The sequence below is a fragment of the Chamaea fasciata genome, unplaced genomic scaffold, assembly GCF_029207755.1.
Source record: "Chamaea fasciata isolate MVZ Bird 193981 ecotype frontalis unplaced genomic scaffold, bChaFas1.0.hap1 SCAF_33, whole genome shotgun sequence".
In the NCBI taxonomy this organism is placed as follows: domain Eukaryota; kingdom Metazoa; phylum Chordata; class Aves; order Passeriformes; family Sylviidae; genus Chamaea; species Chamaea fasciata.
In genome coordinates this window covers 358,441-929,147 of record NW_027094118.1, presented here as the reverse complement: position 1 = coordinate 929,147, position 570,707 = coordinate 358,441, and the positions used below count along the sequence as shown (strand labels likewise).

Here is a 570,707-nt window from a genome sequence, read left to right as displayed (position 1 = left end):
GTGCAAGTGGCTTCCTTAGCCTTGAGAATAGAATAGTCCTCCTAAGAATGTAGCTGGAATGCATTCAAGGCAAAAAGAGTGGTTGCAGGAGGCTCTTGAGCATCAGAGGAGAATTGCAGGAATGGGATGTTCCCCAAATGACCACCAGAGACTCTCAAGAGAGCCCTACTCTCCTGTCAGTAACTTCTGAGAAGTGATTTAAATTTGTCAACTAATTTGAGGGAATGCTTAACCTGTGAGTTTCAGCACAGTAATGAGTAGGTCTTGTTTCCATGGTTACAAATGAGTAGGTGAGATTTCTGGCTGAGCACGTGTTAGGAAATTGATTCCCCACGCACCCAGCACTGAAATAAAGTCATGCCTCCTTTCTCACACCGAGCTGGCACCAGGGATCGAGCCCTTCTTGGTAACTTTGATTTTAGTCGCTTCTATTGAAAGGTGAAAATGAAACCGTTTCCAGCTGTTCCCCTCGGGTTTACCTTTCTGGGGGCCAAAGCTCTGTGCTGCAGGTGGCCCGCGTGTGTGCAGAGCAATGCAGCCTCCACAAAGCCCTTGGTTTCCCCACAAGTCATCATGATTTGTTGCCAGGTGTGCCCAGCTGTGGCAGGAGAAGGAGCCCGCAGTGCAGTGGGCGCCGTGCCCTGCCCAGCCAGGGCTCTCTGGCACAGAGGAGCAGCAGCAGCACCTTTCAACCCACTCCTGCCCTGGCCTCACCTGGGACACAGAAGCCTCTGGAAATCAGCACCACCTGGCCCCTTCCCAGCCTGGAGCAGCTCCTGCTGGTGGGCACATCCTGCACTTCTACTGCTTCCGAACAGGAATCAAGGCACAGGGGGAGACGGACATACAGAGAAGCCCTGGGCTAGTGCAATAAATGGGCAAATGCATGGGGGAATGTGTTAGGAATCATTTCAGCTGTCATGCCAATCCTGCCTTCTCTCCTTTTCTCCCTTCACGTTTCCTGTTCTTTTCCCTCTCACATTTCCACCCCTTGCCCTCTCGAGTCTCACAGTTTTCCTGTCATGTTTGCCTCCCAAGTTTTACTCATTTTCCCCACCCTTTACAGCTCCCTTTCCTCACACTTTACCTCTCACATTTCCCCACCTTCCCACTCTTACCTCCTTTTATGTTCTCTCATGATTCTCACAATTTTTCCCTCACTTACCCTGCCCTTTTCTCCCTTCATGCTTTTCTCCTTTCCTCAGTCATTTTTCTCCAAGTTGTCTCCTCATGTTTCTCACTTTTGCCCTCGTGTTTCCCAGCGATTCCCTCTCCCATTTCTCCCACTTTTCCCCTCACATTTATCGTTCTTTCGCCCTCATGTTCCTAATACTTTTCTTGCGCATTTTGTGCCCTTTTTTCACTCTTGTTTCCTGCCACTTTTCCCATCAAACATCCCACCCATGAAAAAATGACTGTTGGAAGTATTTTTCCACAGTGCTCAGTTGTTCTGAGACAGAAATTGTCGAGCCTACTAGGAAGGGACACCTAGAAAGTGAAAAGATTCTCTGCCTAGTTTTCTTGGGCGCTTCCTGTGATGCTTTAATCCAAGGCAGCAATAGAGCTCTGCCTTGTCCCAAGGCCACATTCTGGAGCCTGACTCACGTGTTTGGATTCTTGCAGCCGCACCGGGCCCTTCAGCCCCTCATGCTCCAGCTGGCAGGGCTGGCAGTGCAGCATCAAGGGCCTCCAGCTCAGCGCAGAATGCACCTGCGGAAGAGGAATCACCGCCGCTGGATCTTGGCCTTGAAGTTGCAAAAATGATCCGGGACATCAGGAACTCCCTGCCTGAAAGGTCTCCCTCTGCTCAGGTAACCCCATTGGATGGCAATGAAAGAGGCTGCACTGAGAGCTTTTGAATGTTGTTCCATGGCTGAGAAGCAAAGGGTTCTTCAATTTCATTCTTTTCCTTCTTAGTTAATTAGCTAACTGTTCTTGGTCAAGCAAGAGTTCCAAAAGAAGAAGGGATGAAAAAGTCTTCCCTGACAGTGAGGATGAGAGGTGTGAGGCTGTGTTGGCCACATTTGCTTGTTCCTTTTCCTTGGGAAGAATGCCTCATGCAGGGCTGTTTGTGGTGATGCTCTGTAGGTTCTAACAGGCTTTGTTTGGTGGGAAAGAAGAGAAGAGTATTGGGAGAATTGCCACTGAAGGCCAAGAGTCCCGTGCAGGGAGGGGCACGTGAGAGGTGTCTCTGTTCCAGCAGCAGATGTGGGTTCTGCCTCTTTGAGGACTTTGTCCCCATTTAATTTCATCTAAGAGTTGGCTCCTTTCTAACACCCCTCTCCCAGCAGCTCAGGGCTGCATTGCACAGTGCTTGCTGTGTGCCAGAGAGCTCAAAGCAGGCTGGCCTGGCGCCCCGGAATATTTCTGCAGAACACTCTGCATTTCACCCCTTTGCTCTGGCTCAGTGCACAACTCCAGCAGTGCAGGCGCTTCCTCCCAGAGCCGCGTGAGGCCCCGGCTCCTGCAGATGTGACCTGACAAGCTGTCCCTGCCTGCCGCTGGCCTCGCTTCCCCCGGCAGAAGCGCCGTGCCTGAAGGAGGCTGCCCTGTGCCGGAGCCTGCGGAGCAGCCCGGCTCCCTCCCCTGTGCCCAGAGCACTGCACACACTGCTCGCCTTGGCCAGGAGTTAGAGGGCAGCCGGCACAAGGGTGGCAATCCTCAGCCAGGAAATATGCAAGAGTCTGGTTTAATAGGCCAGAGCATTAACTAGAAGCGTGACTTGTAAGATTTGATCTCTTCCCCTTTCCCTCCTCCTACATTTGACAGTCTGGAACTGGGAGAGTGGCAGGGTTGCCCTCTTTAAAGTTTCACTGAAATGAAGTCTACAAAACAAGCTCCCATTTTTATGAAATCACATTTCCCCACTCCAGATAAATCCTGTTTCGCCAGAAAACCTCTGCTCAGCTCCTTTTGTACATCTATTCTATGGGATATCTGCTTTCTGCTCCAGAAGCACTCTGGACTGAAGAGGTAAAACAGGTGAGAGAAGAGATAACGAAGACTTAGTAAAGGAAGACCTTGCCAACCCATTTGAAGAGTTAGACATAACTAACAGCATCTCCCACGTGAGCATCAATTAAAAAGTGACAAAGGGACAACACCTGAAAAAAAGCCTCCAGCAGACTTTGCCTGTCAGCCCCATCAGCCTCACTAACATCATTTTCATAAGGAGGACAATTTGTGTTCAAGGTTGCTTCCTGAACTCACTTCTCCAAACTGTCTGACCTGCAAAGGTGATGGTTTTGTTGTCACTGACCGCACCAACTGTCCTGATGGATCACTAAGCTCTCCAGCAGCTTCTCACTATGTTTTAATAGGCACAGAAATGGGAAAGCAAATTAACTACAATAAAAAATTTAAAACAAACAAACAAAAAAAACCACAAACAAACCATGGAGAGTCTTTGACCTTCAAAAAAAAGAAGGCAAATTGTTGTTAAAAAACCATAGCAAGCACCCAGTGCCAACCAAACTAATGCCTAGGAAAGCTTACAGAGTCTAAAACACAGTATTATTCTGGCTTCCTAATTGAATGATACAGAGTCAAAGTTTCTATTTGACATATCCCACATAACTGCACTCAGTTGTAGCACTGCCATTCAACAGAAGCCAAGGATCCAGAAATGGAAAGAATTGCCCAATGTGGTATATTCAAGAATCTCTCCTTAATATTGAACCAGATCCATGGCCTATGTTCTCATCACTTATACCATGTGGTATACAATGCACTTAGGCTTAGAAAGTATTATCAGGACAGCTCTAAAAGTAGTATTTCTGAAAAGAAAGGGAAGAAGATTAAGACAAAAAAAACGTCTCTTCCAGGTGTTCCCAAACAGGGCCCAACTCTTCCGACAGACACTTCAGTTGGCTGCCTTTACCTTGGTTTGGTTTTTAAGCAGAGATACTCATTCCAAGCTCTTCACTTCCCTCTAGCTGCAAATAATTTTTTCATTAGTGAACGGGACATCATTTTTATGCAAATCAAAGGCCCAAAGGAGTTTAGTTTATCACCAATACTTCTATCTGTACAACAGGTATAAAGAGAGCAATACATCCACCCTAAACCTATCGTCAAGGTGTCCTGCTGTGCTGCTGATCAATGATGGTCTCTCCAGTTCTGCCTCTCAAACAACACAGGGAAGAGTATTCCCAACCAGTTGAACTTCTTCAGGAGTAAAGTTGTCCTATTCCTTCCAATAATGAACTCTGGATCCCTGATGAGTAACTCACATTTAACCGGCAGCATTCTGGGCTGCTCCTATTAACTGCAGCAGCCTGGACAGCTTGAACCTCAACAAAATGTGCAGTCAGCCACTGAGCTAATTTAACCTCATTAATCCTCAAACCAATAGAATAATTTGATGTCCACACAGCAGCCTGTGCACCGCCTCCAACAGAAACATGGCCCTGCAGGAAATCCACACCAACAATGTGCTGCAGCCCTGCTGCCAGAGCTACCGGGGCTGGGAGAATCACTGCACAGTCTCCGAGCCCCCTCGCCAGCTGCACGGCATGGGTCACACACTTTGTTTGTTCCTGTTAACAGTCAAGGGCTTGTTTCCAACCTGGATGTATCCTGACATCTCCCCAGTGCTGCAGTTTTATGGAGGATGCTCCATTTTATCTGTAAACTGTTTACCTCCACTTTCGACGTGAACACAAAAAGCATTGCTAGGAGAGGCAAACACAGAAAACCAAGCAGCACTGGCACTTCTCAGGCAGGTACTTAGCTGAATTTAAGCTCCCTATTAATCATTAATTACAGCAGCATTTCAAAAATTTAGTTTTTGAAATAATTTCAGCACCGCTTAATCACAAAGGGTGTAAGGTCTCCCTCAATATTTATGAGCATCTACTTTCAGGGAGGCATTTTAAGGAATGTTCTTTATATATACTAATTGTTATTTAAATCACTGCTGAAAGCCAGGTGCTTCATTTTGTTCAATACAACACATTTAAAACAATAACATGAGATTTTGATAACAAAATCACCTAGCCCACAAAACACTCTTCTACGTTGACTAGGGTGGCAAAACAAGGGTAGTTTCTAAACACAGAAAAATAAATTTTAAAAAAGGATTTTTTCTAAGCATGTAAATGCAGGTCTTGGTACCACATACAAGAACTTCACTTGCAAAGGAACTTGGTCTTGCTAGAGTTTTAAGTACGGTGGTTTTTTAGCAGACCTGGCCTCGCTCATGCTTTGTGCCACTTGTAAAATGGAACAGGGCATTTTAGGAAAGAAGTAACTCCCTTCAACCTCTAAATGCTGTGACTGAAGCCTGTTAAGTTTCAGTGGCCTATCAGATATACCAGGGCATCCTCAGCTTCACCTTGTTCACAGGACAAGGTCCAGAAACCCACTGGCAGTTAGAGGAGCCACATAATCAGCCTTCAGGATTTCTACCAACCAAATTATCCCTGGTAAACAGATATGACCTAGCATGAGAATTCACTTTTCCTTCAGCATATTAAAAGTTCTTTATTTGAAAGATAAATATATCTTTCTTTCACAACTACATTGCAACACGGACACGAGTCCAGCAACGAAACAGCATAACAAAAATACATCCCCCTAATATAGCATAGCCACTGTTTTTTCTTCATCAGCCATACAAGATTGATGGAAACAGGAGAGATTTCTCTTTCCTTCTAACACAGCAGGTTAAGCGTCTTGAGAGAAGTCAGATGTCACTATTATCTGCAAGCACACAAGAAAACAAACCCATGCCAAAAAAAGGGATAATAAAATTGAAGTCTAAATGGAAGTTGAGAGAAAAAAATGTCCTGCTCCAACAGGTTAATCTCTAGCTAATTCTTCTTGTGACAAGTAGCTTGAAATAATCATTTCACTCAAATTCTCCTACAACAAGTTTTCCTTGGAAATGAAACAATTTCCAGAACAAGCATAACGATCTTTGACCACACAAAACAGCATTACATTTTGAACTACTCTAGCAAAAAGTCAACTTTTTAAAAAAGATTTACTAAGAAGACAATTTGAAAAGTAACTTTACTCAGAAGTGATAGAATCAGCTGTAAATACTGGATGGGAAATTCCTGAAGAGACAAGTTTTCCCTTGGAGAGAAATGAAATAATACAGCAATTTACATGTCCCAACAACAATACTGCCTTTCTTTCCAGTTCATCCAGAAAACTCGGAGTATAAACCAATGGCACAGATTTGGCTCTTACACACACCCAACTCCCAGGACATTTTGTCACGCTCATCGTGCTGCATTCACTGGCTCTCCCAAATATTAATTGCCTTCTATCTTCGATATCAACTCGTGACTTGGGGGATTTTGCTTCAGGTTTTAATGCTTGGGATTTTTTTACACAGGACTATACACCTCAATAATTGTATCCAGGAAAGACTGGGTTTGATGCCATTTTTACAGTAGAACCCAAATTTTCAGTACTTTCTACCTACTTGTCCATTAACTGCTGATATAACAGAAGGACAATAAAAGCCATAAACCTCTTACTTTAGTAGCCTTCTGGAGGAGTAATTCAATAACTTCTTGCAAAATAAACAGCAGCGTATAAAAATTAAAAAAAAAAAGTCTTCACCACAGTAATCATTACAGCAGGGCAACAACTATGCATTTGTTTAGTCCATCTAGACGTGGCAAAGGATTAAAACATGTAGACAGTAGCACAAGTCACCAGCACTTATTATCTAAGCCATAAACCTAAGCATACTTCTGTGGGAAAATTAATTACAGACATGGGGGAAATCAGATCAGTCACTATCAGGCAAAGTGAGCAGAAAATACAGCTATGTTGTCCACTCCTGATTGAGTCGCAGGATCAAACAGCACCAAGTGCAAGTGAACTGAGGGGGAATTATTATTATGCCTTTTCATCACTGGAATCGTGCTGCCCCAGACAACCCCGACTCCTGTGTCTGGGCTAATTACAGCCTGTTAAACGTCACGAGGAGACTGCAGCACAGCAACACCTCAGAGCAGGGAGAAAGACAGTTTAAGGAGGGAACAAGCCAACGAGAAAATCCTGTCCTACAGCTGAAGGAGAAGGAAACAGCCAAGCTAACAGGACACCTGCAAAACAAACAAGGGTCCACACCAGGCTGTGTGCACACACCCGCATGCACAGCCACACCAGCACTGCCTACTGGAAACACCTTCCCCTGTGATAAAATATCAATGCCAAAGGTCAAAGGCTTTGAGAAAAAAAAATATAAATTCAGTGATAAGGCAACTTTTCTAAATCCATTTCACAAATACTTGTTATTTCAAGCCTAAAGTTACAAGTGGTAGGACAATACAGCAGACTCGGAGATGTAGATTTATGCAATTTGCAGTTACTTAAGAAAAGGGCTTATCTGTACCTGTGTGTTTTTACCAAACCCAAGAACTGCGGGTGTCATTAAGCTACACTAAAAACTGCTCCCTCTTCAGTGAAATCACAGCCATGTCCTACAACTCATGCAGTCTGTTCTACCTCTAGGTCCACTAAGGATCGATTTCCAAATTGTGTCACAACTTCAGGGTGGCACAGCATCCAAGTATTACCAATAAATAACTAACAAAAGCTCTTTTTTTGAAGATGAGACACTAATTTACCAGCACATAATTGTAAATCAGCTGTTACATACTCCAGCTGAAACACTCCTGGTTTGGTGTTGGTAGAAGACGTTCACTGCACATGAAGCTTTACGCATCACATTGAACTAATTTAATTGTAGGTGAGCAATTCTCTCAAGCTCCTGACTGAACTTCCCTATTAATCAGTTATTTGTCCTTAAAAAATATACACCTGAATTTTACTCTCCCTCCCAACTCCCATAAAGAGGAGCGGACTAAAACTGGTTATAAAATGTCAGTAAGTTTGCCAGCCAGCAAGTATCCGAGTGGCTTAATCATTAAAGCTGCCGTTCATTTCCACTAACCATGTGGATGCTTTCAAATGTCTCAGTCCCAACCAGAAACGGTAAGATTTTTACAGACCATAGGAAAGCAAGATGGAAAATTACCTGCTGTACACTATGTTTGTGCACGTGAACATGGATGACATGGGGCATAACAACGGCAATTCTGTACTTGGATGTCCTTTCTGCTTGTTCAGTGTACTCTATACAGCTGCCTTACAAACATGTCAATGTAGGGTAGCAGTTAGGTTTAAAATCAGTTGCAACATGGCTTAAGGAACGAGTTATTTTTGTAATCCAAACTCACTGGGATCCACGTTTGTAAGAATTTCACAGAAAACCAGACAAGTGTATCTGCACATCGGCAGCTCCACAGCACAAACTGTGAGGAACAAAGGGCAGTGGCTTCTCAGGGACCCTTCCCATGAGGCAGCTGATGCACAGGAGCTGCTCTGTGTAGAGTGTGATGATTTACCCAGCCAGTGTTTAAAACGCTCATATTACCTGATATCTGCAGCCATTTTAAGAAGGGGAAGTACTGGGAGCAAAGTCCCTCATGGATTCCATGCAGAATTGCAAATTCCTCTGTTTGGGTGCAGAAAACTGTCTTTCCTAAGGTGACTAACTTAAATTTTTCCATATTTAATTTCACTGTTCTTCCTACATCCAGTATACTGTCAGAACGAGAGAAAACTGCATTCCACCCTAAGTGCAATTGCTACATTAGACAATTCTTTCAAATGCTGGTTTTGTTGAGCATCCTAGTAATTGTCCTATCTCAAAGACTGGCGTAATCCTTTCTGAAAACAGCTTCTCTTTTATGCTTTTAGAATTACTAAATGTTTTAAGTAATTAACATTTTCCCTCTGACTAGTTCTGTTGGCGGACATCAGCAATTTGAGGCTGTCCCCACAATTCACTTGCTTTGTTCTCTGCATTATCCGAGACTGACGTTTAGGTTTAGTTTGCATGAGGTTTAAATCCATCACTCACCACGAAACCCAAATCAGTGATTTCAATAATGCCTGAAGCACCAAGGAATTTGGGAAAGGACAGGAAGGCACTCCCACACTTTAAGGGATCGGAGAGAAAGCTTTAAGCAGTTTCTCAAGCGTTCCCCCCTTTCTGACCACTGACCTTTGGTCTTGCTTGCTCTATGCTGGGTGTTTCTCCTTGGCATTTCTGTAGGAATGGGCACTGCTCCAGTGAGAATAAATGCACAGTTGAGTGTCATTGATTCACTGATTTGTAAACATCTAAAGCAGGTATTGATCCACTGTCTGACTGGGAAAAACAGCCTGTGGATCAGAAATAGCAATTAATTACCCAGACTTTTTTTTGCTGAATTGTGCATACAAAAAAAACCCTGAAAGATTCATTTTACTGTAAGCCTTTCAAAGATGAACGAAAAGCCTCTTGGTCCATTTGAAAACACACGGATAACTGTGCTTTCTTTTAGAGTATCACAAATTTACAAAAGTTGCCAGAGGAAGTAAGAAAACAGTAACAAAACCCACCACAGATAAAACTTCACAAATCTCAATTCCAAGACACTGAAAGAAATGGTTTACATCTAGCTCTACTACTGAAGGCTCATTTGCAAAAATTGTGACCACAAAATGCATGACAAATTGGTTTTCTACCTCATGACTGCTGATTACTAGGTAATAGAATATTAATGGTGCTTCTTCAACATCTACTTTTTCTCAAGGTGCATAAATCTCTGTAAAATTGCTTTATCTTACTTTCCAAACATTTGAAAGGCTGCTCTTCAGATGTTTGAACAGCAATCTTTCCATTACAGGGCAGCACACTTCCTTTTCATACAAGTAACACACTCATCACATTATTTCCACCTCCTGATACAAAATCAGATGCACTCTCCAAAGAGGGAAGTGATTCTCCAGCTTCTACGCCTGAAGTATATTTACAAATTATTTATGAGCGTGACCAGATTGTACCATGTCCCTTCCTAAGAGCTTCTAAAACACACAGTGAATCCAAAGGAAGCAAAACAAGATTTCTAAAGCAGCTGAGTCAACTTTCATAGAAGCTCTTTCTTTATGCAGAAATACAAATGCTTTTTAGAAACCAGCAAGGGTATTGATGTTACCAACACAGAGCACACGGTTTGGTGTGACTTTTATCAATTTACAGCCTAAACTACTACTACCACTTGGGCATCTGGCTGAAATACTTCTCTCCACTAAACATTACTGTCTGCAAAGAGGTAAAAGTTAAACAGACTGTTTCCTTGAGGTTCTCAAGAAACCTTACTTCAAAAGGATAAGCAACTGAAGTTATTTTGTCAGCAGCAGCTCCCTCAGAAGTGCCCATTTTCCTGAGCAGGGGATATTTGTCAAGAAAGCAAACTGCACAGCCAGAGCAGGGAGCAGTTCAGTCACACCATCAATAGCGTAAGGATGAGAGACCCAGTGCTTTGGTACCAAAGCCCATCAGCCCAGTGAGAATCTGCATGAAGCACAACTGTCAGTGCTGACTGGGACATGAACTGAACAGGGCTGCCTTTCACTGCTCTTTCCTTACCATAGTTATTACACCCGCAAGTGAAAGGTTTTACACGTTGTACAACCTACCCAAAAGAGGATCTCCTTGCAATGACGCCAAACATGAAAGACTGTTCTCACTACAGTACTACAAGGGAGGAGAAACACATCCCTAAAAGCTCTCCCCGACCTCCTAAGAGGTGGTGTGGCAGACAGGTTTTTGCACCCTTATATTGGGATGGGGCAGAGACAAAAGCTAACCAAATGCCATGAAGGATCTTTTCAGACAAAAGGGCAAACTTTGTCAATACCAGATAGAGAAGTTCAGACAGACCTTTTGAGCAAGAAGTAGGAATTTAACGGTAAATACCACCACTACATCTACTTTCAGATGAGGGTATTCATTGAGAATTTAACAGAAAAATAGATTTCAAAGACAATAAACCATAATCCTTAGCCCTAGACAAACTCCCTACAGTACCAAGACATGGCTCAATTCAAGTGACTTTGAGCGAAAAGCTCCTTTGAATGAGGCGCATGAAAGGCTTGACCTCAATTTTGCATTTCACAAGGCAAGTTATTTTTCAGAACAGCAAATAACCAACCAAAATACGGGTCAGTTGTTTGACCAGACTATGTTTCGTGAATGAAATCCAACAGCTCAATTACAACTTAGCAAACTCAAGCCATTTAATTCCAAAATCCTAAATCATGCTGGACATCTATGAATTGCAAAACTGCACAAGGTCAGGACCTCTCTTCTGATCCTTGGCCACTCGGAAGAAGGGAATTGCCGAGAACACCTACTAAACAGTACAAAATTGGAGCGCTGTTTTCTTCTGCAAGCATACCACTCTCTCTCTTGTCTCATTGATGGCAACGAGCTTATTTCAATCAACATGTTTTCTGAAACACTTAAAAGATGAAGAAAAAAACTTATTGCTCATGCTCTGAAGATACTATCATTCATTACTGCCACAAGACAGCCTGAACTCCAATACAGTCATTAACAAAGTGGCCAACTTGCATGGAGAGTCAATTTTACAAGAGTGGAAGGACTGAAACCAGAGAAATGACTTGAAGTGCTGCCTAATCTGCCCCTAGAGCTAGAGAAAAGCAGACAGTATTTGAGCCTGAGTGCTCTCACTGTGTCATTCGTGGCTTCAGGCAGTCCACACAAAGTTGAGATTTGAATTTGGGAGTCAGCAAACAGGATTCAAGGCTTTGTAGCTACAGGTGGTCTCAGAGCTCTGAGATTTGACTTTCTTTAAAAGATATTCAAGAACTAAAAAGACGCAACAAAACTCAACTTACGACAACTTTCAAAGTTTTCCTTTACCCTACATTTGCCTGGTCATTAAACCTGTAAGAGGATTTAGATTTATTTCCGCTCTCTTAGAACTATAAATGCTTACACCAGCCAGGTTATTGTCCAATTTCTATTCATAGCATTCTGAATGATAGTGATGACTTTCTTTTTACATTTTTTATAATACTTCAATGGACAGAAGTAGTGGTGATGCATAATTTTGGCTTTGTTAATTCAGCCGAGAGTGTCTTACGGATTTCATTAAAATTCTACTACAAAAGCTCTAAGCTTTTGACGTATTGGCAATGCAGAAATATCACCTTTTATTCATTTAATTGTGTAACCACCTCAACCCAAAAGTATCTTTACCCACAATCTGCTTGGTCATTCCATCACAACTATTAAGGACAACGGAGGAACCTGTTCCCATAAAGCACAAAGATTAACAAATGTTCGGTTGGGTTTTTTTTTTTTGCCCGACACACAAAAAAAGTGCACATTTTCAACACATCTTTTGGGCAGAATGTGGTTGGGCATGGAGAATAACAGGAGGCCTATCCCTGATCAAACATGATAGCAAGAATTGTATTCAGACTAAAAACATTATTCTGCCATTGGAAAGAGGATTATTGGAAACAATACTGAGAGTCACTGCAATGAAAGACAAACAGGGATTGAAGGGAAAAAGTGTAGGTTACCATAACTGAGCAACTCTTCCTCATCACTAGTTTTTACGTTGAGTTGCTTATTTTACAGCACAAAGACGAATAAAGAAACTTAAAAATATCCTAAATTGATGACTGATACGTAACGGTGATCCCATAATCCATTCAGCCAAGATTTCAAAGACAGAAAAATAGTACGTAACTGTCAAGTGGAACAACCTTTTAACAGAACTGACAGGAACTACTTTGCCCTCCTAACTTGTATCATTTCAGAGTTAGAGAAACCAGAAAAAGCAATAAGAAAAGCAAAACACAAGTTGTCAGAGTAGCTGCCCATCAAATTCGAATCAATTGAGTGATTATAAATTATGAAACAATAGGTCTGTAATTGCTCATAGGGGTCTTTTGCTCTTGACTGTGGCTCAATCAAGATCAGCCAAACACTTACTAATGCTCTGCTTCTTCAGCTCTAACTCTACAACCACCTCTGCTCATTTATCCTTAAACCAGATACACTGCCAAAGAAGTCTGACTGATCACAAGTTTAAGTCATTAGTACCAGCTGTATAAATAGCTTGTGTATATGCTTGTAATGATCAGAAGAAAATATTGCTCAGCTTCAAAGATATAGCACACAATGATCTGCATTTCTGGATTCTGTCTACAAACAAATTATTTGTTTGGTGCTCTAAGCAATTAGTTCTTGTTCCTGGAAATGCTATTCTACATGGGGGAATTCTTCATCCTAATATTTTCACCCCCTTGATGGGAGGCTTCTATTCATAGGTTTTTGGGGTTTTTTTTGTAAACATACATGGAGTTTGCTTGTTTGGATAGGTTTTGTTATCTTTGTGTACTTAAGAGCAATTTTAAAATATTCCCATCCAAAGAAGTGTCATACAACAAAATAGGATTTGAAAGGTTACAAGATCCTCTGTTCTGACTATTACTTTCTGAAACTATTCCAGCAGTGCTTTCACTGGAATATTTCCTTAGTACTGATCGTGTTCTTGTGGCTATTGAAACAAAGCACCCAGGATACAATGCCTTCCCATCATTCATGATGTTCAGTCATGCTCTAAACATTCCTGCCCATTCACAAGGCTCTCACGAGCCACAGGGACATTTCCCACTGCTCCTTACTTACCCCTGATGCCTTCATGTCTTCTAAACGCTCCCAACATTTAATGCTTTTTACAGCACTTCTGTCAACATCCAAGTTCCATATTTGTATTTAAAGTCATTTTCACCTTCCTTAATATGGAGTTTTCCAACTGACATGTCTGTAAGTGCGCACTCTCCTGTTTAACTACTGGTCACCACAAATACTTAAAGGAATTCAGGCACGCTTTCTTCAGCAATCCCTTGAAAAGAAGAAACCTGGATTATCAGACAAAGGCTACAAAATGGCACTGATGATCTGGCTCAGCACTGTGCCCTGAAGGCTGTTGCAGGCAGAGTAGTTCAGCAGCAAGATCATCGCCCCTTTCTACATTATCCGGAAATATTTCTTTGGCTCAACAGGGAGACAAGCTACACCAAAAATCCACACCTTATTGCCTATTTTCATTGTTTGTCTAACAGTTCTTTTGGTGGCTCTTCCCCAGCATAACACCTAAATTCCACAAACACGGGAATTCTATTTCAAACTGCACCCACTTCTCCTCATACCACATTGCTCCATATTCAGTAAAGCAAATGAAGTTCTGATGTATTTGAAACAAGACCACTGCCTGCAGGAGCTGTACTAGGGTACTACTGGTGCCTAAGAGAATCCAAAACTCCCTCAGAATGATGTCACTGCCCAAAAATACCTGGATTCCACTCAAATCTTCCCTAACACGTTACCAAGCCCTACAAGATCAGATGCTACTTAGATGTGAACGTTCCAGGGTGTTGCTCACTGCTCAGATTGTGACTGAACTTCAATCACAATTGAATCGGAGTGTTTTCAAGCCTCAATTTCCTCACTCGTATTTCCATAGAGAAATTTCATTTCTGCTGGAATCTACTACACTTTTTCCAAAGGCAGATAGAATACTGGTTCCAACCAACTTGGAGCTGCAGTAAAGAAAAACACTGGAAATACTTTAAGCAACTGCAGATGGCCTTCAGGACTTGTGGACAAATACTCCTGGATCATTCAAGGAAGTACATTAATTCAAGACCTCTGGAAAAAGGTACCAGTTAAAATGTCTGCCATCTCTCCTTGCACTCACCAGGTGTATGTTTGGTGGCTGCTTGCTTGACTTCAGCACAAGGAAGAGTTGGCATTTTTAATTTACAAGCTGCAGGTAAACTTTGAAGATGTCACTTGCTGTTGGCAATATTGGCTGTTCAATTTGCTCTCTTCATACCTGCTTCTTTCTTCTCCACCTTGCCCCACACAGGGGAAAAAAACCAAAAAAACCTACCTAGGTGCTCTTCAGAGAGGAGAGACTAAATCACAAACACTTCAGGGCAGGAAGCTTGAACAGCTGAAGCTCTTATTTGCAAGTTCTGTAAATGCCATTTCATACAACTCGATATATTCGCCACCCCACCTTTTCCACAGGCAAACACTGCATCCATCCCTCCACCCATGAAGCCCACCAGGGGCACTCTGGTATCTCTGCCACCATCTTGAGGAGACACAGACTCTGAAACATTATTTTTAAGGAAACTGACAATTATACACACAGCATACGCTGTTTGCCTCTGCAAGTCACAGCCAACACTTCTATTCTTTCCTCCAACAATAAATTTAAAGTGTGTACTACGTTTATATAAGAAGAATATATAACCCAAGAGTGCCAGCTGCAGCCCCACAAAGCCACCAAAAGTTTATTTGGTCTCTCAAAAGAAGGCAAGCACCTTTCAGAGGCATCACCATTTCCTTCTCTCCTGGATACAGAGCCCTTCAGGCAGATTTGGCACACACGCTTGCATTAAGAGGACAAGATGGAGCAATTCTGTCAGTGCAGCAGATTAAAAAAACCTGCCACCAAGAGGCTTTATTCCAAAGGCAATTCTCCTCTGATTCACAAAAGGTCTGCCTACCATACAGCCAAGCAGAGGCTCCCAGATGGTGCTGGCAAAGCAATCTCCACTTTCTCCCAACAGCACAGCAGCATGTTGATGTCTAGTAAAAAATATTTCCCGCCCTGATCCCTTTGCTGTCAGTTCTGTAACATGCACTGCCCTGATTAAATAAATAAAAGCCTATCAACCACCAGCAGTTTCAAGACTTACATGAAGCCCTCCTACTCTTAGGGGAAAAACCCCATGAAGTCAGCATTTAAAACCAAGACAAAGTGCTTGGAATTATATCTCTTTCTTAATGACAGTCCCACTATTCCCTAAAGTTTGGGGAAGTTCTTTAAAGCAGCAACATTTTTGGCCGAGTGATCAATAGCTTGCTCCAGTAGGAGACAGGACTAACACTGGACAGGTACCTCTAAAGTCACCAGAAACCAGCAGATTGCAGTTGGCTTCTCTCACAGACACACCTCTAAGCGATCTTGGCTCCCAGTTCCAGTCTCCTCCACCCTGGCATCCACACATGAACAAATGGACTGAGCAGCATTGCTCAAATCCTGCTGCACTTGCTTAACCTCCATAAGATTTCCCAGGAGAACTTTACTTTGTGTCACTTCTGCTCTCCTTCAATCCTGCAGGTCTTCTGCAAGTTTCTGCTCAAGACTTAGCACAGACTACTCAAGAAATCAGCACACAGGAACTCAGAAATATTTCAACAATTAAGCTTTCTTCTGGAGTAGAACCAACCATATAAACCATACAATTAGAATATTTCCCTGATTTTTATTTTAAGCTTTAAAAAAAATCCACACTAATAAAAGGACCTTAATACATTGATAAAGTATTCACCAGGTCAATGAATAGAAAGGTTGAAGTTTCTCTCAAAGGAAAAAAAAAACAAACCAAAACAACCAAACAACCAAACAAGTCTAGGTGGGAGATAACAGGCACAGCACCCTGTGTCACATTTTCTGTCTTGAAGAAAAAATAATGGGGATGTTTGGACAAGTATTTATCAGAACAAAGCCTACAGTGGCCCCTGAGGGTAAAGTCAAAATTTTTCAATGCCAGCTAGTCAGTAACTCATTGTGACTGTTAAAAAACTGAACTCAAGGACACTGGCAAAAGCAAGATTGGAGAACTGTAGATATACTATCAAATTTCTACCATGTGAAACCTATTTTGATGGCCACAACAAGCAAGACACATTCCCTCATGAACACATTTGTCACACTCAGATTTGTTACACCAGGTGATTTAAAGTGACCCTGCAGAAAAACTGGTTTGCAGAGACAGCAGACAAGAAAAACTTAGAGGCCACAAAGAGTAGAAGAGGAAAAACTGAACCACCACTTGCTGATGATAGTTCAGTTCATGCACTTGTGTATGCAGACCCAGCCAAGCCACCAGAAGGTGAATGAAAAATCTGAAAGCACAATTGAGCGAACCTTCAAAAAATATCTATCACTTAAGAGGCCAATTTGTTATGCACATCATGCTGAAAATTTAGAAGAATCAAAATAATTGAATACTGAAGCAGGAGGATAAGAGTCCATACCATTGACACAAGATCATTTTTTCCTCTTAAAACAATGGGAGAAATGTCTTGGATTAAAACACGTGCTTTCTTTAGGACTTCTAAATCGCACTAAATATTAACCTTCCTAAAACTGCACAATGGCAAACCCAAATTAAAAAAAAAAAAAAAAAACAAACTTGGGACAAGAAGAAACAGTGATATATATGAACACAGTTCAACAGATCTCCATAGACACTCCTACGTTTCAGAATTGAGTTCATCTTGACTATCCACACACATTAATCTGAAATCCCAGCTTTAGTCTTTCATACAAGTTCTACTTCTCAGTATTTTTAATGAGGAACTAAGATCTTAATAAAGCCATTCATTTCATTGTATCCGAAAGTCCTTTGCCTGCTGTACATTTTCTCGGCAGCTGTAGGCATGCATGAGGATGCCTAGCATGTGCATCTGCATATTTCTATTTACACTAGGAGTGCTTAAATATTCATCTGCAGTTATGTATTTATGTACACAGCTAAAACTACACAGCTATGTTAGATCTGATGTATTTTAATGGGGGTCAAACCTTCAATCCATGCTGGGATTTTCTGCTATTTAAGAGAAACAGGCTGTGGAGCATTTGACCTTTTTCTCCAAGAGCAAGAGAAAATGTCCCAGATGTGCCAAATTCTGGAATGCATTGTTTGTATCTCTTGTAAGAACAAGTCTCCAGGCACCTGAGCAAAGGTAACCCACCTTACATGGATACCTCACAGACTGGCAGCAAAGTGCTGTCATCTTACCAACCAATATTAAAAGCAGGCTAATGCATGAGGCTGCCAGAGAGGCTTAGGCAGTGCTGTTACAGCTCACATTTCCCACTCGGTTTGCTACAAGAAGCAGCAAAAAACAGTTTCTTTGGCTCACCAATATCAACAGGAAAAGACCAAGTGCTTTCCGTAAAGAAGGATTCTCACCTGACACCAGGAGCCCCCTGGAATCTTGGATACAATCAAGCTCTATGAAATACACTGCTGATACACCTTGCAGATAAGACAGAATTTTACACCAATCTCAGTTTCCCATCTTAATATTTTCTCTTTGCTGTGACAGGTAATTATGCAGAGCAGGACAGCCCTCTGAATTCCTGTCTTGTGAAACAAAGATCGCCTTAATTAACATAACCAGTACAACAAAACTCTTTCTAAACTTGCACTCAAGAGAAAAGATTCCCTTCACTAAGACAGCAGCTTGAGGGCATTGAGAGGATTTTTTGGACTTGGGGGACAGGGACAGAGCAACATTACTTGTTTGTTTTCAGTTTTGTGCAGCTCCTCATCTGGTTCACCGGCTATTGAGAACTGACAGAAATGCCACCTATCTTATCTAAACAGTTCTTATCTGACCTTTTCTGCCTTCTCTTGAGACAGACAGCAGGACTCTGGTACTGCTAAAGGAGAAAGTACTGCCTGGTATCTCTAAAAACACAGATTCTCAGAAAGAAAAGAACAGTCGAATGCATCAAACAAGAACACTTTCTTCCCTCAATAATGCTTACATATTTTCACTATTTCAAAGTCTCCAAATAAAGCTTAGAAATTAAACACGTCAATGCTACATTCAAATATTTCTCTCTTCTAACCTAAGCCAGAAAAAAAAGAAAACCAAATCAGGAAAAGAAATCCTTATTTTTACTACAAGAAGTCTCGGTTTTCCACATGAGAAGCCACATTCTCAACAAACCGATGCCAGAAGAGTCAACATTATTGAAGAGGGTTAAAGTGAGCTGTCAAATTACCTTCCATCCTCTGAGGATGTGCACTACACTGCCAGCATGTTTCCAGCTCTCACATTCAGAGTAGGAGAGCCAGGACTAAAACATCTGCTGAGCCTAACAAGGTCCCTGTCACATCTCTGTGATAACACGTTGCTCATGTCTATCATGTAACACAGGCAGAACATATTCTCCTGGTTTTAGCCCCTTAGATTCCTCGGTCTAAGCAAGAAATTGGCAGCCTGCCAGGCTTCCTATGGACCATTCTGGGGTGGGACCACCAGGTAAATCTCCCCGAGACAGGGCATGATATCCTAAGAGAGACACTGCCCTCCTTCCCCACGGATAAATGGGATGATGAGCAGTACAGCAGGAGCAGGAAGCTCTGCCAAGTTTCCACCACTGCCATGCATTTTCTCTTCACTAAACATCGATTTACTTGCAGGAAGAAAGGCTCCCCTAATAGAACCTGTTCTTTTGATGGCAACCAAGAGGGAAATGGGCAAAAAATAGCTTGAAACTATACCACTTTCAAGCTATTATTAACTGGCAGGCATACACTGACAGTAGGAGAGATGAGCTGGCAAGAGGGCTTTCAATAGCCAAAGAGCCCTTTCATCATCTGACCAGCTTCATCTATTGTATTCAAATAACTGTTAAAATACAGAGAAATCACACATATCTAGTGCCTTTACAACGAGTATCCAGGTGCAGATTTCTTTCTGCACGTGACTAAATTTAATGCATCCTTGCCGTGTACAAAAAAAAAAGCCTTGTGAAATGAGAGGTGCTAACATTTTCTAACAGATGGGATGACATTACAGAACAGGATCCTTTTTGTTACTCATGAAAACAACATGCTCTTGGTGCAACTGATTTCACACATAAACGGCAACAGTTTCAAAGCCCAACATCGCTATTTTGGGCCAGTTAGTAGAAACCCATTTCTAAAGCTGAGAGCAGCTCTGACAATTAATTACAAGCTCAAGATCAAGCATGTCAAATCCTTGGGAAATCCCTAGACATCAATCAGAATGACTCCTGAGGGCCTCCATAGAGTTCAGAGCAAGTATTCTCTCTTTTGGCAGATCATCTTTCAGTGCCTCTGAGCTGCACAGATTATCAGCATGAAGATTTTATGGAATAAGATCAAGGTAAATAGGGCCAGGAGGTGTACAATTTCCTGAGTTTAGGTACAACAGACTTGCCACAGGTAAATAACTGCTCACTTGGGCACTTATACATGTTACAGCCTGGTGAGGGGTGGGGAAACACTCACAAAGGAGACTAAAACACACTGCAGGGCAAACTGCAATTCCACCAGTCCACACCTGCAAAACTCATTTACCACAACCCTGCTCAGCACTCCACAAAGACTCCTAATGAATTTATGCAGCAGCAGTACAAGTTGACAAATACATGAAAAACATTTTAAAAAAATAACTATAATGTCATGATGTTCCTCATGCTGATCTGAGTCAGGGTAAGAGCTGAAGGGCATTTCCTTGTGAGCTGACAGGCCCACAGAAATAACCCAGCCATGACTGTCCCCAAGGACAACAAATGGGGCAGACCCCACTCTTCCAACAGGCTGAGCTAATCAACAGATCTGCACATCTACTGCAGAATCTGCATAAGAAATCGATTGAAACCATTTGTTGGTATGGATTCATTCTGCCAAAAAATTAACTGTGACGGGCTGGCACGGTAATGACTTGAACTTTCCCACAATACCATGAAGTACTGATGCTTCTGGAAAAACAAAGTAGATTCTGATGTACCATTTAGCCTTCCTAGAAAGAAACCACGCCAACAAGATGAGGTAATCTTGAAATTGCCATCTCCAAGCTTCCTAAAACTGGAGAGAAGGTTCGTAATCTATTCGGACTCTGATTAAACTCAGCAAGCAACACGGTAAAAAATATATTAAATAGAGCTTTCAAATAGACAAACTGCAACAGTATTTACTTATTTTCTTCTATTTCTCCTCCCGGGAATCCAGTACTCAGGCAGACTTCTCACTTCTACAACAGCATATTGACTTTTTGACACTATGATCATTAAAGTCAACGTGGAAAATACATGCCCAAATACAAAATCTAGATGCTGAAAGGAATATCAACAAAGTCAAATCCAACTTCTAAAAATAAAATCCTCAAGAAGTGAGTCACCCACCCCCAAAACTGTACCACTTATAGCTACTTTAGAACACAAATACAGGAAATATCAAAGGCCTTTTTCCACTTTGGAGGTTTATGCACAAAGCAGAAGTCCAGCACATGTTTGTTTGTTAATGGTTGAGACCACAAGCAGAAAAAAACCCACAAATAATCCCCAGCCAACAGTATAAATCAACATAAAGAAAGCTCATCATTTCCTGAGTATCATGACCATAAAGCTGCCCAACAATGAGAGCGCAAGACAAACTTCATACTTGTATAGGAATCTAAACTGAAAAGCATCAAAATATACCACGTGGAATCACTAGTGCAACAACCAAGCCAAAAACAATCTCTGCTATCAATCTTCAGCAGCCAGCTCCCACTTTTTTACCCTGTTTTAGAAACCATTTCTTCTTACAGAGTCACTGCCAGGCCCTTACTTTGAGTCTACTGTGTTTGACAGATCAGCTACAACATTTTTCTTCTGTAAAACAACAGAACTTAGACCAGATTTTACTCACCCACAGACTCTGCAAGCTCAGGTGTCGTTGCTTTACACTCACTGTGTCAGGTTCTCCTACCACCAAGCCTGAAGGTGCCACAGTGAAGGAGCTCTGGAACTTGCTGCTCTGATGAAGGCACTTGGTCCAACTGCAGAGTTTCCACTCTGTCTAACTGAAACCTTGACTGATGCCAGCTGCGCCTCATTTGTTCCATCACCAGGTTTTCCTGAAGAGCAGCACTCACCCTCCAAATTTTAGCCCTGTAGGGGACAAAATTAAATTATATAAAAATATACAATGAACATCTATATTATTTATAAACTGAAGCATTTATGATTTATTTAATGAAACTGTAAAGTTTAGCCCTCTAGGGGCTAAAATTAAGGGGACAACAAGTAGAAAGACAAGAGAAGCACGGTCTGTCCAAGAAGTAAAAATCACTCAAGGCCCATCAGGAGTTTGAAAGTTTCCCTCAAATAGTAAAGATCACACAAGCAAAACAGAAGTCTCCAAAGTATCTAACAGAATCATTTTGTAGAGATTACATCAGTACATCCACCATTTAATTAATTCATTAACAGGTGCTAAAACCCCTCCTTTATCTGTCCAAAGACCAATCATGCACAGAAAAGAGGAACATATGGAAATGAAATAGAGTCTTGCAACATGCAGGCATGTGGGAGACAGACCTTTTGGGGATCCCGAAGGTGGCAGCACAATTACTAAATTACCTAAGCAAGAGTCAGCCGCCAAAAACTCCTGGGGAAGCACCACGGCCCAGAGCTGCCCCTGCCAGTGTCACATGGGACAGCTGCAGCTTGTTTGGAGGAATACCTAAAGGTGATCCACCCAGAAGGAAAGGGATCCTGCTTTAAGAGAAGTCTCTAGTTCTTAAAGGATTGCTGAAAGTAAGAGTACGTTTATTTGTATGTTTTACGCTTAACACTTGCTTGAATACCCCTCCAAAAATGTTGTTAATCTGATAACTAAGAACGTGCCATTTAAAAAAATGGCATGTTTTTGTCTCTTTCTTTCAAAAGTCAAATATTCCTTGTTGTTTCATGGAAAAGCAGGCTCCTCTCCAAACACATCCTGTGAGGCCTTTTCCAGTGAAGCAGTGTGCATAATGATAAATGAAAAAGGGAAAGGTTCTTGCAAGTATTTTTATCTGTAGTATGCAGGGGTTGATCTGTTACACCCAAAAATTATTTTCAACTTAAACAATTCACCTTTGCCAAATCCCTAACTCACTCTAAAACTCTAATAGGTACACACAACATTTCTTGTGAATAAGTTTGCAACAAATCCTACAAGTTCACCCTCAGGAAAGGTGGCAAACACCCCAAGGGAGTATACAACACACAATATACACTCCTTGGAAGTGGAGGGAGTGAGATTTGTCCTTCCTCCTCCTACTTTTTTTGCCAAGAGTGAGGGAGTCCCAAGGAACCATTTCAACACTTCAAGGAATGTCTCACATGCCAGGAAAGGCTCTGACACACTGACTGAAAACACTGGGAGGAGGGAGGACACACAACACATCAGCCAATGCAGATTTTCGGCTGCCTTGGACATTATTCCTTCACAACAGCCACAATCTTTTTCCATAGACATTCTCCCCAGGTAAAAATCCAGGCGTGATGGTGAAGGGGCTAATTCTTTACCCTGTTTAGAATCAGTCAGAGAACTTCACTGTGTTTGTGACTCGAGCTCTCTTCACTTGAAACAGCTCCCACAAGACCATGAGGGACAACTTGCTTCAACTGCCAGGAGGTCAAACTTGATAAAATCTTCAATATTGTCCTTTCCGGTGTATTTCCTTATCCTCCTACCCTTATGAGATCTGCCTGTACTGCAGGACCAGCTATCTGCTCTAACAACATGGTTCTTGTATGAAAAATACAAGCCAAAATAGAAAATCTAGATGCTGAAAGGAATATCAACCAAGTCAAATCCAACTTTTAAAAACAGAATCCTCAAGAAATGATTCACCCACCCCAAAACAAATGCAGCAGGAGAGGCAACTTATTCATCTCACAGAGATCATTCTCCTATCTCTCCATGCTCTGCTCCAAAGTGTGTTCAAATCAAAGGTTCTCATATTTTCCTCTTCCCCTCAATTGTATTTAATTAGGTTGGTTTTTTTTTTTTCTTTTGAAGTCAAGGGAAAGAGGCCTATTTATTTCAAGGAATATTTAGCCTGGCCTTTTCCTTCCAGTGTTCTACCTCACTGCATCTTCAACCCCATTGTTCCATAGGGACAGGGAGGCACCCAAATAAAGATTAATAAAAAGGCAATTCCTGTGGTGTTATCAATTGAAGAAACAGGATCACTTTTCCCAGTGTCAATGAACTTCAATACACTAATAAAATTAACAAATATCAAAGTGGTTTGGGTCTGAAATAGAAACATTTCCACTAAATCTGAGTAGCTTTTCCAAATACTGGGCAAATAGTTTGATACACTTTGAAATACTAAAATGTCTCCAGTGCTCCAAGATGAAGCTGAGCAAATTTCACAGAGTGAAATGAGACTAGACATTGTTTGCACCTTCTAAGCATGCATTATATGTTCATCTTGGTGTTTAAAACAAGGCCACTGCAAGGAGAATTTCCACTGTCCCAGCTGTCAGTAACTGGTTTTGTGACTTACCTGCTGGGGAATTACTCACTTCCCATTGCAAATCTGAAATCACTGTTCATTTGGACAGATTGCTCCTGACTGCACCCTGATGATGTGTCCTCAGTCCAGCTCGTGGCACTGGCAAGATAAATGTGTAGAATGAGATTAGGGGCAAAACACTAACAAAATTTGCTTAGATCAAAGAGACGCACTCACACCCTGTCAGTACTACCTGACATCTTCCTGACAATATTATGAGGCAATTAGTGTCAGTATGTCTTGGCTGATGGAGGTGAATAATGGTAAGTTCTAGGAGGCAACTGTCTAAAGCAGGGGAAGCTGATTAATTACCCAGCAATAATTCATTATTGAGACATTTCGGTCGACTTGTGCACCACAAAGTCAGAGGGAGCAGGAAACAATCAAACCGATGAATACTGTTCAGACTAAACTGTTGGCAGCTACAGCCACAGAGGCACATTTACAGAGAAAATGACACCATCTCAGAGAAATCAGGTGCCTGGAAGCAAATCCTCAAATCAAGTGGGCAGTCTCCATCCCACACAAGGGACGCATCAGCACGTGCAGCAGGAGCCCCTGTGCTGGCATTCTCACTGTTTCTCAGGTCTACCTGTTCCCTGCCTCAAACGGGCACAAATGAGGAGCCAGTCTGCAAAGCCTTGGGCTTTCATCTCACACTGCTACACTGAAGCAAATGGACAGGAAAATAGAATAAGCCTGAATACACCTCTGCTGATAAAGATCTCTATGTTAATACCATTAACATTGACTACATCGAATTTAAAGCTGATATCTGCCTGCATATCACATCCAAGTCTCTTTTCAGGTGTACAAAAAATGTGTCCATTTCACAGCATTTCTTCCTTTACTTCTCCACCTGGATCATACAGAAAATACATTTCTTGGCCACCAGCAAATCATTACCCCTTATGGGGACTGTTCCCTAAAGAGTTTAAGTACCAGAACAATGGACTACTGCACAGCACCAAATTTCAGTTGTGACTTAACTATTCCACAAAGGGGATTTACTGTAGTAAATCACCTCTCAGGAATACACAATTATTTGAAATTTCACTGACATTTTCCACTAACAAAACAGCACTTCTACTTTAGCAGTGATTCGAAGATGGAAGCTTTCCATTAAGCCTTTTCTTTCCTCTGGGTGTCAGAGTTGTCCTCAAAGTCCTTCTGTGTTAAAAATTAATTGTCTGCTTTGGTCTAACACACCCAATGTATTCGTTAGGGAGTACACGCACAGTAATACCTCAGAAAGGTTACAACCCTCCTCCCCAAGATCTTGGATGGCAATTTTGGGTTACTCTGAACCTCTCTCCAGCTTTGGCTTCTGAACTTTTCCTTTAATCTACTTTTTCATTCACTTCGTGTACACCGATACAGTAGTTTTCCTCTTTTTGTAACCTGGTGTCCAAATACCAGAACGACCGCTTGACCATTTCCATAAGCAAACCATCCTCTGCAAAAGTCTTCAGTCAGAATCTTATTATTAAAGCAACTTTTTCCAAGCAGTTTCTGCCGCAGAGTCAAAGGGCCCTCTGCTCAGAATCCTTTTCCTTAAAAGCACGGGGATATGGATGATTTCTGTGCCCCGTAAAGGTCCAGTGCCATTCACCTCTGGATACCAACCTGTTCTTCCATCTGACTGGGGATGGAGTCGCGGAAGATGAGAGGATTTCTCTCCAGCAATGATATCCTGCCCCTTGGCAGATATCAGGCAGTTCAAATCAAATTTCAGGTTTAGCTCACAACACTCAGGATGCTGACAGATGATGGAAGCACTGTCACAGCAGCTCTAGCTTGACTTTCTGCCTACACTACTGTACATTTTAAACCACTTCTGAACAGGATCACTAGAAATGGGCAGCCATCCCTAAATCATCCCTGAAAACACAACAGCATCCAACAGGTGTTTGCTTGAGTTATCCCCCTAAGGGAAGGCAGTACTTAAACAGGCATTTAGAGGATAAAAGGAATAATTCTGTTCCTAAGAGCTGCCTCCTTCCCCCTTCTCCTCATTTGCCAAGGCCACGCACGAGGCCGATCAGCGCCGCCGGCACCTCCGGAACCACCTGCAGCTGGCGGCCAAAGGTGACCAAAAAAACCCCCCCCAAAAAAACCCCCAAAAAATTTGGGGGGAGGGGGAATCCCTCCCCAGAATGATATTTTTACATTTTTATTTATTTCGGGGTTTTTTTCTTTGTTTAATCAGGCCCTCTCCGGCAAACCTTCGCTCCAAACCCGCTGAGCTCCCCCGGGGCCGCTCCGGCCGCGCCCTCAGACACCCCGAAAAGACCCTGGAAAGACACGTTGGGCTGAGGGGGGATCCTGAAAAATTCAAAAGAATTAAAAACCGGAAATATCCGACTCGTTTTTTGGGGCAAAAAACGGATAAAATCGGGAGGTTTTGGGGCGGTTTGGCCTCCGGGGCTTGCCGTACAAAAAGGCGGCGCGGTGTGAGGGCGACAAAATGGCGGCTCGGAGATTTCGCCGTACAGAATAGAGAAAACAGGTATTTGGGAGGAAAAAAGGGGATTTCGGGGGAAAAGGGGATTTTAGAGATAAAAATTGGATTTTCCGATTCTAAATTTGGAGAAAAAACGGATAAAATCGGGAGGTTTTGGGGCGGTTTGGCCGCTGGGGGTTGCCGTACAAAATGGCGGCGCTGTTTGAGGGAGACGTGAGGGCGACAGAATGGCGGCGTCTTGAGGATCGTGCCGTACAAAATGGAGAAAATGGAGATTTGGGTGGAAAAAGGGGGATTTGGGGGAAAAAGTGGATTTTAGAGATAAAAATGGAAATCTCCGACTCTAAATTTGGGGGGGAAAGGGCAAAATTTAGGGAGTTTTGGGGTGGTTTGACCGCTGGGGGTTGCCGTACAAAATGGCGGCGCGGTGTGAGGGGTGAGGAGCGGGCGGCAAAATGGCGGCGCCCTGAGGATCTTGCCGTACAAGATGGCGGCGCGCGGGGTTTTTTTTGGCCGTACAAAAACGAAGAAAATGGAGATTTGGGGGAAAAAAATGGGATTTAAGGGGAAAAAAAAAGAAATTTTAGAGAGAATAATGGAGATTTTGGTTGGGAAACAGGAAAATTTGTCGGGTTTGGGGTGGTTTGGCCGCTCGGGGTTGCCGTACAAGATGGCGGCGCGCGGGGGGTTTTGCCGGATAAGACGGAAATTTGGGGGGAAAATGGAGATTTTGGGGAAAAAAGGGAGATTTTAGGGGGAAAAACGAAATTTTTTGGGAAAAAAATCGCTTTAAAAAGAAAAAAAATCCCCAAATCGGCAAAACCTGAGGGGAAAAATTTTCCCAAAAACCGCCTCAAACTCCCACAAACAAACAAACAAACAAACAAACAAACAAAAAAAAAAAAAAAAAAAAAAAAAGAAAAGCGCGGCGACAGCAAAACAACAACAACAAAAACCGGCGAGCTGAAAATTTATTGAAATTTAATTTTATTTAATTTTAATTAAAATAATTAAATAATTATTTAATTATTTTAACTAAAATTTTTCGATCCCAAAAGATCCCAAAAATTCACCCCAAAATTTCCACCCAAAATCCCAAAAAATGACCCGAAAATTTCCACTGAAAACTGAAAATTTTTAAGCCTCAAAATCCCTCAATTTTACCCCAAAATTCCCGCTGAAAACTGGGATTTTTAGAGCCTCAAAAATCCCCAAAATTCACCCCAAAATTGGATTTTTTGAAGTTCCAAAACCCCCAAAATTTCCACCCAAAATCCCAAAAATTCACCCCAAAATTCCCACTTAAAATCCCTCAAAAAACCCCAAAATTCCCACTAAAAATTGGGATTTTCAGAGCCCCAAAATCCCCAAAAATTCACCCCAAAATTTCCACCCAAAATCCCCAAAAATTTACTCCAAAATTCCCTCCCAAAATTGAGATTTTTAAAGACCCAAAATCCCCCAAAATTCACCCCAAAATTCCCACTAAAAATTGGAACTTTTAGAGCTCTGAAATCCCCCAAAATTCACCGAAAATGCCCTAAAAATGACCCAAAAATTCCCACTAAAAATCAGGATTTCAGAGCCCCAAAATCCAAAAAAATGACCCCAAAATTCCGACTGAAAAATGGGGTTTTTTGAAGCCCCAAAATCCCTCAAATTCTCCCCAAAATTCCCACCCAAAACGCCAAAAATTCACCCCAAAAATTCCCATTAAAAATCAGGATTTCAGAGCCCCAAAATCCCAGAAAATGACCCCAAAATTCCCACGAAAAATTGGAATTTTTAGATCCCCAAAATCCCCCAAATTCTCCCCAAAAATCCCAAAAAACCCCCCAAACCCCCTCCCAGTACAAACCAGTACAAACCAGTAAAGAAAAACCCCAAACCAGTATAAACCAGTATAAACCAGTACAAACCAGTCACCCCAAATCCCTTCCCAGTTCATCCCAGTTCGTCCCAGTGACCCCTAAAGCCCCTCCCAGTACAAACCAGTAAGGAAAACCCCCAAACCAGTACAAACCAGTATAACTCAGTACAAACCAGTACAAACCAGTATAAACCAGTAACTCCCAGTATCCCCCAGCGCCGGGCCCTGGCCCAGAGTTGCTCCCTGGAGGTTGCCGAGCATCGAGAGATCCCAGTTCAAACCAGTACGGACAGGTGAGGGCACTGGAATGGGGACTGGAGGGCACTGGTTTATACTGGGATGGACTGGGAGTGAGTTTGGGGTCACTGGTTTATACTGGGATGGACTGGGAGTAGGTTTGGGGTCACTGGTTTGTACTGGGATGGACTGGGAGTGGGTTTGGGGTCACTGGTTTGTACTGGGATGGATTGGGAGTGGGTTTGGGGTCACTGGTTTGTACTGGGATGGACTGGGAGTGGGTTTGGTGTCACTGGTTTCTACTGGGATGGACTGGGAGTGGGTTTGGGGTCACTGGTTTGTACTGGGATGGACTGGGAGTGGGTTTGGGGGTCACTGGTTTGTACTGGGATGGACTGGGAGTGGGTTTGAGGTCACTGGTTTATACTGGGATGGACTGGGAGTGGGTTTGGGGGTCACTGGTTTGTACTGGGATGGACTGGGAGTGGGTTTGGGGGTCACTGGTTTATACTGGGATGGACTGGGAGTGGGTTTGGGGGTTACTGGTTTGATACTGGGATGGACTGGGAGTGGGTTTGGGGGTTACTGGTTTGATACTGGGATGGACTGGGAGTGGGTTTGGGGGTTACTGGTTTATACTGGTTTAAACTGGTTTCGGGGTTTCTGGGCGTGGTTTAACCTTTGCCCCTCCCCCACATGTGAACCGATCACGCCCCTCATCAAGCCACGCCCCCTTCCCTTATATAGATCGACAACAAGGGCGGGGCAAACTGGGCGGGGCCTGGGGGTTACTGGGTTCTACTGGGAGGGAGTGGGAGGGGCCAAGACGGCTCTGACCCCGCCCACCACACCGATATGCAAACTTATGTAAATGAGAGCACAAATAAACGCGAATGACGTTACTGACCACGGGGACTGGGAGTTACTGGTTTGTACTGGGAGGGGCCTGGGCGTGACTCAGACCCCGCCCACCTCACCGAGGCGCCAGCCTTATGTAAACTTATGCAAATGAGAGGCAAAATAAACGCCGGTGACGTCATTTGTACGCAGAGGAGCAAAGCGGCAGCGCGGGGCATGACGGGATACACCGGGGCGCAGAGTGGCACCGCAGGGAATGACGGGATACACCGAGGCGCAAAGCGCCGCCGGGCATGATGGGATACACCGAGGCGCAAAGCTCCACAGGGCATGACGGGATACACCGAGGCGCAAAGCGGCGCGGGGCATGACGGGATACACTGAGGCGCAAAGCGGCGCGGGGCATGACGGGATACACCGAGGCGCAAAGCGCCACGGGGCATGACGGGATACACCGAGGCGCAAAGCGTGGCCGCAGGGCATGACGGGATACACCGAGGCGCAAAGCAGCGCGGGGCATGACGGGATACACCGAGGCGCAAAGCGGCGCGCGGCATGACGGGATACACTGAGGCGCAAAGCGGCGCGGGGCATGATGGGATACACCGAGGCGCAAAGCGCCACGGGGCATGACGGGATACACCGAGGCGCAAAGCGGCGCGCGGCATGACGGGATACACCGAGGCGCAAAGCGGCGCGCGGCATGACGGGATACCTGCAGTTCCTCTCCTAAAGGAAGGCTCAGCCTGGGACTCATTCCTCTCTCTTCCAAGACAGTACTTTAGAAAACTGCAGGATTCCAACCTAACCCTTCCTCCAACACAGGGGCCGGAAGAAAAGATTCAGAATTTCTGTCCACCCCCATAGGTTCAGCCATACAGCTATGGCAAAATGCATCTCTTCTCTGCACTCTTCTCACGTAAGATTTGTTTCTTTAATAAACCTTTCCTCGCAGGAGCAGTCTTACATCAGTATGAGATTTGTAATGTTTTAAGCAAATTTATAAACCAAGGGTTTGTAGTTGCACATACGGCAGAGATTCCAGATGAGAGAAGAGGAGACCAAATGCAGCCAGACTGGTGTTTTAAAACTGAGGTCATCGACTGATTCCTGTGATCCACGATCCCAACACCAGGCCACACCCGGTGTTCTTGCCTCCAGAGAAAAGCACACAACCTATTATCTCTGCTGAGCTCATTTGGTACCATTTAATACGTATTTATCACACACTCACAAAATGGCAAGTGTGGTTGCATCACTACCACAAAATGCTCTTGGGGATTTACTCAATCATTGATGATTACAGAAATGGTAAGAAGAGAGGCCGAACAATAGGGGGAAAAGGTGGATTTACCCTACACAGCATCCAAATTCTTAACAACAGGATGGACTTTGCCACTTATTGCTAATGCTAACTCACATAGAAGGAGTTAGAAGTTTGATCTGCAAGACAGTTCACACAAGGCCACAAAGGAAAACAAGCACTTTACATGTTGAATTTCACCCCTGTTTATGAGGTTTTCTCATGATGTTTAACTTCAATTATCAAACACAAATTTTCAAACATACCGGTGAACATCCCTCAGTCCATAGTCTGTGCCTATTTCTTGCTCTAAGTTAGATGAGCAAACAGATAAAATTGTATCAGCTCCTTTGAACCGACCAATTTCAATTCAGCTGTGGTTACAGCATTTCAACGGCCAACAAAAAGCATGCACAGCTGAGTTTCAGAAAATATAAATACTCACACAAAGCAACATTTTCAACTCCAAGAGTGTTTAGTATGACACACTTAACTACCTCCAGTGCCTAAGAGATCTGTATGGAAAAATCTGAGCCATGTTACTAATTTTAAGTGGACACTAAAAAACCAAACCCAAACATTAACGTGCCACATGTCCTGGCTCTCTTAGCACTGCATTGGCCATAAACACACAAGAATTTTGATTCCAAAGATTTCTCAAGGTTTCCTGGGTTTTTGCTGTTCCTACAAGTATCCCAGCTTGTTTTTACTCACTGTACCAGTCTCAGGTTGTAAACACAAGTGGGCTGTGACTCTCCCATGAGCAAGTTTTTTCATGTATTTGCAAAACTGACCGCACGAACGTGGTTACAGCTGCTCACATGCTCTACTGCCTACACACACTGAAATGCCAAACAATTAAGGAAGGCTCCAATGAATTCTCAAGATTTGGGATGCTTTTTAAGAGCTATTTCAAAAAATAACTAAAACCAATATTTGTTGATGCATTTACTACCACGTAATTGTACTAGAGCCCGTTGAAGAGACAAATTTGAGGGGTTTTTTTTAATGCCTTAACTTCATACTTGTACAGCAATCTAAACTAAAAGCATCAAAATATACCACGTGGAATCACTAGTGCGACAACCAAGCCAAAAACAATCTCTGCTATCAATCTTCAGCAGCCAGCTCCCACTTTTTTACCCTGTTTTAGAAACCATTTCTTCTTACAGAGTCACTGCCAGGCCCTCACTTGGAGTCTACTGTGTTTGACAGATCAGCTACAACATTTTTCTTCTGTAAAACAACAGAACTTAGACCAGATTTTACTCACCCACAGACTCTGCAAGCCCAGGTGTCGTTGCTTTACACTCACTGTGTCAGGTTCTCCTACCACCAAGCCCGAAGGTGCCACAGTGAAGGAGCTCTGGAACTTGCTGCTCTGATGAAGGCACTTGGTCCAACTGCAGAGTTTCCACTCTGTTTAACTGAAACCTTGACTGATGCCAGCTGCGCCTCATTTGTTCCATCACCAGGTTTTCCTGAAGAGCAGCACTCACCCTCCAAATTTTAGCCCTGTAGGGGACAAAATTAAATTATATAAAAATATACAATGAACGTCTCTATTATTTATAAACTGAAGCATTTATGATTTATTTAATGAAACTGTAAAGTTTAGCCCTCTAGGGGCTAAAATTAAGGGGACAACAAGTAGAAAGACAAGAGAAGCACGGTCTGTCCAAGAAGTAAAAATCACTCAAGGCCCATCAGGAGTTTCAAAGTTTCCCTCAAATAGTAAAGATCACACAAGCAAAACAGAAGTCTCCAAAGTATCTAACAGAATCATTTTGTAGAGATTACATCAGTACATCCACCATTTAATTAATTCATTAACAGGTGCTAAAACCCCTCCTTTATCTGTCCAAAGACCAATCGTGCACAGAAAAGAGGAACATATGGAAATGAAATAGAGTCTTGCAACATGGAGGCATGTGGGAGACAGACCTTTTGGGGATCCCGAAGGTGGCAGCACAATTACTAAATTACCTAAGCAAGAGTCAGCCGCCAAAAACTCCTGGGGAAGCACCACGGCCCAGAGCTGCCCCTGCCAGTGTCACATGGGACAGCTGCAGCTTGTTTGGAGGAATACCTAAAGGTGATCCACCCAGAAGGAAAGGGATCCTGCTTTAAGAGAAGTCTCTAGTTCTTAAAGGATTGCTGAAAGTAAGAGTACGTTTATTTGTATGTTTTACGCTTAATACTTGCTTGAATACCCCTCCAAAAATGTTGTTAATCTGATAACTAAGAACGTGCCATTTAAAAAAATGGCATGTTTTTGTCTCTTTCTTTCAAAAGTAAAATATTCCTTGTTGTTTCATGGAAAAGCTGGCTCCTCTCCAAACACATCCTGTGAGGCCTTTTCCAGTGAAGCAGTGTGCATAATGATAAATGAAAAAGGGAAAGGTTCTTGCAAGTATTTTTATCTGTAGTATGCAGGGGTTGATCTGTTACACCCAAAAATTATTTTCAACTTAAACAATTCACCTTTGCCAAATCCCTAACTCACTCTAAAACTCTAATAGGTACACACAACATTTCTTGTGAATAAGTTTGCAACAAATCCTACAAGTTCACCCTCAGGAAAGGTGGCAAACACCCCAAGGGAGTATACAACACACAATATACACTCCTTGGAAGCGGAGGGAGTGAGATTTGTCCTTCCTCCTTGTCTTGGTTTGGGAAGACAGGTATCTGCCAGGTAAAATTACAATCAGAGGCTCTTTGGCAAAGATTTGGGAAATAGGAATAGCAGTTCTCTACTAGTATGTAATACAAAGCAAACAAACACAAAAAACTCCCCCCCCACCAAACAACTACAGCATTAATGACAAACGACAACAGTACCAAGAACCTTGAGGGCTTTGTTTCACAAAACCCAGGGCAGTTTGGTTTCGCTGTCCCTGCAGGATCCTCAGAGCACCAAGCTGAAACAGTGGAAAAGTCCCGGGCTGGTCGCTGGGATGGCAGGGTGTCCCGGCAGGCAGGGGCAGGATGTCCCGGCAGCGCAGGGGGTGCAGGGTCACGCTGCAGCAAGAGGAGCAGCGCCGAAGGAGCCGAAGGCGAGGCAGGGCCTGGACCAGCTCCCGCAGGTGGCCGGGAAAACTCAGGATTCAGGCTGAACTGGTGATAGTAGATTTCCCAGGACTGGATCCCTTTGGCCACAGTGAAACTCCTCCAGCCAGCAACAGCCGTTCTCTGCTCGGCATGCTCTGCGGCGGCTGAGATCCTCGAGGAGCGGCAGACACGCGTCTCCCCGAACGCCGGAGAAAGAAAAGCACGCAGCTGCCTCAAGCTTTGTCTTTTACCGGCGTTATCTCCCCCTTCCACCTTTGTCCACTTCTTTGTTTCGGTTAAGTAAACCTTTGTTTCCCGATGTTATCCTGCCACATGTACAGATGTTACCCCAGCACCACGGGGATCAGCTGGATGAAGGGGGATGAAATCCGGGATAATTCCCAACAGTGACGGCGCCTTCCCCCCGGGCCAGGATCGAGGCGCTGCCGGAGGAGCGGGAGCAGCACCGGTGCCGGGTGGAGCATCCCGGAATGCCGGAGCCCGGCATCTTCTCCTGGGCTGAGGCGGGGAATGTGGAATGTGGTACCTGGGAGTTTGGGAATGTGGCGCAGTGGGATGGAGGTTCCCCTGCCCCTCCTCACCATCCCGTGCTTCCCAGAGCCGGAATCCAGCAGGAATCTCACCCTGGTGGTCGTTGTGTCCGTCATCGCTGCCATCGTGGTCATTCTCCTCATCGGATTCAGCGTCTGGAAGCTCCAATCCGGTTCTGCCCAAACCCATCCTGGGGGCTCACCCTGTTCTTCCCCCCCTCCCAAGACTCCTGGAAATCCCCCCATGACCCCACCAGTCCGCCCCCAAATCCTCCTGGGTCCCCCCTAAGCCCCTCACGGGGATTCCTGGGATTGTCCCCATGTCCCCTCCTCCAGGACTCTGGGGTTCCACCCTGACCTGTCTGTGCCCCCCTGGTTTCTTCCACAGCCCCCCCATGATAGTGGGGGCAGGGGCCGAGTGCTGGTGTCCCCCTGCCTGCAGCAGATCCAGGGGTGAGGGAGTTCAGGGGAGCCCTTAGTATTTTGGGTCCCCTGGGAATTGGGGTGACCCTCGGGGTCCCCCAGGATCTCCCTTAACACGCTGACGCTGCCCAGTGAGAAGGTTCAGACCCGGCACGGGGTCCCAGCTCTGTCACCTGCCCTGCCCAGGTACCCCCCAGCCCCTCCCTGGGAACCTCCAATCTCCCCGTGACACCCCAACCTGCCCTGGAACCCCAAAAACATCCCTGGGGCCCTCCAAAAACTCCCCAAGATTGCAAACGCCCCGTACGAACCCCCTAAACCCTCTCAGGACATCAGAATTCCCATGGGACCTCCCAACATGCCCCCAAGCCCCCTTGAGAAGGTTTATACCTGGCACGGGGTCCTCATCACCACCATCGGCATCACCCAGGTAGCCCCAGACCCCCCCGGGACCCCCAAACCCTCCCGGGACCCCCAAGCCCCCCATGGGGGCTCCACTACCGGAATCAACGGGAGTGGTGTCGCCCTGCCAAGGGGAGTTAAAGCGGCGCCTGACTGTCGGGGGTTCCTAAAGCCGTGATGGTGGGGAGACCCCCAAAAATCCACCCTGGGGGGCACTCTCCCATTTGCTGCACTCGAGGGAGCCCCAGACAATGACGGGTCCTGGGCTGAGCCCCCCACTCAGCCGGGGCTGTGGAGGGAACTGTGGGCGCTGGGACAGGGCTTGGGAGTCCTGGGGTTTACTGGGGGACCCCTACTGGGAACTCCCTTCCCGCTGTCCCACCTCCCCCTATCCCCCCCTCTCACCCCTTTCCCGTTGTTCCCCCAAACCTCCGCTGCCCCCAGCTCGGTTTGGGGGTGACCCACCCCTTTCCCATCGTGTCCCGGCCCGGCCCCGCTCACCCGAGAGCTCCCGGCCCGCGGCCGCACGGACGGAGGAGGAGGAGGAGGAGGAGGAGGGACAGAGGAGGAGGAAGAGGAGGGATGGAGGAGCTGGAGCCGGCAGAGGAGGCACTGCGTGACTTCACTGCTCTCTGGATCTGCAGCTCCTTCGCCCCGGGACCATCGCCCCCGTATCCTGCGGGTGACCGGGGAGGGGGAGCGCGCCCCAAATATCCTGGGCGGTTTTTTTGAAGCGGGGAGGGATGTTTGGAGCTCACAGAAAATATATTTATGGCTCCCGGGGCTTTTTTCTGTCGGGGCCGGGCAGCTTGATGTTTGGATCTCGCAGGGCTCCAGAGCTGAGGCGCAGATGCCCCTCAAGGGGACATGGGGGGTCCCCGGGAGGTGTTTTTGGGGGTCCCGGTGGCGGTGCCGGCAGAGCCCCGGCGGGAGGCGGGTCCCCCCGCGGTGGGCTTGGGCTTCCTTAAGTTGGTGCGTGTCTCTTTGGTGCTGACCCTGCCCGCCAGCTAAACCCTGCGGGCCCCATAGAACCAAAGGTGCCCTGGGAGCCTGCAGGGCCTTGTGGAGCCAGGGGACCGCAGTGACACTGTGGATCTCCTCTCTGCACAACTGTTTTTCAAACTGCAATATCAGTAATTGCTGCCACGCCATAGGCTTAAATAATCCACTCTGTTCACTATTGTTTCAAAGGATGACTTTGATTTCTCCTTGACAATCTGCATCAATTCCTTCTCCCATGACATCAACGCTTTTCAAGGCCAAGCTCCAGTGAGCAGTTCTCAAACCTCCAGTGTCCTGGAGAAATCTGAGTTCCTATTCCTGTATTGATAACTCTCATTTGCTTCTGATTTGTCCTAATTAATTCTAATGCATGAAGGTCCAGCCCTGCAGCCTCTGGGGTGGCCCTGTCAGGGGCCATCACACCCAGAACAATTTCCCCAGAAGTCAAAGTCTCACTGTGCACGGTTGTATTCGCAAACTGGGCGCAGCTGTGCACATCCAGGGGTTTCCATTTCCCCACTGGGTCCATTGTTAAGGGTATGGAGAACATCTGTGGGATGGGTTCTCCATCAGGACAGGTTCCCATCTCCTCATTTTTTCACCTGCTCCTTCAACTGCCCCTTTGTCTGTTTGATGATCCTGCAGCTTGTGAATAGTCTGGTACATGAAAACACCAGCAGTCCAAAGCACTGTATTTTCACAGTAACAGACAAAGCATTCCACACCACAGTATCAGCAAACCCCATAAAAATCGCCAATTTCATCCCTTCCTCCTTTATTCCTTGCAAGCAGTCTCACAAAGTTTAGCACTGACATTTGAGTCGTGGCCAATGCTTTTCTGTAGGGTATTTAGTGTCACATCCCTGAGCAGCCAAAGGTGGCAAATCAGTATTGTCAGCATTACTGCACATTATTATTATTGTTTCACATATAAAGATAGAGATATAGATAGAAACACAGATTTAGACATAGTGGAACACGAGGCTGGTGGGTTGGAGACAGACACACCACACAGTATCTTCTTGAGTTCTGACCAACAGCCACAATTTATTGTTCCAAGCTCCCTTTTATGGTGAGTTTGAATTTCCCGGGCTTGGAAAGCCAACTGGTTGAGAATCTCTGCACTGCCCACATCTCTGGCCAGGGGTGTGTCTGCAGCCAGGGCTTGGATGGGCTTGGCTGAGCTCTTTGTTCCCCCGGGGACTTCTAGAACAAGCCAGGTCAGCCCAGTTGGGTCTGTTATGATCAGACTCATTGTGCCCAGCTGTGAACCAGCTGGACCCTGCTACATCTCCTGCCTTTGCTTTTATTAAAATGCAGATTGTTTTCCGTTATCCCATTTGCAAGGGCCCTTTTGCAGACAGGGTAACACAAGACAGCATGGGTTTAATTTGAAGGAGGTTTTGACAAACTTAATTCTGCTCAGCCAGTGATGTGCCCCATGTACCACTGGAGCTGCAGCACTCACTCCCAGGAGCTGTCAGGCGAGATCACAATCTTCCGGGCTGGCATGTTACAGGTTAACTGCTTATGGTTCCAAACTACAACTTAACACTAAAACAAGAAAACGTTCAACTTTTAAAACCCTGAGAAAAACCAATTAACAGAATTAACAAGATTAACAATTAACAGAAAAACAATTTGTAAACAGAAAAAACCACTCTGTAAACAGAAAACCAGTTTGTAAACAAACAGAATCCTTAAATGCACCGTCACTCTAAGAGTCCCAGCTCTCCCCGAGGTCGGTGAACAAGCTGTTTCCAGCACTGTTCCACACACGGCTCCACACCGTCTGTGGAGGGGCCACCAGGAGAATGCTGCTGGTGGTCTTGGACAGGACGTAAGGTAGGACAGACACGTCGGGCAGGTGCCCAAAGCGTTCCAGTGTCCTTGCAAAGCACTTTGCAAGGCTGTACTGTTAGCAAAACACCATTAGAATTGCTCTTGTGTCACGGAGACAAGACAACTTTTGAAGCATCCGTAGCATTCAACTGTAAACACCTGCGACAACATTTGATAATTAACTGTGCAGTTAGTTCAAAGACGGTGGGTGCCGTCTTTTTTGCTTGATGAGGTGGAAGCATTCATTCTGGAATGTGCAAAGGATCAGGCCAGCGTGGATTCCACTGCCCAATAACACCAGTAGGATGAAAACTAACAATGAGAATAAACACAGTGATCCACACCTCTGGGCATATCCGGTGGACTTGTCTGTTGGTGATAGCTTGCTCTGCTGTTTCAACAGCAGCTTTTGCCTCTAGGATTAATTTTCTGGGGGAAGTTAATTCAGAGTCACCCTTTAGGAGGTCAAATAAAGGTGCTAGTTGAGAGTCAGTCAGTCCTAGGTAAGGTCTGACCCAGTTGATGGTACCCAAGAGTTTTTGTGCATCGTTTAGAGTCAGAATTTTGGTTGGAAACGGAATTGTTTGTGGCTGTATGGTCTGGTTCATTATTTTGAGTCCCCAATATTTCCAGGGTGGTTGCTGCTGCACTTTCTCTGGTGCTACTTGCAGCCCAAGTGGTTTGAACGCTTGCAACAGGCTTGGCTGAATCAGTGAGAGTTCTTTTCTGGTTTGGGGTGCAATCAAAATGTCATCCAGGCCATGGTAACAGTATGCCCCTGGCAACTGTTCTCTCACTGATCAGAGTACCTGAGCAACACCCCACTGACACATCGTGGGGCTGTTTCCCACGCCTTGGGAAAGTTCTTTCCACTGGTAACGTTGCACTGGTGCAGCGTTATTAATAGAAGGCACGGTCAAGGCAAACTTTGGGGTATCATCTGGGGGTAATGGAAGAGTGAAAAAACAGCCCTTTAAGTCCACAATCAGGATGTCCCAGGAGGCAGGCAGCATTGTGGGACATCGATGGCACACCAGGCTGCAATGTGCCCATTCTCTCCATCGTGGAATTGGTTTTTCTCAGGTCATGGAGTAACCTCCACTTAGCAGATTTCTTTTTTATAACAAATACTGGGGTGTTCCAAGGGCTCATAGATGGCTCTATGTGTCCTTGAGCCAGTTGTTCCTGTACCAGGGTTTTTAGGGCATCTAAGTCTCTCCTTTTCAAGAGACCACTGTGGTACCCACTCAGGCTGAGTAGTGAGCCATTTCAGAGCCAGTGTGGGGTACTTTACACCCTCTAATACAGTGGCCCCTGTCAAAAATCTGTTCCCACCTCAGCCCACTCCAGAGCCAGAGAACTCTAGGGAAGGGCTTCCCATCCGGGAATTTCGGATAGGACTGATTCCTCACCTTTAGATTTAAAAAGTGTCATTTTGTGCTGATCCGGCCAAGCTATGCCAATTTTGTTTTTGCAGTGGGCAGGCTCAGCACCAAGGACACAGACACCACCTGAAGGAATCAGTGAAATTTACTACAGTTCAAAGCAGCAAAGGAGCACAGAAGGAGCAGCTCAGCAATGCAGCCAGCCGTCACTACCACGGATTGCCCGCAGTGATTGAGAAAGATCCATCACCAGTTACCCTCAGCCTTTCCCATCACCCACACCCACACAGCAGCTGGGGAAGCTGTCACAGCCAAGGACTGTAGAGCCTCTCCCGGACACTGGGAATTCCTGCAGCTGCCTCCAGCCACAGCTGAGGCTCCAGCCTGGCTGGGAGAGGGCCCAGCTTTGATAGTGCTGAATAAACAAACTGCCAGCAGCACTCCTAGTGCAGAAACATCTGGTTGCATCCTCCTCTTGGGTTTCTCCCAAAGCCTGGCCAGGGCCCAAGGAGGAACCAGGGGAGTTGCCTTTGACCCTACAGCCCCGAACAAGGCCAGATGTCAGACTTCATGGCCTTGTCTGGCTTCTAAATACAGAAAGGTCAATACATGTTTCACTGAGGAGAGGATGCATCTATTACAACGCTAATGACGGTGCCTATTTTGTTAACGAGCAGATACAAAGATAACCTTTGGCTGGAAGGTTCATCGAGAGGTCACCTTTGGCTCAGGGCCGCTTGTTCAGGCCTCAGTCAGGCCTCTTGTCCAGGCCTTGGCACTTCAGGCTTTAGTGCTGGGCTTGACACTGCTGGCTTAACACTGGGACTTGATGAGCTCCCAGGTCTTTCCCAACAGAAAGGATTCTGTATTTCCATGATTTTATCTGCTGGGTTCAGTCAGGTCCATGTTAGCAGCATTACTTTGGTCAAAAAGTTCCCTCTTGGTCAGCTCTTGTGGCCTAAGGCTTCAGCTCCTTCAGCTCCTGGTGCTAAGCTGCTCACGCTGAACGAGACGACTCAGAGAGAAGAATACAGTTCATCCAATTCCTTCTGGGACACTGAGAGGGGAGGGTGTGCAAACAGGAGCATTGTTTGGTGTCCCCTCCTCTCTGCCCTTCACGCCTTTCAGCGCTTAGAAACAGCCGAGAGCTTTCTCCAAGAGTGCGATGAAGCAGCTGCTCCTGCTCCCAGGTCTGGCTCTCTCCAGTCTCTGACCTTGCCTGCTTTTGTCCCTCTTGCTGTGCCCTCTGTTCCCCCGGGGCTCGGTGGCTGCTGCCCAGGACTGTGGAAGTGGCACAGATCCAGGGGTCGAGACCCTCCTTTCTCTGCCCTTGCAGCTGCCTGCTCACAGCAGCCTTTTCCATCGGGAAGCTCCACGTGGAGAGGGAGTCCTCACCTCTGTTCCTTGCACAACCCCCAGGAGCCCAGGGCTGCCATCTCAAGTCCCTGCGGGCCCTGAGGGCTCCCGGGTGCCTCAGGCTGCTGTGACACCGCTGCCCACGGGAGGGAACAGTGGCGGGGGCTGTGCTCAAAGTCAGCTCCATGTGCTGCTGCTGCTGCTGCTGCTGTGGGGGTCGTTTGTCCAGCCCTGCCCCAGACTGAGGGATCGGATCCAGGCCCTGCTGCTGCTCCCTGGGGATCAGGCACAGTTTGGTTGTCGCCGTCAGGGCCAGCAGAAGCCGTGGCCGGAGCAGCGGGTGCTGACAGTGCCCCGAGGCCCGGGGCCGGCGGTGTTCCTGTGCTGGGGGCTGGCCGGAGCTGCCCCTTGTTCTCCCTCTGCCTCCCGCAGAGCTGGGCCGGGCACAAGTGGGGCAGCACAGCAAACAGGGAGCCTGCCAGTCTCTTCCAGCCCTGTCTGCTCAGAGTTTGGGCCTTGGAGCTGCAGGTGGACACAGGCAGCTGCTCCTGCTCCCTCTGCGTGTCCCCGTGTTCAGCAGCGCTGCTCCATCAGTCTGTGCCCAGCAACGGGGAAAAGCCTCAGCCCTGCAGGGCCAGGAGCTGCCGGGCTCTGCCTGGGGAGCTGCTCCACACGGGAACCAGCAGCAAAGGACATTCCTTCCCTAGGACAAGTTTTCTATTAAGGAAAGAAAAAAAAAAAGAAAATTAAAAACAACACAGAAAAAAAGTGGAAGATAAAAACAAAACCCAAGTGCAGCGTAGTAAAAATACTTTATAGCTTTGCATAAAGAGATAACTGAACTTTTTCAAATGAGATCTCCGTTATTTACTCCATAAATGTGCTGATGGCATGGATCCATCCTGCTGACCTCAGCAGCCTTTTAAAAAAGATTTTGTGGTTTGTTTCCAGTATTATTTTAAATTGTGATTGAAGCAATAGGAAATTGCTTTGTGCCCCGCCAGCTCCAAGCAGGACTGGGAATCTAAACTTTGCTAAACCCCAAATCCTTTACAAGACGACCTTCCTTCTCACCCTGTGAATGAGCTGCACATTCCCTTTGAAATTGTCAGGGGTTTCGTAAAGACGCAAAGTCCCACTTACAGCTTTTTGCTCTGCTTGGGAAGTGCAGAAGGGCAATTCTTCATCCATCCGCTCCAGACTGCACTGCCTTAGGAACGCCGTCCACTCGCCAGGTTTTGCTCACTTGTGGCACTTCTGGAGGAGGAAGAAAGGGCAGTTGCACGATTCCAGCCAAAAAAGGAATGAAGAGCGGGGCAGACAAAACATCCTGTGGAGATCCAGGCGTTCAGCTGGAACTGTGGAGTGCTTGGGTTCTTGCCAATTGGATGTGGATCCCTCACTGCAATCTCTTGGCCTGCAGGAGAGTCTCACTCACCTGCAAAAGCACAAAGCTCACTCGGTGGGCTCAGAATGGGCTCGTCTGATGCAAAGCTGTCAGAGCAATGTGAGGGCAGAGCCAGCCCAGCCGTGCCTGGGGCTGAGCCCAGCAGAGCCCTGGCAGAGCCCAGAGCAGCCTCAGCACCCGCAGAGCCCGGCTGGAAGGAGAGAAACCAGAAAGTGCCCGTCAGCCGAAGGCTCCTGTCCCCTCGTCCCGGCCGCCCGCAGTGCCCAGGCCACGCTGGCCGTGCTCAGAGCTGGGCCCAAAGCTGCCCATCACTGCTGCCTTTGGGGGCAGAGCAGGAGGGCAGGACACGTGCCCAGCCTGCAGCCGGCCACGGCACATCCAGCCCTCAGCAGCTGCGCAGAGCCAAAAGGCAGCTTGACGGCCGAGTGAAGAATCTGTGGCGTCTGCCCCAGCAAAGGGAGGAACCTTTGGTGCCCGGCCAGGCCGTGCCATGCCCACATCTGGGAGCATCCCCCCAGCTGTGGACTCACCTGCAAATTGGGCCCCAGGGAGCGTGTCTGAAGAAGGTGCCAGAATCCAAGTCGATCATCTTCAGCTGCCGGTGGCCAGGTCGAGGAAGAGCTTGGCATCCTTGGGGTTGTCCTTGGTGTCTCCAGCAGCAGCCCCACCTGATACAGCTTCTCCAGGGGCTCCTCCTTCCCTGGGGGCCAGACCAGGCTGTCAGTGCTCTGCCCAGGGCCCCAGGCACCAACGAACCAGGACAAGCATAACTAGGGTGGATGGTGGCCACCAGTGCTTGCTACACCAGGTCTCCAGCTCCGCCCCAGCACAGATGTTCCCATCTCGTCATCCCTGCTCAGAGCTACAGGCAGGACAAAAACACTCTGGTTTTCTTTAGCACTGATTGCCATGAGATGTGTGGAGCTCTTACCTGTCAGGTCTTTGGATCAAACTGTGTACATGGACCTCTCCCATCTTCTGGGGCAGATGAACACCCTGCAGCCAAGGATCACTGAAGAGGTCTTCTAAGGATGGCCTGTCCAAGGGTTGCATGGACAAACACCTCCTGATAACATTTTGGCACTCTGAAGAGAGAAACCAGAAACCAGCAGTCAGTTGGAGAAGGATCCCGTCTGCTTTGCCCCTCCATTCCCGTGCCCAGGCCATGCTGGGTGTGCCCAGAGCTGTGCCTAAACTTCCCCATGGATTCTCTGTTTGGAGGAGAGCAGGACATGTGCCACCTCCTCAGCAGCTGCCAGAGCAGGCTGCTCATCAGCCTGCTGCTGTCTCCCAGCACCGGGATTCCCCTGTGCCCAGAGATGAGGACCCACCTTGAGAGAGCCATCGTGGGAACAAGATGCGCCCCCAGATGAACTGCTGGCCCCTCCTGAACGGGTGCTTCCCCATGACCAGGTGGTACAGCAGGAGGCCTAGGGACCAGATCGTCGCTGCCTCGCCGTAGTAGCGTTGGTGGTGGATCCACTCTGGTGGGCTGTAGGGCAGGGTTCCTATGGAACACAGACGGAGTTCATCAGGGGATGCTGCAACTCCTAAAGCCTCGCCCCGGCATCCCTGGGCGTGTGGGGGCTGGCCCCCTCCCGCCTCCACCCAAAAGCAACTTGGCTCAAGGAATAACGCTGCTCCTAGCAGCGAGAGGGGGAAGCCGCGGTGCTACAGCCAGGCTGGGCCGTGAGATGCCCAGGAACATCCCCTGAGAGGGCTCACCTGCAAATTGCCTGTAGGCTGTGTCTTGGAGGAAGGCGCCACAGCCAAAGTCGATCAGTTTGAGCTGCCCGGTGGCCAGGTCGAGCAGGATGTTCTCGGGCTTGATGTCGCGGTGCAGGACCCCGCAGCTGGTGCAGTGCCGCACGGCCTCCAGCACCTGGCGGAACAGCCCCCGCGCCTCCTCCTCCGGCAGGAACCTCCGCTCCGCCAGGAAACCCGAGAGGTCCTGGCACCGCTCCGGACGCTCCAGCACCAACAGGAAGCTGTTGGGGAGCTCAAGCCACTCCAGCAGCTGAATGATGCCACCACATCCAGAGGACAGCCTGTCCAGCAGCACGATTTCCAGGGGCGCACGGGCGCCGTTGGGCTGCCGAAGGACCACGATGCCGTCAGTGGGGCTGAGGCTGTGCCAGGGCTCGGGAACCCCTCACCCAGCCCCGGATGCTCTGGGCCCCCCGCTCAGCCCACGCCCGCTCTCCCTGCAGGGCTCCCGCCGGCTCTTCCCCTGCCGGGCCCCAGCTTCTCCCGCCGGCCCCGCTCACTCACCAGCTCGCCCCAGTGCTGGACGCGGGCCCGGGGCACGCATTTGATGGCCACCTGCGAGCAAAGGCCAGCAGCGGGCTCAGCTCGCCGCCTGCCCCGCCGCGCCCCGATCTTCTCCTCCTCCTCCTCCGCCCTCCTCCTCCTCCTCCGCCCGCCGCCAGCCCCGCCGCTCACCGGGGCGCCGTCCGAGAGCCGCGTCCCCGAGTAGACGCTGCCGAAGCCTCCGCGCCCCAGCAGCGAACCCAGCCGGTACCGGTCCTGCAGGGCCTCCCGCGCCTCCCCTGCGGGCGACACGCGGCCCTCAGCGCTCGGCCCGGGGCCAGACACGGCCCCCGAGCGCCCCCCGAGCGCCCCGGGCCGGGCATCCCCACCCGCCCCGGGCCCCGGCGGCTCGAGGCCGGCGGCTGCGCTGCCGAGCGGCGGAGCTCGGGCCGGGGAAGCCGCGGCGGAGGCGGCGGGAGCGGCCGCGCCGCGTGTGTCCTTAGCGGGGCCCGGGAGGAGCCGGGGCGGGGACGCCGAGAGGGGCCGGGGCCGGGGCCGGGGCCGGGGCCGGGGCCGGGGTCGGGGTCGGGGTCGGGTTCGGGGCCGGGGCCGGGGCCGGGGTCGGGGCCGGGGCCGGGGCCGGGGCCGGGGCCGGGGTCGGGGCCGGGGCCGGGGCCGGGGCCGGGCTCGGGACAGGCGCAGCCAAAGCGCAGCGATGCCGCCCTGGCCCCAGGCACTGATGCCCGCCCAGCACCGCCACAGCCAGCACCGCCAGAGCCGGGCGGAGCCCAGACCGCGGCGGGACGCCCGGGGCCGGGGGCGGGCCCGGGGCATGGCCCAGCCCTGCGGGGGGAGAGGGAGAGGCCGGGACGGGGACGCCGAGAGGGGCCGGGGAGGTCGGGAAAGGGACACCGGGAGAGGCTGCGGGACAGCGAGACAGAGTGCGGGACAGCGGGAGAGGGAGAGGAGGAACAAGAGAGGGACGGGGACGGGTCGTAGACGCCGTAGACTCGCTGCTGCCGCTGCTGCTGCCGCTGCCGCCGCTGCAACTGGAGCCCTGGGGCCGTTTGTCCGCGTGTCCGTTCCACGCTCCAGCCCCGCGCTCCCCGGGGGCAGCCCCCGAGCCGCTCCAAACACGGCAACTTGGCCGTGCTGAGCCCACATCCAGAGGCCTGACTCCTGCGCCGTGGCAGAGGAATTCCCTCGGTCGCTGCTGTGCATTGTCCCTGCTGAGGGTCAGACACTGTCAGGACACATTCCCTGCTTGTAGGATTCGTGCCCGACCCAAGCACTACGCTTATGTCTCCAGCGTTACTTTGCAGCAAAAACAGGGGAAGGCAAACTCTGTGTACGGCCCATGGTATTTTCGAGGGTCTAAAACTCACTAAGTCATCTATCTGAGAGGTGAGATCCATTTGGAATTAATGGCACGGAGAAGTAGTGCAACACGGAAAAGGGAAGCATAGAAATAAATAGAGGAAAACCTCTTGGTTTATTTCTTGCATTTTCATTTCACTTCTGGAAAGCTGTTGCAGTTTTCCAGCAACCTTCACCACAGTCCCAGCTGCTCTTTTCAAGAACCTTTGGTGGAGAACGAGGTCGAGCTTCTGGCACAAGATGTGCCACCAACTGCAGCTTCTCCTGGATTTCCATACTGAGTGCAGCACGACTTTTGCAGCAAAGCAGGACAAATGTTTGGTAAACTTTACAATTTGTCCTTTCTTTTTTCCTTGTGGGCTGGGGAGTTGTGCCTTTGGTAAGGTTTTCCTTGTTACTGTTTTAATCCAAGAAAACAGGAGGTGGCACCAGCACTTGTTGGGGAATGCAACCCTGACTGAATCCAGAGACAGAATCTCCCTGACACTGTGTGAGCTCCCCGGGCTGGGCTCAGGTTCCTGCTGGGACTCTGCAGAGAGCTCCAGCTGGGATCAGCAGCAGCTGGAAATACCTCTGGGCATCTCCCTTGTCTGCTGCTCGCAGGAAGCAATGAAGTGAGCCAAGAAGTTCTGGTTTTTCTTTCTCCGGGTGTATTTTTGCATTGTGTTTGACACCCCAGCGGCAATTTTTGTGATGGCCTCTCTAAGTTGATTCTATTTCAGCAGCACCAGCAGCAGAGCTGTGTTGGAGCGCTGTAAATGTGGCCTGTGTGGCTTTAATTCCCCTCGACTTAGTGCCCGGGGACTTGGGAGCATTTCAATCTCTTCTTTGCACGGTGCCTGCAACAGAAAGACTGAGTTCACTGTCACAAAAGCACAGCGGGCAGCAAGGATGGAAAAAGGCAATTGCAGTTGTCCTGATAAAATCCAGTCGGCAGCCAGAGGGGTGCAGCAGCAGCCGCGATCTCCAATTGCCAAGGCAAAGGCAGCAGCAGCCTCCTGCCGTCACCTCGGGCTGAGTGAAACAGTGCTGAAAACAGCGCTGGAAGCCGACCCTTCCTTTCTCTGGAGGCTGGGTCGGGGCAGCACAGGCGGGCCCTGAGCAGTCTGGGCTGTTGGCGGGTGAGCGTTGCTCCAGGCCGCAGTGGAGCCGGACAAAGGCCTTGGAAGGCGAGGCAGGAGCAGGTGGGAAGGGGCCGGCGCTGCTGCTGCTCCTGCCCGGGAGCCCCGGCCGGGCCGGGCCGGCGCCCGCTGCGCTGCGGCTCCTGCTGCTGCCAGAGCCGGGCGGGCCTCGGGGACAGGGAATGGACACGGGGGGACAGCAAAGGCCGGCGGGGCTGCGGGGATGCTGGTGCTGGGGCCAGCGCCGGCACGGAGCTTCGGCCGCAGTTGACCCGGAGGGAACCGCTGGGCAAAGGCTCCATTTCAGCCTTTCTTTCCTCACGGCTGCGAAACGACCGAAATAAAAGGAGAACCAGCAGGGCCCGGCCCCTTCTCCTTCGGGAGGAGCTCCACGCCTGGGGCCGGGAGGGGCCCTGAGGGGCCGGGAGGGGCAATGAAGGGCCATGAAGGGCTGTCGGGGGCCAGGAGAGGTTCTGTGTAGCCAGGAGGGGTTTGAGGGGCCGTGAGGAGCCTCAGCCCCGGCAGCAGCGGGGTCCCACCGTGTCCCCAGGGCAGGGCAGCCGTGAGGGGCCGCGAGTGCAGACGTGGCAGCAGAGCGGGCTTGGGGCACCTCCGGGAGGGGATGAGAGCCTTCCCCAGCTCCAAACCACACCAAACCCACCACTAACAGGATTTCCCATCTTTAGAATCCACTGGCAACTTGGAGTCCACTGAACCATTTAATCCCAGTGGAAAATGCAAGGGAATTTTCCTAATGACTTACATCCAGCCTTGGTTAATCGTGTCTAAGATTTAAAAATCTGACCAGTGAAAAGTAACACTAATAAATAATAAGAACAATAGCAAGAAATAAACTCCCAGATCCCAACACTCAGCACCACACCAAAATGACCAACCTCATTTTTCTTTACTAGCACAAGGTTCATGAAAACAAATGCTGTTAACTTTCTCCACCTCACATCTTCCCCACCAGACAAATGAGGCCGTTTGCAGTGTTTAATACAAGTCACAATGGAGGGCTGGAGGGAAGAACGGGGAGACACTACCAATTTACATGTCAAACCCAGCGGTCCAGCTTCAAAGTGGAGAGAATAAAATGGAATGGGGGCAGGGGCTGGTCAGATGTTCCTCTAAAGGATGGCAAAATCACCTCCAAGTGAACCGGAGGGGAAAATCAATCCATATAAACCACCCAGGGTGTTCAGGGACTCAGCTGTGAGGAGCTGGACATGGACAGAGGCATCTGGAACAGTTCTTTCCTCAGGCTGAGCTCTCCAGCCTGGCCCTGAAGTCAATCAAGTGCTTTCCCAGAGCATTCCATGGTTGCCAACCATCCTTCAAGATGTGGCTCACAGGAGCAGAGAACCTTTCTCAAGGTTCTGAGCAGAAAAAGTGGCAAGAGATGCCCAATTCCGAGCCCTGTTTAAAAACCTGGAAAATAAAAATCAGTTGAACTCTGAAGCCCAGCGGTGGCTCCCAGAATCTCAGAGCCAAGGGGAAACGGGAAAGGCTTTTTACAAGAACCAACGCTGAAGAGCTCCCAGATGAATGTGTGTGACATTTTGAGAGGCTTCCAATTTTCCACAGTTTTCCTTGAATTGTTGAAATTGATTTTGCCTTTGCCTCCTCTTGCACTAAAGGAGCCTCATTTCAGCAGCCAGGAAGGCAAAGCTCATTCCTGGCCCTGGCTGCTGCTGTCCGTGCAGCATTTCCATCCCTCCCGTGGCCTCTTCCCTCAGGGTTCCCAGCAGCAGCAGCTGCTGGAGCAGCACATGGAAGCTGCAGATGGAAGTGCTGCCCACCCCAGCCTGAAGCTGCACAAGGATCCTGCTGCCAGGAACCCCAATATTCCCTCCCAGGGGCCCTGCAAACAGTCACCAATTTTCAGAAGAGCAGTGTGGACAGCAGCTGCACCTGGCCGTTATCCTCTATGAAAGGAAGAAAAAAAGACCTCAGCATCGGCTGCTCGGGGCTCAGCTGGGCGTGAGCCTGCAAACCCACAGGGCACCAAGTGTTTGGTGGGCACACAGTGGCCGTGGCTGGGGGCACAGAGCCTTGCATGGTCAGAGAGTGGCAGGAGCACCGCAACCAGCTGCAGGGCGACAGGGCTGGGTCTCAGCATGTCCTTGTCCAAAACTGCAAAGCTGAGCATCACGGCCGTCATCCTGACTGACTGTTCATCTGTGTCCCGCAGGAGCTCCACAAAATGTTCAGTCAGGGGCCACACGTTTTTGGCCTGTGAGGAACACAAGTCGTGAAATGCCACCCTGGTGCCAACAGGGCCCAGAGGCCAAAGGCCTGTCCCGAGGTACTCGGGCAGCCGAACCAGGAGGCAGGAGAGCTGGGAGCAGCTGCCTGAGCTCTCGAAGGCCAGCCAAGCCCAAGCGACTGCATTCCCCAGCTCAGCTCCAGCCACTGCCCCCTTGTCACCATTGAGGGAGGGATCCTCAGTGAGCTCGAGAAGGGCCCTGAGCGCAAGGTTACACCTTTCCCTGCACTCACTCCGCAGGTACTTTGGGGGAGCGCCAGAGCAGCCGGCTGGCAGGAACATGGCAGCTCCCCAGGGGCTGCTTGTGGCCTCTGACACCCAATTCCTCAGGGCTTCCCACCAGCCCAGCCCCTCAGAGTCTCCCCCAGCCCGGCCAGCCTGCCCGGCAGCAGAGGCGCAGCCCCACAGCAGCTCCAGAGGAGCCCGATCAAGAGGCACCGCGGAGCCCTCAGCAATCCGGCCAGCAGCACACGGGCAGGAGGACACAGATGGCGGTTCCTGGCTGGCACAGGGCTTGTGGCCATCTCCAGGCTCCGGCCTCGCAGGGATGCCCACAGCTCCGGCCCCCGCCCACGCGCTCTCTCGGCAGTGCAAAGGCTTCCGCAGGACCACCGAGGGCCGAGGGGCTTCTGGCCATTTTCCCTGCAAGGCTGCACGCCTGGGCAGCTTGCTGAGCACAAAGCACCCTTTTCCCCCTCTTCCCCTGTGCACCCAGGGCAGCAAAAGAAAAATCCTGGGAGTCTGTGTATTGTAACACATATCCTATATTTATATACTGAAGAAAAAAAGAAGAAAAGAAGAATCCTGTAGAAGAAGAAAATCCCCGCTGGCTCAGTTGGCCCCAGCAGGCAGAGTGTCCCAGATCAGCTCTCCGCAGAGCTCCAGCAGCGCAGCCAGCCCAGGCCCGACAGTCGAGGCCGTGTCTTCCGTGCCCTGCGGAGCTGATCTCGCAGCTTCCGCAGGATGGAGTACGGAGCTCTCTGGACTGCCCGGAGGACCAAGGCTGTTTCAATGGCCAGGTTTCTGATGGCAGGGCTGCTGTCATCTGCCGTGTCTTCAAGGGCTGCAAGACAGAGGAACACGGGGCCATAGCCCTGATCAGCAGGGACCCGAGGAGAGCCCCCTGCCAGGGCCAGCCCAGCCCGCTCTTGCCATGGCCACGAGGGAGCAGGGACCAAGGGGATTGAAACATTAATTTTGAAGAATTACAGACTTTAACTGGATATTGCTGAAGTAAGACAGATAGACTTCCCCTTTGATAAGCAGAAGCCGGATTTAAGGAACTGATAAATCATGGGGCCTGTCAACTTATGTTTGTGTGTTCTGACTAATCAATAGGCTTCAAGAAGCACAGTAAATTCATAAATGAAATACTCCTGGGAAAACAGGATTCAGTTGTCACGCAACACTAAAAGGTTAAAAAGTCAAAGCGAAGAAGACTCACTTACTTCATCATTTTGAGACCCCGCCCCATAAAAAAGACCACCGACCCATTTCAAAGAACAAACCACGCATGCTTAATAGCTTTTGGCTAATTACCATAGGGAGCGGGGAATGGGAGGTACTAAAGTCATGAATATACATTTGTGTTTTGGGTATTCAATCCTTCAGTACATAAAAAGACCCTGTGATCTTCTGTGAGCGCGCGTGTGTTCGGGAGCTATCCCGCACGCTGCCCGGCGTCGTAATTAAACATACACTTTCTAACTCTAAACTGCTGGAGAGTCTTTTGTCCGTCATTGTTGGATATCGGCATTAGGGCGATATTCCTATTTTTTTTAATAATTCAGGATCAGCCCAAAGCTGCTGGCCATGAATCCCCGACGTGTCCCCGAATTCTCCGTGTGCTCCGCCCTCACCACCCCTCGTCCGCACAGGGAGCACAGCCCTCCGCAGCCGGGCCAGAGCGTGCGGCTTCCCCCGGCAGCCCCCGCTGACAGCCCGCTGCCCCCACTCACCCGCACAGATGAGCTCGAGCTCTTCCTTCCTTCCCCTCAGGTGCCGCCCGGCCATCCCTGGGAACACAGAGCCTGTCAGGGCCCCAGCGGCACGGCGCCCTGCCGGCGGCGCTGCCAGCCCTGTGGCCACACGGCCTCCTGCCCCGGCGGGGCTCGGCCCGGGCCCTTGCCGCACGCTGCCGCCCCAGGGCACGGCTGCCAGAGGGCGGCAGCGGCCCCGAGGGCAGGCGCGGCTCCACGGCGCCGGGCGCGGATGCCGCCGCAGCCGGGCCAGCAGCCGGGGCCGGGGCCGAGCTGCGGCGGGCCGGGGATGGGGGCTCGGGCTCGTGGCTCACCCATGAACCTGATGGCCGCCTCTCGCAGGGTCTCCTGTGGGTGCTCCAGGTAGGGCAGGGCCCGGCACAGGTGCTCGGCCGCTCGGCTCCTGTCGTCTGCCAGCTGGAGAGAGCGGCAGCAGGGAGGGAAGGGTTGGCGCGGGCTCAGCCCCTGGCCGGGCTCTGGCCGCGCCCAGCCCCGGCCTCCCCTGCCCGCACAGCCCCGAGGCCCGGCCAGCGGGCGCCGGCGCCGGGCTCTGCAGGGGACGGAGGGCCGGCTGCTGCCCGGGGAGGCGCGGTGCCGCCCCGCCCCGCGGCCCCGCTGGGCCGGGGCTCCGTGGGCACCGCACTCGGGGGCCTTCTCCGGGCTGAGGCCGCGGCTTTCAGTCCCTTACCAGTCCTTCGCCGAACCTCCACGTCTGATCCACCTGCAGCATATGTTCAAGACCCCTCCTCCTCAGGAATCTGGCTGAAGAATGCAGCGTTTCCCGGGCGGCCTGGAGAGCAGCAGAGAGCCGCAGATGGCCCCACAGTTCAGGGCACAGGAGTGTCCCTGTGCCAAGGCCTGCAAGAGGCTCCAGCCTGCAAGGCTCCAGGGCAGGAGGCAGCCGAGCCCCTGCCCAGGGGGAAGCAGCAGCTCACAAGTGCTCACCTCAAGCACACACTTGTTCTGGTCATGGCAGTGGAAGGAGAGTGGGAGCAGGCTCTGGCGCACATGTGACTTCAGCACCTTTCTTCCCTCTTCCGTTAACGAAACCATCATGTCTTGAAAGGCAAACATAGCGCACAGCTGCACCTGGCTATCATCCTGTATGAAAGGAAGGAAAAAAGACCTCATCACGGGCTGCTTCTGGCTGACCTGGGCACCAGCCTGCAAATCCACATGGCACAAAGTGTCCATGCGGCACTCGGTGGCCGTGGCTGGGGGCACAGAGCCTTACATTGTCAAAGAGCGGCAGGAGCGCCTCAGCCAGTCTCAGGGCGATGGGGCTGGGTATCAGGACGCCATTGTGCAGAAACAAATATTTCAGTAGAACAATGGTCATCCTGATGATGTCGCCATCACTTTCCTGCAGGAGCTCGATGAGGCTTTCAGTCAGGTTCCACATTTCTTTAGCCTGTGTGGAACACAAGTCTGTGTAAGCCCAGCCTGCTGCCACAGGGCTCAGAGGCCAAAGGCCTGTGTGGAAGCACTCGGGCAGCTGAAGTGGGAGGCGGGAGAGCTGGGAGCAGCTGTCTCAGCACCCAAAACTAAGGCAAGCTCAAGCAACTGCCTTCCCCAGCCCCACGCTGCCCGCACAGCCTCAGCCACTGCCCCCTTCTCACCATCAGGCGATTCTTGCCCAGCACCACGAGGCCTCTGAGTGCCAAGAGACGCCTCTCCCTGCACTCGCTCCGCAGGTTCTTGGACAGGATCTCCAGAGCGATGCCGCTGCACTTACTCAAGTTGAGGCACTGGAGGACCTGAAAGGCACAGGGCAGTGACAGGGGTCCCGGCCGACAGCAGCCCAGACCCGCACAGGGCCGGGCCCAGGCAGCAGCAGCAGCAGCAGCACAGGGCGCGGGCACCGTCCCAGGCAGCTGCGGCTACGAGAGGGCACAGAGCTGGGAGGCAGCTCAGCCAGGCAGCGCTGGCCTTCAGGCTCACCTCCACAAGGAATGCCAGGGCGGGCAGATCCCAGCGTGGCTGCCGTGTGCTGAGCAGCTGGAGCAGGTAGTGAATGATCCAGGAACACAAGGGTTTGGAGACAGAAGACATCTGCCTGGCAGGAGAAAAAGTAACCAACACTGTGAACCAGGGGGACAGACCTTTCCCAGGAGTGACTCCCAGAGGTCGGCTCTTTCAGCACCATCCTGCACGGCGACCTCAGGCATTTGGGAGGTGGCTCCTTGTGGGCACCCGCCTCTCCCAGCCTTTGCCAGTCTGCTTGGTGTTCTGGGGTGACAAGGCCCTCTGGCTCATCGCCACAGAGACTCTGTGGGGGACCCCGAGCACAGAGCACAGATTCTGGGGGCGGCGGCGTCAAGGGGGTCTCACCTGGCCAGCAGACCCAAAGCATAGTGGTGGGTGTCAGCATGGAGCAGCTTGTCCCAGCCACGCTGGCGTTCCATTGCCACCACCACATTCTCACAGCGCATTTGGCAGAGCAGGGACTTGAGGGTCCACGCTGCAAACCTGTGTGCAGAGCAAAGCCCAGGTCACGCTGGGAGCACTGGCTCCTGCCCTGGAGATGTGGCAGGGACAGGAGGACTGGGATGGAGCACCTGTTGGGGCTGGTGGCAAGGCCGTCTCACTCCTGGCATGCCTTCCAGAAGGTATCGACCTCCTCTGGTGGATCCAAAGTGCTGGAGAACACTTGGAAGAGCAGATGCACAAGTAGGCGGGGGAAACACAGCCTCACTTCGAGTGGGACATAGTGCTCCTGGAGGATCTTCCACATCACCGCAGTTGCCTGCAAAGGACGAATCCCCCCGAGACAGTGCCGAGGTGTTGGTGTGGCAGGGCCCCAGCGTGGCACGGAGAGGCCAGGGGAGACGCAGGGGGAGCACCGGGCCCGGTGCCCCTGAAGCTGCCCCTAGGCCAGGCTTCATCCCAGCGCCTGAGGCAGGGAGATGCGGTGGGGGAAGGAGGGTGGAGAGCTGCTGGAAAGGCAGCCGTGGGGTGAGCTGGGGCCAGTTCCAGAAACTCACAGCCAGGGCAAAGACACCAGTTTTGTCCCCATCCGAGGTGCACGTGCTGTGCTCTGGCCAGTCCTCCAGCACACGGAGGAGCATCATCTGCGCCGGCTTCGCAGTGCTGGGGGAGCACAGGATGACCTTCCACATGGACAAAGCAGCTCTGCAGGGTCAGAACTCTGTCTCAGGGGGGCCTCGGACACAGCACCGTGGCCTGGGCTGCAGGGGGGAGCTGAGCTGGCTGCCAGCTCTGCCTCTGCCCACTGGCCCTTGCCAGCAGCATGCAGGCAGCCCAGCCCTGTGGGGACAGACCCCCGAGGGGGAGGGAGGGAGCACGGCAGCAGGCTCGGGGCCTGCCATGCCAGAGCTGGAGAAGGGAGCAGCCGGAGGGCCCTGGATTTCTCCTTTGCTCAGACACCTGGGACAGGCTGTACAGGATGATGGGCTGGGGAGCCCTGAGCCCTCTGGGCAGGTGGGCCCCATACCTGTCACACGATGGGGCCACACGCAGGAGAGTCATCACCACGTCAGCAGGCTGTGCCTCGGTGAGATCCAGCAGGGTCCTGAACAGCTTGTGCCCAGAGTACTCATTGGCCAGGAGCCACTGGTGGATGTACCTGACCATGGCAGGCGCCTGGAGAAGGCACGGGAAGACTTGGAAAGCTGCCAGAGGGAGAAATGTCCCCAGCTTCCCCAGAGAAGTGCTTCCCTTTCCGCACACTGGGTGGCCTGGGAGGGTTACAGGGACCAGCAGGGGTGGCTTGGGAGGCCAAGCAGTTCCTGGGAGGATCAGACCCTGGTCACAGGCTTCTTACTTGCTTTGGCTTGGAAAATCCCTCCTCTACAAGCATATTCAGCAGGGCAGCACTGGACTTGGTTTTGAAGAGGTCCTCAGAGTATCCTCTGAGCCCAGTCTCCTCTACTGGGGCAGCTCCAGGACCTTCCTCTTCCACGCTGGCCAATTTGGGCACTCTTGGGGATCTCTGCTCCATGTCAGCGACTGGACTGATGGGGACTTGCAGGAGAGATGCCCCGGAAAAGCTCCGAGTCAGCAAGTCCTGCAGCGGTGCCTGGAAGGCACCGGCACAACTGAAGTGCTGGGAAGAGTTCAGAACAGCAAGTCCTGCACTCTGCTCTCGAGGGCTCCTGCCACAGGGACGGGTGACTCTTGGTCAAGGATTGTGCTTTGGCCTTGAGGTCAACCGGCGGCAGGAATAACGCCTCGGAAAAGCTCCGGGTCAGACACGAACGAGTGTGCTGTGAGGGGGCTCCTCACAACACCGCTCTATCCTGTCCTGTCCCGTCACGTGCTCCGAGCACAGTGGCACAGCTGCATCACCACCAGCACCTGTGTCACCACGTGTCACAAAGGCTCCTTGGACACCCTGTGCCGTTCCATGCCACGGTGAGTGACCACACTGCTGCACCGTGTCACAAAGGGCCAATGCACACACTGCCACCTGCCCTGGGGCCGCCCCCAGCCCAGCCAAAGTGGCCCGGGTTGGAAGGAATCCCTCGCCCCAAGCGTCTAAGACAGCCCTAAGACAGGATCTTTCGGAGCGCCTCAAACCACGGGCAAACGCTGCCCTGCTCTGCGGGCTCAGGGCAGCAGAAGGAGCCCCCAGGGCTGCCGACGCAGCCGCAGCGGGAAGGGCACGGGGCCTTGCACAGAAGGTGGCACGGCCTCCTTGGGACACATCTCGGCCGGTGGCCGTCCTAAACCCGCAGGTGTGACACAGACGAGGAACGTGTGGGCCGGGGCACCAGCGCTGCTCTGACCCCTGGGGCCAGGGGAGCGCTGAAACCGGCAGGTGTGGCAGAGTCCCCGCACAAGCAGAGCTGCCACCCCCTGAGCCCTGGCAGTGCTGGTGTCATCTCCTGCCCCAGAGACCTGTGCCCCGGGGGGCTTCTCTGCCACAGGGCAGCCAAAGCCCAGGTGCATTGGGGGCTGTGCTCCTTCCTCCAGGGGATGTTAGCAGGAGCACCTGGAGCAGCTGCTGGCAACACTTGGTCTCTTGTCAGAAGCTGTTACTCCATGCTGAAATTGTTTTCTCATTGGAGTAATTTCCTGCAGCACAAAATCACCCTGGCAGCGAAGGCATAGAAGGATCCGGCATTTAAGAATGCTCAGTTCAGGAAAGCTTTACGTCCCATTGCTCAACTCAAGTAGTTCCAAAAAGTTGCAAACTTCCTAAATTCATGGGAATGGCCTGAGAAGGTGATAGGTTTGGAAGTTTCCTTGCCATCTCAAAGCAGCAACACATTTGCCTTAAGGTCATCCATTGAATGTCACTGTACAAAACATAAGACTACACAGGGGCAAAAGAAAGGCCTTGCTTTGGTTTCGAACATTTTTCTCTGAAGGGATGATAATAAGAACCTAATTCTCTTAAGGAATAAAGGCTCTCCAGCAAGTGAAAGTCCACTCAGTGTTACAAAAGTAGCCCAAACAAATGAGTAGACTGCAGGAGGGCTAATCCTCCCTATCCTGCTACAGATACCTAAGTGGCCGAGAAAGTACAGCTCTCCCCTCTTCTCTGCACGAGAAGCAGGACCACGAACAGAAAAAGTCCCAGCTATTCCTTCTGTCCTCCATAACCAAAGCTGTGCTAAACCACAGATGCTGCCTTCAAACTGACTCCAATTCCAGCCTCAACCTCTCACCTTCCAGACAACTCCTTCGCCAGCACCCTGCCAAGTCCCCCAGGTGTCCCCATCCCTCCGCAGAGCTTTCCCGTCTTCCAGCAGACCCCCTGGTTCCCCGCACGTGCCGTGGGATGGCACTCAGGACGATGTGCTCCAAGGCCTTCCCCGGTAGCGAGCTCAGGCTGCCAGGCCATCGGTTCCTGGATCATTCTTCCCGCCGACCCTTCCTGCGCACGGCTCTTCCATTTGCACGTTTGCGCTCAGCTGGGACTTGTCCACTTCACCAGGACTGCTGCTAAAGGATGGAGAGCAGCCTGGCAAGCTCCTTCTCCAGCTCCCTCTTTACTCTCGGGGGAGGTAGAACATGTCACAGGAAAGCAAGCGGTGCCAAAAGACCTGGGCGGCATCAGGCACATTTAGGAATGAAACAAGGCCTTTGTTTGATGGAAGGAAGCACAGGCAATTTAGAGAAGCAAAGAGTACTTAGCACAGATATCCTTAAGTACTTAGCACCGGTTAACATAAGAAAAACCTGGAAGCCTAGCATGACAGGAGAGTGACTTGACAAAAAGCTTTAGACATAACCTTCCAGAAGACCTAAGGGCGGCCACAGAATCAGCCCTGTGCAGGCAAGGGATGAGGAAGACGAGCTGCTTTGGTGCGCTGAGACTGATCCTGGCCAGCAGGTGGACATTAGCTTCAAGTCTAGGAATCTGACACAATGGATTTCTTTGTAAACCCCCTGCCTATCCAATCACCTCAGCAGTGTAAAGATGGATGGTATTTTTAATAGAATTCCTACATAAAACCACTGAAATTTAGACGAGGCAAAGAAGCCTTGTGGTGGAGTGCAGACCCCTTCCCTCCTGCCAATAAAAGAGCTTCTGGCGGACGATGCATTTGTCTGCTGATTTCTTTGAACTCTAGAGACCCCTCAGCACTGCTCTATCCTGAGGGAACACCCTTGGCCTTGACCCGTAGGCACCCGCACAAGCTTCAACTCAGCTGCCTCAGCTTGCAGGACCTCTCTTGGCCGGCATCCTGACGGGGATGCAGGACTGCTGCGATGCACTGCTGGGACCCAGCGGGACAGGACCGGCTGTCTCGTGTCCACGTAGCAGCACCCCCTGACACAGCCGGGGTCATCCCGAAAGCAGACAAGGCTCACGTGTCTGCGGAGAGGGGCAAGGAGCGCTGGGCTCCTCTCAGGGTGTCTCAGCTGGGCCTGCTCCACAACACGCCCCCATTTGAAGGCCTGCTAATGCCCAGCTGCCAGAAACGCCTGCCTTGTTCTCTCCAAGATGCACAGGAAGAGCCGATGAGAGGGCGCCTTGGGAGGCAAACCTTCCAAGCCTTTTCTGAGGCCACGGACACAGCAAGATCAGCCAAGACTCTCCATGCCACCTGGCCCACACAGCCCAGCTCGGTGCTGGCCCTCTGGGCCGGAGCCGCTTCCAGCGAGCAAGACAGAAATGCATATTGCCAAGAGTTGAAACACAGCAGACAGGTAAGATGTGAGACGTGTGTGCATGAAGGCCTTTGAATTCACAGCTCTCCAAGACAGCTTTGGGGCTCGCAGCTGTTCAGAGATGCTCCTGCTCACACCTCTGTCCACAGTGGGGGTAACACACCCTGCTGCAGGTGCTTGCCTTGGTCTCTGCAGGTTCAGGTGGATTCCAAACCTGCTCTTCACAGCCTTCTCCCTTCCCTTCTCCATCTGCCAAGTGCCAGGGGCCTCAAGGACTGAAAGGACCACAGACAGCTAAAGGGGGACACTTGCACCTTCCTCACTGGGAGCTCCATGGAAAGCGCTTTCCTTGAGAAGCAAGCCTCTTTTCCCCAGAGGCGTTTCCCCACATTGGGAACTTTCCTGGGGAACACCAACACACTCCTAAGAAACCCTGGCAAGGCTGAATTCCTTCTGGTCCTTTCTGGCCAGGCGCTCCAGCTCTAGCTCGTATTCCCCCCAGTGTGATTCCAGGTGGAGGTTCGCACATGCAGCCCCAGGCCCTCTACAAACACAAGCCGCCCGCTGCCTCTTCACCTGCCTCCACTCCTGCCTGCGCTCACAGCAGCAAAACCAGGCTGTTCCCGGCCAGAGACCAGAGCCCTGTTCCCGCAGGACGCTCTTGCCAGCACCTTCCAGGACTCTCCGCTGTGCACACAGCACTTTTCATGCCCGCTCTCCACAGCCTTTGGAACACAGAGCACAACCTGGCTGGCGCTGCCATCAGCACACCCCAAAGACGGGCGCAGGAAGGAGAAGCAGGGGCTGCTTTGTGGCCATGCCCAAGAGAGACTGGAAGGGTGCCCTCCCTCTGCTCTCACTTGGGTGCCTTTCTGACAGGCTCTGAGGCAGGGGCTGCGATTCCTCCGTTGTGGGGACCAGAACCGCAGCCGGGATCCCGGCACTGCCTGACGGCGCTCCGGGCAATTGGCACGGTGGTCGCGCGTCCCAGCCTCGGCCACCATGCTGCTGCTTCACTTGCCTTCAGGCACAACAAAAGCTCAGTGTTTAGTTGTCAGGGATGCTCGGGAATAAAACAATCTGAAACGTACTTGTGACTGCAAAACAAGTTTTCTTTGATGAGTTGCTGATGCAACAAATACATCCCAACCCCTGGATTGGTGAAAAGCTGCTGAGCGGCAGCAGGAGACGGAAGGTGATGCTCAGCTGGGAGATGCAGGCAGCCCATCCAACTTCAGGGCATGCCCTGCATCAAAAGAGCGTGAATTTAGTCCATGTCGCCACTCCACCCCAGAACCAGGTTTCATAGCTCCTCCTCTGGACTGGAGCTTCTCCAGTTACATCATCACCTCACAGATGGCCAGAGCAGGAGTGGTGAATGTGGGCAGAGCTTCGGCCACAGAATCAACCTGATCCAGCACCAGAACATCCACACTGGGGAAAGGCCGTACAAGTGTGGGGAATGTGGGAAGGGCTTCAGCCACAGAGCCAGCCTGAGCTTGCACCAAAAGATCCACACTGGGGAGAGGCCCTACAAGTGTTGCCAGTGTGGGAAGGGGTTTCGGGTCAGCAGCAAGCTCCTTGAACACCAGCAGACACACACAGAGGAGAGGCCCTTCCGCTGCCCCGACTGCGGGAAGGGCTTCAGGCACAACCCCAACCTCATCATCCACCGGCGCATCCACACCGGGGAGAGGCCCCAAGAGTGTCCCCAGTGTGGGAAGAGCTTCTCACAGAGCTCAGCCTTGACCCAACACCAACAAAGGCACCATCAGGAAAGCCCTGCCAGTGCCCCCAGTGCAGAAAGAGCTTCGAGCTCGGCTCCAGCTCCAGCCCCCACTGGAGGAGCCACATTGGGCAGAGCCCCGGTGACCCACATTCCCTGTGTTCCGTGTTGGGTGGATTTTAGATAACTTTGGGTGGTTTGGGGCCAAATCTGGTGGGCTTTAGGGTGGATTTTTTATCCCTTTGGATGATTTTACGCCCATTTGGGTCTGGTTTCGCCTCATTTGGGTGATTTTATGATAAACTGGGATATTTTTGGTGGATTTTAAGTCCCTTTGAATGATTTTCGCCCCACATGGGTGGATCTTAGGTGTGCGTGGGAGGTTTTAGGCCCCTTCTTTTTGGTCATTTTTGGCCCTTATGAGTGGATTTTCAGCCTCTTTGGATAATTTCATGTCAAACAAAGTCCTTCTCTGGTGATTTTAGGTCCTTTTGTGTGGCTTTCAGGCCATGTTGGGTGATTTTAGATCTTTTTGGTTGATTTTAGGCCAAACCGGGTACGTTCAGTTTGGATTTTACACCCATTTGGGAGATTTAGGAGTGATTTCAGGCTATTTTGTGTGGGTTTTTTTTAAACCAGTTTGTTCAATTTTAGGCCCCTTGGTTGGATTTTAGAGCCCTTTGGATTCTTTTAACCCCATTGGGCTGATTTGAGGCCAAACCATGGAGATTTAGGGTGCATTTTAGTGCCCTTTGGGTAATTTTAGGCCACTTTGTGGGGATTTTAATCCCATTTGGATAATTTGAGGCCAAACCTGATCGGGTTTAGGGTGGATTTGAGGCCCCTTTGGAGAGTTTTAGGCGCATTTTGGGTGATTTCAGGGCAAACCCGGCGGTTTTAGGGCCGCGCGTCCCCTTGGCCCCGCCCCTTTCCCCTCCCAGTTCCCGCCCTTTCTCTGACCCCGCCTCGTTCCGTTCGTTCCCCGCCCTTTCATTGGCCACGCCTCTTTTCCCTTGGGCTCCGCCCATCTGCTGGCGCGTTCCGTCCAGCGCATGCGCAGATGACCCAGGAGTGGCTCCCCCAGGCGCCGCCATCTTTGTTCCTGGTCCCCCGAGCCGGCTCCGGCGTGTCCGAGACCTACGGTGGGGCAATGGGGGATCTATAGGGGATCTATAGGGGATCTCTAGGGGATCTCTAGGGGATCTCTAGGGGTCTGGGGGGACCTGGGGGTGTCTTTAGGGGGTTTAGTGGGTGGTCTGTAAGGGGTTCCATAGGGGATTTAGGGCGGTCTGGGCGTCCCTAAAGGGGGTTTGGGGGGCTATAGGGGCTCCATAGGGGTCTGAGGGGTCTATAGAGGGTCCGTAGGGGTCCGTAAAGGGGCTCGGGGCGTCCCTAAGTCCGGGGCTCTGGGGGTCTCTTTTGGGGATTATTGGGGTCTGGGTGGCCTTTCCGGGGCTTGGGGGGTCTGTCGGGGATCTGGGGGAGCCTGTAGCGGCTCCGGGGAGGTGTGGGGGTGTCCGTGGGTCCCTGTGTGGGGTTTTGGGGCGGTCTGAGGGTCCCCAAAGGGGCTCTGAGGGGGCTCCAGGGGATATATAGGGGATCTCGAGAGGGTTCAGCGTGGCCTGGGGGTCTCTCCAGGGGATCTGGGGGTCTCCCTAGGGGATTTTGGGAGGGCCTGGGGGTCCCTGGAAGGGGTCTGAGGGTCCATTTAGGGGATCTCAGGGTCTCTGCAGGGGATTTGGGGAGGGCTTGGGGCTTCCTAAAAGGGGCTGGGGGGGAGGGTCCCACAGGGGATTGGGAAGGGGTCTGGGGGTCTCTATAGGGGATTTAGGGGGGGTCTGGGGGGTCTATAGGGGATCTGCGGGGGTCCCTAAAAGGGGTTTGGGGTGGGTCTATAGGGCTTCTATAGGAGCCTGGGGGAGCATATAGAGGGTTTGGGGAGGGTCTTGGGATCTCTGTAGGGAAATTTTGGGATCCTTGGAGGGAATTTTGGGCTCTGTACAGGGAATTCTTGGAAATGTAGAGGTCCAAATGGGGCAATTTGGGGTTTTCTATTGGGAACTTTTTTGAATTTTGGGGCCTCTATTGGGAATTTTGAGGGGAATTTCGGGGGAATTTTGGATCCAAAAGCAGGGACTTTGGGTCCAAGTGTGGGAATTTTGGGATCTCTAGAGGGGATTTTCAGGAGTTTTGGGGTCCTCAGAGGAGATTCTGAGTCCAAACTTTGGAATTTTCGGCTCTCAAGAGGAGATTTTGGGGAATTTTGATACCAAATGTGGGAAGTTCCGGCAGTTCTTGGTGATCTGCAGCACCGGCACGAGCAAGTCCTGCCTGCTGCACCACTTCATCGAGAGCACGTGTAGGAAATTTTGGCAATTGTCAAGGATTTCAGGAATTCTGTGAGTTTGTGGAAGTTTCGGGAAATTTTCTTTGGATTTTGGGGGACTTTCTGGGTGCTTTCGGGGATTTTTAAAATATTTTTAGGAACTTTGGGGTGGTGTTTTTGCATTTTCAGACGGTTTTCTGTTGTTATTTGGGGGCTTCTTTGGGGTATATGTTGGGAATTTTGAGAAATCTGAGGAGTTGGGGAGTTTTCAGGGAATTTTTGTGGAGTTTTGAGGGATTTTAAAAAATATTTCTGAGCATTTGAAGGGTTTGTTTGGCTTGGTTTTTTTCATTTTCTGGGTGATTTTTGATGGAGTTTGGTTGAATTTCTGGGGAATTTTGGGGAATTTGGGAAATTCTGGGGAGTCTGGGAAAATTTGGGAATATTACTGGAAGTTTTGCAGGCATTTTCTGGGTTTTTTTCTTTTTCTGAGCTATTTTGAGGGTTTTTTCAGGATTTTTTAAAAATAATTTTCCTTTTTTATGCAATTTTGGGGTGATTTTTTAAAAAAATTTTTGGGAATTCTGTGTCTCTCCGGGCTCTCCCCCATCCTGCGGCATTTTGGGCAATTTTCTGTCACTCTTGGGTCATTTTTGGTCACGCTTTGAATCATTTTGAGACATGTTTTGTAATTTCAGGGGCATTTCTAGTCAGGTTTTGGTCATTTGGGGGCCATTTTGTGGCCATTTTCCGGCACCTTTCAGGCACTGTCGGTCTCTTTAGGGGCGTGTTTGGTGACTTTTGGGCCGTTTTTTGCCGGTTGCGGTCCCGGTCTCAGTCTTGTCCCGGTGCCAGCTCTGGTGCCGGTTTCCGTCCCGGTCTCGGCCGCAGTCCCGGTGCCTGTGCAGCGCCGCTGCGGGTGCTGCTGTCGGTTCCGGTCCCGGTCCTGCAGCGGTGCCGCTCTCGGAGCCAGTCTCGGATCCGGTGTCGGTCTCACTCCTGGTGCTGGTGCCGCTTCTGGTGCTGATTTTGGTCTGGGTCCAGGTCCCGGAGATTTTAGGCGGGTTTGGGTAATTTTAGGCCAAACTGGGCAGGTTTAGGGTGGGGTTTTGAGCCTTTTAGTGTGGATTTTTGGCCCCTTTGTCTGATTTTAGGCAAAATCTGGTGGGGTTTAGTCCCATTTGAGTGATTTTAAGATAAACTGGGCAGTTTTAGGGGGGATTTCTGATCCCTTTGAATGTTTTTTAGGCCCATTTCGGTGGGGCTTAGTCCCATTTGGGTGAATTTAGTTGAAATCTGTTCGGTTTTAGGGTGGACTTTAGGTACATTTTCTTGATTTTAGGCCACACCCGGTATTTTCAGGGAGGATTTCACAGCGTTTTAGGAGATTTGAGGGGATTCTTGGCCATTTTGTGTGGGTTTGAAACCACGTTTGGCAATTTTAGGCCGCATTGGCTGGTTTTAGACCCCTTTGGATGATTTTATCCCCAAGTGGCTGATTTCAGGCCAAACCCTGTGGCTATAAGGTGGCTTTTAGTGCCCTTTGGGTGATTTTAGGCCACTTTGTGGGGATTGCAGGCCTCTTAGGGTGATTTGAGGCCAAACCTGATCGGTGTAAGGGTGGATTTTAGGCTTCTTTAGACAATTTCAGGCCCGTTTGAATGCTTTTCGTTCGAACCGGGCCCTTTTAGGACCGCGCGTCCCCTCGGCCACGCCCATTGCCCTCACGATTCCCGCCCTGTCCCTGACCCCGCCCCTTTCCCTCCCAGTTCCCGCCCTTTCCTTGGCCCCGCCCTCCCAGGCCGGGCCCGGGCCCGGGGGAGGAGGAGGAGGGAGGGAGGAAGAGGCGCCGCGGCAGCAGGAGCGGGAGGAGAAGACGAGCGGAGGGAGCGGCGGCTCCAGCGCTCCCTGAACTGGCGGCACCGCCGGGATCATCGCCCCCATCCCGCAGGTGCCCGGGGAGGGGGAGCTCGCCCCAAATATCCCGGGGGGTCCCTGGGTTTGGGGTTTGTTGGGGGGATGTTTGGAGCTCGCGGGGATCCAAAGCCGAGCAGCAGATGCCCCTCGGGGGCACATCGGGGGCTCCCCGGGAGGTGTTTTTGGGGTGTCCCGGTGTCGGCAGAGCCGGGGCGGGGGAACACCGGGTTTGGGGAGCCCGGGAGAGCCGCCGCTTCCCTGAGCGGGAGCCCAGAGAGAGGAGAGCCCAGAACCGCAAAGCGGGGAGCCCGAGAGGCGGGGGAACGCCTGGGATTGCCGGGACCCCGTTAGGGGCTGGAGGGGCGGGATGGCCGGGAAGAGGGTTCGGGAGTCGCGGTGCTGGAAGTGGCTGCTCCCAGTGTAAGCCCAGTCACTCCCAGTATCCGTAGGTGGGGAGACAGAAGAGGGGGGAGCTTTTCGGGTTCCTGGGACTCGCCGCAGCCCGGGGAGGGCGGGCACCGAGCAGACGGGGGATCTCCTTCCCCTTCCCTGTGACGCGGAGGCAAATCCCATCCTGTCCTTGTCCTTCCTCCCCCAGACAAGGAGCCGAGCATGGAGAGCAGGGAGGACAAATCCCCGCGGCAGAAGCTCGTGGCAGAGGCCGTTTTGAGCGGCTCCACGGCGCAGGAATGCAACGGGGAGGAAAAGGGCCGGAGATCCCTGAGGAGGAGGGGCTGCAAACGCAGCTGGCGAGGATGTGAGGAGGAAAGAGCCAGGCCGGGCCGGGAAGGCGGCCGGAGATGGAGCCAGAGCTCAGAGCTGGTGGTCCACGAGCAGCTTTGTGATGGGGAGAAACCCCACAAGTGCTCCGAGTGTGGGAAGAGCTTCAGCCAGGCCAACAGCCTGATCTGCCACCAAAGGATTCACACAGGTGAACGACCCTACGAGTGTGGGGAATGTGGGAAGAGCTTCAGCCAGAGAATCAACCTGATCCAGCACCAGAACATCCACACTGGGGAAAGGCCGTACAAGTGTGGGGAGTGTGGGAAGGGCTTCAGGTACAGAGCCAACCTGAACTTCCACCAAAGGATCCACACTGGGGAGAAGCCCTACGAGTGTGGGGAATGTGGGATGAGCTTCAGGCAGAGGTCCAGCCTACTCCGCCACCAGATGTTCCACACAGGGGAACGACCCTACGAGTGTGGGGAATGTGGGAAGAGCTTCACAGAGAGAGCCACCCTGACTGAGCATCAGAACATCCACACTGGGGAAAGGCCGTACACGTGTGGGGAATGTGGGAAGGGCTTCAGGCAGAGAGCCAACCTGAGGCTACACCAAAAGATCCACACTGGGGAGAGGCCCTATGAGTGTAGGGAATGTGGGAAGAATTTAATCCAGAGTTCAAGTCTGATCAGCCACCAAAGCATCCACACCGGAGAGAGACCCTATGAGTGTGGGGAATGTGGGAAGAGCTTCAGTCTGAGGTCCAGGCTGATCTTTCACCATAGAATCCACACTGGGGAAAGGCCCTACAAGTGTGGGGAATGTGGGATGAGCTTCAGCCGGAGCTCCCACCTGATCCTCCACCAAAGGACCCACACCGGGGAACGGCCCTACGAGTGTGGGGAATGTGGGAAGAGCTTCAGCCAGAAAATCAACCTGATCCAGCACCAGAACATCCACACTGGGGAAAGGCCGTACAAGTGTGGGGAGTGTGGGAAGGGCTTCAGCCACAGAGCTAGCCTGAGCTTGCACCTAAAAATCCACACTGGGCAGAGGCCCTACAAGTGTTGCCAGTGTGGGAAGGGGTTTCGGGTCAGCAGCAAGCTCCTTGAACACCAGCAGACACACACAGAGAAGAGGCCCTTCCGCTGCCCCGACTGCGGGAAGGGCTTCAGGCACAACTCCAACCTCATCATCCACCGGCGCATCCACACTGGGGAGAGGCCCCAAGAGTGTCCCCAGTGTGGGAAGAGCTGCTCACAGAGCTCAGCCTTGACCCAACACCAACAAAGGCACCATCAGGAAAGCCCTGCCAGTGCCCCCAGTGCAGAAAGAGCTTCGAGCTCGGCTCCAGCTCCAGCCCCCACTGGAGGAGCCCCATTGGGCAGAGCCCCGGTGACCCACATTCCCTGTGTTCCGTGTTGGGAAGTCACCTTGCCGATTATCCTTTTGATTAGACCTTAATTATTTTCTCTTCTCCCTCTCTTTGTACTGCAAAAGCCAAGAGAGACTGTAGCCCTGCTTTCGTGCCTGAGATCTTTTGGTTTTGTGAAATTCTTTTCTCAGGGAATTTTCTGTAAACAAGAGGAGTGTTTTTCTAAAAACTGTAGCATTGTTTTTCATTCCTTTTCCTAGGAGGGACTTCTTGATGTCCCTCTGCTCTGACCAATGTGATTGACGAGGTTTGTCTTTTTGTCACCAATCAGATTGGTCTGTGTAAAATACTAAGGGAGACACATTCCGAAAAACTAAAGGAGTCATTTTCAGCCTTGGGAAGCTCCGAGTCTCCCAGCTCGGTCCCGCCCAGTCCCGCCCGGAGGCGCGGCCAAAACTCCCCGGAGCGAGCGCGGCGGTCCCGTAGCGATCCCGGAGCGATTCCGGGTCCGATCCCCGTCCCGGTTTCGGGCTCGGTCTCAGTCTCGGTTTCGGATCAGCGCCAGTCTCGGAGCTGATTCCGGTGCCGGTCTCGGTCTGTCCCGGAGCGCTGCCGGTCTCGGTTCTGGCCGCGGTCCTGGAGCCTTCCCGGGGCCGGTTCCGGAGCGCTCCCGGCGCCGGTCGCATTGTCGGTCGTGGTCTCAGTCTTGGTTCCGGTACCAGTTCTGGTGCCGGTTTCGGTGTCGGTCCCAGTGCCGGTGCCTGTGCGGGGCCGGTCTCAGTTGCGGTGACGGTCTCAGTGTTGGTGTTGCTGCGGGTTCCGGTGCTGATCTTGTCCCGTTCCCGGAGATTTTTGGCCCATTTGGATGATTTGAAGCTAAACCTGGTGGATTTACGGTGGATTTTCGGCACAACTGGCGATTTTAAGCGAACCCGGGCGGTTTTAGGACCGCGCGTCCCCTTGGCCCCGCCCCTTTCCCCTCCCAGTTCCCGCCCTTTCCTTGGCCCCGCCCTCCCAGGCCGGGCCCAGGCCCGGGGGAGGAGGAGGAGGGAGGGAGGAAGAGGCGCCGCGGCAGCAGGAGCGGGAGGAGAAGACGAGCGGAGGGAGCGGCGGCTCCAGCGCTCCCTGAACTGGCGGCACCGCCGGGATCATCGCCCCCCATCCCGCAGGTGCCCGGGGAGGGGGAGCTCGCCCCAAATATCCCGGGGGGTCCCTGGGTTTGGGGATATTTTTGTGGGCGGATGTTGGGATCGGGATTGTGTGGGGCTGGGTGGGTGGGATGTGGTTTGAGAGTAAATCACACTTGGAGAGTTCTTGGTCACATGGACTGGGATTTTACAGACTGGGATCACATGGACTGGGATTTCACAGGCTGGACCATCTGGATCAGAACCATAGAGACTGGGATCATCTGGACCGGGGTGGCCGCCTCGGAACGATGCGAACCGAGGCGGTCCCGCCCGGCCCAGGGCAACCTCCCCGTCCCTCCCAGTCCCGCCCGGGGGCGCGGCCAAAACTCCCCGGAGCGAACGCGGCGGTCCCGGAGCGATCCTGGAGCCGATCCCGGAGCGATTCCGGGTCCGATCCCGGTCCCTGTTTCGGCCTCGGTCTCAGTCTCGGTCCCGGAGCGCTCCCGGTGCTGATTCCGGTCGCGGTGCCGATCTCGATCCCGGAGCGGTGCCAGTCTCGGTGCCAGTGCCGGTTCCAGTTTCGGTCCTGGTCTCAATCTCGGTGTCGGAGCGGTGCCGGTGCCGTTTTTGGTCCCGGAGTGCTCCCAGTGCCAATCCCAGTCTTGGTCCCGGAGCGGTGCCAGTCTCGGTGCTGGTTCCGGTGCCGGTCTCGGTCTCGATCCCGGAGCGCTCCCGGTCTGGGTTCTGGCCGCAGTCCTGGTGCCGGTGCCGGTTCCGCAGCGCTCCCGGCGCCGGTCCCAGTGTCGGTGTCGGTCTCAGTCTTGGTTCCGGTACCAGTTCTGGTGCCGGTTTCGGTGTCGGTCCCACAGTGCGGGTCCCGGAGCGGTGCCGGTCTCGGTTCCGGTGTCGGTCTCGGTCTCGGTGCCGGAGATTTTAGGGTCTTGCGGGTGATTTTAAGCCAAACCGGGCCCTTTTAGGACCGCGCGTTCCCCTGACCCCGCCCATTTCCCCTCAGAATTCCCGCCGTTTCCCGGACCCCGCCCCTTTCCCCTCCCAGTTCCCGCCCTTCTCTGACCCCGCCTCGTTCCATTCGTTCCCCGCCCTTTCATTGGCCACGCCTCTTTTCCCTTGGGCCCCGCCCATCTGCTGGCGCGTTCCCTCGAGCGCATGCGTACATTACCCAGAGGTGGCTCTCCCGGGCGCCGTCATCTTTATTCCGTGTCCCCCGAGCCGGCTCCGGCGTGTCCGAGACCTACGGTGGGGCAATGGGGGATCTATAGGGGATCTCTAGGGGATCTATAGGGGTCTGGGGGGACCTGGAAGTCTCCTTAGAGGATTTGATGGGGGATCTGCAGGAGATTTGGGGCGGTCTGTAGGGGCTTTAGGGCGGTCTGGGGATCCCTAAAGGGGGCTGGGCGGGTCGAGGGGCTCTATCGGGGTCTGGGGGCTCTGTAGAGGGTCCGTAAAGGGGGTCCGGGCGTCCCTAAATGGGGTCCGGTGTCTGTGGGGGATTTGGGGGGTCTGGGGGAGTCTGGAGGTCCCCAGGGGGGTCTGAGGGGATATATAGGGGCTCGATAGAGGGTCCGGGGGCGCCTGGGGGACCCTATAGGGGATCTGGGGTTCTCTGCATGGGATGTAAGGGGGTCTGGGGGAGTCTTGGCACCTCTATAGTGGAGTTTTGGGGCACATAAAGGAAATTTTTGTGAATTTTTGGCTCTATACAGCTAATTCTTGGAAATTTGGGGTCCATATTGGGCAATTTGGGGTGTTCTATTGAATTATTAAAAAAATAGGAATATCGCCCTAATGCCGATATCCAACAATGACGGACAAAAGACTCTCCAGCAGTTTAGAGTTAGAAAGTGTATGTTTAATTACGACGCCGGGCAGCGTGCGGGATAGCTCCCGAACACACGCGCGCTCACAGAAGATCACAGGGTCTTTTTATGTACAGAAGGATTGAATACCCAAAACACAAATGTATATTCATGACTTTAGTACCTCCCATTCCCCGCTCCCTATGGTAATTAGCCAAAAGCTATTAAGCATGCGTGGTTTGTTCTTTGAAATGGGTCGGTGGTCTTTTTTATGGGGCGGGGTCTCAAAATGATGAAGTAAGTGAGTCTTCTTCGCTTTGACTTTTTAACCTTTTAGTGTTGCGTGACGACTGAATCCCGTTTTCCCAGGAGTATTTGATTTCTGAATTCATTGTCCTTCTTGAAGCCTATTGATTAGTCAGAACACACAAACATAAGTTGACAGGCCCCATGATTTATCAGTTCCTTAAATCCGGCTTCTGCTTATCAAAAGGGAAGTCTATCTGTCTTACTTCAGCAATATCCAGTTAAAGTCTGTAATTCTTCAAAATTAATGTTTCAATCCCCTTGGTCCCTGCTCCCTCGTGGCCATGGCAAGAGCGGGCTGGGCTGGCCCTGGCAGGGGGCTCTCCTCGGGTCCCTGCTGATCAGGGCTATGGCCCCGTGTTCCTCTGTCTTGCAGCCCTTGAAGACACGGCAGATGACAGCAGCCCTGCCATCAGAAACCTGGCCATTGAAACAGCCTTGGTCCTCCGGGCAGTCCAGAGAGCTCCGTACTCCATCCTGCGGAAGCTGCGAGATCAGCTCCGCAGGGCACGGAAGACACGGCCTCGACTGTCGGGCCTGGGCTGGCTGCGCTGCTGGAGCTCTGCGGAGAGCTGATCTGGGACACTCTGCCTGCTGGGGCCAACTGAGCCAGCGGGGATTTTCTTCTTCTACAGGATTCTTCTTTTCTTCTTTTTTTCTTCAGTATATAAATATAGGATATGTGTTACAATACACAGACTCCCAGGATTTTTCTTTTGCTGCCCTGGGTGCACAGGGGAAGAGGGGGAAAAGGGTGCTTTGTGCTCAGCAAGCTGCCCAGGCGTGCAGCCTTGCAGGGAAAATGGCCAGAAGCCCCTCGGCCCTCGGTGGTCCTGCGGAAGCCTTTGCACTGCCGAGAGAGCGCGTGGGCGGGGGCCGGAGCTGTGGGCATCCCTGCGAGGCCGGAGCCTGGAGATGGCCACAAGCCCTGTGCCAGCCAGGAACCGCCGTCTGTGTCCTCCTGCCCGTGTGCTGCTGGCCGGATTGCTGAGGGCTCCGCGGTGCCTCTTGATCGGGCTCCTCTGGAGCTGCTGTGGGGCTGCGCCTCTGCTGCCGGGCAGGCTGGCCGGGCTGGGGGAGACTCTGAGGGGCTGGGCTGGTGGGAAGCCCTGAGGAATTGGGTGTCAGAGGCCACAAGCAGCCCCTGGGGAGCTGCCATGTTCCTGCCAGCCGGCTGCTCTGGCGCTCCCCCAAAGTACCTGCGGAGTGAGTGCAGGGAAAGGTGTAACCTTGCGCTCAGGGCCCTTCTCGAGCTCACTGAGGATCCCTCCCTCAATGGTGACAAGGGGGCAGTGGCTGGAGCTGAGCTGGGGAATGCAGTCGCTTGGGCTTGGCTGGCCTTCGAGAGCTCAGGCAGCTGCTCCCAGCTCTCCTGCCTCCTGGTTCGGCTGCCCGAGTACCTCGGGACAGGCCTTTGGCCTCTGGGCCCTGTTGGCACCAGGGCGGCGTTTCACGACTTGTGTTCCTCACAGGCCAAAAAAGTGTGGCCCCTGACTGAACATTTTGTGGAGCTCCTGCGGGACACAGATGAACAGTCAGTCAGGATGACGGCCGTGATGCTCAGCTTTGCAGTTTTGGACAAGGACATGCTGAGACCCAGCCCTGTCGCCCTGCAGCTGGTTGCGGTGCTCCTGCCACTCTCTGACCATGCAAGGCTCTGTGCCCCCAGCCACGGCCACTGTGTGCCCACCAAACACTTGGTGCCCTGTGGGTTTGCAGGCTCACGCCCAGCTGAGCCCCGAGCAGCCGATGCTGAGGTCTTTTTTTCTTCCTTTCATAGAGGATAACGGCCAGGTGCAGCTGCTGTCCACACTGCTCTTCTGAAAATTGGTGACTGTTTGCAGGGCCCCTGGGAGGGAATATTGGGGTTCCTGGCAGCAGGATCCTTGTGCAGCTTCAGACTGGGGTGGGCAGCACTTCCATCTGCAGCTTCCATGTGCTGCTCCGGCAGCTGCTGCTGCTGCTGGGGACCCTGAGGGAAGAGGCCACGGGAGGGATGGAAATGCTGCACGGACAGCAGCAGCCAGGGCCAGGAATGAGCTTTGCCTTCCTGGCTGCTGAAATGAGGCTCCTTTAGTGCAAGAGGAGGCAAAGGCAAAATCAATTTCAACAATTCAAGGGAAACTGTGGAAAATTGGAAGCCTCTCAAAATGTCACACACATTCATCTGGGAGCTCTTCAGCGTTGGTTCTTGTAAAAAGCCTTTCCCGTTTTCCCTTGGCTCTGAGATTCTGGGAGCCACCGCTGGGCTTCAGGGTTCAACTGATTTTTATTTTCCAGGTTTTTAAACAGGGCTCTGAATTGGGCATCTCTTGCCACTTTTTCTGCTCAGAACCTTGAGAAAGGTTCTCTGCTCCTGTGAGCCACATCTTGAAGGGTGGTTGGCAACCATGGAATGCTCTGGGAAAGCACTTGATTGACTTCAGGGCCAGGCTGGAGAGCTCAGCCTGAGGAAAGAACTGTTCCAGATGCCTCTGTCCATGTCCAGCTCCTCACAGCTGAGTCCCTGAACACCCTGGGTGGTTTATAGGGATTGATTTTCCCCTCCTGTTCACTTGGAGGTGATTTTGCCATCCTTTAGAGGAACATCTGACCAGCCCCTGCCCCCATTCCATTTTATTCTCTCCACTTTGAAGCTGGACCGCTGGGTTTGACATGTAAATTGGTAGTGTCTCCCCGTTCTTCCCTCCAGCCCTCCATTGTGACTTGTATTAAACACTGCAAACGGCCTCATTTGTCTCGTGGGGAAGATGTGAGGTGGAGAAAGTTAACAGCATTTGTTTTCATGAACCTTGTGCTAGTAAAGAAAAATGAGGTTGGTCATTTTGGTGTGGTGCTGAGTGTTGGGATTTGGGAGTTTATTTCTTGCTATTGTTCTTATTATTTATTAGTGTTACTTTTCACTGGTCAGATTTTTAAACCTTAGACACGATTAACCAAGGCTGGATGTAAGTCATTAGGAAAATTCCCTTGCATTTTCCACTGGGATTAAACGGTTCAGTGGACTCCAAGTTGCCAGTGGATTCTAAAGATGGGAAACCCTGTTAGTGGTGGGTTTGGTGTGGTTTGGAGCTGGGGAAGGCTCTCACCCCCTCCCGGAGGTGCCCCAAGCCCGCTCTGCTGCCACGTCTGCACTCGCGGCCCCTCACGGCTGCCCTGCCCTGGGGACACGGTGGGACCCCGCTGCTGCCGGGGCTGAGGCTCCTCACGGCCCCTCAAACCCCTCCTGGCTACACAGAACCTCTCCTGGCCCCCGACAGCCCTTCATGGCCCTTCATTGCCCCTCCCGGCCCCTCAGGGCCCCTCCCGGCCCCAGGCGTGGAGCTCCTCCCGAAGGAGAAGGGGCCGGGCCCTGCTGGTTCTCCTTTTATTTCGGTCGTTTCGCAGCCGTGAGGAAAGAAAGGCTGAAATGGAGCCTTTGCCCAGCGGTTCCCTCCGGGTCAATTGCGGCCGAAGCTCCGTGCCGGCGCTGGCCCCAGCACCAGCATCCCCGCAGCCCCGCCGGCCTTTGCTGTCCCCCCGTGTCCATTCCCTGTCCCCGAGGCCCGCCCGGCTCTGGCAGCAGCAGGAGCCGCAGCGCAGCGGGCGCCGGCCCGGCCCGGCCGGGGCTCCCGGGCAGGAGCAGCAGCAGCGCCGGCCCCTTCCCACCTGCTCCTGCCTCGCCTTCCAAGGCCTTTGTCCGGCTCCAGTGCGGCCTGGAGCAACGCTCACCCGCCAACAGCCCAGACTGCTCAGGGCCGCCTGTGCTGCCCCGACCCAGCCTCCAGAGAAAGGAAGGGTCGGCTTCCAGCGCTGTTTTCAGCACTGTTTCACTCCGCCCGAGGTGACGGCAGGAGGCTGCTGCTGCCTTTGCCTTGGCGATTGGAGATCGCGGCGGCTGCTGCACCCCTCTGGCTGCCGACTGGATTTTATCAGGACAATTGCAATTGCCTTTTTCCATCCTTGCTACCCGCTGTGCTTTTGTGACAGTGAACTCAGTCTTTCTGTTGCCGGCACCGGGCAAAGAAGAGACTGAAATGCTCCCAAGTCCCCGGGCACTAAGTCGAGGGGAATTAAAGCCACACAGGCCACATTTGCAGCGCTCCAACACAGCCCTGCTGCTGGTGCTGCTGAAATAGAATCAACTTAGAGAGGCCATCACAAAAATTGCCGCTGGGGTGTCAAACAAAATGCAAAAATGCACCCGGAGAAAGAAAAACCAGAACTTCTTGACTCACTTCATTGCTTCCTGCGAGCAGCAGAAAAGGGAGATGCCCAGAGGTATTTCCAGCTGCTGCTGATCCCAGCTGGAGCTCTCTGCAGAGTCCCAGCAGGAACCTGAGCCCAGCCCGGGGAGCTCACACAGTGTCAGGGAGATTCTGTCTCTGGATTCAGTCAGGGTTGCATTCCCCAACAAGTGCTGGTGCCACCTCCTGTTTTCTTGGATTAAAACAGTAACAAGGAAAACCTTACCAATGGCACAACTCCCCAGTCCACAAGGAAAAAAGAAAGGACAAATCGTAAAGTTTTCCAAACATTTGTCCTGCTTTGCTGCAAAAGTCGTGCTGCACTCAGTATGGAAATCCAGGAGAAGCTGCAGTTGGTGGCACATCTTGTGCCAGCAGCTCGACCTCGTTCTCCACCAAAGGTTCTTGAAAAGAGCAGCTGGGACTGTGGTGAAGGTTGCTGGAAAACTGCAACAGCTTTCCAGAAGTGAAATGAAAACGCAAGAAATAAACCAAGAGGTTTTCCTCTATTTATTTCTATGCTTCCCTTTTCCGTGTTGCACTACTTCTCCGTGCCATTAATTCCAAATGGATCTCACCTCTCAGATCGATGACTTAGCGAGTTTTAGACCCTCGAAAATACCATGGGCCGTACACAGAGTTTGCCTTCCCCTGTTTTTGCTGCAAAGTAACGCTGGAGACATAAGCGTAGTGCTTGGGTCGGGCACGAATCCTACAAGCAGGGAATGTGTCCTGACAGTGTCTGAGCCTCAGCAGGGACAATGCACAGCAGCGACCGAGGGAATTCCTCCGCCACGGCGCAGGAGTCAGGCCTCTGGATGTGGGCTCAGTACGGCCAAGTTGCCGTGTTTGGAGCGGCTCGGGGGCTGCCCCCGGGGAGCGCGGGGCTGGAGCGTGGAACGGACACGCGGACAAACGGCCCCAGGGCTCCAGTTGCAGCGGCGGCAGCGGCAGCAGCAGCGGCAGCAGCGAGTCTACGGCGTCTACGACCCGTCCCCGTCCCTCTCTTGTTCCTCCTCTCCCTCTCCCGCTGTCCCGCACTCTGCCTCGGTGTCCCGCAGCCTCTCCCGGCGTCCCTTTCCCGACCTCCCCGGCCCCTCTCGGCGTCCCCGTCCCGGCCTCTCCCGGGCCCCGCTAAGGACACACGCGGCGCGGCCGCTCCCGCCGCCTCCGCCGCGGCTTCCCCGGCCCGAGCTCCGCCGCTCGGCAGCGCAGCCGCCGGCCTCGAGCCGCCGGGGCCCGGGGCGGGTGGGGATGCCCGGCCCGGGGCGCTCGGGGGGCGCTCGGGGGCCGTGTCTGGCCCCGGGCCGAGCGCTGAGGGCCGCGTGTCGCCCGCAGGGGAGGCGCGGGAGGCCCTGCAGGACCGGTACCGGCTGGGTTCGCTGCTGGGGCGCGGAGGCTTCGGCAGCGTCTACTCGGGGACGCGGCTCTCGGACGGCGCCCCGGTGAGCGGCGGGGCTGGCGGCGGGCGGAGGAGGAGGAGGAGGGCGGAGGAGGAGGAGGAGAAGATCGGGGCGCGGCGGGGCAGGCGGCGAGCTGAGCCCGCTGCTGGCCTTTGCTCGCAGGTGGCCATCAAATGCGTGCCCCGGGCCCGCGTCCAGCACTGGGGCGAGCTGGTGAGTGAGCGGGGCCGGCGGGAGAAGCTGGGGCCCGGCAGGGGAAGAGCCGGCGGGAGCCCTGCAGGGAGAGCGGGCGTGGGCTGAGCGGGGGGCCCAGAGCATCCGGGGCTGGGTGAGGGGTTCCCGAGCCCTGGCACAGCCTCAGCCCCACTGACGGCATCGTGGTCCTTCGGCAGCCCAACGGCGCCCGTGCGCCCCTGGAAATCGTGCTGCTGGACAGGCTGTCCTCTGGATGTGGTGGCATCATTCAGCTGCTGGAGTGGCTTGAGCTCCCCAACGGCTTCCTGTTGGTGCTGGAGCGTCCGGAGCGGTGCCAGGACCTCTCGGGTTTCCTGGCGGAGCGGAGGTTCCTGCCGGAGGAGGAGGCGCGGGGGCTGTTCCGCCAGGTGCTGGAGGCCGTGCGGCACTGCACCAGCTGCGGGGTCCTGCACCGCGACATCAAGCCCGAGAACATCCTGCTCGACCTGGCCACCGGGCAGCTCAAACTGATCGACTTTGGCTGTGGCGCCTTCCTCCAAGACACAGCCTACAGGCAATTTGCAGGTGAGCCCTCTCAGGGGATGTTCCTGGGCATCTCACGGCCCAGCCTGGCTGTAGCACCGCGGCTTCCCCCTCTCGCTGCTAGGAGCGGCGTTATTTCTTGAGCCAAGTTGCTTTTGGGTGGGGGCGGGAGGGGGCCAGCCCCCACACGCCCAGGGATGCCGGGGTGAGGCTTTAGGAGTTGCAGCATCCCCTGATGAACTCCGTCTGTGTTCCATAGGAACCCTGCCCTACAGCCCACCAGAGTGGATCCACCACCAACGCTACCACGGCGAGGCAGCGACGATCTGGTCCCTGGGCCTCCTGCTGTACCACCTGGTCATGGGGAAGCACCCGTTCAGGAGGGGCCAGCAGTTCATCTGGGGGCGCATCTTGTTCCCACGATGGCTCTCTCAAGGTGGGTCCTCATCTCTGGGCACAGGGGAATCCCGGTGCTGGGAGACAGCAGCAGGCTGATGAGCACCCTGCTCTGGCGGCTGCTGAGGAGGTGGCACATGTCCTGCTCTCCTCCAAACAGAGAATCCATGGGGAAGTTTAGGCACAGCTCTGGGCACACCCAGCATGGCCTGGGCATGGGAATGGAGGGGCAAAGCAGACGGGATCCTTCTCCAACTGACTGCTGGTTTCTGGTTTCTCTCTTCAGAGTGCCAAAATGTTATCAGGAGGTGTTTGTCCATGCAACCCTTGGACAGGCCATCCTTAGAAGACCTCTTCAGTGATCCTTGGCTGCAGGGTGTTCATCGTCCCAAGAAGATGGGAGAGGTCCATGTGCACAGTTTGATCCAAAGACCTGACAGGTAAGAGCTCCACACATCTCATGGCAATCAGTGCTAAAGAAAACCAGAGTGTTTTTGTCCTGCCTGTAGCTCTGAGCAGGGATGACCAGATGGGAACATCTGTGCTGGGGCGGAGCTGGAGACCTGGTGTAGCAAGCACTGGTGGCCACCATCCACCCTAGTTATGCTTGTCCTGGTTCGTTGGTGCCTGGGGCCCTGGGCAGAGCACTGACAGCCTGGTCTGGCCCCCAGGGAAGGAGGAGCCCCTGGAGAAGCTTTATCAGGTGGGGCTGCTGCTGGAGACACCAAGGACAACCCCAAGGATGCCAAGCTCTTCCTCGACCTGGCCACCGGCAGCTGAAGATGATCGACTTGGATTCTGGCACCCTCTTCAGACACGCTCCCTGGGGCCCAATTTGCAGGTGAGTCCACAGCTGGGGGGATGCTCCCAGATGTGGGCATGGCACGGCCTGGCCGGGCACCAAAGGTTCCTCCCTTTGCTGGGGCAGACGCCACAGATTCTTCACTCGGCCGTCAAGCTGCCTTTTGGCTCTGCGCAGCTGCTGAGGGCTGGATGTGCCGTGGCCGGCTGCAGGCTGGGCACGTGTCCTGCCCTCCTGCTCTGCCCCCAAAGGCAGCAGTGATGGGCAGCTTTGGGCCCAGCTCTGAGCACGGCCAGCGTGGCCTGGGCACTGCGGGCGCTCGGGACGAGGGGACAGGAGCCTTCGGCTGACGGGCACTTTCTGGTTTCTCTCCTTCCAGCCGGGCTCTGCGGGTGCTGAGGCTGCTCTGGGCTCTGCCAGGGCTCTGCTGGGCTCAGCCCCAGGCACGGCTGGGCTGGCTCTGCCCTCACATTGCTCTGACAGCTTTGCATCAGACCAGCCCATTCTGAGCCCACCGAGTGAGCTCTCTGCTTTTGCAGGTGAGTGAGACTCTCCTGCAGGCCAAGAGATTGCAGTGAGGGATCCACATCCAATTGGCAAGAACCCAAGCACTCCACACTTCCAGCTGAACGCCTGGATCTCCACAGGATGTTTTGTCTGCCCCGCTCTTCATTCCTTTTTTGGCTGGAATCGTGCAACTGCCCTTTCTTACTCCTCCAGAAGTGCCACAAGTGAGCAAAACCTGGCGAGTGGACGGCGTTCCTAAGGCAGTGCAGTCTGGAGCGGATGGATGAAGAATTGCCCTTCTGCACTTCCCAAGCAGAGCAAAAAGCTGTAAGTGGGACTTTGCGTCTTTAAGAAACCCCTGACAGTTTCAAAGGGAATGTGCAGCTCATTCACAGGGTGAGAAGGAAGGTCGTCTTGTAAAGGATTTGGGGTTTGGCAAAGTTTAGATTCCCAGTCCTGCTTGGAGCTGGCGGGGCACAAAGCAATTTCCTATTGCTTCAATCACAATTTAAGATAATACTGGAAACAAACCACAAAATCTTTTTTAAAAGGCTGCTGAGGTCAGCAGGATGGATCCATGCCATCAGCACATTTATGGAGTAAATAATGGAGATCTCATTTGAAAAAGTTCAGTTATCTCTTTATCCAAAGCTATAAAGTATTTTTACTACGTTGCACTTGGGTTTTGTTTTTATCTTCCACTTTTTTTCTGTGTTGTTTTTAATTTTCTTTTTTTTTCTTTCCTTAATAGAAAACTTGTCCTAGGGAAGGAATGTCCTTTGCTGCTGGTTCCCGTGTGGAGCAGCTCCCCAGGCAGAGCCCGGCAGCTCCTGGCCCTGCAGGGCTGAGGCTTTTCCCCGTTGCTGGGCACAGACTGATGGAGCAGCACTGCTGAACACGGGGACACGCAGAGGGAGCAGGAGCAGCTGCCTGTGTCCACCTGCAGCTCCAAGGCCCAAACTCTGAGCAGACAGGGCTGGAAGAGACTGGCAGGCTCCCTGTTTGCTGTGCTGCCCCACTTGTGCCCGGCCCAGCTCTGCGGGAGGCAGAGGGAGAACAAGGGGCAGCTCCGGCCAGCCCCCAGCACAGGAACACCTCCGGCCCCGGGCCTCGGGGCACTGTCAGCACCCGCTGCTCCGGCCACGGCTTCTGCTGGCCCTGACGGCGACAACCAAACTGTGCCTGATCCCCAGGGAGCAGCAGCAGGGCCTGGATCCGATCCCTCAGTCTGGGGCAGGGCTGGACAAACGACCCCCACAGCAGCAGCAGCAGCAGCAGCAGCAGCAGCACATGGAGCTGACTTTGAGCACAGCCCCCGCCACTGTTCCCTCCCGTGGGCAGTGGTGTCACAGCAGCCTGAGGCACCCGGGAGCCCTCAGGGCCCGCAGGGACTTGAGATGGCAGCCCTGGGCTCCTGGGGGTTGTGCAAGGAACAGAGGCGAGGACTCCCTCTCCACGTGGAGCTTCCCGATGGAAAAGGCTGCTGTGAGCAGGCAGCTGCAAGGGCAGAGGAAGGAGGGTCTTGACCCCTGGATCTGTGCCACTTCCACAGTCCTGGGCAGCAGCCACCGAGCCCCGGGGGAACAGAGGGCACAGCAAGAGGGACAAAAGCAGGCAAGGTCAGAGACTGGAGAGAGCCGGACCTGGGAGCAGGAGCAGCTGCTTCATCGCACTCTTGGAGAAAGCTCTCGGCTGTTTCTAAGCGCTGAAAGGCGTGAAGGGCAGAGAGGAGGGGACACCAAACAATGCTCCTGTTTGCACACCCTCCCCTCTCAGTGTCCCAGAAGGAACTGGATGAACTGTATTCTTCTCTCTGAGTTGTCTCGTTCAGCGTGAGCAGCTTAGCACCAGGAGCTGAAGGAGCTGAAGCCTTAGGCCACAAGAGCTGACCAAGAGGGAACTTTTTGACCAAAGTAATGCTGCTAACATGGACCTGACTGAATCCAGCAGATAAAATCATGGGAATACAGAATCCTTTCTGTTGGGAAAGACCTGGGAGCTCATCAAGTCCCAGTGTTAAGCCAGCAGTGTCAAGCCCAGCACTAAAGCCTGAAGTGCCAAGGCCTGGACAAGAGGCCTGACTGAGGCCTGAACAAGCGGCCCTGAGCCAAAGGTGACCTCTCGATGAACCTTCCAGCCAAAGGTTATCTTTGTATCTGCTCGTTAACAAAATAGGCACCGTCATTAGCGTTGTAATAGATGCATCCTCTCCTCAGTGAAACATGTATTGACCTTTCTGTATTTAGAAGCCAGACAAGGCCATGAAGTCTGACATCTGGCCTTGTTCGGGGCTGTAGGGTCAAAGGCAACTCCCCTGGTTCCTCCTTGGGCCCTGGCCAGGCTTTGGGAGAAACGCAAGAGGAGGATGCAACCAGATGTTCCTGCACTAGGAGTGCTGCTGGCAGTTTGTTTATTCAGCACTATCAAAGCTGGGCCCTCTCCCAGCCAGGCTGGAGCCTCAGCTGTGGCTGGAGGCAGCTGCAGGAATTCCCAGTGTCCGGGAGAGGCTCTGCAGTCCTTGGCTGTGACAGCTTCCCCAGCTGCTGTGTGGGTGTGGGTGATGGGAAAGGCTGAGGGTAACTGGTGATGGATCTTTCTCAATCACTGCGGGCAATCCGTGGTAGTGACGGCTGGCTGCATTGCTGAGCTGCTCCTTCTGTGCTCCTTTGCTGCTTTGAACTGTAGTAAATTTCACTGATTCCTTCAGTTGGTGTCTGTGTCCTTGGTGCTGAGCCTGCCCACTGCGAAAACAAAATTGGCATAGCTTGGCCGGATCAGCACAAAATGACACTTTTTAAATCTAAAGGTGAGGAATCAGTCCTATCCGAAATTCCCGGATGGGAAGCCCTTCCCTAGAGTTCTCTGGCTCTGGAGTGGGCTGAGGTGGGAACAGATTTTTGACAGGGGCCACTGTATTAGAGGGTGTAAAGTACCCCACACTGGCTCTGAAATGGCTCACTACTCAGCCTGAGTGGGTACCACAGTGGTCTCTTGAAAAGGAGAGACTTAGATGCCCTAAAAACCCTGGTACAGGAACAACTGGCTCAAGGACACATAGAGCCATCTATGAGCCCTTGGAACACCCCAGTATTTGTTATAAAAAAGAAATCTGCTAAGTGGAGGTTACTCCATGACCTGAGAAAAACCAATTCCACGATGGAGAGAATGGGCACATTGCAGCCTGGTGTGCCATCGATGTCCCACAATGCTGCCTGCCTCCTGGGACATCCTGATTGTGGACTTAAAGGGCTGTTTTTTCACTATTCCATTACCCCCAGATGATACCCCAAAGTTTGCCTTGACCGTGCCTTCTATTAATAACACTGCACCAGTGCAACGTTACCAATGGAAAGAACTTTCCCAAGGCGTGGGAAACAGCCCCACGATGTGTCAGTGGGGTGTTGCTCAGGTACTCTGATCAGTGAGAGAACAGTTTCCAGGGGCATACTGTTACCATGGCCTGGATGACATTTTGATTGCACCCCAAACCAGAAAAGAACTCTCACTGATTCAGCCAAGCCTGTTGCAAGCGTTCAAACCACTTGGGCTGCAAGTAGCACCAGAGAAAGTGCAGCAGCAACCACCCTGGAAATATTTGGGACTCAAAATAATGAACCAGACCATACAGCCACAAACAATTCCGTTTCCAACCAAAATTCTGACTCTAAACGATGCACAAAAACTCTTGGGTACCATCAACTGGGTCAGACCTTACCTAGGACTGACTGACTCTCAACTAGCACCTTTATTTGACCTCCTAAAGGGTGACTCTGAATTAACTTCCCCCACAAAATTAATCCTAGAGGCAAAAGCTGCTGTTGAAACAGCAGAGCAAGCTATCACCAACAGACAAGTCCACCGGATATGCCCAGAGGTGTGGATCACTGTGTTTATTCTCATTGTTAGTTTTCATCCTACTGGTGTTATTGGGCAGTGGAATCCACGCTGGCCTGATCCTTTGCACATTCCAGAATGAATGCTTCCACCTCATCAAGCAAAAAAGACGGCACCCACCGTCTTTGAACTAACTGCACAGTTAATTATCAAATGTTGTCGCAGGTGTTTACAGTTGAATGCTACGGATGCTTCAAAAGTTGTCTTGTCTCCGTGACACAAGAGCAATTCTAAAGGTGTTTTGCTAACAGTACAGCCTTGCAAAGTGCTTTGCAAGGACACTGGAACGCTTTGGGCACCTGCCCGACGTGTCTGTCCTACCTTACGTCCTGTCCAAGACCACCAGCAGCATTCTCCTGGTGGCCCCTCCACAGACGGTGTGGAGCCGTGTGTGGAACAGTGCTGGAAACAGCTTCTTCACCGACCTCGGGGAGAGCTGGGACTCTTAGAGTGACGGTGCATTTAAGGATTCTGTTTGTTTACAAACTGGTTTTCTGTTTACAGAGTGGTTTTTTTCTGTTTACAAATTGTTTTTCTGTTAATTGTTAATCTTGTTAATTCTGTTAATTGGTTTTTCTCAGGGTTTTAAAAGTTGAACGTTTTCTTGTTTTAGTGTTAAGTTGTAGTTTGGAACCATAAGCAGTTAACCTGTAACATGCCAGCCCGGAAGATTGTGATCTCGCCTGACAGCTCCTGGGAGTGAGTGCTGCAGCTCCAGTGGTACATGGGACACATCACTGGCTGAGCAGAATTAAGTTTGTCAAAACCTCCTTCAAATTAAACCCATGCTGTCTTGTGTTACCCTGTCTGCAAAAGGGCCCTTGCAAATGGGATAACGGAAAACAATCTGCATTTTAATAAAAGCAAAGGCAGGAGATGTAGCAGGGTCCAGCTGGTTCACAGCTGGGCATAATGAGTCTGATCATAACAGACCCAACTGGGCTGACCTGGCTTGTTCTAGAAGTCCCCGGGGGAACAAAGAGCTCAGCCAAGCCCATCCAAGCCCTGGCTGCAGACACACCCCTGGCCAGAGATGTGGGCAGTGCAGAGATTCCCAACCAGTTGGCTTTCCAAGCCCGGGAAATTCAAACTCACCATAAAAGGGAGCTTGGAACAATAAATTGTGGCTGTTGGTCAGAACTCAAGAAGATACTATGTGGTGTGTCTGTCTCCAACCCACCAGCCTCGTGTTACACTATGTCTAAATCTATGTTTCTATCTATATCTCTATCTTTATATGTGAAATAGTAATAATAATGTGCAGTAATGCTGACAATACTGATTTGCCACCTTTGGCTGCTCAGGGATGTGACACTAAATACCCTACAGAAAAGCATTGGCCACGACTCAAATGTCAGTGCTAAACTTTGTGAGACTGCTTGCAAGGAATAAAGGAGGAAGGGATGAAATTGGCAATTTTTATGGGGTTTGCTGATACTGTGGTGTGGAATGCTTTGTCTGTTACTGTGAAAATACAGTGATTTGGACTGCTGGTGTTTTCATGTACCAGACTATTCACAAGCTGCAGGATCATCAAACAGACAAAGGGGCAGTTGAAGGAGCAGGTGAAAAAATGAGGAGATGGGAACCTGTCCTGATGGAGAACCCATCCCACAGATGTTCTCCATACCCTTAACAATGGACCCAGTGGGGAAATGGAAACCCCTGGATGTGCACAGCTGCGCCCAGTTTGCGAATACAACCGTGCACAGTGAGACTTTGACTTCTGGGGAAATTGTTCTGGGTGTGATGGCCCCTGACAGGGCCACCCCAGAGGCTGCAGGGCTGGACCTTCATGCGTTAGAATTAATTAGGACAAATCAGAAGCAAATGAGAGTTATCAATACAGGAATAGGAACTCAGATTTCTCCAGGACACTGGAGGTTTGAGAACTGCTCACTGGAGCTTGGCCTTGAAAAGCGTTGATGTCATGGGAGAAGGAATTGATGCAGATTGTCAAGGAGAAATCAAAGTCATCCTTTGAAACAATAGTGAACAGAGTGGATTATTTAAGCCTATGGCGTGGCAGCAATTACTGATATTGCAGTTTGAAAAACAGTTGTGCAGAGAGGAGATCCACAGTGTCACTGCGGTCCCCTGGCTCCACAAGGCCCTGCAGGCTCCCAGGGCACCTTTGGTTCTATGGGGCCCGCAGGGTTTAGCTGGCGGGCAGGGTCAGCACCAAAGAGACACGCACCAACTTAAGGAAGCCCAACCCCACCGCGGGGGGACCCGCCTCCCGCCGGGGCTCTGCCGGCACCGCCACCGGGACCCCCAAAAACACCTCCCGGGGACCCCCCATGTCCCCTTGAGGGGCATCTGCGCCTCAGCTCTGGAGCCCTGCGAGATCCAAACATCAAGCTGCCCGGCCCCGACAGAAAAAAGCCCCGGGAGCCATAAATATATTTTCTGTGAGCTCCAAACATCCCTCCCCGCTTCAAAAAAACCGCCCAGGATATTTGGGGCGCGCTCCCCCTCCCCGGTCACCCGCAGGATACGGGGGCGATGGTCCCGGGGCGAAGGAGCTGCAGATCCAGAGAGCAGTGAAGTCACGCAGTGCCTCCTCTGCCGGCTCCAGCTCCTCCATCCCTCCTCTTCCTCCTTCTCTGTCCCTCCTCCTCCTCCTCCTCCTCCTCCGTCCGTGCGGCCGCGGGCCGGGAGCTCTCGGGTGAGCGGGGCCGGGCCGGGACACGATGGGAAAGGGGTGGGTCACCCCCAAACCGAGCCGGGGGCAGCGGAGGTTTGCGGGAACAATGGGAAAGGGGTGAGAGGGGGGGATAGGGGGAGGTGGGACAGCGGGAAGGGAGTTCCCAGTAGGGGTCCCCCAGTAAACCCCAGGACTCCCAAGCCCTGTCCCAGCGCCCACAGTTCCCTCCACAGCCCCGGCTGAGTGGGGGGCTCAGCCCAGGACCCGTCATTGTCTGGGGCTCCCTCGAGTGCAGCAAATGGGAGAGTGCCCCCCAGGGTGGATTTTTGGGGGTCTCCCCACCATCACGGCTTTAAGAACCCCCGACAGTCAGGCGCCGCTTTAACTCCCCTTGGCAGGGCGACACCACTCCCGTTGATTCCGGTAGTGGAGCCCCCATGGGGGGCTTGGGGCTCCCGGGAGGGTTTGGGGGTCCCGGGGGGGTCTGGGGCTACCTGGGTGATGCCGATGGTGGTGATGAGGACCCCGTGCCAAGTATAAACCTTCTCAAGGGGGCTTGGGGGTGTGTTGGGAGGTCCCATGGGAATTTTGATGTCCTGAGAGGGTTTAGGGGGTTCGTACGGGGCGTTTGCAATCTTGGGGAGTTTTTGGAGGGTCCCAGGGATGTTTTTGGGGTTCCAGAGGAGGTTGGGGTGTCACGGGGAGATTGGAGGTTCCCAGGGAGGGGCTGGGGGGTACCTGGGCAGGGCAGGTGACAGAGCTGGGACCCCGTGCCGGGTCCGAACCTTCTCACTGGGCAGCGTCAGCGTGTTCAGGGAGATCCTGGGGGACCCCGAGGGTCACCCCAATTCCCAGGGGACCCAAAATACTAAGGGCTCCCCTGAACTCCCTCACCCCTGGATCTGCTGCAGGCAGGGGGACACCAGCACTCGGCCCCTACCCCCACTATCATGGGGCTGCTTTGTGTGAGTATTTATATTTTCTGAAACTCAGCTGTGCATGCTTTTTGTTCGCCGTTGAAATGCTGTAACCACAGCTGAATTGAAATTGGTCGGTTCAAAGGAGCTGATATAATTTTATCTGTTTGCTCATCTAACTTAGAGCAAGAAATAGGCACAGACTCTGGACTGAGGGATGTTCACTGGTATGTTTGAAAATTTGTGTTTGATAATTGAAGTTAAACATCATGAGAAAAGCTCATAAACAGGGGTGAAATTCAACATGTAAAGTGCTTGTTTTCCTTTGTGGCCTTGTGTGAACTGTCTTGCAGATCAAACTTCTAACTCCTTCTATGTGAGTTAGCATTAACAATAAGTGGCAAAGTCCATCCTGTTGTTAAGAGTTTGGATGCTGTGTAGGGTAAATCCACCTTTTCCCCCTATTGTTTGGCCTCTCTTCTTACCATTTCTGTAATCATCAGTGATTGAGTAAATCCCCAAGAGCATTTTGTGGTAGTGATGCAACCACACTTGCCATTTTGTGAGTGTGTGATAAATACGTATTAAATGGTACCAAATGAGCTTAGCAGAGATAATAGGTTGTGTGCTTTTCTCTGGAGGCAAGAACACCAGGTGTGGCCTGGTGTTGGGATCGTGGATCACAGGAATCAGTCGATGACCTCAGTTTTAAAACACCAGTCTGGCTGCATTTGGTCTGCTCTGCTCTCATCTGGAATCTCTGCCGTATGTGCAACTACAAACCCTTGGTTTATAAATTTGCTTAAAACATTACAAATCTCATACTGATGTAAGACTGCTCCTGCGAGGAAAGGTTTATTAAAGAAACAAATCTTACGTGAGAAGAGTGCAGAGAAGAGATGCATTTTGCCATAGCTGTATGGCTGAACCTATGGGGGTGGACAGAAATTCTGAATCTTTTCTTCCGGCCCCTGTGTTGGAGGAAGGGTTAGGTTGGAATCCTGCAGTTTTCTAAAGTAGTGTCTTGGAAGAGAGAGGAATGAGTCCCAGGCTGAGCCTTCCTTTAGGAGAGGAACTGCAGGTATCCCGTCATGCCGCGCGCCGATTTGCGCCTCGGTGTATCCCGTCATGCCCTGCGGCGCCGCTTTGCGCCTCGGTGTATCCCGTCATTCCCTGCGGTGCCGCTCTGCGCCCCGGTGTATCCCGTCATGCGCTGCGGCGCTTTGCGCCTCGGTGTATCCCGTCATTCCCTGCGGTGCCGCTCTGCGCCCCGGTGTATCCCGTCATTCCGCGCGCCGCTTTGCGCCTCGATGTATCCCGTCATGCCCTGCGACGCAGCTTTGCGCCTCGGTGTATCCCGTCATTCACCGCGCTGCTTTGCGCCTCGGTGTATCCCGTCATGCCCCGCGCCGCTTTGCGCTTTGGTGTATCCCGTCATGGCCTGCGGCGCCGCTTTGCGCCCCGGTGTATCCCGTCATGCCCCGCGCCGCTTTGCGCCTCGTTGTATCCCGTCATTCCCTGCGGTGCCGCTCTGCGCCCCGGTGTATCCCGTCATGCCCCGCGGCGCCGCTTTGCTCCTCTGCGTACAAATGACGTCACCGGCGTTTATTTCGCCTCTCATTTGCATAAGTTTACATAAGGCTGGCGCCTCGGTGAGGTGGGCGGGGTCTGAGTCACGCCCAGGCCCCTCCCAGTACAAACCAGTAACTCCCAGTCCCCGTGGTCAGTGACGTCATTCGCGTTTATTTGTGTTCTCATTTACATAAGTTTGCATATCGGTGCGGTGGGCGGGGTCAGAGCCGTGTTGGCCCCTCCCACTCCCTCCCAGTAGAACCCAGTAACCCCCAGGCCCCGCCCAGTTTGTCCCGCCCTTATTGTCGCGCTATATAAGGGAAGGGGGAGTGGCCTGATGAGGGGCGTGGTCGGTTCACATGTGCGGGAGGGGCAAAGGTTAAACCACGCCCCCAAACCCCGAAACCAGTTTAAACCAGTATAAACCAGTAACCCCCAAACCCACTCCCAGTCTATCCCAGTAGAAACCAGTGACCCCCAAACCCACTCCCAGTCCATCCCAGTACAAACCAGTGACCCCCAAACCCACTCCCAGTCCATCCCAGTATAAACCAGTGACCCCAAACCCACTCCCAGTCCATCCCAGTATAAACCAGTGACCCCAAACGCACTCCCAGTCCATCCCAGTATAAACCAGTGACCCCAAACCCACTCCCAGTCCATCCCAGTATAAACCAGTGACCCCAAACCCACTCCCAGTCCATCCCAGTACAAACCAGTGACCCCAAACCCACTCCCAGTCCATCCCAGTATAAACCAGTGACCCCAAACCCACTCCCAGTCCATCCCAGTACAAACCAGTGACCCCCAAACCCACTCCCAGTCCATCCCAGTATAAACCAGTGACCCCAAACCCACTCCCAGTCCATCCCAGTATAAACCAGTGACCCCAAACCCACTCCCAGTCCATCCCAGTATAAACCAGTGACCCCAAACCCACTCCCAGTCCATCCCAGTATAAACCAGTGACCCCAAACCCACTCCCAGTCCATCCCAGTATAAACCAGAGACCCCAAACCCACTCCCAGTCCATCCCAGTATAAACCAGTGACCCCAAACCCACTCCCAGTCCATCCCAGTATAAACCAGTGACCCCAAACCCACTCCCAGTCCATCCCAGTACAAACCAGTGACCCCCAAACCCACTCCCAGTCCATCCCAGTATAAACCAGTGACCCCAAACCCACTCCCAGTCCATCCCAGTATAAACCAGTGACCCCAAACCAACTCCCAGTCCATCCCAGTATAAACCAGTGACCCCAAACCCACTCCCAGTCCATCCCAGTATAAACCAGTGACCCCCAAACCCACTCCCAGTCCATCCCAGTATAAACCAGAGACCCCAAACCCACTTCCAGTCCATCCCAGTATAAACCAGTGACCCCAAACCCACTCCCAGTCCATCCCAGTATAAACCAGTGACCCCAAACCCACTCCCAGTCCATCCCAGTATAAAGCAGTGACCCCAAACCCACTCCCAGTCCATCCCAGTATAAACCAGTGACCCCCAAACCCACTCCCAGTCCATCCCAGTATAAACCAGAGACCCCAAACCCACTCCCAGTCCATCCCAGTATAAACCAGTGACCCCAAACCCACTCCCAGTCTATCCCAGTATAAACCAGTGACCCCAAACCCACTCCCAGTCCATCCCAGTACAAACCAGTGACCCCCAAACCCACTCCCAGTCCATCCCAGTATAAACCAGTGACCCCAAACCCACTCCCAGTCCATCCCAGTATAAACCAGTGACCCCAAACCCACTCCCAGTCCATCCCAGTATAAACCAGTGACCCCAAACCCACTCCCAGTCCATCCCAGTATAAACCAGTGACCCCCAAACCCACTCCCAGTCCATCCCAGTATAAACCAGAGACCCCAAACCCACTCCCAGTCCATCCCAGTATAAACCAGTGACCCCAAACCCACTCCCAGTCCATCCCAGTATAAACCAGTGACCCCAAACCCACTCCCAGTCCATCCCAGTACAAACCAGTGACCCCCAAACCCACTCCCAGTCCATCCCAGTATAAACCAGTGCCCTCCAGTCCTCATTCCAGTGCCCTCACCTGTCCGTACTGGTTTGAACTGGGATCTCTCGACGCTTGGCGACCTCCAGGGGGCGGCTCAGGGCCAGGGCCCGGCGCTGGGGGATACTGGGAGTTACTGGTTTATACTGGTTTGTACTGGTTTGTACTGGGTTATACTGGTTTGTACTGGTTTGGTGGTTTTCCTTACTGGTTTGTACTGGGAGGGGCTTTAGGGGTCACTGGGACGAACTGGGATGAACTGGGAAGGGATTTGGGGTGACTGGTTTGTACTGGTTTATACTGGTTTATACTGGTTTGGGGTTTTTCTTTACTGGTTTGTACTGGTTTGTACTGGGAGGGGGTTTGGGGGGTTTTTTGGGATTTTTGGGGAGAATTTGGGGGATTTTGGGGATCTAAAAATTCCAATTTTTCGTGGGAATTTTGGGGTCATTTTCTGGGATTTTGGGGCTCTGAAATCCTGTTTTTTAATGGGAATTTTTGGGGTGAATTTTTGGCGTTTTGGGTGGGAATTTTGGGGAGAATTTGAGGGATTTTGGGGCTTCAAAAAACCCCATTTTTCAGTCGGAATTTTGGGGTCATTTTTTGGGATTTTGGGGCTCTGAAATCCTGATTTTTAGTGGGAATTTTTGGGTCATTTTTAGGGCATTTTCGGTGAATTTTGGGGGATTTCGGGGCTCTAAAAGTTCCAATTTTTAGAGGGAATTTTGGGGTGAATTTTGGGGGATTTTGGGGCTTTAAAAATCTCAATTTTGGGAGGGAATTTTGGAGTAAATTTTTGGGATTTTGGGTGGAAATTTTTGGGTGAATTTTTGGGGATTTTGGGGCTCTGAAAATCCCAATTTTTAGTGGGAATTTTGGGGTTTTTTGAGGGATTTTAGGTGGGAGTTTTGGGGTGAATTTTTGGGATTTTGGGTGGAAATTTTGGGGGTTTTGGAACTTCAAAACTTCCAATTTTGGGGTGAATTTTGGGGATTTTTGAGGCTCTAAAAATCCCAATTTTTAGCGGGAATTTTGGGGTAAAATTGAGGGATTTTGAGGCTTAAAAATTTTCAGTTTTCAGTGGAAATTTTCGGGTCATTTTTTGGGATTTTGGGTGGAAATTTTGGGGTGAATTTTTGGGATTTTTTGGGATCGAAAAATTTTAATTAAAATAATCAAATAATTAATTATTTAATTATTTTAATTAAAATTAAATTAAATTCAATTTCAATAAATTTTCAGCTCGCCGGTTTTTGTTGTTGTTGTTTTGCTGTCGCCGCGGTTTTCTTTTTTTTTTTTTTTTTTGTTTGTTTGTTTGTTTGTTTGTTTGTTTGTTTGTGGGAGTTTGAGGCGGTTTTTGGGAAAATTTTTCCCCTCAGGTTTTGCCGATTTGGGGATTTTTTTTCTTTTTAAAGCGATTTTTTTTCCCCAAAAAATTTCGTTTTTCCCTCTAAAATCCCCATTTTCCCCCCTAAAATCTCCCTTTTTTCTCCAAAATCTCCATTTTCCCCCCAAATTTCCGTCTTATCCGGCAAAACCCCCCGCGCGCCGCCATCTTGTACGGCAACCCCGAGCGGCCAAACCACCCCAAACCCGACAAATTTTCCTGTTTCCCAACCAAAATCTCCATTATTCTCTCTAAAATTTCTTTTTTTTCCCTTAAATCCCATTTTTTTCCCCCAAATCTCCATTTTCTTCGTTTTTGTACGGCAAAAAAAACCCCGCGCGCCGCCATCTTGTACGGCAAGATCCTCAGGGCGCCGCCATTTTGCCGCCCGCTCCTCACCCCTCACACCGCGCCGCCATTTTGTACGGCAACCCCCAGCGGTCAAACCACCCCAAAACTCCCTAAATTTTGCCCTTTCCCCCCCAAATTTAGAGTCGGAGATTTCCATTTTTATCTCTAAAATCCACTTTTTCCCCCAAATCCCCTTTTTCCACCCAAATCTCCGTTTTCTTCATTTTGTACGGCACGATCCTCAAGACGCCGCCATTCTGTCGCCCTCACGTCTCCCTCAAAGAGCGCCGCCATTTTGTACGGCAACCCCCAGCGGCCAAACCGCCCCAAAACCTCCCAATTTTATCCGTTTTTTCTCCAAATTTAGAATCGGAAAATCCAATTTTTATCTCTAAAATCCCCTTTTCCCCGAAATCCCCTTTTTTCCTCCCAAATCCCTGTTTTCTCTATTCTGTACGGCGAAATCTCCGAGCCGCCATTTTGTCGCCCTCACACCGCGCCGCCTTTTTGTACGGCAAGCCCCGGAGGCCAAACCGCCCCAAAACCTCCCGATTTTATCCGTTTTTTGCCCCAAAAAACGAGTCGGATATTTCCGGTTTTTAATTCTTTTGAATTTTTCAGGATCCCCCCTCAGCCCAACGTGTCTTTCCAGGGTCTTTTCGGGGTGTCTGAGGGCGCGGCCGGAGCGGCCCCGGGGGAGCTCAGCGGGTTTTGAGCGAAGGTTTGCCGGAGAGGGCCTGATTAAACAAACAAAAAAAACCCGAAATAAATAAAAATGTAAAAATATCATTCTGGGGAGGGATTCCCCCTCCCCCCAAATTTTTGGGGGTTTTTTTTTGGGGGGGGGTTTTTTTGGTCACCTTTGGCTGCCAGCTGCAGGTGGTTCCGGAGGCGCCAGCGGCGCTGATCGGCCTCGTGCGTGGCCTTGGCAAATGAGGAGACAGGGGAAGGAGGCAGCTCTTAGGAACAGAATTATTCCTTTTATCCTCTAAATGCCTGTTTAAGTACTGCCTTCCCTTAGGGGGATAACTCAAGCAAACACCTGTTGGATGCCATTGTGTTTTCAGGGATGATTTAGGGATGGCTGCCCATTTCTAGTGATCCTGTTCAGAAGTGGTTTAAAATGTACAGTAGTGTAGGCAGAAAGTCAAGCTAGAGCTGCTGTGACAGTGCTTCCATCATCTGTCAGCATCCTGAGTGTTGTGAGCTAAACCTGAAATTTGATTTGAACTGCCTGATATCTGCCAAGGGGCAGGATATCATTGCTGGAGAGAAATCCTCTCATCTTCCGCGACTCCATCCCCAGTCAGATGGAAGAACAGGTTGGTATCCAGAGGTGAATGGCACTGGACCTTTACGGGGCACAGAAATCATCCATATCCCCGTGCTTTTAAGGAAAAGGATTCTGAGCAGAGGGCCCTTTGACTCTGCGGCAGAAACTGTTTGGAAAAACTTGCTTTAATAATAAGATTCTGACTGAAGAGTTTTGTAGAGGATGGTTTGCTTATGGAAATGGTCAAGCGGTCGTTCTGGTATTTGGGCACCGGGTTACAAAAAGAGGAAAACTACTGTATCGGTATACACGAAGTGAATGAAAAAGTAGATTAAAGGAAAAGTTCAGAAGCCAAAGCTGGAGAGAGGTTCAGAGTAACCCAAAATTGCCATCCAAGATCTTGGGGAGGAGGGTTGTAACCTTTCTGAGGTATTACTGTGCGTGTACTCCCTAACGAATACATTGGGTGTGTTAGACCAAACCAGACAATTAATTTTTCACACAGAAGGACTTTGAGGACAACTCTGACACCCAGAGGAAAGAAAAGGCTTAATGGAAAGTTTCCATCTTCGAATCACTGCTAAAGTAGAAGTGCTGTTTTGTTAGTGGAAAATGTCAGTGACATTTCAAATAATTGTGTATTCCTGAGAGGTGATTTACTACAGTAAATCCCCTTTGTGGACTAGTTAAGTCACAATTGAAATTTGGTGCTGTGCAGTAGTCCATTGTTCTGGTACTGAAACTCTTTAGGGAACAGTCCCCATAAGGGGTAATGATTTGCTGGTGGCCAAGAAATGTATTTTCTGTATGATCCAGGTGGAGAAGTAAAGGAAGAAATGCTGTGAAATAGACACATTTTTTGTACACCTGAAAAGAGACTTGGATGTGATATGCAGGCAGATATCAGCTTTAAATTCGATGTAGTCAATGTTAATGGTATTAACATAGAGATCTTTATCAGCAGAGGTGTATTCAGGCTTCTTCTATTTTCCTGTCCATTTGCTTCAGTGTAGCAGTGTGAGATGAAAGCCCAAGGCTTTGCAGACTGGCTCCTCATTTGTGCCCCTGGGTGTGTGATCATTGTTTGAGGCAGGGAACAGGTAGACCTGAGAAACAGTGAGAATGCCAGCACAGGGGCTCCTGCTGCATGTGCTGATGCGTCCCTTGTATGGGATGGAGACTGCCCACTTGGTTTGAGGATTTGCTTCCAGGCACCTGATTTCTCTGAGATGGTGTCATTTTCTCTGTAAATGTGCCTCTATGGCTGTAGCTGCCAACAGTTTAGTCTGAACAGTATTCATCGGTTTGATTGTTTCCTGCTCCCTCTGACTTTGTGGTGCACAAGTCGACCTAAATGTCTCAATAATGAATTATTGCTGGGTAATTAATCAGCTTCCCCTGCTTTAGACAGTTGCCTCCTAGAACTTACCATTATTCACCTCCATCAGCCAAGACATACAGACATTAATTGCCTCATAATATTGTCAGGAAGATGTCAGGTAGTACTGCCAGGGTGTGAGTGCATCTCTTTGATCTAAGCAAATTTTGTTAGTGTTTTGCCCCTAATCTCATTCTACACATTTATCTTGCCAGTGCCACGAGCTGGACTGAGGACACATCATCAGGGTGCAGTCAGGAGCAATCTGTCCAAATGAACAGTGATTTCAGATTTGCAGTGGGAAGTGAGTAATTCCCCAGCAGGTAAGTCACAAAACCAGTTACTGACAGCTGGGACAGTGGAAATTCTCCTTGCAGTGGCCTTGTTTTAAACACCAAGATGAAAATATAATGCATGCTTAGAAGGTGCAAACAATGTCTAGTCTCATTTCACTCAGTGAAATTTGCTCAGCTTCATCTTGGAGCACTGGAGATATTTTAGTATTTCAAAGTGTATCAAACTATTTGCCCAGTATTTGGAAAAGCTACTCAGATTTAGTGGAAATGTTTCTATTTCAGACCCAAACCACTTTGATATTTGTTAATTTTATTAGTGTATTGAAGTTCATTGACACTGGGAAAAGTGATCCTGTTTCTTCAGTTGATAACACCACAGGAATTGCCTTTTTATTAATCTTTATTTGGATGCCTCCCTGTCCCTATGGAACAATGGGGTTGAAGATGCAGTGAGGTAGAACACTGGAAGGAAAAGGCCAGGCTAAATATTCCTTGAAATAAATAGGCCTCTTTCCCTTGACTTCAAAGGAAAAAAAAAAAAAAAACAACCTAATTAAATACAATTGAGGGGAAGAGGAAAAAAAATGAGAACCTTTGATTTGAACACACTTTGGAGCAGAGCATGGAGAGATAGGAGAATGATCTCTGTGAGATGAATAAGTTGCCTCAACTGCTGCATTTGTTTTGGGGTGGGTGAATCATTTCTTGAGGATTCTGTTTTTAAAAGTTGGATTTGACTTGGTTGATATTCCTTTCAGCATCTAGATTTTCTATTTTGGCTTGTATTTTTCATACAAGAACCATGTTGTTAGAGCAGATAGCTGGTCCTGCAGTACAGGCAGATCTCATAAGGGTAGGAGGATAAGGAAATACACCGGAAAGGACAATATTGAAGATTTTATCAAGTTTGACCTCCCGGCAGTTGAAGCAAGTTGTCCCTCAAGGTCTTGTGGGAGCTGTTTCAAGTGAAGAGAGCACGAGTCACAAACACAGTGAAGTTCTCTGACTGATTCTAAACAGGGTAAAGAATTAGCCCCTTCACCATCACGCCTGGATTTTTACCTGGGAAGAATGTCTATGGAAAAAGATTGTGGCTGTTGTGAAGGAATAATGTCCAAGGCAGCCGAAAATCTGCGTTGGCTGATGTGTTGTGTGTCCTCCCTCCTCCCAGTGTTTTCAGTCAGTGTGTCAGAGCCTTTCCTGGCATGTGAGACATTCCCTGAAGTGTTGAAATGGTTCCTTGGGACTCCCTCACTCTTGGCAAAAAAAGTAGGAGGAGTGTTGGGGGTTAGGTTTGTTCCTTCTTTCTCTAAAGAATTTTTTCCCCACACGTTACCAAGGAGACCAAGTGTTGGATACTTGAGAGTACTTAACCGAAACAAAGAGGTGGACAAAGGTGGAAGGGGGAGATAACGCAGGTAAAAGACAAAGCTTGAGGCAGCTGCGTGCTTTTCTTTCTCCGGCGTTCGGGGAGACGCGTGTCTGCCGCTCCTCGAGGATCTCAGCCGCCGCAGAGCACGCCGAGCAGAGAACGGCTGTTGCTGGCTGGAGGAGTTTCACTGTGGCCAAAGGGATCCAGTCCTGGGAAATCTACTATCACCAGTTCAGCCTGAATCCTGAGTTTTCCCGGCCACCTGCGGGAGCTGGTCCAGGCCCTGCCTCGCCTTCGGCTCCTTCGGCGCTGCTCCTCTTGCTGCAGCGTGACCCTGCACCCCCTGCGCTGCCGGGACATCCTGCCCCTGCCTGCCGGGACACCCTGCCATCCCAGCGACCAGCCCGGGACTTTTCCACTGTTCCAGCTTGGTGCTCTGAGGATCCTGCAGGGACAGCGAAACCAAACTGCCCTGGGTTTTGTGAAACAAAGCCCTCGAGGTTCTTGGTACTGTTGTCGTTTGTCATTAATGCTGTAGTTGTTTGGTGGGGGGGGGAGGTTTTTGTGTTTGTTTGCTTTGTATTACATACTAGTAGAGAACTGCTATTCCTATTTCCCAAATCTTTGCCAAAGAGCCTCTGATTGTAATTTTACCTGGCAGATACCTGTCTTCCCAAACCAAGACAAGGAGGAAGGACAAATCTCACTCCCTCCGCTTCCAAGGAGTGTATATTGTGCGTTGTATACTCCCTTGGGGTGTTTGCCACCTTTCCTGAGGGTGAACTTGTAGGATTTGTTGCAAACTTATTCACAAGAAATGTTGTGTGTACCTATTAGAGTTTTAGAGTGAGTTAGGGATTTGGCAAAGGTGAATTGTTTAAGCTGAAAATAATTTTTGGGTGTAACAGATCAACCCCTGCATACTACAGATAAAAATACTTGCAAGAACCTTTCCCTTTTTCATTTATCATTATGCACACTGCTTCACTGGAAAAGGCCTCACAGGATGTGTTTGGAGAGGAGCCAGCTTTTCCATTAAACAACAAGGAATATTTTACTTTTGAAAGAAAGAGACAAAAACATGCCGTTTTTTTAAATGGCACGTTCTTAGTTATCAGATTAACAACATTTTTGGAGGGGTATTCAAGCAAGTATTAAGCGTAAAACATACAAATAAACGTACTCTTACTTTCAGCAATCCTTTAAGAACTGGAGACTTCTCTTAAAGCAGGATCCCTTTCCTTCTGGGTGGATCACCTTTAGGTATTCCTCCAAACAAGCTGCAGCTGTCCCATGTGACACTGGCAGGGGCAGCTCTGGGCCGTGGTGCTTCCCCAGGAGTTTTTGGCGGCTGACTCTTGCTTAGGTAATTTAGTAATTGTGCTGCCACCTTCGGGATCCCCAAAAGGTCTGTCTCCCACATGCCTGCATGTTGCAAGACTCTATTTCATTTCCATACGTTCCTCTTTTCTGTGCACGATTGGTCTTTGGACAGATAAAGGAGGGGTTTTAGCGCCTGTTAATGAATTAATTAAATGGTGGATGTACTGATGTAATCTCTACAAAATGATTCTGTTAGATACTTTGGAGACTTCTGTTTTGCTTGTGTGATCTTTACTATTTGGGGGAAACTTTGAAACTCCTGATGGGCCTTGAGTGATTTTTACTTCTTGGACAGACCGTGCTTCTCTTGTCTTTCTACTTGTTGTCCCCTTAATTTTAGCCCCTAGAGGGCTAAACTTTACAGTTTCATTAAATAAATCATACATGCTTCAGTTTATAAATAATATAGATGTTCATTGTATATTTTTATATAATTTAATTTTGTCCCCTACAGGGCTAAAATTTGGAGGGTGAGTGCTGCTCTTCAGGAAAACCTGGTGATGGAACAAATGAGGCGCAGCTGGCATCAGTCAAGGTTTCAGTTAGACAGAGTGGAAACTCTGCCGTTGGACCAAGTGCCTTCATCAGAGCAGCAAGTTCCAGAGCTCCTTCACTGTGGCACCTTCGGGCTTGGTGGTAGGAGAACCTGACACAGTGAGTGTAAAGCAACGACACCTGGGCTTGCAGAGTCTGCGGGTGAGTAAAATCTGGTCTAAGTTCTGTTGTTTTACAGAAGAAAAATGTTGTAGCTGATCTGTCAAACGCAGTGGACTCAAAGTGAGGGCCTGGCAGTGACTCTGTAAGAAGAAATGGTTTCTAAAACAGGGTAAAAAAGTGGGAGCTGGCTGCTGAAGATTGATAGCTGAGATTTTTTTGGCTTGGTTGTCGCACTGGTGATTCCACGTGGTATATTTTGATGCTTTTCAGTTTAGATTGCTGTACAAGTATGAAGTTAAGGCATTAAAAAAAAACCCTCGAATTTGTCTCTTCAACGGGCTCTAGTACAATTACGTGGTAGTAAATGCATCAACAAATATTGGTTTTAGTTATTTTTTGAAATAGCTCTTAAAAAGCATCCCAAATCTTGAGGATTCATTGGAGCCTTCCTTAATTGTTTGGCATTTCAGTGTGTGTAGGCAGTAGAGCATGTGAGCAGCTGTAACCACGTTCGTGCGGTCAGTTTTGCAAATACATGAAAAAACTTGCTCATGGGAGAGTCACAGCCCACTTGTGTTTACAACCTGAGACTGGTACAGTGAGTAAAAACAAGCTGGGATACTTGCAGGAACAACAAAAACCCAGGAAACCTTGAGAAATCTTTGGAATCAAAATTATTGTGTGTTTATGGCCAATGCAGTGCTAAGAGAGCCAGTACATGTGGCATGTTAATGTTTGGGTTTGGTTTTTTAGTGTCCACTTAAAATTAGTAACGTGGCTCAGATTTTTCAATACAGATCTCTTAGGCACTGGAGGTAGTTAAGTGTGTCATACTAAACACTCTTGGAGTTGAAAATGTTGCTTTGTGTGAGTATTTATATTTTCTGAAACTCAGCTGTGCATGCTTTTTGTTCACCGTTGAAATGCTGTAACCACAGCTGAATTGAAATTGGTCGGTCCAAAGGAGCTGATACAATTTTATCTGTTTGCTCATCTAACTTAGAGCAAGAAATAGGCACAGACTATGGACTGAGGGATGTTCACTGGTATGTTTGAAAATTTGTGTTTGATAATTGAAGTTAAATATCATGAGAAAACCTCATAAACAGGGGTGAAATTCAACATGTAAAGTGCTTGTTTTCCTTTGTGGCCTTGTGTGAACTGTCTTGCAGATCAAACTTCTAACTCCTTCTATGTGAGTTAGCATTAGCAATAAGTGGCAAAGTCCATCCTGTTGTTAAGAATTTGGATGCTGTGTAGGGTAAATCCACCTTTTCCCCCTATTGTTTGGCCTCTCTTCTTACCATTTCTGTAATCATCAATGATTGAGTAAATCCCCAAGAGCATTTTGTGGTAGTGATGCAACCACACTTGCCATTTAGTGAGTGTGTGATAAATACGTATTAAATGGTACCAAATGAGCTTAGCAGAGATAATAGGTTGTGTGCTTTTCTCTAGAGGCAAGAACACCAGGTGTGGCCTGGTGTTGGGATCGCGGATCACAGGAATCAGTCGATGACCTCAGTTTTAAAACACCAGTCTGGCTGCATTTGGTCTGCTCTTCTCTCATCTGGAATCTCTGCTGTATGTGCAACTACAAACCCTTGGTTTATAAATTTGCTTAAAACATTACAAATCTCATACTGATGTAAGACTGCTCCTGCGAGGAAAGGTTTATTAAAGAAACAAATCTTACGTGAGAAGAGTGCAGAGAAGAGATGCATTTTGCCATAGCTGTATGGCTGAACCTATGGGGGTGGACAGAAATTCTGAATCTTTTCTTCCGGCCCCTGTGTTGGAGGAAGGGTTAGGTTGGAATCCTGCAGTTTTCTAAAGTAGCGTCTTGGAAGAGAGAGGAATGAGTCCCAGGCTGAGCCTTCCTTTAGGAGAGGAACTGCAGGTATCCCGTCATGCCGCGCGCCGCTTTGCGCCTCGGTGTATCCCGTCATGCCCTGCGGCCACGCTTTGCGCCTCGGTGTATCCTGTCATGCCCCGTGGCGCTTTGCGCCTCGGTGTATCCCATCATGCCCCGCGCCGCTTTGCGCCTCAGTGTATCCCGTCATGCCGCGCGCCGCTTTGCGCCTCGGTGTATCCCGTCATGCCCTGCGGCCACGCTTTGCGCCTCGGTGTATCCCGTCATGCCCCGTGGCGCTTTGCGCCTCGGTGTATCCCATCATGCCCGGCGGCGCTTTGCGCCTCGGTGTATCCCGTCATTCCCTGCGGTGCCGCTCTGCGTCCCGGTGTATCCCGTCATGCCCCGCGCTGCCGCTTTGCTCCTCTGCGTACAAATGACGTCACCGGCGTTTATTTCGCCTCTCATTTGCATAAGTTTACATAAGGCTGGCGCCTCGGTGAGGTGGGCGGGGTCAGAGCCACACCCAGGCCCCTCCCAGTACAAACCAGTAACTCCCAGTCCCCGTGGTCAGTGACGTCATTCGCGTTTATTTGTGCTCTCATTTACATAAGTTTGCATATCGGTGCGGTGGGCGGGGTCAGAGCCGTGTTGGCCCCTCCCACTCCCTCCCAGTAGAACCCAGTAACCCCCAGGCCCCGCCCAGTTTGCCCCGCCCTTGTTGTCGATCTATATAAGGGAAGGGGGCGTGGCCTGATGAGGGGCGTGATCGGTTCACATGTGGGGGAGGGGCAAAGGTTAAACCACGCCCAGAAACCCCGAAACCAGTTTAAACCAGTATAAACCAGTAACCCCCAAACCCACTCCCAGTCCATCCCAGTATCAAACCAGTAACCCCCAAACCCACTCCCAGTCCATCCCAGTATAAACCAGTGACCCCCAAACCCACTCCCAGTCCATCCCAGTACAAACCAGTGACCCCCAAACCCACTCCCAGTCCATCCCAGTATAAACCAGTGACCGCAAACCCACTCCCAGTCCATCCCAGTACAAACCAGTGACCCCCAAACCCACTCCCAGTCCATCCCAGTAGAAACCAGTGACACCAAACCCACTCCCAGTCCATCCCAGTACAAACCAGTGACCCCAAACCCACTCCCAATCCATCCCAGTACAAACCAGTGACCCCAAACCCACTCCCAGTCCATCCCAGTACAAACCAGTGACCCCAAACCCACTCCCAGTCCATCCCAGTATAAACCAGTGACCCCAAACCCACTCCCAATCCATCCCAGTACAAACCAGTGACCCCCAAACTCACTCCCAGTCCATCCCAGTATAAACCAGTGCCCTCCAGTCCCCATTCCAGTGCCCTCACCTGTCCGTACTGGTTTGAACTGGGATCTCTCGATGCTCGGCAACCTCCAGGGAGCGGCTCAGGGCCAGGGCCCGGCGCTGGGGGATACTGGGAGTTACTGGTTTATACTGGTTTGTACTGGTTTGTACTGGGTTATACTGGTTTGTACTGGTTTGGGGGTTTTCCTTACTGGTTTGTACTGGGAGGGGCTTTAGGGGTCACTGGGATGAACTGGGATGAACTGGGAAGGGATTTGGGGTGACTGGTTTGTACTGGTTTATACTGGTTTATACTGGTTTGGGGTTTTTCTTTACTGGTTTGTACTGGTTTGTACTGGGAGGGGGTTTGGGGGTTTTTTTGGGATTTTTGGGGAGAATTTGGGGGATTTTGGGGATCTAAAAATTCCAATTTTTCGTGGGAATTTTGGGGTCATTTTCTGGGATTTTGGGGCTCTGAAATCCTGATTTTTAATGGGAATTTTTGGGGTGAATTTTTGGCGTTTTGGGTGGGAATTTTGGGGAGAATTTGAGGGATTTTGGGGCTTCAAAAAACCCCATTTTTCAGTCGGAATTTTGGGGTCATTTTTTGGGATTTTGGGGCTCTGAAATCCTGAGTTTTAGTGGGAATTTTTGGGTCATTTTTAGGGCATTTTCGGTGAATTTTGGGGGATTTCGGGGCTCTAAAAGTTCCAATTTTTAGTGGGAATTTTGGGGTGAATTTTGGGGGATTTTGGGGCTTTAAAAATCTCAATTTTGGGAGGGAATTTTGGAGTAAATTTTTGGGATTTTGGGTGGAAATTTTGGGGTGAATTTTTGGGGATTTTGGGGCTCTGAAAATCCCAATTTTTAGTGGGAATTTTGGGGTTTTTTGAGGGATTTTAGGTGGGAGTTTTGGGGTGAATTTTTGGGATTTTGGGTGGAAATTTTGGGGGTTTTGGAACTTCAAAAATTCCAATTTTGGGGTGAATTTTGGGGATTTTTGAGGCTCTAAAAATCCCAATTTTCAGCGGGAATTTTGGGGTAAAATAGAGGGATTTTCAGGCTTCAAAATTTTCAGTTTTCAGTGGAAATTTTCGGGTCATTTTTTGGGATTTTGGGTGGAAATTTTGGGGTGAATTTTTGGGATTTTTTGGGATCGAAAAATTTTAATTAAAATAGTCAAATAATTAATTATTTAATTATTTTAATTAAAATTAAATAAAATTAAATTTCAATAAATTTTCAGCTCGCCGGTTTTTGTTGTTGTTGTTTTGCTGTCGCCGCGGGTTTTTTTTGTTTGTTTGTTTGTGGGAGTTTGAGGCGGTTTTTGGGAGAATTTTTCCCCTCAGGTTTTGCCGATTTGGGGATTTCTTTTCTTTTTAAAGCGATTTTTTTTCCCCAAAAAATTTCGTTTTTCCCTCTAAAATCCCCATTTCCCCCCCTAAAATCTCCCTTTTTTCCCCAAAATCTCCATTTTCCCCCCAAATTTCCGTCTTATCCGGCAAAACCCCCCGCGCGCCGCCATCTTGTACGGCAACCCCGAGCGGCCAAACCACCCCAAACCTGACAAATTTTCCCGTTTCCCAACCAAAATCTCCATTATTCTCTCTAGAATTTCTTTTTTTCCCCCTTAAATCCCATTTTTTCCCCCCAAATCTCCATTTTCTTCCTTTTTGTGCGGCAAAAAAAACCCCCGCCCGCCGCCATCTTGTACGGCAAGATCCTCAGGGCGCCGCCATTTTGCCGCCCACTCCTCACCCCTCACACCGCGCCACCATTTTGTACGGCAACCCCCAGCGGTCAAACCACCCCAAAACTCCCTAAATTTTGCCCTTTTCCCCCCAAATTTAGAGTCGGAGATTTCCATTTTTATCTCTAAAATCCACTTTTCCCCCCAAATCCCCCTTTTTCCACCCAAATCTCCGTTTTCTCCATTTTGTACGGCACGATCCTCAAGACGCCGCCATTCTGTCGCCCTCACGTCTCCCTCAAACAGCGCCGCCATTTTGTACGGAAACCCCCAGCGGCCAAACCGCCCCAAAACCTCCCGATTTTATCCGTTTTTTCTCCAAATTTAGAATCGGAAAATCCAATTTTTATCTCTAAAATCCCCTTTTCCCCCGAAATCCCCTTTTTCCCTCCCAAATCCCTGTTTTCTCTATTCTGTACGGCGAAATCTCCGAGCCGCCATTTTGTCGCCCTCACACCGCGCCGCCTTTTTGTACGGAAACCCCCAGCGGCCAAACCGCCCCAAAACCTCCCGATTTTATCCGTTTTTTGCCCCAAAAAACGAGTCGGATATTTCCGGGTTTTAATTCTTTTGAATTTTTCAGGATCCCCCCTCAGCCCAACGTGTCTTTCCAGGGTCTTTTCGGGGTGTCTGAGGGCGCGGCCGGAGCGGCCCCGGGGGAGCTCAGCGGGTTTTGAGCGAAGGTTTGCCGGAGAGGGCCTGATTAAACAAACAAAAAAAACCCGAAATAAATAAAAATGTAAAAATATCATTCTGGGGAGGGATTCCCCCTCCCCCCAAATTTTTTGGGGGTTTTTTTGGGGGGGGTTTTTTTGGTCACCTTTGGCCGCCAGCTGCAGGTGGTTCCGGAGGCGCCGGCGGCGCTGATCGGCCTCGTGCGTGGCCTTGGCAAATGAGGAGACAGGGGAAGGAGGCAGCTCTTAGGAACAGAATTATTCCTTTTATCCTCTCTATGCCTGTTTAAGTACTGCCTTCCCTTAGGGGGATAACTCAAGCAAACACCTGTTGGATGCCATTGTGTTTTCAGGGATGATTTAGGGATGGCTGCCCATTTCTAGTGATCCTGTTCAGAAGTGGTTTAAAATGTACAGTAGTGTAGGCAGAAAGTCAAGCTAGAGCTGCTGTGACGGTGCTTCCATCATCTGTCAGCATCCTGAGTGTTGTGAGCTAAACCTGAAATTTGATTTGAACTGCCTGATATCTGCCAAGGGGCAGGATATCATTGCTGGAGAGAAATCCTCTCATCTTCCGCGACTCCATCCCCAGTCAGATGGAAGAACAGGTTGGTATCCAGAGGTGAATGGCACTGGACCTTTACGGGGCACAGAAATCATCCATATCCCCGTGCTTTTAAGGAAAAGGATTCTGAGCAGAGGGCCCTTTGGCTCTGCGGCAGAAACTGTTTGGAAAAACTTGCTTTAATAATAAGATTCTGACTGAAGAGTTTTGCAGAGGATGGTTTGCTTATGGAAATGGTCAAGCGGTTGTTACTGATATGTTTGTTCATTAAATCCAGGATGTGGGTGACAAGTTGAGTGATAAAGGTAGTCTCGCATAATTTGCGGTTGTAAGCAATATTTTCCAGGAAGTCAACGATTCTGAGTCTTGAAACGCGGCAGGGGAAGAGCAAGACCCCAGCAACAGTGACGCACATGCGCAGAGTACTATTCAAGGAAGTCACGCACGCCGGAAACCGGACTGTATAAGAGGAAGAACTAAAACCCTGACTGGTGCGGCAGTGGCGGGACAATGGTCCCCCTGTCGCCCAGCGCTGCATTACCTTATTGTTACGCTTGCTGTAATTAATAAAATCCTTGATTGGGACAAGCAACGGTGTCAGACTATTCCGTGCAAAATTTTCTCTATAACAATTTGGTGCCGTGACTCGGATAAGAATACGGATCCGACAGAGGGACTAGGGGAGGCGCCCCGCCTGTACAGGCGGCCTCTGGTTCTGAAGTCGGGATCTTGCTCTTACCGACGAACCCAAATTTGTAACAATAAGGTAAGGAAAACCCTATAAGCTCGGTGCACTCGAGGTCCGGACGAAGACGCAGGAGACGCGTAAGTAACTGCCCATTGTGCAGGGGAATCCGTCCAGGCTGGGTTGGGATCCTGGAATACAACGTGTGTACGTGTGAGTGAGAGGAGAACTGGCAGCCAGATTCTCCAAGTGAGTGCGGACCCTTAAGTAGTGCGTTTCCCATCGCACTTCTACTGTTAGAGAATTGGAAATATTATCCCACCACGGGGGACAAGGACAAAGTTAAGATGATACACTTTTGTGTAGAAGTCTGGGGAGGACAAATCTCCAAGGCAGTTTGGTGGCCCAGGTTTGGGTCATCAGAATTATGGGTTCAGAGATTTTTGAATCAGTGGGTACGTAGGTAGGTCCCCTTTAATCAGGAAGAGGCTGATTATGCTGCAGTATGGGTCACCCGCCCAGGGGACCAGGGAGTAGCAATATTCAATCTCTCCCAAATGGAGTTTGGGCATAAAGATAAAAAGACTGAAAAAATTGCAGGAGGAGGAGGATGCTCCCCTAATACCACCCCCGTATGCACTTCCCCCATTACCACCGGCGCCTCAGATATTACCTCCTCCTACACCCCCTCCCTCCCCTGGAGATGAAGGTATCGGAGCCGCAGTCAGAAGGAGGAGAAGGGAGCAAAGAGAACATGAGTTACTCCCCTTAAGGGAAGTGCCAATAGGAGGAGCCCAGCCACAACTAGGATTTGTATCTGTCCCTTTGAACTCAAATACTGTTAAGAAATACAGTCTATTTTGAGGATTTTGTTTACTGCAGAAGAAAGGACATATGAAAAGAGACTGCAGACAGAGGATAAAGGATGAGGCGGCATTCAAAGAAGATTAGGGGGGGGTCAGGGGCTCTATGTATTGGGGACCCGTACGAACAAAGAGCCCTTGATAAAACTGAAACTAGGTCCCCAGTCACAGGAGGTAGAATTTTTGGTAGACTCAGGAGCTGAGAGGTCTGCCCTCCAGCAAATACCCCCTGGGTGCAAATTATCTAAAGATACTGCCCATGTGGTTGGAGCAAAGGGAGAACCCTTCAAGGTAGGGATTATACAACAAGTTTTAATAGAAACAGAATCTAAATTAGGTATGGGAAATTTTCCCTTAGTCCCAGAAGCCGATTTTAATCTTTTGGGAAGGGATTTGATGGTAGAATTAGGAATAGGTTTGGAAGTTAAAAAAGGGGAGCTGGGAATTAAAATATGTGCCCATAGGGTTGAAGACGAACAAGAAATTAATCCCGAAGTCTGGTATACCCCTGAGACCGTGGGCAGACTAAACATCTCGCCATTTAAAGTAACCCTCAAGAACCCGGAGAACCCCGTCCAAATTAAGCAATATTCTATGTCTATAGAAGGGCGGAAGGGGTTGAAACCCGAAGTTGAGAGATTAATATCTCAGGGACTATTAGAACCGTGTATGTCCCCATTTAATACCCCAATTTTGCCAGTAAAGAAACCCAATGGCACTTATCGACTAGTACACGATTTAAGAGAAATCAGTAAGCGCACTATGTCCAGATTCCCAGTAGTAGCAAACCCCTATACCCTTTTGAGTAAATTGGGGCCAGAAAATTTGTGGTACAGTGTAATAGACTTAAAGGATGCTTTTTTGGGCTTGCCCTTTAGACGAAAGCTGTAAAGACTATTTTGCATTTGAATGGGAAGACCCTGACACAGGGCGCAAACAACAATTGAGGTGGACCGTGCTTCCACAGGGGTTTACAGAAAGCCCTAATTTGTTTGGACAAGCCCTAGAACAGATTCTTCAAGATTTTACCCCAGACCCAGAAATTACTCTGATTCAGTATGTGGATGACCTATTGATAGCAGGAAAAATGGAAAATCAAGTCAGAAAAGAAAGCATAAAACTTTTAAATTTTCTGGGGCTTAAGGGGCTATCAAAATCTAAATTACAATTTGTAGAAGAAAAGGTAAAGTATTTAGGACACTACATTGAGAAGGGAGAGAAGACAATTGACCCGGAACGGGTACAGGGAATTTTATCTTTACCCCCTCCAGCAAGTAAAAAACAGGTTAGACAATGGTTAGGACTATTGGGATATTGCCGCTTATGGATTGAAAACTACAGTAGTAAAGTTAAATTTTTATATGCCAAGCTCACCGAGTCTAATCGTATAAGCTGGGGAAAGACAGATGAAGAGCAACTCTGGGCATTAAAGAGAGAATTGGCAAATGCACCAGTTTTAAGTTTGCCAGACTTAAACCGACCATTTTATCTATTCGCCAACATAGAGAATGGGACAGCATATGGAGTATTAACCCAAGATTGGGCAGGGAAAAAGAAGCCCATAGGATACTTGTCTAAATTATTAGACCCTGTGAGTAGGGGCTGGCCCACATGTTTACAGGCCATTGTTGGATGTGCCTTAATGACAGAGGAGGCTCGAAAAATAACCTTCAATAGTACCATTAAGGTATTATCCCCCCCACAATGTGAGGAGTGTTTTGCAGCAAAAAGCTGAAAAATGGATCTCTGATTCCAGATTATTAAAATATGAGGGAATCTTGCTGGAGGCCCCGAATTTAACATTAGAAACTACATCTTTACAAAACCCTGCTCAGTTTTTATTTGGGGAACCAAAACCATCAGAAGAACTGGCCCACGATTGCCTCCGAACTATTGAGGAACAGACTAAGATTAGGCCCGATTTAGAGGAGGAGGAGCTCTCAGAGGGAGAAGTAATTTTTGTGGATGGCTCATCCCGGATAGTGGATGGAAGACGTAGATCAGGGTATGCACTAGTAGCAGGGAAGGATTATGAGGTATTAGAAGCAGGACCCTTGAGTCCGTCATGGTCAGCCCAAGCATGTGAATTATACGCCATCTTGTGGGCTCTTAAAAAATTTCACTGAACTTCCCAAGGTGGGAAGATATAAGTATGTGTTAGTACTAAGAGACCACCTCACCCACTTCGTAGAGGCATTTCCAACCGCAAGGGCCACTGCACACACGGTGGCCAAAGTGTTACTAGAACAAATTGTGCCCAGGTATGGAGTAGCTGAAAGTATAGACTCAGACCAAGGGCCACACTTTGTATCAAAAGTTATTAAGGCCTTGTCAGAAGCCCTTGGAATAAGATGGGAAGAACATACCCCGTGGCATCCTCAAAGTTCGGGGTTAGTAGAGAGAGTTAATGGAGAATTAAAGAAACAGCTAACGAAGTTAACTTTAGAAACCAAACTTAATTGGATTAAGTGTCTCCCCCTGGCCTTGTTAAATCTCAGAACTCTGCCCCGATCTGATGTGGGGATATCTCCTTTTGAAATGCTGTATGGGATGCCGTATGATGCAGGTATGCCTCGAGACCATCCCGGAATAATAGATAAGCAAATGAAAGCATTTATAACGGAGATGATGGCCTTTAGGAAGAAGTTATGGGAAAAAGGGCAGATATTGCAGAGACCACCCTTAAATATTACTCTACATCAGGCGCAACCGGGAGACTGGGTCTTAATCCGAACTCGGAAAGAAACTACTCTCCAGCCCCATTGGGATGGTCCATATCTGGTGCTCCTCACAACAAATACAGCAGTACGAACAGCAGAGCGGGGATGGACTCACGCCAGTCGTATAAAAGGACCAGTGCCCGAGCCTAGGTGGAAGGTCATCAGCCCAGCCGGAGACTTAAAGTTGAAACTCACTCGGGGAACTGCAACAGGAAATTAAGAAAGGACATTCTTGAAGAATAGAAAATATTGGTATAAAACTTTTAGGATAGAATATCAACTAGAGCTTGAAAGAGATCATAAGGGAAATATATATGCTGATTGTGTTTGTATTAAATGTAATGATTCTTATTGTAATGGGAATTGTTACCCCTTTGTATGTTACCAATGTTTAGTTTGTGAAAACAGGTGGTGGACCCATTGTCACAGAGGCAGGCCCCCGAGAGGTGTTTGCTGCCTGTCTAGAAATTCAACGGGAGCTTACTGATTTAGTATTGGCTCAGAAAGTAGCTCAAAGGGAATTACAAGTAGACTCTAAAGAGTGGTGGGACATATTTGCAGAAGGCATAAATCCCGAACTATATTGTTACCATTCCAATGAACCAGTCCTTTTTGTGGCACAAATAATAGCTGGAGTGTGTCGCCGTCGGATAAAAGAAGTAAGGTGTGACGCTCCTCAGGTTAAAGACCACAACTGGAACACCTATATCCAGAGATCCTTAAAGAAAGGGCGAAAGTCCCCTCCTGAAGAATATCCCTGCTGCCGAGAAGATGGGTCTCCCCGTGGCTCGCAGCAACCGAGTCGACGGGCGAGGCAGAGGGAGAGAAAACTGTGGAGGAAGTCGCCCTGGGATAGGTGGAACCAGGAGGTCATGGAAAATGAAATGCCCAAGGACTGGGACTAAAATCAGGGAAGAAGAAAATGAGATGGGAACAAGCCACTGTTACAATGAAAAAGCCACCTGTAGACAGCTGTTACTGTCACTACTATTATTATCCCTATGGGTAAGGCAGACAAGAGGTCAAACACACCAGCCTTTCAAATGGTCCTTGATTCGTATGAATGACTACAAAATTTTAGACTCCCTTGTGACCAGTCAGACCCCAGCCTTTAAGGCTGGGTTATGCAACATGACAAACATAGAATAGTGCGGGAGAGTTTTGAATTTAACTGGGTTTTATATGTGTCCGGCCTCAAATCCTGGAAAGAGCTACTATAATTACCCAGGGGAGTATTACTGTGGGTATTGGGGCTGTGAGACTATTGCTTCCGATTGGACTCCAGGGGGAGGTGCAGATCAATTTATTAGAGCAGGATTTGGTCCCACAGGGTGTGCACAGCATTGGTTAGGACCATCTGGAGAAATTTCTTACTTAGGAACTTGTGAATATGTGTATATAAATGTTACAAATCCAGAGAGCCCTGACTGGGTATTAGGAAAATATTGGGGAATTAGACATTGGGAACCTGGGCGTGATAGAGGGAACCTAATAGTGATAAAGAAAGAACCCGCCCCAGCTGATACCTATGGTATGGGACCGAATAGAGTTTTAGAGGAGGATGAAGAGCTAACACCGGTTACAAATTACCCTGAGGCTACAGGCTCCCCACTAACCATATCCAGTCAGCAGAAAGCACCCTTGCATACCTATAGTACTTTGTGGAAAATTTTGCAAGCTAGCTTTGAGATATTAAATAGAACATATCCGAACCTTACCCGGGAATGCTGGCTATGTTATCATATCCGACCACCCTTTTACGAAGCAGTGGGGTCAAGTGCCAAAATCAAAAGGGCCAACGGAACTAACCCTCGAGAATGTAAATGGGTGGAAAGAAACATCACTGAGGAGGCCCCGGGAATCACCATGTCAAAAGTCACTGGAAAGGGGACTTGTGTAGGTAAAGTACCCCCTCCTAAAGAAACACTGTGCAACCGAACGGTTACGGCCAAGGATTCACAGTGGATGATTCCAGCCAAGAATGCTAAATGGGTATGCATGAAATCTGGAGTGACTCCTTGCATTTCAACAAGAGCTTAAGCGATTTAATGCACAACATAAATTAACCTAAAGAAAAAGGGGGGATATTGTTACTGATATGTTTGTTCATTAAATCTAGGATGTGGGTGACAAGTTGAGTGATAAAGGTAGTCTCGCATAATTTGCGGTTGTAAGCAATATTTTCCAGGAAGTCAACGATTCTGAGTCTTGAAACGCGGCAGGGGAAGAGCAAGACCCCAGCAACAGTGACGCACATGCGCAGAGTACTATTCAAGGAAGTCACGCACGCCGGAAACCGGACTGTATAAGAGGAAGAACTAAAACCCTGACTGGTGCGGCAGTGGCGGGATAATGGTCCCCCTGTCGCCCAGCGCTGCATTACCTTATTGTTACGCTTGCTGTAATTAATAAAATCCTTGATTGGGACAAGCAACGGTGTCAGACTATTCCGTGCAAAATTTTCTCTATAACACGGTCGTTCTGGTATTTGGACACCAGGTTACAAAAAGAGGAAAACTACTGTATCGGTATACACGAAGTGACTGGAAAAGTAGATTAAAGGAAAAGTTCAGAAGCCAAAGCTGGAGAGAGGTTCAGAGTAACCCAAAATTGCCATCCAAGATCTTGGGGAGGAGGGTTGTAACCTTTCTGAGGTATTACTGTGCGTGTACTCCCTAACGAATACATTGGGTGTGTTAGACCAAAGCAGACAATTAATTTTTAACACAGAAGGACTTTGAGGACAACTCTGACACCCAGAGGAAAGAAAAGGCTTAATGGAAAGTTTCCATCTTCGAATCACTGCTAAAGTAGAAGTGCTGTTTTGTTAGTGGAAAATGTCAGTGAAATTTAAAATAATTGTGTATTCCTGAGAGGTGATTTACTACAGTAAATCCCCTTTGTGGACTAGTTAAGTCACAATTGAAATTTGGTGCTGTGCAGTAGTCCATTGTTCTGGTACTTAAACTCTTTAGGGAACAGTCCCCATAAGGGGTAATGATTTGCTGGTGGCCAAGAAATGTATTTTCTGTATGATCCAGGTGGAGAAGTAAAGGAAGAAATGCTGTGAAATAGACACATTTTTTGTACACCTGAAAAGAGACTTGGATGTGATATGCAGGCAGATATCAGCTTTAAATTAGATGTAGTCAATGTTAATGGTATTAACATAGAGATCTTTATCAGCAGAGGTGTATTCAGGCTTCTTCTATTTTCCTGTCCATTTGCTTCAGTGTAGCAGTGTGAGATGAAAGCCCAAGGCTTTGCAGACTGGCTCCTCATTTGTGCCCCTGTTTGAGGCAGGGAACAGGTAGACCTGAGAAACAGTGAGAATGCCAGCACAGGGGCTCCTGCTGCACGTGCTGATGCGTCCCTTGTGTGGGATGGAGACTGCCCACTTGGTTTGAGGATTTGCTTCCAGGCACCTGATTTCTCTGAGATGGTGTCATTTTCTCTGTAAATGTGCCTCTATGGCTGTAGCTGCCAACAGTTTAGTCTGAACAGTATTCATCGGTTTGATTGTTTCCTGCTCCCTCTGACTTTGTGGTGCACAAGTCGACCTAAATGTCTCAATAATGAATTATTGCTGGGTAATTAATCAGCTTCCCCTGCTTTAGACAGTTGCCTCCTAGAACTTACCATTATTCACCTCCATCAGCCAAGACATACAGACATTAATTGCCTCATAATATTGTCAGGAAGATGTCAGGTAGTACTGCCAGGGTGTGAGTGCATCTCTTTGATCTAAGCAAATTTTGTTAGTGTTTTGCCCCTAATCTCATTCTACACATTTATCTTGCCAGTGCCACGAGCTGGACTGAGGACACATCATCAGGGTGCAGTCAGGAGCAATCTGTCCAAATGAACAGTGATTTCAGATTTGCAATGGGAAGTGAGTAATTCCCCAGCAGGTAAGTCACAAAACCAGTTACTGACAGCTGGGACAGTGGAAATTCTCCTTGCAGTGGCCTTGTTTTAAACACCAAGATGAAAATATAATGCATGCTTAGAAGGTGCAAACAATGTCTAGTCTCATTTCACTCAGTGAAATTTGCTCAGCTTCATCTTGGAGCACTGGAGATATTTTAGTATTTCAAAGTGTATCAAACTATTTGCCCAGTATTTGGAAAAGCTACTCAGATTTAGTGGAAATGTTTCTATTTCAGACCCAAACCACTTCGATATTTGTTAATTTTATTAGTGTATTGAAGTTCATTGACACTGGGAAAAGTGATCCTGTTTCTTCAATTGATAACACCACAGGAATTGCCTTTTTATTAATCTTTATTTGGATGCCTCCCTGTCCCTATGGAACAATGGGGTTGAAGATGCAGTGAGGTAGAACACTGGAAGGAAAAGGCCAGGCTAAATATTCCTTGAAATAAATAGGTCTCTTTCCCTTGACTTCAAAGGAAAAAAAAACCAACCTAATTAAATACAATTGAGAGGAAGAGGAAAAAAATGAGAACCTTTGATTTGAACACACTTTGGAGCAGAGCATGGAGAGATAGGAGAATGATCTCTGTGAGATGAATAAGTTGCCTCTCCTGCTGCATTTGTTTTGGGGTGGGTGAATCATTTCTTGAGGATTCTGTTTTTAAAAGTTGGATTTGACTTGGTTGATATTCCTTTCAGCATCTAGATTTTCTATTTTGGCTTGTATTTTTCATACAAGAACCATGTTGTTAGAGCAGATAGCTGGTCCTGCAGTACAGGCAGATCTCATAAGGGTAGGAGGATAAGGAAATACACCGGAAAGGACAATATTGAAGATTTTATCAAGTTTGACCTCCCGGCAGTTGAAGCAAGTTGACCCTCAAGGTCTTGTGGGAGCTGTTTCAAGTGAAGAGAGCACGAGTCACAAACACAGTGAAGTTCTCTGACTGATTCTAAACAGGGTAAAGAATTAGCCCCTTCACCATCACGCCTGGATTTTTACCTGGGGAGAATGTCTATGGAAAAAGATTGTGGCTGTTGTGAAGGAATAATGTCCAAGGCAGCCGAAAATCTGCGTTGGCTGATGTGTTGTGTGTCCTCCCTCCTCCCAGTGTTTTCAGTCAGTGTGTCAGAGCCTTTCCTGGCATGTGAGACATTCCTTGAAGTGTTGAAATGGTTCCTTGGGACTCCCTCACTCTTGGCAAAAAAAGTAGGAGGAGTGTTGGGGGTTAGGTTTGTTCCTTCTTTCTCTAAAGAATTTTTTCCCCACACGTTACCAAGGAGACCAAGTGTTGGATACTTGAGAGTACTTAACCGAAACAAAGAGGTGGACAAAGGTGGAAGGGGGAGATAACGCCGGTAAAAGACAAAGCTTGAGGCAGCTGCGGGCTTTTCTTTCTCCGGCGTTCGGGGAGACGCGTGTCTGCCGCTCCTCGAGGATCTCAGCCGCCGCAGAGCACGCCGAGCGGAGAACGGCTGTTGCTGGCTGGAGGAGTTTCACTGTGGCCAAAGGGATCCAGTCCTGGGAAATCTACTATCACCAGTTCAGCCTGAATCCTGAGTTTTCCCGGCCACCTGAGGGAGCTGGTCCAGGCCCTGCCTCGCCTTCGGCTCCTTCGGCGCTGCTCCTCTTGCTGCAGCGTGACCCTGCACCCCCTGCGCTGCCGGGACATCCTGCCCCTGCCTGCCGGGACACCCTGCCATCCCAGCGACCAGCCCGGGACTTTTCCACTGTTTCAGCTTGGTGCTCTGAGGATCCTGCGGGGACAGCGAACCCAAACTGCCCTGGGTTTTGTGAAACAAATGTTGGGTTAACCGGAGCCGCAGGAGAAGAGCCTCATGCTATCATGGTCAGCAAATCTCGTTTATTTCAGGTAGCATACACACATTTATATCTTCTATAATCAGCTCATACATATTGCAAAAGTTAAGCTCAGGATTGGTGCTCAGACTAAAAGTCAGCTACGCCTCTTTCTACATTCCTTTGTGGTTACATTGTTTGAGTAAGTTTTAGTTTAACCATGCTTCTCCCTCTTATCTTTCAGCTACAAGGTCTTGTTATCGTATAGCAGCTGTGCTCAAGGAAATAGAAGCTTACTGCCTTGCTGGTTTACATGAGAGTTCCTGTGTGCTCAGCAAAACTCTCTCATGTCTGCGTGACCTTTTGCAGCTAGCCAGTTATCTATCACACTCTCCACACTTCCCCCGTTTTCTTTTACTGCTATCATTGTCATCTTAAAATTATCAAACATTGACAATACCATACGCTGCAAACATTGCAACACACAAGGCAAAACTAAAAGCAAAACAACAATTACAAGCAAAATCACAAACACTACTTGTATCAAATGTTTTAACCAGCTTGTAATGTGCGCTGAAGTTGCATGAAAAGTTCACTCAGTCGGGGGTTGTTAACTTCTTTGAGACTTGTGTCTTCAATTCTGGAGATAACTCCCACTACATAAAGTGAGTCAGAAACTACATTAACAGGTTCTTGGAAGGTTTGAAAAGCCCATATAACTGCCAATAGTTCTAACGTCTGGAGATTGTCCTGTGGGCTTGCTGGAATCACATGATGATGCCACTGGCCTGCTTTGTTCCAAGTAGCTGCTGCTCGGCGGGAGCGCTTTCCTGCATCAGTAAAAACTGTAATTGCGTGTGGAATAGGTTGGTCTTCTCTCAAAGGTTTAGTAATTAATTGCCATTCTCCTAGCCAGTGCAATAATTTCGGTTTAAGAGGGCCTGTTGTAACAAAACTCGGTGCTTGTAGTAATGCCTCTGCCAATTCTGCGGAGTTAAGCAGAAACCAGTCCAGGGACGCTTTTTCCATAGGTAGATGTATCACACTAGGTTCCTTGCCACTTAGCTCTATTGTGCGTAATCGGCCTTTCATAATTAACAAGGCAAGTTTTTCAATTTTTTGTGTAATTGTTTTTCTTTGCTGTAAGGGAGGGCTAATCCATTCCAGGACCCCCAAGTCCTCCATATTTCCTGGTCTCTCCCCCGTTTTCTTTTTCTGCGTAATGGCTCCTAGAAGGTGATCTTTGTTATTCCAAATAGTCAGTGAAACAGAAAGGGATGGATCATACCTGGTGACAAAGCCATTGGCAACACACCACAAAATACTTTGAAGGGCACTGATTTGATCTGCAGAAAGTACAACCGGAGCACAGGGGTCCGTGCCTTTTAAGAGGGGGCGCAACGCTTCTAGAAGGGTGTTAGGAATGCCAACTACAGGCTTAAGCCATTGGAGGTCTCCCAATAGTTTTTGTGCTTCATGCAAAGTGGACGGTGGAGCCTGGATGGTCCTTTTGGGCCTTGTAGATAAGTCTATGACAGGAAGAGTGATACCTCCTGAGGAGCCAAGGCATTTTGTTCCGCGCGGCTCATCAGATCGTGGTGGTATGCTCATAGTTAATTGCGGTAGAGGTATGAACTGGGCGATCCGTTGGTCTTTTGGAATGTTCACCGGCGGGAAAGGTGTATGAGCTATAACAAAAATCTCTCCTTCAGCATCAGCGTCGATAACTCCAGGTTCTACCAGTAGGCCCAAAACAGACCCAGACGATCGACCTAAAATGAGTCCTCCTGTGGGTTGTCCATTAATGAGAATAGGTCCAAAAATTCCGGTAGAAATCACATGTGGACTGCTGTTATATAGGGTAACATTTACTGCTGCTGCTAGGTCCAATCCGAGGCTGCCGGAGGTTGCTGGCAAGAGTTGCTCATCGATGGTGTGGCTGGAACTATTTGTGTCCCGGCGCGGCCCAGTTTCGCGCTGGTCTTGGAGTTTCCCGATCCAGATCGGCAAGCGGTGCTGTTGTGGGTATTGGATCGGCACTTGCCGCACCATACGCCCGTGGCGCTACATTCGCGGCGGATGTGTCCCGGCTTTCCGCAGCGAAAACACTTCATCCTCCCACCGGTATTGGGGCTTTGACGCGCTGTCGCCGCTTGGAGGGGTGCGAGGGCAGCTAAAACCTGAGTCTGAGCTGATACTGCTTGTTCTCTAAAAGCCTGAGCCTGCTGTTGTAACCCCTCACCTATCTTTTGCAGCGCTTCTACCACAAATACCTGAGTGCCGGAAGGCATGGCTGCCGCTTTATCTAACAAATCTTGGACATTCCAATTCCCAGGGGCTGAAGCTATGAGGGGAACGAGTGTTAGCATTCCCATTCTGCAAGATACATTGTTTAACTAGGGCATCTTGCATGTGCTCAGCAATGCCTGCTTTACTTAAAGCATCAATGATTTTGTCCACAAAGGGGCCAAGAGGCTCCTCCCTCCCCTGTTTTATCCCCATATAAAGAGGAACACCTCCTGGAGGTCTAATTTTCTCCATAGCTCTTTTAGCTACCGCCATGGCCTCTCTCAATTTATCAGGACCTAGGGTAGCTTGAGCCTCTACTCTATGAAGCAGTCCTTGACCCATAAGCTCGTCAACAGTAATGCCGAGTAAGGGGTCTCCTTGGGGACGAGGGAGTGCGGCACTTGCAGCCGCCTCTTCCCTCCATCGGGCTTCAAACAGTAACCTTTGATGTGGGGTATAAATTAAACGAGAAAGACCTCTAATATCTGCGGGCAACAGGAGATTCGTATTAAAAAGGAATTCTAACATTTGTGTAGCGGGTTCGCTTGTGACCCCATAGCTCGCTACGGTAGATCGTAGTTGTGACAAAAGTTTCCAGTCTAAATTAGTAACCTCCGCCCGTTGCCCTCCCTGCGGGTTATTGTGAAAGATAACTGGGAGGGCGAGGGGGGACGACATCTGCTCCTGAGCTGCCGCGGCCAGATCCGTATCTCCCTCCCGCCAGCCCTGATTTGCCAGTGCCGCCCATACCTCCCGTCTTTCTCGTGCCATAGCCTCCGCGAGGTCCGATAAGGCTCCGGGGAACGGCTCCGTGGCAACAGGACAGGGAGGGGCATTCCTAGCCTCTGCATTCATGGGGGTAGGGGGTGAAGGCATTAGTGGAGCAGAGGGCTGTGGCGAGGGCTGAACGGTGGGTGTACTGGCCGGCTCTACAGAGTCAGATGACGGGAGGTCAACGGTTGCAAAAACCGGAGGGTTTGGAGCGGAAGGGTCATCCCCATAAGCCCTATTCCTAGTGTGCATTTCACGAGCATTATCGACAGCTTTCTTCTCCGCCTGACACATAAGCAATTCATTATGCACAGTTCTCCACAACTTGCTCATCTTTTTCGCTGGCTTATCATCATCTAACACTAATTCCCAAAGCTTATCCCCATACCTGCGCCATTCGGCTAATTCATGAACAGTATGGGGGTTAGCAAAAGAGCCATAAGATGTAGCATGGCTCAAAAGAGGGGGGAGCTCCTTATCTAAGTCAAGCCCCTTAAATCCCCGCTTTCTAAGAAAAGCGGTAAAGAGATCATACGCTGCTTGCCTTTCCATACTTACCGGTACCGTTGCAAACCCCCAGGCGTCGGCAGCGCGTAGCGGCAGGGCGCACCGATGTGACCACCCCGGGCGTAAATCCGCCGTCCAAAGGACCCGACCCCAATGCAGCTCTAGAGAGGGTAGGGGAGAAGCCCGTTCGGGCGCCAAATGTTGGGTTAACCGGAGCCGCAGGAGAAGAGCCTCATGCTATCATGGTCAGCAAATCTCGTTTATTTCAGGTAGCATACACACATTTATATCTTCTATAATCAGCTCATACATATTGCAAAAGTTAAGCTCAGGATTGGTGCTCAGACTAAAAGTCAGCTACGCCTCTTTCTACATTCCTTTGTGGTTACATTGTTTGAGTAAGTTTTAGTTTAACCATGCTTCTCCCTCTTATCTTTCAGCTACAAGGTCTTGTTATCGTATAGCAGCTGTGCTCAAGGAAATAGAAGCTTACTGCCTTGCTGGTTTTCATGAGAGTGCCTGTGTGCTCAGCAAAGCTCTCTCATGTCTGCGTGACCTTTTGCAGCTAGCCAGTTATCAATCACACTCTCCACATAGGAGAAGCACTTTCCGTGCTGCGAACAGCTTCTCTGCCTGTGGAGAGCTCGGAAACAGCGTTTAACGCTGTTCCAAGCCTGCCTGCGAGCGAACCGCCGGAGAGTGCACTAGGCGCGGCCAAACGGCGTTTTCTCGCTTCCCAGGCTAGGAGAAGCACTTTCCGTGCTGCAAACAGCTTCTCTGCCTGTGGAGAGCTCGGAAACAGCGTTTAACGCTGTTCCAAGCCTGCCTGCGAGCGAACCGCCGGAGAGTGCACCAGGCGCGGCCAAACGGCGTTTTCTCGCTTCCCAGGCTAGGAGAAGCACTTTCCGTGCTGCAAACAGCTTCTCTGCTTGTGGAGTGCTCGGAAACCGCGCCTAGCCTCTGTTCGCAGCCAGCCTGCGGCGTGCCGCCGTAGAAAGCACTAGGCGCGGCCAAAAGGCGCTTTCTCGCTTCCCAGGCTAAGAGAAGCATTTTCCGTGCTGCAAACAGCTTCTCTGCTTGTGGAGAGCTCAGAAACCGCGCCTAGCTGCTGTTCGCAGCCAGCCTGCAGCGTGCAGCCTCAGAGAGCACTAGGCGCGGCCAAAAGGCGCTTTCTCGCTTCCCAGGCTAAGAGAAGCACCTTCCGTGCTGCAAACAGCTTCTCTGCCTGTGGAGAGCTCGGAAACAGCGTTTAACGCTGTTCCAAGCCTGCCTGCGAGCGAACCGCCGGAGAGTGCACTAGGCGCGGCCAAACGGCGTTTGCTCGCTTCCCAGGCTAGGAGAAGCACTTTCCGTGCAGCAAACAGCTTCTCTGCCTGTGGAGAGCTCGGAAACAGCGTTTAACGCTGTTCCAAGTCTGCCTGCGAGCGAACCGCCGGAGAGTGCACTAGGCGCGGCCAAACGGCGTATTCTCGCTTCCAGGCCAGGAGAAGCACTTTCCGTGCTGCAAACAGCTTCTCTGCCTGTGGAGAGCTCGGAAACAGCGTTTAACGCTGTTCCAAGCCTGCCTGCGAGCGAACCGCCGGAGAGTGCACCAGGCGCGGCCAAACGGCGTTTTCTCGCTTCCCAGGTTAGGAGAAGCGTTTTCCGTGCTGCAAACAGCTTCTCTGCCTGTGGAGAGCTCGGAAACAGCGTTTAACGCTGTTCCAAGCCTGACTGCGAGCGAATCGCCGGAGAGTGCACTAGGCGCGGCCAAACGGCGTTTTCTCGCTTCCCAGGCTAGGAGAAGCACTTTCCGTGCTGCAAACAGCTTCTCTGCTTGTGGAGTGCTCGGAAACCGCGCCTAGCCTCTGTTCGCAGCCAGCCTGCGGCGTGCCGCCGTAGAAAGCACTAGGCGCGGCCAAAAGGCGCTTTCTCGCTTCCCAGGCTAAGAGAAGCATTTTCCGTGCTGCAAACAGCTTCTCTGCTTGTGGAGAGCTCAGAAACCGCGCCTAGCTGCTGTTCGCAGCCAGCCTGCAGCGTGCAGCCTCAGAGAGCACTAGGCGCGGCCAAAAGGCGCTTTCTCGCTTCCCAGGCTAAGAGAAGCACCTTCCGTGCTGCAAACATCTTCTCTGCTTGTGGAGAGCTCGGAAACCGCGCCCTAGACGCTGTTCGCGGCCAGCCTGCAGCGTGCAGCCTCTGAGAGCACTAGGCGTGGCCGAACGGCGTTTTCTCGCTTCCCAGGCTAGGAGAAGCACTTTCCGTGCTGCAAACAGCTTCTCTGCCTGTGGAGAGCTCGGAAACAGCGTTTAACGCTGTTCCAAGCCTGCCTGCGAGCGAACCGCCGGAGAGTGCACTAGGCGCGGCCAAACGGCGTTTGCTCGCTTCCCAGGCTAGGAGAAGCACTTTCCGTGCTGCGAACAGCTTCTCTGCCTGTGGAGAGCTCGGAAACAGCGTTTAACGCTGTTCCAAGCCTGCCTGCGAGCGAACCGCCGGAGAGTGCACTAGGCGCGGCCAAACGGCGTTTTCTCGCTTCCCAGGCTAGGAGAAGCACTTTCCGTGCTGCAAACAGCTTCTCTGCCTGTGGAGAGCTCGGAAACAGCGTTTAACGCTGTTCCAAGCCTGACTGCGAGCGAATCGCCGGAGAGTGCACCAGGCGCGGCCAAACGGCGTTTTCTCGCTTCCCAGGCTAGGAGAAGCACTTTCCGTGCTGCAAACAGCTTCTCTGCCTGTGGAGAGCTCGGAAACAGCGTTTAACGCTGTTCCAAGCCTGCCTGCGAGCGAACCGCCGGAGAGTGCACTAGGCGCGGCCAAACGGCGTTTTCTCGCTTCCCAGGCTAGGAGAAGCACTTTCCGTGCTGCAAACAGCTTCTCTGCCTGTGGAGAGCTCGGAAACAGCGTTTAACGCTGTTCCAAGCCTGCCTGCGAGCGAACCGCCGGAGAGTGCACTAGGCGCGGCCAAACGGCGTTTTCTCGCTTCCCAGGCTAGGAGAAGCACTTTCCGTGCTGCAAACAGCTTCTCTGCCTGTGGAGAGCTCGGAAACAGCGTTTAACGCTGTTCCAAGCCTGCCTGCGAGCGAACCGCCGGAGAGTGCACCGGGCGCGGCCAAACGGCGTTTTCTCGCTTCCCAGGCTAGGAGAAGCACTTTCCGTGCTGTAGTAGTTTGAAGGCAAAACAAATGAGAGGCTCCAAGTCAGAGATACAATTTAATAGGAAAAAAAGAAAAAAAGGAAAGAAAGTAAAATAAAATCGATGCAATAATACAAAAGACCACTGACAGAGTCAGAATACAACCTGAGCGTAGTGATGGAAGCAGTCCAGATGAGGTGGTCTTCCTGAAGCAGTGATCCTGTAGAAAGGTCTGGTAGCTCGGGTCCTCTGGGAATCCAGTGGGTAAGCGCCCCTCTGGTGTTCAGAGTCTCAGCTTATATCCAGGCTGGAATGCTTGGTTTCTCCCTCTGGGCGGAGCATCCCACAATGGGATGGTGAGTCATGTGATAAGGCCTGATGGGCCCATTAACAGGAGGTAGTCCAGGAGGGGGTTATCTGTGAGCTGTGTAGCAAAGGTGCTGATGGCCCATTAACAGAAGATAAGCCAGAGTGGAGGAGGCAGGGAGCACTGCCTCACCTGGTTTCAACAGTTCATGAAGATGGTGATAGAATATACTTCAACCCAGGACAATTTCCACCCCTTTATTCTATTACCATCTACATCATCCCAAATCAATACCTTCCTTAAACTACACACACACACACATATATATATAATGAAATCCCACACACAGTTCTCACTTAAAATAAGGTCTCCTTGTGGTACACAGTGGGTGTCCCCATCCTTTTGCATCACCCACCAAGTGTAACCAGGTCCTTGTGCAAAGACAACCCCACGGATGGGTTTGCCCTTGCCCGAGGTGGGATCAATCCAAACAGTCTTTCCTAACATACCTCTCATGTGTACCACAGGGACCCTATCTCCATCCACTGTATGCAAGGATTCAGACTGGGCAGGACCAGCTCGATTGATGGACCCTCGGGTATTGACCATCCAGGTGGCCTTCGCTAAGTTCTGTTCCCAATTTTTGAAGGTCCCTCCACCAAGTGCCTTAAGGGTAGTTTTAAGCAGTCCATTGCAGCGTTCCACCTTCCCAGCAGCTGGTGCATGGTATGGGATATGGTATATCCATTCGATTCCGTGTTCTGTGGCCCAAGTGCTTATGAGGCCATTCTTGAAATGAGTCCCGTTGTCTGACTCAATTCTCTCAGGGGTGCCATGTCTCCACAGGACCTGCTTTTCCAGGCCCAAGATGGTGTTCCGGGCAGTAGCATGAGGCACAGGGTAGGTCTCCAGCCATCCAGTGGTTGCTTCCACCATGGTGAGCACATAGCGCTTGCCTTGGCGGGTTTGGGGAAGGGTGATGTAGTCAATTTGCCAGGCTTCCCCATACCTATACTTTGACCATCGTCCGCCATACCACAGAGGCTTCACTCGCTTGGCCTGTTTGATCGCAGCACAGGTCTCGCAGTCATGGATAGCCTGGGAGATGCTGTCCATAGTAATGTCCACCCCTCGGTCACGAGCCCATCGATATGTTGCATCTCTCCCTTGATGACCAGAGGCATCATGAGCCCAACGAGCTAGGAATAATTCTCCTTTGTGCTGCCAGTCTAGATCAACCTGAGATACTTTCACCTTGGCAGCTCGATCCACCTGCTCATTGTTATGATGTTCTTCATTAGCCCGACTCTTGGGTACGTGCGCATCCACGTGTCGAACCTTCACGGTCAGCCTTTCTACTCGGGTGGCAATGTCCTGCCAAATCTCAGCAGCCCAGATGGGTTTCCCTCTGCGCTGCCAGTTGGCCTTTCTCCAGCGGTCCAGCCATCCCCACGAGCATTAGCTACCATCCATGAGTCAGTGTAGAGATAGAGCCTTGGCCACTTCTCTCGTTCAGCAATATCCAAAGCCAGTTGGACAGCTTTAAGCTCTGCGACCTGACTCGATCCACCTTCTCCCTCGGTAGCTTGTGCAACTCGTCGTGTGGGGCTCCATACAGCAGCTTTCCATTTCCGGTTAGCACCTACAATTCGGCAGGAACCGTCGGTGAAAAGGGCATATCGTCTCTCACTCTCTGGTAGCTCGTTATATGGTGGGGCTTCCTCGGCCCGTGTCACTTGCTCCTCCTCTTCTTCAGAGGATAATCCAAAGGTCTCACCTTCAGGCCAGTTTGTTATAATTTCCAGAATCCCAGGGCGATTCAGGTTTCCAATACGGGCGCGCTGCGTGATCAGGGCGATCCATTTGCTCCACGTGGTGTCGGTGGCGTGATGTGTGGTAGGAACCTTTCCCTTGAACATCCACCCCAGCACCGGTAGTCGAGGTGCCAGAAGCAGCTGTGCTTCAGTACCAATCACCTCTGAGGCAGCTTGGACTCCTTCATAGGCGGCTAAGATTTCCTTCTCTGTGGGAGTGTAGTTGGCTTCGGATCCTCTGTAGCTTCGGCTCCAGAATCCCAGTGGTCGTCCCCGAGTCTCACCCGGCACCTTCTGCCAAAGGCTCCATGACAGACCGTGGCTCCCGGCTGCAGAGTAAAGCACATTCTTCACCTCTGATCCCGTCCTGACTGGGCCAAGGGCTACCGCATGAGCGATTTCCTGCTTGATCTGGGCGAAAGCTTGCTGCTGTTCTGGGCCCCAGTGGAAATCGTTCTTCTTGCGGGTAACCAGGTAGAGAGGGCTCACGATTTGGCTATACTCGGGAATGTGCATCCTCCAGAAGCCTATGGCACCTAGGAAAGCTTGTGTTTCCTTCTTGTTGGTCGGTGGAGACATTGCAGTGATCTTATTGATGACTTCAGTGGGAATCTGACGCCGTCCATCTTGCCACTTCACTCCCAGAAACTGGATCTCTCGAGCAGGTCCCTTGACTTTGCTCCTCTTGATGGCAAAGCCGGCCTTCAGGAGAATCTGAATGATCTTCTCTCCCTTCTCAAAGACTTCTGTTGCAGTGTTTCCCCACACGATAATGTCGTCAATGTATTGCAGGTGTTCTGGAGCCTCACCCTTTTCCAGTGCAGCCTGGATCAGTCCATGGCAAATGGTGGGACTGTGCTTCCACCCCTGGGGCAGTCGGTTCCAGGTGTACTGCACGCCCCTCCAGGTGAAGGCAAACTGAGGCCTGCATTCTGCTGCCAGAGGAATGGAGAAAAAGGCATTTGCAATATCAATGGTCGCATACCATTTTGCTGCCTTGGATTCCAGCTCATACTGAAGCTCCAACATGTCTGGTACGGCAGCGCTCAGTGGTGGTGTGACTTCATTCAGGCCACGGTAATCCACTGTCAGTCTCCATTCTCCGCTGGACTTACGCATGGGCCATATAGGGCTATTAAAGGGTGAACGAGCCTTGCTTACCACCCCTTGGCTTTCCAGCTCACGAATCATCTTATGGATGGGGACCACAGAGTCTCTGTCGGTGCGATATTGCCGACGGTGCACTGTTGCTCGGGCGATCGGCACCTGTTGTTCTTCAACTTTCAGTAGTCCCACAGCAGAGGGGTCGTCTGAGAGTTCAGGCAAGGTACTCAGTTGTCTGATGCCTTCTGTCTCTAGAGCAGCTATGCCAAAAACCCAGCGGTATCCTCTTGGGTCTTTGAAATACCCATTTCTGAGATAGTCTATGCCCAAAATGCATGGGGCCTCTGGACCAGTCACAATGGGGTGTTTCTGCCATTCTTTCCCAGTTAGACTTACTTCAGCTTCCAGTACAGTCAGCTCCTGGGATCCTCCTGTCACCCCAGAAATGGAAATGGGTTCTGCTCCCACGTACCTTGATGGCATCAGAGTACACTGAGCACCCGTATCAACCAGAGCCGTATATCTTTGTGGGTCAGATGTTCCAGGCCATCGGATCCACACAGTCCAGTAGATCCGATTGTCCCTTTCCTCTACCTGGCTAGAGGCAGGGCCCCCCTATTCCTGGTCATGGCATACATTGCTCTCTTCTTGTAAATATGTTTCTGAGGTTCCTTCAAGAGGATCAGTCATATCATCATTCCTGTACCGTCTGGAGTTCTGTGCACGAGAGACCGGAGCAACATTGATTCTAGATGGGCTCTTTGTGGTAGGTGTTTCTCTTTTCAGTTCACGTACCCGGGCTGCTAAGGAGGAGGTGGGTTTTCCATCCCACTTCCTCATGTCTTCTCCATGCTCCCGAAGAAAAGACCAGAGGTTACCTCGGGGTGTGTATCCTCTCTCCCTGGCTGGGGAGCGCCTGCTCCTAATGGCAGAGACTCTCATTGGCTCTGGCTGGATATGGTAAATTTCTTCCTTAAGTTCTTTTTTCAGTTTCTGATGGCCTTCTTCAATCAAGTTCCGGACTTGCTCAGCCAGTCTTGTCTCCACAGACGAGACATGGGTACGAACTGGGGCAGTGACAGTGTCCTCGTAAATTCTTAGTTTATTAGCCAAGACACCTACCCTGTCCTCACCTTCCCTCCATTGCAGTGTTGCCAGGTAACGTGAGTACATCTCGGGTCCAAGCCGTGCAAATCTCAACCACATCCGTGATGTGCACTGGACACCATCTGGGTTTTTAGGAAATCTCTCATCTTCTGAAAAAAGGATTTCCAACACAGCCAATTCCCTCAGGCATCGGATACCTTGTTCTATTGTGTTCCATTTTCCTTGGTGCACTTGGAGGTCTTCTTTACAAAGGTATCTATCCTTCACACTTGTTAGCAGTCGCTGCCAGAGGCTGAGAGGTTCTTGGCTTTTCCCAATCCCCTGGTCAATGACCACATCCCGGGACAATGATCCCAGTTGCCTGGCCTCACTTCCATCCAGAATGGTGTCATTGGCTGCAGCGTCCCAGATGCGGAGCAGCCAGGTCAGGATGGACTCGTTGGTCTGGCGGGTGAATTCCCTTCGCAGGTCACGCAGCTCACCCAGAGATAGAGAGCGAGTGACGATTTCTGGCTCTGTCTCTTCTGCTGATTGTGAAGGTCTTGCTGCACCCTCATCAGTCACTATGCGGACTGATTTGGTCCTTGATTTCTTCTTCTGAACGGGGGCAACTGCTACTGGTTTAGGCTGTTCCGGTTCGGTGATGGTTTGTGTGGAGATGCTGATGGCACCCTTAGTCCTTTTCTCTTCTGTGACAGTCTGCGTAGATGTGGACACTGTTGCCTCACTTTTGGCTTCTTTCTCCTCTGTGACGGTCTGTGTAGATGAGGACACTGTTGCCTTGCCTCTGGTTCCTTTCGCCTCTGTGACACTCTGTGTAGACACTGATATTGTTGCTCTGCTTCTTTTTCCCTCTTCCTCTTCCTTCAGAACACGCTGTATCACACCATGTAGTGTTTTGATTCTAAGCATGGTGCGGGCCGTGCAGAGAAGACAAAGCAGGACTAACAACAACATCATGCTGTCCTTGGCATCCAGAGGGTATTCCATATTTTCAAAAACTGCTGTGTCATGCCTGAAAAGCTGGAAAAAATCATTCTTCACCCCTCCCCACAGGGGCTGGGTGAGATTGTTGAGGCCCCAGATGTAGCATCCTAGACCAGAACAAGAAAACAAAAGTGGGTGTATATTCTGAATAATGTTCATTGCCTCGGAGTTTATCAAGCAATGGACATAATAGACCACTAAAGCGATTTTAGTACCATACCCTGGTCTACGCAGGAGCATTAAGACTGGCAGATAGTACCCCAGTTGTGGAAAAATATAGAGAGATAGATATAAGACACATGTAAGCATGTTGAGCATCATAGCGAACAGGTGTCTTCTTCAATACAAAATTGTAATTCTGACTTTTCTCAGTGTCTTGGGCCCCACGTTGGGCACCAAAAAATGTAGTAGTTTGAAGACAAAACAAATGAGAGGCTCCAAGTCAGAGATACAATTTAATAGGAAAAAAAAAAAAAAAAGAAAGAAAGTAAAATAAAATAGATGCAATAATACAAAAGACCACTGACAGAGTCAGAATACAACCTGAGCGAAGTGATGGAAGCAGTTCAGATGAGGTGGTCTTCCTGAAGCAGTGATCCTGTAGAAAGGTCTGGTAGCTCGGGTCCTCTGGGAATCCAGTGGGTAAGCGCCCCTCTGGTGTTCAGAGTCTCAGCTTATATCTAGGCTGGAATGCTTGGTTTCTCCCTCTGGGCGGAGCATCCCACAATGGGATGGTGAGTCATGTGATAAGGCCTGATGGGCCCATTAACAGGAGGTAGTGCAGGAGGGGGTTATCTGTGAGCTGTGTAGCAAAGGTGCTGATGGGCCCATTAACAGAAGATAAGCCAGAGTGGAGGAGGCAGGGAGCACTGCCTCACCTGGTTTCAACAGTTCATGAAGATGGTGATAGAATATACTTCAACCCAGGACATGCTGCCAGAGCCGGGCGGGCCTCGGGGACAGGGAATGGACACGGGGGGACAGCAAAGGCCGGCGGGGCTGCGGGGATGCTGGTGCTGGGGCCAGCGCCGGCACGGAGCTTCGGCCGCAATTGACCCGGAGGGAACCGCTGGGCAAAGGCTCCATTTCAGCCTTTCTTTCCTCACGGCTGCGAAACGACCGAAATAAAAGGAGAACCAGCAGGGCCCGGCCCCTTCTCCTTCGGGAGGAGCTCCACGCCTGGGGCCGGGAGGGGCCCTGAGGGGCCGGGAGGGGCAATGAAGGGCCATGAAGGGCTGTCGGGGGCCAGGAGAGGTTCTGTGTAGCCAGGAGGGGTTTGAGGGGCCGTGAGGAGCCTCAGCCCCGGCAGCAGCGGGGTCCCACCGTGTCCCCAGGGCAGGGCAGCCGTGAGGGGCCGCGAGTGCAGACGTGGCAGCAGAGCGGGCTTGGGGCACCTCCGGGAGGGGATGAGAGCCTTCCCCAGCTCCAAACCACACCAAACCCACCACTAACAGGATTTCCCATCTTTAGAATCCACTGGCAACTTGGAGTCGACTGAACCGTTTAATCCCAGTGGAAAATGCAAGGGAATTTTCCTAATGACTTACATCCAGCCTTGGTTAATCGTGTCTAAGATTTAAAAATCTGACCAGTGAAAAGTAACACTAATAAATAATAAGAACAATAGCAAGAAATAAACTCCCAAATCCCAACACTCAGCACCACACCAAAATGACCAACCTCATTTTTCTTTACTAGCACAAGGTTCATGAAAACAAATGCTGTTAACTTTCTCCACCTCACATCTTCCCCACCAGACAAATGAGGCCGTTTGCAGTGTTTAATACAAGTCACAATGGAGGGCTGGAGGGAAGAACGGGGAGACACTACCAATTTACATGTCAAACCCAGCGGTCCAGCTTCAAAGTGGAGAGAATAAAATGGAATGGGGGCAGGGGCTGGTCAGATGTTCCTCTAAAGGATGGCAAAATCACCTCCAAGTGAACAGGAGGGGAAAATCAATCCCTATAAACCACCCAGGGTGTTCAGGGACTCAGCTGTGAGGAGCTGGACATGGACAGAGGCATCTGGAACAGTTCTTTCCTCAGGCTGAGCTCTCCAGCCTGGCCCTGAAGTCAATCAAGTGCTTTCCCAGAGCATTCCATGGTTGCCAACCACCCTTCAAGATGTGGCTCACAGGAGCAGAGAACCTTTCTCAAGGTTCTGAGCAGAAAAAGTGGCAAGAGATGCCCAATTCCGAGCTCTGTTTAAAAACCTGGAAAATAAAAATCAGTTGAACCCTGAAGCCCAGCGGTGGCTCCCAGAATCTCAGAGCCAAGGGAAAACGGGAAAGGCTTTTTACAAGAACCAACGCTGAAGAGCTCCCAGATGAATGTGTGTGACATTTTGAGAGGCTTCCAATTTTCCACAGTTTTCCTTGAATTGTTGAAATTGATTTTGCCTTTGCCTCCTCTTGCACTAAAGGAGCCTCATTTCAGCAGCCAGGAAGGCAAAGCTCATTCCTGGCCCCGGCTGCTGCTGTCCGTGCAGCATTTCCATCCCTCCTGTGGCCTCTTCCCTCAGGGTCCCCAGCAGCAGCAGCAGCTGCCGGAGCAGCACATGGAAGCTGCAGATGGAAGTGCTGCCCACCCCAGCCTGAAGCTGCACAAGGATCCTGCTGCCAGGAACCCCAATATTCCCTCCCAGGGGCCCTGCAAACAGTCACCAATTTTCAGAAGAGCAGTGTGGACAGCAGCTGCACCTGGCCGTTATCCTCTATGAAAGGAAGAAAAAAAGACCTCAGCATCGGCTGCTCGGGGCTCAGCTGGGCGTGAGCCTGCAAACCCACAGGGCACCAAGTGTTTGGTGGGCACACAGTGGCCGTGGCTGGGGGCACAGAGCCTTGCATGGTCAGAGAGTGGCAGGAGCACCGCAACCAGCTGCAGGGCGACAGGGCTGGGTCTCAGCATGTCCTTGTCCAAAACTGCAAAGCTGAGCATCACGGCCGTCATCCTGACTGACTGTTCATCTGTGTCCCGCAGGAGCTCCACAAAATGTTCAGTCAGGGGCCACACTTTTTTGGCCTGTGAGGAACACAAGTCGTGAAACGCCGCCCTGGTGCCAACAGGGCCCAGAGGCCAAAGGCCTGTCCCGAGGTACTCGGGCAGCCGAACCAGGAGGCAGGAGAGCTGGGAGCAGCTGCCTGAGCTCTCGAAGCCCAGCCAAGCCCAAGCGACTGCATTCCCCAGCTCAGCTCCAGCCACTGCCCCCTTGTCACCATTGAGGGAGGGATCCTCAGTGAGCTCGAGAAGGGCCCTGAGTGCAAGGTTACACCTTTCCCTGCACTCACTCCGCAGGTGCTTTGGGGGAGCGCCAGAGCAGCCGGCTGGCAGGAACATGGCAGCTCCCCAGGGGCTGCTTGTGGCCTCTGACACCCAATTCCTCAGGGCTTCCCACCAGCCCAGCCCCTCAGAGTCTCCCCCAGCCCGGCCAGCCTGCCCGGCAGCAGAGGCGCAGCCCCACAGCAGCTCCAGAGGAGCCCGATCAAGAGGCACCGCGGAGCCCTCAGCAATCCGGCCAGCAGCACACGGGCAGGAGGACACAGACGGCGGTTCCTGGCTGGCACAGGGCTTGTGGCCATCTCCAGGCTCCGGCCTCGCAGGGATGCCCACAGCTCCGGCCCCCGCCCACGCGCTCTCTCGGCAGTGCAAAGGCTTCCGCAGGACCACCGAGGGCCGAGGGGCTTCTGGCCATTTTCCCTGCAAGGCTGCACGCCTGGGCAGCTTGCTGAGCACAAAGCACCCTTTTCCCCCTCTTCCCCTGTGCACCCAGGGCAGCAAAAGAAAAATCCTGGGAGTCCGTGTATTGTAACACATATCCTATATTTATATACTGAAGAAAAAAAAGAAGAAAAGAAGAATCCTGTAGAAGAAGAAAATCCCCGCTGGCTCAGTTGGCCCCAGCAGGCAGAGTGTCCCAGATCAGCTCTCCGCAGAGCTCCAGCAGCGCAGCCAGCCCAGGCCCGACAGTCGAGGCCGTGTCTTCCGTGCCCTGCGGAGCTGATCTCGCAGCTTCCGCAGGATGGAGTACGGAGCTCTCTGGACTGCCCGGAGGACCAAGGCTGTTTCAATGGCCAGGTTTCTGATGGCAGGGCTGCTGTCATCTGCCGTGTCTTCAAGGGCTGCAAGACAGAGGAACACGGGGCCATAGCCCTGATCAGCAGGGACCCGAGGAGAGCCCCCTGCCAGGGCCAGCCCAGCCCGCTCTTGCCATGGCCACGAGGGAGCAGGGACCAAGGGGATTGAAACATTAATTTTGAAGAATTACAGACTTTAACTGGATATTGCTGAAGTAAGACAGATAGACTTCCCTTTTGATAAGCAGAAGCCGGATTTAAGGAACTGATAAATCATGGGGCCTGTCAACTTATGTTTGTGTGTTCTGAATAATCAATAGGCTTCAAGAAGGACAATGAATTCAGAAATCAAATACTCCTGGGAAAACAGGATTCAGTTGTCACGCAACGCGAAAAGGTTAAAAAGTCAAAGCGAAGAAGACTCACTTACTTCATCATTTTGAGACCCCGCCCCATAAAAAAGACCACCGACCCATTTCAAAGAACAAACCACGCATGCTTAATAGCTTTTGGCTAATTACCATAGGAAGCGGGGAATGGGAGGTACTAAAGTCATGAATATACATTTGTGTTTTGGGTATTCAATCCTTCTGTACATCAAAAGACCCTGTGATCTTCTGTGAGCGCGCGTGTGTTCGGGAGCTATCCCGCACGCTGCCCGGCGTCGTAATTAAACATACACTTTCTAACTCTAAACTGCTGGAGAGTCTTTTGTCCGTCATTGTTGGATATCGGCATTAGGGCGATATTCCTATTTTTTTTAATAATTCAATAGAACACCCCAAATTGCCCAATATGGACCCCAAATTTCCAAGAATTAGCTGTATAGAGCCAAAAATTCACAAAAATTTCCTTTATGGGCCCCAAAACTCCACTATAGAGGTGCCAAGACTCCCCCAGACCCCCTTACATCCCATGCAGAGAACCCCAGATCCCCTATAGGGTCCCCCAGGCGCCCCCGGACCCTCTATCGAGCCCCTATATATCCCCTCAGACCCCCCTGGGGACCTCCAGACCCCCCCAGACCCCCCAAATCCCCCACAGACACCCAGACCCCATTTAGGGACGCCCGGACCCCCTTTACGGACCCTCTACAGAGCCCCCAGACCCCGATAGAGCCCCGAGACCCGCCCAGCCCCCTTTAGGGATCCCCAGACCGCCCTAAAGCCCCTACAGACCGCCCCAAATCTCCTGCAGATCCCCCATAAAATCCTCTAAGGAGACTTCCAGGTCCCCCCAGACCCCTATAGATCCCCTAGAGATCCCCTATAGATCCCCCATTGCCCCACCGTAGGTCTCGGACACGCCGGAGCCGGCTCGGGGAACCCGGAATAAAGATGGCGGCGCCCGGGAGAGCCACCTCTGGGTAATGTACGCATGCGCTCGAGGGAACGCGCCAGCAGATGGGCGGGACCCAAGGGAAAGGAGGCGTGGCCAATGAAAGGGCGGGGAACGAATGGAACGAGGCGGGGTCAGAGAAAGGGCGGGAACTGGGAGGGGAAAGGGGCGGGGTCCAGGAAACGGCGGGAATTCTGAGGGGAAATGGGCGGGGTCAGGGGAACGCGCGGTCCTAAAAGGGCCCGGTTTGGCTTAAAATCACCCAAAAGACCCTAAAATCTCCGGCACCATGACCGAGACCGACACCAGAAACGGCACCGAGACCGAGACCGACACCGGAACCGAGACCGGCACCGCTCCGGGACCCGCACTGTGGGACCGACACCGAAACCGGCACTTGAACTGGTACCGGAACCAAGACTGAGACCGACACCGGCACTGGGACCGGCGCCGGGAGTGCTTCGGAACCGGCACCGGCACCAGGACTGCTCCAGGACTGCGGCCAGAACCCAGACCGGGAGCGCTCCGGGATGGAGACCGAGACCGGCACCGGAACCAGCACCGAGACTGGCACCGCTCCGGGACCAAGACTGGGATTGGCACTGGGAGCACTCCGGGACCAAAAACGGCACCGGCACCGCTCCGACACCGAGATTGAGACCAGGACTGAAACTGGAACCGGCACTGGCACCGAGACTGGCACCGCTCCGGGATCGAGATCGGCACCGCGACCGGAATCAGCACCGGGAGCGCTCCGGGACCGAGACTGAGACCGAGGCTGAAACAGGGACCGGGATCGGACCCGGAATCGCTCCGGGATCGGCTCCAGGATCGCTCCGGGACCGCCGCGTTCGCTCCGGGGAGTTTTGGCCGCGCCCCCGGGCGGGACTGGGAGGGACGGGGAGGTTGCCCTGGGCCGGGCGGGACCGCCTCGGTTCGCATCGTTCCGAGGCGGCCACCCCGCTCCAGATGATCCCAGTCTCTATGGTTCTGATCCAGATGGTCCAGCCTGTGAAATCCCAGTCCATGTGATCCCAGTCTGTAAAATCCCAGTCCATGTGACCAAGAACTCTCCAAGTGTGATTTACTCTCAAACCACATCCCACCCACCCAGCCCCACACAATCCCGATCCCAACATCCGCCCACAAAAATATCCCCAAACCCAGGGACCCCCCCCGGGATATTTGGGGCGAGCTCCCCCTCCCCGGGCACCTGCGGGATGGGGGCGATGATCCCGGCGGTGCCGCCCGTTCAGGGAGCGCTGGAGCCGCCGCTCCCTCCGCTCGTCTTCTCCTCCCGCTCCTGCTGCCGCTGCGCCTCTTCCTCCCTCCCTCCTCCTCCTCCCCCGGGCCCGGGCCCGGCCTGGGAGGGCGGGGCCAAGGAAAGGGCGGGAACTGGGATGGGAAAGGGGCGGGGTCAAGGGGACGCGCGGTCCTAAAACCGCCCGAGTTCGCTTAAAATTGCCAATTGTGCCGAAAATCCACCGTAAATCCACCAGGTTTAGCTTCAAATCATCCAAATGGGCCAAAAATCTCCGGGAACGGGACCGGGACCGAGACAAGATCAGCACCGGAACCCGGAGCAACACCAAGGCTGAGACCGTCACCGCAACTGAGACCGGCCCCGCACAGGCACCGGCACTGGGACCGACACCGAAACCGGCACCAGAACTGGTACCGGGACCAAGACTGAGACCACGACCGACAATGCGACCGGCGCCGGGAGCGCTCCGGAACCGGCCCCGGGAAGGCTCCAGGACCGCGGCCAGAACCGAGACCGGCAGCGCTCCGGGACAGACCGAGACCGGCACCGGAACCAGCTCCGAGACTGGCGCTGATCCGAAACCGAGACTGAGACCGAGCCCGAAACCGGGACGGGGATCGGACCCGGAATCGCTCCGGGATCGCTACGGGACCGCCGCGCTCGCTCCGGGGAGTTTTGGCCGCGTCCCCTAGCGGGACTGGGAGGGACTGGGAGGGACTGGGCGGTTCCCCGGGGCCGGGCGGGACCGCCTCGCTTCGCATCGTTCCGATGCAGCCATCCCAGTCCATGTGATCCCAGTTCGTATGATCCCAGCCTCCATGGTTCTGATCCAGATGGTCCAGCCTGTGAAATCCCAGTCCATGTGATCCCAGTCTGCACAATCCCAGTCTGCACAGTGCCAGTCTCTAAAATCGATGCTGTTTTACACCACAACGACACAGATTCTGATCTTCAGAAGGCTGAAAATGACTCCTTTAGTTTTTCGAATGTGTCTCCCTTAGTATTTTACACAGACCAATCTGATTGGTGACAAAAAGACAAACCTCGTCAATCACATTGTTCAGAGCAGAGGGACATCAAGAAGTCCCTCCTAGGAAAAGGAATGAAAAACAATGCTACAGTTTTTAGAAAAACACTCCTCTTGTTTACAGAAAACTCCCTGAGAAAAGAATTTCACAAAACCAAAAGATCTCAGGCACGAAAGCAGGGCTACAATCTCTCTTGGCTTTTGCAGTACAAAGAGAGGGAGAAGAGAAAATAATTAAGGTCTAATCAAAAGGATAATCGGCAAGGTGACTTCCCAACACGGAACACAGGGAATGTGGGTCACCAGGGCTCTGCCCAATGTGGCTCCACCAGCGGGGGCTGGAGCTGGAGCCAAGCTCGAAGCTCTTTCTGCACTGGGGGCACTGGCAGGGCTTTCCTGATGGTGCCTTTGTTGGTGTTGGGTCAAGGCTGAGCTCTGTGAGAAGCTCTTCCCACACTGGGGACACTCTTGGGGCCCTCCCTGGTGTGGATGCGCCGGTGGATGATGAGGTTGGAGTTGTGCCTGAAGCCCTTCCTGCAGTCGGGGCAGCGGAAGGGCCTCTCCTCTGTGTGTGTCTGCTGGTGTTCAAGGAGCAGGGTGCTGGTCACAAACCCCTTCCCACACTGGGAACACTTGTAGGGCCTCTCCCCAGTGTGGATCCTCTGGTGGATAATCAGGTTGGGTGTGTGCCTAAAGCTCTTCCCACATTCCCCACATTCGTAGGGCCGTTCTCCTGTGTGGATCCTCTGGTGGCTGATCAGGCGGCACCGCCAGCTAAAGCTCTTCCCACATTCCCCACACTCAAAGGTTCGTTCCCCGGCGTGGGTCATCTGGTGATGGATCCGGTTGGACCCCATGCTGAAGCTCTTCCCACATTTCTCACTCTCATTGAGTCGTTCCCTGGTGTGGATCTTCTAGTGCTGGATGAGGTGTAAGCTCCGCTTGAAGCCCTTCCTGCAGTCGGGGCAGTGGAAGGGCCTCTCCTCTGCATGTGTCTGCTGATGTTCAAGCAGCAGGGTGCTGGTCACAAACCCCTTCCCGCACTGGCAACACTTGTAGGGCCTCTCCCCAGTGTGGATCCTCTGGTGGAACCTCAGGCTGCCGCTCTGCCTGAAGCCCTTCCCACACTCCCCACACTTGTACGGCCTTTCCCCAGTGTGGATGTTCTGGTGCTGGATCAGGTGGATTCTCTGGCTGAAGCTCTTCCCACATTCCCCACATTCGTAGGGCTGTTCTCCTGTGTGGATCCTCTTGTGGCTGATCAGGCGGCACCGCCAGCTAAAGCTCTTCCCACATTCCCCACACTCATAGGGTCGTTCCCTGGCGTGGGTCCTCTGGTGATGGATCCGGTTGGACCTCACGCTGAAGCTCTTCGCACATTTCTCGCTCTCATCGAGTTGTTCCCTGGTGTGGATCTTCTGGTGCTGGATGAGGTGTGAGCTCCGCTTGAAGCCCTTCCTGCAGTCAGGGCAATGGAAGGGCCTCTCCTCCGTGTGCGTGCTCTGGTGCACGAGGAGATAAGTGCTGGTCTGAAACCTCTTCCTGCATTGATCACACTCGTAGGGCCTCTCCCCACTGTGGGTCATCTGGTGACGGATCAGGTGGGATTTATGGCTGAAGCTCTTCCCACATTCCCCACACTCATACGGCTTTTCTCCGGTGTGGATCCTCTGGTGGCAGATCAGGTGGCACCGTCGGCTGAAGCTCTTCCCACACTCCCCACACTCGTAGGGTCTCTCCCCAGTGTGGGTCCTCTGGTGGCGGAGCAGGTCGCTCTGCCAGCGGAAGCTCTTCCCACACTCGGAGCACTTGTGGGGCTTCTCCCCATCACGAAGCTGCTCATGGACCACCAGCTCTGAGCTTTGGCTCCATCTCCGGCCTCTCCAGGGCCTCTCCCCAGTGTGGATTTTTAGGTGCAAGCTCAGGCTGGCTCTGTGGCTGAAGCCCTTCCCACATTCCCCACACTTGTACGGCCTTTCCCCAGTGTGGATGTTCTGGTGCTGGATCAGGTTGATTTTCTGGCTGAAGCTCTTCCCACATTCCCCACACTCGTAGGGCCGTTCCCCGGTGTGGGTCCTTTGGTGGAGGATCAGGTGGGAGCTCCGGCTGAAGCTCATCCCACATTCCCCACACTTGTAGGGCCTTTCCCCAGTGTGGATTCTATGGTGAAAGATCAGCCTGGACCTCAGACTGAAGCTCTTCCCACATTCCCCACACTCATAGGGTCTCTCTCCGGTGTGGATGCTTTGGTGGCTGATCAGACTTGAACTCTGGATGAAACTCTTCCCACATTCCCTACACTCACAGGGCCTCTCCCCAGTGTGGATCTTTTGGTGTAGCCTCAGGTTGGCTCTCTGCCTGAAGCCCTTCCCACATTCTTCACACGTGTACGGCCTTTCCCCAGTGTGGATGTTCTGATGCTCAGTCAGGGTGGCTGTCTCTGTGAAGCTTTTCCCACATTCCCCACACTCGTAGGGTCGTTCCCCTGTGTGGAACATCTGGTGGCGGAGTAGGCTGGACCTCTGGCTGAAGCTCATCCCACATTCCCCACACTCGTAGGGCTTCTCCCCAGTGTGGATCCTTTGGTGGAAGTTCAGGTTGGCTCTGTACCTGAAGCCCTTCCCACACTCCCCACACTTGTACGGCCTTTCCCCAGTGTGGATGTTCTGGTGCTGGATCAGGTTGATTCTCTGTCTGAAGCTCTTCCCACATTCCCCACGCTCGTAGGGCCGTTCACCTGTGTGAATCCTTTGGTGGCAGATCAGGCTGTTGGCCTGGCTGAAGCTCTTCCCACACTCGGAGCACTTGTGGGGCTTCTCCCCATCACGAAGCTGCTCGTGGACCACCAGCTCTGAGCTCTGGCTCCATCTCCGGCCGCCTTCCCGGCCCGGCCTGGCTCTTTCCTCCTCACATCCTCGCCAGCTGCGTTTGCAGCCCCTCCTCCTCAGGGATCTCCGGCCCTTTTCCTCCCCGTTGCATTCCTGCACCGTGGAGCCGCTCAAAACGGCCTCTGCCACGAGCTTCTGCCGCGGGGATTTGTCCTCCCTGCTCTCCATGCTCGGCTCCTTGTCTGGGGGAGGAAGGACAAGGACAGGATGGGATTTGCCTCCGTGTCACAGGGAAGGGGAAGGAGATCCCCCGTCTGCTCGGTGCCCGCCCTCCCCGGGCTGCGGCGAGTCCCAGGAACCCGAAAAGCTCCCCCCTCTTCTGTCTCCCACCTACGGATACTGGGAGTGACTGGGCTTACACTGGGAGCAGCCACTTCCAGCACCGCGACTCCCGAACCCTCTTCCCGGCCATCCCGCCCCTCCAGCCCCTAACGGGGTCCCGGCAATCCCAGGCGTTCCCCCGCCTCTCGGGCTCCCCGCTTTGCGGTTCTGGGCTCTCCTCTCTCTGGGCTCCCGCTCAGGGAAGCGGCGGCTCTCCCGGGCTCCCCAAACCCGGTGTTCCCCCGCCCCCCGCCCCGGCTCTGCCGACACCGGGACACCCCAAAAACACCTCCCGGGGAGCCCCCGATGTCCCCCCGAGGGGCATCTGCTGCTCGGCTTTGGATCCCCGCGAGCTCCAAACATCCCCCCAACAAACCCCAAACCCAGGGACCCCCCGGGATATTTGGGGTGAGCTCCCCCTCCCCGGGCACCTGCGGGATGGGGGGCGATGATCCCGGCGGTGCCGCCAGTTCAGGGAGCGCTGGAGCCGCCGCTCCCTCCGCTCGTCTTCTCCTCCCGCTCCTGCCGCCGCTGCGCCTCTTCCTCCCTCCCTCCTCCTCCTCCCCCGGGCCCGTGCCCGGCCTGGGAGGGCGGGGCCAAGGAAAGGGCGGGAACTGGGAGGGAAAGGGGCGGGGTCAGGGACAGGGCGGGAATCGTGAGGGCAATGGGCGGGGCCGAGGGGACGCGCGGTCCTAAAAAGGCCCGGTTCGAACGAAAAGCATTCAAACGGGCCTGAAATTGTCTAAAGAAGCCTAAAATCCACCCTTACACCGATCAGGTTTGGCCTCAAATCACCCTAAGAGGCCTGCAATCCCCACAAAGTGGCCTAAAATCACCCAAAGGGCACTAAAAGCCACCCTATAGCCACAGGGTTTGGCCTGAAATCAGCCACTTGGGGATAAAATCATCCAAAGGGGTCTAAAACCAGCCAATGCGGCCTAAAATTGCCAAACGTGGTTTCAAACCCACACAAAATGGCCAAGAATCCCCTCAAATCTCCTAAAAGGCTGTGAGATCCTCCCTGAAAATACCGGGTGTGGCCTAAAATCAACAAAATGTACCTGAAGTCCACCCTAAAATCTAACAGATTTCAACTAAATTCACCCAAATGGGACTAAGCCCCACCGAAATGGGCCTAAAAACCATTCAAAGGGATCAGAAATCCACCCTAAAACTGCCCAGTTTATCTTAAAATCACTCAAATGGGACTAAACCCCACCAGATTTTGCCTAAAATCAGACAAAGGGGCCCAAAATCCACACTAAAAGGCTCAAAACCCCACCCTAAACCTGCCCAGTTTGGCCTAAAATTACCCAAACCCGCCTAAAATCTCCGGGACCTGGACCCAGACCAAAATCAGCACCAGAAGCGGCACCAGCACCAGGAGTGAGACCGACACCGGATCCGAGACTGGCTCCGAGAGCGGCACCGCTGCAGGACCGGGACCGGAACCGACAGCAGCACCCGCAGCGGCGCTGCACAGGCACCGGGACTGCGGCCGAGACCGGGACGGAAACCGGCACCAGAGCTGCCACCGGGACAAGACTGAGACCGGGACCGCAACCGGCAAAAAACGGCCCAAAAGTCACCAAACACGCCCCTAAAGAGACCGACAGTGCCTGAAAGGTGCCGGAAAATGGCCACAAAATGGCCCCCAAATGACCAAAACCTGACTAGAAATGCCCCTGAAATTGCAAAACATATCTCAAAATGATTCAAAGCGTGACCAAAAATGACCCAAGAGTGACAGAAAATTGCCCAAAATGCCGCAGGATGGGGGAGAGCCCGGAGAGACACAGAATTCCAAAAAATTTTTAAAAAAATCAACCCAAAATTGCATGAAAAAGGAAAATTATTTTTTAAAAATCCTGAAAAAAGCCTCAAAATAGCTCAAAAAAGAAAAAAAGCCAGAAAATGCCTGCAAAACTTCCAGTAATATTCCCAAATTTTCCCAGACTACCCAGAATTTCCCAAATTCCCCAAAATTCCCCAGAAATTCAACCAAACTCCATCAAAAATCACCCCGAAAATGAAAACAAACAAGCCAAACAAACCCTTCAAATGCTCAGAAATATTTTTTAAAATCCCTCAAAACTCCACAAAAATTCCCTGAAAACTCCCCAACTCCTCAGATTTCTCAAAATTCCCAACATATAACCCAAAGAAGCCCCCAAATAACAACAGAAAACAGTCTAAAAATGCAAAAACACCACCCCAAAATTCCTAAAAATATTTTAAAAATCCCCGAAAGCACCCAGAAAGTCCCCCAAAATCCAAAGAAAATTTCCCGAAACTTCCACAAGTCACAGAATTCCTGAAATCCTTGACAATTGCCAAAATTTCCTACACGTGCTCTCGATGAAGTGGTGCAGCAGGCAGGACTTGCTCGTGCCGGTGCTGCAGATCACCAAGAACTGCCGGAACTTCCCACATTTGGTATCAAAATTCCCCAAAATCCCCTCTAGAGATCCCAAAATTCCCACACTTGGACCCAAAGTCCCTGCTTTTGGATCCAAAATTCCCCCAAAATTCCCCTCAAAATTCCCAATAGAGGCCCCAAAATTCAAAAAAGTTCCCAATAGAAAACCCCAAATTGCCCCATTTGGACCTCTACATTTCCAAGAATTCCCTGTACAGAGCCCAAAATTCCCTCCAAGGATCCCAAAATTTCCCTACAGAGATCCCAAGACCCTCCCCAAACCCTCTATATGCTCCCCCAGGCTCCTATAGAAGCCCTATAGACCCACCCCAAACCCCTTTTAGGGACCCCCGCAGATCCCCTATAGACCCCCCAGACCCCCCCTAAATCCCCTATAGAGACCCCCAGACCCCTTCCCAATCCCCTGTGGGACCCTCCCCCCCAGCCCCTTTTAGGAAGCCCCAAGCCCTCCCCAAATCCCCTGCAGAGACCCTGAGATCCCCTAAATGGACCCTCAGACCCCTTCCAGGGACCCCCAGGCCCTCCCAAAATCCCCTAGGGAGACCCCCAGATCCCCTAGAGAGACCCCCAGGCCACGCTGAACCCTCTCGAGATCCCCTATATATCCCCTGGAGCCCCCTCAGAGCCCCTTTGGGGACCCTCAGACCGCCCCAAAACCCCACACAGGGACCCACGGACACCCCCACACCTCCCCGGAGCCGCTACAGGCTCCCCCAGATCCCCGACAGACCCCCCAAGCCCCGGAAAGGCCACCCAGACCCCAATAATCCCCAAAAGAGACCCCCAGAGCCCCGGACTTAGGGACGCCCCGAGCCCCTTTACGGACCCCTACGGACCCTCTATAGACCCCTCAGACCCCTATGGAGCCCCTATGGCCCCCCAAACCCCCTTTAGGGACGCCCAGACCGCCCTAAATCCCCTATGGACCCCCTTAAACCCCTTACAGACCACCCACTAAACCCCCTAAAGACACCCCCAGGTCCCCCCAGACCCCTAGAGATCCCCTAGAGATCCCCTAGAGATCCCCTAGAGATCCCCTATAGATCCCCTAGAGATCCCCCACTGCCCCACCGTAGGTCTCGGACACGCCGGAGCCGGCTCGGGGGACCAGGAACAAAGATGGCGGCGCCCGGGGGAGCCACTTCTGGGTCATCTGCGCATGCGCTGGACGGAACGTGCCAGTAGATGGGCGAAACCCAAGGGAAAAGAGGCGTGGCCAATGAAAGGGCGGGGAACGAATGGAACGAGGCGGGGTCAGAGAAAGGGCGGGAACTGGGAGGGGAAAGGGGCGGGGCCAAGGGGACGCGCGGCCCTAAAACCGCCGGGTTTGCCCTGAAATCACCCAAAATGCGCCTAAAAGTCTCCAAAGGGGCCTCAAATCCACCCTAAACCCGATCAGGTTTGGCCTCAAATTATCCAAATGGGATTAAAATCCCCACAAAGTGGCCTAAAATTACCCAAAGGGCACTAAAATACACCCTAAATCTCCATGGTTTGGCCTCAAATCAGCCCAATGGGGTTAAAAGAATCCAAAGGGCTCTAAAATCCAACCAAGGGGCCTAAAATTGAACAAACTGGTTTAAAAAAAAACCCCACACAAAATAGCCTGAAATCACTCTTAAATCTCCCAAATGGGTGTAAAATCCAAACTGAACGTACCCGGTTTGGCCTAAAATCAACCAAAAAGATCTAAAATCACCCAACATGGCCTGAAAGCCACACAAAAGGACCTAAAGTCACCAGAGAAGGACTTTGTTTGACATGTAATTATCCAAAGAGGCTGAAAATCCACTCATAAGGACCAAAAATAACCAAAAAGAAGGGGCCTAAAATCTCCCACGCACACCTAAGATCCACCCATGTGGGGCGAAAATCATTCAAAGGGACTTAAAATCCACCAAAAATATCCCAGTTTATCATAAAATCACCCAAATGAGCCGAAACCAGACCCGAATGGGCCTAAAATCATCTAAAGGGATAAAAAATCCACCCTAAAGCCCACCAGATTTGGCCCCAAACCACCCAAAGTTATCTAAAATCCACCCAACACGGAACACAGGGAATGTGGGTCACCGGGGCTCTGCCCAATGGGGCTCGTCCAGTGGGGGCTGAAGCTGGAGCCGAGCTCGAAGCTCTTTCTGCACTGGGGGCACTGGCAGGGCTTTCCTGATGGTGCCTTGGTTGGTGTTGGGTCAAGGCAGAGCTCTGTGAGAAGCTCTTCCCACACTGGGGACACTCTTGGGGCCTCTCCCCGGTGTGGATGCGCCGGTGGATGATGAGGTTGGGGTTGTGCCTGAAGCCCTTCCCGCAGTCGGGGCAGCGGAAGGGCCTCTCCTCTGTGTGTGTCTGCTGGTGTTCAAGGAGCTTGCTGCTGACCCGAAACCCCTTCCCACACTGGGAACCCTCGTAGGGCCTCTCCCCAGTGTGGATCTTTTGGTGCAAGCTCAGGCTGGCTCTGTGGCTGAAGCCCTTCCCACATTCCCCACACTTGTACGGCCTTTCCCCAGTGTGGATGTTCTGGTGCTGGATCAGGTTGATTCTGTGGCCGAAGCTCTGCCCACATTCACCACTCCTGCTCTGGCCATCTGTGAGGTGATGATGTAACTGGAGAAGCTCCAGTCCAGAGGAGGAGCTATGAAACCTGGTTCTGGGGTGGAGTGGCGACATGGACTAAATTCACGCTCCTTTGATGCAGGGCATGCCCTGAAGTTGGATGGGCTGCCTGCATCTCCCAGCTGAGCATCACCTTCCGTCTCCTGCTGCCGCTCAGCAGCTTTTCACCAATCCAGGGGTTGGGATGTATTTGTTGCATCAGCAACTCATCAAAGAAAACTTGTTTTGCAGTCACACGTACGTTTCAGATTGTTTTATTCCCGAGCATCCCTGACAACTAAACACTGAGCTTTTGTTGTGCCTGAAGGCAAGTGAAGCAGCAGCATGGTGACCGAGGCTGGGACACGCGACCACCGTGCCAATTGCCCGGAGCGCCGTCAGGCAGTGCCGGGATCCCGGCTGCGGTTCTGGTCCCCACAACGGAGGAATCGCAGCCCCTGCCTCAGAGCCTGTCAGAAAGGCACCCAAGTGAGAGCAGAGGGAGGGCAGCCTTCCAGTCTCTCTTGGGCATGGCCACAAAGCAGCCCCTGCTTCTCCTTCCTCCGCCTGTGTTTGGGGTGTGCTGACGGCAGCGCCAGCCAGGTTGTGCTCTGTGTTCCAAAGGCTGTGGAGAGCGGGCATGAAAAGTGCTGTGTGCACAGCGGAGAGTCCTGGAAGGTGCTGGCAAGAGCGTCCTGCGGGAACAGGGCTCTGGTCTCTGGCCGGGAACAGCCTGGTTTTGCTGCTGTGAGCGCAGGCAGGAGTGGAGGCAGGTGAAGAGGCAGCGGGCGGCTTGTGTTTGTAGAGGGCCTGGGGCTGCATGTGCGAACCTCCACCTGGAATCACACTGGGGGGAATACGAGCTAGAGCTGGAGCGCCTGGCCAGAAAGGACCAGAAGGAATTCAGCCTTGCCAGGGTTTCTTAGGAGTGTGTTGGTGTTCCCCAGGAAAGTTCCCAATGTGGGGAAACGCCTCTGGGGAAAAGAGGCTTGCTTCTCAAGGAAAGCACTTTCCATGGAGCTCCCAGTGAGGAAGGTGCAAGTGTCCCCCTTTAGCTGTCTGTGGTCCTTTCAGTCCTTGAGGCCCGTGGCACTTGGCAGATGGAGAAGGGAAGGGAGAAGGCTGTGAAGAGCAGGTTTGGAATCCACCTGAACCTGCAGAGACCAAGGCAAGCACCTGCAGCAGGGTGTGTTACCCCCACTGTGGACACAGGTGTGAGCAGGAGCATCTCTGAACAGCTGCGAGCCCCAAAGCTGTCTTGGAGAGCTGTGAATTCAAAGGCCTTCATGCACACACGTCTCACATCTTACCTGTCTGCTGTGTTTCAACTCTTGGCAATATGCATTTCTGTTTTGCTCGCTGGAAGCGGCTCCGGCCCAGAGGGCCAGCACCGAGCTGGGCTGTGTGGGCCAGGCGGCACGGAGAGTCTTGGCTGATCTTGCTGTGTCCGTGGCCTCAGAAAAGGCTTGGAAGGTTTGCCTCCCAAGGCGCCCTCTCATCGGCTCTTCCTGTGCATCTTGGAGAGAACAAGGCAGGCGTTTCTGGCAGCTGGGCATTAGCAGGCCTTCAAATGGGGGCGTGTTGTGGAGCAGGCCCAGCTGAGACACCCTGAGAGGAGCCCAGCGCTCCTTGCCCCTCTCTGCAGACACGTGAGCCTTGTCTGCTGTCGGGATGACCCCGGCTGTGTCAGGGGGTGCTGCTACGTGGACACGAGACAGCCGGTCCTGTCCCGCTGGGTCCCAGCAGTGCATCGCAGCAGTCCTGCATCCCCGTCAGGATGCCGGCCAAGAGAGGTCCTGCAAGCTGAGGCAGCTGAGTTGAAGCTTGCGCGGGTGCCTACAGGTCAAGGCCAAGGGTGTTCCCTCAGGATAGAGCAGTGCTGAGGGGTCTCTAGAATTCAAAGAAATCAGCAGACAAATGCATCGTCCGCCAGAAGCTCTTTTATTGGCAGGAGGGAAGGGGTCTGCACTCCACCACAAGGCTTCTTTGCCTCGTCTAAATTTCAGTGGTTTTATGTAGGAATTCTATTAAAAATACCATCCATCTTTACACTGCTGAGGTGATTGGATAGGCAGGGGGTTTACAAAGAAATCCATTGTGTCAGATTCCTAGACTTGAAGCTAATGTCCACCTGCTGGCCAGGATCGGTCTCAGCGCACCAAAGCAGCTCGTCTTCCTCATCCCTTGCCTGCACAGGGCTGATTCTGTGGCCGCCCTTAGGTCTTCTGGAAGGTTATGTCTAAAGCTTTTTGTCAAGTCACTCTCCTGTCATGCTAGGCTTCCAGGTTTTTCTTATGTTAACTGGTGCTAAGTACTTAAGGATATCTGTGCTAAGTACTCTTTGCTTCTCTAAATTGCCTGTGCTTCCTTCCATCAAACAAAGGCCTTGTTTCATTCCTAAATGTGCCTGATGCCGCCCAGGTCTTTTGGCACCGCTTGCTTTCCTGTGACATGTTCTACCTCCCCCGAGAGTAAAGAGGGAGCTGGAGAAGGAGCTTGCCAGGCTGCTCTCCATCCTTTAGCAGCAGTCCTGGTGAAGTGGACAAGTCCCAGCTGAGCACAAACGTGCAAATGGAAGAGCCGTGCGCAGGAAGGGTCGGCGGGAAGAATGATCCAGGAACCGATGGCCTGGCAGCCTGAGCTCGCTACCGGGGAAGGCCTTGGAGCACATCGTCCTGAGTGCCATCCCACGGCACGTGCAGGGAACCAGGGGGTCTGCTGGAAGACGGGAAAGCTCTGCTGAGGGATGGAGACACCTGGGGGACTTGGCAGGGTGCTGGCGAAGGAGTTGTCTGGAAGGTGAGAGGTTGAGGCTGGAATTGGAGTCAGTTTGAAGGCAGCATCTGTGGTTTAGCACAGCTTTGGTTATGGAGGACAGAAGGAATAGCTGGGACTTTTTCTGTTCGTGGTCCTGCTTCTCGTGCAGAGAAGAGGGGAGAGCTGTACTTTCTCGGTCACTTAGGTATCTGTAGCAGGATAGGGAGGATTAGCCCTCCTGCAGTCTACTCATTTGTTTGGGCTACTTTTGTAACACTGAGTGGACTTTCACTTGCTGGAGAGCCTTTATTCCTTAAGAGAATTAGGTTCTTATCATCATCCCTTCAGAGAAAAATGTTCAAAACCAAAGCAAGGCCTTTCTTTTGCCCCTGTGTAGTCTTATGTTTTGTACAGTGACATTCAATGGATGACCTTAAGGCAAATGTGTTGCTGCTTTGAGATGGCAAGGAAACTTCCAAACCTATCACCTTCTCAGGCCATTCCCATGAATTTAGGAAGTTAGCAACTTTTTGGAACTAGAGTTGAGCAATGGGACGTAAAGCTTTCCTGAACTGAGCATTCTTAAATGCCGGATCCTTCTATGCCATCGCTGCCAGGGTGATTTTGTGCTGCAGGAAATTACTCCAATGAGAAAACAATTTCAGCATGGAGTAACAGCTTCTGACAAGAGACCAAGTGTTGCCAGCAGCTGCTCCAGGTGCTCCTGCTAACATCCCCTGGAGGAAGGAGCACAGCCCCCAATGCACCTGGGCTTTGGCTGCCCTGTGGCAGAGAAGCCCCCCGGGGCACAGGTCTCTGGGGCAGGAGATGACACCAGCACTGCCAGGGCTCAGGGGGTGGCAGCTCTGCTTGTGCGGGGACTCTGCCACACCTGCCGGTTTCAGCGCTCCCCTGGCCCCAGGGGTCAGAGCAGCGCTGGTGCCCTGGCCCACACGTTCCTCGTCTGTGTCACACCTGCGGGTTTAGGACGGCCACCGGCCGAGACGTGTCCCAAGGAGGCCGTGCCACCTTCTGTGCAAGGCCCCGTGCCCTTCCCGCTGCAGCTGCGTCGGCAGCCCTGGGGGCTCCTTCTGCTGCCCTGAGCCCGCAGAGCAGGGCAGCGTTTGCCCGTGGTTTGAGGCGCTCCGAAAGATCCTGTCTTAGGGCTGTCTTAGACGCTTGGGGCGAGGGATTCCTTCCAACCCGGGCCACTTTGGCTGGGCTGGGGGCGGCCCCAGGGCAGGTGGCAGTGTGTGCATTGGCCCTTTGTGACACGGTGCAGCAGCGTGGTCACTCACCGTGGCATGGAACGGCACAGGGTGTCCAAGGAGCCTTCGTGACACATGGTGACACAGGTGCTGGTGGTGATGCAGCTGTGCCACTGTGCTCGGAGCACGTGACGGGACAGGACAGGATAGAGCGGTGTCGTGAGGAGCCCCCTCACAGCACACTCGTTTGTGTCTGACCCAGAGCTTTTCCGAGGCGTTATTCCTGCCGCCGGTTGACCTCAAGGCCAAAGCACAATCCTTGACCAAGAGTCACCCGTCCTTGTGGCAGGAGCCCTCGAGAGCAGAGTGCAGGACTTGCTGTCCTGAACTCTTCCCAGCACTTCAGTTGTGTCGGTGCCTTCCAGGCACCGCTGCAGGACTTGCTGACTCGGAGCTTTTCCGAGGCATCTCTCCTGCAAGTCCCCATCAGTCCAGTCGCTGACATGGAGCAGAGATCCCCAAGAGTGCCCAAATTGGCCAGCGTGGAAGAGGAAGGTCCTGGAGCTGCCCCAGTAGAGGAGACTGGGCTCAGAGGATACTCTGAGGACCTCTTCAAAACCAAGTCCAGTGCTGCCCTGCTGGATATGCTTGTAGAGGAGGGATTTTCCAAGCCAAAGCAAGTAAGAAGCCTGTGACCAGGGTCTGATCCTCCCAGGAACTGCTTGGCCTCCCAAGCCACCCCTGCTGGTCCCTGTAACCCTCCCAGGCCACCCAGTGTGCGGAAAGGGAAGCACTTCTCTGGGGAAGCTGGGGACATTTCTCCCTCTGGCAGCTTTCCAAGTCTTCCCGTGCCTTCTCCAGGCGCCTGCCATGGTCAGGTACATCCACCAGTGGCTCCTGGCCAATGAGTACTCTGGGCACAAGCTGTTCAGGACCCTGCTGGATCTCACCGAGGCACAGCCTGCTGACGTGGTGATGACTCTCCTGCGTGTGGCCCCATCGTGTGACAGGTATGGGGCCCACCTGCCCAGAGGGCTCAGGGCTCCCCAGCCCATCATCCTGTACAGCCTGTCCCAGGTGTCTGAGCAAAGGAGAAATCCAGGGCCCTCCGGCTGCTCCCTTCTCCAGCTCTGGCACGGCAGGCCCCGAGCCTGCTGCCGTGCTCCCTCCCTGCCCCTCGGGGGTCTGTCCCCACAGGGCTGGGCTGCCTGCATGCTGCTGGCAAGGGCCAGTGGGCAGAGGCAGAGCTGGCAGCCAGCTCAGCTCCCCCCTGCAGCCCAGGCCACGGTGCTGTGTCCGAGGCCGCCCTGAGACAGAGTTCTGACCCTGCAGAGCTGCTTTGTCCATGTGGAAGGTCATCCTGTGCTCCCCCAGCACTGCGAAGCTGGCGCAGATGATGCTCCTCCATGTGCTGGAGGACTGGCCAGAGCACAGCACGTGCACCTCGGATGGGGACAAAACTGGTGTCTTTGCCCTGGCTGTGAGTTTCTGGAACTGGCCCCAGCTCACCCCACGGCTGCCTTTCCAGCAGCTCTCCACCCTCCTTCCCCCACCGCATCTCCCTGCCTCAGGCGCTGGGATGAAGCCTGGCCTAGGGGCAGCTTCAGGGGCACCGGGCCCGGTGCTCCCCCTGCGTCTCCCCTGGCCTCTCCGTGCCACACTGGGGCCCTGCCACACCAACACCTCAGCACTGTGTCGGGGGGATTTGTCCTTTGCAGGCAACTGCGGTGATGTGGAAGATCCTCCAGGAGCACTATGTCCCACTCGAAGTGAGGCTGTGTTTCCCCCGCCTACTTGTGCATCTGCTCTTCCAAGTGTTCTCCAGCACTTTGGATCCACCAGAGGAGATCGATACCTTCTGGAAGGCATGCCAGGAGCGAGACGGCCTTGCCACCAGCCCCAACAGGTGCTCCATCCCAGTCCTCCTGTCCCTGCCACATCTCCAGGGCAGGAGCCAGTGCTCCCAGCGTGACCTGGGCTTTGCTCTGCACACAGGTTTGCAGCGTGGACCCTCAAGTCCCTGCTCTGCCAAATGCGCTGTGAGAATGTGGTGGTGGCAATGGAACGCCAGCGTGGCTGGGACAAGCTGCTCCATGCTGACACCCACCACTATGCTTTGGGTCTGCTGGCCAGGTGAGACCCCCTTGACGCCGCCGCCCCCAGAATCTGTGCTCTGTGCTCGGGGTCCCCCACAGAGTCTCTGTGGTGATGAGCCAGAGGGCCTTGTCACCCCGGAACACCAAGCAGACTGGCAAAGGCTGGCAGAGGCGGGTGCCCACAAGGAGCCACCTCCCAAATGCCTGAGGTCCCCGTGCAGGATGGTGCTGAAAGAGCCGACCTCTGGGAGTCACTCCTGGGAAAGGTCTGTCCCCCTGGTTCACAGTGTTGGTTACTTTTTCTCCTGCCAGGCAGATGTCTTCTGTCTCCAAACCCTTGTGTTCCTGGATCATTCACTACCTGCTCCAGCTGCTCAGCACACGGCAGCCACGCTGGGATCTGCCCGCCCTGGTGTTCCTTGTGGAGGTGAGCCTGAAGGCCAGCGCTGCCTGGCTGAGCTGCCTCCCAGCTCTGTGCCCTCTCGTAGCCGCAGCTGCCTGGGACGGTGCCCGCACCCTGTGCTGCTGCTGCTGCCTGGGCCCGGCCCTGTGCGGGTCTGGGCTGCTGTCGGCCGGGACCCCTGTCACTGCCCTGTGCCTTTCAGGTCCTCCAGTGCCTCAACTTGAGTAAGTGCAGCGGCATCGCTCTGGAGATCCTGTCCAAGAACCTGCGGAGCGAGTGCAGGGAGAGGCGTCTCTTGGCACTCAGAGGCCTCGTGGTGCTGGGCAAGAATCGCCTGATGGTGAGAAGGGGGCAGCGGCTGAGGCTGTGCGGGCAGCGTGGGGCTGGGGAAGGCAGTTGCTTGAGCTTGCCTTAGTTTTGGGTGCTGAGACAGCTGCTCCCAGCTCTCCCGCCTCCCACTTCAGCTGCCCGAGTGCTTCCACACAGGTCTTTGGCCTCTGAGCCCTGTGGCAGCAGGCTGGGCTTACACAGACTTGTGTTCCACACAGGCTAAAGAAATGTGGAACCTGACTGAAAGCCTCATCGAGCTCCTGCAGGAAAGTGATGGCGACATCATCAGGATGACCATTGTTCTACTGAAATATTTGTTTCTGTACAATGGCGTCCTGATACCCAGCCCCATCGCCCTGAGACTGGCTGAGGCGCTCCTGCCGCTCTTTGACAACGTAAGGCTCTGTGCCCCCAGCCACGGCCACCGAGTGCCGCATGGACACTTTGTGCCATGTGGATTTGCAGGCTGGTGCCCAGGTCAGCCAGAAGCAGCCCGTGATGAGGTCTTTTTTCCTTCCTTTCATACAGGATGATAGCCAGGTGCAGCTGTGCGCTATGTTTGCCTTTCAAGACATGATGGTTTCGTTAACGGAAGAGGGAAGAAAGGTGCTGAAGTCCCACGTGTGCCAGAGCCTGCTCCCACTCTCCTTCCACTGCCATGACCAGAACAAGTGTGTGCTTGAGGTGAGCACTTGTGAGCTGCTGCTTCCCCCTGGGCAGGGGCTCAGCTGCCTCCTGCCCTGGAGCCTTGCAGGCTGGAGCCTCTTGCAGGCCTTGGCACAGGGACACTCCTGTGCCCTGAACTGTGGGGCCATCTGCGGCTCTCTGCTGCTCTCCAGGCCGCCCGGGAAACGCTGCATTCTTCAGCCAGATTCCTGAGGAGGAGGGATCTTGAACAGATGCTGCAGGTGGATCAGACGTGGAGGTTCGGCGAAGGACTGGTAAGGGACTGAAAGCCGCGGCCTCAGCCCGAAGAAGGCCCCCGAGTGCGGTGCCCACGGAGCCCCGGCCCAGCGGGGCCGCGGGGCGGGGCGGCACCGCGCCTCCCCGGGCAGCAGCCGGCCCTCTGTCCCCTGCAGAGCCCGGCGCCGGCGCCCGCTGGCCGGGCCTCGGGGCTGTGCGGGCAGGGGAGGCCGGGGCTGGGCGCGGCCAGAGCCCGGCCAGGGGCTGAGCCCGCGCCAACCCTTCCCTCCCTGCTGCCGCTCTCTCCAGCTGGCAGACGACAGGAGCCGAGCGGCCGAGCACCTGCGCCGGGCCCTGCCCTACCTGGAGCACCCACAGGAGCCCCTGCGAGAGGCGGCCATCAGGTTCATGGGTGAGCCACGAGCCCGAGCCCCCATCCCCGGCCCGCCGCAGCTCGGCCCCGGCCCCGGCTGCTGGCCCGGCTGCGGCGGCATCCGCACCCGGCGCCGTGGAGCCGCGCCTGCCCTCGGGGCCGCTGCCGCCCTCTGGCAGCCGTGCCCTGGGGCGGCAGCGTGCGGCAAGGGCCCGGGCCGAGCCCCGCCGGGGCAGGAGGCCGTGTGGCCACAGGGCTGGCAGCGCCGCCGGCAGGGCGCCGTGCCGCTGGGGCCCTGACAGGCTCTGTGTTCCCAGGGATGGCCGGGCGGCACCTGAGGGGAAGGAAGGAAGAGCTCGAGCTCATCTGTGCGGGTGAGTGGGGGCAGCGGGCTGTCAGCGGGGGCTGCCGGGGGAAGCCGCACGCTCTGGCCTGGCTGCGGAGGGCTGTGCTCCCTGTGCGGACGAGGGGTGGTGAGGGCGGAGCACACGGAGAATTCGGGGACACGTCGGGGATTCATGGCCAGCAGTTTGGGCTGATCCTGAATTATTAAAAAAAATAGGAATATCGCCCTAATGCCGATATCCAACAATGACGGACAAAAGACTCTCCAGCAGTTTAGAGTTAGAAAGTGTATGTTTAATTACGACGCCGGGCAGCGTGCGGGATAGCTCCCGAACACACGCGCGCTCACAGAAGATCACAGGGTCTTTTGATGTACAGAAGGATTGAATACCCAAAACACAAATGTATATTCATGACTTTAGTACCTCCCATTCCCCGCTTCCTATGGTAATTAGCCAAAAGCTATTAAGCATGCGTGGTTTGTTCTTTGAAATGGGTCGGTGGTCTTTTTTATGGGGCGGGGTCTCAAAATGATGAAGTAAGTGAGTCTTCTTCGCTTTGACTTTTTAACCTTTTAGCGTTGCATGACGACTGAATCCTGTTTTCCCAGGAGTATTTGATTTCTGAATTCATTGTCCTTCTTGAAGCCTATTGATTAGTCAGAATACACAAACATAAGTTGACAGGCCCCATGATTTATCAGTTCCTTAAATCCGGCTTCTGCTTATCAAAAGGGAAGTCTATCTGTCTTACTTCAGCAATATCCAGTTAAAGTCTGTAATTCTTCAAAATTAATGTTTCAATCCCCTTGGTCCCTGCTCCCTCGTGGCCATGGCAAGAGCGGGCTGGGCTGGCCCTGGCAGGGGGCTCTCCTCGGGTCCCTGCTGATCAGGGCTATGGCCCCGTGTTCCTCTGTCTTGCAGCCCTTGAAGACACGGCAGATGACAGCAGCCCTGCCATCAGAAACCTGGCCATTGAAACAGCCTTGGTCCTCCGGGCAGTCCAGAGAGCTCCGTACTCCATCCTGCGGAAGCTGCGAGATCAGCTCCGCAGGGCACGGAAGACACGGCCTCGACTGTCGGGCCTGGGCTGGCTGCGCTGCTGGAGCTCTGCGGAGAGCTGATCTGGGACACTCTGCCTGCTGGGGCCAACTGAGCCAGCGGGGATTTTCTTCTTCTACAGGATTCTTCTTTTCTTCTTTTTTTTCTTCAGTATATAAATATAGGATATGTGTTACAATACACGGACTCCCAGGATTTTTCTTTTGCTGCCCTGGGTGCACAGGGGAAGAGGGGGAAAAGGGTGCTTTGTGCTCAGCAAGCTGCCCAGGCGTGCAGCCTTGCAGGGAAAATGGCCAGAAGCCCCTCGGCCCTCGGTGGTCCTGCGGAAGCCTTTGCACTGCCGAGAGAGCGCGTGGGTGGGGGCCGGAGCTGTGGGCATCCCTGCGAGGCCGGAGCCTGGAGATGGCCACAAGCCCTGTGCCAGCCAGGAACCGCCGTCTGTGTCCTCCTGCCCGTGTGCTGCTGGCCGGATTGCTGAGGGCTCCGCGGTGCCTCTTGATCGGGCTCCTCTGGAGCTGCTGTGGGGCTGCGCCTCTGCTGCCGGGCAGGCTGGCCGGGCTGGGGGAGACTCTGAGGGGCTGGGCTGGTGGGAAGCCCTGAGGAATTGGGTGTCAGAGGCCACAAGCAGCCCCCGGGGAGCTGCCATGTTCCTGCCAGCCGGCTGCTCTGGCGCTCCCCCAAAGTACCTGCGGAGTGAGTGCAGGGAAAGGTGTAACCTTGCGCTCAGGGCCCTTCTCGAGCTCACTGAGGATCCCTCCCTCAATGGTGACAAGGGGGCAGTGGCTGGAGCTGAGCTGGGGAATGCAGTCGCTTGGGCTTGGCTGGGCTTCGAGAGCTCAGGCAGCTGCTCCCAGCTCTCCTGCCTCCTGGTTCGGCTGCCCGAGTACCTCGGGACAGGCCTTTGGCCTCTGGGCCCTGTTGGCACCAGGGCGGCGTTTCACGACTTGTGTTCCTCACAGGCCAAAAAAGTGTGGCCCCTGACTGAACATTTTGTGGAGCTCCTGCGGGACACAGATGAACAGTCAGTCAGGATGACGGCCGTGATGCTCAGCTTTGCAGTTTTGGACAAGGACATGCTGAGACCCAGCCCTGTCGCCCTGCAGCTGGTTGCGGTGCTCCTGCCACTCTCTGACCATGCAAGGCTCTGTGCCCCCAGCCACGGCCACTGTGTGCCCACCAAACACTTGGTGCCCTGTGGGTTTGCAGGCTCACGCCCAGCGGAGCCCCGAGCAGCCGATGCTGAGGTCTTTTTTTCTTCCTTTCATAGAGGATAACGGCCAGGTGCAGCTGCTGTCCACACTGCTCTTCTGAAAATTGGTGACTGTTTGCAGGGCCCCTGGGAGGGAATATTGGGGTTCCTGGCAGCAGGATCCTTGTGCAGCTTCAGGCTGGGGTGGGCAGCACTTCCATCTGCAGCTTCCATGTGCTGCTCCGGCAGCTGCTGCTGCTGCTGGGGACCCTGAGGGAAGAGGCCACAGGAGGGATGGAAATGCTGCACGGACAGCAGCAGCCAGGGCCAGGAATGAGCTTTGCCTTCCTGGCTGCTGAAATGAGGCTCCTTTAGTGCAAGAGGAGGCAAAGGCAAAATCAATTTCAACAATTCAAGGGAAACTGTGGAAAATTGGAAGCCTCTCAAAATGTCACACACATTCATCTGGGAGCTCTTCAGCGTTGGTTCTTGTAAAAAGCCTTTCCCGTTTCCCCTTGGCTCTGAGATTCTGGGAGCCACCGCTGGGCTTCAGAGTTCAACTGATTTTTATTTTCCAGGTTTTTAAACAGGGCTCTGAATTGGGCATCTCTTGCCACTTTTTCTGCTCAGAACCTTGAGAAAGGTTCTCTGCTCCTGTGAGCCACATCTTGAAGGGTGGTTGGCAACCATGGAATGCTCTGGGAAAGCACTTGATTGACTTCAGGGCGAGGCTGGAGAGCTCAGCCTGAGGAAAGAACTGTTCCAGATGCCTCTGTCCATGTCCAGCTCCTCACAGCTGAGTCCCTGAACACCCTGGGTGGTTTATAGGGATTGATTTTCCCCTCCTGTTCACTTGGAGGTGATTTTGCCATGCTTTAGAGGAACATCTGACCAGCCCCTGCCCCCATTCCATTTTATTCTCTCCACTTTGAAGCTGGACTGCTGGGTTTGACATGTAAATTGGTAGTGTCTCCCCGTTCTTCCCTCCAGCCCTCCATTGTGACTTGTATTAAACACTGCAAACGGCCTCATTTGTCTGGTGGGGAAGATGTGAGGTGGAGAAAGTTAACAGCATTTGTTTTCATGAACCTTGTGCTAGTAAAGAAAAATGAGGTTGGTCATTTTGGTGTGGTGCTGAGTGTTGGGATTTGGGAGTTTATTTCTTGCTATTGTTCTTATTATTTATTAGTGTTACTTTTCACTGGTCAGATTTTTAAATCTTAGACACGATTAACCAAGGCTGGATGTAACTCATTAGGAAAATTCCCTTGCATTTTCCACTGGGATTAAACGGTTCAGTCGACTCCAAGTTGCCAGTGGATTCTAAAGATGGGAAATCCTGTTAGTGGTGGGTTTGGTGTGGTTTGGAGCTGGGGAAGGCTCTCATCCCCTCCCGGAGGTGCCCCAAGCCCGCTCTGCTGCCACGTCTGCACTCGCGGCCCCTCACGGCTGCCCTGCCCTGGGGACACGGTGGGACCCCGCTGCTGCCGGGGCTGAGGCTCCTCACGGCCCCTCAAACCCCTCCTGGCTACACAGAACCTCTCCTGGCCCCCGACAGCCCTTCATGGCCCTTCATTGCCCCTCCCGGCCCCTCAGGGCCCCTCCCGGCCCCAGGCGTGGAGCTCCTCCCGAAGGAGAAGGGGCCGGGCCCTGCTGGTTCTCCTTTTATTTCGGTCGTTTCGCAGCCGTGAGGAAAGAAAGGCTGAAATGGAGCCTTTGCCCAGCGGTTCCCTCCGGGTCAATTGCGGCCGAAGCTCCATGCCGGCGCTGGCCCCAGCACCAGCATCCCCGCAGCCCCGCCGGCCTTTGCTGTCCCCCCGTGTCCATTCCCTGTCCCCGAGGCCCGCCCGGCTCTGGCAGCAGCAGGAGCCGCAGCGCAGCGGGCGCCGGCCCGGCCCGGCCGGGGCTCCCGGGCAGGAGCAGCAGCAGCGCCGGCCCCTTCCCACCTGCTCCTGCCTCGCCTTCCAAGGCCTTTGTCCGGCTCCACTGCGGCCTGGAGCAACGCTCACCCGCCAACAGCCCAGACTGCTCAGGGGCCGCCTGTGCTGCCCCGACCCAGCCTCCAGAGAAAGGAAGGGTCGGCTTCCAGCGCTGTTTTCAGCACTGTTTCACTCAGCCCGAGGTGACGGCAGGAGGCTGCTGCTGCCTTTGCCTTGGCAATTGGAGATCGCGGCGGCTGCTGCACCCCTCTGGCTGCCGACTGGATTTTATCAGGACAACTGCAATTGCCTTTTTCCATCCTTGCTACCCGCTGTGCTTTTGTGACAGTGAACTCAGTCTTTCTGTTACAGGCACCGTGCAAAGAAGAGATTGAAATGCTCCCAAGTCCCCGGGCACTAAGTCGAGGGGAATTAAAGCCACACAGGCCACATTTGCAGCGCTCCAACACAGCCCTGCTGCTGGTGCTGCTGAAATAGAATCAACTTAGAGAGGCCATCACAAAAATTGCCGCTGGGGTGTCAAACACAATGCAAAAATGCACCCGGAGAAAGAAAAACCAGAACTTCTTGACTCACTTCATTGCTTCCTGCGAGCAGCAGAAAAGGGAGATGCCCAGAGGTATTTCCAGCTGCTGCTGATCCCAGCTGGAGCTCTCTGCAGAGTCCCAGCAGGAACCTGAGCCCAGCCCGGGGAGCTCACACAGTGTCAGGGAGATTCTGTCTCTGGATTCAGTCAGGGTTGCATTCCCCAACAAGTGCTGGTGCCACCTCCTGTTTTCTTGGATTAAAACAGTAACAAGGAAAACCTTACCAAAGGCACAACTCCCCAGCCCACAAGGAAAAAAGAAAGGACAAATTGTAAAGTTTACCAAACATTTGTCCTGCTTTGCTGCAAAAGTCGTGCTGCACTCAGTATGGAAATCCAGGAGAAGCTGCAGTTGGTGCCAGAAGCTCGACCTCATTCTCCACCAAAGGTTCTTGAAAAGAGCAGCTGGGACTGTGGTGAAGGTTGCTGGAAAACTGCAACAGCTTTCCAGAAGTGAAATGAAAATGCAAGAAATAAACCAAGAGGTTTTCCTCTATTTATTTCTATGCTTCCCTTTTCCGTGTTGCACTACTTCTCCGTGCCATTAATTCCAAATGGATCTCACCTCTCAGATCGATGACTTAGTGAGTTTTAGACCCTCGAAAATACCATGGGCCGTACACAGAGTTTGCCTTCCCCTGTTTTTGCTGCAAAGTAACGCTGGAGACATAAGCGTAGTGCTTGGGTCGGGCACGAATCCTACAAGCAGGGAATGTGTCCTGACAGTGTCTGAGCCTCAGCAGGGACAATGCACAGCAGCGACCGAGGGAATTCCTCTGCCACGGCGCAGGAGTCAGGCCTCTGGATCTGGGCTCAGCACGGCCAAGTTGCCGTGTTTGGAGCGGCTCGGGGGCTGCCCCCGGGGAGCGCGGGGCTGGAGCGTGGAACGGACACGCGGACAAACGGCCCCAGGGCTCCAGTTGCAGCGGCGGCAGCGGCAGCAGCAGCGGCAGCAGCGAGTCTACGGCGTCTACGACCCGTCCCCGTCCCTCTCTTGTTCCTCCTCTCCCTCTCCCGCTGTCCCGCACTCTGTCTCGCTGTCCCGCAGCCTCTCCCGGTGTCCCTTTCCCGACCCCCCCGGCCCCTCTCGGCGTCCCCGTCCCGGCCTCTCCCTCTCCCCCCGCAGGGCTGGGCCATGCCCCGGGCCCGCCCCCGGCCCCGGGCGTCCCGCCTCGGTCTGGGCTCCGCCCGGCTCTGGCGGTGCTGGCTGTGGCGGTGCTGGGCGGGCATCAGTGCCTGGGGCCAGGGCGGCATCGCTGCGCTTTGACTGCGCCTGTCCCGAGCCTGGCCCCGGCCCCGGCCCCGGCCCCGGCCCCGGCCCCGACCCCGACCCCGACCCCGGCCCCGGCCCCGACCCCGGCCCCGGCCCCGGCCCCGGCCCCGGCCCCGACCCCGACCCCGATCCCGGCCCCGGCCCCGACCCCGACCCCGGCCCCGGCCCCGGCTCCTCCCGGGCCCCGCTAAGGACACACGCGGCGCGGCCGCTCCCGCCGCCTCCGCCGCGGCTTCCCCGGCCCGAGCTCCGCCGCTCGGCAGCGCAGCCGCCGGCCTCGAGCCGCCGGGGCCCGGGGCGGGTGGGGATGCCCGGCCCGGGGCGCTCGGGGGGCGCTCGGGGGCCGTGTCTGGCCCCGGGCCGAGCGCTGAGGGCCGCGTGTCGCCCGCAGGGGAGGCGCGGGAGGCCCTGCAGGACCGGTACCGGCTGGGTTCGCTGCTGGGGCGCGGAGGCTTCGGCAGCGTCTACTCGGGGACGCGGCTCTCGGACGGCGCCCCGGTGAGCGGCGGGGCTGGCGGCGGGCGGAGGAGGAGGAGGAGGGCGGAGGAGGAGGAGGAGAAGATCGGGGCGCGGCGGGGCAGGCGGCGAGCTGAGCCCGCTGCTGGCCTTTGCTCGCAGGTGGCCATCAAATGCGTGCCCCGGGCCCGCGTCCAGCACTGGGGCGAGCTGGTGAGTGAGCGGGGCCGGCGGGAGAAGCTGGGGCCCGGCAGGGGAAGAGCCGGCGGGAGCCCTGCAGGGAGAGCGGGCGTGGGCTGAGCGGGGGGCCCAGAGCATCCGGGGCTGGGTGAGGGGTTCCCGAGCCCTGGCACAGCCTCAGCCCCACTGACGGCATCGTGGTCCTTCGGCAGCCCAACGGCGCCCGTGCGCCCCTGGAAATCGTGCTGCTGGACAGGCTGTCCTCTGGATGTGGTGGCATCATTCAGCTGCTGGAGTGGCTTGAGCTCCCCAACGGCTTCCTGTTGGTGCTGGAGCGTCCGGAGCGGTGCCAGGACCTCTCGGGTTTCCTGGCGGAGCGGAGGTTCCTGCCGGAGGAGGAGGCGCGGGGGCTGTTCCGCCAGGTGCTGGAGGCCGTGCGGCACTGCACCAGCTGCGGGGTCCTGCACCGCGACATCAAGCCCGAGAACATCCTGCTCGACCTGGCCACCGGGCAGCTCAAACTGATCGACTTTGGCTGTGGCGCCTTCCTCCAAGACACAGCCTACAGGCAATTTGCAGGTGAGCCCTCTCAGGGGATGTTCCTGGGCATCTCACGGCCCAGCCTGGCTGTAGCACCGCGGCTTCCCCCTCTCGCTGCTAGGAGCGGCGTTATTTCTTGAGCCAAGTTGCTTTTGGGTGGAGGCGGGAGGGGGCCAGCCCCCACACGCCCAGGGATGCCGGGGCGAGGCTTTAGGAGTTGCAGCATCCCCTGATGAACTCCGTCTGTGTTCCATAGGAACCCTGCCCTACAGCCCACCAGAGTGGATCCACCACCAACGCTACCACGGCGAGGCAGCGACCATCTGGTCCCTGGGCCTCCTGCTGTACCACCTGGTCATGGGGAAGCACCCGTTCAGGAGGGGCCAGCAGTTCATCTGGGGGCGCATCTTGTTCCCACGATGGCTCTCTCAAGGTGGGTCCTCATCTCTGGGCACAGGGGAATCCCGGTGCTGGGAGACAGCAGCAGGCTGATGAGCAGCCTGCTCTGGCAGCTGCTGAGGAGGTGGCACATGTCCTGCTCTCCTCCAAACAGAGAATCCATGGGGAAGTTTAGGCACAGCTCTGGGCACACCCAGCATGGCCTGGGCACGGGAATGGAGGGGCAAAGCAGACGGGATCCTTCTCCAACTGACTGCTGGTTTCTGGTTTCTCTCTTCAGAGTGCCAAAATGTTATCAGGAGGTGTTTGTCCATGCAACCCTTGGACAGGCCATCCTTAGAAGACCTCTTCAGTGATCCTTGGGTGCAGGGTGTTCATCGTCCCAAGAAGATGGGAGAGGTCCATGTGCACAGTTTGATCCAAAGACCTGACAGGTAAGAGCTCCACACATCTCATGGCAATCAGTGCTAAAGAAAACCAGAGTGTTTTTGTCCTGCCTGTAGCTCTGAGCAGGGATGACCAGATGGGAACATCTGTGCTGGGGCGGAGCTGGAGACCTGGTGTAGCAAGCACTGGTGGCCACCATCCACCCTAGTTATGCTTGTCCTGGTTCGTTGGTGGCTGGGGCCCTGGGCAGAGCACTGACAGCCTGGTCTGGCCCCCAGGGAAGGAGGAGCCCCTGGAGAAGCTGTATCAGGTGGGGCTGCTGCTGGAGACACCAAGGACAACCCCAAGGATGCCAAGCTCTTCCTCGACCTGGCCACCGGCAGCTGAAGATGATCGACTTGGATTCTGGCACCTTCTTCAGACACGCTCCCTGGGGCCCAATTTGCAGGTGAGTCCACAGCTGGGGGGATGCTCCCAGATGTGGGCATGGCACGGCCTGGCCGGGCACCAAAGGTTCCTCCCTTTGCTGGGGCAGACGCCACAGATTCTTCACTCGGCCGTCAAGCTGCCTTTTGGCTCTGCGCAGCTGCTGAGGGCTGGATGTGCCGTGGCCGGCTGCAGGCTGGGCACGTGTCCTGCCCTCCTGCTCTGCCCCCAAAGGCAGCAGTGATGGGCAGCTTTGGGCCCAGCTCTGAGCACGGCCAGCGTGGCCTGGGCACTGCGGGCGGTCGGGACGAGGGGACAGGAGCCTTCGGCTGACGGGCACTTTCTGGTTTCTCTCCTTCCAGCCGGGCTCTGCGGGTGCTGAGGCTGCTCTGGGCTCTGCCAGGGCTCTGCTGGGCTCAGCCCCAGGCACGGCTGGGCCGGCTCTGCCCTCACATTGCTCTGACAGCTTTGCATCAGACGAGCCCATTCTGAGCCCACCGAGTGAGCTTTCTGCTTTTGCAGGTGAGTGAGACTCTCCTGCAGGCCAAGAGATTGCAGTGAGGGATCCACATCCAATTGGCAAGAACCCAAGCACTCCACAGTTCCAACTGAACGCCTGGATCTCCACAGGATGTTTTGTCTGTCCCGCTCTTCGTTCCTTTTTTGGCTGGAATCGTGCAACTGCCCTTTCTTCCTCCTCCAGAAGTGCCACAAGTGAGCAAAACCTGGCGAGTGGACGGCGTTCCTAAGGCAGTGCAGTCTGGAGCGGATGGATGAAGAATTGCCCTTCTGCACTTCCCAAGCAGAGCAAAAAGCTGTAAGTGGGACTTTGCGTCTTTACGAAACCCCTGACAATTTCAAAGGGAATGTGCAGCTCATTCACAGGGTGAGAAGGAAGGTCGTCTTGTAAAGGATTTGGGGTTTGGCAAAGTTTAGATTCCCAGTCCTGCTTGGAGCTGGCAGGGCACAAAGCAATTTCCTATTGCTTCAATCACAATTTAAAATAATACTGGAAACAAACCACAAAATCTTTTTTAAAAGGCTGCTGAGGTCAGCAGGATGGATCCATGCCATCAGCACATTTATGGAGTAAAAAATGGAGATCTCATTTGAAAAAGTTCAGTTATCTCTTTATCCAAAGCTATAAAGTATTTTTACTACGCTGCACTTGGGTTTTGTTTTTATCTTCCACTTTTTTTCTGTGTTGTTTTTAATTTTCTTTTTTTTTCTTTCCTTAATAGAAAACTTGTCCTAGGGAAGGAATGTCCTTTGCTGCTGGTTCCCGTGTGGAGCAGCTCCCCAGGCAGAGCCCGGCAGCTCCTGGCCCTGCAGGGCTGAGGCTTTTCCCCGTTGCTGGGCACAGACTGATGGAGCAGCACTGCTGAACACGGGGACACGCAGAGGGAGCAGGAGCAGCTGCCTGTGTCCACCTGCAGCTCCAAGGCCCAAACTCTGAGCAGACAGGGCTGGAAGAGACTGGCAGGCTCCCTGTTTGCTGTGCTGCCCCACTTGTGCCCGGCCCAGCTCTGCGGGAGGCAGAGGGAGAACCAGGGGCAGCTCCGACCAGCCCCCAGCACAGGAACACCTCCGGCCCCGGGCCTCGGGGCACTGTCAGCACCCGCTGCTCCGGCCACGGCTTCTGCTGGCCCTGACGGCGACAACCAAACTGTGCCTGATCCCCAGGGAGCAGCAGCAGGGCCTGGATCCGATCCCTCAGTCTGGGGCAGGGCTGGACAAACGACCCCCACAGCAGCAGCAGCAGCAGCAGCAGATGGAGCTGGCTTTGAGCACAGCCCCCGCCACTGTTCCCTCCCGTGGGCAGCGGTGTCACAGCAGCCTGAGGCACCCGGGAGCCCTCAGGGCCCGCAGGGACTTGAGATGGCAGCCCTGGGCTCCTGGGGGCTGTGCAAGGAACAGAGGTGAGGACTCCCTCTCCACGTGGAGCTTCCAGATGGAAAAGGCTGCTGTGAGCAGGCAGCTGCAAGGGCAGAGGAAGGAGGGTCTCGACCCCTGGATCTGTGCCACTTCCACAGTCCTGGGCAGCAGCCACCGAGCCCCGGGGGAACAGAGGGCACAGCAAGAGGGACAAAAGCAGGCAAGGTCAGAGACTGGAGAGAGCCAGACCTGGGAGCAGGAGCAGCTGCTTCATCGCACTCTTGGAGAAAGCTCTCGGCTGTTTCTAAGCGCTGAAAGGCGTGAAGGGCAGAGAGGAGGGGACACCAGACAATGCTCCTGTTTGCACACCCTCCCCTCTCAGTGTCCCAGATGGAATTGGATGAACTGTATTCTTCTCTCTGAGTCGTCTCGTTCAGCGTGAGCAGCTTAGCACCAGGAGCTGAAGGAGCTGAAGCCTTAGGCCACAAGAGCTGACCAAGAGGGAACTTTTTGACCAAAGTAATGCTGCTAACATGGACCTGACTGAATCCAGCAGATAAAATCATGGAAATATAGAATCCTTTCTGTTGGGAAAGACCTGGGAGCTCATCAAGTCCCAGTGTTAAGCCAGCAGTGTCAAGCCCAGCACTAAAGCCTGAAGTGCCAAGGCCTGGACAAGAGGCCTGACTGAGGCCTGAACAAGCGGCCCTGAGCCAAAGGTGACCTCTCGATGAACCTTCCAGCCAAAGGTTATCTTTGTATCTGCTCGTTAACAAAATAGGCACCGTCATTAGCGTTGTAATAGATGCATCCTCTCCTTAGTGAAACATGTATTGACCTTTCTGTATTTAGAAGCCAGACAAGGCCATGAAGTCTGACATCTGGCCTTGTTCGGGGCTGTAGGGTCAAAGGCAACTCCCCTGGTTCCTCCTTGGGCCCTGGCCAGGCTTTGGGAGAAACCCAAGAGGAGGATGCAAGCAGATGTTCCTGCACTAGGAGTGCTGCTGGCAGTGTGTTTATTCAGCACTATCAAAGCTGGGCCCTCTCCCAGCCAGGCTGGAGCCTCAGCTGTGGCTGGAGGCAGCTGCAGGAATTCCCAGTGTCCGGGAGAGGCTCTGCAGTCCTTGGCTGTGACAGCTTCCCCAGCTGCTGTGTGGGTGTGGGTGATGGGAAAGGCTGAGGGTAACTGGTGATGGATCTTTCTCAATCACTGCGGGCAATCCGTGGTAGTGACGGCTGGCTGCATTGCTGAGCTGCTCCTTCTGTGCTCCTTTGCTGCTTTGAACTGTAGTAAATTTCACTGATTCCTTCAGGTGGTGTCTGTGTCCTTGGTGCTGAGCCTGCCCACTGCGAAAACAAAATTGGCATAGCTTGGCCGGATCAGCACAAAATGACACTTTTTAAATCTAAAGGTGAGGAATCAGTCCTATCCGAAATTCCTGGATGGGAAGCCCTTCCCTAGAGTTCTCTGGCTCTGGAGTGGGCTGAGGTGGGAACAGATTTTTGACAGGGGCCACTGTATTAGAGGGTGTAAAGTACCCCACACTGGCTCTGAAATGGCTCACTACTCAGCCTGAGTGGGTACCACAGTGGTCTCTTGGAAAGGAGAGACTTAGATGCCCTAAAAACCCTGGTACAGGAACAACTGGCTCAAGGACACATAGAGCCATCTATGAGCCCTTGGAACACCCCAGTATTTGTTATAAAAAAGAAATCTGCTAAGTGGAGGTTACTCCATGACCTGAGAAAAACCAATTCCACGATGGAGAGAATGGGCACATTGCAGCCTGGTGTGCCATCGATGTCCCACAATGCGGCCTGCCTCCTGGGACATCCTGATTGTGGACTTAAAGGGCTGTTTTTTCACTCTTCCATTACCCCCAGATGATACCCCAAAGTTTGCCTTGACCGTGCCTTCTATTAATAACACTGCACCAGTGCAACGTTACCAATGGAAAGAACTTTCCCAAGGCGTGGGAAACAGCCCCACAATGTGTCAGTGGGGTGTTGCTCAGGTACTCTGATCAGTGAGAGAACAGTTGCCAGGGGCATACTGTTACCATGGCCTGGATGACATTTTGATTGCACCCCAAACCAGAAAAGAACTCTCACTGATTCAGCCAAGCCTGTTGCAAGCGTTCAAACCACTTGGGCTGCAAGTAGCACCAGAGAAAGTGCAGCAGCAACCACCCTGGAAATATTGGGGACTCAAAATAATGAACCAGACCATACAGCCACAAACAATTCCGTTTCCAACCAAAATTCTGACTCTAAACGATGCACAAAAACTCTTGGGTACCATCAACTGGGTCAGACCTTACCTAGGACTGACTGACTCTCAACTAGCACCTTTTTTTGACCTCCTAAAGGGTGACTCTGAATTAACTTCCCCCACAAAATTAATCCTGGAGGCAAAAGCTGCTGTTGAAACAGCAGAGCAAGCTATCACCAACAGACAAGTCCACCGGATATGCCCAGAGGTGTGGATCACTGTGTTTATTCTCATTGTTAGTTTTCATCCTACTGGTGTTATTGGGCAGTGGAATCCACGCTGGCCTGATCCTTTGCACATTCCAGAATGAATGCTTCCACCTCATCAAGGAAAAAAGACGGCACCCACCGTCTTTGAACTAACTGCACAGTTAATTATGAAATGTTGTCGCAGGTGTTTACAGTTGAATGCTACGGATGCTTCAAGAGTTGTCTTGTCTCCGTGACACAAGAGCAATTCTAATGGTGTTTTGCTAACAGTACAGCCTTGCAAAGTGCTTTGCAAGGACACTGGAACGCTTTGGGCACCTGCCCGACGTGTCTGTCCTACCTTACGTCCTGTCCAAGACCACCAGCAGCATTCTCCTGGTGGCCCCTCCACAGACGGTGTGGAGCCGTGTGTGGAACAGTGCTGGAAACAGCTTGTTCACCGACCTCGTGGAGAGCTGGGACTCTTAGAGTGACGGTGCATTTAAGGATTCTGTTTGTTTACAAACTGGTTTTCTGTTTACAGAGTGGTTTTTTCTGTTTACAAATTGTTTTTCTGTTAATTGTTAATCTTGTTAATTCTGTTAATTGGTTTTTCTCAGGGTTTTAAAAGTTGAACGTTTTCTTGTTTTAGTGTTAAGTTGTAGTTTGGAACCATAAGCAGTTAACCTGTAACATGCCAGCCCGGAAGATTGTGATCTCGCCTGACAGCTCCTGGGAGTGAGTGCTGCAGCTCCAGTGGTACATGGGGCACATCACTGGCTGAGCAGAATTAAGTTGGTCAAAACCTCCTTCCAATTAAACCCATGCTGTCTTGTGTTACCCTGTCTGCAAAAGGGCCCTTGCAAATGGGATAACAGAAAACAATCTGCATTTTAATAAAAGCAAAGGCAGGAGATGTAGCAGGGTCCAGCTGGTTCACAGCTGGGCATAATGAGTCTGATCATAACAGACCCAACTGGGCTGACCTGGCTTGTTCTAGAAGTCCCCGGGGGAACAAAGAGCTCAGCCAAGCCCATCCAAGCCCTGGCTGCAGACACACCCCTGGCCAGAGATGTGGGCAGTGCAGAGATTCCCAACCAGTTGGCTTTCCAAGCCCGGGAAATTCAAACTCACCATAAAAGGGAGCTTGGAACAATAAATTGTGGCTGTTGGTCAGAACTCAAGAAGATACTGTGTGGTGTGTCTGTCTCCAACCCACCAGCCTCGTGTTACACTATGTCTAAATCTATGTTTCTATCTATATCTCTATCTTTATATGTGAAACAATAATAATAATGTGCAGTAATGCTGACAATACTGATTTGCCACCTTTGGCTGCTCAGGGATGTGACACTAAATACCCTACAGAAAAGCATTGGCCACGACTCAAATGTCAGTGCTAAACTTTGTGAGACTGCTTGCAAGGAATAAAGGAGGAAGGGATGAAATTGGCGATTTTTATGGGGTTTGCTGATACTGTGGTGTGGAATGCTTTGTCTGTTACTGTGAAAATACAGTGATTTGGACTGCTGGTGTTTTCATGTACCAGACTATTCACAAGCTGCAGGATCATCAAACAGACAAAGGGGCAGTTGAAAGAGCAGGTGAAAAAATGAGGAGATGGGAACCTGTCCTGATGGAGAACCCATCCCACAGATGTTCTCCATACCCTTAACAATGGACCCAGTGGGGAAATGGAAACCCCTGGATGTGCACAGCTGCGCCCAGTTTGCGAATACAACCGTGCACAGTGAGACTTTGACTTCTGGGGAAATTGTTCTGGGTGTGATGGCCCCTGACAGGGCCACCCCAGAGGCTGCAGGGCTGGACCTTCATGCGTTAGAATTAATTAGGACAAATCAGAAGCAAATGAGAGTTATCAATACAGGAATAGGAACTCAGATTTCTCCAGGACACTGGAGGTTTGAGAACTGCTCACTGGAGCTTGGCCTTGAAAAGCGTTGATGTCATGGGAGAAGGAATTGATGCAGATTGTCAAGGAGAAATCAAAGTCATCCTTTGAAACAATAGTGAACAGAGTGGATTATTTAAGCCTATGGCGTGGCAGCAATTACTGATATTGCAGTTTGAAAAACAGTTGTGCAGAGAGGAGATCCACAGTGTCACTGCGGTCCCCTGGCTCCACAAGGCCCTGCAGGCTCCCAGGGCACCTTTGGTTCTATGGGGCCCGCAGGGTTTAGCTGGCGGGCAGGGTCAGCACCAAAGAGACACGCACCAACTTAAGGAAGCCCAACCCCACCGCGGGGGGACCCGCCTCCCGCCGGGGCTCTGCCGGCACCGCCACCGGGACCCCCAAAAACACCTCCCGGGGACCCCCCATGTCCCCTTGAGGGGCATCTGCGCCTCAGCTCTGGAGCCCTGCCAGATCCAAACATCAAGCTGCCCGGCCCCGACAGAAAAAAGCCCCGGGAGCCATAAATATATTTTCTGTGAGCTCCAAACATCCCTCCCCGCTTCAAAAAAACCGCCCAGGATATTTGGGGCGCGCTCCCCCTCCCCGGTCACCCGCAGGATACGGGGGCGATGGTCCCGGGGCGAAGGAGCTGCAGATCCAGAGAGCAGTGAAGTCACGCAGTGCCTCCTCTGCCGGCTCCAGCTCCTCCATCCCTCCTCTTCCTCCTCCTCTGTCCCTCCTCCTCCTCCTCCTCCTCCTCCGTCCGTGCGGCCGCGGGCCGGGAGCTCTCGGGTGAGCGGGGCCGGGCCGGGACACGGTGGGAAAGGGGTGGGTCACCCCCAAACCGAGCCGGGGGCAGCGGAGGTTTGGGGGAACAATGGGAAAGGGGTGAGAGGGGGGGATAGGGGGAGGTGGGACAGCGGGAAGGGAGTTCCCAGTAGGGGTCCCCCAGTAAACCCCAGGACTCCCAAGCCCTGTCCCAGCGCCCACAGTTCCCTCCACAGCCCCGGCTGAGTGGGGGGCTCAGCCCAGGACCCGTCATTGTCTGGGGCTCCCTCGAGTGCAGCAAATGGGAGAGTGCCCCCCAGGGTGGATTTTTGGGGGTCTCCCCACCATCACGGCTTTAAGAACCCCCGACAGTCAGGCGCCGCTTTAACTCCCCTTGGCAGGGCGACACCACTCCCGTTGATTCCGGTAGTGGAGCCCCCATGGGGGGCTTGGGGGTCCCGGGAGGGTTTGGGGGTCCCGGGGGGGTCTGGGGCTACCTGGGTGATGCCGATGGTGGTGATGAGGACCCCGTGCCAGGTATAAACCTGCTCAAGGGGGCTTGGGGGCGTGTTGGGAGGTCCCATGGGAATTGTGATGTCCTGAGAGGGTTTAGGGGGTTCGTACGGGGCGTTTGCAATCTTGGGGAGTTTTTGGAGGGCCCCAGGGATGTTTTTGGGGTTCCAGGGCAGGTTGGGGTGTCACGGGGAGATTGGAGGTTCCCAGGGAGGGGCTGGGGGGTACCTGGGCAGGGCAGGTGACAGAGCTGGGACCCCGTGCCGGGTCTGAACCTTCTCACTGGGCAGCGTCAGCGTGTTAAGGGAGATCCTGGGGGACCCCGAGGGTCACCCCAATTCCCAGGGGACCCAAAATACTAAGGGCTCCCCTGAACTCCCTCACCCCTGGATCTGCTGCAGGCAGGGGGACACCAGCACTCGGCCCCTGCCCCCACTATCATGGGGGGGCTGTGGAAGAAACCAGGGGGGCACAGACAGGTCAGGGTGGAACCCCAGAGTCCTGGAGGAGGGGACATGGGGACAATCCCAGGAATCCCCGTGAGGGGCTTAGGGGGGACCCAGGAGGATTTGGGGGAGGACTGGTGGGGTCATGGGGGGATTTCCAGGAGTCTTGGGAGGGGGGGAAGAACAGGGTGAGCCCCCAGGATGGGTTTGGGCAGAACCGGATTGGAGCTTCCAGACGCTGAATCCGATGAGGAGAATGACCACGATGGCAGCGATGACGGACACAACGACCACCAGGGTGAGATTCCTGCTGGATTCCGGCTCTGGGAAGCACGGGATGGTGAGGAGGGGCAGGGGAACCTCCATCCCACTGCGCCACATTCCCAAACTCCCAGGTACCACATTCCACATTCCCCGCCTCAGCCCAGGAGAAGATGCCGGGCTCCGGCATTCCGGGATGCTCCACCCGGCACCGGTGCTGCTCCCGCTCCTCCGGCAGCGCCTCGATCCTGGCCCGGGGGGAAGGCGCCGTCACTGTTGGGAATTATCCCGGATTTCATCCCCCTTCATCCAGCTGATCCCCGTGGTGCTGGGGTAACATCTGTACATGTGGCAGGATAACATCGGGAAACAAAGGTTTACTTAACCGAAACAAAGAAGTGGACAAAGGTGGAAAGGAAAGATAACGCCGGTAAAAGACAAAGCTTGAGGCAGCTGCGTGCTTTTCTTTCTCCGGCGTTCGGGGAGACGCGTGTCTGCCGCTCCTCGAGGATCTCAGCTGCCGCAGAGCACGCCGAGCAGAGAACGGCTGTTGCTGGCTGGAGGAGTTTCACTGTGGCCAAAGGGATCCAGTCCTGGGAAATCTACTATCACCAGTTCAGCCTGAATCCTGAGTCTTCCCGGCCACCTGCGGGAGCTGGTCCAGGCCCTGCCTCGCCTTCGGCTCCTTCGGCGCTGCTCCTCTTGCTGCAGCGTGACCCTGCACCCCCTGCGCTGCCGGGACATCCTGCCCCTGCCTGCCGGGACACCCTGCCATCCCAGCGACCAGCCCGGGACTTTTCCACTGTTTCCGCTTGGTGCTCTGAGGATCCTGCAGGGACAGCGAAACCAAACTGCCCTGGGTTTTGTGAAACAAAGCCCTCAGGGTTCTTGGTACTGTTGTCGTTTGTCATTAATGCTGTAGTTGTTTGGTGGGGGGGGAGTTTTTTGTGTTTGTTTGCTTTGTATTACATACTAGTAGAGAACTGCTATTCCTATTTCCCAAATCTTTGCCAAAGAGCCTCTGATTGTAATTTTACCTGGCAGATACCTGTCTTCCCAAACCAAGACAAGGAGGAAGGACAAATCTCACTCCCTCCGCTTCCAAGGAGTGTATATTGTGCGTTGTATAGTCCCTTGGGGTGTTTGCCACCTTTCCTGAGGGTGAACTTGTAGGATTTGTTGCAAACTTATTCACAAGAAATGTTGTGTGTACCTATTAGAGTTTTAGAGTGAGTTAGGGATTTGGCAAAGGTGAATTGTTTAAGTTGAAAATAATTTTTGGGTGTAACAGATCAACCCCTGCATACTACAGATAAAAATACTTGCAAGAACCTTTCCCTTTTTCATTTATCATTATGCACACTGCTTCACTGGAAAAGGCCTCACAGGATGTGTTTGGAGAGGAGCCAGCTTTTCCATGAAACAACAAGGAATATTTGACTTTTGAAAGAAAGAGACAAAAACATGCCATTTTTTTAAATGGCACGTTCTTAGTTATCAGATTAACAACATTTTTGGAGGGGTATTCAAGCAAGTATTAAGCGTAAAACATACAAATAAACGTACTCTTACTTTCAGCAATCCTTTAAGAACTAGAGACTTCTCTTAAAGCAGGATCCCTTTCCTTCTGGGTGGATCACCTTTAGGTATTCCTCCAAACAAGCTGCAGCTGTCCCATGTGACACTGGCAGGGGCAGCTCTGGGCCGTGGTGCTTCCCCAGGAGTTTTTGGCGGCTGACTCTTGCTTAGGTAATTTAGTAATTGTGCTGCCACCTTCGGGATCCCCAAAAGGTCTGTCTCCCACATGCCTCCATGTTGCAAGACTCTATTTCATTTCCATATGTTCCTCTTTTCTGTGCACGATTGGTCTTTGGACAGATAAAGGAGGGGTTTTAGCACCTGTTAATGAATTAATTAAATGGTGGATGTACTGATGTAATCTCTACAAAATGATTCTGTTAGATACTTTGGAGACTTCTGTTTTGCTTGTGTGATCTTTACTATTTGAGGGAAACTTTGAAACTCCTGATGGGCCTTGAGTGATTTTTACTTCTTGGACAGACCGTGCTTCTCTTGTCTTTCTACTTGTTGTCCCCTTAATTTTAGCCCCTAGAGGGCTAAACTTTACAGTTTCATTAAATAAATCATAAATGCTTCAGTTTATAAATAATATAGATGTTCATTGTATATTTTTATATAATTTAATTTTGTCCCCTACAGGGCTAAAATTTGGAGGGTGAGTGCTGCTCTTCAGGAAAAACTGGTGATGGAACAAATGAGGCGCAGCTGGCATCAATCAAGGTTTCAGTTAGACAGAGTGGAAACTCTGCAGTTGGAGCAAGTGCCTTCATCAGAGCAGCAAGTTCCAGAGCTCCTTCACTGTGGCACCTTCGGGCTTGGTGGTAGGAGAACCTGACACAGTGAGTGTAAAGCAACGACACCTGAGCTTGCAGAGTCTGTGGGTGAGTAAAATCTGGTCTAAGTTCTGTTGTTTTACAGAAGAAAAATGTTGTAGCTGATCTGTCAAACACAGTAGACTCCAAGTGAGGGCCTGGCAGTGACTCTGTAAGAAGAAATGGTTTCTAAAACAGGGTAAAAAAGTGGGAGCTGGCTGCTGAAGATTGATAGCAGAGATTTTTTTTTGGCTTGGTTGTCGCACTAGTGATTCCACGTGGTATATTTTGATGCTTTTCAGTTTAGATTGCTGTACAAGTATGAAGTTAAGGCATTAAAAAAAAAAAACCTCAAATTTGTCTCTTCAACGGGCTCTAGTACAATTACGTGGTAGTAAATGCATCAACAAATATTGGTTTTAGTTATTTTTTGAAATAGCTCTTAAAAAGCATCCCAAATCTTGAGAATTCATTGGAGCCTTCCTTAATTGTTTGGCATTTCAGTGTGTGTAGGCAGTAGAGCATGTGAGCAGCTGTAACCACGTTCGTGCGGTCAGTTTTGCAAATACATGAAAAAACTTGCTCATGGGAGAGTCACAGCCCACTTGTGTTTACAACCTGAGACTGGTACAGTGAGTAAAAACAAGCTGGGATACTTGTAGGAACAACAAAAACCCAGGAAACCTTGAGAAATCTTTGGAATCAAAATTCTTGTGTGTTTATGGCCAATGCAGTGCTAAGAGAGCCAGGACATGTGGCATGTTAATGTTTGGGTTTGGTTTTTTAGTGTCCACTTAAAATTAGTAACGTGGCTCAGATTTTTCAATACAGATCTCTTAGGTACTGGAGGTAGTTAAGTGTGTCATACTAAACACTCTTGGAGTTGAAAATGTTGCTTTGTGTGAGTATTTATATTTTCTGAAACTCAGCTGTGCATGCTTTTTGTTCGCCGTTGAAATGCTGTAACCACAGCTGAATTGAAATTGGTCGGTTCAAAGGAGCTGATACAATTTTATCTGTTTGCTCATCTAACTTAGAGCAAGAAATAGGCACAGACTCTGGACTGAGGGATGTTCACTGGTATGTTTGAAAATTTGTGTTTGATAATTGAAGTTAAATATCATGAGAAAACCTCATAAACAGGGGTGAAATTCAACATGTAAAGTGCTTGTTTTCCTTTGTGACCTTGTGTGAACTGTCTTGCAGATCAAACTTCTAACTCCTTCTATGTGAGTTAGCATTAGCAATAAGTGGCAAAGTCCATCCTGTTGTTAAGAATTTGGATGCTGTGTAGGGTAAATCCACCTTTTCCCCCTATTGTTTGGCCTCTCTTCTTACCATTTCTGTAATCATCAATGGTTGAGTAAATCCCCAAGAGCATTTTGTGGTAGTGATGCAAGCACACTTGCCATTTAGTGAGTGTGTGATAAATACGTATTAAATGGTACCAAATGAGCTCAGCAGAGATAATAGGTTGTGCGCTTTTCTCTAGAGGCAAGAACACCAGGTGTGGCCTGGTGTTGGGATCGTGGATCACAGGAATCAGTCGATGACCTCAGTTTTAAAACACCAGTCTGGCTGCATTTGGTCTGCTCTTCTCTCATCTGGAATCTCTGCTGTATGTGCAACTACAAACCCTTGGTTTATAAATTTGCTTAAAACATTACAAATCTCATACTGATGTAAGACTGCTCCTGCGAGGAAAGGTTTATTAAAGAAACAAATCTTACGTGAGAAGAGTGCAGAGAAGAGATGCATTTTGCCATAGCTGTATGGCTGAACCTATGGGGGTGGACAGAAATTCTGAATCTTTTCTTCCAGCCCCTGTGTTGGAGGAAGGGTTAGGTTGGAATCCTGCAGTTTTCTAAAGTAGTGTCTTGGAAGAGAGAGGAATGAGTCCCAGGCTGAGCCTTCCTTTAGGAGAGGAACTGCAGGTATCCCGTCATGCCCCGCGCCGCTTTGCGCCTCGGTGTATCCCGTCATGCTCCGCGGCGCCGCTTTGCGCCTCGGTGTATCCCGTCGTGCCCCGCGGCGCTTTGCGCCTCGTTGTATCCCGACATGCCCTTTGGCGCTTTGCGCCTCGGTGTATCCCGTCATTCCCTGCGGTGCCGCTCTGCGCCCCGGTGTATCCCGTCATGCTCCGCGGCGCCGCTTTGCTCCTCTGCGTACAAATGACGTCACCGGCGTTTATTTCGCCTCTCATTTGCATAAGTTTACATAAGGCTGGCGCCTCGGTGAGGTGGGCGGGGTCTGAGTCACGCCCAGGCCCCTCCCAGTACAAACCAGTAACTCCCAGTCCCCGTGGTCAGTGACGTCATTCGCGTTTATTTGTGCTCTCATTTACATAAGTTTGCATATCGGCGCGGTGGGCGGGGTCAGAGCCGCGTTGGCCCCTCCCACTCCCTCCCAGTAGAACCCAGTAACCCCCAGGCCCCGCCCAGTTTGCCCCGCCCTTGTTGTCGATCTATATAAGGGAAGGGGGCGTGGCCTGATGAGGGGCATGGTCGGTTCACATGTGGGGGAGGGGCAAAGGTTAAACCACGCCCAGAAACCCCGAAACCAGTTTAAACCAGTATAAACCAGTAACCCCCAAACCCACTCCCAGTTCATCCCAGTATAAACCAGTGACCCCAAACCCACTCCCAGTCTATCCCAGTATAAACCAGTGACCCCAAACCCACTCCCAGTCCATCCCAGTATAAACCAGTGACCCCAAACCCACTCCCAGTCCATCCCAGTACAAACCAGTGACCCCAAACCCACTCCCAGTCTATCCCAGTATAAACCAGTGACCCCAAACCCACTCCCAGTCCGTCCCAGTATAAACCAGTGACCCCAAACCCACTCCCAGTCCATCCCAGTACAAACCAGTGACCCCCAAACCCACTCTTAGTCCATCCCAGTATCAAACCAGTGACCCCCAAACCCACTCCCAGTCCATCCCAGTACAAACCAGTGACCCCCAAACCCACTCTCAGTCCATCCCAGTATCAAACCAGTGACCCCCAAACTCACTCCCAGTCCATCCCAGTATAAACCAGTGCCCTCCAGTCCCCGTCCCAGTGCCCGCACCCTTCCGTACTGGTTTGAACTGGGATCTCTCGACGCTCGGCGACCTCCAGGGAGCGGCTCAGAGACAGGGCCTGGCGCTGGGGGATACTGGGAGTTACTGGTTTATACTGGTTTGTACTGGTTTGTACTGGGTTATACTGGTTTGTACTGGTTTGGGGGTTTTCCTTACTGGTTTGTACTGGGAGGGGCTTTAGGGGTCACTGGGACGAACTGGGATGAACTGGGAAGGGATTTGGGGTGACTGGTTTGTACTGGTTTATACTGGTTTATACTGGTTTGGGGTTTTTCTTTACTGGTTTGTACTGGTTTGTACTGGGAGGGGGTTTGGGGGGTTTTTTGGGATTTTTGGGGAGAATTTGGGGGATTTTGGGGATCTAAAAATTCCAATTTTTCGTGGGAATTTTGGGGTCATTTTCTGGGATTTTGGGGCTCTGAAATCCTGATTTTTAATGGGAATTTTTGGGGTGAATTTTTGGCGTTTTGGGTGGGAATTTTGGGGAGAATTTGAGGGATTTTGGGGCTTCAAAAAACCCCATTTTTCAGTCGGAATTTTGGGGTCATTTTTTGGGATTTTGGGGCTCTGAAATCCTGATTTTTAGTGGGAATTTTGGGGTCATTTTTAGGGCATTTTCGGTGAATTTTGGGGGATTTCGGGGCTCTAAAAGTTCCAATTTTTAGTGGGAATTTTGGGGGATTTTGGGGCTTTAAAAATCTCAATTTTGGGAGGGAATTTTGGAGTAAATTTTGGGGATTTTGGGTGGAAATTTTGGGGTGAATTTTTGGGGATTTTGGGGCTCTGAAAATCCCAATTTTTAGTGGGAATTTTGGGGTTTTTTGAGGGATTTTAAGTGGGAATTTTGGGGTGAATTTTTGGGATTTTGGGTGGAAATTTTGGGGGTTTTGGAACTTCAAAAATTCCAATTTTGGGGTGAATTTTGGGGATTTTTGAGGCTCTAAAAATCCCAATTTTCAGCGGGAATTTTGGGGTAAAATTGAGGGATTTTGAGGCTTAAAAATTTTCAGTTTTCAGTGGAAATTTTCGGGTCATTTTTTGGGATTTTGGGTGGAAATTTTGGGGTGAATTTTTTGGATTTTTGGGATCGAAAAATTTTAGTTAAAATAATTAAATAATTATTTAATTATTTTAATGAAAATTAAATAAAATTAAATTTCAATAAATTTTCAGCTCGCCGGTTTTTGTTGTTGTTGTTTTGCTGTCGCCGCGGTTTTCTTTTTTTTTTTTTTTTTTTTTTTTTTTTTTTGTTTGTTTGTTTGTTTGTGGGAGTTTGAGGTGGTTTTTGGGAAAATTTTTCCCCTCAGGTTTTGCCGATTTGGGGATTTTTTTTCTTTTTAAGGCGATTTTTTTCCCCAAAAAAATTCGTTTTTCCCTCTAAAATCCCCATTTTCCCCCCTAAAATCTCCCTTTTTTCCCCAAAATCTCCATTTTCCCCCCAAATTTCCGTCTTATCCGGCAAAACCCCCCGCGCGCCGCCATCTTGTACGGCAACCCCGAGCGGCCAAACCACCCCAAACCCGACAAATTTTCCCGTTTCCCAACCAAAATCTCCATTATTCTCTCTAAAATTTCTTTTTTTTTCCCTTAAATCCCATTTTTTTCCCCCAAATCTCCATTTTCTTCGTTTTTGTACGGCCAAAAAAAACCCCGTGCGCCGCCATCTTGTACGGCAAGATCCTCAGGGCGCCGCCATTTTGCCGCCCGCTCCTCACCCCTCACACCGCGCCGCCATTTTGTACGGCAACCCCCAGCGGTCAAACCACCCCAAAACTCCCTAAATTTTGCCCTTTCCCCCCCAAATTTAGAGTCGGAGATTTCCATTTTTATCTCTAAAATCCACTTTTTCCCCCAAATCCCCTTTTTCCACCCAAATCTCCGTTTTCTCCATTTTGTACGGCACGATCCTCAAGACGCCGCCATTCTGTCGCCCTCACGTCTCCCTCAAACAGCGCCGCCATTTTGTACGGCAACCCCCAGCGGCCAAACCGCCCCAAAACCTCCCGATTTTATCCGTTTTTTGCCCCAAAAAACGAGTCGGATATTTCCGGTTTTTAATTCTTTTGAATTTTTCAGGATCCCCCCTCAGCCCAACGTGTCTTTCCAGGGTCTTTTCGGGGTGTCTGAGGGCGCGGCCGGAGCGGCCCCGGGGGAGCTCAGCGGGTTTGGAGCGAAGGTTTGCCGGAGAGGGCCTGATTAAACAAACAAAAAAACCCCGAAATAAATAAAAATGTAAAAATATCATTCTGGGGAGGGATTCCCCCTCCCCCCAAATTTTTTTGGGGTTTTTTTGGGGGGGGTTTTTTTGGTCACCTTTGGCCGCCAGCTGCAGGTGGTTCCGGAGGCGCCGGCGGCGCTGATCGGCCTCGTGCGTGGCCTTGGCAAATGAGGAGAAGGGGGAAGGAGGCAGCTCTTAGGAACAGAATTATTCCTTTTATCCTCTAAATGCCTGTTTAAGTACTGCCTTCCCTTAGGGGGATAACTCAAGCAAACACCTGTTGGATGCCATTGTGTTTTCAGGGATGATTTAGGGATGGCTGCCCATTTCTAGCGATCCTGTTCAGAAGTGGTTTAAAATGTACAGTAGTGTAGGCAGAAAGTCAAGCTAGAGCTGCTGTGACAGTGCTTCCATCATCTGTCAGCATCCTGAGTGTTGTGAGCTAAACCTGAAATTTGATTTGAACTGCCTGATATCTGCCAAGGGGCAGGATATCATTGCTGGAGAGAAATCCTCTCATCTTCCGCGACTCCATCCCCAGTCAGATGGAAGAACAGGTTGGTATCCAGAGGTGAATGGCACTGGACCTTTACGGGGCACAGAAATCATCCATATCCCCGTGCTTTTAAGGAAAAGGATTCTGAGCAGAGGGCCCTTTGACTCTGCGGCAGAAACTGCTTGGAAAAAGTTGCTTTAATAATAAGATTCTGACTGAAGACTTTTGCAGAGGATGGTTTGCTTATGGAAATGGTCAAGCGGTCGTTCTGGTATTTGGACACCAGGTTACAAAAAGAGGAAAACTACTGTATCGGTGTACACGAAGTGAATGAAAAAGTAGATTAAAGGAAAAGTTCGGAAGCCAAAGCTGGAGAGAGGTTCAGAGTAACCCAAAATTGCCATCCAAGATCTTGGGGAGGAGGGTTGTAACCTTTCTGAGGTATTACTGTGCGTGTACTCCCTAACGAATACATTGGGTGTGTTAGACCAAAGCAGACAATTAATTTTTAACACAGAAGGACTTTGAGGACAACTCTGACACCCAGAGGAAAGAAAAGGCTTAATGGAAAGCTTCCATCTTCGAATCACTGCTAAAGTAGAAGTGCTGTTTTGTTAGTGGAAAATGTCAGTGAAATTTCAAATAATTGTGTATTCCTGAGAGGTGATTTACTACAGTAAATCCCCTTTGTGGAATAGTTAAGTCACAACTGAAATTTGGTGCTGTGCAGTAGTCCATTGTTCTGGTACTGAAACTCTTTAGGGAACAGTCCCCATAAGGGGTAATGATTTGCTGGTGGCCAAGAAATGTATTTTCTGTATGATCCAGGTGGAGAAGTAAAGGAAGAAATGCTGTGAAATGGACACATTTTTTGTACACCTGAAAAGAGACTTGGATGTGATATGCAGGCAGATATCAGCTTTAAATTCGATGTAGTCAATGTTAATGGTATTAACATAGAGATCTTTATCAGCAGAGGTGTATTCAGGCTTCTTCTATTTTCCTGTCCATTTGCTTCAGTGTAGCAGTGTGAGATGAAAGCCCAAGGCTTTGCAGACTGGCTCCTCATTTGTGCCCCTGTTTGAGGCAGGGAACAGGTAGACCTGAGAAACAGTGAGAATGCCAGCACAGGGGCTCCTGCTGCACGTGCTGATGCGTCCCTTGTGTGGGATGGAGACTGCCCACTTGGTTTGAGGATTTGCTTCCAGGCACCTGATTTCTCTGAGATGGTGTCATTTTCTCTGTAAATGTGCCTCTATGGCTGTAGCTGCCAACAGTTTAGTCTGAACAGTATTCATCGGTTTGATTGTTTCTGCTCCCTCTGACTTTGTGGTGCACAAGTCGACCTAAATGTCTCAATAATGAATTATTGCTGGGTAATTAATCAGCTTCCCCTGCTTTAGACAGTTGCCTCCTAGAACTTACCATTATTCACCTCCATCAGCCAAGACATACAGACACTAATTGCCTCATAATATTGTCAGGAAGATGTCAGGTAGTACTGACAGGGTGTGAGTGCGTCTCTTTGATCTAAGCAAATTTTGTTAGTGTTTTGCCCCTAATCTCATTCTACACATTTATCTTGCCAGTGCCACGAGCTGGACTGAGGACACATCATCAGGGTGCAGTCAGGAGCAATCTGTCCAAATGAACAGTGATTTCAGATTTGCAATGGGAAGTGAGTAATTCCCCAGCAGGTAAGTCACAAAACCAGTTACTGACAGCTGGGACAGTGGAAATTCTCCTTGCAGTGGCCTTGTTTTAAACACCAAGATGAAAATATAATGCATGCTTAGAAGGTGCAAACAATGTCTAGTCTCATTTCACTCAGTGAAATTTGCTCAGCTTCATCTTGGAGCACTGGAGACATTTTAGTATTTCAAAGTGTATCAAACTATTTGCCCAGTATTTGGAAAAGCTACTCAGATTTAGTGGAAATGTTTCTATTTCAGACCCAAACCACTTTGATATTTGTTAATTTTATTAGTGTATTGAAGTTCATTGACACTGGGAAAAGTGATCCTGTTTCTTCAATTGATAACACCACAGGAATTGCCTTTTTATTAATCTTTATTTGGGTGCCTCCCTGTCCCTATGGAACAATGGGGTTGAAGATGCAGTGAGGTAGAACACTGGAAGGAAAAGGCCAGGCTAAATATTCCTTGAAATAAATAGGTCTCTTTCCCTTGACTTCAAAGGAAAAGAAAACCAACCTAATTAAATACAATTAAAGGGGAAGAGGAAAAAACTGAGAACCTTTGATTTGAACACACTTTGGAGCAGAGCATGGAGAGATAGGAGAATGATCTCTGTGAGATGAATAAGTTGCCTCTCCTGCTGCATTTGTTTTGGGGTGGGTGAATCATTTCTTGAGGATTCTGTTTTTAAAAGTTGGATTTGACTTGGTTGATATTCCTTTCAGCATCCAGATTTTCTATTTTGGCTTGTATTTTTCATACAAGAACCATGTTGTTAGAGCAGATAGCTGGTCCTGCAGTACAGGCAGATCTCATAAGGGTAGGAGGATAAGGAAATACACCGGAAAGGACAATATTGAAGATTTTATCAAGTTTGACCTCCTGGCAGTTGAAGCAAGTTGTCCCTCAAGGTCTTGTGGGAGCTGTTTCAAGTGAAGAGAGCACGAGTCACAAACAGTGAAGTTCTCTGACTGATTCTAAACAGGGTAAAGAATTAGCCCCTTCACCATCACGCCTGGATTTTTACCTGGGGAGAATGTCTATGGAAAAAGATTGTGGCTGTTGTGAAGGAATAATGTCCAAGGCAGCCGAAAATCTGCGTTGGCTGATGTGTTGTGTGTCCTCCCTCCTCCCAGTGTTTTCAGTCAGTGTGTCAGAGCCTTTCCTGGCATGTGAGACATTCCTTGAAGTGTTGAAATGGTTCCTTGGGACTCCCTCACTCTTGGCAAAAAAAGTAGGAGGAGTGTTGGGGGTTAGGTTTGTTCCTTCTTTCTCTAAAGAATTTTTTCCCCACACGTTACCAAGGAGACCAAGTGTTGGATACTTGAGAGTACTTAACCGAAACAAAGAGGTGGACAAAGGTGGAAGGGGGAGATAACGCAGGTAAAAGACAAAGCTTGAGGCAGCTGCGTGCTTTTCTTTCTCCGGCGTTCGGGGAGACGCGTGTCTGCCGCTCCTCGAGGATCTCAGCCGCCGCCGAGCACGCCGAGCGGAGAACGGCTGTTGCTGGCTGGAGGAGTTTCACTGTGGCCAAAGGGATCCAGTCCTGGGAAATCTACTATCACCAGTTCAGCCTGAATCCTGAGTTTTCCCTGCCACCTGCGGGAGCTGGTCCAGGCCCTGCCTCGCCTTCGGCTCCTTCGGCGCTGCTCCTCTTGCTGCAGCGTGACCCTGCACCCCCTGCGCTGCCCGGACATCCTGCCCCTGCCTGCCGGGACACCCTGCCATCCCAGCGACCAGCCCGGGACTTTTCCACTGTTCCAGCTTGGTGCTCTGAGGATCCTGCAGGGACAGCGAAACCAAACTGCCCTGGGTTTTGTGAAACAAAGCCCTCGAGGTTCTTGGTACTGTTGTCGTTTGTCATTAATGCTGTAGTTGTTTGGTGGGGGGGGAGTTTTTTGTGTTTGTTTGCTTTGTATTACATACTAGTAGAGAACTGCTATTCCTATTTCCCAAATCTTTGCCAAAGAGCCTCTGATTGTAATTTTACCTGGCAGATACCTGTCTTCCCAAACCAAGACAAGGAGGAAGGACAAATCTCACTCCCTCCTCTTCCAAGGAGTGTATATTGTGCGTTGTATACTCCCTTGGGGTGTTTGCCACCTTTCCTGAGGGTGAACTTGTAGGATTTGTTGCAAACTTATTCACAAGAAATGTTGTGTGTACCTATTAGAGTTTTAGAGTGAGTTAGGGATTTGGCAAAGGTGAATTGTTTAAGTTGAAAATAATTTTTGGGTGTAACAGATCAACCCCTGCATACTACAGATAAAAATACTTGCAAGAACCTTTCCCTTTTTCATTTATCATTATGCACACTGCTTCACTGGAAAAGGCCTCACAGGATGTGTTTGGAGAGGAGCCAGCTTTTCCATTAAACAACAAGGAATATTTGACTTTTGAAAGAAAGAGACAAAAACATGCCATTTTTTTAAATGGCACGTTCTTAGTTATCAGATTAACAACATTTTTGGAGGGGTATTCAAGCAAGTATTAAGCGTAAAACATACAAATAAACGTACTCTTACTTTCAGCAATCCTTTAAGAACTAGAGACTTCTCTTAAAGCAGGATCCCTTTCCTTCTGGGTGGATCACCTTTAGGTATTCCTCCAAACAAGCTGCAGCTGTCCCATGTGACACTGGCAGGGGCAGCTCTGGGCCGTGGTGCTTCCCCAGGAGTTTTTGGCGGCTGACTCTTGCTTAGGTAATTTAGTAATTGTGCTGCCACCTTCGGGATCCCCAAAAGGTCTGTCTCCCACATGCCTGCATGTTGCAAGACTCTATTTCATTTCCATATGTTCCTCTTTTCTGTGCATGATTGGTCTTTGGACAGATAAAGGAGGGGTTTTAGCACCTGTTAATGAATTAATTAAATGGTGGATGTACTGATGTCATCTCTACAAAATGATTCTGTTAGATACTTTGGAGACTTCTGTTTTGCTTGTGTGATCTTTACTCTTTGAGGGAAACTTTCAAACTCCTGATGGGCCTTGAGTGATTTTTACTTCTTGGACAGACCGTGCTTCTCTTGTCTTTCTACTTGTTGTCCCCTTAATTTTAGCCCCTAGAGGGCTAAACTTTACAGTTTCATTAAATAAATCATAAATGCTTCAGTTTATAAATAATATAGATGTTCATTGTATATTTTTATATAATTTAATTTTGTCCCCTACAGGGCTAAAATTTGGAGGATGAGTGCTGCTCTTCAGGAAAACCTGGTGATGGAACAAATGAGGTGCAGCTGGCATCAGTCAAGGTTTCAGTTGGACAGAGTGGAAACTCTGCAGTTGGAGCAAGTGCCTTCATCAGAGCAGCAAGTTCCAGAGCTCCTTCACTGTGGCACCTTCGGGCTTGGTGGTAGGAGAAGCTGACACAGTGAGTGTAAAGCAGCGACACCTGGGCTTGCAGAGTCTGTGGGTGAGTAAAATCTGGTCTAAGTTCTGTTGTTTTACAGAAGAAAAATGTTGTAGCTGATCTGTCAAACACAGTAGACTCAAAGTGAGGGCCTGGCAGGGACTCTGTAAGAAGAAATGGTTTCTAAAACAGGGTAAAAAAGTGGGAGCTGGCTGCTGAAGATTGATAGCAGAGATTTTTTTTGGCTTGGTTGTCGCACTAGTGATTCCACGTGGTATATTTTGATGCTTTTCAGTTTAGATTCCTGTACAAGTATGAAGTTTGTCTTGCCCCCTCTTTGTTGGGCAGCTTTATGGCCATGATACTCAAGAAATGATGAGCTTTCTTTATGTTGATTTATACTGTTGGCTGGGGATTATTTGTGGGGTTTTTTCTGCTTGAGGTCTCAACCATTAACAAACAAACGTGTGCTGAACTTCTGCTTTGTGCATAAACCTCCAAAGTGGAAAAAAGCCTTTGACATTTCCTGTATTTCTGTTATAAAGTAGCTATAAGTGGTACAGTTTTGGGGGTGGGTGACTCACTTCTTGAGGATTTTATTTTTAGAAGTTGGATTTGACTTGGTTGATATTCCTTTCAGCATCTAGATTTTCTATTTGGGCATGTATTTTCCACGTTGACTTGAATGATCATAGTGTCAAAAAGTCAATATGCTGTTGTAGAAGTGAGAAGTTTGCCTGAGTACTGGATTCCAGGGAGGAGAAATAGAAGAAAATAAGTAAATACTGTTGCAGTTTGTCTATTTAAAAGCTCTATTTAATACATTTTTTACCGTGTTGCTTGCTGAGTTTAATCAGAGTCCGAATAGATTTCAAACCTTCTCTCCAGTTTTAGGCAGCTTGGAGATGGCAATTTCAAGATTACCTCATCTTGTTGGCGTGGTTTCTTTCTAGGAAGGCTAACTGGTACATCAGAATCTACTTTGTTTTTCCAGAAGCATCAGTACTTCATGGTATTGTGGAAAAGTTCAAATCATTACCGTGCCAACCCGTCACAGTTAATTTTTTGGCAGAATGAATCCATACCAACCAATGGTTTCAATCGATTTCTCATGCAGATTCTGCAGTAGATGTGCAGATCTGTTGATTAGCTCAGCCTGTTGGAAGAGTGGGGTCTGCCCCATTTGTTGTCCTTGGGGACAATCGTGGCTGGGTTATTGCTGTGGGCCTGTAAGCTCACAAGGAAATGCCCTTCAGCTCTTACCCTGACTCAGATCAGCATGAGGAACATCATGACATTATAGTTATTTTTTAAAATGTTTTTCATGTATTTGTCAACTTGTACTGCTGCTGCATAAATTCATTAGGAGTCTTTGTGGAGTGCTGAGCAGGGTTGTGGTAAATGAGTTTTGCAGGTGTGGACTGGTGGAATTGCAGTTTGCCCTGCAGTGTGTTTTAGTCTCCTTTGTGAGTGTTTCCCCACCCCTCACCTGGCTGTAAGATGTATAAGTGCCTAAGTGAGCAGTTATTTACCTGTGGCAAGTCTGTTGTACCTAAACTCAGGAAATTGTACACCTCCTGGCCCTATTTACCTTGATCTTATTCCATAAAATCTTCATGCTGATAATCTGCGCAGCTCAGAGGCACTGAAAGATGATCTGCCAAAAGAGAGAATACTTGCTCTGAACTCTGTGGAGGCCCTCAGGAGTCATTCTGATTGATGTCTAGGGATTTCCCAAGGATTTGACATGCTTGATCTTGAGCTTGTAATTAATTGTCAGAGCTGCTCTCAGCTTTAGAAATGGGTTTCTACTAACTGGCCCAAAATAGCGATGTTGGGCTTTGAAACTGTTGCCGTTTATGTGTGAAATCAATTGCACCAAGAGCATGTTGTTTTCATGAGTAACAAAAAGGATCCTGTTCTGTAATGTCATCCCATTTGTTAGAAAATGTTAGCACCTCTCATTTCACAAGGCTTTTTTTTTGTACACGGCAAGGATGCATTAAATTTAGTCACGTGCAGAAAGAAATCTGCACCTGGATACTCGTTGTAAAGGCACTAGATATGTGTGATTTCTCTGTATTTTAACACTTATTTGAATACAATAGATGAAGCTGGTCAGATGATGAAAGGGCTCTTGGGCTGTTGAAAGTCCTCTTGCCACCTCATCTCTCCTACTGTCAGTGTATGCCTGCCAGTTAATAATAGCTTGAAAGTGGTATAGTTTCAAGCTATTTTTTGCCCATTTCCCTCTTGGTTGCCATCAAAAGAGCAGGTTCTATTAGGGGAGCCTTTCTTCCTGCAAGTAAATGGATGTTTAGTGAAGAGAAAATGCATGGCAGTGGTGGAAACTTAGCAGAGCTTCCTGCTCCTGCTGCACTGCTCATCATCCCATTTATCCGTGGGGAAGGAGGGCAGTGTCTCTCTTTAGGATATCATGCCCTGTCTCGGGGAGATTTACCTGGTGGTCCCACCCCAGAATGGTCCATAGGAAGCCTGGCAGGCTGCCAATTTCTTGCTTAGACCGAGGAATCTAAGGGGCTAAAACCAGGAGAATATGTTCTGCCTGTGTTACATGATAGACATGAGCAACGTGTTATCACAGAGATGTGACAGGGACCTTGTTAGGCCCAGCAGGTGTTTTAGTCCTGGCTCTCCTACTCTGAATGTGAGAGCTGGAAACATGCTGGCAGTGTAGTGCACATCCTCAGAGGACGGAACGTAATTTGACAGCTCACTTCAACCCTCTTCAATAATGTTGACTCTTCTGGCATCTGTTTGTTGAGAATGTGGCTTCTCATGTGGAAAACCGAGACTTTTTGTAGTGAAAATAAGGATTTCTTTTCCTGATTTGATTTTCCTTTTTTTTTTTCTGGCTTAGGTTAGAAGAGAAATATTTGAATGTAGCATTGAAGTGTTTAATTTCTAAGCTTTATTTGGAGACTTTGAAAAAGTGAAAATACGTAAGCATTATTGAAGGAATAAAGTGTTCTTGTTTGATGCATTCGACTGTTCTTTTCTTTCTGAGAATCTGTGTTTTTAGAGATACCAGGCAGTACTTTTTCCTTTAGCAGTAACGGAGTCCTGCTGTCTGCCTCAAGAGAAGGCAAAAAAGGTCAGATAAGGACTGTTTAGATAAGATAGGTGGCATTTCTGTCAGTTCTCACTAGCTGGTGAAGCAGGTGAGGAGCTGCACAAAACTGAAAACAAACAAGTAATGTTGCTCTGTCCCCCAAGTCCAAAAAATCCTCTCAATGCCCTCAAGCTGCTGTCTTAGTGAAGGGCATCTTTTCTCTTGAGTGCAAGTTTAGAAAATGTTTTGTTGTGCTGGTTATGTTAATTAAAGTGATGTTTGTTTTCCAAGACAGCGATTCAGAGGGCTGTCCTGCTCTGCACAATTACCTGTCACAGCAAAGAGAATATATTAAGATGGGAAACTGAGATTGGTGTAAAATTCTGTCTTATCTGCAAGGTATATCAGCAGTGTATTTCATAGAGCTTGATTGTATCCAAGATTCCAGGGGGCTCCTGGTGTCAGGTGAGAATCCTTCTTTATGGAAAGCACTTGCTCTTTTCCTATTGATATTGGTGAGCCAAAGAAACTGTTTTTTGCTGCTTCTTGTAGCAAACCAAGTGCGAAATGTGAGATGTAGCAGCACTGCCTAAGCCTCTCTGGCAGCCTCATGCAGTAGCCTGCTTTTAAAATTGGTTGGTAAGATGACAGCACTTTGCTGCCGGTCTGTGAGGTATCCATGTAAGGTGGGTTATCTTTGCTCAGGTGCCTGGAGACTTGTTCTTACAAGAGATACAAACAATGCATTCCAGAATTTGGCACATCTGGGACATTTTCTCTTGCTCTTGGAGAAAAAGGTCAAATGCTCCACAGCCTGTTTCTCTTAAATAGCAGAAAATCCCAGCCTGGATTGAAGATTTGACCCCCATTAAAATACATCAGATCTAACATAGCTGTGTGGTTTTAGCTGTGTACATAAATACATAACTGCAGATGAATATTTAAGCACTCCTAGTGTAAATAGAAATACGCAGATGCACATGCTAGGCATCCTCATGCATGCCTACAGCTGCAGAGAAAATGTACAGCAGGCAAAGGACTTTCGGATACAATGAAATGAATGGCTTTATCAAGATCTTAGTTCCTCATTAAAAATACTGAGAAGTAGAACTTGTATGAAAGACTAAAGCTGGGATTTCAGATTAATGTGTGTGGATAGTCAAGATGAACTCAATTCTGAAACGTAGGAGTGTCTATGGAGATCTGTTGAACTGTGTTCATGTATATCACTGTTTCTTCTTGTCCCAAGTTTGTTTTTTTTTTTTTAATTTGGGTTTGCCATTGTGCAGTTTTAGGAAGGTTAATATTTAGTGCAATTTAGAAGTCCTAAAGAAAGCAAGTGTTTTAATACAAGACATTTCTCCCATTGTTTAAAGAGGAAAAAATGATCTTGTGTCAATGGTATGGACTCTTATCCTCCTGCTTCAGTATTCAATTATTTTGATTCTTCTAAATTTTCAGCATCATGTGCACATGAAATTGGCCTCTTAAGTGATAGATATTTTTTGAAGGTTTGCTCAATTGTGCTTTCAGATTTTTCATTCACCTTCTGGTGGCTTGGCTGGGTCTGCATACACAAGTGCATGAACTGAACTATCATTAGCAAGTGGTGGTTCAGTTTTTCCTCTTCTACTCTTTGTGGCCTCTAAGTTTTTCTTGTCTGCTGTCTTTGCAAACCAGTTTTTCTGCAGGGTCACTTTAAATCACCTGGTGTAACAAACCTGAGTGTGACAAATGTATGCATGAGGGAATGTGTCTTGCTTGTTGTGGCCATCAAAATAGGTTTCACATGGTAGAAATTTGATAGTATATCTACAGTTCTCCAATCTTGCTTTTGCCAGTGTCCTTGAGTTCAGTTTTTTAACAGTCACAATGAGTTACTGACTAGCTGGCATTGAAAAAATTTGACTTTACCCTCAGGGGCCACTGTAGGCTTTGTTCTGATAAATACTTGTCCAAACATCCCCATTATTTTTTCTTCAAGACAGAAAAATGTGACACAGGGTGCTGTGCCTGTTATCTCCCACCTAGACTTGTTTGGTTGTTTGGTTGTTTTGGTTTGTTTTTTTTTTTCCTTTGAGAGAAACTTCAACCTTTCTATTCATTGACCTGGTGAATACTTTATCAATGTATTAAGGTCCTTTTATTAGTGTGGATTTTTTTTTAAAGCTTAAAATAAAAATCAGGGAAATATTCTAATTGTATGATTTATATGGTTGGTTCTACTCCAGAAGAAAGCTTAATTGTTGAAATATTTCTGAGTTCCTGTGTTCTGATTTCTTGAGTAGTCTGTGCTAAGTCTTGAGCAGAAACTTGCAGAAGAGCTGCAGGATTGAAGGAGAGCAGAAGTGACACAAAGTCAAGTTCTCCTGGGAAATCTTATGGAGGTTAAGCAAGTGCAGCAGGATTTGAGCAATGCTGCTCAGTCCATTTGTTCATGTGTGGATGCCAGGGTGGAGGAGGCTGGAATTGGGAGCCAAGATCGCTTAGAGGTGTGTCTGTGAGAGAAGCCAACTGCAATCTGCTGGTTTCTGGTGACTTTAGAGGTACCTGTCCAGTGTTAGTCCTGTCTCCTACTGGAGCAAGCTATTGATCACTTGGCCAAAAATGTTGCTGCTTTAAAGAACTTCCCCAAACTTTAGGGAATAGTGGGACTGTCATTAAGAAAGAGATATAATTCCAAGCACTTTGTCTTGGTTTTAAATGCTGACTTCATGGGGTTTTTCCCCTAAGAGTAGGAGGGCTTCATGTAAGTCTTGAAACTGCTGGTGGTTGATAGGCTTTTATTTATTTAATCAGGGCAGTGCATGTTACAGAACTGACAGCAAAGGGATCAGGGCAGGAAATATTTTTTACTAGACATCAACATGCTGCTGTGCTGTTGGGAGAAAGTGGAGATTGCTTTGCCAGCACCATCTGGGAGCCTCTGCTTGGCTGTATGGTAGGCAGACCTTTTGTGAATCAGAGGAGAATTGCCTTTGGAATAAAGCCTCTTGGTGGCAGGTTTTTTAATCTGCTGCACTGACAGAATTGCTCCATCTTGTCCTCTTAATGCAAGCGTGTGTGCCAAATCTGCCTGAAGGGATCTGTATCCAGGAGAGAAGGAAATGGTGATGCCTCTGAAAGGTGCTTGCCTTCTTTTGCGAGACCAAATAAACTTTTGGTGGCTTTGTGGGGCTGCAGTCGGCACTCTTGGGTTATACATTCTTCTTATATAAACGTAGTACACACTTTAAATTTATTGTTGGAGGAAAGAATAGAAGTGTTGGCTGTGACTTGCAGAGGCAAACAGCGTATGCTGTGTGTATAATTGTCAGTTTCCTTAAAATAATGTTTCAGAGTCTGTGTCTCCTCAGGATGGTGGCAGAGATACCAGAGTGCCCCTGGTGGGCTTCAGGGGCGGAGGGATGGATGCAGCGTTTGCCTGTGGAAAAGGTGGGGTGGCGAATATATCGAGTTGTATGAAATGGCATTTACAGAACTTGCAAATAAGAGCTTCAGCTGTTCAAGCTTCCTGCCCTGAAGTGTTTGTGATTTAGTCTCTCCTCTCTGAAGAGCACCCCGGTAGGTTTTTTTGTTTTTTTCCCCTGTGTGGGGCAAGGTGGAGAAGAAAGAAGCAGGTATGAAGAGAGCAAATTGAACAGCCAATATTGCCAACAGCAAGTGACATCTTCAAAGTTTACCTGCAGCTTGTAAATTAAAAATGCCAACTCTTCCTTGTGCTGAAGTCAAGCAAGCAGCCACCAAACATACACCTGGTGACTGCAAGGAGAGATGGCAGACATTTTGACTGGTACCTTTTTCCAGAGGTCTTGAATTAATGTACTTCCTTGAATGATCCAGGAGTATTTGTCCACAAGTCCTGAAGGCCATCTGCAGTTGCTTAAAGTATTTCCAGTGTTTTTCTTTACTGCAGCTCCAAGTTGGTTGGAACCAGTATTCTATCTGCCTTTGGAAAAAATGTAGTAGATTCCAGCAGAAATGAAATTTCTCTATGGAAATACGAGTGAGGAAATTGAGGCTTGAAAACACTCCGATTCAATTGTGATTGAAGTTCAGTCACAATCTGAGCAGTGAGCAACACCCTGGAACGTTCACATCTAAGTAGCATCTGATCTTGTAGGGCTTGGTAACGTGTTAGGGAAGATTTGAGTGGAATCCAGGTATTTTTGGGCAGTGACATCATTCTGAGGGAGTTTTGGATTCTCTTAGGCACCAGTAGTACCCTAGTACAGCTCCTGCAGGCAGTGGTCTTGTTTCAAATACATCAGAACTTCATTTGCTTTACTGAATATGGAGCAATGTGGTATGAGGAGAAGTGGGTGCAGTTTGAAATAGAATTCCCGTGTTTGTGGAATTTAGGTGTTATGCTGGGGAAGAGCCACCAAAAGAACTGTTAGACAAACAATGAAAATAGGCAATAAGGTGTGGATTTTTGGTGTAGCTTGTCTCCCTGTTGAGCCAAAGAAATATTTCCGGATAATGTAGAAAGGGGCGATGATCTTGCTGCTGAACTACTCTGCCTGCAACAGCCTTCAGGGCACAGTGCTGAGCCAGATCATCAGTGCCATTTTGTAGCCTGTGACTGATAATCCAGGTTTCTTCTTTTCAAGGGATTGCTGAAGAAAGCGTGCCTGAATTCCTTTAAGTATTTGTGGTGACCAGTAGTTAAACAGGAGAGTGTGCACTTACAGACGTGTCAGTTGGAAAACTCCATATTAAGGAAGGTGAAAATGACTTTAAATACAAATATGGAACTTGGATGTTGACAGAAGTGCTGTAAAAAGCATTAAATGTTGGGAGCGTTTAGAAGACATGAAGGCATCAGGGGTAAGTAAGGAGCAGTGGGAAATGTCCCTGTGGCTCGTGAGAGCCTTGTGAATGGGCAGGAATGTTTAGAGCATGACTGAACATCATGAATGATGGGAAGGCATTGTATCCTGGGTGCTTTGTTTCAATAGCCACAAGAACACGATCAGTACTAAGGAAATATTCCAGTGAAAGCACTGCTGGAATAGTTTCAGAAAGTAATAGTCAGAACAGAGGATCTTGTAACCTTTCAAATCCTATTTTGTTGTATGACACTTCTTTGGATGGGAATATTTTAAAATTGCTCTTAAGTACACAAAGATAACAAAACCTATCCAAACAAGCAAACTCCATGTATGTTTACAAAAAAAACCCCAAAAACCTATGAATAGAAGCCTCCCATCAAGGGGGTGAAAATATTAGGATGAAGAATTCCCCCATGTAGAATAGCATTTCCAGGAACAAGAACTAATTGCTTAGAGCACCAAACAAATAATTTGTTTGTAGACAGAATCCAGAAATGCAGATCATTGTGTGCTATATCTTTGAAGCTGAGCGATATTTTCTTCTGATCATTACAGGCATATACACAAGCTATTTATACAGCTGGTACTAATGACTTAAACTTGTGATCAGTCAGACTTCTTTGGCAGTGTATCTGGTTTAAGGATAAATGAGCACGGGTGGTTGCAGAGTTAGAGCTGAAGAAGCAGAGCATTAGTAAGTGTTCGGCTGATCTTGACTGAGCAACAGTCAAGAGCAAAAGACCCCTATGAGCAATTACAGACCTATTTTTTCATAATTTATAATCACTCAACTGATTCGAATTTGATGGGCAGCTACTCTGACAACTTGTGTTTTGCTTTTCTTATTGCTTTTTCTGGTTTCTCTAACTCTGAAATGATACAAGATAGGAGGGCAAAGTAGTTCCTGTCAGTTCTGTTAAAAGGTTGTTCCACTTGACAGTTACGTACTATTTTTCTGTCTTTGAAATCTTGGCTGAATGGATTATGGGATCACCGTTACGTATCAGTCATCAAGTTAGGATATTTTTACGTTTCTTTATTCATCTTTGTGCTGTAAAATAAGCAACTCAACGTAAAAACTAGTGATGAGGAACAGTTGCTCAGTTATGGTAACCTACACTTTTTCCCTTCAATGCCTGTTTGTCTTTCATTGCAGTGACTCTCAGTATTGTTTCCAATAATCCTCTTTCCAATGGCAGAATAATGTTTTTAGTCTGAATACAATTCTTGCTATCATATTTGATCAGGGATAGGCCTCCTGTTATTCTCCATGACCAACCACATTCTGCCCAAAAGATGTGTTGAAAATGTGCACTTTTTTGTGTGTTGGGCATAAAAAAACCCCCAACCGAACATTTGTTAATCTTTGTGCTTTATGGGAACAGGTTCCTCCGTTGTCCTTAATAGTTGTGATGGAATGACCAAGCAGATTGTGGGTAAAGATACTTTTGGGTTGAGGTGGTTACACAATTAAATGAATAAAAGGTGATATTTCTGCATTGCCAATACGTCAAAAGCTTCGAGCTTTTGTAGTAGAATTTTAATGAAATCCATAAGACACTCTCGGCTGACTTAACAAAGCCAAAATTATGCATCACCACTACTTCTGTCCATTGAAGTATTATAAAAAATGTAAAAAGAAAGTCATCACTATCATTCAGAATGCTATGAATAGAAATTGGACAATAACCTGGCTGGTGTAAGCATTTATAGTTCTAAGAGAGCAGAAATAAATCTAAATCCTCTTACAGGTTTAATGACCAGGCAAATATAGGGTAAAGGAAAACTTTGAAAGTTGTCGTAAGTTGAGTTTTGTTGCGTCTTTTTAGTTCTTGAATATCTTTTAAAGAAAGTCAAATCTCAGAGCTCTGAGACCACCTGTAGCTACAAAGCCTTGAATCCTGTTTGCTGACTCCCAAATTCAAATCTCAACTTTGTGTGGACTGCCTGAAGCCACGAATGACACAGTGAGAGCACTCAGGCTCAAATACTGTCTGCTTTTCTCTAGCTCTAGGGGCAGATTAGGCAGCACTTCAAGTCATTTCTCTGGTTTCAGTCCTTCCACTCTTGTAAAATTGACTCTCCATGCAAGTTGGCCACTTTGTTAATGACTGTATTGGAGTTCAGGCTGTCTTGTGGCAGTAATGAATGATAGTATCTTCAGAGCATGAGCAATAAGTTTTTTTCTTCATCTTTTAAGTGTTTCAGAAAACATGTTGATTGAAATAAGCTCGTTGCCATCAATGAGACAAGAGAGAGAGTGGTATGCTTGCAGAAGAAAACAGCGCTCCAATTTTGTACTGTTTAGTAGGTGTTCTCGGCAATTCCCTTCTTCCGAGTGGCCAAGGATCAGAAGAGAGGTCCTGACCTTGTGCAGTTTTGCAATTCATAGATGTCCAGCATGATTTAGGATTTTGGAATTAAATGGCTTGAGTTTGCTAAGTTGTAATTGAGCTGTTGGATTTCATTCACGAAACATAGTCTGGTCAAACAACTGACCCGTATTTTGGTTGGTTATTTGCTGTTCTGAAAAATAACTTGCCTTGTGAAATGCAAAATTGAGGTCAAGCCTTTCATGCGCCTCATTCAAAGGAGCTTTTCGCTCAAAGTCACTTGAATTGAGCCATGTCTTGGTACTGTAGGGAGTTTGTCTAGGGCTAAGGATTATGGTTTATTGTCTTTGAAATCTATTTTTCTGTTAAATTCTCAATGAATACCCTCATCTGAAAGTAGATGTAGTGGTGGTATTTACCGTTAAATTCCTACTTCTTGCTCAAAAGGTCTGTCTGAACTTCTCTATCTGGTATTGACAAAGTTTGCCCTTTTGTCTGAAAAGATCCTTCATGGCATTTGGTTAGCTTTTGTCTCTGCCCCATCCCAATATAAGGGTGCAAAAACCTGTCTGCCACACCACCTCTTAGGAGGTCGGGGAGAGCTTTTAGGGATGTGTTTCTCCTCCCTTGTAGTACTGTAGTGAGAACAGTCTTTCATGTTTGGCGTCATTGCAAGGAGATCCTCTTTTGGGTAGGTTGTACAACGTGTAAAACCTTTCACTTGCGGGTGTAATAACTATGGTAAGGAAAGAGCAGTGAAAGGCAGCCCTGTTCAGTTCATGTCCCAGTCAGCACTGACAGTTGTGCTTCATGCAGATTCTCACTGGGCTGATGGGCTTTGGTACCAAAGCACTGGGTCTCTCATCCTTACGCTATTGATGGTGTGACTGAACTGCTCCCTGCTCTGGCTGTGCAGTTTGCTTTCTTGACAAATATCCCCTGCTCAGGAAAATGGGCACTTCTGAGGGAGCTGCTGCTGACAAAATAACTTCAGTTGCTTATCCTTTTGAAGTAAGGTTTCTTGAGAACCTCAAGGAAAGAGTCTGTTTAACTTTTACCTCTTTGCAGACAGTAATGTTTAGTGGAGAGAAGTATTTCAGCCAGATGCCCAAGTGGTAGTAGTAGTTTAGGCTGTAAATTGATAAAAGTCACACCAAACCGTGTGCTCTGTGTTGGTAACATCAATACCCTTGCTGGTTTCTAAAAAGTATTTGTATTTCTGCATAAAGAAAGAGCTTCTATGAAAGTTGACTCAGCTGCTTTAGAAATCTTGTTTTGCTTCCTTTGGATTCACTGTGTGTTTTAGAAGCTCTTAGGAAGGGACATGGTACAATCTGGTCACGCTCATAAATAATTTGTAAATATACTTCAGGCGTAGAAGCTGGAGAATCACTTCCCTCTTTGGAGAGTGCATCTGATTTTGTATCAGGAGGTGGAAATAATCTGATGAGTGTGTTACTTGTATGAAAAGGAAGTGTGCTGCCCTGTAATGGAAAGATTGCTGTTCAAACATCTGAAGACCAGCCTTTCAAATGTTTGGAAAGTAAGATAAAGCAATTTTACAGAGATTTATGCACCTTGAGAAAAAGTAGATGTTGAAGAAGCACCATTAATATTCTATTACCTAGTAATCAGCAGTCATGAGGTAGAAAACCAATTTGTCATGCATTTTGTGGTCACAATTTTTGCAAATGAGCCTTCAGTAGTAGAGCTAGATGTAAACCATTTCTGTCAGTGTCTTGGAATTGAGATTTGTGAAGTTTTATCTGTGGTGGGTTTTGTTACTGTTTTCTTACTTCCTCTGGCAACTTTTGTAAATTTGTGATACTCTAAAAGAAAGCACAGTTATCCGTGTGTTTTCAAATGGACCAAGAGGCTTTTCGTTCATCTTTGAAAGGCTTACAGTAAAATGAATCTTTCAGGGTTTTTTTTGTATGCACAATTCAGCAAAAAAAAGTCTTGGTAATTAATTGCTATTTCTGATCCACAGGCTGTTTTTCCCAGTCAGACAGTGGATCAATACCTGCTTTAGATGTTTACAAATCAGTGAATCAATGACACTCAACTGTGCATTTATTCTCACTGGAGCAGTGCCCATTCCTACAGAAATGCCCAGGAGAAACACCCAGCATAGAGCAAGCAAGACCAAAGGTCAGTGGTCAGAAAGGGGGGAACGCTTGAGAAACTGCTTAAAGCTTTCTCTCCGATCCCTTAAAGTGTGGGAGTGCCTTCCTGTCCTTTCCCAAATTCCTTGGTGCTTCAGGCATTATTGAAATCACTGATTTGGGTTTCGTGGTGAGTGATGGATTTAAACCTCATGCAAACTAAACCTAAACGTCAGTCTCGGATAATGCAGAGAACAAAGCAAGTGAATTGTGGGGACAGCCTCAAATTGCTGATGTCCGCCAACAGAACTAGTCAGAGGGAAAATGTTAATTACTTAAAACATTTAGTAATTCTAAAAGCATAAAAGAGAAGCTGTTTTCAGAAAGGATTACGCCAGTCTTTGAGATAGGACAATTACTAGGATGCTCAACAAAACCAGCATTTGAAAGAATTGTCTAATGTAGCAATTGCACTTAGGGTAGAATGCAGTTTTCTCTCGTTCTGACAGTATACTGGATGTAGGAAGAACAGTGAAATTAAATATGGAAAAATTTAAGTTAGTCACCTTAGGAAAGACAGTTTTCTGCACCCAAACAGAGGAATTTGCAATTCTGCATGGAATCCATGAGGGACTTTGCTCCCAGTACTTCCCCTTCTTAAAATGGCTGCAGATATCAGGTAATATGAGCGTTTTAAACACTGGCTGGGTAAATCATCACACTCTACACAGAGCAGCTCCTGTGCATCAGCTGCCTCATGGGAAGGGTCCCTGAGAAGCCACTGCCCTTTGTTCCTCACAGTTTGTGCTGTGGCGCTGCCGATGTGCAGATACACTTGTCTGGTTTTCTGTGAAATTCTTACAAACGTGGATCCCAGTGAGTTTGGATTACAAAAATAACTCGTTCCTTAAGCCATGTTGCAACTGATTTTAAACCTAACTGCTACCCTACATTGACATGTTTGTAAGGCAGCTGTATAGAGTACACTGAACAAGCAGAAAGGACATCCAAGTACAGAATTGCCGTTGTTATGCCCCATGTCATCCATGTTCACGTGCACAAACATAGTGTACAGCAGGTAATTTTCCATCTTGCTTTCCTATGGTCTGTAAAAATCTTACCGTTTCTGGTTGGGACTGAGACATTTGAAAGCATCCACGTGGTTAGTGGAAATGAACGGCAGCTTTAATGATTAAGCCACTCGGATACTTGCTGGCTGGCAAACTTACTGACATTTTATAACCAGTTTTAGTCCGCTCCTCTTTATGGGAGTTGGGAGGGAGAGTAAAATTCAGGTGTATATTTTTTAAGGACAAATAACTGATTAATAGGGAAGTTCAGTCAGGAGCTTGAGAGAATTGCTCACCTACAATTAAATTAGTTCAATGTGATGCGTAAAGCTTCATGTGCAGTGAACGTCTTCTACCAACACCAAACCAGGAGTGTTTCAGCTGGAGTATGTAACAGCTCAGTTACAATTATGTGCTGGTAAATTAGTGTCTCATCTTCAAAAAAAGAGCTTTTGTTAGTTATTTATTGGTAATACTTGGATGCTGTGCCACCCTGAAGTTGTGACACAATTTGGAAATCGATCCTTAGTGGACCTAGAGGTAGAACAGACTGCATGAGTTGTAGGACATGGCTGTGATTTCACTGAAGAGGGAGCAGTTTTTAGTGTAGCTTAATGACACCCGCAGTTCTTGGGTTTGGTAAAAACACACAGGTACAGATAAGCCCTTTTCTTAAGTAACTGCAAATTGCATAAATCTACATCTCCGAGTCTGCTGTATTGTCCTACCACTTGTAACTTTAGGCTTGAAATAACAAGTATTTGTGAAATGGATTTAGAAAAGTTGCCTTATCACTGAATTTATATTTTTTTTTCTCAAAGTCTTTGACCTTTGGCATTGATATTTTATCACAGGGGAAGGTGTTTCCAGTAGGCAGTGCTGGTGTGGCTGTGCATGCGGGTGTGTGCACACAGCCTGGTGTGGACCCTTGTTTGTTTTGCAGGTGTCCTGTTAGCTTGGCTGTTTCCTTCTCCTTCAGCTGTAGGACAGGATTTTCTCGTTGGCTTGTTCCCTCCTTAAACTGTCTTTCTCCCCCCTCTGAGGTGTTGCTGTGCTGCAGTCTCCTTGTGACGTTTAACAGGCTGTAATTAGCCCAGACACAGGAGTCGGGGTTGTCTGGGGCAGCATGATTCCAGTGATGAAAAGGCATAATAATAATTCCCCCTCAGTTCACTTGCACTTGGTGCTGTTTGATCCTGCGACTCAATCAGGAGTGAACAACATAGCTGTATTTTCTGCTCACTTTGCCTGATAGTGACTGATCTGATTTCCCCCATGTCTGTAATTAATTTTCCCACAGAAGTATGCTTAGGTTTATGGCTTAGATAATAAGTGCTGGTGACTTGTGCTACTGTCTACATGTTTTAATCCTTTTCCACATCTAGATGGACTAAACAAATGCATAGTTGTTGCATCTGCCCTGCTGTAATGATTACTGTGGTGAAGACATTTTTTTTAATTTTTATAAGCTGCTGTTTTATTTTGCAAGAAGTTATTGAATTACTCCTCCAGAAGGCTACTAAAGTAAGAGGTTTATGGCTTTTATTGTCCTTCTGTTATATCAACAGTTAATGGACAAGTAGGTAGAAAGTACTGAAAATTTGAGTTCTACTGTAAAAATGGCATCAAACCCAATCTTTCCTGGATACAATTATTGAGGTGTATAGTCCTGTGTAAAAAAATCCCAAGCATTAAAACCTGAAGCAAAATCCCCCAAGTCACGAGTCGATATCGAAGATAGAAGGCAATTAATATTTGGGAGAGCCAGTGAATGCAGCACGATGAGCGTGACAAAATGTCCTGGGAGTTGGGTGTGTGTAAGAGCCAAATCTGTGCCATTGGTTTATACTCCGAGTTTTCTGGATGAACTGGAAAGAAAGGCAGTATTGTTGTTGGGACATGTAAATTGCTGTATTATTTTATTTCTCTCCAAGGGAAAACTTGTCTCTTCTGGAATTTCCCATCCAGTATTTACAGCTGATTCTATCACTTCTGACTAAAGTTACTTTTCAAATTGTCTTCTTAGTAAATCTTTTTTAAAAAGTTGACTTTTTGCTAGAGTAGTTCAAAATGTAATGCTGTTTTGTGTGGTCCAAGATAGTTCTGCTTGTTCTAGAAATTGTTTCATTTCCAAGGAAAACTTGTTGTAGGAGAATTTGAGTGAAATGATTATTTCAAGCTACTTGTCACAAGAGGAACTAGCTAGAGATTAACCTGTTGGAGCAGGACTTTTTTTTCTCTCAACTTCCATTTAGACTTCAATTGTATTATCCCTTTTTTTGGCATGAGTTTGTTTTCTTGTGTGCTTGCAGATAATAGTGACATCTGACTTCTCTCAAGACGCTTAACCTGCTGTGTTAGAAGGAAAGAGAAATCTCTCCTGTTTCCATCAATCTTGTATGGCTGATGAAGAAAAAACAGTGGCTATGCTATATTAGGGGGATGTATTTTTGTTCTGCTGTTTTGTTGTTGGACTCGTGTCCGTGTTGCAATGTAGTTGTGAAAGAAAGATATATTTATCCTTCAAATAAATAACTTTTAATATGCTGAAGGAAAAGTGAATTCTCATGCTAGGTCATATCTGTTTACCAGGGATAATTTGGTTGGTAGAAATCCTGAAGACTGATTATGTGGCTCCTCTAACTGCCAGTGGGTTTCTGGACCTTGTCCTGTGAACAAGGTAAAGCTGAGGATGCCCTGGTATATCTGAAATGCCACTGAAACTTAACAGGCTTCAGTCACAGCTTTTAGGAGTTGAAGGGAGTTACTTCTTTCCTAAAATGCCCTGTTCCATTTTACAAGTGGCACAAAGCATGAGCGAGGCCAGGTCTGCTAAAAAACCACCATACTTAAAACTCTAGCAAGACCAAGCTCCTTTGCAAGTGAAGTTCTTGTATGTGGTACCAAGACCTGCATTTACATGCTTAGAAAAAATCCTTTTTTAAAATTTGTTTTTTTGTGTTTAGAAACTACCCTTGTTTTGCCACCCTAGTCAACATAGAACAGTGTTTTGTGGGCTAGGTGATTTTGCTATTAAAATCTCATGTTATTGTTTTAAATGTGTTGTATTGAACAAAATGAAGCACCTGGCTTTCAGCAGTAATTTAAATAACAAGTAGTATATATAAAGAACATTTCTTAAAATGCCTCCCTGAAAGTAGATGCTCATAAATATTCAGGGAGACCTTACACCCTTTGTGATTAAGTGGTGCTGAAATTATTTCAAAAAGTAAGTTTTTGAAATGCTGCTGTAATTAATGATTAATAGGGAGCTTAAATTCAGCTAAGTACCTGCCTGAGAAGTGCCAGTGCTGCCTGGTTTTCTGTGTTTGCCTCTCCTAGCAATGCTTTTTGTGTTCACGTCGAAAGTGGAGGCAAACAGTTTACAGATAAAATGGAGCATCCTCCATAAAACTGCAGCACTCGGGAGATGTCAGGATACATCCAGGTTGGAAACAAGCCCTTGACTGTTAACAGGAACAAACAAAGTGTGTGACCCATGCCGTGCAGCTGGCGAGGGGGCTCGGAGACTGTGCAGTGATTCTCCCAGCCCCGGTAGCTCTGGCAGCAGGGCTGCAGCACATTGTTGGTGTGGATTTCCTGCAGGGCCATGTTTCTGTTGGAGGCGGTGCACAGGCTGCAGTGTGGACATCAAATTATTCTATTGGTTTGAGGATTAATGAGGTTAAATTAGCTCAGTCGTTGACTGCACATTTTGTTGAGGTTCAAACTGTCCAGGCTGTTGCAGTTAATAGGAGCAGCCCAGAATGCTGCCGGTTAAATGTGAGTTACTCACCAGGGATCCAGAGTTCATTATTGGAAGGAATAGGACAACTTTACTCCTGAAGAAGTTCAACTGGTTGGGAATACTCTTCCCTGTGTTGTTTGAGAGGCAGAACTGGAGAGAGCATCATTGATCAGCAGCACAGCAGGACACCTTGACGATAGGTTTAGGGTGGATGTATTGCTCTCTTTATACCTGTTGTACAGATAGAAGTATTGGTGATAAACTAAACTCCTTTGGGCCTTTGATTTGCATAAAAATGATGTCCCGTTCACTAATGAAAAAATTATTTGGAGCTAGAGGGAAGTGAAGAGCTTGGAATGAGTATCTCTGCTTAAAAACCAAACCAAGGTAAAGGCAGCCAACTGAAGTGTCTGTCGGAAGAGTTGGGCCCTGTTTGGGAACACCTGGAAGAGACGTTCTTTTTGTCTTAATCTTCTTCCCTTTCTTTTCAGAAATACTACTTTTAGAGCTGTCCTGATAATACTTTCTAAGCCTAAGTGCATTATATAACACATGGCATAAGTGATGAGAACATAGGCCATGGAGCTGGTTCAATATTAAGGAGAGATTCTTGAATATACCACATTGGGCAATTCTTTCCATTTCTGGATCCTTGGCTTCTGTTGAATGGCAGTGCTACAATTGAGTGCAGTTATGTGGGATATGTCAAATAGAAACTTTGACTCTGTATCACTGAATTAGGGAGCCAGAATAATACTGTGTTTTAGACTCTGTAAGCTTTCCTAGGCATTAGTTTGGTTGGCACTGGGTGCTTGCTATGGTTTTTTAACAACAATTTGCCTTCTTTTTTTTGAAGTTCAAAGACTCTCCATGGTTTGTTTGTGGGTTTTTTGTTTGTTTGTTTTAAATTTTTTATTGTAGTTTATTTGCTTTCCCATTTCTGTGCCTATTAAAACATACTGAGAAGCTGCTGGAGAGCTTAGTGATCCATCAGGACAGTTGGTGCGGTCAGTGACAACAAAACCATCACCTTTGCAGGTCAGACAGTTTGGAGAAATGAGTTCAGGAAGCAACCTTGAACACAAATTGTCCTCCTTATGAAAATGATGTTAGTGAGGCTGATGGGGCTGACAGGCAAAGTCTGCTGGAGGCTTTTTTTCAGGTGTTGTCCCTTTGTCACTTTTTAATTGATGCTCACGTGGGAGATGCTGTTAGTTATGTCTAACTCTTCAAATGGGTTGGCAAGGTCTTCCTTTACTAAGTCTTCGTTATCTCTTCTCTCACCTGTTTTACCTCTTCACTCCAGAGTGCTTCTGGATCAGAAAGCAGATATCCCATAGAATAGATGTACAAAAGGAGCTAAGCAGAGGTTTTCTGGTGAAACAGGATTTATCTGGAGTGGGGAAATGTGATTTCATAAAAATGGAAGCTTGTTTTGTAGACTTCATTTCAGTGAAACTTTAAAGAGGGCAACCCTGCCACTCTCCCAGTTCCAGACTGTCAAATGTAGGAGGAGGGAAAGGGGAAGAGATCAAATCTTACAAGTCACGCTTCTAGTTAATGCTCTGGCCTATTAAACCAGACTCTTGCATATTTCCTGGCTGAGGATTGCCACCCTTGTGCCGGCTGCCCTCTAACTCCTGGCCAAGGTGAGCAGTGTGTGCAGCGCTCTGGGCACAGGGGAGGGAGCCGGGCTGCTCCGCAGGCTCCGGCACAGGGCAGCCTCCTTCAGGCACGGCGCTTCTGCCGGGGGAACCGAGGCCAGCGGCAGGCAGGGACAGCTTGTCAGGTCACATCTGCAGGAGCCGGGGCCTCACGCGGCTCTGGGAGGAAGCGCCTGCAGTGCTGGAGTTGTGCACTGAGCCAGAGCAAAGGGGTGAAATGCAGAGTGTTCTGCAGAAATATTCCGGGGCGCCAGGCCAGCCTGCTTTGAGCTCTCTGGCACACAGCAAGCACTGTGCAATGCAGCCCTGAGCTGCTGGGAGAGGGGTGTTAGAAAGGAGCCAAGTCTTAGATGAAATTTAATTGGGACAAAGTCCTCAAAGAGGCAGAACCCACATCTGCTGCTGGAACAGAGACACCTCTCACGTGCCCCTCCCTGCACGGGACTCTTGGCCTTCAGTGGCAATTCTCTCTTCTCTTCTTTCCCACCAAACAAAGCCTGTTAGAACCTACAGAGCATCACCACAAACAGCCCTGCATGAGGCATTCTTCCCAAGGAAAAGGAACAAGCAAATGTGGCCAACACAGCCTCACACCTCTCATCCTCACTGTCAGGGAAGACTTTTTCATCCCTTCTTCTTTTGGAACTCTTGCTTGACCAAGAACAGTTAGCTAATTAACTAAGAAGGAAAAGAATGAAATTGAAGAACCCTTTGCTTCTCAGCCATGGAACAACATTCAAAAGCTCTCAGTGCAGCCTCTTTCATTGCCATCCAATGGGGTTACCTGAGCAGAGGGAGACCTTTCAGGCAGGGAGTTCCTGATGTCCCGGATCATTTTTGCAACTTCAAGGCCAAGATCCAGCGGTGGTGATTCCTCTTCCGCAGGTGCATTCTGCGCTGAGCTGGAGGCCCTTGATGCTGCACTGCCAGCCCTGCCAGCTGGAGCATGAGGGGCTGAAGGGCCCGGTGCGGCTGCAAGAATCCAAACACATGAGTCAGGCTCCAGAATGTGGCCTTGGGACAAGGCAGAGCTCTATTGCTGCCTTGGATTAAAGCATCACAGGAAGCGCCCAAGAAAACTAGGCAGAGAATCTTTTCACTTTCTAGGTGTCCCTTCCTAGTAGGCTCGACAATTTCTGTCTCAGAACAACTGAGCACTGTGGAAAAATACTTCCAACAGTCATTTTTTCATGGGTGGGACGTTTGATGGGAAAAGTGGCAGGAAACAAGAGTGAAAAAAGGGCACAAAATGCGCAAGAAAAGTATTAGGAACATGAGGGCGAAAGAACGATAAATGTGAGGGGAAAAGTGGGAGAAATGGGAGAGGGAAACGCTGGGAAACACGAGGGCAAAAGTGAGAAACATGAGGAGACAACTTGGAGAAAAATGACTGAGGAAAGGAGAAAAGCATGAAAGGAGAAAAGGGCAGGGTAAGTGAGGGAAAAATTGTGAGAATCATGAGAGAACAAAAAAGGAGGTAAGAGTGGGAAGGTGGGGAAATGTGAGAGGTAAAGTGTGAGGAAAGGGAGCTGAAAAGGGTGGGGAAAATGAGTAAAACTTGGGAGGCAAACATGACAGGAAAACTGTGAGACTCGAGAGGGGGAAGGGGTGGAAATGTGAGAGGGAAAAGAACAGGAAACGTGAAGGGAGAAAAGGAGAGAAGGCAGGATTGGCATGACAGCTGAAATGATTCCTAACACATTCCCCCATGCATTTGCCCATTTATTGCACTAGCCCAGGGCTTCTCTGTATGTCCGTCTCCCCCTGTGCCTTGATTCCTGTTCGGAAGCAGTAGAAGTGCAGGATGTGCCCACCAGCAGGAGCTGCTCCAGGCTGGGAAGGGGCCAGGTGGTGCTGATTTCCAGAGGCTTCTGTGTCCCAGGTGAGGCCAGGGCAGGAGTGGGTTGAAAGGTGCTGCTGCTGCTCCTCTGTGCCAGAGAGCCCTGGCTGGGCAGGGCACGGCGCCCACCGCACTGCGGGCTCCTTCTCCTGCCACAGCTGGGCACACCTGGCAACAAATCATGACGACTTGTGGGGAAACCAAGGGCTTTGTGGAGGCTGCATTGCTCTGCACACACGCAGGCCACCTGCAGCACAGAGCTTTGGCCCCCAGAAAGGTAAACCCGAGGGGAACGGCTGGAAACGGTTTCATTTTCACCTTTCAATAGAAGCGACTAAAATCAAAGTTACCAAGAAGGGCTCCGATCCCTGGTGCCAGCTCGGTGTGAGAAAGGAGGCATGACTTTATTTCAGTGCTGGGTGCATGGGGAATCACTTTCCTAACACGTGCTCAGCCAGAAATCTCACCTACTCATTTGTAACCATGGAAACAAGACCTACTCATTACTTTGCTGAAACTCACAGGCTAAACATTCCCTCAAATTAGTTGACATATTTAAATCACTTCTCAGAAGTAACTGACAGGAGAGTAGGGCTCTCTTGAGAGTCTCTGGTGGTCATTTGGGGAACATCCCATTCCTGCAATTCTCCTCCGATGCTCAAGAGCCTCCTACAACCACTCTTTTCCCCTTGAATGCATTCCAGCTACATTCTTAGGAAGACTACTCTATTCTCAAGGCTAAGGAAGCCACTTGCACACATCAATCACTGCACTGGGGGAATAGAGGGTTCAACACTGTTAATGGGAAGGGAATCCACGATTTGTTGCAGTTCAGCATTTTCTCAACCCTTTCTTTCTCTGGGAATTGCTCACAAGCATTTCCTCAATGCACCTTGAAAAAGTTTTTGCTGACTGAAGCCACATTGTGTCTTTCCTTCAGCAATTCAGAAAGAAAACACAAATTGCCTATTGAAACCTTTCTACTCCCTTCCAAATCAGTTCACTGCTCAAGCACAAGCCCCATTCCCTCAGTGAGATAGGAGGTAATATTTTGCTTCAGCTGAAGGGTTATTAGAAGAAAGAAGGAAAGCTGTTGGTTCTAGGTGTTGTTGTTTAGGGTTTGGATTTGTTCTAGTTAATTCGTTGGGTGTTGCTGTGAGCTGGGAGAGGAGCCAACTTGAAGACCAGACCAAAAGGGAAGTAGGGGAAGAGGGGAGGGGACAGAAAAGGAGGCGGTGGGGACAGAATACAAGTTTCCTTTTACCCAGCCAAAGGGAAAGGGGACACGGTTCACCTTGGGCTGGGAAAGGCAGTAAAAAGCAGCATTTTCTCTGTGTGTGTTTGGCTCTTGGGAGAGGGAGATACACACCCAGATCAGGTGAATCCTTCCTAAGAAACAGTTCTCTGGCTTTGAGGACTTTGTCCCCATTTAATTTCATCTAAGAGTTGGCTCCTTTCTAACACCCCTCTCCCAGCAGCTCAGGGCTGCATTGCACAGTGCTGGCTGTGTGCCAGAGAGCTCAAAGCAGGCTGGCCTGGCGCCCCGGAATATTTCTGCAGAACACTCTGCATTTCACCCCTTTGCTCTGGCTCAGTGCACAACTCCAGCACTGCAGGCGCTTCCTCCCAGAGCCGCGTGAGGCCCCGGCTCCTGCAGATGTGACCTGACAAGCTGTCCCTGCCTGCCGCTGGCCTCGCTTCCCCCGGCAGAAGCGCCGTGCCTGAAGGAGGCTGCCCTGTGCCGGAGCCTGCGGAGCAGCCCGGCTCCCTCCCCTGTGCCCAGAGCGCTGCACACACTGCTCGCCTTGGCCAGGAGTTAGAGGGCAGCCGGCACAAGGGTGGCAATCCTCAGCCAGGCCTGCAGCCCTCGGCTGTGGTTTGCCTTTCTCTGCTCCTGTGCACGCTCCGGACGGCCGATGCCACCGGGCTGTGCTGTGCCCAGCACGGCCACGCTTCCCCTCGGGAGCAGCCGTCTGCCAGCTGGGCTCTGAGAGCGCAGGATTCGCCCGGGGCCCCCAAGAGGCACCCAGGGCCGGGCTGCTGCCTCTTGCAGCTCCAAGGGCCTCCTTGCAGCTGCCTCTGCCCAGGCTCAGGCTGCTCCGGGCTCTGCCAGGGCTCTGCTGGGGCTCCAGCCTGGGCAAGGCGGGGCCTGGGCTCACCCTGCAGCCGCTGACAGCTCTGCAGCAGCTCTGCGCCTTTCCCAGCAGCCTCCCTGATCTTTCTGCTGTCTCACTTGGGCAAAACTCTCCCCCAGACAAAGAGATTGCACTTAGGGATACAAATGCAAGTGGCAGCAACCCAAATGCTCTCGAGTCAGAGCTCAAGGCCTGCATCTGTACAGGGTATTTGGGCTGCCCCACTCGTCCTTTGGTTCTGCCTGCAAATGCCACTGCCCTTTCTGCCTCAAACACAAGTGCCACAGCTGGGTAAAACCCAGCCCCTGGGCCATATTCCAAAGGCACTGCGGTCCGGAGAGCATGACGAAAGAAGAGCCTACTCCCCCTTCAAACCGTACCAAAGAAGGCATCAATGTCACTTTCCACCTCTAAGCAAAAATGGACAGTTCAGAAGGAAATGTTGAGCATTCTCACAGGCTCAGAAGGAGGAGAATCTTCAAAATGACTTGAGGTTTCAGAAACTTTATTTACAATCCTAGGCCAAAATACTACCCTACAATCCTAGGCTAAAATCCTACTCTACAATCCACTACAATGCTGGTGATGGAAGAAAAAGTTTTTAAGTGACTGGTCCATTCCTGTCAACTCCTTCCACCTCTTAAAGGTAAGGATGAGTGGCACCAGGCTGGATGTAGGCTTGGCCGATGTTACAAATGGATGCTGCACAAAGGAAAACAAAAAAGCCAAGAATGAACCATTACTTTCCAAGCTAAGAGCCCCAAAGGCAGGGTAATCTTTTTTTCAATGAAAAGGGGATTGAGTCAGAGTAGGTCTAAGGAGCAACAGTGGGACAACAGTGGCACAGCTTACTGCAAGAGCTGCTAAATGCCCCAGGCCTGGAAATATTTCAGGTCTGAGCATCCTGATCTCCTGAAAGACGCCCCTGCTCATTGCAGGGCACTTGGACCAGATGACCCTTACAGGTCCCTGCCAGCCCAGCCCAGTCTAGGATTCCTGGCTGTTCTCATTTGAACAGCACCAAGAGTGGAGGTGAGGAGGACGAGGCTCATCTGATGCCTGGCAGTTCAGTGCAGGAGGAGCCCGTCCCTGGGACACTGTTTCCCCTGCAGCCCCTTGGCATTTTACCTGCAGCAGCTCCTTGGCAGACCAGCGCCGCTCCTCGTCTCTCTGCAGGCAGCAGCTCAGGAAGTCACGCAGCAAAGGGGAGAGGAGCTTGGGCTGCTGCAGCTCTGGGATCCCTTTGGTGGCTATCAGGAATCGAGCCTGGAGAAAAAGGAAAGACGAGTCTCTCAGCTGCTTCTCTCACATCTGGAACTGCTCTCCCAGATCCCATTGTTTCAGCTGCACTCTGCAGTGGCTCTTTCTGCTGTGGCACAGAGGCAGAGATGACTTTCCTGGACCAACAAAAAACCCAAAGCCTGATGCAGTCACAGCTTTTCCAGCATCCAGCAGATCTTGCCCTGGCAGCTGATTTCATTGACTGACCTCCTTAGTGGAAACTACATCAGCAAAAGCACCTTTGCTTCTCTGAGGATTCACCTGAGCAGCTTGACAGGCTAGTTGGAAGAGGGACTTTGCTCTACTAACTCACTCTAGTATTTCCAAGGAGTATTACATGAAAAGCATCTCTGCAGCACTTGTTGGTCCCTTAAGCACAGCTGCTATAAAAGTCATCAAGCTTTTTCCTTGGTTCTTGAAAACAATGGTAATTAAAAGGAAAGAAAGGAAATCCCTCAGTTAAGGCAAGTTTCCCTGTGAGAAGAATGGGGGTACACTTCTCTCCAAACCACTGCTTTAGAAACTTGGTTGGGTTTGGGTTACTTTCCTTCATTTCAGGAAAGATAACAGCAGCTCTAAGATGCTTGTTTCCTGTTAGTAGGGCCATCTACACGGCCAAAAGAGCTGGAACGACTTCTAAGCCAAAGCCCAATGTTGCCTGAGAAGGGAGATTGTTTGCCTGGGCTAAGGCTTGAGTTCCCCCACGGATGCAACCAAAACCCCAGCAGATGCTGATGTGCTGCCGGGACATTTTCAGAAAGGGACCGTGGTGGAAGTAGTTCCAGCAGATGGCAATGGGATTTTGACCAATGGCACACGGAACGTGGGATGGGGAAGAAGGACAGCGGGATCAGAGAGTATTTACACCTTACCATGAGAGGACCTTTATTCCCGTAAGGAGGTTCTCCTTCCACCATTTCAATGCCCACAATTCCAAAAGACCAGATGTCTGCTTTGGGGCCATAGGACTCAGCTTTTGCAATTTCAGGCGCCATCCACCAAGCAGTCCCGGTCACCGAGCTCCGTCTACTCTGCTCAGGGGTGAGTTGAGCAGAGAGGCCAAAATCAGCTGGGGAGAAAGCAAAAGACCGTTTTTATTTGAATCCTGTGCAATTAGGAAAGTAAGGAAAAGAATTGCCCAGTTGAAGTTTGAGAATGTGCTGCTGAATCTCCTGGACAACTCTCCCTGCTCTGTTTCCTCAGGACTTTAGCCAAGGAAATATGGCATTGGCTGCTTCAAAAATCCCCACATTTTTTACACGGCCTCCAGCAGTGTCTTTTGTTCCCCTGAAGCTTTAGACTTGTAGCCCCCTCCCTCCGGAAGGGGCACACACAGAGCAATGCCACTGTGGACGGCTCGATCCTTGCCATAGGTCTGTGCACATTGCCACCGCGTGGTCAGCTCACAACAGGCTCCCTGCACTGCCACCAGCACCGTTTTGGGGGGGCTGGCACTCACTCAAAAGCAGCCCCACAGCCCACATATCCCTGGAACGCTGCACCTGCCCAAGAATATACTGACCCAGCTTGACAGAACCATCCGTTTTGAGGAGGATGTTGAGGCTCTTCACATCTCGGTGTATCACGTGGTTGGAATGGAGAAAATCCAGACCTTGCAGGCACTGAGAGAGAAACCAGAAACGGGAGGGCAAAAATCAGTGATGTGATTTCATCACACAACAAAGGAAAGAGCTCTCCAAGATTCCCTCTGCAGGGGAATGAGGAGTAATGGCAGAAGACAGTGCCATTGAGGGCAAGAGCACGCTGCTACAACACAGGCAGGGCAGCACCTTTCTAAAGAAAGGCATATCAGCTTGCCAAAGAGCAACAGCAACTGCTGGTGTAGACTCTGCCCTGCAAACCAGCCAGGATGACTGCTGCTGCAGTGCATGTGCTCAGAAGTACAGAGCATTCTGGCTGCACTGCTAACCTTTCCAGCTGAGGACTCAGAGAAATGAGTCTCTCTTCTTTGCTGCTCCTTTCAAACAGTGCCACCCCCACCTTTGCTTTTACAGGCAAGGAATGCAGTGCAGACAGGCCAAAGTTTAGAGAGGCAAGATGGAGAAGAGCAAATACAAGAGCCTGAGTGAAAGTGCAACAGCAGGAGAGAAGAGGACAAGAACAGAGTCCAGTGAGTGCAGGGGCACTGGCAGGCAGTTCGCTTGAGATGCTCTTGCTTGCCCAGAGCATATCAGCCACACAGAAACAAAGCCTGGCTCACGGAATCGCTCCTGTCCTGAGCCCCTTTCCCAGACAATACTGCCCAAGCCCTGGGACGCACAGATGGGATCCCTCACCTCTCGACTGATGGTTGCAACGTGGTGTTCACATATGCGAACCTCAGCGATGACATCATCCAGAGAGCCTCCATCCATGTACTCCATCACCAGCCAGAGTTCGTCGAGCACAAGGTAGCTGAAAGAAGGGAACAAGGCCATGCAGATGAACATGCATACATTGGTTTCTTTGCTTGATTCTTGTTTCCGGGTCCCTTTGTGACAAGGACAGAATTCAAGGAATAGACACTCCCTTCAGGCTGTGCATTGTTTGCAGTCTGTGCAGTCTCAAGGAGAACAGCACATCTGTGAGAAAGGAGATATTTTAGATGGCCAGCAAGCAAAAAGTACAGTTTAGTATCAGCCAAGATGAAAAACCTGTCCCGCATGGTATTTCTGGAAAGGAGCACCTAGTGTTCCTGGCATGACCAGTCATGGAAAAGAGGGGCAACAATCCAAGGGAAATCCTCTCTAGCATGCTTCATCAGCATTGAAGAAACTTGAAAAAATCAATCCTGAGACAACATGGAGGCAGTGAGCTTACAAGGTATTGACTTAGTATGGGAGGGTTGATTCAGGTTTTTGGCCAGTGTTCCAACTCAGTGTTTGAAAGCCAGGGAAGACACATGCAGGCAAAATAGACTCTCTTCCCATCCATTGGAGATGAGTAGAGAAATAATAATTAACTGATTATTAACAGCTCTATTTTCTGCCAGTGTCCAAAGTGGGGTTTTAACCTCGCATGCTTTTACTATGGAAACAAACCTTCATGGGAAGAGACCATGACCACTCACCTGTCTAAATAATCCACAACGTGGGGACTCTTATTCTTCTTCATGACCATGATTTCATTAAGCGCTTGTTGATTCCTGATCAGTCCTTGAAGATTGATTTTCTTGATGGCCACCTGGAATGACACAGAAAATCACTAACTTTAGAAGCTGGTGGAATGAGACCACAACACACATGGAGCGAGTGATTTTGCAATGACACAGGTGAGCTCTGCCAAAGTGCCTTGTGATTAGACAAAGGAGTAATTAGGAACTGACATTCCTACAGCTCATTTCTCTGCTCCTTTGGGGGCCAGTTCCAGGACACGTGGCCACTGACCACAATTTGCCTTGTCCACTTGTTAAAAATGGTGTGTCAACTCTCACCCCCCAAAGCTCTGAGCACACACTCTGTTTCTCTGTCCGTACTTCAGAGGAAGAAATGCGTGCCTTGGTACTCTGTGGATACATCTCGGGACCTAGGCAGGGCTTGGGGCTTTTAGGGACGCCTTGCAGATCTCTCCCCTACATGCAGTTCCCAACTGCAGCACTGCAGGTGCCTAAGGAACTGCCAGGAACATTCAGATGAATTTGCTGGCAGCCAGAAATGAGAATTCAGGACTCTGAAGCCGTAGCCCCAGAGAGCAGTGAGATGCCCCTTTGTTGGAGCAATTGAGAGCCAGGGAGAGCGTCCTTCTCTGAAAGGAACCGCTGCCCTCCTTGCCTTCCTTCTGGCAGCTGAGCAGGACAAAGACTGTCCCAAATGCAGCTGGCAGGCTGGCACCAGTCTGTGCTTCTTGTGCCTTTGCAGCACAGCTCTAGCCACAGCTGCAGCCACAGCTGACACGAGAGAGGAAAGCCCTGGAGAGCAGCAGAATCTGCAGGGGCTCTTGACATTTACCTGTCCTCCTGTGGCAGTGTCGATGGCTCTGCAAACCTCTCCAAAAGCCCTAGAAACAAAACAGCAGCAAAGAAAGGAGAAGCCATTTAGACCTTGGAGTGAAAGCCAGCCCAGACAGGAGATGTCTGCTGGAAATGCCTCCAACCTGCAGCATGCAGGAGGGCTCTGCCAGAAGGCAGATGATGCATTTTCCTCTCCAGTGCATGGGCACTGGGCCTGTTTCTGAAGCATTGGGCTTTAGTGCCTCAGCTCAAAAGGCCAGGTGATTCTTTCGTCTTGGATTTCAGTTTCTAAACTGGGCAGTTTTTATCCTGATCACACTATTTCCTTCAGCAAACTCTTGGGAAGAAATGTTCCTTCAAACAGTTATCTGCCTGCTACGAAAAGGGGTGGTTGCTGTTTCTGGCAATGAAATCCAAGTGTCTGACAATTCCTTCTGACCACACTTCCAAATTCTGGCTGGTACTGAGAGATGGGGCAGACTAACCCCAGTGTCTGAATATGTTTGCAGCTTGCCTGACTTCACCCTTGACAGATATTCCAGCAGCAGATCGTTGCCCCATGATTGTGTACAAGTAACTGTGGTTGGACTCACCCTCTGCCAACAATTTCCTCTTCAATGTATTTCCTTCGGGGATTTTCCATGCTCGCCATTTGCCCTGAGGGAAACAAAATGCAAGATGCTTACTTGAAAGCAGAGATCCCACTATCCAGGAGATACAAAAGGCAGCCCTGCTGGGGCTGTACAGTCTGGCCTTCTGAGTCCTTTGTGGCCAGCTGCGTAACAACAATAACTGCAAGAATTGCAACAAGACAGGCAGCTCTGCAGTACAAGCAGGCCAGCACTGATTTCTACAGTCCTTTGAAGAGATCTCTTGACAGCAAACAAAGCACAGGGAGATGCATTCCCAGGAGAGGAGGGCATCTTCCCCACCTTGCAGCACTTTACCAAAAGAATGCCTTTCCCTTTGTAAACCCAAGCAGCTCATGCTCTAACCAATCCCAAGGGTCCTTCAGCAGCAGGACCCTCACCCTTGAGGAGCAGGCTGAGCTGGAAGACGCCCTTGCCCGTGGCCCACGTGAAGAACCACACTGCTTCTCCTCCCCCTGACAGCAGGGATCAGTCCCTGCCATTGCACTCGCCCTCTCAGCCCCGCACACGTGCCCACCTTCCCGCAGCGGGCAAGGGCAGCAGGGACAGCAGTGCTCCTCAGGTGCCAGCGGGACACGGACAGCTGCCCAGAGGAGATGCTGACCCTCTGTGAGCCCAGCCCAGGCCGTGCAGGAGCCGGCCCAGAGCAGGGGCTGCTGCCTCGGGGCAGCTCCGCGCTGCAGCGGCCGGCCGGCAGCGGGACTCTCCCAGCTAAGGAAGGCTCCAGCCTCGGCACTCACACCAGCCCTCAGGGCCAGGGCAGCCACCGCCACAAAGCTGCCAAAGCCCAGGCACCAGCACTGACAAGCAATGGCAAGAAGGCACGGCCACACCCAGCCCCTTCCAAGCTGCTGCCCCCACTGAGGACACAGCAGGATTGGCTTGGAGAGCAGACACAGCCAGGTGCACGTCAGTGCCCTTTTGTGCCAACAGGTGACGGGAGACAGAGCGTCAGCTGGGCTCTCTTCTCAGCCCCACCAGCTCTTATCTGAGGGCACAGGACCGGCAGCTGCTCTGGGCAAGAAGCAGCTTCAATGACTTGTGCTGTAGAATCACAAAGGGCTTGATTTGTTTTCCTAGAGACTGATCTGAGCAGGGCTTGGGCCAGTGGGTAGCATTCTAAGAGTCATGGGAATGACTGGGAATCAGGTAGGAAAAAGTGCCATGGATCTGAGGAATATACAGCAAAGGGGCTGGAGGCTCACTCCTGAGAAATGCCTACAGTGCACTTTTATCTGATCATGCCCCAGGCCTGTGTCTCTTGGACTTATCTTTCTAGGAACAAAACTAGGATATTAAATACAGATTGTAATAAAAGGATCTGTTTTTTTCATTGGGGGCACAAAAAAACCAGCTCTTGCTCTCTGTTTCTGCTGTCACCTGATGTTCTTTCCAAAGAGTCCTCACTGACAAATATATAATCTTCTCATTAAAAAACCTGCAGATGTAGTAGTGGTAAATAGGAACAGTCATCAAAATTACGCCACTGAGACTCATGGGGCAGAAGAGCTCCTTCAAGATGGAGAAAAAACCTCTACCCAAAAAAATCCGGAAAAAAACCCAAACTAAAACCACAACCAAAAGACAAAATGCCAAAACCAATCACTTTCTGTGAAGTTTTTTTTTGCTCTGATGGCGGATGAGAAGTCAGGAGTCTAAGGAGAATTTAGGAAGCTAACTATTCTATCCAGTTTGGCCACTAGCACACAGGACTTGCCCAGATCATTTGCTAGCTCACAGCCTTCTGCTGATGCAAGGACAACCCCTGCTTCTGCCTTTAGCAGCTGGGGAAGCTCAGGCAAACCCCAGGCACGTCCAAGCTGCCCTCAGAGGCAGCGGGAACACCCAGAGCGCTCTCTTGCTGCCTTGGAGCACAGCCTCTCCTGTGGGGAGCCCTAAATGCTCCTGGGACACCAAAGGGAGGAGAATCATTGGGTCCAGCTGTGCTGACACGTGCACACAATACACTGTCCCTCAGAGAAGAAAGACACAAGACATACTCAGGAGCTCCAGGGACTCATCCTCATCATCCTCCATCTCCTGTTGCTGAGCAGAAGCCCTGTCAGTGCTGGAGATGAACGAACTGCCCGGCTTCCACTGCACAGCTTGGCCAGCACAGGTGCCTTCAGGTAACACTGCTGCTGCTGCAGGTTCAACAGAAGAGCCTGTGGAGATCTGAGACAACAAAGGAGTTGGTGTCAGAAAGAAAAGTGGCTGGCAGAGATTAGCCCCAGATCCCATTTCAAGTGCAAGCCCTTAGCAAGATGCTGTCAGCCACATGCAGGGCTCTGCCATGGGTTTGTTCTGATGTCCACTCCTCAAACTGGATGGCTCAAAGCCAAAGGCTGGTTTGACTGGAGTGCAAGGCCAGATTCATTGTCCATTTTCTCCAAAATGCATTTGCGTGGATTTTCTGAAGGGTGACTGCCAAAATGACCATTCCGCTTTCTCCCAAGGACGCTTTTCCCCTTCCAAGGGCTGCAGACACACTTGCAGCTCTTTGTTCAAATGTTCTACCTTCTCCCATGGAGTCCTCTTTGCCTCCGGCATCTTCTGAACGTGCCCAACCGGCAGCGCTGCTGCTTGGGACAGTTTCTGTGCCTCACAGGAATCTTGGGGCTCCTTGCTGCCAGTCACTTGATGGAAATCTTTGCAGGCTGCCAGGCGAGATGTCAACACTTCCACCTCAAGTCAAAGAGAACAAAGCAGTCAGAGAGTCCAGCTTGTCCCTGCAGCCAAGAGTCATCGACTGTGAGGAAAGGGAAAGGACCAGATTCACAAGGGATACAGACAGCTTCTTTCCAGATCCATCTGGGTCACCGTGTTCCCCTGCAAGAACACCTCAAGAAACAAGGAGAGCAGGAAGAGGCCAGCAGGAATGCATTCAGATGACTGCTGGCCAAAAGGCCAAAGCACTAGTGCCACTGTGCAAGGCAGCAGCTGAGATTCAGCAGAGCAGGGAGTGTCCTTCAGAGTGCCTGTGGCCCACACTGGAGCAGGATGGCACTCAGGGGCATCACCCCACCCCCCTGCTGCTCTGCAGGGGAAAGGCACGAAGGGCAGAAAGCACCAGGTTGGTGACTGCAGTGGCTATTGCTCATTCACTCACTTGTTTCTGTAGAGCCTCTCGCTTCTCAAGGAGGAGACCAATTTTTGCTCGGTCTTCTGCTAGAATCTCCATTTCTTCCTCCAGCCTCTTCTCCCATGCCTTGATCCTAGCCCGAGTTTTCTGCAGCTCTGCCTCCAACTTGTCTCCAAAGTTCCGTAAAGAACAAGAGACAGAACCTTCCATCAGGGGAGTGGCTACTACTCCTCCGCTTACATGGTTTTGTTGATTGCCCCTCTCCTGATGGAGTTTCCATTGATCCTCAGTTCTTCTGATGTCTTCCCTGCTCTTCCTCCTTGCTGCCATCGTGTCACTCGGAGGTTTGGGCGGCTCTGCTTGTGCCTCTGCCTCCACGTTCTGTACAAACAAATGCAGAGCAAGTGACTGGGAGATGCCATCAGGCTCAGCTTTTTTCTTTTTTCAGCGTACAAATCATATTCATTCAGCCACTTCTTTCTGCTTCCCTGCCCACCTCTGCTTCCATTGTAACCCTCCTGTCCCAGTGCTGATCTCTGCAGATGACAAGGCTCTGTGCTTTCAGTGCCTGGGGGACTCCTGGCCTCCTCAGTCCCAAGAGCTCCATTGAATTCCCCTCTCCCTGCCCTTCACTCTGTCCCACTGTGACACTAGCAGTACAATCAGCCTCCATCTGGGGCTGAAGCTCCAACAGCCTCTTCGGAAGCTGACAGGGAACGTGTCTTTTGCCACACAAGAGAAGAGTGGCCCCCCAAAGATTCATGGACAACACATCATCTCTTAGAAGCTCTTTAAAAGCCAAAAGACAGGTGGACTCCGAGTGCCTGTCAGCTCTGCTACTGACTGCTCTGCCTGAAGAGGCAAAAGAACAACCTGGCAACAAAGGCACCAAAATCCCTGTCTTCAAACAGCAACTCCACGTCCCCAGTGTGTCTCTGAAATGCTCCCGGGTAAGGACAGCCAAGAAGCTCCTGGGGACAAACCACCCCAAAGAGCTTGTGTTCTCAGATCAAGACTTTTGGTGCCTGTGGGTACTTGGCATGTCTGTGGAGAGGGACAGGTGTCCCCAGACCACAGCGTCCCCTACGTATCCACCAAGGCTGAGCACAGTGCCTTTGACATGCTCCCTCCTCTGCACACAGGGAGCCTTCCTGCTCCAGGCTGGCCCCTATCAGAATCCCAGCAAGCTGGGGCCTAAACACGGCAGCTCAAAGCCCATTTTCCAGCTGTCACTGGCTGAGGGGAATGGCTAGGTCTGGCAGGACTGCAGCACTCAGCATCCTCAGCCACCAACAGCAAGAGCTGGCTGCTCAGAAACTTGCAGCTCTGCCTCGCACTAAAGACAGCACCCTCCAGAAGTGGCACTTACTGTCTGGGAAAGTTCCGGCTGTGGTGTGACCACAGCTGGAGCCTTGTGGTCATTTGGCTCCTCTTCGGCTTCTTGTCCAGGAGCAGAGGAAGCCAGAGGAGAGTCTGCTCTTGGTTCTGGGATCTGTGGACAGACAGGAGCGTGAGACACAGGCCATGACCTATCATTTAGAACCTTCTTTCTCTTCAGCTCTAGAACCAGCTCTACTAAGCACAAATCATCAACTTGGAGAGCAAGGGGATTCTAAGTCCCTCAGACTAAATTCTAATGGGCTGATTCAACTGGACACTGCTCCAAATTAGATATTCCCCCCTGACTACTATCAGGAAGCACATTCTCTCTGCAAAACTGATCTTTTAGTTCTTTTAAAGCTCTGGAATGGAAAATTAGGAAATAGGCAGTGATGCCTTTGCTCTTGCTGCAGCAGACATGGAAATGGATTTTCTTGCAGCCTACTCAGCTGGCCCTCTACACTCTACTGCCACAGGCCAAGCTCACAGCTTGCTGCACAATTTTAAACACCAAGAACATCAAATGTTCTTTCCTTACTCACCTCAGGATCAGCACCTCTGAATACCCGGCTCAGGTGACCTGCAGTGGGCAAGGGAAAATGAAGCAGATGCTTTGAGAAAACTGGAGACAACCATTTTTAGAAGACTTTCCAAGAAGGCCTCCCAGTCTACATTTTCAAAGTTGTCCTGCTCGACCCAGCAATGGAGGAATTGGCAAACTCTGCTGCCACAGACTCTCCCACGGAGGGAACGCAACCCCTGCAGGTTCCCTTGCAAATGCTGCCCGCACGGCCGTGGCTACAGACACCCCCTTTTGAGCTGAACGTGTTGACAGGAGCTTTACCCAAGCGGCATCCCAATGGCCTTTCTGTTTCCAAATCAACTCAGTCACTAAGAAAGAGCAGGAAGACACAAAAACCAGGTTAGGTGACACCCAGGGAAAACCTCTACTTACCTGCCAGGTGAGTCAGGAAATAGCAGGAATAAGTAACTCCATAAACAGTGAAAACTGCAGCGGCGAGTTGCCCAATCATTGTGGCAACTGCTGTGCAAGTTTGCCAACTGTTCTCCAACACTATCAAAAAGCAAGTCTCCTGTCAGTGTGCACGTGCCGACTGACAGACGCCTCAAGCTGCAGGACGCTCCTGCACCGAGCAAGCTCAAGAGCTGCTCTGACACCCCTGAGGCCTTCCGGGCACCAAGGCAACCTTGCGATGTCACCATGACCACGTGGCAACCGTGCCCTGACATCACAAAGCAAAGCCCCGTGACGGTCTGTGAATCGATAGAGATGGATAGAGTGATATTTGTGTTGGCCTAGGCTGCATTTTTACCTTTCCCCCCTCAGCTGCCTGTTTCAGCTCGTGTTTCTCCCCCTGTGCCCCCTGTGTCCCCTGTTGCTGTGCTGGGTCTGAGCTGGCGGCCGGGCCGGGCGGAGCAGCAGTTCCAGCCTCGGCTGTCCCTGGAGCACTGGGAGCTGCCGGTGGCCCCAGGCACTGTCCCCTGAGCCAGTGCCATCTGCTGTCCTTGTCCAGGGGTGCTGCTCTGCAGGGGAGGAAGCAAGAACAGAGTGAAAGGCTTTGAAGATGGGGCGGCGGGAATCCCTCTGCTTAGATTTCTGTTTAAAGATATATGGACTGTAGCATAGAGAGGAATAATTTCATGGATATTTATATATGCAAGTTACTATTTGTATAGGAATATTTCTGTATGTATCTTGGTATATTTATAAATGTATGCTACATATATATGTGTCTGTATATATGCATACATCTTTGTAATAACATATGTATATATGGATGTAAGTATATGTATATGTAAGTATGCTGTTCTATCTGTGTTTTCATTCTATTTCCCATGAATACAGTTGTGTAGGTATTTCTGTTTATGCAGTTGGAGTTATATGGCTCTTTAATTAGGTATATTGGTATTCCTAGAAGTAAATAGATCTAGTTTTCTATTTACATCTGTGTATTGACTTCTGTATTTTGAGGTGGGTGTATCTGGGTGTATCTTTCTATTTAAACATGTTTGGAGATGTATAGTTGTGTCATTGTATCGATTGAGATCTTTGTAGATGACTGTTTAGATAGAAATACTGATATTTTTGTATTCCTAGATGGGCTTTAGGCTTGCAGTAATATGTAATAAATTAAGTTGCTAAACACCTAATTGATCTTTGTGTCTAGTGAGTTGTTGTAGATGTTGGCAATAAATTAAGGTTTTCTTAACTGAAGTAGATATTTGTATATTTTTACATAGCATTGTTGTAAAAATTTTAAAAATCCCTTTTTTACCTTAAATTGAGATATATAGTTAAATTAAATACATAGTTGTATAGTGTCAGCGCCGGTGAAGCAATTTGTAATAAATGACATTTTTCATGTGAAATCAATTCTGGTGTATTTGTCGATCAGCAGTGCAGCTGTAGGAATCTGCAAGAAAATACAATTGTCAACTGCAATGGGTGTTTTGTGATTTGTGCTGTCCAGAGCAATGAGCAGTTGTAAATACTGGAGGATTTTGGCCATGGAAATCTCCATCCATGCCCAGCACATGCCTCACTTGCACTCAGGCTGCGCAAGGAAAGCACAGGTTTGGGATGGCAGCAGAGCCACACCTTGGCTGAGAACTCACTGCAAGGGCGGCTGAGAAAACTCCGGGACTCCACGGAGCCTTCAAGTCCAACCAGAGCCACCCAGGGAGGACAAATCTACCCCCCATGCCATGGGCAGCTCTTCAGGAAGCGCTCCAAGTGTCCCTCTGAAGGTCATCCTGGAGCCCAGGAGCCAACAGGGATCCTGAGCCAGCTCCGCTGCCTTTGGCAGCACTTTGCAAACGAGCTGCAGCAAGGGGGAGGCCGCAGGGACTGTGCTGCAGGCTGGGGATGAAGGAAGGGCCATGGACACTTGGGCTGAAATTCTCAGAAATCCACAAGGATGGTGAAGAACTGGGAAGCAACAAGTTCTCACAGCCACAACAGTGACGGAAGCCCTTGGTGTGAAGTTCCCTGAGGGAACTCCCAGGGGAGTTGCTGCTCGGATCAGCAGCAGCAGAAGCCAGCAGGATCTGCTCCTTTTCCTGGCTCTGTGTGCAGGGCACAGGCTGTGATGGCCCCTGCCCCACAAAACCCTTGCCCATGGAGGCTGCAGGCTCAAAGCAATCCCATTGCAGAGAGAGGCTTTGCAGTTGAAGTCCACTGCCCTTGTGTTTCGGGCTGGAATGGCTCTTATGCCAAAGCACAGCAGGTAACCAGGGCTTTGGGAGGCACAGACTTTAGAGGGAAAGACAGATCAGGCACTCACACGCCTGAAACTCCTTCAGCTCTCTTCTTCTGTAGAATGAGAAAGAAGCAAGCTGGGGAGAGGCACATGCAGTCCTTTGAAAAAACACAGTGTCTAACAAGTCCTGTGGCAGAAGAAAAATGGGTCACAACCTTGCCTTGTTTTCATAGCCTGCATCTTCTGCAGAGGAGACAATGGGATGGGCAGGAGGAAGGGGAGGGGAGGAATGACTGTGCTAACCCAGTCTGCCTTGCTGTGTCCTGCTATACTTTGCAGCAGTGAACATTAGAGGTAATGCCAAATTCCTATTTAGCACCATGACATGCTGCTGCTTCATTGCAAAACTGCCTCAGCATTGTTATAAATACATATTAAGTGTTTGTCTTTTTACAAATATGAAAATGAATCTTAGATGTGTTATGGTAGAAAGTTATGCTACAGTAATATACCCTCTTGTAGTAGTGGGATAAATACAGTTTTTAGGCTATAGCAGATGCTTTTTGTAACTAGTTAAAAAAATTACAAAAAAATTGGAGAAGCAATGAAGAAATTCCTCACATAATCTCATGTGGATAGACACAATAGCAAGGACACCGACGACTCCAATGGGAAGAATTTATTGCCTTCGTTATCAAGAGATTTACGACTTTGTGGAGGCATGAAAAATTTATGTGCAAGAAAGAATGGTGGGAGAGAAAAGTTGCAATTAAGCAGGAACACCTAAAGTCAAAAGGAATGTGTAAATCACATACGAAATTTATGAATACGCAATAACCTATGGTATTTAAAGGAAAGATCCTTTGTTAGCAAGCTGTGCTTTGGGTGGAAACACCAGGCACCCAGACGTCTGTAGTTTTGCTTTTCTTATGTCTCTTCTTATTGTTTATTATTAAACTTTTAAAATTTTAACAAAAACTGAACTGTGTTTTTCTCAGAGAAAATCAGCTGAATTTCTTGTCAGTTTAAGCAGATGTGGTGAGAAACAGTGACAGTGATTCAAACAGGTTTTCCAACCTTGTCATCCAGAGGGAATTTTGGCTTGCTTTTTCTTCACTGTATGCAAAACGTTTTGGAGTTGTTCTGGATCCTTCGAGGAGGTATCCACAACCGACCAAAATAGAAAAGGGGGATTATGGCATTCATTCTCTTTTAACACCTATTTGCACTAAGCTCTAGCTTCAGCTTCGTAAGGAAAAGGAGAGATTTTCTTTAGTCATGCAGTGCGGAATCATTGGTGTAGGAACAGCCACAATTCCAGGTGTAAGAACAGTGTGTTCTTGCTCTTAACAGGACATTGTGGACAAAAAAAAGCCCCCAAATCCTCACGATTCACCTCTTAGGTAAAACCAGAATGGTTCACAGTGTCAAACTAGCAGGTGATGGAAATAACAAATGTCCCTGGGCTGGGGCAGAAGTCTGGGAGTCAAAGGCTTGGGAAAAGAGAGCTGGCAAAGCCAGCCCAAGCTGCAGGCTGGCATTGGGCTCAAGGCAAGAAGGAGCTTGTGCTGCCAGCACGGGAAGGGACTCCAGGCACAGGAGCTGGCCGGTGGCAGGAGCAGCTGCTGCTGTCACCACCAGGGAAGGGCTGGCAGCGCGCAGGAGCAGCGGGCACATTGCTGGTGGGGACAGCTGGCAAGTTGGAGCGGGCCAAGCGAGGATCAAGAGAGGCTGCTGCTTGTTGTAGAAGTAGTTTTTGACATGGTTACACCAGTCTCACCAAGGTCAGAGCGTTACAGTCTGTGCCATTCTGCAAAATGGCTTCTAGCACAGAGTCCCCATGTGCCAAGCAGAAGCGGCAGCAGCAGCACCCCCAATCCAATGCATTCTATTCCTAAATCATCCAATCTGCTACAAACACGATGCTCTTCCTGTCTTTTTGCACCTGTCCTGGTCTAACACAGTTGTGGGACAATGGTGGTCGTTTCTTACACAAGGGCCTACGCCTACAGCCTTTCGATTCAGTCTAGCAATGTCAGCAATGCTCTGTTATGTTTATGATATGTCTAGGACTTAGTGAACTTTGCGCGAGGTAATGCTACTGAAGTTTAAACTGGACTTCAGGGCTTTTCTATCAACTAATACAGTGTCCGATGTGCTTAAGGCACTTAAGGCAGCTTTTTACTCACCTAAAACTAAAACTTCCATTCCCACTTCTTGCCCGTGTGACTTTATGGATCTCAGTTTTTCTGAGAGTTTCAAAGCAAGCCCTGCATTCTTTTCTGCCTCTTAGCCTGTGTGCACGGGGTCCTGGGAGATTTCTATCTGGTTTCCAACAGGGCTGGGACACAGCTCCATGGGTCCCTTCTCTTCTTGTTCCCAGGTCTCCACACGGTGCAGGTGGTTTCCAGCTGTGACCTCCTTTCCAATGAAGAATCCATGGATCCCCCCAGTACAGCTGCAAGGGGTAGGATTTGATCTCCTTCCAGCTGGGATCCAGGAGCCTTGCAGTGTCCCATGGTTCCAACTGGATGACCCCAAGGTGCTGGGAATGCAAAGGGATGATGGTGGAGCAGATGAAGCATTAGTTGCAACACATGTGTGTGGAAGAGCCCCTAAAAGGCATCAGATATGGTCAGGAAGCCGTGGAGCAGAGAGGTGGGTTTGGGAGAGGAAGGGCAATTCCTCTGGGAATGTGGGCTTGAGAAATGAGGCACTTGGGAATGGCGGAATTGCCGTGGAATTTCCATGGCTGTATCTCACTGTCATCTCTCCCGGCGCGGGGGATCAGGTGTAGCCAGGGTTGCGGCGGTCCGGTCCGGGGGCGGGATGAGGACGACTCGTGCAGGCGGGGTTTTGGGGCCGGGGCTGGCGCAAGGGAATGGGTCTTCCCAGGCTTCACCAACCAGGTCCGAAGGCCGACCCGGGAGAGCAGGTGTACCCAGGATTCACCAGCCAAGTCCTGGGTCAGAACGGCAGCGGACAACAGGTCTACCCAGGGTCCTGGAGGTCCAGGGACGGGACGAGCAGTCTAGCCAGGATTTTGGAGCCAGGTTTGGCGGGCGGCGCGGGGGAACAGGTCTACCCCGGCATTCGGCAGCCAGGGACCAAGTCCGGCCGCGGACAACAGGTCTACCCAAGGGTTGGGCAGCCCGGCACCCAGTCCTGCCGCAGGCAACAGGTCTAAGCAGGGGTTGTGCAGCAAGGGACTAAGTCCGGCGGCGGATACCAGGTCTACCTAGGGGTTGGAGAGCCATGGACCAAGTCCGGCCGCGGAAAACAGGTCTACACGGGACTTGGGCAGCCAAGAAACAAGTGAAGCGGTAGACAAGAGGTCTACCCCGAGGCTGGGCAGCCAGGGACCAAGTCCTGCCGCGGACAGCAGGTCTACCCCGGGGCATTCGGCAGCCAGGGACCAAGTCCGGCGACGGATAACAGGTCTACCCAGGGACCAAGTCCTGCCGCGGAAAACAGGTCTACCCCGGGGCATTCGACAGCCAGGGACCAAGTCCTACCGCAGACAGCAGGTCTCCCCAGGGACTGTCTGGCGGCGGATAAAAAGTCTACCCAGGGACAAAGGCCTGCCGTGGACAGGAGGTCTACCCCAAGAAACGAGCCCTGCCGCGGACAACAGGTCTACCCAGGAAACAAGTCCGGCGGCGGAAAGCAGGTCTACCCAGGAAACGAGTCCTGCTGCGGACAGCAGGTCTACCCCGGGGCATTCGGCAGCCAGTGACCAAGTCCGACCGCAGACAGCAGGTCTCCCCAGGGACAAAGTCCTGCCGCGGACAACAGGACAGCTGCCGGTCCCTGTGCAGCAGAAGGAAGCCGCAGGGCGGGCGCCCGGGCGGCAGCGACAGCCGCTCCCTGGGCAGCGGCTTGAAGCCAGCGCGCCCGTCCCGCCCGTCCGGCAGCAGCCGCGCCCTGGGGAGCTGCTGGGAGCCGCAGGGCGGGCGCCTGCGCCCCTCCCGCCCCGCCGCCGGCCGCTGCCTGTTGGCCGTGCTCCGGCGCCTGATGCGGAGCAGGAGGTCGGGGCGGTCACGGCGAAACCAGGGGTTCCTGTAGTGGAGCCAGGCGCCGGCATCGCCAAGCCAGCCCGGCACCTTGCGGAAGCCGTAGCGGTTGAGCTGGCGCAGGAAGTTGCATAACTGCGTGGCCCGGAAGGTGTGCGGGGCCGGCCCCTGGGAGCCGCCCGGGCCGAGCAGCTCCCGCTCCAAGAGGGAGCGGTCGATGAGCAGCCCCCGGGCCTGGCTGTCCCAGCGCACGGAGCGGACGCGGGGGCTGTTTGCCAGGCACCACAGCTTGGCGGGGAAGGTGCCGGCACTGAGCCCGGCGGGCAGCGGCAGCTCCGGCATGGCGCCCATCGCCAACAGTGGCCACAACGGCCGGAGGGCAACGGCCGCAGCACAGCACGGCTCAGCACTTTGCGGTTCGGCTCGGCTCGGCACGGCACGGCCGAGCACAGCACGGCTCGGCACAGATCAGCACAACTCGGCTTGGCACGGTAGGGCACGGGAAGCCCGTGGCCAGGGTGGGCTCTGGGAGCAGTGGTGGACTCTGTCCCCACGCTGCATCCTGTGCCTGGGTCACCGTCGGTGATGGGGGAAAAGGACATTGCTTTGTCTTGGCTGGGGAAAGGATGAAAAGGGGACATGAGAAAACATCCTTTTGGTCACCTTTTCAGCAGACTAACTGTTTTTTTCTCGCCATCTCTGCCTGTTTTTTGCAGAGTTGGAACATCTTTCATGATTTGGAGTCAGCAGCAGAAGCAGGAAGGGGCAGTGATTTTGTCAGCATTGTCATCAAAACGCTAGTGCTGCCCCATGGATGGATGTTGCTTGATGCAAGGGATGAAAGGCCTTCACTTGTAGGGCGCTCACGCCGGTGTCTTCCCAAAGGACGTTGCCATTTTCTTTCCTCAGGAATCGCTTCTTCTGTTTTTCCCCCCATCTGGGGAGATTTCCAATGCAAACGCCTCCTGCAGCCAGCTCTTGCCAATGCAGACTGACAAAGGAGATCTTGCAATGGACAGAGACTCCCTAGAGCTGGTGTGGAGAGGTGAGGGGCCAAGGTTTGTCCTTTAGTCTTGAAGTCTTGTTGGGGAGCTGAGTGTGCTTGGGGGGACTGACAAAAATGTTGTGTCCTGAAAGACCACAGAGACTTTGGGGTTGTCATGTTGGGGCAGAAATTTATGTCTGAGAACTTTTTGAAATGCCTTTTTTTTTTTTTCCCCTCCCCTGCAGAGAACCTTTTCCTACCTTTTGGGGAACTTCCGTCTGCTGGTCTCCCAGATCCAGCCGTTTCCCAGGGTTCCTTCCCAAACTGAGGAGTAGCCCATGGCCTCCACTCTCCAGCTGGAACAGAAAGAAGCACAGAGCTTGCTGTTGTGGGAGAAGAGCTTCTCTTTCCTGCCGGCTTTCCCTTTGGGGCAGGTTGGTATGTGCTCATTTGATAAAGGGAGGTTTAAACTCTGGAGGTGTTGCATTTCAAACTGCTCCAGCCTCGAGCTCTTGTGTGGGTATCCTTGGACAAAAGGCCTCCCTGTGTGAGCTCCCAGTGGGCTGGTTCAGTAAGGAAGTTGATATTTCAGACTTGTGACTGCTGAAAGCAGTTGGTTTCTGGAGGTGTCCGGAGCTGGGAGCAACTACTTTTCTCGCCTGCCTGCAGAAAAGGTAGTGGGAAAGTGGGGATTGCACTTGCAGAGATGGCCATCAGGGGTGTTTTCCGAGAAATGGGCTGGCAGAGAGGCAGGTCTTGTGCTCAACTGGCTGTGTGTTTGTTTTGGTGGTGGGGAGATGTTGTAATGAATCAGCCGAGACTCCATAGCCTTCATGCAGGAAAAGCCAATTCTTTATTCACATCACTTATTTTATCCAGTTTTCAGGGACCTCATGCACCACACCCATTGGCGGGTAGTTTCCTTACTGCCTCATTTATTGGTCAGAAGGTCATTTGTGTGTATGTGCTAAGTTTCAGGTTGTTTACATTTTTCCTTGGTGGGTTCTGATGGAACAGAGCTAATATTTATGCAGATGCACTTGTTTTTCTCCCTAGGAACGGGCTGTTTTGTGAACAAACTTCACCTTCTCTAAACAGTTTTCAACTGGGAACTTGCAAGCTATTGCTAGCTGCTTAGCTAAAGTAGCATGGCCTCATCCATATTCCATAAGACCTTTCTTTAATAACATTTTTTACCTGTCTGCAACAGGGAGAGTCACAGACACAGACACAGACACCAGCTGAAGCATCAGTGTAATTTACTATCATGCAGAAGTGCAAAGACACATCAGAAAAGAAGAAGGTAAGCAATGCACCTCATCACTGGTACAAAAGGTTGCCTCTAGTGATTAAGAAAGATACATCAGCAGACACCCTTCTGCTTTATCCTTCATCCAGATCCACTCATCAGGTGGGGAAAGCTGTCCCAGCAAAGCTCGGGAAAGTCCCTGCCAGGAACCAGGAAATCCTACACTGCCTCCCCCTTTCTTGGCCACCAGGCTTCTGACTGCACTGTGAGAGTAGCCCAGCTTTGACAGTGGTGAACGAGCAATCTGACAGACCTTCTGGGGCAGGAGATCTGATTTCATCTTCCTCTTGGTTTTCTCCTTGAGCCTGTCCAGGGCTCAAAGAGGAAGCAAGGCCAGATGTGGCCTTGTCTGGTTTCTTCGTGCTGAAAGGTAAAGATGTGTTTCACCAAGTAGTGAATGCATAGATCCTATTGATAGTAACACTTGGTTAAGGAGCAGATCCATCGAACGTTTGGTTGGAAGGGTCATCCAGAGGGCAGATTTAGCTCAGGACCTGTTGTTCAGGCCTTAGTCCTTCAGTATTTTGTGGTGCAAATCAATGCCCTGGAAAGCTGGAAACAAACAAATCCCGCTTGAGCACGTTTCAGAGCGGGAGCAGGATTAGCCCTGCAAGGCCAGGCTAGGGCCAAGAGCAGAGGGCCAGCAGGCTGCATTTGCCCAGAGGCAGCCGTCCAGACCAAGAAGGCCACTGGTGCCCAGGGCCTGAGGTGCCCGAGGCTGCCTCCCCGCTGTGCAGCTCTGCAGAGCCCGTGGAGCGCAGGGTCCCGGGCAGCCAGGGCGGCCTGGCTGCCTTGGAGCACGAGGAGTGTCCCAGAATGCTGCGGCCCTTTGCTTTTTAACTGTTGCTCAGAGTCTTGTCATTAGTCCACACTGTCTGACATGTTTTCCTTTCCTCTGGCATATTGAAGAGAGCTTTTGGAGAAAAGTGGCTGATGTAGCTTCTGCTGGTGCTGGTGCTTTTGTCTGCAGGTCAGGGCAGGTGGTTTGAACCAAGGACGGAGTCCGCAGTTAACACTGCAGTTTTGCCAAGCCAAGAAAACCGTTCACAACTGGGTGGCCAATGCTGAGCAGCTTTGCTAGGTTTTGGAAAGTTATCACCTTAAAAACCCAACAAATGTTCCTACATGAGGGTACCAGCAGTGTCCCAAAGATCCCAACTTTTTCCACCTCTTTTCTGTGTCTTTGGTGTTTCTAAGTTCCCCATTCCCCAGCAGGAATGAAAGCATGTATGATAATGTGAGTGATTTGAGAGCTGTGTGTTGTGCCCTGCCACATCAGCGTTGATGACAGGCTGGACATGGACAGGTGTGTCGAGTTCAATTCATCCCAGTTCTGTGCCAACAGCAGCCCCAAGATGCCGAGAAGAACAAGGACGGTGGGTGGGTGTGCATGCACAGCCCTGTGGCCTGACTGCTGTGTGGGCAGAAGGTTCTCAACAGCAGTACATCTTCACTCCCCCAAGTGGGAAGAATATATCAAATCTATATGAAATGAAAATATTTATTAAATTGCACTCAACGGTACATATTTATATGTATCATACATGTAATTTATAACATATAATGCTGCATATTATATATTTTTATATGCTATAATCAATAGAATATATCAAATATAGAGTTGATCTTTTCCTAAGCTATTGCCTGTGGGTCCTAGAGGCCATCTCCTAGTGTTCCTACATTTGTGCCTTCTGGTACTAGTTCTTATAGCAGCAACTCCCCTGGGAGTTCCTCCAGGGAACTTCACACCGAGGGCTTCCATCACTGTCGTGGCTGTGGGAACTTGTTGCTTGCCAGTTCTCCCCCAGAATCCTTGTGGATTCTGGGTCATGTCAGCACAAGTGTCCATGTGCTGGATTCTTGGAATCACTTGGTCCCTGTAGTGAGGGAACTCTGCTTGGAGCTGTTGGGCCAAAAGGAAAAGCATCAGTAAAGCAAGGCCTTGCTGACTGTTCGGGGGGAAAGGGAGGGGTAATGACTGAGGCAGGTTTGTCTTGGATGCTACCCAAGTTTTCTGCTTCTTGTACTGCCGGTTTTTTCACAGCTCCTTCAGTTATTGAGAAGATGTTACAATAATGTTCAATCTGAGCATGCCACTTTCTTACTGAGGCCGTCTGGGCCACTCCGTCAGGTGGGGGAGTCCCAGTAGTGACTGACTTAAAAACTTGGAAATGCTCTCTCCAAACAACTGGTTGTTGTTGTACAATCTTCTCTACTTGTATGAGAGCTAGGCTAACCACAAACAAGCCTTTTTCCCGGGCAATATACCTCTTTTCAGCATCTCTGAAACCATGGGAATAAAAACCAACAGGCCATGTCGGACCACCAGGACCCCACTGCCATATGTGTACTGACAACCCTGAGGAAGCAAATCCCCATTCCCCCTGGAAAGGATCTATAGAATGAATAGGGCCAAGGGCTTGGTGAGCAGTTGCTTCAAAAATCAGTAATTGCATTGCTTCTTCTTGAGAAGCAGTCCGTTCCCATTTTACCCCTTTTCTCAGGAAGTTATTAAGAGGTCTGGCAATTATAGAAAAATCTGGAATGGGTTTTCTCCAAAACACTAATAATCCCAAGGCATGCTGTAAATCTTTCCTGGACTCAGGCACTTTAATTTGATCTCAGGAGGTTAGGGTGCCAGGTGGGCTGCATGTCATACCTCCTTTCCACCAGATACCCAAACATTTTACTTCTTGAGAAGGTTTCTGTCTTTTCTCTGAGGGGATCTGCAAACCAAGGCTTTCTAAGTGGGAAATTATTTTCTGTTAAACGCCCCCCACTTGCTGTGTCTTATTGTTTAAAACTTGTGCTAGGGAGTGCTGTGGCTTGTTGCCCAAGGTTTGTGGAAGAGGAGGTGCACTGGGTTATCGCTTGGATGATTCCAACACAATAGGTTTGGGACAGGGCCAATTAGAAATTATTTTAGCCAATTTATCATAAGGCAAGTTATCCATTGCTTCTGGTGGCACTCCCCTTTTCAGCCCTAGCGACCACAGTTGCTGCTGGTTGGAAATTTGTTTTCCCTTTTCTGATTTTTCATTAGGAGAGGCAATGTGCCTGACTCCTCTGGGTTTTTCTGGTTTGTCCTCTGGGTACTTCACTGGTCCATATTTTCTACTGTAACTTACTAACTCCTCTGCTACCTCACTCCATGTCCAAAGTTTATAACTGCTGTTAGGTTGTGTGCTAGGAGTTGTAAAAGGTGAGGAGTCAGTGGAGTCAGTGGAACCAGTTTGATCTCTTGTATGTCCAAGAAATCTTTCAAGTCTATCTACTGAAGCGATAGATGCTATTGTTTTTGGAAGAAAAATTGCTGTTGGTTTAAGAGACTCTGGCAAACCTCGAATGAGGGGGGTCATAATCTCAGGTTTGACAGGCTGTTGCATTGGTGACTCACAGCCAGAGATTAATTTTCTTTCCTGTATCATTTGCAAGCATGCAGCTTTGTGTATGTTTTCTAGGAGTTGGTCTGAGGTACCGACTATTGCCAGAGGGTCGCCCGTCTCTAGGGGATTTAACCCCCCTGCCCAGTGAGCTGCACGCTGTGTCAGGGACCATGGAGCATGTGTGTTTCCTGTTGTTAAGAAAACTCCATGTCCCCAGTAGCCACTTGCTTCTTGTTCACTTAATTTAATTTGGTCACTCCCTGTGAGGGAAACTCTAAAAACATACTCCGTCTCTGATTCACTAGGGAGGCGGGAGTATTCTTTCTTTAATTTAGCTAATTCAGTGGCTGTGTATGGTATTTCTTTGGTGGTTATGTGGGGATCACCATCTTCTTCATTTATATAATTATATTCTGTTTTGATGAGAGGTCTCAAGTTGGAGCAACAGTGTTCCCCACAATTTTTCATGTGTACTAATTCTTTCTGAGGGTATATTTGTTTAATGTTGTATGTCTCCTTTCCTTCTGTTTTTCCTTCTGTGGGTGAATCTGCAGATTTTAAGTTTTTACTTCGCCCTTCTGCAAGGGAAATCTGCAGCAAATAATTCTGATTTCTTTCCTGTTCTAATTGTTTTTGCAAAGCTTCCACCAAATTCTGCAGGGATTCTATGACTGCTTTTTCTTCACTCACCCGTTCAAAACGGGTTTCTATGGCTGCCGAAAGACAGGCCCCCAAAACTGAGCAAAGAATGGTTTTATTTCTGCCCAGTTTGTATCTAGCATCATGTTGCAAAGAATATATTCTATCTACAATGTTTTCAAAGTTAAACCAATTATTCTGTGCCCACCTTTCTCCGTCTGAAGAAGGTCTAGCACCATGTTTGGCTAGCAAAGCATAAAATGCATTCTTATCTTTTTCACTCATTTTGTGCAGGGACCAAAACCACTCTCAGGGAGGTACGCCTAAAGTTACACCAAAGGCACAGCTAAAACTGTGTTTCCCTTCACTTCCCTGGAATGGGCGAGGAGACCAAAACTGCCTGGGTGGTTCACCTTAGTTCCAAAGAGTTGTCTCCTCAACGACACCAAGCAGCCCAAAACACACAAAAACTAACTACAGTCCCATCTTTTGCACAATGAGATCCTTTTGTGAAATCCTGATGACAGGGAGTGCTATACGCCTGGGTGTATACAGTTTGCGGGAGTTTTCCCTGGCCCCCCTTGCTTTCTAACAGCGCTCACCGAAGTGGCGTGCTAGGTGCGGCTGAGACGAGGGTCCTTCCCCTGTTACAAGCTATACAGAACCCGCAACCCCTCTGTCCATCAAGATCCTGTCCGTGACGCCAATTTCATGTCAGGGTCCGCAAATATATGCAGGGAACCTGATGGTTTGTTTTAGGGATCTCAGAGCGCAAAAGACACAGTGGGGAACAACTCAGTTTACTCCATCAAAAATGCACCTTTATTTAGTGCCAACAAATGCCATAGTGGGGAGAGAAATAAAAAATAGTAAGAAAGAGAGAGAAAGAGGGGAAGGGGATTATAGCTACAAACGTGGAGGGTCGAGTCTTCGACGCCTAACGATGCCTATAGACGCGATCTTCTCCAGTGGGGTGATCACAAAAATGAGCGGGGGTCTCCAGAGGTTTTATAGGTTGGTCAAGGTGGGAAGCAAAGCAAGGGGCACAGAGCCAAAGCGGGAACCAGCTGTGTAAAGGCTGAGTGCTCAGGAACAAGCTGCAAACCGTACTTCCAGTACGGACAGACCAGTTTGGACAGGCAGCCTTGGCTCAGTCCACTGTGACCAGTTCCATTGTTCTTGCACTCCGCTCTCATGGAGATGCACACCAGTCCTCCGAGACTTGGCAAGCGTTCCACCTCAGCCAGGCCAGGGGCTGCTTTCAGAGCCTGGGGTCTCAGTCCTCAATCATTGGAGACAGTCGTGAGGCATATCACATCCTTGGACAGACTCTGACAGCTTCCTGTCATGGGCAGAGTGGGAGCTTCAGGCAAAAGCTTCATTTCTTCACTGGAGAAACTCCTGCTGAGTCACGAGGTGGAGAAATGACACCCAACAGACACCATGGATCCTCATATCCCTCCAGGATGCCTGACTTTTCAAATTCCATCTAAGAGAGGAGACTGGGAGTGGCTGGATCCAATCCTAGTCCCAGACTTTGTCAAAGGTTTACGTGTAAAAGACTGGACAGGTGGAATTGAACTGCAATGCAATTTGTCCCCCTGGATTACCGATTCAATACCAGATATATTTCCATAAATGCAGCTATGATTGATTCTGATCAGGATTAGACAGAAAGATTTATTTACACAACAGAGCAAATAGAGAAAAGAGAGTTATTTACTCCACAGTATAGGAGCTGTAACAATTATATAGAATATAGTGCTCTAGGAAGCAGTTTTGAAGTAAACAGGGCCTTGTTGGACTTGTTTGAGCCCATTCCAGGCAGAGCCTCCTGCTCCATGAGGAACTGCCTTTCCTGTGCCATGACCAGGGCAGGTCCCGCTGCAGGAAAAGCCCCAGGCCAAGCCAACACAACGAAGGGCTCGGGCACAAGTGCAGAGTGCCGTGCTGGGAGCTGTGCCAGGGAGAGCCTGAGGCACCAAAGGCACCTTGGCAGCAGCAGCTGCTTCCAGGCCATGGCCAGAAGCCTCCCTTGGCAAGCCAGCCTGCTGGCCCCCACTGCACAGCTGCTGCTTCAGGGCTCATTTCTGCCTGGGCTCTGCCCCAGCCCGCAGAGTGACACCTCAGCCCTGACTCTGGCACAGCCGCTGTGCCTGAGCCCCGCAAAGCCTCAAGGTCACCTGTGCCCCCCTGGCTCTGGCAGCCCCTGGGGCAGGGGGGGAAAGGCCAGAGAAGGGGCTGGCTTTGGCTGCTGGATGTGGGCTCCAGCAGAGACAAGGAGGAGTCAAGGGAGTGGATGGAGTCCAGCCAGCAGCCCCTTCCCCCCATGCAGTCCTGGAATGGTTGGGATGGGAAGAGCTCTGCAGTGCTCATCTCATCCAAACGCCTGCGATGAGCAGGGACATCTTTCACCAGATCAGGTTGTTCAGAGCCCTGTCCCAGCTGGACCTGAATGTTTCCAGGAAGGGGGCATTGACCAGCTCTCTGGGAAAGCCTGTCCTGGTGGATCACCAGCCTCATGCTCAAAAATTTCTTCCTTATCTCTCCGCATCTGAACCTCCCTTCCTTCAGTTTAAAACCAGCACCCTTTGTCCTATTGGGACAGGCCCTCCTAAAACCTTTGTCCACCATTGCATTCCCAATGAGCCAGGTTTCCGTGGCAATTGCCAGGACAGGTGACCCAGGTGTGCTGTCCCAGTGAGGGTTGCCATGGAACCAGTGCCCAGCACTGCCCCTTTCTGCCTGGCTGAGCTGCCCTTGGCCCTGGCAGCGGCGTTTGCTGCTGGTTCCGCGGCGCCTGAGCAGCCGGCGCGGCACAGGGCAGGTGGCCGTGGCACAGCCCCCAGCAAGGGATCCCCTCTGGCTCTGGCCACTGACACCAGCCCTGGGCAAGGGGCCCAGGCACTGGGCTCAGGCCAGTGTCCATGGCCACAGCCCCTTGCCATGGCCCCGGGCAGCTTGGGATGATGATCCAGCCTCCCTCCTGGCCCAGGCCTGGGCTGCAGCGCCCTTCCCCACAGCCTGTGTGCACAGAAGCACTTCCAGGGCTCTCTGCATTTCCCTTGCCCTCACTCTTGCCTCACTCACACACCTCCCAACAACCCACCTGGAGCTTTGACTTTCAAGGAGTTCAAAGCTTGTCTGTCCTTGAGGAGTTGGTCTAATTCTGCCTCCAGCCAACTCTAAATTTTTGTTTATTGTACATCTTCATTGGTGTCTAAAACATTCCTTGCATGGTTCTGCCTTGGGGAAGGGGAACCTCCTTGGTGACACCTTGGGCTTGCCACAAATTGAGGAGATTGTTTGGAACTTAGGAGGTTTTGATTGCTAAGAAAGGAAGAAAACCTCTCTTTGTCTGGGTGAACCCAGTTCTCTGAGCAGAGCAGATCCCAGGTGAGTGAGGAGAGGCAGGATGGGGTTAGGGAATGTGGAGCATGGTTGTCCAAAGTGGATCAGACCTCAAGGCACAGCTCCTCTGACCAGGCCAGACTTCCTTAGGAGAGACCCTGGATCAGTATCAGTCACTTGAATGCTGCAATGACCTTTGCTCTCAAGAGAAAAATACCCCCTTTGAAAAGAAGAGTGTTGATTCCTTCAACGCTCTTTGAAATATTTCTCCATAACTCTAGGAAAAAAGACTTCCTAAGGAACTGCACCAGGCCAGAAGGAAATCAAGGCACAGCCGTGGTTTGTCAGGACTTGCTTTCTCCTAATGAGCCCAGTGATGCATTTGGTGCTGAGCCCTGGAACCTCAGGGCCTGAGAAGAGATTGCACAAACCTTTCCAGGAGTCAAAGTCAGAGGAAAAACCCAAAGTGTCTGGAAGCATTAAAGGGTCACCCTGAGGTCCATCCCCAACACAGGTTCCTCATGGAGTCCTTGGAGGAGAGAATTGGAGGCCAGGATTGCACCAAAACCTCTCAGAGACTCAGTGTGGGAAGGAAAAACCCAAAGTACCTTAAACACCATGAGTATCTCAAAGCATGAATGAGCCCCACTGAGTGTCAATGCACAGCTCTCAAGGGAGTCCTTAAAGCAGATAATTGGGGCCATGATTGCACAAACCTCTCAGAGACTCAGTGGCAAAAAGAAGTGCTTAAATGTCCCCGATTACCTTGAAGCATGAATGAGCTCCACCGAGTGTTGTTACTGAGTAAAAATCTCAAGGGACTGATTAGAGCAAATAATTGGAGGCCACGAGTGCACAAACCTCTCAGACTCAGTGTCAAAAAAAAGTCCTTGAATAAACCTTGAGTAGCCGGAATTACTGATGAGCCCCACTGAGTGCTTTTACTGATTGAGAATCACAAAGGACTTGTTAAAGTAGATAATTTGGGCAACAATGGCACAAACCTTTCACAAAGTCAGTGTTAAAAGGGAAGCATCAAGTACCTTTAAAAACCTGAAGTGCTTTGAAGCATTAATGAGTGCACTGAGTGTCATTACTGACAAAGCCTCTCAAGGGACTAATTAAAGCAGATAACTGGAGGCCGTGATTGCACAAACCTCTCTGAGACTCCAAGGCAAAAGCAAAGCCCTAAGTCCTTTGAAAAGCCTGCAGTCCCTGGGAGCATTAAGGAGCCCCCAGGGCCATTCCTGACCAAGGCTCCCCAGGGACTCCTTCCAGCACATCCTTGAGGCCACTGGGATGGGAGGGGGATGCTGAGGGCAGGACAAGGGGCTGACAGTGCCCAGCCTTGCCGGGGCTGTGCCAGGAGGCCCCAGGGCCTCAGGACAAGGTGACTCCTCACGGCCCTTGGTGACACAGAGGCTGCTGTGGCCCAGGGCACCAAGAATTGGCTTCTCTTTGTCCCCACGTGTCATCACTGCCTGCAGTTCTCTGCTCTGGCTGGGGCCTGGGGACACTTTCTCTGTCGTGTCCCTCAGCGGGACCCAGTAAAACTTCAAGAAACTTTGGAGCTGGATTCTGACTTTGAATTCTTGAGAGGTTTCTCCAGCTCCCTCTCAGGGACTGATGTCAGGGCCTCAGCACAAGCCTGGAGAGGGTCACTCAAGCCCTTGTGCCGTGTCTGTGCTGCTGAGCTGGGCCGGGCTCCTGGCACAGAGGCAGCTCCTGGCAAGGGCAGCGCTGCAGAGAGACAGCTCTGCCCAGGAGCAGCTCCTGTGCCCAGCCCAGCAGGGCTGGGGCACTGCCTGCAGCCACCCCGGGCACAGCACACAGGCACAGAGGGCTTCAACTCAGCCTGGGCTGGCAGCACAGAGCAGAGCTCACTGAGGGCTCACTGGGGGAGAAATCCTCGCAGCGTTAGGAAGAGTCACTCCCAGGCTGGGGGAAGAGAAGCTGCAGCTCCTGCAGGGATCTCCTGAAGCTGGCACATCCCACAGCTTTAAGGCCCTTCCAGGAGGACTCTCAGCGTGGCTGCAGAGCAGGCGTGTGGCCCCAGGGCAGGGCTGGGTGTCCCTGCTGCAGCACCCGAGGCACAGCATAGGGCAGCTCCCTGTTGCTGGGCTCTGCTGCAGGACCTACAAGATGAACATTTTGTTTTTAAACCAGAGTGTGAGCAGTCAGAAAAAAAAGTGGCACAAAGAAGCCCTTGGACCTACTCCAATGGGTTGACCCAGAGGTTTGTAGCTGTGGATACTGAATTTCCTATTCGATGTTTCTGTTAAATATGCTAATTAATCAACCTCTAATCAATTGTTTAAATCAGGGGCTGGGTGTTCCTCATTCCCACTGAGACACCTGGAAGTTTCCAAGAAAGGTCTGGTTTTTACTTTACTGTTGTAACGCTGTTGCAAGGGGTTTATTTCTCTTCTGATTATAGGCAAAAGAGGATGAGTGAAGCAGAACAGGAATTGTAATCACAGAACCACAGAACATTCTGAGTTGAAAGGGACACCTAGGATCATCAGAGTCCTGTTTAATCATTTACAGAGACTCCTGGTTTGTAACTTTGGGTGGTCAGTCTCTCTGCTGGGAGCCTCCCAAAGGGCCTTCAGCCACTCCTCAGCCCTCAGCAGCAGCAGCATCCCCTTTGCAGGGCCCAGCAGGGCTCTCCTGAGCTGCCCTTGCCCAGCTGCAGACAGACCCTGCCCCAGGCCGGGCCCTGCAGACAGGCAGGTTTCTGTAGGGCTGGGCCCAGGGCGCAGAGGGTGGCATGGGCTCTGTGAGCACTGGCAGGGACAAGGCTCCTCTCAGGAGGGAAATGTCCAGGCCCAGGGAGAGGCTCAGGGAAGGAGAGGGGGCTGAACAGAGCAGTGCTGGGGGCAGGAGGGCACTGTGGGTGTGTGGGAGGTGCTGTGCACAGCTGGGCACGGGAACACTGTCCTGAGTGCCTGGCTGTGTCTGCCCTGCCCTCCCAGGCACAGCCCCACAACATCTTCTCTTGGTTCTGCCCTCCCCTGATACTGTCACTGCCATCTGGTGCTCTCAGGGAGGCTCTGGCATTTGCAGCAGCTGAGCCAGGCACTGCCCTTGGGATTCTTGCCAGGCAGCTGTGTCCATGGGAATGGGGTGTCCGAGCTTCCCTGTGAGCTGTGTGGCTGTGGGCAAAGCAGTCCATGGGAAAGGGGAATGAGCTGAGCCCCCTCCCTGAGATCCCATCATGGGCACACCCGGGGATCTCCTTGCTGCGTCCTTCCAAGCTCTGAGCTGCCCTCCTGCCTGCAGATCTGTGCCAGAGCCTCTGGCAGTTCCCTGAATGTGCCACGGGGAAGTGCAGAGATGCCACAGCTGAGGAAATGCTGTTGGGTTTGCCAAGGGAGCTGTGAGTGTCCTTGGCAGAAGGGGGTGCTGAGGACCTTGCCCAGAGACCTTTGGAGAGGGTGAGACATTCAGGGATCCCTCTGCTCTGGGCAAGGTCTGGTGCAGCAGAAATGCTGGGGATTTCTGACCTCAGAGAACCAGGAATGATGTGTGGGCAGGAAAATAATGTCTATAATTCCTTCCTGTTCTCCATGCCCTTTAGAAGTGGGAGTGAAGATGGCAACAAGCCTTTCTGCATTAGGAGTGATTCCACTGACAAATCCTGGATATCCAGGCTTGTCCCTCTGCCACATGGCCAAAAACCCAGGGCAGCGGGGCAGGGACGGCTCCTGGAGAGGCCCCATGCACAGGCCTGGCTGCTCCTGGCACACTCAGACAGCACAACTGGAGCTCAGGCAGGGACCTGGGTGAAGGTTTTCCCAGAGCAGGAACAAGGGTGGGTGAATCACAGTGGGACAGTCTACAGGGAATGACCCATGTTTGGCTCAAAGCAGCCTGTCCTGACTTGTCACTGTCCTTTATCCATGAACATGTCCCCATGTGCAGCCACAGCAAATGTCCAACAGCAGCTCCATCAGCCGCTTCCCTCCTGCTGGCATTGGCAGACACGCAGCAGCTGCAGCTCCTGCACTTCTGCCTCTTCCTGGGCATCTCCCTGGCTGCCCTCCTGGGCAATGGCCTCGTCATCAGTGCCATAGCTTGCGGCCACCACCTGCACAGCCCCATGTTCTTCTTCCTGCTCAACCTGGCCCTCAGCGGCCTGCACCACTGTCCCCAAAGCCATGCACAATTCCCTCTGGGACACCAGGACCATCTCCTACACGGGAGGTGCTGCACGGCTCTTTTTCTTTCTGTTCTTCATGTCAGCAGAGTATTTGCTCCTGACCATCATGTGCTATGACCGCTCTGTGTCCATCTGCAGACCCCTGCACTACGGGACCCTCCTGGGCAGCAGAGCTTGTGCCCACATGGCAGCAGCTGCCGGGGCCAGTGCCTTTCTCAATGCTCTCATGCACACGGCCAATACATTTTCCCTGCCCCTGTGCCATGGTAATGCGCTGGGCCAGTTCTTCCACGAGGTTCACCAGATCCTCAAGCTCTCCTAGTCCAACTACTGCTTCAGGGAGTTTGGGTTCATTGGTTTTCCCATCTCTTTAGGATTACGTTGTTTTGTGTTCATTGTTTTCTCCTATGTGCAGATCATCAGGGCTGTGCTGAGGATCCCCTCTGAGCAGGGACGGCACAAAGCCTTCTCCACCTGCCTCCCTCACCTAGCCGTGCTCTCCCTATTCCTCAGCACTGCCATGTTTGCCTATCTGAAGCCCCCCAATCTCCTCCCCATCCCCGGATCTGGCCCTGTCAGTTCTGTTCTCGCTGGTGCCTCCAGCCATGAACCCCCTCATCTACAGCCTGAGGAAGCAGGAGCTCGAGGCTGCAGTGTGGAAGACTGATGGCTAGATGGTTTCACACACATTAAACTGCTGGCCAGTTTCTCAAAATCACTTGTCATAAAAGTCATTTTTGATACCTCTTGTTGCTTTACTTTGGAGGTTCTTTTCCTTTGTTTTACTTTTATAATATTGTCCACAAAGCAGTGTCACTGTTTGTGCCATTTCTCATTTTGTTTCTCTCCACCTTCCCTGTGGCCACAGACTGTGTCAATGAGGGGCTGCACTCCTGGTGGCTTTAAAGGAACCCAAGGATCTGGCAGGCAAGTTTTCTGCAGAGATCCCCCTTTGGTTCTCTTCTCTGGATGAGAGCTGGGGGCAGATCAGTGCTGGCACAGCAGCTGTGCCCAGGAGCAGCAGCCCTTGGTGCTGGCAGCGCTGCTCCCGTGGCCCTGCCCCGCTGCCCTCCTGGCCCTGGTGTTGCTGTAGGGCCGGAGTGCTCTCGGCGCCGGGCACAGGGCTGGGGCTGGCAGTGCCGGGGCTGCAGCAGGGACAGGCCATGGGCTCCGCTGGGGCAGCGCTGACGCCTCAGGGCAGGGCCTCGCTGCTCCAGGCTCCTTGCCCAGGCTCTCTCCAGAACACGCCCAGGCCCAATGCTGTGCACGGAAAAGCCCCGTGAGCAGCCCCAGGGTGGCCGTGGGCAGGCTGGGGGCAAACAGCACGGCTGGGGCTCTGCAGGGTCCCTGGGGGAGACGGGAAGGAGCAGCAGAGCAGGGGCTGATCCATCCCCACTGTGCTGGACACCCCCGGGCAGCGTCCCAGAGCGTCCTCATGCACCTTCCAACAACATCCCCCCTCTGCAGCCCTGGCCTCTCTCCCAGCTCACACGGGGGCCGCATCCTTGCAGGCACAGACACGGCAGCTCTGGCTCAGGAGCCCCAGTTTGCAGTGCCCAGAGCAGGCCTGAGCACCCCCATGGTGTTGGTGTGGGGAGATGAACCTGAGGGAGCACAAATGCCATCAGCCCTGGGGCCAGGAAGGGCTGGGGGACAGGAGGGAAACCACTCAGTTCTGTCGTGGCCTCTGAAGTCAGCCAGAAATTTTTTTCCCATGGGAGTTTCCATGTGGGAATTGAAATACAAACCAAAACTGAAGGAGGAAGTTCACTGCAGTTTAGGTTGTTCTTCACGAGATTGTTCAAGTTGAGCACAGCCATTCTCTTCAGCAGACCCATGGGCAGGGGCTTCCTGGAGCGCTGCTCTGGCACCCATTCTTTGGAGTAGGGGATTGCAGGAAAAAAGAAGGGAAGCCCATCAGCTACTGAAGAGGAAGAGTCACTGACAGGAAGCAGTGGGTTAAGAAATGTGAGGGGGAAAAAAAGGCAGAAAACATGAAGTGACAGATGTGAGAAATGGGAGTGGAAAAAGGAGGGAAGTGTGAGGGAAGAAAAGGGTAGGAAACCTGTGTGGGAAAGGGTGAGAAAACGGAGGGGAAAATGGTGAAGATGTGAGTGAAAATAGGAGAGGAAGGTGAGAGGAGGAAAAGGCAGCAAATATGATGGGAAAATTCTAAGAAAGGTGAGTGGAGAAGGGTGAGACACATAGGGGAAAAAATGGGGGAAATGTGCGGGGAAGAGAGTGAGAAAGTTTGCTGTCAAAGAGAGAGAAACAGGCTGCAAATGTGAGGGGAACATTGTGAGAATCCTGAGGGGAGCATTGTGAGAAACCAGAGGGCAGAAAAAGGCAGAAAACATGAGGGGGGGAAAAGGGTGGGAAGTTTGATGGGAAAAGTGGCAGGAAACAACAGTGAAAAAAGGGCACAAAATGTGCCAGAAAAGTATAAGGAACATGAGGGGGAAAGAACGATAAATGTGAGGGGAAAAGTGGGAGGAATGGGAGAGGGAAACGCTGGGAAACACGAGGGCAAAAGTGAGAAACATGAGGAGACAACCTGGAGAAAAATGACTGATGAAAGGAGAAAAGCATGAAGGGAGAAAATGGTAGGATTAATGAGGGAAAAACTGTGAGAATCATGAGAGAACAAAAAAGCAGGAAAAAGTGGGAAGGTGGGGAAATGTGAGAGGTAAAGTGTGAGGAAAGGGAGCTGAAAAGGGTGGGGAAAATGAGTAAAACTTGGGAGGCAAACATGACAGGAAAACTGTGAGACTCGAGAGGGGGAAGGGGTGGAAATGTGAGAGGGAAAAGAACAGGAAACGTGAAGGGAGAAAAGGAGAGAAGGCAGGATTGGCATGACAGCTGAAATGATTCCTAACACATTCCCCCATGCATTTGCCCATTTATTGCACTAGTCCAGGGCTTCTCTGTATGTCCGTCTCCCCCTGTGCCTTGATTCCTGTTCGGAAGCAGTAGAAGTGCAGGATGTGCCCACCAGCAGGAGCTGCTCCAGGCTGGGAAGGGGCCAGGTGGTGCTGATTTCCAGAGGCTTCTGTGTCCCAGGTGAGGCCAGGGCAGGAGTGGGTTGAAAGGTGCTGCTGCTGCTCCTCTGTGCCAGAGAGCCCTGGCTGGGCAGGGCACGGCGCCCATTGCACTGCGGGCTCCTTCTCCTGCCACAGCTGGGCACACCTGGCAACAAATCATGACGACTTGTGGGGAAACCAAGGGCTTTGTGGAGGCTGCATTGCTCTGCACACACGCGGGCCACCTGCAGCACAGAGCTTTGGGCCCCAGAAATGTAAACCCGAGGGGAACAGCTGGAGAAGGTTTCATTTTCACCTTTCAATAGAAGTGACTAAAATCAAAGTTACCAAGAAGGGCTCGATCCCTGGTGCCAGCTCGGTGTGAGAAAGGAGGCATGACTTTATTTCAGTGCTGGGTGCGTGGGGAATCACTTTCCTAACACGTGCTCAGCCAGAAATCCCACCTACTCATTTGTAACCATGGAAACAAGACCTACTCATTACTTTGCTGAAACTCACAGGCTAAACATTCCCTCAAATTAGTTGACATATTTAAATCACTTCTCAGAAGTAACTGACAGGAGAGTAGGGCTCTCTTGAGAGTCTCGGGTGGTCATTTGGGGAACATCCCATTCCTGCAATTCTCCTCCGATGCTCAAGAGCCTCCTACAACCACTCTTTTCCCCTTGAATGCATTCCAGCTACATTCTTAGGAAGACTACTCTATTCTCAAGGCTAAGGAAGCCACTTGCACACATCAATCACTGCACTGGGGGAATAGAGGGTTCAACACTGTTAATGGGAAGGGAATCCATGATTTGTTGCAGTTCAACATTTTCTCAACACTTTCTTTCTCTGGGAATTGCTCACAAGCATTTCCTCAATGCACCTTGAAAAAGTTTTTGCTGACTGAAGCCACATTGTGTCTTTCCTTCAGCAATTCAGAAAGAAAAACACAAATTGCCTACTGAAACCTTTCTACTCTCTTCCAAATCAGTTCACTGCTCAAGCACAAGCCCGATTCCCTCAGTGAGATAGGAGGTAATATTTTGCTTCAGCTGAAGGGTTATTAGAAGAAAGAAGGAAAGTTGTTGGTTCTAGGTGTTGTTATTTAGGGTTTGGATTTGTTCTAGTTGATTTGTTGGGTGTTGCCGTGAGCTGGAAGAGGGGCCAGCGTGAAGACCAAACCAAAAGGGAAGTAGGAGAAGAGGGGAGGGGACAGAAAAGGAGGCGGTGGGGACAGAATACAAGTTTCCTTTTACCCAGCCAAAGGGAAAGGGGACACGGTTCACCCTGGGCTGGGAAAGGCAGTAAAAAGCAGCATTTTCTGTGTGTGTGTTGTGTGTGTGTTTGGCTCTTGGGAGAGGGAGATACACACCCAGCTCAGGTGAATCCTTCCTCAGAAACAGTTCTCTTTGACTTTGATGACTTTTTCCCCATTTAATTTCATCTAAGACTTGGCTCCTTTCTAACACCCCTCTCCCAGCAGCTCAGGGCTGCATTGCACAGTGCTTGCTGTGTGCCAGAGAGCTCAAAGCAGGCTGGCCTGGTGCCCCGGAATATTTCTGCAGAACACTCAGCATTTCACCCCTTTGCTCTGGCTCAGTGCACAACTCCAGCACTGCAGGCGCTTCCTCCCAGAGCCGCGTGAGGCCCTGGCTCCTGCAGATGTGACCTGACAAGCTGTCCCTGCCTGCCGCTGGCCTCGCTTCCCCCGGCAGAAGCGCCGTGCCTGAAGGAGGCTGCCCTGTGCCGGAGCCTGCGGAGCAGCCCGGCTCCCTCCCCTGTGCCCAGAGCGCTGCACACACTGCTCGCCTTGGCCAGGAGTTAGAGGGCAGCCGGCACAAGGGTGGCAATCCTCAGCCAGGCCTGCAGCCCTCGGCTGTGGTTTGCCTTTCTCTGCTCCTGTGCACGCTCCGGACGGCCGATGCCACCGGTCTGTGCTGTGCCCAGCACGGCCACGCTTCCCCTCGGGAGCAGCCGGCTGCCAGCTGGGCTCTGAGAGCGCAGGATTCGCCCGGGGCCCCCAAGAGGCACCCAGGGCCGGGCTGCTGCCTCTTGCAGCTCCAAGGGCCTCCTTGCAGCTGCCTCTGCCCAGGCTCAGGCTGCTCCGGGCTCTGCCAGGGCTCTGCTGGGGCTCCAGCCTGGGCAAGGCGGGGCCCGGGCTCACCCTGCAGCCGCTGACAGCTCTGCACCAGCTCTGCGCCTTTCCCAGCAGCCTCCCTGATCTTTCTGCTGTCTCACTTGGGCAAAACTCTCCCCCAGACAAAGAGATTGCACTTAGGGATACAAATGCAAGTGGCAGCAACCCAAATGCTCTCGAGTCAGAGCTCAAGGCCTGCATCTGCACAGGGTATTTGGGCTGCCCCACTCGTCCTTTGGTTCTGCCTGCAAATGCCACTGCCCTTTCTGCCTCAAACACAAGTGCCACAGCTGGGTAAAACCCAGCCCCTGGGCCATATTCCAAAGGCACTGCGGTCCGGAGAGCATGACGAAAGAAGAGCCTACTCCCCCTTCAAACCGTACCAAAGAAGGCATCAATGTCACTTTCCACCTCTAAGCAAAAATGGACAGTTCAGAAGGAAATGTTGAGCATTCTCACAGGCTCAGAAGGAGGACAATCTTCAAAATGACTTGAGGTTTCAGAAACTTTATTTACAATCCTAGGCCAAAATACTACCCTACAATCCTAGGCTAAAATCCTACTCTACAATCCACTACAATGCTGGTGATGGAAGAAAAAGTTTTTAAGTGACTGGTCCATTCCTGTCAACTCCTTCCACTTCTTAAAGGTAAGGATGAGTGGCACCAGGCTGGATGTAGGCTTGGCCGATGTTACAAATGGATGCTGCACAAAGGAAAACAAAAAAGCCAAGAATGAACCATTACTTTCCAAGCTAAGAGCCCCAAAGGCAGGGTAATCTTTTTTTCAATGAAAAGGGGATTGAGTCAGAGTAGGTCTAAGGAGGAACAGTGGGACAACAGTGGCACAGCTTACTGCAAGAGCTGCTAAATGCCCCAGGCCTGGAAATATTTCAGGTCTGAGCATCCTGATCTCTTGAAAGATGCCCCTGCTCATTGCAGGGCACTTGGACCAGATGACCCTTACAGGTCCCTGCCAGCCCAGCCCAGTCTAGGATTCCTGGCTGTTCTCATTTGAACAGCACCAAGAGTGGAGGTGAGGAGGACGAGGCTCATCTGATGCCTGGCAGTTCAGTGCAGGAGGAGCCCGTCCCTGGGACACTGTTTCCCCTGCAGCCCCTTGGCATTTTACCTGCAGCAGCTCCTTGGCAGACCAGCGCCGCTCCTCGTCTCTCTGCAGGCAGCAGCTCAGGAAGTCACGCAGCAAAGGGGAGAGGAGCTTGGGCTGCCGCAGCTCTGGGATCCCTTTGGTGGCTATCAGGAATCGAGCCTGGAGAAAAAGGAAAGACGAGTCTCTCAGCTGCTTCTTTCACATCTGGAACTGCTCTCCCAGATCCCATTGTTTCAGCTGCACTCTGCAGTGGCTGTTTCTGCCGTGGCACAGAGGAAGAGATGACTTTCCTGGACCAACAAAACACCCAAAGCCCAATGTAGCCACAGCTTTTCCAGCATCCAGCAGATCTTGCCCTGGCAGCTGATTTCATTGACTGACCTCCTTAGTGGAAACTATATCAGCAAAAGCACCTTTGCTTCTCTGAGGATTCACCTGACCAGCTTGACAGGCTAGTTGGAAGAGGGACTTTGCTCTACTAACTCACTCTAGTATTTCCAAGGAGTATGACATGAAAAGCATCTCTGCAGCACTTGTTGGTCCCTTAAGCACAGCTGCTATAAAAGTCATCAAGCTTTTTCCTTGGTTCTTGAAAACAATGGTAATTAAAAGTAAAGAAAGGAAATCCCTCAGTTAAGGCAAGTTTCCCTGTGAGAAGAATGGGGGTACACTTCTCTCCAAACCACTGCTTTAGAAACTTTGTTGGGTTTGGGTTTCTTTCCTTCATTTCAGGAAAGATAACAGCAGCTCTAAGATGCTTGTTTCCTGTTAGTAGGGCCGTCTACACGGCCAAAAGAGCTGGAACGACTTCTAAGCCAAAGCCCAATGTTGCCTGAGAAGGGAGATTGTTTGCCTGGGCTAAGGCTTGAGTTCCCCCACGGATGCAACCAAAACCCCAGCAGATGCTGATGTGCTGCAGGGACATTTTCAGAAAGGGACCGTGGTGGAAGTAGTTCCAGCAGATGGCAATGGGATTTTGTCCAATGGCACACGGAACGTGGGATGGGGGAGAAAGACAGCGGGATCAGAGAGTATTTACACCTTACCATGAGAGGACCTTTATTCCCGTAAGGAGGTTCTCCTTCCACCATTTCAATGCCCACAATTCCAAAAGACCAGATGTCTGCTTTGGGGCCATAGGACTCAGCTTTTGCAATTTCAGGCGCCATCCACCAAGCAGTCCCGGTCGCCGAGCTCCGTCTACTCTGCTCATAGGTGAGTTGAGCAGAGAGGCAAAAATCAGCTGGGGAGAAAGCAAAAGACCGTTTTTATTTGAATCCTGTGCAATTAGGAAAGCAAGGAAAAGAATTGCCCAGTTGAATTTGGAGAATGTGCTGCTGAATCTCCTGGACAACTCTCCCTGCTCTGTTTCCTCAGGACTTTAGCCAAGGAAATATGGCATTGGCTGCTTCAAAAATCCCCACATTTTTTACACGGCCTCCAGCAGTGTCTTTTGTTCCCCTGAAGCTTTAGACTTGTAGCCCCCTCCCTCTGGAAGGGACACACACAGAGCAATGCCACTGTGGACGGCTCGATCCTTGCCATAGGTCTGTGCACGTTGCCACCGCGTGGTCAGCTCACAACAGGCTCCCTGCACTGCCACCAGCACCGTTTTGGGGGGGCTGGCACTCACTCAAAAGCAGCCCCACAGCCCACATATCCCTGGAATGCTGCACCTGCCCAAGAATATACTGACCCAGCTTGACAGAGCCATCCGTTTTGAGGAGGATGTTGAGGCTCTTCACATCTCGGTGTATCACGTGGTTGGAATGGAGAAAATCCAGTCCTTGCAGGCACTGAGAGAGAAACCAGAAACGGGAGGGCAAAAATCAGTGATGTGATTTCATCACACAAGAAAGGAAAGAGCTCTCCAAGATTCCCTCTGCAGGGGAATGGGGAGTAATGGCAGAAGACAGTGCCATTGAGGGCAAGAGCACGCTGCTACAACACAGGCAGGGCAGCACCTTTCTAAAGAAAGGCATATCAGCTTGCCAAAGAGCAACAGCAACTGCTGGTGTAGACTCTGCCCTGCAAACCAGCCAGGATGACTGCTGCTGCAGTGCATGTGCTCAGAAGTACAGAGCACTCTGGCTGCACTGCTAACCTTTCCAGCTGAGGACTCAGAGAAATGAGTCTCTCTTCTTTGCTGCTCCTTTCAAACAGTGCCACCCCCACCTTTGCTTTTACAGGCAAGGAATGCAGTGCAGACAGGCCAAAGTTTAGAGAGGCAAGATGGAGAAGAGCAAATACAAGAGCCAGAGTGAGAATGCAACAGCGGGAGAGAAGAGGACAAGAACAGAGTCCAGTGAGTGCAGGGGCACTGGCAGGCAGTTCGCTTGAGATGCTCTTGCTTGCCCAGAGCATATCAGCCACACAGAAACAAAGCCTGGCTCACGGAATCGCTCCTGTCCTGAGCCCCTGTCCCAGACAATCCTGCCCAAGCCCTGGGACGCACAGATGGGATCCCTCACCTCTCGACTGATGGTTGCCACGTGGTGTTCACATATGCGAACCTCAGCGATGACATCATCCAGAGAGCCTCCATCCATGTACTCCATCACCAGCCAGAGTTCGTTGAGCACAAGGTAGCTGAAAGAAGGGAACAAGGCCATGCAGATGAACATGCATACATTGGTTTCTTTGCTCGATTCTTGTTTCCGGGTCCCTTTGTGACAAGGACAGAATTCAAGGAATAGACATGCCCTCCAGGCTGTGCATTGTTTGCAGTCTGTGCAGTCTCACGGAGAACAGCACATCTGTGAGAAAGGAGATATTTTAGATGGCCAGCAAGCAAAAAGTACAGTTTAGTATCAGCCAAGATGAAAAACCTGTCCCGCATGGTATTTCTGGAAAGGAGCACCTAGTGTTCCTGGCATGACCAGTCATGGAAAAGAGGGGCAACAATCCAAGGGAAATCCTCTCTAGCATGCTTCATCAGCATTGAAGAAACTTGAAAAAATCAATCCTGAGACAACATGGAGGCAGTGAGCTTACAAGGTATTGACTTAGTATGGGAGGGTTGATTCAGGTTTTTGGCCAATGTTCCAACTCAGTGTTTGAAAGCCAGGGAAGACACATGCAGGCAAAATACACTCTCTTCCCATCCATTGGAGATGAGTAGAGAAATAATAATTAACTGATTATTAACAGCTCTATTTTCTGCCAGTGTCCAAAGTGGGTTTTTAACCTCGCATGCTTTTACTATGGAAACAAACCTTCATGGGAAGAGACCATGACCACTCACCTGTCTAAATAATCCACAACGTGGGGACTCTTATTCTTCTTCATGACCATGATTTCATTAAGCGCTTGTTGATTCCTATTCAGTCCTTGAAGATTGATTTTCTTGATGGCCACCTAGAATGACACAGAAAATCAGTAACTTTAGAAGCTGGTGGAATGAGACCACAACACACATGGAGCGAGTGATTTTGCAATGACACAGGTGAGCTCTGCCAAAATGCCTTGCGATTAGACAAAGGACTAATTAGGAACTGACATTCCTACAGCTCATTTCTCTGCTCCTTTGGGGGCCAGTTCCAGGACACCTGGCCACTGACCACAATTTGCCTTGTCCACTTGTTAAAAATGGTGTCTCAACTCTCACCCCCCAAAGCTCTGAGGACACTCTCTGTTTCTCTGTCCGTACTTCAGAGGAAGAAATGCGTGCCTTGGTACTCTGTGGATACATCTCGGGCTATAGGCAGGGCTTGGGGCTTTTAGGGACGCCTTGCAGATCTCTCCCCACGTGCAGTTCCCAAGTGCAGCACTGCAGGTGCCTAAGGAACTGCCAGGAACATTCAGATGTATTTGCTGGCAGCCAAAAATAGGAATTCAGGACTCTGAAGCCGTAGCCCCAGAGAGCAGTGAGATGCCCCTTTGTTGGAGCAATTGAGAGCCAGGGAGAGCGTCCTTCTCTGAAAGGAACTGCTGCCCTCCTTGCCTTCCTTCTGGCAGCTGAGCAGGACAAAGACTGTCCCAAATGCAGCTGGCAGGCTGGCACCAGTCTGTGCTTCTTGTGCCTTTGCAGCACAGCTCTAGCCACAGCTGCAGCCACAGCTGACACGAGAGAGGAAAGCCCTGGAGAGCAGCAGAATCTGCAGGGGCTCTTGACATTTACCTGTCCTCCTGTGGCAGTGTCGATCGCTCTGCAAACCTCTCCAAAAGCCCTAGAAACAAAACAGCAGCAAAGAAAGGAGAAGCCATTTAGACCTTGGAGTGAAAGCCAGCCCAGACAGGAGATGTCTGCTGGAAATGCCTCCAACCTGCAGCATGCAGGAGGGCTCTGCCAGAAGGCAGATGATGCATTTTCCTCTCCAGTGCATGGGCACTGGGCCTGTTTCTGAAGCACTGGGCTTTAGTGCCTCAGCTCCAAAGGCCAGGTGATTCTTTCGTCTTGGATTTCAGTTTCTAAACTGGGCAGTTTTTATCCTGATCACACTATTTCCTTCAGCAAACTCTTGGGAAGAAATGTTCCTTCAAACAGTTATCTGCCTGCTACAAAAAGGGGTGGTTGCTGTTTCTGGCAATGAAATCCAAGTGTCTTTGACAATTCCTTCTGACCACACTTCCAAATTCTGGCTGGTACTGAGAGATGGGGCAGACTAACCCCAGTGTCTGAATATGTTTGCAGCTTGCCTGACTTCACCCTTGACAGATATTCCAGCAGCAGATCGTTGCCCCATGATTGTGTACAAGTAACTGTGGTTGGACTCACCCTCTGCCAACAATTTCCTCTTCAATGTATTTCCTTCGGGGATTTTCCATGCTCGCCATTTGCCCTGAGGGAAACAAAATGCAAGATGCTTACTTGAAAGCAGAGATCCCACTATCCAGGAGATACAAAAGGCAGCCCTGCTGGGGCTGTACAGTCTGGCCTTCTGAGTCCTTTGTGGCCAGCTGCGTAACAACAACAACTGCAAGAATTGCAACAAGACAGGCAGCTCTGCAGTACAAGCAGGCCAGCACTGATTTCTACAGTCCTTTGAAGAGATCTCTTGACAGCAAACAAAGCACAGGGAGATGCATTCCCAGGAGAGGAGGGCATCTTCCCCACCTTGCAGCACTTTACCAAAAGAATGCCTTTCCCTTTGTAAACCCAAGCAGCTCATGCTCTAACCAATCCCAAGGGGCCTTCAGCAGCAGGACCCTCACCCTTGATGAGCAGGCTGAGCTGGAAGACGCCCTTGCCCGTGGCCCACGTGAAGAACCACACTGCTTCTCCTCCCCCTGACAGCAGGGATCAGTCCCTGCCATTGCACTCGCCCTCTCAGCCCCGCACACGTGCCCACCTTCCCGCAGCGGGCAAGGGCAGCAGGGACAGCAGTGCTCCTCAGGTGCCGGCGGGACACGGACAGCTGCCCAGAGGAGATGCTGACCCTCTGTGAGCCCAGCCCAGGCCGTGCAGGAGCCGGCCCAGAGCAGGGGCTGCTGCCTCGGGGCAGCTCCGCGCTGCAGCGGCCGGCCGGCAGCGGGACTCTCCCAGCTAAGGAAGGCTCCAGCCTCGGCACTCACACCAGCCCTCAGGGCCAGGGCAGCCACCGCCACAAAGCTGCCAAAGCCCAGGCACCAGCACTGACAAGCAATGGCAAGAAGGCACGGCCACACCCAGCCCCTTCCAAGCTGCTGCCCCCACTGAGGACACGGCAGGATTGGCTTGGAGAGCAGACACAGCCAGGTGCACGTCAGTGCCCTTTTGTGCCAACAGGTGACGGGAGACAGAGCGTCAGCTGGGCTCTCCTCTCAGCCCCACCAGCTCTTATCTGAGGGCACAGGACCGGCAGCTGCTCTGGGCAAGAAGCAGCTTCAATGACTTGTGCTGTAGAATCACAAAGGGCTTGATTTGTTTTCCTAGAGACTGATCTGAGCAGGGCTTGGGCCAGTGGGTAGCATTCTAACAGTCATGGGAATGACTGGGAATCAGGTAGGAAAAAGTGCCATGGATCTGAGGAATATACAGCAGAGGGGCTGGAGGCTCACTCCTGAGAAATGCCTACAGTGCACTTTTATCTGATCATGCCCCAGGCCTGTGTCTCTTGGACTTATCTTTCTAGGAACAAAACTAGGATATTAAATACAGATTGTAATAAAAGGATCTGTTTTTTTCATTGGGGGCACAAAAAAACCAGCTCTTGCTCTCTGTTTCTGCTGTCACCTGATGTTCTTTCCAAAGAGTCCTCACTGACAAATATATAATCTTCTCATTAAAAAACCTGCAGATGTAGTAGTGGTAAATAGGAACAGTCATCAAAATTACGCCACTGAGACTCATGGGGCAGAAGAGCTCCTTCAAGATGGAAAAAAAACCTCTACCCAAAAAAATCCGGAAAAAAACCCAAACTAAAACCACAACCAAAAGACAAAATGCCAAAACCAATCACTTTCTGTGAAGTTTTTTTTTGCTCTGATGGCGGATGAGAAGTCAGGAGTCTAAGGAGAATTTAGGAAGCTAACTATTCTATCCAGTTTGGCCACTAGCACACAGGACTTGCCCAGATCATTTGCTAGCTCACAGCCTTCTGCTGATGCAAGGACAACCCCTGCTTCTGCCTTTAGCAGCTGGGGAAGCTCAGGCAAACCCCAGGCACGTCCAAGCTGCCCTCAGAGGCAGCGGGAACACCCAGAGCACTCTCTTGCTGCCTTGGAGCACAGCCTCTCCTGTGGGGAGCCCTAAATGCTCCTGGGACCCCAAAGTGAGGAGAATCATTGGGTCCAGCTGTGCTGGCACGTGCACACAATACACTGTCCCTCAGAGAAGAAAGACACAAGACATACTCAGGAGCTCCAGGGACTCATCCTCATCATCCTCCATCTCCTGTTGCTGAGCAGAAGCCGTGTCAGTGCTGGAGATGAACGAACTGCCCGGCTTCCACTGCACATCTTGGCCAGCACTAGTGCCTTCAGGTAACACTGCTGCTGCTGCAGGTTCAACAGAAGAGCCTGTGGAGATCTGAGACAACAAAGGAGTTGGTGTCAGAAAGAAAAGTGGCTGGCAGAGATTAGCCCCAGATCCCATTTCAAGTGCAAGCCCTTAGCAAGATGCTGTCAGCCACATGCAGGGCTCTGCCATGGGTTTGTTCTGATGTCCACTCCTCAAACTGGATGGCTCAAAGCCAAAGGCTGGTTTGACTGGAGTGCAAGGCCAGATTCATTGTCCATTTTCTCCAAAATGCATTTGCATGGATTTTCTGAAGGGTGACTGCCAAAATGACCATTCCGCTTTCTCCCAAGGACGCTTTTCCCCTTCCAAGGGCTGCAGACACACTTGCAGCTCTTTGTTCAAATGTTCTACCTTCTCCCATGGAGTCCTCTTTTCCTCCGGCATCTTCTGAACGTGCCCAACCGGCAGCGCTGCTGCTTGGGACAGTTTCTGTGCCTCACAGGAATCTTGGGGCTCCTTGCTGCCAGTCACTTGATGGAAATCTTTGCAGGCTGCCAGGCGAGATGTCAACACTTCCACCTCAAGTCAAAGAGAACAAAGCAGTCAGAGAGTCCAGCTTGTCCCTGTCAGCCAAGAGTCATCGACTCTGAGGAAAGGGAGAGGACCAGATTCACAAGGGATACAGACAGCTTCTTTCCAGATCCATCTGGGTCACCGTGTTCCCCTGCAAGAACACCTCAAGAAACAAGGAGAGCAGGAAGAGGCCAGCAGGAATGCATTCAGATGACTGCTGGCCAAAAGGCCAAAGCACTAGTGCCACTGTGCAAGGCAGCAGCTGAGATTCAGCAGAGCAGGGAGTGTCCTTCAGAGTGCCTGTGGCACGCACTGGAGCAAGATGGCACTCAGAGGCATCAGCCCACCCCCCTGCTGCTCTGCAGGGGAAAGGCACGAAGGGCAGAAAGCACCAGGTTGGTGACTGCAGTGGCTATTGCTCATTCACTCACTTGTTTCTGTAGAGCCTCTCGCTTCTCAAGGAGGAGACCAATTTTCGCTCGGTCTTCTGCTAGAATCTCCATTTCTTCCTCCAGCCTCTTCTCCCATGCCTTGATCCTAGCCCGAGTTTTCTGCAGCTCTGCCTCCAACTTGTCTCCAAAGTTCCGTAAAGAACAAGAGACAGAACCTTCCATCAGGGGAGTGGCTACTACTCCTCCGCTTACATGGTTTTGTTGATTGCCCCTCTCCTGATGGAGTTTCCATTGATCCTCAGTTCTTCTGATGTCTTCCCTGCTCTTCCTCCTTGCTGCCATGGTGTCACTCGGAGGTTTGGGCGGCTCTGCTTGTGCCTCTGCCTCCACGTTCTGTACAAACAAATGCAGAGCAAGTGACTGGGAGATGCCATCAGGCTCAGCTTTTTCCTTTTTCAGCGTACAAATCATATTCATTCAGCCACTTCTTTCTGCTTCCCTGCCCACCTCTGCTTCCATTGTAACCCTCCTGTCCCAGTGCTGATCTCTGCAGATGACAAGGCTCTGTGCTTTCAGTGCCTGGGGGACTCCTGGCCTCCTCAGTCCCAAGAGCTCCATTGAATTCCCCTCTCCCTGCCCTTCACTCTGTCCCACTGTGACACTAGCAGTACAATGAGCCTCCATCTGGGGCTGAAGCTCCAACAGCCTCTTCGGAAGCTGACAGGGAACGTGTCTTTTGCCACACAAGTGGCCCCCCAAAGATTCATGGACAACACATCATCTCTTAGCAGCTCTTTAAAAGCCAAAAGACAGGTGGACTCCGAGTGCCTGTCAGCTCTGCTACTGACTGCTCTGCCTGAAGAGGCAAAAGAACAACCTGGCAACAAAGGCACCAAAATCCCTGTCTTCAAACAGCAACTCCACATCCCCAGTGTGTCTCTGAAGTGCTCCCGGGTAAGCACAGCCAAGAAGCTCCCGGGGACAAACCACCCCAAAGAGCTTGTGTTCTCAGATCAAGACTTTTGGTGCCTGTGGGTACTTGGCATGTCTGTGGAGAGGGACAGGTGTCCCCAGACCACAGCATCCCCTACGTATCCACCAAGGCTGAGCACAGTGCCTTTGACATGCTCCCTCCTCTGCACACAGGGAGCCTTCCTGCTCCAGGCTGGCCCCTATCAGAATCCCAGCAAGCTGGGGCCTAAACACGGCAGCTCAAAGCCCATTTTCCAGCTGTCACTGGCTGAGGGGAATGGCTAGGTCTGGCAGGACTGCAGCACTCAGCATCCTCAGCCACCAACAGCAAGAGCTGGCTGCTCAGAAACTTGCAGCTCTGCCTCGCACTAAAGACAGCACCCTCCAGAAGTGGCACTTACTGTCTGGGAAAGTTCCGGCTGTGGTGTGACGACTGCTGGAGCCTTGTGGTCATTTGGCTCCTCGTTGGCTTCTTGTCCAGGAGCAGAGGAAGCCAGAGGAGAGTCTGCTCTTGGTTCTGGGATCTGTGGACAGACAGGAGCGTGAGACACAGGCCATGACCTATCATTTAGAACCTTCTTTCTCTTCAGCTCTAGAACCAGCTCTACTAAGCACAAATCATCAACTTGGAGAGCAATGGAATTCTAAGTCACTCTGACTAAATTCTAATGGGCTGATTCAACTGGACACTGCTCCAAATTAGATATTCCCCCCTGACTACTATCAGGAAGCACATTCTCTCTGCAAAACTGATCTTTTAGTTCTTTTAAAGCTCTGGAATGGAAAATTAGGAAATAGGCAGTGATGCCTTTGCTCTTGCTGCAGCAGACATGGAAAGGGATTTTCTTGCAGCCTACTCAGCTGGCCCTCTACACTCTACTGCCACAGGCCAAGCTCACAGCTTTCTGCACAATTTTAAACACCAAGAACATCAAATGTTCTTTCCTTACTCACCTCAGGATCAGCACCTCTGAATACCCGGCTCAGGTGACCTGCAGTGGGCAAGGGAAAATGAAGCAGATGCTTTGAGAAAACTGGAGACAACCATTTTTAGAAGACTTTCCAAGAAGGCCTCCCAGTCTACATTTTCAAAGTTGTCCTGCTTGACCCAGCAATGGAGGAATTGGCAAACTCTGCTGCCCCAGACTCTCCCATGGAGGGAACGCAACCCCTGCAGGTTCCCTTGCAAATGCTGCCCGCACGGCCGTGGCTACACACACCCCCTTTTGAGCTGAACGTGTTGACAGGAGCTTTACCCAAGCGGCATCCCAATGGCCTTTCTGTTTCCAAATCAACTCAGTCACTAAGAAAGAGCAGGAAGACACAAAAACCAGGTTAGGTGACACCCAGGGAAAACCTCTACTTACCTGCCAGGTGAGTCAGGAAATAGCAGGAATAAGTAACTCCATAAACAGTGAAAACTGCAGCGGCGAGTTGCCCAATCATTGTGGCAACTGCTGTGCAAGTTTGCCAACTGTTCTCCAACACTATCAAAAAGCAAGTCTCCTGTCAGTGTGCACGTGCCCACTGACAGACGCCTCAAGCTGCAGGACGCTCCTGCACTGAGCAAGCTCAAGAGCTGCTCTGACACCCCTGAGGCCTTCCGGGCACCAAGGCAACCTTGCGATGTCACCATGACCACGTGGCAACCGTGCCCTGACATCACAAAGCAAAGCCCCGTGATGGTCTGTGAATCGATAGAGACGGATAGAGTGATGTTTGTGTAGGCCTAGGCTGCATTTTTACCTTTCCCCCCTCAGCTGCCTGTTTCAGCTCTTGTTTCTCCCCTTGTGCCCCCTGTGTCCCCTGTTGCTGTGCTGGGTCTGAGCTGGTGGCCGGGCCGGGCGGAGCAGCAGTTCCAGCCTCGGCTGTCCCTGGAGCGCTGGGAGCTGCCGGTGGCCCCAGGCACTGTCCCCTGAGGAGCTGCCATCTGCTGTCCTTGTCCAGGGGTGCTGCTCTGCAGGGGAGGAAGCAAGAACAGAGTGAAAGGCTTTGAAGATGGGGCGGCTGGAATCCCTCTGCTTAGATTTCTGTTTAAAGATATATGGACTGTAGCATAGAGAGGAATAATTTCATGGATATTTATATATGCAAGTTACTATTTGTATAGGAATATTTCTGTATGTATCTCGGTATATTTATAAATGTATGCTACATATATATGTGTCTGTATATATGCATACATCTTTGTAATAACATATGTATATATGGATGTAAGTATATGTATATGTAAGTATGCTGTTCTATGTGTGTTTTAATTCTATTTCCCATGAATACAGTTGTGTAGGTATTTCTATTTATGCAGTTGGAGTTATATGGCTCTTTAATTAGGTATATTGGTATTCCTAGAAGTAAATAGATCTAGTTTTCTATTTACATCTGTGTATTGACTTCTGTATTTTGAGGTGGGTGTATCTGGGTGTATCTTTCTATTTAAACATGTTTGGAGATGTATAGTTGTGTCATTGTATCGATTGAGATCTTTGTAGACGACTGTTTAGATAGAAATACTGATATTTTTGTATTCCTAGATGGGCTTTAGGCTTGCAGTAATATGTAATAAATTAAGTTGCTAAACACCTAATTGATCTTTGTGTCTAGTGAGTTGTTGTAGATGTTGGCAATAAATTAAGGTTTTCTTAACTGAAGTAGATATTTGTATATTTTTACATAGCATTGTTGTAAAAATTTAAAAACTTCCTTTTTTACCTTAAATTGAGATATATAGTTAAATTAAATACATAGTTGTATAGTGTCAGCGCCGGTGAAGCATTTTGTAATAAATGACATTTTTCATGTGAAATCAATTCTGGTGTATTTGTCGATCAGCAGTGCAGCTGTAGGAATCTGCAAGAAAATACAATTGTCAACTGCAATGGGTGTTTTGTGATTTGTGCTGTCCAGAGCAATGAGCAGTTGTAAATACTGGAGGATTTTGGCCATGGAAATCTCCATCCATGCCCAGCACATGCCCCACTTGCACTCAGGCTGCGCAAGGAAAGCACAGATTTGGGATGGCAGCAGAGCCACACCTTGGCTGAGAACTCACTGCAAGGGCGGCTGAGAAAACTCCGGGACTCCACGGAGCCTTCAAGTCCAACCAGAGCCACCCAGGGAGGACAAATCCACCCGCCATGCCATGGGCAGCTCTTCAGGAAGCGCTCCAAGTGTCCCTCTGAAGGTCATCCTGAAGCCCAGGAGCCAACAGGGATCCTGAGCCAGCTCCGCTGCCTTTGGCAGCACTTTGCAAACGAGCTGCAGCAAGGGGGAGGCCGCAGGGACTGTGCTGCAGGCTGGGGATGAAGGAAGGGCCATGGACACTTGGGCTGAAATTCTCAGAAATCCACAAGGATGGTGAAGAACTGGGAAGCAACAAGTTCTCACAGCCACAACAGTGACGGAAGCCCTTGGTGTGAAGTTCCCTGGGGGAACTCCCAAGGGAGTTGCTGCTTGGATCAGCAGCAGCAGAAGCCAGCAGGATGTGCTCCTTTTCCTGGCTTTGTGTGCAGGGCACAGGCTGTGATGGCCCCTGCCCCACAAAGCCCTTGCCCATGGAGGCTGCAGGCTCAAAGCAATCCCATTGCAGAGAGAGGCTTTGCAGTTGAAGTCCACTGCCCTTGTGTTTCGGGCTGGAATGGCTCTCATGCCAAAGCACAGCAGGTAACCAGGGCTTTGGGAGGCACAGACTTTAGAGGGAAAGACAGATCAGGCACTCACATGCCTGAAACTCCTTCAGCTCTCTTCTTCTGTAGAATGAGAAAGAAGCAAGCTGGGGAGAGGCACATGCAGTCCTTTGAAAAAACACAGTGTCTAACCAGTCCTGTGGCAGAAGAAAAATGGGTAACAACCTTGCCTTGTTTTCATAGCCTGCATCTTCTGCAGAGGAGACAATGGGATGGGCAGGAGGAAGGGGAGGGGAGGAATGACTGTGTTAACCCAGTCTGCCTTGCTGTGTACTACTATACTTTGCAGCAGTGAACATTAGAGGTAATGCCAAATTCCTATTTAGCACCATGACACGCTGCTGCTTCATTGCAAAACTGCCTCAGCATTGTTATAAATACATATTAAGTGTTTGTCTTTTTACAAATATGAAAATGAATCTTAGATGTGTTATGGTAGAAAGTTATGCTACAGTAATATACCCCCTTGTAGTAGTGGGATAAATACAGTTTTTAGGCTATAGCAGATGCTTTTTGTAATTAGTTAAAAAAATTACAAAAAAATTGGAGAAGCAATGAAGAAATTCCTCACATAATCTCATGTGGATAGACACAATAGCAAGGACACCGACGACTCCAATGGGAAGAATTTATTGCCTTCGTTATCAAGAGATTTACGACTTTGTGGAGGCATGAAAAATTTATGTGCAAGAAAGAATGGTGGGAGAGAAAAGTTGCAATTAAGCAGGAACACCTAAAGTCAAAAGGAATGTGTAAATCACATACGAAATTTATGAATACGCAATAACCTATGGTATTTAAAGGAAAGATCCTTTGTTAGCAAGCTGTGCTTTGGGTGGAAACACCAGGCACCCAGACGTCTGTAGTTTTGCTTTTCTTATGTCTCTTCTTATTGTTTATTATTAAACTTTTAAAATTTTAACAAAAACTGAACTGTGTTTTTCTCAGAGAAAATCAGCTGAATTTCTTGTCAGTTTAAGCAGATGTGGTGAGAAACAGTGACAGTGATTCAAAGAGGTTTTCTAACCTTGTCATCCAGAGGGAATTTTGGCTTGCTTTTTCTTCACTGTGTGCAAAACATTTTGGAGTTGTTCTGGATCCTTCGAGGAGGTATCCACAACCGACCAAAATAGAAAAGGGGGATTATGGCATTCATTCTCTTTTAACACCTATTTGTACTAAGCTCTAGCTTCAGCTTAGTAAGGAAAAGGAGAGATTTTTCTTTAGTCATGCAGTGCGGAATCATTGGTGTAGGAACAGCCACAATTCCAGGTGTAAGAACAGTGTGTTCTTGCTCTTAACAGGACATTGTGGACAAAAAAAAGCCCCCAAATCCTCACGATTCACCTCTTAGGTAAAACCAGAATGGTTCATGGTGTCAAACTAGCAGGTGATGGAAATAACAAATGTCCCTGGGCTGGGGCAGAAGTCTGGGAGTCAAAGGCTTGGGAAAAGAGAGCTGGCAAAGCCAGCCCAAGCTGCAGGCTGGCATTGGGCTCAAGGCAAGAAGGAGCTTGTGCTGCCAGCACGGGAAGGGACTCCAGGCACAGGAGCTGGCCGGTGGCAGGAGCAGCTGCTGCTGTCACCACCAGGGAAGGGCTGGCAGCGCGCAGGAGCAGCGGGCACATTGCTGGTGGGGACAGCTGGCAAGTTGGAGCGGGCCAAGCGAGGATCAAGAGAGGCTGCTGCTTGTTGTAGAAGTAGTTTTTGACATGGTTACACCAGTCTCACCAAGGTCAGAGCGTTACAGTCTCTGCCATTCTGCAAAATGGCTTCTAGCACAGAGTCCCCATGTGCCAAGCAGAAGCGGCAGCAGCAGCACCCCCAATCCAATGCATTCTATTCCTAAATCACACAATCTGCTACAAACACGATGCTCTTCCTGTCTTTTTGCACCTGTCCTGGTCTAACACAGCTGTGGGACAATGGTGGTCGTTTCTTACACAAGGGCCTACGCCTACAGCCTTTCGATTCAGTCTAGCAATGTCAGCAATGCTCTGTTATGTTTATGATATGTCTAGGACTTAGTGAACTTTGCGCGAGGTAATGCTACTGAAGTTTAAACTGGACTTCAAGGCTTTTCTATCAACTAATACAGTGTCCGATGTGCTTAAGGCACTTAAGGCAGCTTTTTACTCACCTAAAACTAAAACTTCCATTCCCACTTCTTGCCCGTGTGACTTTATGGATCTCAGTTTTTCTGAGAGTTTCAAAGCAAGCCCTGCATTCTTTTCTGCCTCTTAGCCTGTGTGCACGGGGTCCTGGGAGATTTCTATCTGGTTTCCAACAGGGCTGGGACACAGCTCCATGGGTCCCTTCTCTTCTTGTTCCCAGGTCTCCACACGGTGTAGGTGGTTTCCAGCTGTGACCTCCTTTCCAATGAAGAATCCATGGATCCCCCCAGTACAGCTGCAAGGGGTAGGATTTGATCTCCTTCCAGCTGGGATCCAGGAGCCTTGCAGTGTCCCATGGTTCCAACTGGATGACCCCAAGGTGCTGGGAATGCAAAGGGATGATGGTGGAGCAGATGAAGCATTAGTTGCAACACACGTGTGTGGAAGAGCCCCTAAAAGGCATCAGATATGGTCAGGAAGCCGTGGAGCAGAGAGGTGGGTTTGGGAGAGGAAGGGCAATTCCTCTGGGAATGTGGGCTTGAGAAATGAGGCACTTGGGAATGGCGGAATTGCCGTGGAATTTCCATGGCTGTATCTCACTGTCATCTCTCCCGGCGCGGGGGATCAGGTGTAGCCAGGGTTGCGGCGGTCCGGTCCGGGGGCGGGACGAGGACGACTCGTGCAGGCGGGGTTTTGGGGCCGGGGCTGGCGCAAGGGAATGGGTCTTCCCGGGCTTCACCAACCAGGTCCGAAGGCCGACCCGGGAGAGCAGGTGTACCCAGGATTCACCAGCCAAGTCCTGGGTCAGAACGGCAGCGGACAACAGGTCTACCCAGGCTCCTGGAGGTCCAGGGACGGGACGAGCGGTCTAGCCAGGATTTTGGAGCCAGGTTTGGCGGGCGGTGCGGGGGAACAGGTCTACCCCGGCATTCGGCAGCCAGGGACGGTCCGGCGGCGGACAACAGGTCTACCCATGCATTCGCCGGCAAGGGACTGTCTGGCCGAAGAGAACAGGTCTACCCAGGCCTTGGGCAGCCAGTTAGTCTGGCGGCAGAAACAGGTCTACCCCGGCATTCACCAGCCAGGAACCAAGTCCGGCCGCGGACAACAGGTCTACCCAAGGGTTGGGCAGCCCGGCAGCAAGTCCTGCCGCAGGCAACAGGTCTAAGCAGGGGTTGTGCAGCAAGGGACTAAGTCCGGCGGCGGATACCAGGTCTACCTAGGGGTTGGAGAGCCATGGACCAAGTCCGGCCGCGGAAAACAGGTCTACACGGGACTTGGGCAGCCAAGAAACAAGTGAAGCGGTAGACAAGAGGTCTACCCCGAGGCTGGGCAGCCAGGGCTCAAGTCCTGCCGCGGACAGCAGGTCTACCCCGGGGCATTCGGCAGCCAGGGTCCAAGTCCGGCGACGGATAACAGGTCTACCCAGGGACCAAGTCCTGCCGCGGAAAACAGGTCTACCCCGGGGCATTCGACAGCCAGGGACCAAGTCCTACCGCAGACAGCAGGTCTCCCCAGGGACTGTCTGGCGGCGGATAAAAAGTCTACCCAGGGACAAAGGCCTGCCGTGGACAGGAGGTCTACCCCAAGAAACGAGCCCTGCCGCGGACAACAGGTCTACCCAGGAAACAAGTCCGGCGGCGGAAAGCAGGTCTACCCAGGAAACGAGTCCTGCTGCGGACAGCAGGTCTACCCCAGGGCATTGGCAGCCAGTGACCAAGTCCGACCGCAGACAGCAGGTCTCCCCAGGGACAAAGTCCTGCCGCGGACAACAGGACAGCTGCCGGTCCCTGTGCAGCAGAAGGAAGCCGCAGGGCGGGTGCCCAGGCGGCAGCGACAGCTGCTCCCTGGGCAGCGGCTTGAAGCCAGCGCGCCCATCCCGCCCGTCCGGCAGCAGCCGCGCCCTGGGGAGCTGCTGGGAGCCGCAGGGCGGGCGCCTGCGCCCCTCCCGCCCCGCCGCCGGCCGCTGCCTGTTGGCCGTGCTCCGGCGCCTGATGCGGAGCAGGAGGTCGGGGCGGTCGCGGCGAAACCAGGGGTTGGTGTAGTGGAGCCAGGCGCCGGCATCGCCAAGCCAGCCCGGCACCTTGCGGAAGCCGTAGCGGTTGAGCTGGCGCAGGAAGTTGCATAACTGCGTGGCCCGGAAGGTGTGCGGGGCCGGCCCCTGGGAGCCGCCCGGGCCGAGCAGCTCCCGCTCCAAGAGGGAGCGGTCGATGAGCAGCCCCCGGGCCTGGCTGTCCCAGCGCACGGAGCGGACGCGGGGGCTGTTCGCCAGGCACCACAGCTTGGCAGGGAAGGTGCCGGCACTGAGCCCGGCGGGCAGCGGCAGCTCCGCCATGGCGTCGATCGCCAACAGTGGCCACAACGGCCGGAGGGCAACGGCCGCAGCACAGCACGGCTCGGCACTTTGCGGTTCCGCTCGGCTCGGCACGGCACGGCCGAGCACAGCACGGCTCGGCACAGATCAGCACAACTCGGCTCGGCACGGTAGGGCACGGGAAGCCCGTGGCCAGGGTGGGCTCTGGGAGCAGTGGTGGACTCTGTCCCCACGCTGCATCCTGTGCCTGGGTCACCGTCGGTGATGGGGGAAAAGGACATTGCTTTGTCTTGGCTGGGGAAAGGATGAAAAGGGGACATGAGAAAGCATCCTTTTGGTCACCTTTTCAGCAGACTAACTGTTTTTTTCTCGCCATCTCTGCCTGTTTTTTGCAGAGTTGGAACATCTTTCATGATTTGGAGTCAGCAGCAGAAGCAGGAAGGGGCAGTGATTTTGTCAGCATTGTCATCAAAACGCTAGTGCTGCCCCATGGATGGATGTTTCTTGATGCAAGGGATGAAAGGCCTTCACCTGTAGGGCGCTCACGCCGGTGTCTTCCCAAAGGACGTTGCCATTTTCTTTCCTCAGGAATCGCTTCTTCTGTTTTTCCCCCCATCTGGGGAGATTTCCAATGCAAACGCCTCCTGCAGCCAGCTCTTGCCAATGCAGACTGACAAAGGAGATCTTGCAATGGACAGAGACTCCCTAGAGCTGGTGTGGAGAGGTGAGGGGCCAAGGTTTGTCCTTTAGTCTTGAAGTCTTGTTGGGGAGCTGATTGTGCTTTGGGGGACTGACAAAAATGTTGTGTCCTGAAAGACCACAGAGACTTTGGGGTTGTCATGTTGGGGCAGAAATTTATGTCTGAGAACTTTTTGAAATGCCTTTTTTTTTTTTTTCCCCTCCCCTGCAGAGAACCTTTTCCTACCTTTTGGGGAACTTCCGTCTGCTGGTCTCCCAGATCCAGCCGTTTCCCAGGGTTCCTTCCCAAACTGAGGAGTAGCCCATGGCCTCCACTCTCCAGCTGGAACAGAAAGAAGCACAGAGCTTGCTGTTGCGGGAGAAGAGCTTCTCTTTCCTCCCGGCTTTCCCTTTGGGGCAGGTTGGTATGTGCTCATTTGATAAAGGGAGGTTTAAACTCTGGAGGTGTTGCATTTCAAACTGCTCCAGCCTCGAGCTCTTGTGTGGGTATCCTTGGACAAAAGGCCTCCCTGTGTGAGCTCCCAGTGGGCTGGTTCAGTAAGGAAGTTGATATTTCAGGCTTGTGACTGCTGAAAGCAGTTGGTTTCTGGAGGTGTCCGGAGCTGGGAGCAACTACTTTTCTCGCCTGGCTGCAGAAAAGGTAGTGGGAAAGTGGGGATTGCACTTGCAGAGAGGGCAATCAGGGGTGTTTTCTGAGAAATGGGCTGGCAGACAGGCAGGTCTTGTGCTCAACTGGCTGTGTGTTTGTTTTGGTGGTGGGGAGATGTTGTAATGAATCAGCCGAGACTCCATAGCCTTCATGCAGATAAACCAATTCTTTATTCACATCACTTATTTTATCCAGTTTTCAGGGACCTCATGCACCACACCCATTGGCTGGTAGTTTTCTTACTGCCTCATTTATTGGTCAGAAGGTCATTTGTGTGGATGTGCTAAGTTTCAGGTTGTTTCCATTTTTCCTTGGTGGGTTCTGATGGAACAGAGCTAATATTTATGCAGATGCACTTGTTTTTCTCCCTAGGAACGGGCTGTTTTGTGAACAAACTTCACCTTCTCTAAACAGTTTTCAACTGGGAACTTGCAAGCTATTGCTAGCTGCTTAGCTAAAGTAGCATGGCCTCATGCATATTCCATAAGACCTTTCTTTAATAACATTTTTTACCTGTCTGCAGCAGGGAGAGTCACAGACACAGACACCAGCTGAAGGAACAGTGTCATTTACTATCATGCAGAAGTGCAAAGACAAATCAGAAAAGAAGAAGGTAAGCAATGCACCTCATCACTGGTACAAAAGGTTGCCTCTAGTGATTAAGAAAGATACATCAGCAGACACCCTTCTGCTTTATCCTTCATCCAGATCCACTCATCAGGTGGGGAAAGCTGTCCCAGCAAAGCTCTGGAAAGTCCCTGCCAGGAACCAGGAAATCCTACACTGCCTCCCCCTTTCTTGGCCACCAGGCTTCTGCCTGCACTGTGAGAGTAGCCCAGCTTTGACAGTGGTGAACGAGCAATCTGACAGACCTTCTGGGGCAGCAGATCTGATTTCATCTTCCTCTTGGTTTTCTCCCTGAGCCTGTCCAGGGCTCAAAGAGGAACCAAGGCCAGATGTGGCCTTGTCTGGTTTCTTCATGCTGAAAGGTAAAGATGTGTTTCACCAAGTAGTGAATGCATAGATCCTATTGATAGTAACACTTGGTTAAGGAGCAGATCCATCGAACGTTTGGTTGGAAGGGTCATCCAGAGGGCAGATTTAGCTCAGGACCTGTTGTTCAGGCCTTAGTCCTTCAGTATTTTGTGGTGCAAATCAATGCCCTGGAAAGCTGGAAACAAACAAATCCCGCTTGAGCACGTTTCAGAGCGGGAGCAGGATTAGCCCTGCAAGGCCGGGCTAGGGCCAAGAGCAGAGGGCCAGCAGCCTGCATTTGCCCAGAGGCAGCCGTCCAGACCAAGAAGGCCACTGGTGCCCAGGGCCTGAGGTGCCCGAGGCTGCCTCCCCGCTGTGCAGCTCTGCAGAGCCCGTGGAGCGCAGGGTCCCGGGCAGCCAGGGCGGCCCGGCTGCCTTGGAGCACGAGGGGTGTCCCAGAGAAGCTGCGGCCCTTTGCTTTTTAACTGTTGCTCAGAGTCTTGTCATTAGTCCACACTGTCTGACATGTTCTCCTTTCCTCTCGCCTATTGAAGAGAGCTTTTTGAGAAAAGTGGCTGATGTAGCTTCTGCTGGTGCTGGTGCTTTTGTCTGCAGGTCAGGGCAGGTGGTTTGAACCAAGGACGGAGTCCGCAGTTAACACTGCAGTTTTGCCAAGCCAAGAAAACCATTCACAACTGGGTGACCGATGCTGAGCAGCTTTGCTAGGTTTTGGAAAGTTATCACCTTAAAAAAGCCAACAAATGTTCCTACATGAGGGTACCAGCAGTGTCCCAAAGATCCCAACTTTTTCCACCTCTTTTCTGTGTCTTTGGTGTTTCTAAGTTCCCCATTCCCCAGCAGGAATGAAAGCATGTATGATAATGTGAGTGATTTGAGAGCTGTGTGTTGTGCCCTGCCACATCAGCGTTGATGACAGGCTGGACATGGACAGGTGTGTCGAGTTCAATTCATCCCAGTTCTGTGCCAACAGCAGCCCCAAGATGCCGAGAAGAACAAGGACGGTGGGTGGGTGTGCACGCACAGCCCTGTGGGCTGACTGCTGTGTGGGCAGAAGGTTCTCAACAGCAGTACATCTTCACTCCCCCAAGTGGGAAGAATCTATCAAATCTATATGAAATGAAAATATTTATGAAAATGCACTCAATGGTACATATTTATATGTATCATATATGCAACTGATCAAATAGAATGCTGCATATTCTATATTTTGATATGCCATAATCAATAGAATATATCAAATATAGAGTTGATCTTTCCCTAAGCTATTGCCTGTGGGTCCTAGAGGCCATCTCCTAGTGTTCCTACATTTGTGCCTTCTGGTACTAGTTCTTATAGCAGCAACTCCCCTGGGAGTTCCTCCAGGGAACTTCACACCGAGGGCTTCCATCACTGTCGTGGCTGTGGGAACTTGTTGCTTGCCAGTTCTCCCCCAGAATCCTTGTGGATTCTGGGTCATGTCAGCACAAGTGTCCATGTGCTGGATTCTTGGAATCACTTGGTCCCTGTAGTGAGGGAACTCTGCTTGGAGCTGTTGGGCCAAAAGGAAAAGCATCAGTAAAGCAAGGACTTGCTGACTGTTCGGGGGGAAAGGGAGGGGTAATGACTGAGGCAGGTTTGTCTTGGATGCTACCCAAGTTTTCTGCTTCTTGTACTGCCGGTTTTTTCACAGCTCCTTCAGTTATTGAGAAGATGTTACAATAATGTTCAATCTGAGCATGCCACTTTCTTACTGAGGCCGTCTGGGCCACTCCGTCAGGTGGGGGAGTCCCAGTAGTGACTGACTTAAAAACTTGGAAATGCTCTCTCCAAACAACTGGTTGTTGTTGTACAATCTTCTCTACTTGTATGAGAGCTAGGCTAACCACAAACAAGCCTTTTTCCCGGGCAATATACCTCTTTTCAGCATCTCTGAAACCATGGGAATAAAAACCAACAGGCCATGTCGGACCACCAGGACCCCACTGCCATATGTGTACTGACAACCCTGAGGAAGCAAATCCCCATCCCCCCTGGAAAGGATCTATAGGATGAATAGGGCCAAGGGCTTGGTGAGCAGTTGCTTCAAAAATCAGTAATTGCATTGCTTCTTCTTGAGAAGCAGTCCGTTCCCATTTTACCCCTTTTCTCAGGAAGTTATTAAGAGGTCTGGCAATTATAGAAAAATCTGGAATGGGTTTTTCTCCAAAACACTAATAATCCCAAGGCATGCTGTAAATCTTTCCTGGACTCAGGCACTTTAATTTGATCTCAGGAGGTTAGGGTGCCAGGTGGGCTGCATGTCATACCTCCTTTCCACCAGATACCCAAACATTTTACTTCTTGAGAAGGTTTTTGTCTTTTCTCTGAGGGGATCTGCAAACCAAGGCTTTCTAAGTGGGAAATTATTTTCTGTTGACCGCCCCCCACTTGCTGTGTCTTATTGTTTAAAACTTGTGCTAGGGAGTGCTGTGGCTTGTTGCCCAAGGTTTGTGGAAGAGGAGGTGCACTGGGTTATCGCTTGGATGATTCCAACACAATAGGTTTGGGACAGGGCCAATTAGAAATTATTTTAGCCAATTTATCATAAGGCAAGTTATCCATTGCTTCTGGTGGCACTCCCCTTTTCAGCCCTAGCGACCACAGTTGCTGCTGGTTGGAAATTTGTTTTCCCTTTTCTGATTTTTCATTAGGAGAGGCAATGTGCCTGACTCCTCTGGGTTTTTCTGGTTTGTCCTCTGGGTACTTCACTGGTCCATATTTTCTACTGTAACTTACTAACTCCTCTGCTACCTCACTCCATGTCCAAAGTTTATAACTGCTGTTAGATTGTGTGCTAGGAGTTGTAAAAGGTGAGGAGTCAGTGGAGTCAGTGGAACCAGTTTGATCTCTTGTATGTCCAAGAAATCTTTCAAGTCTATCTACTGAAGCGATAGATGCTATTGTTTTTGGAAGAAAAATTGCTGTTGGTTTAAGAGACTCTGGCAAACCTCGAATGAGGGGGGTCATAATCTCAGGTTTGACAGGCTGTTGCATTGGTGACTCACAGCCAGAGATTAATTTTCTTTCCTGTATCATTTGCAAGCATGCAGCTTTGTGTATGTTTTCTAGGAGTTGGTCTGAGGTACCGACTATTGCCAGAGGGTCGCCCGTCTCTAGGGGATTTAACCCCCCTGCCCAGTGAGCTGCACGCTGTGTCAGGGAGCATGGAGCATGTGTGTTTCCTGTTGTTAAGAAAACTCCATGTCCCCAGTAGCCACTTGCTTCTTGTTCAGTTAATTTAATTTGGTCACTCCCTGTGAGGGAAACTCTAAAAACATACTCCGTCTCTGATTCACTAGGGAGGCGGGAGTATTCTTTCTTTAATTTAGCTAATTCAGTGGCTGTGTATGGTATTTCTTTGGTGGTTATGTGGGGATCACCATCTTCTTCATTTATATAATTGTATTCTGTTTTGATGAGAGGTCTCAAGTTGGAGCAACAGTGTTCCCCACAATTTTTCATGTGTACTAATTCTTTCTGAGGGTATATTTGTTTAATGTTGTATGTCTCCTTTCCTTCTGTTTTTCCTTCTGTGGGTGAATCTGCAGATTTTAAGTTTTTACTTCGCCCTTCTGCAAGGGAAATCTGCAGCAAATAATTCTGATTTCTTTCCTGTTCTAATTGTTTTTGCAAAGCTTCCACCAAATTCTGCAGGGATTCTATGACTGCTTTTTCTTCACTCACCCGTTCAAAACGGGTTTCTATGGCTGCCGAAAGACAGGCCCCGAAAACTGAGAAAAGAATGGTTTTATTTCTGCCCAGTTTGTATCTAGCATCATGTTGCAAAGAATATATTCTATCTACAATGTTTTCAAAGTTAAACCAATTATTCTGTGCCCACCTTTCTCCGTCTGGAGAAGGTCTAGCACCATGTTTGGCTAGCAAAGCATAAAATGCATTCTTATCTTTTTCACTCATATTGTGCAGGGACCAAAACCACTCTCAGGGAGGTACGCCTAAAGTTACACCAAAGGCACAGCTAAAACTGTGTTTCCCTTCGCTTCCCTGGAATGGGCAAGGAGACCAAAACTGCCTGGGTGGTTCACCTTAGTTCCAAAAAGTTGTCTCCTCAACGACACCAAGCAGCCCAAAACACACAAAAACTAACTACAGTCCCATCTTTTGCACAATGAGATCCTTTTGTGAAATCCTGATGACAGGGAGTGCTATACGCCTGGGTGTATACAGTTTGCGGGAATTTTCCCTGGCCCCCCTTGCTTTTTAACAGCACTCACCGAAGTGGCGTGCTAGGTGCGGCTGAGACGAGGGTCCTTCCCCTGTTAAAAGCTATACAGAACCCGCAACCCCTCTGTCCATCAAGATCCTGTCCGTGACGCCAATTTCATGTCAGGGTCCGCAAATATACGCAGGGAACCTGATGGTTTGTTTTAGGGATCTCAGAGCGCAAAAGACACAGTGGGGAACAACTCAGTTTACTCCATCAAAAATGCACCTTTATTTAGTGCCAACAAATGCCATAGTGGGGAGAGAAATAAAAAATAGTAGGAAAGAGAGAGAAAGAGGGGAAGGGGATTATAGCTACAAACGTGGAGGGTCGAGTCTTCGATGCCTAACGATGCCTATAGACACGATCTTCTCCCGTGGGGTGATCACAAAAGTGAGCGGGGGTCTCCAGAGGTTTTATAGGTTGGTCAAAGCGGGAAGCAAAGCAAGGGGCACAGAGCCAAAGCGGGAACCAGCTGTGTAAAGGCTGAGTGCTCAGGAACAAGCTGCAAACCGTACCTCCAGTACGGACAGACCAGTTTGGACAGGCAGCCTTGGCTCAGTCCACTGTGACCAGTTCCATTGTTCTTGCACTCCGTTCTCATGGAGATGCACACCAGTCCTCCGAGACTTGGCAAGCGTTCCACCTCAGCCAGGCCAGGGGCTGCTTTCAGAGCCTGGGGTCTCAGTCCTCAATCATTGGAGACAGTCGTGAGGCATATCACATCCTTGGACAGACTCTGACAGCTTCCTGTCATGGGCAGAGTGGGAGCTTCAGGCAAAAGCTTCATTTCTTCACTGGAGAAACTCCTGCTGAGTCACTAGGTGGAGAAATGACACCCAACAGACACCATGGATCCTCATATCCCTCCAGGATGCCTGACTTTTCAAATTCCATCTAAGAGAGGAGACTGGGAGTGGCTGGATCCAATCCTAGTCCCAGACTTTGTCAAAGGTTTACGTGTAAAAGACTGGACAGGTGGAATTGAACTGCAATGCAATTTGTCCCCCAGGATTATCGATTCAATACCAGATATATTTCCATAAATGCAGCTATGATTGATTCTGATCAGGATTAGACAGAAAGATTTATTTACACAACAGAGCAAATAGAGAAAAGAGAGTTATTTACTCCACAGTATAGGAGCTGTAACAATTATATAGAATATAGTGCTCTAGGAAGCAGTTTTGAAGTAAACAGGGCCTTGTTGGACTTGTTTGAGCCCATTCCAGGCAGAGCCTCCTGCTCCATGAGGAACTGCCTTTCCTGTGCCATGACCAGGGCAGGTCCCGCTGCAGGAAAAGCCCCAGGCCAAGCCAACACAACGAAGGGCTCGGGCACAAGTGCAGAGTGCCGTGCTGGGAGCTGTGCCAGGGAGAGCCTGAGGCACCAAAGGCACCTTGGCAGCAGCAGCTGCTTCCAGGCCATGGCCAGAAGCCTCCCTTGGCAGCCCGGCCTGCTGGCCCCCACTGCACAGCTGCTGCTTCAGGGCTCATTTCTGCCTGGGCTCTGCCCCAGCCCGCAGAGTGACACCTCAGCCCTGACTCTGGCACAGCCGCTGTGCCTGAGCCCTGCAAAGCCTCAGGGTCACCTGTGCCTCCCTGGCTCTGGCAGCCCCTGGGGCAGGGGGGGAAAGGCCAGAGAAGGGGCTGGCTTTGGCTGCTGGATGTGGGCTCCAGCAGAGACAAGGAGGAGTCAAGGGAGTGGATGGAGTCCAGCCAGCAGCCCCTTCTCCCCATGCAATCCTGGAATGGTTGGGATGGGAAGAGCTCTGCAGTGCTCATCTCATCCAAACGCCTGCGATGAGCAGGGACATCTTTCACCAGATCAGGTTGTTCAGAGCCCTGTCCCAGCTGGACCTGAATGTTTCCAGGAAGGGGGCATTGACCAGCTCTCTGGGAAAGCCTGTCCTGGTGGATCACCAGCCTCATCCTCAGAAATTTCTTCCTTATCTCTCCGCATCTGAACCTCCCTTCCTTCAGTTTAAAACCAGCACCCTTTGTCCTATTGGGACAGGCCCTCCTAAAACCTTTGTCCACCATTGCATTCCCAATGAGCCAGGTTTCCGTGGCAGTTGCCAGGACAGGTGACCCAGGTGTGCTGTCCCAGTGAGGGTTGCCATGGAACCAGTGCCCAGCACTGCCCCTTTCTGTCTGGCTGAGCTGCCCTTGGCCCTGGCAGCGGCGTTTGCTGCTGGTTCCGCGGCGCCTGAGCAGCCGGCGCGGCACAGGGCAGGTGGCCGTGGCACAGCCCCCAGCAAGGGATCCCCTCTGGCTCTGGCCACTGACACCAGCCCTGGGCAAGGGGCCCAGGCACTGGGCTCAGGCCAGTGTCCATGGCCACAGCCCCTTGCCATGGCCCCGGGCAGCTTGGGATGATGATCCAGCCTCACTCCTGGCCCAGGCCTGGGCTGCAGCGCCCTTCCCCACAGCCTGTGTGCACAGAAGCACTTCCAGGGCTCTCTGCATTTCCCTTGCCCTCACTCTTGCCTCACTCACACACCTCCCAACAACCCACCTGGAGCTTTGACTTGCAAGGAGTTCAAAGCTTGTCTGTCCTTGAGGAGTTGGTCTAATTCTGCCTCCAGCCAACTCTAAATTTTTGTTTATTGTACATCTTCATTGGTGTCTAAAACATTCCTTGCATGGTTCTGCCTTGGGGAGGGGAACCTCCTTGGTGACACCTTGGGCTTGCCACAAATTGAGGAGATTGTTTGGAACTTAGGAGGTTTTGATTGCTAAGAAAGGAAGAAAACCTCTCTTTGTCTGGGTGAACCCAGTTCTCTGAGCAAAGCAGGTCCCAGGGAAATGTCCAGGCCCAGGGAGAGGCTCAGGGAAGGAGAGGGGGCTGAACAGAGCAGTGCTGGGGGCAGGAGGGCACTGTGGGTGTGTGGGAGGTGCTGTGCACAGCTGGGCACGGGAACACTGTCCTGAGTGCCTGGCTGTGTCTGCCCTGCCCTCCCAGGCACAGCCCCACAACATCTTCTCTTGGTTCTGCCCTCCCCTGATACTGTCACTGCCATCTGGTGCTCTCAGGGAGGCTCTGGCATTTGCAGCAGCTGAGCCAGGCACTGCCCTTGGGATTCTTGCCAGGCAGCTGTGTCCATGGGAATGGGGTGTCCGAGCTTCCCTGTGACCTGTGTGGCTGTGGACAAAGCAGTCCATGGGAAAGGGGAATGAGCTGAGCCCCCTCCCTGAGATCCCATCATGGGCACACCCGGGGATCTCCTTGCTGCGTCCTTCCAAGCTCTGAGCTGCCCTCCTGCCTGCAGATCTGTGCCAGAGCCTCTGGCAGTTCCCTGAATGTGCCACGGGGAAGTGCAGAGATGCCACAGCTGAGGAAATGCTGTTGGGTTTGCCAAGGGAGCTGTGAGTGTCCTTGGCAGAAGGGGGTGCTGAGGACCTTGCCCAGAGACCTTTGGAGAGGGTGAGACATTCAGGGATCCCTCTGCTCTGGGCAAGGTCTGGTGCAGCAGAAATGCTGGGGATTTCTGACCTCAGAGAACCAGGAATGATGTGTGGGCAGGAAAATAATGTCTATAATTCCTTCCTGTTCTCCATGCCCTTTAGAAGTGGGAGTGAAGATGGCAACAAGCCTTTCTGCATTAGGAGTGATTCCACTGACAAATCCTGGATATCCAGGCTTGTCCCTCTGCCACATGGCCAAAAACCCAGGGCAGCGGGGCAGGGACGGCTCCTGGAGAGCCCCCATGCACAGGCCTGGCTGCTCCTGGCACACTCAGACAGCACAACTGGAGCTCAGGCAGGGACCTGGGTGAAGGTTTTCCCAGAGCAGGAACAAGGGTGGGTGAATCACAGTGGGACAGTCTACAGGGAATGACCCATGTTTGGCTCAAAGCAGCCTGTCCTGACTTGTCACTGTCCTTTATCCATGAACATGTCCCCATGTGCAGCCACAGCAAATGTCCAACAGCAGCTCCATCAGCCGCTTCCCTCCTGCTGGCATTGGCAGACACGCAGCAGCTGCAGCTCCTGCACTTCTGCCTCTTCCTGGGCATCTCCCTGGCTGCCCTCCTGGGCAATGGCCTCGTCATCAGTGCCATAGCTTGCGGCCACCACCTGCACAGCCCCATGTTCTTCTTCCTGCTCAACCTGGCCCTCAGCGGCCTGCACCACTGTCCCCAAAGCCATGCACAATTCCCTCTGGGACACCAGGACCATCTCCTACACGGGAGGTGCTGCACGGCTCTTTTTATTTCTGTTCTTCATGTCAGCAGAGTATTTGCTCCTGACCATCATGTGCTATGACCGCTCTGTGTCCATCTGCAGACCCCTGCACTACGGGACCCTCCTGGGCAGCAGAGCTTGTGCCCACATGGCAGCAGCTGCCGGGGCCAGTGCCTTTCTCAATGCTCTCATGCACACGGCCAATACATTTTCCCTGCCCCTGTGCCATGGTAATGCGCTGGGCCAGTTCTTCCACGAGGTTCACCAGATCCTCAAGCTCTCCTAGTCCAACTACTGCTTCAGGGAGTTTGGGTTCATTGGTTTTCCCATCTCTTTAGGATTACGTTGTTTTGTGTTCATTGTTTTCTCCTATGTGCAGATCATCAGGGCTGTGCTGAGGATCCCCTCTGAGCAGGGACGGCACAAAGCCTTCTCCACCTGCCTCCCTCACCTAGCCGTGCTCTCCCTATTCCTCAGCACTGCCATGTTTGCCTATCTGAAGCCCCCCAATCTCCTCCCCATCCCCGGATCTGGCCCTGTCAGTTCTGTTCTCGCTGGTGCCTCCAGCCATGAACCCCCTCATCTACAGCCTGAGGAAGCAGGAGCTCGAGGCTGCAGTGTGGAAGACTGATGGCTGGATGGTTTCACACACATTAAACTGCTGGCCAGTTTCTCAAAATCACTTGTCATAAAAGTCATTTTTGATACCTCTTGTTGCTTTACTTTGGAGGTTCTTTTCCTTTGTTTTACTTTTATAATATTGTCCACAAAGCAGTGTCACTGTTTGTGCCATTTCTCATTTTGTTTCTCTCCACCTTCCCTGTGGCCACAGACTGTGTCAATGAGGGGCTGCACTCCTGGTGGCTTTAAAGGAACCCAAGGATCTGGCAGGCAAGTTTTCTGCAGAGATCCCCCTTTGGTTCTCTTCTCTGGATGAGAGCTGGGGGCAGATCAGTGCTGGCACAGCAGCTGTGCCCAGGAGCAGCAGCCCTTGGTGCTGGCAGCGCTGCTCCCGTGGCCCTGCCCCGCTGCCCTCCTGGCCCTGGTGTTGCTGTAGGGCCGGAGTGCTCTCGGCGCCGGGCACAGGGCTGGGGCTGGCAGTGCCGGGGCTGCAGCAGGGACAGGCCATGGGCTCCGCTGGGGCAGCGCTGACGCCTCAGGGCAGGGCCTCGCTGCTCCAGGCTCCTTGCCCAGGCTCTCTCCAGAACACGCCCAGGCCCAATGCTGTGCACGGAAAAGCCCCGTGAGCAGCCCCAGGGTGGCCGTGGGCAGGCTGGGGGCAAACAGCACGGCTGGGGCTCTGCAGGGTCCCTGGGGGAGACGGGAAGGAGCAGCAGAGCAGGGGCTGATCCATCCCCACTGTGCTGGACACCCCCGGGCAGCGTCCCAGAGCGTCCTCATGCACCTTCCAACAACATCCCCCCTCTGCAGCCCTGGCCTCTCTCCCAGCTCACACGGGGGCCGCATCCTTGCAGGCACAGACACGGCAGCTCTGGCTCAGGAGCCCCAGTTTGCAGTGCCCAGAGCAGGCCTGAGCACCCCCATGGTGTTGGTGTGGGGAGATGAACCTGAGGGAGCACAAATGCCATCAGCCCTGGGGCCAGGAAGGGCTGGGGGACAGGAGGGAAACCACTCAGTTCTGTCGTGGCCTCTGAAGTCAGCCAGAAATTTTTTTCCCATGGGAGTTTCCATGTGGGAATTGAAATACAAACCAAAACTGAAGGAGGAAGTTCACTGCAGTTTAGGTTGTTCTTCACGAGATTGTTCAAGTTGAGCACAGCCATTCTCTTCAGCAGACCCATGGGCAGGGGCTTCCTGGAGCGCTGCTCTGGCACCCATTCTTTGGAGTAGGGGATTGCAGGAAAAAAGAAGGGAAGCCCATCAGCTACTGAAGAGGAAGAGTCACTGACAGGAAGCAGTGGGTTAAGAAATGTGAGGGGGAAAAAAAGGCAGAAAACATGAAGTGACAGATGTGAGAAATGGGAGTGGAAAAAGGAGGGAAGTGTGAGGGAAGAAAAGGGTAGGAAACCTGTGTGGGAAAGGGTGAGAAAACGGAGGGGAAAATGGTGAAGATGTGAGTGAAAATAGGAGAGGAAGGTGAGAGGAGGAAAAGGCAGCAAATATGATGGGAAAATTCTAAGAAAGGTGAGTGGAGAAGGGTGAGACACATAGGGGAAAAAATGGGGGAAATGTGCGGGGAAGAGAGTGAGAAAGTTTGCTGTCAAAGAGAGAGAAACAGGCTGCAAATGTGAGGGGAACATTGTGAGAATCCTGAGGGGAGCATTGTGAGAAACCAGAGGGCAGAAAAAGGCAGAAAACATGAGGGGGGGAAAAGGGTGGGAAGTTTGATGGGAAAAGTGGCAGGAAACAACAGTGAAAAAAGGGCACAAAATGTGCCAGAAAAGTATAAGGAACATGAGGGGGAAAGAACGATAAATGTGAGGGGAAAAGTGGGAGGAATGGGAGAGGGAAACGCTGGGAAACACGAGGGCAAAAGTGAGAAACATGAGGAGACAACCTGGAGAAAAATGACTGATGAAAGGAGAAAAGCATGAAGGGAGAAAATGGTAGGATTAATGAGGGAAAAACTGTGAGAATCATGAGAGAACAAAAAAGCAGGAAAAAGTGGGAAGGTGGGGAAATGTGAGAGGTAAAGTGTGAGGAAAGGGAGCTGAAAAGGGTGGGGAAAAGAAGTAAAACTTGGGAGGCAAACATGACAGGAAAACTGTGAGACTCGAGAGGGGGAAGGGGTGGAAATGTGAGAGGGAAAAGAACAGGAAACGTGAAGGGAGAAAAGGAGAGAAGGCAGGATTGGCATGACAGCTGAAATGATTCCTAACACATTCCCCCATGCATTTGCCCATTTATTGCACTAGTCCAGGGCTTCTCTGTATGTCCGTCTCCCCCTGTGCCTTGATTCCTGTTCGGAAGCAGTAGAAGTGCAGGATGTGCCCACCAGCAGGAGCTGCTCCAGGCTGGGAAGGGGCCAGGTGGTGCTGATTTCCAGAGGCTTCTGTGTCCCAGGTGAGGCCAGGGCAGGAGTGGGTTGAAAGGTGCTGCTGCTGCTCCTCTGTGCCAGAGAGCCCTGGCTGGGCAGGGCACGGCGCCCATTGCACTGCGGGCTCCTTCTCCTGCCACAGCTGGGCACACCTGGCAACAAATCATGACGACTTGTGGGGAAACCAAGGGCTTTGTGGAGGCTGCATTGCTCTGCACACACGCGGGCCACCTGCAGCACAGAGCTTTGGCCCCCAGAAATGTAAACCCGAGGGGAACAGCTGGAGAAGGTTTCATTTTCACCTTTCAATAGAAGTGACTAAAATCAAAGTTACCAAGAAGGGCTCGATCCCTGGTGCCAGCTCGGTGTGAGAAAGGAGGCATGACTTTATTTCAGTGCTGGGTGCGTGGGGAATCACTTTCCTAACACGTGCTCAGCCAGAAATCCCACCTACTCATTTGTAACCATGGAAACAAGACCTACTCATTACTTTGCTGAAACTCACAGGCTAAACATTCCCTCAAATTAGTTGACATATTTAAATCACTTCTCAGAAGTAACTGACAGGAGAGTAGGGCTCTCTTGAGAGTCTCGGGTGGTCATTTGGGGAACATCCCATTCCTGCAATTCTCCTCCGATGCTCAAGAGCCTCCTACAACCACTCTTTTCCCCTTGAATGCATTCCAGCTACATTCTTAGGAAGACTACTCTATTCTCAAGGCTAAGGAAGCCACTTGCACACATCAATCACTGCACTGGGGGAATAGAGGGTTCAACACTGTTAATGGGAAGGGAATCCATGATTTGTTGCAGTTCAACATTTTCTCAACACTTTCTTTCTCTGGGAATTGCTCACAAGCATTTCCTCAATGCACCTTGAAAAAGTTTTTGCTGACTGAAGCCACATTGTGTCTTTCCTTCAGCAATTCAGAAAGAAAAACACAAATTGCCTACTGAAACCTTTCTACTCTCTTCCAAATCAGTTCACTGCTCAAGCACAAGCCCGATTCCCTCAGTGAGATAGGAGGTAATATTTTGCTTCAGCTGAAGGGTTATTAGAAGAAAGAAGGAAAGTTGTTGGTTCTAGGTGTTGTTATTTAGGGTTTGGATTTGTTCTAGTTGATTTGTTGGGTGTTGCCGTGAGCTGGAAGAGGGGCCAGCGTGAAGACCAAACCAAAAGGGAAGTAGGAGAAGAGGGGAGGGGACAGAAAAGGAGGCGGTGGGGACAGAATACAAGTTTCCTTTTACCCAGCCAAAGGGAAAGGGGACACGGTTCACCCTGGGCTGGGAAAGGCAGTAAAAAGCAGCATTTTCTGTGTGTGTGTTGTGTGTGTGTTTGGCTCTTGGGAGAGGGAGATACACACCCAGCTCAGGTGAATCCTTCCTCAGAAACAGTTCTCTTTGACTTTGATGACTTTTTCCCCATTTAATTTCATCTAAGACTTGGCTCCTTTCTAACACCCCTCTCCCAGCAGCTCAGGGCTGCATTGCACAGTGCTTGCTGTGTGCCAGAGAGCTCAAAGCAGGCTGGCCTGGTGCCCCGGAATATTTCTGCAGAACACTCAGCATTTCACCCCTTTGCTCTGGCTCAGTGCACAACTCCAGCACTGCAGGCGCTTCCTCCCAGAGCCGCGTGAGGCCCCGGCTCCTGCAGATGTGACCTGACAAGCTGTCCCTGCCTGCCGCTGGCCTCGCTTCCCCCGGCAGAAGCGCCGTGCCTGAAGGAGGCTGCCCTGTGCCGGAGCCTGCGGAGCAGCCCGGCTCCCTCCCCTGTGCCCAGAGCGCTGCACACACTGCTCGCCTTGGCCAGGAGTTAGAGGGCAGCCGGCACAAGGGTGGCAATCCTCAGCCAGGCCTGCAGCCCTCGGCTGTGGTTTGCCTTTCTCTGCTCCTGTGCACGCTCCGGACGGCCGATGCCACCGGTCTGTGCTGTGCCCAGCACGGCCACGCTTCCCCTCGGGAGCAGCCGGCTGCCAGCTGGGCTCTGAGAGCGCAGGATTCGCCCGGGGCCCCCAAGAGGCACCCAGGGCCGGGCTGCTGCCTCTTGCAGCTCCAAGGGCCTCCTTGCAGCTGCCTCTGCCCAGGCTCAGGCTGCTCCGGGCTCTGCCAGGGCTCTGCTGGGGCTCCAGCCTGGGCAAGGCGGGGCCCGGGCTCACCCTGCAGCCGCTGACAGCTCTGCACCAGCTCTGCGCCTTTCCCAGCAGCCTCCCTGATCTTTCTGCTGTCTCACTTGGGCAAAACTCTCCCCCAGACAAAGAGATTGCACTTAGGGATACAAATGCAAGTGGCAGCAACCCAAATGCTCTCGAGTCAGAGCTCAAGGCCTGCATCTGCACAGGGTATTTGGGCTGCCCCACTCGTCCTTTGGTTCTGCCTGCAAATGCCACTGCCCTTTCTGCCTCAAACACAAGTGCCACAGCTGGGTAAAACCCAGCCCCTGGGCCATATTCCAAAGGCACTGCGGTCCGGAGAGCATGACGAAAGAAGAGCCTACTCCCCCTTCAAACCGTACCAAAGAAGGCATCAATGTCACTTTCCACCTCTAAGCAAAAATGGACAGTTCAGAAGGAAATGTTGAGCATTCTCACAGGCTCAGAAGGAGGACAATCTTCAAAATGACTTGAGGTTTCAGAAACTTTATTTACAATCCTAGGCCAAAATACTACCCTACAATCCTAGGCTAAAATCCTACTCTACAATCCACTACAATGCTGGTGATGGAAGAAAAAGTTTTTAAGTGACTGGTCCATTCCTGTCAACTCCTTCCACTTCTTAAAGGTAAGGATGAGTGGCACCAGGCTGGATGTAGGCTTGGCCGATGTTACAAATGGATGCTGCACAAAGGAAAACAAAAAAGCCAAGAATGAACCATTACTTTCCAAGCTAAGAGCCCCAAAGGCAGGGTAATCTTTTTTTCAATGAAAAGGGGATTGAGTCAGAGTAGGTCTAAGGAGGAACAGTGGGACAACAGTGGCACAGCTTACTGCAAGAGCTGCTAAATGCCCCAGGCCTGGAAATATTTCAGGTCTGAGCATCCTGATCTCTTGAAAGATGCCCCTGCTCATTGCAGGGCACTTGGACCAGATGACCCTTACAGGTCCCTGCCAGCCCAGCCCAGTCTAGGATTCCTGGCTGTTCTCATTTGAACAGCACCAAGAGTGGAGGTGAGGAGGACGAGGCTCATCTGATGCCTGGCAGTTCAGTGCAGGAGGAGCCCGTCCCTGGGACACTGTTTCCCCTGCAGCCCCTTGGCATTTTACCTGCAGCAGCTCCTTGGCAGACCAGCGCCGCTCCTCGTCTCTCTGCAGGCAGCAGCTCAGGAAGTCACGCAGCAAAGGGGAGAGGAGCTTGGGCTGCCGCAGCTCTGGGATCCCTTTGGTGGCTATCAGGAATCGAGCCTGGAGAAAAAGGAAAGACGAGTCTCTCAGCTGCTTCTTTCACATCTGGAACTGCTCTCCCAGATCCCATTGTTTCAGCTGCACTCTGCAGTGGCTGTTTCTGCCGTGGCACAGAGGAAGAGATGACTTTCCTGGACCAACAAAACACCCAAAGCCCAATGTAGCCACAGCTTTTCCAGCATCCAGCAGATCTTGCCCTGGCAGCTGATTTCATTGACTGACCTCCTTAGTGGAAACTATATCAGCAAAAGCACCTTTGCTTCTCTGAGGATTCACCTGACCAGCTTGACAGGCTAGTTGGAAGAGGGACTTTGCTCTACTAACTCACTCTAGTATTTCCAAGGAGTATGACATGAAAAGCATCTCTGCAGCACTTGTTGGTCCCTTAAGCACAGCTGCTATAAAAGTCATCAAGCTTTTTCCTTGGTTCTTGAAAACAATGGTAATTAAAAGTAAAGAAAGGAAATCCCTCAGTTAAGGCAAGTTTCCCTGTGAGAAGAATGGGGGTACACTTCTCTCCAAACCACTGCTTTAGAAACTTTGTTGGGTTTGGGTTTCTTTCCTTCATTTCAGGAAAGATAACAGCAGCTCTAAGATGCTTGTTTCCTGTTAGTAGGGCCGTCTACACGGCCAAAAGAGCTGGAACGACTTCTAAGCCAAAGCCCAATGTTGCCTGAGAAGGGAGATTGTTTGCCTGGGCTAAGGCTTGAGTTCCCCCACGGATGCAACCAAAACCCCAGCAGATGCTGATGTGCTGCAGGGACATTTTCAGAAAGGGACCGTGGTGGAAGTAGTTCCAGCAGATGGCAATGGGATTTTGTCCAATGGCACACGGAACGTGGGATGGGGGAGAAAGACAGCGGGATCAGAGAGTATTTACACCTTACCATGAGAGGACCTTTATTCCCGTAAGGAGGTTCTCCTTCCACCATTTCAATGCCCACAATTCCAAAAGACCAGATGTCTGCTTTGGGGCCATAGGACTCAGCTTTTGCAATTTCAGGCGCCATCCACCAAGCAGTCCCGGTCACCGATCTCCGTCTACTCTGCTCAGGGGTGAGTTGAGCAGAGAGGCCAAAATCAGCTGGGGAGAAAGCAAAAGACCGTTTTTATTTGAATCCTGTGCAATTAGGAAAGCAAGGAAAAGAATTGCCCAGTTGAATTTGGAGAATGTGCTGCTGAATCTCCTGGACAACTCTCCCTGCTCTGTTTCCTCAGGACTTTAGCCAAGGAAATATGGCATTGGCTGCTTCAAAAATCCCCACATTTTTTACACGGCCTCCAGCAGTGTCTTTTGTTCCCCTGAAGCTTTAGACTTGTAGCCCCCTCCCTCTGGAAGGGACACACACAGAGCAATGCCACTGTGGACGGCTCGATCCTTGCCATAGGTCTGTGCACGTTGCCACCGCGTGGTCAGCTCACAACAGGCTCCCTGCACTGCCACCAGCACCGTTTTGGGGGGGCTGGCACTCACTCAAAAGCAGCCCCACAGCCCACATATCCCTGGAATGCTGCACCTGCCCAAGAATATACTGACCCAGCTTGACAGAGCCATCCGTTTTGAGGAGAATGTTGAGGCTCTTCACATCTCGGTGTATCACGTGGTTGGAATGGAGAAAATCCAGTCCTTGCAGGCACTGAGAGAGAAACCAGAAACGGGAGGGCAAAAATCAGTGATGTGATTTCATCACACAAGAAAGGAAAGAGCTCTCCAAGATTCCCTCTGCAGGGGAATGGGGAGTAATGGCAGAAGACAGTGCCATTGAGGGCAAGAGCACGCTGCTACAACACAGGCAGGGCAGCACCTTTCTAAAGAAAGGCATATCAGCTTGCCAAAGAGCAACAGCAACTGCTGGTGTAGACTCTGCCCTGCAAACCAGCCAGGATGACTGCTGCTGCAGTGCATGTGCTCAGAAGTACAGAGCACTCTGGCTGCACTGCTAACCTTTCCAGCTGAGGACTCAGAGAAATGAGTCTCTCTTCTTTGCTGCTCCTTTCAAACAGTGCCACCCCCACCTTTGCTTTTACAGGCAAGGAATGCAGTGCAGACAGGCCAAAGTTTAGAGAGGCAAGATGGAGAAGAGCAAATACAAGAGCCAGAGTGAGAATGCAACAGCGGGAGAGAAGAGGACAAGAACAGAGTCCAGTGAGTGCAGGGGCACTGGCAGGCAGTTCGCTTGAGATGCTCTTGCTTGCCCAGAGCATATCAGCCACACAGAAACAAAGCCTGGCTCACGGAATCGCTCCTGTCCTGAGCCCCTGTCCCAGACAATCCTGCCCAAGCCCTGGGACGCACAGATGGGATCCCTCACCTCTCGACTGATGGTTGCCACGTGGTGTTCACATATGCGAACCTCAGCGATGACATCATCCAGAGAGCCTCCATCCATGTACTCCATCACCAGCCAGAGTTCGTTGAGCACAAGGTAGCTGAAAGAAGGGAACAAGGCCATGCAGATGAACATGCATACATTGGTTTCTTTGCTCGATTCTTGTTTCCGGGTCCCTTTGTGACAAGGACAGAATTCAAGGAATAGACATGCCCTCCAGGCTGTGCATTGTTTGCAGTCTGTGCAGTCTCACGGAGAACAGCACATCTGTGAGAAAGGAGATATTTTAGATGGCCAGCAAGCAAAAAGTACAGTTTAGTATCAGCCAAGATGAAAAACCTGTCCCGCATGGTATTTCTGGAAAGGAGCACCTAGTGTTCCTGGCATGACCAGTCATGGAAAAGAGGGGCAACAATCCAAGGGAAATCCTCTCTAGCATGCTTCATCAGCATTGAAGAAACTTGAAAAAATCAATCCTGAGACAACATGGAGGCAGTGAGCTTACAAGGTATTGACTTAGTATGGGAGGGTTGATTCAGGTTTTTGGCCAATGTTCCAACTCAGTGTTTGAAAGCCAGGGAAGACACATGCAGGCAAAATACACTCTCTTCCCATCCATTGGAGATGAGTAGAGAAATAATAATTAACTGATTATTAACAGCTCTATTTTCTGCCAGTGTCCAAAGTGGGGTTTTAACCTCGCATGCTTTTACTATGGAAACAAACCTTCATGGGAAGAGACCATGACCACTCACCTGTCTAAATAATCCACAACGTGGGGACTCTTATTCTTCTTCATGACCATGATTTCATTAAGCGCTTGTTGATTCCTATTCAGTCCTTGAAGATTGATTTTCTTGATGGCCACCTAGAATGACACAGAAAATCAGTAACTTTAGAAGCTGGTGGAATGAGACCACAACACACATGGAGCGAGTGATTTTGCAATGACACAGGTGAGCTCTGCCAAAATGCCTTGCGATTAGACAAAGGACTAATTAGGAACTGACATTCCTACAGCTCATTTCTCTGCTCCTTTGGGGGCCAGTTCCAGGACACCTGGCCACTGACCACAATTTGCCTTGTCCACTTGTTAAAAATGGTGTCTCAACTCTCACCCCCCAAAGCTCTGAGGACACTCTCTGTTTCTCTGTCCGTACTTCAGAGGAAGAAATGCGTGCCTTGGTACTCTGTGGATACATCTCGGGCTATAGGCAGGGCTTGGGGCTTTTAGGGACGCCTTGCAGATCTCTCCCCACGTGCAGTTCCCAAGTGCAGCACTGCAGGTGCCTAAGGAACTGCCAGGAACATTCAGATGTATTTGCTGGCAGCCAAAAATAGGAATTCAGGACTCTGAAGCCGTAGCCCCAGAGAGCAGTGAGATGCCCCTTTGTTGGAGCAATTGAGAGCCAGGGAGAGCGTCCTTCTCTGAAAGGAACTGCTGCCCTCCTTGCCTTCCTTCTGGCAGCTGAGCAGGACAAAGACTGTCCCAAATGCAGCTGGCAGGCTGGCACCAGTCTGTGCTTCTTGTGCCTTTGCAGCACAGCTCTAGCCACAGCTGCAGCCACAGCTGACACGAGAGAGGAAAGCCCTGGAGAGCAGCAGAATCTGCAGGGGCTCTTGACATTTACCTGTCCTCCTGTGGCAGTGTCGATCGCTCTGCAAACCTCTCCAAAAGCCCTAGAAACAAAACAGCAGCAAAGAAAGGAGAAGCCATTTAGACCTTGGAGTGAAAGCCAGCCCAGACAGGAGATGTCTGCTGGAAATGCCTCCAACCTGCAGCATGCAGGAGGGCTCTGCCAGAAGGCAGATGATGCATTTTCCTCTCCAGTGCATGGGCACTGGGCCTGTTTCTGAAGCACTGGGCTTTAGTGCCTCAGCTCCAAAGGCCAGGTGATTCTTTCGTCTTGGATTTCAGTTTCTAAACTGGGCAGTTTTTATCCTGATCACACTATTTCCTTCAGCAAACTCTTGGGAAGAAATGTTCCTTCAAACAGTTATCTGCCTGCTACAAAAAGGGGTGGTTGCTGTTTCTGGCAATGAAATCCAAGTGTCTTTGACAATTCCTTCTGACCACACTTCCAAATTCTGGCTGGTACTGAGAGATGGGGCAGACTAACCCCAGTGTCTGAATATGTTTGCAGCTTGCCTGACTTCACCCTTGACAGATATTCCAGCAGCAGATCGTTGCCCCATGATTGTGTACAAGTAACTGTGGTTGGACTCACCCTCTGCCAACAATTTCCTCTTCAATGTATTTCCTTCGGGGATTTTCCATGCTCGCCATTTGCCCTGAGGGAAACAAAATGCAAGATGCTTACTTGAAAGCAGAGATCCCACTATCCAGGAGATACAAAAGGCAGCCCTGCTGGGGCTGTACAGTCTGGCCTTCTGAGTCCTTTGTGGCCAGCTGCGTAACAACAACAACTGCAAGAATTGCAACAAGACAGGCAGCTCTGCAGTACAAGCAGGCCAGCACTGATTTCTACAGTCCTTTGAAGAGATCTCTTGACAGCAAACAAAGCACAGGGAGATGCATTCCCAGGAGAGGAGGGCATCTTCCCCACCTTGCAGCACTTTACCAAAAGAATGCCTTTCCCTTTGTAAACCCAAGCAGCTCATGCTCTAACCAATCCCAAGGGGCCTTCAGCAGCAGGACCCTCACCCTTGATGAGCAGGCTGAGCTGGAAGACGCCCTTGCCCGTGGCCCACGTGAAGAACCACACTGCTTCTCCTCCCCCTGACAGCAGGGATCAGTCCCTGCCATTGCACTCGCCCTCTCAGCCCCGCACACGTGCCCACCTTCCCGCAGCGGGCAAGGGCAGCAGGGACAGCAGTGCTCCTCAGGTGCCGGCAGGACACGGACAGCTGCCCAGAGGAGATGCTGACCCTCTGTGAGCCCAGCCCAGGCCGTGCAGGAGCCGGCCCAGAGCAGGGGCTGCTGCCTCGGGGCAGCTCCGCGCTGCAGCGGCCGGCCGGCAGCGGGACTCTCCCAGCTAAGGAAGGCTCCAGCCTCGGCACTCACACCAGCCCTCAGGGCCAGGGCAGCCACTGCCACAAAGCTGCCAAAGCCCAGGCACCGGCACTGACAAGCAATGGCAAGAAGGCACGGCCACACCCAGCCCCTTCCAAGCTGCTGCCCCCACTGAGGACACGGCAGGATTGGCTTGGAGAGCAGACACAGCCAGGTGCACGTCAGTGCCCTTTTGTGCCAACAGGTGACGGGAGACAGAGCGTCAGCTGGGCTCTCCTCTCAGCCCCACCAGCTCTTATCTGAGGGCACAGGACCGGCAGCTGCTCTGGGCAAGAAGCAGCTTCAATGACTTGTGCTGTAGAATCACAAAGGGCTTGATTTGTTTTCCTAGAGACTGATCTGAGCAGGGCTTGGGCCAGTGGGTAGCATTCTAACAGTCATGGGAATGACTGGGAATCAGGTAGGAAAAAGTGCCATGGATCTGAGGAATATACAGCAGAGGGGCTGGAGGCTCACTCCTGAGAAATGCCTACAGTGCACTTTTATCTGATCATGCCCCAGGCCTGTGTCTCTTGGACTTATCTTTCTAGGAACAAAACTAGGATATTAAATACAGATTGTAATAAAAGGATCTGTTTTTTTCATTGGGGGCACAAAAAAACCAGCTCTTGCTCTCTGTTTCTGCTGTCACCTGATGTTCTTTCCAAAGAGTCCTCACTGACAAATATATAATCTTCTCATTAAAAAACCTGCAGATGTAGTAGTGGTAAATAGGAACAGTCATCAAAATTACGCCACTGAGACTCATGGGGCAGAAGAGCTCCTTCAAGATGGAAAAAAAACCTCTACCCAAAAAAATCCGGAAAAAAACCCAAACTAAAACCACAACCAAAAGACAAAATGCCAAAACCAATCACTTTCTGTGAAGTTTTTTTTTGCTCTGATGGCGGATGAGAAGTCAGGAGTCTAAGGAGAATTTAGGAAGCTAACTATTCTATCCAGTTTGGCCACTAGCACACAGGACTTGCCCAGATCATTTGCTAGCTCACAGCCTTCTGCTGATGCAAGGACAACCCCTGCTTCTGCCTTTAGCAGCTGGGGAAGCTCAGGCAAACCCCAGGCACGTCCAAGCTGCCCTCAGAGGCAGCGGGAACACCCAGAGCACTCTCTTGCTGCCTTGGAGCACAGCCTCTCCTGTGGGGAGCCCTAAATGCTCCTGGGACCCCAAAGTGAGGAGAATCATTGGGTCCAGCTGTGCTGGCACGTGCACACAATACACTGTCCCTCAGAGAAGAAAGACACAAGACATACTCAGGAGCTCCAGGGACTCATCCTCATCATCCTCCATCTCCTGTTGCTGAGCAGAAGCCGTGTCAGTGCTGGAGATGAACGAACTGCCCGGCTTCCACTGCACATCTTGGCCAGCACTAGTGCCTTCAGGTAACACTGCTGCTGCTGCAGGTTCAACAGAAGAGCCTGTGGAGATCTGAGACAACAAAGGAGTTGGTGTCAGAAAGAAAAGTGGCTGGCAGAGATTAGCCCCAGATCCCATTTCAAGTGCAAGCCCTTAGCAAGATGCTGTCAGCCACATGCAGGGCTCTGCCATGGGTTTGTTCTGATGTCCACTCCTCAAACTGGATGGCTCAAAGCCAAAGGCTGGTTTGACTGGAGTGCAAGGCCAGATTCATTGTCCATTTTCTCCAAAATGCATTTGCATGGATTTTCTGAAGGGTGACTGCCAAAATGACCATTCCGCTTTCTCCCAAGGACGCTTTTCCCCTTCCAAGGGCTGCAGACACACTTGCAGCTCTTTGTTCAAATGTTCTACCTTCTCCCATGGAGTCCTCTTTTCCTCCGGCATCTTCTGAACGTGCCCAACCGGCAGCGCTGCTGCTTGGGACAGTTTCTGTGCCTCACAGGAATCTTGGGGCTCCTTGCTGCCAGTCACTTGATGGAAATCTTTGCAGGCTGCCAGGCGAGATGTCAACACTTCCACCTCAAGTCAAAGAGAACAAAGCAGTCAGAGAGTCCAGCTTGTCCCTGTCAGCCAAGAGTCATCGACTCTGAGGAAAGGGAGAGGACCAGATTCACAAGGGATACAGACAGCTTCTTTCCAGATCCATCTGGGTCACCGTGTTCCCCTGCAAGAACACCTCAAGAAACAAGGAGAGCAGGAAGAGGCCAGCAGGAATGCATTCAGATGACTGCTGGCCAAAAGGCCAAAGCACTAGTGCCACTGTGCAAGGCAGCAGCTGAGATTCAGCAGAGCAGGGAGTGTCCTTCAGAGTGCCTGTGGCACACACTGGAGCAGGATGGCACTCAGAGGCATCACCCCACCCCCCTGCTGCTCTGCAGGGGCAAGGCACGAAGGGCAGAAAGCACCAGGTTGGTGACTGCAGTGGCTATTGCTCATTCACTCACTTGTTTCTGTAGAGCCTCTCGCTTCTCAAGGAGGAGACCAATTTTCGCTCGGTCTTCTGCTAGAATCTCCATTTCTTCCTCCAGCCTCTTCTCCCATGCCTTGATCCTAGCCCGAGTTTTCTGCAGCTCTGCCTCCAGCTTGTCTCCAAAGTTCCGTAAAGAACAAGAGACAGAACCTTCCATCAGGGGAGTGGCTACTACTCCTCCGCTTACATGGTTTTGTTGATTGCCCCTCTCCTGATGGAGTTTCCATTGATCCTCAGTTCTTCTGATGTCTTCCCTGCTCTTCCTCCTTGCTGCCATGGTGTCACTCGGAGGTTTGGGCGGCTCTGCTTGTGCCTCTGCCTCCACGTTCTGTACAAACAAATGCAGAGCAAGTGACTGGGAGATGCCATCAGGCTCAGCTTTTTCCTTTTTCAGCGTACAAATCATATTCATTCAGCCACTTCTTTCTGCTTCCCTGCCCACCTCTGCTTCCATTGTAACCCTCCTGTCCCAGTGCTGATCTCTGCAGATGACAAGGCTCTGTGCTTTCAGTGCCTGGGGGACTCCTGGCCTCCTCAGTCCCAAGAGCTCCATTGAATTCCCCTCTCCCTGCCCTTCACTCTGTCCCACTGTGACACTAGCAGTACAATGAGCCTCCATCTGGGGCTGAAGCTCCAACAGCCTCTTCGGAAGCTGACAGGGAACGTGTCTTTTGCCACACAAGTGGCCCCCCAAAGATTCATGGACAACACATCATCTCTTAGCAGCTCTTTAAAAGCCAAAAGACAGGTGGACTCCGAGTGCCTGTCAGCTCTGCTACTGACTGCTCTGCCTGAAGAGGCAAAAGAACAACCTGGCAACAAAGGCACCAAAATCCCTGTCTTCAAACAGCAACTCCACATCCCCAGTGTGTCTCTGAAGTGCTCCCGGGTAAGCACAGCCAAGAAGCTCCCGGGGACAAACCACCCCAAAGAGCTTGTGTTCTCAGATCAAGACTTTTGGTGCCTGTGGGTACTTGGCATGTCTGTGGAGAGGGACAGGTGTCCCCAGACCACAGCATCCCCTACGTATCCACCAAGGCTGAGCACAGTGCCTTTGACATGCTCCCTCCTCTGCACACAGGGAGCCTTCCTGCTCCAGGCTGGCCCCTATCAGAATCCCAGCAAGCTGGGGCCTAAACACGGCAGCTCAAAGCCCATTTTCCAGCTGTCACTGGCTGAGGGGAATGGCTAGGTCTGGCAGGACTGCAGCACTCAGCATCCTCAGCCACCAACAGCAAGAGCTGGCTGCTCAGAAACTTGCAGCTCTGCCTCGCACTAAAGACAGCACCCTCCAGAAGTGGCACTTACTGTCTGGGAAAGTTCCGGCTGTGGTGTGACGACTGCTGGAGCCTTGTGGTCATTTGGCTCCTCTTCGGCTTCTTGTCCAGGAGCAGAGGAAGCCAGAGGAGAGTCTGCTCTTGGTTCTGGGATCTGTGGACAGACAGGAGCGTGAGACACAGGCCATGACCTATCATTTAGAACCTTCTTTCTCTTCAGCTCTAGAACCAGCTCTACTAAGCACAAATCATCAACTTGGAGAGCAATGGAATTCTAAGTCACTCTGACTAAATTCTAATGGGCTGATTCAACTGGACACTGCTCCAAATTAGATATTCCCCCCTGACTACTATCAGGAAGCACATTCTCTCTGCAAAACTGATCTTTTAGTTCTTTTAAAGCTCTGGAATGGAAAATTAGGAAATAGGCAGTGATGCCTTTGCTCTTGCTGCAGCAGACATGGAAAGGGATTTTCTTGCAGCCTACTCAGCTGGCCCTCTACACTCTACTGCCACAGGCCAAGCTCACAGCTTTCTGCACAATTTTAAACACCAAGAACATCAAATGTTCTTTCCTTACTCACCTCAGGATCAACACCTCTGAATACCCGGCTCAGGTGACCTGCAGTGGGCAAGGGAAAATGAAGCAGATGCTTTGAGAAAACTGGAGACAACCATTTTTAGAAGACTTTCCAAGAAGGCCTCCCAGTCTACATTTTCAAAGTTGTCCTGCTTGACCCAGCAATGGAGGAATTGGCAAACTCTGCTGCCCCAGACTCTCCCATGGAGGGAACGCAACCCCTGCAGGTTCCCTTGCAAATGCTGCCCGCACGGCCGTGGCTACACACACCCCCTTTTGAGCTGAACGTGTTGACAGGAGCTTTACCCAAGCGGCATCCCAATGGCCTTTCTGTTTCCAAATCAACTCAGTCACTAAGAAAGAGCAGGAAGACACAAAAACCAGGTTAGGTGACACCCAGGGAAAACCTCTACTTACCTGCCAGGTGAGTCAGGAAATAGCAGGAATAAGTAACTCCATAAACAGTGAAAACTGCAGCGGCGAGTTGCCCAATCATTGTGGCAACTGCTGTGCAAGTTTGCCAACTGTTCTCCAACACTATCAAAAAGCAAGTCTCCTGTCAGTGTGCACGTGCCCACTGACAGACGCCTCAAGCTGCAGGACGCTCCTGCACTGAGCAAGCTCAAGAGCTGCTCTGACACCCCTGAGGCCTTCCGGGCACCAAGGCAACCTTGCGATGTCACCATGACCACGTGGCAACCGTGCCCTGACATCACAAAGCAAAGCCCCGTGATGGTCTGTGAATCGATAGAGACGGATAGAGTGATGTTTGTGTAGGCCTAGGCTGCATTTTTACCTTTCCCCCCTCAGCTGCCTGTTTCAGCTCTTGTTTCTCCCCCTGTGCCCCCTGTGTCCCCTGTTGCTGTGCTGGGTCTGAGCTGGTGGCCGGGCCGGGCGGAGCAGCAGTTCCAGCCTCGGCTGTCCCTGGAGCGCTGGGAGCTGCCGGTGGCCCCAGGCACTGTCCCCTGAGGAGCTGCCATCTGCTGTCCTTGTCCAGGGGTGCTGCTCTGCAGGGGAGGAAGCAAGAACAGAGTGAAAGGCTTTGAAGATGGGGCGGCTGGAATCCCTCTGCTTAGATTTCTGTTTAAAGATATATGGACTGTAGCATAGAGAGGAATAATTTCATGGATATTTATATATGCAAGTTACTATTTGTATAGGAATATTTCTGTATGTATCTCGGTATATTTATAAATGTATGCTACATATATATGTGTCTGTATATATGCATACATCTTTGTAATAACATATGTATATATGGATGTAAGTATATGTATATGTAAGTATGCTGTTCTATGTGTGTTTTAATTCTATTTCCCATGAATACAGTTGTGTAGGTATTTCTATTTATGCAGTTGGAGTTATATGGCTCTTTAATTAGGTATATTGGTATTCCTAGAAGTAAATAGATCTAGTTTTCTATTTACATCTGTGTATTGACTTCTGTATTTTGAGGTGGGTGTATCTGGGTGTATCTTTCTATTTAAACATGTTTGGAGATGTATAGTTGTGTCATTGTATCGATTGAGATCTTTGTAGACGACGGTTTAGATAGAAATACTGATATTTTTGTATTCCTAGATGGGCTTTAGGCTTGCAGTAATATGTAATAAATTAAGTTGCTAAACACCTAATTGATCTTTGTGTCTAGTGAGTTGTTGTAGATGTTGGCAATAAATTAAGGTTTTCTTAACTGAAGTAGATATTTGTATATTTTTACATAGCATTGTTGTAAAAATTTAAAAACTTCCTTTTTTACCTTAAATTGAGATATATAGTTAAATTAAATACATAGTTGTATAGTGTCAGCGCCGGTGAAGCATTTTGTAATAAATGACATTTTTCATGTGAAATCAATTCTGGTGTATTTGTCGATCAGCAGTGCAGCTGTAGGAATCTGCAAGAAAATACAATTGTCAACTGCAATGGGTGTTTTGTGATTTGTGCTGTCCAGAGCAATGAGCAGTTGTAAATACTGGAGGATTTTGGCCATGGAAATCTCCATCCATGCCCAGCACATGCCCCACTTGCACTCAGGCTGCGCAAGGAAAGCACAGATTTGGGATGGCAGCAGAGCCACACCTTGGCTGAGAACTCACTGCAAGGGCGGCTGAGAAAACTCCGGGACTCCACGGAGCCTTCAAGTCCAACCAGAGCCACCCAGGGAGGACAAATCCACCAGCCATGCCATGGGCAGCTCTTCAGGAAGCGCTCCAAGTGTCCCTCTGAAGGTCATCCTGAAGCCCAGGAGCCAACAGGGATCCTGAGCCAGCTCCGCTGCCTTTGGCAGCACTTTGCAAACGAGCTGCAGCAAGGGGGAGGCCGCAGGGACTGTGCTGCAGGCTGGGGATGAAGGAAGGGCCATGGACACTTGGGCTGAAATTCTCAGAAATCCACAAGGATGGTGAAGAACTGGGAAGCAACAAGTTCTCACAGCCACAACAGTGACGGAAGCCCTTGGTGTGAAGTTCCCTGGGGGAACTCCCAGGGGAGTTGCTACTCGGATCAGCAGCAGCAGAAGCCAGCAGGATCTGCTCCTTTTCCTGGCTCTGTGTGCAGGGCACAGGCTGTGATGGCCCCTGCCCCACAAAGCCCTTGCCCATGGAGGCTGCAGGCTCAAAGCAATCCCATTGCAGAGAGAGGCTTTGCAGTTGAAGTCCACTGCCCTTGTGTTTCGGGCTGGAATGGCTCTCGTGCCAAAGCACAGCAGGTAACCAGGGCTTTGGGAGGCACAGACTTTAGAGGGAAAGACAGATCAGGCACTCACACGCCTGAAACTCCTTCAGCTCTCTTCTTCTGTAGAATGAGAAAGAAGCAAGCTGGGGAGAGGCACATGCAGTCCTTTGAAAAAACACAGTGTCTAACAAGTCCTGTGGCAGAAGAAAAATGGGTAACAACCTTGCCTTGTTTTCATAGCCTGCATCTTCTGCAGAGGAGACAATGGGATGGACAGGAGGAAGGGGAGGGGAGGAATGACTGTGTTAACCCAGTCTGCCTTGCTGTGTCCTGCTATACTTTGCGGCAGTGAACATTAGAGGTAATGCCAAATTCCTATTTAGCACCATGACACACTGCTGCTTCATTGCAAAACTGCCTCAGCATTGTTATAAATACATATTAAGTGTTTGTCTTTTTACAAATATGAAAATGAATCTTAGATGTGTTATGGTAGAAAGTTATGCTACAGTAATATACCCTCTTGTAGTAGTGGGATAAATACAGTTTTTAGGCTATAGCAGATGCTTTTTGTAACTAGTTAAAAAAATTACAAAAAAATTGGAGAAGCAATGAAGAAATTCCTCACATAATCTCATGTGGATAGACACAATAGCAAGGACACCGACGACTCCAATGGGAAGAATTTATTGCCTTCGTTATCAAGAGATTTACGACTTTGTGGAGGCATGAAAAATTTATGTGCAAGAAAGAATGGTGGGAGAGAAAAGTTGCAATTAAGCAGGAACACCTAAAGTCAAAAGGAATGTGTAAATCACATACGAAATTTATGAATACGCAATAACCTATGGTATTTAAAGGAAAGATCCTTTGTTAGCAAGCTGTGCTTTGGGTGGAAACACCAGGCACCCAGACGTCTGTAGTTTTGCTTTTCTTATGTCTCTTCTTATTGTTTATTATTAAACTTTTAAAATTTTAACAAAAACTGAACTGTGTTTTTCTCAGAGAAAATCAGCTGAATTTCTTGTCAGTTTAAGCAGATGTGGTGAGAAACAGTGACAGTGATTCAAACAGGTTTTCTAACCTTGTCATCCAGAGGGAATTTTGGCTTGCTTTTTCTTCACTGTATGCAAAACATTTTGGAGTTGTTCTGGATCCTTCGAGGAGGCATCCACAACCGACCAAAATAGAAAAGGGGGATTATGGCATTCATTCTCTTTTAACACCTATTTGCACTAAGCTCTAGCTTCAGCTTAGTAAGGAAAAGGAGAGATTTTCTTTAGTCATGCAGTGCGGAATCATTGGTGTAGGAACAGCCACAATTCCAGGTGTAAGAACAGTGTGTTCTTGCTCTTAACAGGACATTGTGGACAAAAAAAAGCCCCCAAATCCTCACGATTCACCTCTTAGGTAAAACCAGAATGGTTCACGGTGTCAAACTAGCAGGTGATGGAAATAACAAATGTCCCTGGGCTGGGGCAGAAGTCTGGGAGTCAAAGGCTTGGGAAAAGAGAGCTGGCAAAGCCAGCCCAAGCTGCAGGCTGGCATTGGGCTCAAGGCAAGAAGGAGCTTGTGCTGCCAGCACGGGAAGGGACTCCAGGCACAGGAGCTGGCCGGTGGCAGGAGCAGCTGCTGCTGTCACCACCAGGGAAGGGCTGGCAGCGCGCAGGAGCAGCGGGCACATTGCTGGTGGGGACAGCTGGCAAGTTGGAGTGGGCCAAGCGAGGATCAAGAGAGGCTGCTGCTTGTTGTAGAAGTAGTTTTTGACATGATTACACCAGTCTCACCAAGGTCAGAGCGTTACAGTCTGTGCCATTCTGCAAAATGGCTTCTAGCACAGAGTCCCCATGTGCCAAGCAGAAGCGGCAGCAGCAGCACCCCCAATCCAATGCATTCTATTCCTAAATCATCCAATCTGCTACAAACACGATGCTCTTCCTGTCTTTTTGCACCTGTCCTGGTCTAACACAGTTGTGGGACAATGGTGGTCGTTTCTTACACAAGGGCCTACGCCTACAGCCTTTCGATTCAGTCTAGCAATGTCAGCAATGCTCTGTTATGTTTATGATATGTCTAGGACTTAGTGAACTTTGCGCGAGGTAATGCTACTGAAGTTTAAACTGGACTTCAGGGCTTTTCTATCAACTAATACAGTGTCCGATGTGCTTAAGGCACTTAAGGCAGCTTTTTACTCACCTAAAACTAAAACTTCCATTCCCACTTCTTGCCCGTGTGACTTTATGGATCTCAGTTTTTCTGAGAGTTTCAAAGCAAGCCCTGCATTCTTTTCTGCCTCTTAGCCTGTGTGCACGGGGTCCTGGGAGATTTCTATCTGGTTTCCAACAGGGCTGGGACACAGCTCCGTGGGTCCCTTCTCTTCTTGTTCCCAGGTCTCCACACGGTGCAGGTGGTTTCCAGCTGTGACCTCCTTTCCAATGAAGAATCCATGGATCCCCCCAGTACAGCTGCAAGGGGTAGGATTTGATCTCCTTCCAGCTGGGATCCAGGAGCCTTGCAGTGTCCCATGGTTCCAACTGGATGACCCCAAGGTGCTGGGAATGCAAAGGGATGATGGTGGAGCAGATGAAGCATTAGTTGCAACACACGTGTGTGGAAGAGCCCCTAAAAGGCATCAGATATGGTCAGGAAGCCGTGGAGCAGAGAGGTGGGTTTGGGAGAGGAAGGGCAATTCCTCTGGGAATGTGGGCTTGAGAAATGAGGCACTTGGGAATGGCGGAATTGCCGTGGAATTTCCATGGCTGTATCTCACTGTCATCTCTCCCGGCGCGGGGGATCAGGTGTAGCCAGGGTTGCGGCGGTCCGGTCCGGGGGCGGGACGAGGACGACTCGTGCAGGCGGGGTTTTGGGGCCGGGGCTGGCTCAAGGGAATGGGTCTTCCCGGGCTTCACCAACCAGGTCCGAAGGCCGACCCGGGAGAGCAGGTGTACCCAGGATTCACCAGCCAAGTCCTGGGTCAGAACGGCAGCGGACAACAGGTCTACCCAGGGTCCTGGAGGTCCAGGGACGGGACGAGCGGTCTAGCCAGGATTTTGGAGCCAGGTTTGGCGGGCGGCGCGGGGGAACAGGTCTACCCCGGCATTCGGCAGCCAGGGACCAAGTCCGGCGGCGGACAACAGGTCTACCCATGCATTCGCCGGCAAGGGACTGTCTGGCCGAAGAGAACAGGTCTACCCAGGCCTTGGGCAGCCAGTTAGTCTGGCGGCAGAAACAGGTCTACCCCGGCATTCACCAGCCAGGAACAAAGTCCGGCCGCGGACAACAGGTCTACCCAAGGGTTGGGCAGCCCGGCAGCAAGTCCTGCCGCAGGCAACAGGTCTAGCCAGGGGTTGTGCAGCAAGGGACTAAGTCCGGCGGCGGATACCAGGTCTACCTAGGAGTTGGAGAGCCATGGACCAAGTCCGGCCGCGGAAAACAGGTCTACACGGGACTTGGGCAGCCAAGAAACAAGTGAAGCGGTAGACAACAGGTCTACCCCGAGGCTGGGCAGCCAGGGCCCAAGTCCTGCCGCGGACAGCAGGTCTACCCCGGGGCATTCGGCAGCCAGGGACCAAGTCCGGCGACGGATAACAGGTCTACCCAGGGACCAAGTCCTGCCGCGGAAAACAGGTCTACCCCGGGGCATTCGACAGCCAGGGACCAAGTCCTACCGCAGACAGCAGGTCTCCCCAGGGACTGTCTGGCGGCGGATTAAAAGTCTACCCAGGGACAAAGGCCTGCCGTGGACAGGAGGTCTACCCGAAAAAACGAGCCCTGCCGCGGACAACAGGTCTACCCAGGAAACAAGCCCGGCGGCGGAAAGCAGGTCTACCCAGGAAACGAGTCCTGCTGCGGACAGCAGGTCTACCCCGGGGCATTCGGCAGCCAGTGACCAAGTCCGACCGCAGACAGCAGGTCTCCCCAGGGACAAAGTCCTGCCGCGGACAACAGGACAGCTGCCGGTCCCTGTGCAGCAGAAGGAAGCCGCAGGGCGGGCGCCCGGGCGGCAGCCACAGCTGCTCCCTGGGCAGCGGCTTGAAGCCAGCGCGCCCGTCCCGCCCGTCCGGCAGCAGCCGCGCCCTGGGGAGCTGCTGGGAGCCGCAGGGCGGGCGTCTGCGCCCCTCCCGCCCCGCTGCCAGCCGCTGCCTGTTGGCCGTGCTCCGGCGCCTGATGCGGAGCAGGAGGTCGGGGCGGTCGCGGCGAAACCAGGGGTTGGTGTAGTGGAGCCAGGCGCCGGCATCGCCAAGCCAGCCCGGCACCTTGCGGAAGCCGTAGCCATTGAGCTGGCGCAGGAAGTTGCATAACTGCGTGGCCCGGAAGGTGTGCGGGGCCGGCCCCTGGGAGCCGCCCGGGCCGAGCAGCTCCCGCTCCAAGAGGGAGCGGTCGATGAGCAGCCCCCGGGCCTGGCTGTCCCAGCGCACGGAGCGGACGTGGGGGCTGTTTGCCAGGCACCACAGCTTGGCGGGGAAGGTGCCGGCACTGAGCCCGGCGGGCAGCAGCAGCTCCGCCATGGCGTCGATCGCCAACAGTGGCCACAACGGCCGGAGGGCAACGGCCGCAGCACAGCACGGCTCGGCACTTTGCGGTTATACTCGGCTCGGCACGGCACGGCCAAGCACAGCACGGCTCGGCACAGATCAGCACAACTCGGCTCGGCACGGTAGGGCACGGGAAGCCCGTGGCCAGGGTGGGCTCTGGGAGCAGTGGTGGACTCTGTCCCCACGCTGCATCCTGTGCCTGGGTCACCGTCGGTGATGGGGGAAAAGGACATTGCTTTGTCTTGGCTGGGGAAAGGATGAAAAGGGGACATGAGAAAGCATCCTTTTGGTCACCTTTTCAGCAGACTAACTGTTTTTTTCTCGCCATCTCTGCCTGTTTTTTGCAGAGTTGGAACATCTTTCATGATTTGGAGTCAGCAGCAGAAGCAGGAAGGGGCAGTGATTTTGTCAGCATTGTCATCAAAACGCTAGTGCTGCCCCATGGATGGATGTTGCTTGATGCAAGGGATGAAAGGCCTTCACTTGTAGGGCGCTCACGCCGGTGTCTTCCCAAAGGACGTTGCCATTTTCTTTCCTCAGGAATCGCTTCTTCTGTTTTTCCCCCCATCTGGGGAGATTTCCAATGCAAATGCCTCCTGCAGCCAGCTCTTGCCAATGCAGACTGACAAAGGAGATCTTGCAATGGACAGAGACTCCCTAGAGCTGGTGTGGAGAGGTGAGGGGGCAAGGTTTGTCCTTTAGTCTTGAAATCTTGTTGGGGAGCTGATTGTGCTTTGGGGGACTGACAAAAATGTTGTGTCCTGAAAGACCACAGAGACTTTGGGGTTGTCATGTTGGGGCAGAAATTTATGTCTGAGAACTTTTTGAAATGCCTTTTTTTTTTTTTCCCCCTCCCCTGCAGAGAACCTTTTCCTACCTTTTGGGGAACTTCCGTCTGCTGGTCTCCCAGATCCAGCCGTTTCCCAGGGTTCCTTCCCAAACTGAGGAGTAGCCCATGGCCTCCACTCTCCAGCTGGAACAGAAAGAAGCACAGAGCTTGCTGTTGCGGGAGAAGAGCTTCTCTTTCCTCCCGGCTTTCCCTTTGGGGCAGGTTGGTATGTGCTCATTTAATAAAGGGAGGTTTAAACTCTGGAGGTGTTGCATTTCAAACTGCTCCAGCCTCGAGCTCTTGTGTGGGTATCCTTGGACAAAAGGCCTCCCTGTGTGAGCTCCCAGTGGGCTGGTTCAGTAAGGAAGTTGATATTTCAGGCTTGTGACTGCTGAAAGCAGTTGGTGTCTGGAGGTGTCCGGAGCTGGGAGCAACTACTTTTCTCGCCTGGCTGCAGAAAAGGTAGTGGGAAAGTGGGGATTGCACTTGCAGAGATGGCAATCAGGGGTGTTTTCCGAGAAATGGGCTGGCAGAGAGGCAGGTCTTGTGCTCAACTGGCTGTGTGTTTGTTTTGGTGGTGGGGAGGTGTTGTAATGAATCAGCCGAGACTCCATAGCCTTCATGCAGGAAAAGCCAATTCTTTATTCACATCACTTATTTTATCCAGTTTTCAGGGACCTCATGCACCACACCCATTGGCGGGTAGTTTTCTTACTGCCTCATTTATTGGTCAGAAGGTCATTTGTGTGTATGTGCTAAGTTTCAGGTTGTTTCCATTTTTCCTTGGTGGGTTCTGATGGAACAGAGCTAATATTTATGCAGATGCGCTTGTTTTTCTCCCTAGGAACGGGCTGTTTTGTGAACAAACTTCACCTTCTCTAAACAGTTTTCAACTGGGAACTTGCAAGCTATTGCTAGCTGCTTAGCTAAAGTAGCATGGCCTCATCCATATTCCATAAGACCTTTCTTTAATAACATTTTTTACCTGTCTGCAGCAGGGAGAGTCACAGACACAGACACAGACACCAGCTGAAGCAACAGTGTCATTTACTATCATGCAGAAGTGCAAAGACAAATCAGAAAAGAAGAAGGTAAGCAATGCACCTCATCACTGGTACAAAAGGTTGCCTCTAGTGATTAAGAAAGATACATCAGCAGACACCCTTCTGCTTTATCCTTCATCCAGATCCACTCATCAGGTGGGGAAAGCTGTCCCAGCAAAGCTCTGGAAAGTCCCTGCCAGGAACCAGGAAATCCTACACTGCCTGCCCCTTTCTTTGCCACCAGGCTTCTGACTGCACTGTGAGAGTAGCCCAGCTTTGACAGTGGTGAACGAGCAATCTGACAGACCTTCTGGGGCAGCAGATCTGATTTCATCTTCCTCTTGGTTTTCTCCCTGAGCCTGTCCAGGGCTCAAAGAGGAACCAAGGCCAGATGTGGCCTTGTCTAGTTTCTTCATGCTGAAAGGTAAAGATGTGTTTCACCAAGTAGTGAATGCATAGATCCTATTGATAGTAACACTTGGTTAAGGAGCAGATCCATCGAACGTTTGGTTGGAAGGGTCATCCAGAGGGCAGATTTAGCTCAGGACCTGTTGTTCAGGCCTCAGTCAGGGCCTGTTGTTCAGGCCTTAGTCCTTCAGTATTTTGTGGTGCAAATCAATGCCCTGGAAAGCTGGAAACAAATGAGTCCCTCTTGAGCACGTTTCAGGGCGGGAGCAGGATTAGCCCTGCAAGGCCGGGCTAGGGCCAAGAGCAGAGGGCCAGCAGGCTGCATTTGCCCAGAGGCAGCCGTCCAGACCAAGAAGGCCACTGGTGCCCAGGGCCTGAGGTGCCCGAGGCTGCCTCCCCGCTGTGCAGCTCTGCAGAGCCCGTGGAGCGCAGGGTCCCGGGCAGCCAGGGCGGCCTGGCTGCCTTGGAGCACGAGGGGTGTCCCAGAGAAGCTGCGGCCCTTGGCTTTTTAACTGTTGCTCAGAGTCTTGTCATTAGTCCACACTGTCTGACATGTTTTCCTTTCCTCTGGCATATTGAAGAGAGCTTTTTGAGAAAAGTGGCTGATGTAGTTTCTGCTGGTGCTGGTGCTTCTGTCTGCAGGTCAGGGCAGGTGGTTTGAACCAAGGACGGAGTCCGCAGTTAACACTGCAGTTTTGCCAAACCAAGGAAACCATTCACAACTGGGTGACCGATGCTGAGCAGCTTTGCTAGGTTTTGGAAAGTTATCACCTTAAAAACCCAACAAATGTTCCTCCATGAAGGTACCAGCAGTGTCCCAAAGATCCCAACTTTTTCCACCTCTTTTCTGTGTCTTTGGTGTTTCTAAGTTCCCCATTCCCCAGCAGGAATGAAAGCATGTATGATAATGTGAGTGATTTGAGAGCTGTGTGTTGTGCCCTGCCACATCAGCGTTGATGACAGGCTGGACATGGACAGGTGTGTCGAGTTCAATTCATCCCAGTTCTGTGCCAACAGCAGCCCCAAGATGCCGAGAAGAACAAGGACGGTGGGTGGGTGTGCACGCACAGCCCTGTGGGCTGACTGCTGTGTGGGCAGAAGGTTCTCAACAGCAGTACATCTTCACTCCCCCAAGTGGGAAGAATCTATCAAATCTATATGAAATGAAAATATTTATGAAAATGCACTCAATGGTACATATTTATATGTATCATATATGCAACTGATCAAATAGAATGCTGCATATTCTATATTTTGATATGCCATAATCAATAGAATATATCAAATATAGAGTTGATCTTTTCCTAAGCTATTGCCTGTGGGTCCTAGAGGCCATCTCCTAGTGTTCCTACATTTGTGCCTTCTGGTACTAGTTCTTATAGCAGCAACTCCCCTGGGAGTTCCTCCAGGGAACTTCACACCAAGGGCTTCCATCACTGTCGTGGCTGTGGGAACTTGTTGCTTGCCATTTCTCCCCCAGAATCCTTGTGGATTCTGGAGCATGTCAGCACAGGTGTCCATGGCCCTTCCTTCATCCCCAGCCTGCAGCACTCACAGCCCTGCGGCCTCCCCCTTGCTGCAGCTCGTTTGCAAAGTGCTGCCAAAGGCAGCGGAGCTGGCTCAGGATCCCTGTTGGCTCCTGGGCTCTAGGATGACCTTCAGAGGGACACTTGGAGCGCTTCCTGAAGAGCTGCCCGTGGCATGGGGGGTGGATTTGTCCTCCCTGGGTGCCTCTGGTTGGAGTTGAAGGCTCCGTGGAGTCCCGGAGTTTTCTCGGCGGCCTTTGTAGCGAGTTCTCAGCCAAGGTGTGGCTCTGCTGCCATCCCAAATCTGCACCTGCCTTGGCCAGCCTGAGTGCAAGTGGGGCATGTGCTGGGCACGGATGGAGATTTCCATGGCCAAAATCCTCCAGTATTTACAACTGCTCATTGCTCTGGACAGCACAAATCACAGAACACCCATCGCAGTTGACAATTGTAATTTCTCGCAGATTCCTACAGCTGCACTGCTGATCGACAAATACACCAGAATTGATTTCACATGAAAAATGTCATTTATTACAAAATGCTTCACCGGCGCTGACACTATACAACTATGTATTTAATTTAACTATATATCTCAATTTAAGGTAAAAAAGGGATTTTTTAAATTTTTACAACAATGCTATGTAAAAATATACAAATATCCACTTCAGTTAAGAAAACCTTAATTTATTGCCAACATCTACAACAACTCACTAGACACAAAGATCAATTAGGTGTTTAGCAACTTAATTTATTACATATTACTGCAAGCCTAAAGCCCATCTAGGAATACAAAAATATCAGTATTTCTATCTAAACAGTCGTCTACAAAGATCTCAATCGATACAATGACACAACTATACATCTCCAAACATGTTTAAATAGAAAGATACACCCAGATACACCCACCTCAAAATACAGAAGTCAATACACATATGTAAATAGAAAACTAGATATATTTACTTCTAGGAATACCAATATACCTAATTAAAGAGCCATATAACTCCAACTGCATAAACAGAAATACCTACACAACTGTATTCATAGGAAATAGAATTAAAACGCACATAGAACAGCATACTTACATATACATATACTTACATCCATATATACATATGTTATTACAAAGATGTATGCATATATACAGACACATATATAGGTAGCATACATTTATAAATATACCAAGATACATACAGAAATATGCCTATACAATAAGCAACCCGCATATGTAAGTATCCATGAAGTTATTCCTCTCTATGCTACAGTCCATATCTTTAAACAGAAATCTAAGCAGAGGGATTCCCGCCGCCCCATCTTCAAAGCCTTTCACTCTGTTCTTGCTTCCTCCCCTGCAGAGCAGCGCCCCTGGACAAGGACAGCAGATGGCACATGTGCGAAAGCAAAGGGAACACTGAGTAAGAATCCAGATGTTTCCCTTGGCAGCACCTGCCCTTCAGTCAGGGAAGGGAAAATCTCAGCGCTTCCCCAGGAGGGTGAGACAGAAAAAATTTGGCCAAAGCCCACGGCCAAAGCCCAGGCCACCCTCACCCCCAGCTGTCTCACCGGCCCTGCGGCCTCAGCCGGGCTCGGGGCTGGCAGCAGCAGCTCCCTGGTCCCTGCTGGAGCTGGTGGCCTTCAGCTTCTCCCTGCTGCCTCCTGTCAGTCTCTGCCTGTCCTCAAGGTCTGCAGGGCAGCCGTGGCAAAAGTGGAGCCTCTGGAATTGGTTCCAAGGCCTGGCAGAGCTGCAGGCCCGGTGCCCTCTGTGCTCCCTGCTGGCCCCCTCCATCCCCTCAGCCCCACCGTCCCCTCGGCAAACCCCCGGCCCCCTTTGGTTTCTTCAGCCCCTGCCAGTCCTCTCACCCCACTCAATCCCTTCTGACCCATCCCGGCCCCTTAGACCCCCCTCAGCCTGCGCCCCTTCCCTGTCACCTCAGTGCCACCATGGCCCTCCACTCCCCCACAGCCCTCAGTCCCCCAGCAGCTCAAGGTCACCGTCCCTGCAGCGTCAGCGCCTCCTCGGCCCCCTCAGTCCCCTGTGTCTCCCCGTCCTTCAGCAGCTCCTCAGGGGACAGTGCCTGGGGCCACCGGCAGCTCCCAGCGCTCCAGGGACAGCCGGGGCTGGAACTGCTGCTCCGCCCGGCCCGGCCGCCAGCTCGGACCCAGCACAGCCACAGGGGACACAGGGGGAGAAACAGGAGCTGAAACAGGCAGCTGAGGGGGGGAAAAGGTAAAAATGCAGCCTAGGCCAACACAAATATCACTCTATCCATCTCTATCGATTCACAGACCGTCGCGGGGCTTTGCTTTGTGATGTCAGGGCACGGTTGCCACGTGGTCATGGTGACATCGCAAGGTTGCCTTGGTGCCCGGAAGGCCTCAGGGGTGTCAGAGCAGCTCTTGGGCTTTCTCGGTGCAGGAACTTGGTCCTGTGCTTGAGGCTTTTGTCAGTGGGCAGCTGCTGACTGACAGGAGACTCCTTTTAGCTAGCGTTAGAGCGCACTCTGCAAACTTGCACAGCAGTTGCCACAATGATTGGGCAACTCGCCGCTGCAGTTTTCACTGTTTATGGAGTTACTTATTCCTGCTATTTCCTGACTAACCTGGCAGGTAAGTAGAGGTTTTCCCTGGGTGTCACCTAACCTGGTTTTTGTGTCTTCCTGCTCTTTCTTAGTGACTGAGTTGATTTGGAAACAGAAAGGCCATTGGGATGCCGCTTGGGTAAAGCTCCTGTCAACACGTTCAGCTCAAAAGGGGGTGTGTGTAGCCACGGCCGTGCGGGCAGCATTTGCAAGGGAACCTGCAGGGGTTGCGTTCCCTCCGTGGGAGAGTCTGTGGCAGCAGAGTTTGCCAATTCCTCCATTGCTGGGTCGAGCAGGAAAACTTTGAAAATGTAGACTGGGAGGCCTTCTTGGAAGGTCTTGTAAAAATGCTCTGGTTGTCTCCAGTTTTCTCAAAGCATCTGCTTCATTTTCCCTTGCCTACTGCAGGTCACCTGAGCCGGGTATTCAGAGGTGCTGATCCCGAGGTGAGTAAGGAAAGAACATTTGATGTTCCTGGTGTTTAAGAATTGTGCAGCAAGCTGTGAGCTTGGCCTGTGGCAGTAGAGTGTAGAGGGCCAGCTGAGTAGGCTGCAAGAAAATCCATTTCCATGTCTGCAGCAGCAAGAGCAGAGGCATCACTGACTATTTCCTAATTTTCCATTTCAGAGCTTTAAAAGAACTAAAAGATCAGTTCTGCAGAGAGAATGGTGCTTCCTGATAGTAGTCAGGGGAGAATATCTAATTTGGAGCAATTTGCAGTGTCCAGTTGAATCAGCCCATTAGAATTTAGTCAGAGTGACTTAGAATCCCCTTGCTCTCCAAGTTGATGATTTGTGCTTAGTAGAGCTGGTTCTAGAGCTGAAGAGAAAGAAGGTTCTAAATGAGCCTGTGTCTCACGCTCCTGTCTGTCCACAGATCCCAGAACCAAGAGCAGACTCTCCTCCGGCTTCCTCTGCTCCTGGACAAGAAGCCAACGAGGAGCCAAATGACCACAAGGCTCCAGCTGTGGTCACACCACAGCCGGAACTTTCCCAGACAGTAAGTGCCACTTCTGGAGGGTGCTGTCTTTAGTGCGAGGCAGAGCTGCAAGTTTCTGAGCAGCCAGCTCTTGCTGTTGGTGGCTGAGGATGCTGAGTGCTGCAGTCCTGCCAGACCTAGCCATTCCCCTCAGCCAGTGACAGCTGGAAAATGGGCTTTGAGCTGCCGTGTTTAGGCCCCAGCTTGCTGGGATTCTGATAGGGGCCAGCCTGGAGCAGGAAGGCTCCCTGTGTGCAGAGGAGGGAGCATGTCAAAGGCACTGTGCTCAGCCTTGGTGGATACGTAGGGGACGCTGTGGTCTGGGGACACCTGTCCCTCTCCACAGACGTGCCAAGTACCCACAGGCACCAAAAGTCTTGATCTGAGAACACAAGCTCTTTGGGGTGGTTTGTCCCCGTGAGCTTCTTGGCTGTGCTTACCCGGGAGCACTTCAGAGACACACTGGGGACGTGGAGTTGCTGTTTGAAGACAGGGATTTTGGTGCCTTTGTTGCCAGGTTGTTCTTTTGCCTCTTCAGGCAGAGCAGTCAGTAGCAGAGCTGACAGGCACTCGGAGTCCACCTGTCTTTTGGCTTTTAAAGAGCTGCTAAGAGATGATGTGTTGTCCATGAATCTTTGGGGGGCCACTCTTCTCTTGTGTGGCAAAAGACACGTTCCCTGTCAGCTTCCGAAGAGGCTGTTGGAGCTTCAGCCCCAGATGGAGGCTGATTGTACTGCTAGTGTCACAGTGGGACAGAGTGAAGGACAGGGAGAGGGGAATTCAATGGAGCTCTTGGGACTGAGGAGGCCAGGAGTCCCCCAGGCACTGAAAGCACAGAGCCTTGTCATCTGCAGAGATCAGCACTGGGACAGGAGGGTTACAATGGAAGCAGAGGCGGGCAGGGAAGCAGAAAGAAGTGGCTGAATGAATATGATTTGTACGCTGAAAAAGGAAAAAGCTGAGCCTGATGGCATCTCCCAGTCACTTGCTCTGCATTTGTTTGTACAGAACGTGGAGGCAGAGACACAAGCAGAGCCGCCCAAACCTCCGAGTGACACCATGGCAGCAAGGAGGAAGAGCAGGGAAGACATCAGAAGAACTGAGGATCAATGGAAACTCCATCAGGAGAGGGGCAATCAACAAAACCATGTAAGCGGAGGAGTAGTAGCCACTCCCCTGATGGAAGGTTCTGTCTCTTGTTCTTTACGGAACTTTGGAGACAAGTTGGAGGCAGAGCTGCAGAAAACTCGGGCTAGGATCAAGGCATGGGAGAAGAGGCTGGAGGAAGAAATGGAGATTCTAGCAGAAGACCGAGCAAAAATTGGTCTCCTCCTTGAGAAGCGAGAGGCTCTACAGAAACAAGTGAGTGAATGAGCAATAGCCACTGCAGTCACCAACCTGGTGCTTTCTGCCCTTCTTGCCTTTCCCCTGCAGAGCAGCGGTGGGGTGGGGTGATGCCTCTGAGTGCCATCCTGCTCCAGTGTGTGCCACAGGCACTCTGAAGGACACTCCCTGCTCTGCTGTATCTCAGCTGCTGCCTTGCACAGTGGCACTAGTGCTTTGGCCTTTTGGCCAGCAGTCATCTGAATGCATTCCTGCTGGCCTCTTCCTGCTCTCCTTGTTTCTTGAGGTGTTCTTGCAGGGGAACACGGTGACCCAGATGGATCTGGAAAGAAGCTGTCTGTATCCCTTGTGAATCTGGTCCTCTCCCTTTCCTCAGAGTCGATGACTCTTGGCTGACAGGGACAAGCTGGACTCTCTGACTGCTTTGTTCTCTTTGACTTGAGGTGGAAGTGTTGACATCTCGCCTGGCAGCCTGCAAAGATTTCCATCAAGTGACTGGCAGCAAGGAGCCCCAAGATTCCTGTGAGGCACAGAAACTGTCCCAAGCAGCAGCGCTGCCGGTTGGGCACGTTCAGAAGATGCCGGAGGAAAAGAGGACTCCATGGGAGAAGGTAGAACATTTGAACAAAGAGCTGCAAGTGTGTCTGCAGCCCTTGGAAGGGGAAAAGCGTCCTTGGGAGAAAGCGGAATGGTCATTTTGGCAGTCACCCTTCAGAAAATCCATGCAAATGCATTTTGGAGAAAATGGACAATGAATCTGGCCTTGCACTCCAGTCAAACCAGCCTTTGGCTTTGAGCCATCCAGTTTGAGGAGTGGACATCAGAACAAACCCATGGCAGAGCCCTGCATGTGGCTGACAGCATCTTGCTAAGGGCTTGCACTTGAAATGGGATCTGGGGCTAATCTCTGCCAGCCACTTTTCTTTCTGACACCAACTCCTTTGTTGTCTCAGATCTCCACAGGCTCTTCTGTTGAACCTGCAGCAGCAGCAGTGTTACCTGAAGGCACTAGTGCTGGCCAAGATGTGCAGTGGAAGCCGGGCAGTTCGTTCATCTCCAGCACTGACACGGCTTCTGCTCAGCAACAGGAGATGGAGGATGATGAGGATGAGTCCCTGGAGCTCCTGAGTATGTCTTGTGTCTTTCTTCTCTGAGGGACAGTGTATTGTGTGCACGTGCCAGCACAGCTGGACCCAATGATTCTCCTCACTTTGGGGTCCCAGGAGCATTTAGGGCTCCCCACAGGAGAGGCTGTGCTCCAAGGCAGCAAGAGAGTGCTCTGGGTGTTCCCGCTGCCTCTGAGGGCAGCTTGGACGTGCCTGGGGTTTGCCTGAGCTTCCCCAGCTGCTAAAGGCAGAAGCAGGGGTTGTCCTTGCATCAGCAGAAGGCTGTGAGCTAGCAAATGATCTGGGCAAGTCCTGTGTGCTAGTGGCCAAACTGGATAGAATAGTTAGCTTCCTAAATTCTCCTTAGACTCCTGACTTCTCATCCGCCATCAGAGCAAAAAAAAACTTCACAGAAAGTGATTGGTTTTGGCATTTTGTCTTTTGGTTGTGGTTTTAGTCTGGGTTTTTTTCCGGATTTTTTTGGGTAGAGGTTTTTTCTCCATCTTGAAGGAGCTCTTCTGCCCCATGAGTCTCAGTGGCGTCATTTTGATGACTGTTCCTATTTACCACTACTACATCTGCAGGTTTTTTAATGAGAAGATTATATATTTGTCAGTGAGGACTCTTTGGAAAGAACATCAGGTGACAGCAGAAACAGAGAGCAAGAGCTGGTTTTTTTGTGCCCCCAATGAAAAAAACAGATCCTTTTATTACAATCTGTATTTAATATCCTAGTTTTGTTCCTAGAAAGATAAGTCCAAGAGACACAGGCCTGGGGCATGATCAGATAAAAGTGCACTGTAGGCATTTCTCAGGAGTGAGCCTCCAGCCCCTCTGCTGTATATTCCTCAGATCCATGACACTTTTTCCTACCTGATTCCCAGTCATTCCCATGACTGTTAGAATGCTACCCACTGGCCCAAGCCCTGCTCAGATCAGTCTCTAGGAAAACACATCAAGCCCTTTGTGATTCTACAGCACAAGTCATTGAAGCTGCTTCTTGCCCAGAGCAGCTGCCGGTCCTGTGCCCTCAGATAAGAGCTGGTGGGGCTGAGAAGAGAGCCCAGCTGACTCTCTGTCTCCCGTCACCTGTTGGCACAAAAGGGCACTGACGTGCACCTGGGTGTGTCTGCTCTCCAAGCCAATCCTGCCGTGTCCTCAGTGGGGGCAGCAGCTTGGAAGGGGCTGGGTGTGGCCGTGCCTTCTTGCCATTGCTTGTCAGTGCTGGTGCCTGGGCTTTGGCAGCTTTGTGGCGGTGGCTGCCCTGGCCCTGAGGGCTGGTGTGAGCGCCGAGGCTGGAGCCTTCCTTAGCTGGGAGAGTCCCGCTGCCGGCCGGCCGCTGCAGCGCAGAGCTGCCCCGAGGCAGCAGCCCCTGCTCTGGGCCGGCTCCTGCACGGCCTGGGCTGGGCTCACAGAGGGTCAGCATCTCCTCTGGGCAGCTGTCCGTGTCCCGCCGGCACCTGAGGAGCACTGCTGTCCCTGCTGCCCTTGCCCGCTGCGGGAAGGTGGGCACGTGTGCGGGGCTGAGAGGGCGAGTGCAATGGCAGGGACTGATCCCTGCTGTCAGGGGGAGGAGAAGCAGTGTGGTTCTTCACGTGGGCCACGGGCAAGGGCGTCTTCCAGCTCAGCCTGCTCCTCAAGGGTGAGGGTCCTGCTGCTGAAGGCCCCTTGGGATTGGTTAGAGCATGAGCTGCTTGGGTTTACAAAGGGAAAGGCATTCTTTTGGTAAAGTGCTGCAAGGTGGGGAAGATGCCCTCCTCTCCTGGGAATGCATCTCCCTGTGCTTTGTTTGCTGTCAAGAGATCTCTTCAAAGGACTGTAGAAATCAGTGCTGGCCTGCTTGTACTGCAGAGCTGCCTGTCTTGTTGCAATTCTTGCAGTTGTTGTTGTTACGCAGCTGGCCACAAAGGACTCAGAAGGCCAGACTGTACAGCCCCAGCAGGGCTGCCTTTTGTATCTCCTGGATAGTGGGATCTCTGCTTTCAAGTGAGCATCTTGCATTTTGTTTCCCTCAGGGCAAATGGCGAGCATGGAAAATCCCCGAAGGAAATACATTGAAGAGGAAATTGTTGGCAGAGGGTGAGTCCAACCACAGTTACTTGTACGCAATCATGGGGCAACGATCTGCTGCTGGAATATCTGTCAAGGGTGAAGTCAGGCAAGCTGCAAACATATTCAGACACTGGGGTTAGTCTGCCCCATCTCTCAGTACCAGCCAGAATTTGGAAGTGTGGTCAGAAGGAATTGTCAGACATTTGGATTTCATTGCCAGAAACAGCAACCACCCCTTTTTGTAGCAGGCAGATAACTGTTTGAAGGAACATTTCTTCCCAAGAGTTTGCTGAAGGAAATAGTGTGATCAGGATAAAAACTGCCCAGTTTAGAAACTGAAATCCAAGACGAAAGAATCACCTGGCCTTTGGAGCTGAGGCACTAAAGCCCAGTGCTTCAGAAACAGGCCCAGTGCCCATGCACTGGAGAGGAAAATGCATCATCTGCATTCTGGCAGAGCCCTCCTGCATGCTGCAGGTTGGAGGCATTTCCAGCAGACATCTCCTGTCTGGGCTGGCTTTCACTCCAAGGTCTAAATGGCTTCTCCTTTCTTTGCTGCTGTTTTGTTTCTAGGGCTTTTGGAGAGGTTTGCAGAGCCATCGACACTGCCACAGGAGGACAGGTAAATGTCAAGAGCCCCTGCAGATTCTGCTGCTCTCCAGGGCTTTCCTCTCTCGTGTCAGCTGTGGCTGCAGCTGTGGCTAGAGCTGTGCTGCAAAGGCACAAGAAGCACAGACTGGTGCCAGCCTGCCAGCTGCATTTGGGACAGTCTTTGTCCTGCTCAGCTGCCAGAAGGAAGGCAAGGAGGGCAGCGGTTCCTTTCAGAGAAGGATGCTCTCCCTGGCTCTCAATTGCTCCAACAAAGGGGCATCTCACTGCTCTCTGGGGCTACGGCTTCAGAGTCCTGAATTCCTATTTTTGGCTGCCAGCAAATACATCTGAATGTTCCTGGCAGTTCCTTAGCCACCTGCAGTGCTGCACTTGGGAACTGCATGTAGGGGAGAGATCTGCAAGGCATCCCTAAAAGCCCCAAGCCCTGCCTAGGTCCCGAGATGTATCCACAGAGTACCAAGGCACACATTTCTTCCTCTGAAGTACGGACAGAGAAACAGAGAGTGTGCTCAGAGCTTTGGGGGGTGAGAGTTGAGACACCATTTTTAACAAGTGGACAAGGCAAATTGTGGTCAGTGGCAACGTGTCCTGGAACTGGCCCCCAAAGGAGCAGAGAAATGAGCTGTAGGAATGTCAGTTCCTAATTACTCCTTTGTCTAATCACAAGGCACTTTGGCAGAGCTCACCTGTGTCATTGCAAAATCACTCGCTCCATGTGTGTTGTGGTCTCATTCCACCAGCTTCTAAAGTTACTGATTTTCTGTGTCATTCTAGGTGGCCATCAAGAAAATCAATCTTCAAGGACTGAACAGGAATCAACAAGCGCTTAATGAAATCATGGTCATGAAGAAGAATAAGAGTCCCCACGTTGTGGATTATTTAGACAGGTGAGTGGTCATGGTCTCTTCCCATGAAGGTTTGTTTCCATAGTAAAAGCATGCGAGGTTAAAACCCCACTTTGGACACTGGCAGAAAATAGAGCTGTTAATAATCAGTTAATTATTATTTCTCTACTCATCTCCAATGGATGGGAAGAGAGTGTATTTTGCCTGCATGTGTCTTCCCTGGCTTTCAAACACTGAGTTGGAACACTGGCCAAAAACCTGAATCAACCCTCCCATACTAAGTCAATACCTTGTAAGCTCACTGCCTCCATGTTGTCTCAGGATTGATTTTTTCAAGTTTCTTCAATGCTGATGAAGCATGCTAGAGAGGATTTCCCTTGGATTGTTGCCCCTCTTTTCCAGGGCTGGCCATGCCAGGAACACTACGTGCTCCTTTCCAGAAATACCATGCGGGACAGGTTTTTCATCTTGGCTGATACTAAACTGTACTTTTGGCTTGCTGGCCATCTAAAATATCTCCTTTCTCACAGATGTGCTGTTCTCCTTGAGACTGCACAGACTGCAAACAATGCACAGCCTGGAGGGCATGTCTATTCCTTGAATTCTGTCCTTGTCACAAAGGGACCCGGAAACAAGAATCAAGCAAAGAAACCAATGTATGCATGTTCATCTGCATGGCCTTGTTCCCTTCTTTCAGCTACCTTGTGCTCAACGAACTCTGGCTGGTGATGGAGTACATGGATGGAGGCTCTCTGGATGATGTCATCGCTGAGGTTCGCATATGTGAACACCACGTTGCAACCATCAGTCGAGAGGTGAGGGATCCCATCTGTGCGTCCCAGGGCTTGGGCAGTATTGTCTGGGAAAGGGGCTCAGGACAGGAGCGATTCCGTGAGCCAGGCTTTGTTTCTGTGTGGCTGATATGCTCTGGGCAAGCAAGAGCATCTCAAGCGAACTGCCTGCCAGTGCCCCTGCACTCACTGGACTCTGTTCTTGTCCTCTTCTCTCCCGCTGTTGCACTTTCACTCTGGCTCTTGTATTTGCTCTTCTCCATCTTGCCTCTCTAAACTTTGGCCTGTCTGCACTGCATTCCTTGCCTGTAAAAGCAAAGGTGGGGGTGGCACTGTTTGAAAGGAGCAGCAAAGAAGAGAGACTCATTTCTCTGAGTCCTCAGCTGGAAAGGTTAGCAGTGCAGCCAGAATGCTCTGTACTTCTGAGCACATGCACTGCAGCAGCAGTCATCCTGGCTGGTTTGCAGGGCAGAGTCTACACCAGCAGTTGCTGTTGCTCTTTGACAAGCTGACATGCCTTTCTTTAGAAAGGTGCTGCCCTGCCTGTGTTGGAGCAGCGAGCTCTTGCCCTCAATGGCACTGTCTTCTGCCATTACTCCCCATTCCCCAGCAGAGGGAATCTTGGAGAGCTCTTTCCTTTCTTGTGTGATAAAATCACATCACTGATTTTTGCCCTCCTGTTTCTGGTTTCTCTCTCAGTGCCTGCAAGGACTGCATTTTCTCCATTCCAACCACGTGATACACCGAGATGTGAAGAGTCTCAACATCCTCCTCAAAACGGATGGCTCTGTCAAGCTGGGTCAGTATATTCTTGGTCAGGTGCAGCGTTCCAGGGATATGTGGGCTGTGGGGCTGCTTTTGAGTGAGTGCCAGCCCCCCCAAAACGGTGCTGGTGGCAGTGCAGGGAGCCTGTTGTGAGCTGACCACGCGGTGGCAACGTGCACAGACCTATGGCAAGGATCGAGCCGTGCACAGTGGCATTGCTCTGTGTGTGTCCCTTCCAGAGGGAGGGGGCTACAAGTCTAAAGCTTCAGGGGAACAAAAGACACTGCTGGAGGCCGTGTAAAAAATGTGGGGATTTTTGAAGCAGCCAATGCCATATTTCCTTGGCTAAAGTCCTGAGGAAACAGAGCAGGGAGAGTTGTCCAGGAGATTCAGCAGCACATTCTCCAAATTCAACTGGGCAATTCTTTTCCTTGCTTTCCTAATTGCACAGGATTCAAATAAAAACGGTCTTTTGCTTTCTCCCCAGCTGATTTTGGCCTCTCTGCTCAACTCACCCCTGAGCAGAGTAGACGGAGATCGGTGACCGGGACTGCTTGGTGGATGGCGCCTGAAATTGCAAAAGCTGAGTCCTATGGCCCCAAAGCAGACATCTGGTCTTTTGGAATTGTGGGCATTGAAATGGTGGAAGGAGAACCTCCATATGGGAATAAAGGTCCTCTCATGGTAAGGTGTAAATACTCTCTGATCCCGCTGTCTTTCTCCCCCATCCCACGTTCTGTGTGCCATTGGACAAAATCCCATTGCCATCTGCTGGAACTACTTCCACCATGGTCCCTTTCTGAAAATGTCCCGGCAGCACATCAGCATCTGCTGGGGTTTTGGTTGCATCCATGGGGGAACTCAAGCCTTAGCCCAGGCAGACAATCTCCCTTCTCAGGCAACATTTGGCTTTGGCTTAGAAGTCGTTCCAGCTCTTTTGGCCGTGTAGATGGCCCTGCTAACAGGAAACAAGCATCTTAGAGCTGCTGTTATCTTTCCTGAAATGAAGGAAAGAAACCCAAACCCAACCAAGTTTCTAAAACAGTGGTTTGGAGAGAAGTGTACCCCCATTCTTCTCACAGGGAAACTTGCCTTAACTGAGGGATTTCCTTTCTTTCCTTTTAATTACCATTGTTTTCAAGAACCAAGGAAAAAGCTTGATGACTTTTATAGCAGCTGTGCTTAAGGGACCAGCAAGTGCTGCAGAGATGCTTTTCATGTCATACTCCTTGGAAATACTAGAGTGAGTTAGTAGAGCAAAGTCCCTCTTCCAACTAGCCTGTCAAGCTGGTCAGGTGAATCCTCAGAGAAGCAAAGGTGCTTTTGCTGATGTAGTTTCCACTAAGGAGGTCAGTCAATGAAATCAGCTGCCAGGGCAAGATCTGCTGGATGCTGGAAAAGCTGTGGCTACATTGGGCTTTGGGTGTTTTGTTGGTCCAGGAAAGTCATCTCTGCCTCTGTGCCACGGCAGAAACTGCCACTGCAGAGTGCAGCTGAAACAATGGGATCTGGGAGAGCAGTTCCAGATGTGAGAGAAGCAGCTGAGAGACTCGTCTTTCCTTTTTCTCCAGGCTCGATTCCTGATAGCCACCAAAGGGATCCCAGAGCTGCAGCAGCCCAAGCTCCTCTCCCCTTTGCTGCGTGACTTCCTGAGCTGCTGCCTGCAGAGAGACGAGGAGCGGCGCTGGTCTGCCAAGGAGCTGCTGCAGGTAAAATGCCAAGGGGCTGCAGGGGAAACAGTGTCCCAGGGACAGGCTCCTCCTGCACTGAACTGCCAGGCATCAGATGAGCCTCGTCCTCCTCACCTCCACTCTTGGTGCTGTTCAAATGAGAACAGCCAGGAATCCTAGACTGGGCTGGGCTGGCAGGGACCTGTAAGGGTCATCTGGTCCAAGTGCCCTGCAATGAGCAGGGGCGTCTTTCAAGAGATCAGGATGCTCAGACCTGAAATATTTCCAGGCCTGGGGCATTTAGCAGCTCTTGCAGTAAGCTGTGCCACTGTTGTCCCACTGTTGCTCCTTAGACCTACTCTGACTCAATCCCCTTTTCATTGAAAAAAAGATTACCCTGCCTTTGGGGCTCTTAGCTTGGAAAGTAATGGTTCATTCTTGGCTTTTTTGTTTTCCTTTGTGCAGCATCCATTTGTAACATCGGCCAAGCCTACATCCAGCCTGGTGCCACTCATCCTTACCTTTAAGAAGTGGAAGGAGTTGACAGGAATGGACCAGTCACTTAAAAACTTTTTCTTCCATCACCAGCATCGTAGTGGATTGTAGAGTAGGATTGTAGAGTAGGATTTTAGCCTAGGATTGTAAATAAAGTTTCTGAAACCTCAAGTCATTTTGAAGATTCTCCTCCTTCTGAGCCTGTGAGAATGCTCAACATTTCCTTCTGAACTGTCCATTTTTGCTTAGAGGTGGAAAGTGACATTGATGCCTTCTTTGGTACGGTTTGAAGGGGGAGTAGGCTCTTCTTTCATCATGCTCTCCGGACCGCAGTGCCTTTGGAATATGGCCCAGGGGCTGGGTTTTACCCAGCTGTGGCACTTGTGTTTGAGGCAGAAAGGGCAGTGGCATTTGCAGGCAGAACCAAAGGACAAGTGGGGCAGCCCAAATACCCTGTGCAGATGCAGGCCTTGAGCTCTGACTCGAGAGCATTTGGGTTGCTGCCACTTGCATTTGTATCCCTAAGTGCAATCTCTTTGTCTGGAGGAGAGTTTTGCCCAAGTGAGACAGCAGAAAGATCAGGGAGGCTGCTGGGAAAGGCGCAGAGCTGGTGCAGAGCTGTCAGCGGCTGCAGGGTGAGCCCAGGCCCCGCCTTGCCCAGGCTGGAGCCCCAGCAGAGCCCTGGCAGAGCCCGGAGCAGCCTGAGCCGGGGCAGAGGCAGCTGCAAGGAGGCCCTTGGAGCTGCAAGAGGCAGCAGCCCGGCCCTGGGTGCCTCTTGGGGGCCCTGGGCGAATCCTGCGCTCTCAGAGCCCAGCTGGCAGACGGCTGCTCCCGAGGGGAAGCGTGGCCGTGCTGGGCACAGCACAGTCCGGTGGCATCGGCCGTCCGGAGCGTGCACAGGAGCAGAGAAAGGCAAACCACAGCCGAGGGCTGCAGGCCTGGCTGAGGATTGCCACCCTTGTGCCGGCTGCCCTCTAACTCCTGGCCAAGGCGAGCAGTGTGTGCAGCGCTCTGGGCACAGGGGAGGGAGCCGGGCTGCTCCGCAGGCTCCGGCACAGGGCAGCCTCCTTCAGGCACGGCGCTTCTGCCGGGGGAAGCGAGGCCAGCGGCAGGCAGGGACAGCTTGTCAGGTCACATCTGCAGGAGCCGGGGCCTCACGCGGCTCTGGGAGGAAACGCCTGCAGTGCTGGAGTTGTGCACTGAGCCAGAGCAAAGGGGTGAAATGCAGAGTGTTCTGCAGAAATATTCCGGGGTGCCAGGCCAGCCTGCTTTGAGCTCTCTGGCACACAGCAAGCACTGTGCAATGCAGCCCTGAGCAGCTGGGAGAGGGGTGTTAGAAAGGAGCCAAGTCTTAGATGAAATTAAATGGGGAAAAAGTCATCAAAGTCAAAGATAACTGTTTCTGAGGAAGGATTCACCTGAGCTGGTTGTGTATCTCCCTCTCCCAAGAGCCAAACACACACAACACACACACAGAAAATGCTGCTTTTTATTGCCTTTCCCAGCCCAGGGCGAACCGTGTCCCCTTTCCCTTTGGCCGGGAAATAGGAAACTTGTATTCTGTCCCCACCGCCTCCTTTTCTGTCCCCTCCCCTCTTCTCCTACTTCCCTTTTGGTTTGGTCTTCACGCTGGCCCCTCTCCCAGCTCACGGCAACACCCAACAAATCAACTAGAACAAATCCAAACCCTAAATAACAACATCTAGAACCAACAGCTTTCCTTCTTTCTTCTAATAACCCTTCAGCTGAAGCAAAATATTACCTCCTATCTCACTGAGGGAATCGGGCTTGTGCTTGAGCAGTGAACTGATTTGGAAGAGAGTAGAAAGGTTTCAGTAGGCAATTTGTGTTTTTCTTTCTGAATTGCTGAAGGAAAGACACAATGTGGCTTCAGTCAGCAAAAACTTTTTCAAGGTGCATTGAGGAAATGCTTGTGAGCAATTCCCAGAGAAAGAAAGGGTTGAGAAAATGCTGAACTGCAACAAATCATGGATTCCCTTCCCATTAACAGTGTTGAACCCTCTATTCCCCCAGTGCAGTGATTGATGTGTGCAAGTGGCTTCCTTAGCCTTGAGAATAGAGTAGTCTTCCTAAGAATGTAGCTGGAATGCATTCAAGGGGAAAAGAGTGGTTGTAGGAGGCTCTTGAGCATCGGAGGAGAATTGCAGGAATGGGATGTTCCCCAAATGACCACCCGAGACTCTCAAGAGAGCCCTACTCTCCTGTCAGTAACTTCTGAGAAGTGATTTAAATTTGTCAACTAATTTGAGGGAATGTTTAGCCTGTGAGTTTCAGCACAGTAATGAGTAGGTCTTGTTTCCATGGTTACAAATGAGTAGGTGGGATTTCTGGCTGAGCACGTGTTAGGAAAGTGATTCCCCACGCACCCAGCACTGAAATAAAGTCATGCCTCCTTTCTCACACCGAGCTGGCACCAGGGATCGAGCCCTTCTTGGTAACTTTGATTTTAGTCACTTCTATTGAAAGGTGAAAATGAAACCTTTTCCAGCTGTTCCCCTCGGGTTTACATTTCTGGGGGCCAAAGCTCTGTGCTGCAGGTGGCCCGCGTGTGTGCAGAGCAATGCAGCCTCCACAAAGCCCTTGGTTTCCCCACAAGTCGTCATGATTTGTTGCCAGGTGTGCCCAGCTGTGGCAGGAGAAGGAGCCCGCAGTGCAGTGGGCGCCGTGCCCTGCCCAGCCAGGGCTCTCTGGCACAGAGGAGCAGCAGCAGCACCTTTCAACCCACTCCTGCCCTGGCCTCACCTGGGACACAGAAGCCTCTGGAAATCAGCACCACCTGGCCCCTTCCCAGCCTGGAGCAGCTCCTGCTGGTGGGCACATCCTGCACTTCTGCTGCTTCCGAACAGGAATCAAGGCACAGGGGGAGACGGACATACAGAGAAGCCCTGGGCTAGTGCAATAAATGGGCAAATGCATGGGGGAATGTGTTAGGAATCATTTCAGCTGTCATGCCAATCCTGCCTTCTCTCCTTTTCTCCCTTCACGTTTCCTGTTCTTTTCCCTCTCACATTTCCACCCCTTCCCCCTCTCGAGTCTCACAGTTTTCCTGTCATGTTTGCCTCCCAAGTTTTACTCATTTTCCCCACCCTTTTCAGCTCCCTTTCCTCACACTTTACCTCTCACATTTCCCCACCTTCCCACTCTTACTTCCTTTTTTGTTCTCTCATGATTCTCACAATTTTTCCCTCACTTACCCTGCCCTTTTCTCCCTTCATGCTTTTCTCCTTTCCTCAGTCATTTTTCTCCAAGTTGTCTCCTCATGTTTCTCACTTTTGCCCTCGTGTTTCCCAGCGTTTCCCTCTCCCATTTCTCCCACTTTTCCCCTCACATTTATCGTTCTTTCCCCCTCATGTTCCTAATACTTTTCTTGTGCATTTTGTGCCCTTTTTTCACTCTTGTTTCCTGCCACTTTTCCCATCAAACGTCCCACCCTTTTTTTCCCTTCATGTTTTCTGCCTTTTTCTGCCCTCTGGTTTCTCACAATGCTCCCCTCAGGATTCTCACAATGTTCCCCTCACATTTGCTGCCTGTTTCTCTCTCTTTGACAGCAAACTTTCTCACTCTCTTCCCCGCACATTTCCCTCCATTTTTTCCCCTATGTGTCTCACCCTTCTCCACTCACCTTTCTTAGAATTTTCCCGTCATATGTCCTGCCTTTTCCTCCTCTCCCCTTCCTCTCCTATTTTCACTCACATCTTCACCATTTTCCCCTCAGTTTTCTCAGCCTTTCCCACACAGGTTTCCTACCCTTTTCTTCCCTCACACTTCCCTCCTTTTTTCACTCCCATTTCTCACATTTGTCACCTCATGTTTTCTGCCTTTTTTTCCCCCTCACATTTCTTAACCCACTGCTTCCTGTCAGTGACTCTTCCTCTTCAGTAGCTGATGGGCTTCTCTTCTTTTTTCCTGCAATCCCCTACTCCGAAGAATGGGTGCCAGAGCAGCGCTCCAAGAAGCCCCTGCCCGTGTGTCTGCTGAAGAGAATGGCTGTGCTCGACTTGAACAATCTCGTGAAGAACAACCTAAACTGCAGTGAACTTCCCGCTTCAGGTCTGGTTTTATTTCAATTCTCTCTAGTCTTCCTAGTGTTCTAAAGAAATAGGTACCCTGAGGGACACACATCACAGGTGCGCAGCCGCTTATGTAATTTCGCTCTTTTATGTAATTTATAAAACAATTAAAGACAGAAGTAGACATCCACATCAAAAGAATCCCAGCACTCCAGTTAGTTACCTCAAATCAGTTATAAATACTTGCCAGAGATATCTCCTATTACAGAGAGGGAAAAGACTTCTCAGGAGAGCTAATGGAATTGCAATTTGCAGCAGCAAGGGACACAGTTGCATTCAGAGCAGGTCCTCACAAGTGCTTTGCACAATATCAGAGCTGGATGCAGAGCCCAGGTGCCACTACTGCAATTTTCAATATTTGACCCGAGTTACACTATGCAGATGACATTTCTGGCAGATTCCAGCTGAAGACAGATTAACTAAACTACAGCAATGATATCATACTACTGTATTTGCATCTAATGCATGACTGATATGGCTTGTGACATCAGGGTCATCAAGAAAATGACCTTGAGTGCTTTTTTCATCGTAGAAAACGTGATTAACAGCTCATCACAAACTAGAAAAGTCTCAGTTGCTCCAACACGTGCAGAATACTGTCTCTTCCTTTACTGTAGCGTCCATGTCACTCCCACTGGCCCCTTTGTACAATCATCACAAGCCACATCACTGGCTCCAAGCAACAGGCACTGCAGAGCTGCAGCAAAATGCTTGAACAATAAAAACATCAAAGTCAGATCAAGTTAAAAGGGTGCCAGTTGCAGCATGATAGCCACCATTCAATAAGAAATTGTTCCATAGGCATTAAGAACCCTAGAATGGCTCACAGGGGGAATTAGTAGAACAAGAGGAAAAAGAGATATCAAGTTACAGGTCTGATTTACTGGGCTTTTCAGGAGGGTTCATAAGAAAATTGTTGAATGCAGAGAAGATCACAGAGTAGCTTAACTTACTATAAAGGAAAAACCTGACAGAACATTTCCCTTTCAAAGGCAGACAGCTGTATGTGGCAAGTGGAGCACAAGCCTGGCTAGAACACTGCAATCACATTAACTGTTGGATGCAGAAATCTTTTTGTAGCTGCAGTTTCCATATTTTCCCCCCTACGTTTGGATCCTTGCTGTTTTTCACCCCCAATAGTATGTACTAATGACATTGTCATAGGAATGAAGTTTTGAAAAGTTATTGCAAAACCTAAACATTTAGAAAAGACCCATGGGAAAGCCCATGCATACCACATATCCAGCACCAGCTTTCACAAAATATATGTCAATACGATAGCAACAAATGTATGATCAGATAAGACTCCAAAGAATTTTTGAATTTAACGTTTACATGCTAGATTTTGAGGGTTTTTAGGCATAGGAAGGCATGCATTCATTGTGTTTTGGTATTTTCACACATCAGTATTTGATGTCAAACACCCTTTCATCATATAAGCCTTGAACCAAACATAGATTAGAAGGACGGTAGGTTCTATTTAGACAGTGTATGAAAGTGTAATTAAAGGAAAATTGCTGCAGACAGGAAACAGCTCTTGGTCCCAGTAGAAACAAGTCACCTATACTTAAGTCTAAAATCACTGATACAATCCAAGTACAGGTGATTTCCCTAAATTTCAAAAAACCCTGTGATCAGAAATGCAAAATAAAACTTCTGGCACTCAGTTAATTCTCTCACCCTCAGTCTAATGCATCAAAACAGAGACCAGAGGCCAGCACAGCAGGAAAGAGCATCTGTCCAATTGGTCACCACATCCAAGTGACTCAATGTCACACCGAGCAGGACCAACAGAGATCCTGAAAATCCTGAGAAACTGGTTTTATGGAAAAGAAAAATCAAACTGTCGAATCTCGTCCTGCTAAGGTTTATATGCTGGAAATATCATTACGCATCAGAAAATAAATTCCTGTCACATGGCTGTCATTTCACATTATTTAAGTGAGAAACATGTACTAAGTATATTAATACCCACATTACCTTTAATTTCATCACTTTTGCACTCATAAGCAAACACAGACCCAGCGTCTCCTTCAGCCAACCACATTTTCTTCTGGGCTGCAGAAGCAAAGCTGTCCCTGTCACAGGAAGGGCTCAGGGCATCCTGACACACCAGGGTTGTTTTAAGTCTGTTTTATAGACAACTGAAACTCGGACGGGTCGTGTGAGGATGAAAACATCTGCTGACACTGACATGGGAGACCATTCCTGAGGCCACACAAGTTTTCTTCAATGTTTTAAGCAGGAATGAGAAGTATTACAAAATCTTTGGAAATACATTCCCAGTATTTGTAGGCTATCGCTTATTATGTTGAAATCACAGGGTTTTAAACTGCTTCCAGTTTTCAGCTACAAAACCCTGCTTTTTGATTCAATAAAAGAAGTTATTTCATCTTAATTTGGCCCTTTTACACTCTTTAGTTTTTATCTCAACCATTCCTATTTTATTTTGAAACTCCATAATTGTGAATATAAACAGCTCTACTCTATTTAAGGAGTCATCATGTTATTTTTAAGTTAATTTTGTGGTTTTTTGGTTCTCTATGACATTTTCCTCTAGGTTACAGAACACTGAATATTCCAGCACCAGATAAGTACAGCAGTAATTGAATATTAGTCTAGATGCTTGTGGGCAGGGCACTTATGAAAAAACATCTGTGAGCTAAAAATGAAAAATCTTTTTTCAGTGTGCAAAGCAGTCAACACACTGGTTACGAAAAGGAAAGGATTTTCAGTGCAGTTATTAAAATTTGATTTCGTTCACCTTCAACACTCTACTACTGTGTATATTCTCCAGTTTTCCAAGCCATTCTCTCAATTAGAGAATGGTTCACAGACACATTAAGATGGACATGGAAAAACTGAGCAGATCTCTAAATCCTACAGAGATAGTCCTCAGTCCTTTAATAAGTTTGAGTCAAGAAAACCTGGCGCTCTGGTGGAGCCTGTGACAGTAACATAGCTCCTCAAGCTTATTTCAAAATATGATTTTACAAGTAATAACTTCACATTAGATTGAAAATTTGGCACTCTGCTTGAAGATCTAATTCTACATTCAAAAGCATTCAGTAATAAACTAAGTATTACTCTTCCCTTTCAAAACATTGATGACTAATTCATGCTCACAGTTTGGATTCAGCCCGCAGGGAAATGAACACAGCTAAATGCAAGCTTTCAAATTGACAGGCTCTCTCTAGAAACCATAAAATTATTCTTTAAACAGAACTACTGTTTTATTGCTACTGGGATCTTAGGTTCATTATGTTGTCATAACACTCTCAAACATATCTATTAATCTGCATGATTACAACAGCCAAGAATTAATTTCAGACAAATGCAATAAGTTGCTTATTCATTCTTGGTTTCAGCAACAATTTTCACTACAGATATATTTCAAAGAAATTTCCAGTGCATAATAAAAATTATGTCTTATTCCTAACATCACAAGCATAGCTGCTAACACAAATACCAAATGTAACGAAAATTAAGTGAACCAAGATTTTCTCTGAGTCCCAAACTCCACAAAATTCAATATTTTCACCGAACTGAAATGAAAACCTTTTTTCTTTTCATCTACAAGAAAAAAAGTCTTAAAATTCTTTAAGCTTAGAGGTTCAAATTTTCACCAATTACTTCTGATATTTCTAGGTAATAATTTCCCCACCTGCACATACACCAGTGCACCCTTGAAAGCAAGAGCCATGATTATAAATTCTGTTAGGTATGACAACAAATGCAATTCTGGGATACAAACAAAGAACTTAGTCTAATTCTCATCTGGGAAAAGATGTCTTTTTGGGATGGGAGTGTTTTTTTCCCAATCCTAAATTCAGTTTAGCTAAGTCAAACTTTAAAAAGGCCACAGGGAAAAGTGAAAAGCATGGCAACAGCCAAGACCCTCCACATGTGAACTACCAAGTATTTTGTGTCCAAGCTCTATGAAAACACATTATTCTCCAACTTCCTCCTCAAAATACCGGGAGGACACTAGCTTTTGCTCCAACTGCTGCTTCCCTTGCCTCTCTCCCCACCTCTACTAAAATGTATTTATATAGTTATGACACATTAAAATACATATTTACACTGGCACAGGAGTTGAAGCACAACATCACTGACATGGGAGGTGCTGGTGTGTAAGAGACGGTCGGAAGATCCCTCATCTGCCTCACGACCATCGCCAAGGACAGAGACTGAAACCACTAAAAGGGACTCTAAAATCTCAACACAGGAGTTCTGGCCTGGCTGAGGTTGGTGGGATGTTGGCCGAGTGCTGCCTGCAGGTGTGTTTGATGGAAAAACCCAGCACCCACATGGGAACATCAGAACCTGAGCAGAAACAATGGGCAAGTCGCGGTGAAGTGACTGCGCCTGCTGACTCGTTCTGGTTGACACTGTACCTGCTGACGGCTGACCTGCTCTGAGTTCTCTAAATGAACACACTGCAGTGATTTCCCCCACCTGTTTGGCCAACTGCCTGTCGCTTCAAAGAGGACTATAAGGACCCCTGAGTTAACCACAGACTTTGGGATCTCCCCACAGAAGAAGACGGATCTATTGGCTGGACCATGAGGATTTCATCTCTCCGTTGGTAGCTATAACCCACTCTCTCTTTCTCTTTTCTCGCTATCCTTTATTTCCCTTCAAACTCCCTCTATCGCATTTGTTGGCACTAAATAAAGCTGCATTTTGGATGGAGCAAACTGAGTTGTCCCCCGCTGTGTCTTTTGCGCCCTGAGATCCCTAAAACGAACCATCAGGTTCCCCGCATATGTTTGCGGACCCTGACACGGTGCCATACCCTTTTGGTCCACAGAGCTACAAAGTGCCTTGAACATGTGAAAGGGAAGTTGGGGACAAGAGAACTGTCTTTTACACTGAGAGTACGCAAATGAAACGCAGGTTATTTGTGCCCTAGATCCAATTTGCTTTTGCCAGCCTTGATAGTGCACTTAAGTGATCAAATACTTATGGTCAAGCATTATTAACAAATAAATAAAGCTAAATAAAACTTTGAAGAAACAGGAAACTGGGCTACAAAGGCAATATAAACTATCCCCCAGACAGAGCAAAGGCAGGCAAGCCCCATAACACTTAGGTTCAGTGCATGCACATATCCCAGAACTCAGAACACCAAACCAGGCGCTGTCTTTAGTGGACAAGAACCAAAATTACATGTCGTAAGTGTGAGGAAAAGGTGACCAGTAAACTGGAAAACAACCACACCCTAATAGCTGTTGGAACTGTTTCCATCATCCTAAACCCTCCAGACAAATCATTTCTGTCTCTGCATTCTTTCTGCTTTACTTTATGGGCTGAGAAAAGCCCGTGGCATTTTATATGATGGCTTGTTCCAGAGGCTGAATCAATTCCTGTTCTTGGTGATGTTTCTGTGATGTGAACTGTGGTTGGGAGTTAACCAAGATCTCGTAACGAGAATATTTTTATAGTGTAATCTACTTGCCTAGTTATTATTTCAGCCTGGCAGTTTGCATCGAGGAGAAAATACAAGGAAATAGGATACATTGAAACAATGAACCAAATTATGGGATGGGGCAAAGAAATCAGGGCTGGAAAATGAACATGGAATTACTGACTGCAAAGGATCAGGCGGGGATTATTTTTCTTCTCCTCCTTCCCCTCCTATTTTGGTTCTTGATTAAAAAAAAAAATGAAGTAAATATTAGGTGCTGTGCCTGTAAAACAGGGATAAGTCAATCATTCGGTTAATCCTTACTATCACCTGCAAATAGTTCAATGATTTGATGAAACAATAATAGAGTTTTTAGAGCATCTTCCACAACACAAACTTGATAAGTATCTCATAAATATTCAAAAACCCTACATTTACACTGAAAGCTAAGAAAAGTAAATCAAAAATTCATTTAGTGTGAGTCCAGAGGACCAGAACCAGATTCTTCACCTCCTCCATCAACATTGACACGAAACATAATTGTTTGTGACTGATCTGAACAGAAAATCCAGGTGTTTCTTTCCACATGATATCAGTTTGGGGTGGTTGCCCACTCTGATCTCCCAGGCTATTTCTGCAGTCTGTCATTCCACCCCTGCTTTTACCAAGTACACAAAATTAGCAAAGTTTGACCACAAATGAAGTTGAAAGCCAGGCCTATATGTGACCTTTTAATTACCTCTTACCACTTTGTGTACATAACTTGTGCTATCTACCAAAATCTGTTCAAAATTTTCAAGGATTTTTGTGTCTTAGATGTCGCCTCTACCTCAGTTTTAAAGTTCCTCATGTTTGCTTTTCCCCCCTCTAAGTAAAACAGCAATGCATTTCTTTTAATGCCTGTATGTTTAAGACTTAACTATTTAATTACTCTCATCTCTTTATTTAGCAGCCTTTTTGAATAACACCCTTGTTCATACCTGTTTTTTTTGGCTCGAGGGCTGCAGAATACAATTTACAGTGTTTTCTTGATAATAAATGTAATTTTGTCATTGAATATACTTAGGACTCCTGTGATTCTGCTACAGAAAACACAGCATATCAGGGAAACCACACTGCACAAGTGCTTGAACAATGATTTGCTAACAACTTCATGACTCCTTCTTCGAAAAACAATAAAACACTCATTTGATATACTCCAAACCACTTCTCTCCCGTTCCCTTCTTCCCCAGCCTTTCCAAAGTCACAGATGTAGCAGTAATAAGCTACACGGTGCTGGCAAAGGTTCATTCCAAACCTCATAGAAAGCAATCAGCTCCAGCTCCCCCAGAAAAATCATTCTGTTTAATGCAGAATGCACTGAGGTCAGAGGGAAGATGATACTTCCACCGGAATAAATGAATCGTTTCTCTGCACAGGAGACAAAAGTCCTACGCCATCCAGGGCATTCTTTGAAAGCTTTACCAAGAGGGCTCCCCAGTTGTCAGTCACAGCACAAAACGGCCCTCCAGAGACATTACAGAAGGTAAATTGTTTCATAATACATCAGCTGCTGTTGATATGAGGCACTCCAGCATGCTGAGCCTTGTTATTTCTCCTCATTATTGAGAAGCTTTTATCTGTTCTCAGACTGAGACAACTGTCTTCCAAAGTCTTCATCCACAATATCATGAAGTTAACTAAACAATCACTTCACTCCTGAAGATCATCTTAAATAAGAGCTGAACAAATGCTTGAAATTAAAAAACGGAGCTGCCAAAGATACAAATAGACTACTACTAGGCAGATAGCTATTTGGTTCGTTTTGGAAGGAATAAGACAACTCCTCTCCTACAACGAGCTCAGGAAGCTCACTCCTTAAATTACTAACCTGGCAGGGGACCACAAATTGCTGGAATATTCTCTCTAAACCTTAATCTCAGCAGAGGAATCCACTAGGGAATAACCACAGGGCATCACACACCAGCATTAGGTACAACGGCCGATACGTGCATACAGATTATATTTGCAGTAAACAATAGGCATGAATCCTCAAATCCATCTTCCCTGCAAGCTACAAAATGCCTTTTTTTAAATGAGATGACAGCAAGATATAGGAGAGCCACTCATCTTTGAACTGAGTCTGGGAGTGTCCAATTCCAGTGTTTATTGGGTTGATTAAAAGGGACTAATCTTTGCTGTCATTCATGGGTTACTGTTCATTAGCACTATCATTTTTATCAAAGTAAAATTTGCTCCTCTCTACATGGGAATTGCCATACGGCCTTTGAGCCTTTAATCGATTAGGCATTTTATAAGTATAACTTCTCCTTTCTTGAAAGCCTTTTCAGGGTACCAGCCTTTACAAACTAGAAAAAGCAGAGTTCCATCTCCAGATACCCAGGCTGAAAGCCTAAACACATGCTAACATTCAGTTTCACCACTAGGATCTCATCCAATGTTGACTCTTAACGTGAAATTCTTATCAAGGAGTGATGTGCCTTATTTCAGGTTTAGTTCTAGTGAATAAAAATGTAAATGCTTGAATATTCTCAACTCAGTCCAAAAAGGGAGGGTCAAGCACCACCTGTTTACTTCATTACAAATCATCTATTTGAGGAACAATACACAAAGGAAGATGAGCTAACAGAAAAGTCTTCATCCCTTAAGGTAATTTCTTAACTGGAATTTTTCATCTTGTTTGTTTTTTGTGGGGGCGGGATTTGTCTGGTGGCTTTTTTGTACGGTTGGGATTTTGTTTGGTTGGTTTGGGATTTTCTTTGGTTGGTTTTTCATTTGCTCGTTTTGGGGATTTTGGTTGGGGTATTTTTTGGTTTGTGGATTTTATTTGGGTGGGTTTTGGTTTCTTGGTTTTATGGTTGGTTGGGGACTATTTTTGTTTTGTTTTGTTGGGGGGTTTTTTGGTTGATTAGGGGATTGCGGTTGGTTGTTTTTTTCATTTGGTTGGTTTAGGGGATTTTTTTCTTTTTTGGTTGTTTTTTCATTTGGTTGGTTTGGGGGATTTTTTTCTTTTTTGGTTGTTTTTTTCATTTGGTTGGCTTTTTGTTTGGTTGGTTTTTTGGTTGGTTGATTTGAGGGATTTTTCTTTTGGTTGGTTTTTAGTTGGTTGGTTTGGGGGATTTTTTTGTTGTTGGTTTTTTTGTTTGGTTGATTTTTTGGTTCATTTGGGTATTGTGTTTGTTTCAGATTCAGTACTAGCACCTGTAAAGAGTAGAATGAAGGCACATGAAATAGATTTTCATATACAGAAATTCACAACACATTTACTGCTAAATACTACTCCTATCTAAGCAGCCCTGCAGCATGGACACAGCACAGTTTGGAAAAGCTCTGGCCTGCAGGGCAGCATCACTCTATTTTGTGATGATATAACAGAGCACTAATAATCTTCATATAAGTAAAACCCTGCTTCCACTCTTAGCTCAGAAAACATCTTTCAGAAGTATTTCCAACTGCACTAAGCACTCTGAAAAAAGTTATCTTCCACTGCACAGTGTTTACTTCCACAGTGAGCATTGGGGGATGCAAGAGCACAGGACTGGCTCTTCCTGCCCAAAGCTGAAAACAACTCTTTCATCTCAAACTTCTCTTGCAAAATTGCCTCCAAGCTTCATTGCTTTGACCTCACAGGCTAAGGACTAATGAGGACCAGAGTCATCAGTGCTGTCTGTACGACCTCAGCTCAGTGCTACTGGATACTTACAGAGGACATAAATTAACAAATTAATCTCATAAAAGCTCAGATTTAAAACTACTATGATGATCAGTCTTTACAGTAACCTGACTCTCTAATAAGAAAAATGCACACTTTGTTATTTCTGTGGATGGACAGAAATATTATTCTGTTATTCCATGGATAGACAGGCTCAGCTGCAGCACTGCTCTGAGAAGTTCTTTGCCTGGGTTTGTGTTATTCCCAGTCAGCTGCCGCCTCCCTACCCTGAGACTAAAACCCCACCAAAAGCCTTAACAGCAGCAAATAAAGGGGAAGGCAGATGCCCCAAGTCTTCAGTTTCGTACTCCATGCCCAAAATGACCAGCTTCTTATACATTTTGCAACTTTCAGAAAGTACCTTTCACTGCAATATATATTTCAGCCCCTCAGAAATTTGGGCAATTGAACAATTTCCCAAATTGAGTATGAAAACAAATGAAAAAATTTTGACCATGGTACCTAATCAAAGGAATATCAAGAAAGGAGCATACTGATTCCTGAATATTCACCATTAACTTGGCAGTAACTGCCTTTTTAAGGATAATTTTCTGGACGCTGTCACAGAATACATCAAGACGCCTGAAATTAGCATTGTTAACCAAAAAGGGCAGTGACTGTGCATTCTCTGCCTGGTTTGCAACTATGACCATGAAAATGAAGCATTAAAGTTTCTTGTCCCTGCTATATAGATGGCAGATTGTTTTCAAGTTATCACATATAGGACCTTAAGTTTTTATATTAAATATTTCTAAGGGTTTTCAAGCCAGGTATTAAGAGACCAAATAAATGGCTTACTTCAAGTACAGAATTTCTCTGAACCTTGATGGGGGCACTTCAACAAATGCCATTCTAGCTATTGGCACAAACAACCCAGACACTTCAGATACCCACATCTGGCTCAACCTTCCACTCCATGAATAAGCAGCACATCACTACATTCAGGAAAGCACAACTTCATGGAGTTATTTCCATGTCTTTAATCTTTTTCCTGTGCCCTAGTGTTCTATACAAAAGGAGACAAAGATGGAAGCAGACAAACTGCGGCACATTAGGCTTATGATCCCATCTCTGGAAGTTAAGATCATCATTAGCTGATGGTTGTATAAGAATAATCACAATTGTTTTATTTGGTCGGATTTAAACATTTGTTTTCAAAATTTTCATTTCAATGAACAATTACAGCATAATTAGGTACAAAATCTAAGTAAACACTCTGCTAGAACAATTTTAATTAAAGGAGATACTTAAGAAATGGTTTAATAAAGCAACCCTCTAGTCAGAGAAGCAGTACTTCTACTGTATGTATTCTTCTTACTATTCCAGCAGCCAGTTACTGTCCCAGCCATGCCTGCCTTTGCCAAATTAATAATATGATTTGAATTCTACTCAGTGTAAAAATATACTCAAGAACACAAGAAAGAAGATGTTATCCGATGGCTATAATTTGAAAGACTTCAAAAATTGATCTTCATATTTACCTCAACTTGTCCAAAAATCTGCATTGCTAACAGGCTGTTTCTTCCAGAAGACCGAAATTTTTCCTTGTGTTCTTAAGCACTGCAGACTCTCTGATAATAAACCTTTGCCAGAGTGGACTTGAAAGAAAGAGGAGGGTGAAGGTGCTTTTATGCCAAACACAACAGTTAAGGGTTTATACAAAAATACTAGTGGGCCCACGTGAAACAATACCTGGTTAGTTTTACATTACCAATCATTATCATGATCAATTTCATAAAATATCATATCAACATCAATGCTTACTAACGAGAAGAGTTTTGCAAAAAAAACCCCCTTCATTCCAGAACCCCTCAGGAATAAAATATTTCTATGATAATAACCTTAACTTTTAAGTGAGGAGACTAAAATACAGCACAGCAGTTTGGAAACCACGTTACAGGCGGTCTAATGGAGATGTGGAAGTGTTTACTAGCAGAGATGGGATACTTTATCACTTGATCAGAGGAGTAGTAAAATAAAACCCAAAAGCAACAGCCCAAAGTAAAAGGACAGAGACCAAATCAATGCTAGTCTGTGTCAGACTGAGCACCTGAATGTCTTGAAAATACCTCACCAGCCTTCTGTTCACCGTTTTTGCTCTTTACTACTACCAAGAACATTTAAAAATGAGTTCTAGGTAAGTGACAACATTGACTGAAGTGCAACACTCCTCACTCCTTCAGGAACTGCAGACCCATCTTTAATCAGCAGTGGCACTTAGCCACACTGTGAGTGGCTCACAGTCAGTCAAAGCAAGTCAACTGGAAAACCCACCCCTGCTTCTGCTAACAGAGAGAGAACAACCAACACTGAAGCAGCAATTAAACTACCTTGATTTATCCTCTTCCTTCCTGTGCAGAATTGTCCCTGTTTTAGATCTTCCCTACCTTTGCTCCTTCATGGAAATTCAGTACGCCGCATCATCAGGCCTTCCCTAATCCATTTTCTATTCCAGAAGATGAACAACCAAACAACCCTCCTTTCCAATAGCTTTCAGCTGCCCAACCCAAGCCCTCTAGCTGAGAGTTTCATCTTTATTTAACTTGTTCCTTGGCCTAAAAAATACTGCTGCTACAATAAATGAGAAGATTATGGAGCTATCGACTAATGCTTCAAAAGTGACTGAAAGAAACAAAAAAAGAAACACTTGAAAAGGTGGGCCTCTCTTTCCCAGCCTCCTAATTTCCCTTTTGCTCTTCACTTGCGGTTTCAAGTCATTTAAGATAATATGTGTTGGAAAGTATGAAGAAAAAATACTTTAACACCGCATTTGTGACTACTGTAAACTTTAAAAACTATATCTTCTACATGAACAAGAGAGTATTCAACAGCTTTGTGCTTCTGCACTCCAGAAATGATTTCAGGACAGTCAACTTCTGAACATCATCGGATATTTTAGGAACTGAGGTTTTTCACTACACATGAGTGTAACTGCTGAGCCCTTAGGTTTGCTGCTAAACAAATACTCCTGCCTATTAAAATTATTTCATCACTATTGATCCTCAACTTGTGCTTCTCAGGCTGTTATATTTTAGTACATTTCAAGGGCGAGTTCCGAAAACACAAGTCAGTATGGATGTGTTTAAACCACTTGAAAATGTTCAAGAAGTTGCCAAAGTTCACACTCCTTAAATATCACCTAAAGCATTCAATAAAATTCCTTTCCCGAGGGGTTGAAGAAATCCTGTTATACAATGGCACCTACCTCTCAACTTGCTAAAAGTAGAGGATGCATTTCAACCTCTGTTATTTGATGCCGACAGGGAAGTTACACAACAAAAATCTCTACTGCCAAGGTAAATGTGCAAAGAGGACAAACAAACGGCTGAAGTTCAGACTGGGTAAGTTGGATTGAAAACTGGCTCAGCTGCTGGGTTCAAAGTGTTGTTGTCAGCAGCACAAAGGCCAGCAGTGGTAGAGGCCAGGGGCAAAAACTGGGGCAAATATTGCCGTCCTTCACTAACCACCTTGATGATGGCATCACATGGGCCTTCACCACTTTGGAGATACCAAACTAGGAAGACTGGCTGATAGAAAAGCTGGTGGTGCTGACTTTCAAAGACACCTCTCCAGGCTGGAGAAGTGGTCAGACAGACTGTAACAGAGACAGAACTTCCTTAAGCATCAGGACGATTGTCAAGTCCCAAACTTGCCGCTATATTCAAAGTATAGATATATTCACAACCCAGCTGGACACAGCATTGAGCAACCTGCCCCAGTTAACTTGCTCCAAGCAGAGCAGTTGGACTCAGCCACCTCCAGAAGTGCCTTCCAACCACAACCATCCCCATGATGCAGCTGCCTTCAGCTTTTGGACAGACTCTGTGGACAATAGTACACTTTTTCATTAGAGTCCATTTCAAAAAACCCCATGAGTTTTTCTGTTTTTCACAGAAATCCGACAAAAACCAACAAAGACTGTCCCATCTTGTCTCACATGATCAAATATTTCTTAAGGAAATCTATTAAGGGCCAGTAAGGCTTTTTCTCTTCTGCATGCAGTTTTTTCAACGTAAATAAGAAAACATTCCACTGTCTAAACACATTTTTGAGGCTGAGGATTTTGTAAATATTTGCTGCGAGAATGAATTACATCTGGGTCCTGTTTTTTTTTTTAAATTTTGTTTGGTTTGGGGTATTTTTTTTTTCTCCTGTTAATTGCCCCTAGGGCCCCCTGAGGGAGATTTTCTTTGCTAAGAAAGCCTGAGGCACATAACTCTGTCAAGCTCTGTTTGCATCCCTGCCTCCTAAAAGGGTTACTCAGGTTGTTTTTATTGCTTTGGACACACACCTGCACACAAGATACTACCTGCAAAATGGTGGAGCAACCTTCTTCCCCAAGCACAAAAAAAATTTAAATATCAAAGAAAGACACTTTTCTTGAAAGAATATACCCACTGTTTGATGGCAGCCAGATCCTACTACCAGCAATGACTGGCAAATGCACAAGGTACAGACATGACTCTGCTCTCCTCCAAAACCTACAATTTTACTCGTTCTGGCTTGTTCATTTGGCACTTTGTTCTCAGCTCAAACTCTACCTGTGCCACATGCTCAAGTTGTCTTTCCTCCCCTCTGCAGTTTTTCCTCACAGCCCTAATCACAGCTGACCTCTTGTAGATTGACTACTTATCAACACTCACGAAATTCCTACTCAGTCATTCTGCAGAGCTGAGATGCCCTGGTCAGTGTCCCTGCCCGCGCACAAACTGCAGGAAGAACAAGAGCTGAACTGATATTGCTTCTCTTAAAAGCATATCTAGGGAAAACACAGGCTTCCAATCCATTAAATGAACATAGAAATGAGACAAAACAGACTAATGAGATCAGGCAATAAAATTTTCATAAGAATAGAACATTTTGACTAAATTTCCTGTGCTGATTAAGGTTACATTCTGAGCTTATAAGACATATCCATTTGATAGTAAATTAATTGCTTGAGCAATGTGAATATTTTACATGTACTCTACTGTAGGTGTCCAAGGTGCACGCTTTAAAGTCAGCAGTGACTTTTGACAACTGTAAGCTTACAGAACTGACTGCCTCTGTTCTATCTCTAAATTTCTCATCTCAACTTTCCTCCCACTGCTGCCCCTGTTTGAGTTCCTCATTTTCCAGGTAAGGGGGACTATCCCAGGGGAGAGACACACAAGCACAGGACTGATACTCATCCAAGAATGTTTCCATGGTTCTAACAGTTACTCAGATTATTACAGATTGACAAGCATTGGAAACAAATATGAGTGAAAATGCAATTTTGTGCCATCAAACCAAACAAGGACAGGCTTCTTATGTCTCTACTTGCACTTGACCAGAAATAAAGCTTCCCTTTGCTTATTTCTGCTGCCCTCTGTACATGCAGCTTCTGAAATTCAGGCAATTTCTGCCACTGGCAACAAGAATAAACTTGCACAACTACTCAGGGCTGTGTCTCCCCGAAGGAGGCAGTTTGATGCAATTTGTCAAAAGCCAAAAGAGTGCTTTAATGGACAATTTACTTCAAACGACTGCAGCTGTTGCCTAATACAGGAACAGAGACAAAAGATTAAAAATGGTTCTACCCATGCCAATACAATTCTCAATGATCAATGAATAAAACACACCCTTTTCTATCTCCCCTTTTTAGTCAAAAGCAATAAAAGTAATGAATCATTCTCTTTCTGTAGCTTGCTACACGTGATGTTCAATCAAAGCACTTGGGGAAATTTCAGTAGGTATTGTTAACAAAGTACACATACGCATTTTGAGCTTATTGCTTTGTCTTGAAAAGTAAAGCCAGATACTCCCTCTTCTGTCAGAGCTCAAAAGAGTCACTGAAAACTTCTCTGAAACTCCACATATCAAAAAAAGCTCTAAAAAAAAAGCCACCAGAACCTCCACACCCTGATCTGGTCCCAGGAGAGCTTGTGCTCCCACACTGCAAGAGTCTCATGTTCTTACGTATGAAGCTCATACTTCACTATCAGACAACATTACAAGCACAGCTGGAGCATAGAGAATGAATAATATTAAGTGTTCAACATGAACTTAATAGAAAGACAGCTCATTATTCATTTTGAGGGCCTTTCTTTGCCTCTACATCTTTCTTTGTTGAAATGATGACAATCAAAATATTACTCAACAGCAAACACAGGGAAGTTAGGACAGCAGCATCTCATTAGACCACAGGGAATATTTGGTATTTCAAGGGAGTGAAGGAAGAAAATACAGATAAACACGAGACAGAGCTAACCACAGCATTTGAATGTTACCCCAAGAGCTCCTCCATGCAACCCCATCCTTCAGTCATCCAATTTGAATTACCCCTTGAGCTACTCAGGCATATTCATCTACAGACTAAGAACAGGACTCGCATCAGGGTGATATTATTCCTTTTCAAGGTTCCAAGTACAGTTTTCAGTATTTCTACTCCTGGGAAGCACTTATGCACTGGAGCAGCCCCACTGCTGATGTTTATTCTTTCCCAGGACTGGCAAGCCTTTGAGCTCGAGCTCCTTGGTAGTACCAAAACATTCAATTTCTTTCAATTTTGTCTTCACCTAATCCAGTACCTGCCTAGCATTTAACAGAGAGAATACTTCCATATCATCATTTACTGCATGTAGAGATGAGTTAGGCACATAATTAATTTTCACTTTTACCCACGAATTTATTTCCAGATGTTCCCAATATTGCTGTGCAGCAGGCAGGCTGCACATGGCAGTGTGCCAAAAAATACATGAGCTGTGAGACTAGAATGTAATTTTTGTTGACTAATGTCACTTTTCCATCAAACTCAAGGAGTTCCAGTGGGCTTGTGAATTAATTTGAAGAACGGGGTTGGGTTTTTTCTCATTATGCTTATTACTGACTTCCCACCAGGACAGGCATCTTAAAATTCCAAAAACAACACACCAGGACGTGCTCAGAAGAAAAATTGCCTTCCAAATGCATCAAATCCAGAAAAACACTGCTCAGCCACATTTTATAAATCCCAATACAAAGTATAAAGATAAAATCTGGCTCCAGGCATACAGGAAGCCATTGCCCACATTAGCACCACCTCTGGCACTCCGCGCTCTGGCTATCTGTTCAAAGCACTGGATTCAACTCCTCACGTTTGAGATGTTCATACAGTTACAAGGGGCCAGCTAACACTGCTGTTTTAAGTGAAAAGTGCCAGTCAATATGTAATAAATGGTAAATAAAAAGCCACGGTGAAGAAATCCTGTCTTGTCAGTCAGGAAGATTCTAAATGAAATAAAGGAGAATCTAACCAGCACCTGTGAAAGCGTGTTCGTCCTGTATTACACCGCATCTAGCTGTGTTACCTTACAGCCACCAACAAACATCAAATTTACACCAGGTAAGGACTTTTCTTTTAGGCTCATATTAACACAAACTTGTTGCTCTAAAAGCATTTCTGTACACATTTACACAGAATATAAAATACCCTAAATGCACAATACTTAAAGGAACAAAGCATCAGCTGACAAGCACTCTTTCACTATCACTCACACTTACAGAGGAGCCCTTTACTGCCTATTCCACATGGAAAGCATTTGTTCCAAACTACTAAGTCACGAGTTGCCTCCAAGGAAAATCTGATATACCAGAGTATTTTCCCCTTTAATCTTCCACCAAAGGTAAAGCACACCAAATTGATTTGTCAGAAAGCAGAGCAGTCAGGACTACCTGCACCCCCCTAAAGATCCAGGAAGGAATCACTAACAGAATCTCTTGCTAACAGGAGAAAAAGAAAAATACATTTCCTGTATTTCATAAGCACAGAAACTTTGCTAGACCAATGGACACCCATATTTCAGCCTAATGAGGCAACTCTTACTTCTTCAGCATTATATTTTCATGTACGATAGTTAACAAAAATACTCAAACGTCACCATTTACATTACAGAACTGAAAGATTCACTTGGACCTAGGCATTCAAATTAAGATGGGGTACAACATGGAACTATTACCTGAATTATGTTCAAAGCCCTGGAGAGACAGGTCTGACCCCTCATTTCTCAGAGTAGACATGTACAAGTATTTAAACACACACGCTCAGCCCCCACACAGTTATTCTAAAAAATATTACGTACTTTTACTACCAAACAAACTCCAAGTTACTCTTTCATCCTGTCACGAGAATCACATACAAAGTTTTCTATATCAGATTGTCTCTGACTAGCTAAACCATATGCTTATTTGCGCTATTGACACCTTTAACAGAACTGTTTAATAGCTATTTAATAGCTGTTTAACTGTTTAATAGGTAAACTCAAACAACTTTGGTAGACTGACCAAATAATTGATCCAAGTTCATTAATGACAGGGTAGGAAACATGGAGGTTTCTTCAAATGATAAATCACTGTGTAACTTTTTCTTAAACTTACCTGGCATAACAAATGGCTACAAATTAAGTCAAAACCATATGGTAGAGGCTAAAGCGGAGAGCACGAGTTGAATTTTATTATACAGAACCATATGCTGCACTTAACGTCTGTGATGACTTTGCCTTTCGCCACAGACGATGCCTATAAATCAGCACTGCAGACGTGAGAACTCCACTAAACTCTACAACTGAATGATCTTGAACACACAGATTCAGTATTTTCCTTTATCACATTGTCTCAAAGGGTTACTTGTGTTATGGATCACTTTTGCGCTGTTGCAGAATGCCATTTCTAGCACAGCCAGCTCTTCGAGCAGCACTCCAGCAATACTTAAAGGATAACTGAATAACCCATTCCAAGACCAGGGCTCCTTAGAGTTCTCCACACAGATACTCTAGATAGCAGAACACTGGGCAGAACTTTCCACAGAATCGTTTCTGAACCTAAGGAGCCGAAATTGTGAGTGCAACTTGCACATCTGCAAGATTGGGACTCAATGCTCTGCTCCAAGGCAGCTCACTTCTGCAGCTCATGCAGAGCTTGGTATTCCACATACTAAAAAACCAACATCCAACATCCTAGAATGAAATTGCTTTGATGTCAGGTAACCAGGTGAACCCTAAACAAAAAAGGAGCTTGACCACAGCAGCCTGACACAACTTTAAGCAGTGGCTGCACAATAGGAGCAAAAATAAGCCAAATATGTGAAAGGCACATACTGAGTTGAGAGGTTGATCTTCTGCTGTCTGTTAGACCACTTATCTCCAGTTCGGACATTTCTCGCTTTCCACACAGAGATTATGACATTAGAACAACACTAACATTACTGAGCAACACACAATCCCTTCAAATGGCATTTCAGTTTGGAGAACTAAGAACACTAAGCAGAAACAGCAATACAGTACACCTGACTGCTCAAATTGGTAACTTCTGGTGAACTGAAGGGAAGATGCTTTCAGAGAAGTAATTTAGCAATCCTTATTTTAAGAGTATTTAAAAATACACTGCGTTTTCATTGCCAGTGCCACAGGGCACATCACATGGAAGATGTTTCAGAAAACTGATCACCGCAAAGGTCACATCTCAAGGTAAAGCCCTTGCACTAGTAATGAAAAAGGCACTTTTCAAAAGGAAAAAGTGAAGGTTATTTCCTTGTTCCCACTGACCACAAACCCTCCTTCTTTAGGCCAGAATAACTTACACTTTTTCTTCACTTGGTCACTTTTCACCACCACCTGGTATTGGGGTTTTTTCCCCAAAACCAGCTAATTTTATTTAGCTAAAGTCAGTTCCTGCTACTAATAACATACAAGTCAAAACCCCCACTGATTTTTGGTGAGATCAAAGCGATCAATAACTTCTGATCTCAGCTTGCCTACTGTTTTCTATTTCTTTCCCTTAAGTGTAGATTTTTAATGAGTTTGAGGCACTGCTACAGACAGCGCCATGCTGTTTCCTTAGTACATTTTATCCAGACAGTACTTGAAAAATACCATTACAAATAATGCCCAAGTACCATTTTAAGAAGAAAATGGGGCTACCCTGAGCAAATTATCTTCCTCCTTCTAAATTTGATTCCATAATCTCATCTTAATGAAAATAAAACACAATATTTATCCAGCAAACATCTTTAGAAAAACATTTATACAAAGAAGGGAATTCATATATTTCAGGGTTCTGCTCCTGGCTAAACAATTAATAATCCAAATACTGACTTCAATATCTAATTGGATAACAAGACACAACCAAACACAGTGAGGAGGGTGTGCGTGTTCACCTTTCTGGCCTCTTCAAAACACTGTCAAATCTGCAAAAACATCAGCAACAGAGAGAGAAGAATGAAAACTTTAAACTTTGCAATTCCTGTTTTTCCTGACTGTGCACCTGAAGCTCTGTTATGAGTACTTGAGAAGCACAGTAACCAAAACCATTCGCCATTTGGGATTCTCAGTGCCTAATTGTTCCAGCCAGAGAGGATTAACACAGTTCAAGGCACCTGACAACTTAATGCTTCCCACATACTACAAAGACTAAAATCGCCATTACTGGAAAACAAACAGACAAACAAAATAAAATCCACATTTAACCTCCTGGAACCTTCCCACAACTCCCAATACACTTTTAATAAAACTGTGCCCCATGGGCCAACATCCAGCTTTCACACAAGTCACTGAGTGAGCAGCAGCAGCAGTAATCACTGCATTTTATAGTTATGTTCGTAGAGGCACAATTTTGTGGGAGAATTAATTATTTTGGTTTTGTCTGTAATTGGGGATAGTAATTGTTCTCCAAAGAACTCACCCACAACCAAACCTCTACCAGTGTCAATGAATGAACAGATCACGGCCCAATATGAAGGGTAGTAGCAAAGCCATCTGTAAAGAACAGCTGTATTTGCTCCCTGCAAGAAAGCAGAGAAGCAGACAAGCATGGTGGCTTGTGGAGTGCCCTACTTAACAATATCTTATACCCCAAGCTTGTATTCCAAGCAGGAGAGGCCTGAAAACTCACCCTGCCCAGCTATCAGGCAGAAGATCAGAAAATACCAGGAATCTTACTCCTGTCCTCCCTGCAGGACCTGTGTGCTGCCAGCCTGAACCCCAAATTCTCCTCGGTGCTCTGAGCAGCTGGAGCCAGTATAAGCAGTGACCCACAGCCACAGCCCAGGCCAGATCACCCTGGACAAACTCCACTCACCCAGCTGCATTTTTCAAAGGAGATTTCTTCTACAGAATAACTGAAAGAACAACTCAAACCCAACTAGCAATCTCTTCTCAGACATTTGCAGCATCCACCCACAGGAAACTGCTCTGCCACTTGGCTCTCTCCAGTTGCTATAAAAGCCAATAACGCAGAATTGGAACTGAGACTGTCAAGAAAAGCAACTACAGTTGCACAGGTCCAGATTATGAACCGTACCAGCAACACCTGGGAAGTGTTATACAGGGAATCCATCAGAACACAGTTATCTTTGTTTTAAAATATACATATTCTGTCTAGAAACACTACTAAAACTCCTTGCAGATATCCACCTCAGGACCTGCACTTCCTCTCCTAAAGGAAGGCACAGCCTGGGACTCATTCCTCTCTCTTCCAAGACACTACTTTAGAAAACTGCAGGATTCCAACCTAACCCTTCCTCCAACACAGGGGCCGGAAGAAAAGATTCAGAATTTCTGTCCACCCCCATAGGTTCAGCCATACAGCTATGGCAAAATGCATCTCTTCTCTGCACTCTTCTCACGTAAGATTTGTTTCTTTAATAAACCTTTCCTCGCAGGAGCAGTCTTACATCAGTATGAGATTTGTAATGTTTTAAGCAAATTTATAAACCAAGGGTTTGTAGTTGCACATACAGCAGAGATTCCAGATGAGAGAAGAGCAGACCAAATGCAGCCAGACTGGTGTTTTAAAACTGAGGTCATCGACTGATTCCTGTGATCCACGATCCCAACACCAGGCCACACCTGGTGTTCTTGCCTCTAGAGAAAAGCACACAACCTATTATCTCTGCTAAGCTCATTTGGTACCATTTAATACGTATTTATCACACACTCACAAAATGGCAAGTGTGCTTGCATCACTACCACAAAATGCTCTTGGGGATTTACTCAATCATTGATGATTACAGAAATGGTAAGAAGAGAGGCCAAACAATAGGGGGAAAAGGTGGATTTACCCTACACAGCATCCAAATTCTTAACAACAGGATGGACTTTGCCACTTATTGCTAATGCTAACTCACATAGAAGGAGTTAGAAGTTTGATCTGCAAGACAGTTCACACAAGGCCACAAAGGAAAACAAGCACTTTACATGTTGAATTTCACCCCTGTTTATGAGGTTTTCTCACGATATTTAACTTCAATTATCAAACACAAATTTTCAAACATACCAGTGAACATCCCTCAGTCCATAGTCTGTGCCTATTTCTTGCTCTAAGTTAGATGAGCAAACAGATAAAATTGTATCAGCTCCTTTGAACCGACCAATTTCAATTCAGCTGTGGTTACAGCATTTCAACGGCGAACAAAAAGCATGCACAGCTGAGTTTCAGAAAATATAAATACTCACACAAAGCAACATTTTCAACTCCAAGAGTGTTTAGTATGACACACTTAACTACCTCCAGTACCTAAGAGATCTGTATTGAAAAATCTGAGCCACGTTACTAATTTTAAGTGGACACTAAAAAACCAAACCCAAACATTAACGTGCCACATGTCCTGGCTCTCTTAGCACTGCATTGGCCATAAACACACAATAATTTTGATTCCAAATATTTCTCAAGGTTTCCTGGGTTTTTGTTGTTCCTACAAGTATCCCAGCTTGTTTTTACTCACTGTACCAGTCTCAGGTTGTAAACACAAGTGGGCTGTGACTCTCCCATGAGCAAGTTTCTTCATGTATTTACAAAACTGACCGCACGAACGTGGTTACAGCTGCTCACATGCTCTACTGCCTACACACACTGAAATGCCAAACAATTATAGAAGGCTCCAATGAAGTATCAAGATTTGGGATGCTTTTTAAGAGCTATTTCAAAAAATAACTAAAACCAGTATTTGTTGATGCATTTACTACCATGTAATTGTACTAGAGCCCGTTGAAGAGACAAATTTGAGGGGTTTTTTTTAATGCCTAAAGAAAGTATCTTTACCGAACACAAGAATTGGTTTACACTAGCAAAGCATCAGCCCAGGTCCTGCATTTCATCAGCGCTTGGACAGATAAAATGAATTTTGTACATCTATCTACCAAAGGATTGCTATTCTTGGCAGTTTATTATCCTGACTGGATCAATTAATTCCTTGCATTGGGGCAACAGGATGATGCACAGATAGACACAGAAGCTCAGAAACCCTTAGAAATACCTAGTGACTGACCATGAGACTGGCCAACCTCAGCCCAAGCATTTTCTCAATATCCTCTGTACACTAATCTAGGGGAGCTATGAAACACAAGAAATCTCCCCTAACACAAATTACCACTCACCAGTGGCCAATATTACAGCCCTGACCTGATAAAAAATATCCAGGAATCATCCGAATCAGATTTTTCTCCCTATCCCATCCGCTGGCAAAATTACACAAAGCAAAGTGTTTAAACTGCCATTATGTACCAAGACGCATGAAGATGCACAAGATCCTGTATTTGGTAACTGAAGTTTCCTCATGCAGCAAGGGGAGGACAAACTGGGGGAAGCAATCTCTTTGTCCTAGCATAGACACAGAAGAAAACCATTTAGTCTGAGACTAAATTCATGTCATAATGAACTTGTACCTTTGTTTGTTCCCACCACTTTCAAAATATTCCTCTCTTAAAATAACAATCCTTTTGTTCAGGCTGCATTTTCACTTTCTGTGTTAAACACTTCCAAAACAACTTTGAATATCTGAGGAATTCAAGTTGTTGAAAACAGGGGCTGGGAGGAAAACAAATTAAACAGATTTGTTTAAGCCCAGTGTGCTTACATGAAAATCTTTCATTTAGCTTTCCACAGCTCCATCTGCATGGCGATCTCGATAGACTCACGGACAGATTTAAACTTGACATTATCTAAGGTACCTTGGGAAAAATCCTGCACAGCAAATAGAATTTTTAAAAGTGGTACTGCGCATTCAGTGAGCAACTAATACATTACATTTACTTGAACTGCAGCAGAAGAACATTAAGGATAAGATGCCCATTTGGAACTTACGTTCTTTAGCCTCCATTTGAATATACATTTCAGGTGTAGATGTTACAGTATTACGGGGCGGTTTTGAGTCTAGGCTTTGGGCAAAAATTAACAACTCCAGTATATCTGGTGAGGGGAAGCAGCAAAAAAATCCCATAAACACACTGTACACAACCTGTGCCAATCCCACATGTGACTTGTGGCCTGACAGTGTTGTCAGCTCTCCATCTTAAAACAGCTTGGTTTTCCATTCCACTGAAACCAAACCTTTTCCACAGCATCGACACATTCCCTGCTTATGGCCAGCCTGTTGTGAGCCAGCACCTTCACAGCTGGTTGTTGGGTGGGTGGGTTTTTTTGTTTTGAACCTTCTCCTTCACAACAATTCTCACTAGCACATGAACTTCACTCCACGTTACTCAACTGTGCCCTGCTTTACATTCCAGGCTGTCGAGACCATCCAGTTCTTCCAGGAATTATCTGCTCCTCCCGCCTACCAAAGTCTCTTAATCCTGTGCCATGGCATTTAGTTCATCCTGAAGAACGGTCTCAAGACAAACCCTGAGGATCTGTATTAACAGACCAATTCTTCCCTTCCAAGTACAGCTTCTTGCTCTCCCCTTAAGTCATTCCCTGTCCAGTTTACCAACCACCATTTTAACACCTTATTTTGTAATTTCCCATAGAGTACTACACAGACATGTTTCTTAAGTGTAGATAATGAACTTCCTACACCTAAACTATTATTTTATCAAGTTAAAGGATGGGCTACATCTGGCACCAATTACTTTGGACAAAAACCTCTCATCCATGTGTTATTTGCTGTTGAATCTGTCAATAAGTTTTCAAATAGGCTCTAGAAAGTCATCCATCCTCTTCAGACCAGAATAATTCTCTTGCCCATCTCCCTTCTCCCTTTTTTTTTTTCTTCCTTTTACACATTTTTTGTCTCTCAAAATGTAGTCATGATGTTTGCCAATAGATTTCACAAGTCTCTAAGGGCCTAGTTCTTGAGTAAAAACAAATAAGAGATAGATGTTGCTATTTGTCACAAATACATTTAATTTCTCATTTTAGACAGAGCCCTTCTTTGGTTTGTTTAATCTCTGCAGTTCAGGCAACCTCTTGCACATATATAGACTCACTTCATCCTTGCCTTCTTCCCTTTCTTTGCCCTCTTCTCACCCCCACACACAAGCACATGGCTCTACAGACCTGATCAAAAATTAACTTTCATGAGCAAGCTACTTTAGTCTGCAAATCACCCTGAGCAAAATATTGCCAAGTAAGGGACACGCTACAATTAAACATCAAGAAAAAGCTGCCCTAAAAAAGTGAAAAACGCTTATTAGAAAGGATAGACAGGAGTCAGGAAAAACTAAACTTATAGCAAAATCCGGTTTCTTAAAAGAATTCAATTTGAAGCAATACAAAAAGAAAAAAAACCCTATTTCTGTGTTTTCAACTGTCTTCATATTTGTCCAATTACTAACCCAGATATGGAAACAAACCAGTGTAATGCACTTCAACTTGATCCCTGGAGATGCCTCCTTGAAATAAGATTCAAAACCACAACTTCTCAATTCCTGTTAAAAATTCATTTCTTCGGAACACTGTTAGGCAGAACAGTGAGACAAAAACCCCTGAAAAAGAATGCACCACCATGGACAGAAAATTATTTTGAATCTATTGAAAGCATTGATATTAAATCTCGATACAAGCTGAAGTCTGTAACCAAAAGTACTATTTCCTACAGGACACTTAAGGACTGTAGGACACCATGTCTCCATAGGCCTGGGAAATATGTTTTTACAGATACTCCTTCAAAGGCTTCATCCAGAGTTTGGACAAAACTAGATGTCCAAGTTTCCTGTCTCTTGAAGTAACAAGTAAAAACAATGGTTTGAAGACTGTTAGGACAATCCTGGAAACATAAGAGCCGTCCACACAACCTCAAATCGTTCTCTTTAAGGAAAATGCTGGAACTGCAAGTTGTCACAAGGCAAATTTGCAAAACTTAAACATTTCCACAAGTTTTCTCAGCTGTTCTGCAGTGTTGCTGCAGTGTCCTCTGCTCCCCAAAAAACAGGCTTTCCACCGTTTTTCGCTGCAGCTTAGCAGTGGTGGGAAAAACTGTGTTTTTGCAGACAGACCCATCAGCTGGAAGATCTGAAATACTTTTCAAGACAAAGTTCCTCCTCTCTCATTCCCCAAAAGCAGTGTTATAGAGAACCTACGTTATGGAAAACTCTCTACATACAAACCTCTGCACATTAACAGGGAAAGAAAACAAGATTAAGAGAACACTGCAAGGACTGTAAAGTAAGAGGAATTCCCCTACAAATTGTTTTGGTTCTAATACTACTTCTAGTATGAACAGTTTTTCACTTCTATGATAATATCTTGCTTCATCCCCGAGTTCCCCAAAGCATAATAACAACTTCAGAAAAATAAAACAAGCACTGGGTTTTTTTTTGGTGGTTTGTTTGTTTGTTTGTTTTAAAACACAGCAGAACACAGCAACATTTTCCAAACTAAGCAAGACAAAGTCACATTGTTCATTGCCACTCTGCCTTTTCTAATTTCCTGGTGTAAGCAAAAGAGATTGCTCTAGCCTGAAAACAGGAGTTATCATCCAGCATCAAACTCAGCCTAAGGTATTAGCTCACATCTGTAATGATGATTCAAAGCTGCAGTGATCAATATCACATCACAAGTGTCTAATCCAGAGGGCATTAAAGGATCCTGTTACTGCCTATCTGAAGGATCACACCGAAGTTTCAGATGATATCAATGCAAAGGTAGAGAAAAGAGAAAATTCTCACCCCACAGAAGCAGCAAATTAAACTCTCTCTAGGAAGCTTCAAGCTTCTACTTCATGTGGAAACTATTTTACTGAAATTTGTCATTTCCGTGTTAAGACACAAGTTTGTCCCATGGAGGAGAATCCCTTCATAACCATCCACCACTACCTGAGGGTTTTTTTTTTCAGATGAGTGTCTAAATAACACACACACAAACAGCTGCAGGTAAACAGAACTTTGTCAACCCAGCTCAGCAGGGAATGGAAAAGGAAAAGCAGACACAGGGAAGTCAAAAGTCAACTAACAAAACTCAAAGCACATTAAAGAGAGCTGTATTTAAGCCAACACAGCTAAGAACTGCCAGCTGCACAAGATACAGGATTTTGTTCAGTGATACAAAATGCCAGTTTTTTTCTGCTGATTTACTAGATTTTGTGCAATTCTCTATTTTTAATAGAAAGATAAAGCTCATGAGTCACCCTGAAATCTGCAGCCAGGTTCCTTCACTCTCTCCTTTCCAAAGTGGCAAACATTTCAAATTAAGCTCTAATACAAAGAATACTACGTGCACTAAAAGCTGTCTGTTCTTGTGTACTGTATCAAGGTTTGAAAATGGCACAACAGTGTTAAAAAAGAAAAGTGTTCTCTGGTACACAAAAAATGAGAATAGGCTAATTTTTACTACAGTGACTTTGCCACAAATCACTTTTTGCCCAATGCAAAGTTAAAACGCAAAGGGCAAAAAACAGTTCCCTGTAACTGGAGCAAGATCTACTTGACAAGTCAGTCACATTAGTGATCTTCTAGTCAAAAAAGGAACTTTTACCAAAACACAATATTCCCGCCCTGTTACACAGAGGGACTATTTGTAGATCTTCCACTGTAGTGCAGTCCGAAAACTTGTAATTTCCATTTCTGGCTAAAATTATTTTTTTTATCTTGACGTATGTTTGACATCAGAGAAATATTGGATGAGTTTAAAGTACAAGTAGGGCTTGTCTGCCCTCCTTTTCCTAAATTTATTCAGCCTTTTCCTTTGAAAGCAAACACCATTCTACATCTACAAATTCTACAAATCCTGCATCATAAGTCCCACACCTACAACTTCCCCACAATTCCTATGCAGCTCCATCCTCTACTGCCACAAGTACCTGGCGGCTCACTGGAGGAAACCATCACTTTTTTGGTTCCCCAGTTACTGTCAATCTTTCACTCCCTGTTCCGATTTAGTGGCACTACCCTGCTAAACTCCTATTTGGTTTGTGCCAGTTCTGCCCACTCCTTTTTCCTACCACCTTGTCTTGTCAGGCTCTTGCTGCTTTCTCTCTCCCCAGTCTAGCATGCATGAGGACCCTTTATGCCCAAGATATAACGCAGAGAAGCTTCCTGTCACCACATTTCAGAATCTCCAGAAAACCCACTTGTCATTAGGTGTAGCAGACTTATTCCAAGAGCAAAATGAAATCAGAGTTCGTTATTTCTAAATATACTTGTGATAGCTTTGATGGTTTTTTCCACCTCATTCCTCTCCTTACAGTCTAAAACATGAAGGCCTTAACCTTCTTTGTTGAGTAGAGAGTCAAGTTCTTGGCTACAAGCACAGTCAAGAGGGCAAAATTTTCCACAGCCCATCACTGACAATCAGCAGAAACACACTGTGCATGTACAACATCAGAATTGTAGGCAATTTCAAACCTTATTCTGCATCCCAACATACGAGTGACACTATACACAGGGCATGAAATGTAAACATGGCAAGAACTTTGTACATAAAACGTAGAAGGCCTCTGCCAGGAGTGAAGAGTAAAACTTTGTACAACACAAGCTTCAAATGTAATGATATTTACATGCTAAAACAAGGACAGCCACAAATGACATAACCTTGCTTTTCTGTATTACAGAAACAAGGGTCACTATTCCAAGTGGAACGTGAGGGCGGTCTGGCTGAAAAATCCATCACCTCACTGACCTCCACGGTCGATTGAACTGATTTGGAAGGCTAGATGAGTGCCCCATACAACACCAAGTCTGAGGGCATCCATCCTAAAGCTGTTTGCTCGCAGAGAACAACCCCCCTGAGCAGACGAAACCATCCATGTGTCAACAGTACATGGTACCTGCACTCCCCAAATACAGCAGCCAACGAGGCCCAGGTGGATTTGGAAGAGAACATGAGTAGTCCAGCTTCCAGGACTGCAGGACACATGGAAGTGAGACCACCCCCAAACAAGCTCAAAACTAATTTCTAAGAGAAAAACGGGTAGTCTATCTTCCAGGATTGCAGACACATGAAAGGGAGAGCCCCTAAACAAGCTCAAGATCCAGTTTTTGGAGAAAAAAGGGTACTCAAACCACCATGACTGCAGACATACATTAGTGAGACCACCCCAAACCAATTCCAGTTTAATCTGCAGGAGAGTATCAGGTGGTCAAGCTTCCAGGAACGGAGACACATGAAAGTGAGATGCCAACAAACAAGCTCAGGGTCCAAATGTAGGAGAAAAAAGGGCAGTCAAGCTACCTAGACAGCAGATATATCAAAGTGGGACCACCCCCCAACAAGCTCAAAGTTTAATTCTCCGAGAAAAAAGGGGGAGTCAACATTCTAGAACTGCAGACACATGAAAGTGAGACCACCATGAAACAACCTCAAGGTTCAAATGAGGCAGAAAAAAGATTAGTCAAGCTTCCAGGACTGCAGACACATCAAAGTGAGACCACACCTGTTATGAGTGGGCCAGGAGACAAATCTCCCTTTAAATGCCTGTATTAGGACAGCTTTGGGCGGGGAACCCAAGGGGTCACACACACCGCCACTGCTCCCTGGAGCGATGAGGACGAGGAGGTGAAACAGCTTTGCCAGGTGCCCGACAGAGCCGGGGCTTGCGTCCCCACGAGAGCCGCAGGAAAGCACAGGCTCGTTGACAAGCCGAGGGCAGTCACGCAGAGAGGGCACTATCTGACTTATGGCGACAAGACACGGAGCCCCAGCAAGCAGCCCCATGCTCTCCCTGCTCACTGGGGTAGTTTGGAGTCCTGTCTGGCTAATGGCTCACCGGCCCGAGGGGTTTTTAGGTGTCCACTCCACTTCCTGTGGGCACTGCAGTCCCAGGGAGTTCTCTGGTTTGCGTGTCGCCATCAGGGCTGTGAGGGGAGCAGCGGGAGCACGGCCCCACGGGAAGGAGACAGTTTCAAAATGGACACCGGTACGAAATGGGGGGTGAGGGAGAGCAGAAAAGGTACACAAATGAACTTATTCACATGCAAACTGGGAACAATAACGGATACAAATGAATAAGTCTTTAAATAAGTCTTTAACCTAGTAAACGTGGAACAGTAACTTACGCCCCTACGGAATGGGACATGAGCAACTACGAGCATTAACAAGGGTACAGGTGTGACGCGGCATTAACGATTCATACAAACATTTACAACACGGAACACAGTGATTACTTGAGTAGACACTTTATAAGAATCTTCTATTTCGAGATTTTATTCCCCATAAAACCCTAACAAGCTCAAGGTCCATTTATAATAAAAAAAAAGGGAAGTCAAGCTTCCAGGACTGTAGACACATGGAAGTGAGACCCCCAAAAACAAACACAAAGTCCTTTTGTCGGATAAAAAAGGGTAGTCAACCTTCCAGGACTGCAGACACATGGAGGTGAGACCACCCCCAAACAGGCTGAAGGTCCATTTGTAGGAGAAAAATGGGTAGACAAGCTTCCAGGACTGCAGGCACATGGAAGTGAGATCCCCAAAAACAAGCTCAAGGTCCATTTGTAGGAGAAAAACAGGTAGCAAAACTTCCAGGGCGTTCTCACTTTGATGTGTCTGCAGTCCAGGAGGTTTGACTATCCTTTTTTTTCTCCAAAAATTGGACCTTGAGCTTGTTTGGGGGGGGTCTCACTTCCATGTGTCTGCAGCCCTGGAAGCTTGACTACCCTTTTTTTCTCCAAAAATTGGATCTTGAGCTTGTTTGGGGGTGGTCTCACCTCCATGTGTCTGCAGTCCTGGAAGCTGGACTACCCTTTTTTCTCATACAAATGGACGTTGAGCTTTTTTTGGGGGGGTGTCACTTTTCTCTGTCTGCAGTCCTGGAAACTTGACTACCATGTTTTCATTTGTAAATTGACCATAAGCTTGTTGACAGCAGACACATGAAAATGCCACCCATCTAAGAGACTGAAGGTGCAATTTTTAGAGAAAAAAGGGTGGTCAAGCTTCCAGGACTGCAGACAAATGGAAGTTAGACTGCCAAAAAGAAGCTCAAGGTCCATTTGTAGGAGAAAAAAGGGTAGTCAAACCTTCAGGACTGCAGACACATGGAAGTGAGACCACCCCCAAACAAGCTCAAGGTCCAATTTTTTTTGAGAAGAATGGGTAGTGAAGCTTCAAGGTCTGCAGATACATGGAAGTGAGACCACTCCCAAACAAGCTCAAGGTGTATTCATAGGAGAAAAAAGGGTACTCAAGCTTCCAGGACTGCAGACACATCCAAGTGGGTTGCTGCATGGGCCAGTGGTTTTTTGTTTGTTTGTTTTTCTTTTTTTTTCCTCCTCTTTTTTTTTTTCCTTTTTTCTTTTTTTTTCCCAAAAACCTCCTGGAGTGCTACGGGAAGAGTGCAGAATTGCTGGACAGTGCCCAGTCAAAAAGGCACCTGGGGGTGCTTGTTACAGCAGCTGAACATGATCCAGCATTGTGCCCTCGTGGCTACGAAGGCCAACAGACTTTTGCAAATATTAAGAACATGCTAAATTTTATTCAGAAAACATTTCCTTCCAAGTCAATATAAATTAAAATATACCAGTGTTAAGCAACTTTTGAAAACCTGTAACTAAAGCTCCCAAGGTTTTATTACTTTTTATTACTGAGCTTTTAACAGAGCTGTTCCAACATTCCATAAGTTTTTGCCCGAGATTTTATCTTGCCCTCATTCACACGGAATGAAATTCAGGAGGATCAGAAGTTGTTACACGAGTCACAGAAAGGCCACTATTCCCAAAGGAGTGCAGAGTTTTTAGGTTGCTTCTCATGTACCCCCAGGAAATATGCAAGAGTCTGGTTTAATAGGCCAGAGCATTAACTAGAAGCATGACATGTAAGATTTGATCTCTTCCCCTTTCCCTCCTCCTACATTTGACAGTCTGGAACTGGGAGAGTGGCAGGGTTGCCCTCTTTAAAGTTTCACTGAAATGAAGTCTACAAAACAAGCTCCCATTTTTATGAAATCACATTTCCCCACTCCAGATAAATCCTGTTTCACCAGAAAACCTCTAGTCAGCTCCTTTTGTACATCCGTTCTATGGGATATCTGCTTTCTGGTCCAGAAGCACTCTGGACTGATGAGGTAAAACAGGTGAGAGAAGAGATCACAAAGACTTAGTAAAGGAAGACCTTGCCAACCCATTTGAAGAGTTAGACATAACTAACAGCATCTCCCACGTGAGCATCAATTAAAAAGTGACAAAGGGACAACACCTGAAAAAAAGCCTCCAGCAGACTTTGCCTGTCAGCCCCATCAGCCTCACTAACATCATTTTCATAAGGAGGACAATTTGTGTTCAAGGTTGCTTCCTGAACTCACTTCTCCAAACTGTCTGACCTGCAAAGGTGATGGCTTTGTTGTCACTGACCGCACCAACTGTCCTGATGGATCACTAAGCTCTTCAGCAGCTTCTCAGTATGTTTTAATAGGCACAGAAATGGGAAAGCAAATAAACTACAATAAAAAATTTAAAACAAACAAACAAAAAACCCACAAACAAACCATGGAGAGTCTTTGAACTTCAAAAAAAAGAAGGCAAATTGTTGTTAAAAAACCATAGCAAGCACCCAGGGCCAACCAAACTAATGCTTAGGAAAGCTTACAGAGTCTAAAACACAGTATTATTCTGGCTTCCTAATTGAGTGATACAGAGTCAAAGTTTCTATTTGACATATCCCACATAACTGCACTCAATTGTAGCACTGCCATTCAACAGAAGCCAAGGATCCAGAAATGGAAAGAATTGCCCAATGTGGTATATTCAAGAATCTCTCCTTAATATTGAACCAGCTCCATGGCCTATGTCCTCATCACTTATGCCATGTGTTATATAATGCACTTAGGCTTAGGAAGTATTATCAGGACAGCTCTAAAAGTAGTATTTCTGAAAAGAAAGGGAAGAAGATTAAGACAAAAAGAACGTCTCTTCCAGGTGTTCCCAAACAGGGCCCAACTCTTCCGACAGACACTTCAGTTGGCTGCCTTTACCTTGGTTTGGTTTTTAAGCAGAGATACTCATTCCAAGCTCTTCATTTCCCTCTAGCTACAAATAATTTTTTCATTAGTGAACGGGACATCATTTTTATGCAAATCAAAGGCCCAAAGGAGTTTAGTTTATCACCAATACTTCTATCTGTACAACAGGTATAAAGAGAGCAATACATCCACCCTAAACCTATCGTCAAGGTGTCCTGCTGTGCTGCTGATCAATGATGCTCTCTCCAGTTCTGCCTCTCAAACAACACAGGGAAGAGTATTCCCAACCAGTTGAACTTCTTCAGGAGTAAAGTTGTCCTATTCCTTCCAATAATGAACTCTGGATCCCTGATGAGTAACTCACATTTAACCGGCAGCATTCTGGGCTGCTCCTATTAACTGCAGCAGCCTGGACAGCTTGAACCTCAACAAAACGTGCAGTCAGCGACTGAGCTAATTTAACCTCATTAATCCTCAAACCAATAGAATAATTTGATGTCCACACAGCAGCCTGTGCACCGCCTCCAACAGAAACATGGCCCTGCAGGAAATCCACACCAACAATGTGCTGCAGCCCTGCTGCCAGAGCTACCGGGGCTGGGAGAATCACTGAACAGTCTCCGAGCCCCCTTGCCAGCTGCACGGCATGGGTCACACACTTTGTTTGTTCCTGTTAACAGTCAAGGGCTTGTTTCCAACCTGGATGTATCCTGACATCTCCCCAGTGCTGCAGTTTTATGGAGGAGGCTCCATTTTATCTGTAAACTGTTTACCTCCACTTTCGACGTGAACACAAAAAGCATTGCTAGGAGAGGCAAACACAGAAAACCAAGCAGCACTGGCACTTCTCAGGCAGGTACTTAGCTGAATTTAAGCTCCCTATTAATCATTAATTACAGCAGCATTTCAAAACTTTAGTTTTTGAAATAATTTCAGCACCGCTTAATCACAAAGGGTGTAAGGTCTCCCTCAATATTTATGAGCATCTACTTTCAGGGAGACATTTTAAGGAATGTTCTTTATATATACTAATTGTTATTTAAATCACTGCTGAAAGCCAGGTGCTTCATTTTGTTCAATACAACACATTTAAAACAATAACATGAGATTTTGATAACAAAATCACCTAGCCCACAAAACACTCTTCTACGTTGACTAGGGTGGCAAAACAAGGGTAGTTTCTAAACACAGAAAAATAAATTTTAAAAAAGGATTTTTTCTAAGCACGTAAATGCAGGTCTTGGTACCACATACAAGAACTTCACTTGCAAAGGAACTTGGACTTGCTAGAGTTTTAAGTATGGTGGTTTTTTAGCAGACCTGGCCTCGCTCATGCTTTGTGCCACTTGTAAAATGGAACAGGGCATTTTAGGAAAGAAGTAACTCCCTTCAACTCCTAAATGCTGTGACTGAAGCCTGTTAAGTTTCAGTGGCATTTCAGATATACCAGGGCATCCTCAGCTTTACCTTGTTCACAGGACAAGGTCCAGAAACCCACTGGCAGTTAGAGGAGCCACATAATCAGCCTTCAGGATTTCTACCAACCAAATTATCCCTGGTAAACAGATATGACCTAGCATGAGAATTCACTTTTCCTTCAGCATATTAAAAGTTATTTATTTGAAGGATAAATATATCTTTCTTTCACAACTACATTGCAACACGGACACGAGTCCAACAACAAAACAGCAGAACAAAAATACATCCCCCTAATATAGCATAGCCACTGTTTTTTCTTCATCAGCCATACAAGATTGATGGAAACAGGAGAGATTTCTCTTTCCTTCTAACACAGCAGGTTAAGCGTCTTGAGAGAAGTCAGATGTCACTATTATCTGCAAGCACACAAGAAAACAAACTCATGCCAAAAAAAGGGATAATACAATTGAAGTCTAAATGGAAGTTGAGAGAAAAAAAAGTCCTGCTCCAACAGGTTAATCTCTAGCTAGTTCCTCTTGTGACAAGTAGCTTGAAATAATCATTTCACTCAAATTCTCCTACAACAAGTTTTCCTTGGAAATGAAACAATTTCTAGAACAAGCAGAACTATCTTGGACCACACAAAACAGCATTACATTTTGAACTACTCTAGCAAAAAGTCAACTTTTTAAAAAAGATTTACTAAGAAGACAATTTGAAAAGTAACTTTAGTCAGAAGTGATAGAATCAGCTGTAAATACTGGATGGGAAATTCCTGAAGAGACAAGTTTTCCCTTGGAGAGAAATAAAATAATACAGCAATTTACACGTCCCAACAACAATACTGCCTTTCTTTCCAGTTCATCCAGAAAACTCGGAGTATAAACCAATGGCACAGATTTGGCTCTTACACACACCCAACTCCCAGGACATTTTGTCACGCTCATCGTGCTGCATTCACTAGCTCTCCCAAATATTAATTGCCTTCTATCTTCGATATCTACTCGTGACTTGGGCGATTTTGCTTCAGGTTTTAATGCTTGGGATTTTTTTACACAGGACTATACACCTCAATAATTGTATCCAGGAAAGACTGGGTTTGATGCCATTTTTACAGTAGAACCCAAATTTTCAGTACTTTCTACCTACTTGTCCATTAACTGCTGATATAACAGAAGGACAATAAAAGCCATAAACCTCTTACTTTAGTAGCCTTCTGGAGGAATAATTCAATAACTTCTTGCAAAATAAACAGCAGCGTATAAAAATTAAAAAAAAAAAGTCTTCACCACAGTAATCATTACAGCAGGGCAACAACTATGCATTTGTTTAGTCCGTCTAGACGTGGCAAAGGATTAAAACATGTAGACAGTAGCACAAGTCACCAGCACTTATTATCTAAGCCATAAACCTAAGCATACTTCTGTGGGAAAATTAATTACAGACATGGGGGAAATCAGATCAGTCACTATCAGGCAAAGTGAGCAGAAAATACAGCTATGTTGTCCACTCCTGATTGAGTCGCAGGATCAAACAGCACCAAGTGCAAGTGAACTGAGGGGGAATTATTATTATGCCTTTTCATCACTGGAATCATGCTGCCCCAGACAACCCCGACTCCTGTGTCTGGGCTAATTACAGACTGTTAAACATCACAAGGAGACTGCAGCACAGCAACACCTCAGAGGAGGGAGAAAGACAGTTTAAGGAGGGAACAAGCCAACGAGAAAATCCTGTCCTACAGCTGAAGGAGAAGGAAACAGCCAAGCTAACAGGACACCTGCAAAACAAACAAGGGTCCACACCAGGCTGTGTGCACACACCTGCATGCACAGTCACACCAGCACTGCCTACTGGAAACACCTTCCCCTGTGATAAAATATCAATGCCAAAGGTCAAAGACTTTGAGAAAAAAAAATATAAATTCAGTGATAAGGCAACTTTTCTAAATCCATTTCACAAATACTTGTTATTTCAAGCCTAAAGTTACAAGTGGTAGGACAATACAGCAGACTCGGAGATGTAGATTTATGCAATTTGCAGTTACTTAAGCAAAGGGCTTATCTGTACCTGTGTGTTTTTACCAAACCCAAGAACTGCGGGTGTCATTAAGCTACACTAAAAACTGCTCCCCCTTCAGAGAAATCACAGCCATGTCCTACAACTCATGCAGTCTGTTCTACCTCTAGGTCCACTAAGGATCGATTTCCAAATTGTGTCACAACTTCAGGGTGGCACAGCATCCAAGTATTACCAATAAATAAATAATAAAAGCTATTTTTTTGAAGATGAGACACTAATTTACCAGCACATAATTGTAACTGAGCTGTTACATACTCCAGCTGAAACACTCCTGGTTTGGTGTTGGTAGAAGACGTTCACTGCACATGAAGCTTTACGCATCACATTGAACTAATTTAATTGTAGGTGAGCAATTCTCTCAAGCTCCTGACTGAACTTCCCTATTAATCAGTTATTTGTCGTTAAAAAATATACACCTGAATTTTACTCTCCCTCCCAACTCCCATAAAGAGGAGCGGACTAAAACTGGTTATAAAATGTCAGTAAGTTTGCCAGCCAGCAAGTATCCGAGTGGCTTAATCATTAAAGCTGCCGTTCATTTCCACTAACCACGTGGATGCTTTCAAATGTCTCAGTCCCAACCAGAAACTGTAAGATTTTTACAGACCATAGGAAAGCAAGATGGAAAATTACCTGCTGTACACTATGTTTGTGCACGTGAACATGGATGACATGGGGCATAACAACGGCAATTCTGTAGCTGGATGTCCTTTCTGCTTGTTCAGTGTACTCTATACAGCTGCCTTACAAACATGTCAATGTAGGGTAGCAGTTAGGTTTAAAATCAGTTGCAACATGGCTTAAGGAACGAGTTATTTTTGTAATCCAAACTCACTGGGATCCACGTTTGTAAGAATTTCACAGAAAACCAGACAAGTGTATCTGCACATCAGCAGCTCCACAGCACAAACTGTGAGGAACAAAGGGCAGTGGCTTCTCAGGGACCCTTCCCATGAGGCAGCTGATGCACAGGAGCTGCTCTGTGTAGAGTGTGATGATTTACCCAGCCAGTGTTTAAAACGCCCATATTACCTGATATCTGCAGCCATTTTAAGAAGGGGAAGGACCGGGAGCAAAGTCCCTCATGGATTCCATGCAGAATTGCAAATTCCTCTGTTTGGGTGCAGAAAACTGTCTTTCCTAAGGTGACTAACTTAAATTTTTCCATATTTAATTTCACTGTTCCTCCTACATCCAGTATACTGTCAGAACGAGAGAAAACTGCATTCCACCCTAAGTGCAATTGCTACATTAGACAATTCTTTCAAATGCTGGTTTTGTTGAGCATCCTAGTAATTGTCCTATCTCAAAGACCGGCTTAATCCTTTCTGAAAACAGCTTCTCCTTTATGCTTTTAGAATTACTAAATTTTTTAAGTAATTAACATTTTCCCTCTGACTAGTTCTGTTGGCGGACATCAGCAATTTGAGGCTGTCCCCACAATTCACTTGCTTTGTTCTCTGCATTATCCGAGACTGATGTTTAGGTTTAGTTTGCAGGAGGTTTAAATCCATCACTCACCACGAAACCCAAATCAGTGATTTCAATAATGCCTGAAACACCAAGGAATTTGGGAAAGGACAGGAAGGCACTCCCACACTTTAAGGGATCGGAGAGAAAGCTTTAAGCAGTTTCTCAAGCGTTCCCCCCTTTCTGACCACTGACCTTTGGTCTTGCTTGCTCTGTGCTGGGTGTTTCTCCTGGGCATTTCTGTAGGAATGGGCACTGCTCCACTGAGAATAAATGCACAGTTGAGTGTCATTGATTCACTGATTTGTAAACATCTAAAGCGGGTATTGATCCACTGTCTGACTGGAGAAAAACAGCCTGTGGATCAGAAATAGCAATTAATTACCAAGACTTTTTTTTTGCTGAATTGTGCATACAAAAAAACCCCTGAAAGATTCGATTATATTCATTTTACTGTAAGCCTTTCAAAGATGAACGAAAAGCCTCTTGGTCCATTTGAAAACACAGGGATAACTGTGCTTTCTTTTAGAGTATCACAAATTTACAAAAGTTGCCAGAGGAAGTAAGAAAACAGTAACAAAACCCACCACAGATAAAACTTCACAAATCTCAATTCCAAGACACTGACAGAAATGGTTTACATCTAGCTCTGCTACTGAAGGCTCATTTGCAAAAATTGTGACCACAAAATGCATGACAAATTGGTTTTCTACCTCATGACTGCTGATTACTAGGTAATAGAATATTAATGGTGCTTCTTCAACATCTACTTTTTCTCAAGGTGCATAAATCTCTGTAAAATTGCTTTATCTTACTTTCCAAACATTTGAAAGGCTGCTCTTCAGATGTTTGAACAGCAATCTTTCCATTACAGGGCAGCACACTTCCTTTTCATACAAGTAACACACTCATCAGATTATTTCCACCTCCTGATACAAAATCAGATGCACTCTCCAAAGAGGGAAGTGATTCTCCAGCTTCTACGCCTGAAGTATATTTACAAATTATTTACGAGCGTGACCAGATTGTACCATGTCCCTTCCAAAGAGCTTCTAAAACACACGGTGAATCCAAAGGAAGCAAAACAAGATTTCTAAAGCAGCTGAGTCAACTTTCATAGAAGCTCTTTCTTTATGCAGAAATACAAATGCTTTTTAGAAACCAGCAAGGGTATTGATGTTACCAACACAGAGCACATGGTTTGGTGTGACTTTTATCAATTTACAGCCTAAACTACTACTACCACTTGGGCATCTGGCTGAAATACTTCTCTCCACTAAACATTACTGTCTGCAAAGAGGTAAAAGTTAAACAGACTGTTTCCTTGAGGTTCTCAAGAAACCTTACTTCAAAAGGATAAGCAACTGAAGTTATTTTGTCAGCAGCAGCTCCCTCAGAAGTGCCCATTTTCCTGAGCAGGGGATATTTGTCAAGAAAGCAAACTGCACAGCCAGAGCAGGGAGCAGTTCAGTCACACCATCAATAGCGTAAGGATGAGAGACCCAGTGCTTTGGTACCAAAGCCCATCAGCCCAGTGAGAATCTGCATGAAGCACAACTGTCAGTGCTGACCGGGACATGAACTGAACAGGGCTGCCTTTCACTGCTCTTTCCTTACCATAGTTATTATACCCGCAAGTGAAAGGTTTTACACGTTGTACAACCTACCCAAAAGAGGATCTCCCTGCAATGACGCCAAACATGAAAGACTGTTCTCACTACAGTACTACAAGGGAGGAGAAACACATCCCTAAAAGCTCTCCCCGACCTCCTAAGAGGTGGTGTGGCAGACAGGTTTTTGCACCCTTATATTGGGATGGGGCAGAGACAAGAGCTAACCGAATGCCATGAAGGATCTTTTCAGACAAAAAGGCAAACTTTGTCAATACCAGATAGAGAAGTTCAGACAGACCTTTTGAGCAAGAAGTAGGAATTTAACGCTAAATACCACCACTACATCTACTTTCAGATGAGGGTATTCATTGAGAATTTAACAGAAAAATAGATTTCAAAGACAATAAACCATAATCCTTAGCTCTAGACAAACTGCCCACAGTACCAAGACATGGCTCAATTCAAGTGACTTTGAGCAAAAAGCTCCTTTGAATGAGGCGCATGAAAGGCTTGACCTCAATTTTCCATTTCACAAGGCAGGTTATTTTTCAGAACAGCAAATAACCAACCAAAATACGGGTCAGTTGTTTGACCAGTCTATGTTTCATGAATGAAATTCAACAGCTCAATTACAACTTAGCAAACTCAAGCCATTTAATTCCAAAATCCTAAATCATGCTGGACATCTATGAATTGCAAAATTGCACAAGGTCAGGAGCTCTCTTCTGATCCTTGGCCACTCGGAAGAAGGGAATTGCCGAGAACACCTACTGAACAGTACAAAATTGGAGCGCTGTTTTCTTTTGCAAGCATACCACTCTCTCTCTTGTCTCACTGATGGCAACGAGCTTATTTCAATCAACATGTTTTCTGAAACACTTAAAAGATGAAGAAAAAAACTTATTGCTCCTGCTCTGAAGATACTATCATTCATTACTGCCACAAGACAGCCTGAACTCCAATACAGTCATTAACAAAGTGGCCAACTTGCATGGAGAGTCAATTTTCCAAGAGTGGAAGGACTGAAACCAGAGAAATGACTTGAAGTGCTGCCTAATCTGCCCCTAGAGCTAGAGAAAAGCAGACAGTATTTGAGCCTGAGTGCTCTCACTGTGTCATTCGTGGCTTCAGGCAGTCCACACAAAGTTGAGATTTGAATTTGGGAGTCAGCAAACAGGATTCAAGGCTTTGTAGCTACAGGTGGTCTCAGAGCTCTGAGATTTGACTTTCTCTAAAAGATATTCAAGAACTAAAAAGACGCAACAAAACTCAACTTACGACAACTTTCAAGGTTTTCCTTTACCCTACATTTGCCTGGTCATTAAACCTGTAAGAGGATTTAAATTTATTTCCGCTCTCTTAGAACTATAAATGCTTACACCAGCCAGGTTATTGTCCAATCCCTGTTCATAGCATTCTGAATGATAGTGATGACTTTCTTTTTACATTTATTATAATACTTCAATGGACAGAAGTAGTGGTGATGCATAATTTTGGCTTTGTTAATTCAGCCGAGAGTGTCTTATTAATTTCATTAAAATTCTACTACAAAAGCTCTAAGCTTTTGACGTATTGGCAATGCAGAAATATCACCTTTTATTCATTTAATTGTGTAACCACCTCAACCCAAAAGTATCTTTACCCACAATCTGCTTGGTCATTCCATCACAACTATTAAGGACAATGGAGCAACCTGTTCCCATAAAGCACAAAGATTAACAAATGTTCGGTTGGGGTTTTTTTTTGGCCCGACACACAAAAAAAGTGCACATTTTCAACACATCTTTTGGGCAGAATGTGGTTGGTCATGGAGAATAACAGGAGGCCTATCCCTGATCAAATATGATAGCAAGAATTGTATTCAGACTAAAAACATTATTCTGCCATTGGAAAGAGGATTATTGGAAACAATACTGAGAGTCACTGCAATGAAAGACAAACAGGCATTGAAGGGAAAAAGTGTAGGTTACCATAACTGAGCAACTCTTCCTCATCACTAGTTTTTACGTTGAGTTGCTTATTTTACAGCACAAAGATGAATAAAGAAACGTAAAAATATCCTAACTTGATGACTGATACGTAACGGTGATTCCATAATCCATTCAGCCAAGATTTCAAAGATGGAAAAATAGTATGTAACTGTCAAGTGGAACAACCTTTTAACAGAACTGACAGGAGCTACTTTGCCCTCCTATCTTGTATCATTTCAGAGTAAGAGAAACCAGAAAAAGCAATAAGAAAAGCAAAACACAAGTTGTCAGAGTAGCTGCCCATCAAATTCGAATCAATTGAGTGATTATAAATTATGAAACAATAGGTCTGTAATTGCTCATAGGGGTCTTTTGCTCTTGACTGTGGCTCAATCAAGATCAGCCAAACACTTACTAATGCTCTGCTTCTTCAGCTCTAACTCTGCAACCACCTGTGCTCATTTATCCTTAAACCAGATACACTGCCAAAGAAAAGTCTGACTGATTACAAGTTTAAGTCATTAGTACCAGCTGTATAAATAGCTTGTGTATATGCTTGTAATGATCAGAAGAAAATATCGCTCAGCTTCAAAGATATAGCACACAATGATCTGCATTTCTGGATTCTGTCTACAAACAAATTATTTGTTTGGTGCTCTAAGCAATTAGTTCTTGTTCCTGGAAATGCTATTTCACATGGGGGAATTCTTCATCCTAATATTTTCACCCCTTTGATGGGAGGCTTCTATTTATAGGTTTTTGGGGGTTTTTTTGTAAACGTACATGGAGTTTGCTTGTTTGGATAGGTTTTGTTATCTTTGTGTACTTAAGAGCAATTTTAAAACATTCCCATCCAAAGAAGTGTCATACAACAAAATAGGATTTGAAAGGTTACAAGATCCTCTGTTCTGACTATTACTTTCTGAAACTATTCCAGCAGTGCTTTCACTGGAATATTTCCTTAGTACTGATCGTGTTCTTGTGGCTATTGAAACAAAGCACCCAGGATACAATGCCTTCCCATCATTCATGATGTTCAGTCATGCTCTAAACATTCCTGCCCATTCACAAGGCTCTCACGAGCCACAGGGACATTTCCCACTGCTCCTTACTTACCCCTGATGCCTTCATGTCTTCTAAACGCTCCCAACATTTAATGCTTTTTACAGCACTTCTGTCAACATCCAAGTTCCATATTTGTATTTAAAGTCATTTTCACCTTCCTTAATATGGAGTTTTCCAACTGACACGTCTGTAAGTGCGCACTCTCCTGTTTAACTACTGGTCACCACAAATACTTAAAGGAATTCAGGCACGCTTTCTTCAGCAATCCCTTGAAAAGAAGAAACCTGGATTATCAGCCACAGGCTACAAAATGGCACTGATGATCTGGCTCAACACTGTGCCCTGAAGGCTGTTGCAGGCAGAGTAGTTCAGCAGCAAGATCATCGCCCCTTTCTACATTAGCTGGAAATATTTCTTTAGCTCAACAGGGAGACAAGCTACACCAAAAATCCACACCTTATTGCCTATTTTCATTGTTTGTCTAACAGTTCTTTTGGTGGCTCTTCCCCAGCATAACACCTAAATTCCACAAATACGGGAATTCTATTTCAAACTGCACCCACTTCTCCTCATACCACATTGCTCCATATTCAGTAAAGCAAATGAAGTTCTGATGTATTTGAAACAAGACCACTGCCTGCAGGAGCTGTACTAGGGTACTACTGGTGCCTAAGAGAATCCAAAACTCCCTCAGAATAATGTCACTGCCCAAAAATACCTGGATTCCACTCAAATCTTCCCTAACACGTTACCAAGCCCTACAAGACCAGATGCTACTTAGATGTGAACGTTCCAGGGTGTTGCTCATTGCTCAAATTGTGACTGAACTTCAATCACAATTGAATCGGAGTGTTTTCAAGCCTCAATTTCCTCACTCGTATTTCCATAGAGAAATTTCATTTCTGCTGGAATCTACTACACTTTTTCCAAAGGCAGATAGAATACTGGTTCCAACCAACTTGGAGCTGCAGTAAAGAAAAACACTGGAAATACTTTAAGCAACTGCAGATGGCCTTCAGGACTTGTGGACAAATACTCCTGGATCATTCAAGGAAGTACATTAATTCAAGACCTCTGGAAAAAGGTACCAGTCAAAATGTCTGCCATCTCTCCTTGCACTCACCAGGTGTATGTTTGGTGGCTGCGTGCTTCACTTCAGCACAAGGAAGAGTTGGCATTTTTAATTTACAAGCTGCAGGTAAACTTTGAAGATGTTACTTGCTGTTGGCAATACTGGCTGTTCAATTTGCTCTCTTCATACCTGCTTCTTTCTTCTCCACCTTGCCCCACACAGGGGAAAAAACCCAAAAAAACCTACCGGGGTGCTCTTCAGAGAGGAGAGACTAAATCACAAACACTTCAGGGCAGGAAGCTTGAACAGCTGAAGCTCTTATTTGCAAGTTCTGTAAATGCCATTTCATACAACTCGATATATTCGCCACCCCACCTTTTCCACAGGCAAACACTGCATCCATCCCTCCACCCCTGAAGCCCACCAGGGGCACTCTGGTATCTCTGCCACCATCTTGAGGAGACATAGACTCTGAAACATTAGTTTTAAGGAAACTGACAATTATACACACAGCATACGCTGTTTGCCTCTGCAAGTCACAGCCAACATTTCTATTCTTTCCTCCAACAATAAATTTAAAGTGTGTACTACGTTTATATAAGAAGAATATATAACCCAAGAGTGCTGGCTGCAGCCCCACAAAGCCACCAAAAGTTTATTTGGTCTCTCAAAAGAAGGCAAGCACCTTTCAGAGGCATCACCATTTCCTTCTCTCCTGGATACAGAGCCCTTCAGGCAGATTTGGCACACACGCTTGCATTAAGAGGACAAGATGGAGCAATTCTGTCAGTGCAGCAGATTAAAAAACCTGCCACCAAGAGGCTTTATTCCAAAGGCAATTCTCCTCTGATTCACAAAAGGTCTGCCTACCATACAGCCAAGCAGAGGCTCCCAGATGGTGCTGGCAAAGCAATCTCCCCTTTCTCCCAACAGCACAGCAGCATGTTGATGTCTAGTAAAAAATATTTCCAGCCCTGATCCCTTTGCTGTCAGTTCTGTAACATGCACTGCCCTGATTAAATAAATAAAAGCCTATCAACCACCAGCAGTTTCAAGACTTACATGAAGCCCTCCTACTCTTAGGGGAAAAACCCCATGAAGTCAGCATTTAAAACCAAGAGAAAGTGCTTGGAATTATATCTCTTTCTTAATGACAGTCCCACTGTTCCCTAAAGTTTGGGGAAGTTCTTTAAAGCAGCAACACTTTTGGCCAAGTGATCAATAGCTTGCTCCAGTAGGAGACAGGACTAACACTGGACAGGGACCTCTAAAGTCACCAGAAACCAGCAGATTGCAGTTGGCTTCTCCCACAGACACACCTCTAAGCGATCTTGGCTCCCAATTCCAGCCTCCTCCACCCTGGCATCCACACATGAACAAATGGACGAAGCAGCATTGCTCAAATCCTGCTGCACTTGCTTAACCTCCATAAGATTTCCCAAGAGAACTTTACTTCGTGTCACTTCTGCTCTCCTTCAATCCTGCAGCTCTTCTGCAAGCTTCTGCTCAACACTTAGCACAGACTACTCAAGTAATCAGAACACAGGAACTTAGAAATATTTCAACAATTAAGCTTTCTTCTGGAGAAGAACCAACCATATAAATCATACAATTAGAATATTTCCCTGATTTTTATTTTAAACTTTAAAAAAATCCACACTAATAAAAGGACCTTAATACATTGATAAAGTATTCACCAGGTCAATGAATAAAAAGGTTGAAGTTTCTCTCAAAGGAAAAAAAACCAAAAAACAAAAAAAAAACAAAAAACAAACAACCAAACAAGTCTAGGTGGGAGATAACAGGCACAGCACCCTGTGTCACATTTTTCTGTCTTGAAGAAAAAATAATGGGGATGTTTGGACAAGTATTTATCAGAACAAAGCCTACAGTGGCCCCTGAGGGTAAAGTCAAAATTTTTCAATGCCAGCTAGTCAGTAACTCATTGTGACTGTTAAAAAACTGAACTCAAGGACACTGGCAAAAGCAAGATTGGAGAACTGTAGATATACTATCAAATTTCTACCATGCGAAACCTATTTTGATGGCCACAACAAGCAAGACACATTCCCTCATGAACACATTTGTCACACTCAGATTTGTTACACCAGGTGATTTAAAGTGACCCTGCAGAAAAACTGGTTTGCAAAGACAGCAGACAAGAAAAACTTAGAGGCCATGAAGAGCAGAAGAGGAAAAACTGAACTTGCTAATGATAGTTCAGTTCATGCACTTGTGTATGCAGACCCAGCCAAGCCACCAGAAGGTGAATGAAAAATCTGAAAGCACAATTGAGCAAACCTTCAAAAAATATCTATCACTTAAGAGGCCAATTTGTTATGCACATCATGCTGAAAATTTAGAAGAATCAAAATAATTGAATACTGAAGCAGGAGGATAAGAGTCCACACCATTGACACAAGATCATTTTTTCCTCTTAAAACAATGGGAGAAATGTCTTGGATTAAAACACGTGCTTTCTTTAGGACTTCTAAACTGCACTAAATATTAACCTTCCTAAAACTGCACAATGGCAAACCCAAATTAAAAAAAAAAAAAAAAAACAAACTTGGGACAAGAAGAAACAGTGATATATATGAACACAGTTCAACAGATCTCCATAGACACTCCTACGTTTCAGAATTGAGTTCATCTTGACTATCCACACACATTAATCTGAAATCCCAGCTTTAGTCTTTCACACAAGTTCTACTTCTCAGTACTTTTAATGAGGAACTAAGATCTTAATAAAGCCATTCATTTCATTGTATCCGAAAGTCCTTTGCCTGCTGTACATTTTCTCTGCAGCTGTAGGCATGCATGAGGATGCCTAGCATGTGCATCTGCGTATTTCTATTTACACTAGGAGTGCTTAAATATTCATCTGCAGTTATGTATTTATGTACACAGCTAAAACCACACAGCTATGTTAGATCTGATGTATTTTAATGGGGGTCAAATCTTCAATCCATGCTGGGATTTTCTGCTATTTAAGAGAAACAGGCTGTGGAGCATTTGACCTTTTTCTCCAAGAGCAAGATAAAATGTCCCAGATGTGCCAAATTCTCAAATGCATTGTTTGTATCTCTTGTAAGAACAAGTCTCCAGGCACCTGAGCAAAGATAACCCACCTTACATGGATACCTCACAGACTGGCAGCGAAGTGCTGTCATCTTACCAACCAATTTTAAAAGCAGGCTACTGCATGAGGCTGCCAGAGAGGCTTAGGCAGTGCTGTTACAGCTCACATTTCCCACTCGGTTTGCTACAAGAAGCAGCAAAAAACAGTTTCTTTGGCTCACCAATATCAATAGGAAAAGAGCAAGTGCTTTCCATAAAGAAGGATTCTCACCTGACACCAGGAGCCCCCTGGAATCTTGGATACAATCAAGGTCTATGAAATACACTGCTGATATACCTTGCAGATAAGACAGAATTTTACACCAATCTCAGTTTCCCATCTTAATATTTTCTCTTTGCTGTGACAGGTAATTATGCAGAGCAGGACAGCCCTCTGAATCGCTGTCTTGGAAAACAAACATCGCTTTAATTAAAATAACCAGTACAAGAAAACATTTTCTAAACTTGCACTCAAGAGAAAAGATGCCCTTCACTAAGACAGCAGCTTGAGGGCATTGAGAGGATTTTTTAGACTTGGAGGACAGGGACAGAGCAACATTACTTGTTTGTTTTCAGTTTTGTGCAGCTCCTCATCTGGTTCACCGGCTATTGAGAACTGACAGAAATGCCACCTATCTTATCTAAACAGTTCTTATATGACCTTTTCTGCCTTCTCTTGAGACAGACAGCAGGACTCTGGTACTGCTAAAGGAAAAAGTACTGCCTGGTATCTCTAAAAACACAGATTCTCAGAAAGAAAAGAACAGTCGAATGCATCAAACAAGAACACTTTATTCCTTCAATAATGCTTACGTATTTTCACTATTTCAAAGTCTCCAAATAAAGCTTAGAAATTAAACACGTCAATGCTACATTCAAATATTTCTCTCTTCTAACCTAAGCCAGAAAAAAAATGAAAACCAAATCAGGAAAAGAAATCCTTCTTTTTACTACAAGAAGTCTCGGTTTTCCACATGAGAAGCCACATTCTCAACAAACCGATGCCAGAAGAGTCAACATTATTGAAGAGGGTTAAAGTGAGCTGTCAGATTACCTTCCATCCTCTGAGGATGTGCACTACACTGCCAGCATGTTTCCAGCTCTCACATTCAGAGTAGGAGAGCCAGGACTAAAACATCTGCTGGGCCTAACAAGGTCCCTGTCACATCTCTGTGATAACACGTTGCTCATGTCTATCACGTAACACAGGCAGAACATATTCTCCTGGTTTTAGCCCCTTAGATTCCTCGGTCTAAGCAAGAAATTGGCAGCCTGCCAGGCTTCCTATGGACCATTCTGGGGTGGGACCACCAGGTAAATCTCCCCGAGTCAGGGCATGATATCCTAAAGAGAGACACTGCCCTCCTTCCCCACGGATAAATGGGATGATGAGCAGTACAGCAGGAGCAGGAAGCTCTGCTAAGTTTCCACCACTGCCATGCATTTTCTCTTCACTAAACATCGATTTACTTACAGGAAGAAAGGCTCCCCTAATAGAACCTGTTCTTTTGATGGCAACCAAGAGGGAAATGGGCAAAAAATAGCTTGAAACTATACCAGTTTCAAGCTATTATTAACTGGCAGGCATACACTGACAGTAGGAGAGATGAGGTGGCAAGAGGGCTTTCAATAGCCAAAGAGCCCTTTCATCATCTGACCAGCTTCATCTATTGTATTCAAATAAGTGTTAAAATACAGAGAAATCACACATATCTAGTGCCTTTACAACGAGTATCCAGGTGCAGATTTCTTTCTGCACGTGACTAAATTTAATGCATCCTTGCCGTGTACAAAAAAAAATGCCTTGTGAAAGGAGAGGTGCGAACATTTTCTAACAGATGGGATGACATTACAGAACAGGATCCTTTTTGTTACTCATGAAAACAACATGCTCTTGGTGCAACTGATTTCACACATAAACGGCAACAGTTTCAAAGCCCAACATTGCTATTTTGGGCCAGTTAGTAGAAACCCATTTCTAAAGCTGAGAGCAGCTCTGACAATTAATTACAAGCTCAAGATCAAGCATGTCCAGTCCTTGGGAAATCCCTAGACATCAATCAGAATGACTCCTGAGGGCCGCCACAGAGTTCAGAGCAAGTATTCTCTCTTTTGGCAGATCATCTTTCAGTGCCTCTGAGCTGCACAGATTATCAGCATGAAGATTTTATGGAATAAGATCAAGGTAAATAGGGCCAGGAGGTGTACAATTTCCTGAGTTTAGGTACAACAGACTTGCCACAGGTAAATAACTGCTCACTTGGGCACTTATACATGTTACAGCCTGGTGAGGGGTGGGGAAACACTCACAAAGGAGACTAAAACACACTGCAGGGCAAACTGCAATTCCACCAGTCCACACCTGCAAAACTCATTTACCACAACCCTGCTCAGCACTCCACAAAGACTCCTAATGAATTTATGCAGCAGCAGTACAAGTTGACAAATACATGAAAAACATTTAAAAAAAATAACTATAATGTCATGATGTTCCTCATGCTGATCTACTTTATAACAGAAATACAGGAAATATCAAAGGCCTTTTTCCACTTTGGAGGTTTATGCACAAAGCAGAAGTCCAGCACATGTTTGTTTGTTAATGGTTGAGACCACAAGCAGAAAAAACCCCACAAATAAACCCCAGCCAACAGCATAAATCAACATAAAGAAAGCTCATAATTTCCTGAGTATCATGGCCATAAAGCTGCCCAACAAAGAGAGGACAAGACAAACTTCATACTCGTATAGCAATCTAAACTGAAAAGCATCAAAATATACCACGTGGAATCACTAGTGCGACAACCAAGACAAAAACAATCTCTGCTATCAATCTTCAGCAGCCAGCTCCCACTTTTTTACCCTGTTTTAGAAACCATTTCTTCTTACAGAGTCACTGCCAGGCTCTCACTTTGAGTCCACTGTGTTTGACAGATCAGCTACAACATTTTTCTTCTGTAAAACAACAGAACTTAGACCAGATTTTACTCACCCACAGACTCTGCAAGCCCAGGTGTCGTTGCTTTACACTCACTGTGTCAGGTTCTCCTACCACCAAGCCCGAAGGTGCCACAGTGAAGGAGCTCTGGAACTTGCTGCTCTGATGAAGGCACTTGGTCCAAATGCAGAGTTTCCACTCTGTCTAACTGAAACCTTGACTGATGCCAGCTGCGCCTCATTTGTTCCATCACCAGGTTTTCCTGAAGAGCAGCACTCACCCTCCAAATTTTAGCCCTGTAGGGGACAAAATTAAATTATATAAAAATATACAATGAACATCTATATTATTTATAAACTGAAGTATTTATGATTTATTTAACGAAACTGTAAAGTTTAGCCCTCTAGGGGCTAAAATTAAGGGGACAACAAGTAGAAAGACAAGAGAAGCACGATCTGTCCAAGAAGTAAAAATCACTCAAGGCCCATCAGGAGTTTCAAAGTTTCCCTCAAATAGTAAAGATCACACAAGCAAAACAGAAGTCTCCAAAGTATCTAACAGAATCATTTTGTAGAGATTACATCAGTACATCCACCATTTAATTAATTCATTAACAGGTGCTAAAACCCCTCCTCTATCTGTCCAAAGACCAATCGTGCACAGAAAAGAGGAACATATGGAAATGAAATAGAGTCTTGCAACATGCAGGCATGTGGGAGACAGACCTTTTGGGGATCCCGAGGGTGGCAGCACAATTACTAAATTACCTAAGCAAGAGTCAGCCGCCAAAAACTCCTGGGGAAGCACCACGGCCCAGAGCTGCCCCTGCCAGTGTCACATGGGACAGCTGCAGCTTGTTTGGAGGAATACCTAAAGGTGATCCACCCAGAAGGAAAGGGATCCTGCTTTAAGAGAAGTCTCTAGTTCTTAAAGGATTGCTGAAAGTAAGAGTACGTTTATTTGTATGTTTTACGCTTAATACTTGCTTGAATACCCCTCCAAAAATGTTGTTAATCTGATAACTAAGAACGTGCCATTAAAAAAATGGCATGTTTTTGTCTCTTTCTTTCAAAAGTCAAATATTCCTTGTTGCTTCATGGAAAAGCAGGCTCCTCTCCAAACACATCCTGTGAGGCCTTTTCCAGTGAAGCAGTGTGCATAATGATAAATGAAAAAGGGAAAGGTTCTTGCAAGTATTTTTATCTGTAGTATGCAGGGGTTGATCTGTTACACCCAAAAATTATTTTCAACTTAAACAATTCACCTTTGCCAAATCCCTAACTCACTCTAAAACTCTAATAGGTACACACAACATTTCTTGTGAATAAGTTTGCAACAAATCCTACAAGTTCACCCTCAGGAAAGGTGGCAAACACCCCAAGGGAGTATACAACACACAATATACACTCCTTGGAAGCGGAGGGAGTGAGATTTGTCCTTCCTCCTTGTCTTGGTTTGGGAAGACAGGTATCTGCCAGGTAAAATTACAATCAGAGGCTCTTTGGCCAAGATTTGGGAAATAGGAATAGCAGTTCTCTACTAGTATGTAATACAAAGCAAACAAACACAAAAAACTCCCTCCCCCCCAAACAACTACAGCATTAATGACAAACGACAACAGTACCAAGAACCCTGAGGGCTTTGTTTCACAAAACCCAGGGCAGTTTGGTTTCGCTGTCCCCGCAGGATCCTCAGAGCACCAAGCTGAAACAGTGGAAAAGTCCCGGGCTGGTCGCTGGGATGGCAGGGTGTCCCGGCAGGCAGGGGCAGGATGTCCCGGCAGCGCAGGGGGTGCAGGGTCACACTGCAGCAAGAGGAGCAGCGCCGAAGGAGCCGAAGGCGAGGCAGGGCCTGGACCAGCTCCCGCAGGTGGCCGGGAAAACTCAGGATTCAGGCCGAACTGGTGATAGTAGATTTCCCAGGACTGGATCCCTTTGGCCACAGTGAAACTCCTCCAGCCAGCAACAGCCGTTCTCTGCTCGGCATGCTCTGCGGCGGCTGAGATCCTCGAGGAGAGGCAGACACGCGTCTCCCCGAACGCCGGAGAAAGAAAAGCACGCAGCTGCCTCAAGCTTTGTCTTTTACCGGCGTTATCTCCCCCTTCCACCTTTGTCCACCTCTTTGTTTCGGTTAAGTAAACCTTTGTTTCCCGATGTTGTCCTGCCACACGTACAGATGTTACCCCAGCTCCATGGGGATCAGCTGGATGAAGGGGGATGAAATCCGGGATCATTCCCAAGAGTGACGGCGCCTTCCCCCCCCGGGCCAGGATCGAGGCGCTGCCGGAGGAGCGGGAGCAGCACCGGTGCCGGGTGGAGTATCCCGGAATGCCGGAGCCCGGCATCTTCTCCTGGGCTGAGGCGGGGAATGTGGAAAGTGGTAACTGGGAGTTTGGGAATGTGGCGCAGTGGGATGGAGGTTCCCCTGCCCCTCCTCACCATCCCGTGCTTCCCAGAGCCGGAATCCAGCAGGAATCTCACCCTGGTGGTCGCTGTGTCCGTCATCGCTGCCATCGTGGTCATTCTCCTCATCGGATTCAGCGTCTGGAAGCTCCAATCCGGTTCTGCCCAAACCCATCCTGGGGGCTCACCCTGTTCTTCCCCCCCTCCCAAGACTCCTGGAAATGCCCCCATGACCCCACCAGTCCGCCCCCAAATCCTCCTGGGTCCCCCCTAAGCCCCTCACGGGGATTCCTGGGATTGTCCCCATGTCCCCTCCTCCAGGACTCTGGGGTTCCACCCTGACCTGTCTGTGCCCCCCTGGTTTCTTCCACAGCCCCCCCATGATAGTGGGGGCAGGGGCCGAGTGCTGGTGTCCCCCTGCCTGCAGCAGATCCAGGGGTGAGGGAGTTCAGGGGAGCCCTTAGTATTTTGGGTCCCCTGGGAATTGGGGTGACCCTCGGGGTCCCCCAGGATCTCCCTGAACACGCTGACGCTGCCCAGTGAGAAGGTTCGGACCCGGCACGGGGTCCCAGCTCTGTCACCTGCCCTGCCCAGGTACCCCCCAGCCCCTCCCTGGGAACCTCCAATCTCCCCGTGACACCCCAACCTGCCCTGGAACCCCAAAAACATCCCTGGGACCCTCCAAAAACTCCCCAAGATTGCAAACGACCCGTACGAACCCCCTAAACCCTCTCAGGACATCACAATTCCCATGGGACCTCCCAACACGCCCCCAAGCCCCCTTGAGCAGGTTTATACTTGGCACGGGGTCCTCATCACCACCATCGGCATCACCCAGGTAGCCCCAGACCCCCCCGGGACCCCCAAACCCTCCCGGGACCCCCAAGCCCCCCATGGGGGCTCCACTACCGGAATCAACGGGAGTGGTGTCGCCCTGTCAAGGGGAGTTAAAGCGGCGCCTGACTGTCGGGGGTTCTTAAAGCCGTGATGGTGGGGAGACCCCCAAAAATCCACCCTGGGGGGCACTCTCCCATTTGCTGCACTCGAGGGAGCCCCAGACAATGACGGGTCCTGGGCTGAGCCCCCCACTCAGCCGGGGCTGTGGAGGGAACTGTGGGCGCTGGGACAGGGCTTGGGAGTCCTGGGGTTTACTGGGGGACCCCGACTGGGAACTCCCTTCCCGCTGTCCCACCTCCCCCTATCCCCCCCCTCTCACCCCTTTCCCATTGTTCCCCCAAACCTCCGCTGCCCCCAGCTCGGTTTGGGGGTGACCCCCCCTTTTCCCATCGTGTCCCGGCCCGGCCCCGCTCACCCGAGAGCTCCCGGCCCGCGGCCGCACGGACGGAGGAGGAGGAGGAGGAGGAGGAGGGACAGAGGAGGAGGAAGAGGAGGGATGGAGGAGCTGGAGCCGGCAGAGGAGGCACTGCGTGACTTCACTGCTCTCTGGATCTGCAGCTCCTTCGCCCCGGGACCATCGCCCCCGTATCCTGCGGGTGACCGGGGAGGGGGAGCGCGCCCCAAATATCCTGGGCGGTTTTTTTGAAGCGGGGAGGGATGTTTGGAGCTCACAGAAAATATATTTATGGCTCCCGGGGCTTTTTTCTGTCGGGGCCGGGCAGCTTGATGTTTGGATCTCGCAGGGCTCCAGAGCTGAGGCGCAGATGCCCCTCAAGGGGACATGGGGGGTCCCCGGGAGGTGTTTTTGGGGGTCCCGGTGGCGGTGCCGGCAGAGCCCCGGCGGGAGGCGGGTCCCCCCGCGGTGGGGTTGGGCTTCCTTAAGTTGGTGCGTGTCTCTTTGGTGCTGACCCTGCTCGCCAGCTAAACCCTGCGGGCCCCATAGAACCAAAGGTGCCCTGGGAGCCTGCAGGGCCTTGTGGAGCCAGGGGACCGCAGTGACACTGTGGATCTCCTCTCTGCACAACTGTTTTTCAAACTGCAATATCAGTAATTGCTGCCACGCCATAGGCTTAAATAATCCACTCTGTTCACTATTGTTTCAAAGGATGACTTTGATTTCTCCTTGACAATCTGCATCAATTCCTTCTCCCATGACATCAACGCTTTTCAAGGCCAAGCTCCAGTGAGCAGTTCTCAAACCTCCAGTGTCCTGGAGAAATCTGAGTTCCTATTCCTGTATTGATAACTCTCATTTGCTTCTGATTTGTCCTAATTAATTCTAATGCATGAAGGTCCAGCCCTGCAGCCTCTGGGGTGGCCCTGTCAGGGGCCATCACACCCAGAACAATTTCCCCAGAAGTCAAAGTCTCACTGTGCACGGTTGTATTCGCAAACTGGGCGCAGCTGTGCACATCCAGGGGTTTCCATTTCCCCACTGGGTCCATTGTTAAGGGTATGGAGAACATCTGTGGGATGGGTTCTCCATCAGGACAGGTTCCCATCTCCTCATTTTTTCACCTGCTCCTTCAACTGCCCCTTTGTCTGTTTGATGATCCTGCAGCTTGTGAATAGTCTGGTACATGAAAACACCAGCAGTCCAAATCACTGTATTTTCACAGTAACAGGCAAAGCATTCCACACCACAGTATCGGCAAACCCCATAAAAATCGCCAATTTCATCCCTTCCTCCTTTATTCCTTGCAAGCAGTCTCACAAAGTTTAGCACTGACATTTGAGTCGTGGCCAATGCTTTTCTGTAGGGTATTTAGTGTCACATCCCTGAGCAGCCAAAGGTGGCAAATCAGTATTGTCAGCATTACTGCACATTATTATTATTGTTTCACATATAAAGATAGAGATATAGATAGAAACACAGATTTAGACATAGTGGAACACGAGGCTGGTGGGTTGGAGACAGACACACCACACAGTATCATCTTGAGTTCTGACCAACAGCCACAATTTATTGTTCCAAGCTCCCTTTTATGGTGAGTTTGCATTTCCCGGGCTTGGAAAGCCAACTGGTTGGGAATCTCTGCACTGCCCACATCTCTGCCCAGGGGTGTGTCTGCAGCCAGGGCTTGGATGGGCTTGGCTGAGCTCTTTGTTCCCCCGGGGACTTCTAGAACAAGCCAGGTCAGCCCAGTTGGGTCTGTTATGATCAGACTCATTATGCCCAGCTGTGAACCAGCTGGACCCTGCTACATCTCCTGCCTTTGCTTTTATTAAAATGCAGATTGTTTTCCGTTATCCCATTTGCAAGGGCCCTTTTGCAGACAGGGTAACACAAGACAGCATGGGTTTAATTTGAAGGAGGTTTTGACAAACTTAATTCTGCTCAGCCAGTGATGTGTCCCATGTACCACTGGAGCTGCAGCACTCACTCCCAGGAGCTGTCAGGCGAGATCACAATCTTCCGGGCTGGCATGTTACAGGTTAACTGCTTATGGTTCCAAACTACAACTTAACACTAAAACAAGAAAACGTTCAACTTTTAAAACCCTGAGAAAAACCAATTAACAGAATTAACAAGATTAACAATTAACAGAACAACAATTTGTAAACAGAAAAAACCACTCTGTAAACAGAAAACCAGTTTGTAAACAAACAGAATCCTTAAACGCACCGTCACTCTAAGAGTCCCAGCTCTCCACGAGGTCGGTGAACAAGCTGTTTCCAGCACTGTTCCACACACGGCTCCACACCGTCTGTGGAGGGGCCACCAGGAGAATGCTGCTGGTGGTCTTGGACAGGACGTAAGGTAGGACAGACACGTCGGGCAGGTGCCCAAAGCGTTCCAGTGTCCTTGCAAAGCACTTTGCAAGGCTGTACTGTTAGCAAAACACCATTAGAATTGCTCTTGTGGCACGGAGACAAGACAACTTTTGAAGCATCCGTAGCATTCAACTGTAAACACCTGCGACAACATTTGATAATTAACTGTGCAGTTAGTTCAAAGACGGTGGGTGCCGTCTTTTTTGCTTGATGAGGTGGAAGCATTCATTCTGGAATGTGCAAAGGATCAGGCCAGCGTGGATTCCACTGCCCAATAACACCAGTAGGATGAAAACTAACAATGAGAATAAACACAGTGATCCACACCTCTGGGCATATCCGGTGGACTTGTCTGTTGGTGATAGCTTGCTCTGCTGTTTCAACAGCAGCTTTTGCCTCTAGGATTAATTTTCTGGGGGAAGTTAATTCAGAGTCACCCTTTAGGAGGTCAAATAAAGGTGCTAGTTGACAGTCAGTCAGTCCTAGGTAAGGTCTGACCCAGTTGATGGTACCCAAGAGTTTTTGTGCATCGTTTAGAGTTAGAATTTTGGTTGGAAATGGAATTGTTTGTGGCTGTATGGTCTAGTTCATTATTTTGAGTCCCAAATAGTTCCAGGGTGGTTGCTGCTGCACTTTCTCTGGTGCTACTTGCAGCCCAAGTGGTTTGAACGCTTGCAACAGGCTTGGCTGAATCAGTGAGAGTTCTTTTCTGGTTTGGGGTGCAATCAAAATGTCATCCAGGCCATGGTAACAGTATGCCCCTGGCAACTGTTCTCTCACTGATCACAGTACCTGAGCAACACCCCACTGACACATCGTGGGGCTGTTTCCCACGCCTTGGGAAAGTTCTTTCCATCGGTAACGTTGCACTGGTGCAGTGTTATTAATAGAAGGCACGGTCAAGGCAAACTTTGGGGTATCATCTGGGGGTAATGGAATAGTGAAAAAACAGCCCTTTAAGTCCACAGTCAGGATGTCCCAGGAGGCAGGCAGCATTGTGGGACATCGATGGCACACCAGGCTGCAATGTGCCCATTCTCTCCATCGTGGAATTGGTTTTTCTCAGGTCATGGAGTAACCTCCACTTAGCAGATTTCTTTTTTATAACAAATACTGGGGTGTTCCAAGGGCTCATAGATGGCTCTATGTGTCCTTGAGCCAGTTGTTCCTGTACCAGGGTTTTTAGGGCATCTAAGTCTCTCCTTTTCAAGAGACCACTGTGGTACCCACTCAGGCTGAGTAGTGAGCCATTTCAGAGCCAGTGTGGGGTACTTTACACCCTCTAATACAGTGGCCCCTGTCAAAAATCTGTTCCCACCTCAGCCCACTCCAGAGCCAGAGAACTCTAGGGAAGGGCTTCCCATCCGGGAATTTCGGATAGGACTGATTCCTCACCTTTAGATTTAAAAAGTGTCATTTTGTGCTGATCCGGCCAAGCTATGCCAATTTTGTTTTCGCAGTGGGCAGGCTCAGCACCAAGGACACAGACACCACCTGAAGGAATCAGTGAAATTTACGACAGTTCAAAGCAGCAAAGGAGCACAGAAGGAGCAGCTCAGCAATGCAGCCAGCCGTCACTACCACGGATTGCCCGCAGTGATTGAGAAAGATCCATCACCAGTTACCCTCAGCCTTTCCCATCGCCCACACCCACACAGCAGCTGGGGAAGCTGTCACAGCCAAGGACTGCAGAGCCTCTCCCGGACACTGGGAATTCCTGCACCTGCCTCCAGCCACAGCTGAGGCTCCAGCCTGGCCGGGAGAGGGCCCAGCTTTGATAGTGCTGAATAAACAAACTGCCAGCAGCACTCCTAGTGCAGGAACATCTGCTTGCATCCTCCTCTTGGGTTTCTCCCAAAGCCTGGCCAGGGCCCAAGGAGGAACCAGGGGAGTTGCCTTTGACCCTACAGCCCCGAACAAGGCCAGATGTCAGACTTCATGGCCTTGTCTGGCTTCTAAATACAGAAAGGTCAATACATGTTTCACTGAGGAGAGGATGCATCTATTACAACGCTAATGACGGTGCCTATTTTGTTAACGAGCAGATACAAAGATAACCTTTGGCTGGAAGGTTCATCGAGAGGTCACCTTTGGCTCAGGGCCGCTTGTTCAGGCCTCAGTCAGGCCTCTTGTCCAGGCCTTGGCACTTCAGGCTTTAGTGCTGGGCTTGACACTGCTGGCTTAACACTGGGACTTGATGAGCTCCCAGGTCTTTCCCAGCAGAAAGGATTCTATATTCCCATGATTTTATCTGCTGGATTCAGTCAGGTACATGTTAGCAGCATTACTTTGGTCAAAAAGTTCCCTCTTGGTCAGCTCTTGTGGCCTAAGGCTTCAGCTCCTTCAGCTCCTGGTGCTAAGCTGCTCACGCTGAACGAGACGACTCAGAGAGAAGAATACAGTTCATCCAATTCCTTCTGGGACACTGAGAGGGGAGGGTGTGCAAACAGGAGCATTGTTTGGTGTCCCCTCCTCTCTGCCCTTCACGCCTTTCAGCGCTTAGAAACAGCCGAGAGCTTTCTCCAAGAGTGCGATGAAGCAGCTGCTCCTGCTCCCAGGTCTGGCTCTCTCCAGTCTCTGACCTTGCCTGCTTCTGTCCCTCTTGCTGTGCCCTCTGTTCCCCCGGGGCTCGGTGGCTGCTGCCCAGGACTGTGGAAGTGGCACAGATCCAGGGGTCGAGACCCTCCTTCCTCTGCCCTTGCAGCTGCCTGCTCACAGCAGCCTTTTCCATCGGGAAGCTCCACGTGGAGAGGGAGTCCTCGCCTCTGTTCCTTGCACAACCCCCAGGAGCCCAGGGCTGCCATCTCAAGTCCCTGCGGGCCCTGAGGGCTCCCGGGTGCCTCAGGCTGCTGTGACACCGCTGCCCACGGGAGGGAACAGTGGCGGGGGCTGTGCTCAAACTCAGCTCCATGTGCTGCTGCTGCTGCTGCTGCTGCTGTGGGGGTCGTTTGTCCAGCCCTGCCCCAGACTGAGGGATCGGATCCAGGCCCTGCTGCTGCTCCCTGGGGATCAGGCACAGTTTGGTTGTCGCCGTCAGGGCCAGCAGAAGCCGTGGCCGGAGCAGCGGGTGCTGACAGTGCCCCGAGGCCCGGGGCCGGAGGTGTTCCTGTGCTGGGGGCTGGCCGGAGCTGCCCCTTGTTCTCCCTCTGCCTCCCGCAGAGCTGGGCCGGGCACAAGTGGGGCAGCACAGCAAACAGGGAGCCTGCCAGTCTCTTCCAGCCCTGTCTGCTCAGAGTTTGGGCCTTGGAGCTGCAGGTGGACACAGGCAGCTGCTCCTGCTCCCTCTGCGTGTCCCCGTGTTCAGCAGTGCTGCTCCATCAGTCTGTGCCCAGCAACGGGGAAAAGCCTCAGCCCTGCAGGGCCAGGAGCTGCCGGGCTCTGCCTGGGGAGCTGCTCCACACGGGAACCAGCAGCAAAGGACATTCCTTCCCTAGGACAAGTTTTCTATTAGGAAAAAAAAAAAAAAGAAAATTAAAAACAACACAGAAAAAAAGTGGAAGATAAAAACAAAACCCAAGTGCAGCGTAGTAAAAATACTTTATAGCTTTGGATAAAGAGATAACTGAACTTTTTCAAATGAGATCTCCGTTATTTACTCCATAGATGTGCTGATGGCATGGATCCATCCTACTGACCTCAGCAGCCTTTTAAAAAAGATTTTGTGGTTTGTTTCCAGTATTATTTTAAACTGTGATTGAAGCAATAGGAAATTGCTTTGTGCCCCGCCAGCTCCAAGCAGGACTGGGAATCTAAACTTTGCCAAACCCCAAATCCTTTACAAGACGACCTTCCTTCTCACCCTGTGAATGAGCTGCACATTCCCTTTGAAATTGTCAGGGGTTTCGTAAAGACGCAAAGTCCCACTTACAGCTTTTTGCTCTGCTTGGGAAGTGCAGAAGGGCAATTCTTCATCCATCCGCTCCAGACTGCACTGCCTTAGGAACGCCGTCCACTCGCCAGGTTTTGCTCACTTGTGGCACTTCTGGAGGAGGAAGAAAGGGCAGTTGCACGATTCCAGCCAAAAAAGGAACGAAGAGCGGGACAGACAAAACATCCTGTGGAGATCCAGGCGTTCAGCTGGAACTGTGGAGTGCTTGGGTTCTTGCCAATTGGATGTGGATCCCTCACTGCAATCTCCTGGCCTGCAGGAGAGTCTCACTCACCTGCAAAAGCAGAAAGCTCACTCGGTGGGCTCCGAATGGGCTGGTCTGATGCAAAGCTGTCAGAGCAATGTGAGGGCAGAGCCGGCCCAGCCGTGCCTGGGGCTGAGCCCAGCAGAGCCCTGGCAGAGCCCAGAGCAGCCTCAGCACCCGCAGAGCCCGGCTGGAAGGAGAGAAACCAGAAAGTGCCCGTCAGCCGAAGGCTCCTGTCCCCTCGTCCCGAGCGCCCGCAGTGCCCAGGCCACGCTGGCCGTGCTCAGAGCTGGGCCCAAAGCTGCCCATCACTGCTGCCTTTGGGGGCAGAGCAGGAGGGCAGGACACGTGCCCAGCCTGCAGCCGGCCACGGCACATCCAGCCCTCAGCAGCTGCGCAGAGCCAAAAGGCAGCTTGACGGCCGAGTGAAGAATCTGTGGCGTCTGCCCCAGCAAAGGGAGGAACCTTTGGTGCCCGGCCAGGCCGTGCCATGCCCACATCTGGGAGCATCCCCCCAGCTGTGGACTCACCTGCAAATTGGGCCCCAGGGAGCGTGTCTGAAGAAGGTGCCAGAATCCAAGTCGATCATCTTCAGCTGCCGGTGGCCAGGTCGAGGAAGAGCTTGGCATCCTTGGGGTTGTCCTTGGTGTCTCCAGCAGCAGCCCCACCTGATACAGCTTCTCCAGGGGCTCCTCCTTCCCTGGGGGCCAGACCAGGCTGTCAGTGCTCTGCCCAGGGCCCCAGCCACCAACGAACCAGGACAAGCATAACTAGGGTGGATGGTGGCCACCAGTGCTTGCTACACCAGGTCTCCAGCTCCGCCCCAGCACAGATGTTCCCATCTGGTCATCCCTGCTCAGAGCTACAGGCAGGACAAAAACACTCTGGTTTTCTTTAGCACTGATTGCCATGAGATGTGTGGAGCTCTTACCTGTCAGGTCTTTGGATCAAACTGTGCACATGGACCTCTCCCATCTTCTAGGGCAGATGAACACCCTGCAGCCAAGGATCACTGAAGAGGTCTTCTAAGGATGGCCTGTCCAAGGGTTGCATGGACAAACACCTCCTGATAACATTTTGGCACTCTGAAGAGAGAAACCAGAAACCAGCAGTCAGTTGGAGAAGGATCCCGTCTGCTTTGCCCCTCCATTCCCGTGCCCAGGCCATGCTGGGTGTGCCCAGAGCTGTGCCTAAACTTCCCCATGGATTCTCTGTTTGGAGGAGAGCAGGACATGTGCCACCTCCTCAGCAGCTGCCAGAGCAGGGTGCTCATCAGCCTGCTGCTGTCTCCCAGCACCGGGATTCCCCTGTGCCCAGAGATGAGGATCCACCTTGAGAGAGCCATCGTGGGAACAAGATGCGCCCCCAGATGAACTGCTGGCCCCTCCTGAACGGGTGCTTCCCCATGACCAGGTGGTACAGCAGGAGGCCCAGGGACCAGATGGTCGCTGCCTCGCCGTGGTAGCGTTGGTGGTGGATCCACTCTGGTGGGCTGTAGGGCAGGGTTCCTATGGAACACAGACGGAGTTCATCAGGGGATGCTGCAACTCCTAAAGCCTCGCCCCGGCATCCCTGGGCGAATGGGGGCTGGCCCCCTCCCGCCCCCACCCAAAAGCAACTTGGCTCAAGAAATAACGCTGCTCCTAGCAGCGAGAGGGGGAAGCCGCGGTGCTACAGCCAGGCTGGGCCGTGAGATGCCCAGGAACATCCCCTGAGAGGGCTCACCTGCAAATTGCCTGTAGGCTGTGTCTTGGAGGAAGGCGCCACAGCCAAAGTCGATCAGTTTGAGCTGCCCGGTGGCCAGGTCGAGCAGGATGTTCTCGGGCTTGATGTCGCGGTGCAGGACCCCGCAGCTGGTGCAGTGCCGCACGGCCTCCAGCACCTGGCGGAACAGCCCCCGCGCCTCCTCCTCCGGCAGGAACCTCCGCTCCGCCAGGAAACCCGAGAGGTCCTGGCACCGCTCCGGACGCTCCAGCACCAACAGGAAGCCGTTGGGGAGCTCAAGCCACTCCAGCAGCTGAATGATGCCACCACATCCAGAGGACAGCCTGTCCAGCAGCACGATTTCCAGGGGCGCACGGGCGCCGTTGGGCTGCCGAAGGACCACGATGCCGTCAGTGGGGCTGAGGCTGTGCCAGGGCTCGGGAACCCCTCACCCAGCGCCGGATGCTCTGGGCCCCCCGCTCAGCCCACGCCCGCTCTCCCTGCAGGGCTCCCGCCGGCTCTTCCCCTGCCGGGCCCCAGCTTCTCCCGCCGGCCCCGCTCACTCACCAGCTCGCCCCAGTGCTGGACGCGGGCCCGGGGCACGCATTTGATGGCCACCTGCGAGCAAAGGCCAGCAGCGGGCTCAGCTCGCCGCCTGCCCCGCCGCGCCCCGATCTTCTCCTCCTCCTCCTCCGCCCTCCTCCTCCTCCTCCGCCCGCCGCCAGCCCCGCCGCTCACCGGGGCGCCGTCCGAGAGCCGCGTCCCCGAGTAGACGCTGCCGAAGCCTCCGCGCCCCAGCAGCGAACCCAGCCGGTACCGGTCCTGCAGGGCCTCCCGCGCCTCCCCTGCGGGCGACACGCGGCCCCCAGCGCTCGGCCCGGGGCCAGACACGGCCCCCGAGCGCCCCCCGAGCGCCCCGGGCCGGGCATCCCCACCCGCCCCGGGCCCCGGCGGCTCGAGGCCGGCGGCTGCGCTGCCGAGCGGCGGAGCTCGGGCCGGGGAAGCCGCGGCGGAGGCGGCGGGAGCGGCCGCGCCGCGTGTGTCCTTAGCGGGGCCCGGGAGGAGCCGGGGCCGGGGCCGGGGCCGGGGTCGGGGCCGGGGCCGGGGCCGGGGCCGGGGCCGGGGCCGGGGCCGGGGCCGGGGCCGGGGCCGGGGCCGGGGCCGGGATCGGGGCCGGGGCCGGGGTCGGGGTCGGGGTCGGGTTCGGGGCCGGGGCCGGGGCCGGGCTCGGGACAGGCGCAGCCAAAGCGCAGCGATGCCGCCCTGGCCCCAGGCACTGATGCCCGCCCAGCACCGCCACAGCCAGCACCGCCAGAGCCGGGCGGAGCCCAGACCGCGGCGGGACGCCCGGGGCCGGGGGCGGGCCCGGGGCATGGCCCAGCCCTGCGGGGGGAGAGGGAGAGGCCGGGACGGGGACGCCGAGAGGGGCCGGGGAGGTCGGGAAAGGGACGCCGGGAGAGGCTGCGGGACAGCGAGACAGAGTGCGGGACAGCGGGAGAGGGAGAGGAGGAACAAGAGAGGGACGGGGAGGGGTCGCAGACGCCGTAGACGCCGTAGACTCGCTGCTGCCGCTGCTGCTGCCGCTGCCGCCGCTGCAACTGGAGCCCTGGGGCCGTTTGTCCGCGTGTCCGTTCCACGCTCCAGCCCCGCGCTCCCCGGGGGCAGCCCCCGAGCCGCTCCAAACACGGCAACTTGGCCGTGCTGAGCCCACATCCAGAGGCCTGACTCCTGCGCCGTTATTCAGTCAGAATCTTATTATTAAAGCAACTTTTTCCAAACAGTTTCTGCCGCAGAGCCAAAGGGCCCTCTGCTCAGAATCCTTTTCCTTAAAAGCACGGGGATATGGATGATTTCTGTGCCCCGTAAAGGTCCAGTGCCATTCACCTCTGGATACCAACCTGTTCTTCCATCTGACTGGGGATGGAGTCGCGGAAGATGAGAGGATTTCTCTCCAGCAATGATATCCTGCCCCTTGGCAGATATCAGGCAGTTCAAATCAAATTTCAGGTTTAGCTCACAACACTCAGGATGCTGACAGATGATGGAAGCACCGTCACAGCAGCTCTAGCTTGACTTTCCGCCTACACTACTGTACATTTTAAACCACTTCTGAACAGGATCGCTAGAAATGGGCAGCCATCCCTAAATCATCCCTGAAAACACAATGGCATCCAACAGGTGTTTGCTTGAGTTATGCCCCTAAGGGAAGGCAGTACTTAAACAGGCATAGAGAGGATAAAAGGAATAATTCTGTTCCTAAGAGCTGCCTCCTTCCCCTGTCTCCTCATTTGCCAAGGCCACGCACGAGGCCGATCAGCGCCGCTGGCGCCTCCGGAACCACCTGCAGCTGGCGGCCAAAGGTGACCAGAAAAACCCCCCCAAAAAAAACCCCCAAAAAATTTGGGGGAGGGGGAATCCCTCCCCAGAATGATATTTTTACATTTTTATTTATTTCGGGTTTTTTTTGTTTGTTTAATCAGGCCCTCTCCGGCAAACCTTCGCTCAAAACCTGCTGAGCTCCCCCGAGGCCGCTCCGGCCGTGCCCTCAGACACCCCGAAAAGACCCTGGAAAGACACGTTGGGCTGAGGGGGGATCCTGAAAAACTCAAAAGAATTAAAAACCGGAAATATCCGACTCGTTTTTTGGGGCAAAAAACGGATAAAATCGGGAGGTTTTGGGGCGGTTTGGCCTCCGGGGGTTGCCGTACAAAATGGCGGCGCGGTGTGAGGGCGACAAAATGGCGGCTCGGAGATTTCGCCGTACAGAATAGAGAAAACAGGGATTTGGGAGGAAAAAAGGGGATTTCGGGGGAAAAAGGGGATTTTAGAGATAAAAATTGGATTTTCCGATTCTAAATTTAGAGAAAAAACGGATAAAATCGGGAGGTTCTGGGGCGGTTTGGCCGCTGGGGGTTGCCGTACAAAATGGCGGCGCTGTTTGAGGGAGACGTGAGGGCGACAGAATGGCGGCGTCTAGAGGATCGTGCCGTACAAAATGGAGAAAACGAAGATTTGGGTGAAAAAAGGGGATTTGGGGGAAAGAGTGGATTTTAGAGATAAAAATGGAAATCTCCGACTCTAAATTTGGGGGGAAAGGGGCAAAATTTAGGGAGTTTTGGGGTGGTTTGACCACTGGGGGTTGCCGTACAAAATGGCGGCGCAGTGTGAGGGGTGAGGAGTGGGCGGCAAAATGGCGGCACCCTGAGGATCTTGCCGTACAAGATGGTGGCGCGCGGGTTTTTCTTTGCCAAGCAAAAACGAAGAAAATGGAGGTTTGGGGAAAAAAAATGGGATTTAAGGGAAAAAAAAGAAATTTTAGAGAGAATAATGGAGATTTTGGTTGGGAAACGGGAAAATTTGTCAGGTTTGGGGTGGTTTGGCCGCTCGGGGTTGCCGTACAAGATGGCGGCGCGCGGGGGGTTTTGCCGGATAAGACGGAAATTTGGGGGGGAAATGGAGATTTTGGGGAAAAAAGGGAGATTTTAGGGGGGAAATGGGGATTTTAGAGGGAAAAACGAAATTTTTGGGGAAAAAAATCGCTTTAAAAAGAAAAAAAATCCCCAAATCGGCAAAACCTGAGGGGAAAAATTTTCCCAAAAACCGCCTCAAACTCCCACAAACAAACAATCAAAAAAAAACCCAAAAACAAAACCGCGGCGACAGCAAAACAACAACAACAAAAACCGGCGAGCTGAAAATTTATTGAAATTTAATTTAATTTTAATTAAAATAATTAAATAATTAATAATTTGAGTATTTTAATTAAAATTTTTCGATCCCAAAAAATCCCAAAAATTCACCCCAAAATTTCCACCCAAAATCCCAAAAAATGACCCGAAAATTTCCACTGAAAACTGAAAATTTTGAAGCCTCAAAATCCCTCAATTTTACCCCAAAATTCCCGCTGAAAATTGGGGTTTTTAGAGCCTCAAAAATCCCCAAAATTCACCCCAAAATTGGAATTTTTGAAGTTCCAAAACCCCCAAAATTTCCACCCAAAATCCCAAAAATTCACCCCAAAACTCCCACCTAAAATCCCTCAAAAAACCCCAAACTTCCCACTAAAAATTGGGATTTTCAGAGCCCCAAAATCCCCAAAAATTCACCCCAAAATTTCCACCCAAAATCCCAAAAATTTACTCCAAAATTCCCTCCCAAAATTGAGATTTTTAAAGCCCCAAAATCCCCCAAAATTCACCCCAAAATTCCCACTAAAAATTGGAACTTTTAGAGCCCCGAAATCCCCCAAAATTCACCGAAAATGCCCTAAAAGTGACCCAAAAATTCCCACTAAAAATCAGGATTTCAGAGCCCCAAAATCCCAAAAAATGACCCCAAAATTCCGACTGAAAAATGGGGTTTTTTGAAGCCCCAAAATCCCTCAAATTCTCCCCAAAATTCCCACCCAAAACGCCAAAAATTCACCCCAAAAATTCCCATTAAAAATCAGGATTTCAGAGCCCCAAAATCCCAGAAAACGACCCCAAAATTCCCACTAAAAATTGGAATTTTTAGATCCCCAAAATCCCCCAAATTCTCCCCAAAAATCCCAAAAAACCCCCCAAACCCCCTCCCAGTACAAACCAGTACAAACCAGTAAAGAAAAACCCCAAACCAGTGTAAACCAGTATAAACCAGTACAAACCAGTCACCCCAAATCCCTTCCCAGTTCATCCCAGTTCGTCCCAGTGACCCCTAAAGCCCCTCCCAGTACAAACCAGTAAGGAAAACCCCCAAACCAGTACAAACCAGTATAACCCAGTACAAACCAGTAGAAACCAGTATAAACCAGTAACTCCCAGTATCCCCCAGCGCCGGGCCCTGGCCCTGAGCCCCTCCCTGGAGGTCACCGAGCGTCGAGAGATCCCAGTTCAAACCAGTACGGACAGGTGAGGGCACTGGAATGGGGACTGGAGGGCACTGGTTTATACTGGGATGGAGTGGGAGTGGGTTTGGGGGTCACTGGTTTGTACTGGGATGGACTGGGAGTGGGTTTGGGGTCACTGGTTTATACTGGGATGGACTGGGAGTGGGTTTAGGGGTCACTGGTTTGTACTGGGATGGACTGGGAGTAGGTTTGTGGTCACTGGTTTATACTGGGATGGACTGGGAGTGGGTTTGGGGTCACTGGTTTGTACTGGGATGGACTGGGAGTGGGTTTGGGGTCACTGGTTTATACTGGGATGAACTGGGAGTGGGTTTGGGGTCACCGGTTTATACTGGGATGGACTGGGAGTGGGTTTGGGGTCACTGGTTTGTACTGGGATGGACTGGGAGTGGGTTTGGGGTCACTGGTTTATACTGGGATGGACTGGGAGTGGGTTTGGCGGTTACTGGTTTATACTGGTTTAAACTGGTTTCGGGGTTTCTGGGCGTGGTTTAACATTTGCCCCTCCCCCACATGTAAACAGACCATGCCCCTCATCAGGGCACGCCCCCTTCCCTTATATAGCTGGACAACAAGGGCGGGGCAAACTGGGCGGGGCCTGGGGGTTACTGGGTTCTACTGGGAGGGATTGGGAGGGGCCAACACGGCTCTCACCCCGCCCACCGCGCCGATATGCAAACTTATGTAAATGAGAGCACAAATAAACGCGAATGACGTCACTGACCACGGGGACTGGGAGTTACTGGTTTGTACTGGGAGGGGCCTGGGCGTGACTCAGACCCCGCCCACCTCACCGAGGGGCCAGCCTTATGTAAACTTATGCAAATGAGAGGCGAAATAAACGCCGGTGACGTCATTTGTACGCAGAGGAGCAAAGCGGCGCCGCGGGGCATGACGGGATACACCGAGGCGCAGAGCGGCACTGCAGGGAATGACGGGATACACCGAGGCGCAAAGCGGCGCGGGGCATGACGGGATACACCGAGGCGCAAAGCGGCGCGGGGCACGACGGGATACACCGAGGCGCAAAGCGCCGTGGGGCACGACGGGATACACCGAGGGGTAAAGCAGCGCGAGGCATGACGGGATACACCGAGGCGCAAAGCGGCACTGCAGGGCATGACGGGATACACCGAGGCGCAAAGCGGCACTGCAGGGCATGACGGGATACACCGAGGCGCAAAGCGGCGCGGGGCATGACGGGATACCTGCAGTTCCTCTCCTAAAGGCTCAGCCTGGGACTCATTCCTCTCTCTTCCAAGACACTACTTTAGAAAACTGCAGGATTCCAACCTAACCCTTCCTCCAACACAGGGGCTGGAAGAAAAGATTCAGAATTTCTGTCCACCCCCATAGGTTCAGCCATACAGCTATGGCAAAATGCATCTCTTCTCTGCACTCTTCTCACGTAAGATTTGTTTCTTTAATAAACCTTTCCTCGCAGGAGCAGTCTTACATCAGTATGAGATTTGTAATGTTTTAAGCAAATTTATAAACCAAGGGTTTGTAGTTGCACATACAGCAGAGATTCCAGATGAGAGAAGAGCAGACCAAATGCAGCCAGACTGGTGTTTTAAAACTGAGGTCATCGACTGATTCCTGTGATCCACGATCACAACACCAGGACACACCTGGTGTTCTTGCCTCCAGAGAAAAGCACACAACCTATTATCTCTGCTGAGCTCATTTGGTACCATTTAATACGTATTTATCACACACTCACAAAATGGCAAGTGTGGTTGCATCACTACCACAAAATGCTCTTGGGGATTTACTCAATCACTGATGATTACAGAAATGGTAAGAAGAGAGGCCAAACAATAGGGGGAAAAGGTGGATTTACCCTACACAGCATCCAAATTCTTAACAACAGGATGGACTTTGCCACTTATTGCTAATGCTAACTCACATAGAAGGAGTTAGAAGTTTGATCTGCAAGACAGTTCACACAAGGCCACAAAGGAAAACAAGCACTTTACATGTTGAATTTCACCCCTGTTTATGAGGTTTTCTCATGATGTTTAACTTCAATTATCAAACACAAATTTTCAAACATACCAGTGAACATCCCTCAGTCCATAGTCTGTGCCTATTTCTTGCTCTAAGTTAGATGAGCGAACAGATAAAATTGTATCAGCTCCTTTGAACCGACCAATTTCAATTCAGCTGTGGTTACAGCATTTCAACGGCGAACAAAAAGCATGCACAGCTGAGTTTCAGAAAATATAAATACTCACACAAGCAACATTTTCAACTCCAAGAGTGTTTAGTATGACACACTTAACTACCTCCAGTACCTAAGAGATCTGTATTGAAAAATCTGAGCCACGTTACTAATTTTAAGTGGACACTAAAAAACCAAACCCAAACATTAACGTGCCACATGTCCTGGCTCTCTTAGCACTGCATTGGCCATAAACACACAAGAATTTTGATTCCAAATATTTCTCAAGGTTTCCTGGGTTTTTGTTGTTCCTACAAGTATCCCAGCTTGTTTTTACTCACTGTACCAGTCTCAGGTTGTAAACACAAGTGGGCTGTGACTCTCCCATGAGCAAGTTTTTTCATGTATTTGCAAAACTGACCGCACGAACGTGGTTACAGCTGCTCACATGCTCTACTGCCTGCACACACTGAAATGCCAAACAATTAAGGAAGGCTCCAATGAATTCTCAAGATTTGGGATGCTTTTTAAGAGCTATTTCAAAAAATAACTAAAACCAATATTTGTTGATGCATTTACTACCACGTAATTGTACTAGAGCCCGTTGAAGAGACAAATTTGAGGGGTTTTTTTAATGCCTTAACTTCATACTTGTACAGCAATCTAAACTGAAAAGCATCAAAATATACCACGTGGAATCACTAGTGCGACAACCAAGCCAAAAAAAATCTCTGCTATCAATCTTCAGCAGCCAGCTCCCACTTTTTTACCCTGTTTTATAAACCATTTCTTCTTACAGAGTCACTGCCAGGCCCTCACTTTGAGTCTACTGTGTTTGACACATCATCCACATCACCGCAGTTGCCTGCAAAGGACAAATCCCCCCGACACAGTGCTGAGGTGTTGGTGTGGCAGGGCCCCAGCGTGGCACGGAGAGGCCAGGGGAGACGCAGGGGGAGCACCGGGCCCGGTGCCCCTGAAGCTGCCCCTAGGCCAGGCTTCATCCCAGCGCCTGAGGCAGGGAGATGCGGTGGGGAAAGGAGGGTGGAGAGCTGCTGGAAAGGCAGCCGTGGGGTGAGCTGGGGCCAGTTCCAGAAACTCACAGCCAGGGCAAAGACACCAGTTTTGTCCCCATCCGAGGTGCACGTGCTGTGCTCTGGCCAGTCCTCCAGCACACGGAGGAGCATCATCTGCGCCGGCTTCGCAGTGCTGGGGGAGCACAGGATGGCCTTCCACATGGACAAAGCAGCTCTGCAGGGTCAGAACTCTGTCTCAGGGGGGCCTCGGACACAGCACCGTGGCCTGGGCTGCAGGGGGGAGCTGAGCTGGCTGCCAGCTCTGCCTCTGCCCACTGGCCCTTGCCAGCAGCATGCAGGCAGCCCAGCCCTGTGGGGACAGACCCCCGAGGGGCAGGGAGGGAGCACGGCAGCAGGCTCGGGGCCTGCCATGCCAGAGCTGGAGAAGGGAGCAGCCGGAGGGCCCTGGATTTCTCCTTTGCTCAGACACCTGGGACAGGCTGTACAGGATGATGGGCTGGGGAGCCCTGAGCCCTCTGGGCAGGTGGGCCCCATACCTGTCACACGATGGGGCCACACGCAGGAGAGTCATCACCACGTCAGCAGGCTGTGCCTCGGTGAGATCCAGCAGGGTCCTGAACAGCTTGTGCCCAGAGTACTCATTGGCCAGGAGCCACTGGTGGATGTACCTGACCATGGCAGGCGCCTGGAGAAGGCACGGGAAGACTTGGAAAGCTGCCAGAGGGAGAAATGTCCCCAGCTTCCCCAGAGAAGTGCTTCCCTTTCCGCACACTGGGTGGCCTGGGAGGGTTACAGGGACCAGCAGGGGTGGCTTGGGAGGCCAAGCAGTTCCTGGGAGGATCAGACCCTGGTCACAGGCTTCTTACTTGCTTTGGCTTGGAAAATCCCTCCTCTACAAGCATATCCAGCAGGGCAGCACTGGACTTGGTTTTGAAGAGGTCCTCAGAGTATCCTCTGAGCCCAGTCTCCTCTACTGGGGCAGCTCCAGGACCTTCCTCTTCCACGCTGGCCAATTTGGGCACTCTTGGGGATCTCTGCTCCATGTCAGCGACTGGACTGATGGGGACTTGCAGGAGAGATGCCTCGGGAAAGCTCCGAGTCAGCAAGTCCTGCAGCGGTGCCTGGAAGGCACCGACACAACTGAAGTGCTGGGAAGAGTTCAGGACAGCAAGTCCTGCACTCTGCTCTCGAGGGCTCCTGCCACAAGGACGGGTGACTCTTGGTCAAGGATTGTGCTTTGGCCTTGAGGTCAACCAGCGGCAGGAATAACGCCTCGGAAAAGCTCCGGGTCAGACACGAACGAGTGTGCTGTGAGGGGGCTCCTCACGACACCGCTCTATCCTGTCCTGTCCCGTCACGTGCTCCGAGCACAGTGGCACAGCTGCATCACCACCAGCACCTGTGTCACCATGTGTCACGAAGGCTCCTTGGACACCCTGTGCCGTTCCATGCCACGGTGAGTGACCACGCTGCTGCACCGTGTCACAAAGGGCCAATGCACACACTGCCACCTGCCCTGGGGCCGCTCCCAGCCCAGCCAAAGTGGCCCGGGTTGGAAGGAATCCCTCGCCCCAAGCGTCTAAGACAGCCCTAAGACAGGATCTTTCGGAGCGCCTCAAACCACGGGCAAACGCTGCCCTGCTCTGCGGGCTCAGGGCAGCAGAAGGAGCCCCCAGGGCTGCCGACGCAGCCGCAGCGGGAAGGGCACGGGGCCTTGCACAGAAGGTGGCACGGCCTCCTTGGGACACGTCTCGGCCGGTGGCCGTCCTAAACCCGCAGGTGTGACACAGACGAGGAACGTGTGGGCCAGGGCACCAGCGCTGCTCTGACCCCTGGGGCCAGGGGAGCGCTGAAACCGGCAGGTGTGGCAGAGTCCCCGCACAAGCAGAGCTGCCACCCCCTGAGCCCTGGCAGTGCTGGTGTCATCTCCTGCCCCAGAGACCTGTGCCCCGGGGGGCTTCTCTGCCACAGGGCAGCCAAAGCCCAGGTGCATTGGGGGCTGTGCTCCTTCCTCCAGGGGATGTTAGCAGGAGCACCTGGAGCAGCTGCTGGCAACACTTGGTCTCTTGTCAGAAGCTGTTACTCCATGCTGAAATTGTTTTCTCATTGGAGTAATTTCCTGCAGCACAAAATCACCCTGGCAGCGAAGGCATAGAAGGATCCGGCATTTAAGAATGCTCAGTTCAGGAAAGCTTTACGTCCCATTGCTCAACTCAAGTAGTTCCAAAAAGTTGCAAACTTCCTAAATTCATGGGAATGGCCCGAGAAGGTGATAGGTTTGGAAGTTTCCTTGCCATCTCAAAGCAGCAACACATTTGCCTTAAGGTCATCCATTGAATGTCACTGTACAAAACATAAGACTACACAGGGGCAAAAGAAAGGCCTTGCTTTGGTTTCGAACATTTTTCTCTGAAGGGATGATGATAAGAACCTAATTCTCTTAAGGAATAAAGGCTCTCCAGCAAGTGAAAGTCCACTCAGTGTTACAAAAGTAGCCCAAACAAATGAGTAGACTGCAGGAGGACTAATCCTCCCTATCCTGCTACAGATACCTAAGTGGCCGAGAAAGTACAGCTCTCCCCTCTTCTCTGCACGAGAAGCAGGACCACGAACAGAAAAAGTCCCAGCTATTCCTTCTGTCCTCCATAACCAAAGCTGTGCTAAACCACAGATGCTGCCTTCAAACTGACTCCAATTCCAGCCTCAACCTCTCACCTTCCAGACAACTCCTTCGCCAGCACCCTGCCAAGTCCCCCAGGTGTCCCCATCCCTCAGCAGAGCTTTCCCGTCTTCCAGCAGACCCCCTGGTTCCCCGCACGTGCCGTGGGATGGCACTCAGGACGATGTGCTCCAAGGCCTTCCCCGGTAGCGAGCTCAGGCTGCCAGGCCATCGGTTCCTGGATCATTCTTCCCGCCGACCCTTCCTGCGCACGGCTCTTCCATTTGCACATTTGCGCTCAGCTGGGACTTGTCCACTTCACCAGGACTGCTGCTAAAGGATGGAGAGCAGCCTGGCAAGCTCCTTCTCCAGCTCCCTCTTTACTCTCGGGGGAGGTAGAACATGTCACAGGAAAGCAAGCGGTGCCAAAAGACCTGGGCGGCATCAGGCACATTTAGGAATGAAACAAGGCCTTTGTTTGATGGAAGGAAGCACAGGCAATTTAGAGAAGCAAAGAGTACTTAGCACAGATATCCTTAAGTACTTAGCACCAGTTAACATAAGAAAAACCTGGAAGCCTAGCATGACAGGAGAGTGACTTGACAAAAAGCTTTAGACATAACCTTCCAGAAGACCTAAGGGCGGCCACAGAATCAGCCCTGTGCAGGCAAGGGATGAGGAAGACGAGCTGCTTTGGTGCGCTGAGACCGATCCTGGCCAGCAGGTGGACATTAGCTTCAAGTCTAGGAATCTGACACAATGGATTTCTTTGTAAACCCCCTGCCTATCCAATCACCTCAGCAGTGTAAAGATGGATGGTATTTTTAACAGAATTCCTACATAAAACCACTGAAATTTAGACGAGGCAAAGAAGCCTTGTGGTGGAGTGCAGACCCCTTCCCTCCTGCCAATAAAAGAGCTTCTGGCGGACGATGCATTTGTCTGCTGATTTCTTTGAATTCTAGAGACCCCTCAGCACTGCTCTATCCTGAGGGAACACCCTTGGCCTTGACCCGTAGGCACCCGCACAAGCTTCAAATCAGCTGCCTCAGCTTGCAGGACCTCTCTTGGCCGGCATCCTGACGGGGATGCAGGACTGCTGCGATGCACTGCTGGGACCCAGCAGGACAGGACCGGCTGTCTCGTGTCCACGTAGCAGCACCCCCTGACACAGCCGGGGTCATCCCGAAAGCAGACAAGGCTCACGTGTCTGCGGAGAGGGGCAAGGAGCGCTGAGCTCCTCTCAGGGTGTCTCAGCTGGGCCTGCTCCACAACACGCCCCCATTTGAAGGCCTGCTAATGCCCAGCTGCCAGAAATGCCTGCCTTGTTCTCTCCAAGATGCACAGGAAGAGCCGATGAGAGGGCGCCTTGGGAGGCAAACCTTCCAAGCCTTTTCTGAGGCCAGGGACACAGCAAGATCAGCCAAGACTCTCCGTGCCACCTGGCCCACACAGCCCAGCTCGGTGCTGGCCCTCTGGGCCGGAGCCGCTTCCAGCGAGCAAGACAGAAATGCATATTGCCAAGAGTTGAAACACAGCAGACAGGTAAGATGTGAGACGTGTGTGCATGAAGGCCTTTGAATTCACAGCTCTCCGAGACAGCTTTGGGGCTCGCAGCTGTTCAGAGATGCTCCTGCTCACACCTCTGTCCACAGTGGGGGTAACACACCCTGCTGCAGGTGCTTGCCTTGGTCTCTGCAGGTCCAGGTGGATTCCAAACCTGCTCTTCACAGCCTTCTCCCTTCCCTTCTCCATCTGCCAAGTGCCACAGGCCTCAAGGACTGAAAGGACCACAGACAGCTAAAGGGGGACACTTGCACCTTCCTCACTGGGAGCTCCATGGAAAGCGCTTTCCTTGAGAAGCAAGTCTCTTTTCCCCAGAGGCATTTCCCCACATTGGGAACTTTCCTGGGGAACACCAACACACTCCTAAGAAACCCTGGCAAGGCTGAATTCCTTCTGGTCCTTTCTGGCCAGGCGCTCCAGCTCTAGCTCGTATTCCCCCCAGTGTGATTCCAGGTGGAGGTTCGCACATGCAGCCCCAGGCCCTCTACAAACACAAGCCGCCCGCTGCCTCTTCACCTGCCTCCACTCCTGCCTGCACTCACAGCAGCAAAACCAGGCTGTTCCCGGCCAGAGACCAGAGCCCTGTTCCCGCAGGACGCTCTTGCCAGCACCTTCCAGGACTCTCCGCTGTGCACACAGCACTTTTCATGCCCGCTCTCCACAGCCTTTGGAACACAGAGCACAACCTGGCTGGCGCTGCCGTCAGCACACCCCAAACACAGGCGGAGGAAGGAGAAGCAGGGGCTGCTTTGTGGCCATGCCCAAGAGAGACTGGAAGGGTGCCCTCCCTCTGCTCTCACTTGGGTGCCTTTCTGACAGGCTCTGAGGCAGGGGCTGCGATTCCTCCGTTGTGGGGACCAGAACCGCAGCCGGGATCCCGGCACTGCCTGACGGCGCTCCGGGCAATTGGCACGGTGGTCGCGTGTCTCAGCCTCGGCCACCGTGCTGCTGCTTCACTTGCCCTCAGGCACAACAAAAGCTCAGTGTTTAGTTGTCAGGGATGCTCGGGAATAAAACAATCTGAAACGTACTTGTGACTGCAAAACAAGTTTTCTTTGATGAGTTGCTGATGCAACAAATACATCCCAACCCCTGGATTGGTGAAAAGCTGCTGAGCGGCAGCAGGAGACGGAAGGTGATGCTCAGCTGGGAGATGCAGGCAGCCCATCCAACTTCAGGGCATGCCCTGCATCAAAAGAGCGTGAATTTAGTCCATGTCACCACTCCACCCCAGAACCAGGTTTCATAGCTCCTCCTCTGGACTGGAGCTTCTCCAGTTACATCATCACCTCACAGATGGCCAGAGCAGGAGTGGTGAATGTGGGCAGAGCTTCGGCCACAGAATCAACCTGATCCAGCACCAGAACATCCACACTGGGGAAAGGCCGTACAAGTGTGGGGAATGTGGGAAGGGCTTCAGCCACAGAGCCAGCCTGAGCTTGCACCAAAAGATCCACACTGGGGAGAGGCCCTACAAGTGTTGCCAGTGTGGGAAGGGGTTTCGGGTCAGCAGCAAGCTCCTTGAACACCAGCAGACACACACAGAGGAGAGGCCCTTCCGCTGCCCCCACTGCGGGAAGGGCTTCAGGCACAACTCCAACCTCATCATCCACCGGCGCATCCACACTGGGGAGAGGCCCCAAGAGTGTCCCCAGTGTGGGAAGAGCTTCTCACAGAGCTCAGCCTTGACCCAACACCAACAAAGGCACCATCAGGAAAGCCCTGCCAGTGCCCCCAGTGCAGAAAGAGCTTCGAGCTCGGCTCCAGCTCCAGCCCCCACTGGAGGAGCCACATTGGGCAGAGCCCCGGTGACCCACATTCCCTGTGTTCCGTGTTGGGTGGATTTTAGATAACTTTGGGTGGTTTGGGGCCAAATCTGGTGGGCTTTAGGGTGGATTTTTTATCCCTTTGGATGATTTTAGGCCCATTCAGGTCTGGTTTCGGTTCATTTGGGTGATTTTATGATAAACTGGGATATTTTTGGTGGATTTTAAGTCCCTTTGAATGATTTTCACCCCACATGGGTGGATCTTAGGTGTGCATGGGAAATTTTAGGCCCCTTCTTTTTGGTTATTTTTGGCCCTTATGAGTGGATTTTCAGCCTCTTTGGATAATTTCATGTCAAACAAAGTCCTTCTCTGGTGATTTTAGGTCCTTTTGTGTGGCTTTCAGGCCATGTTGGGTGATTTTAGATCTTTTTGGTTGATTTTAGGCCAAACCGGGTACGTTCAGTTTGGATTTTACACCCATTTGGGAGATTTAGGAGTGCTTTCAGGCTATTTTGTGTGGGTTTTTTTTTAAACCAGTTTGTTCAATTTTAGGCCCCTTGGTTGGATTTTAGAGCCCTTTGGATTCTTTTAACCCCATTGGGCTGATTTGAGGCCAAACCATGGAGATTTAGGGTGCATTTTAGTGCCCTTTGGGTAATTTTAGGCCACTTTGTGGGGATTTTAATCCCATTTGGATAATTTGAGGCCAAACCTGATCGGGTTTAGGGTGGATTTGAGGCCCCTTTGGAGAGTTTTAGGCGCATTTTGGGGGATTTCAGGGCAAACCCGGCGGTTTTAGGGCCGCGCGTCCCCTTGGCCCCGCCCCTTTCCCCTCCCAGTTCCCGCCCTTTCTCTGATCCCGCCTCGTTCCGTTCGTTCCCCGCCCTTTCATTGGCCACGCCTCCTTTCCCTTGGGTCCCGCCCATCTGCTGGCACGTTCCGTCCAGCGCATGCGCAGATGACCCAGAAGTGGCTCCCCCGGGCGCCGCCATCTTTGTTCCTGGTCCCCCGAGCCGGCTCCGGCGTGTCCGAGACCTACGGTGGGGCAATGGGGGATCTATAGGGGATCTATAGGGGATCTCTAGGGGATCTCTAGGGGATCTCTAGGGGTCTGGGGCGACCTGGGGGTGTCTTTAGGGGGTTTAGTGGGTGGTCTGTAAGGGGTTTAAGGGGGTCCATAGGGGATTTAGGGCGGTCTGGGCGTCCCTAAAGGGGGTTTGGGGGGCTATAGGGGCTCCATAGGGGTCTGAGGGGTCTATAGAGGGTCCGTAGGGGTCCGTAAAGGGGCTCGGGGCGTCCCTAAGTCCGGGGCTCTGGGGGTCTCTTTTGGGGATTATTGGGGTCTGGGTGGCCTTTCCGGGGCTTGGGGGGTCTGTCGGGGATCTGGGGGAGCCTGTAGCGGCTCCGGGGAGGTGTGGGGGTGTCCGTGGGTCCCTGTGTGGGGTTTTGGGGCGGTCTGAGGGTCCCCAAAGGGGCTCTGAGGGGGCTCTAGGGGATATATAGGGGATCTCGAGAGGGTTCAGCGTGGCCTGGGGGTCTCTCTAGGGGATCTGGGGGTCTCCCTAGGGGATTTTGGGAGGGCCTGGGGGTCCCTAGAAGGGGTCTGAGGGTCCATTTAGGGGATCTCAGGGTCTCTGCAGGGGATTTGGGGAGGGCTTGGGGCTTCCTAAAAGCGGCTGGGGGGGAGGGTCCCACAGGGGATTGGGAAGGGGTCTGGGGGTCTCTATAGGGGATTTAGGGGGGGTCTGGGGGGTCTATAGGGGATCTGCGGGGGTCCCTAAAAGGGGTTTGGGGTGGGTCTATAGGGCTTCTATGGGAGCCTGGGGGAGCATATAGAGGGTTTGGGGAGGGTCTTGGGATCTCTGTAGGGAAATTTTGGGATCCTTGGAGGGAATTTTGGGCTCTGTACAGGGAATTCTTGGAAATGTAGAGGTCCAAATGGGGCAATTTGGGGTTTTCTATTGGGAACTTTTTTGAATTTTGGGGCCTCTATTGGGAATTTTGAGGGGAATTTTGGGGGAATTTTGGATCCAAAAGCAGGGACTTTGGGTCCAAGTGTGGGAATTTTGGGATCTCTAGAGGGGATTTTGGGGAATTTTGATACCAAATGTGGGAAGTTCCGGCAGTTCTTGGTGATCTGCAGCACCGGCACGAGCAAGTCCTGCCTGCTGCACCACTTCATCGAGAGCACGTGTAGGAAATTTTGGCAATTGTCAAGGATTTCAGGAATTCTGTGACTTGTGGAAGTTTCGGGAAATTTTCTTTGGATTTTGGGGGACTTTCTGGGTGCTTTCGGGGATTTTTAAAATATTTTTAGGAATTTTGGGGTGGTGTTTTTGCATTTTTAGACTGTTTTCTGTTGTTATTTGGGGGCTTCTTTGGGTTATATGTTGGGAATTTTGAGAAATCTGAGGAGTTGGGGAGTTTTCAGGGAATTTTTGTGGAGTTTTGAGGGATTTTAAAAAATATTTCTGAGCATTTGAAGGGTTTGTTTGGCTTGTTTGTTTTCATTTTCGGGGTGATTTTTGATGGAGTTTGGTTGAATTTCTGGGGAATTTTGGGGAATTTGGGAAATTCTGGGTAGTCTGGGAAAATTTGGGAATATTACTGGAAGTTTTGCAGGCATTTTCTGGCTTTTTTTCTTTTTTGAGCTATTTTGAGGCTTTTTTCAGGATTTTTTAAAAATAATTTTCCTTTTTTATGCAATTTTGGGGTGATTTTTTAAAAAAATTTTTGGGAATTCTGTGTCTCTCCAGGCTCTCCCCCATCCTGCGGCATTTTGGGCAATTTTCTGTCACTCTTGGGTCATTTTTGGTCACGCTTTGAATCATTTTGAGACATGTTTTGTAATTTCAGGGGCATTTCTAGTCAGGTTTTGGTCATTTGGGGGCCATTTTGTGGCCATTTTCCGGCACCTTTCAGGCACTGTCGGTCTCTTTAGGGGCGTGTTTGGTGACTTTTGGGCCGTTTTTTGCCGGTTGCGGTCCCGGTCTCAGTCTTGTCCCGGTGGCAGCTCTGGTGCCGGTTTCCGTCCCGGTCTCGGCCGCAGTCCCGGTGCCTGTGCAGCGCCGCTGCGGGTGCTGCTGTCGGTTCCGGTCCCGGTCCTGCAGCGGTGCCGCTCTCGGAGCCAGTCTCGGATCCGGTGTCGGTCTCACTCCTGGTGCTGGTGCCGCTTCTGCTGCTGATTTTGGTCTGGGTCCAGGTCCCGGAGATTTTAGGCGGGTTTGGGTAATTTTAGGCCAAACTGGGCAGGTTTAGGGTGGGGTTTTGAGCCTTTTAGTGTGGATTTTGGGCCCCTTTGTCTGATTTTAGGCAAAATCTGGTGGGGTTTAGTCCCATTTGAGTGATTTTAAGATAAACTGGGCAGTTTTAGGGTGGATTTCTGATCCCTTTGAATGTTTTTTAGGCCCATTTCGGTGGGGCTTAGTCCCATTTGGGTGAATTTAGTTGAAATCTGTTCGGTTTTAGGGTGGACTTTAGGTACATTTTCTTGATTTTAGGCCACACCCGGTATTTTCAGGGAGGATTTCACAGCCTTTTAGGAGATTTGAGGGGATTCTTGGCCATTTTGTGTGGGTTTGAAACCACGTTTGGCAATTTTAGGCCGCATTGGCTGGTTTTAGACCCCTTTGGATGATTTTATCCCCAAGTGGCTGATTTCAGGCCAAACCCTGTGGCTATAGGGTGGCTTTTAGTGCCCTTTGGGTGATTTTAGGCCACTTTGTGGGGATTGCAGGCCTCTTAGGGTGATTTGAGGCCAAACCTGATCGGTGTAAGGGTGGATTTTAGGCTTCTTTAGACAATTTCAGGCCCGTTTGAATGCTTTTCGTTCGAACCGGGCCCTTTTAGGACCGCGCGTCCCCTCGGCCACGCCCATTGCCCTCACGATTCCCGCCCTGTCCCTGACCCCGCCCCTTTCCCCTCCCAGTTCCCGCCCTTTCCTTGGCCCCGCCCTCCCAGGCCGGGCCCGGGCCCGGGGGAGGAGGAGGAGGGAGGGAGGAAGAGGCGCAGCGGCAGCAGGAGCGGGAGGAGAAGACGAGCGGAGGGAGCGGCGGCTCCAGCGCTCCCTGAACTGGCGGCACCGCCGGGATCATCGCTCCCATCCCGCAGGTGCCCGGGGAGGGGGAGCTCACTCCAAATATCCCGGGGGGTCCCTGGGTTTGGGGTTTGTTGGGGGGATGTTTGGAGCTCGCGGGGATCCAAAGCCGAGCAGCAGATGCCCCTCGGGGGGACATCGGGGGCTCCCCGGGAGGTGTTTTTGGGGTGTCCCGGTGTCGGCAGAGCCGGGGCGGGGGGCGGGGGAACACCGGGTTTGGGGAGCCCGGGAGAGCCGCCGCTTCCCTGAGCGGGAGCCCAGAGAGAGGAGAGCCCAGAACCGCAAAGCGGGGACCCCGAGAGGGGGGGGGACCCCTGGGATTGCCGGGACCCCGTTAGGGGCTGGAGGGGCGGGATGGCCGGGAAGAGGGTTCGGGAGTCGCGGTGCTGGAAGTGGCTGCTCCCAGTGTAAGCCCAGTCACTCCCAGTATCCGTAGGTGGGGAGACAGAAGAGGGGGGAGCTTTTCGGGTTCCTGGGACTCGCCGCAGCCTGGGGAGGGCGGGCACCGAGCAGACGGGGGATCTCCTTCCCCTTCCCTGTGACACGGAGGCAAATCCCATCCTGTCCTTGTCCTTCCTCCCCCAGACAGGGAGCCGAGCATGGAGAGCAGGGAGGACAAATCCCCGCGGCAGAAGCTCGTGGCAGAGGCCGTTTTGAGCGGCTCCATGGCGCAGGAATGCAACGGGGAGGAAAAGGGCCGGAGATCCCTGAGGAGGAGGGGCTGCAAACGCAGCTGGCGAGGATGTGAGGAGGAAAGAGCCAGGCCGGGCCGGGAAGGCGGCCGGAGATGGAGCCAGAGCTCAGAGCTGGTGGTCCACGAGCAGCTTCGTGATGGGGAGAAGCCCCACAAGTGCTCCGAGTGTGGGAAGAGCTTCAGCCAGGCCAACAGCCTGATCTGCCACCAAAGCATTCACACAGGTGAACGGCCCTACGAGCGTGGGGAATGTGGGAAGAGCTTCAGACAGAGAATCAACCTGATCCAGCACCAGAACATCCACACTGGGGAAAGGCCGTACAAGTGTGGGGAGTGTGGGAAGGGCTTCAGGTACAGAGCCAACCTGAACTTCCACCAAAGGATCCACACTGGGGAGAAGCCCTACGAGTGTGGGGAATGTGGGATGAGCTTCAGCCAGAGGTCCAGCCTACTCCGCCACCAGATGTTCCACACAGGGGAACGACCCTACGAGTGTGGGGAATGTGGGAAGAGCTTCACAGAGAGAGCCACCCTGATTGAGCATCAGAACATCCACACTGGGGAAAGGCCGTACAGGTGTGAAGAATGTGGGAAGGGCTTCAGGCAGAGAGCCAGCCTGAGGCTACACCAAAAGATCCACACTGGGGAGAGGCCCTATGAGTGTAGGGAATGTGGGAAGAGTTTCATCCAGAGTTCAAGTCTGATCAGCCACCAAAGCATCCACACCGGAGAGAGACCCTATGAGTGTGGGGAATGTGGGAAGAGCTTCAGTCTGAGGTCCAGGCTGATCTTTCACCATAGAATCCACACTGGGGAAAGGCCCTACAAGTGTGGGGAATGTGGGATGAGCTTCAGCCGGAGCTCCCACCTGATCCTCCACCAAAGGACCCACACCGGGGAACGGCCCTACGAGTGTGGGGAATGTGGGAAGAGCTTCAGCCAGAAAATCAACCTGATCCAGCACCAGAACATCCACACTGGGGAAAGGCCGTACAAGTGTGGGGAGTGTGGGAAGGGCTTCAGCCACAGAGCCAGCCTGAGCTTGCACCTAAAAATCCACACTGGGGAGAGGCCCTACAAGTGTTGCCAGTGTGGGAAGGGGTTTCGGGTCAGCAGCAAGCTCCTTGAACACCAGCAGACACACACAGAGGAGAGGCCCTTCCGCTGCCCCGACTGCGGGAAGGGCTTCAGGCACAACCCCAACCTCATCATCCACCGGCGCATCCACACCGGGGAGAGGCCCCAAGAGTGTCCCCAGTGTGGGAAGAGCTGCTCACAGAGCTCAGCCTTGACCCAACACCAACAAAGGCACCATCAGGAAAGCCCTGCCAGTGCCCCCGGTGCAGAAAGAGCTTCGAGCTCGGCTCCAGCTCCAGCCCCCACTGGACGAGCCCCATTGGGCAGAGCCCCGGTGACCCACATTCCCTGTGTTCCGTGTTGGGAAGTCACCTTGCCGATTATCCTTTTGATTAGACCTTAATTATTTTCTCTTCTCCCTCTCTTTGTACTGCAAAAGCCAAGAGAGACTGTAGCCCTGCTTTCGTGCCTGAGATCTTTTGGTTTTATGAAATTCTTTTCTCAGGGAATTTTCTGTAAACAAGAGGAGTGTTTTTCTAAAAACTGTAGCATTGTTTTTCATTCCTTTTCCTAGGAGGGACTTCTTGATGTCCCTCTGCTCTGACCAATGTGATTGACGAGGTTTGTCTTTTTGTCACCAATCAGATTGGTCTGTGTAAAATACTAAGGGAGACACATTCCGAAAAACTAAAGGAGTCATTTTCAGCCTTGGGAAGCTCCGAGTCTCCCAGCTCGGTCCCGCCCGGAGGCGCGGCCAAAACTCCCCGGAGCGAGCGCGGCGGTCCCGGAGCGATTCCGGGTCCGATCCCCGTCCCGGTTTCGGGCTCGGTCTCAGTCTCGGTTTCGGATCAGCGCCAGTCTCGGAGCTGGTTCCGGTGCCGGTCTCGGTCTGTCCCGGAGCGCTGCCGGTCTCGGTTCTGGCCGCGGTCCTGGAGCCTTCCCGGGGCCGGTTCCGGAGCGCTCCCGGCGCCGGTCGCAGTGTCGGTCGTGGTCTCAGTCTTGGTTCCGGTACCAGTTCTGGTGCCGGTTTCGGTGTCGATCCCAGTGCCGGTGCCTGTGCGGGGCCGGTCTCAGTTGCGGTGACGGTCTCAGTGTTGGTGTTGCTCCTGGTTCCGGTGCTGATCTTGTCTCGGTCCCGGTCCCGGTCCCGGTCCCGGAGGTTTTTGGCCCATTTGGATGATTTGAAGCTAAACCTGGTGGATTTACGGTGGATTTTCGGCACAACTGGCGATTTTAAGCGAACCCGGGCGGTTTTAGGACCGTGCGTCCCCTTGGCCCCGCCCCTTTCCCATCCCAGTTCCCGCCCTTTCCTTGGCCCCGCCCTCCCAGGCCGGGCCCGGGCCCGGGGGAGGAGGAGGAGGGAGGGAGGAAGAGGCGCAGCGGCAGCAGGAGCGGGAGGAGAAGACGAGCGGAGGGAGCGGCGGCTCCAGCGCTCCCTGAACTGGCGGCACCGCCGGGATCATCGCCCCCCATCCCGCAGGTGCCCGGGGAGGGGGAGCTCGCCCCAAATATCCCGGGGGGGGTCCCTGGGTTTGGGGTTTGTTGGGGGGATGTTTGAAGCTCGCGGGGATCCAAAGCCGAGCAGCAGATGCCCCTCGGGGGGACATCGGGGGCTCCCCGGGAGGTGTTTTTGGGGTGTCCCGGTCCCGGCAGTGGCTGCTCCCAGTATGAGCCTGGTCAGTCCCAGTATGAGCCCAGTCTGTGAAAAACAAGGTTCACTTTCTATGTAAATTTTCAGAAATAGGTTTAATAGAAAATGAGTCAGTTAGGAGATAAAAAAAAAAGCTAAGTACGTTTGGCCGGTTGACTTGGCATTTAGCCAAGTCCACACTCTGCTGTATCAGAGTCATTCTTTAAATGCCATTGCCATTGTATCAACCTGTTGAATGTTCATATTTTTCCATAAACTAGTTTCCATATTCCGGGAACTGTTTTGCATGGTCCCTCCTTGGGTCCGCTGTTTTAGGGCATGCGTGTTTCTTGGCTGTGTCTTCCTTATCACCTCCAGGTTGAGCCTTGGTCCGTACTTTCTTCAGATGGTAGATGCTGATAGTTGGTATCTCAATAGCAGAGTCTCCTTTACATGTTCACTAGATGTTATCCTGACCAAACAGACAGTTTAAGCATACTATATCATCTAGTACCTCTATGCCTAATTTTCTTTACTAATAGCAGAACTAAAAAAACTTATATCATTACACAATATTCTTAACCATATAGAACACATCTTGCAAAAAGCCAAGTTTATAATATGCATTTATAACACTGGTCAGTCCCAGTATGAGCCCAGTCAGTCCCAGTATAAGCCCGGTCAGTCCCAGTATCCGTAGGTGGGGAGACAGAAGAGGGGGGAGCTTTTCGGGTTCCTGGGACTCGCCGCAGCCCGGGGAGGGCGGGCACCGAGCAGACGGGGGATCTCCTTCCCCTTCCCTGTGACACGGAGGCAAATCCCATCCTGTCCTTGTCCTTCCTCCCCCAGACAGGGAGCCGAGCATGGAGAGCAGGGAGGACAAATCCCCGCGGCAGAAGCTCGTGGCAGAGGCCGTTTTGAGCGGCTCCACGGCGCAGGAATGCAACGGGGAGGAAAAGGGCCGGAGATCCCTGAGGAGGAGGGGCTGCAAACGCAGCTGGCGAGGATGTGAGGAGGAAAGAGCCAGGCCGGGCCGGGAAGGCGGCCGGAGATGGAGCCAGAGCTCAGAGCTGGTGGTCCATGAGCAGCTTCGTGATGGGGAGAAGCCCCACAAGTGCTCCGAGTGTGGGAAGAGCTTCCGCTGGCAGAGCGACCTGCTCCGCCACCAGAGGACCCACACTGGGGAGAGACCCTACGAGTGTGGGGAGTGTGGGAAGAGCTTCAGCCGACGGTGCCACCTGATCTGCCACCAGAGGATCCACACCGGAGAAAAGCCGTATGAGTGTGGGGAATGTGGGAAGAGCTTCAGCCATAAATCCCACCTGATCCGTCACCAGATGACCCACAGTGGGGAGAGGCCCTACGAGTGTGATCAATGCAGGAAGAGGTTTCAGACCAGCACTTATCTCCTCGTGCACCAGAGCACGCACACGGAGGAGAGGCCCTTCCATTGCCCTGACTGCAGGAAGGGCTTCAAGCGGAGCTCACACCTCATCCAGCACCAGAAGATCCACACCAGGGAACAACTCGATGAGAGCGAGAAATGTGCGAAGAGCTTCAGCGTGAGGTCCAACCGGATCCATCACCAGAGGACCCACGCCAGGGAACGACCCTATGAGTGTGGGGAGTGCGGGAAGACCTTTAGCTGGCGGTGCCGTCTGATCAGCCACCAGAGGATCCACACAGGAGAACAGCCCTACGAATGTGGGGAATGTGGGAAGAGCTTCAGCCAGAGAATCCACCTGATCCAGCACCAGAACATCCACACTGGGGAAAAGCCGTACAAGTGTGGGGAGTGTGGGAAGGGCTTCAGGCAGAGCGGCAGCCTGAGGTTCCACCAGAGGATCCACACTGGGGAGAGGCCCTACAAGTGTTGCCAGTGCGGGAAGGGGTTTGTGACCAGCACCCTGCTGCTTGAACATCAGCAGACACATGCAGAGGAGAGGCCCTTCCACTGCCCCGACTGCAGGAAGGGCTTCAAGCGGAGCTCACACCTCATCCAGCACCAGAAGATCCACACCAGGGAACGACTCAATGAGAGTGAGAAATGTGGGAAGAGCTTCAGCATGGGGTCCAACCGGATCCATCACTGGATGACCCACGCTGGGGAACGAACCTTTGAGTGTGGGGAATGTGGGAAGAGCTTTAGCTGGCGGTGCCGCCTGATCAGCCACCAGAGGATCCACACAGGAGAACGGCCCTACGAATGTGGGGAATGTGGGAAGAGCTTTAGGCACACACCCAACCTGATTATCCACCAGAGGATCCACACTGGGGAGAGGCCCTACAAGTGTTGCCAGTGTGGGAAGGGGTTTGTGACCAGCACCCTGCTCCTTGAACACCAGCAGACACACACAGAGGAGAGGCCCTTCCGCTGCCCCGACTGCGGGAAGGGCTTCAGGCACAACTCCAACCTCATCATCCACCGGCGCATCCACACCAGGGAGGGCCCCAAGAGTGTCCCCAGTGTGGGAAGAGCTTCTCACAGAGCTCAGCCTTGACCCAACACCAACAAAGGCACCATCAGGAAAGCCCTGCCAGTGCCCCCAGTGCAGAAAGAGCTTCGAGCTCGGCTCCAGCTCCAGCCCCCACTGGAGGAGCCACACTGGGCAGAGCCCCGGTGACCCACATTCCCTGTGTTCCGTGTTGGGAAGTCACCTTGCCGATTATCCTTTTGATTAGACCTTAATTATTTTCTCTTCTCCCTCTCTTTGTACTGCAAAAGCCAAGAGAGACTGTAGCCCTGCTTTCGTGCCTGAGATCTTTTGGTTTTGTGAAATTCTTTTCTCAGGGAATTTTCTGTAAACAAGAGGAGTGTTTTTCTAAAAACTGTAGCATTGTTTTTCATTCCTTTTCCTAGGAGAGACTTCTTCTTGATGTCCCTCTGCTCTGACCAATGTGATTGACGAGGTTTGTCTTTTTGTCACCAATCAGATTGGTCTGTGTAAAATACTAAGGGAGACACATTCGAAAAACTAAAGGAGTCATTTTCAGCCTTCTGAAGATCAGAATCTGTGTTGTTGTGGTGTAAAACAGCATCGATTTTAGAGACTGGCACTGTGCAGACTGGGATTGTGCAGACTGGGATCACATGGACTGGGATTTCACAGGCTGGACCATCTGGATCAGAACCATGGAGGCTGGGATCATACGAACTGGGATCACATGGACTGGGATGGCTGCACCGGAACGATGCGAAGCGAGGCGGTCCCGCCCGGCCCCGGGGAACCGCCCAGTCCCTCCCAGTCCCTCCTAGTCCCGCCCGGGGACGCGGCCAAAACTCCCCGGAGCGAGCGCGGCGGTCCCGTAGCGATCCCGGAGCGATTCCGGGTCCGATCCCCGTCCCGGTTTCGGGCTCGGTCTCAGTCTCGGTTTCGGATCAGCGCCAGTCTCGGAGCTGGTTCCGGTGCCGGTCTCGGTCTGTCCCGGAGCGCTGCCGGTCTCGGTTCTGGCCGCGGTCCTGGAGCAGTCCCGGTGCCGGTGCCGGTTCCAGAGCGCTCCCGGCGCCGGTCGCATTGTCGGTCGTGGTCTCAGTCTTGGTCCCGGTACCAGTTCTGGTGCCGGTTTCGGTGTCGGTCCCAGTGCCGGTGCCTGTGCGGGGCCGGTCTCAGTTGCGGTGACGGTCTCAGCCTTGGTGTTGCTGCGGGTTCCGGTGCTGATCTTGTCTCGGTCCCGGAGGTTTTTGGCCCATTTGGATGATTTGAGGCCAAACCTGGTGGATTTACGGTGGATTTTCGGCACAATTGGCGATTTTAAGCGAACCCGGGCGGTTTTAGGACCGCGCGTCCCCTTGGCCCCGCCCCTTTCCCCTCCCAGTTCCCGCCCTTTCCTTGGCCCCGCCCTCCCAGGCCGGGCCCGGGCCCGGGGGAGGAGGAGGAGGGAGGGAGGAAGAGGCGCAGCGGCGGCAGGAGCGGGAGGAGAAGACGAGCGGAGGGAGCGGCGGCTCCAGCGCTCCCTGAACGGGCGGCACCGCCGGGATCATCGCCCCCCATCCCGCAGGTGCCCGGGGAGGGGGAGCTCGCCCCAAATATCCCGGGGGGGGTCCCTGGGTTTGGGGATATTTTTGTGGGCGGATGTTGGGATCGGGATTGTGTGGGGCTGGGTGGGTGGGATGTGGTTTGAGAGTAAATCAAACTTGGAGAGTTCTTGGTCACATGGACTGGGATTTCACAGGCTGGACCATCTGGATCAGAACCATAGAGACTGGGATCATCTGGACCGGGGTGGCCGCCTCGGAACGATGCGAACCGAGGCGGTCCCGCCCGGCCCAGGGCAACCTCCCCGTCCCTCCCAGTCCCGCCCGGGGGCGCGGCCAAAACTCCCCGGAGCGAACGCGGCGGTCCCGGAGCGATCCTGGAGCCGATCCCGGAGCGATTCCGGGTCCGATCCCGGTCCCTGTTTCGGCCTCGGTCTCAGTCTCGGTCCCGGAGCGCTCCCGGTGCTGATTCCGGTCGCGGTGCCGATCTCGATCCCGGAGCGGTGCCAGTCTCGGTGCCAGTGCCGGTTCCAGTTTCAGTCCTGGTCTCAATCTCGGTGTCGGAGCGGTGCCGGTGCCGTTTTTGGTCCCGGAATGCTCCCAGTGCCAATCCCAGTCTTGGTCCCGGAGCGGTGCCAGTCTCGGTGCTGGTTCCGCTGCCGGTCTCGGTCTCGATCCCGGAGCGCTCCCGGTCTGGGTTCTGGCCGCAGTCCTGGAGCAGTCCTGGTGCCGGTGCCGGTTCCGAAGCGCTCCCGGCGCCGGTCCCAGTGTCGGTGTCGGTCTCAGTCTTGGTTCCGGTACCAGTTCTGGTGCCGGTTTCGGTGTCGGTCCCACAGTGCGGGTCCCGGAGCGGTGCCGGTCTCGGTTCTGGTGTCGGTCTCGGTCTCGGTGCCGTTTCTGGTGCTGGTCTCGGTCTCGGTGCCGGAGATTTTAGGGTCTTTTGGGTGATTTTAAGCCAAACCGGGCCCTTTTAGGACCGCGCGTTCCCCTGACCCCGCCCATTTCCCCTCAGAATTCCCGCCGTTTCCCGGACCCCGCCCCTTTCCCCTCCCAGTTCCCGCCCTTTCTCTGACCCCGCCTCGTTCCGTTCGTTCCCCGCCCTTTAATTGGCCACGCCTCTTTTCCCTTGGGCTTCGCCCATCTGCTGGCGCGTTCCTCGAGCGCATGCGTACATTACCCAGACGTGGCTCTCCCGGGCGCCGCCATCTTTATTCCGGGTCCCCCGAGCCGGCTCCGGCGTGTCCGAGATCTACGGTGGGGCAATGGGGGATCTACTGGGGATCTATAGGGGATCTATAGGGGATCTATAGGGGTCTGAGAGGACCTGGAAGTCTCCTTAGAGGATTTGATGGGGGATCTGCAGGAGATTTGGGGCGGTCTGTAGGGGCTTTAGGGCGGTCTGGGGATCCCTAAAGGGGGCTGGGCGGGTCGAGGGGCTCTATCGGGGTCTGGGGGCTCTGTAGAGGGTCCGTAGGGGTCCGTAAAGGGGGTCCGGGCGTCCCTAAATGGGGTCTGGGTGTCTGTGGGGGATTTGGGGGGTCTGGGGGGGTCTGGAGGTCCCCAGGGGGGGTCTGAGGGGATATATAGGGGCTCGATAGAGGGTCCGGGGGCGCCTGGGGGACCCTGTAGGGGATCTGGGGTTCTCTACATGGGATGTAAGGGGGTCTGGGGGAGTCTTGGCACCTCTATAGTGGAGTTTTGGGGCCCATAAAGGAAATTTTTGTGAATTTTGGCTCTATACAGCTAATTCTTGGAAATTTGGGGTCCAAATTGGGCAATTTGGGGTGTTCTATTGAATTACTAAAAAAAAAATAGGAATATCGCCCTAATGCCGATATCCAACAATGACGGACAAAAGACTCTCCAGCAGTTTAGAGTTAGAAAGTGTATGTTTAATTACGACGCCGGGCAGCGTGCGGGATAGCTCCCGAACACACGCGCGCTCACAGAAGATCACAGGGTCTTTTTATGTACGGAAGGATTGAATACCCAAAACACAAATGTATATTCATGACTTTAGTACCTCCCATTCCCCGCTCCCTATGGTAATTAGCCAAAAGCTATTAAGCATGCGTGGTTTGTTCTTTGAAATGGGTCGGTGGTCTTTTTTATGGGGCGGGGTCTCAAAATGATGAAGTAAGTGAGTCTTCTTCGCTTTGACTTTTTAACCTTTTAGCGTTGCGTGACGACTGAATCCCGTTTTCCCAGGAGTATTTGATTTCTGAATTCATTGTCCTTCTTGAAGCCTATTGATTAGTCAGAACACACAAACATAAGTTGACAGGCCCCATGATTTATCAGTTCCTTAAATCCGGCTTCTGCTTATCAAAAGGGAAGTCTATCTGTCTTACTTCAGCAATATCCAGTTAAAGTCTGTAATTCTTCAAAATTAATGTTTCAATCCCCTTGGTCCCTGCTCCCTCGTGGCCATGGCAAGAGCGGGCTGGGCTGGCCCTGGCAGGGGGCTCTCCTCGGGTCCCTGCTGATCAGGGCTATGGCCCCGTGTTCCTCTGTTTTGCAGCCCTTGAAGACACGGCAGATGACAGCAGCCCTGCCATCAGAAACCTGGCCATTGAAACAGCCTTGGTCCTCCGGGCAGTCCAGAGAGCTCCGTACTCCATCCTGCGGAAGCTGCGAGATCAGCTCCGCAGGGCACGGAAGACACGGCCTCGACTGTCGGGCCTGGGCTGGCTGCGCTGCTGGAGCTCTGCGGAGAGCTGATCTGGGACACTCTGCCTGCTGGGGCCAACTGAGCCAGCGGGGATTTTCTTCTTCTACAGGATTCTTATTTTCTTCTTCTTTTTCTTCAGTATATAAATATAGGATATGTGTTACAATACACGGACTCCCAGGATTTTTCGTTTGCTGCCCTGGGTGCACAGGGGAAGAGGGGGAAAAGGGTGCTTTGTGCTCAGCAAGCTGCCCAGGCGTGCAGCCTTGCAGGGAAAATGGCCAGAAGCCCCTCGGCCCTCGGTGGTCCTGCGGAAGCCTTTGCACTGCCGAGAGAGCGCGTGGGCGGGGGCCGGAGCTGTGGGCATCCCTGCGAGGCCGGAGCCTGGAGATGGCCACAAGCCCTGTGCCAGCCAGGAACCGCCGTCTGTGTCCTCCTGCCCGTGTGCTGCTGGCCGGATTGCTGAGGGCTCCGCGGTGCCTCTTGATCGGGCTCCTCTGGAGCTGCTGTGGGGCTGTGCCTCTGCTGCCGGGCAGGCTGGCCGGGCTGGGGGAGACTCTGAGGGGCTGGGCTGGTGGGAAGCCCTGAGGAATTGGGTGTCAGAGGCCACAAGCAGCCCCCGGGGAGCTGCCATGTTCCTGCCAGCCGGCTGCTCTGGCGCTCCCCCAAAGTACCTGCGGAGTGAGTGCAGGGAAAGGTGTAACCTTGCGCTCAGGGCCCTTCTCGAGCTCACTGAGGATCCCTCCCTCAATGGTGACAAGGGGGCAGTGGCTGGAGCTGAGCTGGGGAATGCAGTCGCTTGGGCTTGGCTGGGCTTCGAGAGCTCAGGCAGCTGCTCCCAGCTCTCCTGCCTCCTGGTTCGGCTGCCCGAGTACCTCGGGACAGGCCTTTGGCCTCTGGGCCCTGTTGGCACCAGGGCGGCGTTTCACGACTTGTGTTCCTCACAGGCCAAAAAAGTGTGGCCCCTGACTGAACATTTTGTGGAGCTCCTGCGGGACACAGATGAACAGTCAGTCAGGATGACGGCCGTGATGCTCAGCTTTGCAGTTTTGGACAAGGACATGCTGAGACCCAGCCCTGTCGCCCTGCAGCTGGTTGCGGTGCTCCTGCCACTCTCTGACCATGCAAGGCTCTGTGCCCCCAGCCACGGCCACTGTGTGCCCACCAAACACTTGGTGCCCTGTGGGTTTGCAGGCTCACGCCCAGCTGAGCCCCGAGCAGCCGATGCTGAGGTCTTTTTTTCTTCCTTTCATAGAGGATAACGGCCAGGTGCAGCTGCTGTCCACACTGCTCTTCTGAAAATTGGTGACTGTTTGCAGGGCCCCTGGGAGGGAATATTGGGGTTCCTGGCAGCAGGATCCTTGTGCAGCTTCAGGCTGGGGTGGGCAGCACTTCCATCTGCAGCTTCCATGTGCTGCTCCGGCAGCTGCTGCTGCTGCTGGGGACCCTGAGGGAAGAGGCCACGGGAGGGATGGAAATGCTGCACGGACAGCAGCAGCCAGGGCCAGGAATGAGCTTTGCCTTCCTGGCTGCTGAAATGAGGCTCCTTTAGTGCAAGAGGAGGCAAAGGCAAAATCAATTTCAACAATTCAAGGGAAACTGTGGAAAATTGGAAGCCTCTCAAAATGTCACACACATTCATCTGGGAGCTCTTCAGCGTTGGTTCTTGTAAAAAGCCTTTCCCGTTTCCCCTTGGCTCTGAGATTCTGGGAGCCACCGCTGGGCTTCAGAGTTCAACTGATTTTTATTTTCCAGGTTTTTAAACAGGGCTCTGAATTGGGCATCTCTTGCCACTTTTTCTGCTCAGAACCTTGAGAAAGGTTCTCTGCTCCTGTGAGCCACATCTTGAAGGGTGGTTGGCAACCATGGAATGCTCTGGGAAAGCACTTGATTGACTTCAGGGCCAGGCTGGAGAGCTCAGCCTGAGGAAAGAACTGTTCCAGATGCCTCTGTCCATGTCCAGCTCCTCACAGCTGAGTCCCTGAACACCCTGGGTGGTTTATAGGGATTGATTTTCCCCTCCTGTTCACTTGGAGGTGATTTTGCCATCCTTTAGAGGAACATCTGACCAGCCCCTGCCCCCATTCCATTTTATTCTCTCCACGTTGAAGCTGGACCGCTGGGTTTGACATGTAAATTGGTAGTGTCTCCCCGTTCTTCCCTCCAGCCCTCCATTGTGACTTGTATTAAACACTGCAAACGGCCTCATTTGTCTGGTGGGGAAGATGTGAGGTGGAGAAAGTTAACAGCATTTGTTTTCATGAACCTTGTGCTAGTAAAGAAAAATGAGGTTGGTCATTTTGGTGTGGTGCTGAGTGTTGGGATTTGGGAGTTTATTTCTTGCTATGGTTCTTATTATTTATTAGTGTTACTTTTCACTGGTCAGATTTTTAAATCTTAGACACGATTAACCAAGGCTGGATGTAAGTCATTAGGAAAATTCCCTTGCATTTTCCACTGGGATTAAACGGTTCAGTGGACTCCAAGTTGCCAGTGGATTCTAAAGATGGGAAATCCTGTTAGTGGTGGGTTTGGTGTGGTTTGGAGCTGGGGAAGGCTCTCATCCCCTCCCGGAGGTGCCCCAAGCCCGCTCTGCTGCCACGTCTGCACTCGCGGCCCCTCGCGGCTGCCCTGCCCTGGGGACACGGTGGGACCCCGCTGCTGCCGGGGCTGAGGCTCCTCACGGCCCCTCAAACCCCTCCTGGCTACACAGAACCTCTCCTGGCCCCTGACAGCCCTTCATGGCCCTTCATTGCCCCTCCCGGCCCCTCAGGGCCCCTCCCGGCCCCAGGCGTGGAGCTCCTCCCGAAGGAGAAGGGGCCGGGCCCTGCTGGTTCTCCTTTTATTTCGGTCGTTTCACAGCCGTGAGGAAAGAAAGGCTGAAATGGAGCCTTTGCCCAGCGGTTCCCTCCGGGTCAATTGCGGCCGAAGCTCCGTGCCGGCGCTGGCCCCAGCACCAGCATCCCCGCAGCCCCGCCGGCCTTTGCTGTCCCCCCGTGTCCATTCCCTGTCCCCGAGGCCCGCCCGGCTCTGGCAGCAGCAGGAGCCGCAGCGCAGCGGGCGCCGGCCCGGCCCCGCCGGGGCTCCCGGGCAGGAGCAGCAGCAGCGCCGGCCCCTTCCCACCTGCTCCTGCCTCGCCTTCCAAGGCCTTTGTCCGGCTCCACTGCGGCCTGGAGCAACGCTCACCCGCCAACAGCCCAGACTGCTCAGGGCCCGCCTGTGCTGCCCCGACCCAGCCTCCAGAGAAAGGAAGGGTCGGCTTCCAGCGCTGTTTTCAGCACTGTTTCACTCAGCCCGAGGTGACGGCAGGAGGCTGCTGCTGCCTTTGCCTTGGCGATTGGAGATCGCGGCTGCTGCTGCACCCCTCTGGCTGCCGACTGGATTTTATCAGGACAACTGCAATTGCCTTTTTCCATCCTTGCTACCCGCTGTGCTTTTGTGACAGTGAACTCAGTCTTTCTGTTGCCGGCACCGTGCAAAGAAGAGATTGAAATGCTCCCAAGTCCCCGGGCACTAAGTCGAGGGGAATTAAAGCCACACAGGCCACATTTGCAGCGCTCCAACACAGCCCTGCTGCTGGTGCTGCTGAAATAGAATCAACTTAGAGAGGCCATCACATAAATTGCCGCTGGGGTGTCAAACACAATGCAAAAATGCACCCGGAGAAAGAAAAACCAGAACTTCTTGGCTCACTTCATTGCTTCCTGCGAGCAGCAGAAAAGGGAGATGCCCAGAGGTATTTCCAGCTGCTGCTGATCCCAGCTGGAGCTCTCTGCAGAGTCCCAGCAGGAACCTGAGCCCAGCCCGGGGAGCTCACACAGTGTCAGGGAGATTCTGTCTCTGGATTCAGTCAGGGTTGCATTCCCCAACAAGTGCTGGTGCCACCTCCTGTTTTCTTGGATTAAAACAGTAACAAGGAAAACCTTACCAATGGCACAACTCCCCAGTCCACAAGGAAAAAAGAAAGGACAAATCGTAAAGTTTTCCAAACATTTGTGCTGCTTTGCTGCAAAAGTCGTGCTGCACTCAGTATGGAAATCCAGGAGAAGCTGCAGTTGGTGGCACATCTTGTGCCAGCAGCTCGACCTCGTTCTCCACCAAAGGTTCTTGAAAAGAGCAGCTGGGACTGTGGTGAAGGTTGCTGGAAAACTGCAACAGCTTTCCAGAAGTGAAATGAAAACGCAAGAAATAAACCAAGAGGTTTTCCTCTATTTATTTCTATGCTTCCCTTTTCCGTGTTGCACTACTTCTCCGTGCCATTAATTCCAAATGGATCTCACCTCTCAGATAGATGACTTAGTGAGTTTTAGACCCTCGAAAATACCATGAGCCGTACACAGAGTTTGCCTTCCCCTGTTTTTGCTGCAAAGTAACGCTGGAGACATAAACGTCGTGCTTGGGTCGGGCACGAATCCTACAACCAGGGAATGTGTCCTGACAGTGTCTGAGCCTCAGCAGGGACAATGCACAGCAGCGACCGAGGGAATTCCTCTGCCACGGCGCAGGAGTCAGGCCTCTGGATGTGGGCTCAGCACGGCCAAGTTGCCGTGTTTGGAGCGGCTCGGGGGCTGCCCCCGGGGAGCGCGGGGCTGGAGCGTGGAACGGACACGCGGACAAACGGCCCCAGGGCTCCAGTTGCAGCGGCGGCAGCGGCAGCAGCAGCGGCAGCAGCGAGTCTACGGCGTCTACGGCGTCTACGACCCGTCCCCGTCCCTCTCTTGTTCCTCCTCTCCCTCTCCCGCTGTCCTGCGCTCTGCCTCGGTGTCCCGCAGCCTCTCCCGGTGTCCCTTTCCCGACCTCCCCGGCCCCTCTCGGCGTCCCCGTCCCGGCCTCTCCCTCTCCCCCCGCAGGGCTGGGCCATGCCCCGGGCCCGCCCCCGGCCCCGGGCGTCCCGCCGCGGTCTGGGCTCCGCCCGGCTCTGGCGGTGCTGGCTGTGGCGGTGCTGGGCGGGCATCAGTGCCTGGGGCCGGGGCGGCATCGCTGCGCTTTGGCTGCGCCTGTCCCGAGCCCGGCCCCGGCCCCGGCCCCGACCCCGACCCCGACCCCGACCCCGGCCCCGGCCCCGGCCCCGGCCCCGGCCCCGACCCCGACCCCGGCCCCGGCCCCGACCCCGGCCCCGGCTCCTCCCGGGCCCCGCTAAGGACACACGCGGCGCGGCCGCTCCCGCCGCCTCCGCCGCGGCTTCCCCGGCCCGAGCTCCGCCGCTCGGCAGCGCAGCCGCCGGCCTCGAGCCGCCGGGGCCCGGGGCGGGTGGGGATGCCCGGCCCGGGGCGCTCGGGGGGCGCTCGGGGGCCGTGTCTGGCCCCGGGCCGAGCGCTGAGGGCCGCGTGTCGCCCGCAGGGGAGGCGCGGGAGGCCCTGCAGGACCGGTACCGGCTGGGTTCGCTGCTGGGGCGCGGAGGCTTCGGCAGCGTCTACTCGGGGACGCGGCTCTCGGACGGCGCCCCGGTGAGCGGCGGGGCTGGCGGCGGGCGGAGGAGGAGGAGGAGGGCGGAGGAGGACGAGGAGAAGATCGGGGCGCGGCGGGGCAGGCGGCGAGCTGAGCCCGCTGCTGGCCTTTGCTCGCAGGTGGCCATCAAATGCGTGCCCCGGGCCCGCGTCCAGCACTGGGGCGAGCTGGTGAGTGAGCGGGGCCGGCGGGAGAAGCTGGGGCCCGGCAGGGGAAGAGCCGGCGGGAGCCCTGCAGGGAGAGCGGGCGTGGGCTGAGCGGGGGGCCCAGAGCATCCGGGGCTGGGTGAGGGGTTCCCGAGCCCTGGCACAGCCTCAGCCCCACTGACGGCATCGTGGTCCTTCGGCAGCCCAACGGCGCCCGTGCGCCCCTGGAAATCGTGCTGCTGGACAGGCTGTCCTCTGGATGTGGTGGCATCATTCAGCTGCTGGAGTGGCTTGAGCTCCCCAACGGCTTCCTGTTGGTGCTGGAGCGTCCGGAGCGGTGCCAGGACCTCTCGGGTTTCCTGGCGGAGCGGAGGTTCCTGCCGGAGGAGGAGGCGCGGGGGCTGTTCCGCCAGGTGCTGGAGGCCGTGCGGCACTGCACCAGCTGCGGGGTCCTGCACCGCGACATCAAGCCCGAGAACGTCCTGCTCGACCTGGCCACCGGGCAGCTCAAACTGATCGACTTTGGCTGTGGCGCCTTCCTCCAAGACACAGCCTACAGGCAATTTGCAGGTGAGCCCTCTCAGGGGATGTTCCTGGGCATCTCACGGCCCAGCCTGGCTGTAGCACCGCGGCTTCCCCCTCTCGCTGCTAGGAGCGGCGTTATTTCTTGAGCCAAGTTGCTTTTGGGTGGGGGCGGGAGGGGGCCAGCCCCCACACGCCCAGGGATGCCGGGGCGAGGCTTTAGGAGTTGCAGCATCCCCTGATGAACTCCGTCTGTGTTCCATAGGAACCCTGCCCTACAGCCCACCAGAGTGGATCCACCACCAACGCTACCACGGCGAGGCAGCGACGATCTGGTCCCTGGGCCTCCTGCTGTACCACCTGGTCATGGGGAAGCACCCGTTCAGGAGGGGCCAGCAGTTCATCTGGGGGCGCATCTTGTTCCCACGATGGCTCTCTCAAGGTGGGTCCTCATCTCTGGGCACAGGGGAATCCCGGTGCTGGGAGACAGCAGCAGGCTGATGAGCACCCTGCTCTGGCAGCTGCTGAGGAGGTGGCACATGTCCTGCTCTCCTCCAAACAGAGAATCCATGGGGAAGTTTAGGCACAGCTCTGGGCACACCCAGCATGGCCTGGGCATGGGAATGGAGGGGCAAAGCAGACGGGATCCTTCTCCAACTGACTGCTGGTTTCTGGTTTCTCTCTTCAGAGTGCCAAATGTTATCAGGAGGTGTTTGTCCATGCAACCCTTGGACAGGCCATCCTTAGAAGACCTCTTCAGTGATCCTTGGCTGCAGGGTGTTCATCTGCCCCAGAAGATGGGAGAGGTCCATGTGCACAGTTTGATCCAAAGACCTGACAGGTAAGAGCTCCACACATCTCATGGCAATCAGTGCTAAAGAAAACCAGAGTGTTTTTGTCCTGCCTGTAGCTCTGAGCAGGGATGACCAGATGGGAACATCTGTGCTGGGGCGGAGCTGGAGACCTGGTGTAGCAAGCACTGGTGGCCACCATCCACCCTAGTTATGCTTGTCCTGGTTCGTTGGTGCCTGGGGCCCTGGGCAGAGCACTGACAGCCTGGTCTGGCCCCCAGGGAAGGAGGAGCCCCTGGAGAAGCTGTTGCTGGAGACACCAAGGACAACCCCAAGGATGCCAAGCTCTTCCTCGACCTGGCCACCGGCAGCTGAAGATGATCGACTTGGATTCTGGCACCTTCTTCAGACACGCTCCCTGGGGCCCAATTTGCAGGTGAGTCCACAGCTGGGGGGATGCTCCCAGATGTGGGCATGGCACGGCCTGGCCGGGCACCAAAGGTTCCTCCCTTTGCTGGGGCAGACGCCACAGATTCTTCACTCGGCCGTCAAGCTGCCTTTTGGCTCTGCGCAGCTGCTGAGGGCTGGATGTGCCGTGGCCGGCTGCAGGCTGGGCACGTGTCCTGCCCTCCTGCTCTGCCCCCAAAGGCAGCAGTGATGGGCAGCTTTGGGCCCAGCTCTGAGCACGGCCAGCGTGGCCTGGGCACTGCGGGCGCTCGGGACGAGGGGACAGGAGCCTTCGGCTGACGGGCACTTTCTGGTTTCTCTCCTTCCAGCCGGGCTCTGCGGGTGCTGAGGCTGCTCTGGGCTCTGCCAGGGCTCTGCTGGGCTCAGCCCCAGGCACGGCTGGGCCGGCTCTGCCCTCACATTGCTCTGACAGCTTTGCATCAGACGAGCCCATTCTGAGCCCACCGAGTGAGCTTTCTGCTTTTGCAGGTGAGTGAGACTCTCCTGCAGGCCAGGAGATTGCAGTGAGGGATCCACATCCAATTGGCAAGAACCCAAGCACTCCACAGTTCCAGCTGAACGCCTGGATCTCCACAGGATGTTTTGTCTGCCCCGCTCTTCCTTCCTTTTTTGGCTGGAATCGTGCAACTGCCCTTTCTTCCTCCTCCAGAAGTGCCACAAGTGAGCAAAACCTGGCGAGTGGACGGCGTTCCTAAGGCAGTGCAGTCTGGAGCGGATGGATGAAGAATTGCCCTTCTGCACTTCCCAAGCAGAGCAAAAAGCTGTAAGTGGGACTTTGCGTCTTTAAGAAACCCCTGACAATTTCAAAGGGAATGTGCAGCTCATTCACAGGGTGAGAAGGAAGGTCGTCTTGTAAAGGATTTGGGGTTTGGCAAAGTTTAGATTCCCAGTCCTGCTTGGAGCTGGCGGGGCACAAAGCAATTTCCTATTGCTTCAATCACAATTTAAAATAATACTGGAAACAAACCACAAAATCTTTTTTAAAAGGCTGCTGAGGTCAGCAGGATGGATCCATGCCATCAGCACATCTATGGAGTAAATAACGGAGATCTCATTTGAAAAAGTTCAGTTATCTCTTTATCCAAAGCTATAAAGTATTTTTACTACGCTGCACTTGGGTTTTGTTTTTATCTTCCACTTTTTTTCTGTGTTGTTTTTAATTTTCTTTTTTTTTTTTTTTCCTAATAGAAAACTTGTCCTAGGGAAGGAATGTCCTTTGCTGCTGGTTCCCGTGTGGAGCAGCTCCCCAGGCAGAGCCCGGCAGCTCCTGGCCCTGCAGGGCTGAGGCTTTTCCCCGTTGCTGGGCACAGACTGATGGAGCAGCACTGCTGAACACGGGGACACGCAGAGGGAGCAGGAGCAGCTGCCTGTGTCCACCTGCAGCTCCAAGGCCCAAACTCTGAGCAGACAGGGCTGGAAGAGACTGGCAGGCTCCCTGTTTGCTGTGCTGCCCCACTTGTGCCCGGCCCAGCTCTGCGGGAGGCAGAGGGAGAACAAGGGGCAGCTCCGGCCAGCCCCCAGCACAGGAACACCTCCGGCCCCGGGCCTCGGGGCACTGTCAGCACCCGCTGCTCCGGCCACGGCTTCTGCTGGCCCTGACGGCGACAGCCAAACTGTGCCTGATCCCCAGGGAGCAGCAGCAGGGCCTGGATCCGATCCCTCAGTCTGGGGCAGGGCTGGACAAACGACCCCCGCAGCAGCAGCAGCAACAGCAGCACATGGAGCTGACTTTGAGCACAGCCCCCGCCACTGTTCCCTCCCGTGGGCAGTGGTGTCACAGCAGCCTGAGGCACCCGGGAGCCCTCAGGGCCCGCAGGGACTTGAGATGGCAGCCCTGGGCTCCTGGGGGTTGTGCAAGGAACAGAGGTGAGGACTCCCTCTCCACGTGGAGCTTCCAGATGGAAAAGGCTGCTGTGAGCAGGCAGCTGCAAGGGCAGAGGAAGGAGGGTCTCGACCCCTGGATCTGTGCCACTTCCACAGTCCTGGGCAGCAGCCACCGAGCCCCGGGGGAACAGAGGGCACAGCAAGAGGGACAAAAGCAGGCAAGGTCAGAGACTGGAGAGAGCCGGACCTGGGAGCAGGAGCAGCTGCTTCATCGCACTCTTGGAGAAAGCTCTCGGCTGTTTCTAAGCGCTGAAAGGCGTGAAGGGCAGAGAGGAGGGGACACCAAACAATGCTCCTGTTTGCACACCCTCCCCTCTCAGTGTCCCAGAAGGAATTGGATGAACTGTATTCTTCTCTCTGAGTCATCTCGTTCAGCGTGAGCAGCTTAGCACCAGGAGCTGAAGGAGCTGAAGCCTTAGGCCACAAGAGCTGACCAAGAGGGAACTTTTTGACCAAAGTAATGCTGCTAACATGTACCTGACTGAACCCAGCAGATAAAATCATGGAAATATAGAATCCTTTCTGCTGGGAAAGACCTGGGAGCTCATCAAGTCCCAGTGTTAAGCCAGCAGTGTCAAGCCCAGCACTAAAGCCTGAAGTGCCAAGGCCTGGACAAGAGGCCTGACTGAGGCCTGAACAAGCGGCCCTGAGCCAAAGGTGACCTCTCGATGAACCTTCCAGCCAAAGGTTATCTTTGTATCTGCTCGTTAACAAAATAGGCACCGTCATTAGCGTTGTAATAGATGCATCCTCTCCTTAGTGAAACATGTATTGACCTTTCTGTATTTAGAAGCTAGACAAGGCCATGAAGTCTGACATCTGGCCTTGTTTGGGGCTGTAGGGTCAAAGGCAACTCCCCTGGTTCCTCCTTGGGCCCTGGCCAGGCTTTGGGAGAAACCCAAGAGGAGGATGCAACCAGATGTTCCTGCACTAGGAGTGCTGCTGGCAGTTTGTTTATTCAGCACTATCAAAGCTGGGCCCTCTCCCAGCCAGGCTGGAGCCTCAGCTGTGGCTGGAGGCAGCTGCAGGAATTCCCAGTGTCCGGGAGAGGCTCTGCACTCCTTGGCTGTGACAGCTTCCCCAGCTGCTGTGTGGGTGTGGGTGATGGGAAAGGCTGAGGGTAACTGGTGATGGATCTTTCTCAATCACTGCGGGCAATCCGTGGTAGTGACGGCTGGCTGCATTGCTGAGCTGCTCCTTCTGTGCTCCTTTGCTGCTTTGAACTGTAGTAAATTTCACTGATTCCTTCAGGTGGTGTCTGTGTCCTTGGTGCTGAGCCTGCCCACTGCGAAAACAAAATTGGCATAGCTTGGCCGGATCAGCACAAAATGACACTTTTTAAATCTAAAGGTGAGGAATCAGTCCTATCCGAAATTCCCGGATGGGAAGCCCTTCCCTAGAGTTCTCTGGCTCTGGAGTGGGCTGAGGTGGGAACAGATTTTTGACAGGGGCCACTGTATTAGAGGGTGTAAAGTACCCCACACTGGCTCTGAAATGGCTCACTACTCAGCCTGAGTGGGTACCACAGTGGTCTCTTGAAAAGGAGAGACTTAGATGCCCTAAAAACCCTGGTACAGGAACAACTGGCTCAAGGACACATAGAGCCATCTATGAGCCCTTGGAACACCCCAGTATTTGTTATAAAAAAGAAATCTGCTCAGTGGAGGTTACTCCATGACCTGAGAAAAACCAATTCCACGATGGAGAGAATGGGCACATTGCAGCCTGGTGTGCCATCGATGTCCCACAATGCTGCCTGCCTCCTGGGACATCCTGATTGTGGACTTAAAGGGCTGTTTTTTCACTCTTCCATTACCCCCAGATGATACCCCAAAGTTTGCCTTGACCGTGCCTTCTATTAATAACGCTGCACCAGTGCAACGTTACCAATGGGAAGAACTTTCCCAAGGCGTGGGAAACAGCCCCACGATGTGTCAGTGGGGTGTTGCTCAGGTACTCTGATCAGTGAGAGAACAGTTTCCAGGGGCATACTGTTACCATGGCCTGGATGTCATTTTGATTGCAACCCAAACCAGAAAAGAACTCTCACTGATTCAGCCAAGCCTGTTGCAAGCGTTCAAACCACTTGGGCTGCAAGTAGCACCAGAGAAAGTGCAGCAGCAACCACCCTGGAAATATTTGGGACTCAAAATAATGAACCAGACCATACAGCCACAAACAATTCCGTTTCCAACCAAAATTCTAACTCTAAACGATGCACAAAAACTCTTGGGTACCATCAACTGGGTCAGACCTTACCTAGGACTGACTGACTCTCAACTAGCACCTTTATTTGACCTCCTAAAGGGTGACTCTGAATTAACTTCCCCCACAAAATTAATCCTAGAGGCAAAAGCTGCTGTTGAAACAGCAGAGCAAGCTATCACCAACAGACAAGTCCACCGGATATGCCCAGAGGTGTGGATCACTGTGTTTATTCTCATTGTTAGTTTTCATCCTACTGGTGTTATTGGGCAGTGGAATCCACGCTGGCCTGATCCTTTGCACATTCCAGAATGAATGCTTCCACCTCATCAAGCAAAAAAGACGGCACCCACCGTCTTTGAACTAACTGCACAGTTAATTATCAAATGTTGTCGCAGGTGTTTACAGTTGAATGCTACGGATGCTTCAAAAGTTGTCTTGTCTCCGTGACACAAGAGCAATTCTAATGGTGTTTTGCTAACAGTACAGCCTTGCAAAGTGCTTTGCAAGGACACTGGAACGCTTTGGGCACCTGCCCGACGTGTCTGTCCTACCTTACGTCCTGTCCAAGACCACCAGCAGCATTCTCCTGGTGGCCCCTCCACAGACGGTGTGGAGGCATGTGTGGAACAGTGCTGGAAACAGCTTGTTCACCGACCTCGTGGAGAGCTGGGACTCTTAGAGTGACAGTGCATTTAAGGATTCTGTTTGTTTACAAACTGGTTTTCTGTTTACAAAGTGGTTTTTTCTGTTTACAAATTGTTTTTCTGTTAATTGTTAATCTTGTTAATTCTGTTAATTGGTTTTTCTCAGGGTTTTAAAAGTTGAACGTTTTCTTGTTTTAGTGTTAAGTTGTAGTTTGGAACCATAAGCAGTTAACCTGTAACACGCCAGCCCGGAAGATTGTGATCTCGCCTGACAGCTCCTGGGAGTGAGTGCTGCAGCTCCAGTGGTACATGGGGCACATCACTGGCTGAGCAGAATTAAGTTTGTCAAAACCTCCTTCCAATTAAACCCATGCTGTCTTGTGTTACCCTGTCTGCAAAAGGGCCCTTGCAAATGGGATAACGGAAAACAATCTGCATTTTAATAAAAGCAAAGGCAGGAGATGTAGCAGGGTCCAGCTGCTTCACAGCTGGGCATAATGAGTCTGATCATAACAGACCCAACTGGGCTGACCTGGCTTGTTCTAGAAGTCCCCGGGGGAACAAAGAGCTCAGCCAAGCCCATCCAGGCCCTGGCTGCAGACACACCCCTGGCCAGAGATGTGGGCAGTGCAGAGATTCCCAACCAGTTGGCTTTCCAAGCCCGGGAAATTCAAACTCACCATAAAAGGGAGCTTGGAACAATAAATTGTGGCTGTTGGTCAGAACTCAAGAAGATACTGTGTGGTGTGTCTGTCTCCAACCCATCAGCCTCGTGTTACACTATGTCTAAATCTATGTTTCTATCTATATCTCTATCTTTATATGTGAAACAATAATGATAATGTGCAGTAATGCTGACAATACTGATTTGCCACCTTTGGCTGCTCAGGGATGTGACACTAAATACCCTACAGAAAAGCATTGGCCACGACTCAAATGTCAGTGCTAAACTTTGTGAGACTGCTTGCAAGGAATAAAGGAGGAAGGGATGAAATTGGCGATTTTTATGGGGTTTGCTGATACTGTGGTGTGGAATGCTTTGTCTGTTAGTGTGAAAATACAGTGATTTGGACTGCTGGTGTTTTCATGTACCAGACTATTCACAAGCTGCAGGATCATCAAACAGACAAAGGAGCAGTTGAAGGAGCAGGTGAATAAATGAGGAGATGGGAACCTGTCCTGATGGAGAACCCATCCCACAGATGTTCTCCATACCCTTAACAATGGACCCAGAGGGGAAATGGAAACCCCTGGATGTGCACAGCTGCGCCCAGTTTGCGAATACAACCGTGCACAGTGAGACTTTGACTTCTGGGGAAATTGTTCTGGGTGTGATGGCCCCTGACAGGGCCACCCCAGAGGCTGCAGGGCTGGACCTTGATGCATTAGAATTAATTAGGACAAATCAGAAGCAAATGAGAGTTATCAATACAGGAATAGGAACTCAGATTTCTCCAGGACACTGGAGGTTTGAGAACTGCTCACTGGAGCTTGGCCTTGAAAAGCGTTGATGTCATGGGAGAAGGAATTGATGCAGATTGTCAAGGAGAAATCAAAGTCATCCTTTGAAACAATAGTGAACAGAGTGGATTATTTAAGCCTATGGCGTGGCAGCAATTACTGATATTGCAGTTTGAAAAACAGTTGTGCAGAGAGGAGATCCACAGTGTCACTGCGGTCCCCTGGCTCCACAAGGCCCTGCAGGCTCCCAGGGCACCTTTGGTTCTATGGGGCCCGCAGGGTTTCGCTGGCGGGCAGGGTCAGCACCAAAGAGACACGCACCAACTTAAGGAAGCCCAACCCCACCGCGGGGGGACCCGCCTCCCGCCGGGGCTCTGCCGGCACCGCCACCGGGACCCCCAAAAACACCTCCCGGGGACCCCCCATGTCCCCTTGAGGGGCATCTGCGCCTCAGCTCTGGAGCCCTGCCAGATCCAAACATCAAGCTGCCCGGCCCCGACAGAAAAAAGCCCCGGGAGCCATAAATATATTTTCTGTGAGCTCCAAACATCCCTCCCCGCTTCAAAAAAACCGCCCAGGATATTTGGGGCGCGCTCCCCCTCCCCGGTCACCCGCAGGATACGGGGGCGATGGTCCCGGGGCGAAGGAGCTGCAGATCCAGAGAGCAGTGAAGTCACGCAGTGCCTCCTCTGCCGGCTCCAGCTCCTCCATCCCTCCTCTTCCTCCTCCTCTGTCCCTCCTCCTCCTCCTCCTCCTCCTCCGTCCGTGCGGCCGCGGGCCGGGAGCTCTCGGGTGAGCGGGGCCGGGCCGGGACACGATGGGAAAGGGGGGGGTCACCCCCAAACCGAGCTGGGGGCAGCGGAGGTTTGGGGGAACAATGGGAAAGGGGTGAGAGGGGGGGATAGGGGGAGGTGGGACAGCGGGAAGGGAGTTCCCAGTAGGGGTCCCCCAGTAAACCCCAGGACTCCCAAGCCCTGTCCCAGCGCCCACAGTTCCCTCCACAGCCCCGGCTGAGTGGGGGGCTCAGCCCAGGACCCGTCATTGTCTGGGGCTCCCTCGAGTGCAGCAAATGGGAGAGTGCCCCCCAGGGTGGATTTTTGGGGGTCTCCCCACCATCACGGCTTTAAGAACCCCCGACAGTCAGGCGCCGCTTTAACTCCCCTTGACAGGGCGACACCACTCCCGTTGATTCCGGTAGTGGAGCCCCCATGGGGGGCTTGGGGGTCCCGGGAGGGTTTGGGGGTCCCGGGGGGGTCTGGGGCTACCTGGGTGATGCCGATGGTGGTGATGAGGACCCCGTGCCAAGTATAAACCTGCTCAAGGGGGCTTGGGGGCGTGTTGGGAGGTCCCATGGGAATTTTGATGTCCTGAGAGGGTTTAGGGGGTTCGTACGGGGCGTTTGCAATCTTGGGGAGTTTTTGGAGGGCCCCAGGGATGTTTTTGGGGTTCCAGGGGAGGTTGGGGTGTCACGGGGAGATTGGAGGTTCCCAGGGAGGGGCTGGGGGGTACCTGGGCAGGGCAGGTGACAGAGCTGGGACCCCGTGCCGGGTCCGAACCTTCTCACTGGGCAGCGTCAGCGTGTTCAGGGAGATCCTGGGGGACCCCGAGGGTCACCCCAATTCCCAGGGGACCAAAAATTCTAAGGGCTCCCCTGAACTCCCTCACCCCTGGATCTGCTGCAGGCAGGGGGACACCAGCACTCGGCCCCTACCCCCACTATCATGGGGCTGCTTTGTGTGAGTATTTATATTTTCTGAAACTCAGCTGTGCATGCTTTTTGTTGGCCGTTGAAATGCTGTAACCACAGCTGAATTGAAATTGGTCGGTTCAAAGGAGCTGATATAATTTTATCTGTTTGCTCATCTAACTTAGAGCAAGAAATAGGCACAGACTCTGGACTGAGGGATGTTCACTGGTATGTTTGAAAATTTGTGTTTGATAATTGAAGTTAAACATCATGAGAAAAGCTCATAAACAGGGGTGAAATTCAACATGTAAAGTGCTTGTTTTCCTTTGTGGCCTTGTGTGAACTGTCTTGCAGATCAAACTTCTAACTCCTTCTATGTGAGTTAGCATTAGCAATAAGTGGCAAAGTCCATCCTGTTGTTAAGAATTTGGATGCTGTGTAGGGTAAATCCACCTTTTCCCCCTATTGTTTGGCCTCTCTTCTTACCATTTCTGTAATCATCAATGATTGAGTAAATCCCCAAGAGCATTTTGTGGTAGTGATGCAACCACACTTGCCATTTTGTGAGTGTGTGATAAATACGTATTAAATGGTACCAAATGAGCTCAGCAGAGATAATAGGTTGTGTGCTTTTCTCTGGAGGCAAGAACACCAGGTGTGGCCTGGTGTTGGGATCGTGGATCACAGGAATCAGTCGATGACCTCAGTTTTAAAACACCAGTCTGGCTGCATTTGGTCTGCTCTGCTCTCATCTGGAATCTCTGCCGTATGTGCAACTACAAACCCTTGGTTTATAAATTTGCTTAAAACATTACAAATCTCATACTGATGTAAGACTGCTCCTGCGAGGAAAGGTTTATTAAAGAAACAAATCTTACGTGAGAAGAGTGCAGAGAAGAGATGCATTTTGCCATAGCTGTATGGCTGAACCTATGGGGGTGGACAGAAATTCTGAATCTTTTCTTCCGGCCCCTGTGTTGGAGGAAGGGTTAGGTTGGAATCCTGCAGTTTTCTAAAGTAGTGTCTTGGAAGAGAGAGGAATGAGTCCCAGGCTGAGCCTTCCTTTAGGAGAGGAACTGCAGGTATCCCGTCATGCTCTGCGGCGCCGCTGTGCGCCTCGGTGTATCCCGTCATGCCCCGCGGAGCCGCTTTGCGCCTCGGTGTATCCCGTCATGCTCCGCGGCGCCGCTTTGCGCCTCGGTGTATCCCGTCATGCCCTGTGGCGCTTTGCGCCTCGGTGTATCCCGTCATGCCCTGTGGCGCTTTGCGCCTCGGTATTTCCAATCATGCCCGGCGCTGCTTTGCGCCTCGGTGTATCCCGTCATTCCCCGTGCTGCTTTGCGCCTCGGTGTATCCCGTCATGCCCTGCCGCGCCTCTTTGCGCCTCGGTGTATCCCGTCGTGCCCCGCGGCGTTTTGCGCCTCGGTGTATCCCGTCATTCCCTGCGGCGCTTTGCGCCTCGTTGTATCCCGTCATTCCCTGCGGTGCCACTCTGCGCCTCGGTGTATCCCGTCATGCCCCGCGGCGCCGCTTTGCTCCTCTGCGTACAAATGACGTCACCGGCGTTTATTTCGCCTCTCATTTGCATAAGTTTACATAAGGCTGGCGCCTCGGTGAGGTGGGTGGGGTCTGAGTCACGCCCAGGCCCCTCCCAGTACAAACCAGTAACTCCCAGTCCCCGTGGTCAGTGACGTCATTCGCGTTTATTTGTGCTCTCATTTACATAAGTTTGCATATCGGCGCGGTGGGCAGGGTCAGAGCCGCGTTGGCCCCTCCCACTCCCTCCCAGTAGAACCCAGTAACCCCCAGGCCCCGCCCAGTTTGCCCCGCCCTTGTTGTCGCTCCATATAAGGGAAGGGGGCGTGGCCAGATGAGGGGCGTGGTCGGTTTACATGTGGGGGAGGGGCAAAGGTTAAACCACGCCCAGAAACCCCGAAACCAGTTTAAACCAGTATAAACCAGTAACCCCCAAACCCACTCCCAGTGCATCCCAGTATAAACCAGTGACCCCCAAACCCACTCTCAGTCCATCCCAGTACAAACCAGTGACCCCAAACCCACTCCCAGTCCATCCCAGTATCAAACCAGTGACCCCAAACCCACTCCCAGTCCATCCCAGTATGAACCAGTGATCCCAAACCCACTCCCAGTCCATCCCAGTACAAAACAGTAACCCCCAAACCCACTCTCAGTCCATCCCAGTATAAACCAGTGACCCCAAACCCACTCCCAGTCCATCCCAGTACAAACCAATGACCCCAAACCCACTCCCAAACCATCCCAGTACAAACGAGTGACCCCCAAACCCACTCCCAGTCCATCCCAGTATAAACCAGTGACCCCAAACCCACTCCCAGACCATCCCAGTACAAACCAGTAACCCCCAAACCCACTCCCAGTCCATCCCAGTACAAACCAGTGACCCCAAACCCACTCCCAGTCCATTCCAGTATAAACCAGTGACCCCAAACCCACTCCCAGTCCATCCCAGTATAAACCAGTGACCCCAAACCCACTCCCAGTCTATCCCAGTACAAACCAGTGACCCCAAACCCACTCCCAGTCCATCCCAGTATCAAACCAGTGACCCCAAACCCACTCCCAGACCATCCCAGTACAAACCAGTGACCCCAAACCCACTCCCAGTCGATCCCACTATCAAACCAGTGACCCCAAACCCACTCCCAGTGCATCCCAGTACAAACCAGTGACCCCCAAACCCACTCCCAGTCCATCCCAGTATCAAACCAGTGACCCCCAAACCCACTCCCAATCCATCCCAGTATAAACCAGTGCCCCCAAACCCACTCCCAGTCCATCCCAGTATAAACCAGTGACCCCAAACCCACTCCCAGTCCATCCCAGTACAAACCAGTAACCCCCAAACCCACTCCCAGTCTATCCCAGTATAAACCAGTGACCCCAAACCCACTCCCAGTCCATCCCAGGACAAACCAGTAACCCCCAAACCCACTCTCAGTCCATCCCAGTATAAACCAGTGACCCCCAAACCCACTCCCAGTCCATCCCAGTACAAACCAGTGACCCCCAAACCCACTCCCAGTCCATCCCAGTATAAACCAGTGACCCCAAACCCACTCCCAGTCCATCCCAGTATAAACCAGTGCCCTCCAGTCCCCATTCCAGTGCCCTCACCTGTCCGTACTGGTTTGAACTGGGATCTCTCGACGCTCGGCGACCTCCAGGGAGCGGCTCAGGGCCAGGGCCCGGCGCTGGGGGATACTGGGAGTTCCTGGTTTATACTGGTTTGTACTGGTTTGTACTGGGTTATACTGGTTTGTACTGGTTTGGGGGTTTTCCTTACTGGTTTGTACTGGGAGGGGCTTTAGGGGTCACTGGGATGAACTGGGATGAACTGGGAAGGGATTTGGGGTGACTGGTTTGTACTGGTTTATACTGGTTTATACTGGTTTGGGGTTTTTCTTTACTGGTTTGTACTGGTTTGTACTGGGAGGGGGTTTGGGGGGTTTTTTGGGATTTTTGGGAAGAATTTGGGGGATTTTGGGGATCTAAAATTCCAATTTTTAGTGCGAATTTTGGGGTCATTTTCTGGGATTTTGGGGCTCTGAAATCCTGATTTTTAATGGGAATTTTTGGGGTGAATTTTTGGCGTTTTGGGTGGGAATTTTGGGGAGAATTTGAGGGATTTTGGGGCTTCAAAAAACCCCATTTTTCAGTCGGAATTTTGGGGTCATTTTTTGGGATTTTGGGGCTCTGAAATCCTGATTTTTAGTGGGAATTTTTGGGTCATTTTTAGGGCATTTTCGGTGAATTTGGGGGGATTTCGGGGCTCTAAAAGTTCCAATTTTTAGTGGGAATTTTGGGGTGAATTTTGGGGGATTTTGGGGCTTTAAAAATCTCAATTTTGGGAGGGAATTTTGGAGTAAATTTTTGGGATTTTGGGTGGAAATTTTTGGGTGAATTTTTGGGGATTTTGGGGCTCTGAAAATCCCAATTTTTAGTGGGAATTTTGGGGTTTTTTGAGGGATTTTAGGTGGGAGTTTTGGGGTGAATTTTGGGGATTTTTGAAGCTCTAAAAATCCCAATTTTTAGCGGGAATTTTGGGGTAAAATTGAGGGATTTTGAGGCTTAAAAATTTTCAGTTTTCAGTGGAAATTTTCGGGTCATTTTTTGGGATTTTGGGTGGAAATTTTTGGGTGAATTTTTTGGATTTTTTGGGATCGAAAAATTTTAATTAAAATAATCAAATAATTAATTATTTAATTATTTTAATTAAAATTAAATTAAATTAAATTTCAATAAATTTTCAGCTCGCTGGTTTTTGTTGTTGTTGTTTTGCTGTCGCCGCGTTTTTTTTTTTTTTTTTTTTTTTTTTGTTTGTTTGTTTGTTTGTTTGTTTGTGGGAGTTTGAGGCGTTTTTTGGGAAAATTTTTCCCCTCAGGTTTTGCCGATTTGGGGATTTTTTTTCTTTTTAAAGCGATTTTTTTTCCCAAAAAAATTTCGTTTTTCCCTCTAAAATCCCCATTTTCCCCCCTAAAATCTCCCTTTTTTCTCCAAAATCTCCATTTTCCCCCCAAATTTCCGTCTTATCCGGCAAAACCCCCCGCGCGCCGCCATCTTGTACGGCAACCCCGAGCGGCCAAACCACCCCAAACCCGACAAATTTTCCTGTTTCCCAACCAAAATCTCCATTATTCTCTCTAAAATTTCTTTTTTTTCCCTTAAATCCCATTTTTTTCCCCCAAATCTCCATTTTCTTCGTTTTTGTACGGCAAAAAAAAACCCCGCGCGCCGCCATCTTGTACGGCAAGATCCTCCGGGCGCCGCCATTTTGCCGCCCGCTCCTCACCCCTCACACCGCGCCGCCATTTTGTACGGCAACCCCCAGCGGTCAAACCACCCCAAAACTCCCTAAATTTTGCCCTTTCCCCCCCAAATTTAGAGTCGGAGATTTCCATTTTTATCTCTAAAATCCACTTTTTCCCCCAAATCCCCTGTTTCCACCCAAATCTCCGTTTTCTCCATTTTGTACGGCACGATCCTCAAGACGCCGCCATTCTGTCACCCTCACGTCTCCCTCAAACAGCGCCGCCATTTTGTACGGCACCCCCAGCGGCCAAACCGCCCCAAAACCTCCCGATTTTATCCGTTTTTTCTCCAAATTTAGAATCGGAAAATCCAATATTTATCTATAAAATCCCCTTTTCCCCGAAATCCCCTTTTTTCCTCCCAAATCCCTGTTTTCTCTATTCTGTACGGCGAAATCTCCGAGCCGCCATTTTGTCGCCCTCACACCGCGCCGCCTTTTTGTACGGCAAGCCCCGGAGGCCAAACCGCCCCAAAACCTCCCGATTTTATCCGTTTTTTGCCCCAAAAAACGAGTCGGATATTTCCAGTTTTTAATTCTTTTGAATTTTTCAGGATCCCCCCTCAGCCCAACGTGTCTTTCCAGGGTCTTTTCGGGGTGTCTGAGGGCGCGGCCGGAGCGGCCCCGGGGGAGCTCAGCGGGTTTTGAGCGAAGGTTTGCCGGAGAGGGCCTGATTAAACAAACAAAAAAACCCCGAAATAAATAAAAATGTAAAAATATCATTCTGGGGAGGGATTCCCCCTTCCCCCAAATTTTTGGGGGTTTTTTTTGGGGGGGGTTTTTTTGGTCACCTTTGGCCGCCAGCTGCAGGTGGTTCCGGAGGCGCCAGCGGCGCTGATCGGCCTCGTGCGTGGCCTTGGCAAATGAGGAGACAGGGGAAGGAGGCAGCTCTTAGGAACAGAATTATTCCTTTTATCCTCTCTATGCCTGTTTAAGTACTGCCTTCCCTTAGGGGGATAACTCAAGCAAACACCTGTTGGATGCCATTGTGTTTTCAGGGATGATTTAGGGATGGCTGCCCATTTCTAGCGATCCTGTTCAGAAGTGGTTTAAAATGTACAGTAGTGTAGGCAGAAAGTCAAGCTAGAGCTGCTGTGACAGTGCTTCCATCATCTGTCAGCATCCTGAGTGTTGTGAGCTAAACCTGAAATTTGATTTGAACTGCCTGATATCTGCCAAGGGGCAGGATATCATTGCTGGAGAGAAATCCTCTCATCTTCCGCGACTCCATCCCCAGTCAGATGGAAGAACAGGTTGGTATCCAGAGGTGAATGGCACTGGACCTTTACGGGGCACAGAAATCATCCATATCCCCATGCTTTTAAGGAAAAGGATTCTGAGCAGAGGGCCCTTGGACTCTGCGGCAGAAACTGTTTGGAAAAACTTGCTTTAATAATAAGATTCTGACTGAAGAGTTTTGCAGAGCATGGTTTGCTTATGGAAATGGTCAAGCGGTCGTTCTGGTATTTGGACACCAGGTCCAAAGAGGAAAACTACTGTATCGGTATACACGAAGTGAATGAAAAAGTAGATTAAAGGAAAAGTTCAGAAGCCAAAGCTGGAGAGAGGTTCAGAGTAACCCAAAATTGCCATCCAAGATCTTGGGGAGGAGGGTTGTAACCTTTCTGAGGTATTACTGTGCGTGTGCTCCCTAACGAATACATTGGGTGTGTTAGACCAAACCAGACAATTAATTTTTAACACAGAAGGACTTTGAGGACAACTCTGACACCCAGAGGAAAGAAAAGGCTTAATGGAAAGTTTCCATCTTCGAATCACTGCTAAAGTAGAAGTGCTGTTTTGTTAGTGGAAAATGTCAGTGACATTTCAAATAATTGTGTATTCCTGAGAAGTGTCACTACAGTAAATCCCCTTTGTGGAATAGTTAAGTCACAACTGAAATTTGGTGCTGTGCAGTAGTCCATTGTTCTGGTACTTAAACTCTTTAGGGAACAGTCCCCATAAGGGGTAATGATTTGCTGGTGGCCAAGAAATGTATTTTCTGTATGATCCAGGTGGAGAAGTAAAGGAAGAAATGCTGTGAAATAGACACATTTTTTGTACACCTGAAAAGAGACTTGGATGTGATATGCAGGCAGATATCAGCTTTAAATTCGATGTAGTCAATGTTAATGGCATTAACATAGAGATCTTTATCAGCAGAGGTGTATTCAGGCTTCTTCTATTTTCCTGTCCATTTGCTTCAGTGTAGCAGTGTGAGATGAAAGCCCAAGGCTTTGCAGACTGGCTCCTCATTTGTGCCCCTGTTTGAGGCAGGGAACAGGTAGACCTGAGAAACAGTGAGAAGGCCAGCACAAGGGCTCCTGCTGCACGTGCTGATGCGTCCCTTGTGTGGGATGGAGAGTGCCCACTTGGTTTGAGGATTTGCTTCCAGGCACCTGATTTCTCTGAGATGGTGTCATTTTCTCTGTAAATGTGCCTCTGTGGCTGTAGCTGCCAACAGTTTAGTCTGAACAGTATTCATCGGTTTGATTGTTTCTGCTCCCTCTGACTTTGTGGTGCACAAGTCGACCTAAATGTCTCAATAATGAATTACTGCTGGGTAATTAATCAGCTTCCCCTGCTTTAGACAGTTGCCTCCTAGAACTTACCATTATTCACCTCCATCAGCCAAGACATACAGACATTAATTGCCTCATAATATTGTCAGGAAGATGTCAGGTAGTACTGCCAGGGTGTGAGTGCATCTCTTTGATCTAAGCAAATTTTGTTAGTGTTTTGCCCCTAATCTCATTCTACATATTTATCTTGCCAGTGCCACGAGCTGGACTGAGGACACATCATCAGGGTGCAGTCAGGAGCAATCTGTCCAAATGAACAGTGATTTCAGATTTGCAATGGGAAGTGAGTAATTCCCCAGCAGGTAAGTCACAAAACCGGTTACTGACAGCTGGGACAGTGGAAATTCTCCTTGCAGTGGCCTTGTTTTAAACACCAAGATGAAAATATAATGCATGCTTAGAAGGTGCAAACAATGTCTAGTCTCATTTCACTCAGTGAAATTTGCTCAGCTTCATCTTGGAGCACTGGAGACATTTTAGTATTTCAAAGTGTATCAAACTATTTGCCCAGTATTTGGAAAAGCTACTCAGATTTAGTGGAAATGTTTCTATTTCAGACCCAAACCACTTTGATATTTGTTAATTTTATTAGTGTATTGAAGTTCATTGACACTGGGAAAAGTGATCCTGTTTCTTCAATTGATAACACCACAGGAATTGCCTTTTTATTAATCTTTATTTGGATGCCTCCCTGTCCCTATGGAACAATGGGGTTGAAGATGCAGTGAGGTAGAACACTGGAAGGAAAAGGCCAGGCTAAATATTCCTTGAAATAAATAGGTCTCTTTCCCTTGACTTCAAAGGAAAAGAAAACCAACCTAATTAAATACAATTAAAGGGGAAGAGGAAAAAACTGAGAACCTTTGATTTGAACACACTTTGGAGCAGAGCATGGAGAGATAGGAGAATGATCTCTGTGAGATGAATAAGTTGCCTCTCCTGCTGCATTTGTTTTGGGGTGGGTGAATCATTTCTTGAGGATTCTGTTTTTAAAAGTTGGATTTGACTTGGTTGATATTCCCTTCAGCATCTAGATTTTCTATTTTGGCTTGTATTTTTCATACAAGAACCATGTTGTTAGAGCAGATAGCTGGTCCTGCAGTACAGGCAGATCTCATAAGGGTAGGAGGATAAGGAAATACACCGGAAAGGACAATATTGAAGATTTTATCAAGTTTGACCTCCCGGCAGTTGAAGCAAGTTGTCCCTCAAGGTCTTGTGGGAGCTGTTTCAAGTGAAGAGAGCACGAGTCACAAACACAGTGAAGTTCTCTGACTGATTCTAAACAGGGTAAAGAATTAGCCCCTTCACCATCACGCCTGGATTTTTACCTGGGGAGAATGTCTATGGAAAAAGATTGTGGCTGTTGTGAAGGAATAATGTCCAAGGCAGCCGAAAATCTGCATTGGCTGATGTGTTGTGTGTCCTCCCTCCTCCCAGTGTTTTCAGTCAGTGTGTCAGAGCCTTTCCTGGCATGTGAGACATTCCTTGAAGTGTTGAAATGGTTCCTTGGGACTCCCTCACTCTTGGCAAAAAAAGTAGGAGGAGGAAGGACAAATCTCACTCCCTCCACTTCCAAGGAGTGTATATTGTGTGTTGTATACTCCCTTGGGGTGTTTGCCACCTTTCCTGACAGTGAACTTGTAGGATTTGTTGCAAACTTATTCACAAGAAATGTTGTGTGTACCTATTAGAGTTTTAGAGTGAGTTAGGGATTTGGCAAAGGTGAATTGTTTATGTTGAAAATAATTTTTGGGTGTAACAGATCAACCCCTGCATACTACAGATAAAAATACTTGCAAGAACCTTTCCCTTTTTCATTTATCATTATGCACACTGCTTCACTGGAAAAGGCCTCACAGGATGTGTTTGGAGAGGAGCCAGCTTTTCCATGAAACAACAAGGAATATTTGACTTTTGAAAGAAAGAGACAAAAACATGCCATTTTTTTAATGGCACGTTCTTAGTTATCAGATTAACAACATTTTTGGAGGGGTATTCAAGCAAGTATTAAGCGTAAAACATACAAATAAACGTACTCTTAGTTTCAGCAATCCTTTAAGAACTAGAGACTTCTCTTAAAGCAGGATCCCTTTCCTTCTGGGTGGATCACCTTTAGGTATTCCTCCAAACAAGCTGCAGCTGTCCCATGTGACACTGGCAGGGGCAGCTCTGGGCCGTGGTGCTTCCCCAGGAGTTTTTGGCGGCTGACTCTTGCTTAGGTAATTTAGTAATTGTGCTGCCACCTTCGGGATCCCCAAAAGGTCTGTCTCCCACATGCCTGCATGTTGCAAGACTCTATTTCATTTCCATATGTTCCTCTTTTCTGTGCATGATTGGTCTTTGGACAGATAAAGGAGGGGTTTTAGCACCTGTTAATGAATTAATTAAATGGTGGATGTACTGATGTAATCTCTACAAAATGATTCTGTTAGATACTTTGGAGACTTCTGTTTTGCTTGTGTGATCTTTACTATTTGAGGGAAACTTTCAAACTCCTGATGGGCCTTGAGTGATTTTTACTTCTTGGACAGACCGTGCTTCTCTTGTCTTTCTACTTGTTGTCCCCTTAATTTTAGCCCCTAGAGGGCTAAACTTTACAGTTTCATTAAATAAATCATAAATGCTTCAGTTTATAAATAATATAGACGTTAATTGTATATTTTTATATAATTTAATTTTGTCCCCTACAGGGCTAAAATTTAGTGGGTGAGTGCTGCTCTTCAGGAAAACCTGGTGATGGAACAAATGAGGCGCAGCTGGCATCAGTCAAGGTTTCAGTTAGACAGAGTGGAAACTCTGCAGTTGGAGCAAGTGCCTTCATCAGAGCAGCAAGTTCCAGAGCTCCTTCACTGTGGCACCTTCGGGCTTGGTGGTGGGAGAACCTGACACAGTGAGTGTAAAGCAACGACACCTGGGCTTGCAGAGTCTGTGGGTGAGTAAAATCTGGTCTAAGTTCTGTTGTTTTACAGAAGAAAAATGTTGTAGCTGATCTGTCAAACACAGTAGACTCAAAGTGAGGGCCTGGCAGTGACTCTGTAAGAAGAAATGGTTTCTAAAACAGGGTAAAAAAGTGGGAGCTGGCTGCTGAAGATTGATAGCAGAGATTTTTTTTGGCTTGGTTGTCGCACTAGTGATTCCACGTGGTATATTTTGATGCTTTTCAGTTTAGATTGCTGTACAAGTATGAAGTTAAGGCATTAAAAAAAAACCCTCAAATTTGTCTCTTCAACGGGCTCTAGTACAATTACGTGGTAGTAAATGCATCAACAAATATTGGTTTTAGTTATTTTTTGAAATAGCTCTTTAAAAGCATCCCAAATCTTGAGAATTCATTGGAGCCTTCCTTAATTGTTTGGCATTTCAGTGTGTGTAGGCAGTAGAGCATGTGAGCAGCTGTAGCCACGTTCGTGCGGTCAGTTTTGCAAATACCTGAAAAAACTTGCTCATGGGAGAGTCACAGCCCACTTGTGTTTACAACCTGAGACTGGTACAGTGAGTAAAAACAAGCTGGGATACTTGTAGGAACAACAAAAACCCAGGAAATCTTGAGAAATATTTGGAATCAAAATTATTGTGTCTTTATGGCCAATGCAGTGCTAAGAGAGCCAGGACATGTGGCACGTTAATGTTTGGGTTTGGTTTTTTAGTGTCCACTTAAAATTAGTAACATGGCTCAGATTTTTCAATACAGATCTCTTAGGTACTGGAGGTAGTTAAGTGTGTCATACTAAACACTCTTGGAGTTGAAAATGTTGCTTTGTGTGAGTATTTATATTTTCTGAAACTCAGCTGTGCATGCTTTTTGTTGGCCGTTGAAATGCTGTAACCACAGCTGAATTGAAATTGGTCGGTTCAAAGGAGCTGATACAATTTTATCTGTTTGCTCATCTAACTTAGAGCAAGAAATAGGCACAGACTCTGGACTGAGGGATGTTCACTAGTATGTTTGAAAATTTGTGTTTGATAATTGAAGTTAAATATCATGAGAAAACCTCATAAACAGGGGTGAAATTCAACATGTAAAGTGCTTGTTTTCCTTTGTGGCCTTGTGTGAACTGTCTTGCAGATCAAACTTCTAACTCCTTCTATGTGAGTTAGCATTAGCAGTAAGTGGCAAAGTCCATCCTGTTGTTAAGAATTTGGATGCTGTGTAGGGTAAATCCACCTTTTCCCCCTATTGTTTGGCCTCTCTTCTTACCATTTCTGTAATCATCCATGATTGAGTAAATCCCCAAGAGCATTTTGTGGTAGTGATGCAACCACACTTGCCATTTTGTGAGTGTGTGATAAATACGTATTAAATGGTACCAAATGAGCTTAGCAGAGATAATAGGTTGTGTGCTTTTCTCTAGAGGCAAGAACACCAGGTGTGGCCTGGTGTTGGGATCGTGGATCACAGGAATCAGTCGATGACCTCAGTTTTAAAACACCAGTCTGGCTGCATTTGGTCTGCTCTTCTCTCATCTGGAATCTCTGCCGTCTGTGCAACTACAAACCCTTGGTTTATAAATTTCCTTAAAACATTACAAATCTCATACTGATCTAAGACTGCTCCTGCGAGGAAAGGTTTATTAAAGAAACAAATCTTACGTGAGAAGAGTGCAGAGAAGAGATGCATTTTGCCATAGCTGTATGGCTGAACCTATGGGGGTGGACAGAAATTCTGAATCTTTTCTTCCGGCCCCTGTGTTGGAGGAAGGGTTAGGTTGGAATCCTGCAGTTTTCTAAAGTAGTGTCTTGGAAGAGAGAGGAATGAGTCCCAGACTGAGCCTTCCTTTAGGAGAGGAAGTGCAGGTCCTGAGGTGGATATCTGCAAGGAGTTTTAGTAGTGTTACTAGACAGAATATGTATATTTTAAAACAAAGATAACTGTGTTCTGATGGATTCCCTGTATAATACTTCCCAGGTGTTGATGGTACGGTTCATAATCTGGACCTGTGCAACTGTAGTTGCTTTTCTTGACAGTCTCAGTTCCAATTCTTCGTTATTGGCTTTTATAGCAACTGGAGAGAGCCAAGTGGCAGAGCAGTTTCCTGTGGATGGATGCTGAAAATGTCTGAGAAGAGATTGCTAGTTGGGTTTGAGTTGTTCTTTCAGTTATTCTGTAGAAGATATCTCCTTTGAAAACTGCAGCTGGGTGAGTGGAGTTTCTCCAGGGTGATCTGGCCTGGGCTGTGGCTGTGGGTCACTGCTTATACTGGCTCCAGCTGCTCAGAGCACCGAGGAGAATTTGGGGTTCAGGCTGGCAGCACACAGGTCCTGCAGGGAGGGCAGGAGTAAGATTCCTGGTGTTTTCTGATCTTCTGCCTGATAGCTGGGCAGGGTGAGTTTTCAGGCCTCTCCTACTTGGAATACAAGCTTGGGGTATAAGATATTGTTAAGTAGGACACTCCACAAGCCACCATGCTTGTCTGCTTCTCTGCTTTCTTGCAGGGAGCAAATACAGCTGTTCTTTACAGATGGCTTTGCTACTACCCTTCATATTGGGCCGTGATCTGTTCATTCATTGACATTGGTAGAGGTTTGGTTGTGGGTGAGTTCTTTGGAGAACAATTACTATCCCAAATGACAGACAAAACCAAAATAATGAATTCTCCCACAAAATTGTGCCTCTACGAACATAACTATAAAATGCAGTTATTACTGCTGCTGCTGCTCACTCGGTGACTTGTGTGAAAGCTGGATGTTGGCTCATGGGGCACAGTTTTATTAAAAGTGTATTGGGAGTTGTGGGAAGGTTCCAGGGGGTTAAATGTGGATTTTATTTTGTCTGTTTGTTTTCCAGTAATGGTGATTTTAGTCTTTGTAGTATCTGGGAAGCATTAAGTTGTCAGGTGCCTTGAACTGTGTTAATCCTCTCTGGCTGGAACAGTTAGGCACTGAGAATCCCAAATGGCGAATGGTTTTGGTTACTGTGCTTCTCAAGTACTCATAAGAGAGCTTCAGGTGCACAGTCAGGAAAAACAGGAATTGCAAAGTTTAAAGTTTTCATTCTTCTCTCTCTGTTGCTGATGTTTTTGCAGATTTGACAGTGTTTTGAAGAGGCCAGAAAGGTGAACACGCACACCCTCCTCACTGTGTTTGGTTGTGTCTTGTTATCCAATTAGATATTGAAGTCAGTATTTGGATTATTAATTGTTTAGCCAGGAGCAGAACCCTGAAATATATGAATTCCCTTCTTTGTATAAATGTTTTTCTAAAGATATTTGCTGGATAAATATTGTGTTTTATTTTAATTAAGATGAGATTATGGAATCAAATTTAGAAGGAGGAAGATAATTTGCTCAGGGTAGCCCCATTTTCTTCTTAAAATGGTACTTGGGCATTATTTGTAATGGTATTTTTCAAGTACTGTCTGGATAAAATGTACTAAGGAAACAGCATGGCGCTGTCTGTAGCAGTGCCTCAAACTCATTAAAAATCTACACTTAAGGGAAAGAAATAGGAAACAGTAGGCAAGCTGAGATCAGAAGTTATTGATCGCTTTGATCTCACCAAAAATCAGTGGGGGTTTTGACTTGTATGTTATTAGTAGCAGGAACTGACTTTAGCTAAATAAAATTAGCTGGTTTTGGGGAAAAACCCCAAACCAGGTGGTGGTGAAAAGTGGCCAAGTGAAGAAAAAAGTGTAAGTTATTCTGGCCTAAAGAAGGAGGGTTTGTGGTCAGTGGGAACAAGGAAATAACCTTCACTTTTTCCTTTTGAAAAGTGCCTTTTTCATTACTAGTGCAAGTGCTTTACCTTGAGATGTGACCTTTGCGGTGAGCAGTTTTCTGAAACATCTTCCATGTGATGTGCCCTGTGGCACTGGCAATGAAAACGCAGTGTATTTTTAAATACTCGTAAAATAAGGATTGCTAAATTACTTCTCTGAAAGCATCTTCCCTTCAGTTCACCAGAAGTTACCAATTTGAGCAGTCAGGTGTACTGTATTGCTGTTTCTGCTTAGTGTTCTTAGTTCTCCAAACTGAAATGCCATTTGAAGGCATTGTGTGTTGCTCAGTAATGTTAGTGTTGTTCTAATGTCATAATCTCTGTGTGGAAAGCGAGAAATGTCCGAACTGGAGATAAGTGGTCTAACAGACAGCAGAAGATCAACCTCTCGACTCAGTATGTGCCTTTCACATATTTGGCTTATTTTTGCTCCTATTATGCAGCCACTGCTTAAAGTTGTGTCAGGCTGCTGTGGTCAAGCTCCTTTTTTGTTTAGGGTTCACCTGGTTACCTGACATCAAAGCAATTTCATTCTAGGATGTTGGATGTTGGTTTTTTAGTATGTGGAATACCAAGCTCTGCATGAGCTGCAGAAGTGAGCTGCCTTGGAGCAGAGCATTGAGTCCCAGTCTTGCAGATGTGCAAGTTGCACTCACAATTTCGGCTCCTTAGGTTCAGAAACGATTCTGTGGAAAGTTCTGCCCAGTGTTCTGCTATTTAGAGTATCTGTGTGGAGAACTCTAAGGAGCCCTGGTCTTGGAATGGGTTATTCAGTTATCCTTTAAGTATTGCTGGAGTGCTGCTCGAAGAGCTGGCTGTGCTAGAAATGGCACTCTGCAACAGCGCAAAAGTGATCCATAACACAAGTAACCCTTTGAGACAATGTGATAAAGGAAAATACTGAATCTGTGTGTTCAAGATCATTCAGTTGTAGAGTTTAGTGGAGTTCTCACGTCTGCAGTGCTGATTTACAGGCATCGTCTGTGGCGAAAGGCAAAGTCATCACAGACGTTAAGTGCAGCATATGGTTCTGTATAATAAAATTCAACTCGTGCTCTCCGCTTTAGCCTCTACCATATGGTTTTGACTTAATTTGTAGCCATTTGTTATGCCAGGTAAGTTTAAGAAAAAGTTACACAGTGATTTATCATTCGAAGAAAACCTCCATGTTTCCTACCCTGTCAATAATGAACTTGGATCAATTATTTGATCAGTCTACCAAAGTTGTTTGGGTTTACCTATTAAACAGTTAAACAGCTATTAAATAGCTATTAAACAGTTCTGTTAAAGGTGTCAATAGCGCAAATAAGCATATGGTTTAGCTAGTCAGAGACAATCTGATATAGAAAACTTTGTATGTGATTCTCGTGACAGGATAAAAGAGTAACTTGGAGTTTGTTTGGTAGTAAAAGTACGTAATATTTTTTTAGAATAACCGTGTGGGGGCTGAGCGTGTGTGTTTAAATACTTATACATGTCTACTCTGAGAAATGAGGGGTCAGACGTGTCTCTCCAGGGCTTTGAACATAATTCAGGTAATAGTTCCATGTTGTACCCCATCTTATTTTGAATGCCGAGGTCCAAGTGAATCTTTCAGTTCTGTAATGTAAATGGTGACATTTGAGTATTTTTGTTAACTATCGTACATGAAAATATGATGCTGAAGAAGTAAGAGTTGCCTCATTAGGCTGAAATATGGGCGTCCATTGGTCTAGCAAAGTTTCTGTGCTTATGAAATACAGGAAATGTATTTTTACTTTTCTCCTGTTAGCAAGAGATTCTGTTAGTGATTCCTTCGTGGATCTTTAGGGGGGTGCAGGTAGTCCTGACTGCTCTGCTTTCTGACAAATTAATTTGGTGTGCTTTACCTTTGGTGGAAGATTAAAGGGGAAAATACTCTGGTATATCAGATTTTCCTTGGAGGCAACTCGTGACTTAGTAGTTTGGAACAAATGCTTTCCATGTGGAATAGGCAGTAAAGGGCTCCTCTGTAAGTGTGAGTGATAGTGAAAGACTGCTTGTCACCTGATGCTTTGTTCCTTTAAGTATTGTGCCTTTAGGGTATTTTATATTCTGTGTAAATGTGTACAGAAATGCTTTTAGAGCAACAAGTTTGTGTTAATATGAGCCTAAAAGAAAAGTCCTTATCTGGTGTAAATTTGATGTTTGTTGGTGGCTGTAAGGTAACACAGCTAGATGCGGTGTAATACAGGACGAACACGCTTTCACAGGTGCTGGTTAGATTCTCCTTTATTTCATTTAGAATCTTCCTGACTGACAAGACAGGATTTCTTCACCGTGGCTTTTTATTTAGCATTTATTACATATTGACTGGCACTTTTCACTTAAAACAGCAGTGTTAGCTGGCCCCTTGTAACTGTATGAACATCTCAAACGTGAGGAGGTGAATCCAGTGCTTTGAACAGATAGCCAGAGCGCGGAGTGCCAGAGGTGGTGCTAATGTGGGCAATGGCTTCCTGTATGCCTGGAGCCAGATTTTACCTTTATACTTTGTATTGGGATTTATAAAATGTGGCTGAGCAGTGTTTTTCTGGATTTGATGCATTTGGAAGGCAGTTTTTCTTCTGAGCACGTGCCCGTGTGTTGTTTTTGGAATTTTAAGATGCCTGTCCTGGTGGGAAGTCAGTAATAAGCATAATGAGAAAAACCCAGCCCTGTTCTTCAAATGTATTCACAAGCCCACTGGAACTCCTTGAGTTTGATGGAAAAGTGACATTAGTCAACAAAAATTACCTTCTAGTCTCACAGCTCATGTATTTTTTGGCACACTGCCATGTGCATCCTGCCTGCTGCACAGCAATATTGGGAACATCTGGAAATAAATTTGTGGGTAAAGGTGAAAATTAATTATGTGCCTAACTCATCTCTACATGCAGTAAATGATGATATGGAAGTATTCTCTCTGTTAAATGCTAGGCAGGTATTGGATTAGGTGAAGACAAAATTGAAGGAAATTGAATGTTTTGGTACTACCGAGGAGCTCGAGCTCAAAGGCTTGCCAGTCCTGGGAAAGAATAAACATCAGCAGTGGGGCTGCTCCAGTGCATAAGTGCTTCCCGGGAGTAGAAATACTGAAAACTGTACTTGGAACCTTGAAAAGGAATAATATCACCCTGATGCGAGTTCTGTTCTTAGTTTGTAGATGAATATGCCTGAGTAGCTCAAGGGGTAATTCAAACTGGATGACTGAAGGATGGGGTTGCATGGAGGAGCTCTTGGGGTAACATTCAAATGCTGTGGTTAGCTCTGGCTCGTGTTTATCTGTATTTTCTTCCTTCACTCCCTTGAAATACCAAATATTCCCTGTGGTCTAATGAGATGCTGCTGTCCTAACTTCCCTGTGTTTGCTGTTGAGTAATATTTTGATTGTCATCATTTCAACAAAGAAAGATGTAGAGGCAAAGAAAGGCCCTCAAAATGAATAATGAGCTGTCTTTCTATTAAGTTCATGTTGAACACTTAATATTATTCATTCTCTATGCTCCAGCTGTGCTTGTAATATTGTCTGATAGTGAAGTATGAGCTTCATACGTAAGAACATGAGACTCTTGCAGTGTGGGAGCACAAGCTCTCCTGGGACCAGATCAGGGTGTGGAGGTTCTGGTGGCTTTTTTTTTTTTAGAGCTTTTTTTGATATGTGGAGTTTCAGAGAAGTTTTCAGTGACTCTTTTGAGCTCTGACAGAAGAGGGAGTATCTGGCTTTACTTTTCAAGACAAAGCAATAAGCTCAAAATGCATATGTGTACTTTATTAACAATACCTACTGAAATTTCCCCAAGTGCTTTGATTGAACATCACGTGTAGCAAACTACAGAAAGAGAATGATTCATTACTTTTATTGCCTTTGACTAAAAAGGGGAGATAGAAAAGGGTGTGTTTTATTCATTGATCATTGAGAATTGTATTGGCATGGGTAGAACCACTTTTAATCTTTTGTCTCTGTTCCTTTATTAGGCAACAGCTGCAGTCGTTTGAAGTCAATTGTCCATTAAAGCGCTCTTTTGGCTTTTGACAAATTGCATCAAACTGCCTCCTTCGGGGGGACACAGCCCTGAGTAGTTGTGCAAGTTTATTCTTGTTGCCAGAGGCAGAAATTGCCTGAATTTCAGAAGCTGCATGTACAGAGGGCAGCAGAAATAAGCAAAGGGAAGCTTTATTTCTGGTCAAGTGCAAGTAGAGACATAAGAAGCCTGTCCTTGTTTGGTTTGATAGCACAAAATTGCATTTTCACTCATATTTGTTTCCAACAGTTGTCAATCTCTAATAATCTGAGTAACTGTTAGAACCATGGAAACATTCTTGGATGAGTATCAGTCCCGTGCTTGTGTGTGTCTCCCCTGGGATAGTCCCCCTTACCTGGAAAATGAGGAACTCAAAAAGGGGCAGCAGTGGGAGGAAAGTTGAGATGAGAAATTTAGAGATAGAACAGAGGCAGTCAGTTCTGTAAGCTTACAGTTGTCAAAAGTCACTGCTGACTTTAAAGTGTGCATCTTGGACACCTACTGTAGAGTACATGTAAAATATTCACATTGCTCAAGCAATTAATTTACTATCAAATGGGTATGTCTTATAAGCTCAGAATGTAACCTTAATTAGCACAGGAAATTTAGTGAAAATGTTCAATTCTTATGAAAATTTTATTGCCTGATCTCATTAGTCTGTTTTGTCTCATTTCTGTGTTCATTTAATGGATTGGAAGCCTGTGTTTTCCCTAGATATGCTTTTAAGAGAAGCAATATCAGTTCAGCTCTTGTTCTTCCTGCAGTTTGTGCACGGGCAGGGACACTGACCAGGGCGTCTCAGCTCTGCAGAATGACTGAGTAGGAATTTCGTGAGTGTTGATAAGTAGTCAATCTACAAGAGGTCAGCTGTGATTAGGGCTGTGAGGAAAAACTGCAGAGGGGAGGAAAGACGACTTGAGCATGTGGCACAGGTAGAGTTTGAGCTGAGAACAAACTGCCAAATGAACAAGCCAGAATGAGTAAAATTGTAGGTTTTGGAGGAGAGCAGAGTCATGTCTGTACCTTGTGCATTTGCCAGTCATTGCTGGTATTAGGATCTCGGCTGCCATCTAACAATGGGTATATTCTTTCAAGAAAAGTGTCTTTCTTTGATATTTAAATTTTTTTTGTGCTTGGGGAAGAAGGTTGCTCCACCATTTTGCAGGTAGTATCTTGTGTGCAGGTGTGTGTCCAAAGCAATAAAAACAACCTGAGTAACCCTTTTAGGAGGCAGAGATGCAAACAGAGCTTGACAGAGTTATGTGCCTCAGGCTTTCTTAGCAAAGAAAATCTCCCTCAGGGGGCCCTAGGGGCAATTAACAGGAGAAAAAAAAATACCCCAAACCAAACAAAATTTAAAAAAAAAAAACAGGATCCAGATGTAATTCATTCTCACAACAAATATTTACAAAATCCTCAGCCTCAAAAAGGTGTTTAGCCAGTGGAATGTTTTCTTATTTACGTTGAAAAAACTGCATGCAGAAGAGAAAAAGCCTTACTGGCCCTTAATAGACTTCCTTAAGAAAAATTTGATCATGTGAGACAAGATGGGACAGTCTTTGTTGGTTTTTGTCGGATTTCTGTGAAAAGCAGAAAAACTCATGGGGTTTTTTGAAATGGACTCTAATGAAAAAGTGTACTATTGTCCACAGAGTCTGTCCAAAAGCTGAAGGCAGCTGCATCATGGAGATGGTTGTGGTTGGAAGGCACTTCTGGAGGTGGCTGAGTCCAACTGCTCTTCTTGGAGCAAGTTAACTGGGGCAGGTTGCTCAATGCTGTGTCCAGCTGGGTTTTGAATATATCTATACTTTGAATATAGCAGCAAGTTTGGGACTTGACAATCGTCCTGATGCTTAAGGAAGTTCTGTCTCTGATACAGTCTGTCTGACCACTTCTCCAGCCTGGAGAGGTGTCTTTGAAAGTCAGCACCACCAGCTTTTCTATCAGCCAGTCTTCCTAGTTTGGTATCTCCAAAGTGGTGAAGGCCCATGTGATGCCATCATCAAGGTGGTTAGTGAAGGACGGCAATATTTGCCCCAGTATTTGCCCCTGGGCTCTACCACTGCTGGCCTTTGTGCTGCTGACAACAACACTTTGAACCCAGCAGCTGAGCCAGTTTTCAATCCAACTTACCCAGTCTGAATTTCAGCCGTTTGTTTGTCCTCTTTGCACATTTTACCTTGGCAGTAGAGATTGTTGTTGTGTAACTTCACTGTCGGCATCAAATAACAGAGGTTGAAATGCATCCTCTACTTTTAGCAAGTTGAGAGGTAGGTGCCATTGTATAACAGGATTTCTTCAGCCCCTCAGGAAAGGAATTTTAATGAATGCTTTAGGTGATATTTAAGGAGTGTGAACTTTGGCAACTTCTTGAACATTTTCAAGTGGTTTAAACACATCCATACTGACTTGTGTTTTCGGAACTCGCCCTTGAAATGTACTAAAATATAACAGCCTGAGAAGCACAAGTTGAGGATCAGTAGTGATGAAATAATTTTAATAGGCAGGAGTATTTATTTAGCAGCAAACCTAAGGGCTCAGCAGTTACACTAATGTGTAGTGAAAAACCTCAGTTCCTAAAATATCAGATGATGTTCAGAAGTTGACTGTCCTGAAATCATTTCTGGAGTGCAGAAGCACAAAGCTGTTGAATACTCTCTTGTTCATGTAGAAGATATAGTTTTTAAAGTTTACAGTAGTCACAAATGCGGTGTTAAAGTATTTTTTCTTCATACTTTCCAACAAATATTATCTTAAATGACTTGAAACCGCAACTGAAGAGCAAAAGGGAAATTAGGAGGCTGGGAAAGAGAGGCCCACCTTTTCAAGTGTTTCTTTTTTTGTTTCTTTCAGTCACTTTTTAAGCATTAGTCGATAGCTCCATAATCTTCTCATTTATTGTAGCAGCAGTATTTTTTAGGCCAAGGAACAAGTTAAATAAAGATGAAACTCTCAGCTAGAGGGCTTGGGTTGGGCAGCTGAAAGCTATTGGAAAGGAGGGTTGTTTGGTTGTTCATCTTCTGGAATAGAAAATGGATTAGGGAAGGCCTGATGATGCGGCGTACTGAATTTCCATGAAGGAGCAAAGGTAGGGAAGATCTAAAACAGGGACAATTCTGCACGGGAAGGAAGGGGATAAATCAAGGTAGTTTAATTGCTGCTTCAGTGTTGGTTGTTCTCTCTCTGTTAGCAGAAGCAGGGGTGGGTTTTCCAGTTGACTTGCTTTGACTGACTGTGAGCCACTCACAGTGTGGCTAAGTGCCACTGCTGATTAAAGATGGGTCTGCAGTTCCTGAAGGAGTGAGGAGTGTTGCACTTAAGTCAATGTTGTCACTTACCTATAACTCATTTTTAAATGTTCTTGCTAGTAGTAAAGAGCAAAAACGGTGAACAGAAGGCTGGTGAGGTATTTTCAAGACATTCAGGTGCTCAGTCTGACACAGACTAGCATTGATTTGGTCTCTGTCCTTTTACTTTGGGCTGTTGCTTTTGGGTTTTATTTTACTACTCCTCTGATCAAGTGAAAAAGTATCCCATCTCTGCTGGTAAACACTTCCACATCTCCATTAGACCGCCTGTAACGTGGTTTCCAAACTGCTGTGCTGTATTTTAGTCTCCTCACTTAAAAGTTAAGGTTATTATCATAGAAATATTTTATTCCTTAGGGGTTCTGGAATGAAGGGGTTTTTTTTTGCAAAACTCTTCTCGTTAGTAAGCATTGATGTTGATATGATATTTTATGAAATTGATCATGATAATGATTGGTAATGTAAAACTAACCAGGTATTGTTTCACGTGGGCCCACTAGTATTTTTGTATAAACCCTTAACTGTTGTGTTTGGCATAAAAGCACCTTCACCCTTCTCTTTCAAGTCCACTCTGGCAAAGGTTTATTATCAGAGAGTCTGCAGTGCTTAAGAACACAAGGAAAAATTTCGGTCTTCTGGAAGAAACAGCCTGTTAGCAATGCAGATTTTTGGACAAGTTGAGGTAAATATGAAGATCAATTTTTGAAGTCTTTCAAATTATAGCCATCGGATAACATCTTCTTTCTTGTGTTCTTGAGTATATTTTTACACTGAGTAGAATTCAAATCATATTCTTAATTTGGCAAAGGCAGGCATGGCTGGGACAGTAACTGGCTGCTGGAATAGTAAGAAGAATACATACAGTAGAAGTACTGCTTCTCTGACTAGAGGGTTGCTTTATTAAACCATTTCTTAAGTATCTCCTTTAATTAAAATTGTTCTAGCAGAGTGTTTACTTAGATTTTGTACCTAATTATGCTGTAATTGTTCATTGAAATGAAAATTTTGAAAACATATGTTTAAATCCGACCAAATAAAACAATTGTGATTATTCTTATACAACCATCAGCTAATGATGATCTTAACTTCCAGAGATGGGATCATAAGCCTAATGTGCCGCAGTTTGTCTGCTTCCATCTTTGTCTCCTTTTGTATAGAACACTAGGGCAGAGGAAAAAGATTAAAGACATGGAAATAACTCCATGAAGTTGTGCTTTCCTGAATGTAGTGATGTGCTGCTTATTCATGGAGTGGAAGGTTGAGCCAGATGTGGGTATCTGAAGTGTCTGGGTTGTTTGTGCAAATAGCTAGAATGGCATTTGTTGAAGTGCCCCCATCAAGGTTCAGAGAAATTCTGTACTTGAAGTAAGCCATTTATTTGGTCTCTTAATACCTGGCTTGAAAACCCTTAGAAATATTTAATATAAAAACTGAAGGTCCTATATGTGATAACTTGAAAACCATCTGCCATCTATATAGCTGGGACAAGAAACTTTAATGCTTCATTTTCATGGTCATAGTTGCAAACCAGGCAGAGAATGCACAGTCACTGCCCTTTTTGGTTAACAATGCTAATTTATGGCGTCTTGATGTATTCTGTGACGGTGTCGAGAAAATTATCCTTAAAAAGGCAGTTACTGCCAAGTTAATGGTGAATATTCAGGAATCAGTATGCTCCTTTCTTGATATTCCTTTGATTAGGTACCATGGTCAAAATTTTTTCATTTGTTTTCATACTCAATTTGGGAAATTGTTCAATTGCCCAAATTTCTGAGGGGCTGAAATATATATTGCAGTGAAAGGTACTTTCTGAAAGTTGCAAAATGTATAAGAAGCTGGTCATTTTGGGCATGGAGTACGAAACTGAAGACTTGGGGCGTCTGCCTTCCCCTTTATTTGCTGCTGTTAAGGCTTTTGGTGGGGTTTTAGTCTCAGGGTAGGGATGCGGCAGCTGACTGGGAATAACACAAACCCAGGCAAAGAACTTCTCAGAGCAGTGCTGCAGCTGAGCATGTCTATCCATGGAATAACAGAATAATATTTCTGTCCATCCACAGAAATAACAAAGTGTGCATTTTTCTTATTAAAGAGTCAGGTTACTGTAAAGACTGATCATCATAGTAGTTTTAAATCTGAGCTTTTATGAGATTAATTTGTTAATTTATGTCCTCTGTAAGTATCCAGTAGCACTGAGCTGAGGTCGTACAGACAGCACTGATGACTCTGGTCCTCATTAGTCCTTAGCCTGTGAGGTCAAAGCAATGATGCTTGGAGGCAATTTTGCAAGAGAAATTTGAGATGAAAGAGTTGTTTTCAGCTTTGGGCAGGAAGAGCCAGTCCTGTGCTCTTGCATCCCCCAATGCTCACTGTGGAAGTAAACACTGTGCAGTGGGAGATAACTTTTTTCAGAGTGCTTAGTGCAGTTGGAAATACTTCTGAAAGATGTTTTCTGAGCTAAGAGTGGAAGCAGGGTTTTACTTATATGAAGATTATTAGTGCTCTGTTATATCATCACAAAATAGAGTGATGCTGCCCTGCAGGCCAGAGCTTTTCCAAACTGTGCTGTGTCCATGCTGCAGGGCTGCTTAGATAGGAGTAGTATTTAGCAGTAAATGTGTTGTGAATTTCTGTATATGAAAATCTATTTCATGTGCCTTCATTCTACTCTTTACAGGTGCTAGTACTGAATCTGAAACAAACACAATACCCAAATGAACCAAAAAATCAACCAAACAAAAAAACCAACAACAAAAAAATCCCCCAAACCAACCAAGTAAAAACCAACCAAAAGAAAAAATCCCTCAAATCAGCCAACCAAAAAAACCAACCAAAAAAAATCCCCCAAACCAACCATCTAAAAAGTCAACCAAATGAAAAAAAAAAACAAAAAAGAAAAAAATCCCCCAATTCAACCAAATGAAAAAAAATCCAAAAAAACAAAAAAATCCCCCAAACCAACCAGATGAAAAAACAACCAAAAAAAGAAAAAAATCCCCCAAACCAACCAAATGAAAAAACCAACCAACCGCAATCCCGAAATCAACCAAAAAACCCCCAACAAAACAAAACAAAAATATGCCCCAACCAACCATAAAACCAAGAAACCAAAACCCACCCAAATAAAATCCACAAACCAAAAAATACCCCAACCAAAATCCCCAAAATGAGCAAATGAAAAACCAACCAAAGAAAATCCCAAACCAACCAAACAAAATCCCAACTGTACAAAAAAGCCTCCAGACAAATCCCACCCCCACAAAAAACAAACAAGATGAAAAACTCCAGTTAAGAAATTACCTTAAGGGACGAAGACTTTTCTGTGAGCTCATCTTCCTTTAGGTAATGTTCCTCAAATAGATGATTTGTAATGAAGTAAACAGGTGGTGCTTGACCCTCCCTTTTTGGACCGAGTTGAGAATATTCAAGCATTTACATTTTTATTCACTAGAACTAAACCTGAAATAAGGCACATCACTCCTTGATAAGAATTTCACGTTAAGAGTCAACATTGGATGAGATCCTAGTGGTGAAACTGAATGTTAGCATGTGTTTAGGCTTTCAGCCTGGGTATCTGGAGATGGAACTCTGCTTTTTCTAGTTTGTAAAGGCTGGTACCCTGAAAAGGCTTTCAAGAAAGGAGAAGTTATACTTATAAAATGCCTAATCGATTAAAGGCTCAAAGGCCGTATGGCAATTTCCATGTAGAGAGGAGCAAATTTTACTTTGGTAAAAATGATAGTGCTAATGAACAGTAACCCATGAATGACAGCAAAGATTAGTCCCTTTTAATCAACCCAATAAACATTGGAATTGGACACTCCCAGACTCAGTTCAAAGATGAGTGGCTCTCCTATATCTTGCTGTCATCTCATTTAAAAAAAGGCATTTTGTAGCTTGCAGGGAAGATGGATTTGAGGATTCATGCCTATTGTTTATTGCAAATATAATCTGTATGCACGTATCAGCCATTGTACTTAATGATGGTACGTGATGCCCTGTGGTTATTCCCTAGTGGATTCCTCTGCTGAGATTAAGGTTTAGAGAGAATATTCCAGCAATTTGTGGTCCCCTGCCAGGTTAGTAATTTAAGGAGTGAGCTTCCTGAGCTCGTTGTAGGAGAGGAGTTGTCTGTTTCCTTCCAAAACTAACCAAATAGCTATCTGCCTAGTAGTAGTCTATTTGTATCTTTGGCAGCTCCGTTTTTTAATTTCAAGCATTTGTTCAGCTCTTATTTAAGATGATCTTCAGGAGTGAAGTGATTGTTTCGTTAACTTCATGATATTGTGGATGAAGCCTTTGGAAGACAGTTGTCTCAGTCTGAGAACAGATAAAAGCTTCTCAATAATGAGGAGAAATAACAAGGCTCAGCATGCTGGAGTGCCTCATATCAACAGCAGCTGATGTATTATGAAACAATTTACCTTCTGTAATGTCTCTGGAGGGCCGTTTTGTGCTGTGACTGACAGCTGGGGAGCCCTCTTGGTAAAGCTTTCAAAGAATGCCCTGGATGGCGTAGGACTTTTGTCTCCTGTGCAGAGAAACGATTCATTTATTCCGGTGGAAGTATCATCTTCCCTCTGACCTCAGTGCATTCTGCATTAAACAGAATGATTTTTCTGGGGGAGCTGGAGCTGATTGCTTTCTATGAGGTTTGGAATGAACCTTTGCCAGCACCGTGTAGCTTATTACTGCTGCATCTGTGACTTTGGAAAGGCTGGGGAAGAAGGGAAAGGGAGAGAAGTGGTTTTGAGTATATCAAATGAGTGTTTTATTGTTTTTCTAAGAAAGAGTGATGAAGTTGTTAGCAAATCATTGTTCAAGCACTTGTGCAGTGTGGTTTCCCTGATATGCTGTGTTTTCTGTAGCAGAATCACAGGAGTCCTAAGTATATTCAATGACAAAATTACATTTATTATCAAGAAAACACTGTAAATTGTATTCTGCAGCCCTAGAGCCAAAAAAACCAGGCATGAACAAGGGTGTTATTCAAAAAGGCTGCTAAATAAAGAGATGAGAGTAATTAAATAGTTAAGTCTGAAACATACAGGTATTAAAAGAAATGCATTGCTGTTTTACTTAGAGGGGGGAAAAGCAAACATGAGGAACTTTAAAACTGAGGTAGAGGCGACATCTAAGACACAAAAATCCTTGAAAATTTTGAACAGATTTTGGTAGATAGCACAAGTTATGTACACAAAGTGGTAAGAGGTAATTCAAAGGTCACATATAGGCCTGGCTTTCAACTTCATTTGTGGTTAAACTTTGCTAATTTTCTGTACTTGGTAAAAGCAGGGGTGGAATGACAGACTGCAGAAATAGCCTGGGAGATCAGAGTGGGCAACCACCCCAAACTGATATCATGTGGAAAGAAACACCTGGATTTTCTGTTCAGATCAGTCACAAACAATTATGTTTCGTGTCAATGTTGATGGAGGAGGTGAAGAATCTGGTTCTGGTCCTCTGGACTCACACTAAATGAATTTTTGATTTACTTTTCTTAGCTTTCAGTGTAAATGTAGGGTTTTTGAATATTTATGAGATACTTATCAAGTTTGTGTTGTGGAAGATGCCCTAAAAACTCTATTATTGTTTCATCAAATCATTAAACTATTTGCAGGTGATAGTAAGGATTAACCGAATGATTGACTTATCCCTGTTTTACAGACACAGCACCTAATATTTACTTCATTTTTTTTTTTAATCAAGAACCAAAATAGGAGGGGAAGGAGGAGAAGAAAAATAATCCCCGCCTGATCCTTTGCAGTCAGTAATTCCATGTTCATTTTTCAGCCCTGATTTCTTTGCCCCACCCCATTATTTGGTTCATTGTTTCAATGTATCCTATTTCCTTGTATTTTCTCCTCGATGCAAACTGCCAGGCTGAAATAATAACTAGGCAAGTAGATTACACTATAAAAATATTCTCATTACGAGATCTTGGTTAACTCCCAACCACAGTTCACATCACGGAAACATCACCAAGAACAGGAATTGATTCAGCCTCTGGAACAAGCCATCGTATAAAATGCCACGGGCTTTTCTCAGGTGCAACTTGGTTTCTGAGCGAAGACAATTTCACGGATGGGATTGTTTCTGCTGGAGGCAGGATTAATTTAAACAGTTTTTCTCAGTATACTTTTCATGTGTACTATTGGAACTTTATTTTTTGTTGTTGTTTGCACGGGCTTAGATTGGGCAGGATTTGCTCGGTTGGTGAAACTTTGAGTGTTTACTAGCTATGTGGCTTTTGCTAAATTAATACTTTAGGTTTTGAAAGTTTTTTTTACTTAGTGCTTTTAAGGTAGCTTTAAGCAGGTTATTGCACTGTTTAATTTTTTCGACCGCTGGTGCATGATAAGGAATATGGCATACTTACTTAATGCTGTGTTTTTTCGCTTAGGTGCTTATAAGACAATTTTTGAAATGGGTTTTATTGTTTGATTTGATTTTTTCAGGGGTGCTGTGTTTTCACAGGACTTGTTTTTTTTAGGCTCAGGATGGTGTTTTGGACAGTAGCATGAGGCACAGGGTAGGTTTTTAACTATTTAGTGGTGGCTTTTCCTATGGTTAGTACACAGCACCTGCCCTGGTGGGTTTGGGGAAGGGTGATGTAGTTAATTTGTTAGGTTTTTTTATATTTATATTTGGACTACTGCTTACTATACCATAAGGGCTTTACTTGCTTGGCTTGCTTGATTGCAGCACGTGTTTTATAGTTATGGATAACTTGAGAAATGCTGTCTATGGTTAAATTTACTTCTTGGTTTTGGGCTCACTTAGAGGTGGCATTTTTGCTTGGATGATTCAAGGCATTATGGGCTTATTGAGCTAGGAACAACTTTTTTCTGTCTTGCTAATTTAAATTTATTTTTGATACTTTTATTTTGGCAGCTTGATTGACTTGCTTATTATTTTGGTGTTTTTTATTAGCTCGATTCTTGGGAACATGGGGATTTACGTGGCAGATTTTTACAGGTAGTTTTTTTACGCGAGTGGCAATGTTTTTTTATTCATCAGTAGCCTAGATTGGGGTTTTTTTACGTTGCTAGTTGGCCTTTTTCTACTTTTTTAGCCAACTCTACGGAGCATTGGCTGCTACTTACGAATTAGTGTAGAGGTAGAGCTTTGGCTACTCTTTGTTTTTAGTAATGTCAGGGGTTAATTGGACAGCTTTGAGTTTAGCATGCTGACTTGATTTTTTTTTTCCTTTCAGTGGCTTTTGCAACTTGTTGTGTGGGGTTTTATACGGCTGCTTTCTACTTACGGTTCATTTTTACGATGCGACAGGAACCGTCAGTGAAAAGGGCGTAGTGTGGTTTTTTTGCTGGCAGTTGGTTGTACGGAGGAGCTTTTTTAGCTTGTGTCATTTGTTCTTGCTTTTCTTTGTCTGTGAGACTAAAGTTGTTTCTTTTTTCTGGTCAGTTTGTAATTATTTTTAAAATTTATGGGTGATTTGTGTTTTTAATACGGGCGCGCTGTGTGATGAGGGCAGTCTATTTGCTCTATGCGGTGTCAGTGGCATGGTGGGTGGAGGCAAATGAGGATTCGGTACCTTCAAATGTTCACAGAACCATGGAATTCCACGCTGGATGGGTTGGAAGAGATCTTAAATCTCTCATTCCCAAGCCCTGCCATGGGCAGGGATACCTCCCACTGTCCCAGGCTGCTCCAGCCTGGCCTGGGACACTTCCAGGAATCCAGGGGCACCCCCAGCTTCTCTGGGAATTCCATCCCAGCCCTCACCACCCTCCCAGGGAGGGATTTGGGTTATAATATTTGGGTTTGGCTTAGGATATAAAAGCATGTCCAGGATGGGTTAGATAATTTGGGTTTTTTTCCAAAACAAAAATCCCTTCAGAATTGTGGAATTTTATTCTTCCAGGTTCTAGAATGTGCTGAACTATTTGTATGGATGAAATGAATGAAATTATCCCAGATGAAATAATTTGCTGCCAGTTAAGAGCCTGCTGCTATAATTATTTATTCAGCATAGATTTCTTTAGATTGGTGATGTGTTTACCAACACCACAGTGCCACATCTACATAAATTATAAATAAATACATCTATATATATATAGTGTAACCCATGATTGAAGTGATGTTGTGCCTGAATCCCTGATGTCACCCACCTTTCCCTCTGGAAGGATTTTTAATTTGAGTATTTAAGGGAGAACTTTCCCCTTTTTGTGTGTGTTAGCCATTGCAGAGTTTCCCTGCAGAAAGCTCCAACCTGTGTTGACATTTTGCTTTCCTTCTTTCCCTGATCCTGCCTGCCCTTGATTCCAGAGGAGAACAATGGGAGGGGAGTGAGTGCTGAGGGTATTTACAGCACAATCATGGGAAACGCTCCCCTCACCACTGAGCCCTTTTCCTTCCCCTGGCAAATCCTCTGGCTCTGCTCCAGCCTCGGCATCCACGAGCCTCTTCCCTGAGGGAATTGTTATCAACCTGGAAAACTCCTGTATTCCAGTGGCACAAGGAGACATCCGAGATCCACCTCCCTGGTGCATTCAGAAGGTGCTGCTGGGGGAGTGACACTGATCTGAACAGCTCCAAAGGTCAGAGATTTCTTTGTAATCAATTCTTTTTCCCAGCCTTCTGAAGTCTAATGATCAGCTTTCCATGTTTGTTGTGGTGGTTGCAGGGTTTGAGGGGCAGCAGAGTAAATTTGATTTAGGGATAAATTGCCAATTCTTCACAAGACTCTGAAAAGGGAGGGGAGGGATGTTAATATTTCATGTGGCTGGGAGAGGAAACGCCTGGCAGTGCCAGGGGAAGAGTCACAGCACCTGGGCTGAACTCACCCAGGTTTTTCTGGCAGGAAAGATCTCGTTGCTCATCATGAACGGAACAGAAAACAATTCTGCCCCAGGGCAGGAGAAGCCTGGCTCAGGAGGGGCCATCACTGCAGTCACAGAAGGTTTCAGTGAGCTGGAGAAGGCAACAGAAATGGGATGTGTGCTAAAAGAAATGTGAGGGGGTAGAAGGTCAATACCAAAAATCAAACCAAATTAATCCTTCCTTCTTTTGTTTTTGCTGTGTTTCCATCTGTTTCCATCTTTCCATTTGCTGTGTTTCCAAAGCAAGGAAGGGGCAGGAGTTTAGGAGGGGCTGGTTCAGCTCAGCCTTGCTGATAAAGCAATTTGGGTTTTCCCTCATCAATCTGTTTCATTAACTAAAAATGCAGAATTGGAGAAGTTGTTGGATATTTTTGCGTTTTTCTGCAGCTGGCGGCAGGAGACTTTGCTCAGACTGGGGGTGTGGGCTGTCCAGCCTGGAGAAGAGAAAGACCTGGGGAGATTTCATTGGGGCCTTCCAAGACCACAAGGGAGCCTGAAAGAGCTGCAGAGGGACCTTGGACAAGGACCTGGAGTGCCAGGACAAGGAGGAATGGCTTTAAACTACAGGAGGAGAGATTTAGATGGGATCTTGGGAAGGAATTCCTCCCTGGGAGGGTGGGGAGGGCTGGGCTGGAATTCCCAGAGCAGCTGTGGCTGCCCCTGGATCCCTGGGAGTGTCCAAGGCCAGGTTGGAGCCCCTGGGACAGTGGGAGGTGTCCCTGCCCGTGGCAGGGTGGGGCTTGAAGGTCCTTCCATCCCAAATTCCATGATTCCAACCCAAAGATAACCTGGATTGGAGGCAGCAGTGCCTGGGGGCTAAAGCACCTTCCCAGCTGTTATCAGAACAGGAGTTGCAGACATTTTATCCCTGGGTTTTCTTCCTTGTCCCTCAGCTGGGAGGTGATGGGAACGACCAGCAGGAGCTTCCCCAGGCCCAGGGAGTGGAACACTGGGAAGGGGACACTGGGAGTGGGACACTTTGGGAACGGGATACTTTGGGAGTGAGACACTGGGAATGGGACACTGGGAGTGGGACACATTGGGACATTTTGGGAGTGGAGACACTTTGGGAATTGGACACTCTGGGAATGGGACTCTTTGGGAATGGGACACTTTGGGAATGGGACACTGGGAATGGGACAGTTTGGGACAGTTTGGGAAGGGAACTCTTTGGGAGTGGGACGCTTTGGGAGTGGCACTTTTACAACCACTATTGGCTTTGTGGTTTATCCTGAGACAACAGACCCAACCATAAATTGTCACTTCAGGGCCAGCATTTAGTGCCAGCTCAGGGAAATGCAGGGTGGTTGTGGCAGGTATTAAACACCCCCAATAAATCCTGGAGGAGGATCCCAGGGTAACAATGCCTGCTTGCCAAATCTGTTTGCAGAGCGCACAAAAGCAACGCGGAAAACATTGCAACAGCACCAAGGTTTTCTCACAGCTCCACCACAGGCTGCTGCCTCAGCAAAGCTGATTGTTGGTGCTTTTCTTCCAGCCCCAAACTGGGATTGAGCCAGGCCCTGCATCCATTGGGACTGGGATGCTGTGGCTGTAGGATAAACCCCCAGCCATGCCCCGCAGGGAGCCATTTATCCTGTTTGGAGCCCGTTTATTTTTCTCCTTCCCCTGAAGATGTGTGTGAGGAGCAGAGATTCAGCCAGGCCCTCTTCCCAGGCCCATGGGATGTGTGTTTCTTTCCCGTTTCCTGGAAGCGCTCGGTGTTTGGGGAAGGTTGCTGGGCCACGAGGAGCTGCTGGACACCATCCACAGCCCCTCTCAGGCATTTTCTGCTGGGTGGGACTCCCTGAAAATCCCTTCAGCTTTGTAGGGAAAGCACTTTTCCTATGGGGCACACAGGGTGTGAGGCTGGCTCTGGGAAAGAAATATTCCTAGGGAAGAAAGGCTGGGAACGTGCTGACGGCAGCACTGCTCTTTCAGGTGTCACTGTAAGAAGCTTCTAAAAAGCTCCATTTCTGCTTGGTGGGCAGAAAGTGTGGGAAAAAGTGCTGGGAATGTCCACGTGGACTTCAATTAGCATCAAGCAGCATCACAAGTGGTTTCGTCCAGGCAGGAGTCACAGTCACTGTGAGATGATGAAAACGGAGATGGGATCTGCTTGAGGCGGATGGTGCAGCGGCTGCTCACCTGCGACCTGTATCCCTCAGGGTACCCATTTCTTTAGAACACTATGAAGAATAGAGGGAATTGAAAGTCCACTGCAGTTTAGGTTGTTCTTCACGAGATTGTTCAAGTCGAGCACAGCCATTCTGTTCAGCAGACACACGGGCAGGGGCTTCTTGGAGCGCTGCTCTGGCACCCATTCTTTGGAGGAGGGGATTGCAGGAAAGAAGAAAAGAAGCTCATCAACTACTGAAGAGGAAGAGTCACTGACAGGAAGCAGTGGGTTAAGAAATGTGAGGGGGAAAAAGGCAGAAAACATGAGGTGACAAGTGTGAGAAATGGGAGTGGAAAAAGGAGGGAAGTGTGAGGGAGGAAAAGGGAAGGAAACCTGAGTGGGAAAGGCTGAGAAAACTGAGGGGAAAATGGTGAAGATGTGAGTGAAAGTAGGAGAGGAAGGTGAGAGGAGGAAAAGGCAGGAAATATGATGGGAAAATTCTAAGAAACATGATCAGGGAAGGCTGAAAAACATAGAGGAAAAAATGGAGGGAAATGTGAGGGGGAGAGAGTGAGAAAATTACTGGCAGAGAGAGAGAAACAGGCAGCAAATGTGAGAGGAACATTGTGAGAATCCTGAGGGGAAAAGAGGGAGAAACCAGAGCCAGAAAAAGGCAGAAAACATTAGGGGGGAAAAAAGTGTGGGAAGTTGGATGGGAAAAGTGACAGAAAACAGGAGTGAAAAAAGGGCACAAAATGCTAGAGGAAAAGTATAAGCAACATGAGGGGGAAAGAATGATAAACGTGAGGGGAAAAGTGGGAGAAATGGGAGAGGGAAAGCCTGGGAAACACGAGGGCAAAAGTGAGAAACATGAGGAGACAACTTGGAGAAAAATGTCTGAGGAAAGGAGAAAAGCATGAGGGGAGAAAAGGGCAGGGTAAGTGAGGGGAAAATTGTGAGAATCATGAGAGAACAAAAAAGCAGGAAAAAGCGGGAAGTTGGGGAAGTGTGAGAGGCAAAGTGTGAGGAAAGGGAGCTGAAAAGGGTGGGGAAAAGAAGTAAAACTTGGGAGGCAAACATGACAGGAAAACTGTGAGACTCGAGAGGGGGAAGGAGTGGAAATGTGAGAGGGAAATGAACAGGAAACGTGAAGGGAGAAGAGGAGAGAAGGCAGGATTGGCATGACAGCTGAAATGATTCCTAACACATTCCCCCATGCATTTGCCCATTTATTGCACTAGTCCAGGGCTTCTCTGTATGTCCGTCTCCCCCTGTGCCTTGATTCCTGTTCGGACGCAGTAGAAGTGCAGGATGTGCCCACCAGCAGGAGCTGCTCCAGGCTGGGAAGAGGCCAGGTGGTGCTGATTTCCAGAGGCTTCTGTGTCCCAGGTGAGGCCAGGGCAGGAGTGGGTTGAAAGGTGCTGCTGCTGCTCCTCTGTGCCAGAGAGCCCTGGCTGGGCAGGGCACGGCGCCCACTGCACTGCGGGCTCCTTCTCCTGCCACAGCTGGGCACACCTGGCAACAAATCATGACGACTTGTGGGGAAACCAAGGGCTTTGTGGAGGCTGCATTGCTCTGCACACACGCGGGCCACCTGCAGCACAGAGCTTTGGCCCCCAGAAAGGTAAACCCGAGGGGAACAGCTGGAAAAGGTTTCATTTTCACCTTTCAATAGAAGCGACTAAAATCAAAGTTACCAAGAAGGGCTCGATCCCTGGTGCCAGCTCGGTGTGAGAAAGGAGGCATGACTTTATTTCAGTGCTGGGTGCGTGGGGAATCACTTTCCTAACACGTGCTCAGCCAGAAATCTCACCTACTCATTTGTAACCATGGAAACAAGACCTACTCATTACTGTGCTGAAACTCACAGGCTAAACATTCCCTCAAATTAGTTGACATATTTAAATCACTTCTCAGAAGTTACTGACAGGAGAGTAGGGCTCTCTTGAGAGTCTCTGGTGGTCGTTTGGGGAACATCCCATTCCTGCAATTCTCCTCCGATGCTCAAGAGCCTCCTGCAACCACTCTTTTTGCCGTGAATGCGTTCCAGCTACATTCTTAGGAGGACTATTCTATTCTCAAGGCTAAAGAAGCCACTTGCACACATCAATCACTGCACTGGGGGAATAGAGGGTTCAACACTGTTAATGGGAAGGGAATCCATGATTTCTTGCAGTTCAGCATTTTCTCAACCCTTTCTTTCTCTGGGAATTGCTCACAAGCATTTCCTCAATGCACCTTGAAAATGTTTTTGCTGACTGAAGCCACATTGTGTCTTTCCTTCAGCAATTCAGAAAGAAAACACAAATTGCCTACTGAAACCTTTCTACTCTCTTCCAAATCAGTTCACTGCTCAAGCACAAGCCTGATTCCCTCAGTGAGATAGGAGGTAATATTTTGCTTCAGCTGAAGGGTTATTAGAAGAAAGAAGGAAAGTTGTTGGTTCTAGGTGTTGTTGTTTAGGGTTTGGATTTGTTCTAGTTAATTCGTTGGGTGTTGCTGGGAGCTGGGAGAGGGGCCAACTTGAAGACCAGACCAAAAGGGAAGTAGGGTAAGAGGGGAGGGGACAGAAAAGGAGGCGGTGGGGACAGAATACAAGTTTCCTTTTACCCAGCCAAAGGGAAAGGGGACACGGTTCACCCTGGGCTGGGAAAGGCAGTAAAAAGCAGCATTTTCTGTGTGTGTGTTGTGTGTGTGTTTGGCTCTTGGGAGAGGGAGATACACACCCAGCTCAGGGGAATCCTTCCTAAGAAACAGTTCCCTTTGGCTTTGAGGACTTTTTCCCCATTTAATTTCATCTAAGAGTTGGCTCCTTTCTAACACCCCTCTCCCAGCAGCTCAGGGCTGCATTGCACAGTGCTTGCTGTGTGCCAGAGAGCTCAAAGCAGGCTGGCCTGGCACCCCGGAATATTTCTGCAGAACACTCTGCATTTCACCCCTTTGCTCTGGCTCAGTGCACAACTCCAGCACTGCAGGCGCTTCCTCCCAGAGCCGCGTGAGGCCCTGGCTCCTGCAGATGTGACCTGACAAGCTGTCCCTTCCTGCCGCTGGCCTCGCTTCCCCCGGCAGAAGCGCCGTGCCTGAAGGAGGCTGCCCTGTGCCGGAGCCTGCGGAGCAGCCCGGCTCCCTCCCCTGTGCCCAGAGCGCTGCACACACTGCTCACCTTGGCCAGGAGTTAGAGGGCAGCCGGCACAAGGGTGGCAATCCTCAGCCAGGCCTGCAGCCCTCGGCTGTGGTTTGCCTTTCTCTGCTCCTGTGCACGCTCCGGACGGCCGATGCCACCGGGCTGTGCTGTGCCCAGCACGGCCACGCTTCCCCTCGGGAGCAGCCGGCTGCCAGCTGGGCTCTGAGAGCGCAGGATTCGCCCGGGGCCCCCAAGAGGCACCCAGGGCCGGGCTGCTGCCTCTTGCAGCTCCAAGGGCCCCCTTGCAGCTGCCTCTGCCCAGGCTCAGGCTGCTCCGGGCTCTGCCAGGGCTCTGCTGGGGCTCCAGCCTGGGCAAGGCGGGGCCTGGGCTCACCCGGCAGCCGCTGACAGCTCTGCACCAGCTCTGCGCCTTTCCCAGCAGCCTCCGTGATCTTTCTGCTGTCTCACTTGGGCAAAACTCTCCCCCAGACAAAGAGATTGCACTTCGGGATACAAATGCAAGTGGCAGCAACCCAAATGCTCTCGAGTCAGAGCTCAAGGCCTGCATCTGCACAGGGTATTTGGGCTGCCCCACTCGTCCTTTGGTTCTGCCTGCAAATGCCACTGCCCTTTCTGCCTCAAACACAAGTGCCACAGCTGGGTAAAACCCAGCCCCTGGGCCATATTCCAAAGGCACTGCGGTCCGGAGAGCGTGACGAAAGAAGAGCCTACTCCCCCTTCAAACCGTACCAAAGAAGGCATCAATGTCACTTTCCACCTCTAAGCAAAAATGAACAGTTCAGAAGGAAATGTTGAGCATTCTCACAGGCTCAGAAGGAGGACAATCTTCAGAATGACTTGAGGTTTCAGAAACTTTATTTACAATCCTAGGCCAAAATACTACCCTACAATCCTAGGCTAAAATCCTACTCTACAATCCTAACTACAATCCTACTCTACAATCCACTACAATGCTGGTGATGGAAGAAAAAGTTTTTAAGTGACTGGTCCATTCCTGTCAACTCCTTCCACCTCTTAAAGGTAAGGATGAGTGGCACCAGGCTGGATGTAGGCTTGGCCGATGTTACAAATGGATGCTGCACAAAGGAAAACAAAAAAGCCAAGAATGAACCATTACTTTCCAAGCTAAGAGCCCCAAAGGCAGGGTAATCTTTTTTTCAATGAAAAGGGGATTGAGTCAGAGTAGGTCTAAGGAGCAACAGTGGGACAACAGTGGCACAGCTTACTGCAAGAGCTGCTAAATGCCCCAGGCCTGGAAATATTTCAGGTCTGAGCATCCTGATCTCTTGAAAGATGCCCCTGCTCATTGCAGGGCACTTGGACCAGATGACCCCTACAGGTCCCTGCCAGCCCAGCCCAGTCTAGGATTCCTGACTGTTCTCATTTGAACAGCACCAAGAGTGGAGGTGAGGAGGACGAGGCTCATCTGATGCCTGGCAGTTCAGTGCAGGAGGAGCCCGTCCCTGGGACACTGTTTCCCCTGCAGCCCCTTGGCATTTTACCTGCAGCAGCTCCTTGGCAGACCAGCGCCGCTCCTCGTCTCTCTGCAGGCAGCAGCTCAGGAAGTCACGCAGCAAAGGGGAGAGGAGCTTGGGCTGCTGCAGCTCTGGGATCCCTTTGGTGGCTATCAGGAATCGAGCCTGGAGAAAAAGGAAAGACGAGTCTCTCAGCTGCTTCTCTCACATCTGGAACTGCTCTCCCAGATGCCATTGTTTCAGCTGCACTCTGCAGTGGCTCTTTCTGCCGTGGCACAGAGGAAGAGATGACTTTCCTGGACCAACAAAAAACCCAAAGCCTGATGCAGTCACAGCTTTTCCAGCATCCAGCAGATCTTGCCCTGGCAGCTGATTTCATTGACTGACCTCCTTAGTGGAAACTACATCAGCAAAAGCACCTTCGCTTCTCTGAGGATTCACCTGAGCAGCTTGACAGGCTAGTTGGAAGAGGGACTTTGCTCTACTAACTCACTCTAGTATTTCCAAGGAGTATGACATGAAAAGCATCTCTGAAGCACTTGCTGGTCCCTTAAGCACAGCTGCTATAAAAGTCATCAAGCTTTTTCCTTGGTTCTTGAAAACAATGGTAATTAAAAGTAAAGAAAGGAAATCCCTCAGTTAAGGCAAGTTTCCCTGTGAGAAGAATGGGGGTACACTTCTCTCCAAAGCACTGTTTTAGAAACTTGGTTGGGTTTGGGTTTCTTTCCTTCATTTCAGGAAAGATAACAGCAGCTCTAAGATGCTTGTTTCCTGTTAGTAGGGCCATCTACACGGCCAAAAGAGCTGGAACGACTTCTAAGCCAAAGCCCAATGTTGCCTGAGAAGGGAGATTGTTTGCCTGGGCTAAGGCTTGAGTTCCCCCACGGATGCAACCAAAACCCCAGCAGATGCTGATGTGCTGCAGGGACATTTTCAGAAAGGGACCGTGGTGGAAGTAGTTCCAGCAGATGGCAATGGCATTTTGTCCAATGGCACACGGAACGTGGGATGGGGGAGAAAGACAGCGGGATCAGAGAGTATTTACACCTTACCATGAGAGGACCTTTATTCCCGTAAGGAGGTTCTCCTTCCACCATTTCAATGCCCACAATTCCAAAAGACCAGATGTCTGCTTTGGGGCCATAGGACTCAGCTTTTGCAATTTCAGGCGCCATCCACCAAGCAGTCCCGGTCACCGATCTCCGTCTACTCTGCTCAGGGGTGAGTTGAGCAGAGAGGCCAAAATCAGCTGGGGAGAGAGCAAAAGAAGGTTTTGATTTGAATCCTGTGCAATTAGGAAAGCAAGGAAAAGAATTGCCCAGTTGAATTTGGAGAATGTGCTGCTGAATCTCCTGGACAACTCTCCCTGCTCTGTTTCCTCGGGACTTTAGCCAAGGAAATATGGCATTGGCTGCTTCAAAAATCCCCACATTTTTTACACGGCCTCCAGCAGTGTCTTTTGTTCCCCTGAAGCTTTAGACTTGTAGCCCCCTCCCTCTGGAAGGGACACGCACAGAGCAATGCCACTGTGGATGGCTCGATCCTTGCCATAGGTCTGTGCACGTTGCCACCGCGTGGTCAGCTCACAACAGGCTCCCTGCACTGCCACCAGCACCGTTTTGGGGGGGCTGGCACTCACTCAAAAGCAGCCCCAGAGCCCACATATCCCTGGAATGCTGCACCTGCCCAAGAATATACTGACCCAGCTTGACAGAGCCATCCGTTTTGAGGAGAATGTTGAGGCTCTTCACATCTCGGTGTATCACGTGGTTGGAATGGAGAAAATCCAGTCCTTGCAGGCACTGAGAGAGAAACCAGAAACAGGAGGGCAAAAATCCATGATGTGATTTCATCACACAAGAAAGGAAAGAGCTCTCCAAGATTCCCTCTGCAGGGGAATGGGGAGTAATGGCAGAAGACAGTGCCATTGAGGGCAAGAGCACGCTGCTACAACACAGGCAGGGCAGCACCTTTCTAAAGAAAGGCATATCAGCTTGCCAAAGAGCAACAGCAACTGCTGGTGTAGACTCTGCCCTGCAAACCAGCCAGGATGACTGCTGCTGCAGTGCATGTGCTCAGAAGTACAGAGCACTCTGGCTGCACTGCTAACCTTTCCAGCTGAGGACTCAGAGAAATGAGTCTCTCTTCTTTGCTGCTCCTTTCAAACAGTGCCACCCCCACCTTTGCTTTTACAGGCAAGGAATGCAGTGCAGACAGGCCAAAGTTTAGAGAGGCAAGATGGAGAAGAGCAAATACAAGAGCCAGAGTGGAAGTGCAACAGCAGGAGAGAAGAGGACAAGAACAGAGTCCAGTGAGTGCAGGGGCACTGGCAGGCAGTTCGCTTGAGATGCTCTTGCTTGCCCAGAGCATATCAGCCACACAGAAACAAAGCCTGGCTCACGGAATCGCTCCTGTCCTGAGCCCCTTTCCCAGACAATACTGCCCAAGCCCTGGGACGCACAGATGGGATCCCTCACCTCTCGACTGATGGTTGCCACGTGGTGTTCACATATGCGAACCTCAGCGATGACATCATCCAGAGAGCCTCCATCCATGTACTCCATCACCAGCCAGAGTTCGTTGAGCACAAGGTAGCTGAAAGAAGGGAACAAGGCCATGCAGATGAACATGCATACATTGGTTTCTTTGCTTGATTCTTGTTTCCGGGTCCCTTTGTGACAAGGACAGAATTCAAGGAATAGACATGCCCTCCAGGCTGTGCATTGTTTGCAGTCTGTGCAGTCTCAAGGAGAACAGCACATCTGTGAGAAAGGAGATATTTTAGATGGCCAGCAAGCCAAAAGTACAGTTTAGTATCAGCCAAGATGAAAAACCTGTCCCGCATGGTATTTCTGGAAAGGAGCACCTAGTGTTCCTGGCATGGCCAGCCCTGGAAAAGAGGGGCAACAATCCAAGGGAAATCCTCTCGAGCATGCTTCATCAGCATTGAAGAAACTTGAAAAAATCAATCCTGAGACAACATGGAGGCAGTGAGCTTACAAGGTATTGACTTAGTATGGGAGGGTTGATTCAGGTTTTTGGCCAGTGTTCCAACTCAGTGTTTGAAAGCCAGGGAAGACACATGCAGGCAAAATACACTCTCTTCCCATCCATTGGAGATGAGTAGAGAAATAATAATTAACTGATTATTAACAGCTCTATTTTCTGCCAGTGTCCAAAGTGGGGTTTTAACCTCGCATGCTTTTACTATGGAAACAAACCTTCATGGGAAGAGACCATGACCACTCACCTGTCTAAATAATCCACAACGTGGGGACTCTTATTCTTCTTCATGACCATGATTTCATTAAGCGCTTGTTGATTCCTATTCAGTCCTTGAAGATTGATTTTCTTGATGGCCACCTAGAATGACACAGAAAATCAGTAACTTTAGAAGCTGGTGGAATGAGACCACAACACACATGGAGCGAGTGATTTTGCAATGACACAGGTGAGCTCTGCCAAAGTGCCTTGTGATTAGACAAAGGAGTAATTAGGAACTGACATTCCTACAGCTCATTTCTCTGCTCCTTTGGGGGCCAGTTCCAGGACACGTGGCCACTGACCACAATTTGCCTTGTCCACTTGTTAAAAATGGTGTCTCAACTCTCAGCCCCCAAAGCTCTGAGCACACACTCTGTTTCTCTGTCCGTACTTCAGAGGAAGAAATGCGTGCCTTGGTACTCTGTGGATACATCTTGGGACCTAGGCAGGTCTTGGGGCTTTTAGGGACGCCTTGCAGATCTCTCCCCTACATGCAGTTCCCAAGTGCAGCACTGCAGGTGGCTAAGGAACTGCCAGGAACATTCAGATGTATTTGCTGGCAGCCAAAAATAGGAATTCAGGACTCTGAAGCCGTAGCCCCAGAGAGCAGTGAGATGCCCCTTTGTTGGAGCAATTGAGAGCCAGGGAGAGCGTCCTTCTCTGAAAGGAACCGCTGCCCCCCTTGCCTTCCTTCTGGCAGCTGAGCAGGACAAAGACTGTCCCAAATGCAGCTGGCAGGCTGGCACCAGTCTGTGCTTCTTGTGCCTTTGCAGCACAGCTCTAGCCACAGCTGCAGCCACAGCTGACACAAGAGAGGAAAGCCCTGGAGAGCAGCAGAATCTGCAGGGGCTCTTGACATTTACCTGTCCTCCTGTGGCAGTGTCGATCGCTCTGCAAACCTCTCCAAAAGCCCTAGAAACAAAACAGCAGCAAAGAAAGGAGAAGCCATTTAGACCTTGGAGTGAAAGCCAGCCCAGACAGGAGATGTCTGCTGGAAATGCCTCCAACCTGCAGCATGCAGGAGGGCTCTGCCAGAAGGCAGATGATGCATTTTCCTCTCCAGTGCATGGGCACTGGGCCTGTTTCTGAAGCATTGGGCTTTAGTGCCTCAGCTCAAAAGGCCAGGTGATTCTTTCGTCTTGGATTTCAGTTTCTAAACTGGGCAGTTTTTATCCTGATCACACTATTTCCTTCAGCAAACTCTTGGGAAGAAATGTTCCTTCAAACAGTTATCTGCCTGCTACAAAAAGGGGTGGTTGCTGTTTCTGGCAATGAAATCCAAGTGTCTGACAATTCCTTCTGACCACACTTCCAAATTCTGGCTGGTACTGAGAGATGGGGCAGACTAACCCCAGTGTCTGAATATGTTTGCAACTTGCCTGACTTCACCCTTGACAGATATTCCAGCAGCAGATCGTTGCCCCATGATTGTGTACAAGTAACTGTGGTTGGACTCACCCTCTGCCAACAATTTCCTCTTCAATGTATTTCCTTCGGGGATTTTCCATGCTCGCCATTTGCCCTGAGGGAAACAAAATGCAAGATGCTCACTTGAAAGCAGAGATCCCACTATCCAGGAGATACAAAAGGCAGCCCTGCTGGGGCTCTACAGTCTGGCCTTCTGAGTCCTTTGTGGCCAGCTGCGTAACAACAACAACTGCAAGAATTGCAACAAGACAGGCAGCTCTGCAGTACAAGCAGGCCAGCACTGATTTCTACAGTCCTTTGAAGAGATCTCTTGACAGCAAACAAAGCACAGGGAGATGCATTCCCAGGAGAGGAGGGCATCTTCCCCACCTTGCAGCACTTTACCAAAAGAATGCCTTTCCCTTTGTAAACCCAAGCAGCTCATGCTCTAACCAATCCCAAGGGGCCTTCAGCAGCAGGACCCTCACCCTTGAGGAGCAGGCTGAGCTGGAAGACGCCCTTGCCCGTGGCCCACGTGAAGAACCACACTGCTTCTCCTCCCCCTGACAGCAGGGATCAGTCCCTGCCATTGCACTCGCCCTCTCAGCCCCGCACACGTGCCCACCTTCCCGCAGCGGGCAAGGGCAGCAAGGACAGCAGTGCTCCTCAGGTGCCGGCGGGACACGGACAGCTGCCCAGAGGAGATGCTGACCCTCTGTGAGCCCAGCCCAGGCCGTGCAGGAGCCGGCCCAGAGCAGGGGCTGCTGCCTCGGGGCAGCTCCGCGCTGCAGCGGCCGGCCGGCAGCGGGACTCTCCCAGCTAAGGAAGGCTCCAGCCTCGGCGCTCACACCAGCCCTCAGGGCCAGGGCAGCCACCGCCACAAAGCTGCCAAAGCCCAGGCACCAGCACTGACAAGCAATGGCAAGAAGGCACGGCCACACCCAGCCCCTTCCAAGCTGCTGCCCCCACTGAGGACACAGCAGGATTGGCTTGGAGAGCAGACACAGCCAGGTGCACGTCAGTGCCCTTTTGTGCCAACAGGTGACGGGAGACAGAGAGTCAGCTGGGCTCTCTTCTCAGCCCCACCAGCTCTTATCTGAGGGCACAGGACCGGCAGCTGCTCTGGGCAAGAAGCAGCTTCAATGACTTGTGCTGTAGAATCACAAAGGGCTTGATGTGTTTTCCTAGAGACTGATCTGAGCAGGGCTTGGGCCAGTGGGTAGCATTCTAACAGTCATGGGAATGACTGGGAATCAGGTAGGAAAAAGTGCCATGGATCTGAGGAATATACAGCAGAGGGGCTGGAGGCTCACTCCTGAGAAATGCCTACAGTGCACTTTTATCTGATCATGCCCCAGGCCTGTGTCTCTTGGACTTATCTTTCTAGGAACAAAACTAGGATATTAAATACAGATTGTAATAAAAGGATCTGTTTTTTTTCATTGGGGGCACAAAAAAACCAGCTCTTGCTCTCTGTTTCTGCTGTCACCTGATGTTCTTTCCAAAGAGTCCTCACTGACAAATATATAATCTTCTCATTAAAAAACCTGCAGATGTAGTAGTGGTAAATAGGAACAGTCATCAAAATTACGCCACTGAGACTCATGGGGCAGAAGAGCTCCTTCAAGATGGAGAAAAAACCTCTACCCAAAAAAATCCGGAAAAAAACCCAAACTAAAACCACAACCAAAAGACAAAATGCCAAAACAAATCACTTTCTGTGAAGTTTTTTTTTGCTCTGATGGCGGATGAGAAGTCAGGAGTCTAAGGAGAATTTAGGAAGCTGACTATTCTATCCAGTTTGGCCACTAGCACACAGGACTTGCCCAGATCATTTGCTAGCTCACAGCCTTCTGCTGATGCAAGGACAACCCCTGCTTCTGCCTTTAGCAGCTGGGGAAGCTCAGGCAAACCCCAGGCACGTCCAAGCTGCCCTCAGAGGCAGCGGGAACACCCAGAGCACTCTCTTGATGCCTTGGAGCACAGCCTCTCCTGTGGGGAGCCCTAAATGCTCCTGGGACCCCAAAGGGAGGAGGATCATTGGGTCCAGCTGTGCTGGCACGTGCACACAATACACTGTCCCTCAGAGAAGAAAGACACAAGACATACTCAGGAGCTCCAGGGACTCATCCTCATCATCCTCCATCTCCTGTTGCTGAGCAGAAGCCCTGTCAGTGCTGGAGATGAACGAACTGCCCGGCTTCCACTGCACAGCTTGGCCAGCACTAGTGCCTTCAGGTGACACTGCTGCTCCTGCAGGTTCAACAGAAGAGCCTGTGGAGATCTGAGACAACAAAGGAGTTGGTGTCAGAAAGAAAAGTGGCTGGCAGAGATTAGCCCCAGATCCCATTTCAAATGCAAGCCCTTAGCAAGATGCTGTCAGCCACATGCAGGGCTCTGCCATGGGTTTGTTCTGATGTCCACTCCTCAAACTGGATGGCTCAAAGCCAAAGGCTGGTTTGACTGGAGTGCAAGGCCAGATTCATTGTCCATTTTCTCCAAAATGCATTTGCATGGATTTTCTGAAGGGTGACTGCCAAAATGACCATTCTGCTTTCTCCCAAGGACGCTTTTCCCCTTCCAAGGGCTGCAGACACACTTGCAGCTCTTTGTTCAAATGTTCTACCTTCTCCCATGGAGTCCTCTTTTCTTCCGGCATCTTCTGAACGTGTCCATCCGGCAGCGCTGCTGCTTGGGACAGTTTCTGTGCCTCACAGGAATCTTGGGGCTCCCTGCTGCCAGTCACTTGATGGAAATCTTTGCAGGCTGCCAGGCGAGATGTCAACACTTCCACCTCAAGTCAAAGAGAACAAAGCAGTCAGAGAGTCCAGCTTGTCCCTGCAGCCAAGAGTCATCGACTGTGAGGAAAGGGAAAGGACCAGATTCACAAGGGATACAGACAGCTTCTTTCCAGATCCATCTGGGTCACCGTGTTCCCCTGCAAGAACACCTCAAGAAACGAGGAGAGCAGGAAGAGGCCAGCAGGAATGCATTCAGATGACTGCTGGCCAAAAGGCCAAAGCACTAGTGCCACTGTGCAGGGCAGCAGCTGAGATTCAGCAGAGCAGGGAGTGTCCTTCAGAGTGCCTGTGGCCCACACTGGAGCAGGATGGCACTCAGAGGCATCACCCCACCCCCCTGCTGCTCTGCAGGGGAAAGGCAAGAAGGGCAGAAAGCACCAGGTTGGTGACTGCAGTGGCTATTGCTCATTCACTCACTTGTTTCTGTAGAGCCTCTCGCTTCTCAAGGAGGAGACCAATTTTCGCTCGGTCTTCTGCTAGAATCTCCATTTCTTCCTCCAGCCTCTTCTCCCCTGCCTTGATCCTAGCCCGAGTTTTCTGCAGCTCTGCCTCCAACTTGTCTCCAAAGTTCCGTAAAGAACAGGAGACAGAACCTTCCATCAGGGGAGTGGCTACTACTCCTCCGCTTACATGGTTTTGTTGATTGCCCCTCTCCTGATGGAGTTTCCATTGATCCTCAGTTCTTCTGATGTCTTCCCTGCTCTTCCTCCTTGCTGCCATCGTGTCACTCGGAGGTTTGGGCGGCTCTGCTTGTGCCTCTGCCTCAACGTTCTGTACAAACAAATGCAGAGCAAGTGACTGGGAGATGCCATCAGGCTCAGCTTTTTCCTTTTTCAGCGTACAAATCATATTCATTCAGCCACTTCTTTCTGCTTCCCTGCCCACCTCTGCTTCCATTGTAACCCTCCTGTCCCAGTGCTGATCTCTGCAGATGCCAAGGCTCTGTGCTTTCCGTGCCTGGGGGACTCCTGGCCTCCTCAGTCCCAGGAGCTCCATTGAATTCCCCTCTCCCTGCCCTTCACTCTGTCCCACTGTGACACTAGCAGTACAATCAGCCTCCATCTGGGGCTGAAGCTCCAACAGCCTCTTCGGAAGCTGACAGGGAACGTGTCTTTTGCCACACAAGAGAAGAGTGGCCCCCCAAAGATTCATGGACAACACATCATCTCTTAGCAGCTCTTTAAAAGCCAAAAGACAGGTGGACTCCGAGTGCCTGTCAGCTCTGCTACTGACTGCTCTGCCTGAAGAGGCAAAAGAACAACCTGGCAACAAAGGCACCAAAATCCCTGTCTTCAAACAGCAACTCCACGTCCCCAGTGTGTCTCTGAAATGCTCCCGGGTAAGCACAGCCAAGAAGCTCCCGGGGACAAACCACCCCAAAGAGCTTGTGTTCTCAGATCAAGACTTTTGCTGCCTGTGGGTACTTGGCATGTCTGTGGAGAGGGACAGGTGTCCCCAGACCACAGCGTCCCCTACGTATCCACCAAGGCTGAGCACAGTGCCTTTGACATGCTCCCTCCTCTGCAGACAGGGAGCCTTCCTGCTCCAGGCTGGCCCCTATCAGAATCCCAGCAAGCTGGGGCCTAAACACGGCAGCTCAAAGCCCATTTTCCAGCTGTCACTGGCTGAGGGGAATGGCTAGGTCTGGCAGGACTGCAGCACTCAGCATCCTCAGCCACCAACAGCAAGAGCTGGCTGCTCAGAAACTTGCAGCTCTGCCTCGCACTAAAGACAGCACCCTCCAGAAGTGGCACTTACTGTCTGGGAAAGTTCCGGCTGTGGTGTGACCACAGCTGGAACCTTGTGGTCATTTGGCTCCTCGTTGGCTTCTTGTCCAGGAGCAGAGGAAGCCGGAGGAGAGTCTGCTCTTGGTTCTGGGATCTGTGGACAGACAGAAGCGTGAGACACAGGCCATGACCTATCATTTAGAACCTTCTTTCTCTTCAGCTCTAGAACCAGCTCTACTAAGCACAAATCATCAACTTGGAGAGCAAGGGGATTCTAAGTCCCTCAGACTAAATTCTAATGGGCTGATTCAACTGGACACTGCTCCAAATTAGATATTCCCCCCTGACTACTATCAGGAAGCACATTCTCTCTGCAAAACTGATCTTTTAGTTCTTTTAAAGCTCTGGAATGGAAAATTAGGAAATAGGCAGTGATGCCTTTGCTCTTGCTGCAGCAGACATGGAAAGGGATTTTCTTGCAGCCTACTCAGCTGGCCCTCTACACTCTACTGCCACAGGCCAAGCTCACAGCTTGCTGCACAATTTTAAACACCAAGAACATCAAATGTTCTTTCCTTACTCACCTCAGGATCAGCACCTCTGAATACCCGGCTCAGGTGACCTGCAGTAGGCAAGGGAAAATGAAGCAGATGCTTTGAGAAAACTGGAGACAACCATTTTTAGAAGACTTTCCAAGAAGGCCTCCCAGTCTACATTTTCAAAGTTGTCCTGCTCGGCCCAGCAATGGAGGAATTGGCAAACTCTGCTGCCACAGACTCTCCCACGGAGGGAACGCAACCCCTGCAGGCTCCCTTGCAAATGCTGCCCGCACGGCCGTGGCTACACACACCCCCTTTTGAGCTGAACGTGTTGACAGGAGCTTTACCCAAGCGGCATCCCAATGGCCTTTCTGTTTCCAAATCAACTCAGTCACTAAGAAAGAGCAGGAAGACACAAAAACCAGGTTAGGTGACACCCAGGGAAAACCTCTACTTACCTGCCAGGTGAGTCAGGAAATAGCAGGAATAAGTAACTCCATAAGCAGTGAAAACTGCAGCGGCGAGTTGCCCAATCATTGTGGCAACTGCTGTGCAAGTTTGCCAACTGTTCTCCAACACTATCAAAAAGCAAGTCTCCTGTCAGTGTGCACGTGGCCACTGACAGACGCCTCAAGCTGCAGGACGCTCCTGCACTGAGCAAGCTCAAGAGCTGCTCTGACACCCCTGAGGCCTTCCGGGCACCAAGGCAACCTTGCGATGTCACCATGACCACGTGGCAACCGTGCCCTGACATCACAAAGCAAAGCCCTGTGACGGTCTGTGAATCGATAGAGATGGATAGAGTGATGTTTGTTTTGGCCTAGGCTGCATTTTTACCTTTCCCCCCTCAGCTGCCTGTTTCAGCTCGTGTTTCTCCCCCTGTGCCCCCTGTGTCCCCTGTTGCTGTGTTGGGTCTGAGCTGGTGGCCGGGCCGGGCGGAGCAGCAGTTCCAGCCTCGGCTGTCCCTGGAGCGCTGGGAGCTGCCGGTGGCCCCAGGCACTGTCCCCTGAGCCAGTGCCATCTGCTGTCCTTGTCCAGGGGTGCTGCTCTGCAGGGGAGGAAGCAAGAACAGAGTGAAAGGCTTTGAAGATGGGGCGGCGGGAATGCCTCTGCTTAGATTTCTGTTTAAAGATATATGGACTGTAGCATAGAGAGGAATAACTTCATGGATATTTATATATGCAAATTACTATTTGTATAGGAATATTTCTGTATGTATCTTGGTATATTTATAAATGTATGCTACATATATATGTGTCTGTATATATGCATACATCTTTGTAATAACATATGTATATATGGATGTAAGTATATGTATATGTAAGTATGCTGTTCTATCTGTGTTTTCATTCTATTTCCCATGAATACAGTTGTGTAGGTATTTCTATTTATGCAGTTGGAGTTATATGGCTCTTTAATTAGGTATATTGGTATTCCTAGAAGTAAATAGATCTAGTTTTCTATTTACATCTGTGTATTGACTTCTGTATTTTGAGGTGGGTGTATCTGGGTGTATCTTTCTATTTAAACATGTTTGGAGATGTATAGTTGTGTCATTGTATCGATTGAGATCTTTGTAGACGACTGTTTAGATAGAACTACTGATATTTTTGTATTCCTAGATGGGCTTTAGGCTTGCAGTAATATGTAATAAATTAAGTTGCTAAACACCTAATTGATCTTTGTGTCTAGTGAGTTGTTGTAGATGTTGGCAATAAATTAAGGTTTTCTTAACTGAAGTAGATATTTGTATATTTTTACATAGCATTGTTGTAAAAATTTAAAAAATCCCTTTTTTAATTTAAATTGAGATATATAGTTAAATTAAATACATAGTTGTATAGTGTCAGCGCCGGTGAAGCAATTTGTAATAAATGACATTTTTCATGTGAAATCAATTCTGGTGTATTTGTCGATCAGCAGTGCAGCTGTAGGAATCTGCAAGAAAATACAATTGTCAACTGCAATGGGTGTTTTGTGATTTGTGCTGTCCAGAGCAATGAGCAGTTGTAAATACTGGAGGATTTTGGCCATGGAAATCTCCATCCATGCCCAGCACATGCCCCACTTGCACTCAGGCTGCGCAAGGAAAGCACAGGTTTGGGATGGCAGCAGAGCCACACCTTGGCTGAGAACTCACTGCAAGGGCGGCTGAGAAAACTTTGGGACTCCACGGAGCCTTCAAGTCCAACCAGAGCCACCCAGGGAGGACAAATCCACCCACCATGCCATGGGCAGCTCTTCAGGAAGCGCTCCAAGTGTCCCTCTGAAGGTCATCCTGGAGCCCAGGAGCAGAAGAAAAATGGGTCACAACCTTGCCTTGTTTTCATAGCCTGCATCTTCTGCAGAGGAGACAATGGGATGGACAGGAGGAAGGGGAGGGGAGGAATGACTGTGTTAACCCAGTCTGCCTTGCTGTGTCCTGCTATACTTTGCAGCAGTGAACATTAGAGGTAATGCCAAATTCCTATTTAGCACCATGACACGCTGCTGCTTCATTGCAAAACTGCCTCAGCATTGTTATAAATACATATTAAGTGTTTGTCTTTTTACAAATATGAAAATGAATCTTAGATGTGTTATGGTAGAAAGTTATGCTACAGTAATATACCCTCTTGTAGTAGTGGGATAAATACAGTTTTTAGGCTATAGCAGATGCTTTTTGTAACTAGTTAAAAAAATTACAAAAAAATTGGAGAAGCAATGAAGAAATTCCTCACATAATCTCATGTGGATAGACACAATAGCAAGGACACCGACGACTCCAATGGGAAGAATTTATTGCCTTCGTTATCAAGAGATTTACGACTTTGTGGAGGCATGAAAAATTTATGTGCAAAAAAGAATGGTGGGAGAGAAAAGTTGCAATTAAGCAGGAACACCTAAAGTCAAAAGGAATGTGTAAATCACATACGAAATTTATGAATACGCAATAACCTATGGTATTTAAAGGAAAGATCCTTTGTTAGCAAGCTGTGCTTTGGGTGGAAACACCAGGCACCCAGACGTCTGTAGTTTTGCTTTTCTTATGTCTCTTCTTATTGTTTATTATTAAACTTTTAAAATTTTAACAAAAACTGAACTGTGTTTTTCTCAGAGAAAATCAGCTGAATTTCTTGTCAGTTTAAGCAGATGTGGTGAGAAACAGTGACAGTGATTCAAACAGGTTTTCTAACCTTGTCATCCAGAGGGAATTTTGGCTTGCTTTTTCTTCACTGTATGCAAAACATTTTGGAGTTGTTCTGGATCCTTCGAGGAGGTATCCACAACCGACCAAAATAGAAAAGGGGGATTATGGCATTCATTCTCTTTTAACACCTATTTGCACTAAGCTCTAGCTTCAGCTTAGTAAGGAAAAGGAGAGATTTTCTTTAGTCATGCAGTGCGGAATCATTGGTGTAGGAACAGCCACAATTCCAGGTGTAAGAACAGTGTGTTCTTGCTCTTAACAGGACATTGTGGACAAAAAAAAGCCCCCAAATCCTCACGATTCACCTCTTAGGTAAAACCAGAATGGTTCATGGTGTCAAACTAGCAGGTGATGGAAATAACAAATGTCCCTGGGCTGGGGCAGAAGTCTGGGAGTCAAAGGCTTGGGAAAAGAGAGCTGGCAAAGCCAGCCCAAGCTGCAGGCTGGCATTGGGCTCAAGGCAAGAAGGAGCTTGTGCTGCCAGCACGGGAAGGGACTCCAGGCACAGGAGCTGGCCGGTGGCAGGAGCAGCTGCTGCTGTCACCACCAGGGAAGGGCTGGCAGCGCGCAGGAGCAGCGGGCACATTGCTGGTGGGGACAGCTGGCAAGTTGGAGCGGGCCAAGCGAGGATCAAGAGAGGCTGCTGCTTGTTGTAGAAGTAGTTTTTGACATGGTTACACCAGTCTCACCAAGGTCAGAGCGTTACAGTCTGTGCCATTCTGCAAAATGGCTTCTAGCACAGAGTCCCCATGTGCCAAGCAGAAGCGGCAGCAGCAGCACCCCCAATCCAATGCATTCTATTCCTGAATCATCCAATCTGCTACAAACATGATGCTCTTCCTGTCTTTTTGCACCTGTCCTGGTCTAACACAGTTGTGGGACAATGGTGGTCGTTTCTTACACAAGGGCCTACGCCTACAGCCTTTCGATTCAGTCTAGCAATGTCAGCAATGCTCTGTTATGTTTATGATATGTCTAGGACTTAGTGAACTTTGCGCGAGGTAATGCTACTGAAGTTTAAACTGGATTTCAGGGCTTTTCTATCAACTAATACAGTGTCCGATGTGCTTAAGGCACTTAAGGCAGCTTTTTACTCACCTAAAACTAAAACTTCCATTCCCACTTCTTGCCCGTGTGACTTTATGGATCTCAGTTTTTCTGAGAGTTTCAAAGCAAGCCCTGCATTCTTTTCTGCCTCTTAGCCTGTGTGCACGGGGTCCTGGGAGATTTCTATCTGGTTTCCAACAGGGCTGGGACACAGCTCCATGGGTCCCTTCTCTTCTTGTTCCCAGGTCTCCACACGGTGCAGGTGGTTTCCAGCTGTGACCTCCTTTCCAATGAAGAATCCATGGATCCCCCCAGTACAGCTGCAAGGGGTAGGATTTGATCTCCTTCCAGCTGGGATCCAGGAGCCTTGCAGTGTCCCATGGTTCCAACTGGATGACCCCAAGGTGCTGGGAATGCAAAGGGATGATGGTGGAGCAGATGAAGCATTAGTTGCAACACACGTGTGTGGAAGAGCCCCTAAAAGGCATCAGATATGGTCAGGAAGCCGTGGAGCAGAGAGGTGGGTTTGGGAGAGGAAGGGCAATTCCTCTGGGAATGTGGGCTTGAGAAATGAGGCACTTGGGAATGGCGGAATTGCCGTGGAATTTCCATGGCTGTATCTCACTGTCATCTCTCCCGGCGCGGGGGATCAGGTGTAGCCAGGGTTGCGGCGGTCCGGTCCGGGGGCGGGACGAGGACGACTCGTGCAGGCGGGGTTTTGGGGTCGGGGCTGGCGCAAGGGAATGGGTCTTCCCGGGCTTCACCAACCAGGTCCGAAGGCCGACCCGGGAGAGCAGGTGTACCCAGGACTCACCAGCCAAGCCCTGGGTCAGAACGGCAGCGGACAACAGGTCTACCCAGGGTCCTGGAGGTCCAGGGACGGGACGAGCGGTCTAGCCAGGATTTTGGAGCCAGGTTTGGCGGGCGGCGCGGGGGAACAGGTCTACCCTGGCATTCGGCAGACAGGGACCAAGTCCGGCGGCGGACAACAGGTCTACCCATGCATTCGCCGGCAAGGGACTGTCTGGCCGAAGAGAACAGGTCTACCCAGGCCTTGGGCAGCCAGTTAGAGAGTCTGGCGGCAGAAACAGGTCTACCCCGGCATTCACCAGCCAGGAACAAAGTCCGGCCGCGGACAACAGGTCTACCCAAGGGTTGGGCAGCCCGGCACCCAGTCCTGCCGCAGGCAACAGGTCTAAGCAGGGGTTGTGCAGCAAGGGACTAAGTCCGGCGGTGGATACCAGGTCTACCTAGGGGTTGGAGAGCCATGGACCAAGTCCGGCCGCGGAAAACAGGTCTACACGGGACTTGGGCAGCCAAGAAACAAGTGAAGCGGTAGACAAGAGGTCTACCCCGAGGCTGGGCAGCCAGGGACCAAGTCCTGCCGCAGACAGCAGGTCTACCCCGGGGCATTCGGCAGCCAGGGACCAAGTCCGGCGACGGATAACAGGTCTACCCAGGGACCAAGTCCTGCCGCGGAAAACAGGTCTACCCCGGGGCATTCGACAGCCAGGGACCAAGTCCTACCGCAGACAGCAGGTCTCCCCAGGGACTGTCTGGCGGCGGATAAAAAGTCTACCCAGGGACAAAGGCCTGCCGTGGACAGGAGGTCTACCCCAAGAAACGAGCCCTGCCGCGGACAACAGGTCTACCCAGGAAACAAGTCCGGCGGCGGAAAGCAGGTCTGCCCAGGAAACGAGTCCTGCTGCGGACAGCAGGTCTACCCCGGGGCATTCGGCAGCCAGTGACCAAGTCCGACCGCAGACAGCAGGTCTCCCCAGGGACAAAGTCCTGCCGCGGAAAACAGGACAGCTGCCGGTCCCTGTGCAGCAGAAGGAAGCCGCAGGGCGGGCGCCCGGGCGGCAGCGACAGCTGCTCCCTGGGCAGCGGCTTGAAGCCAGCGCGCCCGTCCCGCCCGTCCGGCAGCAGCCGCGCCCTGGGGAGCTGCTGGGAGCCGCAGGGCGGGCGCCTGCGCCCCTCCCGCCCCGCCGCCGGCCGCTGCCTGTTGGCCGTGCTCCGGCGCCTGATGCGGAGCAGGAGGTCGGGGCGGTCGCAGCGAAACCAGGGGTTGGTGTAGTGGAGCCAGGCGCCGGCATCGCCAAGCCAGCCCGGCACCTTGCGGAAGCCGTAGCGGTTGAGCTGGCGCAGGAAGTTGCATAACTGCGTGGCCCGGAAGGTGTGCGGGGCCGGGCCCTGGGAGCCGCCCGGGCTGAGCAGCTCCCGCTCCAAGAGGAAGCGGTCGATGAGCAGCCCCCGGGCCTGGCTGTCCCAGCACACGGAGCGGACGTGGGGGCTGTTTGCCAGGCGCCACAGCTTGGCGGGGAAGGTGCCGGCACTGAGCCCGGCGGGCAGCGGCAGCTCCGCCATGGCGTCGATCGCCAACAGTGGCCACAACGGCCGGAGGGCAACGGCCGCAGCACAGCACGGCTCGGCACTTTGCGGTTTGGCTCGGCTCGGCACGGCACGGCCGAGCACAGCACGGCTCGGCACAGATCAGCACAACTCGGCTTGGCACGGTAGGGCACGGGAAGCCCGTGGCCAGGGTGGGCTCTGGGAGCAGTGGTGGACTCTGTCCCCACGCTGCATCCTGTGCCTGGGTCACCGTCGGTGATGGGGGAAAAGGACATTGCTTTGTCTTGGCTGGGGAAAGGATGAAAAGGGGACATGAGAAAGCATCCTTTTGGTCACCTTTTCAGCAGATTAACTGTTTTTTTTCTCGCCATCTCTGCCTGTTTTTTGCAGAGTTGGAACATCTTTCATGATTTGGAGTCAGCAGCAGAAGCAGGAAGGGGCAGTGATTTTGTCAGCATTGTCATCAAAACGCTAGTGCTGCCCCATGGATGGATGTTGCTTGATGCAAGGGATGAAAGGCCTTCACTTGTAGGGCGCTCACGCCGGTGTCTTCCCAAAGGACGTTGCCATTTTCTTTCCTCAGGAATCGCTTCTTCTGTTTTTCCCCCCATCTGGGGAGATTTCCAATGCAAATGCCTCCTGCAGCCAGCTCTTGCCAATGCAGACTGACAAAGGAGATCTTGCAATGGACAGAGACTCCCTAGAGCTGGTGTGGAGAGGTGAGGGGGCAAGGTTTGTCCTTTAGTCTTGAAATCTTGTTGGGGAGCTGATTGTGCTTTGGGGGACTGACAAAAATGTTGTGTCCTGAAAGACCACAGAGACTTTGGGGTTGTCATGTTGGGGCAGAAATTTATGTCTGAGAACTTTTTGAAATGCCTTTTTTTTTTTTTTTCCCCCTCCCCTGCAGAGAACCTTTTCGTACCTTTTGGGGAACTTCCGTCTGCTGGTCTCCCAGATCCAGCCGTTTCCCAGGGTTCCTTCCCAAACTGAGGAGTAGCCCATGGCCTCCACTCTCCAGCTGGAACAGAAAGAAGCACAGAGCTTGCTGTTGCGGGAAAAGAGCTTCTCTTTCCTCCCGGCTTTCCCTTTGGGGCAGGTTGGTATGTGCTCATTTAATAAAGGGAGGTTTAAACTCTGGAGGTGTTACATTTCAAACTGCTCCAGCCTCGAGCTCTTGTGTGGGTATCCTTGGACAAAAGGCCTCCCTGTGTGAGCTCCCAGTGGGCTGGTTCAGTAAGGAAGTTGATATTTCAGGCTTGTGACTGCTGAAAGCAGTTGGTTTCTGGAGGTGTCCGGAGCTGGGAGCAACTACTTTTCTCGCCTGCCTGCAGAAAAGGTAGTGGGAAAGTGGGGATTGCACTTGCAGAGATGGCAATCAGGGGTGTTTTCCGAGAAATGGGCTGGCAGAGAGGCAGGTCTTGTGCTCAACTGGCTGTGTGTTTGTTTTGGTGGTGGGGAGGTGTTGTAATGAATCAGCCGAGACTCCATATCCTTCATGCAGATAAAGCCAATTCTTTATTCACATCACTTATTTTATCCAGTTTTCAGGGACCTCATGCACCACACCCATTGGCTGGTAGTTTTCTTACTGCCTCATTGATTGGTCAGAAGGTCATTTGTGTGTATGTGCTAAGTTTCAGGTTGTTTACATTTTTCCTTGGTGGGTTCTGATGGAACAGAGCTAATATTTATGCAGATGCACTCGTTTTTCTCCCTAGGAACGGGCTGTTTTGTGAACAAACTTCACCTTCTCTAAACAGTTTTCAACTGGGAACTTGCAAGCTATTGCTAGCTGCTTAGCTAAAGTAGCATGGCCTCATGCATATTCCATAAGACCTTTCTTTAATAACATTTTTTACCTGTCTGCAGCAGGGAGAGTCACAGACACAGACACAGACACCAGCTGAAGCAACAGTGTCATTTACTATCATGCAGGAGTGCAAAGGCAAATGAGAAAAGAAGAAGGTAAGCAATGCACCTCATCACTGGTACAAAAGGTTGCCTCTAGTGATTAAGAAAGATCCATCAGCAGACACCCTTCTGCTTTATCCTTCATCCAGATCCACTCATCAGCTGGGAAAGCTGTCCCAGCAAAGCTCTGGAAAGTCCCTGCCAGGAACCAGGAAATCCTACACTGCCTGCCCCTTTCTTGGCCACCAGGCTTCTGACTGCACTGTGAGAGTAGCCCAGCTTTGACAGTGGTGAACGAGCAATCTGACAGACCTTCTGGGGCAGCAGATCTGATTTCATCTTCCTCTTGGTTTTCTCCCTGAGCCTGTCCAGGGCTCAAAGAGGAACCAAGGCCAGATGTGGCCTTGTCTGGTTTCTTCATGCTGAAAGGTAAAGATGTGTTTCACCAAGTAGTGAATGCATAGATCCTATTGATAGTAACACTTGGTTAAGGAGCAGATCCATCGAACATTTGGTTGGAAGGGTCATCCAGAGGGCAGATTTAGCTCAGGACCTGTTGTTCAGGCCTTAGTCCTTCAGTATTTTGTGGTGCAAATCAATGCCCTGGAAAGCTGGAAACAAACAAATCCCGCTTGAGCACGTTTCAGAGCGGGAGCAGGATTAGCCCTGCAAGGCCGGGCTAGGGCCAAGAGCAGAGGGCCAGCAGGCTGCATTTGCCCAGAGGCAGCTGTCCAGACCAAGAAGGCCACTGGTGCCCAGGGCCTGAGGTGCCCGAGGCTGCCTCCCCGCTGTGCAGCTCTGCAGAGCCCGTGGAGCGCAGGGTCCCGGGCAGCCAGGGCGGCCTGGCTGCCTTGGAGCACGAGGAGTGTCCCAGAGAAGCTGCGGCCCTTGGCTTTTTAACTGTTGCTCAGAGTCTTGTCATTAGTCCACACTGTCTGACATGTTCTCCTTTCCTCTCGCATATTGAAGAGAGCTTTTGGAGAAAAGTGGCTGATGTAGTTTCTGCTGGTGCTGGTGCTTCTGTCTGCAGGTCAGGGCAGGTGGTTTGAACCAAGGACGGAGTCCGCAGTTAACACTGCAGTTTTGCCAAGCCAAGGAAACCATTCACAACTGGGTGACCGATGCTGAGCAGCTTTGCTAGGTTTTGGAAAGTTATCACCTTAAAAACCCAACAAATGTTCCTACATGAGGGTACCAGCAGTGTACCAAAGATCCCAACTTTTTCCACCTCTTTTCTGTGTCTTTGGTGTTTCTAAGTTCCCCATTCCCCAGCAGGAATGAAAGCATGTATGATAATGTGAGTGATTTGAGAGCTGTGTGTTGTGCCCTGCCACATCAGCGTTGATGACAGGCTGGACATGGACAGGTGTGTCGAGTTCAATTCATCCCAGTTCTGTGCCAACAGCAGCCCCAAGATGCCGAGAAGAACAAGGACGGTGGGTGGGTGTGCACGCACAGCCCTGTGGGCTGACTGCTGTGTGGGCAGAAGGTTCTCAACAGCAGTACATCTTCACTCCCCCAAGTGGGAAGAATCTATCAAATCTATATGAAATGAAAATATTTACGAAAATGCACTCAATGGTACATATTTATATGTATCATAGATGCAATTTATCAAATATAATGCTGCATATTCTATATTTTGATATGCCATAATCAATAGAATATATCAAATATAGAGTTGATCTTTCCCTAAGCTATTGCCTGTGGGTCCTAGAGGCCATCTCCTAGTGTTACTACATTTGTGCCTTCTGGTACTAGTTCTTATAACAGCAACTCCCCTGGGAGTTCCTCCAGGGAACTTCACACCAAGGGCTTCCATCACTGTCGTGGCTGTGGGAACTTGTTGCTTGCCAGTTCTCCCCCAGAATCCTTGTGGATTCTGGAGCATGTCAGCACAGGTGTCCATGGCCCTTCCTTCATCCCCAGCCTGCAGCACTCACAGCCCTGCGGCCTCCCCCTTGCTGCAGCTCATTTGCAAAGTGCTGCCAAAGGCAGCGGAGCTGGCTCAGGATCCCTGTTGGCTCCTGGGCTCCAGGATGACCTTCAGAGGGACACATGGAGCGCTTCCTGAAGAGCTGCCCGTGGCATGGCGGGTGGATTTGTCCTCCCTGGGTGGCTCTGGTTGGAGTTGGAGGCTCCGTGGAGTCCCGGAGTTTTCTCAGCGGCCTTTGGAGCGAGTTCTCAGTCAAGGTGTGGCTCTGCTGCCATCCCAAACCTGTGCTTTCCTTGCGCAGCCTGAGTGCAAGTGGGGCATGTGCTGGGCACGGATGGAGATTTCCATGGCCAAAATCCTCCAGTATTTACAACTGCTCATTGCTCTGGACAGCACAAATCACAAAACACCCATCGCAGTTGACAATTGTAATTTCTCGCAGATTCCTACAGCTGCACTGCTGATCGACACATACACCAGAATTGATTTCACATGGAAAATGTCATTTATTACAAATCGCTACACCCGCGCTGACAATACAGAACTATGCTGATGTCAATTTAAGTTTAAAAAAAGGAATTGATTCGATTTTTACAACAATGCTATGTAAAAATATAGAAATATCCACTTCAGTTAAGAAAACCTTAATTTATTGCCAACATCTACAACAACTCACTAGACACAAAGATCAATTAGGTGTTTAGCAACTTAATTTATTACATATTACTGCAAGCCGAAAGCCCATCTAGGAATACAAAACTATCAGTGTTTCTATCTAAACAGTCGTCTACAAAGATCTCAATCGATACAATGATACAACTGTACATCTCCATACATGTTTAAATAGAAAGATACACCCAGATACACCCACCTCAAAATACAGAAGTCAATACACAGATGTAAATAGAAAACTAGATCTATTTACTTCTAGGAATACCAATATACCTAATTAAAGAGCCATATAACTCCAACTGCATAAACAGAAATACCTACACAACTGTATTCATGGGAAATAGAATGAAAACACAGATAGAACAGCATACTTACATATACATATACTTACATCCATATATACATATGTTATTACAAAGATGTATGCATATATACAGACACATATATATGTAGCATACATTTATAAATATACCAAGATACATACAGAAATATTCCTATACAAATAGTAACTTGCATATATAAATATCCATGAAATTATTCCTCTCTATACTACAGTCCATATATCTTTAAACAGAAATCTAAGCAGAGGGATTCCCGCCGCCCCATCTTCAAAGCCTTTCACTCTGTTCTTGCTTCCTCCCCTGCAGAGCAGCACCCCTGGACAAGGACAGCAGATGGCACTGGCTCAGGGGACAGTGCCTGGGGCCACCGGCAGCTCCCAGCGCTCCAGGGACAGCCGAGGCTGGAACTGCTGCTCCGCCCGGCCTGGCCGCCAGCTCAGACCCAGCATAGCAACAGGGGACACAGGGGGCACAGGGGGAGAAACAAGAGCTGAAACAGGCAGCTGAGGGGGGAAAGGTAAAAATGCAGCCTAGGCCAACACAAACATCACTCTATCCATCTCTATCGATTCACAGACCGTCACAGGGCTTTGCTTTGTGATGTCAGGGCACGGTTGCCACGTGGTCGTGGTGACACCGCAAGGTTGCCTTGGTGCCCGGAAGGCCTCAGGGGTGTCAGAGCAGCTCTTGAGCTTGCTCAGTGCAGGAGCGTCCTGCAGCTTGAGGCGTCTGTCAGTGGGCACGTGCACACTGACAGGACACTTGCTTTTTGATAGTGTTGGAGAACAGTTGGCAAACTTGCACAGCAGTTGCCACAATGATTGGGCAACTCGCCGCTGCAGTTTTCACTGTTTATGGAGTTACTTATTCCTGCTATTTCTTGACTCACCTGGCACGTAAGTAGAGGTTTTCCCTGGGTGTCACCTAACCTGGTTTTTGTGTCTTCCTGCTCTTTCTTAGTGACTGAGTTGATTTGGAAACAGAAAGGCCATTGGGATGCCCCTTGGGTAAAGCTCCTGTCAACACGTTCAGCTCAAAAGGGGGTGTGTGTAGCCACGGCCGTGCGGGCAGCATTTGCAAGGGAACCTGCAGGGGTTGCGTTCCCTCCGTGGGAGAGTCTGTGGCAGCAGAGTTTGCCAATTCCTCCATTGCTGGGTCAAGCAGGACAACTTTGAAAATGTAGACTGGGAGGCCTTCTTGGAAAGTCTTCTAAAAATGGTTGTCTCCAGTTTTCTCAAAGCATCTGCTTCATTTTCCCTTGCCCACTGCAGGTCACCTGAGCCGGGTATTCAGAGGTGCTGATCCCGAGGTGAGTAAGGAAAGAACATTTGATGTTCTTGGTGTTTAAAACTGTGCAGCAAGCTGTGAGCTTGGCCTGTGGCAGTAGAGTGTAGAGGGCCAGCTAAGTAGGCTGCAAGAAAATCCATTTCCATGTCTGCTGCAGCAAGAGCAAAGGCATCACTGCCTATTTCCTAATTTTCCATTCCAGAGCTTTAAAAGAACTTGAAGATCAGCTTTGCAGAGAGAATGTGCTTCCTGATAGTAGTCAGGGGGGAATATCTAATTTGGAGCAGTGTCCAGTTGAATCAGCCCATTAGAATTTAGTCTGAGGGACTTAGAATCCCCTTGCTCTCCAAGTTGATGATTTGTGCTTAGTAGAGCTGGTTCTAGAGCTGAAGAGAAAGAAGGTTCTAAATGATAGGTCATGGCCTGTGTCTCACGCTCCTGTCTGTCCACAGATCACTGAAGGAAGAACAGACTCCCCTCCGGCTTCCTCTGCTCCTGGACAAGAAGCTAACGCGGAGCCAAATGACCACAAGGCTCCAGCTGTGGTCACACCACAGCCGGAACTTTCCCAGACAGTAAGTGCCACTTCTGGAGGGTGCTGTCTTTAGTGCGAGGCAGAGCTGCAAGTTTCTGAGCAGCCAGCTCTTGCTGTTGGTGGCTGAGGATGCTGAGTGCTGCAGTCCTGCCAGACCTAGCCATTCCCCTCAGCCAGTGACAGCTGGAAAATGGGCTTTGAGCTGCCGTGTTTAGGCCCCAGCTTGCTGGGATTCTGATAGGGGCCAGCCTGGAGCAGGAAGGTTCCCTGTCTGCAGAGGAGGGAGCATGTCAAAGGCACTGTGCTCAGCCTTGGTGGATACGTAGGGGACGCTGTGGTCTGGGGACACCTGTCCCTCTCCACAGACGTGCCAAGTACCCACAGGCACCAAAAGTCTTGATCTGAGAACACAAGCTCTTTGGGGTGGTTTGTCCCCAGGAGCTTCTTGGCTGTGCTTACCCGGGAGCATTTCAGAGACACACTGGGGACGTGGAGTTGCTGTTTGAAGACAGGGATTTTGGTGCCTTTGTTGCCAGGTTGTTCTTTTGCCTCTTCAGGCAGAGCAGTCAGTAGCAGAGCTGACAGGCACTCAGAGTCCACCTGTCTTTTGGCTTTTAATAAGCTGCTAAGAGATGATGTGTTGTCCGTGAATCTTTGGGGGGCCACTCTTCTCTTGTGTGGCAAAAGACACGTTCCCTGTCAGCTTCCGAAGAGGCTGTTGGAGCTTCAGCCCCAGATGGAGGCTCATTGTACTGCTAGTGTCACAGTGGGACAGAGTGAAGGGCAGGGAGAGGGGAATTCAATGGAGCTCTTGGGACTGAGGAGGCCAGGAGTCCCCCAGGCACTGAAAGCACAGAGCCTTGTCATCTGCAGAGATCAGCACTGGGACAGGAGGGTTACAATGGAAGCAGAGGTGGGCAGGGAAGCAGAAAGAAGTGGCTGAATGAATATGATTTGTACGCTGAAAAAGGAAAAAGCTGAGCCTGATGGCATCTCCCAGTCACTTGCTCTGCATTTGTTTGTACAGAACGTGGAGGCAGAGGCACAAGCAGAGCCGCCCAAACCTCCGAGTGACACGATGGCAGCAAGGAGGAAGAGCAGGGAAGACATCAGAAGAACTGAGGATCAATGGAAACTCCATCAGGAGAGGGGCAATCAACAAAACCATGTAAGCGGAGGAGTAGTAGCCACTCCCCTGATGGAAGGTTCTGTCTCCTGTTCTTCACCGAACTTTGGAGACAAGCTGCAGGCAGAGCTGCAGAAAACTCGGGCTAGGATCAAGGCATGGGAGAAGAGGCTGGAGGAAGAAATGGAGATTCTAGCAGAAGACCGAGCGAAAATTGGTCTCCTCCTTGAGAAGCGAGAGGCTCTACAGAAACAAGTGAGTGAATGAGCAATAGCCACTGCAGTCACCAACCTGGTGCTTTCTGCCCTTCTTGCCTTTCCCCTGCAGAGCAGCAGGGGGGTGGGGTGATGCCTCTGAGTGCCATCCTGCTCCAGTGCGTGCCACAGGCACTCTGAAGGACACTCCCTGCTCTGCTGAATCTCAGCTGCTGCCTTGCACAGTGGCACTAGTGCTTTGGCCTTTTGGCCAGCAGTCATCTGAATGCATTCCTGCTGGCCTCTTCCTGCTCTCCTCGTTTCTTGAGGTGTTCTTGCAGGGGAACACGGTGACCCAGATGGATCTGGAAAGAAGCTGTCTGTATCCCTTGTGAATCTGGTCCTCTCCCTTTCCTCAGAGTCGATGACTCTTGGCTGACAGGGACAAGCTGGACTCTCTGACTGCTTTGTTCTCTTTGACTTGAGGTGGAAGTGTTGACATCTCGCCTGGCAGCCTGCAAAGATTTCCATCAAGTGACTGGCAGCAAGGAGCCCCAAGATTCCTGTGAGGCACAGAAACTGTCCCAAGCAGCAGCGCTGCCGGTTGGGCACGTTCAGAAGATGCCGGAGGAAAAGAGGACTCCATGGGAGAAGGTAGAACATTTGAACAAAGAGCTGCAAGTGTGTCTGCAGCCCTTGGAAGGGGAAAAGCGTCCTTGGGAGAAAGTGGAATGGTCATTTTGGCAGTCACCCTTCAGAAAATCCATGCAAATGCATTTTGGAGAAAATGGACAATGAATCTGGCCTTGCACTCCAGTCAAACCAGCCTTTGGCTTTGAGCCATCCAGTTTGAGGAGTGGACATCAGAACAAACCCATGGCAGAGCCCTGCATGTGGCTGACAGCATCTTGCTAAGGGCTTGCACTTGAAATGGGATCTGGGGCTAATCTCTGCCAGCCACTTTTCTTTCTGACACAAACTCCTTTGTTGTCTCAGATCTCCACAGGCTCTTCTGTTGAACCTGCAGCAGCAGCAGTGTCACCTGAAGGCACTAGTGCTGGCCAAGCTGTGCAGTGGAAGCCGGGCAGTTCGTTCATCTCCAGCACTGACAGGGCTTCTGCTCAGCAACAGGCGATGGAGGATGATGAGGATGAGTCCCTGGAGCTCCTGAGTATGTCTTGTGTCTTTCTTCTCTGAGGGACAGTGTATGGTGTGAACGTGCCAGCACAGCTGGACCCAATGATCCTACTCACTTTGGCGTCCCAGGAGCATTTAGGGCTCCCCACAGGAAAGGCTGTGCTCCAAGGCAGCAAGAGAGTGCTCTGGGTGTTCCCGCTGCCTCTGAGGGCAGCTTGGACGTGCCTGGGGTTTGCCTGAGCTTCCCCAGCTGCTAAAGGCAGAAGCAGGGGTTGTCCTTGCATCAGCAGAAGGCTGTGAGCTAGCAAATGATCTGGGCACGTTCTGTGTGCTAGTGGCCAAACTGGATAGAATAGTTAGCTTCCTAAATTCTCCTTAGACTCCTGACTTCTCATCCGCCATCAGAGCAAAAAAAACCTTCACGGAAATTGATTGGTTTTGGCATTTTGTCTTTTGGTTGTGGTTTTAGTTTGGTTTTTTTTCCGGATTTTTTTTTGGGTAGAGGTTTTTTCTCCATCTTAAAGGAGCTCTTCTGCCCCATGTGTCTTAGTGGCGTCATTTTGATGACTGTTCTTATTTACCACTACTACATCTGCAGGTTTTCTAATGAGAATATTATATATTTGTCAGTGAGGACTCTTTGGAAAGAACATCAGGTGACAGCAGAAACAGAGAGCAAGAGCTGGTTTTTTTGTGCCCCCAATGAAAAAAACAGATCCTTTTATTACAATCTGTATTTAATATCCTAGTTTTGTTCCTAGAAAGATATATCCAAGAGACATAGGCCTGGGGCATGATCAGATAAAAGTGCACTGTAGGCATTTCTCAGGAGTGAGCCTCCAGCCCCTTTGCTGTATATTCCTCAGATCCATGGCACTTTTTCCTACCTGATTCCCAGTCATTCCCATGACTGTTAGAATGCTACCCACTGGCCCAAGCCCTGCTCAGATCAGTCTCTAGGAAAACAAATCAAGCCCTTTGTGATTCTACAGCACAAGTCATTGAAGCTGCTTCTTGCCCAGAGCAGCTGCCGGTCCTGTGCCCTCAGATAAGAGCTGGTGGGGCTGAGAAGAGAGCCCAGCTGACGCTCTGTCTCCCGTCACCTGTTGGCACAAAAGGGCACTGACGTGCACCTGGCTGTGTCTGCTCTCCAAGCCAATCCTGCCGTGTCCTCAGTGGGGGCAGCAGCTTGGAAGGGGCTGGGTGTGGCCGTGCCTTCTTGCCATTGCTTGTCAGTGCTGGTGCCTGGGCTTTGGCAGCTTTGTGGCGGTGGCTGCCCTGGCCCTGAGGGCTGGTGTGAGCGCCGAGGCTGGAGCCTTCCTTAGCTGGGAGAGTGCCGCTGCCGGCCGGCCGCTGCAGCGCGGAGCTGCCCCGAGGCAGCAGCCCCTGCTCTGGGCCGGCTCCTGCACGGCCTGGGCTGGGCTCACAGAGGGTCAGCATCTCCTCTGGGCAGCTGTCCGTGTCCCGCCGGCACCTGAGGAGCACTGCTGTCCCTGCTGCCCTTGCCCGCTGCGGGAAGGTGGGCACGTGTGCGGGGCTGAGAGGGCGAGTGCAATGGCAGGGACTGATCCCTGCTGTCAGGGGGAGGAGAAGCAGTGTGGTTCTTCACGTGGGCCACGGGCAAGGGCGTCTTCCAGCTCAGCCTGCTCATCAAGGGTGAGGGTCCTGCTGCTGAAGGCCCCTTGGGATTGGTTAGAGCTTGAGCTGCTTGGGTTTACAAAGGGAAAGGCATTCCTTTGGTAAAGTGCTGCAAGGTGGGGAAGATGCCCTCCTCTCCTGGGAATGCATCTCCCTGTGCTTTGTTTGCTGTCAAGAGATCTCTTCAAAGGACTGTAGAAATCAGTGCTGGCCTGCTTGTACTGCAGAGCTGCCTGTCTTGTTGCAATTCTTGCAGTTGTTGTTGTTACGCAGCTGGCCACAAAGGACTCAGAAGGCCAGACTGTACAGCCCCAGCAGGGCTGCCTTTTGTATCTCCTGGATAGTGGGATCTCTGCTTTCAAGTGAGCATCTTGCATTTTGTTTCCCTCAGGGCAAATGGCGAGCATGGAAAATCCCCGAAGGAAATACATTGAAGAGGAAATTGTTGGCAGAGGGTGAGTCCAACCACAGTTACTTGTACACAATCATGGGGCAACGATTTGCTGCTGGAATAACTGTCAAGGGTGAAGTCAGGCAAGATGCAAACATATTCAGACACTGGGGTTAGTCTGCCCCATCTCTCAGTACCAGCCAGAATTTGGAAGTGTGGTCAGAAGGAATTGTCAAAGACACTTGGATTTCATTGCCAGAAACAGCAACCACCCCTTTTTGTAGCAGGCAGATAACTGTTTGAAGGAACATTTCTTCCCAAGAGTTTGCTGAAGGAAATAGTGTGATCAGGATAAAAACTGCCCAGTTTAGAAACTAAAATCCAAGACGAAAGAATCACCTGGCCTTTTGAGCTGAGGCACTAAAGCCCAGTTCTTCAGAAACAGGCCCAGTGCCCATGCACTGGAGAGGAAAATGCATCATCTGCCTTCTGGCAGAGCCCTCCTGCATGCTGCAGGTTGGAGGCATTTCCAGCAGACATCTCCTGTCTGGACTGGCTTTCACTCCAAGGTCTAAATGGCTTCTCCTTTCTTTGCTGCTGTTTTGTTTCTAGGGCTTTTGGAGAGGTTTGCAGAGCCATCGACACTGCCACAGGAGGACAGGTAAATGTCAAGAGCCCCTGCAGATTCTGCTGCTCTCCAGGGCTTTCCTCTCTCGTGTCAGCTGTGGCTGCAGCTGTGGCTAGAGCTGTGCTGCAAAGGCACAAGAAGCACAGACTGGTGCCAGCCAGCCAGCTGCATTTGGGACAGTCTTTGTCCTGCTCAGCTGCCTGAAGGAAGGCAAGGAGGGCAGCGGTTCCTTTCAGAGAAGGACGCTCTCCCTGGCTCTCAATTGCTCCAACAAAGGGGCATCTCACTGCTCTCTGGGGCTACGGCTTCAGAGTCCTGAATTCCTATTTTTGGCTGCCAGCAAATACATCTGAATGTTCCTGGCAGTTCCTTAGCCACCTGCAGTGCTGCACTTGGGAACTGCATGTAGGGAGAGATCTGCAAGGCGTCCCTAAAAGCCCCAAGCCCTGCCTATAGCCCGAGATGTATCCACAGAGTACCAAGGCACGCATTTCTTCCTCTGAAGTACGGACAGAGAAACAGAGAGTGTGCTCAGAGCTTTGGGGGGTGAGAGTTGACACACCATTTTTAACAAGTGGACAAGGCAAATTGTGGTCAGTGGCCACGTGTCCTGGAACTGGCCCCCAAAGGAGCAGAGAAATGAGCTGTAGGAATGTCAGTTCCTAATTACTCCTTTGTCTAATCGCAAGGCATTTTGGCAGAGCTCACCTGTGTCATTGCAAAATCACTCGCTCCATGTGTGTTGTGGTCTCATTCCACCAGCTTCTAAAGTTACTGATTTTCTGTGTCATTCTAGGTGGCCATCAAGAAAATCAATCTTCAAGGACTGAACAGGAATCAACAAGCGCTTAATGAAATCATGGTCATGAAGAAGAATAAGAGTCCCCACGTTGTGGATTATTTAGACAGGTGAGTGGTCATGGTCTCTTCCCATGAAGCTTTGTTTCCATAGTAAAAGCATGCGAGGTTAAAACCCCACTTTGGACACTGGCAGAAAATAGAGCTGTTAATAATCAGTTAATTATTATTTCTCTACTCATCTCCAATGGATGGGAAGAGAGTGTATTTTGCCTGCATGTGTCTTCCCTGGCTTTCAAACACTGAGTTGGAACATTGGCCAAAAACCTGAATCAACCCTCCCATACTAAGTCAATACCTTGTAAGCTCACTGCCTCCATGTTGTCTCAGGATTGATTTTTTCAAGTTTCTTCAATGCTGATGAAGCATGCTAGAGAGGATTTCCCTTGGACTGTTGCCCCTCTTTTCCAGGGCTGGCCATGCCAGGAACACTAGGTGCTCCTTTCCAGAAATACCATGCGGGACAGGTTTTTCATCTTGGCTGATACTAAACTGTACTTTTGGCTTGCTGGCCATCTAAAATATCTCCTTTTTCACAGATGTGCTGTTCTCCTTGAGACTGCACAGACTGCAAACAATGCAGAGCCTGAAGGGAGTGTCTATTCCTTGAATTCTGTCCTTGTCACAAAGGGACCCGGAAACAAGAATCAAGCAAAGAAACCAATGTATGCATGTTCATCTGCATGGCCTTGTTCCCTTCTTTCAGCTACCTTGTGCTCAACGAACTCTGGCTGGTGATGGAGTACATGGATGGAGGCTCTCTGGATGATGTCATCGCTGAGGTTCGCATATGTGAACACCACGTGGCAACCATCAGTCGAGAGGTGAGGGATCCCATCTGTGCGTCCCAGGGCTTGGGCAGGATTGTCTGGGACAGGGGCTCAGGACAGGAGCGATTCCGTGAGCCAGGCTTTGTTTCTGTGTGGCTGATATGCTCTGGGCAAGCAAGAGCATCTCAAGCGAACTGCCTGCCAGTGCCCCTGCACTCACTGGACTCTGTTCTTGTCCTCTTCTCTCCCGCTGTTGCATTCTCACTCTGGTTCTTGTATTTGCTCTTCTCCATCTTGCCTCTCTAAACTTTGGGCTGTCTGCACTGCATTCCTTGCCTGTAAAAGCAAAGGTGGGGGTGGCACTGTTTGAAAGGAGCAGCAAAGAAGAGAGACTCATTTCTCTGAGTCCTCAGTTGGAAAGGTTAGCAGTGCAGCCAGAGTGCTCTGTACTTCTGAGCACATGCACTGCAGCAGCAGTCATCCTGGCTGGTTTGCAGGGCAGAGTCTACACCAGCAGTTGCTGTTGCTCTTTGACAAGCTGACATGCCTTTCTTTAGAAAGGTGCTGCCCTGCCTGTGTTGGAGCAGCGAGCTCTTGCCCTCAATGGCACTGTCTTCTGCCATTACTCCCCATTCCCCTGCAGAGGGAATCTTGGAGAGCTCTTTCCTTTCTTGTGTGATGAAATCACATCACTGATTTTTGCCCTCCCGTTTCTGGTTTCTCTCTCAGTGCCTGCAAGGACTGGATTTTCTCCATTCCAACCACGTGATACACCGAGATGTGAAGAGCCTCAACATCCTCCTCAAAACGGATGGCTCTGTCAAGCTGGGTCAGTATATTCTTGGGCAGGTGCAGCGTTCCAGGGATATGTGGGCTGTGGGGCTGCTTTTGAGTGAGTGCCAGCCCCCCCAAAACGGTGCTGGTGGCAGTGCAGGGAGCCTGTTGTGAGCTGACCACGCGGTGGCAACGTGCACAGACCTATGGCAAGGATCGAGCCGTCCACAGTGGCATTGCTCTGTGTGTGTCCCTTCCAGAGGGAGGGGGCTACAAGTCTAAAGCTTCAGGGGAACAAAAGACACTGCTGGAGGCCGTGTAAAAAATGTGGGGATTTTTGAAGCAGCCAATGCCATATTTCCTTGGCTAAAGTCCTGAGGAAACAGAGCAGGGAGAGTTGTCCAGGAGATTCAGCAGCACATTCTCCAAATTCAACTGGGCAATTCTTTTCCTTGCTTTCCTAATTGCACAGGATTCAAATAAAAACGGTCTTTTGCTTTCTCCCCAGCTGATTTTGGCCTCTCTGCTCAACTCACCTATGAGCAGAGTAGACGGAGCTCGGCGACCGGGACTGCTTGGTGGATGGCGCCTGAAATTGCAAAAGCTGAGTCCTATGGCCCCAAAGCAGACATCTGGTCTTTTGGAATTGTGGGCATTGAAATGGTGGAAGGAGAACCTCCTTACGGGAATAAAGGTCCTCTCATGGTAAGGTGTAAATACTCTCTGATCCCGCTGTCTTTCTCCCCCATCCCACGTTCCGTGTGCCATTGGACAAAATGCCATTGCCATCTGCTGGAACTACTTCCACCACGGTCCCTTTCTGAAAATGTCCCTGCAGCACATCAGCATCTGCTGGGGTTTTGGTTGCATCCGTGGGGGAACTCAAGCCTTAGCCCAGGCAAACAATCTCCCTTCTCAGGCAACATTGGGCTTTGGCTTAGAAGTCGTTCCAGCTCTTTTGGCTGTGTAGATGGCCCTACTAACAGGAAACAAGCATCTTAGAGCTGCTGTTATCTTTCCTGAAATGAAGGAAAGAAACCCAAACCCAACCAAGTTTCTAAAACAGTGCTTTGGAGAGAAGTGTACCCCCATTCTTCTCACAGGGAAACTTGCCTTAACTGAGGGATTTCCTGTCTTTACTTTTAATTACCATTGTTTTCAAGAACCAAGGAAAAAGCTTGATGACATTTATAGCAGCTGTGCTTAAGGGACCAACAAGTGCTGCAGAGATGCTTTTCATGTCATACTCCTTGGAAATACTAGAGTGAGTTAGTAGAGCAAAGTCCCTCTTCCAACTAGCCTGTCAAGCTGGTCAGGTGAATCCTCAGAGAAGCAAAGGTGCTTTTGCTGATGTAGTTTCCACTAAGGAGGTCAGTCAATGAAATCAGCTGCCAGGGCAAGATCTGCTGGATGCTGGAAAAGCTGTGACTGCATCAGGCTTTGGGTTTTTTGTTGGTCCAGGAAAGTCATCTCTGCCTCTGTGCCACGGCAGAAACTGCCACTGCAGAGTGCAGCTGAAACAATGGGATCTGGGAGAGCAGTTCCAGATGTGAAAGAAGCAGCTGAGAGACTCGTCTTTCCTTTTCTCCAGGCTCGATTCCTGATAGCCACCAAAGGGATCCCAGAGCTGCGGCAGCCCAAGCTCCTCTCCCCTTTGCTGCGTGACTTCCTGAGCTGCTGCCTGCAGAGAGACGAGGAGCGGCGCTGGTCTGCCAAGGAGCTGCTGCAGGTAAAATGCCAAGGGGCTGCAGGGGAAACAGTGTCCCAGGGACGGGCTCCTCCTGCACTGAACTGCCAGGCATCAGATGAGCCTCGTCCTCCTCACCTCCACTCTTGGTGCTGTTCAAATGAGAACAGCCAGGAATCCTAGACTGGGCTGGGCTGGCAGGGACCTGTAAGGGTCATCTGGTCCAAGTGCCCTGCAATGAGCAGGGGCGTCTTTAAAGAGATCAGGATGCTCAGACCTGAAATATTTCCAGGCCTGGGGCATTTAGCAGCTCTTGCAGTAAGCTGTGCCACTGTTGTCCCACTGTTGCTCCTTAGACCTACTCTGACTCAATCCCCTTTTCATTGAAAAAAAGATTACCCTGCCTTTGGGGCTCTTAGCTTGGAAAGTAATGGTTCATTCTTGGCTTTTTTGTTTTCCTTTGTGCAGCATCCATTTGTAACATCGGCCAAGCCTACATCCAGCCTGGTGCCACTCATCCTTACCTTTAAGAGGTGGAAGGAGTTGACAGGAATGGACCAGTCACTTAAAAACTTTTTCTTCCATCACCAGCATCGTAGTGATTTGTAGAGTAGGATTTTAGCCTAGGATTGTAGGGTAGTATTTTGGCCTAGGATTGTAAATAAAGTTTCTGAAACCTCAAGTCATTTTGAAGATTGTCCTCCTTCTGAGCCTGTGAGAATGCTCAACATTTCCTTCTGAACCGTCCATTTTTGCTTAGAGGTGGAAAGTGACATTGATGCCTTCTTTGGTACGGTTTGAAGGGGGAGTAGGCTCTTCTTTCGTCATGCTCTCCGGACCGCAGTGCCTTTGGAATATGGCCCAGGGGCTGGGTTTTACCCAGCTGTGGCACTTGTGTTTGAGGCAGAAAGGGCAGTGGCATTTGCAGGCAGAACCAAAGGACGAGTGGGGCAGCCCAAATACCCTGTGCAGATGCAGGCCTTGAGCTCTGACTCGAGAGCATTTGGGTTCCTGCCACTTGCATTTGTATCCCTAAGTGCAATCTCTTTGTCTGGGGGAGAGTTTTGCCCAAGTGAGACAGCAGAAAGATCAGGGAGGCTGCTGGGAAAGGCGCAGAGCTGGTGCAGAGCTGTCAGCGGCTGCAGGGTGAGCCCAGGCCCCACCTTGACCAGGCTGGAGCCCCAGCAGAGCCCTGGCAGAGCCCGGAGCAGCCTGAGCCGGGGCAGAGGCAGCTGCAAGGAGGCCCTTGGAGCTGCAAGAGGCAGCAGCCCGGCCCTGGGTGCCTCTTGGGGGCCCCGGGCGAATCCTGCGCTCTCAGAGCCCAGCTGGCAGCCGGCTGCTCCCGAGGGGAAGCGTGGCCGTGCTGGGCACAGCACAGCCCGGTGGCATCGGCCGTCCGGAGCGTGCACAGGAGCAGAGAAAGGCAAACCACAGCCGAGGGCTGCAGGCCTGGCTGAGGATTGCCACCCTTGTGCCGGCTGCCCTCTAACTCCTGGCCAAGGCGAGCAGTGTGTGCAGCGCTCTGGGCACAGGGGAGGGAGCCGGGCTGCTCCGCAGGCTCCGGCACAGGGCAGCCTCCTTCAGGCACGGCGCTTCTGCCGGGGGAAGCGAGGCCAGCGGCAGGCAGGGACAGCTTGTCAGGTCACATCTGCAGGAGCCGGGGCCTCACGCGGCTCTGGGAGGAAGCGCCTGCAGTGCTGGAGTTGTGCACTGAGCCAGAGCAAAGGGGTGAAATGCAGAGTGTTCTGCAGAAATATTCCGGGGTGCCAGGCCAGCCTGCTTTGAGCTCTCTGGCACACAGCAAGCACTGTGCAATGCAGCCCTGAGCTGCTGGGAGAGGGGTGTTAGAAAGGAGCCAACTCTTAGATGAAATTAAGTGGGGACAAAGTCCTCAAAGTCAAAGAGAACTGTTTCTGAGGAAGGATTCACCTGAGCTGGGTGTGTATCTCCCTCTCCCAAGAGCCAAACACACACAACACACACACAGAAAATGCTGCTTTTTACTGCCTTTCCCAGCCCAGGGTGAACCGTGTCCCCTTTCCCTTTGGCTGGGTAAAAGGAAACTTGTATTCTGTCCCCACCGCCTCCTTTTCTGTCCCCTCCCCTCTTACCCTGCTTCCCTTTTGGTCTGGTCTTCAAGTTGGCCCCTCTTCCAGCTCACAGCAACACCCAACGAATTAACTAGAACAAATCCAAACCCTAAACAACAACACCTAGAACCAACAGCTTTCCTTCTTTCTTCTAATAACCCTTCAGCTGAAGCAAAATATTACCTCCTATCTCACTGAGGGAATCGGGCTTGTGCTTGAGCAGTGAACTGATTTGGAAGGGAGTAGAAAGGTTTCAGTAGGCAATTTGTGTTTTCTTTCTGAATTGCTGAAGGAAAGACACAATGTTGCTTCAGTCAGCAAAAACATTTTCAAGGTGCATTGAGGAAATGCTTGTGAGCAATTCCCAGAGAAAGAAAGGGTTGAGAAAATGCTGAACTGCAACAAATCATGGATTCCCTTCCCATTAACAGTGTTGAACCCTCTATTCCCCCAGTGCAGTGATTGATGTGTGCAAGTGGCTTCTTTAGCCTTGAGAATAGAATAGTCCTCCTAAGAATGTAGCTGGAACGCATTCAAGGCAAAAAGAGTGGTTGCAGGAGGCTCTTGAGCATCGGAGGAGAATTGCAGGAATGGGATGTTCCCCAAATGACCACCAGAGACTCTCAAGAGAGCCCTACTCTCCTGTCAGTAACTTCTGAGAAGTGATTTAAATTTGTCAACTAATTTGAGGGAATGCTTAACCTGTGAGTTTCAGCACAGTAATGAGTAGGTCTTGTTTCCATGGTTACAAATGAGTAGGTGGGATTTCTGGCTGAGCACGTGTTAGGAAAGTGATTCCCCACGCACCCAGCACTGAAATAAAGTCATGCCTCCTTTCTCACACCGAGCTGGCACCAGGGATCGAGCCCTTCTTGGTAACTTTGATTTTAGTCGCTTCTATTGAAAGGTGAAAATGAAACCGTTTCCAGCCGTTCCCCTCGGGTTTGCCTTTCTGGGGGCCAAAGCTCTGTGCTGCAGGTGGCCCGCGTGTGTGCAGAGCAATGCAGCCTCCACAAAGCCCTTGGTTTCCCCACAAGTCGTCATGATTTGTTGCCAGGTGTGCCCAGCTGTGGCAGGAGAAGGAGCCCGCAGTGCAATGGGCGCCGTGCCCTGCCCAGCCAGGGCTCTCTGGCACAGAGGAGCAGCAGCAGCACCTTTCAACCCACTCCTGCCCTGGCCTCACCTGGGACACAGAAGCCTCTGGAAATCAGCACCACCTGGCGCCTTCCCAGCCTGGAGCAGCTCCTGCTGGTGGGCACATCCTGCACTTCTACTGCTTCCGAACAGGAATCAAGGCACAGGGGGAGACGGGCATACAGAGAAGCCCTGGGCTAGTGCAATAAATGGGCAAATGCATGGGGGAATGTGTTAGGAATCATTTCAGCTGTCATGCCAATCCTGCCTTCTCTCCTTTTCTCCCTTCACGTTTCCTGTTCTTTTCCCTCTCACATTTCCACCCCTTGCCCTCTCGAGTCTCACAGTTTTCCTGTCATGTTTGCCTCCCAAGTTTTACTCATTTTCCCCACCCTTTTCAGCTCCCTTTCCTCACACTTTACCTCTCACATTTCCCCACCTTCCCACTCTTACCTCCTTTTTTGTTCTCTCATGATTCTCACAATTTTTCCCTCCCTTACCCTGCCCTTTTCTCCCTTCATGCTTTTCTCCTTTCCTCAGTCATTTTTCTCCAAGTTGTCTCCTCATGTTTCTCACTTTTGCCCTCGTGTTTCCCAGCGTTTCCCTCTCCCATTTCTCCCACTTTTCCCCTCACATTTATCGTTCTTTCGCCCTCATGTTCCTAATACTTTTCTTGCGCATTTTGTGCCCTTTTTTCACTCTTGTTTCCTGCCACTTTTCCCATCAAACGTCCCACCCATGAAAAAATGACTGTTGGAAGTATTTTTCCACAGTGCTCAGTTGTTCTGAGACAGAAATTGTCGAGCCTACTAGGAAGGGACACCTAGAAAGTGAAAAGATTCTCTGCCTAGTTTTCTTGGGCGCTTCCTGTGATGCTTTAATCCAAGGCAGCAATAGAGCTCTGCCTTGTCCCAAGGCCACATTCTGGAGCCTGACTCATGTGTTTGGATTCTTGCAGCCGCACCGGGCCCTTCAGCCCCTCATGCTCCAGCTGGCAGGGCTGGCAGTGCAGCATCAAGGGCCTCCAGCTCAGCGCAGAATGCACCTGCGGAAGAGGAATCACCACCGCTGGATCTTGGCCTTGAAGTTGCAAAAATGATCCGGGACATCAGGAACTCCCTGCCTGAAAGGTCTCCCTCTGCTCAGGTAACCCCATTGGATGGCAATGAAAGAGGCTGCACTGAGAGCTTTTGAATGTTGTTCCATGGCTGAGAAGCAAAGGGTTCTTCAATTTCATTCTTTTCCTTCTTAGTTAATTAGCTAACTGTTCTTGGTCAAGCAAGAGTTCCAAAAGAAGAAGGGATGAAAAAGTCTTCCCTGACAGTGAGGATGAGAGGTGTGAGGCTGTGTTGGCCACATTTGCTTGTTCCTTTTCCTTGGGAAGAATGCCTCATGCAGGGCTGTTTGTGGTGATGCTCTGTAGGTTCTAACAGGCTTTGTTTGGTGGGAAAGAAGAGAAGAGAGAATTGCCACTGAAGGCCAAGAGTCCCGTGCAGGGAGGGGCACGTGAGAGGTGTCTCTGTTCCAGCAGCAGATGTGGGTTCTGCCTCTTTGAGGACTTTGTCCCAATTAAATTTCATCTAAGACTTGGCTCCTTTCTAACACCCCTCTCCCAGCAGCTCAGGGCTGCATTGCACAGTGCTTGCTGTGTGCCAGAGAGCTCAAAGCAGGCTGGCCTGGCGCCCCGGAATATTTCTGCAGAACACTCTGCATTTCACCCCTTTGCTCTGGCTCAGTGCACAACTCCAGCACTGCAGGCGCTTCCTCCCAGAGCCGTGTGAGGCCCCGGCTCCTGCAGATGTGACCTGACAAGCTGTCCCTGCCTGCCGCTGGCCTCGGTTCCCCCGGCAGAAGCGCCGTGCCTGAAGGAGGCTGCCCTGTGCCGGAGCCTGCGGAGCAGCCCGGCTCCCTCCCCTGTGCCCAGAGCGCTGCACACACTGCTCACCTTGGCCAGGAGTTAGAGGGCAGCCGGCACAAGGGTGGCAATCCTCAGCCAGGAAATATGCAAGAGTCTGGTTTAATAGGCCAGAGCATTAACTAGAAGCGTGACTTGTAAGATTTGATCTCTTCCCCTTTCCCTCCTCCTACATTTGACAGTCTGGAACTGGGAGAGTGGCAGGGTTGCCCTCTTTAAAGTTTCACTGAAATGAAGTCTACAAAACAAGCTTCCATTTTTATGAAATCACATTTCCCCACTCCAGATAAATCCTGTTTCACCAGAAAACCTCTGCTTAGCTCCTTTTGTACATCTATTCTATGGGATATCTGCTTTCTGGTCCAGAAGCACTCTGGAGTGAAGAGGTAAAACAGGTGAGAGAAGAGATAACGAAGACTTAGTAAAGGAAGACCTTGCCAACCCATTTGAAGAGTTAGACATAACTAACAGCATCTCCCACGTGAGCATCAATTAAAAAGTGACAAAGGGACAACACCTGAAAAAAAGCCTCCAGCAGACTTTGCCTGTCAGCCCCATCAGCCTCACTAACATCATTTTCATAAGGAGGACAATTTGTGTTCAAGGTTGCTTCCTGAACTCATTTCTCCAAACTGTCTGACCTGCAAAGGTGATGGTTTTGTTGTCACTGACCGCACCAACTGTCCTGATGGATCACTAAGCTCTCCAGCAGCTTCTCAGTATGTTTTAATAGGCACAGAAATGGGAAAGCAAATAAACTACAATAAAAAATTTAAAACAAACAAACAAAAAACCCACAAACAAACCATGGAGAGTCTTTGAACTTCAAAAAAAAGAAGGCAAATTGTTGTTAAAAAACCATAGCAAGCACCCAGTGCCAACCAAACTAATGCCTAGGAAAGCTTACAGAGTCTAAAACACAGTATTATTCTGGCTCCCTAATTCAGTGATACAGAGTCAAAGTTTCTATTTGACATATCCCACATAACTGCACTCAATTGTAGCACTGCCATTCAACAGAAGCCAAGGATCCAGAAATGGAAAGAATTGCCCAATGTGGTATATTCAAGAATCTCTCCTTAATATTGAACCAGCTCCATGGCCTATGTTCTCATCACTTATGCCATGTGTTATATAATGCACTTAGGCTTAGAAAGTATTATCAGGACAGCTCTAAAAGTAGTATTTCTGAAAAGAAAGGGAAGAAGATTAAGACAAAAAGAACGTCTCTTCCAGGTGTTCCCAAACAGGGCCCAACTCTTCCGACAGACACTTCAGTTGGCTGCCTTTACCTTGGTTTGGTTTTTAAGCAGAGATACTCATTCCAAGCTCTTCACTTCCCTCTAGCTCCAAATAATTTTTTCATTAGTGAACGGGACATCATTTTTATGCAAATCAAAGGCCCAAAGGAGTTTAGTTTATCACCAATACTTCTATCTGTACAACAGGTATAAAGAGAGCAATACATCCACCCTAAACCTATCGTCAAGGTGTCCTGCTGTGCTGCTGATCAATGATGCTCTCTCCAGTTCTGCCTCTCAAACAACACAGGGAAGAGTATTCCCAACCAGTTGAACTTCTTCAGGAGTAAAGTTGTCCTATTCCTTCCAATAATGAACTCTGGATCCCTGGTGAGTAACTCACATTTAACCGGCAGCATTCTGGGCTGCTCCTATTAACTGCAACAGCCTGGACAGTTTGAACCTCAACAAAATGTGCAGTCAGCGACTGAGCTAATTTAACCTCATTAATCCTCAAACCAATAGAATAATTTGATGTCCACACTGCAGCCTGTGCACCGCCTCCAACAGAAACATGGCCCTGCAGGAAATCCACACCAACAATGTGCTGCAGCCCTGCTGCCAGAGCTACCGGGGCTGGGAGAATCACTGCACAGTCTCCGAGCCCCCTCGCCAGCTGCACGGCATGGGTCACACACTTTGTTTGTTCCTGTTAACAGTCAAGGGCTTGTTTCCAACCTGGATGTATCCTGACATCTCCCCAGTGCTGCAGTTTTATGGAGGATGCTCCATTTTATCTGTAAACTGTTTGCCTCCACTTTCGACGTGAACACAAAAAGCATTGCTAGGAGAGGCAAACACAGAAAACCAGGCAGCACTGGCACTTCTCAGGCAGGTACTTAGCTGAATTTAAGCTCCCTATTAATCATTAATTACAGCAGCATTTCAAAAACTTACTTTTTGAAATAATTTCAGCACCACTTAATCACAAAGGGTGTAAGGTCTCCCTGAATATTTATGAGCATCTACTTTCAGGGAGGCATTTTAAGAAATGTTCTTTATATATACTACTTGTTATTTAAATTACTGCTGAAAGCCAGGTGCTTCATTTTGTTCAATACAACACATTTAAAACAATAACATGAGATTTTAATAGCAAAATCACCTAGCCCACAAAACACTGTTCTATGTTGACTAGGGTGGCAAAACAAGGGTAGTTTCTAAACACAAAAAAACAAATTTTAAAAAAGGATTTTTTCTAAGCATGTAAATGCAGGTCTTGGTACCACATACAAGAACTTCACTTGCAAAGGAGCTTGGTCTTGCTAGAGTTTTAAGTATGGTGGTTTTTTAGCAGACCTGGCCTCGCTCATGCTTTGTGCCACTTGTAAAATGGAACAGGGCATTTTAGGAAAGAAGTAACTCCCTTCAACTCCTAAAAGCTGTGACTGAAGCCTGTTAAGTTTCAGTGGCATTTCAGATATACCAGGGCATCCTCAGCTTTACCTTGTTCACAGGACAAGGTCCAGAAACCCACTGGCAGTTAGAGGAGCCACATAATCAGTCTTCAGGATTTCTACCAACCAAATTATCCCTGGTAAACAGATATGACCTAGCATGAGAATTCACTTTTCCTTCAGCATATTAAAAGTTATTTATTTGAAGGATAAATATATCTTTCTTTCACAACTACATTGCAACACGGACACGAGTCCAACAACAAAACAGCAGAACAAAAATACATCCCCCTAATATAGCATAGCCACTGTTTTTTCTTCATCAGCCATACAAGATTGATGGAAACAGGAGAGATTTCTCTTTCCTTCTAACACAGCAGGTTAAGCGTCTTGAGAGAAGTCAGATGTCACTATTATCTGCAAGCACACAAGAAAACAAACTCATGCCAAAAAAAGGGATAATACAATTGAAGTCTAAATGGAAGTTGAGAGAAAAAAAAGTCCTGCTCCAACAGGTTAATCTCTAGCTAGTTCCTCTTGTGACAAGTAGCTTGAAATAATCATTTCACTCAAATTCTCCTACAACAAGTTTTCCTTGGAAATGAAACAATTTCTAGAACAAGCAGAACTATCTTGGACCACACAAAACAGCATTACATTTTGAACTACTCTAGCAAAAAGTCAACTTTTTAAAAAAGATTTACTAAGAAGACAATTTGAAAAGTAACTTTAGTCAGAAGTGATAGAATCAGCTGTAAATACTGGATGGGAAATTCCAGAAGAGACAAGTTTTCCCTTGGAGAGAAATAAAATAATACAGCAATTTACATGTCCCAACAACAATACTGCCTTTCTTTCCAGTTCATCCAGAAAACTCGGAGTATAAACCAATGGCACAGATTTGGCTCTTACACACACCCAACTCCCAGGACATTTTGTCACGCTCATCGTGCTGCATTCACTGGCTCTCCCAAATATTAATTGCCTTCTATCTTCGATATCGACTCGTGACTTGGGGGATTTTGCTTCAGGTTTTAATGCTTGGGATTTTTTTACACAGGACTATACACCTCAATAATTGTATCCAGGAAAGATTGGGTTTGATGCCATTTTTACAGTAGAACTCAAATTTTCAGTACTTTCTACCTACTTGTCCATTAACTGTTGATATAACAGAAGGACAATAAAAGCCATAAACCTCTTACTTTAGTAGCCTTCTGGAGGAGTAATTCAATAACTTCTTGCAAAATAAAACAGCAGCTTATAAAAATTAAAAAAAATGTCTTCACCACAGTAATCATTACAGCAGGGCAGATGCAACAACTATGCATTTGTTTAGTCCATCTAGATGTGGAAAAGGATTAAAACATGTAGACAGTAGCACAAGTCACCAGCACTTATTATCTAAGCCATAAACCTAAGCATACTTCTGTGGGAAAATTAATTACAGACATGGGGGAAATCAGATCAGTCACTATCAGGCAAAGTGAGCAGAAAATACAGCTATGTTGTCCACTCCTGATTGAGTCGCAGGATCAAACAGCACCAAGTGCAAGTGAACTGAGGGGGAATTATTATTATGCCTTTTCATCACTGGAATCATGCTGCCCCAGACAACCCCGACTCCTGTGTCTGGGCTAATTACAGCCTGTTAAACGTCACAAGGAGACTGCAGCACAGCAACACCTCAGAGGGGGGAGAAAGACAGTTTAAGGAGGGAACAAGCCAACGAGAAAATCCTGTCCTACAGCTGAAGGAGAAGGAAACAGCCAAGCTAACAGGACACCTGCAAAACAAACAAGGGTCCACACCAGGCTGTGTGCACACACCCGCATGCACAGCCACACCAGCACTGCCTACTGGAAACACCTTCCCCTGTGATAAAATATCAATGCCAAAGGTCAAAGACTTTGAGAAAAAAAAATATAAATTCAGTGATAAGGCAACTTTTCTAAATCCATTTCACAAATACTTGTTATTTCAAGCCTAAAGTTACAAGTGGTAGGACAATACAGCAGACTCGGAGATGTAGATTTATGCAATTTGCAGTTACTTACGAAAAGGGCTTATCTGTACCTGTGTGTTTTTACCAAACCCAAGAACTGCGGGTGTCATTAAGCTACACTAAAAACTGCTCCCTCTTCAGTGAAATCACAGCCATGTCCTACAACTCATGCAGTCTGTTCTACCTCTAGGTCCACTAAGGATCGATTTCCAAATTGTGTCACAACTTCAGGGTGGCACAGCATCCAAGTATTACCAATAAATAACTAACAAAAGCTCTTTTTTTGAAGATGAGACACTAATTTACCAGCACATAATTGTAAATCAGCTGTTACATACTCCAGCTGAAACACTCCTGGTTTGGTGTTGGTAGAAGACGTTCACTGCACATGAAGCTTTACGCATCACATTGAACTAATTTAATTGTAGGTGAGCAATTCTCTCAAGCTCCTGACTGAACTTCCCTATTAATCAGTTATTTGTCCTTAAAAAATATACACCTGAATTTTACTCTCCCTCCCAACTCCCATAAAGAGGAGTGGACTAAAACTGGTTATAAAATGTCAGTAAGTTTGCCAGCCAGCAAGTATCCGAGTGGCTTAATCATTAAAGCTGCCGTTCATTTCCACTAACCACGTGGATGCTTTCAAATGTCTCAGTCCCAACCAGAAACGGTAAGATTTTTACAGACCATAGGAAAGCAAGATGGAAAATTACCTGCTGTACACTATGTTTGTGCACGTGAACATGGATGACATGGGGCATAACAACGGCAATTCTGTACTTGGATGTCCTTTCTGCTTGTTCAGTGTACTCTATACAGCTGCCTTACAAACATGTCAATGTAGGGTAGCAGTTAGGTTTAAAATCAGTTGCAACATGGCTTAAGGAACGAGTTATTTTTGTAATCCAAACTCACTGGGATCCACGTTTGTAAGAATTTCACAGAAAACCAGACAAGTGTATCTGCACATCAGCAGCTCCACAGCACAAACTGTGAGGAACAAAGGGCAGTGGCTTCTCAGGGACCCTTCCCATGAGGCAGCTGATGCACAGGAGCTGCTCTGTGTAGAGTGTGATGATTTACCCAGCCAGTGTTTAAAACGCTCATATTACCTGATATCTGCAGCCATTTTAAGAAGGGGAAGTACTGGGAGCAAAGTCCCTCATGGATTCCATGCAGAATTGCAAATTCCTCTGTTTGGGTGCAGAAAACTGTCTTTCCTAAGGTGACTAACTTAAATTTTTCCATATTTAATTTCACTGTTCTTCCTACATCCAGTATACTGTCAGAACGAGAGAAAACTGCATTCTACCCTAAGTGCAATTGCTACATTAGACAATTCTTTCAAATGCTGGTTTTGTTGAGCATCCTAGTAATTGTCCTATCTCAAAGACTGGCGTAATCCTTTCTGAAAACAGCTTCTCTTTTATGCTTTTAGAATTACTAAATGTTTTAAGTAATTAACATTTTCCCTCTGACTAGTTCTGTTGGCGGACATCAGCAATTTGAGGCTGTCCCCACAATTCACTTGCTTTGTTCTCTGCATTATCCGAGACTGACGTTTAGGTTTAGTTTGCATGAGGTTTAAATCCATCACTCACCACGAAACCCAAATCAGTGATTTCAATAATGCCTGAAGCACCAAGGAATTTGGGAAAGGACAGGAAGGCACTCCCACACTTTAAGGGATCGGAGAGAAAGCTTTAAGCAGTTTCTCAAGCGTTCCCCCCTTTCTGACCACTGACCTTTGGTCTTGCTTGCTCTATGCTGGGTGTTTCTCCTGGGCATTTCTGTAGGAATGGGCACTGCTCCAGTGAGAATAAATGCACAGTTGAGTGTCATTGATTCACTGATTTGTAAACATCTAAAGCAGGTATTGATCCACTGTCTGACTGGGAAAAACAGCCTGTGGATCAGAAATAGCAATTAATTACCAAGACTTTTTTTTGCTGAATTGTGCATACAAAAAAAACCCTGAAAGATTCATTTTACTGTAAGCCTTTCAAAGATGAACGAAAAGCCTCTTGGTCCATTTGAAAACACACGGATAACTGTGCTTTCTTTTAGAGTATCACAAATTTACAAAAGTTGCCAGAGGAAGTAAGAAAACAGTAACAAAACCCACCACAGATAAAACTTCACAAATCTCAATTCCAAGACACTGACAGAAATGGTTTACATCTAGCTCTACTACTGAAGGCTCATTTGCAAAAATTGTGACCACAAAATGCATGACAAATTGGTTTTCTACCTCATGACTGCTGATTACTAGGTAATAGAATATTAATGGTGCTTCTTCAACATCTACTTTTTCTCAAGGTGCATAAATCTCTGTAAAATTGCTTTATCTTACTTTCCAAACATTTGAAAGGCTGGTCTTCAGATGTTTGAACAGCAATCTTTCCATTACAGGGCAGCACACTTCCTTTTCATACAAGTAACACACTCATCAGATTATTTCCACCTCCTGATACAAAATCAGATGCACTCTCCAAAGAGGGAAGTGATTCTCCAGCTTCTACGCCTGAAGTATATTTACAAATTATTTATGAGCGTGACCAGATTGTACCATGTCCCTTCCTAAGAGCTTCTAAAACACACAGTGAATCCAAAGGAAGCAAAACAAGATTTCTAAAGCAGCTGAGTCAACTTTCATAGAAGCTCTTTCTTTATGCAGAAATACAAATACTTTTTAGAAACCAGCAAGGGTATTGATGTTACCAACACAGAGCACACGGTTTGGTGTGACTTTTATCAATTTACAGCCTAAACTACTACTACCACTTGGGCATCTGGCTGAAATACTTCTCTCCACTAAACATTACTGTCTGCAAAGAGGTAAAAGTTAAACAGACTGTTTCCTTGAGGTTCTCAAGAAACCTTACTTCAAAAGGATAAGCAACTGAAGTTATTTTGTCAGCAGCAGCTCCCTCAGAAGTGCCCATTTTCCTGAGCAGGGGATATTTGTCAAGAAAGCAAACTGCACAGCCAGAGCAGGGAGCAGTTCAGTCACACCATCAATAGCGTAAGGATGAGAGACCCAGTGCTTTGGTACCAAAGCCCATCAGCCCAGTGAGAATCTGCATGAAGCACAACTGTCAGTGCTGACTGGGACATGAACTGAACAGGGCTGCCTTTCACTGCTCTTTCCTTACCATAGTTATTACACCCGCAAGTGAAAGGTTTTACACGTTGTACAACCTACCCAAAAGAGGATCTCCTTGCAATGACGCCAAACATGAAAGACTGTTCTCACTACAGTACTACAAGGGAGGAGAAACACATCCCTAAAAGCTCTCCCCGACCTCCTAAGAGGTGGTGTGGCAGACAGGTTTTTGCACCCTTATATTGGGATGGGGCAGAGACAAAAGCTAACCAAATGCCATGAAGGATCTTTTCAGACAAAAGGGCAAACTTTGTCAATACCAGATAGAGAAGTTCAGACAGACCTTTTGAGCAAGAAGTAGGAATTTAACGGTAAATACCACCACTACATCTACTTTCAGATGAGGGTATTCATTGAGAATTTAACAGAAAAATAGATTTCAAAGACAATAAACCATAATCCTTAGCCCTAGACAAACTCCCTACAGTACCAAGACATGGCTCAATTCAAGTGACTTTGAGCGAAAAGCTCCTTTGAATGAGGCGCATGAAAGGCTTGACCTCAATTTTGCATTTCACAAGGCAAGTTATTTTTCAGAACAGCAAATAACCAACCAAAATACGGGTCAGTTGTTTGACCAGACTATGTTTCGTGAATGAAATCCAACAGCTCAATTACAACTTAGCAAACTCAAGCCATTTAATTCCAAAATCCTAAATCATGCTGGACATCTATGAATTGCAAAACTGCACAAGGTCAGGACCTCTCTTCTGATCCTTGGCCACTCGGAAGAAGGGAATTGCCGAGAACACCTACTAAACAGTACAAAATTGGAGCGCTGTTTTCTTCTGCAAGCATACCACTCTCTCTCTTGTCTCATTGATGGCAACGAGCTTATTTCAATCAACATGTTTTCTGAAACACTTAAAAGATGAAGAAAAAAACTTATTGCTCATGCTCTGAAGATACTATCATTCATTACTGCCACAAGACAGCCTGAACTCCAATACAGTCATTAACAAAGTGGCCAACTTGCATGGAGAGTCAATTTTACAAGAGTGGAAGGACTGAAACCAGAGAAATGACTTGAAGTGCTGCCTAATCTGCCCCTAGAGCTAGAGAAAAGCAGACAGTATTTGAGCCTGAGTGCTCTCACTGTGTCATTCGTGGCTTCAGGCAGTCCACACAAAGTTGAGATTTGAATTTGGGAGTCAGCAAACAGGATTCAAGGCTTTGTAGCTACAGGTGGTCTCAGAGCTCTGAGATTTGACTTTCTTTAAAAGATATTCAAGAACTAAAAAGACGCAACAAAACTCAACTTACGACAACTTTCAAAGTTTTCCTTTACCCTATATTTGCCTGGTCATTAAACCTGTAAGAGGATTTAGATTTATTTCTGCTCTCTTAGAACTATAAATGCTTACACCAGCCAGGTTATTGTCCAATTTCTATTCATAGCATTCTGAATGATAGTGATGACTTTCTTTTTACATTTTTTATAATACTTCAATGGACAGAAGTAGTGGTGATGCATAATTTTGGCTTTGTTAAGTCAGCCGAGAGTGTCTTATGGATTTCATTAAAATTCTACTACAAAAGCTCGAAGCTTTTGACGTATTGGCAATGCAGAAATATCACCTTTTATTCATTTAATTGTGTAACCACCTCAACCCAAAAGTATCTTTACCCACAATCTGCTTGGTCATTCCATCACAACTATTAAGGACAACGGAGGAACCTGTTCCCATAAAGCACAAAGATTAACAAATGTTCGGTTGGGGGTTTTTTTATGCCCAACACACAAAAAAGTGCACATTTTCAACACATCTTTTGGGCAGAATGTGGTTGGTCATGGAGAATAACAGGAGGCCTATCCCTGATCAAATATGATAGCAAGAATTGTATTCAGACTAAAAACATTATTCTGCCATTGGAAAGAGGATTATTGGAAACAATACTGAGAGTCACTGCAATGAAAGACAAACAGGCATTGAAGGGAAAAAGTGTAGGTTACCATAACTGAGCAACTCTTCCTCATCACTAGTTTTTACGTTGAGTTGCTTATTTTACAGCACAAAGATGAATAAAGAAACGTAAAAATATCCTAACTTGATGACTGATACGTAACGGTGATCCCATAATCCATTCAGCCAAGATTTCAAAGACAGAAAAATAGTACGTAACTGTCAAGTGGAACAACCTTTTAACAGAACTGACAGGAACTACTTTGCCCTCCTATCTTGTATCATTTCAGAGTTAGAGAAACCAGAAAAAGCAATAAGAAAAGCAAAACACAAGTTGTCAGAGTAGCTGCCCATCAAATTCGAATCAGTTGAGTGATTATAAATTATGAAAAAATAGGTCTGTAATTGCTCATAGGGGTCTTTTGCTCTTGACTGTTGCTCAGTCAAGATCAGCCGAACACTTACTAATGCTCTGCTTCTTCAGCTCTAACTCTGCAACCACCTCTGCTCATTTATCCTTGAACCAGATACACTGCCAAAGAAAAATCTGACTGATCACAAGTTTAAGTCATTAGTACCAGCTGTATAAATAGCTTGTGTATATGCTTGTAATGATCAGAAGAAAATATCGCTCAGCTTCAAAGATATAGCACACAATGATCTGCATTTCTGGATTCTGTCTACAAACAAATTATTTGTTTGGTGCTCTAAGCAATTAGTTCTTGTTCCTGGAAATGCTATTCTACATGGGGGAATTCTTCATCCTAATATTTTCACCCCCTTGATGGGAGGCTTCTATTCATAGGTTTTTGGGGTTTTTTTTGTAAACATACATGGAGTTTGCTTGTTTGGATAGGTTTTGTTATCTTTGTGTACTTAAGAGCAATTTTAAAATATTCCCATCCAAAGAAGTGTCATACAACAAAATAGGATTTGAAAGGTTACAAGATCCTCTGTTCTGACTATTACTTTCTGAAACTATTCCAGCAGTGCTTTCACTGGAATATTTCCTTAGTACTGATCGTGTTCTTGTGGCTATTGAAACAAAGCACCCAGGATACAATGCCTTCCCATCATTCATGATGTTCAGTCATGCTCTAAACATTCCTGCCCATTCACAAGGCTCTCACGAGCCACAGGGACATTTCCCACTGCTCCTTACTTACCCCTGATGCCTTCATGTCTTCTAAACGCTCCCAACATTTAATGCTTTTTACAGCACTTCTGTCAACATCCAAGTTCCATATTTGTATTTAAAGTCATTTTCACCTTCCTTAATATGGAGTTTTCCAACTGACACGTCTGTAAGTGCACACTCTCCTGTTTAACTACTGGTCACCACAAATACTTAAAGGAATTCAGGCACGCTTTCTTCAGCAATCCCTTGAAAAGAAGAAACCTGGATTATCAGTCACAGGCTACAAAATGGCACTGATGATCTGGCTCAGCACTGTGCCCTGAAGGCTGTTGCAGGCAGAGTAGTTCAGCAGCAAGATCATCGCCCCTTTCTACATTATCCGGAAATATTTCTTTGGCTCAACAGGGAGACAAGCTACACCAAAAATCCACACCTTATTGCCTATTTTCATTGTTTGTCTAACAGTTCTTTTGGTGGCTCTTCCCCAGCATAACACCTAAATTCCACAAACACGGGAATTCTATTTCAAACTGCACCCACTTCTCCTCATACCACATTGCTCCATATTCAGTAAAGCAAATGAAGTTCTGATGTATTTGAAACAAGACCACTGCCTGCAGGAGCTGTACTAGGGTACTACTGGTGCCTAAGAGAATCCAAAACTCCCTCAGAATGATGTCACTGCCCAAAAATACCTGGATTCCACTCAAATCTTCCCTAACACGTTACCAAGCCCTACAAGATCAGATGCTACTTAGATGTGAACGTTCCAGGGTGTTGCTCACTGCTCAGATTGCGACTGAACTTCAATCACAATTGAATCGGAGTGTTTTCAAGCCTCAATTTCCTCACTCGTATTTCCATAGAGAAATTTCATTTCTGCTGGAATCTACTACATTTTTTCCAAAGGCAGATAGAATACTGGTTCCAACCAACTTGGAGCTGCAGTAAAGAAAAACACTGGAAATACTTTAAGCAACTGCAGATGGCCTTCAGGACTTGTGGACAAATGCTCCTGGATCATTCAAGGAAGTACATTAATTCAAGACCTCTGGAAAAAGGTACCAGTCAAAATGTCTGCCATCTCTCCTTGCACTCACCAGGTGTATGTTTGGTGGCTGCTTGCTTGACTTCAGCACAAGGAAGAGTTGGCATTTTTAATTTACAAGCTGCAGGTAAACTTTGAAGATGTCACTTGCTGTTGGCAATATTGGCTGTTCAATTTGCTCTCTTCATACCTGCTTCTTTCTTCTCCACCTTGCCCCACACAGGGGAAAAAAACAAAAAAACCTACCGGGGTGCTCTTCAGAGAGGAGAGACTAAATCACAAACACTTCAGGGCAGGAAGCTTGAACAGCTGAAGCTCTTATTTGCAAGTTCTGTAAATGCCATTTCATACAACTCGATATATTCGCCACCCCACCTTTTCCACAGGCAAACGCTGCATCCATCCCTCCGCCCCTGAAGCCCACCAGGGGCACTCTGGTATCTCTGCCACCATCCTGAGGAGACACAGACTCTGAAACATTATTTTAAGGAAACTGACAATTATACACACAGCATACGCTGTTTGCCTCTGCAAGTCACAGCCAACACTTCTATTCTTTCCTCCAACAATAAATTTAAAGTGTGTACTACGTTTATATAAGAAGAATGTATAACCCAAGAGTGCCGACTGCAGCCCCACAAAGCCACCAAAAGTTTATTTGGTCTCGCAAAAGAAGGCAAGCACTTTTCAGAGGCATCACCATTTCCTTCTCTCCTGGATACAGATCCCTTCAGGCAGATTTGGCACACACGCTTGCATTAAGAGGACAGGATGGAGCAATTCTGTCAGTGCAGCAGATTAAAAAACCTGCCACCAAGAGGCTTTATTCCAAAGGCAATTCTCCTCTGATTCACAAAAGGTCTGCCTACCATACAGCCAAGCAGAGGCTCCCAGATGGTGCTGGCAAAGCAATCTCCACTTTCTCCCAACAGCACAGCAGCATGTTGATGTCTAGTAAAAAATATTTCCTGCCCTGATCCCTTTGCTGTCAGTTCTGTAACATGCACTGCCCTGATTAAATAAATAAAAGCCTATCAACCACCAGCAGTTTCAAGACTTACATGAAGCCCTCCTACTCTTAGGGGAAAAACCCCATGAAGTCAGCATTTAAAACCAAGACAAAGTGCTTGGAATTATATCTCTTTCTTAATGACAGTCCCACTATTCCCTAAAGTTTGGGGAAGTTCTTTAAAGCAGCAACATTTTTGGCCAAGTGATCAATAGCTTGCTCCAGTAGGAGACAGGACTAACACTGGACAGGTACCTCTAAAGTCACCAGAAACCAGCAGATTGCAGTTGGCTTCTCCCACAGACACACCTCTAAGCGATCTTGGCTCCCAATTCCAGCCTCCTCCACCCTGGCATCCACACATGAACAAATGGACTGAGCAGCATTGCTCAAATCCTGCTGCACTTGCTTAACCTCCATAAGATTTCCCAGGAGAACTTGACTTTGTGTCACTTCTGCTCTCCTTCAATCCTGCAGCTCTTCTGCAAGTTTCTGCTCAAGACTTAGCACAGACTACTCAAGAAATCAGAACACAGGAACTCAGAAATATTTCAACAATTAAGCTTTCTTCTGGAGTAGAACCAACCATATAAATCATACAATTAGAATATTTCCCTGATTTTTATTTTAAGCTTTAAAAAAAAATCCACACTAATAAAAGGATCTTAATACATTGATAAAGTATTCACCAGGTCAATGAATAGAAAGGTTGAAGTTTCTCTCAAAGGAAAAAAAAAAACAAACCAAAACAACCAAACAACCAAACAAGTCTAGGTGGGAGATAACAGGCACAGCACCCTGTGTCACATTTTTCTGTCTTGAAGAAAAAATAATGGGGATGTTTGGACAAGTATTTATCAGAACAAAGCCTACAGTGGCCCCTGAGGGTAAAGTCAAATTTTTTCAATGCCAGCTAGTCAGTAACTCATTGTGACTGTTAAAAAACTGAACTCAAGGACACTGGCAAAAGCAAGATTGGAGAACTGTAGATATACTATCAAATTTCTACCATGTGAAACCTATTTTGATGGCCACAACAAGCAAGACACATTCCCTCATGCATACATTTGTCACACTCAGGTTTGTTACACCAGGTGATTTAAAGTGACCCTGCAGAAAAACTGGTTTGCAAAGACAGCAGACAAGAAAAACTTAGAGGCCACAAAGAGTAGAAGAGGAAAAACTGAACCACCACTTGCTAATGATAGTTCAGTTCATGCACTTGTGTATGCAGACCCAGCCAAGCCACCAGAAGGTGAATGAAAAATCTGAAAGCACAATTGAGCAAACCTTCAAAAAATATCTATCACTTAAGAGGCCAATTTCATGTGCACATGATGCTGAAAATTTAGAAGAATCAAAATAATTGAATACTGAAGCAGGAGGATAAGAGTCCATACCATTGACACAAGATCATTTTTTCCTCTTTAAACAATGGGAGAAATGTCTTGTATTAAAACACTTGCTTTCTTTAGGACTTCTAAATTGCACTAAATATTAACCTTCCTAAAACTGCACAATGGCAAACCCAAATTAAAAAAAAAAAAACAAACTTGGGACAAGAAGAAACAGTGATATACATGAACACAGTTCAACAGATCTCCATAGACACTCCTACGTTTCAGAATTGAGTTCATCTTGACTATCCACACACATTAATCTGAAATCCCAGCTTTAGTCTTTCATACAAGTTCTACTTCTCAGTATTTTTAATGAGGAACTAAGATCTTGATAAAGCCATTCATTTCATTGTATCCGAAAGTCCTTTGCCTGCTGTACATTTTCTCTGCAGCTGTAGGCATGCATGAGGATGCCTAGCATGTGCATCTGCGTATTTCTATTTACACTAGGAGTGCTTAAATATTCATCTGCAGTTATGTATTTATGTACACAGCTAAAACCACACAGCTATGTTAGATCTGATGTATTTTAATGGGGGTCAAATCTTCAATCCAGGCTGGGATTTTCTGCTATTTAAGAGAAACAGGCTGTGGAGCATTTGACCTTTTTCTCCAAGAGCAAGAGAAAATGTCCCTGATGTGCCAAATTCTGGAATGCATTGTTTGTATCTCTTGTAAGAACAAGTCTCCAGGCACCTGAGCAAAGATAACCCACCTTACATGGATACCTCACAGACCGGCAGCAAAGTGCTGTCATCTTACCAACCAATTTTAAAAGCAGGCTACTGCATGAGGCTGCCAGAGAGGCTTAGGCAGTGCTGTTACAGCTCACATTTCCCACTTGGTTTGCTACAAGAAGCAGCAAAAAACAGTTTCTTTGGCTCACCAATATCAATAGGAAAAGAGCAAGTGCTTTCCATAAAGAAGGATTCTCACCTGACACCAGGAGCCCCCTGGAATCTTGGATACAATCAAGCTCTATGAAATACACTGCTGATATACCTTGCAGATAAGACAGAATTTTACACCAATCTCAGTTTCCCATCTTAATATATTCTCTTTGCTGTGACAGGTAATTGTGCAGAGCAGGACAGCCCTCTGAATCGCTGTCTTGGAAAACAAACATCACTTTAATTAACATAACCAGCACAACAAAACATTTTCTAAACTTGCACTCAAGAGAAAAGATGCCCTTCACTAAGACAGCAGCTTGAGGGCATTGAGAGGATTTTTTGGACTTGGGGGACAGAGCAACATTACTTGTTTGTTTTCAGTTTTGTGCAGCTCCTCACCTGCTTCACCAGCTAGTGAGGACTGACAGAAATGCCACCTATCTTATCTAAACAGTCCTTATCTGACCTTTTTTGCCTTCTCTTGAGGCAGACAGCAGGACTCCGTTACTGCTAAAGGAAAAAGTACTGCCTGGTATCTCTAAAAACACAGATTCTCAGAAAGAAAAGAACAGTCGAATGCATCAAACAAGAACACTTTATTCCTTCAATAATGCTTACGTATTTTCACTTTTTCAAAGTCTCCAAATAAAGCTTAGAAATTAAACACTTCAATGCTACATTCAAATATTTCTCTTCTAACCTAAGCCAGAAAAAAAAAAAGGAAAATCAAATCAGGAAAAGAAATCCTTATTTTCACTACAAAAAGTCTCGGTTTTCCACATGAGAAGCCACATTCTCAACAAACAGATGCCAGAAGAGTCAACATTATTGAAGAGGGTTGAAGTGAGCTGTCAAATTACGTTCCGTCCTCTGAGGATGTGCACTACACTGCCAGCATGTTTCCAGCTCTCACATTCAGAGTAGGAGAGCCAGGACTAAAACACCTGCTGGGCCTAACAAGGTCCCTGTCACATCTCTGTGATAACACGTTGCTCATGTCTATCATGTAACACAGGCAGAACATATTCTCCTGGTTTTAGCCCCTTAGATTCCTCGGTCTAAGCAAGAAATTGGCAGCCTGCCAGGCTTCCTATGGACCATTCTGGGGTGGGACCACCAGGTAAATCTCCCCGAGTCAGGTCATGATATCCTAAAGAGAGACACTGCCCTCCTTCCCCACGGATAAATGGGATGATGAGCAGTGCAGCAGGAGCAGGAAGCTCTGCTAAGTTTCCACCACTGCCATGCATTTTCTCTTCACTAAACATCCATTTACTTGCAGGAAGAAAGGCTCCCCTAATAGAACCTGCTCTTTTGATGGCAACCAAGAGGGAAATGGGCAAAAAATAGCTTGAAACTATACCAGTTTCAAGCTATTATTAACTGGCAGGCATACACTGACAGTAGGAGAGATGAGGTGGCAAGAGGACTTTCAATAGCCAAAGAGCCCTTTCATCATCTGACCAGCTTCATCTATTGTATTCAAATAAGTGTTAAAATACAGAGAAATCACACATATCTAGTGCCTTTACAACGAGTATCCAGGTGCAGATTTCTTTCTGCACGTGACTAAATTTAATGCATCCTTGCCGTGTACAAAAAAAAAGCCTTGTGAAATGAGAGGTGCTAACATTTTCTAACAAATGGGATGACATTACAGAACAGGATCCTTTTTGTTACTCATGAAAACAACATGCTCTTGGTGCAATTGATTTCACACATAAACGGCAACAGTTTCAAAGCCCAACATCGCTATTTTGGGCCAGTTAGTAGAAACCCATTTCTAAAGCTGAGAGCAGCTCTGACAATTAATTACAAGCTCAAGATCAAGCATGTCAAATCCTTGGGAAATCCCTAGACATCAATCAGAATGACTCCTGAGGGCCTCCACAGAGTTCAGAGCAAGTATTCTCTCTTTTGGCAGATCATCTTTCAGTGCCTCTGAGCTGCGCAGATTATCAGCATGAAGATTTTATGGAATAAGATCAAGGTAAATAGGGCCAGGAGGTGTACAATTTCCTGAGTTTAGGTACAACAGACTTGCCACAGGTAAATAACTGCTCACTTAGGCACTTATACATCTTACAGCCAGGTGAGGGGTGGGGAAACACTCACAAAGGAGACTAAAACACACTGCAGGGCAAACTGCAATTCCACCAGTCCACACCTGCAAAACTCATTTACCACAACCCTGCTCAGCACTCCACAAAGACTCCTAATGAATTTATGCAGCAGCAGTACAAGTTGACAAATACATGAAAAACATTTTAAAAAATAACTATAATGTCATGATGTTCCTCATGCTGATCTGAGTCAGGGTAAGAGCTGAAGGGCATTTCCTTGTGAGCTGACAGGCCCACAGCAATAACCCAGCCACGATTGTCCCCAAGGACAACAAATGGGGCAGACCCCACTCTTCCAACAGGCTGAGCTAATCAACAGATCTGCACATCTACTGCAGAATCTGCATGAGAAATCGATTGAAACCATTGGTTGGTATGGATTCATTCTGCCAAAAAATTAACTGTGACGGGTTGGCACGGTAATGATTTGAACTTTTCCACAATACCATGAAGTACTGATGCTTCTGGAAAAACAAAGTAGATTCTGATGTACCAGTTAGCCTTCCTAGAAAGAAACCACGCCAACAAGATGAGGTAATCTTGAAATTGCCATCTCCAAGCTGCCTAAAACTGGAGAGAAGGTTTGAAATCTATTCGGACTCTGATTAAACTCAGCAAGCAACACGGTAAAAAATGTATTAAATAGAGCTTTTAAATAGACAAACTGCAACAGTATTTACTTATTTTCTTCTATTTCTCCTCCCTGGAATCCAGTACTCAGGCAAACTTCTCACTTCTACAACAGCATATTGACTTTTTGACACTATGATCATTCAAGTCAACGTGGAAAATACATGCCCAAATAGAAAATCTAGATGCTGAAAGGAATATCAACCAAGTCAAATCCAACTTCTAAAAATAAAATCCTCAAGAAGTGAGTCACCCACCCCCAAAACTGTACCACTTATAGCTACTTTATAATAGAAATACAGGAAATGTCAAAGGCTTTTTTCCACTTTGGAGGTTTATGCACAAAGCAGAAGTTCAGCACACGTTTGTTTGTTAATGGTTGAGACCTCAAGCAGAAAAAACCCCACAAATAATCCCCAGCCAACAGTATAAATCAACATAAAGAAAGCTCATCATTTCTTGAGTATCATGGCCATAAAGCTGCCCAACAAAGAGGGGGCAAGACAAACTTCATACTTGTACAGGAATCTAAACTGAAAAGCATCAAAATATACCACGTGGAATCACTAGTGCGACAACCAAGCCAAAAAAAATCTCTGCTATCAATCTTCAGCAGCCAGCTCCCACTTTTTTACCCTGTTTTAGAAACCATTTCTTCTTACAGAGTCCCTGCCAGGCCCTCACTTTGAGTCTACTGTGTTTGACAGATCAGCTACAACATTTTTCTTCTGTAAAACAACAGAACTTAGACCAGATTTTACTCACCCACAGACTCTGCAAGCCCAGGTGTCGCTGCTTTACACTCACTGTGTCAGCTTCTCCTACCACCAAGCCCGAAGGTGCCACAGTGAAGGAGCTCTGGAACTTGCTGCTCTGATGAAGGCACTTGCTCCAACTGCAGAGTTTCCACTCTGTCTAACTGAAACCTTGACTGATGCCAGCTGCACCTCATTTGTTCCATCACCAGGTTTTCCTGAAGAGCAGCACTCACCCTCCAAATTTTAGCCCTGTAGGGGACAAAATTAAATTATATAAAAATATACAATGAACATCTATATTATTTATAAACTGAAGCATTTATGATTTATTTAATGAAACTGTAAAGTTTAGCCCTCTAGGGGCTAAAATTAAGGGGACAACAAGTAGAAAGACAAGAGAAGCACGGTCTGTCCAAGAAGTAAAAATCACTCAAGGCCCATCAGGAGTTTGAAAGTTTCCCTCAAAGAGTAAAGATCACACAAGCAAAACAGAAGTCTCCAAAGTATCTAACAGAATCATTTTGTAGAGATGACATCAGTACATCCACCATTTAATTAATTCATTAACAGGTGCTAAAACCCCTCCTTTATCTGTCCAAAGACCAATCATGCACAGAAAAGAGGAACATATGGAAATGAAATAGAGTCTTGCAACATGCAGGCATGTGGGAGACAGACCTTTTGGGGATCCCGAAGGTGGCAGCACAATTACTAAATTACCTAAGCAAGAGTCAGCCGCCAAAAACTCCTGGGGAAGCACCACAGCCCAGAGCTGCCCCTGCCAGTGTCACATGGGACAGCTGCAGCTTGTTTGGAGGAATACCTAAAGGTGATCCACCCAGAAGGAAAGGGATCCTGCTTTAAGAGAAGTCTCTAGTTCTTAAAGGATTGCTGAAAGTAAGAGTACGTTTATTTGTATGTTTTACGCTTAATACTTGCTTGAATACCCCTCCAAAAATGTTGTTAATCTGATAACTAAGAACGTGCCATTTAAAAAAATGGCATGTTTTTGTCTCTTTCTTTCAAAAGTCAAATATTCCTTGTTGTTTAATGGAAAAGCTGGCTCCTCTCCAAACACATCCTGTGAGGCCTTTTCCAGTGAAGCAGTGTGCATAATGATAAATGAAAAAGGGAAAGGTTCTTGCAAGTATTTTTATCTGTAGTATGCAGGGGTTGATCTGTTACACCCAAAAATTATTTTCAACTTAAACAATTCACCTTTGCCAAATCCCTAACTCACTCTAAAACTCTAATAGGTACACACAACATTTCTTGTGAATAAGTTTGCAACAAATCCTACAAGTTCACCCTCAGGAAAGGTGGCAAACACCCCAAGGGAGTATACAACGCACAATATACACTCCTTGGAAGAGGAGGGAGTGAGATTTGTCCTTCCTCCTTGTCTTGGTTTGGGAAGACAGGTATCTGCCAGGTAAAATTACAATCAGAGGCTCTTTGGCAAAGATTTGGGAAATAGGAATAGCAGTTCTCTACTAGTATGTAATACAAAGCAAACAAACACAAAAAACTCCCCCCCCACCAAACAACTACAGCATTAATGACAAACGACAACAGTACCAAGAACCTCGAGGGCTTTGTTTCACAAAACCCAGGGCAGTTTGGTTTCGCTGTCCCTGCAGGATCCTCAGAGCACCAAGCTGAAACAGTGGAAAAGTCCCGGGCTGGTCGCTGGGATGGCAGGGTGTCCCGGCAGGCAGGGGCAGGATGTCCCGGCAGCGCAGGGGGTGCAGGGTCACGCTGCAGCAAGAGGAGCAGCGCCGAAGGAGCCGAAGGCGAGGCAGGGCCTGGACCAGCTCCCTCAGGTGGCAGGGAAAACTCAGGATTCAGGCTGAACTGGTGATAGTAGATTTCCCAGGACTGGATCCCTTTGGCCACAGTGAAACTCCTCCAGCCAGCAACAGCCGTTCTCCGCTCGGCGTGCTCTGCGGCGGCTGAGATCCTCGAGGAGCGGCAGACACGCGTCTCCCCGAACGCCGGAGAAAGAAAAGCCCGCAGCTGCCTCAAGCTTTGTCTTTTACCGGCGTTATCTCCCCCTTCCACCTTTGTCCACCTCTTTGTTTCGGTTAAGTACTCTCAAGTATCCAACACTTGGTCTCCTTGGTAACGTGTGGGGAAAAAATTCTTTAGAGAAAGAAGGAACAAACCTAACCCCCAACACTCCTCCTACTTTTTTTGCCAAGAGTGAGGGAGTCCCAAGGAACCATTTCAACACTTCAAGGAATGTCTCACATGCCAGGAAAGGCTCTGACACACTGACTGAAAACACTGGGAGGAGGGAGGACACACAACACATCAGCCAACGCAGATTTTCGGCTGCCTTGGACATTATTCCTTCACAACAGCCACAATCTTTTTCCATAGACATTCTCCCCAGGTAAAAATCCAGGCGTGATGGTGAAGGGGCTAATTCTTTACCCTGTTTAGAATCAGTCAGAGAACTTCACTGTTTGTGACTCGTGCTCTCTTCACTTGAAACAGCTCCCACAAGACCTTGAGGGACAACTTGCTTCAACTGCCAGGAGGTCAAACTTGATAAAATCTTCAATATTGTCCTTTCCGGTGTATTTCCTTATCCTCCTACCCTTATGAGATCTGCCTGTACTGCAGGACCAGCTATCTGCTCTAACAACATGGTTCTTGTATGAAAAATACAAGCCAAAATAGAAAATCTGGATGCTGAAAGGAATATCAACCAAGTCAAATCCAACTTTTAAAAACAGAATCCTCAAGAAATGATTCACCCACCCCAAAACAAATGCAGCAGGAGAGGCAACTTATTCATCTCACAGAGATCATTCTCCTATCTCTCCATGCTCTGCTCCAAAGTGTGTTCAAATCAAAGGTTCTCAGTTTTTTCCTCTTCCCCTTTAATTGTATTTAATTAGGTTGGTTTTCTTTTCCTTTGAAGTCAAGGGAAAGAGACCTATTTATTTCAAGGAATATTTAGCCTGGCCTTTTCCTTCCAGTGTTCTACCTCACTGCATCTTCAACCCCATTGTTCCATAGGGACAGGGAGGCACCCAAATAAAGATTAATAAAAAGGCAATTCCTGTGGTGTTATCAATTGAAGAAACAGGATCACTTTTCCCAGTGTCAATGAACTTCAATACACTAATAAAATTAACAAATATCAAAGTGGTTTGGGTCTGAAATAGAAACATTTCCACTAAATCTGAGTAGCTTTTCCAAATACTGGGCAAATAGTTTGATACACTTTGAAATACTAAAATGTCTCCAGTGCTCCAAGATGAAGCTGAGCAAATTTCACTGAGTGAAATGAGACTAGACATTGTTTGCACCTTCTAAGCATGCATTATATTTTCATCTTGGTGTTTAAAACAAGGCCACTGCAAGGAGAATTTCCACTGTCCCAGCTGTCAGTAACTGGTTTTGTGACTTACCTGCTGGGGAATTACTCACTTCCCATTGCAAATCTGAAATCACTGTTCATTTGGACAGATTGCTCCTGACTGCACCCTGATGATGTGTCCTCAGTCCAGCTCGTGGCACTGGCAAGATAAATGTGTAGAATGAGATTAGGGGCAAAACACTAACAAAATTTGCTTAGATCAAAGAGACGCACTCACACCCTGTCAGTACTACCTGACATCTTCCTGACAATATTATGAGGCAATTAGTGTCTGTATGTCTTGGCTGATGGAGGTGAATAATGGTAAGTTCTAGGAGGCAACTGTCTAAAGCAGGGGAAGCTGATTAATTACCCAGCAATAATTCATTATTGAGACATTTAGGTCGACTTGTGCACCACAAAGTCAGAGGGAGCAGAAACAATCAAACCGATGAATACTGTTCAGACTAAACTGTTGGCAGCTACAGCCATAGAGGCACATTTACAGAGAAAATGACACCATCTCAGAGAAATCAGGTGCCTGGAAGCAAATCCTCAAACCAAGTGGGCAGTCTCCATCCCACACAAGGGACGCATCAGCACGTGCAGCAGGAGCCCCTGTGCTGGCATTCTCACTGTTTCTCAGGTCTACCTGTTCCCTGCCTCAAACAGGGGCACAAATGAGGAGCCAGTCTGCAAAGCCTTGGGCTTTCATCTCACACTGCTACACTGAAGCAAATGGACAGGAAAATAGAAGAAGCCTGAATACACCTCTGCTGATAAAGATCTCTATGTTAATACCATTAACATTGACTACATTGAATTTAAAGCTGATATCTGCCTGCATATCACATCCAAGTCTCTTTTCAGGTGTACAAAAAATGTGTCCATTTCACAGCATTTCTTCCTTTACTTCTCCACCTGGATCATACAGAAAATACATTTCTTGGCCACCAGCAAATCATTACCCCTTATGGGGACTGTTCCCTAAAGAGTTTCAGTACCAGAACAATGGACTACTGCACAGCACCAAATTTCAGTTGTGACTTAACTATTCCACAAAGGGGATTTACTGTAGTAAATCACCTCTCAGGAATACACAATTATTTGAAATTTCACTGACATTTTCCACTAACAAAACAGCACTTCTACTTTAGCAGTGATTCGAAGATGGAAGCTTTCCATTAAGCCTTTTCTTTCCTCTGGGTGTCAGAGTTGTCCTCAAAGTCCTTCTGTGTTAAAAATTAATTGTCTGCTTTGGTCTAACACACCCAATGTATTCGTTAGGGAGTACACGCACAGTAATACCTCAGAAAGGTTACAACCCTCCTCCCCAAGATCTTGGATGGCAATTTTGGGTTACTCTGAACCTCTCTCCAGCTTTGGCTTCTGAACTTTTCCTTTAATCTACTTTTTCATTCACTTCGTGTACACCGATACAGTAGTTTTCCTCTTTTTGTAACCTGGTGTCCAAATACCAGAACGACCGCTTGACCATTTCCATAAGCAAACCATCCTCTGCAAAACTCTTCAGTCAGAATCTTATTATTAAAGCAACTTTTTCCAAGCAGTTTCTGCCGCAGAGTCAAAGGGCCCTCTGCTCAGAATCCTTTTCCTTAAAAGCACGGGGATATGGATGATTTCTGTGCCCCGTAAAGGTCCAGTGCCATTCACCTCTGGATACCAACCTGTTCTTCCATCTGACTGGGGATGGAGTCGCGGAAGATGAGAGGATTTCTCTCCAGCAATGATATCCTGCCCCTTGGCAGATATCAGGCAGTTCAAATCAAATTTCAGGTTTAGCTCACAACACTCAGGATGCTGACAGATGATGGAAGCACTGTCACAGCAGCTCTAGCTTGACTTTCTGCCTACACTACTGTACATTTTAAACCACTTCTGAACAGGATCGCTAGAAATGGGCAGCCATCCCTAAATCATCCCTGAAAACACAATGGCATCCAACAGGTGTTTGCTTGAGTTATCCCCCTAAGGGAAGGCAGTACTTAAACAGGCATTTAGAGGATAAAAGGAATAATTCTGTTCCTAAGAGCTGCCTCCTTCCCCCTTCTCCTCATTTGCCAAGGCCACGCACGAGGCCGATCAGCGCCGCCGGCGCCTCCGGAACCACCTGCAGCTGGCGGCCAAAGGTGACCAAAAAAACCCCCCCCAAAAAAACCCCAAAAAAATTTGGGGGGAGGGGGAATCCCTCCCCAGAATGATATTTTTACATTTTTATTTATTTCGGGGTTTTTTTGTTTGTTTAATCAGGCCCTCTCCGGCAAACCTTCGCTCAAAACCCGCTGAGCTCCCCCGGGGCCGCTCCGGCCGCGCCCTCAGACACCCCGAAAAGACCCTGGAAAGACACGTTGGGCTGAGGGGGGATCCTGAAAAATTCAAAAGAATTAAAAACCGGAAATATCCGACTCGTTTTTTGGGGCAAAAAACGGATAAAATCGGGAGGTTTTGGGGCGGTTTGGCCTCCGGGGCTTGCCGTACAAAAAGGCGGCGCGGTGTGAGGGCGACAAAATGGCGGCTCGGAGATTTCGCCGTACAGAATAGAGAAAACAGGGATTTGGGAGGAAAAAAGGGGATTTCGGGGGAAAAGGGGATTTTAGAGATAAAAATTGGATTTTCCGATTCTAAATTTGGAGAAAAAACGGATAAAATCGGGAGGTTTTGGGGCGGTTTGGCCGCTGGGGGTTGCCGTACAAAATGGCGGCGCTGTTTGAGGGAGACGTGAGGGCGACAGAATGGCGGCGTCTTGAGGATCGTGCCGTACAAAATGGAGAAAACGGAGATTTGGGTGGAAAAAGGGGATTTGGGGGAAAAAGTGGATTTTAGAGATAAAAATGGAAATCTCCGACTCTAAATTTGGGGGGGAAAGGGCAAAATTTAGGGAGTTTTGGGGTGGTTTGACCGCTGGGGGTTGCCGTACAAAATGGCGGCGCGGTGTGAGGGGTGAGGAGCGGGCGGCAAAATGGCGGCGCCCTGAGGATCTTGCCGTACAAGATGGCGGCGCACGGGGTTTTTTTTGGCCGTACAAAAACGAAGAAAATGGAGATTTGGGGGAAAAAAATGGGATTTAAGGGAAAAAAAAAGAAATTTTAGAGAGAATAATGGAGATTTTGGTTGGGAAACGGGAAAATTTGTCGGGTTTGGGGTGGTTTGGCCGCTCGGGGTTGCCGTACAAGATGGCGGCGCGCGGGGGGTTTTGCCGGATAAGACGGAAATTTGGGGGGAAAATGGAGATTTTGGGGAAAAAAGGGAGATTTTAGGGGGGAAAATGGGGATTTTAGAGGGAAAAACGAATTTTTTTGGGGAAAAAAATCGCCTTAAAAAGAAAAAAAATCCCCAAATCGGCAAAACCTGAGGGGAAAAATTTTCCCAAAAACCACCTCAAACTCCCACAAACAAACAATCAAAAAAAACCCGCGGCGACAGCAAAACAACAACAACAAAAACCGGCGAGCTGAAAATTTATTGAAATTTAATTTTATTTAATTTTCATTAAAATAATTAAATAATTATTTAATTATTTTAACTAAAATTTTTCGATCCCAAAAATCCAAAAAATTCACCCCAAAATTTCCACCCAAAATCCCAAAAAATGACCCGAAAATTTCCACTGAAAACTGAAAATTTTTAAGCCTCAAAATCCCTCAATTTTACCCCAAAATTCCCGCTGAAAATTGGGATTTTTAGAGCCTCAAAAATCCCCAAAATTCACCCCAAAATTGGAATTTTTGAAGTTCCAAAACCCCCAAAATTTCCACCCAAAATCCCAAAAATTCACCCCAAAATTCCCACTTAAAATCCCTCAAAAAACCCCAAAATTCCCACTAAAAATTGGGATTTTCAGAGCCCCAAAATCCCCAAAAATTCACCCCAAAATTTCCACCCAAAATCCCCAAAATTTACTCCAAAATTCCCTCCCAAAATTGAGATTTTTAAAGCCCCAAAATCCCCCAAAATTCACCCCAAAATTCCCACTAAAAATTGGAACTTTTAGAGCCCCGAAATCCCCCAAAATTCACTGAAAATGCCCTAAAAATGACCCCAAAATTCCCACTAAAAATCAGGATTTCAGAGCCCCAAAATCCCAAAAAATGACCCCAAAATTCCGACTGAAAAATGGGGTTTTTTGAAGCCCCAAAATCCCTCAAATTCTCCCCAAAATTCCCACCCAAAACGCCAAAAATTCACCCCAAAAATTCCCATTAAAAATCAGGATTTCAGAGCCCCAAAATCCCAGAAAATGACCCCAAAATTCCCACGAAAAATTGGAATTTTTAGATCCCCAAAATCCCCCAAATTCTCCCCAAAAATCCCAAAAAACCCCCCAAACCCCCTCCCAGTACAAACCAGTACAAACCAGTAAAGAAAAACCCCAAACCAGTATAAACCAGTATAAACCAGTACAAACCAGTCACCCCAAATCCCTTCCCAGTTCATCCCAGTTCGTCCCAGTGACCCCTAAAGCCCCTCCCAGTACAAACCAGTAAGGAAAACCCCCAAACCAGTACAAACCAGTATAACCCAGTACAAACCAGTACAAACCAGTATAAACCAGTAACTCCCAGTATCCCCCAGCGCCAGGCCCTGTCTCTGAGCCGCTCCCTGGAGGTCGCCGAGCGTCGAGAGATCCCAGTTCAAACCAGTACGGAAGGGTGCGGGCACTGGGACGGGGACTGGAGGGCACTGGTTTATACTGGGATGGACTGGGAGTGAGTTTGGGGGTCACTGGTTTGATACTGGGATGGACTGAGAGTGGGTTTGGGGTCACTGGTTTGTACTGGGATGGACTGGGAGTGGGTTTGGGGGTCACTGGTTTGATACTGGGATGGACTAAGAGTGGGTTTGGGGGTCACTGGTTTGTACTGGGATGGACTGGGAGTGGGTTTGGGGTCACTGGTTTATACTGGGACGGACTGGGAGTGGGTTTGGGGTCACTGGTTTATACTGGGATAGACTGGGAGTGGGTTTGGGGTCACTGGTTTGTACTGGGATGGACTGGGAGTGGGTTTGGGGTCACTGGTTTATACTGGGATGGACTGGGAGTGGGTTTGGGGTCACTGGTTTATACTGGGATAGACTGGGAGTGGGTTTGGGGTCACTGGTTTATACTGGGATGAACTGGGAGTGGGTTTGGGGGTTACTGGTTTATACTGGTTTAAACTGGTTTCGGGGTTTCTGGGCGTGGTTTAACCTTTGCCCCTCCCCCACATGTGAACCGACCATGCCCCTCATCAGGCCACGCCCCCTTCCCTTATATAGATCGACAACAAGGGCGGGGCAAACTGGGCGGGGCCTGGGGGTTACTGGGTTCTACTGGGAGGGAGTGGGAGGGGCCAACGCGGCTCTGACCCCGCCCACCGCGCCGATATGCAAACTTATGTAAATGAGAGCACAAATAAACGCGAATGACGTCACTGACCACGGGGACTGGGAGTTACTGGTTTGTACTGGGAGGGGCCTGGGCGTGACTCAGACCCCGCCCACCTCACCGAGGCGCCAGCCTTATGTAAACTTATGCAAATGAGAGGCGAAATAAACGCCGGTGACGTCATTTGTACGCAGAGGAGCAAAGCGGCGCCGCGGAGCATGACGGGATACACCGGGGCGCAGAGCGGCACCGCAGGGAATGACGGGATACACCGAGGCGCAAAGCGCCAAAGGGCATGTCGGGATACAACGAGGCGCAAAGCGCCGCGGGGCACGACGGGATACACCGAGGCGCAAAGCGGCGCCGCGGAGCATGACGGGATACACCGAGGCGCAAAGCGGCGCGGGGCATGACGGGATACCTGCAGTTCCTCTCCTAAAGGAAGGCTCAGCCTGGGACTCATTCCTCTCTCTTCCAAGACACTACTTTAGAAAACTGCAGGATTCCAACCTTACCCTTCCTCCAACACAGGGGCTGGAAGAAAAGATTCAGAATTTCTGTCCACCCCCATAGGTTCAGCCATACAGCTATGGCAAAATGCATCTCTTCTCTGCACTCTTCTCACGTAAGATTTGTTTCTTTAATAAACCTTTCCTCGCAGGAGCAGTCTTACATCAGTATGAGATTTGTAATGTTTTAAGCAAATTTATAAACCAAGGGTTTGTAGTTGCACATACAGCAGAGATTCCAGATGAGAGCAGAGCAGACCAAATGCAGCCAGACTGGTGTTTTAAAACTGAGGTCATCGACTGATTCCTGTGATCCACGATCCCAACACCAGGCCACACCTGGTGTTCTTGCCTCTAGAGAAAAGCGCACAACCTATTATCTCTGCTGAGCTCATTTGGTACCATTTAATACGTATTTATCACACACTCACTAAATGGCAAGTGTGGTTGCATCACTACCACAAAATGCTCTTGGGGATTTACTCAACCATTGATGATTACAGAAATGGTAAGAAGAGAGGCCAAACAATAGGGGGAAAAGGTGGATTTACCCTACACAGCATCCAAATTCTTAACAACAGGATGGACTTTGCCACTTATTGCTAATGCTAACTCACATAGAAGGAGTTAGAAGTTTGATCTGCAAGACAGTTCACACAAGGTCACAAAGGAAAACAAGCACTTTACATGTTGAATTTCACCCCTGTTTATGAGGTTTTCTCATGATATTTAACTTCAATTATCAAACACAAATTTTCAAACATACCAGTGAACATCCCTCAGTCCAGAGTCTGTGCCTATTTCTTGCTCTAAGTTAGATGAGCAAACAGATAAAATTGTATCAGCTCCTTTGAACCGACCAATTTCAATTCAGCTGTGGTTACAGCATTTCAACGGCGAACAAAAAGCATGCACAGCTGAGTTTCAGAAAATATAAATACTCACACAAAGCAACATTTTCAACTCCAAGAGTGTTTAGTATGACACACTTAACTACCTCCAGTACCTAAGAGATCTGTATTGAAAAATCTGAGCCACGTTACTAATTTTAAGTGGACACTAAAAAACCAAACCCAAACATTAACATGCCACATGTCCTGGCTCTCTTAGCACTGCATTGGCCATAAACACACAAGAATTTTGATTCCAAAGATTTCTCAAGGTTTCCTGGGTTTTTGTTGTTCCTACAAGTATCCCAGCTTGTTTTTACTCACTGTACCAGTCTCAGGTTGTAAACACAAGTGGGCTGTGACTCTCCCATGAGCAAGTTTTTTCATGTATTTGCAAAACTGACCGCACGAACGTGGTTACAGCTGCTCACATGCTCTACTGCCTACACACACTGAAATGCCAAACAATTAAGGAAGGCTCCAATGAATTCTCAAGATTTGGGATGCTTTTTAAGAGCTATTTCAAAAAATAACTAAAACCAATATTTGTTGATGCATTTACTACCACGTAATTGTACTAGAGCCCGTTGAAGAGACAAATTTGAGGTTTTTTTTTTTTAATGCCTTAACTTCATACTTGTACAGCAATCTAAACTGAAAAGCATCAAAATATACCACGTGGAATCACTAGTGCGACAACCAAGCCAAAAAAAAATCTCTGCTATCAATCTTCAGCAGCCAGCTCCCACTTTTTTACCCTGTTTTAGAAACCATTTCTTCTTACAGAGTCACTGCCAGGCCCTCACTTGGAGTCTACTGTGTTTGACAGATCAGCTACAACATTTTTCTTCTGTAAAACAACAGAACTTAGACCAGATTTTACTCACCCACAGACTCTGCAAGCTCAGGTGTCGTTGCTTTACACTCACTGTGTCAGGTTCTCCTGCCACCAAGCCCGAAGGTGCCACAGTGAAGGAGCTCTGGAACTTGCTGCTCTGATGAAGGCACTTGGTCCAACTGCAGAGTTTCCACTCTGTCTAACTGAAACCTTGATTGATGCCAGCTGCGCCTCATTTGTTCCATCACCAGTTTTTCCTGAAGAGCAGCACTCACCCTCCAAATTTTAGCCCTGTAGGGGACAAAATTAAATTATATAAAAATATACAATGAACATCTATATTATTTATAAACTGAAGCATTTATGATTTATTTAATGAAACTGTAAAGTTTAGCCCTCTAGGGGCTAAAATTAAGGGGACAACAAGTAGAAAGACAAGAGAAGCACGGTCTGTCCAAGAAGTAAAAATCACTCAAGGCCCATCAGGAGTTTCAAAGTTTCCCTCAAATAGTAAAGATCACACAAGCAAAACAGAAGTCTCCAAAGTATCTAACAGAATCATTTTGTAGAGATTACATCAGTACATCCACCATTTAATTAATTCATTAACAGGTGCTAAAACCCCTCCTTTATCTGTCCAAAGACCAATCGTGCACAGAAAAGAGGAACATATGGAAATGAAATAGAGTCTTGCAACATGGAGGCATGTGGGAGACAGACCTTTTGGGGATCCCGAAGGTGGCAGCACAATTACTAAATTACCTAAGCAAGAGTCAGCCGCCAAAAACTCCTGGGGAAGCACCACGGCCCAGAGCTGCCCCTGCCAGTGTCACATGGGACAGCTGCAGCTTGTTTGGAGGAATACCTAAAGGTGATCCACCCAGAAGGAAAGGGATCCTGCTTTAAGAGAAGTCTCTAGTTCTTAAAGGATTGCTGAAAGTAAGAGTACGTTTATTTGTATGTTTTACGCTTAATACTTGCTTGAATACCCCTCCAAAAATGTTGTTAATCTGATAACTAAGAACGTGCCATTTAAAAAAATGGCATGTTTTTGTCTCTTTCTTTCAAAAGTAAAATATTCCTTGTTGTTTAATGGAAAAGCTGGCTCCTCTCCAAACACATCCTGTGAGGCCTTTTCCAGTGAAGCAGTGTGCATAATGATAAATGAAAAAGGGAAAGGTTCTTGCAAGTATTTTTATCTGTAGTATGCAGGGGTTGATCTGTTCCACCCAAAAATTATTTTCAACTTAAACAATTCACCTTTGCCAAATCCCTAACTCACTCTAAAACTCTAATAGGTACACACAACATTTCTTGTGAATAAGTTTGCAACAAATCCTACAAGTTCACCCTCAGGAAAGGTGGCAAACACCCCAAGGGACTATACAACGCACAATATACACTCCTTGGAAGCGGAGGGAGTGAGATTTGTCCTTCCTCCTTGTCTTGGTTTGGGAAGACAGGTATCTGCCAGGTAAAATTACAATCAGAGGCTCTTTGGCAAAGATTTGGGAAATAGGAATAGCAGTTCTCTACTAGTATGTAATACAAAGCAAACAAACACAAAAAACTCCCCCCCCACCAAACAACTACAGCATTAATGACAAACGACAACAGTACCAAGAACCCTGAGGGCTTTGTTTCACAAAACCCAGGGCAGTTTGGTTTCGCTGTCCCTGCAGGATCCTCAGAGCACCAAGCGGAAACAGTGGAAAAGTCCCGGGCTGGTCGCTGGGATGGCAGGGTGTCCCGGCAGGCAGGGGCAGGATGTCCCGGCAGCGCAGGGGGTGCAGGGTCACGCTGCAGCAAGAGGAGCAGCGCCGAAGGAGCCGAAGGCGAGGCAGGGCCTGGACCAGCTCCCGCAGGTGGCCGGGAAAACTCAGGATTCAGGCTGAACTGGTGATAGTAGATTTCCCAGGACTGGATCCCTTTGGCCACAGTGAAACTCCTCCAGCCAGCAACAGCCGTTCTCCGCTCGGCGTGCTCTGCGGCGGCTGAGATCCTCGAGGAGCGGCAGACACGCGTCTCCCCGAACGCCGGAGAAAGAAAAGCACGCAGCTGCCTCAAGCTTTGTCTTTTACCGGCGTTATCTCCCCCTTCCACCTTTGTCCACTTCTTTGTTTCGGTTAAGTAAACCTTTGTTTCCCGATGTTGTCCTGCCACACGTACAGATGTTACCCCAGCACCACGGGGATCAGCTGGATGAAGGGGGATGAAATCCGGGATCATTCCCAACAGTGACGGCGCCTTCCTCCCCCGGGCCAGTATCGAGGCGCTGCTGGAGGAGCGGGAGCAGCACCGGTGCCGGGTGGAGCATCCCGGAATGCCAGAACCCGGCATCTTCTCCTGGGCTGAGGCGGGGAATGTGGAATGTGGTAACTGGGAGTTTGGGAATGTGGTGCAGTGGGATGGAGGTTCCCCTGCCCCTCCTCACCATCCCGTGCTTCCCAGAGCCGGAATCCAGCAGGAATCTCACCCTGGTGGTCGCTGTGTCCGTCATCGCTGCCATCGTGGTCATTCTCCTCATCGGATTCAGCGTCTGGAAGCTCCAATCCAGTTCTGCCCAAACCCATCCTGGGGGCTCACCCTGTTCTTCCCCCCCTCCCAAGACTCCTGGAAATCCCCCCATGACCCCACCAGTCCGCCCCCAAATCCTCCTGGGTCCCCCCTAAGCCCCTCACGGGGATTCCTGGGATTGTCCCCATGTCCCCTCCTCCAGGACTCTGGGGTTCCACCCTGACCTGTCTGTGCCCCCCTGGTTTCTTCCACAGCCCCCCCATGATAGTGGGGGCAGGGGCCGAGTGCTGGTGTCCCCCTGCCTGCAGCAGATCCAGGGGTGAGGGAGTTCAGGGGAGCCCTTCGTATTTTGGGTCCCCTGGGAATTGGGGTGACCCTCGGGGTCCCCCAGGATCTCCCTGAACACGCTGACGCTGCCCAGTGAGAAGGTTCGGACCCGGCACGGGGTCCCAGCTCTGTCACCTGCCCTGCCCAGGTACCCCCCAGCCCCTCCCTGGGAACCTCCAATCTCCCCGTGACACCCCAACCTCCCCTGGAACCCCAAAAACATCCCTGGGACCCTCCAAAAACTCCCCAAGATTGCAAACGCCCCGTACGAACCCCCTAAACCCTCTCAGGACATCAAAATTCCCATGGGACCTCCCAACACGCCCCCAAGCCCCCTTGAGCAGGTTTATACTTGGCACGGGGTCCTCATCACCACCATCGGCATCACCCAGGTAGCCCCAGACCCCCCCGGGACCCCCAAACCCTCCCGGGACCCCCAAGCCCCCCATGGGGGCTCCACTACCGGAATCAACGGGAGTGGTGTCGCCCTTTCAAGGGGAGTTAAAGCGGCGCCTGACTGTCGGGGGTTCTTAAAGCCGTGATGGTGGGGAGACCCCCAAAAATCCACCCTGGGGGGCACTCTCCCATTTGCTGCACTCGAGGGAGCCCCAGACAATGACGGGTCCTGGGCTGAGCCCCCCACTCAGCCGGGGCTGTGGAGGGAACTGTGGGCGCTGGGACAGGGCTTGGGAGTCCTGGGGTTTACTGGGGGACCCCGACTGGGAACTCCCTTCCCGCTGTCCCACCTCCCCCTATCCCCCCCTCTCACCCCTTTCCCATTGTTCCCCCAAACCTCCGCTGCCCCCAGCTCGGTTTGGGGGTGACCCACCCCTTTCCCATCGTGTCCCGGCCCGGCCCTGCTCACCCGAGAGCTCCCGGCCCGCGGCCGCACGGACGGAGGAGGAGGAGGAGGAGGAGGAGGGACAGAGAAGGAGGAAGAGGAGGGATGGAGGAGCTGGAGCCGGCAGAGGAGGCACTGCGTGACTTCACTGCTCTCTGGATCTGCAGCTCCTTCGCCCGGGGACCATCGCCCCCGTATCCTGCGGGTGACCGGGGAGGGGGAGCGCGCCCCAAATATCCTGGGCGGTTTTTTTGAAGCGGGGAGGGATGTTTGGAGCTCACAGAAAATATATTTATGGCTCCCGGGGCTTTTTTCTGTCGGGGCCGGGCAGCTTGATGTTTGGATCTCGCAGGGCTCCAGAGCTGAGGCGCAGATGCCCCTCAAGGGGACATGGGGGGTCCCCGGGAGGTGTTTTTGGGGGGTCCCGGTGGCGGTGCCGGCAGAGCCCCGGCGGGAGGCGGGTCCCCCCGCGGTGGGCTTGGGCTTCCTTAAGTTGGTGCGTGTCTCTTTGGTGCTGACCCTGCCCGCCAGCTAAACCCTGCGGGCCCCATAGAACCAAAGGTGCCCTGGGAGCCTGCAGGGCCTTGTGGAGCCAGGGGACCGCAGTGACACTGTGGATCTCCTCTCTGCACAACTGTTTTTCAAACTGCAACATCAGTAATTGCTGCCACGCCATAGGCTTAAATAATCCACTCTGTTCACTATTGTTTCAAAGGATGACTTTGATTTCTCCTTGACAATCTGCATCAATTCCTTCTCCCATGACATCAACGCTTTTCAAGGCCAAGCTCCAGTGAGCAGTTCTCAAACCTCCAGTGTCCTGGAGAAATCTGAGTTCCTATTCCTGTATTGATAACTCTCATTTGCTTCTGATTTGTCCTAATTAATTCTAACGCATGAAGGTCCAGCCCTGCAGCCTCTGGGGTGGCCCTGTCAGGGGCCATCACACCCAGAACAATTTCCCCAGAAGTCAAAGTCTCACTGTGCACGGTTGTATTCGCAAACTGGGCGCAGCTGTGCACATCCAGGGGTTTCCATTTCCCCACTGGGTCCATTGTTAAGGGTATGGAGAACATCTGTGGGATGGGTTCTCCATCAGGACAGGTTCCCATCTCCTCATTTTTTCACCTGCTCCTTCAACTGCCCCTTTGTCTGTTTGATGATCCTGCAGCTTGTGAATAGTCTGGTACATGAAAACACCAGCAGTCCAAATCACTGTATTTTCACAGTAACAGGCAAAGCATTCCACACCACAGTATCAGCAAACCCCATAAAAATCGCCAATTTCATCCCTTCCTCCTTTATTCCTTGCAAGCAGTCTCACAAAGTTTAGCACTGACATTTGAGTCGTGGCCAATGCTTTTCTGTAGGGTATTTAGTGTCACATCCCTGAGCAGCCAAAGGTGGCAAATCAGTATTGTCAGCATTACTGCACATTATCATTATTGTTTCACATATAAAGATAGAGATATAGATAGAAACACAGATTTAGACATAGTGTAACACGAGGCTGGTGGGTTGGAGACAGACACACCACACAGTATCTTCTTGAGTTCTGACCAACAGCCACAATTTATTGTTCCAAGCTCCCTTTTATGGTGAGTTTGAATTTCCCGGGCTTGGAAAGCCAGCTGGTTGAGAATCTCTGCACTGCCCACATCTCTGGCCAGGGGTGTGTCTGCAGCCAGGGCTTGGATGGGCTTGGCTGAGCTCTTTGTTCCCCCGGGGACTTCTAGAACAAGCCAGGTCAGCCCAGTTGGGTCTGTTATGATCAGACTCATTATGCCCAGCTGTGAACCAGCTGGACCCTGCTACATCTCCTGCCTTTGCTTTTATTAAAATGCAGATTGTTTTCCGTTATCCCATTTGCAAGGGCCCTTTTGCAGACAGGGTAACACAAGACAGCATGGGTTTAATTGGAAGGAGGTTTTGACAAACTTAATTCTGCTCAGCCAGTGATGTGTCCCATGTACCACTGGAGCTGCAGCACTCACTCCCAGGAGCTGTCAGGCGAGATCACAATCTTCCGGGCTGGCATGTTACAGGTTAACTGCTTATGGTTCCAAACTACAACTTAACACTAAAACAAGAAAACTTTCAACTTTTAAAACCCTGAGAAAAACCAATTAACAGAATTAACAAGATTAACAATTAACAGAAAAACAATTTGTAAACAGAAAAAACCACTCTGTAAACAGAAAACCAGTTTGTAAACAAACAGAATCCTTAAATGCACCGTCACTCTAAGAGTCCCAGCTCTCCACGAGGTCGGTGAACAAACTGTTTCCAGCACTGTTCCACACGCGGCTCCACACCGTCTGTGGAGGGGCCACCAGGAGAATGCTGCTGGTGGTCTTGGACAGGACGTAAGGTAGGACAGACACGTCGGGCAGGTGCCCAAAGCGTTCCAGTGTCCTTGCAAAGCACTTTGCAAGGCTGTACTGTTAGCAAAACACCATTAGAATTGCTCTTGTGGCACGGAGACAAGACAACTTTTGAAGCATCCGTAGCATTCAACTGTAAACACCTGCGACAACATTTGATAATTAACTGTGCAGTTAGTTCAAAGACGGTGGGTGCCGTCTTTTTTGCTTGATGAGGTGGAAGCATTCATTCTGGAATGTGCAAAGGATCAGGCCAGCGTGGATTCCACTGCCCAAGAACACCAGTAGGATGAAAACTAACAATGAGAATAAACACAGTGATCCACACCTCTGGGCATATCCGGTGGACTTGTCTGTTGGTGATAGCTTGCTCTGCTGTTTCAACAGCAGCTTTTGCCTCTCGGATTAATTTTGTGGGGGAAGTTAATTCAGAGTCACCCTTTAGGAGGTCAAATAAAGGTGCTAGTTGAGAGTCAGTCAGTCCTAGGTAAGGTCTGACCCAGTTGATGGTACCCAAGAGTTTTTGTGCATCGTTTAGAGTTAGAATTTTGGTTGGAAACGGAATTGTTTGTGGCTGTATGGTCTGGTTCATTATTTTGAGTCCCCAATATTTCCAGGGTGGTTGCTGCTGCACTTTCTCTGGTGCTACTTGCAGCCCAAGTGGTTTGAACGCTTGCAACAGGCTTGGCTGAATCAGTGAGAGTTCTTTTCTGGTTTGGGGTGCAATCAAAATGTCATCCAGGCCATGGTAACAGTATGCCCCTGGAAACTGTTCTCTCACTGATCAGAGTACCTGAGCGACACCCCACTGACACATCGTGGGGCTGTTTCCCACGCCTTGGGAAAGTTCTTTCCATCGGTAACGTTGCACTGGTGCAGTGTTATTAATAGAAGGCACGGTCAGGGCAAACTTTGGGGTATCATCTGGGGGTAATGGAATAGTGAAAAAACAGCCCTTTAAGTCCACAATCAGGATGTCCCAGGAGGCAGGCAGCATTGTGGGACATCGATGGCACACCAGGCTGCAATGTGCCCATTCTCTCCGTCGTGGAATTGGTTTTTCTCAGGTCATGGAGTAACCTCCACTTAGCAGATTTCTTTTTTATAACAAATACTGGGGTGTTCCAAGGGCTCATAGATGGCTCTATGTGTCCTTGAGCCAGTTGTTCCTGTACCAGGGTTTTTAGGGCATCTAAGTCTCTCCTTTTCAAGAGACCACTGTGGTACCCACTCAGGCTGAGTAGTGAGCCATTTCAGAGCCAGTGTGGGGTACTTTACACCCTCTAATACAGTGGCCCCTGTCAAAAATCTGTTCCCACCTCAGCCCACTCCAGAGCCAGAGAACTCTAGGGAAGGGCTTCCCATCCGGGAATTTCGGATAGGACTGATTCCTCACCTTTACATTTAAAAAGTGTCATTTTGTGCTGATCCGGCCAAGCTATGCCAATTTTGTTTTCGCAGTGGGCAGGCTCAGCACCAAGGACACAGACAGCACCTGAAGGAATCAGTGAAATTTACTACAGTTCAAAGCAGCACAGGAGCACAGAAGGAGCAGCTCAGCAATGCAGCCAGCCGTCACTACCACGGATTGCCCGCAGTGATTGAGAAAGATCCATCACCAGTTACCCTCAGCCTTTCCCATCACCCACACCCACACAGCAGCTGGGGAAGCTGTCACAGCCAAGGACTGCAGAGCCTCTCCCGGACACTGGGAATTCCTGCAGCTGCCTCCAGCCACAGCTGAGGCTCCAGCCTGGCTGGGAGAGGGCCCAGCTTTGATAGTGCTGAATAAACAAACTGCCAGCAGCACTCCTAGTGCAGGAACATCTGGTTGCATCCTCCTCTTGGGTTTCTCCCAAAGCCTGGCCAGGGCCCAAGGAGGAACCAGGGGAGTTGCCTTTGACCCTACAGCCCCGAACAAGGCCAGATGTCAGACTTCATGGCCTTGTCTGGCTTCTAAATACAGAAAGGTCAATACATGTTTCACTGAGGAGAGGGTGCATCTATTACAACGCTAATGACGGTGCGTATTTTGTTAACGAGCAGATACAAAGATAACCTTTGGCTGGAAGGTTCATCGAGAGGTCACCTTTGGCTCAGGGCCGCTTGTTCAGGCCTCAGTCAGGCCTCTTGTCCAGGCCTTGGCACTTCAGGCTTTAGTGCTGGGCTTGACACTGCTGGCTTAACACTGGGACTTGATGAGCTCCCAGGTCTTTCCCAACAGAAAGGATTCTGTATTTCCATGATTTTATCTGCTGGATTCAGTCAGGTCCATGTTAGCAGCATTACTTTGGTCAAAAGTTCCCTCTTGGTCAGCTCTTGTGGCCTAAGGCTTCAGCTCCTTCAGCTCCTGGTGCTAAGCTGCTCACGCTGAACGAGACGACTCAGAGAGAAGAATACAGTTCATCCAGTTCCTTCTGGGACACTGAGAGGGGAGGGTGTGCAAACAGGAGCATTGTCTGGTGTCCCCTCCTCTCTGCCCTTCACGCCTTTCAGCGCTTAGAAACAGCCGAGAGCTTTCTCCAAGAGTGCGATGAAGCAGCTGCTCCTGCTCCCAGGTCTGGCTCTCTCCAGTCTCTGACCTTGCCTGCTTTTGTCCCTCTTGCTGTGCCCTCTGTTCCCCCGGGGCTCGGTGGCTGCTGCCCAGGACTGTGGAAGTGGCACAGATCCAGGGGTCGAAACCCTCCTTTCTCTGCCCTTGCAGCTGCCTGCTCACAGCAGCCTTTTCCATCGGGAAGCTCCACGTGGAGAGGGAGTCCTCACCTCTGTTCCTTGCACAACCCCCAGGAGCCCAGGGCTGCCATCTCAAGTCCCTGCGGGCCCTGAGGGCTCCCGGGTGCCTCAGGCTGCTGTGACACCACTGCCCACGGGAGGGAACAGTGGCGGGGGCTGTGCTCAAAGTCAGCTCCATGTGCTGCTGCTGCTGCTGCTGCTGCTGCGGGGGTCGTTTGTCCAGCCCTGCCCCAGACTGAGGGATCGGATCCAGGCCCTGCTGCTGCTCCCTGGGGATCAGGCACAGTTTGGTTGTCGCCGTCAGGGCCAGCAGAAGCCGTGGCCAGAGCAGCGGGTGCTGACAGTGCCCTGAGGCCCGGGGCCGGAGGTGTTCCTGTGCTGGGGGCTGGCCGGAGCTGCCCCTTGTTCTCCCTCTGCCTCCCGCAGAGCTGGGCCGGGCACAAGTGGGGCAGCACAGCAAACAGGGAGCCTGCCAGTCTCTTCCAGCCCTGTCTGCTCAGAGTTTGGGCCTTGGAGCTGCAGGTGGACACAGGCAGCTGCTCCTGCTCCCTCTGCGTGTCCCCGTGTTCAGCAGTGCTGCTCCATCAGTCTGTGCCCAGCAACGGGGAAAAGCCTCAGCCCTGCAGGGCCAGGAGCTGCCGGGCTCTGCCTGGGGAGCTGCTCCACACGGGAACCAGCAGCAAAGGACATTCCTTCCCTAGGACAAGTTTTCTATTAAGGAAAGAAAAAAAAAGAAAATTAAAAACAACACAGAGAAAAAGTGGAAGATAAAAACAAAACCCAAGTGCAACGTAGTAAAAATACTTTATAGCTTTGGATAAAGAGATAACTGAACTTTTTCAAATGAGATCTCCGTTATTTACTCCATAAATGTGCTGATGGCATGGATCCATCCTGCTGACCTCAGCAGCCTTTTAAAAAAGATTTTGTGGTTTGTTTCCAGTATTATCTTAAATTGTGATTGAAGCAATAGGAAATTGCTTTGTGCCCCGCCAGCTCCAAGCAGGACTGGGAATCTAAACTTTGCCAAACCCCAAATCCTTTACAAGACGACCTTCCTTCTCACCCTGTGAATGAGCTGCACATTCCCTTTGAAATTGTCAGGGGTTTCTCAAAGACGCAAAGTCCCACTTACAGCTTTTTGCTCTGCTTGGGAAGTGCAGAAGGGCAATTCTTCATCCATCCGCTCCAGACTGCACTGCCTTAGGAACGCCGTCCACTCGCCAGGTTTTGCTCACTTGTGGCACTTCTGGAGGAGGAAGAAAGGGCAGTTGCACGATTCCAGCCAAAAAAGGAATGAAGAGCGGGACAGACAAAACATCCTGTGGAGATCCAGGCGTTCAGCTGGAACTGTGGAGTGCTTGGGTTCTTGCCAATTGGATGTGGATCCCTCACTGCAATCTCTTGGCCTGCAGGAGAGTCTCACTCACCTGCAAAAGCAGAAAGCTCACTCGGTGGGCTCAGAATGGGCTCGTCTGATGCAAAGCTGTCAGAGCAATGTGAGGGCAGAGCCGGCCCAGCCGTGCCTGGGGCTGAGCCCAGCAGAGCCCTGGCAGAGCCCAGAGCAGCCTCAGCACCCGCAGAGCCCGGCTGGAAGGAGAGAAACCAGAAAGTGCCCGTCAGCCGAAGGCTCCTGTCCCCTCGTCCCGAGCGCCCGCAGTGCCCAGGCCACGCTGGCCGTGCTCAGAGCTGGGCCCAAAGCTGCCCATCACTGCTGCCTTTGGGGGCAGAGCAGGAGGGCAGGCCACGTGCCCAGCCTGCAGCCGGCCACGGCACATCCAGCCCTCAGCAGCTGCGCAGAGCCAAAAGGCAGCTTGACGGCCGAGTGAAGAATCTGTGGCGTCTGCCCCAGCAAAGGGAGGAACCTTTGGTGCCCGGCCAGGCCGTGCCATGCCCACATCTGGGAGCATCCCCCCAGCTGTGGACTCACCTGCAAATTGGGCCCCAGGGAGCGTGTCTGAAGAAGGTGCCAGAATCCAAGTCGATCATCTTCAGCTGCCGGTGGCCAGGTCGAGGAAGAGCTTGGCATCCTTGGGGTTGTCCTTGGTGTCTCCAGCAGCAGCCCCACCTGATACAGCTTCTCCAGGGGCTCCTCCTTCCCTGGGGGCCAGACCAGGCTGCCAGTGCTCTGCCCAGGGCCCCAGGCACCAACGAACCAGGACAAGCATAACTAGGGTGGATGGTGGCCACCAGTGCTTGCTACACCAGGTCTCCAGCTCCGCCCCAGCACAGATGTTCCCATCTGGTCATCCCTGCTCAGAGCTACAGGCAGGACAAAAACACTCTGGTTTTCTTTAGCACTGATTGCCATGAGATGTGTGGAGCTGTTACCTGTCAGGTCTTTGGATCAAACTGTGCACATGGACCTCTCCCATCTTCTGGGGCAGATGAACACCCTGCAGCCAAGGATCACTGAAGAGGTCTTCTAAGGATGGCCTGTCCAAGGGTTGCATGGACAAACACCTCCTGATAACATTTTGGCACTCTGAAGAGAGAAACCAGAAACCAGCAGTCAGTTGGAGAAGGATCCCGTCTGCTTTGCCCCTCCATTCCCGTGCCCAGGCCATGCTGGGTGTGCCCAGAGCTGTGCCTAAACTTCCCCATGGATTCTCTGTTTGGAGGAGAGCAGGACATGTGCCACCTCCTCAGCAGCTGCCAGAGCAGGCTGCTCATCAGCCTGCTGCTGTCTCCCAGCACCGGGATTCCCCTGTGCCCAGAGATGAGGACCCACCTTGAGAGAGCCATCGTGGGAACAAGATGCGCCCCCAGATGAACTGCTGGCCCCTCCTGAACGGGTGCTTCCCCATGACCAGGTGGTACAGCAGGAGGCCCAGGGACCAGATGGTCGCTGCCTCGCCGTGGTAGCGTTGGTGGTGGATCCACTCTGGTGGGCTGTAGGGCAGGGTTCCTATGGAACACAGACGGAGTTCATCAGGGGATGCTGCAACTCCTAAAGCCTCGCCCCGGCATCCCTGGGCGTGTGGGGGCTGGCCCCCTCCCGCCTCCACCCAAAAGCAACTTGGCTCAAGAAATAACGCCGCTCCTAGCAGCGAGAGGGGGAAGCCGCGGTGCTACAGCCAGGCTGGGCCGTGAGATGCCCAGGAACATCCCCTGAGAGGGCTCACCTGCAAATTGCCTGTAGGCTGTGTCTTGGAGGAAGGCGCCACAGCCAAAGTCGATCAGTTTGAGCTGCCCGGTGGCCAGGTCGAGCAGGATGTTCTCGGGCTTGATGTCACGGTGCAGGACCCCGCAGCTGGTGCAGTGCCGCACGGCCTCCAGCACCTGGCGGAACAGCCCCCGCGCCTCCTCCTCCGGCAGGAACCTCCGCTCCGCCAGGAAACCCGAGAGGTCCTGGCACCGCTCCGGACGCTCCAGCACCAACAGGAAGCTGTTGGGGAGCTCAAGCCACTCCAGCAGCTGAATGATGCCACCACATCCAGAGGACAGCCTGTCCAGCAGCACGATTTCCAGGGGCGCACGGGCGCCGTTGGGCTGCCGAAGGACCACGATGCCGTCAGTGGGGCTGAGGCTGTGCCAGGGCTCGGGAACCCCTCACCCAGCCCCGGATGCTCTGGGCCCCCCGCTCAGCCCACGCCCGCTCTCCCTGCAGGGCTCCCGCCGGCTCTTCCCCTGCCGGGCCCCAGCTTCTCCCGCCGGCCCCGCTCACTCACCAGCTCGCCCCAGTGCTGGACGCGGGCCCGGGGCACGCATTTGATGGCCACCTGCGAGCAAAGGCCAGCAGCGGGCTCAGCTCGCCGCCTGCCCCGCCGCGCCCCGATCTTCTCCTCCTCCTCCTCCGCCCTCCTCCTCCTCCTCCGCCCGCCGCCAGCCCCGCCGCTCACCGGGGCGCCGTCCGAGAGCCGCGTCCCCGAGTAGACGCTGCCGAAGCCTCCGCGCCCCAGCAGCGAACGCAGCCGGTACCGGTCCTGCAGGGCCTCCCGCGCCTCCCCTGCGGGCGACACGCGGCCCTCAGCGCTCGGCCCGGGGCCAGACACGGCCCCCGAGCGCCCCCCGAGCGCCCCGGGCCGGGCATCCCCACCCGCCCCGGGCCCCGGCGGCTCGAGGCCGGCGGCTGCGCTGCCGAGCGGCGGAGCTCGGGCCGGGGAAGCCGCGGCGGAGGCGGCGGGAGCGGCCGCGCCGCGTGTGTCCTTAGCGGGGCCCGGGAGGAGCCGGGGCCGGGGCCGGGGCCGGGTTCGGGGCCGGGGCCGGGGTCGGGGTCGGGGCCGGGGCCGGGGCCGGGGCCGGGCTCGGGACAGGCGCAGCCAAAGCGCAGCGATGCCGCCCTGGCCCAGGCACTGATGCCCGCCCAGCACCGCCACAGCCAGCACCGCCAGAGCCGGGCGGAGCCCAGACCGCGGCGGGACGCCCGGGGCCGGGGGCGGGCCCGGGGCATGGCCCAGCCCTGGGGGGGGAGAGGGAGAGGCCGGGACGGGGACGCCGAGAGGGGCCGGGGAGGTCGGGAAAGGGACACCGGGAGAGGCTGCGGGACACCGAGGCAGAGTGCGGGACAGCGGGAGAGGGAGAGGAAAAACAAGAGAGGGACGGGGAGGGGTCGTAGACGCCGTAGACGCCGTAGACTCGCTGCTGCCGCTGCTGCTGCCGCTGCCGCCGCTGCAACTGGAGCCCTGGGGCCGTTTGTCCGCGTGTCCGTTCCACGCTCCAGCCCCGCGCTCCCCGGGGGCAGCCCCCGAGCCGCTCCAAACACGGCAACTTGGCCGTGCTGAGCCCACATCCAGAGGCCTGACTCCTGCGCCGTGGCAGAGGAATTCCCTCGGTCGCTGCTGTGCATTGTCCCTGCTGAGGCTCAGACACTGTCAGGACACATTCCCTGCTTGTAGGATTCGTGCCCGACCCAAGCACGACGTTTATGTCTCCAGCGTTACTTTGCAGCAAAAACAGGGGAAGGCAAACTCTGTGTACGGCTCATGGTATTTTCGAGGGTCTAAAACTCACTAAGTCATCTATCTGAGAGGTGAGATCCATTTGGAATTAATGGCACGGAGAAGTAGTGCAACACGGAAAAGGGAAGCATAGAAATAAATAGAGGAAAACCTCTTGGTTTATTTCTTGCGTTTTCATTTCACTTCTGGAAAGCTGTTGCAGTTTTCCAGCAACCTTCACCACAGTCCCAGCTGCTCTTTTCAAGAACCTTTGGTGGAGAACGAGGTCGAGCTGCTGGCACAAGATGTGCCACCAACTGCAGCTTCTCCTGGATTTCCATACTGAGTGCAGCACGACTTTTGCAGCAAAGCAGCACAAATGTTTGGAAAACTTTACGATTTGTCCTTTCTTTTTTCCTTGTGGACTGGGGAGTTGTGCCATTGGTAAGGTTTTCCTTGTTACTGTTTTAATCCAAGAAAACAGGAGGTGGCACCAGCACTTGTTGGGGAATGCAACCCTGACTGAATCCAGAGACAGAATCTCCCTGACACTGTGTGAGCTCCCCGGGCTGGGCTCAGGTTCCTGCTGGGACTCTGCAGAGAGCTCCAGCTGGGATCAGCAGCAGCTGGAAATACCTCTGGGCATCTCCCTTTTCTGCTGCTCGCAGGAAGCAATGAAGTGAGCCAAGAAGTTCTGGTTTTTCTTTCTCCGGGTGCATTTTTGCATTGTGTTTGACACCCCAGCGGCAATTTTTGTGATGGCCTCTCTAAGTTGATTCTATTTCAGCAGCACCAGCAGCAGGGCTGTGTTGGAGCGCTGCAAATGTGGCCTGTGTGGCTTTAATTCCCCTCGACTTAGTGCCCGGGGACTTGGGAGCATTTCAATCTCTTCTTTGCACGGTGCCGGCAACAGAAAGACTGAGTTCACTGTCACAAAAGCACAGCGGGCAGCAAGGATGGAAAAAGGCAATTGCAGTTGTCCTGATAAAATCCAGTCGGCAGCCAGAGGGGTGCAGCAGCCGCCGCGATCTTCAATTGCCAAGGCAAAGGCAGCAGCAGCCTCCTGCCGTCACCTCGGGCTGAGTGAAACAGTGCTGAAAACAGCGCTGGAAGCCGACCCTTCCTTTCTCTGGAGGCTGGGTCGGGGCAGCACAGGCGGGCCCTGAGCAGTCTGGGCTGTTGGCGGGTGAGCGTTGCTCCAGGCCGCAGTGGAGCCGGACAAAGGCCTTGGAAGGCGAGGCAGGAGCAGGTGGGAAGGGGCCGGCGCTGCTGCTGCTCCTGCCCGGGAGCCCCGGCCGGGCCGGGCCGGCGCCCGCTGCGCTGCGGCTCCTGCTGCTGCCAGAGCCGGGCGGGCCTCGGGGACAGGGAATGGACACGGGGGGACAGCAAAGGCCGGCGGGGCTGCGGGGATGCTGGTGCTGGGGCCAGCGCCGGCACGGAGCTTCAGCCGCAGTTGACCCGGAGGGAACCGCTGGGCAAAGGCTCCATTTCAGCCTTTCTTTCCTCACGGCTGCGAAACGACCGAAATAAAAGGAGAACCAGCAGGGCCCGGCCCCTTCTCCTTCGGGAGGAGCTCCACGCCTGGGGCCGGGAGGGGCCCTGAGGGGCCGGGAGGGGCAATGAAGGGCCATGAAGGGCTGTCGGGGGCCAGGAGAGGTTCTGTGTAGCCAGGAGGGGTTTGAGGGGCCGTGAGGAGCCTCAGCCCCGGCAGCAGCGGGGTCCCACCGTGTCCCCAGGGCAGGGCAGCCGTGAGGGGCCGCGAGTGCAGACGTGGCAGCAGAGCGGGCTTGGGGCACCTCCGGGAGGGGATGAGAGCCTTCCCCAGCTCCAAACCACACCAAACCCACCACTAACAGGATTTCCCATCTTTAGAATCCACTGGCAACTTGGAGTCCACTGAACCGTTTAATCCCAGTGGAAAATGCAAGGGAATTTTCCTAATGACTTACATCCAGCCTTGGTTAATCGTGTCTAAGATTTAAAAATCTGACCAGTGAAAAGTAACACTAATAAATAATAAGAACCATAGCAAGAAATAAACTCCCAAATCCCAACACTCAGCACCACACCAAAATGACCAACCTCATTTTTCTTTACTAGCACAAGGTTCATGAAAACAAATGCTGTTAACTTTCTCCACCTCACATCTTCCCCACCAGACAAATGAGGCCGTTTGCAGTGTTTAATACAAGTCACAATGGAGGGCTGGAGGGAAGAACGGGGAGACACTACCAATTTACATGTCAAACCCAGCGGTCCAGCTTCAACGTGGAGAGAATAAAATGGAATGGGGGCAGGGGCTGGTCAGATGTTCCTCTAAAGGATGGCAAAATCACCTCCAAGTGAACAGGAGGGGAAAATCAATCCCTATAAACCACCCAGGGTGTTCAGGGACTCAGCTGTGAGGAGCTGGACATGGACAGAGGCATCTGGAACAGTTCTTTCCTCAGGCTGAGCTCTCCAGCCTGGCCCTGAAGTCAATCAAGTGCTTTCCCAGAGCATTCCATGGTTGCCAACCACCCTTCAAGATGTGGCTCACAGGAGCAGAGAACCTTTCTCAAGGTTCTGAGCAGAAAAAGTGGCAAGAGATGCCCAATTCCGAGCCCTGTTTAAAAACCTGGAAAATAAAAATCAGTTGAACTCTGAAGCCCAGCGGTGGCTCCCAGAATCTCAGAGCCAAGGGGAAACGGGAAAGGCTTTTTACAAGAACCAACGCTGAAGAGCTCCCAGATGAATGTGTGTGACATTTTGAGAGGCTTCCAATTTTCCACAGTTTCCCTTGAATTGTTGAAATTGATTTTGCCTTTGCCTCCTCTTGCACTAAAGGAGCCTCATTTCAGCAGCCAGGAAGGCAAAGCTCATTCCTGGCCCTGGCTGCTGCTGTCCGTGCAGCATTTCCATCCCTCCCGTGGCCTCTTCCCTCAGGGTTCCCAGCAGCAGCAGCTGCCGGAGCAGCACATGGAAGCTGCAGATGGAAGTGCTGCCCACCCCAGCCTGAAGCTGCACAAGGATCCTGCTGCCAGGAACCCCAGTATTCCCTCCCAGGGGCCCTGCAAACAGTCACCAATTTTCAGAAGAGCAGTGTGGACAGCAGCTGCACCTGGCCGTTATCCTCTATGAAAGGAAGAAAAAAAGACCTCAGCATCGGCTGCTCGGGGCTCAGCTGGGCGTGAGCCTGCAAACCCACAGGGCACCAAGTGTTTGGTGGGCACACAGTGGCCGTGGCTGGGGGCACAGAGCCTTGCATGGTCAGAGAGTGGCAGGAGCACCGCAACCAGCTGCAGGGCGACAGGGCTGGGTCTCAGCATGTCCTTGTCCAAAACTGCAAAGCTGAGCATCACGGCCGTCATCCTGACTGACTGTTCATCTGTGTCCCGCAGGAGCTCCACAAAATGTTCAGTCAGGGGCCACACTTTTTTGGTCTGTGAGGAGCACAAGTCGTGAAACGCCGCCCTGGTGCCAACAGGGCCCAGAGGCCAAAGGCCTGTCCCGAGGTACTCGGGCAGCCGAACCAGGAGGCAGGAGAGCTGGGAGCAGCTGCCTGAGCTCTCGAAGCCCAGCCAAGCCCAAGCGACTGCATTCCCCAGCTCAGCTCCAGCCACTGCCCCCTTGTCACCATTGAGGGAGGGATCCTCAGTGAGCTCGAGAAGGGCCCTGAGCGCAAGGTTACACCTTTCCCTGCACTCACTCCGCAGGTACTTTGGGGGAGCGCCAGAGCAGCCGGCTGGCAGGAACATGGCAGCTCCCCGGGGGCTGCTTGTGGCCTCTGACACCCAATTCCTCAGGGCTTCCCACCAGCCCAGCCCCTCAGAGTCTCCCCCAGCCCGGCCAGCCTGCCCGGCAGCAGAGGCGCAGCCCCACAGCAGCTCCAGAGGAGCCCGATCAAGAGGCACCGCGGAGCCCTCAGCAATCCGGCCAGCAGCACACGGGCAGGAGGACACAGACGGCGGTTCCTGGCTGGCACAGGGCTTGTGGCCATCTCCAGGCTCCGGCCTCGCAGGGATGCCCACAGCTCCGGCCCCCGCCCACGCGCTCTCTCGGCAGTGCAAAGGCTTCCGCAGGACCACCGAGGGCCGAGGGGCTTCTGGCCATTTTCCCTGCAAGGCTGCACGCCTGGGCAGCTTGCTGAGCACAAAGCACCCTTTTCCCCCTCTTCCCCTGTGCACCCAGGGCAGCAAAAGAAAAATCCTGGGAGTCTGTGTATTGTAACACATATCCTATATTTATATACTGAAGAAAAGAAAGAAGAAAAGAAGAATCCTTTAGAAGAAGAAAATCCCCGCTGGCTCAGTTGGCCCCAGCAGGCAGAGTGTCCCAGATCAGCTCTCCGCAGAGCTCCAGCAGCGCAGCCAGCCCAGGCCCGACAGTCGAGGCCGTGTCTTCCGTGCCCTGCGGAGCTGATCTCGCAGCTTCCGCAGGATGGAGTACGGAGCTCTCTGGACTGCCCGGAGGACCAAGGCTGTTTCAATGGCCAGGTTTCTGATGGCAGGGCTGCTGTCATCTGCCGTGTCTTCAAGGGCTGCAAGACAGAGGAACACGGGGCCATAGCCCTGATCAGCAGGGACCCGAGGAGAGCCCCCTGCCAGGGCCAGCCCAGCCCGCTCTTGCCATGGCCACGAGGGAGCAGGGACCAAGGGGATTGAAACATTAATTTTGAAGAATTACAGACTTTAACTGGATATTGCTGAAGTAAGACAGATAGACTTCCCCTTTGATAAGCAGAAGCCGGATTTAAGGAACTGATAAATCACGGGGCCTGTCAACTTATGTTTGTGTGTTCTGACTAATCAATAGGCTTCAAGAAGGACAATGAATTCAGAAATCAAATACTCCTGGGAAAACAGGATTCAGTCGTCACGCAACGCTAAAAGGTTAAAAAGTCAAAGCGAAGAAGACTCACTTACTTCATCATTTTGAGACCCCGCCCCATAAAAAAGACCACCGACCCATTTCAAAGAACAAACCACGCATGCTTAATAGCTTTTGGCTAATTACCATAGGAAGCGGGGAATGGGAGGTACTAAAGTCATGAATATACATTTGTGTTTTGGGTATTCAATCCTTCTGTACATAAGAAGACCCTGTGATCTTCTGTGAGCGCGCGTGTGTTCCGGAGCTATCCCGCACGCTGCCCGGCGTCGTAATTAAACATACACTTTCTAACTCTAAACTGCTGGAGAGTCTTTTGTCCGTCATTGTTGGATATCGGCATTAGGGCGATAGTCCTATTTTTTTTAATAATTCAATAGAACACCCCAAATTGCCCAATTTGGACCCCAAATTTCCAAGAATTAGCTGTACAGAGCCAAAAATTCACAAAAATTTCCTTTATGGGCCCCAAAACTCCACTATAGAGATGCCAAGACTCCCCCAGACCCCCTTACATCCCATGTAGAGAACCCCAGATCCCCTATAGGGTCCCCCAGGCGCCCCCGGACCCTCTATCGAGCCCCTATATATCCCCTCAGACCCCCCCCGGGGACCTCCAGACCCCCCCAGACCCCCCAAATCCCCCACAGACACCCAGACCCCATTTAGGGACGCCCCGACCCCCTTTACGGACCCCGCTGGACCCTCTACAGAGCCCCCAGACCCCGATAGAGCCCCGAGACCCGCCCAGCTCCCTTTAGGGATCCCCAGACCGCCCTAAAGCCCCTACAGACCGCCCCAAATCTCCTGCAGATCCCCCATAAAATCCTCTAAGGAGACTTCCAGGTCCCCCCAGACCCCTATAGATCCCCTAGAGATCCCCTATAGATCCCCCATTGCCCCACCGTAGGTCTCGGACACGCCGGAGCCGGCTCGGGGGACCCGGAATAAAGATGGCGGCGCCCGGGAGAGCCACCTCTGGGTAATGTACGCATGCGCTCGAGGAACGCGCCAGCAGATGGGCGGAGCCCAAGGGAAAAGAGGCGTGGCCAATTAAAGGGCGGGGAACGAATGGAACGAGGCGGGGTCAGAGAAGGGCGGGAACTGGGAGGGGAAAGGGGCGGGGTCCGGGAAACGGCGGGAATTCTGAGGGGAAATGGGCGGGGTCAGGGGAACGCGCGGTCCTAAAAGGGCCCGGTTTGGCTTAAAATCACCCAAAAGACCCTAAAATCTCCGGCACCGAGACCGAGACCGACACCAGAAACGGCACCGAGACCGAGACCGACACCGGAACCGAGACCGGCACCGCTCCGGGACCCGCACTGTGGGACCGACACCGAAACCGGCACCAGAACTGGTACCGGAACCAAGACTGAGACCGACACCGGCACTGGGACCGGCGCCGGGAGTGCTTCGGAACCGGCACCGGCACCAGGACTGCTCCAGGACTGCGGCCAGAACCCAGACCGGGAGCGCTCCGGGATCGAGACCGAGACCGGCACCGGAACCAGCACCGAGACTGGCACCGCTCCGGGACCAAGACTGGGATTGGCACTGGGAGCACTCCGGGACCAAAAACGGCACCGGCACCGCTCCGACACCGAGATTGAGACCAGGACTGAAACTGGAACCGGCACTGGCACCGAGACTGGCACCGCTCCGGGATCGAGATCGGCACCGCGACCGGAATCAGCACCGGGAGCGCTCCGGGACCGAGACTGAGACCGAGGCCGAAACAGGGACCGGGATCGGACCCGGAATCGCTCCGGGATCGGCTCCAGGATCGCTCCGGGACCGCCGCGTTCGCTCCGGGGAGTTTTGGCCGCGCCCCCGGGCGGGACTGGGAGGGACGGGGAGGTTGCCCTGGGCCGGGCGGGACCGCCTCGGTTCGCATCGTTCCGAGGCGGCCACCCCGGTCCAGATGATCCCAGTCTCTATGGTTCTGATCCAGATGGTCCAGCCTGTGAAATCCCAGTCCATGTGATCCCAGTCTGTAAAATCCCAGTCCATGTGACCAAGAACTCTCCAAGTTTGATTTACTCTCAAACCACATCCCACCCACCCAGCCCCACACAATCCCGATCCCAACATCCGCCCACAAAAATATCCCCAAACTCAGGAACCGCCCCCGGGATATTTGGGGCGAGCTCCCCCTCCCCGGGCACCTGCGGGATGGGGGCGATGATCCCGGCGGTGCCGCCAGTTCAGGGAGCGCTGGAGCCGCCGCTCCCTCCGCTCGTCTTCTCCTCCCGCTCCTGCTGCCGCTGCGCCTCTTCCTCCCTCCCTCCTCCTCCTCCCCCGGGCCCGGGCCCGGCCTGGGAGGGCGGGGCCAAGGAAAGGGCGGGAACTGGGAGGGGAAAGGGGCGGGGCCAAGGGGACGCGCGGTCCTAAAACCGCCCGGGTTCGCTTAAAATCGCCAGTTGTGCCGAAGATCCACCGTAAATCCACCAGGTTTAGCTTCAAATCATCCAAATGGGCCAAAAATCTCCGGGAACGGGACAAGATCAGCACCGGAACCCGCAGCAACACCAAGGCTGAGATCGTCACCGCAACTGAGACCGGCCCCGCACAGGCACCGGCACTGGGACCGACACCGAAACCGGCACCAGAACTGGTACCGGAACCAAGACTGAGACCACGACCGACAATGCGACCGGCGCCGGGAGCGCTCCGGAACCGGCCCCGGGAAGGCTCCAGGACCGCGGCCAGAACCGAGACCGGCAGCGCTCCGGGACAGACCGAGACCGGCACCGGAACCAGCTCCGAGACTGGCGCTGATCCGAAACCGAGACTGAGACCGAGCCCGAAACCGGGACGGGGATCGGACCCGGAATCGCTCCGGGATCGCTACGGGACCGCCGCGCTCGCTCCGGGGAGTTTTGGCCGCGTCCCCGAGCGGGACTGGGAGGGACTGGGAGGGACTGGGCGGTTCCCCGGGGCCGGGCGGGACCGCCTCGCTTCGCATCGTTCCGATGCAGCCATCCCAGTCCATGTGATCCCAGTTCGTATGATCCCAGCCTCCATGGTTCTGATCCAGATGGTCCAGCCTGTGAAATCCCAGTCCATGTGATCCCAGTCTGCACAATCCCAGTCTGCACAGTGCCAGTCTCTAAAATCGATGCTGTTTTACACCACAACAACACAGATTCTGATCTTCAGAAGGCTGAAAATGACTCCTTTAGTTTTTCGAATGTGTCTCCCTTAGTATTTTACACAGACCAATCTGATTGGTGACAAAAAGACAAACCTCGTCAATCACATTGGTCAGAGCAGAGGGACATCAAGAAGAAGTCCCTCCTAGGAAAAGGAATGAAAAACAATGCTACAGTTCTTAGAAAAACACTCCTCTTGTTTACAGAAAATTCCCTGAGAAAAGAATTTCACAAAACCAAAAGATCTCAGGCACGAAAGCAGGGCTACAATCTCTCTTGGCTTTTGCAGTACAAAGAGAGGGAGAAGAGAAAATAATTAAGGTCTAATCAAAAGGATAATCGGCAAGGTGACTTCCCAACACGGAACACAGGGAATGTGGGTCACCGGGGCTCTGCCCAGTGTGGCTCCTCCAGTGGGGGCTGGAGCTGGAGCCGAGCTCGAAGCTCTTTCTGCACTGGGGGCACTGGCAGGGCTTTTCTGATGGTGCCTTTGTTGGTGTTGGGTCAAGGCTGAGCTCTGTGAGAAGCTCTTCCCACACTGGGGACACTCTTGGGGCCCTCCCTCGTGTGGATGCGCCGGTGGATGATGAGGTTGGGGTTGTGCCTGAAGCCCTTCCTGCAGTGGGGGCAGCGGAAGGGCCTCTCCTCTGTGTGTGTCTGCTGGTGTTCAAGGAGCTTGCTGCTGACCCGAAACCCCTTCCCACACTGGCAACACTTGTAAGGCCTCTCCCCAGTGTGGATCCTCTGGTGGATAATCAGGTTGGGTGTGTGCCTAAAGCTCTTCCCACATTCCCCACATTCGTAGGGCCGTTCTCCTGTGTGGATCCTCTGGTGGCTGATCAGGCGGCACCGCCAGCTAAAGCTCTTCCCACATTCCCCACACTCAAAGGTTCGTTCCCCAGCGTGGGTCATCTGGTGATGGATCCGGTTGGACCCCATGCTGAAGCTCTTCCCACATTTCTCACTCTCATTGAGTCGTTCCCTGGTGTGGATCTTCTGGTGCTGGATGAGGTGTGAGCTCCGCTTGAAGCCCTTCCTGCAGTCGGGGCAGTGGAAGGGCCTCTCCTCTGCATGTGTCTGCTGATGTTCAAGCAGCAGGGTGCTGGTCACAAACCCCTTCCCGCACTGGCAACACTTGTAGGGCCTCTCCCCAGTGTGGATCCTCTGGTGGAACCTCAGGCTGCCGCTCTGCCTGAAGCCCTTCCCACACTCCCCACACTTGTACGGCCTTTCCCCAGTGTGGATGTTCTGGTGGTGGATCAGGTGGATTCTCTGGCTGAAGCTCTTCCCACATTCCCCACATTCGTAGGGCCGTTCTCCTGTGTGGATCCTCTGGTGGCTGATCAGACGGCACCGCCAGCTAAAGGTCTTCCCGCACTCCCCACACTCATAGGGTCGTTCCCCGGGGTGGGTCCTCTGGTGATGGATCCGGTTGGACCTCACGCTGAAGCTCTTCGCACATTCCTCGCTCTCATCGAGTCGTTCCCTGGTGTGGATCTTCTGGTGCTGGATGAGGTGTGAGCTCCGCTTGAAGCCCTTCCTGCAGTCAGGGCAATGGAAGGGCCTCTCCTCCGTGTGCGTGCTCTGGTGCACGAGGAGATAAGTGCTGGTCTGAAACCTCTTCCTGCATTGATCACACTCGTAGGGCCTCTCCCCACTGTGGGTCATCTGGTGACGGATCAGGTGGGATTTATGGCTGAAGCTCTTCCCACATTCCCCACACTCATACGGCTTTTCTCCGGTGTGGATCCTCTGGTGGCAGATCAGGTGGCACCGTCGGCTGAAGCTCTTCCCACACTCCCCACACTCGTAGGGTCTCTCCCCAGTGTGGGTCCTCTGGTGGCGGAGCAGGTCGCTCTGCCAGCGGAAGCTCTTCCCACACTCGGAGCACTTGTGGGGCTTCTCCCGATCACGAAGCTGCTCGTGGACCACCAGCTCTGAGCTCTGGCTCCATCTCCGGCCGCCTTCCCGGCCCGGCCTGGCTCTTTCCTCCTCACATCCTCGCCAGCTGCGTTTGCAGCCCCTCCTCCTCAGGGATCTCCGGCCCTTTTCCTCCCCGTTGCATTCCTGCGCCGTGGAGCCGCTCAAAACGGCCTCTGCCACGAGCTTCTGCCGCAGGGATTTGTCCTCCCTGCTCTCCATGCTCGGCTCCTTGTCTGGGGGAGGAAGGACAAGGACAGGATGGGATTTGCCTCCGTGTCACAGGGAAGGGGAAGGAGATCTCCCGTCTGCTCGGTGCCCGCCCTCCCCGGGCTGCGGCGAGTCCCAGGAACCCAAAAAGCTCCCCCCTCTTCTGTCTCCCCACCTACGGATACTGGGAGTGACCGGGCTCATACTGGGACTGACCAGTGTTATAAATGCATATTATAAACTTGGCTTTTTGCAAGATGTGTTCTATATGGTTAAGAATATTGTGTAATGATATAAGTTTTTTTAGTTCTGCTATTTGTAAAGAAAATTAGGCATAGAGGTACTAGATGATATAGTATGCTTAAACTGTCTGTTTGGTCGGGATAACATCTAGTGAACATGTAAAGGAGACTCTGCTATTGAGATACCAACTATCAGCATCTACCATCTGAAGAAAGTACGGACCAAGGCTCAACCTGGAGGTGATAAGGAAGACACAGCCAAGAAACACGCATGCCCTAAAACAGCGGACCCAAGGAGGGACCATGCAAAACAGTTCCCGGAATATGGAAACTAGTTTATGGAAAAATATGAACATTCAACAGGTTGATACAATGGCAATGGCATTTAAAGAATGACTCTGATACAGCAGAGTGTGGACTTGGCTAAATGCCAAGTCAACCGGCCAAACGTACTTAGCTTTTTTTTTTTATCTCCTAACTGACTCATTTTCTATTAAACCTATTTCTGAAAATTTACATAGAAAGTGAACCTTGTTTTTCACAGACTGGGCTCATACTGGGACTGACCGGGCTCATACTGGGAGCAGCCACTGCCGGCACCGGGACACCCCAAAAACACCTCCCGGGGAGCCCCCGATGTCCCCCCGAGGGGCATCTGCTGCTCGGCTTTGGATCCCCGCGAGCTCCAAACATCCCCCCAACAAACCCCAAACCCAGGGACCCCCCGGGATATTTGGGGCGAGCTCCCCCTCCCCGGCCACCTGCGGGATGGGGGGCGATGATCCCGGCGGTGCCGCCAGTTCAGGGAGCGCTGGAGCCGCCGCTCCCTCCGCTCGTCTTCTCCTCCCGCTCCTGCTGCCGCTGCGCCTCTTCCTCCCTCCCTCCTCCTCCTCCCCCGGGCCCGGGCCCGGCCTGGGAGGGCGGGGCCAAGGAAAGGGCGGGAACTGGGAGGGGAAAGGGGCGGGGCCAAGGGGACGCGCGGTCCTAAAACCGCCCGGGTTCGCTTAAAATCGCCAGTTGTGCCGAAGATCCACCGTAAATCCACCAGGTTTAGCTTCAAATCATCCAAATGGGCCAAAAATCTCCGGGAACGGGACCGGGACCGGGACCGAGACAAGATCAGCACCGGAACCCGGAGCAACACCAAGGCTGAGACCGTCACCGCAACTGAGACCGGCCCCGCACAGGCACCGGCACTGGGACCGACACCGAAACCGGCACCAGAACTGGTACCGGAACCAAGACTGAGACCACGACCGACAATGCGACCGGCGCCGGGAGCGCTCCGGAACCGGCCCCGGGAAGGCTCCAGGACCGCGGCCAGAACCGAGACCGGCAGCGCTCCGGGACAGACCGAGACCGGCACCTGAACCAGCTCCGAGACTGGCGCTGATCCGAGACCGAGCCCGAAACCGGGACGGGGATCGGACCCGGAATCGCTCCGGGATCGCTCCGGGACCGCCGCGCTCGCTCCGGGGAGTTTTGGCCGCGCCTCCGGGCGGGACCGAGCTGGGAGACTCGGAGCTTCCCAAGGCTGAAAATGACTCCTTTAGTTTTTCGGAATGTGTCTCCTTTAGTATTTTACACAGACCAATCTGATTGGTGACAAAAAGACAAACCTCGTCAATCACATTGGTCAGACCAGAGGGACATCAAGAAGTCCCTCCTAGGAAAAGGAATGAAAAACAATGCTACAGTTCTTAGAAAAACACTCCTCTTGTTTACAGAAAATTCCCTGAGAAAAGAATTTCACAAAACCAAAAGATCTCAGGCACGAAAGCAGGGCTACAATCTCTCTTGGCTTTTGCAGTACAAAGAGAGGGAGAAGAGAAAATAATTAAGGTCTAATCAAAAGGATAATCGGCAAGGTGACTTCCCAACACGGAACACAGGGAATGTGGGTCACCGGGGCTCTGCCCAGTGTGGCTCCTCCAGTGGGGGCTGGAGCTGGAGCCGAGCTCGAAGCTCTTTCTGCACTGGGGGCACTGGCAGGGCTTTCCTGATGGTGCCTTTGTTGGTGTTGGGTCAAGGCTGAGCTCTGTGAGAAGCTCTTCCCACACTGGGGACACTCTTGGGGCCTCTCCCCGGTGTGGATGCGCCGGTGGATGATGAGGTTGGAGTTGTGCCTGAAGCCCTTCCCGCAGTCGGGGCAGCGGAAGGGCCTCTCCTCTGTGTGTGTCTGCTGGTGTTCAAGGAGCTTGCTGCTGACCCGAAACCCCTTCCCACACTGGCAACACTTGTAGGGCCTCTCCCCAGTGTGGATTTTTAGGTGCAAGCTCAGGCTGGCTCTGTGGCTGAAGCCCTTCCCACATTCCCCACACTTGTACGGCCTTTCCCCAGTGTGGATGTTCTGGTGCTGGATCAGGTTGATTTTCTGGCTGAAGCTCTTCCCACATTCCCCACACTCGTAGGGCCGTTCCCCGGTGTGGGTCCTTTGGTGGAGGATCAGGTGGGAGCTCCGGCTGAAGCTCATCCCACATTCCCCACACTTGTAGGGCCTTTCCCCAGTGTGGATTCTATAGTGAAAGATCAGCCTGGACCTCAGACTGAAGCTCTTCCCACATTCCCCACACTCATAGGGTCTCTCCCCAGTGTGGATCTTTTGGTGTAGCCTCAGGTTGGCTCTCTGCCTGAAGCCCTTCCCACATTCCCCGCACGTGTACGGCCTTTCCCCAGTGTGGATGTTCTGATGCTCAGTCAGGGTGGCTCTCTCTGTGAAGCTCTTCCCACATTCCCCACACTCGTAGGGTCGTTCCCCTGTGTGGAACATCTGGTGGCGGAGTAGGCTGGACCTCTGGCTGAAGCTCATCCCACATTCCCCACACTCGTAGGGCTTCTCCCCAGTGTGGATCCTTTGGTGGAAGTTCAGGTTGGCTCTGTACCTGAAGCCCTTCCCACACTCCCCACACTTGTACGGCCTTTCCCCAGTGTGGATGTTCTGGTGCTGGATCAGGTTGATTCTCTGGCTGAAGCTCTTCCCACATTCCCCACACTCGTAGGGTCGTTCACCTGTGTGAATCCTTTGGTGGCAGATCAGGCGGTTGGCCTGGCTGAAGCTCTTCCCACACTCGGAGCACTTGTGGGGCTTCTCCCCATCACGAAGCTGCTCGTGGACCACCAGCTCTGAGCTCTGGCTCCATCTCCGGCCGCCTTCCCGGCCCGGCCTGGCTCTTTCCTCCTCACATCCTCGCCAGCTGCGTTTGCAGCCCCTCCTCCTCAGGGATCTCCGGCCCTTTTCCACCCCGTTGCATTCCTGCGCCATGGAGCCGCTCAAAACGGCCTCTGCCACGAGCTTCTGCCGCGGGGATTTGTCCTCCCTGCTCTCCATGCTCGGCTCCTTGTCTGGGGGAGGAAGGACAAGGACAGGATGGGATTTGCCTCCGTGTCACAGGGAAGGGGAAGGAGATCCCCCGTCTGCTCGGTGCCCGCCCTCCCCGGGCTGCGGCGAGTCCCAGGAACCCGAAAAGCTCCCCCCTCTTCTGTCTCCCACCTACGGATACTGGGACTGACCGGGCTTATACTGGGACTGACTGGGCTCATACTGGGACTGACCAGTGTTATAAATGCATATTATAAACTTGGCTTTTTGCAAGATGTGTTCTATATGGTTAAGAATATTGTGTAATGATATAAGTTTTTTTAGTTCTGCTATTAGTAAAGAAAATTAGGCATAGAGGTACTAGATGATATAGTATGCTTAAACTGTCTGTTTGGTCAGGATAACATCTAGTGAACATGTAAAGGAGACTCTGCTATTGAGATACCAACTATCAGCATCTACCATCTGAAGAAAGTATGGACCAAGGCTCAACCTGGAGGTGATAAGGAAGACACAGCCAAGAAACACGCATGCCCTAAAACAGCGGACCCAAGGAGGGACCATGCAAAACAGTTCCCGGAATATGGAAACTAGTTTATGGAAAAATATGAACATTCAACAGGTTGATACAATGGCAATGGCATTTAAAGAATGACTCTGATACAGCAGAGTGTGGACTTGGCTAAATGCCAAGTCAACCGGCCAAACGTACTTAGCTTTTTTTTTTTATCTCCTAACTGACTCATTTTCTATTAAACCTATTTCTGAAAATTTACATAGAAAGTGAACCTTGTTTTTCACAGACTGGGCTCATACTGGGACTGACCAGGCTCATACTGGGAGCAGCCACTGCCGGCACCGGGACACCCCAAAAACACCTCCCGGGGAGCCCCCGATGTCCCCCCGAGGGGCATCTGCTGCTCGGCTTTGGATCCCCGCGAGCTTCAAACATCCCCCCAACAAACCCCAAACCCAGGGACCCCCCGGGATATTTGGGGCGAGCTCCCCCTCCCCGGCCACCTGCGGGATGGGGGGCGATGATCCCGGCGGTGCCGCCAGTTCAGGGAGCGCTGGAGCCGCCGCTCCCTCCGCTCGTCTTCTCCTCCCGCTCCTGCTGCCGCTGCGCCTCTTCCTCCCTCCCTCCTCCTCCTCCCCCGGGCCCGGGCCCGGCCTGGGAGGGCGGGGCCAAGGAAAGGGCGGGAACTGGGAGGGGAAAGGGGCGGGGCCAAGGGGACGCGCGATCCTAAAACCGCCCGGGTTCGCTTAAAATCGCCAGTTGTGCCGAAAATCCACCGTAAATCCACCAGGTTTAGCTTCACATCATCCAAATGGGCCAAAAATCTCCGGGAACGGGACCGGGACCGGGACCGAGACAAGATCAGCACCGGAACCTGCAGCAACACCAAGGCTGAGACGGTCACCGCAACTGAGACCGGCCCCGCACAGGCACCGGCACTGGGATCGACACCGAGACCGAGACCAAAACCGGCACCAGAACTGGTACCGGGACCAAGACTGAGACCACGACCGACAATGCGACCGGCGCCGGGAGCGCTCCGGAACCGGCCCCGGGAAGGCTCCAGGACCGCGGCCAGAACCGAGACCGGCAGCGCTCCGGGACAGACCGAGACCGGCACCGGAACCAGCTCCGAGACTGGCGCTGATCCGAAACCGAGACTGAGACCGAGCCCGAAACCGGGAGGGGGATCGGACCCGGAATCGCTCCGGGATCGCTACGGGACCGCCGCGCTCGCTCCGGGGAGTTTTGGCCGCGCCGCCGGGCGGGACCGAGCTAGGAGACTCGGAGCTTCAGAAGGCTGAAAATGACTCCTTTAGTTTTTCGGAATGTGTCTCCCTTAGTATTTTACACAGACCAATCTGATCGGTGACAAAAAGACAAACCTCGTCAATCACATTGGTCAGAGCAGAGGGACATCAAGAAGTCCCTCCTAGGAAAAGGAATGAAAAACAATGCTACAGTTTTTAGAGAAACACTCCTCTTGTTTACAGAAAATTCCCTGAGAAAAGAATTTCATAAAACCAAAAGATCTCAGGCACGAAAGCAGGGCTACAATCTCTCTTGGCTTTTGCAGTACAAAGAGAGGGAGAAGAGAAAATAATTAAGGTCTAATCAAAAGCATAATCGGCAAGGTGACTTCCCAACACGGAACACAGGGAATGTGGGTCACCGGGGCTCTGCCCAATGTGGCTCCTCCAGTGGGGGCTGGAGCTGGAGCCGAGCTCGAAGCTCTTTCTGCACTGGGGGCACTGGCAGGGCTTTCCTGATGGTGCCTTTGTTGGTGTTGGGTCAAGGCTGAGCTCTGTGAGAAGCTCTTCCCACACTGGGGACACTCTTGGGGCCTCTCCCCAGTGTGGATGCGCCGGTGGATGATGAGGTTGGAGTTGTGCCTGAAGCCCTTCCCGCAGTCGGGGCAGCGGAAGGGCCTCTCCTCTGTGTGTGTCTGCTGGTGTTCAAGGAGCTTGCTGCTGACCCGAAACCCCTTCCCACACTGGCAACACTTGTAGGGCCTCTCCCCAGTGTGGATTTTTAGGTGCAAGCTCAGGCTGGCTCTGTGGCTGAAGCCCTTCCCACATTCCCCACACTTGTACGGCCTTTCCCCAGTGTGGATGTTCTGGTGCTGGATCAGGTTGATTTTCTGGCTGAAGCTCTTCCCACATTCCCCACACTCGTAGGGCCGTTCCCCGGTGTGGGTCCTTTGGTGGAGGATCAGGTGGGAGCTCCGGCTGAAGCTCATCCCACATTCCCCACACTTGTAGGGCCTTTCCCCAGTGTGGATTCTATAGTGAAAGATCAGCCTGGACCTCAGACTGAAGCTCTTCCCACATTCCCCACACTCATAGGGTCTCTCTCCGGTGTGGATGCTTTGGTGGCTGATCAGACTTGAACTCTGGATGAAACTCTTCCCACATTCCCTACACTCATAGGGCCTCTCCCCAGTGTGGATCTTTTGGTGTAGCCTCAGGTTGGCTCTCTGCCTGAAGCCCTTCCCACATTCCCCGCACGTGTACGGCCTTTCCCCAGTGTGGATGTTCTGATGCTCAGTCAGGGTGGCTCTCTCTGTGAAGCTCTTCCCACATTCCCCACACTCGTAGGGTCGTTCCCCTGTGTGGAACATCTGGTGGCGGAGTAGGCTGGACCTCTGGCTGAAGCTCATCCCACATTCCCCACACTCGTAGGGCTTCTCCCCAGTGTGGATCCTTTGGTGGAAGTTCAGGTTGGCTCTGTACCTGAAGCCCTTCCCACACTCCCCACACTTGTACGGCCTTTCCCCAGTGTGGATGTTCTGGTGCTGGATCAGGTTGATTCTCTGGCTGAAGCTCTTCCCACATTCCCCACACTCGTAGGGTCGTTCACCTGTGTGAATCCTTTGGTGGCAGATCAGGCTGTTGGCCTGGCTGAAGCTCTTCCCACACTCGGAGCACTTGTGGGGCTTCTCCCCATCACGAAGCTGCTCATGGACCACCAGCTCTGAGCTCTGGCTCCATCTCCGGCCGCCTTCCCGGCCCGGCCTGGCTCTTTCCTCCTCACATCCTCGCCAGCTGCGTTTGCAGCCCCTCCTCCTCAGGGATCTCCGGCCCTTTTCCTCCCCGTTGCATTCCTGCGCCGTGGAGCCGCTCAAAACGGCCTCTGCCACGAGCTTCTGCCGCGGGGATTTGTCCTCCCTGCTCTCCATGCTCGGCTCCTTGTCTGGGGGAGGAAGGACAAGGACAGGATGGGATTTGCCTCCGTGTCACAGGGAAGGGGAAGGAGATCCCCCGTCTGCTCGGTGCCCGCCCTCCCCGGGCTGCGGCGAGTGCCAGGAACCCGAAAAGCTCCCCCCTCTTCTGTCTCCCCACCTACAGATACTGGGAGTGACTGGGCTTATACTAGGAGCAGCCACTTCCAGCACCGCGACTCCCGAACCCTCTTCCCGGCCATCCCGCCCCTCCAGCCCCTAACGGGGTCCCGGCAATCCCACGCGTTCCCCCCCCTCTCGGGGTCCCCGCTTTGCGGTTCGGGGCTCTCCTCTCTCTGGGCTCCCGCTCAGGGAAGCGGCGGCTCTCCCGGGCTCCCCAAACCCGGTGTTCCCCCGCCCCGGCTCTGCCGACACCGGGACACCCCAAAAACACCTCCCGGGGAGCCCCCGATGTCCCCCCGAGGGGCATCTGCTGCTCGGCTTTGGATCCCCGCGAGCTCCAAACATCCCCCCAACAAACCCCAAACCCAGGGACCCCCCGGGATATTTGGGGCGAGCTCCCCCTCCCCGGCCACCTGCGGGATGGGGGGCGATGATCCCGGCGGTGCCGCCAGTTCAGGGAGCGCTGGAGCCGCCGCTCCCTCCGCTCGTCTTCTCCTCCCGCTCCTGCTGCCGCTGCGCCTCTTCCTCCCTCCCTCCTCCTCCTCCCCCGGGCCCGGGCCCGGCCTGGGAGGGCGGGGCCAAGGAAAGGGCGGGAACTGGGAGGGGAAAGGGGCGGGGTCAGGGACAGGGCGGGAATCGTGAGGGCAATGGGCGTGGCCGAGGGGACGCGCGGTCCTAAAAGGGCCCGGTTCGAACGAAAAGCATTCAAACGGTACTGAAATTGTCTAAAGAAGCCTAAAATCCACCCTTCAACCGATCAGGTTTGGCCTCAAATCACCCTAAGAGGCCTGCAATCCCCACAAAGTGGCCTAAAATCACCCAAAGGGCACTAAAAGCCACCCTATAGCCACAGGGTTTGGCCTGAAATCAGCCACTTGGGGATAAAATCATCCAAAGGGGTGTAAAACCAGCCAATGCGGCCTAAAATTGCCAAACGTGGTTTCAAACCCACACAAAATGGCCAAGAATCCCCTCAAATCTCCTAAAACGCTGTGAAATCCTCCCTGAAAATACCGGGTGTGGCCTAAAATCAACAAAATGTACCTGAAGTCCACCCTAAAATCTAACAGATTTCAACTAAATTCACCCAAATGGGACTAAGCCCCACCGAAATGGGCCTAAAAACCATTCAAAGGGATCAGAAATCCACCCTAAAACTGCCCAGTTTATCTTAAAATCACTCAAATGGGACTAAACCCCACCAGATTTTGCCTAAAATCAGACAAAGGGGCCAAAAATCCACACTAAAAGGCTCAAAACCCCACCCTAAACCTGCCCAGTTTGGCCTAAAATTACCCAAACCCGCCTAAAATCTCCGGGACCTGGACCCAGACCAAAATCAGCAGCAGAAGCGGCACCAGCACCAGGAGTGAGACCGAGACCGGATCCGAGACTGGCTCCGAGAGCGGCACCGCTGCAGGACCGGGACCGGAACCGACAGCAGCACCCGCAGCGGCGCTGCACAGGCACCGGGACTGCGGCCGAGACCGGGACGGAAACCGGCACCAGAGCTGCCACCGGGACAAGACTGAGACCGGGACCGCAACCGGCAAAAAACGGCCCAAAAGTCACCAAACACGCCCCTAAAGAGACCGACAGTGCCTGAAAGGTGCCGGAAAATGGCCACAAAATGGCCCCCAAATGACCAAAACCTGACTAGAAATGCCCCTGAATTACAAAACATGTCTCAAAATGATTCAAAGCGTGACCAAAAATGACCCAAGAGTGACAGAAAATTGCCCAAAATGCCGCAGGATGGGGGAGAGCCCGGAGAGACACAGAATTCCCAAAAATTTTTTTAAAAAATCACCCCAAAACTGCATAAAAAAGGAAAATTATTTTTAAAAAATCCTGAAAAAAGCCTCAAAATAGCTCAGAAAAGAAAAAAACCCAGAAAATGCCTGCAAAACTTCCAGTAATAGTCCCAAATTTTCCCAGACTCCCCAGAATTTCCCAAATTCCCCAAAATTCCCCAGAAATTCAACCAAACTCCATCAAAAATCACCCAGAAAATGAAAAAAACCAAGCCAAACAAACCCTTCAAATGCTCAGAAATATTTTTTAAAATCCCTCAAAACTCCACAAAAATTCCCTGAAAACTCCCCAACTCCTCAGATTTCTCAAAATTCCCAACATATACCCCAAAGAAGCCCCCAAATAACAACAGAAAACAGTCTGAAAATGCAAAAACACCACCCCAAAGTTCCTAAAAATATTTTTAAGATCCCCGAAAGCACCCAGAAAGTCCCCCAAAATCCAAAGAAAATTTCCTGAAACTTCCACAAACTCACAGAATTCCTGAAATCCTTGACAATTGCCAAAATTTCCTACACGTGCTCTCGATGAAGTGGTGCAGCAGGCAGGACTTGCTCGTGCCGGTGCTGCAGATCACCAATAACTGCCGGAACTTCCCACGTTTGGTATCAAAATTCCCCAAAATCCCCTCTTGAGAGCCCAAAATTCCAAAGTTTGGACTCAGAATCTCCTCTGGGGACCCCAAAACTCCTGAAAATCCCCTTTAGAGATCCTAAAATTCCCACACTTGGACCCAAAGTCCCTGCTTTTGGATCCAAAATTCCCCCAAAATTCCCCTCAAAATTCCCAATAGAGGCCCCAAAATTCAAAAAAGTTCCCAATAGAAAACCCCAAATTGCCCCATTTGGACCTCTACATTTCCAAGAATTCCCTGTACAGAGCCCAAAATTCCCTCCAAGGATCCCAAAATTTCCCTACAGAGATCCCAAGACCCTCCCCAAACCCTCTATATGCTCCCCCAGGCTCCTATAGAAGCCCTATAGACCCACCCCAAACCCCTTTTAGGGACCCCCGCAGATCCCCTATAGACCCCCCAGACCCCCCCTAAATCCCCTATAGAGACCCCCAGACCCCTTCCCAATCCCCTGTGGGACCCTCCCCCCCAGCCCCTTTTAGGAAGCCCCAAGCCCTCCCCAAATCCCCTGCAGAGACCCTGAGATCCCCTAAATGGACCCTCAGACCCCTTCCAGGGACCCCCAGGCCCTCCCAAAATCCCCTAGGGAGACCCCCAGATCCCCTGGAGAGACCCCCAGGCCACGCTGAACCCTCTCGAGATCCCCTATATATCCCCTGGAGCCCCCTCAGAGCCCCTTTGGGGACCCTCAGACCGCCCCAAAACCCCACACAGGGACCCACGGACACCCCCACACCTCCCCGGAGCCGCTACAGGCTCCCCCAGAACCCCGACAGACCCCCCAAGCCCCGGAAAGGCCACCCAGACCCCAATAATCCCCAAAAGAGACCCCCAGAGCCCCGGACTTAGGGACGCCCCGAGCCCCTTTACGGACCCCTACGGACCCTCTATAGACCCCTCAGACCCCTATGGAGCCCCTATGGCCCCCCAAACCCCCTTTAGGGACGCCCAGACCGCCCTAAATCCCCTATGGACCCCCTTAAACCCCTTACAGACCACCCACTAAACCCCCTAAAGACACCCCCAGGTCCCCCCAGACCCCTAGAGATCCCCTAGAGATCCCCTAGAGATCCCCTATAGATCCCCCATTGCCCCACCGTAGGTCTCGGACACGCCGGAGCCGGCTCGGGGGACCAGGAACAAAGATGGCGGCGCCTGGGGGAGCCACTCCTGGGTCATCTGCGCATGCGCTGGACGGAACGCGCCAGCAGATGGGCGGAGCCCAAGGGAAAAGAGGCGTGGCCAATGAAAGGGCGGAGAACGAATGGAACGAGGCGGGGTCAGAGAAGGGGCGGGAACTGGGAGGGGAAAGGGGCGGGGCCAAGGGGACGCGCGGCCCTAAAACCGCCGGGTTTGCCCTGAAATCACCCAAAATGCGCCTAAAACTCTCCAAAGGGGCCTCAAATCCACCCTAAACCCGATCAGGTTTGGCCTCAAATTATCCAAATGGGATTAAAATCCCCACAAAGTGGCCTAAAATTACCCAAAGGGCACTAAAATGCACCCTAAATCTCCATGGTTTGGCCTCAAATCAGCCCAATGGGGTTAAAAGAATCCAAAGGGCTCTAAAATCCGACCAAGGGGCCTAAAATTGAACAAACTGGTTTAAAAAAAACTCACACAAAATAGCCTGAAATCACTCCTAAATCTCCCAAATGGGTGTAAAATCCAAACTGAACGTACCCGGTTTGGCCTAAAATCAACCAAAAAGATCTAAAATCACCCAACATGGCCTGAAAGCCACACAAAAGGACCTAAAATCACCAGAGAAGGACTTTGTTTGACATGAAATTATCCAAAGAGGCTGAAAATCCACTCATAAGGGCCAAAAATAACCAAAAAGAAGGGGCCTAAAACCTCCCACGCACACCTAAGATCCACCCATGTGGGGCGAAAATCATTCAAAGGGACTTAAAATCCATCAAAAATATCCCAGTTTATCATAAAATCACCCAAATGAGGCGAAACCAGACCCAAATGGGCGTAAAATCATCCAAAGGGATAAAAAATCCACCCTAAAGCCCACCAGATTTGGCCTCAAACCACCCAAAGTTATCTAAAATCCACCCAACACGGAACACAGGGAATGTGGGTCACCGGGGCCCTGCCCAATGTGGCTCCTCCAGTGGGGGCTGGAGCTGGAGCCGAGCTCGAAGCTCTTTCTGCACTGGGGGCACTGGCAGGGCTTTCCTGATGGTGCCTTTGTTGGTGTTGGGTCAAGGCTGAGCTCTGTGAGAAGCTCTTCCCACACTGGGGACACTCTTGGGGCCCTCCCTGGTGTGGATGCGCCGGTGGATGATGAGGTTGGAGTTGTGCCTGAAGCCCTTCCCGCAGTGGGGGCAGCGGAAGGGCCTCTCCTCTGTGTGTGTCTGCTGGTGTTCAAGGAGCTTGCTGCTGACCCGAAACCCCTTCCCACACTGGCAACACTTGTAGGGCCTCTCCCCAGTGTGGATCTTTTGGTGCAAGCTCAGGCTGGCTCTGTGGCTGAAGCCCTTCCCACATTCCCCACACTTGTACGGCCTTTCCCCAGTGTGGATGTTCTGGTGCTGGATCAGGTTGATTCTGTGGCCGAAGCTCTGCCCACATTCACCACTCCTGCTCTGGCCATCTGTGAGGTGATGATGTAACTGGAGAAGCTCCAGTCCAGAGGAGGAGCTATGAAACCTGGTTCTGGGGTGGAGTGGCGACATGGACTAAATTCACGCTCTTTTGATGCAGGGCATGCCCTGAAGTTGGATGGGCTGCCTGCATCTCCCAGCTGAGCATCACCTTCCGTCTCCTGCTGCCGCTCAGCAGCTTTTCACCAATCCAGGGGTTGGGATGTATTTGTTGCATCAGCAACTCATCAAAGAAAACTTGTTTTGCAGTCACAAGTACGTTTCAGATTGTTTTATTCCCGAGCATCCCTGACAACTAAACACTGAGCTTTTGTTGTGCCTGAAGGCAAGTGAAGCAGCAGCACGGTGGCCGAGGCTGGGACGCGCGACCACCGTGCCAATTGCCCGGAGCGCCGTCAGGCAGTGCCGGGATCCCGGCTGCGGTTCTGGTCCCCACAACGGAGGAATCGCAGCCCCTGCCTCAGAGCCTGTCAGAAAGGCACCCAAGTGAGAGCAGAGGGAGGGCACCCTTCCAGTCTCTCTTGGGCATGGCCACAAAGCAGCCCCTGCTTCTCCTTCCTGCGCCCGTCTTTGGGGTGTGCTGATGGCAGCGCCAGCCAGGTTGTGCTCTGTGTTCCAAAGGCTGTGGAGAGCGGGCATGAAAAGTGCTGCGTGCACAGCGGAGAGTCCTGGAAGGTGCTGGCAAGAGCGTCCTGCGGGAACAGGGCTCTGGTCTCTGGCCGGGAACAGCCTGGTTTTGCTGCTGTGAGCGCAGGCAGGAGTGGAGGCAGGTGAAGAGGCAGCGGGCGGCTTGTGTTTGTAGAGGGCCTGGGGCTGCATGTGCGAACCTCCACCTGGAATCACACTGGGGGGAATACGAGCTAGAGCTGGAGCGCCTGGCCAGAAAGGACCAGAAGGAATTCAGCCTTGCCAGGGTTTCTTAGGAGTGTGTTGGTGTTCCCCAGGAAAGTTCCCAATGTGGGGAAACGCCTCTGGGGAAAAGAGACTTGCTTCTCAAGGAAAGCGCTTTCCATGGAGCTCCCAGTGAGGAAGGTGCAAGTGTCCCCCTTTAGCTGTCTGTGGTCCTTTCAGTCCTTGAGGCCCCTGGCACTTGGCAGATGGAGAAGGGAAGGGAGAAGGCTGTGAAGAGCAGGTTTGGAATCCACCTGAACCTGCAGAGACCAAGGCAAGCACCTGCAGCAGGGTGTGTTACCCCCACTGTGGACAGAGGTGTGAGCAGGAGCATCTCTGAACAGCTGCGAGCCCCAAAGCTGTCTTGGAGAGCTGTGAATTCAAAGGCCTTCATGCACACACGTCTCACATCTTACCTGTCTGCTGTGTTTCAACTCTTGGCAATATGCATTTCTGTCTTGCTCGCTGGAAGCGGCTCCGGCCCAGAGGGCCAGCACCGAGCTGGGCTGTGTGGGCCAGGCGGCACGGAGAGTCTTGGCTGATCTTGCTGTGTCCCTGGCCTCAGAAAAGGCTTGGAAGGTTTGCCTCCCAAGGCGCCCTCTCATCGGCTCTTCCTGTGCATCTTGGAGAGAACAAGGCAGACGTTTCTGGCAGCTGGGCATTAGCAGGCCTTCAAATGGGGGCGTGTTGTGGAGCAGGCCCAGCTGAGACACCCTGAGAGGAGCCCAGCGCTCCTTGCCCCTCTCCGCAGACACGTGAGCCTTGTCTGCTTTCGGGATGACCACGGCTGTGTCAGGGGGTGCTGCTACGTGGACACGAGACAGCTGGTCCTGTCCCGCCGGGTCCCAGCAGCGCCTCGCAGCAGTCCTGCATCCCCGTCAGGATGCTGGCCAAGAGAGGTCCTGCAAGCTGAGGCAGCTGATTTGAAGCTTGTGCGGGTGCCTACGGGTCAAGGCCAAGGGTGTTCCCTCAGGATAGAGCAGTGCTGAGGGGTCTCTAGAATTCAAAGAAATCAGCAGACAAATGCATCGTCCGCCAGAAGCTCTTTTATTGGCAGGAGGGAAGGGGTCTGCACTCCACCACAAGGCTTCTTTGCCTCATCTAAATTTCAGTGGTTTTATGTAGGAATTCTATTAAAAATACCATCCATCTTTACACTGCTGAGGTGATTGGATAGGCAGGGGGTTTACAAAGAAATCCATTGTGTCAGATTCCTAGACTTGAAGCTAATGTCCACCTGCTGGCCAGGATCGGTCTCAGCGCACCAAAGCAGCTCGTCTTCCTCATCCCTTGCCTGCACAGGGCTGATTCTGTGGCCGCCCTTAGGTCTTCTGGAAGGTTATGTCTAAAGCTTTTTGTCAAGTCACTCTCCTGTCATGCTAGGCTTCCAGGTTTTTCTTATGTTAACTGGTGCTAAGTACTTAAGGATATCTGTGCTAAGTACTCTTTGCTTCTCTAAATTGCCTGTGCTTCCTTCCATCAAACAAAGGCCTTGTTTCATTCCTAAATGTGCCTGATGCCGCCCAGGTCTTTTGGCACCGCTTGCTTTCCTGTGGCAGGTTCTACCTCCCCCGAGAGTAAAGAGGGAGCTGGAGAAGGAGCTTGCCAGGCTGCTCTCCATCCTTTAGCAGCAGTCCTGGTGAAGTGGACAAGTCCCAGCTGAGCGCAAACGTGCAAATGGAAGAGCCGTGCGCAGGAAGGGTCGGCGGGAAGAATGATCCAGGAACCGATGGCCTGGCAGCCTGAGCTCGCTACCGGGGAAGGCCTTGGAGCACATCGTCCTGAGTGCCATCCCACGGCACGTGCGGGGAACCAGGGGGTCTGCTGGAAGACGGGAAAGCTCTGCTGAGGGATGGGGACACCTGGGGGACTTGGCAGGGTGCTGGCGAAGGAGTTGTCTGGAAGGTGAGAGGTTGAGGCTGGAATTGGAGTCAGTTTGAAGGCAGCATCTGTGGTTTAGCACAGCTTTGGTTATGGAGGACAGAAGGAATAGCTGGGACTTTTTCTGTTCGTGGTCCTGCTTCTCGTGCAGAGAAGAGGGGAGAGCTGTACTTTCTCGGCCACTTAGGTATCTGTAGCAGGATAGGGAGGATTAGTCCTCCTGCAGTCTACTCATTTGTTTGGGCTACTTTTGTAACACTGAGTGGACTTTCACTTGCTGGAGAGCCTTTATTCCTTAAGAGAATTAGGTTCTTATCATCATCCCTTCAGAGAAAAATGTTCGAAACCAAAGCAAGGCCTTTCTTTTGCCCCTGTGTAGTCTTATGTTTTGTACAGTGACATTCAATGGATGACCTTAAGGCAAATGTGTTGCTGCTTTGAGATGGCAAGGAAACTTCCAAACCTATCACCTTCTCGGGCCATTCCCATGAATTTAGGAAGTTTGCAACTTTTTGGAACTACTTGAGTTGAGCAATGGGACGTAAAGCTTTCCTGAACTGAGCATTCTTAAATGCCGGATCCTTCTATGCCTTCGCTGCCAGGGTGATTTTGTGCTGCAGGAAATTACTCCAATGAGAAAACAATTTCAGCATGGAGTAACAGCTTCTGACAAGAGACCAAGTGTTGCCAGCAGCTGCTCCAGGTGCTCCTGCTAACATCCCCTGGAGGAAGGAGCACAGCCCCCAATGCACCTGGGCTTTGGCTGCCCTGTGGCAGAGAAGCCCCCCGGGGCACAGGTCTCTGGGGCAGGAGATGACACCAGCACTGCCAGGGCTCAGGGGGTGGCAGCTCTGCTTGTGCGGGGACTCTGCCACACCTGCCGGTTTCAGCGCTCCCCTGGCCCCAGGGGTCAGAGCAGCGCTGGTGCCCTGGCCCACACGTTCCTCGTCTGTGTCACACCTGCGGGTTTAGGACGGCCACCGGCCGAGACGTGTCCCAAGGAGGCCGTGCCACCTTCTGTGCAAGGCCCCGTGCCCTTCCCGCTGCGGCTGTGTCGGCAGCCCTGGGGGCTCCTTCTGCTGCCCTGAGCCCGCAGAGCAGGGCAGCGTTTGCCCGTGGTTTGAGGCGCTCCGAAAGATCCTGTCTTAGGGCTGTCTTAGACGCTTGGGGCGAGGGATTCCTTCCAACCCGGGCCACTTTGGCTGGGCTGGGGGCGGCCCCAGGGCAGGTGGCAGTGTGTGCATTGGCCCTTTGTGACACGGTGCAGCAGCGTGGTCACTCACCGTGGCATGGAACGGCACAGGGTGTCCAAGGAGCCTTCGTGACACATGGTGACACAGGTGCTGGTGGTGATGCAGCTGTGCCACTGTGCTCGGAGCACGTGACGGGACAGGACAGGATAGAGCGGTGTCGTGAGGAGCCCCCTCACAGCACACTCGTTCGTGTCTGACCCGGAGCTTTTCCGAGGCGTTATTCCTGCCGCCGGTTGACCTCAAGGCCAAAGCACAATCCTTGACCAAGAGTCACCCGTCCTTGTGGCAGGAGCCCTCGAGAGCAGAGTGCAGGACTTGCTGTCCTGAACTCTTCCCAGCACTTCAGTTGTGTCGGTGCCTTCCAGGCACCGCTGCAGGACTTGCTGACTCGGAGCTTTTCCGAGGCATCTCTCCTGCAAGTCCCCATCAGTCCAGTCGCTGACATGGAGCAGAGATCCCCAAGAGTGCCCAAATTGGCCAGCGTGGAAGAGGAAGGTCCTGGAGCTGCCCCAGTAGAGGAGACTGGGCTCAGAGGATACTCTGAGGACCTCTTCAAAACCAAGTCCAGTGCTGCCCTGCTGGATATGCTTGTAGAGGAGGGATTTTCCAAGCCAAAGCAAGTAAGAAGCCTGTGACCAGGGTCTGATCCTCCCAGGAACTGCTTGGCCTCCCAAGCCACCCCTGCTGGTCCCTGTAACCCTCCCAGGCCACCCAGTGTGCGGAAAGGGAAGCACTTCTCTGGGGAAGCTGGGGACATTTCTCCCTCTGGCAGCTTTCCAAGTCTTCCCGTGCCTTCTCCAGGCGCCTGCCATGGTCAGGTACATCCACCAGTGGCTCCTGGCCAATGAGTACTCTGGGCACAAGCTGTTCAGGACCCTGCTGGATCTCACCGAGGCACAGCCTGCTGACGTGGTGATGACTCTCCTGCGTGTGGCCCCATCGTGTGACAGGTATGGGGCCCACCTGCCCAGAGGGCTCAGGGCTCCCCAGCCCATCATCCTGTACAGCCTGTCCCAGGTGTCTGAGCAAAGGAGAAATCCAGGGCCCTCCGGCTGCTCCCTTCTCCAGCTCTGGCATGGCAGGCCCCGAGCCTGCTGCCGTGCTCCCTCCCTGCCCCTCGGGGGTCTGTCCCCACAGGGCTGGGCTGCCTGCATGCTGCTGGCAAGGGCCAGTGGGCAGAGGCAGAGCTGGCAGCCAGCTCAGCTCCCCCCTGCAGCCCAGGCCACGGTGCTGTGTCCGAGGCCCCCCTGAGACAGAGTTCTGACCCTGCAGAGCTGCTTTGTCCATGTGGAAGGTCATCCTGTGCTCCCCCAGCACTGCGAAGCCGGCGCAGATGATGCTCCTCCGTGTGCTGGAGGACTGGCCAGAGCACAGCACGTGCACCTCGGATGGGGACAAAACTGGTGTCTTTGCCCTGGCTGTGAGTTTCTGGAACTGGCCCCAGCTCACCCCACGGCTGCCTTTCCAGCAGCTCTCCACCCTCCTTCCCCCACCGCATCTCCCTGCCTCAGGCGCTGGGATGAAGCCTGGCCTAGGGGCAGCTTCAGGGGCACCGGGCCCGGTGCTCCCCCTGCGTCTCCCCTGGCCTCTCCGTGCCACGCTGGGGCCCTGCCACACCAACACCTCAGCACTGTGTCGGGGGGATTCGTCCTTTGCAGGCAACTGCGGTGATGTGGAAGATCCTCCAGGAGCACTATGTCCCACTCGAAGTGAGGCTGTGTTTCCCCCGCCTACTTGTGCATCTGCTCTTCCAAGTGTTCTCCAGCACTTTGGATCCACCAGAGGAGATCGATACCTTCTGGAAGGCATGCCAGGAGCGAGACGGCCTTGCCACCAGCCCCAACAGGTGCTCCATCCCAGTCCTCCTGTCCCTGCCACATCTCCAGGGCAGGAGCCAGTGCTCCCAGCGTGACCTGGGCTTTGCTCTGCACATAGGTTTGCAGCGTGGACCCTCAAGTCCCTGCTCTGCCAAATGCGCTGTGAGAATGTGGTGGTGGCAATGGAACGCCAGCGTGGCTGGGACAAGCTGCTCCATGCTGACACCCACCACTATGCTTTGGGTCTGCTGGCCAGGTGAGACCCCCTTGACGCCGCCGCCCCCAGAATCTGTGCTCTGTGCTCGGGGTCCCCCACAGAGTCTCTGTGGTGATGAGCCAGAGGGCCTTGTCACCCCGGAACACCAAGCAGACTGGCAAAGGCTGGGAGAGGCGGGTGCCCACAAGGAGCCACCTCCCAAATGCCTGAGGTCCCCGTGCAGGATGGTGCTGAAAGAGCCGACCTCTGGGAGTCACTCCTGGGAAAGGTCTGTCCCCCTGGTTCACAGTGTTGGTTACTTTTTCTCCTGCCAGGCAGATGTCTTCTGTCTCCAAACCCTTGTGTTCCTGGATCATTCACTACCTGCTCCAGCTGCTCAGCACACGGCAGCCACGCTGGGATCTGCCCGCCCTGGTGTTCCTTGTGGAGGTGAGCCTGAAGGCCAGCGCTGCCTGGCTGAGCTGCCTCCCAGCTCTGTGCCCTCTCGTAGCCGCAGCTGCCTGGGACGGTGCCCGCGCCCTGTGCTGCTGCTGCTGCTGCTGCCTGGGCCCGGCCCTGTGCGGGTCTGGGCTGCTGTCGGCCGGGACCCCTGTCACTGCCCTGTGCCTTTCAGGTCCTCCAGTGCCTCAACTTGAGTAAGTGCAGCGGCATCGCTCTGGAGATCCTGTCCAAGAACCTGCGGAGCGAGTGCAGGGAGAGGCGTCTCTTGGCACTCAGAGGCCTCGTGGTGCTGGGCAAGAATCGCCTGATGGTGAGAAGGGGGCAGCGGCTGAGGCTGTGCGGGCAGCGTGGGGCTGGGGAAGGCAGTTGCTTGAGCTTGCCTTAGTTTTGGGTGCTGAGACAGCTGCTCCCAGCTCTCCTGCCTCCCACTTCAGCTGCCCGAGTGCTTCCACACAGGCCTTTGGCCTCTGAGCCCTGTGGCAGCAGGCTGGGCTTACACAGACTTGTGTTCCACACAGGCTAAAGAAATGTGGAACCTGACTGAAAGCCTCATCGAGCTCCTGCAGGAAAGTGATGGCGACATCATCAGGATGACCATTGTTCTACTGAAATATTTGTTTCTGTACAATGGCGTCCTGATACCCAGCCCCATCGCCCTGAGACTGGCTGAGGCGCTCCTGCCGCTCTTTGACAACGTAAGGCTCTGTGCCCCCAGCCACGGCCACCGAGTGCCGCATGGACACTTTGTGCCATGTGGATTTGCAGGCTGGTGCCCAGGTCAGCCAGAAGCAGCCCGTGATGAGGTCTTTTTTCCTTCCTTTCATACAGGATGATAGCCAGGTGCAGCTGTGCGCTATGTTTGCCTTTCAAGACATGATGGTTTCGTTAACGGAAGAGGGAAGAAAGGTGCTAAAGTCACATGTGCGCCAGAGCCTGCTCCCACTCTCCTTCCACTGCCATGACCAGAACAAGTGTGTGCTTGAGGTGAGCACTTGTGAGCTGCTGCTTCCCCCTGGGCAGGGGCTCGGCTGCCTCCTGCCCTGGAGCCTTGCAGGCTGGAGCCTCTTGCAGGCCTTGGCACAGGGACACTCCTGTGCCCTGAACTGTGGGGCCATCTGCGGCTCTCTGCTGCTCTCCAGGCCGCCCGGGAAACGCTGCATTCTTCAGCCAGATTCCTGAGGAGGAGGGATCTTGAACAGATGCTGCAGGTGGATCAGACGTGGAGGTTCGGCGAAGGACTGGTAAGGGACTGAAAGCCGCGGCCTCAGCCCGAAGAAGGCCCCCGAGTGCGGTGCCCACGGAGCCCCGGCCCAGCGGGGCCGCGGGGCGGGGCGGCACCGCGCCTCCCCGGGCAGCAGCCGGCCCTCTGTCCCCTGCAGAGCCCGGCGCCGGCGCCCGCTGGCCGGGCCTCGGGGCTGTGCGGGCAGGGGAGGCCGGGGCTGGGCGCGGCCAGAGCCCGGCCAGGGGCTGAGCCCGTGCCAACCCTTTCCTCCCTGCTGCCGCTCTCTCCAGCTGGCAGACGACAGGAGCCGAGCGGCCGAGCACCTGCGCCGGGCCCTGCCCTACCTGGAGCACCCACAGGAGCCCCTGCGAGAGGCGGCCATCAGGTTCATGGGTGAGCCACGAGCCCGAGCCCCCATCCCCGGCCCGCCGCAGCTCGGCCCCGGCCCCGGCTGCTGGCCCGGCTGCGGCGGCATCCGCGCCCGGCGCCGTGGAGCCGCGCCTGCCCTCGGGGCCGCTGCCGCCCTCTGGCAGCCGTGCCCTGGGGCGGCAGCGTGCGGCAAGGGCCCGGGCCGAGCCCCGCCGGGGCAGGAGGCCGTGTGGCCACAGGGCTGGCAGCGCCGCCGGCAGGGCGCCGTGCCGCTGGGGCCCTGACAGGCTCTGTGTTCCCAGGGATGGCCGGGCGGCACCTGAGGGGAAGGAAGGAAGAGCTCGAGCTCATCTGTGCGGGTGAGTGGGGGCAGCGGGCTGTCAGCGGGGGCTGCCGGGGGAAGCCGCACGCTCTGGCCCGGCTGCGGAGGGCTGTGCTCCCTGTGCGGACGAGGGGTGGTGAGGGCGGAGCACACGGAGAATTCGGGGACACGTCGGGGATTCATGGCCAGCAGCTTTGGGCTGATCCTGAATTATTAAAAAAAATAGGAATATCGCCCTAATGCCGATATCCAACAATGACGGACAAAAGACTCTCCAGCAGTTTAGAGTTAGAAAGTGTATGTTTAATTACGACGCCGGGCAGCGTGCGGGATAGCTCCCGAACACACGCGCGCTCACAGAAGATCACAGGGTCTTTTGATGTACAGAAGGATTGAATACCCAAAACACAAATGTATATTCATGACTTTAGTACCTCCCATTCCCCGCTCCCTATGGTAATTAGCCAAAAGCTATTAAGCATGCGTGGTTTGTTCTTTGAAATGGGTCGGTGGTCTTTTTTATGGGGCGGGGTCTCAAAATGATGAAGTAAGTGAGTCTTCTTCGCTTTGACTTTTTAACCTTTTAGCGTTGCGTGACGACTGAATCCTGTTTTCCCAGGAGTATTTGATTTCTGAATTCATTGTCCTTCTTGAAGCCTATTGATTAGTCAGAATACACAAACATAAGTTGACAGGCCCCATGATTTATCAGTTCCTTAAATCCGGCTTCTGCTTATCAAAAGGGAAGTCTATCTGTCTTACTTCAGCAATATCCAGTTAAAGTCTGTAATTCTTCAAAATTAATGTTTCAATCCCCTTGGTCCCTGCTCCCTCGTGGCCATGGCAAGAGCGGGCTGGGCTGGCCCTGGCAGGGGGCTCTCCTCGGGTCCCTGCTGATCAGGGCTATGGCCCCGTGTTCCTCTGTCTTGCAGCCCTTGAAAACACGGCAGATGACAGCAGCCCTGCCATCAGAAACCTGGCCATTGAAACAGCCTTGGTCCTCCAGGCAGTCCAGAGAGCTCCGTACTCCATCCTGCGGAAGCTGCGAGATCAGCTCCGCAGGGCACGGAAGACACGGCCTCGACTGTCGGGCCTGGGCTGGCTGCGCTGCTGGAGCTCTGCGGAGAGCTGATCTGGGACACTCTGCCTGCTGGGGTCAACTGAGCCAGCGGGGATTTTCTTCTTCTACAGGATTCTTCTTTTCTTCTTTTTTTTCTTCAGTATATAAATATAGGGTATGTGTTACAATACACAGACTCCCAGGATTTTTCTTTTGCTGCCCTGGGTGCACAGGGGAAGAGGGGGAAAAGGGTGCTTTGTGCTCAGCAAGCTGCCCAGGCGTGCAGCCTTGCAGGGAAAATGGCCAGAAGCCCCTCGGCCCTCGGTGGTCCTGCGGAAGCCTTTGCACTGCCGAGAGAGCGCGTGGGCGGGGGGCCGGAGCTGTGGGCATCCCTGCGAGGCCGGAGCCTGGAGATGGCCACAAGCCCTGTGCCAGCCAGGAACCGCCGTCTGTGTCCTCCTGCCCGTGTGCTGCTGGCCGGATTGCTGAGGGCTCCGCGGTGCCTCTTGATCGGGCTCCTCTGGAGCTGCTGTGGGGCTGCGCCTCTGCTGCCGGGCAGGCTGGCCGGGCTGGGGGAGACTCTGAGGGGCTGGGCTGGTGGGAAGCCCTGAGGAATTGGGTGTCAGAGGCCACAAGCAGCCCCTGGGGAGCTGCCATGTTCCTGCCAGCCGGCTGCTCTGGCGCTCCCCCAAAGTACCTGCGGAGTGAGTGCAGGGAAAGGTGTAACCTTGCGCTCAGGGCCCTTCTCGAGCTCACTGAGGATCCCTCCCTCAATGGTGACAAGGGGGCAGTGGCTGGAGCTGAGCTGGGGAATGCAGTCGCTTGGGCTTGGCTGGGCTTCGAGAGCTCAGGCAGCTGCTCCCAGCTCTTCTGCCTCCTGGCTCGGCTGCCCGAGTACCTCGGGACAGGCCTTTGGCCTCTGGGCCCTCTTGGCACCAGGGCGGCGTTTCACGACTTGTGTTCCTCACAGGCCAAAAAAGTGTGGCCCCTGACTGAACATTTTGTGGAGCTCCTGCGGGACACAGATGAACAGTCAGTCAGGATGACGGCCGTGATGCTCAGCTTTGCAGTTTTGGACAAGGACATGCTGAGACCCAGCCCTGTCGCCCTGCAGCTGGTTGCGGTGCTCCTGCCACTCTCTGACCATGCAAGGCTCTGTGCCCCCAGCCACGGCCACTGTGTGCCCACCAAACACTTGGTGCCCTGTGGGTTTGCAGGCTCACGCCCAGCGGAGCCCCGAGCAGCCGATGCTGAGGTCTTTTTTTCTTCCTTTCATAGAGGATAACGGCCAGGTGCAGCTGCTGTCCACACTGCTCTTCTGAAAATTGGTGACTGTTTGCAGGGCCCCTGGGAGGGAATATTGGGGTTCCTGGCAGCAGGATCCTTGTGCAGCTTCAGGCTGGGGTGGGCAGCACTTCCATCTGCAGCTTCCATGTGCTGCTCCGGCAGCTGCTGCTGCTGCTGGGGACCCTGAGGGAAGAGGCCACAGGAGGGATGGAAATGCTGCACGGACAGCAGCAGCCAGGGCCAGGAATGAGCTTTGCCTTCCTGGCTGCTGAAATGAGGCTCCTTTAGTGCAAGAGGAGGCAAAGGCAAAATCAATTTCAACAATTCAAGGAAAACTGTAGAAAATTGGAAGCCTCTCAAAATGTCACACATTCATCTGGGAGCTCTTCAGCGTTGGTTCTTGTAAAAAGCCTTTCCCGTTTTCCCTTGGCTCTGAGATTCTGGGAGCCACCGCTGGGCTTCAGAGTTCAACTGATTTTTATTTTCCAGGTTTTTAAACAGGGCTCGGAATTGGGCATCTCTTGCCACTTTTTCTGCTCAGAACCTTGAGAAAGGTTCTCTGCTCCTGTGAGCCACATCTTGAAGGGTGGTTGGCAACCATGGAATGCTCTGGGAAAGCACTTGATTGACTTCAGGGCCAGGCTGGAGAGCTCAGCCTGAGGAAAGAACTGTTCCAGATGCCTCTGTCCATGTCCAGCTCCTCACAGCTGAGTCCCTGAACACCCTGGGTGGTTTATAGGGATTGATTTTCCCCTCCTGTTCACTTGGAGGTGATTTTGCCATCCTTTAGAGGAACATCTGACCAGCCCCTGCCCCCATTCCATTTTATTCTCTCCACTTTGAAGCTGGACTGCTGGGTTTGACATGTAAATTGGTAGTGTCTCCCCGTTCTTCCCTCCAGCCCTCCATTGTGACTTGTATTAAACACTGCAAACGGCCTCATTTGTCTGGTGGGGAAGATGTGAGGTGGAGAAAGTTAACAGCATTTATTTTCATGAACCTTGTGCTAGTAAAGAAAAATGAGGTTGGTCATTTTGGTGTGGTGCTGAGTGTTGGGATTTGGGAGTTTATTTCTTGCTATTGTTCTTATTATTTATTAGTGTTACTTTTCACTGGTCAGATTTTTAAATCTTAGACACGATTAACCAAGGCTGGATGTAAGTCATTAGGAAAATTCCCTTGCACTTTCCACTGGGATTAAACGGTTCAGTGGACTCCAAGTTGCCAGTGGATTCTAAAGATGGGAAACCCTGTTAGTGGTGGGTTTGGTGTGGTTTGGAGCTGGGGAAGGCTCTCACCCCCTCCCGGAGGTGCCCCAAGCCCGCTCTGCTGCCACGTCTGCACTCGCGGCCCCTCACGGCTGCCCTGCCCTGGGGACACGGTGGGACCCCGCTGCTGCCGGGGCTGAGGCTCCTCACGGCCCCTCAAACCCCTCCTGGCTACACAGAACCTCTCCTGGCCCCCGACAGCCCTTCATGGCCCTTCATTGCCCCTCCCGGCCCCTCAGGGCCCCTCCCGGCGCCAGGCATGGAGCTCCTCCCGAAGGAGAAGGGGCCGGGCCCTGCTGGTTCTCCTTTTATTTCGGTCGTTTCGCAGCCGTGAGGAAAGAAAGGCTGAAATGGAGCCTTTGCCCCGCGGTTCCCTCCGGGTCAACTGCGGCCAAAGCTCCGTGCCGGCGCTGGCCCCAGCACCAGCATCCCCGCAGCCCCGCCGGCCTTTGCTGTCCCCCCGTGTCCATTCCCTGTCCCCGAGGCCCGCCCGGCTCTGGCAGCAGCAGGAGCCGCAGCGCAGCGGGCGCCGGCCCGGCCCCGCCGGGGCTCCCGGGCAGGAGCAGCAGCAGCGCCGGCCCCTTCCCACCTGCTCCTGCCTCGCCTTCCAAGGCCTTTGTCCGGCTCCACTGCGGCCTGGAGCAACGCTCACCCGCCAACAGCCCAGACTGCTCAGGGCCCGCCTGTGCTGCCCCGACCCAGCCTCCAGAGAAAGGAAGGGTCGGCTTCCAGCGCTGTTTTCAGCACTGTTTCACTCCGCCCGAGGTGACGGCAGGAGGCTGCTGCTGCCTTTGCCTTGGCAATTGGAGATCGCGGCTGCTGCTGCACCCCTCTGGCTGCCGACTGGATTTTATCAGGACAACTGCAATTGCCTTTTTCCATCCTTGCTACCCGCTGTGCTTTTGTGACAGTGAACTCAGTCTTTCTGTTGCAGGCACCGTGCAAAGAAGAGATTGAAATGCTCCCAAGTCCCCGGGCACTAAGTCGAGGGGAATTAAAGCCACACAGGCCACATTTGCAGCGCTCCAACACAGCCCTGCTGCTGGTGCTGCTGAAATAGAATCAACTTAGAGAGGCCATCACAAAAATTGCCGCTGGGGTGTCAAACACAATGCAAAAATGCACCCGGAGAAAGAAAAACCAGAACTTCTTGGCTCACTTCATTGCTTCCTGCGAGCAGCAGAAAAGGGAGATGCCCAGAGGTATTTCCAGCTGCTGCTGATCCCAGCTGGAGCTCTCTGCAGAGTCCCAGCAGGAACCTGAGCCCAGCCCGGGGAGCTCACACAGTGTCAGGGAGATTCTGTCTCTGGATTCAGTCAGGGTTGCATTCCCCAACAAGTGCTGGTGCCACCTCCTGTTTTCTAGGATTAAAACAGTAACAAGGAAAACCTTACCAATGGCACAACTCCCCAGTCCACAAGGAAAAAAGAAAGGACAAATCGTAAAGTTTTCCAAACATTTGTGCTGCTTTGCTGCAAAAGTCGTGCTGCACTCAGTATGGAAATCCAGGAGAAGCTGCAGTTGGTGGCACATCTTGTGCCAGCAGCTCGACCTCGTTCTCCACCAAAGGTTCTTGAAAAGAGCAGCTGGGACTGTGGTGAAGGTTGCTGGAAAACTGCAACAGCTTTCCAGAAGTGAAATGAAAACGCAAGAAATAAACCAAGACGTTTTCCTCTATTTATTTCTATGCTTCCCTTTTCCGTGTTGCACTACTTCTCCGTGCCATTAATTCCAAATGGATCTCAGCTCTCAGATCGATGACTTAGTGAGTTTTAGACCCTCGAAAATACCATGAGCCGTACACAGAGTTTGCCTTCCCCTGTTTTTGCTGCAAAGTAACGCTGGAGACATAAACGTCGTGCTTGGGTCGGGCACGAATCCTACAAGCAGGGAATGTGTCCTGACAGTGTCTGAGCCTCAGCAGGGACAATGCACAGCAGCGACCGAGGGAATTCCTCTGCCACGGCGCAGGAGTCAGGCCTCTGGATGTGGGCTCAGCACGGCCAAGTTGCCGTGTTTGGAGCGGCTCGGGGGCTGCCCCCGGGGAGCGC

At 50.1% G+C, this 570,707-nt stretch overlaps 7 protein-coding genes and 3 pseudogenes across 7 annotated transcripts; 7 read left to right on the top strand and 3 right to left on the bottom strand.

Moving 5' to 3' along the window:
• The first annotated feature begins 65,295 nt into the window (after positions 1–65,295).
• LOC136303404 (zinc finger protein 418-like) lies at positions 65,296–67,110 on the top strand. The gene is made up of 2 exons (XM_066207079.1): positions 65,296–66,242; positions 67,073–67,110. Exons 1-2 carry the CDS (start codon positions 65,354–65,356, stop codon positions 67,108–67,110), a joined length of 927 nt encoding a protein of 308 aa, XP_066063176.1. The 5' UTR covers positions 65,296–65,353.
• Positions 67,111–74,128: 7,018 nt separating this feature from the next.
• On the top strand, positions 74,129–77,660 carry LOC136303403 (serine/threonine-protein kinase pim-1-like). Its single transcript, XM_066207077.1, has 7 exons — positions 74,129–74,200; positions 75,152–75,244; positions 75,365–75,415; positions 75,595–75,961; positions 76,179–76,355; positions 76,602–76,755; positions 77,657–77,660. The coding sequence occupies exons 1-7, from the start codon at positions 74,129–74,131 to the stop codon at positions 77,658–77,660; spliced, it is 918 nt and encodes a 305-aa protein (XP_066063174.1).
• A 55,570-nt stretch (positions 77,661–133,230) lies between these two features.
• LOC136303427 (zinc finger protein 850-like) lies at positions 133,231–551,988 on the bottom strand (the record flags this gene model as incomplete). Its single annotated transcript, XM_066207097.1, has 10 exons — positions 551,975–551,988; positions 550,017–551,410; positions 546,465–547,440; positions 543,014–543,908; positions 542,622–542,845; positions 486,564–486,592; positions 140,601–140,830; positions 134,168–135,520; positions 133,580–133,915; positions 133,231–133,411 (listed from the first exon to the last, which is right to left on the bottom strand). Coding segments are annotated over exons 2-10 (5,604 nt in total), but the record flags the coding sequence as incomplete, so codon positions are not given.
• LOC136303391 (maestro heat-like repeat-containing protein family member 7) lies at positions 145,368–149,909 on the top strand (annotated as a pseudogene).
• On the top strand, positions 154,419–158,277 carry LOC136303390 (serine/threonine-protein kinase pim-1-like). Its single transcript, XM_066207072.1, has 8 exons — positions 154,419–154,506; positions 155,217–155,305; positions 155,769–155,861; positions 155,982–156,032; positions 156,212–156,578; positions 156,796–156,972; positions 157,219–157,372; positions 158,274–158,277. The coding sequence occupies exons 1-8, from the start codon at positions 154,419–154,421 to the stop codon at positions 158,275–158,277; spliced, it is 1,023 nt and encodes a 340-aa protein (XP_066063169.1).
• Positions 371,920–381,777, bottom strand: LOC136303389 (serine/threonine-protein kinase pim-1-like). Its single transcript, XM_066207071.1, has 8 exons — positions 381,601–381,777; positions 381,271–381,419; positions 380,801–380,948; positions 373,384–373,476; positions 373,213–373,263; positions 372,667–373,033; positions 372,273–372,449; positions 371,920–372,026 (listed from the first exon to the last, which is right to left on the bottom strand). The coding sequence occupies exons 1-8, from the start codon at positions 381,775–381,777 to the stop codon at positions 371,920–371,922; spliced, it is 1,269 nt and encodes a 422-aa protein (XP_066063168.1).
• LOC136303388 (zinc finger protein 850-like) lies at positions 391,409–397,181 on the top strand (annotated as a pseudogene).
• On the top strand, positions 406,248–408,154 carry LOC136303387 (serine/threonine-protein kinase pim-1-like; the record flags this gene model as incomplete). The annotated part of the gene is made up of 6 exons (XM_066207070.1): positions 406,248–406,319; positions 406,440–406,490; positions 406,670–407,036; positions 407,254–407,430; positions 407,679–407,829; positions 408,061–408,154. Coding segments are annotated over 6 exons (912 nt in total), but the record flags the coding sequence as incomplete, so codon positions are not given.
• LOC136303437 (serine/threonine-protein kinase pim-1-like) lies at positions 531,437–539,853 on the bottom strand. Its single transcript, XM_066207106.1, has 6 exons — positions 539,850–539,853; positions 532,952–533,058; positions 532,781–532,831; positions 532,235–532,601; positions 531,841–532,017; positions 531,437–531,594 (listed from the first exon to the last, which is right to left on the bottom strand). The coding sequence occupies exons 1-6, from the start codon at positions 539,851–539,853 to the stop codon at positions 531,437–531,439; spliced, it is 864 nt and encodes a 287-aa protein (XP_066063203.1).
• Positions 551,989–561,096: 9,108 nt separating the features above from the next.
• Positions 561,097–565,645, top strand: LOC136303402 (maestro heat-like repeat-containing protein family member 7; annotated as a pseudogene).
• Positions 565,646–570,707: the final 5,062 nt, after the last annotated feature.

What these genes read in the sequence shown, in the direction of transcription:
- LOC136303403 (XM_066207077.1), top strand. Translation starts at nt 74,129, where the DNA reads ATGGAAATCCAGGAGAAGCTGCAGTTGGTGGCACATCTTGTGCCAGCA. An exon ending in GGCTCTCGGACGGCGCCCCG is followed by an intron (nt 75,245 to 75,364) that starts GTGAGCGGCGGG and finishes CTTTGCTCGCAG; the next exon opens with GTGGCCATCAAATGCGTGCC. An exon ending in CCCACGATGGCTCTCTCAAG is followed by an intron (nt 76,356 to 76,601) that starts GTGGGTCCTCAT and finishes TTCTCTCTTCAG; the next exon opens with AGTGCCAAAATGTTATCAGG.
- LOC136303437 (XM_066207106.1), bottom strand. An exon ending in GGCTCTCGGACGGCGCCCCG is followed by an intron (nt 532,832 to 532,951) that starts GTGAGCGGCGGG and finishes CTTTGCTCGCAG; the next exon opens with GTGGCCATCAAATGCGTGCC. An exon ending in CCCACGATGGCTCTCTCAAG is followed by an intron (nt 531,595 to 531,840) that starts GTGGGTCCTCAT and finishes TTCTCTCTTCAG; the next exon opens with AGTGCCAAAATGTTATCAGG.
- LOC136303404 (XM_066207079.1), top strand. Translation starts at nt 65,354, where the DNA reads ATGAGCTTCAGGCAGAGGTCCAGCCTACTCCGCCACCAGATGTTCCAC. An exon ending in CCAACACCAACAAAGGCACC is followed by an intron (nt 66,243 to 67,072) that starts ATCAGGAAAGCC and finishes TGTCGGTCCCAG; the next exon opens with TGCCGGTGCCTGTGCGGGGC.
- LOC136303389 (XM_066207071.1), bottom strand. Translation starts at nt 381,777, where the DNA reads ATGGAGCAGAGATCCCCAAGAGTGCCCAAATTGGCCAGCGTGGAAGAG. An exon ending in GTGGCCCCATCGTGTGACAG is followed by an intron (nt 380,949 to 381,270) that starts GTATGGGGCCCA and finishes CTGACCCTGCAG; the next exon opens with AGCTGCTTTGTCCATGTGGA. An exon ending in TCCAGCACTGGGGCGAGCTG is followed by an intron (nt 373,034 to 373,212) that starts GTGAGTGAGCGG and finishes GTCCTTCGGCAG; the next exon opens with CCCAACGGCGCCCGTGCGCC.
- LOC136303390 (XM_066207072.1), top strand. Translation starts at nt 154,419, where the DNA reads ATGGAAATCCAGGAGAAGCTGCAGTTGGTGCCAGAAGCTCGACCTCAT. An exon ending in AGCCTACAGGCAATTTGCAG is followed by an intron (nt 156,579 to 156,795) that starts GTGAGCCCTCTC and finishes TGTGTTCCATAG; the next exon opens with GAACCCTGCCCTACAGCCCA. An exon ending in CCCACGATGGCTCTCTCAAG is followed by an intron (nt 156,973 to 157,218) that starts GTGGGTCCTCAT and finishes TTCTCTCTTCAG; the next exon opens with AGTGCCAAAATGTTATCAGG.